Source organism: Malania oleifera, chromosome 7, assembly GCF_029873635.1.
Source record: "Malania oleifera isolate guangnan ecotype guangnan chromosome 7, ASM2987363v1, whole genome shotgun sequence".
NCBI lineage: Eukaryota > Viridiplantae > Streptophyta > Magnoliopsida > Santalales > Ximeniaceae > Malania > Malania oleifera.
The window spans coordinates 72,328,478-72,905,193 of record NC_080423.1 but is presented as its reverse complement, the minus strand read 5'-3'; the positions used below and the strand labels follow the sequence as shown (position 1 = coordinate 72,905,193).

At 35.0% G+C, this 576,716-nt stretch overlaps 2 protein-coding genes, 1 long non-coding RNA gene and 1 other non-coding gene across 5 annotated transcripts; 3 read left to right on the top strand and 1 right to left on the bottom strand.

The window, feature by feature from the left end:
- The first annotated feature begins 18,282 nt into the window (after positions 1-18,282).
- On the top strand, positions 18,283-20,657 carry LOC131160886 (ABC transporter G family member 20-like). The gene has a single exon (XM_058116761.1). The coding sequence runs from the start codon at positions 18,283-18,285 to the stop codon at positions 20,464-20,466; it is 2,184 nt and encodes a 727-aa protein (XP_057972744.1). The 3' UTR covers positions 20,467-20,657.
- A 33,422-nt stretch (positions 20,658-54,079) lies between these two features.
- LOC131159989 (uncharacterized) lies at positions 54,080-56,759 on the top strand. Of its 2 annotated transcripts, XR_009137905.1 has the most exons (4): positions 54,080-54,720; positions 54,857-55,016; positions 55,192-55,941; positions 56,283-56,759. It is a non-coding gene; the product is annotated as an uncharacterized LOC131159989 (long non-coding RNA). The 2 variants fall into 2 exon arrangements; XR_009137904.1 differs by having other exon boundaries at positions 54,857-55,941.
- A 128,265-nt stretch (positions 56,760-185,024) lies between these two features.
- Positions 185,025-185,513, bottom strand: LOC131160885 (uncharacterized). The gene has a single exon (XM_058116760.1). The coding sequence runs from the start codon at positions 185,511-185,513 to the stop codon at positions 185,025-185,027; it is 489 nt and encodes a 162-aa protein (XP_057972743.1).
- Positions 185,514-535,477: 349,964 nt separating this feature from the next.
- On the top strand, positions 535,478-535,583 carry LOC131161067 (small nucleolar RNA R71). The gene has a single exon (XR_009138228.1). It is a non-coding gene; the product is annotated as a small nucleolar RNA R71 (small nucleolar RNA).
- The last annotated feature ends 41,133 nt before the right edge of the window (positions 535,584-576,716 follow it).

Below are 576,716 nucleotides of genomic sequence, written 5' to 3'. Positions count from 1 at the left end.
AAGAACATAATACCTGCAAAAATTCAGCCTACATTTTTTGGCACCCTTCAAAAGATTTCTCTTATGAAGCTCTATGATTCCATGCTGACATATATGCCCACAAAACAGTATTATTTAACTCAGATGCTGCAACTACAACTCCACCTATAACTATGGTACCCAGCAATGCATAGATATTTCCCACTAATTTCTATCCCTTCATCACAATTAAGATGCCTTTACACACCTTCATTACCCCATTTTCAGGCTTGTAACTAAATTCATTACAATGTAAAGTACCCAATGAAATTAAATTCTTCCGTAGATCCGATATATGCCTAACATCATATAATGTTTTCACAACACCATCAAACATTTTAATTATGATACTCCATATTCCAACAATTTTGCATGAAACATCATTTCCCATCATAGCAAGACCAGAATTTACTAACTTGTAAGTGCTGAACCAATCCTTATTTGGTGTCATGTGATAAGAGCACACCGAATCTAGGATCCAAGAATCTGTAAGGCGATCTGAACCCGATGAAATAGAAAGCATATCACCATCACCACTCTCTAAGTCTCCTTCTTCCACTACATTCGTTGATTTTGACGAACTCTTTTGATTTTTCTGCATTCCCTTTCTTCCTTTCTTGACACTCTAGTTTTATATGTCCCTTTTCCTCACACTAGAAACACCATGTGCCCTTTTTCTTCCTGTACTAGGACCAAGATTTAATATTACTCTATCTTCTCTAGAACTTGCTTCTCCCAGGTTCTTGGTTACCCTTCACCACAAGCCCTCCACCTTGTGAAATCTCATCGCTGGCTTTCTTGCTCTGATGAAAACCTAGCACAACGCTTGCAACCTCAGGGTTTCTTTTCCATATGTCAAAGTTGTAACTAGATTTTCAAACATATGATACATAGGTAAGAAATTCAATAGCATCAATGCCTTATCTTCTTCCTCAAACTTCACATCAACTCGCTTCAAATAACTGATAATTTGATTGAATACATTGATGTGTTGGTTCAAATATGAACCCTTTTCCATTGATGTGTTCCAAAAATGTACTATTTTAGGCCCCCATTTACCTTTATTTATCCTCATTTATGTTGTAGGTATCCATTTGTCATCATCGTTCGAGGTTATGCAATGTTTATTTGTGTTTTCAAGAAAAACAGGTTAAAACCACGGAGTTAAGGGATACGAGAAGTTAAGGGAGAATTTGGGACAATTCAAACTAAGACCAAATGTTCAACCAACTCTGAAAACCTTAGAGCATCAAAAGAGAATAAAACTCTGTTCAGCCATGTGGTGCGACTGGCAATACAAGGGGCAACTAAGTCATCTATTGCAGACTCCAAGGTTCGAACTGAGATTGAATTGCTGCAAGGGTCGACCAAGTGTTTGACCATTTGTCCCTCAAAGGTGACTAGGGTAGTGAGCTGCTAAAGCTTACTGAGCCAAGAAATACGGAAAGCATCGACCAAGTGGTCAACCAAAAGATCTTAAGAGGCAACTATGTTGAGTTCCTAAGATTTCCTAAAGATCAAGAGCCTGTAAGCCTCGACTATCAACTCGACTATAAAGACCAAATTTTACAACTAAGTTAAAGAATATTTAAGTTCAAATTCCTGCTTTCCTGGGATCTTCAACCAAGGAGCGATCAAGGGAAGCATGGGTGCAACTTGGTCAACAACGACGATCTGCCGCGTGATATTTCCTGCAAAACTTTCCTATTTTGAGTTTTAAACTTTGTAAACCCTACGGGGCATAAATAGTAGCCTCGAAGATGTTCTTTGGGTTCCTTTTTGGCCGATTTTAGGTTAGTGATAGACCTAGAACACCAAGAGAGCCAAACAACTTGAATATGAAGGGCTTGATGTTTATATGCTTTACTAGATTAGGTGACCATCCATTGTAGGGGCAGGCGTTAGTGATAGACAACTTGAATACAAAGGATCAATTTTTATATGCCTTTAATTTACTACTTTATCTTTACTGCTTTCATTTACCACTTGATTGTGATTGTGTCCTGAGAGATAGGATAACACTTCTATAGCTTCAGTTAGACACACATATTAGACTATAGTCTCCCATAGAGGTTCTCATGATCGTTGTGATAGAGTATACTCTGATTCCCGACCCTGCTCCGAGACGGTTGGTGCACCCTTGCTACCCTATGAAAGATGCAAAGTTGATGGAGATTGTAGAGAAGATACAGGATAAGCAGAACATAGGCTTTAATGTTGTTGAGGATGGAGTTCTTAGATTTCACACTCGATTGTGTGTGCCAGATGACGCAAAGATAAAAAGGACGATTTTGAGGGAAGCTCACCGCTCTCTCTATATACTGTTCACCTAGGTAGCACGAAGATGTATAGAGACTTGCGTGAAACATTCTGGTGGAGTAACTTGAAGAGGAAAATCGCTAAATTTGTGGGTCAGTGATTGACATGTCAGCAGGTGAAGGTAGAACACCAGAGGCCAGCGGGACCACTTCAACCACTAGACATCCCTACGTGGAAGTGGGAGCATATCTCGATGGACTTTGTATTGGGATTGCCTTTCGCATTGCATGGGTAGAAAGCCATATGGGTAGTAGTTGAAAGATTGACGAAGACTACCCATTTCATTCCTGTTAGAACCAGTTATTCTATGGATAAGCTGGAAGAACTCTATGTTCAGGAGATAGTCAGAATACATTGTGTGCCTGTGTCCATCGTTTAAGATTAGGATCCGCGGTTCACTTCCCATTTTCGAAAGAGTTTGCAGGGAGCGTTGGGTTCTCAACTCACTTTCAGTACTGCATTTCACCCTCAGATGGATGGACTGTATAAACAAACCATTCAGATTCTCGAGGATATGCTATGGGCATGTGTGTTCGATTTTGGGTGCACTTGGATTCGATATTTACCATTGGTTGAGTTTGCATACAATAACAATCACCATGCTAGCATTGGAATGACACCATATGAGGCTTTGTATGGTCGCCGGTGCCGATCTCCATTGTACTGGGATGAAGCAGGCGAGCAACAGATTTTGGGACCAGAACTTGTCCAGCAGGCCTCTACAAAGGTTGAACTTATTAGGGAAAGGATCAAGGCAACCCAGAGTTGGCAGAAGAGTTATGCGGATACTTGCCGACCAGAGCTAGAATTCGAGGTAGGTGATATGATATTCTTGAGGATTGCTCCGATGAAGGGGGTGATGAGGTATGGAAAGAAGGGCAAGATGAGCCCTAGATATATTGGTTCGTTTGAGATTCTAAAAAGGATTGGTTCGGCAGCGTACAAGATAGCACTACCCCAGCACTATCTAGGATACACGACATGTTCCACATATCCATGTTGAGAAGGTATGGTCCAGACCCCTCACATGTGATTAGTTATGAGTCATTGGAGATCGAGGATACTTTAGCATATGAGGAGGTACTAGTTCAGATTTTGGATCGGAAAATATAGGAACTGCATACTAAGGATATATCGTTAGTGAAGGTGTTGTGGTGAAATCATGCAGTTAAGGAGGTTTCTTGGGAGTTAGAAACGGAAATATGGCAGAAGTATCCGCAACTGTTCAGCAAGGGCTAGTGTCATGAGGTAAGGGTATGGTTGTATATAGATGGATTAGAGTAGGTTGTGTAGTTAGTTGTGTATAGGTTTAATTATAGATAGTCTTTGGGAAACTTTGTTATGATTATTGTAATTTCCCAAAGGTAGTATGGTAACCATGGTATTCCTTCATCATAAGTGAGAGTAGTTAATAAACTTGGGACAAGGCCGCTATGTGGTTGGCTACCGACTCTTCTGTAGACAGGGATCGTGAATTAAGGAAATAATTGATAATAGTTAACAAATTTCAAGGACAAAATTTTTGTAAGGAGGGGAGAATGTAGTAATCATAAAAAATTTTTTAAAAAATTAAAATTAAATTAAAATAAATTAAAATTAAAATTTAAAAATAAATAATTAATTAATTATTAGTATTAATTAAATAGCATAATATAATATTATAATGGTATATAATATATATATATATAAGGTAAAGCTTCCTGAAGTTAATCTTCAAGAAGCAACTGAATCAAAGGAAAAAAAAAGTTGCAAAGGAAGCAATCTAGCACCCATGTCCCTCTTTGTCTCTTTTCTCCCACTCTCCTCCATCTCATCTCCAATATTCGACCGATTGAAAATTCAAAAATACTGTTGGACTTTGCTCGCCCCCACCGACACTTCTGCTGGAGTGGATCTGTCGTGGGAGCGACGTAGGCATATCTCTTAGGGTAAGGCCAATTTTCAAACTTACCTCAATCTCTCTTAAACTATAAGCCCCATTAATGAACAGAAATTGTCAGAAGACTCGTGGGGAGATTCTTTACAATCTAACCAGAGCGGGTTTTCGAACTGGAGCTCTGTGGTACCAATCTTAAATTGGGGGTATGTTTAATAATTTTGGCTTTATTAGGCTATCTAGGGTATTCGGAGCCTAGGGAAATTTTAGGGAAAGTTACTCTAGGGATTGAGACGAATAATATAGTGAAATTTGAATTTCAGGGCTCAGGGGTTTTGAACGTCGTGGGGCGTAGACCGAGGTTTTATCAGGGTTGTCAGGAATCAGGTAAGGGGATTAAGTTAAGTTAGAAATTTTATGAAAACTTGAATCAATTTAATTGTTATGCTTATATAAATATATTTATTTATTTATTTATTTGGGAATTTAAATGTTATTTTGAAAACCAACAGTTCGAAATGGATTTTACAAACCTAGGATGTATGGTATGGTATTTTTGAATAAAATGAACGGTGGAAAGTTTGTTTGTTTATATGGTATATTAAAATGTGAAAAATTGTGTGGCAGATGATTTTATTTGTATGGATTATTGTATATCTTGATTTGGAATTTTGAAATATTAAATTGTCTGTGAAATACTAAATTGTTTGAGAAATACTAGAAATGCTTGTGAAAATACTGGAACTGTTTATGAAATGCAGGATTTTGAACTAACGGCCAATGGCCGGGTGTTATTTGATTGGCTAAGGGCAGGATTATTATTTGATGGTCGAGGACCGAGTTTTAATTGGTGACCATATGGCGGATTGTATTTTGTAGGTGGGGGCCAGGTGTTTGGAATAACAAGAAATATATGTGAATTAATGTTTTAAGTGGTGATTTCTATTATCTAAATTGCATGATATGCTTTAGGAACCCTGGGGACCAGTGTATTGTGAGCACAATACCAATGCTAGTTAGACCATATGCACCCACACTGTCTGGATAGAAATGTAGGGGGTCCAGCCAACTGCCTACGTGAGGTTGAAGTAAGGGCGTCGGACCTGCAGCGTTGCTATGGATGCCTACAGATGTGTTTGCAGAGGATGTTGTTTTTAACTTTGTTTGGGCTGATCACCCAGGCTTAGTCCAGCCTTCGGGCCACACAACCCGTGCCATGGGGATGTAAATGGCGCGTTTGTCGCATTGAGTGTCTTATATGCATATCTGTTAATTTATGTGAATACGATTAATTAATAAGATAACTTCAAGGGCTTACTGAGAAAGGTGAGTGCCCTTATAGCAGTAATTGTACTAGAGTAGAGGGAAACTACTTGTATGGGTCGGTAATCTTCCCTATCCTCAGCTAATTGTGTGTGTGAGTTTTAAATAAGAATGTTTTCATAAATATGTTTATCTGCTTAGTGAACTGGTTATTTTTTTGTACACTAAATGCATGCTAGCCACACACTGACATTAACCTAATCTTTCCCTTACTGAGCTCTGCCTCACCCTTACTTTACAAACTTTTTTTTAGGAAATCCTACAGATCAAGTCTAGCAGGCTAGAGGAGCCGGGCTAGTGGTGTAAATTTTATATAGGTAGTGTGTAGATAGAGATTTTATTTTTGTTTAGTTTTATAGGATGTAATTATGTGAAAATGGATATATTTGTGTATAGAGATAGTTAGAACTCTGGTAATGTAATTTGAGTATTTTATATTTTATTTCCGTTACGTATGTATGTTTTATATTTGATAAATAAGGTAGTAAGTACACTGAAATCACTAAAGTAGCACTCCGGGCCCACGTGGCGGGTCAGGGTCGTTACAGGGCGCCTGGGTTGTGACCGTTTTCTGAAATTTTGAATTTTTGAATGTTGTGTGGTTAGGAAAACGGGGGGAAACCTCCAAGGAAACTCTATATATGTCATATGGGCATATTTTGAGAGTGAGAGTGATTATTATTGAAGTGTATTGTGTACATTGTGATTTATAAAGTGAAATTTGCATGCCTTTTGCTTCCGTAGATGTAAACTTTGTCGAACCATGTAAATCTTTGTGTTGTTGTTCTTTTTGGTTGTGTTATTTATTTATTGTTCTTTATTCCGCTATGCATTTTCATTATACGATTCATATCACAACAAATTGGTATCAGAGCGATTGTTGTTATGGCATCGAGATCGTCTTTTGCAAGATTTGACATAGTCAAATTTGATGAAACCAGAAACTTCAGTTTATGGCAGAAGAGAGTGAAGGACATTATTATGTAACAAAGAATGACTAAGGCTTTGCTTGATACTCAACCAGAATGAATGGAAGCGGCAACATGGTTAGATTTGAAAGCAAAGGCAATGTCGACAATACCCTTGTGTTTGGCCGATGAAGTTCTCTATCGGGTGATGGAGGAGGATTCTCTAGCAGTTATCTAGTGAAAGTTAGAAAGCCGATACATGTCTAAATCCCTCAATAACAAACTTTTTCTAAGTAGTGTTTATATTGACTTAAGATGGTAGAAGGATCTAGTCTAGATCAACACATCAATGCGTTTAATCAAATCATAAGTGATCTTATGAGATTTGATGTGAAGTTTGATGAGGATGATAAGGGTTTGATGCTATTAAATTATTTGCCCTCAACTCATACCTAGGAAAATCTTGTGACCACTTTTACGTGGGGAAAAGAAACACTTGATTTGGAAGAGGTAACAAGTGCTTTGTTAAATTTTCATCAAAGGTTGAAAATATGTGATGAAGGAGAAGGACTTGTGGTAAAAGGTAGTAATGAGCGATGCAAAGGAAAGTTTAAGATGGTGGGTCTAATCAGAAATCCCGAAATCAATCCAAGAAGAAGAAGGAAATTTGGTGTTATAAATGCAATAAAAAAGGGCATGTGAAACCAAAGTGTTCGGATTGGAAGAAGGGAAATGCTAATAAGCATAAGGGGATTTCTAAGTCTATGAATGTTGTTCAAGAAGAAAATTCAACGGATGGTGGTGTTCTATCAATTTCAGTGGACTCGGATAATCTAATGGATCCTGGATACTTGACTCGGCATGTTCTTATCACGTGACTCCAAATAATTAGTGGTTCAGCACTTATAGGTTAGTAAATTCTAGATCAGTTCTTATGGGTAATGATGCTTCTTGTAAGATCGTTGGCATAGGAAATGTAAAGATAAAAATGTTTAATGATGTTGTAAGAACATTGTGTAATGTAAGACATGTACCTGTGTTGAGAAAGAGTTTAATATATCTTAGCACTTTAGATTGTAATGGTTAATTACAAGTCCAAAGGTGGAGTCTTGATGGTATGGAAAGGTAATCTGACTATAATGAAAGGGTAGAAACTGGATGGAAAATATTTATACATTGCAGGGAACTACCATTGTAGGTGGATTTGCAATCGTGGATTCTGAATTAGATGAGACCGTCTTGTGGCATATACGTCTTGGCCGTATGGGAGAACATGACATGAAAGAACTACACAAGAGAAAATTGTTGAAAGGTTTGAAAACATGTTAGTTGGAATTTTGTAGGTTTTGTGTTCTTGGAAAATAGAACAGGGCAAAATTCAAATCAACTAGTCCCAAGATGAAAGGAATTCTTGACTATGTACATTCAGATGTTTGGGGCCCAGTTAGAGTTGCATCAAAGGGTGGACATGTGTATTATGTGAGTTTCATTGATGATTACTTAGGAAAGGAGGTTTACTTCATGCATCACAAATCTAGTTTGTTTGCCAAGTTTAAGATTTGGAAGACTGAAGTGGAAAACCTGACAAGGAGGCGAATCAAATACTTAAGGTCGGATAATGGGACCAAGTACACTAATTCTTGGTTTATAGAGTTTTGTGCGGAGCAGGGCATCAATAGAAATGTTGCAGTTCGTCGGAAACCTCAATAGAATGGTGTGGCAGAACGGATGAACTGGACTCTTGCTGATAGGGCTTTGTGTCTCAAATTGAATAAGGGGCTACTGAAGAACTTCTGGGCCAAGGCAGTTAGTATGGCTTGTTTTTTGGTTAACCAATCACCAAGGGCATCACTAGAGGGTAAAGTGGCAGAAGAAGTTTGGATGGAAAACGCAGTAGACTACTTCAAATTGAAGGTGTTCAGGTGTCCATCCTATGTCCACGTGTCTACTGAGGAGAGGTCTAAGCTTGACCCAAAGTCTCATCATTGCATCTTCTTGGGATATCCAGAGGGCGTGAAGGGGTATAAGCTATGGGACCTAATGGCAAACAAGGTGGTGATCCATAGAGATTTATTCTTTGATGAGAAGGTTATGGTGAAGCGTACTCAAGAGTTTGATGAATAGAAACAGGAGCCAGAAAGCTGGGGGCAGTGATGGACATATCGTGCAGGTGGAGTTGGAAGCTCAGGGCAACAGAAATAACCATGGTCCCATGGTTGTAGGGAGCTATAACTTGGAAATCTAGCAAGTCAACAATATTCCGTTAAGAAGATCCAGACGCACTATTCGGTCTCCGCCAAGGTATGGGTTTAAGGAGTTAGTGTCTTATGCTTGTCTTACTAATTGCAACGATCCAACTACATTTCAAAAGGTGGTGCACGACTAAGAGAAAGATAGATAGATGGGAGCAATGATTGAGGAAATGGAGTCACTACATAAAAATCAAACTTGGGAGTTGGTGGAGCTTTGATATGGGAAGAGACCGGTTGGGCGCAAATGGGTGTACAAGAAGAAGGAGGCTGTTAGCCCTAACAACTGTACTATCTTGGTTTATATGTTTTGATGATATAAACCTATTTGTCGTTCCTAGTATTTTTTATCCTTGCAGATCTTATCTAGTACAGATACAAAGTGTCAGATACACGGAGGTACGAAATCAGAAGCAAAGATCAAACCGAGTAGACATCAAATAGGAAAGATTGGAAGGACGATGACTCGGAAGCACCAAAGCACATCCTAAAGTTTTTATTGCGTATAAATTAATTATAATAAGAGTTGTGTGAGTGAGTGCATATTGTAACTATTGCGGTGTGTGTCTTGTATGATTTCTAAGTAAGAGTTAAGTCATTGCATATGCATACTAGGACACATGAGCATATAGGATCTGCACAAAAGTAACAAACTCATAATTCATAGTTTTCTAAATTAAAACAAGAGTTTGTCAAATGAATCCTAAAACTCAAATATGTTTTCAAAGGGACAAGTTTTTAACATCCTAGTTTTGAAAACATTTTTATACTTAGTCCTGATTGTGTTAAAACAAGTTTTATGTCCTAAAGGTTCAAAGAAAGTCAAGTATATTTATAGGAGGACATACTAAGCATATAAGATATCAAAATGGGTTTTAAAATGTGTTTTATTAATTAATATATCTTATATTCAAAAGGAAACTCATTTGGACAAGTTTTAATCTTTATTAGACTTAATATATTTCATATACTTTTGTCCAAGAATGTTTTGAATCATTAAAACGCTTTTTGATAAGGAAAAACAAAGCAATCGTCACTACCGTAGTACAGCCTTGAGTCCTGAACACCTTTTGGCATGTTAGGCATAACGTTTTCTCAAAATGTCCAAATGGGACAATATTGATGTCCCTGGAAAGCTAAGACAAAATTCCACAACTTTCATGTTGATGAATTTTTCTCTTTCGGGGACCTAGTCGACGAACACAGGGGATTCATCGGCAGGTTGCAGTATATAATTAGTCGATGAGTGTAGGCGCCTAGTCGACGAGGCCAACGGGTATACTGATGCTAACGCGCGAAAAATGGCTAGTTTACCAAATAAAATATATTTTCTTTCCCCGAACGGCTAAGTAATGGCTCATTTGGTTCTTGGGCTATAAATACAAGCTATTAGACTTGTATAACATTGTTTTGAAGGTTTTTGATCATTCTAAGTGAAAAATATCTTTTTACACCAAAACCTAAGCACCTAACACTTTGCATTGTTGTTCTTCATTCAAAAGTGCTCATTTTCTCTTGCTCTTTGATTGTGTTTGATTCATTACTTGATCAAATAGTGTGAGGTTTGCTTTGTATTTAATATTTTCTCATTTGAGGAGTATCATATTATATTTCCATCATCTTCTTGAAGGTTCTTTCTGACCATTTGATGAAAGATCTTTGTGAACCATAGAGGCTCTTGGTGAGTGAGTAGGGATTTGTTCCCAAGTTGTAAGGCTTCTCCGCCGGTGATGGAGATCGTATAGTAGAATCCTTGAGTTAGTCTCAAGGCATGGATGTAGGCTTGGTGCCAAACCACGTAAAAATACCAATGTTGATTTTCTCACCCTATGCTCTTTATTATTTGTCTTGTGTATGATTTAAATTTCATATATCATGATTTAATTATTTGTATCTTGCCAAGAAAGTTTGTAATTCTACAAAAGAGTATTCTAGAACGTCTAACAAGTGGTATAAGAGCAAGGCGCTTGTATTTTCGGAGTAAAATCTAGAGTGTAAAGATCAAATGGATTATTTGTCGAGCACCTCCTCCCAAGGACAATCCATGGCAAGACCGCCATTGTTCAACGGTTCAAACTGCCCGGCTTGGAAAAACCGAATGACCATCTTCATCCAAGAACACAATCTCAAAATGTGGCATGTCATCTCAGAGGGAAATTACGAATTCAAAAATACCAAGGGTGAACCAAAAAATCTTGAGGAGATGTCAGACACTGAAATAAGGTTAGTTGAGTTTAACTTTCAAACCAAAAATTTTATTTATTATGCTCTAACTGATAATGAATACAATCGTATTTGTGGTTGTGATACCGGTAAAGAAATATGGGAAAAACTTGAAGTCACATATGAAGGTACTTCAAAAATTAAGAAGTCCAAAATTTACATGTTAGTCAATGAATATGAAATGTTTAAAATGGATGAGGGAGAATCCATCACGTCCATGTTCACTCGGTTCACACACATTATAAATAAATTAAAAGCACTCGGTAGAACTTATTATATGGAGGATAATGTTCAAAAAGTTTTACGATTTACCGGAGTCATGGCATGCTAAATCTACTGTCATTGAGGAGGCAAAGGATTTAATCAAAGTCACACTTGATGAGCTTATTGGATCACTTAAGACTTATGAACTTAAGAAAAATACGATTTTGGATCCTCAAAAGCCTAGGAAGGATAAATGTGTTGCTCTTAAATCATCTATTCCAAAATTCAAAGAAATGCTAGAAAATGATGAAGATAGTAAGGATGACATGGAATCACTCATAAAAGACTTTAGAAAATTCCTTGAAGAAAAACAAAACTTTAGGAAAGAAGAAATAAGAAAAAATAAAAAAATGCACATCCATGCTTAATGGCTAACAAGCAAGAAGATGAAGTAAGTTCGGATAAGGACGATTATGCGCCTTCTTATGATGAAGTAATAGAAAATTGTGCTAAATTATACGATGAATTAGTTTTAGGAAAAAGAAGAAACAAAAATATGGAGAAAGAACTTGCTTTGTCAAAACATAGGGAATCCTCATTGACAGAAGAAAATAATTCTTTTAAAAATAAGAATGAGGAGCTTGTTTTAAATTCTCAAAAGGAGCAAGTAAAGATAGAAAATTTGGAGGAAAAATTGTCAAAATACAAAGGAAAAGAACCTTGTCTTTTCCTCCTTGAAAGATGAAAATGCTTCCTTTAGAAAAGAAAATGAAGAGCTTAATGAAAAAGCTCAAAAAGACCATAAAATTTTTCAATAACAAGTTAAAAATTTGAAAAATCAAATTGGAAATATTATGAAAGAAAATAATCTCTTGAAAAAGAAAAAGGAAGATCATAGCAAAACCATTAAAGGAAAAGAAAACTCCAAAGTATTTTCGGGAGTTAAGAAAAATAATTTTTACAAACATAATTTTAAACCACATGGTCATGCCTCAGCAAGCAAAAATAATACAAATAAGTCAGGACCCTCACATGAAAATAAAATTTATTTATATTGTGAAAGAAAAGGTCACATAAGATATTTTTGCCCTTATAGAGGAAATAGAGGCAAACAAAAGAAGTTAGAATGGGTAGTGAAGAAAAACCCATTGGCACCCAAAGAAGAATGGGTACCCAAAGGAAACACGTGATCTTTGAATTCTTATTTTCTTAGAACCTAGGATTAGGAATTAGTTTTAGGTAGACTTTACTTTACCTAGGTAAAAAGAATATGATGACTAAGATGTGCTTAAAGGATAAAATCCCAATTTATGCATTCTAAATTGTTAAATTACTTTATTGGGAATTCTTGATGGTCAAGCCAATGTTGATGAATGAAAATACTAAAACCAATATGATTTATTGAATTGTATTCATCTTGAAAATTGGTTTATTTCCTTTTATTGGCCATTATTTATGGGATGAAATAGCATGCAAAGCTTGTTAGTTAGAAATAAATTTTATGGTTGATAAATGGGAAAACCTTGTTTTTCTCATGTGAATTGTTTTGATGATATATGCATTAGTTTGGTTACCTAAAACATAACATTCTTAAAAATTGAATTTTAGTAAAAATAATCATAACAACAAGTGGTATTATAAAATGAAGCACTTATTTGTAATATCTTATGTTTGAAGAATACTTTCCCATTAGTGGCAAATTAGGAGAACATGTCTCCTATTTTTTAAAGAGCATTATCAAATAAAATCAAGTTTACATCTACATGCTCTTTGCCAAGTTGTTAGGACATATTTACCGTGCTTAAATTACAAGCATAACTATTTTGTACTTATTTTGAAAATGTCCATCTTTGAATGATCATTGAATGATTGATTCAACATCAAGTGAAAATAAACCTTAGAAATGATCATTCATGAGTAAGTAAGGAAGCCAATTTGAGCATTTCACATGTTATAGTTTAGCACCAGCAATTTGCTTATGTGTTTAGCACATACTCACCTCACCACCATAGAATCTTATATTAAGGGGGAGAAATCATTTTTAACTAAAATGAATTGCATCTCTCTTTTTGATGATGATCAAAGGGGGAGAAGATTTCTGGTGTCCTATATGTTAGGAATAAGATGTTTGATGTTATGTGTGGGGGTGAAGTGAAATGCATGATGGGGTAAAATGCATATAGTGATATGATAAGTTCATTTTGCTTATAGTTTTATCTTAAATGAACTATTTTATGGTATGCATGTTTAAAGCTCTAATAAATATGAAAAATATAGATAAATATTTTTACCTTATATGCATATAGCGAGGGGGAGCAAATGTTAGTCTTATCTAAGAATATGCATAAATCGAGGGGAAGCTTTAAAATATACCCAATAGGAGAACCCCAATGGTTTGTCATCATTAAAAAAAGGGAGAATGTTTGTTTTAGAGGTTACGTAAGCTTAATTGTCTTGTTTTGATGATAACAACCCATTAGTGGCTCTAAGTAAGTTTATCTTTGCACAATAAGACTTAGTAAGAACAAACACAAATGCAAAGATTAAGTAGATTCTCAGTAGGTTAGACATCATCAAAAAGGGGGAGAATGTTAGCCCTAAAAACTACATTATCTTGGTTTATATGTTTTGATGATATTAACCTATTTTTTGTTCATAGTATTTTTCATCCTTGCAGATGTTATCTAGTACAGGTACAAAGTGTCAGATACACAGAGGTACGAAATTAGAAGCAAATATCGGACCAAGTAGACATCATATAGGAAAGATCGGAGGGATGCTGACTCGGAAGCACCAGAGCATATTAATTGTAATAAGGGTTGTTTGAGTGAGTGCGTATTGTAACTCTTACAGTGTGTGTCTTGCATGATTTCTGAGTAAGAGTTGAGCCATTGCATAAGCATACTAGGACACATGAGCATATTGGATCTGCACAAAAAGTAACAAACTCACAATTCATAGTTTTCTAAGTTTAAACAAGAGTTTGTCAAATGAATCCTAAAACTCAAATATGTTTTCAAAGGGACAAGTTTTTAACATCCTAATTTTAAAAACATTTTTATACTTAGTCTCGATTGTGTTAAAACAAGTTTTATGTCCTAGAAATTCAAAGAAAGTCAAGTATATTTATAAAAGGACATATTAAGTATATAAGATATCAAAATGGGTTTTCAAACGTGTTTTATTAATTAAGATATCTTATATTCAAAAGAAAACTCATTTGGACAAGTTTTAATCTTTATTAGACTTAATATATTTCATATATTTTTGTCCAAGAATGTTTTGAGTCATTAAAACGTTTTTTGATAAGAAAAAACAAAACAATCATTACTACCGTAGTACAACCTTGAGTCCTAAACACCTTTCGGCATGTTGGGCATAACTTTTTCTAGAAAAGTCCACATGGGACGATCTTGGTGTCCGTGGAAAGTTAAGACAAAATACCACAACTTTCATGTTGATGACATTTTCTAATTCAGGGATCTCATCAACGAACACAAGAGATTCATCGACAGGTTTCAGTATATGATTAGTCGATGAGTACAGGAGCCTAGTTGACGAGTCCAACAGGCAGAATGAAGCTAATAAGCGGAAAACGGCTATTTTACCAAATAAAATATATTTTCTTCCCTAAACAGCTAGTTAATGGCTCATTTGGCTCTTGGGCTATAAATACAAGCTATTAGACTTGTATTGACATGGTTTTGAAAGCTTTTGATCATTTTAAGTAAAAAATATCTTTTTACACCAAAACCTAAGCACTAAGCACCAAGCACTTTGCATTGTTATTCTTCATTTACAAGCGCTCATTCTCTCTTGCTCTTTAATTGTGTTTGATTTATCACTTGAGAAATAGTGTGAGGTTTTCTTTGTATTTAATATTTTCTCATTTGGGGAGCACCATGTTATATTTCTATCATCTTCTTGTAAGGTTCTTTGTGGACCATTTGGTAAAGGTTCTTTGTGAACCGAAGAGGCTCTTGGTGAGCGGGTAGGGATTTTTTCGCAAGTTGTAAGGCTTCTCTGCCAGTGAAGGAAATCGTATAGTGGAATCCTTGAGTTGGTCTCAAAGTGTGGATGTAAGCTTGGTGCCGAATTACGTAAAAATATTAGTGTTGATTTTCTCTCCTTATACTCTTTATTATTTGTCTTGTGTATGATTTAAATTTCATATATTGTGATATAATTGCTTGCATTTTGCCAAGTGTTTTATTTTGTAGAGAAATTTTGTAATTCCGCAAAAGAGTCCATTCACCCCCCCTCTGGACTATATACTCTCAGGCTGGGACGTCTAACAGAGGCAATATCAAAAAAGGAAGGTGATAAGTTCAAGGCACGGTTTGTGGCAAAAGGATACTTACAAAAGAAGGGGATAGATTATGATGAGATCTTTTCTCTAGTGGTCTGACATACTTCTATTAGAATTATATTGGGATTGGTAGTTCATTTCGATATTTATTTGAAACAAATGGACGTGAAGATAACATTTCTTCATGGTAACTTGGAGGAACAAATTTACATGGTACAACCGAAGGGATTCATTGAACCAAGAAAAGAAAATTTAGTTTGCAAGTTGAAGAAATCTCTTTATGGGATGAAACAGTCTCTAAGGCAATGATATAAATGGTTTGATTCCTATATGATAAAAATTGGCTATAAACGATGTGAGTATGACTACTGTGTATATGTGAATAAAATTGATGATGACTCACTTATTTTCTTGTTATTGTATATTGATGATATGTTGACAGCTGCAAGAGATTTAACTGAGGTGAATCAGTTAAAGGACCTGTTGTATAAGGAATTTGACATGAAAGATCCTGGTTCAGCTAAGAAAATACTTTGGATGAAGATTCACCGAGACAGGATTGCAGGGAGATTATGGCTATCTCAGGGCGGTTATGTGCAGAAGGTGTTTGAGAGGTTTAGCATGACTGATGCGAGACCGATGTGTACACCTCTAGCGAATCATTTCAAATTGTCTACTGCAGATTGCCTAAGTTTAGATGAGGAAATCTGGGATATGTCAAAGGTCCACTACGCTAGTGCTGTGGGGAGTTTATTGTATGTCATGGTGTGTACGATACCAAATTTAGTTCATGTAGTGAGCGTGGTAAGCAAGTTCCTCTCTAATCCAGGAAGACAACATTGGGAAGCTATAAAATGGATATTTAGATACTTGCAGGGTACATCGAGATATGACATCATGTTCTGCAAGCAACAGGGTTGTCCTTCAGTTATGGGGTTTGTTGATTCAGATTATGTTGGAGATTTGGATGACAGAAAGTCTACAACAGGATATATGTTTACCCTTGTAAGAGGACCCGTATGTTGGAGATCCATGGTACATTCTCTGGTAGCATTGTGAACGACTGAGGCAAAATATATATATATGGTAGTTGCCAAAGTTGCAAATGAGGCCTTATGGCTTGCTAGTTTAGTCAGAGAGTCGGGGTTACAGTAAGATGGCGTGGTGCTGCATTGTGATAGTTAGAGTATCATTTACTTGGCAAAGAATTAGATATACCATGCTAGGACCAAGCACATTGATGTGAGGTTCCATAGGATTCGGGAATTGATTACTTTAGGTGAACTTGTATTGGAGAAAGTTCACACATCTGATAATGCAGTATATATTCTGACCAAATCAGTTATTTCAGAGAAGTTCAAGCATTACTTGGACTTACTTCATGTCTCCAAATGATAGAAGGGAGACATACCCAACCAAACATTTTTAAGTACAAAGTGAAGCAGTTCATGTTTTTGAGATTCTCCTAAAGGGCGTATAATCGGCAATGTAGATATTTTTATTTTTGGCTCTTATACTTTTGTTTTGATAAGCAAAGAAGGAAGGAGGAAAGACATGAAGGGGGTAACACAACAAGACTCGTTGACGAATGGCCTATATTCGTCGATGAGGGTACAACAGAGGTTCGTCAACGAAGGCTCTGAAATTCGTCGACGAATAATTATCGAGAGCAGGAAATTTCAGACTTGTGGCATCGTCGATGAGAGCCCTACATTTGTCGATAAAGGTTCTTCTTGGTCTCGTCGACGAGGCCCTTGTGCTCGTCGATGAGGGGCTCTTGGGCTGCAGCAGTTTTCTGAAATGTTAAATTTTTGAACGTTGCGTGGTTGGGCAAATTGGAGGAAACTTCCGAGAAAACTCTATATATGTTATCTGTGCATATTTTGAGAGTGAGAGTGATTATTATTGAAGTGTATTGTGTGCATTGTAATTTTCATAGTGAAATTTATGTGTCTTTTGCTTCCATGGATGTAAGTTTTGTCGAACCACATAAATCTTGGTGTTGTTGTTCTTTTTGTTTGTGTTTCTTATTTCTTATTATTTATTTCGCTATACATTTTCATTATACGATCCATATCACAACATTTACTATTACAAGTCTTAGTTAAATACTCCACAATAATTTATATTCAATTTTAATTTGAATTTCTATGATTAAAATCGGATGTTGGTTAACATTATTTTAAAAATACACATTATACATATGAAAGAAACTTAAATACGGCGAGTAATATTGTATCACTTCACTAAAATTGTAGGATTATATAAGGTTGTGTAGGGTTTGAGAATGATGAATTTAGGATATTAATAATATTTTTTACTAGCATCCTTTTATTCCTGTGCAACTTGGACGAATAACCCAATGCTTAGAACTGACAAGCCGTAGTCGAACAAAAGATAAAAAATTAAAAATGAAAAAGAAAGAAAGAAAGAAAGAAAAGGCCTGCAAGCAGTTGTTACCGGAGGATACAACTTCTCATACTCCACCGAAGACTCAGTAGAAGCGTACAACCAGAAAGTGGCGCAACCCCTCACCTACTTAGCAGCAAACTCATCACCACACTCTGACTTCTTCCTTTTCTAATTCTCTTGCTCAGATCAATGTATATAAACCTTCATAAAAATCACATTAACACAGCCAGCTAGCTTCACAGTAGTCCGTTGAAAATATTCTCTATCTAGCTACTACCAAGCGTCATTCAGAAAACGATCACTCCAACCCATCGTCCTTGTACTATAAATTCCTTTCTGGATATGGATGATAAGAAATTAATCCCCACCAGAACAATCTCTCGCGCGGGTGGTCCGACCATATCGCAGGCGACACCGTGTCCCTACCGCCGACCGAAAATAATGGAGCCCCAAGTGTGTCCAAAAATGGCCAAGACCACCGCGTCCGCCACCCTCGGGGAGCTCTTGAGGCGCATCGGAGAATCACAAACCGACTCCACTGGTGCCGGTTCCACGCCGCCTCATCGCGTGGTCGAGCTAACCCACAATTGTCCTCCTGACCCGAAATCTAACTTCCCCTTCGTTCTATCCTTCAATAACCTTTCGTACAGCGTGAAAGTCCGCCGGAAACTGAAGTTCCCGACGTTGTTTCCGAGAAAGAACGATGTGCTCGGCTCGCAGCCGGTGGAGAGTAATAGCACTAAGGACATGAAGATCTTATTGAATGATATATCCGGCGAAGCAAGGGAAGGAGAGATCATGGCCGTTCTCGGCGCAAGCGGGTCCGGCAAGTCGACGCTGATCGACGCTCTCGCCGATAGGATCGCGAAGGAAAGCTTGAAGGGATCCATAAAACTAAACGGAGAAACCTTGGTGTCCAAACTCTTAAAGGTGATTTCCGCGTACGTAATGCAAGACGATCTCTTATTCCCGATGCTGACTGTGGAAGAAACCCTCATGTTCTCAGCCGAGCTCCGCCTCCCCCGGTCCCTCTCCAGATCCAAGAAGATGGCGCGCGTCCAGGCCCTGATCGACCAGCTCGGGCTCCGTAGCGCCGCCACGACCGTCATCGGAGATGAAGGCCACCGCGGAGTCTCGGGCGGCGAACGGCGGCGCGTTTCCATTGGGATGGACATAATCCACGACCCCATCATCCTTTTCCTGGACGAGCCCACCTCCGGGCTGGACTCCACCTCCGCCTTCATGGTGGTGAAGGTGCTCAAGCGCATCGCGCAGAGCGGAAGCATCGTCGTCATGTCGGTGCACCAACCCAGTTACCGCATCCTCAGCCTCCTTGACCGCTTGATCTTCCTATCCCGCGGCCACGTGGTCTACAGCGGCTCCCCTGCCGGCCTCCACGCCTTCTTTTCCGACTTCGGCCACCCCATTCCCTCCAACGAGGACCGAACGGAGTTCGCCCTAGACTTGATCCGCGAACTAGAAACTTCTCCCGGAGGAACCAAAGCCCTAGTCGAGTTCAACAAATCCAGAAACAGAACATCACTGAGAACACGCGATTATGATCGCATGATTATTCAAGGCACTCAGTACTCGCTTAAGGACGCTATAAGCGCGAGTATATCCCGGGGGAAGTTGGTCTCCGGAGCGACAAACGAGTCGAATCCGACGTTGTCAGTTCCGACGTTTGCAAACCCGGTGTGGGCCGAAACGTTGGTTATCTCAAAAAGATCATTGTTAAATTCGAGGAGAATGCCAGAGCTGTTCGGGATCCGTCTAGGGGCGGTGCTGGTCACCGGCGTCATCCTGGCGACCATGTTCTGGCACCTCGACGACTCCCCAAAAGGAGTCCAGGAGCGATTAGGGTTCTTCGCCTTCGCCATGTCCACAACCTTCTACACCTGCGCGGAGGCCATCCCCGTTTTTCTCCAAGAACGGTACATCTTCATGAGGGAGACGGCGTACAACGCCTACCGCCGGTCCTCCTACGTCCTCGCGCACTCCGTCATCGCCGTCCCTTCTCTCGTCTTTCTGTCCTTAGTCTTCGCCGCCACCACCTTCTGGGCGGTGGGCCTCACCGGGGGTTTCTCCGGCTTCCTCTTCTTCTTCTTCACCATCTTCGCCTCCTTCTGGGCGGGGAGCTCCTTCGTGACTTTTCTGTCTGGCATTGTTTCGCACGTGATGTTGGGGTACACGGTGGTGGTGGCGATCCTGGCGTACTTTCTGCTGTTCAGCGGGTTCTTCATCAGCCGGGACAGGATCCCTCCGTACTGGATATGGTTCCATTACATTTCTCTGGTGAAGTATCCGTACGAGGCGGTTCTGCAGAACGAGTTCGCCGACGGCGTGAGGTGCTTCGTGAAGGGGGTTCAGATGTTCGACAATACGCCGCTGGGAGCGGTGCCGGAGGAGGTGAAGCTGAGGTTGTTGAAGAGCATGAGCGGTGCGTTGGGTGTGAACATTACCAGCTCCACTTGCGTGACGACGGGGTCGGATATTCTGAAGCAGCAGGGGATTACTGATCTAAGCAAGTGGAGTTGCTTGTGGGTGACTATTGCATTGGGTTTTTTCTTTAGGATTTTGTTCTACTTTGCTTTGCTGTTTGGAAGCAAAAACAAGAGAACGTAAAAGTATATACATATTTGGTGTATTATCTTCTTCGTGTGATTGTTGGCAATGCGTGAACTGCTGAAGCTCAAGCAGTTAATTGTTGGAAATAGGCATGCAAACACCCTTTGTTTTTTCCCACTCTCAATCCTTTTCTACTATTGTACTGCAGAATTTTCCTCATATCAATGTAATATTTAATAATTTATATTTGATGCAAGCCATCAACTTTTTATCAAATGATAAATTACTTAAAAATATTAACTTACATATTACATGGGAAAATTTGCGGCAAAGTTATTCATCGCCCAATTATATATACAATTAAACATATTAGAAAATTAAAAAATAACCCATCCTTCCATGGAAGGAATACCAACATTAGTGATGGAAAACATATGTTTGTGGGACCATTGATCTATAGATTCTTGAGTTATTGAGTATTTTCCGAGTCCATATGTGAGAAATTATTCAAAGAACCTTTCTCTTTACATGTCTATGTGCCTGTATATTAGATATTAAACATGTGACAAGTTGATTTCACATTCGTGAATATCATACATGTAATAGGGAGATCCATTTTCAATATGCGTATAATTTAGAAAATAGACATGATAACACGTGGATACCTTTTCTTTGTTTGAGAAGTTAACAGTTTCAGTCATAACTATGTCACTAATTTGATGTCATTGTAACATTACTAATTGAAAACGTATTTCATTCAACGGGGCTCGATGTCATACCATGTTGCTTATTAAAATATGTGTTCCTTCAATTAAAGTTTGAATAAAGTACATATCAGGATTAGAATAAAATTAAGTACATATTAGTAACTCATTGAACCAGATGAATTTTTCATTTCTTTGTTTAATTTATTCAATCTATTTTAAAGGTTGAAATCCTAAGGGTCTATTTGAGTCAAAAAAATTTCTTGAGAAAACAAAGGAAATGAAAATGTGGAGAAAACTTGTTTTCTATTGTATCTTGCTTCTATATTGAATACTATTAAAAATAAAATTTTATTTGAATATGATTAAAAAAAATTTTTTTTAAATTAAATATTGAGAAATTAAGATTTTATACATGGATTTGATATATATTTTTGTCACAACGTTCCTTGACGTGAATTGGACGAGGCGTGGTAAAAGGTGGTTTTAAAAATATTTTCATAGAAAAATATGGTGTAATGGAGTCGGTACTAACCTTTTGAAGTGTGGTTAGAGCACTTGATTACTACCCACTTAAGGGTAGAATCGGTCTGCGTTACCAGAGTCGGAGTCGAGGGTTCAGTTACAAGAAGGGAATGTATTAGCACTTCCTACACACATGTTCTTATGAATAATATCTAACTAATTGAAAATTATCCCACAAATTAAATTTAATAAGCTTTCAAAATTACTCCCTTTCAAAAAGTGTAAAGAAATGTATAAAATAAATACTATATCAGTATTCCCTCATAACTGGGGTATGCTGTATTTCGAAGTGCTTATGCCTCCCTTTTTAAATCATCAGGATAGAAAATCGAAAAGATAAGTTTGCAAAATACACTCCTAGATTTTTAGAAATTTTTATAGAGTTTTCTAAGTATGAAAAATAGTATTCCGGGAGGTTTGGGACTTTATTCAGGATGAAAACCCTTTTCGGGATCTCAAAAATATTTTTTGCAATTTTTTTAGGTTTTTCTTGAATTTTTGTGATTTTCTGGAGTACAAGAACACTTTTAATCTCAAAAGAACATTTTTGTGATTTTTTGTAATTTTCCATTAAAATAACAAAAAGATAATTAAGTAAATTTTAAAAAAAAATTGAGTCGAAAATATTTTTAGAATTTTCTCCTGAATTTTCTAAATTTTTGTGATTTTTTTGAAAATTTTATGACTTTTCTGGAGTTTTAAATGAATTATTTAAGCATATAAAATAAATAAAATAAGGAGAATCGATGGAAACCGATTCGGGGGGGGGGGGGGGGGGGAAGATTGGTCAAACTTGACTAGTCTAAGGGAAACCAATTTATGGTCATGGACCACATGCCACGCGTCGCTCCATGAACGGGTGAGAGCAAATGGAGGGATCGGCGAGGTGGCATGATCCTAAGCGTTTGAGAATTTCCATAAATCTGCGGTTCCAAAGAGATCTCCTACGATGGAAAGAGGTGACGGTTGGGTACACCAAAAAATACGGACTTAATTAAAATTCAACGAGACTTAATTAAAATATTGGGACTCAATTAAAAATATTAGGACTTAATTTAAAATATTGGGACTCAATTTAAGACACCGGGACTCAAATAAAAATACCGAGACTCAAATAAAAATATCAGGACTCGATTAAAAATACCAGGTCTCAATTTAAAATACTGAGACTTGATTTAAAACATTGAGACTCAATTTGACACACTGGGACTTAATTTAAAACACTGTGACTCAGTTTAAAACACCGGGATTAGGTTAAAAACATCGGGACTCAATTAAAAATACTGGGTTTTTCAAACAGGGTCCTCCAATTTTTGGGATTTGAAGTCAACTTTTATTACACTGGGTCTTCCCAAAACGGCCTAATTAAAATTGGGGTGTCGACAACTACCCCTCTTTGTAGGATTTGTTGCTTCAATGTAACAGTAGGAACTCTCCTATTTTATTTGTAGCAACAAGCCTACAAAGACAAAAGACACCTATTTTGACCAGGTCAATTGATTGCTCAACACTTTTTTTTTTTTTTTTAAAGTTAGTGGTTGCTGGGAAGTATGTGATCAGAGGGTGTGGTAATGAATTGCAATAGATGTGATTAATCTGGACTGCAAAGGATTTCCTAACTTGAGCCAAAATTTCTCCAAGATGGCTTGCTATGAATGTGAAAATTAAAGCCACAGCGGGTTCGATGACCCGAGTCAAAACTTTCCTCAAATGGCTTGCTACGGATGTGATAATTCGAGCAACAGTGGGTTCGATGACCCGATCCAATAATCTGAGCCACAACGAGTTTGATGATCCGAGCCAAAACTTTCCTCAAATGGCTTGCTATGGATGTGATAATTTGAGCCACAGCAGGTTCGATGACCTGAGCCAAAACTTTCCTCAAATGGCTTGCTACGGATGTGATACTCCGAGCCATAGTGGGTTTGATGACCCGAGACAAAATTTTCCTCAAATGGCTTGGTACGGATATGATAATCCAAGCCACAATGGGTTCGATGACTCGGGCCAAAAATTTTCTCAAATGGCTTGCTACAGATGTGATAATCCGAGCCACAGTGGGTTCGATGACTTGAGCCAAAACTTTCCTCAAATGGCTTGCTAAGGATGTGATGACTTGAGCCACAGCGGGTTCGATGACCTAAGCTAAAACTTTCTTCAAATGGTTTGCTACAGATGTGATAATCCGAGCCACGATGGGTTCGATGACCTAAGCCAAAACTTTCCTCAAATGGTTTGCTATGGATGTGATAATCCAAGCCACAGTGGGTTTGATGACCCAAGCCAAAACTTTCCTCAAATGGCTTGTTATGGATGTGATAATCTGAGCCACAACTGGTTCAATGACTCGAGCCAAAACTTTCCTTAAATGGTTTGCTACAGATGTGATAATCTGAGCCACAGTGGGTTCAATGACCCGCGCCAAAACTTTCATCAAATGGTTTGCTACGGATGTGATAATCCGAGCCACAATGGGTTCGATGACCTGAGCCAAAACTTTCCTCAAATGGCCTATTGCGAATGTGATAATCCGAGCCACAGTGGGTTCGATGACCCGAGCCAAAACTTTCAGTTATTTAGATATGAAATCTTGTGTCTGAAAATTGGTTACTTCACTAAGGAAATCTAATCAGGTGCATGACCCCAAGATCTTTTGGAAAGTGTCCTTAGCTGTGGGATTCAAAGTTTTTTAAAACAAGTTACTCCATTGGGATGATCAATCGGGTGCAAGATCCCGAGATTTTTGAAAATGAGTACTTGGGTTTAAACAAGGGTTATTAGGTGCAGGATCATGAGACCTTTTGGAAAACGTCCTCTGGTATGGGGCTTTAAGTCCTTGAAACGTTACTACATTGGGGATGAACAATCGGGTGCAAGATCCCAAGATCCTTTCCTGAGACAATTTTTGTGAGAACCCGAATAAAAATGGAATTTGAATAATTAAGAGGGAGAGAAATAGAAACAGAAATAGAAGGAGACTGTAGACTTCGTCGACGAACGCTAAGTGTTTGTCGACGACATTGCATTTGGGGGATAAAAATAATTTTAAGAGATTGCCTAAATTCGTCGACGAGTGCAGAAGAAAATTCATCGACGAATACAGGGATTTATCGACGAGAAAATACTGAGCGGGGTTTTTGGCTGCTCTGAATTTTGTTGACGAATATAGGGTCTCGTTGACAAATTTAATGAAGGACTCGTCGACAAGGTGACGTGTCTCGTCGACGAATCTAGCCCTATAAATAGCTAAAAATCTGATTTTTATTTACTTTTAACGCTCCTCTCTCTCTCCTCTCTCTCTTCTACGTCTCTCTCTCACTTCTCTCTTCGATTTTGGCCCCGCTAGTCGCCGGATCGAAGATTTGAGGCTACCACGACGGTCCTGGTGAAGTTCTTAACGAGTTTGCCGGGGCGAATCGTTTGGGAAATGAAGTTGGAAATCATCCCTAATTTGAGGTAAGGCTTTTTAAGCTAAACTTGGTTTTGCGATAGTTATAGGAAATGATGTGTGCATGAAAATACTGAAGTTTAATACAAGAGTCTGGCTAGGATATTTTAGGGGCTTTCTCGGCAGCTAGGTAAGGGAATAACCTAAAGCAGTTATTTTCCATGCAAATTATTATTAATTATGAGTAAAGCTATTTTCAGAAAACATATGTTATACTTGTTATTGCGAATGAAATGTACGAATGGGAAAATACTGCTATGATGATAAAATGAATATGTATGTATGACTTTTAAACAGCATATGTGTGGCATGAACATTATTTTATGTGAAATGTATTATGATAAGAAAGATTTTACGAGCAAAGCATGTTTTCAGGTATTATGAAAAATGAGTAATGTTTTAATGATTTTGACGAATAGATGATAAATGATTTGTTTTCAAAATGTATATGCTTGAAACAATTCTGGCGTGAGGTCGTATTTATGTTATCGGCACGAGGCCATAATTATGTTATCAGTGCAAGGCCGTATTTATTTATGATTTTGGCATGAGACCGTACTTATGAAATTATGAAAGGTACTATATTACCATGTACTATACGTTATCAGAATCCGAATGTTAGTTTTGTTTAGTTCAAGAGCTCGGTACCGTAGTTATATGTAGATCAGATATCTACGTTCAGATTAGTGCTAACAATTCCACGAGGTGATGGGAGATGGATAGTTGATGTGGCTTTCAGTAGAGTGTGGACATCCACCTGGAAGTCCAGACCAGGGTGTGGCAGGCCCATCATACTCAAGACATTTTTGACTCGGCAGTGGTCGGCCAGCCATTGTCAAGTCCTGCCTTCGAGCTGCACAACCCGTCATGGGGGGTAATACATAACACCAGCTAGCCATTCATCCTGAGTATATTTTTAGTATTATAGTTATAACAGATGTCTTATGTACATTATGAGTTATTAGCAAATATGAAATGTATAATTATTCAGTATGATATGAAGAATGTTTTCGGATTTATGTAATGTACTATATATGTATAATTGCAGTAAATGTTCATATTGCCACACAACTGTATTTAGTTTATTTTATCTTACTGAGAAGTGTCTCACCCCTCATTATTAAATGATTTTTAGGAAACCCAGAGGGACCGGCGAATCAAGGCCGCCACTGAGTGGGTTTAGCTTTCCTACTAGAAGGGTAAGTGTTGAACTAGGATCAGGAGATTTTTGTTGTATAATCCTAGTGTTATTTTGACTCTTTGGAAGAGTGTAAATAAATACAGTATTCTGGGAATGTAAATAACTCTGGTATTATGCTTTTTGGATAGATGATTGATATTTTATTTTACTGCTGCTTAGGTTTCCGCTGTGAATGACAAGTGTCCCCGTTACCCACGGGTACGAGTTGACTTTTCCATTCATTATATTATATAAAATGTTAAAGGAAATTAAGGTCGCTACATTTGGTATTAGAGCCCAGGATTCTAGGTTCTACAGACTTTAGAGTGCAGCAATAATAATACCAGAGTATAGGATAAAGGGATTTGAGGTCTAGTTTTGTAGTCTAGATGCAAGACTTCCGTGGTGGTTTGTGTGATTTTCCTAGGGTGACGATTTCAGGAAATTCATTATAAACTACCGTCGGATTGGGTATCTAGGTTGCAAGATTGAACCTTCAATTAAGATCAGGTGACAAGTATAGTGAAGGGGTTTTGAGTTAAGTTACATGCTTTTTAGGAGGGACCTTGGTGGCAATATTACCCATGCCAGTGGGAGTGAGGGTGTTGGACCCTCAGGCACTGCGGGTAGTGATTCAGATGCTGTCTTACGCAGCGTGGCACAGCAAGTCATGGCTGAGATTTCCAGAAGTTGGAAGGAACAGGGTGGTTCGTCTATAGGCCACGGTAGCATGATTGAGAAATTCATAAAGATGGGTCGTCCAGCTTTCTCAGGGGGGACAGATCCTACAGTCGCTGAAAACTGGGTGCACGAGACAGAGAAAATATTTGCAGTGTTGTAGTGTTCAGAGGAGCAAAGAGTGTTGTTTGCCACCTATAAATTGACTGGAGAGGCCGAGAGATGGTGGTTGGTGGTGAGATTGTTAGAGCAGCAGAAGACTGTTCCTGAGGAGATGACGTGGGAGCGGTTTAAAGAAATATTTTTCAACAAGTATTTTACAACCTCGTCTAGGGAGGCTAAGATTGAGGAGTTCGTGAATCTGAAGCAGGGACAGCTGTCAGTACAACAGTACATGGCGAGGTTCATCAAGCTATCTCGCTTTGCCCCGTACATTATTCTAGATGAGGTGAAAAAGGTACGACAGTTTAAGAGAGGCCTTAGGAGGGAAATTTATAAGCAGGTATCGATTCTGAAGTTGCAGGATTTTGCTGAGCTAGTGGATAGAGCCATTATAGCAGAGATTGGAGAGCGGTTGGAGGCAGAGGAGCAGAGACAGAAGAAGAGATCCACACCTTTTGGTTCCCAGCAAGGAGTCGGCCATGCCACATGGAAGAGAGGTGGCTATTATAGAGACCGGAGATAGGACATCGGGCATTGCGCTTTTTAGGGTGTGCAGCCATCTCCAGCTTGCCCATCTTGTGGGAAAAGGCACCTAGGAGAGTGTCATGGCGAGTGAGGTGTCTGCTACAGGTACGGGGAGCCAGCACATATGATGAGGGAGTGTCAGACACAGACTGGTAATGCTCCTACTCCTAGACCTACACGAGGAGGTTACCAGGCACCACGAGGAGGCCAGCGAAGGAATACAGCCCCATCCAGAGTTTTTGCCTTGACATCGGGCAACGCTGAGGCGACCGGCGACATGGTGACAGGTACTGTTAGTATGTTTTCATTTAAAGTTATTGCACTTTTTGATTCTGGTGCCACACATTCGTTTGTGTCCTTGGAGTGTGTTAAATTATGTGGGGCAGAAACGCAATCATTAGACGTCGAGCTATTAGTGGCTACACCAACCCGGTTAGCGGTGAGATGTAGTAGGGTACTCTGTGGTTATCCAGTTGATGTTCAAAGGAAGATTTTATTTGCTGATTTGGTGGTATTAGATATGCACAGGTTTGACATTATTTTCGGCATGGATTGGTTAGCGGCTAATTCTGCTATTATAGACTGTTGTTCTAGAGAAGTGATATTCAGACCTCCAAGGAAACCAAAATTCAAATTTATAGGGTCATGAGTGCAATCCTTACCTCAAATGGTCTTAGCTGTTCAGGCGAGGAGACTGCTCCTAAATGGCTGTCTGGGATTCGAGGCTTTTGTGAAGGAAATGTCAGAAAATGAATTGAAACTTATTAATACGCCTGTGGTGAAAGAATTTACAGATGTGTTTTCAGATGAATTAGCAGGTTTGCCGCCTGATCATGAAGTAGATTTTCCCATTGATCTACTACTAGGTACAGCACCGATTTCTAAAGCACCGTATAGAATGGTGCCGACAGAGTTGGCAGAACTTAAAGACCAATTACAGGATTTGCTTGATAAGGGCTTCATACGACCTAGTGTATCATCGTAGGGAGCTCCAGTTTTATTTGTGAAGAAGAAAGACAGGACTATGAGAATGTGTATAGACAATAGGGAGATTAATAAAGTGACTATCAAGAACAGGTATCCTCTACCCCGTATTGATGATTTGTTTGATCAGCTCCAGGGTGCACGGGTGTATTCGAAGATCAATCTTAGATCAGGTTACCATCAGGTAAAGGTGAGAGCGGAAGATGTATCGAAGATGGCTTTTAGGACCAGGTATGGGCATTATGAGTTTCTTGTTATGTCATTTGGTCTGACGAATGCTCTTGCGATATTTATGAATTTGATGAATAGGATTTTTCATCCATATTTAAATCAGTTTGTGGTTGTTTTCATTGATGATGTACTAGTCTATTTAAGGAGCTATGAGAAGCACGAGATACATTTGAGGCAGGTTTTACAAATGCTTAGGGAGAAGAAGTTGTATGTCAAATTCAGTAAATGTGAGTTCTGGCTAGAGAAAGTAGTGTTTCTGGGGCATGTTATCTCAGGAGATGAAATTTCTGTAGATCCCAGTAAGATTGAGCTAGTGGTGAAATGGGCTAGACCGAGGAACGTCTAGGAGATCAGGAGTTTCTTGGGGTTAACCGGCTATTATCGTCATTTTGTCGAGGGGTTCTCAGCTTTTTCAGGGCCTATGACACGACTGACTAGAAAGAATTCTAGATTTGAATGGGATGATAGCTGTGAGCAGAGTTTTCAGGAGCTGAAGCAGAGGTTAGTCACAGCGCCAATATTAGTCATTCCGTTAGGGGGTGAGGGCTATACTATCTATAGTGATGCGTCCTTGAAAAGACTTGGCTGTGTATTGATGCAGCATGGCAGGGTGGTGGCATATGCATCTAGATAGTTGAAAGAATATGAAAAGAACTATCCTACCCACGATCTTGAGTTGGCTGCAGTGGTACACGCATTGAAAATTTGGAGGCATTATCTGTACGGCGAGCAATGTGAGATTTTCTCCGACCACAAAAGCTTAAAGTATTTCTTCACCCAGAAGGAATTGAATATGAGACAGAGGAAGGTAGTTAGAGTTGATTAAGGATTTTGACTATTCGATTAGTTACCACCCAGGGAAAGTAAATGTAGTAGCTGATGCACTGAGCAGGAATTCTGGAGTATCAGTGTTAGCAACTATAGAGATCCAGTGTCCGATAATGATGGATCTAGAGAGACTCGACATTGAATTGATAGAGAGTAATACTCCAGTGTGTATTGCCAGCCTAGTGGTACAGCCTACTCTACAGGAAAGAATTAAAGTCACTCAGAAAGAAGATCCAGAATTAGTAGAGGTGATAAACAAAGTGCAGAGTGGTCATGGAGAGGAATTTTGCATTTCAAATGATGGAGCTTTGTGGTTCTGTTCCAGACTGTGTGTTCCTGCTGATACTGACATTAGGAGGACTATTTTAGATGAGGCTCACAAATCCTTGTATACAGTTTATCCCAACAGCATAAAAAATGTACAGGGATCTGCAAGAGTTTTACTAGTGGAGTGGTATGAAGGGGGAGATTGCTGAGTATGTAGCCCAGTGTTTGACGTGCTAGCAGGTAAAAGATGAGTACCAGAGGCCAGTGGGTCAGTTGCAGCCACTATTTATCCCAGAGTGGAAGTGGGATCATGTAACATCCCAACCGCGAAGGGCCTGGGATATTAACTTTTTACTACTAATTTACAACGGAAGCAAAATAAACTCAATTATTATTAAACCAGAGCACTAATTATCCATATTACAATCATTTATTTCAAAAGAAGAAAAATTCACAAGCATAAATATCTGACATCATACTAATATTTCTAAGAAAATCTTTATTTTTCTATCCCCACCCGCATGCTTGTTAAGCCTGATTTCCAACACGCTCTTCAGAGTTATCTGAAATAAAAATATGATTGAAGTGAGACGACGCTCAATAAGTAAATAACGTTATTATTAGTGTGTGGCTAAAATGAGTTTTTTTAAAAAAAAATTCGTAAAACAATATTTAATACTATAACTTCAAAATTTCTTTTAGAATAAATATAAATTTAAAATTTTCAACATAAAACTTTTGTCATCAATTGCAACAGTAAAATTTTATAATTATATATACTATAACTATTAAATTAAACTTTTAACTTTAAAACTGTATAAACATTTAATGATAAACGTACATATACTTTTCCTTATACGTTTTCCTTAGATCGTCATTTAAGCACCAAAATGATCCTTTTCATGTAAACTTACACTTTTCCTTCAAATCATCAGTAACTTTGTACACGTAATTAAATATGTATAAACATATATATAAAAACTACCCTTAGGCCTGTTTGCCGTAAGTCATGTTTACCCCCATGACTGGGTTGTGCAGTTCGAAGACTGGACTTAGCTGGCTGGCCGACCAAACTAAATCAACGTACGTAAACTTTAAGTGAGATTTTCCTTATTAAGTCTTGGTCCGGAACTAGGTGTGCACTCAGGAGAAATCCACTAACATAAATAACCACTCTGTAAACAGTGTGAGTGCACTCTGATCCGTATAAACTTTAAGTTGCGGTACCGAACATCTGTAACTTTGAACTTTCATTGCCATAAGGGGTTTTAAAATCATCTTATTATAATTTATACAATTTAAAATAATATCAAATAAATCTCATCTTTACTCATATTTTCATAAAAAATGCAACGTAAAAATAAACTCATGCCATACAATTTTTGTGTTAAAAATATATAATTTTATTTTTGAATAGAAAAAAATGCTGAAAATTTACCTGAGGGGATTAGAACATTTTTTAACCCAAAAATAGATGCAAGTATATTAAAGATAGAACTGGTATAATTAAATATGCGTAAAAATAAACTCATGGAAATTTTGTGGAACTAATTAACATAATTGAAATTTACTTATAAAATAAACTCGGGTATAAATTTTAAATAAAAAAAAAAAAACTAACGTAATCAAAATTTACTTATCTTCTTCCTTACGAACACTGTAACTATCTCTAAGAAATGAGATCGAAAAGAGTGGGTGATTGAGAATTTATTCAAAAATTCTCTCTCCACCACAAATTCTTTCACTCACTAATCCTTCTCTTCCTTGAAAAATTGTTGTGAAAAATGAAGATTGAGAGCTCCCTATTTATAGGAAAATTTTGGGGAAGAAATGAAATTTATAAAAGTGCGGGGAGATGGGTGAAATTATAATTTTTTTTAAAATTAAAGAATGGACAAGGTATGGGTTGAGTATGGGATGGGGATGGAGGCCATGTGGGAGTGCTTGCCACCATTCCCATTAAATAAATTTTTAATTAATCACTTACTTAATTAATTAGTCAATTAGTTAATTAATTATTTTATTATTTTATTATTTTTCTTAATCATTATTATCATTGTTTTTACTTTTAAACTATTTTTAGTATTTATTTATTTTATTATTTATTTTTGAACAAAAATTAAATTTTGAATTTTGAAAACTCATGTGGGCCCACATGGTCTTGTAGGCCCCACACAACTTCGAGACTCGAATGGATCCTACGTAACTCGAATAACTCTTATACGATTTTATGCATCCTACATAACTTTGAGACTCGTGTAAACCTCCATACGGCTTCAGGACTCATATGGGCCCCACACAGTCTTGTAGGCCCCACATAGAATACCTATATTATTATTATTTTATCATATATTTCTACAAATTATATCAGTCGAAACATTATTTTATGTACTTATTTACATATATAAACAGTGTCTTGTGGCTCTAGGACTCATGTGGACCCCACATATGATACCTATATTATTATCATCTTATTATGTATTTTTACAAATTATGTCTGTCAAAATATTATTTTATGTATATATACTTATTTACGTATACAAACAGTGTCTATCCTGTTTATCTTATGAAATTCCATTTTGATCAGGCCGACCTCCAAGGAGCGACTGAGCCGCAATGGTCTCTGAGCACTCGCTAAGACAAGGTATTTCTTAGGCATCAAACATGGAATCAAGGATCCTACAGAAAAACACTTCTGTATTGATATTAACTTAATGACAATTTTTATTATTTTATTATTATTGTACTTTAATTATATATATATTTTTGGGTCATCACAAATCATATATCCATGGATTTCGTTTCAGGGCTGCCATCGACATCGCATGGCCAGAATGCGATTTGGGTGATAGGAGATTGATTGACCAAGTCCGCCTATTTTCTTCCTATCAAGATCAACTATTCCCTCAGCCATTTAGCGGAGATTTATGTTCAGGAGATAGTTCATTCTCATGGGGTGCCTATATCTATTGTGTCAGATCGAGACCCACGATTCACGACACGATTTTGGAGGAACTTGCATTAGGCTCTGGGGTCTCAGTTATTATTTAGTATGACATTCCATCCTCAGTCAGACGGGCAGACTGACAGGACGATATAGATAGTAAAAGATATGCTTCGAGCATGTGTTTTAGATTTTGGGGGTAGCTGGACTCAATTTATGCCACCGGTAGAGTTCGCATATAATAACAGCTACCAGTCCAGTATTGGCATGACACCGTTTGAGGCACTATACGGTAGGAGATGTCAATCTCCTTTGTATTAGAATGAGGTAGGTGAGCAGAGAGTTGTGGGTCCAGAGATGGTATAGCAGGTGTACGATAAGGTTCGGCTTATTAGAGAGAAAATCAATGCAGCTCAAAGCCGATAGAAGAGTTATGCCGACAATCGCCGCAAGAATTTAGAGTTTGACGTGGGCGATCACATATTTTTAAAGATAACTCCGTTAAAAGGAGTTATGAGATTTGTTAGGAAAGGTAAACTTAGCCCTAGCTTCATCGGTCCGTTTGAGATTTTAGAGAAAGTGGGACCGGTGGCCTACAGGCTAGCTTTGCCACCTTCATTATCCAGAATTCACGACGTATTCTACGTATCTATGTTGAGGAAATACGTCCCAAATCCTTCTCATATTATCAGCTATAGTGAGTTAGAGCTTGGTGACTCGCTAGTCTATGAGGAGGTACCAGTACAGATTTTGGACAAAAGGAACGGGAACTATGTAGTAAGAAGATTCTTCTGCTAAAAGTTATATGGAGGAATCATGTGATAGAAGAGGCTTCTTGGGAACTCAAGGAGCAGATTAGACAGAAATATCCGCAATTATTCCAAGAAGTTTAAAGGTAATTAGAAATGTGAGTAAATATGTAGTTTTCTTTTGCAGGTACATGTAATGTTTTAGTAGTAAGAGGTATTTTAGTTTGGGGGAAATTTTCTTTTGGTATATGTAATCTCCCAAGACTTGAGACGTAACCACGGTATTCCTCCGCCATAAGTGAGGATAAGTAATAAAACGAGTAAACCATTTTTCCTAATAAGGGATGATGAATTATGTGAATAGCAAATTTCGAGGACAAAATTTTATAAGGAGGGGAGAATGTGACAACCCAAATAAAAATGGAATTTGAATAATTAAGAGGGAGAGAAATAGAAACAGAAACAGAAGGAGACCATAGGCTTTGTTGACAAACGCTAAGCGCTCGTTGACAGCATTGCATTTGGGGGATAAAAATAATTTTAAGAGATTGTCTGGATTCGTCGACGAATACAGGGGTTCGTCGACGAGTGCAGAAGAAAATTCATCGACGAATACAAGGATTCGTCGATGAGAAAATACCAAGTGAGATTTTTGGTTGCTCTGAATTTCGTCGACGAATACAAGGTCTCGTCGACGAATTTAATGAAGGACTTGTCGACGAGCTGACGTGTCTCGTCAATGAATCTAGCCCTATAAATAGCTAAAAATCTGATTTTTATTCACTTTTAACGCTCCTCTCTCTCTCTCTCTCTCTCTCTCTCTCTCTCTCTCTCTCTCTCTCTCTCGCTCTCTCTCTCTCTCCTACGTCTCTCTCTCACTTCTCTCTTCGATTTTGGCACCGCTAGTCGCCAGATCGAAGATTTGAGGCTACCACGACGCTCTTGGTGAAGTTCTCTACGAGTTTGCCAGAGCGGATCGTTTGGGAAATGAAGTTGGAAATCATCCCTGATTTGAGGTAAGGCTTTTTAAGCCAAATTTGGTCTTGCGATAGTTATAGGAAATTATGTGTGCATGAAAATACTGAAGTTTAATACTAAGAATTTTAAGTTTTAGGGTATTGGTCAGGAAATCCTACGGGGGTCAGGTTAGGATATTTTAGGGGCTTTTTCAGTAGTTAGGTAAGGGAATAAACTAAAGCAGCTATTTTCCTTGCAAATTATTATTAATTATGAGTAAAGCTATTTTCAGAAAAACATATGTTATACTTGTTATTGCGAATGAAATGTACGAATGGGAAAATACTGCTATGATGATAAAATGAATATGTATGTATGAGATGCTAGAAAATCTCGATTTTAGAATATAAAGTATGACTTTTAAACAGCACATGTGTGGCATAAACATTATTTTAAGTGAAATGTTTTATGATAAGAAAGATTTTACGAACAAAACATGTTTTCAGGTATTATGAAAAGATGAGTTACGTTGTGATGATTTTGACGAATAGATGATAAATGATTTATTTTCAGAATGTATATACCTGAAACGATTTTGGCGTGAGGCTGTACTTATGTTATCGGCATGAGGCTGTATTTATGTTGTCAGCACGAGACCGTATTTATGTTATTGGCACGAGGCCGTATTTATATTTTCGGCATGAGGCCATATTTATGTTATCGGTACGAGGCCGTATTTATTTATGATTTTGGCACGAGACCGTACTTATGAAATTATGAAAGATACTATATTACCATGTACTATACGTTATCGAACCCGGATATTAGTTTAGTTCAGTTCAGGAGCTCGGTACCGTAGCTATATGTAGATCAGATATCTATGTTCAGATTAGTGCTAACCATCCCACGAGGGGATGGGAGATGGATAGTCGATGTGGCTTTCAGTAAAGTGTGGATGTCCACTTGGTAGTCCGAACCAGGGTGTGGTAGGCCCATTATACTTATAGACATTTTTGACTAGGCAGTGGTCAGCCAGCCATTGTCGGGTCCCGCCTTCGGGTTGCACAACCCGTCATGGGGGGTAATACATGACACCAGTTAGCTATTCATCCTGGGTATATTTTCAGCATTACAGTTATAGCAGATGTCTTATGTACGTTATATGTTATTAGCAAATATGAAATGTATAATTATTTAGTATGATATGACGAATGTTTTCTGATTTATGTAATGTACTGTATATGTATAATTGCAGTAAATGTTCATGTTACGACACAGCTGTATTTAGTTTATTTTCCCTTACTGAGAAGTGTCTCACCCCCGATTATCAAATGATTTTCAGGAAATCCAGAGGGACCGGCGGGTCAAGGCCGCCGCTGAGTGGGTTTAGCTTCCCTACTAGAAGGGTAAGCGTTGAACTAGGATCAGGAGATTTTTGTTGTATGATCCTAGTATTATTTTTACTTTTTGAAAGAGTGTAAATAAATACAGTATTTCAGGAATGTAAATAACTCTGGTATTATGCTTTTTGGATAGATGATTGAGATTTTATATTACTGCTGCTTAGGTTTCCGCTGTGAATGATAGGTGTCCCCGTTACCCACGGGTACGGGTTGACTTTTCCATTCATTGTATTACATAAAATGATAAAGGAAATTAGGGTCGCTACAATTTTGCCCCTGTTATGGATATTTAACCAAAAGTTGGTTATCAACAACAGATGCATTAAATATTTCAAATATAACCAATGATGCTACGTGATGCATGCTGCTACCTATGGTGCCAAAATGCAGGGATATGTTGCTATATGTATACATGTTGCTTACTTATGATGTTTGAATGCGAGGATACGTTTCTATATATATGATCTATATGCCTACCGCATGACAAAAGGATATGTATGATGCTTGTGAATGATGTATGAATCTTCCTTTCCAGCGCGCCTGTGATCACCAACCCCATATTTGATCTTGACCCTATTTTCACATTCAAATCTGATAAGAAAGGACCTAAATGGGTTCCACTAAAATGCAACGTGGAATCTGCCCCAGTTGCATTCATCTACCACTGACCTTGGCCATGTTTTCAACTTCCACTCTAATATGAAAGCATCTGAATGGGTTCAACTGAAACTTATGAAATCTACCCCAGTTGCATTTATCTGCCGCTAACTTTGGCCATGTTTTCAACTCCCACTCTGATATGAAGGTACCTAACCTAACTCCAATAAGATTCAACACGAAAACTGCCCCAATTACATGCATTTGTAACTGATCCTGGCCATATTTTCAAATTCCACTCAAGTAAAAAAATTTCTGAATTGGCTTTCCTGAAACTTGACATGAAATCTGCCCCAGTTGATGCATTTTGTGAAGGGTCATGTTCATCTTGCATTTTCAAAACAAGGGCTTTCTTTGGATTTCATCCTTAATGTTTTAAAATCGATTTGAAGTTTAAATGAATAGACATGCAATTAGATAACTCAATCTCATTAAGGATATGAATGGAATGCTTAAGCTTGCTTGATTTCTTGTGCTTGTTTAATATGAAACAACCTTACCAATACTTTGTAGCTTTGCTACTGGCTTAAGGAATCACATCAATAAGCAACCCCCCCCCCCCTTTTCTTTTTATATCAGCCTCCTAAGCATAACTCCTCCACTGCATCATCAGCCAGAGATTCTTTCTTGCTTATCTCAAACTTTTAATCTTGAATTAGAACTAGTGTCCCATTAACAAATCTGATCAATATTCCAATATCAGGGTGGACTTTAAGACACAGGATGAAATGTGAGCTAGGGATTTACGTTTCAACAAGAGAAAGGAAACTAAGGCTCAATAACCCATTCCCTTAAATGGCACTTTTTGCCCCAATTTATGGTCAAACATTTGCAAAGTATTGGCTGAACTTGTTGTTTGAACAGGCAGCCTGCGTACCTTTTCAGGATTAGGTCATTACGTAGTTCAAACTTAACATTGATTCTAACAAATCATTTGAAACAACAGTGTGCACCAATCAGGTTAGGACTTTCATTTGGGCTGTAATGTAGGTTGGGGGTATTTGTTAAAGAAGAAAAAAGATTTAGATAAGGCTCAAAGTTGTCGATCTTATCATGGGTAATTATTGGTCAAGGATCACATATAATGTATGTCGCTTATTTCTTTCTTTCTTTTTTCTTCTTTTTCTCTTTTTCTGCATCTTTTTCTTTTACTACACCTTTTCCCCCCCCTTTCATGAAGGGATCTTAGCTTCTTTTTCATCTAGATTCCATTTGGGACTAATCCTTTTAAAACTTTCCCAGTGTAGGGTGTGATCCTTTGACGACTTAATCAAGAAATGAATTTTTTTTTTTTGGGCTCAAAAGGGTTAGCAAGGGGTTTTTCTTTGAATTTCTTTTTGGTTAGCAGAAAGACATAGTGCCATCCTTTTGGTAGTGACCATCGCCTCAAATGACTTGTCAAACCCCAACAGACCCAAACCCAGGTTAAATTTTTGGCAAACTAACTTTTAAGAAAAAATCTAGTTTAACATTTAATGTCACGCTTCGAACCCGCAAATGGACCCCAGGTGTGATTTTAGTAACCTAACTTGTCTTTGCATCATTTAAAAACATACATGATATTACACTGAATAGGAGTCCGACCCCGTGGGGTCTATGCACACCCTATACACCTTCGCATACATATACTTACGCATCAAATACGCATCAAATATGCAGCGAAAATATTCTTACTAATACATACAAAGCACCATACCAAAGTCTATACATGACTAGAGTTTACACTCCAAAATACAATACATACCCTGAGTGTCTACAAAACCCAACCACGAAAACCCGGTTACAAAATTAGAACTTACTCAAGTACTATACGTAGCTAACCAACACCCCTGCTCCCAAATGCTAGGATGCTAGTTACGGCTACTCAAAGGACCTAAAAAATATTTGTATATTCGGGGTGAGACACCTTTTAGTAAGGAAGAAAACATGTTATATTAGTGTGTGGAATACGAAAGTTATTTTAGCGTAAAACATAACACAATACAATACAATACAATACAATATAGTACAATACAGTTCCAATATTTTTCTCAATCCAGTTCCAGTACATACGATACCCAAACATACAGTCAGTATCATCACACTAAGCACCCAATTACCCTGCAATAATCGGAACCTCACAACGATAGCGTCGCCAATACGAGCACCTGATAACCTGACATTAGCCGAAACCCCATAAAGATATCGTTGCCACTACGGTGTCAACTCACACCCATTGGTGACCAGCCGAAAAGGGCTTACAATTTTGGAACTTATGTTCCTATACCCATCAGCGTACGGTAATTAGCTTCCCCTGGCTTTTTTACAAAACCTAGAACATTTTACATACAACAATTCATTCCACACTTATTTGGTACAGTAAATCATATCGTTTTTAGTTCAAAAATACAATTTAATACAAATATGGGTATGATCATCTCAATACTACAATTTTAATATAACATACGATTTCTTTTAAAAAATAGAGATGATAACTAAAACCCCCAAATTTTCTTAAAAATTGTAACCTAAAAATCCCACATTTTCACTTGATAGATTTTCCCAAATAAGTAGCCAAAACATACGTACAATCGTAAACTACATGTTTACCAATTCCGATTAAAAAAAAAACTGATATAAACAGAATCTCTTTACCTTTTCCCGAAAAGCTAAAACACGAACTTTATGGCTCGAAAACTACGAACCGAGTTCCCAAAACCTATACAACGAAGAACAATACTTCCTTACAATCTTATTCCCTACATATCTACCGAAACAAAAACGAATTCGAAGTCTTACCTCAGTTTTGGTCCAAAACCCGAAAATCCTTGAAAAGAATTTCCAATCCACTATAAATGTAGAGATTCTCCTCCTGATCCATGTGGTAACGTCAAATCATTGACTTCAACAACTGACGACTTGAAATCCTAGAGAGAGAGAAAAAAAAAATTTGCGTTCTAGAAAGAGAGAGAGATAGAGAGAGGTTTTTGGTTTCTTAACCATTAAGTAAGTGAGAAAGATATTTATAAGCCTTTGACCTGGCCAGCCTCGCCGACGAGATGGCATCCTTGTTGATGAGCCGCAGAAGGAAGTTCGTCCACCCCAAGGTGGCCTCGTCAACGAGCCTGAGATTTCAGGATATCCCAAAATCCATCGGCATCTCCTCGTCAACAAGCTACTAAAACTCGTTGCTGAGCTACACAAGGGACTTCGTCAATGAGCAAGGAAGCTTCGTCGATGAGCCCTGCAGATTTTTACCTTTTAAATTTTCCTTCTCTTTTCCTCATTTATTTAATACACTTTTCTTGGGACGAGTTCTTACATTTAGGCTCAACATGGTTAACAAATGATAAATCATTGTTTGGTTCTTTATGGAAAAATGGGTCTACCAAAGATGGCCACCCCTCATTTGATCAGAATATAATCATTATACTCCTAAGACGCCGATCATGATTTTGAAAATTAAGACAGGAGACCTTGTTCTTTGATTTGGTCAAGCAAATGTAAAGCTTGATAGGTCGTTTATGTTTTCTCAATCAACAAAACTCCTTGTATCTATTTTTCAAAGGGGTCCTTGACAAATTTTAGCTTGGAGGCTTTTCCTTCATTTTTTCTTTTTTGTTCTTTTCCCTCTTTTTTTTTTATTTTTTTTATTTTTTGTCTTTCTTTTGTTCTTTATTTTTGTCTTGTTCTTTTGTTTTTTTCTTATTGAATAGATTCAAAAAATCAACTAAGTACTAGCTCCAAGCACCTTGTTCTGGTAAAATCATTTCCTGTGTCAAAGAAAAAATGCAAACAAAAGGGGAAAAAATTTAAAACAAGGTGATGGGGATGAGACTGAAATGCATTTTGAAAGTCAAGGTGTAGTCCAAAGAGGGGGGTGAATTGGGTTATTAAAGTTTTATTTTAATTCTTTTTAAGAATTCTTTAACCTTTCGCAACACTCAACAAAAAACTTAGTTTGTTTACTTAATCCACAATCACACTTAATCTCAACATAAGTAAACAACAACCAAAAAATCCAATTAAACACAATATACTCAATCAAGATATAAGATGTAGCACTTTTTTGCTTTAGCAAAAAAACTCAAGGTAGAGTTCATTTGTAGCCCCGTGAATATGTGTTTGTTTCAAAGCCTATAATGAATGAAATTTTCTTGTCCTCTATCAACTAAGATTTTCGCGAACAATTAAACAACGTACTCCCTTTTAGGTTTCTGTAAAAGTTTAATCAAACGTACTTAATAAAGTTAAGAGTCTTCTTAATCTCGATTTTTGATTTTTAGCAACCTACACTTTGCATACACACCACACAATATATATATATATATATATATATATATATATATATATGTTGAAAATTAAAGAGAAGGGTAAGAGTGAGACTGAGATTTTTACGATGTTCGGCTTATCCCCAGCCTACATCCTTGCCCTTAGGCCAATACCACCTAAGGTTTCCACTATAGCACTCCTTTCCAGGATGAGCAAACCTTTACAAATCCCTCCTTAAGGGTAGAGCCCCCTCTCTAAGCGATACCCCATGCTTGGTCCAACGATCCAAACAATTCCTGAATCGTCAACAACTACAAGAAAGATAATAGACAAATCTAGTGTACAATGACACCCTCAAAAGAGCATATTAGTGCAATTGAAAGCACTATATACTTCAATATAAAATATCAAAGGAAATAGAATTGAAGCTCAAGAGTGAATTCACCAAATTTCTTCTCTAGATGAGAATGAGTGATTCAGAAGTTTAGAACTAAAAGAAGGATGATTCAGTACTTCAAAATTTTTCAGCAATTCAGATTTGCAAGAGTGAATAAGAGAGATCTTTGAGAGAGCAAGAGAGCTTTAAGCTTTTGAGTAGATTTTTAATTACTTTGTATAGTTTGATTTTCTAAAACATGTATTTATAAGCTCATAAAAGTATTTTTGTGTTGCCCAAGATTACTTGGAGTATTTCCCAAGTTTTTATGAAATTTGGGGGTACAAGAAACTTAAGTTTGACTTTTAAAAAATTCAAAAATTATAGCCGTTAACATTGTTTGGTCTACTGAAGTTCTTTAAAACACTAAAAAACTAACTAGAAACAGGGTCAGTCGACTGGGGTGACATAGTTCAGTCGTCTGAGGCTATACTGCCTCTTCAAGAATTCATCAGGAAATTTTTTAGTAGACTAAACTTAATCTTCAGTCGTCTGAGGAATTTCTTCAGTCTTCTGAGATTAGACTTCAGTCATCTGGGTAGTTAGAAATATGGTTTTTCAATTTAGTTTTCAAAAACTCTTTACTCTCTTGCTTTGATTACTCATGAGTTTATAAAATAAAGTCTCTAAATCCACAATAACCCCTAGAGAGCTTCAAAATATTTCCATGTGATATTTCAATATGAAGTACTTACATCATTTGTCTTAAAATCTTAAATACTCTAAGCTTGAAGTTTTTCATGGTATTTTTGCTTTGAGTCCCCTTAGACTTGAGCTTGAGTCAACTTTAGATTTTCACATACTTTAATCATTTTGGTGTTGCTTGAGCTTCCTATGGATCACTTTGAATATGAATGTGGCTTTTTAGTCTTTAGTGATCTTTGAACTTTCATTGTTATTCGTTCTTTTGAACTTGTCTTTAAGCATTCCTGAAACATCATCAGTTAAAAACTTATGTTAAATCAACCTTAGATTGTTATCATCAAAATGAGATTTGAAAGTCATGTTAGGCCAACAATCTCCCCATTTTTGATGATGATAAATAAAAAGCAAATATGAGAGATCCTTTGAAAAGGCTCCCCCATACAATAAGTGTTGACTTGTTTAGTCCGATCCCTATTTTGATTATGACAAACAACAACATCTCACTTGTATACTTTGTGAATACACAAGTTTATAATTATAGAAGCACAAGTGAAGGATGGAAAATGGAATCCGTAAATGCACTTCAAGCTCGCACTAATTGGCGTATTCCATGGGAATCACGAGAGCAAGCTTCAAGACTTTATTTATTTTTGGGTTGCAATAATTAATTAGGTTTAATTGTGCATGCATCTTATGATTTAATTTGAAGCTTATACTTGACTTTAGACTGACCTTAGGCACTCTATATTTCATGGAAAATCATTTTACAAATGTGCAAAAATTATTTCAAGTGCTATTTTTTTTTTTAAATGAAAAACTCCAAGGCAAGCTTTTCAAAGACCCCTTCATGTTTTTTTTTTGTCACATTGATGAGCTCTTTTCTCTATCAATAACTCTTTATCCTAACACGTGTTCAACATTAAAGTTGTGGAATTTTCTCTTAGCTTTCTATTGATACCAAACATGTTCAATTTGGAGTTGTATAGAAAAAGTTCTGTTCAAAATATTGAAGGGTGTCTGCAGTAGAAAAATTCCCTTGATGTTTTTTTTGTCTCATTGATGAGCAATTTTCTTTATCGAAACTCGTTATCCTAAAAAGTGTTCAACATGAAAGTTGTGGTATTTTCTCTTAAATATCTGTTGATATTAAGAACATCTAATTTGTAGTTGTATAGAAAAAGTTATGTCTGAAAATCCGAAGGGTGTGTGCATAGAAAGCACCCTAATAGCCAAAAAACGACTACTTTTCAAATTAAATTATATTTTAATACCCCCAACAGCCATAAAACCGCTAGTAATGGGCTTTCCTATAAATACAACCCTAAAATACTTGAAAAAAATTATAAAAACCATTTGAGAGCATTCTTGCATATTCTCTCTTTCCCAAACATATTTTATACTCCATTTTTGAAGATCAAAACTTATTTCTCCTACTCTTCTTCTTGAAAATCCTTTCGGGGGAATTATTTTTGGGGTTTACAAGAAAGGTTTGAGCTTGAGCATATATTTATACCAATATATATTACTTGAAATCCTTCTTGCAATTTGATGATTTTCATAGTTCAATCTTAAAAAAATTCACTCTCTTACTCTTTCTTTGAAATATCATTTATGGAGAAAATTCTTCTTGAGTATGAAAAAAAGCATTGAGCAAATTTTAACTCATATATTAATTGCTTGAGAGGCTTCTTGATTTATCAACGGTTATTTGAAAACAAAATCATTTACCATTCTCTCACTCTATTAATTGCAAAAAAATTTTTAAGATGTTTTATCATACTCTACCGAGCTTCTTTTTGAAAATCATTTAAGAGTGCATTAAGAATTTTATTTGTACAAATCAGCTTATTTAAGAAGCATTTTACTTGTATGCAAAATTTCATATCATTTGTATTTACGGTTCTGGTTGTGAACCGGGAAGAGGTAGCTATGCCACGTGTAAGCAGCAGATTGTAAAGAGGCAGTTATGCCTTGTGTAAGTAGCGGATTGTAAGGGAAAACTTCACCTTGGTAAGAAGCGGATTGTAATGGGAAGTTCCGTCCCAATTTTAAGGAGCGGATAGTGGAATCCTTGGGTAGTTTGCCCAAGGCGAGGACGTAGGCGAGAGTTGTAGAACCTCATTAAAACTTGTGTTTGTGCTCCCTCTTCCTTACTCTATTTATTTTCCACACTTTACTTTCTGCACTTGTATGCTTATGCTCAATTTGTGTTGAATGTTATAATTATTTTAGATATTTGCAAACATTATTATTTTTGGGATTCATGCTTGGTTAGAAAGACCATAGATTGTGTTATACTGATTGTGGAATATAAATAACGATAAATTGACCTAGGAAGAATTTTTTTAAATACCTAATTCACCCCCCTCTTGGGAATACACCATAACTCTCAATTGGTATCAGGGTCTCATTCCAAAAAGCTTAAATGCATTTGTTAAAGATCGTGATGACTCATCTTGTTGGTGTATCCAAATTTTGTAAGTTACAATCCTTTACAGATCCTCCACGATTTTTGGTATAGATTTTACTGTTTGGAAATTAAGAATGAGTATTTTTGTAAAATCAATAGATTGGAGGATGTGGAAAGTGATTGCTAAAGGGAATTTTATGCCTATCAAAACTATTGATAATATTGAAATTCCCAAACTAGAAAATGAACTAACTGAGCATGATATTCGTATAATCCAAGCAAATTCAAATGGCATGGATATTTTATATCGTGTTTTAAGTTATAATATTTTTCTTGAAATCATGGCATGTAAATGTGCAAGAGAGATTTGGGAGGAGCTAGATAGGAGATATGGAGAAGCCAAAGAAAAGGAAGCCACCTCTTTAGATGCTTCAAGGTCAATTAATGAAAAAGTGGCAAATTGTGGTTCAATAGCACTAGTTGAGAAGGAGGTACACATTTCTAAATCTACCTCATTTAGTGAAGTGTGCAATGCTTCATGTGATGATTCTTGTGTTGAACCTTGTGATAAATCTATTGTTGAATCATCTCTTGAATTTCGTGATAATACTGTTAATAATTCATGCAATGAACTAGAAATGACTCTATTTAATATGCATAAGTGTCTAGTTAGGATGTCTCAGCAGCAAACCCTTTTGAAAAATGAGAATAAAAGGATAGCTAAGCAATTAAAAGAATTAAAGGAATATCATGCTATTCTTGAAAAGAAAAAGATTAAGAAAGTCTTGAAAATCATTTGCTTGGAGAGAAAAATTGAAGATTATTCTGAAATGATTTTCAAGCCCACCAGTGAAAAAGATAACCCAAATAAAACCTTTGGAATTAAAAGAAATGGATCTTTCAAGAAGGATTTGGTTTCATATTTTAAATCCCATTGTCATAAAAAATTTTATGCCTCATCTAGTAAAAATATGATCAATAAGAAAAGTCTTTCACATGCACATAAAGAGTACCTATATTGTGAAAGAAAATGGCACGTATGGTTTACTAGTCTATTTAGAACTGTTAGAGGCATGGACAAGAAAATGATATGGGTAATTAGGGAAGCAAAACCCCAAGAACCAAAGGTAGAATGGGTTCCAATAGGAATTACATAATTATTTAGGACAATTCTTCTTTAGATACTAGGATTAGTATTTAAGTAAAAGGGGTAGTGATGACCAAGGGCTTGGGAAGTGGCTTGTGCCTAAAATGTCAAATCTTAGTATATGCATTCACTATACACTTTTAATATACTAAGAACCATAGAGAAGCAAGCCAATATGAAATTTCTAGTAATATATCCAATTTGAATTTAATGCATTTACATTGTAATGATTGGTTAAAATATGAAAGTATTGGCTATAGCATGTTTGAGTTAAATCCACTTCCAAATGGACACAAGCATCTTTGCTTGGTACATAATCTTTAATGCTTAACTCACGCTTAAATGAATATCTTAAGTTAAGCATATTTTTGTCCATCACACATATTTGAGCTTTAGGAATTAATCTTAAACTTTGTATCATATAAACCTAAACTCAAAATGAAAATTAAATGTTTAAACATTTTCAAATGCATTTGAAGCTCGTCCGCTGTTAGAAATTATAGGTTAAATCTAAGCTTAAAATGCCAATTGATTGCTCATTGAAAATTAGAAATTTTTTGGCTAAAAATTTTAAAAATTTTAGTGCTTGGGCTGCATAATTGAGGGGGAGCAGCAAAGTTAAAATTCATCCAATAAACGCTAAATTGTATTGTGCTTAATTTAGAAATATTTTATAGCTTCATTTATATTGGATGTTTTGCAAGAACTAAATGCCACTATCCATTACTTGGTAAATGTTATACTATTTGATGGATAGTTTATATTTATTTTGAACTATATTGATCTACATGCTTGAGTCGAGTGCCATCTACATGGCTAATGTAGATCCTTGTGAATTGCATGCTACTAGTTAATTAGGATCTTGCATGTTGTTTTGAATGATCATATACAGTCATACATACTAGCTAGTTGACTGAAATCATGACTCCATAAGACTATTTTTGAATTCCAAATTCTTTTACAAGTCTTATTTAGTTTCAAAGTAAGTGACCTTGTTCAAACTTAGTGATTTAATATTAAGTGGTCACTTAGATTATTGCATACTGGTTAGGAATACCTTTGTAGAAAATGCATGCAAGATAATTTAAAAAGCTTAGTACATGATTGAATCCAAAATGCTATATAAATTGAAAGATATGTACACATTCTATAATCCTAGGAAGGACTAGTTTATAGACACAATTGGATCCAAATCCTTGGGTTATGTACTTTCACTTTGGACCTAAATGGTAAAACATTATCCTTGCATTTAAACGACACATGTTTGATGATGGTCTATAAACTAGATCAAATGCATGACATAGGGGGAGTTTTCATTTGTAACACACTCATTGTGTATTTTGAGTTGTGTCATATTCATATTGAACGCCTATTGCATAATTTTTTAGTATGGCCTTGACTAGCTATCAAGCGCTAATTGAAATGTAATATGTCATGCTTATATGCTAAAAGTGTAATATTTGCTACATGCTAAAAATCTCTTGAAGGATGAATATATGATGAGTGCGTGTAAATGGACATCATCCTTGAACTAATTGCAAGTATGCGTGCATGCAAATATACGAGGGAGTTTAAGCCCCATCCTTAAGAAAAAGGATTAAATTTAGCTGCCCCATGGACTCATATGCACTGTTATTCTATTGGTTTTACTTTTGAGTCCTAATGGTATTTTGGAATACCTCTCGGGCCAAATGCCTATAATCTCTTGCATGCCAAGTCTTATCATGAAGGATAAACATATAAGGAGTGTTCTTAAATGAAACTCATCCTTGACCATAAATGCACTTATGTGTGCTTGAGAATATGCTAGGGAGCTGAGCCCTATCATTAGAGAAAATAAGAGCTTTAATGTAACATTCATGTGGATGTCATATGTATGAGATATTTTTGAGTCCTAGGCTCGTGTGAAAACCATGAACATCATATCCTGTTTTTACGGATTTATAAGATGATATGGATTGTTCTTGGTGTTTATGATCATAAAATGGTTTAATATTGTTTTCTAATGCATATGTGCTCTATAGGAATGATTCTCCTGGTTGTATAAAATTATTTTAGTCAATATCCAATAGAAACATTTTAAAAGCATAAGCAATTTACTACATCTAAACTAGCACTCAAATTGAAAGGGGGAGCCTTTGAAATTAAGTTTCCATATCTTGTTGTGCTCACCCACATTTTTTTTGACTTAGATCTATATTGAGCTTTATGTGGCATATACTTAAAGCAAGATGATTTTATTGAAAATCTTAAATGATAACTTGTTGCTTGCCACAATCTTTTTAAAATATGGCATATGATCTTGTATTTAAATTTCATATATTTTTAAGACCTATACGGTTAAGTTTTCTAGTTAATTTATGAAATGTTTATGCTTAAACGACTACCAGAAAAATTCTGTTTGCTTGATTAAAATTATTATATTGCAAGTGTTGTTCCCAACACTTATTGTTAATATTAAGGGAGATTTTTTTTTTAATTTTTTTTTATGGCAAGAACCGATTTTAAAAAAGATATATCTTATCTCTTGCCTTGAGCTTAAAAGCATTCATGACATATGTTTTGTAATTTCCTTCGATTCGTTTTGTCATGATATTTCTAAAATTCAAGGGCAGAGGGGTGAAAGTTTACATGTTCTATTTTTCAAAGAAAATTTCTTTTTACCCTTTGTTGATAACAAAAGGGGGAGAAGATCAATGAGCAAAATTAAAATTCATTTATTCTCCTACTTTTGTTTTACAAAAATGAAAAATGATAAATGTGTTTAATTGAATATTTTTTTACGTAAGCTTCAAACATATACCACACATTGAACCACTAAGCTTAGATGTATAACTTGAAAATTTCTAAAGTCTTCATGTGTGAAAATGAACTTTATTGAATATCTTTTAAATTATGCATATTGTGAGGGGGAGCCTTGTCAGGAATACCCAATTTTACTCATGTGTTTGTCATCATTAAAAAAGGGGAGATTGTTGACTTTTTGAGTCCGGTCCCTATTTTGATTATGACAAACAACAACATCTCACTTGTGTACTTAGTGAATACACAGGTTTATAATTCTGGAAGCACAAGTGAAGGATGCAAAATGGAAGCCGTAAATGCACTTCAAGCTTACACCAATTAGTGTATTCCATGGGAATCAGGAAAGCAAGCTTGAAGACAATTTTTTTTTTTTTAGGTTGCAATAATTAATTATGTTTAATTGTGCATGCATCTAATGACTTAATTTGAAGCTCAAACTTGCCCTTAGACTGAGCTTATGCACTCTATATTTCATGGAAAATCATTTTACAAACGTGCAAAAATTATTTCAAGTACAAAAATCTTTTTTGAAATGAAAAACTCCAAAGCAAGCTTTTCAAAGACCCCTTCATGTTTTTTCTATCACATTGATGAGCACTTTTATCTATCAATAACTCCTTATCTTAAAACATGTTCCTACAATAAGGTTGTGGGATTTTATCTTAGCTTTTTGTTGATACCAAGCACTATCAATTTGGAGTTGTATAGAAAAAGTTATATTCAAAATATTGAAGGGTGTCCGCAATAGAAAAATTTCCTTCATGTTTCTTTTGTCTCATTGATGAACAATTTTCTCTATTGAAAACTCCTATCCTAAAATGTGTTCAACATGAAAGTTGTGCTATTTTCTCTTAATTTTCTTTTGATATCAAGAACTTCTAATTTGGAGTTGTATAGAAAACATTTTGTCAGAAAAACCGAAGGGTATTAGTAGAGAAAGAGCCCCAACAGCCAAAAAACGGCTAGTTTTCAAATTAAATTATATTTTAATACCCCAACGGCCATAAAACAGCTAGTAATGGGTTTTCTCTAAAAATACAAACTTAAACTAGTTGAAAAATGTTAGAAAAACCATTTGGGAACATTCTTGCATATTCTCTCTTTCCCAAATATATTTTATACTCCATTTTTGAAGATCAAAGCTTATTTATCCTACTCTTCTTCTTGAAAATATTTTTGGGGGAATTATTTTCTGGGTTTACAAGCAAGGTTTGAGCTTGAGCATATATTTATACCACCATATATTACTTGAAAGCCTTCTTGTAATTTGATGCTTTTCAAAGGTCAATCTTGAAGAAATTCACTCTCGTACTCTTTCTTTGAAATATCATTTTTGGAGAAAATTCTTCTTGAGTATTACAAAAAGCCTTGAGCATATTTTAACTCATATATTAATTGTTTGGGAGGTTTCTTGATTTATCAAAGGACATTTTAAAAGAAAATCATTTTCCATTCTTCTTTCACTCAATTAAGTGCAAAATATTTTTGAGAGGTTTTATCATACTCTACCGAGCTTCTTTTGAAAATCATTTGAGAGTGCATTAAGAATTTTATTTGTACAAATCAGCTTATTTGAGAAGCATTTTACTTGTACACAAAATTTCATATCATTTGTATATACGGTTTGGGTTGTGAACCGGGAAGAGGTAGCTACACCTCTTGTAAGAAGCGGATTGTAAAGAGGTAGCTACGCCTCATGTAAGTAGCAGATTGTAAGGGAAACATCGTCCTGGTAAGAAGCGGATTGTAACGGGAAGCTCCGTCTTAGTTTTAAGGAGCGGATAGTGGAATCCTTGGGCGGTTTTCCCAAGGCAAGGACGTAGGCGGGAGTTATCGAACCTCATTAAAAACTTTGTATTTGTGCTCGCTCTTCCCTACTATATTTAATTTCCACACTTTACTTTTTGCCCTTGTATGCTTATGCTCAATTTGTGCTGAATGTTATAATTATTTTAAATATTTGCATACATTATTATTTGTGGGATTCATGCTTGTTTAGAAAGACCCGAAGTTGTGTTATACTGATTGTGGAATTAAAATAGGAATAAATTAACCTAGCAAGAAATGTTTTAAATACCCAATTCACCCCCTCTTGGGAATACGCCATAACTCTCAATAAGCATGCCTTTTAACAATTTTGAAAAATGATGATATCAAATATGAGTAAGTTAAAAAAAAAAAAAAATTAAGCACACAATCAAGTATATTTCATGATAGTATATGTCATCATGGCTTTTACATTTCATTATAGCATATGTCCACTATCCATATTTGCTCTAGCATTCATATTTGCTTAAAATTCATATTTGCTCAAAATTTATATTTGATGACAATTTCCTCTCCCCTTTTGACATCATTCAAAAATAATTGAGAGGCATAAGGCAAAAAGTCATATAAGAGCATAGTCATGGTTTACAAGCATAGGAAAGACAAGCAAAGAAATTCAAGGCAACATAAAAATTAAGCGTTTACATAAAGAGTGCATAATACATCATAAAAAGTCTAAAATTCATCTATTAGCATCATCATCATCATCTTCCTTGTCAGCTTCTTCTTCACTTTCCTCTTCTTCACCTTCCTCTTCTTTACCTTCCTCTTCTTCACCCTTGTCACTTCCTTCCTCAGTATCTTCATCATCACTTCGAGGGGCCGAACTAGTGTCCATAGGATCATCACCTTAGGATGAGCTAGCTTGATATTTCTCAAGGCGTGTAAGGCGCTAACCAAGAGATGAACATGTAGTTTGAAAGGAAGATACATTCTCCTGAAGAGAATGAATTCCGAATCTTATATCTCTGTTGTAGGTAGAAAATTCATGATGAAAGGACATGAACCAAGAAGGAGTGTCTACAGGAGGGCCTTGGTCATGAGCTAGAGGATGAGGAGGAACTACTGCTAGTGCTCGTTAAGATCTTTTGCCTTTTAGGAACCAACCGTAATCACTCTTGTCATAGCCCATTTGCTTAAGGTTTGTGGAGTTGAAGAGGTCATAACAAGTACGTTTTATGAACAGCTCAAAAGGTGAGCGAAAATGAGGTTCAAAGCACCTCCATATGGAAGAGCCACTCTAGATGTTTCTAACTTTGCCCACATCCACTTCAAAATAAGACTAGATAGATCGAGTTTCTTTCCTTTAAGTAAACATCATAAAATAAATCACTCAACATAGGAAAGATGATCGAAGGAGCCAGTTTTGGGTAAGATGTTATATGAAATGATTTTGTGAAGGATTTAGACCTGGAGATTCAATTGTTTGCACAACAGTGGATGTCCAAAATAGACAAGTTCACTTTCCATAATCAGAGGTGTTGGCCTAAATAAGGCTTACGACTCTTAATTTTGATTATAACAAAGTAAGACTATTTAATTTGTTTCAAAGCTGTGATGTTTTAAGAAAAATAGATATTGGAGCTTAGCAACTTCATAAGATTACAAGGAACAACTTTTGAAAGCTCATATCAATTCAAGTGATCAATATTGAAAGTTCAAAGCAACAAAGACTTGAAGCTCAGAACCAAAGAGAACTCAAAGCAATAAATTCAAGATTTCAAGGAGTTCAAGAAGTGAAGAGTCAATAGGACATTTTTGTAAGTACTTCAAAGAATATTCAAGCATGAAATTTTTTGAAGCTCATTAGGAATGAGAGACTTAAAGACCTAAAACTTAAATCATGGAACATATTTTTTCAAGAATACAAATTGAAATTCCAAGAATTGAGAAGCAAAGGGAGTTCTTATAAATATTGTTTTAAAATTAGTATTTTGTCTTGATAGGAGCCAAACTCATTAAAAAGAAAAACTGATTTTGTGATGGAACTATTAGTGGTGAATTCAATTTCGTCACTAAAAGTCGGTATTAGTGACGGTTTTGGCAACCATCACTAATACGACACTATTAGTGATGATTTCAAATTCATTACTAATAGTTTTGTCACTAAAACCCGAAAAATATCGTGCGAAAATATTTTTCGCGTAGAAATTATCTCAGGAAAATATTAGCGATGGTTTTCTGCTATATTAGTGACGAATTAAATCCATCACTAAAAGACACTTACTAGTGACGATTAAATAACCGTCACTACTATTATTTTTAAAAAATTAAAAAAATTATTTTAGAGTATTAGTGACGGATTCTTTTATTTAAAAAATATATATATAAAAAATTATTTTAGAGTATTAGTGACGAATTTGAAGATTCGTCACTGTTAGCCCTTTATTAGTGATAGATTTGGGAACCGTCACTAATAATTCTTTTATTTAAAAAAAAATTATTTTAGAGTATTTAGCGACGAATTTGAAGATTCGTCACTATTGGCCCATTATTAGTGAGAGATTTGGGAACCGTCACTAATACTTCTTTTATTTAAAAAAAAAATAAAAAAAAATTATTTCAGAGTATTAGCGATGAATTTGATAATTCGTCACTATTAGCTCCTTATTAGTGACGGATTTGGGATTCGTTACTAAAACTTCTTTTATTTTAAAAAAAATAAAAAAAAATATTTCAGAGTATTAGTAACGAATTTGAATATTCATCACTATTAGCCTCTTATTAGTGATGGATTTGGGAACATCACTAATACTTCTTTTATTTAAAAAAAAAATTAAAAAATTATTTCAGAGTATTAGTGATGAATTTGAAGATTTGTCACTATTAGCCCCTTAATAATGATGGATTTGGAAACTCACTAATACTTCTTTTATTTAAAAAAAAATTAAAAAAAAATTATTTTGGAGTATTAGTGACAAATTTGAATATTCGTCACTATTAGCTCCTTATTAGTGACAGATTTGGAAACCGTTACTTATATTTCTTTTATTTAAAAAAATTTTAAAAATTTATTTCAGAATAGTAGTAACGGTTTTGGATTTTCGACACTATTAGTATCTTATTAGTGACGGTTTAGAGAATTATCACTAATAATATTTTTATTAAAAAAATATAAAAATAATTTAATTAAGGATATTAGTGACGGTTTGACAAATTCGTCCCTAGTAATGAGCTATTCGTCACTATTGGCCTATTATTAGTGATAGATTTGAGAACGTTACTAATACTTCTTTTATTTTAAAAAAATAAAAAAAAATTATTTCAGAGTATTAGCGATGAATTTGATGATTCGTCACTATTAGCCCCTTATTAGTGACGGATTTGGGATCCGTCACTAAAACTTCTTTTATTTTAAAAAAATAATAGAAAAATATTTCAGAGTATTAGTAACGAATTTGAATATTCATCACTATTAGCCTCTTATTAGTGATGGATTTGGGAACATCACTAATACTTCTTTTATTTAAAAAAAAATTTTAAAAATTATTTCAGAGTATTAGTGATGAATTTGAAGATTTGTGACTATTAGCCCCTTAATAGTAATGGATTTGGAAACTCAATAATACTTCTTTTATTTAAAAAAAATTTTAAAAAAATTATTTTGGAATATTAGTGACGAATTTGAATATTCGTCACTATTAGCTCCTTATTAGTGACAGATTTGGGAACCGTCACTTATATTTTTTTTATTTAAAAAAATTAAAAAAAATTATTTCAGAATAGTAATGACGGTTTTGGATTTTCGACACTATTAATATCTTATTAGTGACGGTTTAGAGAATCATCACTAATAATATTTTTATTAAAAAAATATAAAATAATTTAATTAAGGATATTAGTGACGGTTTGAAAAATTCGTCCCTAGTAATGAGCTATTAGTAACAGTTCCTGGCTCGTCACTAATAGTCTAACTTAAAAGCTCGCGATTTCCTGAAATCCTTTCCCTCAAATCCTCCCTGCTTTCCCTCCTTCGGATTCCTCCTTTCTTTCCCTTTTGCCTCCTTCACTCCACAAACATCAAAATAGCCCCAAAGTCAAAGAGCCTTCAACTCTCTCTGAATCTTGCTCCGATTGAACTAGAAATCAATCATTTCAGATTGAGAATGAGTTCCACCTACATATCGAGCTACGTCAACGATGCCCGAGTCCACTTTAGAGCCACCTACGTGAACCTCTAAAAGTGGCAGGAATCCGATACCAAGCTCGTGAGATCAGTGGGCTCCGCAGCGCGCGACGGCACCGTCGGCCGGCCTAGGGTGGTGGACAGCATCTCCTGTCGGCAAATGTACCTGAGGAGCTACACATTCTCCAGGAAGGAGACCGTGTTGGAGAAGACCAGGAAGTGCTTGGGCAGAGTGAAGGAGAGGGTGACAGGGTGACCCATAGCGGCTGGCAGCGTCGAATTGCAGATGAGGGCAGAGGTGGCGGGCGTCGGAGGAGGTGCCGAGAGATGAGCAGGGTGAAGGAGGTGTCGTGCGCAGCCGACCTTGTATGCCATATTCCACCGGCTGCTGTCATGCATCACCACCGTAGATGTCATCAATGGTAAAGACTGAAAAAGGATCAGTAATAATTTTTGGAGTTTTTGAATATTTTTAACTTTCATTTTTCTAATTCTTTCTATCAATCCATTCTTTTTGTTTTTTCTTTTGGGAAAAAATCTCCTTGAGGAAATTTCTAGGCTTTGTCTATTCTGCTGAATCTGTTCGAATTCCTAGTAGATCCATTATCAAATTTATCCGGTATCATTCTCTTACTCGCTTGTGATTTCTCCCCTTGACTCTCTCGACTTGTAACTTCTCAAACCAAGAGGAAGGAACAAGGGGAACACCAAATCAAAGGTAGCCATGAATCGTATCATATGTTTTCTTCTCTTTGATAGTTTATGTTCAAATGTTTGACTTTTGATTCACCGATAATGAACTGCTGTTGGGAACAATTTGGATTTTTAGTATTATATTTTCTTCTCTCCATTTCATGGGCAGTTTTAATGGAGGATATTTTCTGTTTCTCTAGCTAGGAAGTGGAAGATCCCTTAATTTTAATCCATGAGAAAAAAATATCCACCCTAAATGTTGTGGTGAAAGTATTGGAGCTAGCGTTAAAGGTAAGTTGTTATTTTCATGGCCTATTAAAAGTTCACATGTTATCTGATGTCATTGTTTATGCAATTTAATTGATATTCCTCAAAGTAAAAGGTATTTACTGATTGTTGCTGAAGACGTGAAAAGTGATGCTCTGGAAACTCTTATTCTGAACAAGATTCATGTTGGAATAAAGGTTTTGTCTTATGTTATATATAATTTTTTTTATTTGTTTAATGAAGTTACTATTGGTTGTAGGATGCATTTTTTTTTTTTTAATTTAATGGTTGTGTGATTATGGATTTATTGAAGGTTTGTGCCGTTAACGTTTCTTAAGAGTATTTCCTATTATGAAAGTGCTGGTTTGTGGTTTATTGAATTCTTATTTGAATGATACTGATAAAATTGGGCTGTATTTTAGAAATAGTAATTTAGGCCTCTGCAGAAGTACTGCCATGTTCACTGGGCAGTGGTGTGAATAGCTACAGTTATTTAACTGTAACATCTTAGTCAGGAAGTTTGCTTCTCTGAAGTAATTTAAAATGATTTTTTTAGACCATATGCTAACTGTGGAATACAGTTTTGTTTGCTTGTTTTCTTTTGATGTTTCCAGATACAAGAATCTTTCTCTGATGTCATACATTTTTATTTTGTAGTGAAGGAGAATTTTCATCAACTGCATGTAAGATTTTTCTCTTTGTTTTTTTTTTTTTTTTGGATTACGCACCTGGTATCCACGTGTCCGTTTTATGGTCCACGTGACTAATTCTGCGTCCCTTAAAGTTGACCCCACAACTCCAAAAGGGGGGTAAATTCAGGAGTTCAGGGGCGGAAATGAGTCCAGGAGGATTTGAACACTTGACCTCATGAGAGGCACTCCCGCAGCCCACACTACCACCTGAACCACACCCTGGGGATAGATTTTTCTCTTTGTTGCTTCTATAGCTAGTAGTTTATGCTTCTGTTTCAGCAAAAGGTACCGACTGGGTATAAGTATCCTGATGCAGTTTTGCTTTAATGCAGATCATGATCTACTTGGACAACATGTTGTGTTTGCTGAACATACAGTCGTGTCATCTACTGCGCATCGATGCCCATATATTGTTTTCTAGTGGTGTTGCTGTTTTGAACGTCAGTATCACTAAAGGCAATAAATTAATTCAATTCTCCTGTGGATAGGACTAGAAGAAAATAATTAACTCACATCCACATGCAGGGTTTGGAGATACTATTAGGCCTTTCCATTATTGTTACTTTAATGTGATAGACCACTAGTAAAAGAGCAAAAATAGTGATAGAAATTTTCCTTCGCAGATTGGAGGAGATTGGTGTTCAGATTATCCAAAATGCTCTTAAGGTTTCAATCTTCTATATTTTCTTTTTGATTGCTAAATATTTTATTTAGATTTAATTTCTTTTTTTCAAAACGTTGAATTGGAATCTATTTGACTGAAGGCTGAATGAAACTTAAGTAAAAAAATTCTATGGTATTGATAACAAGGCTGGGCTTCTTCCACATTTTATCGAGAAATAGGGTTTTAATGCTTCCAAATCCCTAGTTGTGTAAACACAATAGAGACAAAGATCTGGAAATGTAAATTTTGTCAATAGCACTCTTGTTGCTGATTTGATGGTTATGCTCCTTTTAGTGATGTTTTTCTTCTTAGACAATTATTCCTCTGGCTGCTGCTTCTACTTCTTCTAGGTCTCTTTGTCAGCTTCTTATTCTTCAAACGACAATCTCTCCTACACATCAACAAGACTTTAGATTACCAGCTGGTATATAAAAACTTGAAAAATCTTTCGACATTTATCCAAAGCTTGGCATTTTGGACAGAGTTGTAAGTTTGATGTTTCAATTCCTGAACTTAGGAAAGAAATTAAAATTATGGAGTTGAGTTTAATGGAGTTGAAATAAGGGTTATGGGAAGTTAATCATAGATAATGGAATAAGGGTACAAATAAGTTGAGACAATTGGAGCTTTACCATGTCTAAACTTGTTAAATTTTTAATTGGACTAGAGTTTGAGTCTAACTTGAATTTGCTTGTTCAAACAAATGCAATTGAGTAATTATAATTTAAACACGAATACATATAAGCATGAACATGGAGCAATGTGGTGAATGGTGATGCTGTTGTGCTAGCATCCTTCTATTATTTTGATTATAGCAACTTTTTCACGTGAATGAGTCTCTCCCACTTTTACATCATATAGAGATATTTTTTGAAATAAAAATTCAAAAATGACTAGAGAATAAACGGTAAAAAGACTAAAAACGGATGAAGTTAAGAAAACTATAAACCTCTAAAGTTCAGTGAAATGCAAATTAATTTCTATATCTTTATTCTTGTATGAGCCTTTCAAAATGAGCCCACTACAATATAAGGAAATCCTACTTATTGCGAGCTTCTTATGCAAACACACTTCCATGTTGCCAACACACAACACACAATTTCTATTGTTTGTGCACTTAAAATTTTTTCCCATGCACAACATACACAATTTCCTATATAGCATGCAAAACTCTATATAAGTTCAGAGGGAATTCTAAAAAAATTATAAATTATAGAATACTTGAACTATGACATTTGACAATGTATTGCAACATCTTGTATTATTGTTTAAAACTTGAGATATTTTCTGTAGATATTATAGTCTTCTTGATTTGGATATTGGATTATATAGATGACTTAATTCTGCTGATTCAAATGCCTATTGGGAAAAATATCTTGGCATTGGCCAATATATAGGCATGTATGTTTATTGGCCAACTTAGCTGACATTACTTACTCTATTACTTAGATTTTTGTATATGGTACGCTCACTGAGGTTGAGTGTTAGCTTTATCGTGATCCCAAGATGAAGGGGGGGGGGGGTGAATTGGTATTTTAAAATCTATTCCCTAGGTATTCCTCCTAATAGCAGTATGTTCACAATCCTATGGTCAATCTAGTGCAAGTACTATTAGAAATTAAATAAAATAGTTTAATCAATTACACAAGCACCAGAAAGCAGTAAAGAGAAATGTGACACATAGATATGTTATCGAGGTTCGGCCAACTGCTTACATCCCTGTCTTGGCTAACCAGCACAAGCATTATCACAATAACTTGCTCACTTAAACGGGTGGAGCAGCACCTATGCAAACCAGGTCAAATTAACATAAGGCTGATCTTAACCTTTACACCAATCCTTACCGGGCTGGATTATCGCCCCCTCAGGCCATGCCTGGAATCTCTCAGATATACAATCAAAAGGTACAATATAAGGGTGCTTTCACGTAAAGCAGATTTGTACCATAAATGCGCACAATCACAAACATCACAGATGATTTAAAATGTAAGCTCAGTGTGGTCTAAATAGTTCAACTCTCAAAGATATTTTCTATCAGTGTAGTGAGTACGTGAGAGTATCAATAACAATTTGTGTATTTCAAGATGTTTCAATCAAATGTGTTCACACAAAATACCAAGCAAGCCTCAAGAATATTAATTAGTAGAATATTTCAATCACACGAATATGTATAAGCTTGGATCGCAAAATAGTTAATCTTTGTATTCAGTAAATGATATATGCTTGAATAAATATTGCCACAAAGATAATGTAACAAACACAAATATCTTTTCACAAATAGTTCAATAAAGATTTCACAAGATATTTAAGTTTGAAAATGTTTTTGCAAACCAAAAACAAATACAAACTTCCTAAGATGTTGCAATGAGAGTGCAACACTCGGAAGTTCAACACAAGTCTTCTTAGGATAGGCTTATCAGAAAAGCCTCCTAAGAATACTTAGGTTATGTTCTCCTGAAAAATCGATTCACACACTCACGAAATGAGAGAGCAAACCTCTAACCAATAACACTCAAATACACTTACAAATGATACTGAGATGAAGTAGGTAAGTTTGAGTGGATTTGGCAATAGTATGAGCAATAGGAAGTATTTAGCTTGAGAGAGAAATTTGATTTTTGTTTTTTGCTAATTAATTCTTAATTCTCCCAAATGAAAGAGTACATATAGACATATCGGAATTTTTGACCGTTGGGGATCTATTAGGGATTGTTAGAAAAGTTTAATGACGTTTAACACATTTTAACCATGTTTAAAATTTTAACTGTGGTAAAAAATTAGGAACAACCCGAGAGGTCCGGTCGACCAAAATAGTTGCGGTCGACCAGGTCTCATATGGTTCGGTCGACCAGGGAAATTTTGAACTAAAGGCTCGGTCGACCAGGAGAGGGTGATTTCTCAATTTTCCAAGGTTCGGTCGACCAGGCCATTTTGAACAGGCTTGTTCGGTTGACCAGACCGCTGGGATTTCTCCCGAGGACCCTCGGTCGACCAGGTAGTTGGTATACAAACCTAGCTCGGTTGACCAAATGGTCAAAATGTTGACCAGATAGGGTTTCGGTTGATCGGCCCTTTTTGAACTACCTAATTCGGTCGACCAGGGCAGAATGAACTGCCCGGTTCGGTCGGTCGAAAGTGCACCATATGTGCATTTTAGTCTAGTTTTGAAACATACAAACCCTATTCAAGTCCCTAACAAACATATGTGCAAATGTGTGTGTCCTAGGGTCCATTGGGGTCTAATTTGAAGACACCAAAAAAATCCTATGTCGGATAAACCCTAAGGTCTTTCTACGGTCACTTTTGGTTTGTATTTGGTTTGAGCTTACAAAATAAATTATGCATGTGTTGTGGGTGCTTATTACAACCAAATATCCTAATTACTGTTACAGACCAAATAGATATGAAATGCATTACAAAAAGAGATTTGGTCTTCAACTCTTCATTTTCTCCATGTGCATATGCATTATGATTTTGACAGTTTTGGTTCCTGCACATAATCTCAAACATCTATTAGATATATAATGAATATTTGTCATTATCAAAACCGGGCATGACCTATAAGGTCAACATTCTCCCCCTTTTTGATGATGACAAATACGATTGACAAAAATATAGGGTTAAGCCCAAGAAGGCTCCCCCTCACAATATGCATCAATGTATTTTTAAACAAATTCATTCTACATTATTTTTGCCCCTTCCTATCTCCCGCTTTTGGCAACAGCAAGAAGGACCATTTGAGTTATATTACATTTATACAAGAATAATTTTGGAAAGAATTTTTGAAAATTTCAGCAGAGTGCCGTTTGTAAATCGGACTTTCCAAAAGAAACCTGTATAAGTGTAACTTGTTTGAGTTTAAATTTCCTAACAATTTATCCACAACTACTCAAATAGTTTAGCATGGTCCAATACAGCAAATAAAATATCAATATAAACATGAATTAGACAAATTGTGCACCACATATGAGAAGCAATATACGTATGCAATATAAATATGAACTGTGCACATAGTCAGTGATCAACTTTCACAAAGTCTCAAGCAAGAAGATTTGTCAACAATAGAATTATGTGCTAAGACTTGAAAGGTTCCCATGAGAGAGCTCCCCCTAAAATTATGCAAGATATGAGACATTTAAGTTTAGGAAGCTTCTCTACTATGCATTAAGCCTAACTCACGTCTAATTTGTATGAACCTATCCTCAGGTAGTGGTTTAGTGAATATGTTGGCCCACTGTTCATTAGTGCATACAAACTCAAGAGCCACATCTCCTTTTTGCACATGATCACAAAGAAAATGATGTCTAATCTCAATGTGTTTAGTTTGTGAATGTGAGATAGGATTTTTAAAGATGTTGATTGCACTAGTATTATCACATTTAATCGGTATTGTTTCATAATGCAATCCAAAATCCACAAGTTGTTGTTTCATGTAAATAGTTTGGGCACAACAACTTCCAGTCACAATATATTCTGCTTCGGCTGTGGATAAGGCAACTGAGTTTTGTTTCTTGGAGAACCAAGAAATAAGAGATTGTCCTAAGTAATGACAAGTGCCGCTAGTGCTTTTTCTATCAACCTTACTATCGGCAAAGTTAGCATCAGTGTAACTAACAATCTCAAAGGTAGTATGCTTAAGGTACCACAACCCTAACTCTATAATCCCAACTAGATACCTAAGGATTCGTTTAACAGCTTTTAGATGAGATTCCTTAGGAGCAGCCTGAAACCTAGCACACATACATACACTAAACATAATGTCGGGCTACTGGCAGTGAGATATAGGAGACTTCCAATCTTGCCACGATATAATTTTACATCAACAGGGATTCCTTGCTTATCTTTATCAAGCTTAATGGAAGAGTTCATAGGTGTGCCAAGAATTTTACAATCTTTCATATTAAATTTTTTTAGTAAGTCCCTAATGTATTTAGATTGGCATACGAAAGTTCCATGATTAGCTTGCTTGATTTGTAGACCTAAGAAGAAACTTAGTTCACCCATCATGCTCATTTAAAACTCACTTTACATGCATTTGGCAAAGTCATTACACAACTCATCATTGGTTGCTCCAAAAATGATATCATCCACATAGATTTGAACAAGGAGCATATCATCATTTTTGGACTTGATGAAGAGTGTAGTGTCAATTTTGCCACGGGTAAACCCATTTTCTAGTAGAAAACCACTAAGCCTCTCATACCAAGCTCTAGGAGCTTGTTTCAATCCATACAAGACTTTAGACAACCGGTAAATATGATTGGGATATTTATGATTCTCAAAACCGGGTGGTTGTTTTACGTATACCTCTTCATTAATGTAGCCATTTAGAAAAGCGCTTTTAACATCCATTTGAAACAATTTAAAATTTTTAAAAGCGGCAAAGGCAAGTAGCATACGAATGGCTTCTAATCTAGCATTAGGAGCATATGTTTCATCAAAGTCTATCCCTTCCTGTTGGTTATACCCTTGGGCAACTAGTCTAGCTTTATTCCTAGTTACTACCCCATTCTTATCTTTCTTATTTCTATATACCCATTTAGTTCCAATGATGGTGTGCTCATTAGGCCTAGGAACTAAGGTCTACACTTTACTTCTTTCAAATTGATTAAGTTCTTCTTGCATGGACATCACCCAAGATTCATCTTGTATAGTTTCTTTAATATTTTTAGGTTCTTCTTGGGATAAGAAAGCGGAATGATTCACTATATTTCTTAAGGAGGATCTTGTGGATAAACCATGGGATGGTTTGCCAATGATTTGATCTATAGGATGACTTCTAATGTATTTCCAATCTCTAGGCAACCCCTGATTTCCATTTTCATTAACTTCAAGTGATTTTTCATTTGCTTCTTGATTTTCACTTGCATTGTTTTCAATAGACATTTTCTCTAAGCATTTTATAATATCAATATTATCTTCATTATCTTTATTAGAAAATGGATTAGACCCATCAAACACAACATGAATAGATTCAATCACAGTTAAAGTTCATTTATTGAAAACCCTATATGCTTTACTATTAAGTGCATAGCCTAGGAAGATGCCTTCATCAGATTTTGAGTCAAATTTTCCTAGATGCTCATTATCTCTAAGCACAACGCATTTACAACCAAATACATGAAAATAGAAAATATTAGGCTTATGGTTGTTCCACAATTCACAAGGGGTTTTATTAATTGATGGTTTAATCAACACCCTATTCATAACATAACATGCAGTATTAATAGCCTCAGCCCAAAAATATTTAGGTAAGTTATGTTCATTCAACATAGTTCTACCCATTTCTTGCAGTGACCTATTCTTTCTTTCTACTACACCATTTTGTTGAGGTGTTCTAGGTGTAGAGAAGTTATGTGATATGCCCTCTAAGTCACAGTATTTTTCCATGCTTTCATTTTTGAATTTTGTGCCTCTATCACTTCTTATGTGAGTGATTTTGTATCCTTTTTCATTTTGAATTCTCCTACAAAGTTTGGTAAATTGTTCACATGATTCATTTTTATGTGCAAGAAACAATACCCATGTGAATCTAGAAAAGTCATCCACAATTACAAAAGCATAAGATTTACCACCAAGACTTTGCACAGAATTAGGTCCAAATAAATCTAGGTGAAGCAACTCCAAGGGTCTAGTAGTAGATATGAATTTCTTTTTCTTAAAACAAGATTTTGTTTACTTACCCATTTGACATGCATCACAGATTTTATCCTTTACAAAAGACATTTTAGGCAAACCTTTAACCAATTCTTTTCTAACAAGTTTAGACAATAAATCCATGCTAGCATGTCCTAAACGCCTATGCCACAACCAACTAGTTTCATTTATGGCAGAAAAACATGTTACTTATTGTGAAGCTAAATTATCAAGTGAGGTAGTATAGACATTTTCATGTTTATCAGTAGTAAAAAGCACTTTGTGGTCCGTTTTATTTTCTACTATGCATTTGTCATTTTCAAACGATACTTTATATCTTATGTCACAAAATTGACTTATGCTACGTAGATTATGTTTCAGCCCATCAACCAACAAAACGTTATCTATAGTAGGAGAGGAATCCTTACCAACCTTACCTACCTTGATGATGCGTCCTTTGGCATTGTCGCCAAATTTCACATAGCCTCCATCCTTGGGAACGATTGAAGTGAATTTGCCCTTGTCGCCGGTCATGTGTCGTGAGCATCCACTATCTAAGTACCACCGGTCCTTAGAGGAGAATGATCTTAGGCATACCTGCAAAATAAGTTAAGTGACTGATGCTGGTCCATAAATTTTATTGGGTCCACGGGGGTTAGTAGCAGGATCTCCCTTAACTGCCCATACCTTCCTAATTCTAGCATGCTTATTCCTAAGTGGACAAACAAATTGAATGTGACCAATCTGCTTACATTTGAAACATTTCAATCTACACTTAGGTTCTTTAGGAGGAATATGAGATTTTGACTCATGTGTAAAATGTCATAGTTAAGGATTAGGTCGTCTAACATTTTCAATACCATTAAAACCAAGACCCTCTTTACTTAAGGAGTTTCTTTGGGCACCAAGTAATTTTTCAAAATTTTCTTTACCCTTGGTGAATTTTAAAATAATTTTGGAGCTATCCTCCAATTTCCTCTCAAGCTCAACAATAGTAGTATCCTTTTCTTTTACAATTGAGGCATGAGAGGTTTTTGCCATATTAAAAAATTTTGACCAATTTTCACATTTCTTTTTCAAATTATTATTCTCTTTGGTCTTTTTGCCTAGCAATTTTGAAACACGAATATATTCAAATAGTAATTCTCTAAATGTAGGCATACTGTCAGAATCACAATTATCAGATGAATAATAAGAGGATAATGAACAAGAAGACAATACCTCATCCTCGTGTGCCATCAAGCACAGATTAGCGACCTCCGTGTCACTATGATCTGAATCTGAGTCGCTACTGTTGAATTGGTCCCATGAAGTCCCAGCCTTCATGACTTTCTTCTTTTTCTTAGCTTCCTTTTTCAGCAGTGGACAGTTAGGTTTTATGTGCCCCACTTTGTTGCAGTTATAGCACGTAGGAGCATTTGATTTTTCCTTTCTTTTACTGGACTCTCCCTTCTCATTAGTGGAGTCTCTGTATTTTCTAAATGGCTTTTTGTTCTTCCTGAAAAATCTGCTAAACTTTTTGGTTAGCATGACCATTTCATCATCAGTGTCAAATTCACTATACTCACTAGATGTGTTTTTAGATGCTTTTAATGTAGTCACTTTCTTAGCCCTGTTATGCTCATTGAGTCTTTCATTTATGGACATTTCATAAGTGATCAAGGAACCTATCAGTTCATCTAAGCTCATGGCCTTAAGGTCTCTACCCTCAGCAATGGTCGTAGCCTTGGCTTCCCAAATAGGAGGTAAGCCTCTAAGGATCTTCCTGATCATCTCATATATGGGATAGGTCTTTCCTAATGCATGCAGTGAGTTTATGATGTGTGTGAATCTAGTTTGCATGCTCTAAATGGACTCACCTACATTCATCCTAAAGGCCTCATACTCACAGGTCAACATATCTATCCTATTGTCTTTCACATCTCTAGTACCCTCATATGTGACCTTTAACTTATCCCAGATTTCTTTTGTAGTAGAACATGCCATAATCCTATTAAATTCACTTACATCAAGACTACAATATAAAATATTCATGGAAGTGGCATTAAGACTAACAACTTTCATATCATCATCATCATATTCATCCTCAATCTTAGGAACCCTAACTGCACCCTCAATTTTCATAGGGACATAGTTTCCTTTAGAGACAATCCTCCACACCTTCCAATCAGTATTCTGAAGGTAGATGCGCATCCTCTATTACTAGAAGGTGTAATTAACACCACTAAAAACAGGAGGTCGTGTGGAAGATGGTCCCTCAGGGAAAGGGGTCACGGAGCTATAAGCCATATGTGATCTTTTTGCAAAATAACTAGTCTACGCTACATAGCTCTGACACCAATTGTTAGCTTTATTGTGATCCCAAGAGGGGGGGTGAATTGGTATTTTAAAATCTATTCCCTAGGTATTCCTCCAAATAGCAGTATGTTCACAATCCTATGGTCAATCTAGTGCAAGTAATATCCGAAATTAAATAAAACAGTTTAATCAATTACACAAGTACCAGAAAGTAATAAAGAGAAATATGACACACAGATATGTTATCGAGATTTGACCAACTGCCTACGTCCCCGCCTTACCTAACCAGCACAAGGATTATCACAATAACTTGCTCACCTAAACGGGTGGAGCGACACCTATACAAACTAGGTCAAATTAACACAGAGCTGACCTTAACCTTTACACAAATCCTTATCAGGCTGAATTACCGCTCCCTCAGGCCACGCCTGGAATCTATCAGATATACAATCAAAAGATATAATATAAGGGTGCTTTCACGTAAATCAGATTTGTACCACAAATGCGCACAATCACAAACACCACAAATGATTTAAAATGTAAGTTCAGTGTGGTCTAAATAGTTAAACTCTTAAAGATATTTTCTATCAGTGTAGTGAGTACGTGAGAGTATCAATAACAATCTGTGTATTTCAAGATGTTTCAATCAAATGTGTTCACATAGAATACCAAGCAAGTCTCAAGAATATCAATCAGTAGAATATTTCAATCGCACGAATATGTATAAGCTTGGATCGCAAAATTGTTAATCTTTGTATTCAGCAAATAATATATACTTGAATAAATATTGCCACAAAGATTAATGTAATAAACACAAATATCTTTTCACAAATAGTTCAATAAAGATTCCACAAGATATTTGAGTAGGTTTGAAAATATTTTTGCAAACCAAAAACAAATACAAACTTCCTAAGATGTTGCAATGAGAGTGCATCACTCGGAAGTTCAACACAAGTTTTCTTAGGATAGGCTTATCAGAAAAGCCTCCTAAGAATACTTAGGTTATGCTCTCTTGAAAAATCAATATACACACTCACGAAATGAGAGAGCAAACCTCTAACCAATAACACTCAAATACATTTACAAATGATACTGAGATGAAGTAGGTAAGTTTGAGTGGATTTGGCAATAGTATGAGCAATAGGAAGTATTTAGCTTGAGAGAGAAATTTGTTTTTTGTTTTTTACTAATTAATTCTTAATTCTCCCAAATGAAAGAGTATATATAGACATATCGGAATTTTTGACCGATGGGGACCTATTAGGGATTGTTAGAAAAGTTTAATGACGTTTAAAACATTTTAACCCTATTTAAAATTTTAACTGTGGTAAAAAATTAGGAGCAACCCGAGAGGTCCGATCGACCAGAACAGTTTCGGTCGACCAGGTCTCACATGGTTCAGTCAATCAGGGGAATTTTGAACTAAGGGCTCGGTTGACTCGGAGAGGGCGATTTCTCAATTTTATGAGGTTCAATCGACCAAACCATTTTGAACTGGCAGGTTTGGTCGACCAGACCGCTAGGATTTCTCTCGAGGACCCTCAGTCGACTAGGTAGTTGGTGTACAAACCTGGATCGGTCGACCAGATGGTCAAAATGTTGACGAAAGAGGGTTTCGGTCGACTGGCCCTTTTTAAACTACTTGGTTCAGTTGACCAGGGCCTTGGTCAACTATTGACCCAGGCCTGGTTCGGTTGACCAGGGCAGAATGAATTGCCTGGTTCGGTCGACCGAAAGTGCATCATATGTGCATTTCAGTCCAGTTTTGAAACATATAAACTGTATTCAAGTCCTTAACAAACATATGTGTAAATGTGTGTGTCCCTAGGGTTACTTGGGGTCCAATTTGAAGACACCGAAAAAATCTGGTGTCAGATAAACCCTAAGGTCTTTCTACAGTCAGTTTTGGTTTGTATCGGGTTTGAGCTTACAAAATAAATCATGCATGTGTTGTGGGTGCTTATTACAAACCAAATATCCTAATTACTATTATAGACCAAATAGATATTGTAACACCCCGACCCCGAGGGGCCTGGGATATTAACTTTTTACTATTGATTTACAGCGGAAGCAAATAAACTCAATTTTTATTAAACCAGAGCGTTAATTATTCATATTACAATTATTTATTTCAAAAGAAGAAAAATTACACAAACATAAATATCTAAAACCATACCAATATTTCTAATCAATCTTTATTTTTCTAAGCCTCACCCGCATGCTTGCTAAGCCTGATTTCCGACATGTCCTTCAGAGTTATCTGAAATAAAATATGATTGGGGTGAGACGACACTCAGTAAGTAAATAAGATGATTATTAGTGTGTGGCCAAAATGAGCTTTTAAAGAATTTCGTAAAACCATATTTAATACTATAACTTCAAGACTGCTTTTAGAATAAATATAAATTTAAAAATTTCTACATAAAACTTTTGTCATCAATTTCAACAGTAAAATTTTATAATTATATACTATAACTGTTAAATTAAACTTTTAACTTTAAAACTATAAAAATATTTAATGATAAACATACATATACTTTTCCTTATACGTTTTCCTTATATCGTCATTTAAGCACCAAAATGATCCTTTTCACGTAAACTTACACTTTTCCTTCAAATCATCAGTAACCTTGTACACGTAATTAAATATGTATAAACATATATTATAAAAACCACCCTTAGGCCTATTTTCCGTAAGTCATGTTTACCCCTATGACTGGGTTGTGTGGTTCGAAGACTGGACTTAGCTGGCTGGCCGACAAAACTAAATCAACGACGCAAACTTTAAGTGAGATTTTCCTTATTAAGTCCTAGTCCGGAACCAGGTGTGCACTCAGGAGAAATCTACTAACATAAATAACCACTCTGTAAACAGTGTGGGTGCACTCTGATCCGTATAAACTTTAAGCTGCGGTACCGAGCATCTGTAACTTTGAACTTTCGTTGCCATAAGGGGTTTTAAAATCATCTTATTATAATTTATGCAATTTAAAAATAATATCGTGAAAATCTCATCTTTACTCATATTTTTATAAAAATGCAACGTAGAAATAAACTCATGCCACACAATTTTTGTGTTAAAAATATATATAATTTTATTTTTGAATAGAAAGAAATGCTAAAAATTTACCCGAGAGGATTGGAACATTTCTTAACTCAAAAATAGATGCAAGTATATTAAAGATAGAACTGATATAATTAAATATGCGTAAAAATAAACTCATGGAAATTTTGTGGAACTAAGTAACATAATTAAAATTTACGTACAAAATAAACTCGGGTATGAATTTAAAATAAAAAGAAACTAACATAATCAAAATTTACTTACCTTCTTTCTTACGAACACTGTAACTATCTTTAAGAAATGAGATCGGAAAGAGTGGGTGATTGAGAACTTATTCAAAAATTCTCTCTCCACTACAATTTCTTTCACTCACTAATCCTTTTCTTCCTTAGGAAATTGTTGTGAAAAATGAAGGTTAAGACCTCCCTATTTATAGGAAAATTTTGGGGAAGAAATAGAATTTATAAAAGTGTGGGGAGATGGGTGAAATTATAATTTTTTTTAAATTAAAGAATGGGCAAGGGATGGGCAAGGTATGGGTTGAGTATGGGATGGGATGGAGGCCATGTGGGAGTGCTTGCCACCATTCCCATTAAATAAATTCTTAATTAACTATTTACCTAATTAATTAATCAATTAGTTAATTAATTATTTTATTATTTTCTTATTTTTCTTAATTATTATTATCATTGTTATTACTTTTAAACTATTTTTAGTATTTATTTATTTTATTATTTATTTTTGAACAAGAATTAAATTTGAATTTTGAAAACTCATGTGGGCCCCACACGGTCTTGTGGGCCCCACACAACTTCAAGACTTGAATGGATCCTACGTAACTCAAATAATTCTTATACGATTTTATGCATCCTGAATAGTTTTGAGACTCGTGTAAACCTCCATACGGCTTCGGGACTCATGTGGGCCCCACACAGTCTTGTGGGCCCCGCATATGATACCTATATTATTATTATTATTATTATTATTATTATTATTATTTTATCATATATTTCTACAAATTATATCAGTCAAAACATTATTTTATGTACTTATTTACGTATATAAACAGTGTCTTGTGGCTCCGGGACTCATGTGGACCCCACATAGTCTTGTGGGCCCCACATATGATACCTATATTATTATCATCTTATTATGTATTTTTACAAATTATGTCTATCAAAACACTATTTTATGTATATATATTTATTTACGTGTACGAACAATATCTATCCTGTTTATCCTATGAAATTCCATTTTGACCAGGCCGACCTCCAGGGAGCGACTGAGCCGCAATGGTCTCTGAGCACTCGCTAAGACAAGGTCTTTCTTAGGCATCAAATGTGGAATCAAGGATCCTACAGAAAAACACTTCTGTATTGATATTAACTTAATGACTATTTTTATTATTTTATTATTATTGTACTTTAATCATATATATATATATATATATATATATATTTTTGGGTCATCACAGATATGAAATGCATTACAAAAAGAGATTTGGTCTTCAACTCTTCATTTTCTCCATGTGCATGTGCATTATGATTTTGACAATTTTGGTTTTTGCACATAATCTCAAACACCCATTAGATATATAATGAGTATTTGTCATTATCAAAATCGGGCGTAACCTATAAGGTCAAAATTGAGTGTGTTTTTAAATATTTGATTCATGCTAAAGGGATTACCCTTACTAATATGCGTCCTCATTGTGCTAATTGCCTAATGCACACTATTACAGTAGAAGCGCACTATTACAGTAGCAGAGACTATTTATTTCGGTAAACAAAATTTAGGCTAAGGGACTTTGTACACTAACTAGAATATGGTAACTTGGTTAACTTGGATAATTGTTGATGGCCCCAGAAAGGTGAATTTTTGACGGTATAGAAGTAACAAGAAGTGAACATATTAGAAGGCTTGGGGCAAGGTTTCCATATCTAGGATGCGGTGTCCAAGCCTAAAGTCAATGAAGCTTAGGTTTCCGTTGTGTTTGGATGAAAGTGCTTTTGGTGTTGGTGTACCTAGATAAACTTGCAATGGTGGCATTGCTTGCACGAAAATGACATGCGGTCTTATTGGTGTTTATCTTATATTATATGATACTATTATATGATATGTCCCTTTTCATCTCTCTTTTACTATGCAATTAGCCTAGCAAAAAAAAAAAGGTGTTTGTTGTATTAGATAGTTCTTCATTTAGGTTTCTAGTGATTAAGCTTCGTACTCAAAATCTTTACTTGGAATTTTAAGTGTTCATTCTATAAATTCAATTTATGACTTCCTTAAAGCGAACATGTTAAAATTGATGAAAACAAACTCCTAACTCTTGTTTTATTCTTTGTTTTAGCTTTTTAAACATGAAATATAAAGTCAAATTAAGCTGTCTTTTATGACTTTATGCTTTATATGTTGCATTAATATCTGATCAAGTTACTAATTATTGTCCTTAATTCTTTCGTATCTTTATAAAAAAATAATCATATGGAGTGTTCACAATCGAATAATGGTAATATATTCTTTTTTAGAAGTTAACAATTGTACATGTTAGAATAGCTTCAAATTAAATACTTACGATAATATAATTGTGATAATATTTGAAGTTAATTTATGAATATAGATATCATTGGTATTTGACTTGGGAAAAGGGTACTTCTAATAATGCACAGTGGCTTCATCTCCTATTAAACAAATTAAATGCTCTCTTAATCTCTTTTAATGCCCATATGTGTTCATAAGAACAGCACTGTAGCATACTATCCATATATTGCTAATTGATTAAATTCATATGATGGATAGTTTGCTTTCAATCACTGCACTAAACTCTTACTATCCTATTTTTTCTTAACGCTTACATTATCTGATGGATATTCATTTCTGTTTAAATGCTTTTGAGCTATTGGATTGCATGCTATTTGTATGGATCGCCAACTGCATGGCTGATGCAATATTGTGTATTGCATGCTAGTAGTGGATCTAGGGGTGTATGCTATTTTATCTAAATGCCACTTGCATGGTTGATACAGTGTCTTGTGAATTGCATACTGTAGAAACTCCTAGGATATTTGGTGCATGTTTTTGTGATATGCAGGATGGGAAAATGTTCTATTTACAGGTGGCATGTTGCTAAAATTTCGTTATATTTTTCCCAAAATTATCAATGTCCATGAAACATGCACTAAAATGATTATGATATAATGCATGCTAAATTTTTTTTGAAAGGATGAGTGAATGATAAAAGAAGATTGATCTTCATCCTAGATTGATATATTTAGTGAACTGCATGCTGGTAGTAGACATTAGGAATACATGCTTGATTTGAATGCCACCTGCATAGCTGATGCAATGATGTGTATTGCCTGCTGGTAGATATACTTTTAAGTTGTTGCTAGTCTTAATCTAAATGACATATGTATGATGCAGAAATCTTGTGAATTGCATGCTTTTGTGACTTGTAGGTTTGGAAAATGTTCTATTTACAGAAGACATGCTGCTGAAAATTTGTTGAATTTTTCCCAAAATAATCAAAGCCATATATCATATTTATGAGAATGATTATAGTGTGTTGAATGTTAAAACATTTTTGAAAGGATGAGTGAAGTTCAAATGAATTTTGAACTTCATCTCTAAATTTACTTTTGCATATGCCAAGTGAAAATTCTATCAATCATTGACTCATTTGCATTATTTGATTATTATAGTTGTTTTTGAGTCCTAAAGAAGTCATGTAAACCGTGAACATCACATTATATTTTTTTATAAAACTATATTCTCATATAGATTGTTTATGGGATGCACGAACACATTACATTATTTAATTCTTATTATATAAAGCTCTTGTGCACTCATAAAATTCAACACTAGTTGGATTATTGTAAACTGTTTATTGTAAACACCTAGGTTTGGAGCATATATTTATGGATAATGTCCTATTTATAGATGAAATATTGCCAAATTTTTTCTAAACTGATAAAACATACCTATTTAAAATTGTATCATTTTTTTAACTATGTTAGAATGTCTGATTATTTTGGTATTAAATCATTGATACTTATAGTACGTATACATATATGTTCAAAAATTTTATACTATTTTATATATATATAATTCTTAATTTGTAGGGTTTGTAACTGTCATAACATTAGCACGATGCCATGCACTACAGTCGAATGCAACTACTGATTATTTTTTTCTAATTTTTTTTTTGTTATCTGAAAAAGTGGAATTTCTGTATTTTAATTTGAATTTGTATAATGTATTTGTATTTGAATTTGATTTTTTTTTTGTATTTTTTTTTGTTATTTGAACAAATGAAATTTATGTATTTTAATTGAATTTGTATATTGTATATGTATTTGAATTAGAAATTTGAATAATTTATGGATTTTTTAGTAATTATGGTTTAATATTATGTATGAGAAAATGTAATTAGATTTTTACATAAATTAATGATTAAAAAATTATTAATTTTATAATTATTAGTGACGGTTTTAAAATCGTCACTAATAATTGTTTATATTTTAAGTATTAGTGAAGGATTCAAAACCGTCACTAATAGTAGGGCATTAGTGACAAAATTCAAAATCGTCACTACTAGTATAGTACTAGTGAAAAATTCAAAATCATCACTAATATTAGAGTATTAGTGACGGTTTCGAAATTCGTCACTAATGCCCTACTATTAGTGATGATTTTGAATCCTTTACTAATACTCCAGTATTAGTGACGAATTTCAAATTCGCCACTAATACCCTACTATTAGTGACAGTTTTGAATCTTTCACTAATACTGTACTATTAGTGACGATTTTAAAGTTCGTCACTAATACCCCTACTATTAGTAATGATTTTGAGCCGAGCCGATGTAGAATATATAGTGACGGTATTAGGGTTTTAGTGATGGTTATAATTCATCAGTAATACTATATTATTAGTGTCGATTTCAAAATTTGTCACTAATAATTATTAGTAACGGCAGATATAACAACTAATTTAAAATCGTCACTAATACTAATAAAGTCGTCACTAATACTATTAGTGACGGTTTTGTGATTATTAGTGACGATTTTGATCTTTCACTAATAACCTTATTTTTTGTAGTGACTGGAATCGTCAGTAGGCTACCAAATTAAACGGTTTTAACATGCACAGATAGAAGGTCGTTAGGCTACTTCTTGACCTAGACAGGTGCCTAACAAGGAAATCTGAGAAGCCTGTCTAGGTTGCCCAAGCTACTGCCACCCTACTAAATTTGTTTTAAACTGAGAAATTCAGTGATAGGCGACTGCCACCTTATTGATTTTTTTTTTTTGAATTGAGTTTTAACATGACTAGAGCCTGACCAAAAGCACCAAGTTACTGCCATGCGGCAGATTTCAAATTTATAATGGAAAGCTTTTTAAAAATTTTTGATTGCTTGGGGCTCAAGCTTATTTAAAACTTGGGCACAACTCCAAGTAAACTTGGGGATCAAGTTAAATGCTTTTCTAAATCTATAAATAAGCCTCAAGATCATTGAATTAAACCACCAAGCATCAAATTCAGCATTCATATTCTCAATTGCTCTCAAGTATTCAAATGCTCTCTTGCTCACTCATTGTGCACAAATCTTTTGCCTGATCTTTTGCTGACTCTTAACACTGATCTTTTGCCTCAATTCTAAATCTTTCAATCATTGAAATACTTAATCAGTGATACACTCCCTTGAGCTTCAAATTAAATTTAATATTGAATTACTTTGGAGTATATAGTTTGAAATTGTACTAATCAGCTCTTTTGAGAGCATCTCTTGTACAAATTCTCTTGAATCTTTTCTTGTAGATTGATTGATGGTTCAGGTTCTAGAATCATTAGTTGGACCAAGCGAGAGTTATCATTTGGAGAGGCAAACTCTAGCCTAATTGAAAGAGGGATTGTAACGGTGTTGTTCTGCCCATAAAGGAACTGATTTAGTGGAATCCTTTGGTGGTTTGCCAAAGGCGATGACGTAGCCCAGGGATAAGCCGAACCTCGTAAAAAAGCTTGGTGTTCTTCTCAACCCTAATCTTTTAATTTCTACACTATATATATTCTTGTGTATGCTAAGTGCAGGTTGCAGGACTTAAACACTGAGTTCAAAGAACACTCCTAATCCATAAAAAAGTACTTTTCAATTAACTGTTTGCGGAAAACCACAAGGGAGTATGTTGGTTAATTTACGAAAATCTTAATTAAGAGAAACACAATAAAAATCTATTGACCTTATAGGTCGCACCCGATTTTGATAATGACAAATACTGGTATTTGATGATTGTCAAGTATTTGTGCATATTTAAATGAATATCCCAAGGAAGGACACTTGAAGCAACTAGAAGACCCTGAAGACATTTTAAATTTGTAATTGTAAATTGAATATGTGTAATATGGGTCTGTAATAGTAACCTAGGTTGTGGTTTGTATTTATCTAACCTGCACATCATGCATATAGGATATATGGTAAGCTCAATAAGTCCATAGCAAGACTCTAGGTCCCAACACTCACACACATAGCATATAACATATAGGAGTGTTGAAATTGTGCTTGAATTGAACATTTCTAAGCAACTTGAGAGAGCTCGGGCGACCGAACCCCTAGAGTTCAAAACTCCTCGGGCACCCGACTGTTGACAAGTCAACAAGTTTACTAGGCTCTCAGGAAACCGATCCATAAATACACACACCATCCATGGTCGCCCAAACCCCTTGAAAGGGACAGACCACCAACTCAGGTGATCGACTGTTTTAGTTCATAAAGGACCCCGGGCGACCGAACACATGGTTTTGGGCAACCGAATAGAGGACCAAGCACTTGAAGTCACAAAGCAATGCCACTAACTTTGATTCGGGTCTCCGAATGTGAAACCAGGTGACTGAACTAAGTTTAATAAAATTTATTATTGAGTCTTATCGGGTGACTGAACCTCAGTTCAGCCACCTAAACTCTAGCCGGTTAAAATTAATTTAACTGTAGTAAAACAGGGTTAATTTGGGCTGATTGCATTTTAACCATTTGGAATTTTTTAATTATTCCCAACATGTCCCAACCGGTTATATTTTTACCCATGGCTATAAATATGAGTTCATTTGCAAGATTAGGAGTAGGTAGATTAGCAAAGTGATTAGCCAAAAAATTCTCTCTTTTGAAAATTCATTCTTTGGCCAAATACTCTCAAATCTCCATTCATTTGATATCTTTTGAGATTGTGTGAACGTTTCTAGAGTGCTTAAGATTGCTATAATTTGCTAGAAACTCCCATTTGAATGATTGATAGCTATATTTCTTTTGGGGAGTTTTAGCTTAGGTTTATCCCCCAAATTTGCTCATTATAAATCTGGTGTGGGGATAAACCAAGTAAGCTTAGGATATTTGCATCTTTGTTGCAAGTGTCCAATAGCTTGATTTTTATTGTGCAAAGATTTCTCAAACAAACAAGTATTTTCAAACTAGTGTTGTGCATCTTTCATTGAGGAAAACTCTTTTGAACTCGTGGATTATTTGATTCGTATACTTGGAATATTGATGTGCTATTGAAATACTTTGTTTTGATTCCAAGATATTGCTTGTGTTGAATACTCTTGAGCATCATACTCATTATATTGTATTGGGTGTTGATTATACAAAACTTGCGTCATTGAGCTTACATTACTATATCCATGTTATTGATGTGTATGTGAATGTGCGTATTTGGGTACATATCTGCTTTACGTGAAAGCACTATTTCTGTACCATCTGTTTGAGAGAATATTGTTGTATTTCTAGGCGTGGTCTGAAGGGGCGATAATCCAGCCCGGTAAGGATTAGCTGTAAATGTTAAGGTTAGTCTTGTGGTAATTGACCTGGTTTGTATAGGTGTCGCTCTATCCGCTTAAGTGAACAATTATAGTGGTAATTTTTGTACTTGTTAGGTAAGGCGGGGATGTAGGCAATTGGCCGAACCTTGATAACATTTTTGTGTGTCACTCTTACTTTAATGCTTTCTAGTACTTGTGTTGTTAATTAGATTGCTTTATTTAATTACTGGTCCATATTAGAAATGATTTACATTACTTGCACTAGATTGACCATAAGGTTGTGAAAATACTACTGTTAGGAGTTTGACCTAGGGCTTAAATTTTAAAAGTACCAATTCACCCCTTCATGGGATCATGGTAAAGTTATCAATTGGTATCAGGGCCACGTAGCATAGACTAGTTGTTATTTTGCAAAAGATCACATATGACTTATAGTTTCGTGACTCCTTTCCCTAAGGGACCATCTTCCACATGACGTCCTGTTTTCAGTGGTGTTAATTACACATATGGCTTATAGTTTCGTGACTCCTTTCCCTGAGGGACCATCTTCCACATGACCTCCTGTTTTCAGTGGTGTAAATTACACCTACTGGAAATAGAGGATGTGCATCTACCTTCCGAATACTGATTGGAATGTGTGGAGGATTGTCTCTAAGGAAAATTATGTCCCTATGAAAACTGAGGGTGCAACTAGAGTTCCTAAGACTGAGGATGAATATGATGATGATGATATGAAAGTTGTTATTCTAAATGCCACTACTATGAATATTTTGTACTGTAGTCTTGATGTAAATGAATTTAACAGAATTATGGCATTATGGCATGTTCTACTACAAAAGAAATATGAGATAAGTTAGAAGTCACATATGAGGGCACTAGAGATGTGAAAGATAGTAGGATAGATATGTTGACTAGTGAGTACGAGGCCTTTAGGATGAATGTAGGTGAGTCCATTCAGAGCATGTACACTAGATTCACACACATCATAAACTCACTGCATGCATTAGGAAAGACCTATCCCACATATGAGATGATTAGTTAGATCTTTAGAGGCTTACCTCTTGTTTGGGAAGCCAAGGCTACGACCATTGCTGAAGGTAGAGACCTTAAGGCCATGACTGTAGATGAATTGATAGGTTCCCTGATTAGTTACAAATTAGCCATAAATGAGAAGCTTAATGAACATAATAGGACTAAGAAAGTGACTGCATTAAAAGCTTCCACCAACATATCTAGTAAATGCAGTGAACCTGATACTGATGATGATATGGCAATGCTAACTATAAAGTTTAGCGGGTTCTTCAGGAAGAATAAAAAGCCATATAGAAAATATAGGGAGTCTACATCTGAAAAGAGAGATTCTATCAAAATAAAAGAAAAGTCAAATGCTCCCACGTGTTATAACTGAAACAAGGTCGGGCACATCAAACTAGATTGCCCACTACTGAAAAAGGAGGCTAAGAAAAAGAGGAAAGCCATGAAGATTGGGACATCATGGGACAATCTTAACAGTATCAACTCAGAATCAAATCACAGCGACTCAGAGGTCACTAATCAGTGCTTGATGGCACACGAGGATGAGATATCGTCTTCTAGTTCCTTATCTTCATATTATTCATCTGATGATTGTGATTTTGATTGCATGCCTACATTTAGAGAATTATAATTTGAATATATTTGTGTATCTAAACTGTTAGGTAAAATGACCAAAGAAAATGATGATTTGAAAAAGAAATGCGAAAATTGGTCAAAATTATTTAATATTGCAAAAACCTCTTATGCCTCTATTTTAAAAGAAAAGAATGGTGCTATTGTTGATCTTGAGAGGATATTGGAGGATAGCTCCAAAATTATTTTTAAATTCACCAAGGCCAAATGCAATTTTAAAAAATTACTTGGTGCCCAAAGAAACTCCTTAAGTAAAGAGGGTCTTGGTTTTAATGGTGTTGAAAATGTTAGACGACCTGATCTTTATTTAGGACAATTTACATATGAGTCAAAGTCTTATATCCCTCCTAAAGATCCTAAGTGTAGATTACGATGTTTTAAATGTAAACAAATTGGTCATATTCAATTTGATTGTCCACTTAGGAATAAGCGTGCTAGAATTAGGAAAGTTTGAGTAGTTAAGGGAGATCCGACCACAAATCCCTGTGGACCCAACAAAATTTGGGAACCAACATCAATTACTTAGTGTATTTTGTAGGTAAGCCTAAGGTCATCCTCCTCTAAGGACCGGTGGTACTTGGATAGTGGGTGCTCATGGCACATGACCGGCAACAAGGAAAAATTCACTTCAATCGTTCCCAAGGATGGAGGCTATGTGACATTTGGCGACAATGCAAAAGGACGCATCATCGGAGTAGGTAAGGTTGGTAAGAATTCCTCTCTTACTATTGATAATGTTTTATTGGTTGATGGGCTGGAACATAATTTACTTAGCATAAGTTAGTTGTGTGACATAGGATATAAAATATCTTTTGAAAATGACAAATGCATAGTAGAGAATAAATCAGATCACAAAGTACTATTTACTACCGATCGGCATGAAAATGTGTATACTACTTCTCTTGATAACTTAGCTTCACAACAAGTCACCTATTTTTCTGTTGTAAATGAAGCTAGTTGGTTATGGCATAGGCGCTTACGACATGCTAGCATGGACTTGTTGTCTAAACTTGTTAGAAAAGAACTAGTAAAAGGCTTGCCTAAAATGTCATTTGTAAAAGATAAAATTTGTGATGCATATCAAATGGGTAAGCAAACAAAATCTAGTTTTAGGAAAAAGAAATTCATATCTACTACTAGACAACTTGAGATGCTTCATTTAGATTTGTTTGGTCCTAACTCTGTGCAAAGTCTTGGTGGTAAATCATATGCTTTTGTAATTGTGGATGACTTTTCTAGATTCACATGGGTGTTATTTCTTGCACATAAAAATGAATCATGTGAATAGTTCACCAAACTTTGTAGGAGAATTCAGAATGAAAAAGGATATAAGATAACTCATATAAGAAGTGATAGAGGCAGGGAGTTCAAAAATGAGAGCTTAGAAATATATTGTGACTTTGAGGGCATATCAAATAACTTTTCTGCACCCATGATACCTTAACAAAATGGTGTGGTAGAAAGAAAGAATAGGTCACTATAAGAAATGGGTAGAACTATGCTGAATGAACATAACTTACCTAAATATTTTTGGGCCAAGGCCATTAATACTGCATGTTATGTTATGAATAGGGTGTTGATCAAACTGTCAATTAATAAAACTCCTTATGAATTGTGGAACAAAAATAAGCCTAATATTTCCTATTTTCATGTGTTTGGTTGTAAATTCTTTGTGCTTAGGGATAATGAATACTTAGGAAAATTTGACTGTAAATCTAATGAAGGTATTTTCCTAGGTTATGCATTTAATAGTAAAGCATATAGGGTTTTCAACAAAAGAACATTAGCTGTCATTGAATCTATTCATGTTATATTTGATGAATCTATTCCATTTTCTAAGAAAGATGATGAAGATGATATTCATATTAGAAAATGCTTAGATAAACTATCTATTGAAAACAATGCAAGTGAAAACCCTGAAGTAAATGAAAAATCATCTAAAGAAAATGAAAATCAGAAGTTGCCTAGAGATTGGAAATACATTAGAAGTCATCCTATAGATCAAATCATAGGTAAACCATCCCGTGGTGCAGCCACTAGATCCTCTTTGAGAAATCTAGTAAATCACTATGCTTTCTTATCCCAAGAAGAACCTAAAAATATTAAAGAAGCCATCGAGGATGAGTCTTGGGTGATGTCTATGCAAGAAGGCTTAATCAATTTGAAAGAAACAAAGTGTGGACTCTAGTTCCTAAGCCTAATGATCACACAATTATTGGAACTAAATGGGTGTATAGAAATAAGAAAGATGAGAATGGAGCAGTAACTAGGAATAAGGTTAGACTAGTTGCCCAAGGGTATAACCAGCAGGAAGGGATTGACTTTGATGAAACATATGCTCCTATTGTTAGGTTAGAAGCCATTCATATACTACTTGTCTTTGCCATTTTTTAAAATTTTAAATTGTTTCAAATGGATGTTAAAAGAACTTTTCTAAATGGCTATATTAATAAAGAAGTTTATGTAGAAAACCATTCGGTCTTGAAAATAATAAATATCCATATCATGTTTATCGGTTGTCTAAGGCCTTGTATGGATTGAAACAAGCTCCTAGAGCTTGGTATGAGAGGCTTAGTGGTTTTCTACTAGAAAATGGGTTTACTCGTGGAAAAATTGATACTACACTTTTCATCAAATCCAAAAATGATGATATGCTTCTTGTTCAAATTTATGTGGACGATATCATTTTTGGAGTAACTAATTATGAGTTGTGTAATGAGTTTGCCAAATGCATTCAAAGTGAATTTGAAATGAGCATGATGGGTGAACTTAGTTTCTTCTTAGGGCTACAAATTAAAAAGTTAATCATGGAACTTTCATTTGCCAATCTAAATATATCAGGGACTTGCTAAAGAAATTTAATATGGAAGATTGTAAAATTCTTGGTACACTTATGAATTCTTCCATTAAGTATGATAAAAATGAGTAAGGAATTCATGTTGGCGTAAAATTGTATCGTGAAATGATTGGGAGTCTCGTATATCTCATTGCTAGTAGGCTTAACATTATGTTTGGTGTGTGTATGCGTGCTAGGTTTCAGGCTAGCCCTAAGGAATCCCATCTAAAATCTATTAAACGAATCCTTAGGTATCTAGTTAGAACTATAGAGTTAGGCTTGTGGTACCCCAAGCATACTACTTTGAGATTGTTAGTTACACCGATGCTGACTTTTCCGGTGGTAAGATTAATAGAAAATGTACCAGTGGCACTTGTCACTATTTAGGACAATCTCTTGTTTCTTAGTTCTCCAAGAAATAAAACTCAGTTGCCTTATCCATAGCCGAAGTAGAATATATTGTGGCTAGAAGATGTTGTGCTCAAACTTTTTATATGAATTTTGGGTTGCACTATGATACAATACAGATTAAATGTGATAATATTAGTGCAATCAACATCTCTAAAAATTCTATCTCACATTCACGAACTAAACACATTGACATTAGACATCATTTTCTTCGTGATCATGTACAAAAAGGAGATGTGGCTTTTGAGTTTGTATGCACTAATGAACAATGAGTGAACATTTTCACTAAACTACCTCCCGAAGATAGGTTCATACAGATAAGACGTGACTCAGGTTTAATGCATAGTAGAGAGGCTTCTTAAATATATCATAGTTTGCATAAATTTAGGTGGAGCTCTTTAATAAAATTTACAAGTCTTAATAACTAATATTATTCTTGACATGCCTTATTGCCTTAGACTTTGTAAATATTGCTTATTGCTTTTGTGTATGATTCTTATATCTACAACATGGTAATATTGAGCTTTATTTTTTATTGGTTGATCATACTGGAACTGTTTGAGTAGTTGTAGATAAACTGTTAGAATTTATAAACTCAAGTAGGATAGTATTTATATAGGATATGTTTTTGGAAAGTCCCATTTTCAAACAGCACTCTGCCTAAATTTTTCTAATTCTTTCAAAAACGTATAATGTATAAGTATTATACTTACCCATTGTCTAGAATTCTTAACTCTAGTGGCCCTTTTTGCTATTAGCAAGAGGGAGAGATGTAGGGGCAAAAATTGTGTTAAATTGTGGATTGAATTGAATTGAAAATATTATTTATAACTTTACACGATGCACATGCACATTGTTAGGAGGAGCCTCTTAAGGCTATACCCATTTTTGCATGATGTATTTGTCATCATAAAAAAGGGGGAGAATGTTGACCTTATAGGTCGCATCCGATTTTGATAATGACAAATACTAGTATTTGATGATTGTCAAGTGTTTGTGCAAGTTTAAATGAATGTCCCAAGGAAGGACACTTGAAGCAACTAGAAGACCCTGAATACATTTTAAATTTGTAATTGTAAATTCAATGTGTAATATAGGTCTGTAATAGTAACCTAGGCTGTGGTTTGTATTTATCTTACTTGCACATCATGCATATAGGATATATGGTAAGATCAATAAGACCATAGCAAGACTCTAGGTGCCAATACTGACACATATAGCATATAATATATAGGAGTGTTGAAATTGTGCTTGATTGAACATTTCTAAGCAACTTGAGAGAGCTCTAGTGACCGAACCTCTGGAGTTCAAAACTCCTCGAGCGCCCGACTATTGACAAGTCAACAAGTTGGCTAGGCTCTTGGGCGACCGATCCATAAATACACACTATTGACTTTGATTCGGGACTCTAAAGGGCGATTGAACTAAGTTTAATAAAATTTATTACTAAGTCTTGTTGGGTGACTGAACCTCAGTTCAGCCACCCGAACCCTAGCTGGTTAAAATTAATTTAACTGCGGTAAAATAGGATTAATTTGAGCTGATTGCATTTTAACCATTTGGGACTTTTTTAGTTATTCCCAACATGTCCCAACCGGTTATATTTTTACCCATGGCTATAAATATGAGTTCATTTGCAAGATTAGGAGTAGATTAGTAAAGTGATTAGCCAAAAAATCCTCTCTCTTGAAAATTCATTCTTTGGCCAAATACTCTCAAATCTCCATTCATTTGATATCTTCTGAGATTGTGTGGAAGTTTCTAGAGTGCTTAAGATTGCTATAGTTTGTTAGAAACTCCCATTTGAGTGATTGATTGCTATATTTCTTTTGGGGAGTTTTAGCTTAGGTTTATCCCACAGATTTGCTCATTATAAATCTTGTGTGGGGATAAAACAAGTAAGCTTAGGACATTTGCATCTTTGTTGCAAGTGTCCAATAGCTTGATTTTTGTTGTGCAAAGATTTCTCAAACAAGCAAGTATTTTCAAACTAGTGTTGTGCATCTTTCATTGAGGAAAACTCTTTTGAACTAGTTTGATTATCTGATTCGTATACTTGGAATATTGATGTGCTATTGAAATACTTTGTTTTGATTCCAAGATATTGCGTGTGTTGAATACTTTTGAGCATCATACTCATTATATTGTATTGGGTGTTGATTGTAGAAAACTTGCATCACTGAGCTTACACTATATGCATATTATTGATGTGTATGTGAATGCGCGTATTTGGGTACATTTATGCTTTACATGAAAGTACTATTCCTATACCATCTGTTTGAGAGAATACTATTGTATTTCTAGGCGTGGCCTGAAGAGGCGGTAATCCAGCTCAGTAAGGATTGGTTGTAAAGGTTGAGGTCAGCCCTATGGTAATTGACCTGGTTTGTATAGGTGCCGCTCCACCTGCTTAAGTGAGCAATTATAGTTGTAATCCTTATGTTTGTTAGCCAAGGTGGGGATGTAGGCAATTGGCCAAACCTCGATAACATTTCTGCGTGTCACTCTTACTTTAATACTTTCTGGTACTTGTGTTGTTAATTAGATTGTTTTATTCAATTACTGGTACGTATTACAACTGATTTACATTACTTGCACTAGATTGACCATAAGGTTGTGAAAATACCGCTGTTAGGAGTTTGACCTAGGGCTTAAATTTTAAAAGTACCAATTCACCCCCCCTCTTAGGATCACGGTAAAGCTATCAAAATCAATCCAAAGCAAGGGCTTGCATTCAAATTATAGTGCTAATTACAAAAGCTAAAAGCAATTCAAAGAGTTGCAACTTCTTGGATATTTTGGTTGTTGGTATTGTGTGGTTGATTGGATTGTTTAAGTTTTCCGCAAATTGTTGTGTGCTTTGGTTTTGATTGATAATTGATTGGTTTACTTAAGTTTTGTTGTGAGTACTAAACAAGTGAGTAAAAGAATTAAAAAAAACTTGAAAATTTTAAATCACCTTGTCGTGACGTCCCGGCGCGCGTGTGCCCTAGGCGGCGAAATAAAAATCAATTTTAATTTTCATGGAAAAATAGGAAATGTCGGAGTCGCCACTAACCTTTAGTGTGGTTAGACCACATGATTACTACCTCGTTAGGGGTAGAATGGGCCTATGTTACCAAACCTAGGGTCGGGAGTTCGGTTATGTGAGGGGAGAGTACGAGCATCCTCTACCCGCCCATTCTTACGAATGGTACCTAATTAATTTAAAATTATCCCTAAGTTAATTTAAAAAGTCTTTAAGTTACTTCTTTTATGAGTTTATAAATACACATGAAAAATAAATAAATAAATAAATGTAATATATATACATATATATTCTCTCAGAGCTTAAGGTACGTGAAGCCCGAAAGCTCATACCCTAACATTAAAATCATAGGGATAAAAGTCGAAAATAAATAATAACATAAAATAAATATTGATATCGTAACACATAATACAAAATATAACTATACCCGAAAAATGAAAAAATATTAAGAATATTTAATATTAGTAATAAAAAATAACCATAATAGTAACAATTATAAAAACAAATCTCTATAATAGTAACCCTATACTAATAATATCGTGTCAATAACACAACGCTATGTAAAAATATCACAATGATACTACTTAAATAATTACAGTATATTGATTATACACTAGTAATAATAATACATGATCATAATAATACTCCCTCAGTTTATATATATATATATATATATATATATATATATATATGGACATATGTATGTATGATTATAATAAATAACCGGTACTCTAATATATGTATGATAATAATAATATACATATGTATAAGTATATAATAATTATAGCAATCATTATATTAGTAATAAGAGGCCTACCTAAACACCGCAATACCTGCCTTAATCTTAACATGCAATTGATAATAACATACACAATATGAAAATAATTAATGTAGGAAACAAACCTAATTTAGAATTAAAATATGGAAAATAATAACAGAATAAGTAAATAATAAAAATAGGAATAAGTTTCTTCTACAATGTGTATGGTCACCAAAGTTAATATACATCCCTAAATATACAAATATTACATATAAAATGAGTGCAATAATAACCAAAACCCTAAATAGTGTAAAGAAACCTAGACATGCATAAAAACCTAAATAATATCTACACATGATATTATGACAATAAAAACCTTAATTTGATATTACATAATAGACACAATTTAAATTTGAATATCTAATTATAAAACAAATACTATAACAATAAAAGAAAAAAGAAAAACCTAAATACGAATATACTATTTATTAAATAAATATATGACAACGAAAACTTTAACAATAATATTCAATTAACTATAATACTACTTATTTAACATATATACAATTCAAAATTTAAAAATTGAAACCAGTCCCAACAAATAAAAAGGAAACCTACAAAAATAAGAGAAAACCAATTAGTATTTATAGTAATTATTACAAAAAATCTAAACAAATATCGCAGCAATAAAATGAAACCTAAAACACAATATTTAAAATTTTAACGTATATACAATAAAAAGTCTAGTTGTGAATATTAACTACATACTACGTCAAATAATATATTAATATAAGTACCTATACAATGAAGTCTTAAGTTTTAAATATTAAAAAAAATCAAAATAAGAAGGGAAACAGAAAAATAAATAAGTAAACAAATAGCTAAATAAATAAACAAAAGGAAAATAAAATAAAATAAAATACACGTGCGCGTGTGTGCTGTGTATGTATGTGTGTGTGGGTGTGTAGATATACAGCAGAGGGACTTACAGAGGGGGGGGGGGGTTGGTTGTGCTCTGCTGCAGGGTGGCTGGGTTGTGCTTCGGAATGAAGCTGGTGGTGTGGGAGGTTGCTCAGTGGGCTGGAGCTGCTGGGGAGTTGCCGCAGATGGCGAGGACGCTGTGAAGAGAAAAGGTTGGAGACAGATGGCCGGAGGGTGCTGGCGGGGCTGGTCTATGCATGAGCAGTGGGTTGCCGAAGGGGATGGTCGTACGGTGGAGGCTCCAGCGGCGAAGAACAGCTGGGTCGTGGGTGAACAGGTGGCCGTGAGGGGGATGGAACTCAGCGGATGTTCTTGGCAGCAGCAGATGCTGGACTTTGGCAGTAGCAGCCACAGCAGTGGCTGGTCTCGGGTTCCAGCAGAAGAAAAAAAAAAGTTTTTATTTTTTTTTTCCTATTTTGGCTCTCTCCAACCTGCGTGTGCTGTGTGGGCTTGGTTGGAGAGAGGGATGGTGACGGCGGCGATCTTTCGCAGAGGGGCGTCCGGGGCTGTGATGGTGGCGGACGGGAGTTGCAGAGAGGCTTGCCGGAGAGAGGGAGAGAGCCAGTGAGGGTGACGGAGAGATGAGAGAATGATGGAGAGCTGCGTGGAGAGATGGAGATGAGAGAGGGTGGCAGCGGCTGTGGACGAGGGAAGAAGAAGAAGACGAAGAAGAAGAAGCAGCGGAAGTTTTTTTTTTTTTTTTCTTCTTTGCTTCGCGCCCCGGCTCTATCTCCTTGGGTGTGAATAACGCCCTTTTATAAAAAATTTGGTAACCCCAGCTCCTCTCCTTTTCCTTTTTTAGTTTTTATTTTTTATTTTTAAATTTTTTTTTTCTTTATACCTTTATGGTAACAAAATATATGTGAATAATGATAATACTAATATGGTAATAATAATAATATATTGAAAATAATGATAATACTAATAAAGATGGAAAGAGCAAAAATAATTATAGTGATGAAATAATAAGAATGATAAAAATAATGAAAATAGTAATAATAAAGTAACAATAATAAAATAATAATAATAACAATAACGATAATGAAAACACTAAAAATAATACTGATAATAATAATAATAATAATGGTGGTAATAATGAAAATAATAATAGTAAAATAGTAATAATAATAATTATACTTACAGCTAATAATAATAATAATAATAATAATAATAATAAATACTAAAAATAATAGTGATAATAAAATAAGAATAAAATAAAGTAATAATAATGAAAATAAGAATAGACCTCTTGTTCTATCTGGTTAAGGCAAAAATAGGGTGTCTACACACGTAATTCACCCCCCTCTTGGGATCACTATTCTACTTTCAATTGGTATCAGAGCTAAGTTATAGTAAATCTTAACTAGAAGCTATATAAAGATCGGAATGGCACACCTAGGAATAGATCCCTCGGAGAGGGTCAATCCTCAACCTGACCACCAATCTTTGTGAACTGAATTATACGTTTTGGAAGTAACGTATGAGAATTTACCTTCAAACTATGGATTGGAAGGCTTGGAAGGTTGTCACAGATAGTGACTTAATTCCTACCAAGTTAGTAGATGGAAAAGAAATCCCTAAGTAATAAAAAGACATGATTGAAATCGATCTCAAAATGCTACAAGTGTATTCAAGGGCAATTAATGCTTTATATTGTGCTCTAGACATTAATGAATTTAATAGAGTCATGGCTTGTAAAACCGCTAAAGAAATTTGGGACAAGTTGAGAGTAACCTATGAAGGAACCGAAGATGTTAGAGATAATAGGATCGACATGCTAACCAAAGAATATGAAGCTTTTAAAATGAATCTGGATGAATCAATCACTAGTATGTATACTAGGTTCACCCACATAATAAATTCTCTCAATGCTTTAGGGAAAACATACTCTACCTATGAGTTGATCCGTAAGATTCTTAGAGGTCTTCCATCCATATGAGAACCATAGGCTACAGCCATAACTGAGGGAAGAAATCTTAAAAGCATATCTCTAGATGAACTTATAGGATCACTACTCACTTACGAAATGACTTTAAAAGAAAGAAATTCTGAAAATAAGAATAAGAAATCTATAGCTCTAAAAGCATCAAAAGAAAGATCAAATAATGAATATAGTGAATCAAGTGATTTAGATCAAGATGAACTAGCCTTTATTACTAAAAGACTCGTAAAATTATACAAAAGAAACAAAAAATTCTTTAGAAAATTCAGATGAGCAAAAGCTGAAAAAGGTGAAACAAGTAAAAAGGAGAACAAAAGTAGAAATGATCCACCGACATGTTACCACTGCAAAAAGGTAGGACACATCAAACCGGATTGTACTGAGCTCAAGAAGGAGACGAAGAAGAAGAAAATAGCAATGAAAGCAACATGGGATGACACAAGCTCGAGTGAATTTAAAAACAAAGCCAGCGAACAAGGGATGGCCAACCTGTTGTTTATGGCACACAACGAAGAGGTAAATTCCTATTACTCCTCCTCAGTAGAATCAAGTAATGAATCATGCAACGACTTTTGTGATAGTATGCCAACTTACAAAAAAACTTCAAGTTGAGTTATTTGCTCTTCACAATAGATTTATAAAAGTTTCTAAAAGGAGTATAGTCTTGAAGGAACAAAATGAAAATCTTAAAAGCCAACTAGAATCATCTAAATCTATTGAAAAATAAAAAGAAACCCATATTGATAATCTAATGGAGAAAATAAGTGATATGCCACAAGAATTAGTTAAGCTACAAGTAAATGATCAAAACAAGAAAGATTTAGAAATAATTGATCTTAAAAAGACAATTGAAGATAAAGAGAAGATTACTTACAACTTCACTAAAGGAAAAGAAAATTTTGAAAAGATGGTTGGACAACAAAGAATGAATGGTAATAAAGAAGGAATCAATTTTAATGGAATCACAAATAAAAGAAAGAAGAAATTATTCATGGAGTATTTTGTAAAAGAGGCAAAACACTATGCTAGCACATCCTCAACTAATATACATGAACATACCACATGCTGCTTGTGTAAAAACAAAGGAAACATCATGTTTAATTTCCTCTTAAAAAGAAGTATGTTAAAGTTAAAAATGAATGGAAAGTAAACAATGGAACTAGATATGATTTAAAGAAAATTAAGAAAGTTTGTATTCCAAAAAGTAACACCGCGAATCCTTCATTGTTGGTATGCTCTAAGACAACACCATCAAAGGAAAAGTTGTACTTGGACAGCGGGTGTTCAAGAAATATGACCGGAGATAGATCCAAGTTCACTACATTAGTACTAAAATATGAGGGATATGTCACCTTCGGTGACAATGCTAAAGGTAAAATTATTGGAATCGGTAAAATAGGCAAAGAACCCTCACTCACTATTGATGATGTGTTGTTAGTAGATAGCCTAAAACATAATCTTTTAAGTATAAGTCAACTTAGTGATAAAGGATTTGACATAATCTTTAAGCAAGATAAATGCTTAGTTCAAAATCCTAATAAACAAGAAATCCTATTCACGGCTTATAGGGTAAATAATGTGTATTGCATAAACCTTGATAATCTAGTTGATCAAAGTGTAACATGCTTGGCTGCCATAAATGAAGCTAGTTGGCTTTAGCATAGAAGGCTAGGACATGCAAGCATGGACTTACTATCAAAATTATCTAAAAATAATTTGGTCAATGGACTACCTAATTCAAAATTTATAAAAGATAAAATTTGTGATGCATGTCAACTAGGTAAACAAATTAAAACAAGCTTTAAAAAGAGGAAACATATATCTTCTAGTAGACCTTTAGAACTCATTCATCTAGACTTGTTTGGTCCTACTAGAACTTAAAGCTTGAGAGGTAAGCAATATACCTTTGTAATAGTAGATGACTATTCTAGGTACACTTGGGTATTATTTTTAGCCTCTAAAGATGAAGCTTGTAACTTACTAATAAATCTATGTAAGAAACTCCGAAATGAAAAAGGATATAATGTATCAAACATAAGGAGTGACCAAGGTAGTGAATTCAACAATAAGGATGTTGAAATTTTTTTTGATAAACATCGTATTAGCCATAATTTTTCAGCATTGAAAACTCCACAACAAAATGGAGTTGTAGAAAGAAAGAACCAAACACTACAAGAAATGGCTAGAACTATGTTAAACAAACATAATCTACCTAAATATTTTTGGGCTGAAGTGGTAAATACCGCATGCTATGTAATTAATAGAGTATCTATAAGATCAAAGCTAAATAAAGCACCATATGAATCGTGGAAAGGCAGAAGGCCAAATATTTCATATTTTCATGTGTTCGGATGTAAATGCTTTGTATTGAACGATAAAGATGACTTAGGAAAATTTGATGCAAAAACTAATGAAGGAATATTTTTAGGATATTCATTAAAAAGTAAAGCCTTTAGGATATATAGTAAAAAGGACACTTACTATTGTTGAATTAATACATGTAACCTTCAATGAAGAAAACCTTTTCAACAAAACACCAAAAGCTGAAGATGGACAACCCACCCAAAAATCAGAAGACTTAGAAATAGTTGAAGCAAAAGAAGAACTAAAAGAAAAGGAAGAAATCATTGAAGAGACTCCAAATGATAAACCCACAGAACATTCTAAATTACCAAAAGAATGGAGATACGTTAGAAATCACCCAAAAAAACAAATAATCGGAGAACCATCAAAAGGTATAACTACTAGGTCATCCATAAAAAATCTATGCAATCACTATGCATTTCTATCTCAAGATGATCCTAAAAATGTAGAAGAAGCATTAAATGATGATTCATGGATTATAGCTATGCAAGAAGAACTAAATCAGTTTGGAAGAAGTCAAGTATGGAAATTAGTGCCCAAACCTAAAGATCATTCAATCATAGGAACTTAATAGGTTTTTAGAAATAAGAAGGATGAAAATGGGATAATTGCTAGAAACAAAGCTAGGCTAGTAGCTCAAGGATATAATCAAGAAGAAGGTATTGATTATGATGAAACCTTTGTCCCCGTAGCAAGAATGGAAGCAATTAGAATGCTTTTAGCCTATGCAGCCCATAAGGAATTCAAGTTCTATCAAATGGATGTGAAAAGTGCTTTCTTAAATGGTGTGGACCTTATAGGTCATGCCCGGTTTTGATAATGAAAAATACTCCGGTATTTAATAAATATCTAGTTCATGTGCAGGTTCATATTAGAAGATCATTAATGGCATATGAAAAGCTTAAAGCTTGAAGATCAGTTCGTATTTTCAGTTGTAATATATTTAGTGGTCTATTTGGTCTGTAATAGTAATTAGGACTTTTGGTTTGTAATAAGCACACACAACACATGCATGATTTAATTTGTAAGCTCAAACCAAATAGTGACCCAGGGCTTTCCCTTCGATTGACCGACACCGGACTTTTTCGGTGTCTTAATTTTGGACCAAATGACCCTAGGGCACTCACTCATGCATACATATGTTTGAATATTTGACTTGGATAATTGGATGCTTGAAAAAGGACAGAAATGTACAAGTCTTGTACTTTCGGTCGACCGACCCACACAGGTCATTTTCTCTTGGTCGATCGAAATCGGTCCAGGTCAACATGTTGACCACAGTTCGGTCGACCGAGCCCTTACAGTTCATTCGACCCCGGTCGACCGAACCACCTGGGAGTCAACATTTTGACCTCTCGATCGACCGACCACTTTTGTACTCCAACTACCTGGTCGACCGGAGGGTCCTCGGGAGAATTCCCAGTGGTCTAGTTGACCGAACCAGGCAGTTTAAAAAGGTCTGATCGATCGAACCTCAAAAATTTGCGAAATCGCCCACTTCCATTCGACCGAGACCTCAGTTCAAAACCCCCCTAGTCGACCGAACCATATGAGTCCTGATTGACCGAAACATTTCTTGTCGATCGGACCTCTCGGGTTGCCCTGATTTTTTTATCGCAGTTAATATTTTTTAAATAGGGTTAAAATGTTTTAAATGTCATTAAACTTTCCTAAGAATACCCAATAGGTCACATTTTCTCCTATGCCTATATATATGAGATCGTTTGAGAAAATTAAGATGGATTAGCCACTTTGATTAAGGGAAAATTCTCTGAAAATCCAAAACCCTATACTATTCATTTTCTTACCCCAAACACTCATACTTACCTTCTTTGATTGCTCAAACTCTCTGTAAGTGGATTGAGTGTGTGTTCGGAAGGGTTTGCTCTCCTTGTTTTATTTACTTGACACGACTTTATTTGAGAGCAAAACTCAAGGATTCTTAGGGAACTTTGTTGATAAGTCTATCCTAAGAAGACTTTGTTAAATCTTCTGAGCTTGCACCTTCATTGCAAGATCTTGAGAAGATTCTATTTGCTTTTGGTTGCAAAAACTTTTCAAACACTTCCAAATATCTATTGTGCTTTTATCTTGAAAAACATTTGAAGAGATATTTGTTTGTGTGATAAAATATTTGTTGCAATATTCATCAACTCACATATCCTTTGCTGAATAGAAAGATTGAATATCTTTTGCAAACTGAATATATATATTACGGGAGCATCATATGATTTAGGAAACCTGCTCATTGAAATATACATATTGTCTACCTAGTATCTTTGTGTGAACTATTATATTGAACATATCTTGTGATACAAAGATTGTTTGTTTGAAACTCTCATGTATGCATTACAATGATAGAAAATACCTTGAGAGTTGAACCATCTAGACCACATTGAGCTTACATATTGAATCATATTTGTGGTGTATGTCATTGTGTGCATTTGGGTACATATCTGCTTTACACGAAAGCATAATCACTGTATCATTTGATAGTAATACACATCTGTTTTATATCCAGGCATGGGCCTGAAGAGGGAGACTAGCCCTGGAATAGTCCCGGATTGGTTTAGACCCGGTTAGGAAAGCTAGGTGCGTCGTCTTGTTAAGGCGTGTAGGTTGAGGTCAGCCTCGCTAATTGACCTGGTTAAGGTTGAGGTCAACCCTATGTTAATTTGACCTGGTTGTAAACGGTGCCACTCCACCCTTAAGTGAGCCTTTAGTGAAATCCTCTAGCTTGCAAGTTAGAGGCGGGGACGTAGGCACAGTTGGCTGAACCCCGATAACATATCGTGTGTCTATTTACATTTTAGCACTTTATATTTACCGCACGTATATGTTATTGTATGAATGATGTGCATGATTTAAATTCCACTTATTTTATTTATCAGCAAATTTGGAACTGTGTAGAAAGACCCTAGGTTACCAAAACATATTGACTTCTAACTTAACCTAGGAGAAAAGTTAAAATTTCTAATTCACCCCCCCCCTCTTGGGAATACACCTTTTCTAACAAATGGGTATATAAATGAAGAAGTATATGTAAAATAACCTCCGGATTTTGAAGACATAAAATATCCCGATCATGTATTTAAATTAACTAAAGATTTGTATGGTTTAAAACAAGCTCCTAGAGCTTGGTATGAAAGATTAAGTAAATTCTTACTTAACAATGATTTTGCAAGAGGAAAAGTAGATAGCACTTTATTCATTAAGACTAAAAACAAAGACATGCTAATAGTTCAAATACATGTGGATGATATCATATTTGGTGCTACAAATGAAGATCTATGTAAAGAATTTGCAAAATGCATGCAAAAAGAATTTGAAATGAGTATAATGGAAGAGCTAAATTACTTCATAGGATTACAAATCAAGCAAGCTAAAAATGGAACATTCATAAATCAAACTAATTACATTAGAGATATGCTGAAACAGTTTGATATGGAAGGAAGTAAACCTATAGGAACTCCTATGAGCACCTCCATAAGCCTTGATAAGGATGAAAAGGGAAAACCAGTTGACACAAAACATTATCGAGGAATGATAGGAAGCTTATGTATTTAACAGCTAGTAGACCCGATATTATGTTTAGTGTGTCCATGTAAGCTAGATTTCAATCAGCACCTAAGGAATCTCATCAAGTCGCTATCAAAAAAATTCTATGATACTTATTAAACACAATTGAACTAGGTCTATGGTATCCAAAAGACATTGACTTTGAAATGATTAGCTATTCAGATGCATATTATGATGGATGCAAAATTGATAGGAAGAGCACATGTGGCACATGTCACTTCTTAGGAAGATCACTAGTATCTTGGCTTTCAAAGAAACAAAATTTCGTGGCCTTGTCAACTGTCGAGGCTTAATATGTAACTGTCGGGAGTTGTTGTGCACAAACACTATATAAGAAACAACAGTTAAAATTCTTCAATCTTGAATATCAAACAATTTCAATTAAGTGTGACAATACAAATGCCATAAATATTTCAAAAATTCCAGTATCTCACTCAAGAACAAAGTACATTGACATTAGACATCACTTCTTAAGAGATCACATTCAAAAAGAAGAAATAATTCGAGAGTTTGTAAATACCTATGATCAATTGCATATATATATATATATATATATATATATATATATATATATTTACAAAACCACTTTTAGAAGATCAATTTGTATTTATTAGACGAGAATTAGGGATGCTACACATTCCTGAAGTAAATTAGAAGAGGAATAAGAAGAATTTGCATGCAGCCTGCATGACAGGCGACTGCCAATTGAGAGGCAGGCGCCTGACAAGCTACTACCTGGTGAAATTTAAGTCATTAGGTGCCTAACCCTTTGAGTGATAGGTGTTTGACAAGCGGCTATTCATCTTCTAAACATGGAAAAAAAAAAAAAAAAACACACACACCTCATTTTAAAAAATAGCCGCCTGTCTCTTTTTCTATACCTCTCCAAAACTCTTTCTTTCTTCCCTACCTTTCTTTCTTTCTCCTCATATCCTTCCCTCAATCAATCTCCACTTCACCCCATCAAACCCTAAACCTTCTCAACCTAGGTTTTTAAACAACTTTTCAATATACCGCGAACGAAAACAACCAGAAACAAGGACAAGGCTTCCTCCTCTTGCCAAACAAGCAATGATGAAATTAAGAAATGGCTAACCTCCTCGCACGCAAGATCATTGTATTGAAACCACATTTCAACCATCAATCCAAAATTTGGTAAAGTCCTAGATATCCCCTTCTTTGAATCTAATTTTCCTAAAATCTTAGCTTTATTTAAAGATATCGGTTGGGATAAGTTCATTTAAAACCAAGCCAAGGGATATTATCCTGATTTGACCAAAATTTTCTACTCTAGTTTGGTAAAAAAGGAAGTAGGTATTTCAACCAACCTCCTAGGACAATCAATCACTCACACCTCAATCGTTAGGAAAATTACTTAGCATCAAAAGAGCTAAATTTGAGTGCAATCCCATAGAAAAACAATGGATTATGGAGCAAGGTTTCACCCCACAAGAATTCTTGCCTTTTGTAACGATTGATCCACCCGTATACTTTGGAAATCCTCCACTTTACAAAGAACTCAATTTACAAGCCTTAATCCTCTACAAGCTCATTGCTTTCAATATCCTACCAAGATCTAGATCATATGACCATGTTTCATTCTTAGACTATTTTGTCATATGGTGCTTGCTTATAGGGAAAAAATTGTATTTGGCTGACTTAATGCTTAAGTGGATGGTTATGAAAATGGAAGCAACCTGAGTTGTTCTTCCTTACGGTGGAATCCTATCCTTACTCTTTGCTCACTACCAGGTCATCACATCATCTTTAAAATTCGTGAAAAGGACCCATTATGGTCTATTTTCCTCCACCACTCTCAAATTAATGGGTTATAAGAAATTCACACAAGGAAGGCTATATAGAGGAAACTGGCCAGCTTAACCAGAGCCAGAAGATCCTAATCCTACTCCATAGGATGCAGATATGCTTGCGTGGTTCCTCCCTTTATATCAACACTATGCTTGTTTTAGCACTGATATGAGGGTAGGATTCACTTCCCTTCAGAAAAAAGTCACCAATATGGAAACCCAATACTCCTCACTTGATTAGCACCTTGAAAAGCTAGAACAACATCTCACTAGTTCTTCCTGAGGTGCAGCCGCCATGGATATCAGTTCAGCACCTCCTAGTGATGCTGAATCAGATTGAGAATAAGAAGAAAAAGAGAAGAGTGATGACGCTTCCGAGGAAAAACAGAAGAGGATTTTGAAGACACTAAGAAAATAAGATGAAGCTTCTAAGAAAGGCTCCAAAGAAGAAGAAGATGCTGAAGATAATACTACTGAATCTGATGACTAATTCTGATATTTTATGATTTTTTGTAAACTTTAAGAATATGACTATCTGCTCACTTTTGATGGATGTATGGAATAAATTTGTTTTGTATGTCTATTATGTGATTGTATTTCTCCTTTTGAATGATGTTAAAAGGGGGAGTATGTTTATAAGCAAAAGATGGTTACTTACTTGATGAACAGTTACTTACTTGATGAACGTATGATGAGTGTAATGTTTATGTCTTTTTTTATAAGCATAATATGTATGATATCTTATGATGATGAGTATGATATTTTTATGATATGTTTATGACATGATGATATCTTATGATTATAAAATGATGATGAGCATGATAAATGAAATTATGGAGTACATGAAATTTTGCAATAATGAAACTTTGAAGTTTAGTTTTATCCTTATTGTAAGGGGGGCCTTTTAAGGTTCACTCTACTTTTTGCTCCTTATTTGTCATCATCAAAAAGGGGGAGATTGTTGGCCTAAACAAGGCTTATGACTCTTAATTTTGATGATAACAAAGTAGGGTTATTTAATTTGTTTCAAAGCTATGATGTTTCATAAAAAATAGATATTGGAGCTTAGCACACTTCATAAGATTAGAAGGAACAACTTTTGAAAGCTCATATCAATTCAAGTGATCAATATTGAAAGCTCAAAGCAACAAAGACTTGAAGCTCGGAACCAAAGAGAACTAAAAGCAATAAATTCAAAATTTCAAGGAGTTTAAGAAGTGAAGAGTCAAAAGAGTCAATAGGACCTGCTTTGTAAGTACTTCAAAGAATATTCAAGCATGAAATTTTTTGAAGTTCATTAGGAACAAGAGACATAAAGACCTAAAATTTAAATCTTGAAACATATTTTTTCAAGAAAACAAATTGAAATTCCAAGAATTGAGAAGCAAAGAGAGTTCTTACAAAAATCATTTTAAAATCAACATTTTGGCTTGACAGGAGCTTGAATGGAATCGTCAGTAGGTTAAAAAATTAAATGGTTTTAAAATGCACAAAATGAAGGTCGTCAGGCTACTGCCTAGACCTTGACAGGCACCTAACGAGGAAATCTAAGAAGCCCGTCTGGGTTCTGCCAAGCTACTGCCATTCTACTGAATTTGTTTTAAATTGAGAAATTCTGTGATAGGCGCCTGGCCAAAAGGTGACAGGCGACTGCAACCCTACTAACTTTGTTTTTAAGTTGAGTTTTAACATTACAAATGCCTGACCAAAAGCACCAGGCTACTGTCACGCGACAGATTTCAAATTTTTAACCGAAGGTTTTTAAAATTTTTTTAATTGCTTGAGGCTCAAGCTTATTTAAAACTTGGGCACTACTCCAAGTAAACTTGGGAGTCAAGTTAAATGCTTTTCTAAATCTATAAATAAGCCTCAATATCATTGAATTAAACGACCAAGCATCAAATTCAGCATTCATACTCTCAATTGCTTTATGTATTCAAAGGCTCTCTTGCTTACTCATTGTGCATGAATTCTACTAAAGCTTTGTTGACTCTCAACACGGATCTTGTGCCTCAATTCTGAATCTTTCAATCATTGAAAGACTAAATTGGTGATACACTCCGCTGAGCTACAATTTAAAATTCATATTGAATTACTTTGGAGTATATAGTTTGAAATTGTACTAATAAGCTCTTTTAAGAGCATCTCTTTTACAAATTCTTTTAAATCTTTTCTTGTAGATTGATTGATGGTTCAAGTTTTAGAATCGTTGGTTGGGCCAAGCGAGAGTTATCGTTTGGAGAGGAAAACTCTAGCCTAATTGAAGGAGGGATTGTAACGGTGTTGTTCCGCCCGGAAAGGAACTGATTTAGTGGAATCCTTTGGTGGTTTGCCAAAGGCGAGGACGTAGGCTAGGAATAAGCTGAACCTCATAAAAAACTTGGTGTTCTTCTCAACCCTACTCTTTTAATTTATGCATTTTATATAATCTTGTGCATACTAAGTTGAGGTTGAAGGGCTTAAACAGTGAATTCAAAGAAGACTCTTAATCCATAGAAAGTACGTTTCAATTAACCATTTGTGAAAACCCATAAGGGAGTACGTTGGTTAATTTGCGGAAATCTTAATTAAGAGAAATGCAATAAAAATCAATCCAAAGCAACGCTTGAATACAAATTACAGGGCTAATTACAAAAGATGAGAGCAATTCAAAGAGTTGCAACGTCTTGGTTATTTTGGTTGTTGGTATTATGTGGTTGATTGGATTGTTTAAGTTTTCATCAAATTGTTGTGTGTTTTGGTTTTGATTGATAATTGATTGATTTACATAAGTTTTGTTGTGAGTACTAAACAATTAAAATAATTAGATAAAAACTTAAAATTTTTAAATAACCCAATTCACCTCCCCTTCTTGGGATCACCATTCTACTTCCAAGAGGCAAAAATGCTTTTGGTGTGAAGTCTTGCTTTAAGATCCAAGATTAAGCAAAAGTAGGACATTCGAATTCTCGTGGTGTGATATGTAGAATGGGAGCTAAAATTTGAGGAGTTAAAACAATTTTATTGCCTCTAATCTCTGTAGTTAAAACACCGTCTCCATGAATCATATTGACATAAAAAAATTTGGTAAGATTTGGGAACATGCCTTTGGCTTGGTAAACCACAAAGTTCTTCAAACTTATACTCCTAAACATGGGCAGTATTTCAAGAAATTTTGTATCAAAGAAGGTGGTGTCAATCACCTTACCAAGAATAGGATCCGTAGAATGGAGAGTAGAACGATAACGAAGCTTGGATGGAGGTGTGACTAGCCATCCCTCAATGTTGGTATTGTCTCTTCCAGTAGAAGTTCCTTGGTTGGCTTTCGTCTTAGTGCAAGGCATATTGAAGATCAGGGAGCAAATGAACACCCACTATGAAGTTGTAGAATGCATAGGAAAGGATGTATAATTGTGTTGGGAGGCTTAGATTCAAGAGATTTTTGGTGAGGATCGAAGGAAACAGAGAGTGGGTACTTCGGATGAGAGATGGTGTAGTGTTTAGAAGTCTGAAGTTAGGGTTTTTGCATGTTAAATATATAGATCCTGCAACTTCAGTAGACTAAAGATTAAGCTCAGTCGTTTGAAGACTTTTAGAATAGGAATATGAATAGGTAGTAGCACTTCAGTCGACTGAGGTGTGATGGCTCAATTGGCTAAACCTTTAGGCTACATTGTTCAGTCACTTGAGCTTTCAGGCTCTGTCGCCTAAAGTCCTTAACCTTCTAAATATTTTATTTTCTCTTAACATGAACTCTTCCTTAGTTTGATTTATCATATTACCAGGCTGCAATTTGTCTTTTCAAATTGAATTTTGAGGCATATGACTTCCTTGATCTTGGAAGATAAGCTTCGAACACTCCAAATATTCATGATGTTTAGCCAACAATGACTTTTTGTATTTATTTGATATATCTTATAAGCTCTTCTTTTAGATTTCTACATTTCAACTAGTTCAATGTTCTTTAAATTGGATTAAGTAGTTTCCTTATTAAAACATTTTAATATCTTTGGAGTCCATTTTATCTAGGTACCCATACTTTCTTTGTTCCAGATGGTTTAGCAAGCAATGTTTCTTTTATTCTCCAAACTTGTCTAGTTTTCACACCCTTTCTCTTTAATGGACATTCAAACTTAATGTGCCATTTCTTCTTACATAGAAAGCATTTGGGGTGAGTGTAAGCATTTAAGGAGGTGCTAGCATAATCTTTAGAGGCTTTTGTAAAATATCTCATGTAAAGATTGTTTTTCCTTGAATTTTCAACTCCATTGAATCCTATGCCATCTTTGTTCAAGGATATTCTATTGACTCTACGAGTCCAATCCGATTTTGATAATGACAAATCACTTGGTATTTGATCTGTGCATTGAGTTCATGAACATGACCTATATTAAGCATGTACAGAAGGATAACGAGTCATGGAAGTCGCAAAGTAAAGCTAACAAATCTTGGCAAGATCCATGGAACTCAAAGAGTACGAGAATCAAGATACAAGCGGCAAAATTCAAGAACATCTTGGGAATGGGTATTTAGAACTCATGTACTTACATTTTCATTTGATTTAATTTGAGGCTCAACATAACTTATAATGATTTTAGGATTCATGCATTTCATGTATATCATTAGGGGACTTTCATGGACATAGAAATATTCTTAAAACCTTGGAAGGTACCTTTATAAAAGAGCCAAGAAAGAAAGTAAAATAGATTTTTAAATTAAAAAAAAAAGGAAAATTGAGGAAAAAGGGACTTCAGTAGCCTGAACTCACCCCTAGTAGCCTAGAGAATTTCTTCAGGAGCCTGAAGATTAAGTTCGGTAGCCTGAAAAATTAATAGGAAAACACAACAAGAAGGTCAAGGTACTTCGCTTGCCTGACCCTAGACCTTCAGTCTTCTGAAGTCACTTTAGGAGCCTGAACTCCAACATTAGTAGCCTGAAGTTGCGGGAAAGTTTAAAAATCAGATTTTTATTTAACAAACTCGCGAGCTATTTCTTTGATCCAATGGTTGAGATCAATCCTAGGGGTAAGACACTATAAATACTTAATATCTAAACCCTAGAACCAAGCAAAGACACTCAAGAAAAAGAAGAACACATCTTGTTGAAAGAATATTGTGAAACTTGCTCTCATTGCTATACGATAGCCTACACTTCAACTTCTAATCATCGAGCTTGAAACTCAAAATATCGAAGGGAACTTGTTTACTCATATAGTTTTTCATTCTAGTATTGAGGTTTGATCATTCAAGTTATTATTTTCAGAACTTCTCATCTCATTACTTGTTATTGAATATCATTAGAGAAATTGATCTTGAGTGTGTATATACATATGAATATTTTTTTTACACGATCATTACTTGAGAAAGGTTTTAACTATTGGTTGAATATTGTTTGATTCAAGAGTAAATCTATTTTTCAAATAATTTCTCATTCCAAATCTATTGTTGAAATAAGACGGGTGATTTAATAGTGAGTATATTTTTACATAGATTATTTGGATAATCTCACTACTTGATTAAGTTTTTTTTTATTGGTTAAAAAGATTTGATTCTAGTGTGTGGTTGTTAAGAGATCTATATTTTAGATATATTAACGCTTGATTAAATATCTTTGGTTTTTATAAATATACATTTTATTAAGGGATATTTTTTTGAACAACAATATATTCAGTTTATGAATGTTGAACATCATTATCTATATATATATATAGATACATACTTGCATATAACAAAGATTGTGTTGAGATTGAATATTTGAAAGGAGCCTTTTTTATTGTCATTGATATAATCTTCAAAGCTATTTGATAAGTTCACAAAAAGACGTATTTGTGCATTTTTATCAAGTGAACTAGAACCCTAAAATTCTCCAAAGTGCTTAAATATATCTTTATTTGGGAGATTTCATAAAAAGAGTATTGTGTGTTGAAGCATAATCATTCATAAAATGATTGTATCATTTCCATACATTCTGAGCTTCAAGTCTCATTATATAATTATGTAGTAGTACTTTGAATTGTACTCCCTAACTTTGTTAGAAGCAATATTGAGTGTTTTTCAGATTAAATTGTATTCAAGGTTCGGTTTGTGAACTGGGTTTGAGGAAAGAGTTGTATCTCTTGTAAGCAATGGATTAGGAGGGAGCTGTACCTCTTGTAAGTAGAGGATTAGGAGGGAGTTGTACCTTTTGTAAGTAGCGGATTGTAAGGGAAGCTCTGTCCCAATTTATGGAGCAAGGATTATAGTGGAATCCGTGAGTGGGATGCTCAAGGCGAGGATGTAGGGCGGGTTGGCTGAACCTCATAAAATCGTGGTTGCATTCTCTCTTCCCCTATCCTTTTTATTTTCCACATCATATTTCAATTTCCAACTTGCTTGTGTATGTTGAATAACTTTAGACACACTTAATTGGGTAAAAAGGAATTCATAGATTTAGTAATTCAAATCAGCGTCAAATTCCAACCATTAATTAGTTAAACATAGAAATCGGGATTGATTGATAAATAAGTTTTAAAGATTTTCTAAAATACCCAATTCACCCCCCACCCCTCTTAGGATTACACCTAAATCAACAATTTGTGTCAAAGTGGTTGTACCTAGACGTAATTGTTAATTTGAAAAAAGTTCGCATGGATTATTTTGGTGTATCCCCAATTAGTGTGGAACAAATCTCTGCAAGACCTCCAATGTTTTATGGTGAAAATTTCACCGAATGGAAAATGAGAATAACTATTTTTATCAAATCCATGGATTGGAGAACTTGGAGAATACTTGATCAAGGAAATGGAGAATACTTGATCAAGGAAACCTAGTTCCTATGAAAAGTATTGATAATGGTGAAATTGCAAAATCTGAATATGAGATGAATGAGGATGTCATGGAATTAGTGCAAATAAATTTTGGTGCTATAAACATTCCATTGCTTAGTTTAGATACTAATGTTTTTCATGAAATCAAGTCATGTCAAAGTGCTAAAGAGACATGGGAAGAACTCAATAGGAGATTTGGAGAGACCAAAGAAAAGAAGTCCTCTACTTGGGAAGGTCCATACTCAAATGATAAGGTAGTAGAAAACTATGGCCTTGTGGCATTAGTTGATGAAGAGGTACACTCTACTTATTCTACTTCTTCTTCAAATTCTCAAAATGATTCATACAATGACTATGATACATCTTGTGATCCTTCTGATAGTGAATATTATGATGAATCTGATAATGATGACATGCCATCTTATGAGGAATTACAAAAGGGACTTGCTAAGGCTCTTAAAATGTTAACAAATATGTCCAAAAAGAAAATTATGTTGGAAAGTGAAAATAATGACTTGGGAAAAAGAAAAAGACTGAAAAGGATTTAGAAATTAAAAGATTAGTAACCAAGAATGAGGCAACACTGAAAGATTTAGAATCAAACATTAGTGTTGAAAAAGAAAAGGATTTGAAAATCTTGAAATTAGAAAACAAGAATGATATGAGGGCAAAAGAGCTGAAAAAGTTAAGATCCAATATTTCGAGTGATAATGTAAAAGATCTTAAAATCTCTGAACTTGAATGCAAAGCAAACAAAGTGACCGATGAATTTGTAAAGTTACAAGTTGTTTGCAAAGGCTTAAAGAATTTAAAAATCCAAGACCTAGAAAGAAAGATAGAGGATCATGCTAAGATTATCCACACACTTACTAAGGGAAACAAAAATTTTGACAAGCTCTTAGGTTCCCAAAATATGACCTTAGACAAAGAAGGTATAGGTTACAATGGAATTGAAAATAGGAGAAGAAAGAACCTATACATAGGGTATTTTGTTAAAGAGTCAAAATTCTATGCTAGTACCTCCTCCAGTTCGTATGCACACACCACCTGTGTATTATGTAAAAATAAAGGGCACATTAAATTTGATTGTCCATTTAAAAGGAAAGGTGTGAAGCTCAAACAGGTTTGGCAAGTCAAAGAAAAATGAGGACCAAACAAACCCCTAAAATTCCTCTTTTAGATTTTAGGATTGAGAATTCAGTGAAATCAGTCACATAACCAAAAGAGGGTAGTGATAACTAATAAGCTTGGGAATAGTATATGCTTAAAATGTAAAATCTTAGTATATGCATTTACTACACTATTATTATACTAAGAATCCTCAACGAAAGTTAAGTTAATATGATTCTCGTGAGCAATATACCCAATCTAACTACCTAATGCTTATATATCATAATGATTGGGTAAAATGTTAAAACATTGAATAGCATGCAAATCTTGATGTATTCAAAGTGAAGGTTGAGAGATTAATTGTTAGAATATTAGGAACCTTATATCTTTGCAGTGAGTAACATACATCATATCATTGAAGAATTAATCCACTTCTAAATGAATGAAAGTATTGCTAGTTAACGAACAATTCTTATTGCTTAACACATGCTTAAATATTAAAATCCTAAGTTAAGTAGATCATGTCCAATGCATAAGACTGAGCCTTAGGAATAAATCATATATTAAAAATCGTCTAATCCTAAACTCACTCTTGGAGCCTCAAAGGATTAAAATCAGTCATCACTCTAGCCATAAGCACTAATAATCATAAACTCTATATCTTTTAAGTGCTTATTAAAAGATATCCTGTTATAATCAAATTAGTGGAGTTCTCTAAGGGAATCAAATTGTTTACAAAGACATTCTTAATGAATATTCCCATTGTGCTTAAAACATAAAAATCCCTAAGTTTGATATGTGATTAAGCAACATCCTCCACAAGAAATCTTTACCATACCATGATCATATCCGGTAAAGATTCATCCATTGTAGGGTAGTACCCTTGCTTAAAATTGAAGACATACTTATAAGGTAAATTTCAATAATTGGATAATCAAAAATACCTAAAGAGCAGTATTCCAAAATTAATATTATTTAAAATTGCTCTTTGGCCTATGTAGTTGGATATATTCTCTTCCACAAAAATATTTTGAATATTGTACATACACAATGAATATTGTTCCGAACTTAATGATAATTAAAATGTTAAGAGTATTTGCAAAATATCACTTCACAAGCTCTCAAACTTCAAGTCAAATCTATTAGAAGAGTTTGAATGTGTCAAATGGCTAAGCTATATGCTATAGGTTTCAATCTATATGATACTGCAAATGACTAGGAAACCTGTGCATTGAGGACCATAAGAAAAGAAGCAGCATAGGCTTATGACTCTGAAGTAAAATGGTTTATGAATTTTTGGTTTTCTAAGCTAAAGTTGGTAAAGTTATGTATAAGCCATTCAAAATCTGAGAACACTCGACTAAACTAGTGAAGAATGATTACATGGAAAAGACATAAAAGTATGATGAGTGTATAACTAAAGGGGAGCAAATTAACTTGAAAATTCTATGGCTTTGAAATATAAGAATAAGCACATTTAGTATCATATTTTGTGTTTGGATCTGGTATCAAATCTTGATTGGTATGTTGCTTGTGTGTATATTTGATACAACATGTTAACCAGATGAGTGTTGTGTTAAAACTATACTGAACTAAACTTGTTGCATGCTTGAAAATATTTAGGGGAGTTGAGCTCCATTCCTAGAGAAAGAGAATAAAGAACTCATGTGCATCATAGTATCACTATAGTTGGTCAAAATAGTTTACAATGATTGCTTATATGGCTTTGAACTAGTAGTGAAATTAATCCTTGATAAGTATAAGCATTTCATCTCATCTATGCGAGTATTAAAATTCATAAGGGGAACATCTCGAAATGATTTCCTATCTCATTATGCTTAGATGTGTAGTGAACTTTCTATAGCATGCACTCAATCATGATGATTCTATTGAATATGCAAAATGAAAAATATATTGCATCGTCAAAAATTGCTTGAGTTAACCACATGACCTTGTTTTGAAATGCATTGATATAATGAGGATCTGTATGGTTAGTCTCTCTAGTTATAATTCTTTTCGGAATGTACTTAAAGCAAATATCTATAGCAAAACTTGTTTTGACGATCCGAAAAGGTGAGATATATATACCAGAGTAAATTTCTAATGAGAACTAAAGCGGGAGAGATTTTTTTAAATTGCATAATCCATAATGTGTTTGAGCTTAAGGAAGTAAAATATGGGAGAAATTTTCAGAGGTAAAATAAGCGTGGTTGCCTAAAATTATATTAGATGACATAATTTAGGAGGAGCAACGTCACATAAGATGTAATGATTTGGTATCAAATCAATCGACTTTTGGTATCGCATTAATCAACATTTGGTATCAACATTTTGTTCACATTTGATATCCTATCAATCAATAATTGGTATCCTCACATAATTGTTGAAACTTATGCAAGGGGGATGGTTGAGTAAAAAGGGGAGAAGTAAAAGTTTTCCAAATCTGATGGTTGAATAAGATTAAAACTTTAAAATATCAAAGGGGAGAAGAACATAAGGGTATGTCAATTCATGTCTTATTATTATGCACCTTTTTGTTGATGTCAAAAGGGGGAGAAAAATAGGGAGCAAAAATAATAACACACAAAAATCAGAAGAAAAGAAGAATGAGCAAAAACTGTTATTGATGTTATGCAAAGGGTGAGATATACAGAGGGGGAGAAACTGTTATTGATGTCATAGTTGAAACATCATGAGCATATTCATTATAAGTACATTTCATATTTCATTTGGATTCAGGCTAAACACTTTGTGTATGAACATAAGCATATTGTCATTCATTGAATATTTGATGCATTAATTGAGGGGGAGCCTTGTTAGGCGTAACCCATTATATATTTTTGCTCATGCATTTGTCATCATCAAAAAAGGGGAGATTGATGACTCTACGAGTTCATTCCGGTTTTGATAATGACAAATCACTTGGTATTTGATCTGTGCATTGAGTTTATGAACATGACCTATATTAAGTATGTACAAAAGGATAATGAGTCATGAAAGTCACAAAGTAAAGTTAACAAATCTTGGCAAAATCCATGGAACTCAAAGAGTACGAGAATCAAGATGCAAGTAGCAAAGTTCAAGAACATCTTGGGAATGGGTATTTAGAACTCATGTACTTACATTTTCATATGATTTAATTTGAGGCTCAACATAACTTAGAATGATTTTAGGATTCATGCATTTCATGTATATCATTACGAGTCTTTCATGGACTTAGAAATATTCTTAAAACCTTGGAAATTACCTTTATAAAAGAGCCAAGAAAGAAAGTAAAATATATTTTTAAATTAAAAAAAATTTTGAGAAAAATAGGACTTTAGTAGCCTGAACTCACCCTCAGTAGCCTGAGGAATTTTTTTCAGGAGCCTGAAGAGTAAATTCGGTAGCTTGAAGAATTAATAGGAAAACACAGCAAGAAGGCCGAGGTACTTCGCTTGCCTGACCCTAGAACTTCAGTCTCCTGAAGTCACTATAGGAGCTTGAACTTCAACATTAGTAGCCTGAAGTCGCGGGAAAGTTTAAAAATCATATTTTTATTTAACGAACTCGTGAGCTATTTCTTTGATCCAACGGTTGAGATCAATCCTAAGGGTAAGACACTATAAACACTAAATATCTAAACCCTAGAACCAAGAAAAGAAACTCAAGAAAGAGAAGAACACATCTTGTTGAAAGAATATTGAGAAACTTGCTCTCATTGCTATATGATTGCCTACACTTCAACTTCTAATCATCGAGCTTGGAACTCAAAATCTCGAAGGGAACTTGTTTACTTATCTAGTTTTTCATTCTAGTATTGAGGTTTGATCATTCAAGTTATTATTTTCAAGAACTTCTCATCTTATTACTTGTTATTGAATATCATTAGAGAAATTGATCTTGAGTGTGTATATACATATAAATATTTTTTTTACAAGATCATTACTTGAGAAAGGTTTTAGCTATTGGTTGAATAGTGTTTGATTCAAGAGTAAATCTATTTTTCAAATAACTTCTCATTCCAAATCTATTGTTGAAATAAGCCGGGTGATTAATAGTGAGTATATTTTTACATAGATTATTTGGATAATCTCATTACTTGATTAAGGTTTTTTTTTATTGGTTAAAAATATTTGATTCTAGTGTGTGGTTGTTAAAAGATCTATATTTTAGATATATTAACGCTTGATTAAATATCCTTGATTTTTATAAATATACATTTTATTGAGGGATATTTTTCTCAACAACAATATATTCAGTTTGTGAATGTTGAACATCATTATCTATATATATATAGATACATACTTGCATATAACAAAGATTGTGTTGAGATTGAATATTTGAAAGGAACCTTTTTTATTGTAATTGATGTAATCTTCAAAACTATTTGATAAATTCACAAAAAGACGTATTTGTGCATTTTTACCAAGTGAACTAGAACCCTAAAATTCTCCTAAGTGCTTAAATATATCTTTATTTGGGAGATTTCATAAAAAGAGTATTGTGTGTTGAAGCATAATCACTCATAAAATGATTGTATCGTTTCCATACATTCTGAGCTTCAAGTTTCATCATATGATTATGTACTAGAACAATGAATTGTACTCACTAGCTTTGTTAGAAGCAATATTGAGTGTTTTGCAGATTAAATTGTATTCAAGGTTCGGTTTGTGAACTGTGGTTGAGGAGAGAACTGTATCTCTTGTAAGCAGCGGATTAGGAGGGAGTTGTACTTCTTGTAAGCAGCGGATTAGGAGGGAGCTATACCTCTTGTAAGTAGCAGATTGTAAGGGAAGATTTGTCCCAATTTAAGGAGCAGAGATTATAGTAGAATCCGTGAGTGGGTTGCTCAAAGTGAGGATGTAGGCCGGGTTGGCTGAACCTCATAAAATCATGGTTGCATTATCTCTTCCCTTATCCTTTTTATTTTCTGCATCGTATTTCAATTTCCAACTTGCTTGTGTATGTTGAATAACTTTACACACACTTAATTGGGTAAAAAGGAATTCATAGATTTAGTACTTCAAATTAGCATCAAATTCCAGCCATTAATTAGTTAAACATAGAAATAGGGATTGATTGATAAATAAGTTTCAAAGATTTTCTAAAATACCCAATTCACCCCCCTCTTGGGATTGCACCTAAATCAACATATTCTTTGTGCGCCAATCATTTTATCAAAGTTCTCCTTTCCTCTAGTAAAATTGTGGATTATTTTAGTTTGATCTTCAATTTTTCTTTTAAGATCACCAATTTCCGAGTCTAGTATATTTTTACCCTTTTCTTGTAGTTTTACTTGATCTTGAGACATCTTACTGATTTTATTTTCTAGTTCAAAAATATATTGATCTTTCTCATTATTAATGGAAGTTTGGGATCTTATATCTTCTAATTCCTTCATCATCTTTTCATTCTTGCTTTGTTATCTCTTGATTTTCAAATCTTTTTCTTTTTTAGCAAGTTTTTGAGATTCTGATTCTTTCATTACAGTTTCATTTTTATTTTTCAATGATGTGTATCTTTTAGTCATTTTAACTAGAATTTTATGAACTTGAATAGTTCACTTTATAGTTCTTCATAAGATGGCATACTCTCATAATTGGATTCATTAGATGAATCACTACTATAATCATTAAATGATTTGGATGAGGAGCTTTGTTCTTCATCATCGTCCCTTGCCACAAAGCAAGCAACTTCTTGGTTACTTGATTCACTATATGAACTACTTGTACTAATATTATCCTATGTGGTGGCTTTCATTGCCCTTTTCTTCTTCTTTTTGGAATCTTTCTCTAAGTTGTGGACAATCCGATTTTATGTGTCCAACTTTCTTGCAATTATAGCATGTAGTTGGTTCTTTCTTTGTTTCTTTCTTATTAGTTTCTTCCTCATCTGATTTTGAGTTCCAGATTTTTCTTTTAAATTTATTCTTCCTTCTAAGTATTTTTGCAAGTTTCTTGGACATGAAGGCTATTTTATTTGTATCCATCTCTTCTCCATCTTCATTGCTAGAGCTTTCGTTTGAGGCTTTAAATTCAATAGATTCCTGAGCTTTAGATTTTCCACTTCTATCGTTTATCACCATCTCATATGTGAGAAGGGATCCTATTAGTTCATCTAGGGAGGTGTTTTTAAGATTTCTACCTTTTGTTATGGCTGTGACTTTTGGTTTCCAAACGGGTGCAAGTCCTCTAAGGATTTTACGTATCATCTCATAAGTGGAATAAGTTTTCCCTAGAGCATTTAATGAGTTTATGATATGTGTAAACCTAGTGTACATGTTTGAGATGGATTCATCAGGATTCATCCTAAAGACTTTATATTCACTAGTTAAACATATCGATTCTATTGTCTCTAACATCTACAGTACCTTCGTAGGTTACTTCAAGTTTATTCCAAATTTCCTTTGTTGTTTTACAAGTCATAACTCTATTGAATTCATCAATGTCAAGTGCACAATATAGGGCATTTATAGCACTAGAGTTTGACTTGCAGCATTTTATGATCCATCTCAGTCATCTCTTTTTCTTCCTTAGGAACCTCTTTTTCATCTACTAGTTTGGTAGGAATTAAGTCACCATTTGTGACAAACTTCCAAGCTTTCCAATCCATAGTTTGAAGATAGATCCTTATTCGTTGTTTCCAAGAGGTGTAATTAAGTCCACAAAAGATAGGTGGTCTAGTTGAGGATTGACCCTCTTCAAAGGGAGCCACTCCTCCATGTGCCATGTAGATCTTTATATAACTACTTTTTAAGATTTTTTATAACCTGGCTCTGATACTAATTGAAATTCAAGGTGTAGTCCCAAGAGGAGGGGTGAATTGGGTTACTAAAATTTTCTTTTAATTTTTTTTAAGAATTCTTTAACCTTTAGTAACACCTAACAAAAACATAGTTTACTTAATTAATCCACAATCAAACTTAATCTCAACACAAGTAAACAAGAACCTAACAAATCAATCAAACACAATATAATCAATCAAGATATAAGATGTAGTACTTTTTAGCTTTAGCAAAAAACTCAAGGTAAAATTCGTTTATAACCCTGTGAACATGTGTTAGTTTAAAGCCCCATAATGAATGAAATTTTCCTGTCCTCTCTCAAATAAGATTTCCACACATGATTAAAAAACGTACTCCCTTTTGGTTTTCCGCAAAAATTTAATCAAATGTACTTTCTTAAGTTAAGAGTCTTCTTAATCTTGGTTTCTGATTTTCAGCAACCTGCATTTTGCATACAAACCACACAATATATATGTTGAAAGTAAAGAGAAGGGTAAGCCTGAGACCGAGATTTTAACAAGGTTCGACTTATCCCCAGCCTACGTCCTTGCCTTAGGCTAATACCACCTAAGGTTTCCACTATAGAACTCCTTTTTGGGTGAAGCAAACATTTACAAATCCCTCTTTAAGGGTAGAGCCCCCTCTCCAAGCGATACCCCATGCTTGGTCCAACGATCCAAACAATTCTTAAATCATCAACAAGTACAAGAAAGATAATAGACAATCTCGTGTACAATGACACTCTCAAAAGAGTAGATTAGTACAATTAAAAGCACTATATACTTCAATATAAAATAACAAAGGAAATAGAATTGAAGCTCAGGAGTGATTTCACCAAGTTTCTTCTCTGGATGAGAATTAGTGATTCAGAAGTTTAGAACTCAGAGAAGGATGATTCAGTACTTCATAATTCTTCAGCAATTCAGATTTGCAAGAGTGAGCAAGAGAGATCTTTGAGAGAGCAAGAGAGCTTTCAGCTTTTTAGCAGATTTTTACTTACTTTCCATAGTTTGATTTTCTAAAATGTGTATTTATAGGTTCATAAAAGTATTTTTGTGTTGCCCAAGATTATCTGGAGTATTTCCCAAGTTTTTATGAAATTTGGGGCATAAGAAACTTAAGTTTGAATTTTAAAACATTAAAAAATTATAATAGTTAACATTGTTCAGTTGACTGAGCCATCGGGTTCAGTCTTCTGAATTTCTTTAAAACACTAAAAAACTAACCGAAAACATGATCAGTCGACTGGGGTGACATAGTTGAGTCGTTTGAGGCTATACTACCTCTTCAAGAATTCATCAGGAAATTCTTCACTAAACTGAACTTAATCTTCAGTCGTTGGAGGAAATTCTTCAGTCTTCTAAGACTAAAGTCCAGTCGTCTGGGCAGTTAAAAATCTAGTTTTTCAGTTTAGTTTTCAAAAACTCTTTGCTCACTTGCTTTGATTACTCATAAAATTTTTCTTAGAGTTTTTAAAATAAAGTCTCCAAGTCCACAATAAGCCCTAAAGAGCTTCAAAATATTACCATGTGATATTTCAATATGAAGTACTTACATAATTTGTCTTAAAGCCTTACATACTCTAAGCTTGAAGTCTTCCATGGTATTTTTGCTTTGAGTCCCCTTACACTTGAGCTTGAGTTAGCTTTAGATTTCCACATACTTTAATAATTTTGGTGTTGCTTGAGCTTCTTATGGATCACTTTGAATATGAATGTGGTTTTCTAGTATTTAGTGATCTTTGAACTTTCATTGCTATTCTTTCTTTTGAACTTTGTCTTTAAGCATTCCTAAAAAATCATCACTTTAATAACACGTGTTAAATCAACCTTAATTTTTTATCATCAAAACGAGATTTGAAAGCCATGTAAGGCCAACACATTTCATTTAATTCAAATTTTAAAATGATTAAAACAAAATGGACCCATAGAAACACCCTTGTTAGCATATGATTCATTTTCCGACATCATTTCCAAATAGTCCTTCAATCTGATGGCCTTAATCGTGCCCTCCTCCATGGGTTGGTTGTGGACTACCATGTATACCAGGTTCTTCATCATCAAATTCCAACCACCCTGCATCTCTCAGTGATTGTACCTTGTGCAACGGTCAATGGCGTGATCAGGGGTGTTGGAGTGAAATGCACACCGGCCATCCGGATTGTACCACTACGGGAGGGGGTGCCGTTGAGGTATGCCGAGGATGACTAAGACCAGATTTTTTTTTTCAATCACTTGAAGGAACAATTGTGAATAGGAGTTAGGAATAGGCTAGATCCTATTAGGACCCTTTCCGTGTTTCTGAACGTCTGGGTGGATGGGTGTAGGCCTGGAGGAAATAATTAGAGGCCTTGTGCCTACTCATGCTATCTGGTTAGTGCTGGTTAGTGCTAGGTCCGAAATCGTTTCTAAGCCCACAGTGCTAGCTCCTCTGACAATGTCTCCCTTGGATTATCTGGGCTTCTTCATCTTTCTTTTTATCGACCCCTTTGGATAGGCTTTGCTCAGACTCTGTATAGTTCACTTTTCTAGTATTGATTGCCCCTTTGACCCACTTTCCAGTGATTCTCAAATTAGCAAAGTTCTGTGGAGTGCTTCCAAGGATGTAGTCAACGCATGGATCATTGAAGAAGTCGTCAAATGGAAAAACTTCTTTTCCATTCCTAACCAGAGGATATGTGTCGTCATATCTTTCCCTTGATATGAGCATTCACTCGCCTTTTCCTCTATATTTTGTAAAGCTAGCCTATCCAGAGTTATATCATTGTTGTACTGAGCAATAAAAAGATGAGCTAAATCCCTCCATGTATGAACCTTTACTCGGCTATGCTATCTTAGAGCCTCTCCAGTTAAGCTATCTTAGAAACAATGGAAGAGCAGATCATCATTGTCAACATACGTAGCCATCTTTTAGAGATAAATTCCTAAATGAGCAAATGGGCGCTTGGTCCCACTAAATTTCTCGAAACCTGAGATTCGGATCTTTAGAGGAAAAATCAAATCCAACACTAAAATAGGGTTATCAGAGTCTATTGAATCAAACATATTTGTTCCCTGCAAAGCTTGCCACTACTCTTTCTTCACTTTCCTTTCATGATTCACTTCTAGAATGGGGGTTTGTTCTTTACTTGCTTCTTGAGCCACTTTCCTTTCTGGTAATGCATGACATCCTTCTTTGGTTGGAAACCCAAGTCTTGAGTCTCTAGGACAAATGTGTGCAAGCTTGGGCCCAGGCTAGCTAGCAACTTTGTTGGTGATGATGGATGCTTGCTAACAGGTGGAAACAGAGGCTCGCTCTCAACTGCCTGTTCTGGAGATTGCGTGGTATGCTTAAAGAGACAACTATCTCCATTAACTTATCCGTTTGATTCTTAACCTCTTGAATTTCTTGGTAGATCCTGTCCTGACTCTGCTCAAGGTCCCTTACATGGCTTTCCAACCGACTCCACATAATCCCTTCTTTCTTCAGGTATCATACAGGTGGATGGAAGTTTCAATTGTTGTGACCGGGCTCGTTTCCTGCTTTTGCATAGACAACCCATGCTTTAGGACAATGTATGTGTGAATATGTAATATCATGAATGTTCCATACATGGATGTAATGAGGATGAACTGTGTAATGTATGAGACAAAATGATTGAGTTGCCAAAATTATTAAAATAGCCTTCCTTAATTCACGAAATGGGTACATAGATAAGTTTCCTATCCCTTTTTCCATTGAAACAATATCCTTTTTAGCCATGCCTAGGACCCTATTTTTGCAAGGTTGAGTTATAAGCCTCATTTCGATGTTCCCTTCTTAATGCCATTATTTTTTCTTCGGCTTGTATGCACGAAGTCTTTTTTCACTTCACATCTTCTTGGCACCAAAGGTTTATCTAGCGTTCCCCATCCCTTGCTCTTTTGGCGACAACTTTGGCTTCATGAGTCCTTCTTCTAGCCAAGGTTGACTTGGTGATGCTCTTAGCAGGGTCCCTGTGACTTGAGGATTGACTCAGTTGGTACCCAACTATTGTAATTTCACCATTTTTCCATCAAACGCTCGCCTAAACTGATGATGTAGATAGTTCTCCATGCAGCTGCGAATTTTCCAATCGACTTATGGGCTTCTTCCTACTTGCAATCAAACTCTGATTCACTTAACCTATAAGTCATTGGTGTGAACTGGCTAGAACCCACTTGCCTCATGAACATGAGGGGAGCGTAGGCGGTCCCTCCCCATAGGCGTAGAAATGGGACCCATGGGAAGTTACCACTCCGGTAGACCATATCAGAACTCCCCATCCATGGCGCCATCCACGAATATACTTAAGTTTTCCAATTGCGCATTCTTTCGACCCATTCTCCTTTGCTCGAATGCTGCTCCCACAAAACCTTTTAAAATTCTATTAGCATAATCCGGAGTCTCAAGTATAGAGGATGAAAATGGTTCTCCTTGCATGGCACATGACTCATGAACCATACATAGAGAAGTGGAACACAACACTTCAATCAGCCCTTTCCCTTAGAACGGAAATAATCCAGAGACTGGATTGTTTTTGCTAAGATGTATGGCACCGGATTAACCCCTTTTTGAGCCCTATTTCTTTCAGGATGATCACCAACCTGTAGATGGTGAGGGCTAGAATGCTTATATGACTTTCTTCTGATTCTTTTGGTTTCATTAGAGCTTTTAATACTTCCCAAGAGATGGCTTCACATCCTTGCTGACTTTCTCATTCACTCATTGGGCCTTAACACCAATTACCCTACTTAGCTCCTTTCTTAATAAGGTAGCAGGATTAGCCACATAAGCTTTGTGGGTCCTTGGTAGGTTCAACAGAGATACATATTCTTCTATACTAGAAGCCATGTCTACCCCTTCCATGGTGAAGCAATGGTAAGAAGGGTTCCAAAACTCTGTTACAATGTTCCCTACATTGCGATTGACAATTATATGTAGCAGGAAGCCTATGTGACCATACAACTATTAAAAATGCAGTCGTCTTTCGACTGTCCATTCAATCCAAATTTTCCTTATTTGCTTAAGGTTATTGGTTCTAACATCCAGTTTGACCTGGACTGATAACTCCTTTTCTAAGCTATGTTTCAGACTATCCCCATGGCGGTTCTGCTGAGCTTCACAATAAGTTTGGACCATGACCTCCTCTTATTTGCATATTGCCATTAAACCTGTCATGAATTAAATTTGGGCTATCTTAGAATTTTGGCAACATAATGACGAGCATATCATACATGGTTATTTGTGAAATTATGCATGAGGTGCATGAATGCAATGCAACCTAAATAGCCACTTTGCCAGAATTCTGAAAAAAGGAAAAAAAAAAACTTTTTCAACTAGTGGCAGACTTCAAAATTGAGCTAACCCTTGATAGACATTTATTTCCCTCTGAGGATCCCCAAAAGAATGACCTTATCTGCCAAGTATTAAAATCTCTCCTCAATCATTCACTTCCCAAGTGATGGCCTGTGTATCTAGGTTTATTTAAAAGAAATTGGGCCTGGTTTTTTTGTCTAAAAATAATTGGTTATTATAATAATAAATAAATAAATATATAAGAAAAATAGAGATGAATTCTTTGAAACATATAGTGAAGAAGAAAGAGATAAAATAGTAATAATGATAATAATAATAATAATAATAATAATAATAATAATAATAATAATAAAAAATAAAAAAAATAGAGATGAATTCTTTGAAACATATAGTGAAGAAGAAAGAGATAAAATAAAGGAAGGACGGTTAAAAGAAATGCAAAAAACTAAGAGAAATATTTTGTTATTTACTTATGTTAAAAAGAGACAACAAGAAGTCAATGTTATTCATGATAACAAGTGGAATATGTTAAATAACAATTATGTGTCTTCGACACATCCACCAAAAGATTCGTTCAAAATTCAATACAAAGGATCAAAAGCTATTGCATCACCTTACAAAGAAACTAAAAATACAAATAGTGAGTTCAATCAGATAATCAGTCAAAATAATTATACCAATCAAATGTTACAATCTTTGGCAAGTCAAAATACAAGAATGGAAAATAAAACCAAAAGTATTTACGAAAAAGGAGAATCAATTAAAATTATTAAGCAACCCTCATTAATCAAACCTTTTTCAATACCAGACTTAGACTTCAAATTTGACAATAAAGGAGAGAAAATTATGGGAAAGATTGAAGAGATGTTTAAAAAATGTAATCTGAATGTCCTTAGTAAAGAAGAAGTTATTCATAATTTAGAAGAGAATTTTAAAGAAAAAAAATTATGAAGTAAATAATATAGGAAGTCATTGGAAGAATAGAAGTCAAAGAACTTATTATAAGAAGCCAACTTTTCCAAGCTTATTATTTGAAGATGAACCTATTAAAGAAGAAAGAAGTTTTAGTGGAGGATCTCTTTATGAATGGAACTTAGATGGTTTTGCAAAATACCAAGTTATTAAAATTTTCCAACAAATGACATTGGCAGCAAGAGCTTACAAATACAGTGATAAGAAAACTTCAGAAACTACAATTGTAAATTTATTAGTTCAAGGATTTAATGGATCTCTAAGATCATGGTGGGATAATTATCTTACTCATTATGAAAAGGCAGACATTTATGGAGCAATTAAAATTAAGGAAGAAAATGGTCAACAAACTCCAGTTAGTGACCTTATTTCAACATTACTATGGACAATACTAAAGGCTTTTGTATGAGAACCAAATGAAGTAATTGAAAAGAATAGTGTTAATCTTGTTAATCTTACTTGTCCAAAATTATCAGACTTATCTTGGTATAAAGATATCTTTTTAGCAAAAGTTCTAGGTAGACCGGATGGAAGAAGTGGATTACCAAAATTATTCACTCAAAGAGTTCGAGATAGAATGAAAGATACTTTAGGCACAAATTATGAAAGAATCACTTATGGATAAATTATAAGTTGAAATTAGGAATAGCTTCCCAAGAGGGGGGTGTGAATTGGATTCTAAAAAATTTCTTTTGATTCCTTTTAAAATATCTTAAACTTCTTTTATTTCTTTTAACCAATTCTTGACTTGTTTTGTTTTTTAATTATTTAATAAATCAAGAACTTAGTTCTTTTATCCAATCAATAACACAATTAAACAGCCAATCAATTAAACACAATCTTCATACCAAACAATCAATTTATTTGCCAAGTACAAGTTAAACAATAAACAACCAAACTAAGATGTAATATGGTGTAACCAACGTACTTCCTTTCGGTTTCCGCAACCAAAATCAAAATTAAACCTTAAGTTTGTTTGATTTCCAAATATTACGTAGTATATATGATTATCAAATAAACCATCCACATATTTTAAATATGCTGAAAATAAAGAGTAAGGGAAAGAGAGAATGAGACGGAGATTTTTACGAGGTTCGGCTTATACCCAGCCCTACGTCCTCACCTTTGGCAAACCACCAAAGGATTCACTAAACTTGTTCCGTTGACTGGTGGAACAAAACCTGATTACAAGCGATACCCCATGCTCAAACGCTCCTTCACAATGCTAGAGCCCGCCTCTCCAAACGATGTCCCCTCGTTCGGTCGCTAATTTAGGCTGGAGCCCGCCTCTCTAAGCAATATCCCCTTACTTAGCCAATGATCCAAACAATCCATGGAACGTCAAAGAACTACAAGAAAACAAGATATAATCTGCATACAAGTATACTCTCTCAAAGAGTAAGTTAGTACAATTTCAGCTCTATATGTTTGAATGTAAAATATCAATATGAAATACAATAAAGCTCAAGAGTAGAATTTACCAATATTCTTCTTAGATGAGGATTAGCAGTAGGAATTCAGTGTAGGAAGGATTAGCACTTCAAAATATCTTAGCAAAAGAGTTTTGCAATGAGTGAACAAGAGAGCTTTGGAAGAACAAGAGTACTTTCAACTTTACAAACAGATTTTTCAATTATTGGATGTATTTTTATTTTGAAAACCATGTATTTAGAGGCTTTCAAACTTGTTTCCATGTTGCAAAGTTTCCTTTGAGAGTTTCCCAAATTTTTAGAAAGTTTGGAGTTCAAACGGCTATATTTTAAAATATTATAATTTTAAAAATTTCCCACCGAACAGTGTTCAGATGTCTGAAGATTCGAATTCAGTCATCTGAAGTTCCTAAAACCCCTTAAAAAATGAACTAGACAAAGGGTCAGATGTCTGCAGTAGGGTTCAGATGTCTGAGGTGTCAAGTTCAGATGTCTGAAGTGCCAGGTTAAGAAGTTTGAATAGCTACCGCGTCTTTAAATTTGTTCCAGAAAATCTTCAGACATCTGAAGTGTAGAGTTCAGACATCTGAGATCGTTCTGTGTGCTACTCAGTCATCTAAAGTCGCTCCCATGAACAGTGTTCAGATGTCTGACAGCAGTGACCCTGCTTCAGTGTTTTGGCCATAATTTTTCTGTATAACTCCAAATTAGGTGTTCTTGGTGTCAAAAGAAATCTAAAAGAAAAGCCTACAACTTTCATGTTGACCACGTTTTAAACGAATGTGTTTTTGATAGCGAAAAATTCACCTCAATGCAAATGTATAAAAACTAACAGCATTTGGAAAAACTCTTTTTGGTGCTTTTTATTCCAAAAATGATTCTAACCTTGTTAAAATAATTTTTGACTTTATAAAAATATTTTCTAGATATTTTAAAAGGTATTTAGGTCCAAGAAGTTAACCTAAGAGCTTCAAAATATTTCAAACGATATTTTAAACATTAAAGTACTTACATGAAAACTTCTAGGACTTTTCTCATTTTAGGTTCTTGAGTCTTCATGCTTTGTCCTTGGATTGAGTTCATCTTTTCTTCAAGCTTTCATATTATTTAAGCTTTCTCACTTTGCCTTTCTTTGGCTCTTTTGACTTTAATATTCTTTGGCTTTCAACAACTCATTCATGTCCTGATATTCTTCAAGGTTTAATAAATCATCTTCAAATCTATGTTTTGACTCTTTTAAGCTTCATTTGATCCTTGTGAGCACTTTGACCTTACTTTTATCATATTTGATCCTTGTGAGCACTTTGACCTTGCTTTCACATATATAAACCCTGAAATATCATTACTCACACAAATATATTAAATTTCACTTGTTTGTTAGCATCAAAACAAGATAAAAGGATTTCAAGCCTTGTAAGGCCAACAATCTCCTCCTTTTTTATGATGACAAATAAGGAACAAAAATTTGAGTAAGCCTTAAAAAGGCTCCGCCTTTCAATAAGCTTCATCTTATCAATCATGCTCATCACTTTCTTTTGGTTTTACAAGCTTTTTCAATCAATATTAAATACTTTAATACTTCTTTTGAATAGATATAATGTTCATGCTCAATTAAGCTCAATTTTTGCTTCACAACTTCTCCCCCTTTTGACATCAATCAAAAAGAAAAGAAATGATTTAAATTCAAATACAAATCATTTTAAGCATATCAATAACCATGTATTCCAAACATATGTACACACTCAAGTTATTGTTTTTTAATATAGCATGTGTAGTGTGTAGCTCACAGCATTTATTCAAGATACCAGCTAATATTAATTTGATAGTTTTTATGAAACCAATTTAAAATTTAAAATTTAATTCATGATATCAATTGATTAATGATTCATGACACTCTCTCTGAATTCAGTACATTCAGTTTTGTTATTAATTTTTCTTTTATTATCCCCTGTAGAATATTGAATCATATCATGTATCAAATATCAATATCATGCTAAGATCATCAATGTCACCTCATGATCATAGACATAATCATGCTCATAAATAATGTAACTTTGTGATACCAAGTGAGCTTTTAGATTTGATATCTATTAAAATATTTAACATGTGAAACCAAAAATACTTTATAGATACCAAAGCTTAATATCACATAATGTATAGTTCATGGATACTAATATAACTACTATATCTTTCATAACTCATAGCTAAAAAGTAGTATGTTTATCCATATGATTCATTTAAAATCATGCATGCTCAAGAATTATCCTTATATCAAAAGTTTATGCTTAAGCTCAATAATCTCATTCTTAATTTTCAACATAGTGAACCATACTTTTCAATATAAATCAAGTCAAGTTAATTAATACACATGTAGCATATAGCATATCAATACATCACATGTAGGCAAGTAAGCATGTAGCATGTAACATCAAGGCGCTTATATAATAAGCTTAGATTTAATATTTTCTTAAGTTAAGCCTTGCAAAAAGTCATCCTATGATTTTAGCCAACAATGCCATTTTCTATTTTATATATGTGTGAAGTCATTATTTCATTTTTGGTACCCATATTTTCTTGGGTCCGGAGGATTTTTCAAGAGAGGTTTCTTTTATTTTCCATACTTGTTTGGTTTTAACACCTTTCCTCTTAAACGGACATTCAAACTTTATATGCCCCTTTTTCTTGCATTGATAGCATATGGTGTTTGCGTAGGCATTAGAAGAGGTGCAAGTATAGTCTTTGGATTCTTTCAAGAAATATCCCATGTAAGAATTCTTTTTCTTTTTATTTTCAATTCCATTGAAACCAATGCCTTCTTTATTTAAAAACATTCTTTGTAAGTCAATCATCTTATCAAGGTTTTCCTTTCCATTTGTGAAGTTGTAAATAATTTTATCCTTATCTTTGATTTGATTCTTGAGATCATTTAACTTTATGTCTTTCTTGTTATCAACCTTCTTTAATGATTTCTCTAATTCTAAAGATAATTTTCTGATTCTATCCTCTAATTCTGAAATATATATATATCTTTCTCATATACGGTAGAGGATAAGGATCGAAGGTCTTCTATCATTTGGTCATTCTTGCTCTCTAGTTTCTCAATTTTCAAGTTGTTTTCTTTTTTAGCAAGATTTTTGGATTCTATTTCTTTTATTGCTGATTCATACTTATGTTCTAATTGCTTGAGTTTTGAGTCTTTATCTCTTTCAGCATTCTTTAGGAATTCTAAATCTTTCATTAAATTTTCATTCTTATTCTTCAATGAGGTGTTTTGTTTATTTGCTTTCATCAGCATCTTATGTACTCTAAATAGATCATTTTGAAGTTCATCATAAGATGGCATACCCTCATCACTTGATTTATTACTACAAGAATTATTTGAAGATTTAGTTGAGGAGCTTTCTTCGTTATCCCATGCCATAAAGCACGTGTAAGCAACGTCTTGGTCACTTATTTCATTCTCCGAACAACTTGTACTATCCCAAGTAGTGGCTTTCATGGCCTTCTTGTTTTTCTTTTTAGACTCTTTCTTTAATAGTGGACATTCCAGTTTTAAATGTCCAGGTTTATTGCAATTATAGCATTTAGATGTTTTATTCCTTGATTTATTTTTGCTAACTTCTTCTTCTTCTGATTCGGAGTCTTGATTTCTCCTTTTAAATTTGATTCTCCTTCTTACTATCCTTGCTAACTTTTTAGATATGAAGGCTGCTTCATCTTTATCCATCTCACTACTTGAGTTTTCTTTTAAAGCTTTAAAGGCTTTCTTAGGCTTTGGTTTTCTTGCTCTTTTCATTCATTGTCATTTCGTATGTGAGGAGAGAACCTATAAGCTCATCTAAAGATGTGTTTTTCAAATTTCTACCTTCCATGATAGCAGTAGCCTTTGGTTCCCATATGAAGGGAAGGCCTCTTAGAATTTTTTTTATCATCTCATAAGTAGTGTAAGTTTTTCCTAAGACATTTAGGGAATTGATTATGTGAGTGAACCTAGTAAACATATTTGTAATTGATTCATCCGGGTTCATCTTAAAGGCTTCATACTCGCTTGTGAGCATATCAACCCTATTATCCCTAACATCCATTATTCCTTCATAAGTAACTTCTAACTTATCCCATATTTCGTTAGCTGATTTACTAGTCATTACTCGATTAAATTCACTGGCATCTAAAGCACAATATAGAGCATTCATAGCACTAGAGTTTATTTGCAACATTTTATAATCTCTTTCTGTCATGTCTTTCTTTTCCTTTGGTATTTGTTTTCCATTTACTAATGTGGTGGGAATTAGATTACCATCCATGATGACCTCCCAAGCTTTCCAATCCATGGTTTGAAGGTATATTTGCATTCTCTTTTTCCAAAATGTATAGTTTTGTCCACAAAAGATTGGTGGCGTAATTGAAGATTGTTCCTCTCCAAAGGGAGCTATGCCCATGTGAGCCATTTAGATCTTTTTATAACTACTTATTAGGATTTGTTACAACCCCTCTCTGATAACAATTGAAATTAGGAATAGCTTCCCAAGAGGGGGGGCGGGGGTGAATTGGATTCTAAAAAAATTCTTTTGATTCCTTTTAAAATACCTTAAACTTCTTTTATTTCTTTTAACCGATTCTTGACTTGTTTTTTTTTTTTAATTCCTTAATCAATCAAAAACTTAGTTTTTTTATCCAATCATTAACACAATTAAACAACCAATCAATTAAACACAATTTTTAAACCAAACAATCAATTTATTTGCCAAGTACAAGTTAAACAACCAACAACCAAATCAAAATATAAAGTATTCAACACTTTGGTAATATAACAACTCAAGATGGTTGTTTGTTTATATTTGCCAAAATTGAACCAAGCCCTGTAGTGAATGAGAATTTATGTTTGTTGATGTAAAGCCTTGTATAGAGGAGTCAAATCACTCTTTCCAAATATTTAGAACTCAAATAAACTCTTGGTAAATTTATCTTTGGGATGTTAAACAAGTAACGTACTCCCGTAAGGTTTCCACAAGATATGGTGTAACCAACGTACTCCCTTTCGGTTTCCGCAACCCAAATCAAAATTAAACCTTAAGTTTGTTTGATTTCCAAATATTACGTAGTATATATGATTATCAAATAAACCATCCACGCAATTTAAATATGCTGTAAATAAAGAGTAAGGGAAAGAGAGAATGAGACGGAGATTTTTACGAGGTTTGGCTTATAACTAGCCTATGTCCTCGCCTTTGGCAAACCACCAAAGGATTCACTAAACCTGTTCCATTGATGGGTGGAACAAAACTTGATTACAAGTGATACCCCACGCTCAAACACTGCTTCACTAGGCTAGAGCCCGCCTCTCCAAACAATATCTCCTCATTCAGTCGCTCCTTTAGGCTAGAGCCCGCCTCTCTAAGAAATATCCCCTTGCTTATCCAATGATCTAAACAATTCTTGGAACATCAAAGAACTACAAGAAAACAAGATATAATCTGCGTACAAGTATACTCTCTCAAAGAGCAAGTTAGTACAATTTCAGCTTTATATACTTGAATGTAAAATATCAATATGAAATACAATGAAGCTCAAGTGTAGAATTCAACAATATCCTTCTTAGATGAGGATTTGCAGTAGGAATTCAGTGGAGGAAGGATTAGCACTTCAGAATATCTTAGCAAAAGAGTTTTGCAATGAGTGAACAAGAGAGCTTTGGAAGAACAAGAGTGCTTTCAGCTTTACAAACAGATTTTTCAATTCTTGGATGTATTTTAATTTGCAAAACCATGTATTTATAAGCTTTCAAACCTCTTTCCATGTTGCAAAAGTTTCCTTTGAGCGTTTCCCAAATTTTTAGAAAGTTTGGAACTCAAACGATTATATTTTAAAATATTAGAATTTAAAAAATTTTCCCGTTGAACAGTCTTCAAATTTTTAAAGATTCAAATTCAGTCATATGAAGTTCCTAAAACCCCTAAAAAAATGAACTAGACATAGGGTCAGATGTCTGAAGTAGGGTTCAGACGTCTGAGGTATCAAGTTCAGATGTCTGAGGTGCCGGGTTCAGAAGTCTAAATAGCTACTACCTCTTTAAGTCTATTCTAGAAAATCTTTAGACGCTTGAAGTGTCGAGTTCAGATGTCTGAGGTCATTTTGTGTCCTGTTCAGTCATTTGAAGTCCCTCCCGTGAACAGTGTTTAGACGTTTGACAGCAGTGATCCCGCTTCAGTGTTTTGTCCATAACGTTTTCTATATAACTCCAAAATTAGGTGTTATTTATGTCAAAAGAAAGTTAAGAGAAAATAATACAACTTTCATGTTGACCACTTTTTAAAATAAGGAGGTTTGTATAGAGAAAAATTCACCTCAATACGGATGTATAAAAACTAACAGCATTTGGAAAAACTCTTTTTGGTGCTTTTTATTCCAAAAATGATTCTAACCTTGTTAAAATAATATTTGACTTTAAAAAAATATTTTATAGATATTTTAAAAGGTATTTACGTCCAAGAAGTTAACCTAAGAGTTTCAAAATATTTTAAACGATATTTTAAACATTTACTTACATGAAATGAAGAAGAAGACGTTTGTAATGAAGAAGTTTGATTTTGTTATTGTGATAAATGTACAAATAAGCTAAATGTTATTTCAAAAGAAAGTGAAGATATGCTTGAAATGATCGAGCATATAGAAGATCCAAAAATAAGAAGTAAATATTTAGAAAGGCTAAAAGAAAGATTAACAAAGTCAAAATTACCAAAAATTGAAGAAGGATATAATCTTACAAAAATAATCAAAAAGTATAGTGAAAAAGAAGTAAAAGAAAATAAAAATAATCAACCCACAATACAAGACTTACAAAGAGAAGTAAATATTACCAAAGGTGAAATTAACAAAATTCAAATAGAAATGCAGTCATTATAGTTTAAGGTTAGATCCTCAGAAAAAGGAAAAGCAAAAATTGAAGTAGTAGAATCTGAATTAGAGAAGCTAGACATCACGAGTTTGACTGTTCCTTGTTAGGAATGTTAGAGTCAAACATAGCTGAAGGTCCGATTTACTTTAAATGTTATCCAAGTATTAGGGAAAATCTTCATGATGAATCCATATACAAATTATTAACATTAGATGTCCAGACAATGAATTATAACATGGATTCGAGATCTTCAAACTTAGAAATGGTTTATAGAGTTTATTACAAAGTAACAACTTCAACAGTTTTTCCAAATGCAATCAAATAGAGTCCAAAAGGTGAAACACTTTTATTACAAGCTAATAATGAAAGAACCTCGTTCGTATCTCAACCAAAGAAACTTCTTTGGCATGAGATTCAAACTAGGGTAGAATGGGGATTTAACAATCTTAATGAAAACATTGATGAAAAACTTCAAAGTATTAAAAAGACGATTGCTACATGCATTAGTCAAGATCAATCTAGAAATGTTAAAATTAATTTTCAATCACCTCTATTAACAAGAAGTAGATGCATAGGACAATCCTCAAAATCAAACATGTCAGAAGACTTAGGAACAAAAAGTATTTCAAGTTTTTATACAAGACCAAATAATGATTACAGATTAAAAGGACTTGATTTTGAACCAGAGGTTCTTCAAGGATATTATTCTAAAGAATTAAATTCACCAACTTGTCTCAAGTTTTAGATAAAGAACAAAGAGAAGACTTAAGTGAAGAAGGTCAAAGGAAAAATTTATTAACAATAACTGAAAAGTTTGAACCACAAATGGATATTTTACGAGCAGATTACAAGCATAAGTTAAATAAGAAAAATAGAGATGAATTCTTTGAAACATATAGTGAAGAAGAAAGAGATAAAATAAATGAAGGATGGTTAGAAGAAATGCAAAAACTAAGAGAAATATCTTGTTCTTTACTTTGTTAAAAAGAGACAACAAGAAGTCAATTTTATTCATGATAACAAGTGAAAATTGTTAAATAACAATTATGTGTCTTCGACACATCCACCAAAAGATTCGTTCAAAATTCAATACAAAGGATCAGAAGTTATAGCATCACCTTACAAAGAATCTAAAAATACAAAAAGTGAGTTCGATAAGATAATCAGTCAAAATAATTATACCAATCAAATGTTACAATCTTTGGCAAGTCAAAATACATGAATTGAAAATCTTATAGAAGAAAAATTAGAAAATAAAACCAAAAGTATTTACGAAAAAGGGGAATCAAGTAAAATTATTAAGCAACCCTCGTTAATCAAACCTTTCTCAATACCAGACTTAGACTTCAAATTTGACAATAAAGAAGAGAAAATATGGGAAAGATTTAAGAGATGTTTAAAAAAATGTAATCTGAATGTCCTTAGTAAAGAAGAAGCTATTCATAATTTAGAAGAGAATTTTAAAGAAAAAAAATTATGAAGTAAATAAAAAAGGAAGTCATTGGAAGAATAGAAGTCAAAGAACTTATTATAAGAAGCCAACTTTTCCAAGCTTAATATTTGAAGATGAACCTATTAAAGAAGAAAGAAGTTTTAGTGGAGGATCTCTTTATGAATGGAACTTAGATGGTTTTACAAAATACCAAGTTATTAGAATTGTCCAAAAAATGACATTGGTAGTAGCGGCTTACAAATACAGTGATAAGAAAACTTCAAAAACTACAATTGTAACTTTATTAGTTCAAGGATTTAATGGATCTTTAAGATCATGGTGGGATAATTATCTTACTCATTATGAAAAGGCAGACATTTATGGTGTAGTCAAAATTAAGGAAGAAAATGGTCAACAAACTTTAGTTAGTGATGTTGTTTCAGCATTACTATGGTCAATACTAAAGGCTTTTGTAGGAGAACCAAATGAAGTAATTGAAAAGAATAGTGTTATTCTTGTTAATCTTACTTGTCCAAAAATTATCAGAGTTCTCCTAGTACAAAGATATCTTTTTAGAGAAAGTTCTAGGTAGACTGGATGGAAGATGTGTGAAATTAGGAATAGCTTCCCAAGAGGGGGGGTGAATTGGCTTTTAAAAATTTCTTTTAATTCCTTTTTAGAAATCTTAAACTTATTTTATTTCTTTTAACCAATTCGTGACTGATTTGTTTAATTTGTTAAGCACTCAAGAACTTTGTTTCTTTACTTAATTTTTAACCATATAAACATCCAATCATTCAACCAAACCAATCAACTAAAATTAGAAGGTAAACAAACAAGCCAATACACAACACTTATATAATATAACAACTCAAGATGGTTGTTTGTTTATATTTTCCAAATTTGAATCAAACCCTGTAGTGAATGAGAATTTATGCTTGCTAATGTAAAGCCCTGTATAGATGAATCAAATCACTCTTTCCAAATATTTAGAACTCAAATAAACTCTTAGTAAATTTATCTTTGGGATGTTAACCAAGTAACGTACTCCCTTAAGATTTTCGCAATATATGGTGTAACCAACGTACTCCTTGTCGGTTTCCGCAACCCAATTCAAAATTAAACCTTAAGTTTGTTTGATTTCCAAATATTACGTAGTATATATGATTATCAAATAAACCATCCATGCAATTTAAATATGCTGAAAATAAAGAGTAAGGGAAAGAGAGAATGAGACGAAGATTTTTACGAGGTTCAGCTTATACCCAGCTTACGTCCTCGCCTTTAGAAAACCACCAAAGGATTCACTAGTACAGTTCCATTGACAGGTGGAACAATTATGATTACAACACTCCTTGGTTAAGGCTAGAGCCCGCCTTCTCCAAAGGATATCCCCTTGTTCGGTCACTCCTTACATAGGCTAGAGCTTGCCTCTCTAAGTTATATTTCCTTGCTTACCCAACGATCCAAACAATCCTTGGAATCGTCAAAGAACTACGAGAAACAAGATATAACCTGCGTACAAGTATACTCTCTCAAAGAGCAAGTTAGTACAACTTCAGCACTATATACTTTGAATGTAAAATATTAATACGAAATACAATGAAACTCAAGCGTAGAATTCACCAATATCCTTCTTAGAAGAAGATTAGCAATAGGAATTCAAAGGAGGAAGTGTTGATTAAGGTGTAATCCCAAGAGGGGGGGTGAATTGGATATTAAAAAAAATAATCCACTTAATTTCCTTTTACACACTTCTTATAAATTTACCAACTACTTCTTGTTGCTCAATTATGTATGTGTGTGGTAATCCTATCTATGCATTCAATATACTCAATTTAAATATAACGTAGAAAATAAAGAGTAAAAGGAAGAGAGAAGACAAACGTGATTTTACAAGGTTCATCCGACTTGGCCTACGTCCTCGCTTTGAGCAACCACTCAAAGATTCACTAAAAACCCTGCTCCTTAAAGTGGGACGGAGCTTCCCTTACAAACCGCTGCTTACAAGAGGTACAACTCCCTACTAATCCACTACTCACAAAGGTACAGCTTCCTCCTCACACCCGGTTCACAAACTGAACCGTGTTTATAAAGAAATTTGAAAATAACACTCAAAACAATGCTTCTAACAAAAGCTTGTGACTACAATTCAATTTCCTAGCACATTAACATATGATATAACTTGAAGCTCGTGAATGTATGAAAACGATACAATCGTTTTATGTATGATATGCTTCAACACACAAAACCCTTTTTATTAAAAAAATTCCCAAGTAAAGAAATATTTGAAATGCTTTGGAGTATATTAGGGTTCTTGATTCACTTTGTAAAGATGCACAAGTATATTTGAAGTGAACTAGAAACCAAAATCTTTGTCTTGAATACAAAACCCAATCAAAATCACAAAGCTTCTTTCAAGTTCCAATATTTTAATCAAAGTAGGTTTTTCAATAAGAAGCCCTATGAACAATATATATATATATATATATATATGTGTGTGTGTGTGTGTGTGTGTGTGTGTGTGTGTGTGTGTGTGTGTGTTTATATACTTCTTGAATCATAAATCAATCAACCAAGCTAACGAGTTTTTCTCAAAACATGATCTTTTCAAAAGTCAGCTTTTATATGTGAATACACACTCAAGATCAAAACCTCTTTCTAATGATAAACACGTAAAGAAATGAGAGGTTCTGTAAAATTAATAACTTGAAAGATCAAACCTTAATACTGGATTAAAGTTTAGTTGGATGAATGAATGCCCTTTTGATTTCAGTAGAGATTTGCCCAACGAAGATGGAAGAAGATTGAAGTGCAGAAAAGCAGCTTTAGGGTTCAGGTTTGGCAATAAGATGTATATTTTTCTTGTTGTGTGTCTTAGCTCTTTTTTCTAGGGTTTAGATATTCATAATATATAGTATATTACCCTTAGAATTAATCTCAGTCGTTGGATCAATAAGATACTTCGTGTGTCTTTTTAATAAAAAACTGATTTTTAGGCTTTCCCGCGAGTTCAGGCAACCGAACTTGACTTCAAGCTCCTGAAGTGTCAACTTCAAGCACCTAAGGTTCCAAGGTCGAGCAACCGAAGAGCCTCGGCCAGGTTCTGTCTTCTCCATTTAATTCTTTAGGCAACTGAACTTAATCTTCAGGCAATTAAAGAAATTCTTCAGGCTACTGAGGTTTGAGTTCAGGCGACCGAAGTCCCCATTTTCTCAAATTTTCATTTCTAACTAAAAATCTGCTTGCCTCCTTTTCTTGGGTCTTTCATAAAACATATTTTTCATGATTTTGAAAACATTTCAAGGTCCATGAGAGTTTCCTAATGATGTACATGAAATGCATGAATTCTAAAACCATTCTAAGTTATAATGATCCTCAAATTAAATCATATGAAAATGTAAATACATGAGTTCTAAATACCCTTTCCCAAGATATTCTTGAACTTTGCCGCTTGCATCTTGATTCCCGTACTCTTTGAGTTCCATGGATCTTGCCAAGATTTGTTGACTTTCCGTGCATGCTTAGTGTAAGTCCTGTTCACAAACTCAATGCACAGATCAAATATCAAGTGATTTGTCTTTATCAAAACAAGATTGGACTCGTAGTGCCAACAATGTCCCCCTTTTTGATGATGACAAAAGGACGAGCAAAAATATATGTAATGGGTTATGCCTAACAAGGCTCCCCCTCAATTAATGCATCAAATATTCAATGAATGACAATATGCTCATGTTCATACACAAAGTGTTTTTCCTGAATCCAAATGAAATATGAAATATGCTCATAATGAATGTAATATGCTAGATTTCTCTCTCTGAATATCTCACCCTTTGCAAATTAGTTTCACCCTTTGCAACTTAGTTTTACCAAGACTCTTTGCTTCCATTTTGTAATATGCTAGATTTCTCCCTTTGAATATCTCACCCTTTGCAAACTAGTTTCACCCCTTTGCAACTTAGTTTTACCAAGACTCTTTGCTTCCATTTTGTTATTTTTGCTTTTCCAGATTTTCTCCCCCTTTTGACATCAACAAAAGGGTGTATAATTTGAATTCAAAGAGCAAGGAAATATATGCATTTGGAGAACCAAGGAATAAATCGTTAACACTTCCCCTCATAATTAGCATACTTAAAAAGTTTCTTATAAAGTTCAGAAGTTTCAAAGTTTTGCAAAATATGACATTAGCAATAGAACTTGCAATACATCAACTAGATAACAAAACCTTCAAAATTTCAAAGCAAGAACCAAATACCTAGAAAGACTCATAGTCTCTACTCACACATACTTTTCCTTTTACACAAAAAAAAAATTGATAGTCAGAATTTTAAGCATGTGTAGCATACTAAGTAGCACAAAGAAATCATCTAACATCTATGCATCCTAGTCAGTGTCACTATCTTCAGCAATTCTTTTTCCTTTGGATTGGTGAGAGCCTTCTCCTTCTTCATCTTCTTCTTCTTCTTCATCCTCTTCCTCTTCTTCATCGTCCTCTTCCTCGTCATTACCAGCTTTCTCTTTTTCTTCTTCTTCTTCTTCTTCTTATTCTTCTTCTTCTTCTTCAGATGCCTAGCTGAATCATCACTGCGGGGTATGGAGCTAGTGTCCATGGGATCACCATGTGAAGAACTAGCGCGTTCCTGCTCAATACGCATAAGACGCTGTTCTATGGATTTAAGGCCATCACGCATATCCTGGCTACAAGATGTGAATTCATTATAGAATGGCATGAACCACGAAGGAGGTTCAGTTACAGATTCTTGTGGCTGAGTCCGAGGTGAAATAGGAGGTGCAGCAGCTGCTTTTCGTTGTCTTCCCCTTTTCAAGAACCACTCCTGATTCCATTTTTCATATTCCATCTGTTTGAGAGTAGTTGAGGTGAAGAGTTCATATCTAGTCCTCTTGATGAACAGGTCTGTCGGTGAGGCAACACTTAATTTTGAAAAATAAAATTGAGAGCTCCACTGTAAGGAAGGGTAATTCGGGATGCATCAAGCTTTGCCCACATCCATTTTATGATAAGGCTGGCTAAATCAAGTTTCTTTCCTTTTAACAGGCACCACATAACAAAGCAATCGACATACGAAAGATGGTCGTAGGATCCAGCTTGTAGTAGAATGTTGTTGGTGATAATTTTTTGGAGAATTTGTGCTTTAAGGTCTAGTTGCTTATACAATGGTGGATGCCCAAAGTAGGTTGGTTCATTTTCCATGACCAAAGGCAAAAACTCCTCAAGTGTAAAATTTTGTTGAAGCATCCATGATTGACCTAATGTTGGACATTCAAAATTGCCAGGAGTGACATTCAGAATGGATTCTAAAGATTCAGGAGAAAGCACTATCTTCTTACCCTTCACCTCCATTGATAAAGAATTTTCTTCAAGAGTCATGTTTGCATAGAAAATTTTTATTAAGTTAGGAAAGGTCCCCTTTGCTTGATACTCAATGAAGTTTTTCTAGCCAATGTTTTGAAATAAGGGTAAAATCTCAAGAAATTCAGATTTGAAGAACTGGAGGTCAAGAATCTTACCAAAGATTGGTTCAACGATAAGGAATATAGTCCTATACCGATGTTTAGAATAAGGAGATACTAACCATTGTTCAATATTTGGGTCATCTTTACTAGAGGATGAACCACGACTTGACGTTTGCTTAGTTCGAGGCATTGTGAGATTTCCTTGAGCAACAGATTGTTCCTTTTAAACCCTAGAACACGAGTAATCAAACTTGGAGGATTGAAATCTAAGATTTTATCACTGGAAATTGAAAGGGGGTAAGACGTTTGGCACTTCGGGTGAGTGGAGGGTTTAGTTCAGGAGCCTAGAGTATAACTGAAATAGGGTTTCGCGTATTTTAAATAAAAGAAATCCACGACTCCAAGCGCCTAAGAATAAGTGTAGGCGCTTGAAGAATCTCCTGGGTGAAATTTCAACAGGCAGTAGATGTTCGGTGGCTTGAGGTTTGAGGCTTAGGCGCCTGGGGTACATGTAGGTGCCTGAGGATGTCAGCTCAGTTAACCGAAGTGCTTCAACTTCTGAATTTTCCTTATTTCTTTGATTTGAACCTCTCGAACTTATTTCCCTTAATATATAATGCTTCAAGAATTTTCCTTATATCAACAATTTATGCTTAAGTTCAATATTCTCATTCCCAATTCTTTAACATTGTGAACCAAGATTTTCAACATCAAGTCAGGCTAATTAATACATGTGTAACATATATCATATCACCACATCACACGTGGTCAAGTAGGCATGTAGTACATAATATCAAGGCACTTATATGATAAGCTCAAATTTTATATTTTCTATATGTCTCATTAAGTTAAGCCTTGTAAAACGAACATCCTACGATTTTGGCCAACGATTCCATCTTCTATTTTATTTATGTGTGAAGTCACTATTTTCTTTTATTTTCCACACTTGTTTGATTTTAACACCTTTCCTTTTAAATGGACAATCAAATTAAATGTGTCCCTTATTTTTACATAATATGCAGGTAGTGTGAGCATACGGACCGGTGGAGGTGCTAGCATAGAATTTTGATGCTTTAACAAAATACCCCATGCATAGGTTCTTTCTTCTCCTATTTTCAATTCCATTGTAACCTATACCTTCTTTGGCTAAGGTCATCTTTTGAGAACCTAAGAGTTTGTCAAAATTTTCTTTTCCCTTAGTAAATGTGTTGATGATCTTAGTTTGATCCTCTATCTTTCTTTCTAGGTCTTCAAATTTTGGATTCTTTAAGCCTTTGCAAACAACTTGTAATTTTACCAATTCATCGGTCACTTTGTTTGCTTTGCATTCAAGTTCAAGAATTTTAAGATCTTTTGCATTATCAGACGAAATCTTAGATCTTAACTCTTTCAGCTCTTTTTCCATCATATCATTCCTGTTTTTTAATTTCATAATTTCTAAATCCTTTTTAGTCTTTTCTTTTTTCCAAGAAGTTTGAGACTCACACAGATCATCTAACTGTTTTTCTAAGTCTTTATTTTCTCTTTCCAATATAATTTTCTTGTTGGTCATCCTTGTTAGTATTTTAAGAACTTTAGCAAGTCCTTGTTGTACTTCCTCATAAGATGGCATATTATCATTATCAGATTCATCAATATATTCACTACCAGAGGTATCACATGATGTATCACAGTCATTGTATGAATCATTTTGGAAATTTGAATGAGTAGTAGAGTGTACCTCTTCATCAACCAATGCAACTAGGCCATAGTTTTCCACTACCTTATCATTTGAGTATGGATCTTCCCAAGTAGAGGACTTCTTTCATTTGGGCTCTCCAAATCTCCTATCGAGTTCTTCCCACTTAGCACTTTGACATGACTTGATTTCATGGAAAACATTAGTATCTAAACCAAGCAATAGAATGCTCATTGCAAGGAAATTTATTTGCATTAATTTCATATCATTCTCATTAAACTCATATTCAGATTTAGGGATTTCAACATTATCAATAGTTTTCATAGGAACTAGGTTTCCTTAATCAATTACTCTCCAAGTTCTCCAATCCATGGATTTTACAAAAATAGTCATTCTCATTTTCCACTCGGTGAAATTTTCACCATAGAACATTAGAGGTCTTGCAGAGATTTGTTCCACACCAATTGGGGATACACCAAAATAATCCATCGAGAACTTTTTACAAATTAACAATTACGTCTATGTAAACCCGCTCTGATACCAAATGTTAATTAAGGTGTAATCCCAAGAGGGGGGGTGAATTGGATATTAAAAAAAATAATCCACTTAATTTCCTTTTACACACTTCTTATAAATTTACCAACTACTTCTTGTTGCTCAATTATGTATGTGTGTCGCAATCCTATCTATGCATTCAATATACTCAATTTAAATATAACGTAGAAAATAAAGAGTAAAAGGAAGAGAGAAGACAAATGCAATTTTACGAGGTTTAGCCGACTTGGCCCTACGTCCTCACCTTGAGCAACCACTTAAGGATTCACTAAAAACCATGCTCCTTAAAGTGGGACGAAGCTTCCCTTACAAACCGCTGCTTAAAAGAGGTACAACTCCCTCCTTATCCGCTACTCACAAGAGGTACAACTTCCTCCTCACACCCGGTTCATAAATCGAACCGTGTTTACAAAGAAATCTAAAAATAACACTCAAAACAATGCTTCTAACAAAAGCTTGTGAGTACAATTCAATTTCCTAACACATTAACATAGGATATAACTTGAAGCTCGTGAATGAATGAAAACGATACAATCATTTTATGTATGATATGCTTCAACACACAAAACCATTTTTATTAAAAAAATTCCCAAGTAAAGAAATATTTGAAATGCTTTGGAGTATATTAGGGTTCTTGATTCACTTTGTAAAGATGCACAAGTATATTTGAAGTGAACTAGAAACCAAAATCTTTGTCTTGAATACAAAACCCAATCAAAATCACAAAACTTCTTTCAAGTTCCAATATTTTAATCAAAGTAGGTTTTTCAATAAGAAGCCCTATGAACAATATATATATATATATATATATATATATGTGTGTGTGTGTGTGTGTGTGTGTGTGTGTGTGTGTGTGTGTTTATATACTTCTTGAATCATAAATCAATCAACCAAGCTAACGAGTTTTTCTCAAAACATGATCTTTTCAAAAGTCAGCTCTTATATGTGAATACACACTCAAGATCAAAACCTCTTTCTAATGATAAACACATAAAGAAATGAGAGGTTCTTGAAAATTAATAACTTGAAAGATCAAACCTTAATTCTGGATTAAAGTTTAGTTGGATGAATGAATGCCCTTTTGATTTCAGTAGAGATTTGCCCAGAGAAGATGGAAGAAGATTGAAGTGCAGAAAATCAGCTCTAGGGTTCAGGTCTGGCAATTAGATGTATATTTTTCTTGTTGTGTGTCTTAGCTCTTTTTTATAGGGTTTAGATATTCATAATATATAGTATATTACCCTTAGAATTAATCTCAGTCGTTGGATCAATAAGATACTTCGCATGTCTTTTTAATAAAAAATTGATTTTTAGGCTTTCCCGCGAGTTCAGGCAACCGAACTTGACTTCAAGCTCCTGAAGTGTCAACTTCAGGCGCCTAAGGTTCCAAGGTTGGGCAACTGAAGAGCCTCGGCCAGGTTCTGTCTTCTCCATTTAATTCTTTAGGTGACTGAACTTAATCTTCAGGCAATCGAAGAAATTCTTCAGGCTACTGAGGTTTGAGTTCAGGCGACCGAAGTCCCCATTTTCTCAAATTTTCATTTCTAACTAAAAATCTGCTTGCCTCCTTTTCTTGGGTCTTTCATAAAACATATTTTTCATGATTTTGAAAACATTTCAAGGTCCATGAGAGTTTCCTAATGATATACATGAAATGCATGAATCCTAAAACCATTCTAAGTTATAATGATCCTCAAATTAAATCATATGAAAATGTAAATACATGAGTTCTAAATACCCTTTCCCAAGATATTCTTGAACTTTGCCGCTTGCATCTTGATTCCCATACTCTTTGAGTTCCATGGATCTTGCCAAGATTTGTTGACTTTCCGTGCATGCTTAGTGTAAGTCCTGTTCACAAACTCAATGTACAGATCAAATATCAAGTGATTTGTCATTATCAAAACAAGATTGGACTCGTAGAGTCAACAGGATTAGCACTTCAAAATATCTCAGCAAAATAGATTTGCAATGAGTGAGCAAGAGAGCTTTGAAAGAACAAGAGTACTTTCAACTTTACAAGCAGATTTTTCAATTCTTGGATGTATTTTGATTTGCAAAACCATGTATTTATAGGCTTTCAAACTTGTTTCCATGTTGAAAAAGTTTCCTTTAAGTGTTTCCCAAAATTTTAGAAAGTTTAGAGTTAAAACGACTATATTTTAAAATATTAGAATTTAAAAAATTTTCCCGTTGAATAGTGTTCAAATGACTGAAGGTTTGAATTCAGTCATCTGTAGTTCCTGAAACCCCTTTAAAATAGAACTAGATGCAGGGTCAGATGTCTGAAGTTAGGGTTCAGACGTCTGAGGTCGCAGGTTCAGATGTCTGAAGTCGCAAGTTCAAACATCTGAACTTGCTACTGCCACTTTTTGTCTTGTTCTCTGACAGTAGTGATCCCGTTTCAGTGTTTTGGCCATAACTTTTTATGTATAACTACAAATTAGGTGTTCTTGGTTTCAAATAAAAGCTAAGAAAAAAATACTACAACTTTTTTGTTGACCACTTTTTAAATAATGAGTTTTTGATAGAGAAAAATTCACCTTAATTCGTCTATATAAAAACTGACAGCAAATGGAAAAACTCTTTTTGATGCTTTTCATTCCAAAAATGACTTTAACCTTTTTAAAATAATTTTTGACCTTATAAAAATGTTTTCCAGGTATTTTAAAAAATATCTAGGTCTAAGTAAACCTAAGAGTTTCAAAATATTTCAAACGATATTTTAAACATTAAAGTACTTACATGAAAACTTCTAAAATTTTTCTCATTCTAGGTTCTTGAGTCTTAATGTTTTGTCCTTGGATTGAGTCCATCTTTCTTCAAGCTTCCATATTTTTTGAGCTTTCTCACTTTGCCTTTCTTTGGCTCTTTTGACTTTAATATGCCTTGGCTTTTAACAACTCATTCATGTCCTCATATTCTTCAAGGTTTCATATAACATCTTTAAATCCATGCTTTGACTCTTTTAAGCTTCATTTGATCATTGTGAGCACTTTGACCTTACTTTCTCATATATGAGCCCTAAAATATCATTACTTACACAAATACATTAAATTTCACTTGTTTGTTAGCATCAAAACAAGATAACAAGATTTTAAGCCTTGTAAAACCAAAAATCTCCCCCTTTTTGATGATGACAAACAAGGAGCAAAACTGTGAGTAAGCCTTAAAAAGGATCCCCCTTTTAATAAGCTTCATCTTAATAAAATCAATATTAATTTCATCGATCATGCTCATCACTTTATTTTGGTTTTTACAAGCTTTTTCAATCAATCTTTTGGTTTTTACAAGCTTTTTCAATCAACATTAAATACTTAAATACTTCTTTTGAATAAATATTATGTTCATGCTCAATTATGTTCAATTTTTGCTTCACAACTTCTCCCCCTTTTGACATCAATCAAAAAGAAAAGAAATGATTTAAATTCAAATACAAATCATTTTAAGCATATCAATAACCATGTATTCCAAACATATGTACACACTCAAGTTATTGTTTTTCAATATAGCATGTGTAGTGTGTAGCTCACAACATTTATTCAAGATACCTGCTGATATCAATTTGATGGTTTTTATGATACCAATTTAAAATTCAAAATTTAACTCATGATATCAATTGATTAATGATTCATGACACTCCCCCTGAATTCAATGCATTCAGATTTGACACCAATTATGCTTTTAAGTTTATTATCCATGCTTCATATATTGATTCATATCCTGTATATTCTCATGAACACATTCATCAAATACCAATATCATGCTAAGATCATCAATTTCACATCATGCTCATAAATAATTTGATTTTGTGATACCAAATGAGCTTTTAGATTTGATATTTATTGAAATTTTTAACATGTGAAACCAAAAATACTTTATAAATACCAAAGCTTAATTTCACATAATGTATAGTTCATGGATATCAATATAACTACTATATCTTTCATAGCTCATAGATAAAAAACAGTATGTTTATCCATGTAATTCATTTAAAATCATGCATGTTCAAGAATTATCCTTATATAAAAAAAAATTATGCTTAAGCTCAATAATCTCATTCTCAATTTTCAACATAGTGAGCCATACTTTTCAATATAAATCAAGTCAAGTTAATTAATACACATGTAGCATATAGCATATCAATACATCACATGTATGCAAGTAAGCATGTAGCATGTAACATCAAATAAGCTCAGATTTGTTATTTTCTATATATATTTTCTTAAGTTAAGCCTTGTAAAAAGTCATCCTATGATTTTAGCCAACAATGCCATTTTTTATTTTATATATGTGTGAAGTCATTATTTCATTTTTTGTACCCATATTTTCTAGGGTCTGGAGGATTTTTCAAGGAAGTTTTCTTTTATTTTCCATACTTGCTTGGCTTTTACACCTTTCCTCTTAAACGAACATTCAAACTTTATATGCACCTTTTTCTTGCATTGATAGCATATAGTGTTTGCGTAGGCATTAGAAGATGTGCAAGCATAGTCTTTGGATTCTTTCGAGAAATATCCCATGTAAGAATTCTTTTATTTTTTATTTTCAATTCCATTGAAACCAATGCCTTCTTTACTTAGAGACATTCTTTGTAAGCCAATCATCTTATCAAAGTTTTCCTTTCCTTTTGTGAAGTTATGAATGATCTATCTTTATCTTCAATTTGACTCTTAAGATTTTCTATCTCTTTCTTGTTATCAACCTTCTTTTGTAATTTCTCCAACTCTAGAGATAATTTTCTTATTCTATCCTCTAATCCAGAAACATACATATCTTTCTTATATACTGTAGAGGATAGGGATCGAAGGTCTTCTATCATTTATTCATTCTTACTTTCTAGTTTCTCAATTTTCAAATTGTTTTTTTTTTCAGTAAGATTTTTGGATTCTATTTCTTTCATTAAACTTTCATTCTTATTCTTCAATGAGGTGTTTTGTTTATTTGCTTTCATCAACATCTTATGTAATTTGAATAGATCATTTTGAAGTTCATCATAAGATGGCATACCCTCATTGCTTGATTCATCACTACAAGAATTATTTGAAGATTTAGCTGAGGAGCTTTCTTTGTTATCCCATGCCATAAAGCACGTGTAAGCAACCTCTTGGTCACTTATTTCATTCTCTAAACAACTTGTACTATCCCAAGTAGTGGCTTTCATGACCTTTTTTTTTTTTTTCTTTTTAGACTCTTTCTTTAATAGTGGACATTTCAGTTTAAATGTCCAGCTTTATTGCAATTATAGCATTTAGATGTTTTATTCCTTGATTTCTTTTTGCTAACTTCTTCTTCTTCTGATTCGGAGTCTTGATTTTTTCTTTTAAATTTGTTTCTCCTTCTTAGTATCCTTGCTAGGTTTTTAGATATGAAAGCTTCTTCATCTTCATCCATTTCATTACTTGAGTTTTCCTCTAAGGCTTTAAAGGCTATTTTTTCTTGGGCTTTGGTTTTCCCACTCTTTTCATTCATTGTCATTTCATATGTGAGGAGAGAACCTATAAGCTCATCTAAGGATGTATTTTTCAGATTTCTACCTTCTATGATAGCAGTAGCCTTTGGTTCCCATATGGAGGGAAGGCCTCTTAGAATTTTTCTTATCAACTCATAAGTAGTGTAAGTTTTTCCTAAGGTAATTAGGGAATTGATTATGTGAGTGAACCTAGTAAACATATTTGTAATTGATTCATCTGGTTTCATCTTAAAGGCTTCATACTCGCTTGTGAGCATATTAACCCTATTATCCCTAACATCCGTTGTTCCTTCATAAGTAACCTCTAGCTTATCCCATATTTCCTTAGTTGATTTACAAGCCATTACTTGATTAAATTCATTAGCATCTAATTACAATATAACGCATTCATAGCACTAGCATTAACTTGTAGTATCTTGTAGTCTAGGTCGATCATATCATTTTTCTCTTTGGGAACTTGTTTTCCATCAACTATCTTAGTGGTAATTCGAGTTTGAAGATATATTTGCATTCTCTTTTTCCAGAATGTATAGTTCAAACCACAAAAGATAGGTGGCCTAATTGAAGATTGTCCATCTCCAAAGGGAGCTGCGCCTGAGTTAGTCATTACGATTTTTTATAGCTTCTAGTTAAGAGTTGCTATAACCCCGCTCTGATAACAATTGAAATTAGGAATATCTTCCTACAGGGGGGGGGGGGGTGAATTGGCTTTTAAAAATTTCTTTTAATTCCTTTATGAAATTCTTAAACTTATTTTATTTTTTTTAACCAATTCGTGACTGATTTGTTTAATTTGTTAAGCACTCAAGAACTTAGTTTCTTTACTTAATTTTTAACCATACAAACGTCCAATCATTCAACCAAACCAATCAACTAAAATTAGAAAGTAAACAAACAAGCCAATACATAGCACTTATATAATATAACAACTCAAGATGGTTATTTGTTTATATTTGCCATATTTGAACCAAACCCTGTAGTGAATGAGAATTTATGCTTGCTGATGTAAAACCTTATATATATGAATCAAATCATTCTTTCCAAATATTTAGAACTCAAATAAACTTTTGGTAAATTTATCTTTGGGATGTTAACCAAGTAACGTACTCCCGTAAGGTTTCCGCAAGATATGGTGTAACCAACATACTCCCTTTCGGTTTCTGCAACCCAAATCAAAATTAAACCTTAAGTTTGTTTGATTTCCAAATATTACGTAGTATATATGATTATCAAATAAACCATCCACGTAATTTATATATGCTGAAAATAAAGAGTATGGGAAATAGAGAATAAGACGATGTTTTTTAAGAAGTTCGGCTTATACCCAGTCTACGTCCTCGCCTTTGGCAAAAAACCAAAGGATTCACTAGTTCAGTTCTATTGATGGGTGGAACAATACCGATTACAACACTCCTTGTTAAGGCTAGAGCCCGCCTTCTCCAAAGGATATCCCCTCGTTCAGTCACTCCTTACATAGGCTAAAGCCTGCCTCTCTAAGCAATATTTTTTTGCTTAGCCAATGATCCAAACAACCCTTGGAATCGTCAAAGAACTACAAGAAACAAGATATAATCTGCATACAAGTATACTCTCTCAAAGAGCAAGTTAATACAATTTCAGCACTATATACTTTGAATGTAAAATATCAATATGAAATACAATGAAGCTCAAGTGTAGAATTCACCAAAATCCTTCTTAGAAGAGGATTAGCAATAGGAATTCAAAGGAGGAAGGATTAGCACTTTAGAATATCTTAGTAAAATAGATTTGCAATGAGTGACCAAGAGAGCTTTGAAAGAACAAGAGTGCTTTCGGCTTTACAAGCAGATTTTTCAATTCTTGGATGTATTTTGATTTGCAAAACCATGTATTTATAGGCTTTCAAACTTGTTTCCATGTTGAAAAATTTTCCTTTAAGTGTTTTCCAAAATTTTAGAAAGTTTAGAGCTAAAATGGCTATATTTTAAAATATTAAAATTTAAAAAAAATTTCTCATTGAACAGTATTCAGATTACTGAAGGTTTGAGTTCAGTCATCTGAAGTTTCTGAAACCCCTTTAAAATAGAACTAGATATAGGGTCAGTGTCTAAAGTCTGGGTTCAAACGTCTGAGGTCACAGGTTCAGATGTCTGAAGTCGAAAGTTCAGACGTCTGAACTTGCTACTGCCACTTTCTGTCTTATTCTCTGACAATAGTGACCCCATTTCAGTGTTTTAGCCATAACATTTTATGTATAACTCCAAATTAGATTTTTTTGGGGTCAAATGAAAGCTAAGAGAAAATACTACAACTTTTTTGTTGACCACTATTTAAAATAATGAGTTTTTGATAGATAAAAATTCACCTTAATGCGGATATATAAAACTGACAGCAAATGGAAAAACTCTTTTTGATGCTTTTCATTCCAAAAATGACTCTAACCTTTTTAAAATAATTTTTGACCTTATAAAAATATTTTCTAGGAATTTTAAAAAGTATCTAGGTCTAAGTTAACCTAAGTGCTTCAAAATATTTCAAACGATATTTTAAACATTAAAGTACTTACATGAAAACTTCTAAAACTTTTCTCATTCTAGGTTCTTAAGTCTTCATGTTTTGTCCTTGGATTGAGTCCATCTTTTCGTCAAGCTTCCATATTATTTGAGCTTTCTCACTTTGCCTTTCTTTGGCTCTTTTGACTTTAATATGCCTTGACTTTCAACAACTCATTCATGTCCTTATATTCTTCAAGGTTTCATATATCATCTTTAAATCCATGCTTTGACTCTTTTAAGCTTCATTTGATCCTTGTGAGCACTTTGACCCCTCTTTCTCATATATGAGCCCTGAAATATCATTACTTACACAAATACATTAAATTTCACTTGTTTGTTAGTATCAAAATAAGATAACAAGATTTTAAGCCTTGTAAAGCCGGCAAAGTGGTTTTTGGAAAGAAAAGTTTATAGGAGGATTACAAAAATTATTCACCCAAAGAATTCGAGATAGAATGAAAGATACTTTGGCACAGATTATGAAAGAATCACATATGGGCAAATTATAAGGGTTATAAATCATGAAGGTCTAAAGCTTTGTAATGTATTAAAAATACAATCCCAAATGAAGAATGTATTTAAAAGAAATAAAAGAGAATTGGGAGATTTTTGTACTCAATATGGGTATGAAAAAATCCAAGCCCCTTCAAGAGGACATAAGCATCATAAAAAATATTGTAGAAAATTAGCTAAAAGAAACCATAAGAATTATGAAAATGAATATTATAAAAAGAGAAAAAAGAAATATTCAAACCCCTCTAAACATTATAAAGGAAAGCAAAGACTTAAGGAGAAAAAAGAGGTAACTTGTTTCAAATGTGGAAAGAAAGGTCATTATTCAAAAGATTCAAGAGTTAAACAAGAAATAAAAGAGTTATGTTATGGAGAGGATCTTAAAAAGAAAATGATTTCTTTAATCAAAAGTAGTTCATTAGAATCTGAATCATTTGAATCTTCATCTGATTCAGAAGAAGTTATTTATAATATTCAAGAAACTTCATCAAACTATTCACAATCTTCGTCAGAAGAAGAAGTTTGTAATAAAGAAGTTGGATTTTATTATTGTGATAAATTTACAAATAAGATAAATGTTATTTCGAAAGAAAGTGAAGATATGCTTGAAATGATCGAGCATATCGAAGATCCAAAAATAAGAAGTAAATATTTAACAAGACTAAAAGAAAGATTAACAAAATCTAAATTACCAAAAATTGAAGAAGGATATAATCTTGCAAAAATAATCAAAAGGTATAGTGAAAAAGAAGTAAAGGAAAATAAAAATAATCAACCCACAATACAAGACTTACAAAAAGAAGTAAACATTACCAAAGATGAAATTAACAAAATTCAAATAGATGCAGTCATTACAGTTTAAGGTTAGATCCTTAGAAAAAGGAAAAGCAGAAATTGAAGTAGTAGAATGAAAAGATGAAGAAGAATATATGCAAGTAGATAAGAAAAGAGAAATCTACTTGGGATACTTATCAAAAGTCAATATACACAAATGGTATACAGAAGTAAAAATTGTTATTAATAAAACATTTGTATTAGTAGCTTATGCCCTTTTAGACACGGGAGCTGATACGAATTGTAATCAAGAAGGATTGATACCAACAACTTACTATGAAAAAACAAATACTCAACTGTATGGTGCCAACAATTCAAAATTATGGATAGATTACAAAATTACGAATGTTCATATATGAAATAAAGAAATATGTCTCAAGATGACTTTTATACTTGTCAAAAATATTGAACAAGAAATTATTTTAGGAACACCATTCTTTACGTTGATATACCCATTTCAAGTAGATGAAAATGGAATTCATACAAAAATAGGAGGTCAAGATATTACGTTTGAATTTTCAGAAAAAATGCAAGAAAAAGAGGTTAATACTCTAAAGGATTTAGCAATCTAGAGAGTCAATCTAATTAAACGAAAAAGAAAACATATTAATCAATTATGAAAAGAAATATATCATAAAAAAATTGAAGAAAGAATTCAAACTCCTGAAGTCAAAAGTAAAATTGAACAATTTAAAGAAAAATTAGAAAAAGATGTTTGTTCAAATTTACCGAATGCCTTTTGGTCAAGAAAGAAACATATGGTACAACTACCGTATGTCAAAGATTTTACTGAAGATAAAATACCTACAAAAGTAGGACTGATACAAATGAATCATGAGTTATTAGAATACTGCAAGAAAGAAATCAAAGATTTATCAAATAAAAAATTAATTAGAAAGAGTAAATCTCCTTGGAGTTGCTATGCTTTTTACGTACAAAATCAAGCTGAAGTTGAACAAGGAGCCCCTCGTCTTGTCATAAACTACATGCCACTTAACAAAGCATTACAATGGATTAGGTATCCTATACCTAATAAAAAAGACTTACTCAATAGACTTTGTACAGCAGTAATTTACTCAAAATTTGATATGAAGTCACGATTTTGGCAAATACAAATGGCTGAAGAAGACAAATATAAGACGGCCTTTACAGTTCCATTTGGACATTACGAATGGAATGTAATGCCTTTTGGTTTGAAAAATGCTCCATCCGAATTTCAAAATATTATGAATGAAATTTTCAATCCTTATACAAAATTCACAATAGTATACGTTGATGATGTCCTTGTATACTCAAAATCCTTAGAACAACATTTCAAACATTTGAACATATTTTGTGAAATTATTAAGAAAAATGGATTGGTTGTATCACAACCAAAGATCATACTATTCCAAGTTAACATAAGATTTCTTGGTCATAATGTTTATCAAAATACCATCACTCCAATACAAAGATCATTAGAATTTGCTAATAAATTCCCAAATGAGATTAAAGATAAAAATCAATTACAAAGATTTCTAGGATGTTTAAATTATGTAGCAAATTTTATTCCTAATATAAGGATTTTATTAAAATCTTTATTTAAGAGATTAAAAACGAATCCACTCGCGTGGAATTAAGAACATACCCAAATAGTTATCAAGGTAAAAAATCTAGTCAAAAGTCTACCTTGCCTTAGTCTGCCTGATCCAAAAACCTTTATGATTGTAGAAACTGACACCTCTGATGTTGGATTTGGGGGTATCCTTAAGTAAAGAATTGAGTCAAAGGAAACCCTGTTTAGGTTTCACTCAGGCGCCTAGTCAGGTCCACACACCAATTATTCAACAGTAAAAAAAGAAATTTTATCTATTGATTTATGCATACAAAAATTTCAAGATGATTTGTTTAACTAAGAATTTTTATTTAGAGTTGATGCAAGAGTGCAAAAGATATTTTAGAAAAATATTTTAAGAATTTAGTTTCAAAACAAATCTTTGCCGGTGGCAAGCTATTCTCTCTATTTTTGATTTTGAAATAGAATTTATCAAAGGATCATCAAATTCAATACCAGTTTTTTTAACAAGAGATTTTCTTTGGGGAAAAAATGGCTACACGACAGAAAGCTAGCGACTATTACTCGAAAGAAGCCACCTCCTCAAAAGCCACCAAACCCTCAGAAGTTATTCCAACTTACAATAGGTATTCACCACTCATAAGGCCACTAGTTTCTCAAGCTCCATCTTATAGAGAAGTCATGGAACGACAAGTTCCTTCACCACAACGGTCACCCCCTAAAAATTTTTCAAAAGGTTACTTTATTAAGAATTCCTTCAAAGATCTGTTTCCTATTGAACCAGAATGGGAAGCACCTTCTCCCTTCGAAGTAGTTAAAAAGAGATTCATTCAAGGTTGTCATTTTGATACTCCTCACACCTTGAAGGATAGAATTTTTTAAGAATTAATTTTAGTAGAAACAAATTTTGTTATCATAGATCACACCTATGATATTTAGGATGCTTCAAAAATAAATTTTTCAAAAATCAAAATTTTAAAAATTATTTCTCCTTTTGAGTGGGGTGAGCACCCACGAGTTCCAAAAAATTTTAAAGGAGTTTTAGTGCCCCAAAAGTATGATTATCAAGATTACATAAGAGCATGGTTCTTCGCCATGTACGTTAGGAACTTTACTCATTCCTGGTTTGTTCACTTTGATCAGAAAATTATCAAAAGATTTCCCAGATGGTTCTTCACCTAGTTCAGTTTCTTTGGACCAGATCCAAAAATCTTCCCAGAAGCCATTCAAAAGGATTTTGAATTATTTCAAAAGAATTTCAAGTTCCCGCCAAGTTATTCAAAAGATTCTTTAAGCCTTTTATTTTTTTGTTCAATTTTCATGATTACATTGATTTCTTGTTGGGACTATATTATAGTACCTCCAGAAGAAAGTTCATTCATTTACTCCAAAACTTTATGAAGAATTTTCAAAGTTAGATGGTGGGACAAGTTCACCATGCTTGAAGGGAAAGTAAGGGTCTGGTTGGCTCAGTCTCTTACTCTAGAAACTCCAGCATCAAAAGATAAGAAGAAGGTTTCTGAAGAAGATGATACTATGTCCACAATTTCATCAAGGAAGTCAAAATCCTCTGCAAAAGAAAAGTTACTCAAGATGATTGCACAACTTCAATCAGATGACTCTGATTCATCAAAAGATCAAGATTCACCTAAGGCCGTTGATTTCAATTACCTTGGGTCAGACATTGATGCCTGGTATAAATTTATTGAAAAAGATCAAGAAGAAACTTCCTCGAAGAAGCCTATTTCAAGAAAGTGACTCCTTGCCAAGCTTATCAAAAGAAGAAAAACCTCTTTACTCATTTGTCAAAAGTTGCGGCCACATTATCAAAAGCTTGTTCGAGCTGTCCTCTTTATTCAAAAGTAATTGAAGACTTTTACGCCCACCCACCAATTGGGGTCAGGATTGTATATTTTATTATTTTCTATTGTGTTTCTTTCCTTCGTGTCTAAGTTAAAGGTAGTGAGACCCCACGCAAATGCAACCATGTGCTGTCACCTTTGTAGGTGGTGGGTCCTTGCACAAATGCAATCTTCCACGTGTTGTCACCTTTACTTAAAGTCTTTTGTTTTTTTAGTGTTGGCTCACTTTTCCTGTAAAAATCCTATGATGACTTTAGTGGTTGATGGGGCCCAAGGAGCACCCGCACTAACTCACCCCGGATTCCAAATTGTTTGATGTCCGAGCCATTAATTCTATAAATAAGGAGTTCCATTTCAGTTGTAGAGTGCACCAAGTTGGGGGTTTAATTTCCTTAGGAAAGCCTGAGCTCCGAGCTCCACCCAACTCTCTCTTCTCCCTATTCTCTCTCTAATCCTTCGTCCTTAGGTTTCTGTCATGTAAAGAAACTATTCAAGATTAATCCAAAGTAAGCTTTTAAGCTTTTTTTTTATCAAGTTGTATGTTTATAAGTATGCTCTACAGTTGCGTCCTTGAGATGATCTTCTACACAAGAAATTTGTCTTGATGTTTTAATGTTTAATTATTTAAAATCACTTCACTAAATGTTCTAGTTATATTTTGCTTGAAAGATTATCAATTGTTATATTCTATCTTTTGAATTAAACGATCAGGGGAAATTGGTATCAGAGCCAGTATTATTCATAATATTTTAAAAAAATTTCTAAAAAATTGCATGTTTTATTTTCACTAAGCGATTGTCAGCCAGTGAAAATCCGATGGTCAGCCTGACAAGCCAGGAGAGCGTTTAGGGTGGTCCTAGTGGTGGTCCCGATTAGGAAAACATAACCTACAACAATAAGAAAAATTTAAGAAATATAATGGATAAGCTAGTTCAAAATATCAGAAGAATCGGAAAGTTTTTGAAAGGAGGAAAAATAGAAGAAATTGAATCTTCAAGCAAAAAATCAGACAAGAAAGAAATTCAAGTTTCATTAGAAAAAATTGAAAAGAGATTAGCAAACTAGAACGGAAAAGATTTACCAAAACAAGATCCAAAAGAAATTTGAAAAATTTCTAGAAAAAAAGCTCAAGTGATTAAGAAAAAGGATGCCTTAGAAGTTAATGAAGAATACTTAGTCAAAATTGTTAACAAATCAGTTTCATTAGGTACGAATGAAGCTAGACAGTTGAAAAGACTATTAAGCATAAAAGATTTAGAAACCTTTAGGTCAAAGTATGATAGGATCCACATTGGAATGGTCCAAATAGGACTATTTCCTTTAACAAGAGCAGGTCTTAACAAGCTAGTTTGTGTCTTACTTAGAGACGCTAGACATCACGAGTTTGACTATTCCTTGTTAGGAATGTTAGACTCAAACATAGCTGAAGGTTCGATTTACTTTGAATGTTATCCAAATATTAGGTCAAATCTTCATGATGAATCCATATACATATTATTAACATTTGGTGTCCAAAAAAAGAATTATAACATGGATTCGAGATCTTCAAACTTAGAAATGGTTTATAGAGTTTATTATAAAGTAACAACTTCAACAGTTTTTCCAAATGCAATCAAACAGAGTCCAAAAGGTGAAACACTTTTATTACAAGCTAATAATGAAAGAACCTCGTTCGTATCTCAACCAAAGAAACTTCTTTGGCATGAGATTCAAACTGGGGGAGAATGGGAATTTAACAATCTTAATGAAAACACTGATGAAAAAATTATGAAGTAAATAAAATAGGAAGTCATTGGAAGAATAAAAGTCAAAGAACTTATTTTGAGAAGCCAACTTTTCCAAGCTTATTATTTGAAGATGAACCTATTAAAGAAGAAAGAAGTTTTAGTGAAGTATCTCTTTATGAATGGAACTTAGATGGTCTTAAAGAATACCAAGTTATTAAAATTGTCCAACAAATGACATTGGCAACAGCAGCTTATAAATACAGTGATAAGAAAACTTCAAAAACTACAATTGTAGATTTATTAGTTCAAGGATTTAATGGATCTTTAAGATCATGGTGGGATAATTATCTTTCTCACTATGAAAAGGCAGATATTTATGGAGCAATCAAAATTAAGGAAGAAAATGGTCAACAAACTCCAGTTAGTGATGTTGTTTCAACATTACTATGGACAATACTAAAGGCTTTTGTAGGAGAACCAAATGAAGTAATTGAAAAGAATAGTGTTATTCTTGTTAATCTTACTTGTCCAAAATTATCTGACTTCTCTTGGTATAAAGGTATCTTTTTAGCAAAAGTTCTAGGTAGACCGGATGGAAGAAGTGGTTTTTGTAAAGAAAAATTTATAGGAGGATTACAAAAATTATTTGCTCAAAGAGTTCGAGATAGAACAAAAGATACTTTAGGCACAGATTATGAAAGAATCACTTATGGACAAATTATAAGTGTTATAAATCATGAAGGTCTAAAGCTTTGTAATGAATTAAAAATACAATCCCAAATGAAGAATGAATTTAAAAGAAATAAAGGAGAATTAAGAGATTTTCGTACTCAATATGAGTATGAAAAAATCCAAGCCCCTTCAAGAGGACATAAGCATCATAAAGAATATTATAGAAAATCAGCTAAAAGAAACCATAAGAATTACGAAAAGGAATATTATAAAAAGAGAAAAAAGAAATATTCAAACCCCTCTAAACATTATAAAGGAAAGCAAAGACCTAGGGAGAAAAAAGAGGTAATTTGTTTCAAATGTGGAAAGAAAGGTCATCATTCAAAAGATTGTAGAGTTAAACAAGAAATAAAAGAATTAAATTGTGGAGAAGATCTTAAAAAGAAAATGATTTCTTTAATCAAAAGTAGTTCATCAGAATCTGAATTATTTGAATCTTCATCTGATTCAGATTAAGTTATTTATATTATTCAAGAAACTTCATCAGACTATTCACAATCTTCGTCAGAAGAAGACGTTTGTAATGAAGAAGTTTGATTTTGTTATTGTGATAAATGTACAAATAAGCTAAATGTTATTTCAAAAGAAAGTGGAGATATGCTTGAAATGATCGAGCATATAGAAGATCCAAAAATAAGAAGTAAATATTTAGCTAAACTAAAAGAAAGATTAACAAAATCTAAATTACCAAAAATTGAAGAAGGATATAATCTTGCAAAAATAATCAAAAGGTATAGTCAAAAAGAAGTAAAAGAAAATAAAAATAATCAACTCACAATACAAGACTTACAAAGAGAAGTAAATATTACCAAAGATGAAATTAACAAAATTCAAACAGAAATGTAGTCATTACAGTTTAAGGTTAGATCCTTGGAAAAAGGAAAAGCAAAAATTGAAGTAGTAGAATCTAAAGATGAAGAAGAATATACGCAAGTAGATAAGAATGGAGAAACTACTTGGGATACTTATCAAAAGTCAATATATACAAATGGTATATAGAAGTAAAAATTGTTATTAATAAAACATTTGTATTAGTAGGTCGTGCCGTTTTAGACATGGGAGCTGATATGAATTGTATTCAAGAAGGATTGATACCAACAATTTACTATGAGAAAAAAATACTCAACTCTATGGTGCCAACAATTCAAAATTACGGATAGATTACAAAATTACGAATGTTCATATACGTAATAAAGAAATGTATCTCAAGACGACTTTTATACTTGTCAAAAATATTAAACAAGAAATTATTTTAGGAACACCATTCTTTACGTTGATATACCCATTTCAAGAAGATGAAAAGGGAATTCATACAAAAATAGGAGGTCAAGATATTACATTTGAATTTTCAGAAAAAATGCAAGAAAAGGAGGTTAATACTCTAAAGGATTTAGCAACCCAGAGCGTCAATTTAATTAAACAAAAAAGAAAACATATTAAGCAATTATCAAAAGAAATATATCATAAAAAAATTGAAGAAAGAATTCAAACTCCTGAAGTCAAAAGTAAAATTGAATAGTTTAAAGAAAAATTAGAAAAAGAAGTTTGTTCAAATTTACTGAAGGCCTTTTGGTCAAGAAAGAAACATATGGTACGAGTACCGTATGTAAAAGATTTTACTGAAGACAAAATACCTACAAAAGCAAGACCGATACAAATGAATCATGAGTTATTAGAATACTGCAAGAAAGAAATCAAAGATTTATTAGATAAAAAATTAATTAGAAAGAGTAAATCTCCTTGGAGTTGCTCTACTTTTTACGTACAAAATCACTGAAATTAAACGAGGAGCCCCTCGTCTTGTCATAAACTACAAGCCACTTAACAAAGCGTTACAATGGATTAGGTATCCTATACCTAATAAAAAAGACTTACTCAATAGACTTTGTATAGTAGTAATTTACTCAAAATTTGATATGAACTCAGGATTTTGACAAATACAAATAGCTGAAGAAAACAAATATAAGATGGACTTTACAGTTCCATTTGGACGTTACGAATGGAATGTAATGCCTTTTGGTTTGAAAAATGCTTCGTCTGAATTTCAAAATATTATAAATGAAATTTTCAATCCTTATACAAAATTCACAATAGTATACATTGACGATGTCCTTGTATACTCAGAATCCTTAGAACAACATTTCAAACATTTGAATATATTTTATGAAATTATTAAGAAAAATGGATTGGTTGTATCACAACCAAAGATCAGACTATTCCAAGTTAACATAAGATTTCTTGGTCATAATATTTATCAAAATACCATCACTCCAATACAAAGATCAATAGAATTTGCTAATAAATTCCCAAATGAGATTGAAGATAAAATCAATTACAAAGATTTCTAAGATGTTTAAATTACGTAGCATATTTTATTCCCAATATAAGGATTTTATTGAAACCTTTATTTAAGAGATTAAAAAACAATCCACCCACATGGACTGAAGAACATACCCAAATAGTTGTCAACGTCAAAAATCTAGTCAAAAGTCTACCTTGCCTTAGCTTGCCTGATCCAAAAGCCTTTATGATTGTGGAAATCAACGCCTCTGATGTTGGATTTGGGGGTATCCTTAAGCAAAGAATTGAGTCAAAGGAAAGCCTGGTTAGGTTTCACTCAGGCGCCTGGTCAGGTCCACAAACCAATTATTCAACAGTTAAAAAAGAAATTTTATCCATTATTTTATGCATGCAAAAAATTTCAAGATGATTTGTTTAACTAAGAATTTTTATTGAGAATTGACTACAAAAGTGCAAAAGATATTTTAGAAAAAGGTGTTAAGAATTTAGTTTCAAAACAAATCTTTGCCCAGTGGCAAGCTATTCTCTTTGCTTTTTAGTTTGAAATAGAATTTATCAAAGGATCATCCAATACCAGATTTTTTAACAAGAGATTTTCTTCAGGGAAAAAATTGCTAGACAACAGAAAGGTAGCGACTATTACTCAAAAGAAGCCACCTCCTCCTAGGTCACCAAACCCTCAGAAGTTATTCCAACTTACAATAGGTATTCACCAATCATAAGGCCACCAGTTTCTTAAGCTCCATCTTACAGAGAAATCATGGAAGGAAAAATTCCTTCACCACGGTGGTCACCCTCTCAAAATTTTTCAAAAGGTTACTTTATCAAGAATTCCTTTGAAGATCTGTTTCCTATTGAACCTGAATGGGAAGCACCTTCTCCCTTCGAAGTAGTTAAAAAGAGATTCGTTCAAGGTTGCCATTTTGATACTCCTCACACCTTGAAGGATAGAATTTTTTAAGAATTAATTTTAGTAGAAACAATTTCTGTTATCATAGATCACACCTATGATATTTAGGATGCTTCAAAAATAAATTTTTCAAAAATCAAAATTTTAAAAATTATTTCTCCTTCTGAGTGGGGTGAGCACCCACGAGTTCCAAAAAATTTTAAAGGAGTTTTAGTGCCCCAAAAGTATGATTATCAAGATTACATGAGAGCATGGTTCTTCACCATGTACGTTAGGAACTTTACTCATTCCTGGTTTGTTCACTTTGATAAGAAAATTATCAAAAGATTTCCCAGATGGTTCTTCACCTAGTTTAGTTTCTTTGGACCAGATCTAGAAATCTTCCCAGAAGCCATTCAAAAGGATTTTGAATTATTTCAAAAGAATTTCAAGTTTCCGCCTGGTTATTCAAAAGATTCTTCAAGCCTTCATTTTTCTGTTCAATTTTCATGATTACATTGATTTCTTGTTAGGGCTATATTGTAGTACCTCCAGAAGAAAGTTCATTCATTTACTCCAAAACTTGATGAAAAATTTTCAAAGTTAGATGGTGGGACAAGGTCACCATGCCTGAAGGGAAAGTAAGGGCTTGGTTGGCTTAGTCTCTTACTCCAAAAACTCCAGCATCAAAAGATAAGAAGAAGGTTTACGAAGAAGATGACACTATGTCCATAGTTTCATCAAGGAAGTCAAAATCCTCTACAAAAGAAAAGTTACTCAAGATAATTGCACAACTTGAATCAAATGACTTTGATTCATCAAAAGATCAAGATTCACCTAAGGCCGTTGATTTCAATTACCTTGGGTCAGACATTGATGTCTGGTATAAATTTATTGAAAAAGATCAAGAGGAAACTTCCTCGAAGAAGCCTATTTCTTCAATTTTTTTATGATATATTTCTTTTGATAATTGCTTAATATGTTTTCTTTTTTTTTTTAATTAGACTAATTCTCTGGGTTGCTAAATCCTTTAAAGTACTAACCTCTTTTTCTTGCATTTTTTATGAAAATTCAATCGTAATATCTTGACCTCCTATTTTTGTATGAATTCCCTTTTCATCTACTTGAAATGGGTATATCAACGTAAAGAATGGTGTTCCTAAAATAATTTCTTGTTCAATATATTTGACAAGTACAAAAGTTGTCTTGAGACATATTTCTTTATTACATATATGAACATTCGTAATTTTGTAATCTATCCGTAATTTTGAATTGTTGGCAACATACAGTTGAGTATTTGTTTTTTCATAGTAAGTTGTTGGTATCAATCCTTCTTGAATACAATTCATATAAGCTCCCGTGTCTGAAAGGGCACGAGATATTAATACAAATGCTTTATTAATAACAATTTTTACTTCTGTATACCATTTGTGTATATTGACTTTTGATAAGTATCCCAAGTAGATTTCTCTATTCTTATCTACTTGCGAATATTCTTCTTCATCTTTAGATTCTAGTACTTCAATTTTTGCTTTTCCTTTTTCTAAGGATCTAACCTTAAACTGTAATAACTGCATTTCTGTTTGAATTTTGTTAATTTCATCTTTGGTAATATTTACTTCTCTTTGTAAGTCTTGTATTGTGGGTTGATTATTTTTATTTTCTTTTAATTCTTTTTCACTATACCTTTTGATTATTTTTGCAAGATTATATCCTTCTTCAATTTTTGGTAATTTAGATTTTGTTAATCTTTCTTTTAGTCTTTCTAAATATTTACCTCTTATTTTTGGATCTTCTATATGCTCGATCATTTCAAGCATATCTTCACTTTTTTTTGAAATAACATTGATCTTACTTGTACATTTATCACAATAACAAAATCCAACTTCTTCATTACAAACTTCTTCTTCTGATGAGGATTGTGAATAGTCTGACGAAGTTTCTTGAATAATATAAATAACTTCTTCTGAATCAAATGAAGATTCAAATGATTCAGATTCTGATGAACTACTTTTGATTAAAGAAATCATTTTCTTTTTAAGATCTTCTCCACAATTTAATTCTTTTGTTTCTTGTTTAACTCTACAATCTTTTGAATAATGACCTTTCTTTCCACATTTGAAACAAGTTACCTCTTTTTTCTCCCTAGGTCTTTGCTTTCCTTTTTAATGTTTAGAGGGGTTTGAATATTTCTTATTTCTCTTTTTATAATATTCGTTTTCATAATTTTTATGGTTTCTTTTAGCTGATTTTCTATAATATTTTTTATGATGCTTATGTCCTTTTGAAGGGGATTGGATTTTTTCATACACATATTGAGTACAAAAATATCCTAATTCTCCTTTATTCCTTTTAAATTCATTCTTCATTTGGGATTGTATTTTTAATTCATTACAAAGCTTTAGACCTTCATGATTTATAACACTTATAATTTGTCCATAAGTGATTCTTTCATAACCTGTGCCTAAAGTATCTTTCATTCTATCTTGAACTTTTTAAGCGAATAATTTTGGTAATCCTCCTATAAATTTTTCTTTCCAAAAACCACTTCTTCTATCCAGTCTACCTAGAACTTTTGCTAAAAAGATACCTTTATACCAAGAGAAGTCTGATAATTTTGGACAAGTAAGATTAACAAGAATAACATTATTCTTTTCAATTACTTCATTTGGTTCTCCTACAAAAGCCTTTAGTATTGTCCATAGTAATGCTGAAATAGCATCACTAACTGGAGTTTGCTGACCATTTTCTATCTTAATTTTGATTGCTCCATAAATGTCTCCCTTTTCATAATGAGTAAGATAATTATCCCACCATGATCTTAAAGATCCATTAAATCCTTAAACTAATAAATCTACAATTGTAGTTTCTGAAGTTTTCTTATCACTGTATTTATAAGCTGCTGTTGCCAATGTCATTTGTTGGACAATTTTAATAACTTGGTATTCTTTAAGACCATCTAAGTTCCATTCATAAAGAGATACTTCACTAAAACTTCTTTCTTCTTTAATAGGTTCATCTTCAAATAATAAGCTTGGAAAAGTTGGCTTCTCAAAATAAGTTCTTTGACTTTTATTCTTCCAATGACTTCCTATTTTATTTACTTCATAATTTTTTTCTTTAAAATTCTCTTCCAAATTATGAACAGCTTCTTCTTTACTAAGGACATTCAGATTACATTTTTTAAACATCTCTTCAATCTTTCCCATAATTTTCTCTTCTTTATTGTCAAATTTGAAGTCTAAGTCTGGTTTTGAAAAAGGTTTGATTAATGAGGGTTGCTTAATAATTTTACTTGATTCTACTTTTTTGTAAATAATTTTGGTTTTATTTTCTAATCTTTCTTCTATAAGATTTTCCATTCTTGTATTTTGACTTGCCAAAGATTGTAACATTTGGTTGGTATAATTATTTTGACTGATTATCTGATCGAACTCACTATTTGTATTTTTTAGTTTCTTTGTAAGGTGATGCAATAACTTCTGATCCTTGGCATTGAATTTTGAACAAATCATTTGGTGGATGTGTTGAAGACACATAATTTTTATTTAACAATTTCCACTTGTTATCATGAATAACATTGGCTTCTTGTTGCCTCTTTTTAACATAAGTAAAGAACAAAATATTTCTCTTAGTTTTTTTGCATTTCTTCTAACCATCCTTCCTTTATTTTATCTCTTTCTTCTTCACTATATGTTTCAAAGAATTCATCTCTATTTTTCTTATTTAACTTATGTTTGTAATCTGCTCGTAAAATATCCATTTGTGGTTCAAGCTTTTCAGTTATTGTTAATAAATTTTTGCTTTGACCTTCTTCACTTAAGGCTTCTCTTTGTTCTTCATCTAAAACCTGAGACATAGTTGGTGAATTTAATTCTTTAGAATAATATCCTTGAGGAACTTCTAGTTCAAAATCAACTCCTTTTAATCTAGAATAATTATTTGGTCTTGTATAAACACTTGAAATACTTTTTCTTCCTAAGTCTTCAGACATGTTTGATTTTGAGGATTGTCCTATGCTTCTACTTCTTGTTAATAGAGGTGATTGAAAATTAATTTTAACATTTCCAGATTGATCTTGACTAATGCATGTGGCAATCATCTTTTTAATACATTGAAGAAGACAGACCTCTTTACTCATTTGTCAAAAGATGCGGCTACATTATCAAAAGCTTGTTCCAGCTGTCCTCTTTATTCAAAAGTGTTTGAAGACTTTTATGCCTGCCCGCCAATTGGTGTCAGGATTGTATATTTTATTATTTTTTGTTGTGTGTCTTTCCTTCACGTCTAAGTTAAAGGTGGTGAGAGCCCACACAAATGCAGCCATTTGCTGTCACCTTTGCAGGTGGTGGGTCCTTGCACAAATGCAACCGTCCATGTGCTGTCACCTTTACTTAAAATCTTTGCTTAAGGTTACCCGCAAATCCAACATGAGAGGCGTCAGTTTCTACAATCATAAAAGCTTTTGGATCAGGCAAGGTAGACTTTTGACTAGATTTTTGACCTTGATAACAATTTGGGTATGTTCTTAAGCAAAGAATTGATTTTGAGGATTGTCCTATGCTTCTACTTCTTGTTAATAGAGGTGATTGAAAATTAATTTTAACTTTTCCAGATTGATCTTGACTAATGCATGTAGCAATCGTCTCTAATGAAACTTGAATTTCTTTCTTGTCTGATTTTTTGCTTGAAGATTCAATTTGTTCTATTTTTCCTTCTTTCAAAAACTTTCCGGTTCTTCTGATATTTTGAACTAGCTTATCCATTATCTTTCTTAAATTTTTCTTATTGTTGCAGGTTATGTTTTCCTAATCGGGACCGCCCCAAATGCTCTTCTAGCTTGTCGGGCTGACCATCGGATTTTCATTGGCTCACCAACGCTTAGTGAAAATAAAACATGCAATTTTTCAGAAAAAAATTTGAAAGATTATTATTATTATTATTATTATTATTATTGTTATTGTTATTGTAATTATTGTTATTATTATTATTATTATTATTATTATTATTATTATTATTATTATTATTATTATTATTATAAGTTGGGCTAGGGTTATTTGAAAAGGATTGGACCGACTCATTTTTTTTTAAATGCTTAAATCAGGTATTTTATTTTTGGAAAGAATGGGTCGTGGTCTCTCTGTCGGACTTTTTCAGAATATCGGCAAAGTGGTATGGTTGCCTTCATGAGTGCCAAATGTATGCCACGACACCAAGCATAACACGTATATACAATAGACATGGGTTGCAAAATGTGGAGAAAGATGTGGCTTCTGTCCTAACCCGGGGTAGGTCTGTACATGTGTGGGGTTCTTTGAGGCTCTATCCTAGGCAAGGGATTATGGACAATCACATGTGATTAAGCTCAATGAAAGTTAAGGAGTTGTCCCAAGGGGGGGGGGGGAATTGGATTATTAAAATTTCTTTTAATTCCTTTTGTGAATTCTTAATCTCTTGTTAGTCTAGAAATCACACAACAAACTTTATTTGGACAATCAATCCACAAACCAATACTTCAATAGAACACAAAAAAAATTTGGTTTATAATCACAAGTTCAGCGGAAAATTAATTAAGTCGTAAACTTTTATAAATAAGTGTAAGTATGGTAACTTGAATACTTTGTATATTTTTAGATATTCTTTCAACAATTCAATTCAACCAAAATGATCAAAACAAGATACACAAGTTAGATTGATTCTAGCAATGCTTTCAAGATTCAACACTTTAATAACTCAAGTAATCAATCACAAATACAATGTGCAACACTTTGGTGATTTTCAGCTTTGTTTGTAGCCCTTTGTATATGAATGATTTAAGACCTGTATTTATGGATTTAATTTCCCATTTTGATGCTCAATATGTAATCCAAAACTCTTTCCAAAAATTTAGACCTTAAATAAACTTTCGGTTAATAAGTCTTGGGTGTTGAACCAATCAACATACTCTCTTACAGTTTCCGCAATTTGTATTGATCAACTAAAGTACTTCCTTTCGCTTTCTGCAAATTCCCAAAAACAAATTAAGCTTTAGTTTATTTAATATCTAATCCACGTAGTGTGTATGATCAAAAATTTAAACACAACCACGCAGTTAATATTTGTAGGAAATTAAAGAGAATAGGGAAAGATAGTGACACCACGTTTTATATGAGGTTCTACTTGTCCCCAGCCTACGTCCTCGCCTTTGGCCAATACCACCAAAGGTTTCCACTATACCATTTCTTTCCAGGCGGAACAAACCTTTTACAAGTGATATCCCACGCTCAAACGCTCCTTAAGTAGGCTAGAGCAACGCCTCTCCAAGCATTACCCCACGCTCGGTCACTCCTTCAATAGGCTAGAGCAACGCCTCTCCAAGTGATACCCCACACTCAGTCAACAATCCAACAACCTGGAATCATCAAGAAACAAGAAAGAAGTAGAAGAGAACTTGTGTACAAGAGACACTCTCAGATATAGTACGTTAGTACAATAATCAGCACAATATACTTCAATGTAAATTCAATGTAAAGAAATTGAAGCTCAATGAAATTCTATCACTGGATTAATCTTCCTTTGATTGAAAGATTCAGACTTTAAAGCAGAAATTCGAATGAGATGATCTGCAAGAACTTAGTTGAGATACCAGCAAGATGTGAACAAGAAAGTTTTTGAGAATTGAGAGCACCTGAGAGTATTAGATTGCTGAAAATATTTCTTGGTGATTAAAATCCTTGTCTTAGGGGCTATTTATAAAGTTTTAAAAGTTAATTCCTTGTTCTCGAAGTTTACTTGGAGTGTTGGTCAAGTTTACAAAAAGATTGGAACCCAAGAAACCAATTGTAAAAATTTTCCCATTAGTATTTTAAAAATCTCTCGAGTGGCAGTCACTTGGCACGACTTGTCAGGTGCCTGTCTCAGTTAAATTCAAAAATCAGAACACTGGCTGACTCCTGTCAAAACACTAGTAGTCGCCTTAGTTGACAAGACAGGTGCCTGTCAAGCTACCATCAAGGGCCTGAAACCTTTTTGTTTTCCAGTTCTTAAAAAACACAAATATAGTCACTCGCCTGAGAGTTTCGGACAGGCGCTTGAGCTTTTAACCACATTTTTTTTTAAAGATTTGACTTTGAAAACTCTTTTCATTTGAAACCTTCATTATTTATAACTTTTTGGAAATTATATTTCAAGGTCTCTAAAAATGGTTTTTTAAGATTTTAATTTGTCCTTAAATTATATAAAAATACTTTTTATATTGAGTTTTACTTGAAGTACTTACATAAGACTTCCTTGAGACTCTAAATCATTCAACTCTTGGAGTCTTCATGTATGTCCTTCCTTTGAGCTCTCTTGCTTTGTCTTTCTTTGGCTCCATCTTGTCTTTAAGATTCAATATGCTTTAAGCTTTTAGCAAGTCTTCTTTCATGTTCATGCTCTCATGATCCTCAAGCTTTGAATTCATGCTTTAACATTCTTTAAGCTTCATTTGATGATCTTTCTTTGTAGTATAAGCTTTCCAATGATCCTTATGAGAATTTGACCTTGTATCCTCTTTCTTAGGTCCTATCACATCGTCACTTAACCAAATATATTAAGTTCCTCTGATTTGTCATCATCAAAACAAGATTTTAAGCCTTATAAGGCCAACAATCTCCCCCTTTTTGATGATGACAAACAAGTAAAAATTGAGTAAGTCTTAAAAAGACTCCCCCTTACAATGAGAATTAAATTAATAATATTTGTAATATCAAGATCAAGTTCAATATTAATTTCAATATCATGCTCATATATCACAACATTCAAGATCAAGATACCAATATATCAATATATCCACTTAAGTATGCAGTATTATGCTTAATTTTTGCCCAAAATTTCTCTCCCTTTTGACATCAATCAAAAAGGATAAGATATCAAGAAAAACGTATAAATACTAAGGCATTGAGCAACCATAAAAAAAGTTTATTTATCATGCATAAAAGGATAGACAACAAGTTCCAAAGTAGTATGAGAAAATACAAAAGATTTATCATAATTTTCAATGATTTCCATAAATCATGTTATCATTATTTATTTTGTCTAACTCCCCTTGAATGAAATATATTTCATATTCAATAAGTTTATACTTTCATTTTAAGTATTATGAAGACACCAATTATACTTTTGAATTTTATCATGCCATGCTTCAAATATTAATTATTTCAAGTAAGTGTTCATGGATACCAATATCAAGAATAATACCAATGTTATATCAATATCATAAATATCATAACATGCTTATGAATACAAATATGCTATCATGCTTCAAGTATCAATAAACATACACATGGATATACCAATATATTTCATAAATACCTATAGTAATATCATATCATGAGCTGCTTATGGATATCAATTTATGTTCATAAATACCAATTTTTTAATTCAACTCTCTTTCTCCCCTTTTTTTGACATTAATAAAGAGGGTTATCAATAAGAATATGCATTCTAATGAAAGGTACAACACAAGACAAATAAGCCTTGGATAATTCTTCCATTGATTGTGGCCAACAATATTATTTTCATTTTTTTCAATATGATAAATATCAATAGGCTTAGAAACTCATCCTTATCCCCTATTTCAACATGTCTAATATCCTTGTATTATGAAATGATTTTCCATAGATTTGATCAAGTTGAATTTTTCTTCTTGAGTCAGCCATATGCTATGAGCATAAAATAAGTTCATTGCTCCTACAATACTTTAATCAGTTGTATTTCATATTTTTCACTAATGAGCTTTGTTAGTGATTGATTTTCTAATGCTCAAGTATGTGCAAATAATATTATATGTTGTGCTTTTAAAAATTTTAACCTTGAGTACTTATTACAATTCATCTAAGGTTATGCTTTTTTATCCCTTTAGCTATAGCTGAAATATTCACCATGATATGCATAGTTAATATAGACTTTTAGATTATGCATCAAATCTTTAAGGTAGACATATCTATTTATATTTAATGAGTTAAGCATGTATATTATCATAGCACAGTTAAAATTATCACTTTCTTTCTTTTAGGATTGGCTAACTTAAATTCTATAGGCTGTTAAGTCATTACTAATCCATTTCATTTCAGCATAATTTTAACTTTCGTAACTCCTAATAAGAGAATACTTATACCTACAATCTATGGTTTATGAAACCTAAAATCTATGGTTTATGGACTAGTCTTTCATCTTAGTACCCATACTTTCTTGGGTCTGGATGGTTTTACAAGAGATGTTTCTTTTACTTTCCAAACTTATCTAATTTTCACATCTTTCCTCTTTAATGGACATTCAAACTTTATATGTCCCTTCTTCTTACATAAGAAGCATATAGTGTGAGTATAGGGATTAGAAGAGGTGCTAGCATAATTTTTGGAGGCTTTTGCAGAGTACCCCATATAGAGGTTCTTTTTCTTTGTATTTTCAACTCCATTGAACCCTATGCCCTCTTTATTTAAAGACATTCTTTGTGCTCCAATCATTTTATCAACATTTTATTTTCCTTTAGTGAAGTTGTAGATAATTTTAGCTTGGTCCTCATTTTTTCTCTTAAGATCATGGATTTCTGAATTTTGTATATTTTTACCCTTTTCTTGTAGCTTTTCTTAGTTTTGAGCCATTTTGCTGATTCTATTTTCTAGTTCAAAAATATATGAGCCCTTTTCTTTAACCATAGAAGTTTTGGACTTTAGATCCTCTAGTTCTTTTACTACCTTCTCATTCTTGCTTTCTAGTTTATTGATTTTTAAATCTTTTTCTCTTTCAGCAAGTTTTAAAGATTTTAGCTTTTTCATAACACCTTCATTCTTGCTTTTCAATGATGTGTATCATTTAGTTACATTAACCAAGATCTTATGCACCTTGAATAGTTCATTTTAAAGTTCTTCATAAGAAGGCATACTTTCTTCATCGGAATCTTCCGCTGAGTCATCACAAGAATTATTAAAAGATTTGGATAAGGAGCTTTCCTCATCATCCCATGCCATATAGAAAGCGACCTTTTGGTCACTAGATTCATTCTCTCTAACATCTATGGTACCTTCGTAGGTTACCTCAATTTTATCACAAATTTCTTTGGCTGACTTACATACCATGACCTTATTAAACTCATTATCATCTAAGGCACAATATAGTGCATTCATGTCACTAGAGTTTACTTGCATCTTTTTGTAATCAATGTCGGTCAAGTATATTTATTCTTTTGGGACTTCTTTGCCATCTACGGTTTTAGTATTAATATAATCACCAAGTGTGACAACCTTCTATGCTTTCCAATCCATGGTTGTTATATAAATTGTCATTCTTTGTTTCCAAAATGTGTAGTTAAGTCCACAAAAGATGGGTGGCCTAGTTGAAGATTGACCCTCTCCAAAAGGAGCTACTCCTAGGTGTGCCATATAGATCATTATGTAGCTACTAGTTAGGATTTGTTCCAACCCCGCTTTGATACCAATTGAAAGTTAAGGAGTTGTCCCAAGAGGGGAGTGAACTAGATTATTAAAATTTATTTTAATTCCTTTTGTGAATTCTTAACCTCTTGTTAATCTAGCAATCACACAACCAAACCTTATTTGGACAATCAATCCACAAACCAATACTTCAACACAACACAAACAAAATTGGTTTATAATCACAAGTTTAGCAGAAAACTAAATAAGATATAAACTTTTATAAATAAGTGTAAGTATGGTAACTTGAATACTTTGTAGATTTTCAGATATTCTTCCAACAATTCAATTCAACCAAAATGATCAAAACAAGATACACAAGTTAGATTGATTCCAACAATGCTTTCAACATTCAACACTCTAATAACTCAAAGTAATCAATCACAAAATACAATATGCAACACTTTAGCAATTTTACACTTTGTTTGTAGCCCTATGTATATGAATGATTTAAGCCCTGTATTGATGGATTTAAATTCTCAATGATGCAATATGTAATCTAAAACTCTTTCCAAAAACTTAGACCTTAAATAAACTTTCAATTAATAAGTCTTGGGTGTTGAACCAATCTACGTACTCCCTTACGGTTTCTGCAATTTGTATTGATCAACTAATGTACTTCCTTTCGCATTCTGTGAATTCCCAAAAACAAATTAAGCTTTAGTTTATTTAATATCTAATCCACGTAGTGTATATGATCAGAAATTAAAACACAACCACGTAGTTAATATTTGCAGGAAATTAAAGAGAACAGGGAAAGAGAGTGAAACCACATTTTTTACGAGGTTTGGCTTATTACCAACCTACATCCTCACGTTTAGCCAATACCACCAAAGGATTCCACTATACCGTTCCTTTTCAGGTGGAACAAACCTTTTACAAGCAATACCCCATGCTCAAGCACTCCTTACGTAGGCTCGAGCAACGCCTCTCCAAGTGATACCCCACGCTCGATCACTCCTTCAGTAGGCTAGAGCAACGCCTCTCCTAGTGATACCCAACACTCGGTTAACGATCCAACAACTTGGAATCGTCAAGAAACAAGAAAGAAGTAGAAGATAACTTGTGTACAAGAGAAACTCTCAAATAGAGTAGGTTAGTACAATAATAAGCACAATATACTTCAATGTAAACTCAATATAAAGAAATTGAAGCTCAATGAAATTCTATCACAAGATTAATCTTCCTTTGATCGAAAGATTCAGACTTTAAAGCATAGTTTCATATGAGATGATAAGCAAGAACTCAGTTGAGATACTAGCAAGATGTGAACAAGAAAGATTTTGAGAATTGAGAGCACTTGAGAGTATTGGATTGCTGAAAATATTTCTTGGGGATTAAAATCCTTGTCTTTGGGGTTATTTATAAAGTTTAAAAAATTAATTCTTTGTTCCCGAAGTTTACTTAGAGTGTTGGTCAAGTTTACAAAAATATTGGAACCAAAGAAACCAAATGTAAAAATTTTCCCCTTAATATTTTAAAAATCTCTCGTGTGGCAGTTGCCTGGCACGACTAGTCAGGCGCCTGTCTTAGTTAAATTCAAAAATCAGAACACTGGCAATCGCTTGTCAAAACATGGGCAGTCGCCTCAATTGACAAGGCAGGCACCTGGCACCTTTCTGTCTGCCAATTCTTAAAAAACACAAATATAGTCAGTCGCCTAGGAGTTTTGGGCAGGCGCTTGAGCTTTCAACCACATTTGTATTTTAAGATTTGACTTTGAAAACTCTTCTCATTTAAGACCTTCATTATTTATAACTTTGGAAATTATATTTCAGGGTCTTTAAAAATGGTTTCTTAAGATTTTAATTTGTCCTTAAAGAGCTTCAATACTTTTTATATTGAGTTTTACTTGAAGTACTTACATAAGACTTCCTTAAGACTCTAAATCCTTCAACTCTTGGAGTCTTCATGTATGTCCTTGCTTTGAGCTCTCTTGCTTTGTCATTCTTGGATTCCATCTTATCTTTAAGCTTTAATATGCTTTAAGCTTTTAGCAAGTCCTCTTTCATGTTCATGCTATGATGATCTTCAAGCTTTGAATCCATGCCTTAATATTCTTTAAGCTTCATTTTATCATCTTTCTTTGTAGTACAAGCTTTCCAATGATCCTTGTGAGCATTTGACCTTGTATCCTTTTTCTTAAGTCCTGTCACATCATCACTTAACCAAATATGTTAAGTTCCTCTGATTTGTTATCATCAAAACAAGATTTTAAACCTTATAAGGCCAACACTCTAATCCCTATAGATACCAGGTTCCTAAATTGAAACTCTATCCTTCCTCACAGAGCTTTGGAAAAAGTTCAAACTGAGCAAAGTGGTTCACGCACCCCTAAAGACCATGTCCCATGAGGGCTAACAGTACTGTGTTCCATTCTATTCCTTAAGGGTGAAGCTCGTGTAGAAGGCTGGTGGAAGTGTGTGAATTCACAAGCTCAGCCTAATCCCACTATCCCCACATTTATTCACATGCTATTTCAAACAAATATTCACATTTAAGCTAAAATACTCATATGCTTATTCAAACAACTATGAAAACAAATATTCACGAAGATATTCACATGATTATTCAGAAGTATAAAAACCAATATTCACAAATCGTATGCTTATTCCAAACATGGAAACAGATGTTCACAATTAGCATGCTTATTAAAAAAAAAAAAAAAAAAGGTGGAAACAAAATATTCACAATTCATGCTTTTTTCCAAAAATGTGGAAACAAGATACTCACAATTCATATGCTTATTCAAACAATTATGGAAACAAAGTATTTATGATTAACAACATGCTAGCAAAGGAAACCAAGTATTCATGTTTATTCAAATAACAAGTGGAATCAAATAATCACATGCCTAACATGGAAACAAAATACTCAAAGTTTATCACGTGGAGACATAGTATTCACAATTAATCATGTATCAAACAACTATGGAAACAACAATCAATCAAAGATAAAGAACATATGTACATCATAACAAACAAATATAAATACTATGTGCAAAATATGGTGGAGTAATCAAAAGGCTTATTAGATTAAAGTTTTGGGATAACTCTCAATTAATTACTGACTCGACTCTCAAGCTTCCCCAACGGAGTCACCAAGCTGTCGCGACGTACCAGACCCACCAAACACACTCAGGTGCAGCTGCGAACTAGGAAAAGTGGGTGAATTTTGAAAAGAATACTTTCATGGAAAACATGTGATGGAGTCGCCACTAACCTTTTGAAGTGTGGTTAGAGCCCTTGATTGCTACCCATTTAAGGGTAGAATCGGTCTGCGTTGCCAAAGTCGGGATCGAGAGTACAGTTACGTCAAGGGAAGGTATTAGCACCCCCTACACACCCGTTCTTACAAACAGTACTAGATTAATAAAAAATTATCTCACAAATTAAATGTAATAAGCCTTTAATATTACTCCTTTCCAAAAATCGAAAATGGAGGTACTATATAGGTATTCTCTCACAACAAGGGCATATCGTACTCCGAAGAGCTCATGCCTCCCTTTGAAATCATCAACATTGGAAAATCGATAAAATAAGATACATAATGCGCTCTCGAGTTTTTTTTGAAATTTGTAGGATTTTTCTAAGTATGGAAATGATATTTTGGGAGGTTTTTAGACTCCTTTAGGAGGACACAAACCTCAAAAATATTTTAATGGTTTTCTTAAGATTTTTTCTAAAATTTCTTTGTGATTTTCTTAAGTACAAAGATATTTTGGGAATTTTTGATTTTTTTGTGATTTTCCCACATTTTTCCCAAAGTAATTAAATAACAAAAAGGGAATTAAGGCAAAATTCATGAAAATTGAAAAAAATATGGAAAATAAAATGGAAGGCTAAACCGGTTTCATACCGGTTCAGAGGACCCAAACCAGCTCGAGAATGAACCAGTTAAAGGGGGTCAACCAGTTTTAGGCCTGGTCAAGGCCATGAATCGGACACATGCGACTTTTTGGGTGAGGCCACACGTCCTTGTAGCCATACACATCTATGTGCGTGTATATATATATACATATATCAACAATTGACCACCAAGCCTGATGTAATTAAAAGATGTGGTCATCGCTATGAATTACGTAAAAAGGGATGACATGCAGAATGCAAACCCAGTGCAGAGCCAGACATCCCTCATTTTCAATTGTGAAATCAAACAGCAGATCAAACTATTAAGCATGCACGGAATTGGGAAACCAAGGGGCTATTTGGGGAAGGAAAAAGGTGTACATTAAAGTGTGTGAAAAAGAAAAAAGGTGTGTAAATGTGGGTGGTAACGTGTGTGCATGGGTGTGCGAGTTAATGGGTGTGTTAGTGTCTGAGTGAGAGCAAATTAGTACGTGTTGTGACGTTGGTGCTCATGTGGGTTAGTGTGTGTTTTAGGTGTGTGTGAATGAGTGTGAATCAGTTCATGTGTCAGTGTGTGTTTTAGTGTGTGCGTGAGTGGATGAGTTTTCTGTGTGTGTGGTTAGTGTGTGTAACAGTGTGTTTTAGTTTGAGTTTTTGGTGTGTGTGTGGTTTAGTGAGTGTGGCGGTGTGTGTTATGGGTGCTTGTGTGGTGCGTACAAGTGAGGGTCACTGGAGCTGTAACCGAAGCATGAGGAGGCCGACCATGATCCCCTACCATGATGTTCAAGGGTTAGGCATGTAACAACCTGCTTCTTTTACTACATGATCAATTGCATTAAATACACCCTGATACCATTAATTAATGATATAGCAAAGTCGACTTGAACCCAAGGGTAATAGGAACACACCTATCATACACAACGGACACCTAAGCAGCGGTAAATATAAAATTCATTCATAATAACTATATCAGAGCTATTCATAATCCACAATATTTCTGTAAAGACATATATACAAACCCCAAAAATCCAAAAAATAAAACTAGGTTCATACATCAAAAACCAACTGAACCTAGTTCAAAACTTACCCTCCTAGCAGGGTAGTATAAACTGCCCCTAATGGCACGGAGCTTGGTCCGCCTATTTGTCTTGGTTTCCTGAAATATGTTAAGTTGGGGTGAGACACCTCTCAATAAGGGAAATAAACTAAATACAGTTGTGTGGTAACATGAATATTTTTGTTTTATAATAAATAAACAGTACGTGATACATGCTTGGTAAAAATTGGTAATATAATAACTGAGTAATAGATATATGATCATAAGCATATTGAATCATACTGATTATCTGTTATTATAAAATCATATGCTATAACTGATAATACTAAATTATACCTAAGATGGATAGCTAGCTGATACCATGTATTATCCCCCATTATGGGTTATGCAGCCCGAAGGTGGGACTTGAAAATGGTTGGCCGACCACTTCTAAGTCAAATGTGTCTGTAAGTATGATGGGCCCGCCCCACCCTGATCCTGATTGCCAGGGGATGTCTATAACACTACACTAAAGCAACATCGACTATCCATCTCCCACCCCCTCTACTGGCAGGGGTGATAGCACAAGTCTAAACTGAACTAAACCGAACTGAACTGAATAGCTACGGTACCGAGCCCTAAATACTTATCTAAACTACCATCTGGGTTCTAATAACATATAGTACATATACATATGTTGGTTTAACATGAAACTAGTTTCATAGCATTTCTTTAAGTTTTGACATATCATAATATCACGACCTTGCGTCTGATAACATGCGTAATTATGGCCTTGCGCCGGCTATCAATCACAGTCTTGCGCCGAGCATTGCATACATACTGAACTAAATACATGTACAATTGATCATAAGTGCTGAAACTGTAATTTCCTGTAAAATCTATGATTTTTTTTTCCCTGAAAATAGCTGTAAGAATGCCTTTACTGTAAATCTGACTTAACATAATACTATATACATGAAATAATATTCATGCCACACAAACTGAATAAAATCATGAAATTTGTTCTAAAATTGAATTTTCTGACATTATACATTAAAAACATATTCCTGTTCAACAGCGGTATTTTCCCAAATATACCCATACATAGTACAGGCTTTTCTAAAAATTTATTTGCTATTAAATAATAATAATTTTCATGAAAAATTACTGCTTTAGTTTATTCCCCACTAGAAGGTCCCAAAAATAACTAGCCCTACACTCGCAGGGTTCTCAGCTCAACGTCCTAAAAATAACATTTTCCCTAATAGCACTTTAGTATTTCTCCAAGTATTACTTTTCTACAACTCTAGAAATACCAAATATTTATTTAAAAGCCTAAGATAATCAACTAACCCTGAATTTGGGATAGTGTCCAAGTTGACCCTACCAAAGATCTACTCCAGCAGAATTAAAGAGAAACTTCCCAGGAGTAGCGTGGCAGCTTCGAATCGTTAAACCGGTGAAGAATCGACCTAGATTTCTAGAGAGAAGGGGAGGGGAGCCGTATAGGAGAGAGAGAGAGAGAGAGAGAGAGAGAGAGAGAGAGAGAGAGAGAGAGAGAGAGAGAGAGAGCTGAGAGAAAAGAATTCTCTCAAAGAAAGGGTGTTCTTGGCCTTATACAGAATGCTTAGCCACATGTCTTCATCGACACGGCCATGAAGGAATTTTGTCGACAAACACTTACTCTTTGTTAACAAATTTCAGGTCTGAAAACAGCATTCTTGGTAACTTCTCATCGACGAGACACGTGTCCCCATCGACAAGCCCAAGAAGCCCATTCGTTGACGAAACCCTGTTGAATCTCTTATTTCAATTTCTTTTCCTCTCCTCCTCCTATTATTTAATTAATATAATTCACTCGGTCTCTACATTCTCCCCTCCATATAAAAATTTCGTCCCCGAAATTTATTATCTGTACGATTCACCATCCCTTAAAGAAAAGTGGGCTACTTATTTTATTACATACCCTTACTTGTGGTGGAGGAATACTGTGGTTACATTCAATGTTCTGGGAGATTACATGTACAAAGTAAAATTCTTCCAAAACTAAAAATACTACCTACTAATTGAAAATTATTATCTGGTTAATTATCTTACAAAAGAAACTTTACATATCTACTTACACTTTTCCTAATTAAAACTGAACCCCACTAAAAAAATGCAGGCATGTTAGCCTAATAAGGCTTTCACCTCTTGTTTTGATGATAACAAATGAAGAAGATGTTAAATGACATTATGTGTTCAAGTAATGATGTTTTCATGATTCTGAAAAAACCAAACTCAACAAAGCTTCAAAAGATCACTATCAAGCTTAAAGGTGTATGGTGTGTCAAGAAGTGATCAAACCGGGAAGCACGAAGACATCTGAAGATGAAATGAACCTAAAGCTTCAAGATGATCATGAAGTTTCAAAGAACAAGAAATGTTCATATTGTTAGGAAATCTTCATGTAAGTACTTCAAAGTTAAAAATGTCATTATGAATGAATTGAAACTCATTAGGGGATAAATATGGACTTAGAGACTTTATTTTAATACCCCAGAAAATTTTTTTCAAAAGTAAGAAAGCAAAGAAACCAAATGTCTTTCAAAAACAAAGAAGGAAAGTGGTTGTGTACTGCCTAGGCGACTGAGGTTAAATCCTTTGGCAAACAAAGATTTTTGCTAAAGAAAATCAAATAGGAAGTGTACCTTCAGGCGCCTAACCTTGTGTCTTCAGACTCCTGAACGTACCTCAAGCTACTGAGGTTGCGCTTCAAGCAATCGAAGTACGGCAACAAGCAAATTTTTTAAACTTCTCATTTTCAAATTTGATTAACTTGCGCCCTAATATTTTTGGAAACTTTAAGGGCACTCCAAGTAAACTTGGGGAGCATGAATGAACGTTGAAGCCTATATATACATGGTTTATGAGAATCAAAATATACAAAGCATTGAAAATTCCTTCAAGATCTCTTTCACTCAAAGCTCCTTGCTATTTGTTTTTTAAAGCTCTAAATTGCTGCGAAATTTTTGAGAAATCTTTGAACTTTTACAACTTCTCTAAAGCATCTAATTTTTGTTCTTGATCCTTATCAAAGAGAAGTAATCCGATGATATTTAGATAGAGCTTCTTACTTCATTCTTTTGATATTTTGAATTTGAAGTGTATTAGTTTGTAAATTGTACTAATCAGCTCTTTGTGTGAGCATTATTTGTATGCATCTATTCGAATTATTTCTTGTAGATTGACGATTCCAAGGGTTGTTTGGATCATTGGCTAAGCAAGGGGATATTTCTTAGAGAGGCGGGCTCTAGCCTAGTTAAGGAGTGATCGGATGAGGGGATATCATTTGGAGAAGGTAGGATGTAGCCTTATTGAAGGAGTGTTGTAAAGGTATTGTTCCACCCGTTAAAGGAACAGATTTAGTAATCCTTTGGTGGTTTGCCAAAGGTGAGGACGTATGCTGGGTATAAGCGGAACCTCGTAAAAATATCCGTCTCACTCTCTCTTTCCTTATTCTTCATTTTCAGTACTTATTTAAATTGCGTGGATGATTTAAATTTGAAAATCATATAAACTATGTATATTTGGAAATCAAGTAAACCTTAAAGTTTGATTTTGATTTGGGTTGCGGAAACCGAAAAGGAGTACATTGGTTGAACCATTCTTTGCGGAAACCATACAGGAGTACGTTACTTGGCTAAACACCTCAAAGATAAATTAACTTAAGAGTTTATTTGAATTCTGAAGTTTGGAAAGAGTAATTGGATTTTATATTAAAGAAGAAATTTCATGTATACAGGGCTTTGATCAAACTCATATTTACTATAGGGCTGAACACAACATAAAAACTGAAAGTTACATATACTAATCTTGAATGCTTCCATCAATCTTATAGTGCTGAAGTAATATTATATTTGGCAATCAAATTGGTTGTATTGGTTTGGAAATTGTGATTAATTGTTTGATTGTTTTACTTTCAAAGTACGGTTGAAGATTGAATGTTTAACCGTGTTTAATTGTGTTGTTGATTGATTGTTCTTGTTTGATTGACAAAATAAATAAACAAGTCAAAGAATTGGTTTATTCACAAAAGAAGTTAAGGATTTTCAAATAACTAAAGAGAAAGTTTTAAAAAGCCAATTCACCCCCCCCCCCCCTCCTAGGAAATTATTCCTAATTTCAATTGGTATTAGAGCGGGGTTATAGCAACTCTTAACTAGAAGTTATAAAAAGATCGTAATGGCTAACTTAGGTGTAGCTCCCTTTGGAGAGGGACAATCTTCAATTACGCCACCAATCTTTTGTGGACAAAACTATACATTTTGGAAAAAGAGAATGCAAATATACCTTCAAACCATGGCTTGGAAAGCTTGGGAGGTTGTCACGGATGGTAATCTAATTCCTACCACATTAGTAGGTGGAAAACAAATACCAAAGGAAAAGAAAGACATGACTAAAAGAGATTATAAAATGTTGCAAATAAACTCTTGTGCTATGAATGCTCTATATTGTGCTTTAGATGCCAATGAATTTAATTGAGTAATGGCTTGCAAATCAACTAAGGAGATATGGGATAAGCTAGAAGTAACATATGAAGAAAATATAGATGTTAGGGATAATAGGGTTGATATGTTTACAAGTGAATATAAAGCATTAAGAATGAACCCGGATGAATCCATATCTAGCATGTATACCACGTTTACCCGCATAATCAACTCCCTAAATGCGTTAGGAAAAACTTACACTACTCATGAGATGATAAGAAAAATTCTTAGAGGGCTGCCACCAAAATGGGAACCAAAAGCCACTGCCATAACTGAAGGAAGAAATATGAAAACCACTTCCTTAGATGAGCTTATAGGTTCTCTACTTACAAATGAAATGCCAATGAATGAAAATAATGGAAAAGCCAAAACCCAAGATTCAATAGCCTTCAAAGTCTTAAAAGACAACTCAAGCAGTGAAGAAGAAATGGATGAAGATGAAGTAGCCTTCATATCTAAAAAGTTAGCAAGAATACTAAGAAGAAGAAAAAAAATTCAAAAGAAGAAATCAAAAATTTGAATAAGATGAATCAGAAGAAGAAGTTAGCAAGAAATAAAAGAATAAGACTCCTACGTTCTACAATTGCAATAAAGTTGGACATATAAAACAGAGTGTCCACTACTGAAGAATGAGGCTAAAAAGAAAAAAAAAAAAAAAAAAGGCCATGAAAGCCACTACTTGGGACATGATGAGTACAAGTTGTTCAGAAAATGAATCAAGTGACCAAGAGGTTGCTTATACATGCTTTATGGCTTGGGACAATAAGGAAAGTTCCTCATCTAAATCTTCAAATAATTCTTGTAGTAATGAATCCGATGATGAGAGCATGCCATCATACAAAGAACTTCAAAATGATTTATTCAAATTTCATAAGATGCTGGTCAAAGCAAATAAACAAAACACCTCATTAAAGAATAAGAATGAAAGTTTAATGAAAAAGTTAGAATTCTTAAAGAATGCTGAAAGAGATAAAGACTCAAAACTTAAGCAATTAGAACACAAGTATGAATCAGCAATAAAAGAAATAGAATCCAAAAATCTTGTTGAAAAAGAAAACAACTTGAAAATTGAGAAACTAGAAAGCAAGAATGACCAAATGATAGAAGACCTTCGATCCTTATCCTCCACCGTATATGAGAAAGATATGTATATTTCTAAATTAGAGGAGAGAATCAAAAAATTATCTCTGGAATTAGAGAAATCATTAAAGAAGGTTGATAACAAGAAAGACATAGAGTTAAAAGATCTCAAGAATCAAATCAAAGATAAGGATAAAATTATTTACAAAAGGGAAAGAAAACCTTGATAAGATGATTGGCTCACAAAGAATGTCATTGAACAAAGAAGGCATTGGGTTTAATGGAGTTAAAAATAAAAGAAAAAAGAATCTGTATATGGGATATTTCTCAAAAGAATCCAAAGACTATGTTACCACATCTAGCAAAGCCTACACAAATTCAATTTGCTATAAATGTAAGAAAAAAAGGCATATCAAGTTTGAATGTCCATTTAAAAGAAAGGGTGTGAAGACTAAACAGGTGTGGAAAATAAAAGAAACAACCCTTGACAAATCAAAAGGAACCAAGAAGATATGGGTACCAAAAATAAAATAGAGAGAAAGAAGGATCCATAAAGGTTGGATGATTAAATGAAACAAAAAGGAAACTCTAAAAGCTTAAAACCTAAGTGCTGCTAAAAGATAGGAATATATCAATAAAAAGAGAAACTTGAACCATTATACAATAAGGGAAATAAGTTAGAAAGGTTCAAAACAAAGAAATAAGGAAAATTTAGAAGTTGAAGCACTTCGGTTGACTGAACAGATAACCTCAAGCTCCTACATGTACCTTAGGCGCCTGAGCTCTAGACCTCAGGCGACCGAACAGCTACTGCCTGTTGAATTTTTGCCCAGAAAAATTTTCAGGCACCTGTACTTATTCTTCAAGCGCTTGAAGTCACGGAGTCCTTATATTTTAAATGCATAAAACCCTATCTCTTCTAAACTCTAGGCTCTTGAACTAAGACCTATCACTCACCTGAAGTTCCAAACATCAAACCCCCTTTAATCACCAGCGCTAAAACTTTAGATTCCAGACTTCAAAATTCAATCATATGTATTCTAGGGTTTGAAAGAAGGTATCTGCTACTCCAAAGAAAACCTCACAATGCCTCGAACTAAGCAAACGGAAAATTGTGGCTCATCTTCTGGTAGAGATGATCCTAATATTGATTGATGGCTGGTTTCCTCTCATATAAAGCATGTTTATCGAATTCGTCTTCAATCCATAGATCCCATATTCGGTAAGATCCTTGATGTTCAATTTTTCAACTCAGAATTTCTGGATATTCTCCCGTTGTTTCAAACCATAGGATGGAAGAACTTCATTATTTATCAAGCTAAAGGACTTTTTCAAAATCTTGTCAAAATATTTTATGCAAATTTAGTTCAAGAAGAGAATAGCTTAACAAATGAAGTCTAGGGTAGGAAAATAATCCTCACTCCTTAATCATTGGCTCCTATTCTTCAAATTACTCTGGGAGAATTTGAATGTCCTACATTTGCACAATCTTGGATTTTTCAACAAGAGTTTACACCAGAAGAGTTTTTGCCACTAATTATGGGGAATGAACCTGTCTACTTTGGACATCCGTCACTTTATAAGCAGCTAAATTTGAAAGCCCAAATCCTTCAGAAGATCATCACAAATAATATTTTGCCACAAGCTGGATCTTATGATCGTCTCTCGCATATCAATTGTTTTGTGTTGTGGTGTCTATTAAAAGGGAAGAAGCTTGATTTGGCTAGTCTCATTATGAAGTGGATGTGGGCAAAGATGGATGCAAAACGAGTAACTCTTCCATACGGGGGAGTGCTTAATATGATTTTTGCATATCAGAATATCACATCTTCATCAGACTTTTTCATAAAATGGACCAGATATGAACTCTTCACCTCAACCATTCTCAAACAAATGGGATATGAGAAACTAAATAATGAGTGGTTCTTAAAAGGAGGGAGACAACGGAGGGCGGCTACTGCACCTCCTCCTTCACCTTAAGATCAGCTAAAAGGTTCAGTCTCTGAAGCTCTCTCATGGTTTACACCGTTCTATAATGAATTCACCTCCTTTAGCCAAGATATGCGCCAGGGTCTTAAAACTCTTCAGGATAACTATTCATCCTTAGATCAACGTCATATGCGTATTGAGATGGTTTGGGGTAGTTCCTCATATGGTGATCCTATGGACACTAACTCCATACCCCACAATGATGATTCATCAACTAAAGAAACTGAAGAAGAGGAAGCTGAGGAAGAGGAAGATGATGAAGAAGAAGAAATAGAAGAAGAAGAAGAAGAAGAAGAAGAAGAAGAGGAAGAAGAAGAAGAAGAAGAAGGCTAACAACAATCCAAAGGAAAAGGAATTGTTGAAGATAGTGACACTGACTCTGATACATAGATTTTTGATGGTGTCTTTGCTACTTAGTATGCTACACATGCTTAAATACTGAATGTACTTTTCTTTTTGTGGATGTAAAAGGGGAAGTATGTGTAAGCAAAGACTATCAGTCTCTATATGTATTTGTTTCTAGCTCTGAAACCCTGAACCTTAGAAATGCTTTATTATTAGTCTGATGTATTACAAGTTCTACAGTTAATGATATAAATTTGCAAACTTTGAAACTTCTGAACTTATGACTTCAAAGAAATTCTTGAAGTATGCTAATTGTCAGGGGGAGTGTTATGATTTATCACTTGGTTCTCTATATGCATATCTATATAGTTCTTTGCCCTTTGTATTAAAATTGTGTACCCTTTTTGTATGATGTCAAAGGGGGAGAGATAGTTTAGAGAGAGCAAAAATATTTGAGCCAAATTGAATACTTGAGATGAATGAAATATTGAATATGAATTGAATATTTGAGTTGAATGAAATATTGAGTTGAATGCTGAAAAATGTAATATGAAAATTGACTCTATAAATAAACTATGCAAATACAAGTTGGGATATATTACTTGAATCTATGCTTATTGTAAGGGGAAGTGTTTTAAGTTTTTATAAATTTTTGCTCCTTATCTGTCGTCATCAAAAAGGGGGAGATTGTTAGCCTAATAAGGCTTTCACCCCTTGTTTTGATGATAACAAATGAAGAAAATGTTAATGACATTATGTGTTCAAGTAATGATGTTTTCAAGAATCTGAAAAAGCCAAACTCAACAAAGCTTCAAAAGCTCACTATCAAGCTTAAAGGTGTATGGTGTGTCAAGAAGTGATCAAACCGAGAAGCACAAAGACATTTGAAGATGAAATGAACGTAAAGCTTCAAGATGATCATGAAGTTTCAAAGAACAAGAAATGTTCATATTGTTAGGAAATCTTCATGTAAGTACTTCAAAGTTAAAAATGTCATTATGAATGAAATGAAGCTCATTAGGGGATAAATATGGACTTAGAAACTTTATTTTAATACCCCAGAAATTTTTTTTCAAAAGTAAGAAAGCAAAGAAACCAAATGTCTTTGAAAAAGAAAGAAGGAAAGTGGTTGTGTACCGCCCAGGCGACTGAGGTTAAATCCTCTGGCAAAAGAAGATTTTTGCTCAGAAAATCAAATAGGAAGTGTACCTTCAAGCGCCTGACCTTGTGTCTTAAGGCTCCTGAACGTACCTCAGGCTACTGAGGTTGCACTTCAGGCAACCGAAGTACGGTAATGAGCAGATTTTTTAAACTTCTCTTTTTCAAATTTGATTAACTTGCGCCCTAATATTTTTGGAAACTTTGAGGGCACTCCAAGTAAACTTGGGGAGCATGAATGAAATTGCTTTTGAAGCCTATATATACATGGTTTATGAGAATCAAAATATACAAAGCATTGAAAATTCCTTCAAGATCTCTTTCACTCAAAGCTCCTTGCTATTTGTTTTTTTAAAGATCTGAATTGCTGCGAAATTTCTGAGAAATCTCTGAGCTTTTACAACTTCTCTGAAGCATCCGATTTTTGTTCTTGATCCTTATCAAAGAGAAGTAATCTGGTGATATTTACATAGACCTTCTTACTTCATTCTTTTGATATTTTGAATTTGAAGTATATTAGTTTGTAAATTGTACTAATCATCTCTTTGTGTGAGCATTATTTGTACGCATCTATTTGAATTATTTCTTGTAGATTGACGATTCCAAGGGTTATTTGGATCGTTGGCTAAGCAAGGGGATATTGCTTAGAGAGGCAGGCTCTATCCTAGTTAAGGAGTGACCGAACGAGGGGATATCGTTTGGAGAAGGCGGACTCTAGCCTTAATGAATTAGTGTTGTAAAGGTATTGTTCCACCCGTTAAAGGAACAGATTTAGTAATCCTTTGGTGGTTTGCCAAAGGCGAGGACGTAGGCTGGGTATAAGCCGAACCTCGTAAAAATATCCATCTCACTCTCTCTTTCCTTATTCTTTATTTTCAGTACTTATTTAAATTGCATGGATGATTTGAATTTGAAAATCATATAAACTATGTATAATCAGAAATCAAGTAAACCTTAAAGTTTGACTTTGATTTGGGTTGCGGAAACTGAAAGAGAGTACATTGGTTGAACAATTCTTTGCAGAAACCATATGGGAGTACGTTACTTAGCTAAACACCCCAAAGATAAATTAACTTAAGAGTTTATTTGAATTCTGAAGTTTGGAAAGAGTAATTGGATTTTATATTGAAGAAGAAATTTCATGTAAACAGGGCTTTGTTCAAACTCATATTTACTACAGGGCTAAACACAACATAAAAGCTTAAAGTTACATATACTAATCTTGAATGCTTCCATCAATCTTATAGTGCTGAAGTAAATTTATATTTGGCAATCAAATTGGTTGTGTTGGTTTGGAAATTGTGATTAATTGTTTGATTATTTTTACTTTCAAAGTATGATTGAAGATTGAATGTTTAATTGTGTTTAATTGTGTTGTTGATTGATTGTTCTTGTTTGATTGAAAAAATAAATAAACAAGTCAAAGAATTGGTTTATTCATAAAAGAAGTAAAGGATTTTAAAAGAACTAAAGAGAAAGTTTAAAAAAGCCAATTCACTCCCCCCCCCCCCCCTCTCAGAAACCTATTCCTAATTTCAAGGCATTTCTGCCTTATCTGTTCCTCGAGCTCCCAAGAAGCTTCTTCTACCACATGGTTTCTCCACAAAACTTTTATCAAAGGAATCTTCTTGTTGGGCAATTCCTGTTCTTTCCTGTCCAGAACCTGCACTGGTACCTCCTCATAAGTTAGTGAATCACTGAACACTATTTCTCTACAACTGATTACGTGAGAGGCGTCTGGAATGTATTTCCTCAACATGGAGACATAGAATACATGGTGTATCCTGGACAAAACAGGTGGTAAGGCTAGCTTGTAGGCAACTGATCCCACTCTCTCAAGGATTTCAAACAGACCAATAAACCTAGTGCTAAGTTTACCCTTTATTCTAAATCTCATAACTCCCTTTAGCGGAGCTATCTTCAAATACACATGATCTCTAATATCAAACTTCAATTCCCTACAGTGAGTGTTAGCATAAGTCTTTTGTTGGCTCTGAGTTGTACTAATCCTCTCTTTGATGAGCCAAACCTTATCATACGCATGCTGCACCCACTCTGGCACCATAACCCACCGCTCACCCATCTCATCCTAGTATAAAGGAGAACGATATCTTCTTCCATAGAGCGCCTCAAATGGTGTCATGCCAATACTAACCTGATAGCTATTATTATACACAAACTCCACCAGCGGTATTGAGTCCAACTACCCCCAAAATCCAGCACGCACACTCGAAGCATATCTTCTAATATCTAAATCATCCTCTCAGTCTATCCATCTGTCTGAGGATAAAATGCCGTGCTGAAAGACAACTGAGACCCCAGAGTCTCCTGAATGCTCTTCCAAAACCCTGACATAAAACACAGGTCTCAATCTTACACTATAGACACTGGCACACTGTGAGAATGGACTATCTCCTAAATATAAATCTCTACTAGCCTGTCCATGGAGTAGTTGATCTAATGGGAAGGAAATGGGCGGTATTCGTTAAATGACCTACGATTACCCATATTGCGATCTAACCACGTAATGCCGATGGTAGGCTCAAAACAAAATCCATAGATATGTGATCCCACTTCCACTCTGGGATGAAAAGTAGTTGCAACGGCCCCGCCAGCTTTTGGTGCTCAACTTTAATCTACTGGCACGTCAAACACTGAGCTACATATCAGCAATCTCCTTCTTCATGCCACTCTACCAATAAGACTCTTGCAGATCTCTATACATTTTCGTGCTACCGGGATGAACTATGTATAAAGATCTGTGAGCCTCCTCTAGGATGATCCTCCTAATATCAGCATTAGTAGGAACGCATAATTTAGAATAGAACGACAAAGCTCCATCATCTAAAATACTAAACTTCTCTCCTTGTCCATCCCGTACTCTGGCTATTACTTCTACCAATTTTGGGTCTTCTTCCTAAGCAACTTTTATCCTTTCTTGTAATGTAAGCTACACCACTAGGTTGACGATAAATGCATGAGGATCACTCTCTATCAATTCTAAACCAAGCCTCTACAGATCCATTAGGATTGGGTGCTAAACCTCCATATTTGCCAGTGCTGGTCCCATAGATTTTCTCTTCAGTGCATAAGCCACCACGTTTGCTTTCCCTTGGTGGTAGCTGATGGTACAATCAAAATATTTAATGAACTCCAACCACCTTCTCTACCTTATATTCAGTTTCTTCTGAGTGAAAAAGTATTTTAAACTTTTTTTGTCAGAGAATATCTCGCACCGCTCACCATACAGGTAGTGCCTTCAAATCTTTAATGCATGTACTACTACAACCAATTCCAGATCGTGGGTAGGGTAATTCTTTTCATATTCTTTCAACTTATTAGAAGCATAAGCTACAGCCTTACCATGTTACATCAATATATAGCTGAGCCCTTTCAAGGATGTGTCACTGTAAATAACATAACCCTCATCCCCTGATGGGATAATCAACACTGGTGTCGTGACAAGCCTTCTCTTCAGCTCCTGGAAGCTCTACTCACAACTGTCGTCCCATTCAAATCTAACATTCTTCCTTGTCAATCGTGTCAAAAGCCCTGATAACGTTGAGAATCCCACAACAAAATGACGGCAATAACCAGCTAGCCCTAAGAAACTCATGATTTCCTCAATGTTCCTCGGTCTAGCCCAATTCACCACTACTTCAATCTTGATGGGATCCACATAAATTCCATCTCTTGAGATAACGTGCCCCAAAAATACAACCTTATTGAGCCAGAATTCGCACTTGTTAAACTTGGAGTACATTTTCTTTTCCTTGAGCGTCTGAAGAACCTATCTTAAATGTGCCTCATGCTCCTCGTAACTTCTTGAATAAACAAGTGTATCATCAATGAAAACAACAACAGACTGGTCTAAATATTGGTGAAAAATTCTATTCATCAAATCCATGAATATTGTAGGAGTTTCGTTAGACCAAAAGGCATAACAAGAAACTCATAATGCCCATACCTGATTCGAAAGACTGTCTTCAAGACGTCTTCTGCCATTACCTTTACTTGATGATAAACTGATATGAGATCAATTTTTGAGTAAACCCGTGTACCCTGGAGCTGGTCAAATAAATCATCTATACGAGGTAGAGAATACTTGTTCTTGATTGTTACCTTATTAATTTCATTATAATCTATACATATCCTCATGGTCCCATCTTTCTTCTTTACAAATAATACTAGAGCTCCCCACGGAGATACACTAAGTCGTATAAATCCCTTATCCAGAAAATCCTGCAACTAATCTTTAAGCTCTCCCAATTCTTTTGGTGCCATTCTATAAGGAGCCTTAGAGATCGGCGCTGACCTTGGAAGTGATCGATGGGGAAATCCACCTCGCGATTAGGAGGTAAACCGGGTAGCTCATCTAGAAAGACATCTAAAAACTCCTTCACCATAGGCGTATTAGCAAGCATCAATTCATTCCCTGAAATTTCCTTAATAAAGGTCACAAATCCCTGACAACCGCTCAGAAGCAGTCTGCTCGCCTAGATGGCTAATACTAACTGAGGCAGGGATTGCACTTGCGACCCTATGAACCTAAATTCTGGTCTTCCAGGGGGTTTGAAAATCACTTCTTTCAACCAGTAATCTATACTGGCAAATTTAGCTGCCAGCCAGTCCATGCCAAATATTACATCAAACCCATGCATGTCCAGTACTATCAAATCAGCCCTCGGAGCACCTTACTACACTTCACTACTAACCTGGTCGGTGCAATTACTAAAAATTCAGTGTCTAATAAGTGTGTGTATGCCCCCCACATAATTTAATATACTCCATAGACACGAACGAGTGTGTGGCCTCTGAATCAAACAATACAACAACTTTAAATGAAAACATGCTAACCATACATGTCACCACGTCGCCGGCTATCTCAGCATCACCCGACGTCAAGGTGTAAACTCTCGTTGGAGCCGTATTCCTTTGCTAACCTCCACAAGGCACTTGATAACCTCTCCGAGTAGGTCTAGGAGCAGGAGCAACTCCAATCTGGGCCTGACAATCTCACATCATGTGCCCTGGCTCCCCACACCGATAGTAAATACCTCGCCCAACACAACACTCCTCCAGGTGCCTCTTCCCACAAATCTGGCAAGTTGGGAATGATTACATACCCTGAAACCCAAGATTCCCTAACTCCTGCCTCCGATCCCTATAATCTCCACCTCTCTTTCATGAACCCCGGCTAGACACCTGCTGGGAACCAGAAGGCGTGAATCTCTTTCTCTGTTCTGCTCCTCAACCTTTAACTGGTCTCCAGCTTCTGCCATAGCTACTCTATCTACCAACTTGGCAAAATCTTGCAATTTCAATATTGATACCTGCTTATGTAATTCTTACCTCATGCCTCTTTCAAACTATTTGTTAGCTTTGGTGCAATCCCAAGAGGGGGGGGGGGTGAATTGGTATTTTAAAATTTATTGCCTTAGGTCAAACCATTAACAATAGTATTACACAAGCTTAAGGTCAATCTAGTGTATGTAAAATAAATCAATGTAAATATACAATGGAATTTAAACTGCAATAAACGTTTTACCAGGCATGCACAATAAAGCAATAAAAGAGACGACACCCAGAAATGTTATCGAGGTTCGGCCAAATTGCCTACGTCCCCGCCTTGGCCAACAAGCACAAGGATTACCACTATAGGCTCACTTAACGGGTGGAGCGGCACCTAAACAACCAGGTCAATTAGCACAGGGCTAACCTCAACATTTACAACCAGGTCAATTAGCGAGCCTAACCTTAACCTACACGCCTAACAGGACAATGCACCTAGCTTTCCTAATCGGGTCTAAGCCAATCCGGGACTATTCTAGGGCTAGTCTCCCTCTTCAGACCCGTGCCTGGATATACAATAGATTTGAAATACAAAAAATGGTACAGTGATTGTGCTTTCGTGTAAAGCAGATATGTACCCAGTTACGCATAGTATAATCAATACACTACCAAAAGATAGGATTTGATAAGCTCGATGTAGTCTAAGTGTTTACTCTCAAATATTTATGCAAATATAGCAATCAGTGCATGAGAGTGTAAATGATAGGATCTTTGTGTCAAAATAATATTTTAATCACAATGCACCAACAAAGATCACAAGCACACTTCAAATATCTCAGCAAATAATATTTCTCAATATAAACCACGAGATATTTAAAAATGATTTGAAAAAATTTATTTGATCTTTGTATCAAGATAAAAAGATATAACAACAAAGATCTTCAATATGCTAAAAATTATCTCAAAATATTTTTCTTAAGATAAATCACAAGAGATATTTGAAATTTGTTTGTAAAATATTTCATCTTTGTGTCAACATAATATTATCAATCAAAAGGTGCAATAACAAAGATCTTCACAAGAAAAATATCCCAAAAGTATTTTTCTCAAAAATAAGCACACAGGATATTTGAGAATGGTTCGTAAAAATTTATTTCACAAACAAGAAGCAATACGAACTCTTGAGTATTGCAATGATTATGCAAAACTCACAAGTTCTACGAAGTTTTCCTACGGAAGACTTATTAATAAAGTCTCCTAGAAAAACTTCAAGCTTATTCTCGGATAAAAATATATATCAAAGATTCTAAAACTAGCGAGAGTGTAAGCTTTACTAGATACTCACAATAGCACTCTTACTTAGCAAGATTTGCAATGAGGATGAGTAAGAATGAAGAAATAAGGCTTGGATGTGAGAAATAGAGCTTTTGAGAATCAGAGGATTTTTTGCTAATTGTTTTTCTAATCTTCTTGCCAATTTTTGCAAATGAAGCCCTATATATAGAGAAAGGAAAAATTATAGTTGTTAGGACATGTAGGGTATTATTAATATAGTTTTAAACCAATTTAACCCTAATTAACTCTATTTTAAAAAGTTAACTGTGGTAAAAATACGGGGCAACCCGAGAGGTTCCGTCGACCAGAACAAGTTCGGTCGACCAGGTCTCATATGGTTCGGTCGACCAGGGGACTTTTGAACTGAGGTCTTGGTCGACTAGGAGAAGAAGATTTCTCAATTTTTCGAGGTTCGGTCGACCAAGCCATTTTGAACTGGCTGGTTCGGTCGACCAGACCGCTGGGAGTTCTCCCAAGGACCCTCCGGTCGACCAAGTAGTTGGAGTACAAAAAGGGTCGGTCGACCAGATGGTCAAACTTTTGACCCTAGGGGGTTTCGGTCGACCAGGGCCTTTTGAACTACTTGGTTCGATCGACCAGGTGGTCAAATGTTGACCAAGAAGGGTTTCGGTCGACCAAGGATCTATGAACAAACTGGTTCGGTCGACCAAATGGTCAAACTTTGACCTATGGAGGTTTCGGTTGATCGGGGATTTTGAACCATGACGGTTCGGTCGACCGTACTGTGGTCAAACGGTTGACCAGGTCCGGGTTCGGTCGACTGAGAGTATTTGTACTGTGAAGTACAGTCAACCGAAAGTACCCATTTAGAGCATTTTGGTCCCATTTAATCATGCAAACACCCTATTTAAATGATCATTCAAATATATGCATGAGTGAGTGTCCTAGGGTCATTTCTAGGCCTTTTTCAAGACACCGAAAAAATCCGGTGTCGGTCGACCGAGTGTTCCCTAAGTCCATCTATGGTCTTGAACTTATCGATCCTTCCATGTAGGTAAGGCATTAATTATTACAGACCATGTTCTCCTAATTACTATTACAGACCCAAATGAATGATTCAATTACAATACAACATAAATAGGGTCTTCAAGTCTTCACTTCATGTGTCGTGTGCGTGCACCATATTATACGTTTATCGGTCCTACACACAAACTCATCAAACCATTAAATATCGTATTTTTCATAATCAAAACAGGGTATGACCCATAGGGTCAACACTATTTTACTTTCTTCGTTTCGTTCGGAATAATGTGCGGGGCAAAGCAAGATAATTCAATATACCTCACCGCGTACTATTGCACTGTCTACTGTCCCTACTTCAAGTTCAGGAACTCCTCTACCTTAGCTTCTCTAGACGAGTCTAGAAAGTATCTTTTGAAAAATAATTCCTTAAATCGATCCCATGTCATCTTTATAGGCACTGTCCTCCGCTGCTCAAGGAGTTTCACTGTCGTCCACCATCTCTCAACCTCTCTTGTCAGTTTATACATAAAAAATAGCACCCTCTTCTCCTCCGTACACTGGAGTACTACCAGTTCCTTTTTAATTTCCTTTACCCAGTTCTCAGTGACTGTAGGATCAGTTCCTCCTGAAAAAGCTAGAGGATTTATCTTGATAAATTTCTCAAATGAACTACTATGGCCTCCAGACAGACCTCCCTGCTCCCTGAAGTTCCTGGAAATTTCATCCATTACTTGTTGAGCCATGCTATGTAGTACTGCGTCTGAGTTGCCACCAGCTGCACTTGAGGGCCCAACACCCTCATTACCACTAGCATGGGCGCTACCACTTATAGGGTCCATCCTGAAAAGACAATGAACATAGCTTAGGACCTTATTACGTAACATACCCCTCTCAAAGCATCTAACTAGTATGTTATATCCTTACCTAATTCATCATCCCTGATCTTAATTCAAGGTTCGATCCTGCAACCTAGATACCAAACCTGATAATAGTTTACCATGGCTTTCCTAAAATCGTCACCCCATGAAAGACACACAAATCATCACAGAAGTCCTGCATCTAGACTACAAAACGAAACCTCAAATTCCTTTATCCTATACTCTGGTATTGTTTCCGCTACACTCTAGAGTCTACAGAACGTGACAACCTAAGCTCTAATACCAAATTGTAATGACCTGATTCTTTTACTACATGATCAATTACATTAAATACCCTAATACTATTAATTAATGATATAGTGAAGTCGACTAGAACACGAGGGTAATGGGAACACACCTATCACACACAGCGGACACCTAAGCAACGGTAAATATAAAATTCATCCATAATAACAGTACCAAAGCTATTCATAATCCACAATATTTCTGTAAAGACATATATTCAAACCCCAAAAATCCAAAAAAAGTAAAACTAGGTTCATATATCAAAAACCAACTAAACCTAGTTCAAAACTCACCCTCCTAGCAGGGTAGTATAAACTGCCCCTAATGGCGCAGAGCTCAGTCCGCCTATCTATCTAGGTTTCCTAAAATATTTTAAGCTGAGGTGAGACACCTCTTAATAAGGGGAAAAAACTAAATACAGTTGTGTGGCAACATGAATAGTTTTGTATTATAATGAATAAACAGTATGTGATACATGCCTAGTAAAAATTAGTAATATAATAACTGAGTAATAGATATATAATCATAAGCATATTGAATCATATTGATTATCTGTTATTATTAAATCATCTTCTATAACTGATAATACTGAATTATACCCAAAATGGATAGCTAGCTGATGTCATGTATTACCCCTCTGACGGGTAGTGCAGCCCGAAAGGGGGACCTGAAAATGGCTGGCCGATCACTACCAAGTCAAATGTGTGTGTAAGTATGATGGGCCCACCCCACCCTAGTCCAGACTACCAAGGGGACGTCTACAATACTACATTAAAGCCACATCAACTATCCATCTCCCACCCCGTCTATTGGAAGGGGTTATAGCACAAGTCTGAACTAAACTAAACTGAACTGAATAGCTATGGTACCAAGCCCTGAATAATGATCTAATCTACCATCCAGGTTCTAATAACATATAGTACATATACATATACTGGTGTAACATGAAACTAGATTGATAACATTTCTTTAAGTTCTGATATGTCATAATAATCACGGCCTTACACCGAATAACCTGCTTAATTACGACATTGCGCTGGCTATCAATCACAACCGTACGTTGAGCATTACATACATACTGAACTGAATACATGTATTGTTGATCATAAGTGCTGAAGCCATAATTTCTAGTAATATCTATGATTTTTTTGAAAATAACTGTAAACATGCTTTTACTATAAATCTGACTTAACATAATACTATATACGTGAAATAATATTCATGCCACAAAATTGAATAAAATCATGAAATCTGTTCTAAAATTACATTTTTTTGACATTATACATTAAAAACATATTCCTGTTCAATAGCGGTATTTTCCCAAATATACCCATACATAGTACATGCTTTCTAAAAATTTTATCTGCTATTAAATAATAATAATTTTCATGGAAAATTAATGTTTTAGTTTATTCCCTTACCCGACTATTGGAAAGTCTCAAAAATAACTAACCCTGTAAGAACCTGAACCATGATATATGGAATAATAAATGAAGAGAAGGGTAAAATGATAATTGAGCAAGCTTCATCAACGAAGACAGAGTTCGTCAATGAAGGGCTTCTGTTACTCGGCGAAGAAATGCAGAGCCTCATCGATGAGGAGAAGCCAAGAGGTTTCGAGAAACTGAGAATCTCAGGCTCGTCGATGAGGTTGCCATCTCATCGTCGAATTATCTTCAGTGACTCATCAAAGAAGATGCCATCTCGTCGATGAGGGCGGCCGAGTCAAAGGGCTATAAATATCCATTTTCATTACTTCTCAACTAAGAAATCTAAAAACCTCTCTCTAGCTCTCTAGAAACTCAAAATACTCTCTCTTTCCCTCTCTCTCTATATTTCTTCATCGTACGTTGCTAGTATCATAGATCCAACGTAACCACGAGGATCAGTGAAGGATTCTCTACAATATTTATGGATCGGATCGTCGTTCGTTCCAGGCATTTTTGGGTTTTGGCTCGAAATCCAGGTAAGGCTCGGTTTTCAATTTTGAACCAATAGTTATGTAGATAATAGAATTGTGAGTATATTCTATACTATGATTTGTAGGTTTTGGGAACTCAGTGTGCTGTTTAGGGGCCATAGAGTTTGAGATTGATCATTTGGGGAAAAGTATGGGGATTCTGTTTATGTCGGTTTTTTTCAGAATCTAAGTCGGTAAAACTGTGTGTGTTTTGGTTACTTATTTGAGGAAATCTATCGAGTAAAACTATGGGCTTTTCATGTTACAATTTTGGGAAAAAGGCGGCATTGGGTGACATCTCTGGTTTTTAGGAAAACCGTAAATATATTGTGATATATATATTGTGTTATAGGGATGGTTGTGCCATGACTTGTTTAAACTGTATATGTTTGAAAAATCATGATTTTAGATTACCAAATGGGTGTGGTTTGTTTGGTTATTTGAGTATGCATGGTTGTGTTTTAATGAAATGCAATATGAAATGGGTTCTGAATTTTTTGAGGTACTGAAAGAGTGTCCGACTCTATATCTAAGGGCGTGAAATATTGCTTGCCATGTTTGGTAAGAGTGTTTGGCTTTATATCTGAGGGCGTGAGCCTTACTAGTTGATCACCGAAGGGTTTGGATCCACCAGTTGTACCGGTACGATGCCATGGGAGCCTGAGGCTACGCCATGTGCCACGGATGCTGTGTAATGCGAGCCAGCTTTGGGCCGAAGGGTGTGACGATACCGGCTAACTTGATCATGTGTGTGTGCATGTATGCACTGTACTGGAACTTTTTTTTTGAAAATACTGGAATTGCATTTAGCTGTGCATGTTTTGTGTCATAATAACTCTCAAATGCCACACACCGATATAACTTGGATCTACCTTCTTGAGAGGTATCTCACCCCTGCTGTACGTACATATTTTTCAAGTCCTTAGAGTAATGGGAACTAGTGTCTTGGTGTTGGGAGCGTAGTGGTCGGTGTACTGTGGGACGTACTTGGGTAAGTACTAGGACTGTATTGGGTTGTCTTTTGTGGTTTTGGCTGACACCTGGGTTTATATTTTGTATTATGGGGCCTTGATTCCTTTTGTATAGATTCTGGTATGGTACAGATTATGTATAGAAAGACATTTTTCCGCTGTGTATCTGTAATGTTGATGAATAGGGTGTCTGAGAACCCCATGGGATCAGACCCTCATTCACAGTGCTATGTCATTGATGATTGCTTAACAAGGACAGGTTAGGTTACTAGTTCACCTCTGGGTCACATTTCCAAGTTCAGGGCGTGATAGCTTGGTATGAGAGCTAACCAGGTTATTAGGTCTTGTAGACTTGGTTAGGTATAGTTGTGTGTACATACTAGAGTATAGGATGTTGGATATGGGTAGAGTAGGTTGAGGGGTTTTTTGTTACTAGAGCAGGACTCGTCGGCGGTGTTCTGTGTTTTTTCTGGAATGACAATTTTAGTAAAATCATGGCAAACCATTGACGATTTTTGTATTGGTGTGATAGGACAGACCTGGACCTGTCAGATGGCAGTTAACATGATTAGTGATAGATAATTATGTTAGTTGTATGTGTTATAGGGGTATTAATAGATTCCTATTGTGTTTTCAGAATGGAGCCCAAGAATAACAACTTGGAAAGTGGCTCCGAGGAGACGACAAGTGATGAGTCTCCTTCTGTGCCTCGAGGGTTGACGAGGCAAATCCTACGCAAGATCAGGCGGAGTGTGAGGAGACGCGAATGCTCTCCTACTGCTACGGGGTGCACCATTGAGAGGTTCACATGCATGCACCCTCCGATGTTCTCAGGAGGACATGATCCGATGATAGCGGAGGACTGGTTTGAGAAGACTGAGAGGATTCTGGAGGTCTTACACTACACAGACAAGCAGAGAACCCTTTATGCTACCCTCCAGATGTCTGGGGAGGCAGGGCAATGGTGGACTGTAGTGAGTCTACTGGAGAAGTAGAGTGTCGGTCCTATGGAGATGATGTGGGGCCTTTTCAAGGAGGTGTTCTTTGAAAGATACTTCCCAACTTCAACACATGAAGTTAAGCCAGATGAGTTTTATGCTCTAACTCAGGGAAATATAACGGTGTGAGGGTATGCAGCTTGGTAAATAGAGTTGTCCCGGTTCGCGCTGTGTTTGATCTCAAACAAGTACAAGAAGACTCAAAGGTTCGAGAAAGGCCTAAAGAAGGACATCTGCAAGTTAGTGGGTATGTTGCAGATCCGTGAGTTTTCGGTCGTGGTAGATGAGGCCATGGTGATCGAGATCGGCATCCGAGAGGATGAGGTGGATCAGGAGCCGAAGAAGAGGTTAGCACCTTCTGGTTCTCAGTCTGGATCTCACCAGTGATCATGGAAGAAAAGGAACAGGAGCTCAGGTTATCGCCAGAATACCAAGCATCAGGATTCTCAGATGAGCCAGTTAGGTGATCGTTATATCAGGTGCCACAGATGGCATAGTAGTGAATGCCAGCCGTTTGGGGGTAACTGCTACAACTATGGCCAGTCAGGTCACATGTCACGAAATTGTCACACATCAAAGAGGGGTACGCCTTCTTCGAGTCAGAATCAAGGAAGTAATCAAGTATCTTGGGGAAATTATCAAGCAAACATAGCTCCGGTAAGGGTGTACTCGCTTAATTCAGCGAATGCTAAGCATGCAAGGAATGTGGTGACAGGTACTATGATGTTGCTTTTAAATAGAGTTGTGGTCTTATTTGATTCGGGTGCTACCCATTCCTTTATATCTATTAATTTTATGAAACTGTGTGGGGTGGAGACCTAAGACGTGAATGAAGGGTTGTCTGTAGCTACACCATCTGGGAGTGTATCATTTTGTAGAAGGATGCTAGAAGACTGCCTAGTGGTTGTTCAGGGAAGACTGCTACCGGCGAATCTTGTGGTATACAACATGTCGAGATTTGATGTCATATTGGCGATGGATTGGTTATTCTCCAGTTACACTGTGATTGACTGTCGTAGAAAGGAGGTAGTGTTTAGACCTTTTGGGGAGCAGAAGTATGAATTTATGGGATCGTGTGTGCGTTCGATGCCACAGGTTCTATCGGCACTACAGGTGAGAAGGTTACTCTTAGACAGATGTCAAGGGTACTTGATTTGTGTGAGGGAACCACCGCGGGATGAGTTGAGGCTCGATGATATTCGGGTGGTCAGCGAATTCCTGGATGTGTTTCTAGAAGATTTACCTAGTTTACCTCCGAATTGTGTGGTGGAGTTCGCAATAGAGTTGCTGCTTGGAAAGGTACTGATCTCTAAAGCTCTGTACCAGATGGCTCCAACAGAACATCAGGAGTTGAAGGAGCAATTGCAGGAATTACTGGACATGGGCTTCATTCGACCGAGTGTTTCACCATGGGGAGCTCCACTTTTGTTTGTGAAGAAGAAGGATGGGTTGATGCATATGTTCATTGATTTCCATGAGATTTACAAGGTGACTGTGAAGAATTATTACCCTTTGCCTCGTATCGATGATCTCTTTGACCAGCTATAGGGGATGCAGGTCTTTTTGAAGATCAACCTACGGTTAGGGTATCATCAGGTGAGGGTTCGATCTGAAGATGTTGCGAAGACTGCTTTCCAAACCAGATATGGCCACTACAAGTTCTTAGTCATGCCTTTTGGGTTGACGAATGTTACGGCAGTGTTCATGGATCTTATGAACAGGGTTTTCCATAAGTACCTGGACCAGTTTGTAGTGGTGTTTATTGATGATATTCTGGTATACTCGAGAAGGTCGGAAGAGCATGAAAGCCATCTAAGGGTAGTATTACAAATTATGTGGGAGAAGAAGTTGTATGCTAAATTGAAGAAGTGTGAATTCCGGTTGAATCTGGTTGCATTCTTAGGCCATGTGGTGTCTAAGGATGGAATCTCAGTTGATCCTAGCAAGATTGAAGCTATGGTTGGCTGGGTGAGGCCAAAGAGTGTTCCGAAGGTTCGGAGTTTTCTGAGACTGGCGGGTTATTATTGTTAGTTCGTGGAAGGGTTTTCTTAGTTGTCTGGGCCTCTGACTCAATTGACCAAGAAGGGGGTGAAGTTTAAGTGGACCAATGATTGTGAACAGTGCTTTCAAGAGTTGAAGCACCGGCTGGTTACTGCTCCGGTTTTGACCATTCCTTCTAGGGAGGGCAGTTTTTTGATTTATAGTGACACGTCTCTGAAAGGTTTGGGATGTGTGCTCATGCAGCAGGGTAAAGTAGGAGCGTATGCTTCTCACCAACTGAAGGAATACGAGAAGAATTACCCTATGCATGATTTGGAGTTAGCTGCTGTTGTATACGCACTGAAGATCTAGCGACACTACTTGTATGGTGTGCAATGCGAGATTTTCACTAATCATAAAAGCCTCATATACTTTTTCACATAGAAGGAGTTGAATGTGAGGCAGATACAGTGGCTTAAGCTAATCAAGGACTACGATTGTACCACCAATTATCATCCGGGGAAAACTAATGTGGTAGCTGATGCGTTGAATCAGAAGTCAGATCATGCGGTAGTATCTATAGTTGTAGCTCAGCATCATATCAGATGGGATCTGGAGAGCCTGGGTGTAGAGTTGGTGTTGGGTGATCATCAGGCTTTCATTGCTAGCTTGGTGATTCAGCCAACTTTGTTTGAGCATATTAAAGCTGCGCAGGCTAGTGATGCAGAGTTGACTGAGATTATGGAGAAAGTACAGTAGGGTTTAGCTATGGAATTTAACATCTCTGAGGGAGGTGTGTTGAGGTTTGGGACCAGGTTATGTGTTCCTAACGACAACGACATCAGAAGGACAATTCTAAAGGAAGAGCATCGTTCATTGTATACGATACATCCTGGTCGTACGAAGATGTATCGGGATTTGCACGAAACCTTCTAATGGAGTGGTATAAAAAGGAAGATTGCTCAGTTTGTGGAGCAGTGTCTGACGTGTCAACAAATGAAAGCTAAACATCAAACGTCAGCAGGGTCATTACAGCCCTTAGCTATTTCGAAATGGAAATGAGAGCATATCTCCATGGATTTTGTGATTAGATTGCCGCCAGCACTCCACAGGTAGAATTCTATTTGGATGATTATGGATAGGTTGACAAAATATGCTCATGTTTTACCGATGAAGGTTAGCTACCCTTTGAGTGGGCTAGTAAATATGTACATGCATAATATAGTTAGGATGCATGGGATACCAGTGTTAATTGTGTCAGATCGAGTCTCGAGGTTTACTTCTCGATTCTAGACAAGCTTGCAGGAAGCACTGAGGATGAAGCTTACTTTCAATACAACGTTCCACCCCCAGAATGATGGACAGTCAGAGAGGACAATACAGATCTTGGAGGATATGTTACGGGCTTGTGTATTAGACTTCGGTGGTAACTGAAAACAGTTTATGCGACTAATAGAGTTCGCCTATAACAATAGCTTCCAAAAGAGTATCGGGATGGCACCGTTCGAGGCTCTGTATGGTCGGAGGTGTTGATCTCCTCTGTATTGGGATGAGATTGGTGAACGTCAGGTATTAGGACCTGAACTTATGCAGCAGGCATCTGAGAAGGTGGGTTTGATCTAGGATAGGATTAAATCAGCTCAGAGTTGGCAGAAGAGTTACGCGGATGTTCGCCACTGTGAGTTAGAGTTCGTGGTGGGGGGTAAAGTATTTCTGAGGATTGCTCCAATGAAAGGGGTGATGAGATTCGGGAAGAAGAGCAACTTGAGCTCGAGGTATATCGAACCATTCGAAATTTTTGAGTGAGTGGGTTCGGTAGCCTATAGGATCCACTACCCCCGGCACTCTCAAGAATCCACGATGTGTTTCACGTATCCATGTTGAAGAGGTACGTGTTAGATCCTTCACATATTATTAGTTATGAGGACTTGGAGATTTGGGATACTTTAGCGTATGAAGAAATATCTGTTCAGATTCTTGACTGTAAAGCTCAGTAACTATGTACCAAGGATATACTGTTTGTGAAGGTATTGTGGCAGAATCATAAGGTTGAGGAAACTTCTTGGGAATTGGAAGTGGAGATACGCTGAAAATATCCATAGTTGTTCTGAGTGTGTGTACATTACCCTACTTTGTATTGTAATAGGTGGTTAGTCATTGGGAGTGTGTCTTATTATGAACTTCTGAGATGGTTATTATATGTAACCACGATATTCCTCTGCCATAAGTGAGGGCATGTATATATTGTGACGGGGCTGCGTTATAGTAGTCGCCGGTTCTTTCTAGAGTTGAGTGTGTGTTTGGTTATGTGAATGAGTTCATGAATGAGAGATTGCAAATTTTGAGGATGAAATTTTTGTAAGGAGGGGAGGTTGTAAGAACCCGAACTGTGATACATGGAATAATAAATGAAGAGAAGGGTAAAATGATAATTGAGCAAGCTTTGTCGACGAAGCCAGAGTTTGTCAACGAAGGCCTTCTATTACTTAGCGAAGAAATGCAGAGGCTCGTCAACGAGGAGAAGCCAAGAGGTTTTGAGAAACAAGGAACCTCAAGCTCGTCGACGAGGCTGTCGTCTCGTCGATGAATTATCTTCAGCGCCTCATTGACGAAGACACCATCTCATCGACGAGGGCGGCCGAGTCAAAGGGCTATAAATATCCATTTTCATTACTTCTCAACTAAGAAATCTAAAAACCTCTCTCTATCTCTAGATCTCTTCGTCGTACATTGTTGTAATCGTAGATTCGACGTTACCACAAGGATCAGTGAAGGATTCTCTACAAGATTTACAGATCGAATCTTCGGTCCATGCATTTTTGGGTTTTGGCTCGAAATCAAGGTAAGGCTCGATTTTCAATTATGATCTGATAGTTATGTAAAGAATAGAATTGTGAGTATGTTCTGTTTTGTGGTTTGTAGGTTTTGGGAACTCAGTGTGCTGTTTAAGGGCCGTAGAGTTCTTGATTGGTCATTTGGGGAAAAGCTAAGGGGATTCTATTTATGTTGGTTATTTTCAAAATCAGACTCAGTAGAACTGTGGTTCATGGTCCTGTGTGTGTTTTGGTTACTCATTTGGGGAAATCTAATGGGTAAAACTATGGGTTTTTCATGTTACAGTTTTGGGAACAGCATTAGGTGACATTCCTGGTTTTATTGGAAAAATCGTAAATATATTGTGATATATATTGTGTTATAGGGATGGTCGTGCCTTGACTTGTTTAAACTGTATATGTTTGGAAAACCATGATTTTAGATTACCAAATGAGTGTGGTTTGTTTGGTTATATGAGCATGTATGGTTATGTTTTGATGAAATGCAATAGGAACAGGGTTTCGAATTGTTCTAGGTACTGAAAGAGTTTCCGACTCTATATCCGAGGGCGTGAAATATCGCCTTCCATGTTTGGTAAGAGTGTCCAGCTCTATATACCAAAAGGTGTGGATCCACCAGTTGTACCGGTACGATGCCATGGGAGCCTAAGGCTACGCCATGTGCCGAGGACACCATGTAATGTGGGCTAGTTTCGAGCCGAAAGATATGACGACATCGGGTTACTTGATCATATGTGTGTGCGTGTATACACTGTACTGGAACTATTTTGTGAAAATACTAGAATTGCATTTAACTGTGTATGTTTTGCATCATGATAACACTTAAATGTCACACACCGATATAACCTGGATCGGCCTTACTGAGAGGTGTCTCACCTCTGCTGTATGTACATAGTTTTCAGGTCTTTTGAGTAACCGGAACTAGCGTCCTAGTGTTGGGAGCGTAGTGGTCGGTGTACTGCGAGAAGTACTTGGGTAAGTACTAGGACTGTATCGGGTTGTCTTTTGTGATTTTGGCTGACACCTGGGTTTATATTTTGTACTATGGAACCTCGATTCGTTTTGTATAGACTCTGGTATAGAAAGACCTTTTTCCACTGTGTATTTGTAATGTTTATGAATGTGTATAGGGTGCCTAGGAACCCCACGGTGTCGGACCCTCATTCATTGTGATGTGCTATTGATGATTACTTAATACAGGGGCAGGTTAGGTTACTTGTTCACCCCTTGGTCCCATTTCTAGGTTCAGGGCGTGACAAGCCCTGCACCCGAGGGGTTCTTAGTTCAACATCCTAAAAATAACATTTCCCCTAATAGAACTTCAATATTTCTACAAGTATTACTTTTCTATAACTTCAGAAATACCAAATATTTATTAAAAAGCCTAAGATAACCAACTTACCCTAAATCTGGGATGGTGTCCAAGTTGGCCCTACCAACAATCTACTCCAGCAGAATTGAAGAGAAACTTCCCAGGAGTAGCGTGGTAGCTTCAGATCGTCAAACCGGAGAAGAATCGGCCCGAATTTCTAGAGAGAATGGGAGGGGAGCCGTACAACAGAGAGAGAGAGAGCTAAGAGACTCTTGCAGAAAGGGTGTTCTTGGCCTTATAATGCTTAGCCACGTGTCTTTTTCGTAGAGACACGTCACTTCATCGACAAGGCCATGAAGAAATTTTGTCGACGAACACTTACTCTTCGTCGATGTATTTTAGGTCCTAAAACAACCTTCTCGGTATCTTCTCGTTGACGAGACACGTGTCCCCATCGAAGAGCCCAAGAAGCCCATTTGTCGATGAGACCCTGCTGAATCTCCCATTTCAATTTCTTTTCCTCTTCTCCTCCTATGGTAGTGGGTGAATGGTGTATTTGAAAGTGTGTAAATATGTGTGTTTGAGTGCGTGAAATTGTGTGTGTGTGTGTGTGTGTGTGTTTGAGTTTGTGAAACTATGTGTGTGTATTTGAGTGCGTGAAACTGTGTGTGTGTGTGTGTGTATTTGAGTGCGTGAAACTGTGTGTGTGTGTGTGTATGTGTGTCAGGGTGTTTGAGTGCATGAAACTATATGTGTGTGTATGCATGTGTTTAGGTGCATGTGGTAGTGTGTGTGTGTGTGTGCGTGTGTGTTTGTGTGTATTTGAGTGCATGAAATTGTGTGTGTGTATTTATGTGCATAAAACAGTGTGTGTGAGAGGTGCTAGGTAGCCGGAAACAAAGAGATGAGGGAATGACGAGAGACAGAGAGAGAGAGAGGTCATGCAAGTGAGCGTGTGAGGAATCGACACCGTCATTTATCCTGTTGGGTTTTGTCCGAGAAAGGGGCTGTGTGTTATAACATAACTACTCGCCTCTCACAGTACTCCGACGATGGAAAAGGAGAGAATCTGAGAGAGAGTTAGACATATGGGAGAATGAGAGTGAGGGTGAGAATGGGAGATCCAAGAGTGACTGGTGGAGCAGGGCTGGGAAGGAGAGACCATGAAGGAAGCTGGTTTGCGAGGGAGAGACAGTGAACAGTGAAAATGGAGATTCCTTTCCTAACACCCATCAATCAATACAAACTATATCACCCCTCCACATCAAAAAACCATCCAAAAACTATCACAAGGCACAAACCAAAGCCAACTCCAGAATAGTTTAACGAATGCATCTACCACGATCTAGATTTCCTAGTGGCTACAATGATCCACACACAAAATAAACACAAAACCATGAAAATCGCATGAATGGCAAGAGAAAATCGAATTCCCACCAAAGAAACAGGAAAACACACAGAAGATCAAGGTCTACATAAAAAAATAAAAATAAAAATAAAAATAAAAATAAAAAAACCAAAAGCACAAATGAAAACAAATCTAAATACCAAACGAGAGAAGAAGAGAGGGGAACATGAAGCAGAACCTAAGCATCAGCTTCCACAAATTTCCTTCGCCTACCTGCGTAGTTGAAGATCGTAACCAGTGATGCATGCAAGAGGCCTTAATGGCAATGCTGAGCTCCAAATCCAAGAACGTGAGAAACCCAATCTTCACGACATCAACACAGCAAGGAAGAGTGACAAGACCATGGATTGACGACGTCAGAGAGAGAGTGAGACCTAAGAGTTTCAGGGTGAGCTAGAGATGGTGGTCAGAGAATGAAGGTAGGGAAGGTTGTATGGGGTGGTTGAGAGAGAAGTAAAGAGACCCCAGTTTGAGATGGAGATTGGCTAAGATGGAGATTGGCGGTGATGGTGGCTTTGGAGGTGCGGTGATGGTGGTCACTACAAAAAAACAGGTTTTCAGTGAGGAAAGTATTAGTAACGGTTTTAAAATCGTCACTAATAGTGTTGTATTAGTCATGGATTTTAAGAACCGTCACTGATACTTTTGTCACTAAAAACTACGCGGTAAATAATTTTCGCGTGAAAATTTTTTCTAAAAAATATTAGCGACGATTCTCGAGTATTAGTGATGGATTAAATTCATCACTAAAAGTCACTTATTAGTGACGATTAACAAACCGTCACTACTAATATTTATGAATATATTAAAAAAATTTATTTAAAGGTATTAGTGACGGATCTCCCAATCCATCACTAATAATGGTGTATTAGTTATGGTTTTGAAATCCATCACTATTAGTTTTTTTTTTATTTAAAAAATATATTAAAAAAATTTAGTTAAGGGTATTAGTGATGGATTGGGAGATCTGTCACTAATAAGAGGATATTAGTGACGGTTTTGAAACCGTCACTACTAGTGTTTTTTATTTAAAAAAATATAAAAAAAAATAGTTAAGGTTATTAGTGACAGATTGGAAGATCTGTCACTAATAAGAGGATATTAGTGACGGTTTTGAAACCGTCACTACTAGTGTTTTTTATTTAAAAAATATAAAATAAATTTAGTTAAGGGTATTAGTGACGGTTTGGGAGAACCGTCACTAATAATAGGGTATTAGTGACGGTTAATAGTGCTTGTAGACACCCCATTTTTTCTCAGACCCAATATAACAAAATTTTTATTATTATTGATATTACCATTATTTTTATTATTTTATTATTATTACTATTATCACTATTTATTACTCTTTTATTTTAATTATTATTATTATTATTATTGTTATTATTATTATCTTTAACTGTAAATATAATTATTATTATTACTATTTTACTATGATTATTTTCATTATTATTCTTATGATTACCACCATTATTATCATTATTATTTTATTATTATTGTCAGTATTATTTTTAGCATTTTTATTATCGTTATTGTTATTATTATTATTTTATTATTGTTATTATTACTACTTTCTTTATTTTTATTATTCTTATTATTACCTTACTATGATTTTTTTTGCTATTTCCATCTTTATTAGATTATTATTATTACATTATTATTATTATTATTATTATTATTATTATTATTATTATTATTATTATTACCATATTAGTATTATTATTATTCCCATATATTTTGTTACCATAAAGGTATAAAAGGAGGCAAAAAAATAGAAAAATAAAAATTAATAATTAATAAAAAAAAAAAAAGGGATAAGAGAGGGGGCGGAAACCCTAGGGTTTCTCTGCCCCCTTGTTTTTTTCCTATAAAGCACACACGCACACACCCAAGGAGAAAGAGCCGGGGGCGCACAGAAAATAAAAAGAATCATCTTGCTTCAGCTCGGTCCCCCTACTCTCATTGTCTCCCTCTATCTTTCAGCTCCCCTACTGCTCCGCACAGCTTCTCCAGCCGCAACCATCTCTCCCATATCTCCCATAATCTTCCACTCTATCTGTAATAACCCAAGAAAAAAAAAATGAATAATAATAATAATAATAGTTAGTATTAAAAAAGAAAGTGTTTCTCTATTAGGATTCTTGATTCCATGTTTGATGCCTAAGAAAGACCTTGTCTAAGCGAGTGCTCAGAGACCATTGCGGCTCAGTCGCTTCCTGGAGGTCGGCCTGGTCAAAATGGAATTTCATAGGATAAAACAGGGTAGACACTGTTTATATACGTAAATAAGTACATAAAATAATGTTTTAACTGATATAATTTATAAAAATATATGATAAAATAATAATAATATAGGTATCCTATGCGGGGCCCACAAGACTGTGTGGGGCCCACATGAGTCCTGAAGCCGTATGGAGGTTTACACGAGTCTCAAAGCTATTTAGGATGCATAAAATCGTATAAGAATTATTCGAGTTACGTAGGATCCATTCGGGTCTCGAAGTTGTGTGGGGCCCACAAGACTGTGTGGGGCCCACAGAGTTTTCAAAATTCAAATTTAATTCTTATTCAAAAATAAATAATAAAATAAATAAATACTAAAAATGGTTCAAAGTTAATAACAATGATAATAATAATGATAATAATGATTAAGAAAAATAATAAAATAATAAAATAATTAATTAACTAATTGATTAATTAATTAGATAAGTGATTAATTAAAAATTTATTTAATGGGAATGGTGGCAAGCACTCCCACATGGCCTCCATTCATATTCCATACTCAACCCATACCTTGCCCATCCCTCACCCATTCTTTAATTTTTAAAAAAATTATAATTTCACCCATCTCCTCACACTTTTATAAATTTCATTTCTTCCCCAAAATTTTCCTATAAATAGGGAGCTCTCAACCTTCATTTTTCACAACAATTTTCTAAGGAAGAGAAGAATTAGTGAGTGAAAGAATTTGTGGTGGAGAGAGAATTTTGAGTAAGTTCTCACTCACCCACTCTTTCCGATCTCATTGCTTAAAGATAGTTTTTGTGTTCGTAGCACACGGTAAAAGAAGAAGGTAAGTAAATTTTGATTATGTTAGTTTTTTTTTTATTTAAAATTCATACCCGAGTTTATTTTATAAGTAAATTTAGTTCCATAAAATTTCCATGAGTTTATTTTTACGCGTATTTGATTATACTAGTTCTATCTTTAATATACTTGCATCTATTTTTGGGTTAAAAAATGTTCTAATCCCCTCGGGTAAATTTTCAGCATTTATTTCTATTCAAAAATAAAATTATATATATTTTTAACACAAAAATTGTGTGGCATGAGTTTATTTTTACATTGCATTTTTTTAATGAAAATATGAGTAAAGTTGAGATTTTTACGATATCATTTTAAATTGCATAAATTATAATAAGATGATTTTAAAACCCCTTATGACAACGAAAGTTCAAAGTTACAGATGCTCGGTACCGCAGTTTAAAGTTTATACGGATCAGAGTACACCCACAGTGTTTATAGAGTGGTTATTTATGATAGTGGATTTCTCTTGAGTGCACACCTAGTTTCGAACCTGGACTTAATAAGGAAAATCTCACTTAAAGTTTACGTACGTTGATTTAGTTTGGTCGGCCAGCCAGCTAAGTCCAGTCTTCGGACCACACAACCCAGTCATGGGGGTAAACATTTACGGCAAAAAGGCCTAAGGGTGATTTTTTTTTTATAATATATGTTTATACATATTTAATTACGTGTACAAAGTTACTGATGATTTGAAGGAAAAGTGTAAGTTTACGTGAAAATGATCATTTTGGTGCTTAAATGACGATCTAAGGAAAACGTATAAGGAAAAGTATATGTATGTTTATCATAAAATATTTTTACAGTTTTAAAGTTAAAAGTTTAATTTAGCAGTTATAATATATGATTATAAAAAAATTTACTGTTGAAATTGATGACAAAAGTTTTATGCAGAAATTTTTAAATTTATATTTATTCTAAAAGCGGTATTGAAGTTATAGTATTAAATATTGTTTTACAAAATTCTTTAAAAGCTCATTTTGGCCACACACTAATAATAATCTTATTTACTTACTGAGCGTCTTCTCACCCCAATCGTATTTTATTTCAGATAACTCTGAAGGACATGTCGGAAATCAAGCTTTGCAAGCATGCGGATGGGGATTAGAAAAATAAAGATTGATTAGAAATATTAGTATGGTCTTAGATATTTATGTTTGTGTAATTTTTCTTCTTTTGAAATAAATGATTGTAATATGGATGATTAGCGCTCTGGTTTAATAAAAATTGAATTTATTTGCTTCTGCTATAAATTAGTAGTAAAAAGTTAATATCTCAGGCCCCTCGGGGTTGGGGTGTTACACTATCCTCCACGCCTCTCTGCCATTCTCTCTCGGCCATCCCGCACGAACATCCTATGCTCTGCCTCTCCTAGTTCTTCTCCTCTCTCTGATCTCCCTGTCTGTGTCCCAGCCCCCTTTCTCTTCCTCTCTGGTTCCCCATCTTCCAGCCATTCCGGCAACACCTGCTCTGCTCCGCCTCCAGCCACCGTGAGCACCAACAGCACCGCCTTGAACCATAGCCAGCATCAGCAGATCCCTTGCTCCGGCCAAGACGCTAGCTCTGGCAACCACGATAACTCCCCATCAATTCAGCGCCGTCACAGGACCTCCTCTGTTCCAGCCACGCACCAGCAAGCCTGCAACCATAGCAGCCAGAGCTCCAGTCTTTGCAAACATAGCCGTGAACCACCGCTTCGTCAGCGGCCGAGAACTATCAGAGCACCCGAGCTCTGCTCTACCTCCAGCCACCGCGAGCACCAACAGTGGCCACCCAACTTCAGTGGTACCCCCTCTCTGTAAGTCTCTCTGTTGTATATACATGCACGCACACACAAATATATATATATATATATATATATTGGTTTAGCTTGTGTTTTATTACATAAAGTTTAAGTTTTTTTTTTTTTTATGTTACTTATGCATCTGTGTGTATATCTTGCAGAACCCACACATACGCACACACCCCTGCACACACACACACCCACTTGCCTGTACTCATCCGTGTTTTATTTCTTTTGTGTTTATTGTGTTGTATATTGTTTTTATAGTTGGTTTTGTTTGCTTCCATTTTAACATTTAAAGTTCAATTCTTTATTAGGTATGTGTAAAAATTAAATGATTAACTAATTTTTATTAGTTGTGTTTTTTTAATATGCAGGATTAAGCTCTTGATTGCATATATTAAATAGTCAATTTATGATATTTATTCATGCTTGTTTGTTCATTTATCTATCTCTAGATATTAAATATGATTGTAGAAACTTCATCGTAGAAATTCATTTTAATAGTTAAAGTTTGAATTCTCGTTGTATTAATAATATTGATATAGGAGTTTTAAAAGTTATGGTGTATGTTTTAGTGTTTAAACGCAGTAATATCAGATGTAGTTATTTGAGTATATAATATTCAAGTCGTATACCTAATATTAGGGTTGTGATTGTATTTATTAAAATATTAATATTCATTTTATAAGGTGTAGGTTGTACACAATATTTAGTACGTATTTCTAGGGTTTGATTATTTCTATACTAGATTATATTATTAAAGTTAGATTGATTATTAACACTTATGATCTTACATTAAGCTTTCGACTATTATGATATATAATTTCTACGTGTTATAATTTATAGTATTAGTAGTATATTTTTCCTTTTTTTATTTAGTTATTTGAAATTTCGGTAAAATACGACAATTATAAAAAGTAGAAAATTAGGAGAAATATCTAAAAATATTTTCGATTTGTTGTTATTTCAAAATTTAGCAAAATTATAAAAAAAAAATCAAAAAAGTAGAAAAAGTCAAGAAAAATATTTTGAAACTTAAAAATCATTTTTTTGTTTTAGTACCAAAAACCTCCCAACTAGTATTTTAATACTTAGAAATATCCTAGGAGATTTCCTAAATTTGGGAGTGTATTTTGTAAATTATTTTCAATTTTTTTTTTATCCCTATGATTTTAATGCTGGGGTACGAGCCTTCGGGCTTCACGTACCTTTAGTTCTAAGGGAATATGTAAATATTTAGATTTTACATATATTTTTGTATTATTTATTTACTTATTTATTTATTTATTTATTCACTTTGCACATGTATTAATAAATTTACTAGAGGAGTAATTTTAAAGACTTTTTAGATTAACTTGGGGATAATTCTAAATTAATTAGGTACCGTTCATAAGAACGGGCGCGTAGGGGGTGCTCGTACCTTCCCCTCGTGTAGCCGAACTCCCGACCCCAACTCTGGTAACATAGACCCATTCTACCCCTAACGGGGTAGTAATCATGTGTTCTAACCACACTAAAAGGTTAATGGCGACTCCGACAATTCCATGTTTTTCTTGAAAATTTAAAACACATTTTAATTTCGTTACCCCGGGGCACACGCGCGTCGGGACGTCGCGACAGCTTGGCGACTCTGCTGGGAACATTATAGAGTCGAGCCAGTAATTAATTTGAAATTATCCCAAGTTCAAATTTAATAAATCTTTTAATTACTCCTTATTTTGTGAATATTGTAATTTGTAAATAACCTTAATTAAATGTAAATATTTTATTTCCATAATTTACAAACAACCTTAATTAATTAAAAATATTTTGTTTCCTAATTTTTTGAATATTAATTGTACATATTTTGTTTCCAAATATTCTGAATAAAGCATATTAATTGTAGATATTTTGAATAAGCATATTAATTATAGATATTATCTATACTAATCATAAATATTTTGTTTCCATATTTTTTTAAGCATATTAACTAAAAATATTTTGTTTCCAAATTTTTTGAATAAACATATTAATTGCAGATATTATGTTTCCATACCTTTTGAATAAATATATTGATTGTAGATATCTTGTTTTCATATTTTTAATAGCATGTGAATAAATGTGGGGCTACTGGGATTAGGTTAAAAATTGAATTCACACACTTTCACGCTCTATACCCGAGCTTTACCTGCTAAGATTAGATAGGGGTGTAATAGCATTTGTCCCTTCGTAGCTTAAACTTGATGGGACCCGCGAACCACCCCGCTCAGTGCGAGTTTTGTCCGGACCCCTATGGGGGAGGATGAAATTTCAAACTAGGGACCTTTTTGTCAATAGGGATTAGAGCCTACCCACACATACTTGTCCATAATTTTCCCTTAACTAGGATAGAGCCATGAAGAAACCCTATAAAATAGGTGTACCTACCTTGGGTCGGGACATGAGCCACATTTTTCTCCATGTATAGTATGTTGTATATATGTTGTGAGATACTTTGTATTATATCATACATTTTGCATCCATTTTAGACTTACATACTACTTAGCCAGTATTCTAAAAAGCCCAATAATGAGATGATGACCCATCCTTTTAAAAAAAAATGAAGCACTTGGCCCGAGCATTTTAAAATATGGGTCGGCCCAACCCTTTTCAAATAACTCGGGCCCAATTCTTTAAAAACAAACCCAGACCCGACCTTTTCCTAAGTAAAAACTCGGCCCAGGCTTGATTTTCAAAAAGGGTCAAACCCAGATTTCCAAAAATGGGCTTCAGCCCTATTACCCAAAAATCCAAGCCAATATCCAAGCCCAAGTCCTTTTGAAACTAGGGCCTGATCCCATCATAAAATAGTTTGAAACCCATATTTTAAAATACTTGAGGTCCAAGTGCACATTAAAATCCACAAGCCTGCATTGAAGAAATCCAATGGATTGACTAGCCTGGGTTAACCCCAAGCTCAAATCATAACTTGACCCTTCATAGGATCTAAGGTACATGGACCATCATTAGAGAACTGAATGATTGAGGGAAGAATTGAATTGAAATTGTAGCCCATCAATGGTAGTCTTAATCTTGAAATCTTTCATTAGTGGGATTTTTCCAGAATTCTGGCAAAGTAGTTATTTAGGCATCCATACATAATTTCATGCATAACCACGCACAATAGGTTGCATATATGTTCATATCCTATATGCACTAAGTACACCCATACATAAATACACATTGCATCCCATGGTCATGCATTAAATACTTATGCATTCACACATTACATAATCATGCATCCCATGCTCAATTTCATAACCATGCATGCATAGTCATCTCCAATAAGTCGGTAGTCACATCCTAAGTTTCAGCTTTGAATTATATGATAATGTTGCTAACATATTGCATCCATATAGGCATCCCATTCACTTTCCTAAGGTTTCTGGAAGATATCGGATTCATTTATGGAGGACACTGTTGTTTATCAGGAGACCGAGTCCGTAGTATAGTTGTATTCTGAAAGACAGCAAAAGCAATGGCGAGATAGCTTGAATGAGGAATCAGTAGTGGAGTTACCTGCCAAAGTGTTCTTATATACCCGATCAAACCACCGGGAGGAACTAAAAACTATCTGGAAGGATTGGACACCGCAACGCCGTTTGGAATTCTCACAGCTATATGGCCATATCGGTTTCTTGTTACATATAACAGTGAATCTTCAGATGATGAAGGCATTGGTGGACTTCTAGAATCCTCCGTACACATGCTTTACAATAGATGGAATCGACATGGTTCCTACAATTGAAGAGTACACCTAGTTGCTGCATCTGATGACACAGCGATCACCCTACCGTACTTATGTACCTAATTCTAGGATTTCCTTAGCACGTGAGTTGTATAACCTTGCTGGGGTCAAGATTCAATGAATGGCAGGGGAAAGCAAAAGGATCATTTGGAAATGCTTGAAGGAGTTGTTGGAAGAAGAGAAAGGTGAAGAGGTTCAGATACATTTGTTCACACTGGCCGTATATGGCCTAATTATATTTCCCAAAGAACTAGGGACCATTGATAGATCCACTATTTCTTTTGTGGCACAAGTGAAGAATGGGGCTAATCCGGTTCCCAGGATTTTGGCAGAAACCTTTCGATCTCTCAACAAATGCAGGAGCAAGGGCCAGGAACGATGGAAATGTTGTGTACCATTACTCTATGTTTGGTTTTCTAGTCACCTGCCAAATAACCAAGGAGGGTACCGTAACACCTTTTCAGCTCTTTGAATTCGCTTAGCTGAGTTCGATGAGGCTCAGCAGAGTGTTCAATGGAGCAAGGCTAACTGGAATGAAAAATTACACAAACTGGGGCAGTTGGGATTAGTTTGGCAAGCGCCATGGATGAACCATTCCAACATGATGTATCGATGTGGAAACTTCCCGTGGGTCCCGTTATTAGGTCCATGGGGAGGAATAGCATACACTCCTTTGATGGTAAGGAGGCAAATGGGAGCATCTCAGTTTGTGCCTATGACTCATGGATTAGCCGACTCAGACTTCGCATATGAAATAGGAGACACTCAAAATCAGATTAGAAAGTTCATGGTGGCTTGGAAACATGTGCACCTAATAGGTCCAGGTGATAGAGTTGCCACAGTCCAAGGAAACTATGAAGCATGGCACGAAAATCGGGTAAACCTCCAACTCAAAAGAATCCCAAAAGTTGTTATTGATCATACTAAATCACCGAGAGGGGGCATGCAATTGAAGCTACAAGGGGATCCATGCCCGGCAGAAAAGGGAGATGCGAGAGTAGAAATGGAAGATCAGCATGCAAGGCAAAAAGAGGCACTAGTCTCTGTCTATCGTAGGGAAATCAAGCGACAGAAAAATTGTTATGTGCAATCAGAAGAAGAGGTCGTGGCTCTAAGGAAGGAAAGATGAAGGCTTCAAGCAGAACTTGAACGGAAATCTCAAATGTTAGAAGATGCCCATACTGAAAATAAAAAGAAATCGCTCTACATACAAGAGCTGGAGAGGCAGTGGGATGAGCAAAGAAGCAAGTATAATCAAGTACTGGAAAAAGATGGAGTCGTGCATAACGAAAGCTGGCTACTAGGAGGCAAAGTTTCGGGCTTTGCATAAGAAGACAACACAGCAAAATGCAGTGGTTGTGAAATCATGAGCATATCTTGATTCAATATTCGATTGGATTATTCCTGAAAGTGTTGTAGGCAATAAAAATAAGGAACGAGGATGAATGACATATTGTATGAAAGGATCCTTTTAATGAAAAGTAGATTTTTTCTAGAATGATGATGATCTTTTCCATGAACCTTGGTTAAAGTACATTAGGTTGAATACATATGTTTCATACTTGTGAATTTTACACATCTTAAAAAGACCATCGCATCTCATGCATTCATACCTCCATAATTATGCATTCATGGTTCTAAAAAGGAAAAGTTTTGGTTTGTAGTTCTTGGCCACAGAAGTTGTTTGAGTAAGCAACATTGAGACTATCACGCATCAATACAATACCAGGAGAAGGGCAAAAGAAATGAGTGAACAGTTGGAAAGTAGAGTCCTGGGCATAGAGCAAGGACAAGAAGAATTGACTGAAAAAATGAGCAAGATCCTGGAATTATTGATGAACAAAGGAAAAGCAGTACAGAATGATCTGAAGACAGATATGGACCCCACTCATCCTCCAGGGTTTACCCCAGTTCATGGACAAACGTCAGCTCCACTACCTAGCGTCATTGAGGGTTCGATGCCAAGTATACCTCCGTTCATCCCTAATGTACCAGCATAGGGGTTCCCAGTGGTGGGGACTCCCCCATTAGTAGCTTCTGATCTGGGGATGAACAGATCTGAAACTGAACGTCGTTACAACGTACTAGAGGAACGCGTGAAAGCTATTGAGGGATCTAATACAACTCTGTAGATCCTAATGACCTGTGCCTCGTGCCAAAGGTCACCCTGCCACCGAAATTCAAAGTACCGGATTTTGAAAAATTTGATGGAACTCATTGTCCTCGAACTCACCTGCGTCTGTATTGCCAAAAAATGGCTGCACATACCAATAATGAGAGACTAATGATGCATTGCTTTCAAGATAGCTTGACAAGGGCAGCTATGAGGTGGCATATTCAACAAGATCGGGCTTGGATCCGTATATGGAAAGATCTGGCTAATTCTTTCATAACTCAATACCGCCATGTTATAGAAATGGCACCTGATCGTGTGACCTTGCAAAGTATGCAAATGAAACCTACCAAAATGTTCAAAGAATATGCCTGTAGGTGAAGAGACATGTCCATTCAAGTAAATCCTCTGGTGGAAGATAGGGAGGCTATTTCCCTATTCGTGAATACGTTGAAAGATCCCTACTTCGGGCATCTCCTAGGGGCAACCCCCCATGATTTCTTGGACATTGTTTCTATCGGAGAGAGGATTGAGATAGCTATCAAAGTTGGAAGAACTAATAGTGGTAGTATAGAGACCGGTCCAGGCAAAAAGTGGACGAACAAGAAGAAGGAAGAAGAGGTCCAGATGGTTCGAGGACAACAATATCAAAAAGGGCGTGGCCAAAAGCCTAGGAGGAATTTCATTTTCGAACCCTATGTCAATCAGACAGTCCATACAGGCATGAGACCCCAAGTTGTTCCTTCCGAGACCATGCCTGCCCAACCGAATGTGCGAACACATGATAGAGGCATACAGAGAAATGTGAGAAGGATAGATCCTATTCCAATGACATACTCAGAATTATTCCCACAATTGATGGAAAGGAACTTAGTTTCAGTTATTCCTGGGACGGTCGTTACGACACCTTTTCCACAATGGTATGACCTCGAAGCCAAGTGTGCGTATCACGCTAACACTCTTGGGCACACTATTGAGCGTTGTTGGGCATTCAAAAATAAGGATCAAACACTAAGAGAAGCCAGATGGCTAGCATTTGATGATAAGCAACCAGGAATTCAAGGGAACCCTTTGCCCAGTCATGGGGGTAACAATGTTGGAATGATAGAAGAAGAGACGGATGAAGTAGATTTTGAACAAATCTCTCTAGATTGGGTGTTCAATGAACTTACTGCAGCAGGTCAAATAGGGCGAGAGGCCGTTTGCCCTACCAACGTACCTTGTTTATGTTAGAGTAAGGAAGGAAGATCTATAAGACAATGTGGAACTTTTAGAATGTTTTTGCAAAAGATGGTGGATAACAAGTCTATGGAGATTGGTTGTACCAGCAAGGGCGGAGAGATTGCAGTCATTGGGGAAAATAGGCCAGTCTATCATCAGTGCACTAATCAACCGTTCATACCTACCACAAACAAGGTCCTTCTTATGCAGGAAGCGCCAGCTCGCTTAGTGATCTCTCTACTCCCAGGCCATTTCCATACAAAAGTAACCAAGAAGTACCTTGGAAAAATGAATGCGAAGCATATGTCGAAGGAAGCACCAATATCATAGCGGGGGTAAAAAGGATATCCCAAAGTGGTAGGGTGTATATGCCAGAGTCTTCTAAATCAAAGCAACAAAAAGTAGGACCAGACAGGGTAATGAAAAGTCCGGTACCCAATGGAGAGGTCGAAGAATTCCTGAAAATAATAAAGCATAGCGAGTACAACATTGTGGACCAGCTAAAGAAAATGCCGGCGCACATATCTGTTTTGTCACTTCTACTAAATTCATAGACCCATCGAGAGGTGTTACTTAAAGTCCTAAATCAAGCCTACATTCCCCAAGATATCAGCATTGATAAATTCAATCATGTGATCGGAAGCCTAGCAGCCTCCAGCTACATCACTTTTACCGATGAAGAGATCCCGCCAGAAGGCCAAGGGCATAACAAGGTGCTGCACATATCCACCAAATGTAAGGATCACATGATGTCTCAAGTATTAATAGATAATAGGTCATCTTTGAATGTTATGTCAATGAATACACTGCAAAGGTTACCCATTGATCCTTCTTATGTGACACCGAACAATTTGGTGGTGCGTGCCTTTGATGGAACACGAAGAGAATCAATAGGGTCGCTTGAAATCCCTATTCAGATTGGACTAGTAACCTTCAATATTACTTTTCAAGTCATGGATATTACACCTTCATGCAGTTGTCTCTTGGGAAGGCTTTGGATACATAATACAGGGGCAGTTCCATCATCTTTGCATCAGCGAGTGAAGTTTGTAGTAGAGGATAAATTGGTGTGTGTTTATGGAGAGACTGATATAATGGTTACTAAACCTTCTTGCACTCCCTATGTGGAAGCAGCTAAAGAAGCCCATGAAGATTCATTCCAAGCACTTGAGATCATCAACGCCACTACTATAATGGAGGGATCTTTGATCCCTCAACCTCGGATCTCTTCCTCCACACGTATGGTGGCTTCTGAAATGATTAAATTAGGGTTTTTCCTAGGAAATGGGTTGGGGAAGTATCTTTAGGACATTGCAATTCCATTGCTACTAGAAAGCATGAATGAGAGATATGGCATCAGATACACTCCTACTTTAGCTAACCATAAGAAGAAGGCAGAAGAGAAAAGAATACTCAGAATTAAGAGGCGCACAGGAAGAGTAAGCACCAAATGGGGGGTAGAAGTCCTGCCAATGAATCAGACCTTTCGAAAGGGCAATCAAGTCACTCTTAAGGAAGAAATGAGACAGATGAGCATATTGACCTTGGAATCGGGGGACCCCATGAGAGACTCAAGTAAATGGATCTACCCATTGACTAAAGGAGAAGAAATCCAAAACTGGACATCTTTTTCTTACCCAATTCACTTCATGTAATGGCTTTTTCTTATTTTGCTTTCTTTTTGTAATCCGTGGACATTATCACCTTGGACCATTTGTCTTTTTCATCAATAAAACAAATATGCATTTATTTTGCATTTATTGCATCATGGGATCAGTTGTCAAGGAATTGTTTACTTTTGTTTTATGCAGGGATAGGGAAAATAATCATACCGGTATTCAAGAGCCAGAAACCGATGTTAACTTTGAAAACTTAATCCCAGAAGCTGAAATAGAAGAGGAAACCAACTTATCCACCTGAAATGCAAAGAATGTTGAAATCAGATGAAAAACCAACTTTAACCAGTAGTGACCACACAGTCACAATAAATTTGGGGACTAATGAGGAACCAAAAGAAGTAAAAATCGGGGCACTGTTGGGAGGAAGAGAAAGATGCAAAATGATAAACCTTCTGAAGGAATACTAAGATTTTTTCGCATGGTCATATCAGGACATGCCGGGTTGGATACAGACTTAGTAACACATAAAATACCCATTTACCCAGATAGCAAACTGATAAAACAGAAATTGAGGAGAATGCGCCCAGATATGTTGATCAAAATAAAAGAAGAGGTCCAGAAGTAGTTTGAGGCTGATTTTTAGAAGTAGCCAAATATCCAGAATGGATGGCCAATGTAGTTCCAATAATGAAGAAAAATGCAAAAGTGAGAGTTTGTGTCGACTATCAAGACTTGAATAAAGCTAGCCCTAAAGATAATTTCCCACTTCCACATATAGATGTGCTGGTAGACAATACGGCGGGACATGCCCTGTTTTCATTCATGGATGGATTTTCTGGATATAATCAAATAAAGATGGCCACGGAAGATAAAGAAAAGACCACGTTTATCACCTTATGGGGGACCTTTTGCTACAAGGTTATGCCTTTCAGTTTAAAGAATGCAGGGGCAACCTATCAGAGAGCCATGGTAATGTTATTCCATGACCTGACGCATAAGGAGATAGAAGTATATGTGGACGACATGATCGTGAAGTCTCGGGATGAGTATAGCAATGTGATGAACTTAGAGAAGCTATTTAAAAGGCTACGAAAATGTCAACTGAAATTAAATCCAGAAAAATGCACATTCGGAGCTTCTTCAGGAAAATTGTTGGGATTTATCATAAGTGAGAAAGGGATCGAGGTAGACCCAGATAAAATAAAAGCTATTCGAGAAATGCCTAGTCCCAAAACCGAAAAAGAAGTCAAGAGTTTCCTAGGCAAATTAAACTACATAGCTCGATTTATATCTCAGTTGACTGCTACTTGTGAGCCCATATTTAAGCTGTTAAAGAAGGATAACCCCGAAAAATGGAATGAAGATTATCAAAAAGCTTTTGAGAAAATAAAAGAATATCTATTGAAGCCTCTAGTTTTGGTTCCCCCTGTACCTGGAAGGCCTCTTATATTGTACTTGGCAGTATCAAAGAATTCCATGGGGTGCGTGTTAGGACAACAGGATGAGTCCGGAAGAAAGGAGCGCACCATCTATTATCTAAGCAAAAAGTTCACGGAATACGAATCTAGGTACTCTAACCTGGAGAAGACATGTTGCGCTTTGGTGTGGGTGGTTAGCAGATTAAGGCAACACACGCTGTATTACACAACGTGGCTGATTTCTAAAATGGATCTGATTAAGTATGTTTTCGAGAAACCTACAGTAACGGGACGGCTGGCTCGTTGGCAAATGCTGTTGACTGAATATGATATTACATATGTAACAAGAAAAGCCATCAAAGGGAGCGCTATAGCAGAATATTTGGCTGATAAAGCCGTTAAGGATTACCAACCCATGGAATTTGACTTCCCATATCAAGATATTGATTGAATTGATCAAGAAGAGGAAGATAATGTTGGGTGGATGATGCTATTTGACGAGGCGACCAATATATGGGGGCATGGAATGGGGGCTGTACTCATATCACCAGAGGGTAAATACTACCCAGTCATAGCCAAACTCACCTTTCTGTGTACCAATAATATAGCTGAGTATGAAGCATGTGTATTGGGCTTACAAGTAGCTATTGACTGAGGCAATAAAAAATTGACTGTAAAAGGAGATTCTGCTTTGGTAATTCATCAGTTGACTAGAAAGTGGGAAACCCGGGATTCCAAGTTAATACCGTATCAGGAGTACATTCAGGAAATGATGCAGGAATTTGATACTATCAGTTTTTCGCATTTACCAAGAGAGAGTAATTTAATCCCTGATGCGCTAGCAACATTGGCGGCTTTATTTAAGGTTGAGCCCGGAATAGAGATTGAACCCATTCAAATAAGGATGCATAGGGAGCCAGCATATTGTATAATGACGGAAGAAGCTGATGGAAAGCCATGGTTTCATGATATCAAAACATACATTCAAGGGAAGGAGTACCCCATAGGAACCTCTAATAACGACCGAAAGACAATTAGGAGGCTAACTATGGGATTCTTCTTAGATGGGGAGATATTGTATAAAAAGAACCATGATATGACCCTCCTACGATGCGTGGAATTGCAAGAGGCAAGACAAATCATACAGGAAGTACATGACGGTGTTTGTGGGACCCATGCAGGAGATCACTCGTTGGCCCGAAAAATCCTAAGGAGTGGATACTATTGGATAACCATGGAATAGGATTGTATAGAATATGTTCGAAAATGCCATAAGTTTCAAATCTATGGAGATCGTATACAAGTCCCACCCACTCAACACCAGGTTTTATCTACACCTTAGCCTTCCTCAGCATAGGGCATGGATATGATCGAACAAATAACCCCAAAGGCCAGTAATGGGCATCGATTCATTTTCATGGCCATTGACTACTTCACAAAATGGGTAGAAGCGGCATCATACTCTAATGTCACTCAAAATGTAATCAACCGAAGTAATTTGCAGGTATGGGATCCCGGAAATAATAATATCAGACAATGCCAAAAACTTGAACAACGGGGTCATGACAAAATTGTGCAGTCAGTTCAAGGTCAAACATCATAATTCAGCCCCTTATCGACCTAAAATGAATGGAGCAGTGGAAGCGGCCAACAAAAATATCAAGAGCATTTTGGAAAAAATGACAGAGACCTACAGAGACTGGCATGAGAAGTTACCTTTCGCTTTATTGGCCTACAGGACCACTGTCCGAACATCCACAGGGGCTACCCCTTTCTCTTTGGTGTATGGAATGGAGGCCGTAATTCCAATAGAAGTTGAGATTCCATCGTTACAAGTCTTAAAAGAAGCAGAGTTAACTGAAGCAGAATGGGTGCAATCTAGATATGACCAGTTGAATCTAATTGAAGAAAAAAGATTGACATCTATAGTTCATGGACAGTTATATCAAAGGAGAATGATGAGAGCCTTTAACAAGAAAGTGCATCCTCGACAGTTTCAAGAAGGAGATCTAGTCTTGAAAAAGATTTTACCAATTCATAATGACCCTCGAGGTAAATGGACCCCAAATTATGAAGGGCCATATGTGGTAAAGAAAACGTTTTCAGGAGGTACCCTATTATTAATATACATGGATGGAACCAATCTTCTACACCCCACAAACTCAGATGCGGTAAAGAAATATTTTTCTTAGAAACCCTATAAAATCTCAAGGAGATTCAATAAGATGATGGTTGGCTTCAAAAATCTAATGTTTGTTCATTACTCATGTTTTGATCAAATGATAGATGGCCATTTTTGGCCAACCTATTTTCCCGTAAAAGAACCAAACAATGATTTACCATTTAGTAACCAAGTTGAGCCTAAATGATAAACCAGTATTCTTTCAAAAGTCAGTTCACAAAACTTAACCTGGGTATAGGTCCTTTAGGGTCTCTCAAGTCATACAAGACAACAATTAGCTACCCAAAATGATGGTAGGCCATCTTTCTGCTACCCAAAAGAAAAGAAAATAAATCCCTTGCAAGCCCTTTTTGAGCCTAGAAAATTCAATTTTTGATTAACCCGTCAAAGGATCACACTCCACACTAGGGAAATTTTAAAGGATTAGTCCCAAATGAAGTCCAAACAAAAATTTCAAAATCCCTTCATGAAAGAAAAAAACAAAAGGGAGCAGTAAAAGCAAATGGAAAGGGAAAGAAGTAAAGAGAAAGAAAATAAGGGACATACTACGCATACGATCCTTGACCAAATTACCCTTGATGAAAATGATGATTTTGAGCCTTATCAAACTCTTTCTTTCTTTAACCCTAGCCCCTAGCCTATATTACAATCCAAATGAAAGTCCTGACTAGATTGGTATACATTGTTGTCTCAAATGATTTGTTAGACTCAATGTTGAGTCTGAACTACGTAATGACTTGATCTTGAAAAGGTACGTAGGCAGCTTGTTCAAAAGACAAGTTCGGTCAAAGCCAAACAAAGTGCCTCAACTCAAACTGGGGCAGAAAATGTCATTATGGGTTGGGTTTTTCGAGCCACAGTTTCCCTCTTCTTCAAAAAACCTATATTCCCAAGCCTATGTTTCGTCCCGAGTCTTAAAGACCATCTTGAGATCAAAACATGGATTGAATCTGAGGCAATAGTTAAACTTGAGAATTACAGGGGTTCACAATAGAATAAAGCAAAAGGAGGGAGAAATGTTTCCTTCAAATTGGGGTCATCAACGAAAAGGGAAAGATCAGTTAAATAATGATCAAGCTTGACAACCTAACATTCATGTGCTTTGACTTTTAAATACTGGTATAAAGTTTTCCCTTTGAACTGACATTTAAGCTTGGTAAACTAGTCATCTTGCACATATGATCCTTTGATGTAGCAAAGGGATGTCACAATTGCATGGTTGGGTATTTTTCCTGAAAAAAAAAAAAGAAACCTTTTTTCATACTCTCGAGAATAGGGTAATCAAAAGGGTTCGCTTCCTGTTTCAGGCATGATCAGCAAATATGACTAAGGTAGATCCCATGTTCAGGAGCTTTCATGGAAATCGAAAATGTGGTTTACAATCGATAAATGAGGCAGAATCCATGTCAAGTTCCAGGGAGGTTGTGGCCTTCATATAAAATTAAGAGCTTTTACCGATGCATTTTCAATGAGGCAATTGTTATGTCAAGTCTTGTCAAATGTCTCCCTATCCAGTTGCAATGAAAAAACGGGGTCAATATCGGTTGTAGATCCATTCAACTAGGGCAGATTTTAAGATTGAGTTTCATTTTAGCAAAGTCAATCGCCTCCACGATTGGATGAATTAAGAAAATTGAGCCAAGATCAGTTACAGATCCATTCAAATGTGGCAAGTTTCATATGGAAATTCAAAAACATGGCCAAGATGAAAGATGAGGTTACTGATCACAGACGCACCGTGGGAAAAGATTCAGGCATTTCCTTCATTCATCGCCATACATTTCATGCATTGCATAGAAACATATAGCAACATATCCCCATGTTCTGGTACCACAGCAGATAGCATACATGCACTACTGCATTCTAGTCATACTTCTCTTGTCATACATCTCTTTTGATCATTATCCAAACAACCTTTGTCCCACTAATGTTGAATTATTGATACATGCTTCGGCACTCGGGTTACTACACCCGGTGCGAGTCCCCCTTCATGAACTATAGCTCAGGTTCCTACACCCGGTGCGAGTCACCCTTCGTGAACTATAGCTCGGGTTCCTACACCCGGTGTGAGTCACCCTTCATGAACTATAGTTCAGGTTCCTACACCCGATGCGAGTCACCCTCCGTGCACTATAGCTTGGGTTCCTACACCCGGTGCGAGTCACCCTCCGTGCACTATAGCTCGGGTTCCTACGCTCGGTGCAAGTTACTTTCCATGAACTATAGCTCGGGTTCCTACACCTGGTGCGAGTCACCCTTCGTGAACTATAGCTCGTGTTCCTACACCCGGTGCATGTCACCCTCCGTGCACTATAGCAGGGGTTCCTACACCCAGTGCAAGTCACTTTCCATGAACTATAGCTCGGGTTCCTACACCCGATACGAGTCACCCTCCGTGCTCTATAGCTCGGGTTCCTCCCGATGCGAGTCACCCTCTGTGCACTATAGCTTCAGGTTCCTACGCCCGGTGCAAGTTACTTTCCATGAACAATAGCTCGAGTTCATACTCCCGGTGCGAGTCACCTTCTGTGAACAATAGCTCAGGTTCCTACACCCGGTGCGAGTCACCCTCCGTGAACAATAGCTCGGGTTCCTACACCCGGTGCGAGTCACCCTCCGTGAACTATAGCTCGGGTTCCTACACCTCGTGTGAGTCACCCTCTATGAACTATAGCTCGAGTTCCTACACCCAGTGCAAGTCCCCATCTGTGAACTATAGCTCGGGTTCCTACACTCGACGCAAGTCATCCTCATGTGCTCTCAAGCATACATGCAAATTGGTTTTCACAAATCATTTTGGTCTCTTTTGTTACATTCGGCCCGGTCCAAAATCGGCGTCTTTTATCTTTGCAGGTTTGTTGCTGCAAATAACATAGGAGAGTTCCTACTTTTACTTTAAAGCAACGAAGCCTACAAAGAGGGGCAGCTGTAGACACCCCATTTTTTCCCAGGCCCAATGTAACAAATTTTTTATTATTATTGATATTACCATTATTTGTATTATTTTATTATTATTACTATTATCACTATTTATTACTCTTTTGTTATTATTATTATTATTATTGTTATTATTATTATTATCTTTAACTGTAAATATAATTATTATTATTACTATTTTACTATGATTATTTTCATTATTATTCTTATTATTACCACCATTATTGTCATTATTATTTTATTATTATTGTCAGTATTATTTTTAGTATCGCCTTGAACCATAGCCAGCATCAGCAGATCCCCTGCTCCGGCCAAGACACCAGCTCTGGCAACCACGATAATTCCCCATCAATTCAGCGATGTCGCAGGACCTCCTCTGTTCCAGCCATGCACTAGCAGGCCCGCAACCATAGCAGCTAGAGCTCCAGTCTTTGCAAACATAGTCGTTAACCACCGCTCCATCAGCGGCTGAGAACTATCAGAGCACCCAAACTCTACTCTGCCTCCAGCCACCGCGAGCACCAACAGTGGCCACCCAACTCCGGTGGTACCCCCCTCTCTGTAAGTCTCTCTGCTGTATATACATGCACGCGCACACAAATATATATATATATATATATATATTGGTTTAGCTTGTGTTTTATTACATAAAGTTTAAGTTTTTTTTTTTTTTTTTTTTATGTTACTTATGCATATGTGTGTATATCTTGCAGAACCCACACATACGCACACACCCCTGCACACACACACACCCACCTGCTGGTACTCATCCGTGTTTTATTTCTTTTGTGTTTACTATGTTGTATATTGTTTTTATAGTTGGTTTTGTTTGCTTCCGCTTTAACATTTAAAGTTCAATTCTTTATTAGGTATGTGTATAAATTAAATGATTAACTAATTTTTATTAGTTGTGTTTTTTTAATATGCAGGATTAAGCTCTTGATTGTATATATTAAATAGTCAGTTTATGATATTTATTCATGCTTATTTGTTTATTTATCCATCTCTAGATATTAAATATGATTGTAGAAACTTCATTTTAGATATTCATTTTAATAGTTAAAGTTTGAATTCTTATTGTATTAATAATATTGATATAGGAGTTTTAAAAGTTATGGTGTATGTTTTAGTGTTTAAATGCAGTAATATCAGATGTAGTTATTTGAGTATATAATATTCAAGTCGTATACCTAATATTAGGGTTGTGATTGTATTTATTAAAATATTAATATTCATTTTATAAGTTGTAGGTTGTACATAATATTTAGTACGTATTTCTAGGGTTTGATTATTTCTATAATAGATTATATTATTAAAGTTAGATTGATTATTAACACTTATGATCTTACATTAAGCTTTCGACTATTATGATATATAATTTCTACGTTTTATAATTTATAGTATCAGTAGTATATTTTTCCTTTTTATTTAGTTATTTGAAATTTCGGTAAAATACGTCAATTATAAAAAGTAGAAAATTAGGAGAAATATCTAAAAATATTTTCGACTTGTTGTTATTTCAAAATTCATAAAAAATATAAAAAAAATCAAAAAAGTAGAAAAAGTCAAGAAAAATATTTTGAAACTTAAAAAATCATTTTTTTGTTTTTGTTCCAAAAACCTCCCAACTAGTATTTTAATACTTAGAAAAACCCTAGGAGATCACTTAAATTTGGGAGTGTATTTTGTAAATTATTTTCACTTTTTTTTTTATCCCTATGATTTTAATGCTGAGGTACGAGCCATCGAGCTTCATGTACCTTTAGTTCTGAGGGAATATGTAAATATTTAGATTTTACATATATTTTTGTATTATTTATTTACTTATTTATTTATTTATTTATTCACTTTGCACGTGTATTAATAAATTTACTAGAAGAGTAATTTTAAAAACTTTTTAGATTAACGTAGGGATATTTCTAAATTAATTAGGTACCATTCGTAAGAACGGGTGCGTAGGGGGTGCTCATACCTTCCCCTCGCGTAACCGAACTCTCGACCCTAGCTCTAGTAACGTAGACCCATTCTACCCCTAACGGGGTAGTAACCATATGTTCTAACCACACTAAAAGTTTAGGGGCGACTCCGACAATTCCATGTTTTTTCTCGAAAATTTAAAACAGATTTTAATTTTGCTACCCCGGGGCACACGAACGCCGGGATGTTGCGACAGCTTGGCACGCGCGTGCTGGGACGCGACAGTGCTTTTATTTAAAAAATAAAAAATAAGTTTAGTTAAGGATATTAGTGACGGATTTGACAACCGTGACTAATAAAAAAATTTAAGTTCAGAGTATTAGTGACGAATTTGTAAATTCGTCACTATTGGCCCGTTATTAGTGACGAATTCGAGAACCGTCACTAATACTTCCTGTTTTAAAAAAATTAAAAATTTTATGTTCATAGTATTAGTGGCGAATTTATGAATTCGTCACTATTGGTCCTTTATTAGTGATGGATTTGAGAACCGTCACTAATACTTCCTTTTTTTTAAAACAAATAAAAAAAATTTCAGTTCAAAGTATTAGTGATGATGTTTTAAATTCGTCACTAATAATCGTCACTAATAAGGAACCAATAGTGATGAATTTTTAGATTCGTCACCAATACTTCTTTTTAAAAAAAATAAAATAAAAAAATTTAAGTTCAGAATATTAGTGACGAATTTATAAATTTGTCATCATTGGTCCTTTATTAGTGACAAATTTCTAAATTCATCATTACTAAGTCATTATTAGTGACGAATTTTGGACCGTCACTAATACTATGTTATTAAAAAAAAAGTAGATGGAGAATACTAGTGATGGTTTTGAAACCGTCACTAATGCCCAAAAACTCTTATCCTTATCCACGGGAAATCCCCATGCTTTCCCTCCAGCTCCAGCTTCTCCTCTTCCCCTCCAGCTCCCGCGATCCTCTCTTCCAGTCTCCCGCTACTCTTAGCCTGGTATGCCTATTCGCCGAACATCGTAGGCTTTGTCATAGCCCTAGCGGACTAACGGCCTGGTATGCCCTCTCCCAGTCTAGCTCCCACTGTTCCCAGCTAACTAACGACCTTCTCGTTGGATATCTTAGGTTTGATCCCTTGTATTTCTTCTTTCATTTTAAATATATTGAATGCCATATAAATTTATTGATTGATGTATTGAATACTAAATGGATTTATTTTATTTTGTGGGTTGTTTGGAATTTTGCTGCCATCAATGGTGTTGGAATGGAATTTAATTTTGTCATTCTGATCTCACTAGCTGAGTTTTTTTTTATTTTCATTTATTTTATTTTATTTTCTGTTTTTGTTGTAGTTCCTTAAAGGACTCTCATTAATGGGTTTTTCTTTTCTACTATTGCTTTCATGGATTGTGTCTAGATTTTGTTGTCTTCTTGTTGGAATCAATTGAAGCACTTTTCCTTTCATGTGTTGTTGCTTTTAGCAGCATGGCTTTTCTTGCTTGGGGGATCATTAAAGTATAAATTCTGCTGCACATTAGGATGTCTTCGTGCTGTCATCTCTTAATGTTTATTGGGATCTCAATGTCTGCTTTCTTAATGTGTCTAGCTGCTTATACATTGCAAGTCCACCGTATCACATATATGTCATTCTCGCATTCAAAGTAACTTGAATTTTTTTTATCTACCCCATATCTTAATAGAATTTCTAACCCCCTTCTTGGGAGCAACGAAGCATAATTTTCAAGTATTGTATTTGGAACTCTTTGGATCTAAAAAAAAAAACTTAATACATGAGTGTATTGAGTTTTTCTTGAACTTGAATTCTATGTTCCCAATCCTACTAAGTTATTATTCCTTATTATAAGGGGAGGGAAGACAACAAGTTTCACATGTCAATGTTGATGATGAGGCTTACATTAAGTCTATTGAATTAAGTAGTATAGATGACTCTAATTATAATAATAAGGATAAGAAGAACAGATGACCAAAGTTAAATTTGTAAAGAATGATAGGAAAAAGACCATAACAAGTTTGAAGGTCTCTATTTGTTGGTCTCAATTATTTGTTTATTGCTTGCAAGTAGGAGTATAAGGTCATGTATGAGCTTGTTATAGGGATTGATAATTATCATTAAAAAGGGTCTTATAGTGGTAAGTTGTTGCCTACAAGTAGGGTCTAATGCAATTAACAATATGTTCCTTTTGCGTATGCACTTGTTAAGGGTGAAACCACGCAAACTTGGACTTGGTTCTTGATATTATTTAGGTGATGCTTCAAGTAAGAAGAAAAATTAAAAATTGGATGCATTTTGTTTTCTCCTCTAATGTTATGCTTACTCCACCACTGATTGTTATTTTCATTGTTTAATATGGATACCATTTTTTTTTGGTATTAATGTGTTATATTGCTTGAAGCATTCATATATGCATATTATTGTTTAGTGTTTTGTGCAATTTTGATATGTTTGGTGCTATTTTAACTTAGAATGCAAATTACTATCTCGATTGACTATTATTTCTTTACATTTTTTTTTTTGCTATGCTTTAGTGCTATTTCCATTTGGAATTAGGAAAAGCATATTTTATTTCATGTTTCACATTTTATTTAATTGTAGTATTTTGCTTCAAGGTGATGGAATAATGCAATTTTATTGTGTTTAGTTCTATTGCTTGTGAAATTTTGCTATTCCTCTATTTATATTTATATTTCTTGTGCAATTCTACTAGTTTTTAGTATTTTGGCATTTCACTTTGGTGCGATATTCCCTTTTTGGATTTAGTAAAAATGAAATCTATTCTCCATTCTAAATATTTTATATCGATAATCCTTAAAAAAGGAAACGAGTTTACACCACTTTGAAAAAAAATGTCATTTTAAGTCATCTGTTGCATTAAATAAAATTGATTGTCCTTACACATATTATTAAAAAACAAATGCGTACATGCAATGCATACATAAGTCTTATATTCCTCAAAACCAAAGCCTGAAATCGTAGCCCCTTGCATGTTTTTTTTCTTTTCTTTTTCAACTTCATGTATTCATTGAAGCGTAGACTCGTCCAAGAACGGTTACTATACATGCATTCCTAATCGTACATGTGAGACAAATTAATTGTTATATTTCAATTGATTATTAGTCATACTATGTTGACTAATAATCACTTGAACATGTTAATTATTTGTTTCACTTACGATTAGTAATGTTTGTATTTCAACCATTCTTGGATTGTCCAATGTGGACAGTTCAGGAAGTTGTATTTACATTGTTGTCATCGTTCACGCTTTGTCAATTGTCATTATATATTTCAAGTGCGTCTCAACTTGCGTTCTCTAGGTGCATAGTGGGGTGTCATGACAAATTGTTAATGATAGAAAACTAGAAAAATTTTTACCTCCCCCATCTCGTGTATTTGGAGAGCCATGGGGAGATGCTGCCGAAATTTATAATGACTACGACCAAGGAATTTGAGCGATTGATCGCAATGCAAATGCAACATTCCTGAATGGGTTAGGATCCGTACCTTTTAGAGTATAATGGTTGATTATAGGATTCACGATGCATGCATGATAAACATTATGAGAATATAATGAACACCATTTACTTGAACATATTATAGGGTAATTAATGAACATGGATAAGAGTTGGATGAATGCTCGGGGTAGGTTTTTGCTAGAATACATGAAAGGGGTACATGATTTCATAGAGTTCGCGTGTCCTCGTGCAGACAAAGCTAGTAGAATAACATATCCTTGCAAGAAATGCCAAAACATAACATTCAAACACATTGATCTGGTCCATTCACATTTGTTAGACTTTTGAATGGAGAAAAGGTACACAAGATGGGTGTTCCACGGTGAAGATTACACAGTTCAGAGCGATAATGATGACGATGAAGATGAGGGGCAAATATAGTAGGTGGTGATACACGTTCAGAAGGGTTAATCGAAATGTTAGGTGACTTGCAAAGGGGGATTGCAGTGGACATGGGTGATGTCAATGTGTCGCGTACTGGTGATGAAACTACTTCAGTGGGTACCATACCTTGCGATCCTAGTATGTTGAATTGACTCAGTAAACCATTTGCTAATCTCATGAGGGATGCACGAGTGCCCCTATATCAAAACTATAAAAAGTTCTCAAAATTAGAGTTTCTGATAAAGTTGCTTCATGTAAGGACAATTCATGGGTTATCTCAGAGCGCATTCAACATGCATTTAAGCCTCATTAAGGCAGCACTGCCTGATGGTGAAACACTTCCCAAGTCTTTTTATAAGGAGAAGACATACATGCGTGAATTGGGTCTTGGTTACACTCTAATACATGCTTGTAGGTATGATTGTACACTCTTTTATGATGAACATGAAAATGCAAACGAGTGCCCAGAATGTGGTGAACCGAGGTATGTAACTAATCAGAAGAAGGGTAAAAAGATCCCTAAAAATGTTTTGCGATATTGTCCATTAATCCCACGGCTGCAACGATTGTATATGTGCAAAAATACTGCTACAGATATGAGATGGCATCAAGAGAAACGTCTTCAAGATGGAAACACCCTTAGCCATCCTGCGGACTCCGAAGCTTGGGCCGAATTTGATAAAATGCATCTGTGGTTTGCTAGTGATCCTCGCAACATCCTACTTGGCCTGACTTTAGTTGGGTTAAATCCTTTCGGTAACATGACCAACCCATATAGCATGTGGCCAGTTATGATGATGCCATACAATATGTCGTCATGGTGATGTATGAAAGAACCTTTCATTTTTATGTCTCTGCTGATTTCCAGACTGAGAGCCCCCGATAATGATATTGATGTTTACCTACGTCCGTTAATTAACGAGTTGAAAGAATTATGGGAAAAATGAGTGGAGAAATTCGATGTGGAAATCGGGACAACATTTCAGATGCATGCTGCAGTCTTGTGGATAATTAATGATTTCCCCGCATACGACAACCTGTCAGGTTGGAGCACAAAAGGTTACTTAGCATGCCTAGTATGTAATAAGGATGTTAGGTCCTTATCCTTGAAGCATGGCCGCAAGTTATGCTTTATGTGTCATCGTCGTTTTCTATGAACTAGACATCCTTGAAGGACTCGTGGCGTCATAAGCTTCAATGGAAAATTTGAACGTAGGTCGCCGCCAAAGCGGCTAAGTGGGAAGAGATATTAAACCAGCTAAGGTTGATCGGAGATGTGAAATTTGGAAAAACCACCGACCAGAAGAAAAAGAAAACGTGCTGAGTGGGAGATGAATTGGACAAAGAGAAGCATCTTCTTCGAGTTGCCATACTGGAAAGATCTTCTACTATGCCACAACTTGGATGTCATGCACATCGAAAAGAACATTTGTTAGAATGTCATTGGTACATTGCTTGATATAAACGGGAAGACAAAGGACACCGAAAATGCTTACTGAGATATGGAAGATAGGAATACAGCCTAGGCTACACCTATTTTATGATGGCGACAAAATTCTCATGCCATCAGCTTGTTACACGTTTTTGAAGGATGAGAAGAATAAATTCTTCGAATGGTTGAAATCAGTGAAGTTCCCCGACGAACATAGCTCGATGCATAAACACGAAAGAAGTGAAGATGCTAGGAATGAAAAGTCATGACTGTCACATCCTTCTACAATGGGTTCTACCCATTTTCCTTCGTGGACACTTGACTGAAGATATTCGCTCGGTGCTGATTGAGCTGGGATTCTTTTTTTGGCAGTTGTGTTAAAAAAAATTGAGCGTCAACATAGTTGAATGGTTAGAGGATGACATTGTGATCATACTATGCAAGCTCAAGGAAATTTTTCCTCCAGCATTCTTCGATGTGATGGTCCACCTAACTGTCCATTTACCAAGGGAGGCCATAATTGGAGTACCGGTTCAATATCGTTGAATGTATCCTATTGAGAGGTGAAGTATAAAGTCCTTGTATAATAGTCATGTGATTTCCTTGTTTTTATTTTTTTTTTCTTTATTGTGTCTACAAGTCTATAATGCTACATAAAATGCACAAATTCTTATCCACTTTTAAAGGGTACGTGCGCAATAAGGCATGACCAGAAGGTTCAATCATTGAGGCATACATTAACATTGAATGTCTTGCATTTTGCTCAATGTATCTACATGATATTGACACAATGTTCACTCGTGATGAGCGAAATGCAGACGTTCATGCTATTAATGTCGAAGATGAAGAACCTAGGAGCTCTATATTTTGAGAAAATGTTCGACCTCTCGGTGCACGAGTTTACGATTTCATTGATATGGATAACCTAGAAAAGGCTCATTTTTACGTCCTCAACAATTGTGATGAAACTGTTCCATATATCATGTGCATGGTTCGAAACTCCTTACTTTGCATTGTATTTACATATACATAATTATATACTTACTTGACAATAACATGTACTATTGTTGCATATAGCGAACATAAAGCTGAACTCCTAGCCCAAAATGAACGGAATGTTGATGAAAGACATAAGAAGGAATTTATCAATTGGTTTGGGAGTCATGTAAGTAACAAAAACTGTTTGAGTGAGAAGCAATGTATGTTTTCACTATTGACGATTTATTCTTCTAAACTCCTATTTATTTAATAGATGAAAGTCATGTATTATAATAAGGAACCAACGGCAAGTAAAGATTTGTACGTGTTGGCATGTGGCCCAGATCAACGAGTTAACCGCTATAGCGGTTACATTGTCAACAGGTTATGATTTCATACAAAGTCCCTCAAACTGCATAAAAGAACCCAAAATTATGGGGTTGCAGTGCTAGGCACAAAAGGAGATGAAGAAATAGACTACTTTGGTGTGTTGGATGACATTATAGAGCTTAGCTATGGAGCAAACAGAGTCCTCCACCTATTCAAGTGTACCTGGTGGGACATCGGCAATAAAAAGATTGGGATAAACACTGATGCCAACTTCACCAGTGTCAATTTTAGTAAGACTTGGTATCAAAATGACCCTTTCGTGATTGCGATGCAGGAAAAACAAGTGTTTTACCCTAAAGACACCAAATTGAAGGGTGAATGGCATGTTGCCCAAAAGATTCCTCCCCGAAGTTTATACGCTATTACAGAAGTTACAAATAGTAAGATGAGGGCCAGTGAGATTGCATTCCAAGAAGATGATCCATCTGTCCGTGCAACAGCGCAATCTGCTGCAGATGTTGTCGAAGAAGGTGCCGATCCTATACCATTGCATAGGGATGGAAGCACGGTAGAACATGTAGGGACTGCTGATATTACAATTGAACCTTCTGTAAATGTTCACTTCATTGATGATGAGGAAACTGATGGGGAAGATGAAATAGGGCTCGAGTACTGTAGTGAAGAGGGAAACGCTTTAGAAAGTGAGGATGATACCGATATTGAGGACGTATAGTGGGGTAAGCATGTTATTTTTGTCATTATGTATCTGACATGTGTAAATAACTTAAAAATAGATGTATGCTGCATCCATCTAATATTCGTATTTCTTATATTTACTTGTCTATTAATTTCCAGATATGGCACCAGGAGGCCGACATTGGTAAAATCCTTTCAAGCACACGAGTACATCGCATGAGGATGATATGACATCCTCCAGACCGGTAGACCCCGTCAGTCTTGATGCGGTGGCACCATTGTCTGAGCCATCGGCACCTCAGCCAAACATGGATACCACTTATGCGACTAACACGCAGGGTGAGTTTTCGACCTTGATGAGTAGTGTTGGTTTGGATACGATTACTTTATTTACATGTCAACTGTTGATGATAGATTTTCACATGTATGATATAATGTTGTTCTTAAATTAACTTTACTTTCAGCATCTACGTCCATGATCAGGTCAGGCCGTGGTGCAGCGAAGAACATGTTGCTGAAGAAGCACCTGGATAGGACAAAATAGCAGATTCGGATTAACATTCCTCTAGGATACACTGCCCCTCTGAACAAATTGTGCACTGCGTGGATGAGGGAGCTCAGCATTATATGCCGACAGTATGCTCCAGTCACCGCATTCAGTTGGCCGCAGGACTCGGGAGCAGCGCATGGTTCTTTACATGAGCATTTTGGTAAGTTCGCAAACCCTATAAAGTTGTTTTTAATTTAAATGTTTTTTTACTTTTGATATACTAGCCAGTTAACAATTGTCTAACATTGTAATAGTATTACCTATATATGCAGGAGGAGTTTGATATAGACATCCTTACGGATGACTATGTGAGGAGGGTAGTCGATGTCCAATTTTGTAATAAATTTAAGAGCTATCGCTCAAATATGCGCTCTCATTTTCGAGCAATGGGACATGAAGCACAAGCGCGACCATACGATAAGATATCCTAAGAGGATTGGGAGGTGGTGTGTTGCCATTTTCGTGACCCACGCTATCAGGTGATGTGTTTGTATTATAATCACTAATTTTTCACAATGATGTCGCTAATAAGTCGTCATTACATCTTCCTTGTAGGCCATATGTGAAACAAATGCTGCGAACTGCAGCAAACTCCCTACGACGCATTGCGATGGATCGAGGCTATTTGTAAATCATCGCCAGGTAATTACTATATATAAAATTATTTTACCATTACATGACATAATACTAATGATGTCTTATATGATAATGTAGCGTGATCCCGAGACTAATGCAGAGGAGCCGCTGCCAGATCTGTTCAGAGAACACACCAACGGCGATTGGGGGAGTGGTGCGAGGGTGCACAGGACAGACATGTAAGTGAAGCAAAAGATTTAGTTTATTACTTTATTCAAAACATCAAAGTTGTAGTCTTACTTATTCCCTTTTATCATAGTCATGATTGAAATTAGGCACAGATGGTCGAGCTGAGGGATGCACCTGTTTCAGAGGGGAGTCAGAACATGATAGATTTCGATATCACTTCCTAGGTGCTTGGGCAACGAGCGGGGGGCTGGGTGAAAGGTCTTGGAAGTGGATACATCGCCCCAACGGCATCATCATCCATGGATGCGGTGGCTCATGCAAAGATGGAATGATAGCATCGAGAGGCCGAGTATGATAAGCAGGAGATGGCTCGACGGATGCAGATAATGGAAATGGAGAACGCGTAATTGAGAATAGAGGTGAAATTAGGAACAGCTTCCCAAGAGGGGGGGTGAATTGGGTTTTAAAACTTTCTTTCAACTTCTTTTAAGAATCCTTAACTTCTTTAAACACTTAACCAATTCTTTAAGTTATTTGTTTAATTTCACCAATCACACAACAACTTCACTAAACAACTAATCAATTAAATATAATCTTCAAACCAAACAATCAATTTACATTCTAAGTACAAGTCAAACAACAAACAACCAAACCAAGATATAAAGTATTCAACACTTTGGTAATATAACAACTCAATATGGTTGTTTGTTTATATTTGCCAAATTTGAACCAAGCCCTGTAATGAATGAAAATTTATGTTTGCTGATGTAAAGCCCTGTATAGATGAATCAAATCACTCTTTCCAAATATTTAGAACTCAAATAAACTCTTGGTAAATTTATCTTTGGGATGTTAACCAAGTAACGTACTCCCGTAAGGTTTTCTCAAGATATGGTGTAACCAACGTACTCCCTTTCGGTTTCCGCAACCCAAATCAAAATTAAACCTTAAGTTTGTTTGATTTCCAAATATATGTAGTTTATATGATTTTCAAATTTAAACCATCCACATAATTTAAATATACTGAAAATAAAGAGTAAGGGAAAGAGAGAATGAGACAGAGATTTTTACGAGGTTCGGCTTATATCCAGCCTACGTCCTTGCCTTTGGCAAACCACCAAAGGATTCACTAGTTCAGTTTCGTTGACAGGTGAAACAATGCCGATTACAACACTCCTTGGTTAAGGCTAGAGCCCGCATTCTCCAAACGATATTCCCTCGTTCGGTCACTCCTTACATAGGCTAGAGTCCGCCTCTCTAAGCAATGTCCCCTTGCGTAGCCAATGATCCAAAGGACCCTTGGAACGTCAAAGAACTATAAGAAACACAAGATAAGATTTGCATACAAGTATACTCTCTTAAAGAGCAAGTTAGTACAATTTCAGCACTATATACTTTGAATGTAAAATACCAATATGAAATACAATGAAGCTCAAGTGTAGAATTCACCAATATCCTTCTTAGAAGAGGACTAGAAGTAGGAATTCAAAGGAGGAATAATTAGTGTCGCGACGTCCCAGAGCGCGTGTGCCCCGGGCGGCGAAATTAAAATCATTTTAATATTTTCATGGAAAAATCATGGAAAAGGTCGGAGTCGCCACTAACCTTTTAGTGTGGTTAGAACACATGATTACTACCTCGTTAGGGGTAGAATGGGTCTATGTTGCCAGAGTTAGGCTCGGGAGTTCGGTTACACGAGGGGAAGGTACAAGCACCCCCTACGCGCCCGCTCTTACGAATGGTACCTAATTAATTTGAAATTATCCCTAAGTTAATCTAATAAGTCTTTAAATTACTCCTTTTTATGAATTTATAAAATATAAATAAATAAATATAATATAATATAATATATATACATATATTCCCTCAGAACTTAAAGTACGTGATGCCCGAAGGCTCATACCCCCGCAATAAAATCATAGGGATAATAAAAATCAATAAAATATCTAAGAAATTACGCTCCCAAATTTTGAAATTGTATATAAAATTTTTATAAGAAAATACTAGCATGGGAGGTTTTACTATATATTAATAAGATAATAAGTTAAAATATTAAATTATCACAATGCATATAAAAATAGTAATGATAATAAGCATATCTATTAAAATATTATAACTTTCAATACAGGCAATAAAATACCATATGTACATATATATATATATATATTAAAATACTCAAGATACTATACAAGGTAATACCATCTATAAAAAAAAAAAACCTTAATAAGTGAAGCTAAATAATAATTATACCATAATATTATATACAATATCATACTAAGCAAAATATATACCAAAACACTAAACTTACCATAATGATTGATACCTTTATATGTAAACATGATAAAATATCAGAATACGAATACTAAATATCAGAAAATATTAATATGAGTATAGATAACACATAAAGAAAACCCTAAGTAATTAAAATTGAACATGCATCAACAATGAAAACCCTAAATAGCCCTAAACATATGGATTAAGTAAATAATTACAATAACTATTCTAGCTACGTATTAAACATGCAACAATAATATTAACAATCCAACGAATAAAATGAAATTAAACTTTAAATATCTAGACAAGTTCCAACTATAAAAATTCCGCACTCAAGAAAATTAACTTATATGAATAATACAATCAAAACTTACCCTGCGTATCAAAAATTAAAATGACTATAAAAATTATAAAAACCTATGTACCTGCATACGCAAAGAAAAAAAAAACCAAAATCAAGACATTAGATATTAGGACAAACCAAAACTAGCAAAAATAATAATAATAATAATAATAATAATAATAATAATAATAATAATAATAATAATAATATTAACTAAATACTACAACAAATATTATATCAACATACACACATACATAGCCTAGATATAAACATTAACTAAATATTACAGCAAATAATGTATTAATATACATATATACACATAGCCTATATGCAAATATTTAACTAAAAGCTACAACAAGTATTATATTAATATACACACACTAAATACCACAATAGATATTATTTTAATACATACCCACATGCAAATAAGAGAAAAGAGAAAAAAAAAATAAAAATAAAAACTTGAGCTTTAAGACTTAAAATAGAACTAATATACGTATATATATAAACCCAATTTAAAAAGAAATTAAACTTTACATGTACATGTATATATATATATATAGACATATATATGTGCCTGCAAAAGTAAGCAACAATGTTAGTGTCTCAAACATTCCAAAACAAATAAAGATGTAAAATAAATAAATAAACAAGTAAATAAAAATAAAACAAAATTCATGTGTGTGACAGTGTGTGTGCTCTGTCCGTGTACAATGTGTGTATGCAGTGTGTGTGTGTTGTGTGTGTGCGTTTCTGTGTGTGCTGTGTGTGTGTGCTGTGTGTGTGCGTTTCTGTGTGTGCTGTGTGTGTGTGTGCTGTGTGTGTGCAGTTTGTGTGTGCTGTGTGTGTGTACAACAGTTGGCAACAGAAACAGGAGGCAGGGGGGCTCACTGGGTATTCTCGTGTTCCATGGATGCTGTTTGCTGTTCCTGCCTGTCGTTGCCGCTAGCCGTGGAGGCTGGAGTGGTTGCGGGAGTCTGGAGAATCCTGATGCTCGGGGAAAACAGCAATAGCAGCAGAGTGGCTCTTGTGAGGTGTTGATGAAGTCCGGCGGTGATGGTTCGCGGAGTGGCGGCAGAGCAAGGTGGCTGGTTTGCTGTTTCGGGAAGAAGAAGAAGAAAAAGTAGAAGCAGGAGAATTTTCTGTTTTTTTTTTTTTGCTCGGCTGCGCTCCCCCCCTATGTGTGCTTAGCCTCTCCTCTTATAAAAGAATTTTTTTGAAAACCCTAGAAAGAATTTCCTTTTTTGATTTTATTTTTCTTTTTCTCTTTTTTTATGCTTTTATTCTTATGGTAATAATGAAAAAGGAAATAATAATAATAATAATAATAATAATAATAATAATAATAATAATCATAATAATATAAGTATCCGTAAGATAATAATAATAATAATACTACTACTAATAGTAAATAATAATAAATAATTATAGTAAAAATAAAAATTAAGATACTATTGGTAAAATAATAATAATAATAATAATAACAATAATAATATTATTATTATTAATAAAGTAATAATACTAATATTAAAAGTAATAAATAATAATAATGATAACATTACTAAAAATAATAAGAATAATAATAGCCAAAATAAGATACTCATGCTAATAATAATAATAATAATAATAATAATAATAATAATAATAATAATAATAATAATAATATATCAAAAACAATAAAATAAATGAAAAATAAAAATAATTATAGTAAAGTAAAAATAAAATAAAGATAATAAAAGTACTAGTAATAATAATAAAAATGAAAAATAATAATAATAATGATAATAAAAATACTAGCAAAATAATAGTAAAGTACTAATAATATAGGAAAATAATAATAACAATAATAATGATAAAAATAAGAAAATAATAAGAGGGAACCACTTGTTCTATTTGGCTAGGGCAAAAATAGGGTGTCTACAGCTGCCCCTCTTTGTTGGCTTGGTTGCTTCAATGTAACGATAGGAACTCTCCTACGTTTTTTGTAGCGACAAGCCTGCAAAGATAAAAGATACCTATTTTGGCCAAGCCATCCAACTCTCTATGGCTTTTCAGGTTAATCAAGAGTTGTTTATTTCTGCCAACCAGAGATGATTTGCACTGAAAGTAAGAATCTAGGTTGAGGTACACAGGGATGGCTTGCTGCGAATGTAAGAATCCGAGCCATAGGAATATGATGATCCAGCCAGGGGACACGATGATGGCTTGCTTCAAATGTAAGAATCTGAGCCGTAGGGATACGATGATCCAGCCATGGGACACAATGATGGCTTGCTTCGAATGTAAGAATCCGAGCCGTAGGGACACGATGATCCAGCCATGGGACACAATGATGGCTTGCTTCGAATGTAAGAATCCGAGCCGTAGGGACACGATGATCTAGCCATGGGACACAATGATGGCTTGCTTCGAATGTAAGAATCCGAGCCGTAGGGACACGATGATCCAGCCATGGGACACAATGATGGCTTGCTTCGAATGTAAGAATCCGAGCCGTAGGGACACGATGATCCAGCCATGGGACACAATGATGGCTTGCTTCGAATGTAAGAATCTGAGTCGTAGGTACACGATGATCCAGCCATGGGACACAATGATGGCTTGCTTCGAATGTAAGAATCCGAGCCGTAGGGACACGATGATCCAGCCATGGGACACAATGATGGCTTGCTTCGAATGTAAGAATCTGAGCCGTAGGGACACGATGATCCAGCCATGGGACACAATGATGGCTTGCTTCGAATGTAAGAATTCGAGCCGTAGGGACACGATGATCCAGCCATGGGACACAATCATGGCTTGCTTCGAATGTAAGAATCCGAGCCGTAGGGACACGATGATCCAGCCATGGGACATAATGATGGCTTGCTTCGAATGTAAGAATCCGAGCCGTAGGGACACGATGATCCAGTCATGGGACACAATGATGGCTTGCTTCGAATGTAAGAATCCGAGCCGTAGGGACACGATGATCCAGCCATGGGACATAATGATGGCTTGCTTCGAATGTAAGAATCCGAGCCGTAGAGGATACGATGATCCGAGCCACCTCAACCAGTAACAAGGTGTGAAAGCAAAGCTTGGAAAGTTGTTACTCTATTTGGAAAATGCACTTGGGGTAAAGGCCGAATGTCGATGAATGAATCCCCTTGTCTTTGGGATCTATTGCCCTAGTTCAAAATAAATCAATGTATGTCTGGGGTCAACTTGCCCCAGTTTTCCAAGTAAATCAATGTGCACTTGGGGTCAGTTACCCCAGCTCATAATTAAACTCAACAGGAATCTCTCCATCAAGGATGTCAAATAATCATTCAAAAGCTCAAGAAAAGCGTGAAGGGTGCTCTATTGCTGCTTGTGATGCTAGAATGCAATGATATGTTGCTATATGTATGCATGTTGCTAACTTATAATGCAGTGATATGTGGCTATTAATATGCATGTTACCAACTTGTGATCATATGTATGCATTTTTTATTTTTTATGTTTTTATTTTTTTGGGTAATGTACGAAATGCACAATGGTGATGCATGAGATGTATTGGTAATACATAGAATGTAGGTAATCCATGCAATGCATGGCGATACATAAAATGTATGGTAATGCGTGAAATGCAGGACAATGCATAAGATGCATGGTAATACATGAAATGCATGACAATGCATGAGATGTGTGGTAATGTGTGAAATATAGGGTAATGCATGAAATGCATGGCGATGCATAAGATGTATGGTAATGCATAAGATGTATGACAATGCGTGAAATGCAAGGCAATGCATAAAATGTATGGTAATACGTGAAATGCATGTCAATGCAAAAGATGTATGGTAATACATGAAATGTAGGTAATGCATGCAATGGATGATAATGCATGAAATGTAGATAATGCATGAAATGCATGACAATGCATGAGATGAATGGTAATGCATGGAATGCATAAAATATATGAAATCTAGGTAATGCATGAAATGTATGACAATGCATAAAATTTGGGGTAATGCATGACAATGCATGAATCTTTTCCCCCAATGCACTCGTGATCAATGTCCTCATCTTTGGTCTCCACATGAAACTCGCCATATTTGAATGGATCTGTAACTGATCTTGGCTTAATCTTCTTTATTCATCCAGTCATGAAAGTGATTGACTCAGCTCAAAAATCACAAAATCTGCCCCAATTGAATGGACCTGCAGATGATCTTGACTCTGATTTCATATTCCAATCTGATAAGAAGGCGCTTGAATGGGACCTACTGAGACTTAACTCGAAATTTGCCCCAGTTAAATTCATCTGCCACTGATCTTGACTCTATTGTTGGATTCTCTTTGAAACTTGACATAACATTTGCCTCAGTTAGGCTGCTCTTTTCTCCACAGGTATCTTGTTGTAGAAACTACTAGGGATTTTGAAACCTTTTGACTATCTATCCTCTTTTAATGCTCTAAAGAGTAAGAAGGGTTTTTTTTTTTTTTCAAGGAACGAGGACTAATTATGCAACTATGACATCAACTTGCTAAATCAAAAGGCCATCCGCACAAAATAAATGTTTTACCATGTTTCAATGCTATCATAGGAGAAAATTCATACCAATATTCAATAGCCGTATAACGTTGATTTCTTAGCCTGGACGACTGTCATTCTCTTCAACTGCCCCAGTTCCATCAACCCATGCTTTGATCTCAAGATGGTCTTTAAGACTTGGGACGAAACGTAGGCTTAAGGATGTAGGCTTTCAGAATAAAAGGGAAACTAAGGCTCAAATATACCACCCCAAATGATGTTTTATGCCCCTAGTTCGAGTTGAGGTGTTTTGCAAGATGTTGACCGAACTTGTTATTTAAACAAGCTGCCTACGTACCTTTTCAAGATCAGGTCATTACGTAGTTCAGACCCAACATTGAGTCTGACAAATCATTTAAGACAACAATGTATACCAATCTAGTCAGGACTTTCATTTGGACCGTAATGTAGACTAAGGATATGGGTTAAAGAAGAAAGGAGTTACATAAGGCTCAAAATCATCAATTTCAGTAAGGGTAATTTGGTCAAAGATCACATATGTAGTAAGTCTTTTATTCTCTTTCTTCTTCCTCCTGCTTTTTTTTTTTTTTTTTCTTTCCCTTTTAATCTTCTTTTCCTTCTTTTCCTGTAACTTTCACTTTTTCTTTTATAAAGGAATCTTGACTTCATTTTCATTTGAACTTCAATTGGGACCAACCTTTTAAAAACTGCCCCAGTGTGGGGTGTGATCCTTTGACGGGTTAATCAAGAAATGAATCTTTCAGGCTCAAAAATGGTTTGCAAGGGATTTTCTTCTTTGACTTTCTTTTGGGTAGTAGAACAATGGCCTGCCATCCTTTTGGTAATGACTATTGTCTCAAATGATTTGCCAAACGCTAAGGGACCCAAACCCAGGTTGGATTTTGATGATCTGACTTTTAAGAAAAAGCTGGTTTAACATTTAGGCTCAATTTGGTTAATAAATGGTAAATCATTGTTTGGGTTCTTTTTAGGGATAACTAGTCGGCCAAAGAGGGCCATCCATCATTTGATCAAAACATGAGTGGTTAATTGATAGGAAATTATCATAACAATGCAGCCACTTCGTTGAATTCCTTGGAAAGTTAAAAAACTTCTTCATAACGTCTGAATTCAATGGTTGTTTCATCCTTTAACATCTCTTTCTAGCTCATGAACACTGGCAATATTACTTTCCCTATTCCGACATGAAACATAAGCAAACAAAATTTGGCAACTAGACTTATGATGCAAGTGATATAACGAAATGCATAATTCATTTTATTGAATATTGAAAATATTCCGAGGCACTGGCGTCCACGGATTACAAAAAGCAAATAACAATGGAAAACAAAAGAACATTAACTGAAAAGGATTAGATAGTCAAAAGTTCGGTACTCCATCATTTTATCCTCAGTGGATAACAACTAAAACCATTGATTTGAGAACCTCCTGGATATGTTAACCACTTCCTTCCTCGTGTTTGGGCAAAGGATTCCCCTGGACTCCCGGTTGCTTGTCGTTGAATGCTAACCATCCAGCATCTCTTAATGATTGCACCTTATGCTTGAAGGCCCAACATCTGTCAATAGTATGGCCGGGAGAGTTAGCATGGTACTCACAACGAACCCCAGGATCATACCACTGTGGAGGAGGGTTCGCAACAGGCGTCCCAGGGATTGCAGATACCATCCCCCTTTCCCGCAGCTGAGGAAATAATTCGGTATATGTCATGGGAATGGGGTCCACCCTTTGGAAGTTTCTAGTCACATTCCTATCTTGTGCTTGCTGATTCGGTGGACCAGAGTGAACAATCTGGGGCCTTGTGCCTGTATGCGCCATTTGATTTACCATGGGCTCAAAACCAAAGTTTCTCTTAGGCCATTGGTTCCCACCTCTGGTGTACTAATTCTTCCAATTAAACTGCCCCTGTATCATTTGTGCCTCTTCCTCCTTCTTCCTATTAGTCCACCTTTTGCCTAAACCAGTTTCCGAGCCATTATCCTTGACTAGGCCTGCCTTGATATCGCCTTCAATTCTTCCTCCCGCAGCCACAATATCCATAAAATCGTGGGGAGTTGCTCCCCGAAGGTGCGTGCGGTAGGGGTCTTTTAATGTACTTACGAACAAGGAGATAGCCTCTCGGTCACTCACAGGGGGGTCCACTTGGATTGACATATCTCTCCACCTGTAAGCATATTCTCTGAATGTTTCGGTGGATTTCTTCTCCATTTCTTGTAGCATCATCCGATCAGGCGCCATTTCTGTCATATGGCGGTAGTGAGTAACAAAGGCATTGGCCAAGTCCTTCCAAGTGCGGACCCGAGCCTTATCTTGCTGAATGTACCAACGGATAGTGGACCCAGTCAAACAGCTTTGAAAGCAATGCATCATTCGTTTTTCATCATCTGAGTACGCGGCCATTGCTTGGCAGTACATCACTAAATGTGTTCGAGGGCACCGGGTCCCGTCAAACTTTTCAAAGTCTGGAATTTTGAACTTTGGAGGCAGGGTGACTTTAGGTACCAAGCAAAGGTCATTTAGATTCACTGAATCAAAAGTATTAGAACCTTCCATTGCTTTTAAGCGCTCTTCTAATACATCACAGCGATGCTCAGCCTCAGATTTGCTGATCCCCATATCAGAAGGTACTAGTGGAGGAGTTCCTACTACTGGGAACCCCTGTGCTGGCATAGCAGGGATGAAAGGAGGCATATTTGGCGGTGGACCCCCCATGACACCAGGCGGTGGAATTGATGTTTTTCCATGATTTGGGGTGAACCCTGGGGGATGAGCGGGGTCCACATCTACTTCAGGATCAACATGCACTGCCTTTCCCTTGTTCATCAGTAACTCCAGAACCTTACTTATCTTGTCATTTATTTCTTCTTATCCTTGTTCTAGACCCGGGACTCTATTTTCCAATTGTTCACTCATTTCTCTCGCTCTTCGCCTGGTATTGTACTGATGCGTGGTAGTCTCAATTATTGCTTTATGTTACTCAAGCCACCTCTTTGATTAGGAACTGAAAACCAAAAAAATTTCTTCTTAGAATCATGAATGCACAATTATGCATGAGTGAATGTGTTTTGATGCATGATTAGGGTATGCAATAGGTGTTTATGCATGGATGCAACTATTGCACTTTATATATACAAACAAAGATATGGGTGTTCATGCAGCCCATCATGCATGACTATGTATGAAATGAAATGTATGTAACCTAAATGACTACTTTGCCAATATTCTAGAAAAATTCCACTAACGAGAGATTTCAAGATAACATGACCACTGATGGGCCACGATTTCAATTCAAATCTTTCCTTAACCATTCCTTTCCTAATTAACGGTCCATGAACCTCATGTTCTATGAAGGGTCAGATTATGTTCTGAGGTTGGGGTTGACCCAGGCTAGTCAACCTGTTGGATTCATTCAATGTGGACTTGTGGACTTTAGTGTGCACTTGGGCCTCAAGTATTTTAAAATATGGGCTTCAACCTATTTCATGATGGGCTAAGGCCCTAGTTGAAAAGGAATTAGGCTTGGGTTACTTGAAAAAAATGTTGGCCCGAATTTTTAGGTGATAAGGCTGAAGCCCATTTTTGGAAATCTGGGTTTGACCCTTTTTGAAAATCATGTCTGGGCCGAATTTTTACTTAGGAAAATATCGGGCCTAGGTTTGTTTTATGGCTTTGATTACTTGAAAAAATGTTGGCCCGAATTTTTAGGTGATAGGGTTGAAGCCTATTTTTGGAAATCTGGGTTTGACCCTTTTTGAAAATCATGTCTGGGCCGAGTTTTTATTTAGGAAAATGTCGGGTCTAGGTTTGTTTTTAGAGAATTGGGCCCAAGTTATTTGAAAAGAGTTGGGCCGACCCATATTTTAAAATACTTGACCCAAGTGCTTTATTTTTATTTTTTTGAAAGGATGGGTCATGATCTCATTATTGAGCTTTTTCAGAATACTAACTAAGTAGTATGTATGTCTAAATGTATGTCAAATGCATGATATAATACAAAGTATTTCACAACATATATACAATAAACGGTATGGGGATAAGGATGTCCCAACCCAGGGTAGGTATGTATATACAGGGTTCGTCATGGCACTATCCTAGTTAAGGAAAACTATATACAAGTATGTGTGAGTAGGCTCTAACCCTATTGACAAAAGGTCCCCAGTTTGGAATTCCATCCTCCCCCATTGGGGTCCGAATAAAATCCGTACTAAGTGGAGTGGTTCGCGGGTCCCATCAAGCTCTGCCACGAAGGGACTGACGCTATTACACTCCTATCTAATCCTAGTAAGGAAAGCTCGGGTATAGAGCGTGAAAGTGTGTGAATTTAAATTTAACCTAATCCCGCTATCCCCACATTTATTCACATACTATAAATAATATGGAAACAAGATATCTACCATTAATATATATATATATATATATATATATATATATATTCAAAAGATAAGGAAACACAATATATGCAATTAATATGTTTATTCACAAAAAATTTGGAAACAAAAGAATAAGGAAACAAAATATTTACGATTAGTATACAAAATATTTATAATTAATATGCTTATTCAAAATATCTACGACTAATATGCTTATTCAGAATATTTGGAAATAGAATATCTACTATTAATATTCAAAAAATTAGGAAACAAAATATTTTTTAATTAATTAAGGTTATTCACAAATTATGGAAGTAAAATATCTACAATTAATCAAAGTTATTTACAAATTACAATATTCAAAAAATAAGGAGTAATTAAAAGATTTATTAAATTTGAACTTGGGATAATTTCTAATTAATTAATGGCTCGACTCTCTAATGTCCCCAGCGGAGTCGCCAGGCTGTCGCGACGTCCCAGAGCGCGTGTGACCCAGGCGGCAAAATTAAAATCATTTTAATATTTTCATGGAAAAATCATGAAAAAGGTCGGAGTCGCCACTAAAATTTTAGTGTGGTTAGAACACATGATTACTACCTCGTTAGGGGTAGAATGGGTCTATGTTACCAGAGTTAGGCTCGGGAGTTCGATTACACGAGGGGAAGGTACAAGCACCCCCTACGCGCCCGCTCTTACGAACGGTACCTAATTAATTTGAAATTATCCCTAAGTTAATCTAATAAGTCTTTAAATTACTCCTTTTTATGAATTTATAAAATATAAATAAATAAATATAGTATAATATAATATATATACATATATTCCCTCAGAACTTAAAGTACGTGATGCCCGAAGGCTCATACCCCCGCAATAAAATCATAGGGATAATAAAAATCAATAAAATATCTAAGAAAATATGCTCCCAAATTTTGAAATTGTATATAAAATTTTTATAGGAAAATACTAGTATGGGAGGTTTTACTATATATTAATAAGATAATAAGTTAAAATATTAAATTATCACAATGCATATAAAAATAGTAATGATAATAAGCATATCTATTAAAATATTATAACTTTCAAAACAGGCAATAAAATACCATATGTACATATATATATATATATATATATACATATATATATATTAAAACACTCAAGATACTATACAAGGTAATACCATCTATAAAAAAAAAAACCTTAATAAGTGAAGCTAAATAATAATTATACCATAATATTATATACAATATCATACTAAGCAAAATATATACCAAAACACTAAAGTTACCATAATGATTGATACCTTTATATGTAAACATGATAAAATATCAGAATACGAATACTAAATATCAGAAAATATTAATATGAGTATAGATAACACATAAAGAAAACCCTAAGTAATTAAAATTGAACATACATCAACAATGAAAACCCTAAATAGCCCTAAACATATGGATTAAGTAAATAATTACAATAACTATTCTAGCTACGTATTAAACATGCAACAATAATATTAACAATCCAACGAATAAAATGAAATTAAACTTTAAATATCTAAACAAGTTCCAACTATAAAAATTCCGCACTCAAGAAAATTAACTTATATGAATAATACAATCAAAACTTACCCTGCGTATCAAAAATTAAAATGACTATAAAAATTATAAAAACCTATGTACCTGCATACGCAAAAAAAAAAAAAAAAAAAAAAAAAATCAAGACATTAGATATTAGGACAAACCAAAACTAATAATAATAATAATAATAATAATATTAACTAAATACTACAACAAATATTATATCAACATACACACATACATAGCCTAGATATAAACATTAACTAAATATTACAGCAAATAATGTATTAATATACATATATACACATAGCCTATATGCAAATATTTAACTAAAAGCTACAACAAGTATTATATTAATATACACACACTAAATACCACAATAGATATTATTTTACTACATACCCACATGCAAATAAGAGAAAAGAGAAAAAATAAATAAAAATAAAAACTTGAGCTTTAAGACTTAAAATAGAACTAATATACGTATATATATAAACCCAATTTAAAAAGAAATTAAACTTTACATGTACATGTATATATATATATAGACATATATATGTGCCTGCAAAAGTAAGCAACAATGTTAGTGTCTCAAACATTCCAAAACAAATAAAGATGTAAAATAAATAAATAAACAAGTAAATAAAAATAAAACAAAATTCATGTGTGTGACAGTGTGTGTGCTCTGTCCGTGTACAATGTGTGTATGCAGTATGTGTGTCCTGTGTGTGTGCGTTTCTGTGTGTGCTGTGTGTGTGTGCTGTGTGTGTGCGTTTCTCTGTGTGTGTGCTGCGTGTGTGCGTTTCTATGTGTGTGTGTGTGCTGTGTGTGTGCAGTTTGTGTGTGCTGTGTGTGTGCGTTTCTGTGTGTGCTGTGTGTGTGTACAACAGTTGGCAACAGAAACAGGAGGCAGGGGGGCTCACTGGGTATTCTCGTGTTGCATGGATGCTGTTTGCTGTTCCTGCCTGTCGTTGCCGCTAGCCGTGGAGGCTGGAGTGGTTGCGGGAGTCTGGAGAATCCTGATGCTCGGGGAAAACAGCAACAGCAGCAGAGTGGCTCTTGTGAGGTGTTGATGAAGTCCGGCGGTGATGGTTCACGGAGTGGCGGTAGAGCAAGGTGGCTGGTTTGCTGTTTCGGGAAGAAGAAGAAGAAAAAGTAGAAGCAGGAGAATTTTCTGTTTTTTTTTTTTTGCTCGGCTGCGCTCCCCCCCTGTGTGCTTGGCCTCTCCTCTTATAAAAGAATTTTTTTGAAAACCCTAGAAAGAATTTCCTTTTTTGATTTTATTTTTCTTTTTCTCTTTTTTTATGCTTTTATTCTTATGGTAATAATGAAAAAGGAAATAATAATAATAATAATAATAATAATAATAATAATCATAATAATATAAGTATCCATAAGATAATAATAATAATAATACTACTACTAATAGTAAATAATAATAAACAATTATAGTAAAAATAAAAATTAAGATACTATTGGTAAAATAATAATAATAATAATATTATTAATAAAGTAATAATACTAATATTAAAAGTAATAAATAATAATAATGATAACATTACTAAAAATAATAAGAATAATAATAGCTAAAATAAGATACTCATGCTAATAATAATAATAATAATAATAATAATAATAATAATAATAATAATAGTAATAAATAGTAATAATAATAATAATAATAATAATATATCAAAAACAATAAAATAAATGAAAAATAAAAATAATTATAGTAAAGTAAAAATAAAATAAAGATAATAAAAGTACTAGTAATAATAATAAAAATGAAAAATAATAATAATAATGATAATAAAAATACTAGCAAAATAATAGTAAAGTACTAATAATATAGGAAAATAATAATAATAATAATAATAATAATGATAAAAATAAGAAAATAATAAGAGGGAACCACTTGTTCTATTTGGCTAGGGCAAAAATAGGGTGTCTACAATTAGCACTTCAGAATTTTTCAGCAAAATAGATTTGCAATTGGTGAGCAAGAGAGCTTTTGGAAGAACAAGAGTGTTTTCAGCTTTACAAATAGATTTTTCAATTCTTGAATGAGTTTTGATTTGCAAAACCATGTATTTATAGGCTTTCAAACTTGTTTCCATGTTGCAAAAGTTTCCTTAGAGAGTTTCCCAAAATTTTAGAAAGTTTAGAGCTCAAACGGCTATATTTTAAAACATGAGAAAAAAAATTTTTGCCCGTTGAACAATGTTCAGTTGACTGAAGTTACAAGTTCAGTCATCTGAACTGCTACTACCTGCTGTATATTCTTTCTAGAAAATCTTCAATCAACTGAACTTAATCTTCAGTCATCTGAAGTCATCTGTTCAGTCATCTGAAATCCCTCCGTGAATAGTGTTCAACTGACTGACAGCAGTGACCCTGCTTCAGTGTTTTAGTCATAACTTTTTATGTATAACTCCAAATTAGGTTTCCTTGGTGTCAAAAGATAGTTAAGAGAAAATCCTAAAACTTTTATGTTCATCACTATTTAAAATAATGAAGTTTTGATAGTGAAAATACACCTGAATACGGCTGTATAAAAACTAACAGCAAACAGAAAAACCCTTTTTGGTGCTTTTTATTCCAAAAATGATTCTAACCCTTCTAAAATAATTTTTGACTTTATAAAATTATTTTACAGATATTTTAAAAGGTATTTAGGTCCAAGACGTTAACCTAAGAGTTTCAAAATATTGCAAACGATATTTTAAACATTTAAAGTACTTACATGAAAACTTCTAAAACTTTTCTCATTTTAGGTTCTTGAGTCTTCATGTTTTGTTTCTTCAAGCTTCAAGCTTTCATATTCTTTGAGCTTTATCACTTTGCGTTTCTTTGGATCTTTGGACTTTAATATGCCTTGGCTTTCAACAACTCATTCATGTCTTCATATTCTTCAAGGTTTAATATATCATCTTTAAATCCATACTTGAACTCTTTTAAGCTTCATTTGATCCTCTTAAGCACTTTGACCTTTGCTTTCTCATATATGAGCCCTGAAACATCATTACTCACACAAATACATTAAATTTCACTTGTTTGTTAGCATCAAAATAAGATAACAAGGTTTTAAACCTTGTAAGGCCAACAATCTCCCCCTTTTTTATGATGACAAATAAGGAGCAAAAATGTGAGTAAGCCTTAAAAAGGCTCCCCCTTTCAATAAGCTTTATCTTATCAATCAATCATGCTTATGCTCAATTAAGCTCAACTTTTGCTTCACAACTTCTCCCCCTTTTGACATCAATCAAAAAGAAAAGAAATGATCAAATACAAATCATTTTAAGCATATCAATAACCATGTATTCCAAACATATGTACACACTCAAGTTATTGTTTTTCAATATAGCATGTGCAGTGTGTAGCTCACAGCATTTATTAATTTGATGATACCAGCTGATACTAATTGAAATTTAAAATTTAATTCATTATATCAATTGATTAATGATTCATGACACTCCCCCTGAATTCAATACATTCAGATTTGATACCAATTATGCTTTTAAGTTTATTATTCATGCTTCATATATTGATTCATATCCTGTATGTTCTCATGAACACACTCATCAAATACCAATATCATGCTCATAAATAATTTGACTTTGTGATACCAAGTGAGTTTTTAGATGAAACTTTTAACATGTGATACCAAAAAATACTTTTTTATAGATACCAAAGCTTAATATCACATAATGTATAGTTCATGGATATAAAAAATATCATTCATAGCTTATGGATACCAACATAAAGAGCAACACAAGACAAATTTATCCACTTGATTCATAATAGCATGCATAGTCAAAAATTTACTTTATATCAAGATTCATGCTCATGCTCAAGTTTGCAATATAATGAGCCATAAATTATCAATATAAGTCAAGTCAAGTCAAGTCATACTTATGTAGCATATAGCATATCGGCACATAACATAAGCAAGTAAGCATGTAACATATAACATCAAGGTGCTTATATAATAAGCTCAGAATTGATATTTTCTATATATTTCCTTAAGTTATGCCTTGAAAAAAAATCATCCTAAGATTTTGGCCAACAATGTCATTTACTATTTTATATATGTGTGAAGTCACTATTTCATTTTTGGCACCCATATTTTCTTGGGTCCGGAGGATTTTTGAAGGAAGGTTTCTTTTATTTTCCATACTTGCTTGGTTTTAACACCTTTCCTCTTAAATGGATATTCAAACTTTATATGCCCCTTTTTCTTGCATTGATAGCATATGGTGTTTGTGCAGGCATTAGAAGAAGTGCAAGTATAGTCTTTGGATTCTTTCGAGAAATATCCCATGTAAGAATTCTTTTTCTTTTTATTTTCAATTCCATTGAAACCAATGCCTTCTTTATTTAGAGACATTCTTTGTAAGCCAATCATCTGATCAAAATTTTCCTTTCCTTTTGTGAAGTTATGAATGATCTTATCTTTATCTTCAATTTGACTCTTAAAATTTTCTATCTCTTTCTTGTTATCAACCTTCTTTTGTAATTTCTCTAACTTTAGAGATAATCTTCTTATTCTATCCTCTAATCCAGAAATATATATATCTTTCTCATATACGGTAGAGGATAAGGATCGAAGGTCTTCTATCATCTTTTCATTCCTGCTTTCTAATTCTTTGATTTTCAAGTCTTTCTCTTTTTCAGCAAGATTTTTAGCTTCTAACTCCTTTTTCAAAGTTTCATTCTTACTTTCCATTTTCTTGATTCTAGACTCTTTTTCTCTTTCTGCACTCTTAAGGGATTCTAGCTCTTTCATTATTCTTTCATTCATATTTTTCAATGACGTATTTCGTTTATTTTCTTTGATAAGCATCTTATGTACTTTGAATAAATCATTTTGAAGTTCATCATAAGATGGCATACCCTCATCACTTGATTCATCATTACAAGAATTATTTGAAGATTTAGTTGGGGAGCTTTCTTTGTTATCCCATGCCATAAAACACGTGTAAGCAACCTCTTGGTCACTTATTTCATTCTACGAACTACTTGTACTATCCCAAGTAGTGGCTTTCATGACTTTCTTCTTTTTCTTCTTAGATTCTTTCTTTAGTAGTGGACACTCCGGTTTGATATGTCTAGCTTTGTTGCAATTGTAACACATAGGAGTTTTATTCTTTGATTTCTTACTAACTTCTTCTTCTTCTTCTTCTTCATCCGATTCAGATTTTTGAATTCTTCTCTTGAATTTGTTTCTCCTTCTTAGTATCCTTGCTAGCTTTTTAGATATAAAGGCTGCTTCATCTTCATCCATCTCTTCACTACTAGAGTTTTCTTGTGAGGTTTTAAAGGCTATTTTTTCTTGGGCCTTGGTTTTCCCACTCTTTTCATTCATTGCCATTTCGTATGTGAGGAGAGAACCTATAAGCTCATCTAAGGATGTATTTTTTAGATTTCTACCTTCCGTGATAGCAGTAGCCTTTAGTTGGAGGGAAGACCTTTTAGAATTTTTCTTATCATCTCATAAGTAGTGTAAGTTTTTCCTAAGGCATTTAGGGAATTGATTATGTGAGTGAACCTAGTAAACATATTTGTAATTGATTCATCCGGGTTCATCTTAAAGGCTTCATACTCGCTTGTGAGCATGTCAACCCTATTATCCCTAACATCCGTTGTTCCTTCATAAGTAACTTCTAGCTTATCCCATATTTCCTTAGCTGATTTACAAGTCATTACTCGATTAAATTCATTAGCATTCAAGGCACAATATAACGCATTTATGGCACTAGCATTAACTTGTAGCATCTTATAGTCTAGGTTGATCATATAATTTTTCTCTTTGGGAACTTGTTTTCCATCAACTATCTTAGTGGGAATTTGATCACCTTCCATGACAACTTCCCATGCTTTCCAATTCATAGTTTGAAGATATATATGCATTCTCATTTTCCAGAAGGTATAGTTCAAACCACAAAAGATAGGTGGCCTAATTGAAGATTGTCCCTCTCCAAAGGGAGCTACGCCTAAGTTAGCCATTACGATCTTTTATAGCTTCTAGTTAAGAGTTGCTATAAACCCTACTCTAATACCAATTAAAATTAGGAATAGCTTCCCAAGAGGGGGGGTGAATTGGGTTTTAAAACTTTCTTTTAACTTCTTTTAAGAATCTTTAACTTCTTTAAACACTTAACCAATTCTTTAAGTTATTTGTTTAATTTCACCAATCACACAACAACTTAATTAAACAATCAATCAATTAAACACAATCTTCAAACCAAACAATCAATTTACTTTCTAAGTACAAGTCAAACAACAAACAACCAAACCAAGATATAAAGTATTCAACACTTTGGTAATATAACAACTCAAGATGGTTGTTTGTTTATATTTGCCAAATTTGAACCAAGCCCTGTAATGAATGAAAATTTATGTTTGCTGATGTAAAGCCCTGTATAGATGAATCAAATCACTCTTTCCAAATATTTAGAACTCAAATAAACTCTTGGTAAATTTATCTTTGGGATGTTAACCAAGTAATGTACTCCCGTAAGGTTTCCACAAGATATGGTGTAACCAACGTACTCCCTTTCGGTTTCCACAACCCAAATCAAAATTAAACCTTAAGTTTGTTTGATTTCCAAATATATGTAGTTTATATGATTTTCAAATTTAAACCATCCACACAATTTAAATATACTGAAAATAAAGAGTAAGGGAAAGAGAGAATGAGACAGAGATTTTTACGAGGTTCGGCTTATACCCAGCCTACGTCCTCGCCTTTGGCAAACCACCAAAGGATCACTAGTTCAGTTTCGTTGACAGGTGAAACAACGCCGATTACAACACTCCTTGGTTAAGGCTAAAGCCCGCCTTCTCCAAACGATATTCCCTCGTTCGGTCACTCCTTACATAGGCTAGAGTCTGCCTCTCTAAGCAATGTCCCCTTGCTTAGCCAACGATCCAAAGGACCCTTGGAACGTCAAAGAACTATAAGAAACACAAAATAAGATTTGCATACAAGTATACTCTCTTAAAGAGCAAGTTAGTACAATTTCAGCACTATATACTTTGAATGTAAAATACCAATATGAAATACAATGAAGCTCAAGTGTAGAATTCACCAATATCCTTCTTAGAAGAGGATTAGAAGTAGGAATTCAAAGGAGGAATAATTAGCACTTCAGAATTTCTCAGCAAAATAGATTTGCAATGAGTGAGCAAGAGAGCTTTTGGAAGAATAAGAGTGTTTTCAGCTTTACAAGCATATTTTTCAATTCTTGAATGAGTTTTGATTTGCAAAACCATGTATTTATAGGCTTTCAAACTTGTTTCCATGTTGCAAAAGTTTCCTTAGAGAGTTTCCCAAAATTTTAGAAAGTTTAGAGCTTAAACGGCTATATTTTAAAACATGAGAAAAAAAATTTTTGCCCGTTGAACAGTGTTCAGTTGACTGAAGTTACAAGTTCAGTCATCTGAACTGCTACTGCCTACTGTATATTCTTTCCAAAAAATCTGTTCAGTCGACTGAAGTCCCTCTGTGAACAGTGTTCAGCTGACTGATAGCAGTGACCCTATTTCAGTGTTTTGGCCATAAAGTTTTATGTGTAACTCGAAATTAGGTGTTCTTGGTGTCAAAGGAAAGCTAAGAGAAAATCCTAAAACTTTCATGTTCATCACTGTTTACAATAATGAAGTTTTTATAGTGAAAAATATACCTGAATACGGCTATATAAAAACTGACAGCAAACAGAAAAACCATTTTTGGTGCTTTTTATTCCAAAAATGATTCTAACCCTTCTAAAATAATTTTTGACTTTATAAAATTATTTTACAGATATTTTAAAAGGTATTTAGGTCCAAGAAGTTAACCTAAGAGCTTCAAAATATTGCAAACGATATTTTAAACATTTAAAGTACTTACATGAAAATTTCTAAAACTTTTCTCATTTTAGGTTCTTGAGTCTTCATGTTTTGTTTCTTCAAGCTTCAAGCTTTCATATTCTTTGAGCTTTATCACTTTGCTTTTCTTTGGATCTTTGGACTTTAATATGCCTTGGCTTTCAACAACTCATTCATGTCTTCATATTCTTCAAGGTTTAATATATCATCTTTAAATCCATGCTTGAACTCTTTTAAGCTTCATTTGATCCTCTTGAGCACTTTGACCTTTGCTTTCTCATATATGAGCCCTAAAACATCATTACTCACACAAATACATTAAATTTCACTTGTTTGTTAGTATCAAAATAAGATAACAAGGTTTTAAGGCTTGTAAGGCCAACAAGAGATCTCCAACTTTCGAGCCTAGATACAAGCCATGATGGATATGCAAACGTGGTTAGAGGAAAGGATGCGCCAATCTGGATAAGATGATGCTGGTGGATCCTCTGATTAATTATAAAGTATTAAGATCACAAATTGAGTTTCATGTTAAATTATGTTTTTATACTTATATGGGTATAGATCTTACATGATACGAGAGGAGTGAATCAGATGATTCGAAGGCATGTTATTTTGTATATAGTACGATAGTGGCAAAGCAGATTCATGTCTTATGTGGGTGAGATTGACATGAGATGTGTTCGTGTCATGCTCTATTTGAGTCTCACATTGATTTTTCAGGATATGTTAAGGTCATTTAAAAGCTTTTTAATGAGCATATTATCGGACGACTCGAGACAACCATTTTTTTTTATATTCTGAATTTAATATATGGTTACATGTATTACTGTCGTGAATATGCTACATGATTGCATGCTAGTCTAGAATGCCTCCAGCATTGGCGGATTCAGTTGATGTGTATTGCATGCTGGTAGTGGATATAGGTTCTTGTGTGCCTTCAACTTCTTATAAATGATCTATTTGAACCTATTAGGTGTAGGTTTTATGGAAAAACGTCCAATTTATAGACGACATGCTACCGAAATTGCGTTAAAATTTTCTCGAACAAAAAGAAAAGATAGGCTTAGTTTAATGTTAAAATATTTTTGAAAGGATGAGTAAAACTTAGGAATCATAATAAATGAGGCAATGTAGACTTAGTTCATTTAGAACGGACATTCATTTATATGTTTTTGGTTCGGTAAGCTTAAAGCATTCATTGCCGTGCCGAAATCATTAAAAATATTATATACACGTGGCTAAAGATTTGAAAATTTGAAAAAGGCATAAGTTGAATATATACATAACTTATAGGGAGCATCATTTTCATAATTATTTAAATTAAATGCTCTTACATCTCATAACGTTCATGTCCAAATGTTTGGATGAATAACAATATTACATTGAGCCCAATACTATCCACTGTTCTCTACTATTTATATTCTGAATTTAATATATGGTTACATGTATTTCTCTACTATTTATATTTTGAATTTAATATATGGTTACATGTATTACTTTCGTGAATATGCTACATGATTGCATGCTAGTCTAAAATGCCTCCTCCATGGCGGATGCAGTTGATGTGTATTGCATGATGGTAGTAGATATAGGTTCTCATGTGCCTCAAACTTCTTATAAATGATCTATTTGAACCTATCAGGTGCAAGTTTTATGGGAAAATGTCCAATTTACAGACGGCATGCTACTGACACTACGTTAAAATTTTCCCAAACAAAAAGAAAAGATAGGCTTAATTTAATGTTAAAATATTTTTGAAAGGATGAGTGAAACTTAGGAATCATAATAAATGAGGCAATGTAGACTTAGTTCATTTAGAACGGACATTCATTTATATGTTTTTGGTCTGGTAAGCTTAAATCATTCATTGTTATGCCGAAATCATGGAAAATATTATATACACTTGGCTAAGGATTTGAAAATTTGAAAAAGACATAAGTTGAATATATACATAACTCATAGGGAGCATCATTTTCATAATTATTTGAAAAAGGCATAATTAGGGATTCATCTAGACATATGGGTTGCAATGTCACTGTAGAAAAGAACAAAAAAATGTGGAAAAAAATGGTCCATGCACTAGATCACCGATGAAAGTGCCTAGGACATATTTTATTTTCCATGATTTTCTCAACTACCAAACAAATGACCAATTTTATGTCCATTTGACTGACATATTTTACTTAGTTCTAATATTTTCTCATTAAGACTTGGAAAGATACACACTTCCTCATGCTTTATGACCTTTTTCTCCATGAATCTTTCCATTTCCCTCCTCTACAAACCCCACAATCACTATTTAGAGTTTTATATCAAGTAGAGCAATAATGTTTGTCTACAAAATAGTAAAGCATGCTAATTGGACACGTGTCCCCGGCTGGATTTATTCGCTACATCTCCTTCCCCATGAAATGCTAGTACCTCATTGAGTCATTGTGTAAATCCCCCATAAACTAATCTCATGTTGCGCTCCAAAGCATGCATTTTACATCTTAAGTTTAGATTTAAATAGACTTTAATAAATTTCAATATAATTTTATGCTCCTCGTGTTTCGAGACACTTTGAACTTGAATTTACATTGAATTAAAATAAAATATACATTCAAGATGTTCGAAATCTATGCTCTCGAACGCAACGTTATATTTTTCATTATTGATATTACTACCGTACAAATTATGTAATATGCATGATTATGAAATCTTTGCCAATTTGTTATATCATATAATTATTTTTTCTGATTATACTTGGCGTCAGCTCTCCTTGATTTGGTATACTAAATTTTTTTTAATGACTCTTAATTTGTAAGATTCGCGGTTGTCATAACATCAACATGATGTCATGCATGCATGCACTATGCAACTTTTGACTATTTCTATATAATTTTTATTTTTATTTGAACAAATGGAGTTTTTGTATTTTAATTTGAATTTGTACTAGTATTTGTATTTTAGTTTTGAATAAATCATTTTTGTTATCTGAACATATGTTATTTCTTCATTTTAATTGAATTTGTATTTAAATTCAAAATTTTGAATGATTTATAAATTTTGTAGTAATTATGGTTTCAGTTTATATATTCGAAAATGTAATTATAGATTTTTATATAAGAATTCATGATTAAATAAAATTAGTAGAAAATGTTGTTTAATTTTTCTAATTATTAGTGAAGGATGCAAATTCGTCACTAATACCCTACTATTAGTGATGAATTTCTAATTTGTCACTAATACCGCTCCTATTAGTGGAGAATTTCTGATTCGCCAATAATACCATACCAGTAGTGACGAATTTCGAATTCGTCACTAATACCCTACTAGTAGTGACGAATTTCAATTCGTCAATAATACCCTACTAGTAGTGACGAATTTATAATTCGTTCCTAATACCCCTACTATTAGTGACGAATTTCTATTTCGTCACTAATACCCCTACAATTAGTGACAAATTTGAATTGAGCCGTTCTATACTATATAGTGACGGTGTTAGGGTCTTAGTGACGGATTTTATCCGTCACTAATACTCCATTATTAGTGACAAAAGTTGAATTCGTCACTAAAAGTCAGTAGTAACGGCACATATAGAAACTATTTTAAAACCATCACTAATACTCTTATTTTTTGTAGTGGGTTATGGGGGCTCTAGGTGAGAGTGAGAGAACGAGGATGGCGGCTGGTGCGTAAGGGATCTGCTACTCGTGCTAGTGTAAGGTGGTGGTGTGGTAGAGAGAGAGAGGCAATGGGAGAATGGAGAGTGGTGGCTGGGAGAGTTTGCGAGAGGTGAGAGAGGGTGAAGGTGATGAAAAGAAAAAGATGCAGAGCTCTTGACAAGTGCACAGTGAAAAATCGCCAAACCGCTGCGATGCGTGAGACTCTCTTTATAGAGAGTCTAGCCATGTCTTCGAGCCAAAAGGTTGTTACAAAAGAATAATTCCCCCACGTGGTTCTGTTATTGGGATTTGGGAGGGAATATTTCAACGATTGTGCACATGCTTTGCCCTTTTATTTTTATTTTTTTGCATTTCTTGTACATTTTTTTTTTTTTCCAATTTTGTTAAGAAGCCCCTATAGGCATGGTGCATGTGACACCAGATTAGATTTTGTATTTTTTGTTTTCCTCCTTGCACCTTTGGTTGTCCAATTTTATACTCAAAAAGAGACTCAATTTAATAAGACTTGATTCTAGGAAATTAAAAGGACCCAAACTTGACTGCTTTAAAAAAAATATATATGGGACTCAATTAAAATTCAACTGGACTTAATTTAAATATTGGGACTCAATTAAAAATACTAGGACTTGATTTAAAATACTAGGACTCAATTTAAGACATCGGGACTCAAATAAAATTAGCAGAACTCAAATAAAAATATCAGGACTCAATTAAAAATACCGGGTCTCAATTTAAAATATCAGGACTCGATTTAAAACATCTAGACTCAATTTGACACACTGGGACTCAATTTAGAACACCGGGGCTCAATTTAAAGCACAGGAACTCGGTTAAAAACATCGGGACTTAATTAAAAATACCAGATTGTTCAAACAAAGTCCTCCAATTTTTGGGATTTGAAGTCAACTTTTATTACACCAGGTCTTCCCAAAACGGCCTGGTTAAAATTGGGCTGTCGACAACGGTTATTAAAACTGTCACTTACACTTTGGTTTTAGTAACAATTTTGAGCAGATAATATGTACGATCTATAGTAACGGTCTTATGATATTAGTGACGGTTGTATTTCGTCACTAATACTCGACTATTAGTGACAGTTTGAATTGTTTATCACTAATAATTATTAGTATCGTAGATATAGTGACAAAGTTTGAACTGTCACTAATACTGTTCGAACCGTGACTAATAGTGACGATTTAAAACCATCACTAATAACCTTATTCTTGTAGTGCTAAGTCATCATTAGTAAGTATTAGTGACAATTTCAAACCGTCACTAATAACCTTGTTTTTTGTAGTGTAAAGAGGACATTTTTTGTAATGATTAAATTAATAACAAACATTTCCTTCTCTAGGTGAATCAATTAACAAGAACCCATCTTCATCTCTATTGACACACACTATCTATGAACAATTCTTCATTCCTATTTTTATTATCTACATAAAAAATATTAAAAAAAAAAAAAATTTACTGGTTATCTAGTAAAGGCTAGGTCCATATTCATTGGAATATTAGTACTTTTAAACCCATTTTTTGTTAACCTTTGGAAAACATATGATATTTTTAAAAACAATTATTTTATATATGTCCAGTTTTCTTGCAAAAATTGCATCTAATAGGAGATGGTAATTTTCTTGAAAAATATATACTTTTCAGGGACTTTGTAACTTTATGTTTAGAGGATGAGTCAATCTCTTGGATTTTCAAAGGTCTTTATGTACATGGTTCAACAGACAAACTTTCAAGATTATATTGCAAATCTATAATATAATTGTATCTCTTATCACTTCCATCACTTAAAATATCAAAATTTCTTTTTCATGGTATCATTTTCATTTTCAAACTCCTTTACTTAAGATTACTCCTTTAAAAAAAAAAACAATTCAACCTTTTTCAAAAAGTGACTTCTCTTCAAACTATTGCTCATCAATTTGATTTTCACAGTTATGCGATCTATTTTTCAACTTATGTTATTCAACTTGAAGTTGACATTTTTCAATTTCAAAGCTTTCAAATTCCTCTTGATTATTTTCTTTCAATTCAAGATGTTTAGCTATTAATTCGAAAATTTTTGTTCCAATTTACTATACACTTTGGACACAAGTCTTCTAATCCATCCAAAGCGTAGTCAATGGAGAATTATCAATCATCTTTTGATTTTCTCTAATGTTTGCCATAAAGCGTAGGTTTGAAATTTCTTTTGCAGTTTTTTCATTATTGGTGTCTAAAGCTTTTGATTTACTCCAAGTAACCACAAAAGCAATTTTTTTTCTTATCTTTGCTTCATCGTTTCCTGGGCAATGAAAACTCAAATGTGAAATGTCATGGTTTCTTTTATTCGTAGCATATACTTTCCTCCCTCTTCTTACTGTCATAATTTCCTCTCTTTTCTTATTTTATTTATTATTCCATGAATTAATTCATTTATTAAAAATGTTATAGAATTTATTAATTAATAGTACAAATTATCAAAAAGAGTAACTCAACCAAGTCAATAAAACTTTAAAAGCAATGGTCAAGCCATATTACTTTCATAGCCCCTTAATGCAAGTGATAAATAGATTATTTTTTTCATTAAAGAAAAATAAAGAAAAAATTAAGATAGCTTTGACATAAAATTTGCATATATACAGACAAGAAAAAATCCAAAACAACACATTTAATATATCTATAATTAATATATAAATTATTGAATATATATATATATATATATATTCATCTTACTAGGGCAACTCAAATAGCCTATTAATAATATTTTATATTTTATACCGTGGTTCATGGGACTTATCATAACTCATGAGGAATAATTAATGAAAAATATCTCCAAACAAATTAACTATATTATTTTTTCCAAAACTAATATCTATTATACCAAAAATCTTTTTTAAAAAAATGAAAATTTTTAAAGAAAATGAATACACTAGGTTCAACCCTGAGTTAGTACATCTTGTACAAAATCTCATGATCAAATTTTAAAATAGCATAATATTTTGGGTGGGAGATTAACATTTGAAAAATAAAAAAAAAAACAAAGAAGAAGAAGTCACCGCTCATCATTCTATCAATTTACTATTTTAAATTTAAAACTAACCTTTTGTTTGAAACACTACTTTGAGGGTACTCATTCATGTCTTGCAAGGGCTCAATTTGGTTTCCCTTAATTGCGTTCGGTTGGCTTTATATATGTAGATCACGGTGAATCAGCAAACTATAGTCTCTGTACTTCATAGGGTTGTATTTTTTTGTAGGTCGAATGATACTTACAGATCAAAGAAGTTTTATTTTTTTTATTTAAGTTTCTTTTTAAAAAAAAAAAAAAAAGTAAAATGAAAGCAGGCATGTTAATGAAAAGAATATATATAATTGTAACTATGTCCTACATTTAAGGCACATTGGATAAAAAATTAATTTTGTTTTCCCTAACTTAGGAGTTAGGGCTGAGCTAGCTAGTCAAATGTGTTAGATTTTCATTCTTCAAAGTTTTTTTGCCACCCGACTTCCGTAATCGGAGGAAAATTATATCTTTATCATTCCAAAAATAAATAGCTAGTTACTTTCTGGTCGAATTCATCCATTCAAAAAAAGTAAATTGGCCTCTGTTCATTTAAAAATAATATATATATACGTGTACATGATCAAGGCATAAAATAAAAAGAAGTAACTACAAAGATGAATAATTAGCGGAGGAAATCATGATACTCACCTCTTCCATCCATCACAAAGATGAATTTCAACAGAGAATTGGTCCCTTTATTTTTTTCTAATTAATAATTTAACATAGCCATGAACCCAGCTGTAAATATAGCTTCAAGGAACTTACCAAAGTCTCCATATTATCATTGAATCCAAGTGGTGACAAATGGGTGCTCATTTTTCATTAAAGAAAAAGAATGAAAATATTAAGAAAGTTTTTATATAAAATTTGCATATATATATATATATATATATATTTAGAGAGAGAGAGAGAGAGAGAGAGAAAGACACACGCACACACGTGAACTGACAAGAAGAATTCAAAACAACACTTTTATATATCTATCTGTAAATCTTAACTTTCAAACAACCTATTAATATATTTTATATCTTATAGTGTGGTTCATGAGGAACAACTGATGAAAAAGTTTCAAAATAAATTAGTTTTATAGTTCTATATCTTCCAAAACTAACATATATTTCACCAAAATTTTTTTAGGAAAAACAAAATTCCTAAATAAAATGAGTACATTGGGTTCAACTCCAAGTTAATACATCTTATATAAAATCTTATGATCAAACTTCGCAGTACCGTAATATTTTGGGTGGGAGATTTATGTTTAAAAAATAAAACAAAACATAGAAGAAGAAGTCACCACTCATCATTCTATCAATTTTCATTGCAGTTCATGGGTCTGAAAAAAGTAAAACATCTTCGATTAAGAAATAGAAGAGTGGTTATAGATTTTGAAAGTCATGAGAGGGCGAAATTTCTATAGATGATTTTGTAATGATAAAAATATATATCCCAATTGATGAAGAACTACTAGAAGACAATCAAGGAGGAAGACTAGGGACTATTAAAGGATTTCATGACAATATAGAAAAGCAAGACAACCCTCTATTTATATACTTAAAAAAATTAAGAGGGAAATTAGGCATAAATGGAGAAGATTTATAATGTCGGATTTACATAAAATATAAATATGAATAAATCTTGTTTAGTCAATAGGATTGAAGATATATTCGTTTTAAAATAAAATTTAAATGAAAATTTGTGAAAGATTAATTAAATTGTTGAATGAGTCATTAATAAGAGTTCAATAGTTTATAAAACAATCAATCAAAAACAAAGGTAATGAAATAAGATGTTATTCTACCATTTGTATTTGAACATCTGTTGAATTCTAGGTGATTGCTAGCATCGATCATGCACAATTACTCGGTTGATTGCTTGTTGATACGATTTTTTGTTATTCCCTATGGATATTCTATTGTAACAATTATATTCTCTCCTGTTTTGTTTTTGTGTATGTAAAAAGAAGAGAGTTGAAGAAGCATTTTGAAGCATTTGATTAGTTTTGAAGAAGAAGAAGAAGAAGAAGAAGAAGAAGAGAGTTGGAGAATCATTTTGAAGCACTTGATTAGTTTTGGAGAAGCGTTTGGAAGCTTTTACTTTTTTATTTTTATTTTTATTTTTATTTTATTTTATTTTATTTTATTTTTTGGCACAAGACAATGAATGGTTGTTTTATCCAGCTACTTGGAACTCATTCATTTAATTTTTTGGAAATCAGTTCTTAGTCTTAAACTAGATATGTTTAAATTTTGAAGAACATGTTGTCATACAAATTTTTTCTTTTTTTAAATACATGACTTCTCCACAATCATATTTGTACATCTTTGATTATACGGATGTTGAGACTACATTACCATATTTACAGGTTCACAACAAAAGTCAATTTTCACGTTAAATGATCTACGCCAACAATTTTAATATTTCATGCTAGCGGTTTATTGATCTATATATCATTAGTTTTGATGGCATATACTAGTCGTTTCAATAACAGCTGGAGGTGCATATACCAATAGTTTTTTAGTACTTATTAGTGCTTAAAATCACTGTAAAAGTCGAATTTCTTGTAGTGTAAGAAATATAAAAGTATGTTAATTAAATTATTAATGAGTCGTTAATAGGAGTGTTGGAGTTTAGAAAACCAATCAATAAAAAAATAATTAAAAATTAAAATTGTATAAAAAAATGATTCTAATATTGGAGGCACATGAAGTTTAGATAGTGTGCTGTATATAATAATAATATATGATATGTCCAAAATATATCAGCCATTAAGAGAGGGTCAATGCCTAGCCCTCACCCCCCAAGTCAAACCTTTTGGCGAGAGCAATCAACTTTGAACCAATAAAGAGGAGGAGAGATCCATGCTGGCGACTTCAAATAGTCGGAGTGATGCACGCAGAGAATTTATGACCCAAGAGCGTTTCACGCCCCCGCACCACAAAAACGAATCAACCCAAGGGTTAACTGCAGTTGCTATAAGAAGGGACGTGGGGAAGAGGCCAAGATAAGTCATTCGACACCCATTCTTATTGTTGCATTTTTGCCTCTTTAGAGCATTTCCCTTACTTATGCATCGAAGTGATCCCCCAGAGTACACCTTGGGTCCTCTAAGCCTCTTTTTTTTCCCTTTTCAGGTCAACGGAAGTCGAAAGAGCATCTTCATTGTTTTTATCCTGCAATAGTTGGCGCCATCTGTGGGAAGTTACTTTTGAGAGGTGATCATCTTACTCTCGACCTCCAACATTCAAGTAATGCCAACCTCACGTAGTTCTAGTTCCAGTCCTACCGCCGGAAAAGAGTCGCCCCGATCCATTCACTCCACGCCCGCACAACCATTGGGGGTCAGTAGGGAAGAATTCCTTACTTTTCAAAAGAAAATGGAGGATATGTTCAACCTGCTCTTACAACAGAAGAGTCAGGAAGGGCATGTCCCCCATTAACAATAGGAGAGCCCTAATGCAACCAAGAAAGCTAACAAGCCAAAGGAGAGTGAGGACAAAGTCTACCTCAACAAGAAGGTAGAAGATGCGAATAGCGTAGATGTCAACCAACAAAGATCCACAGAACTAGAAGAAAGGATCAAGAAAATAGACCAAATAGAGAAGATGATGAAAGAAGGCAGGACCAACCCCTTCTATGAGGAAGCATCTCTAAGATCCTCAGAGTCGTCATTCAACAAAGAAGTGATGGAGGTTCCACTGCCGAAAAAATTTAAGATGAACACTTTTGAAAGGTACGAGGGTCTGTGCAATCCTATTGATCATCTACACACCTTCAAGGTGTTGATGCAATTGCAAGGCACTCCTGATGTCATCCTGTGTCAAGCTTTTGCAACAACCCTTAAGGGTAGTGTCAAGGATCGGTATTGTACTTTGCGACCTAGATCGATTGGTTCCTTCTTGGAGATGGAATAGTTGTTCACCGACCACTTCCCTAGTAGTCAGAGAATTTTTAAAACAATGGCCCATCTCATGAGTATGGTTCATCGAGAGAGGGAGACGCTAAAGAATTTCATGCATTGCTTCAACACGGCGACCCTGGAGATCGCAACCTAGACATGGGAGTGGCTTTGGTGGCTCTAACCATGGACCTTCAACCCAGAAGCTTCCTATATTCTTTAGGGAAGAAGCCACTGGTGGATATAGGAGAATTGATGGCTCGTGCACAGAAGTAGATCATCTTGGAAGAAATGATGGACACCAGGGGAAATTGCATCGAGCTAAAAAGGAAAGGTAATGGTCAGGATACGGGAGAATCCTCTAGATCCACCAAGAGACAAGAGACCAGTGCGCTGCTCGACAGCCCTAAGATAAGACGGTTGTCCAGTAAGTTCTCCACCTATACACCCCTAAATGCACCGCGTTCTGAAGTGCTGATGTAGATAAGAAAGAGGGCTACGTCTCGTGGCAAGAACCTATGTGAACCCCTTCACATAAATGAAACATGTCCAAGTTTTGTCAATTCCATAGGGATCATAGGCACGACACAGATGAATGTATTCAGCTGAAGAATGAGATTGACGCCTTGATCAAAAGGGGATACCTGTCAAGATTCATAAAAAAGGAAGATCAACAAAGGGAACCTCGCGGGCAGAGGAGACCTAATGGGAACGAGAAGGAAGAACAAGTCATAGGGGAAATCGCGGTGATCTTTGGAGGATCTGCTAGTGGAGGAGATAGCAGAGGTGCTCGTAAAAGATATGCCAAATAGGTACTTTCAATGGAGAGAGGGGAACCAAGTAGAAAAAGGAACAAATAAGACGATGATATCATCTTTGATAGCGGAGAAGAAGAAGGAATACAACAACCACACGACGATGCACTAGTACTCTCCCTACTAGTGGCGAATTACAAAGTTAGGTGTATATTGATAGATAACAGGAGCTCAGCAAACGTTATGTTCTAGTCAGTACTCAAAGGAATGAAGATCGGTAAAGAATGACTCAAACCAATCTTAACCCCCTAGTTGGGTTTGGTGGAGAAGTGGTTCATCCTATGGGAACAATCACACTACCGGTCACAATAGGAATGACTTTGCAACAAGTTACTTTGCTGAGAGAGTTTCTGGTGGTTGACCGGCCTTCAATACACAATATCATATTGGGCCACCCCTTGCTTAATGCAGTTCGGGCTGTAACATCGATGTACCACCTCAAGATGAAATTCCCTACTCCGCACAGGACAGGGGTGGTCAAGGGAGACCAAGCAGCAGCTTGGAACTGTTACGTGATGACCTTAAAAGGGAAGATGGAATCAAAAGAGACCTTAACTATGGAAGACCTATAAGTAAGGGAGGAATACCCTCAAATTAGCATGGTGGATGAAGACATCACGCGTGTACCTCTAAATGGCCACGAGAAGAGATGCGTGCAGATCAGAAGTCGCCTACCCGACACCTTAAGAGCAAAGCTAAGAGAACTGCTATACAAATTTGTGGACGTTTTCGCTTGGTTGGTTGAAGACATGCCGGGCATTGTCCCTACCATCATAGAACACAGGTTGTAGGTTGACCCTAACCACCGACCTGTGAAACAAAAGAAAAGGAGTTTCGCAATGGAGCGAATCAAGGTAATTGATGAAAAGGTGACAAAGTTGGTGCAAGCCAACTTCGTTAGGGAGGTGAACTACCCGGAGTGGCTAAGCAACATGGTTCTAGTAAGGAAATCAAATGGAAAATGGGGCACCTGCATAGACTTCATAGACCTAAATAAAGCATGTATGAAGGATAGCTTCCCTCTCCCCTGAATCGATCAGCTGGCGGATTCGACCTCCGCGTACGAACTTCTCAGCTTTATAGATGCCTACTCTGGATACAATCAAATCCCAATGCATCGGGCTGATAAAGAGAAAACATCCTTTATCACCCAGATGGGGCTATATTGTTACCAAGTGATGCCCTTCGGATTAAAAAATGCAGGGGTCACATATCAGAGATTGGTGAACAGGATATTTAAAGATCAGCTCATAAAAATGATGGAGGCATACATAGACGACATGCTAGAAAAATATTTAAAAGAGGGGAGGCACTACAAAGATCTGAGGGAGACATTTGAACTCTTGCACAGGTACCAAATGAAACTAAACCCATCGAAGTGCGTGTTTGGCTTTCAGCAAGAAAGTTTCTTGGGTTTATGGAGACGCACAGAGGTATAGAAGCCAACTCGGACAAAATAAAGGCACTACTAAAAATGGAGGCCCTGTGGACGAAGAAGGAGATCTAAGTATTGACAAGAAGGATAGCCTCCATCAGTAGGTTTGTCTCCTGCTTTGGGGACAAAGGTCTACCTTCTTCAAAGTGCTAAGGAAGAAAGGAGGATTTGACTAGGGGTAGGAGCAAAAAAAAGCCTTCGAACAACTCAAGCAGTATATCGGCTCCCCACCTCTGTTAACGAAGGCAAAGACGGGAGAATACCTCTACTTATGTATAGCTTCAACGGCAAATAAGGTTAGCTCGGTCCTAATTTGGGAAGAAGGCAGGTAGCATCAACGCATATACTACACTAGCAAGGTGCTGAGTGGAGCTGAAAAAAATTACGGTACAACTAAAAAGGCAGCTTTCTCCATCATATGTGCCACATGAAAATTAAGGCCTTACTTTCAGGCCCACAAAGTAATTGTGCTGACCAACCTACCAATGAGGTAGATTCCTCAGCGGCTAGAGAGTTCAGGAAGGATGACGAAGTGGTCCATTGAATTAGGTGAGTTTGACATACAGTACCTGCCGAGGCCTGCTATCAAGGCCCAGGTGCTCGCCGACTTTGCAACCAAAAGAACCCCGAAGTAACAGGAATGTTGGACGTATGGGTGCCACACGTTGAAAGGTCATCTAACGCAGCCGGAGGAGGAGCAGGATTTATCCTCACGACACTAGATGATATCGAGAGTCTTTCTACACTAAAGTTGGAGTTCTCGGCAACGAGCAATGAGGTTGAAAATGGAGCTTTGTTAGTAGGTCTACGCTTGGCAAAAACACTAGGGGTAGCACAGATCAAGGTATCAAGTGATTCCTAGTTGGTGGTAGAGAAAGTGAAAGGAGAATATGAGGCTAGGGATCAGAAAATGAAGAAGTATCTGGCCAAGGCCTAAGAATATGCAAAGGCATTCATTCATTTCGATATAGAATGTGTGCCAAGAGCCGAGAATACCAAGGCTGATGCGCTCGCGAAATTGGCCTCACCCACCAGCTCAGAATATAAATATATGTGCCCAATATCAACACAATTTGTAGAGAATGAAATTCATTTTCAAATAAAGAGAGAGTGAACTTCAATTTTTTTTATGTGAGGAATAAATTCACAGGACTCAATATTACTTGTTATGATTAGAAGAGTTCTTGCATGATTTTAGTATATATGGTTAAGAATGAGTTAATTTGATCTAAAAATTTAAGTAATAAAATCTTGAATCTAACATGTATATAAACATCTATTTAAAAAAAATGATGTCCGACAAATTGTATGTTAAAATGTTAAACAATCACTTATAAACTTAGATCCACAGCTCTTGCTGATAGTGGATTCCATTCCATGCGTCTAGATTAACTGAATAGTTAGACATAAATATATATTTACATGGGACTCCAGCCACCGAAAAGCCTTTCGGACCCCCCGGTGTGGCACGAACCCATGGGCAGACGAATCCCCCTGGCCTTTCTACCCCTAAATCAGGCTGCGGTCATGGTTTCCATCAGCTGATTAGACTTTCGGCCAATTCTCCTCCTAGGACATATGTTGGGTTACCAACCACAGTCAACTACTGTCTTACTAGGTTGACCAAGTTATCATCCACAATTAAACTACTCGCTAACCGAGTGCATCTACCTGGAATTGAACCCCTGATGCTCCTACTTGATTGCCCACTTATTTTCACCATGCCATGCTCATGGGGGCAATATATATATAGATATTGTGAAAATAATGCCTCTTCCAACAAGGTGCAACGGAATGACGAGATTTGCTATTGTTGAAAATTAAACTTGACTGGAGTCGTCGGCAGCCGCACCAACCAGCCGCTTCTGTTGACACTGGAGATCTGCAGCCACCAACCCTTCACCAACTTCAGCCCACCATTGTTGATTATAATCTTCACCTATCGTCCATCCTTTGCTATAAATAGATATGTGTGTGTGTGTGTGTGTGTGTGTAATGTAATATCTGGTGTAGAGAGAGACATTAACTAATGCGAAGAAGTGTTTGTACATTTTGAATTCCTCTATAATTTTTTAGATTGAAATCAATTGAGTGTTTAGTATGCAAATTAAGTGTAATCCTCACTGAGTTTCAATCACAACCAGTGATTAAGTGAGTCTCCTCCACCCATCAGTGGTATTAGAGCTTCAGGTTTTCCGGAATTCACCAAACAGAAGTGAATAGAGGCGAAATTCAAATTTTTTCCTAGATTCGAAGTTGCTCAAAATCAAAAATGGAGTATAACATTGTGCAATTCACATCGAGATGAGTCCAGAGGTGGAAACCACGTCTCAAATGGAGTCCCAAAGCCTCTACATGTGCTCACAAATGAAATAACATCCTTCACACGCGACACATGCACCAACGAGGATACTGACCACCGACGTCACGCGCCTCATGCACTCGCACAGTCTTCTTTGCCCGACTAATGAGATCTGACCTGAACACCCAATCCGCGTCTTGGACCAGAAACCAACAACCTGGAATTGGCCCCATGAGAAGGACCCGACCCATGTCTAGTCGCCGACACGCAGCACGTGCAAAATCTGCTACATGTCCTAACGGTAATATCTCACGCCGTTATCTCCATTGACGTCTGTTAAGTTAAACTAGTCCAATCAAACCAGTTTAGAATTTTTTTTTTTGGTCGGTTCAGTTTTTTTTAAACCGGTTCTTTGCAACCCAAAACCAGTTCCTAAAGTTTTTTGACCTTCTAAACACATTTATGGCATTAGAGTTTCCAAAAACAATCTTTAGCACTATATTTTTTGATATATTAAACCCAATTGCGAATAGTGCTACCCAAGCGGTCATTCCAAAGTTGACATGGGAGAATTATGACAATTAGCCTATTCAAATTAGAGCCCTTCTAGGTGCTCAGGATGTCATGGACACCATTGAAGATGGGTATAGAGAAATCCCATCAAAAGAAGCCCAAGCAACTATTTGTGACGCTCAAAGAATGATCTTGCGAGCCAATTGAAAGAAGGATTGCAAGGCGAAGCCCATAATCTACCAAGGCCTTGATGAGGTCACATTCAAAATCATCACCTCTGCCATGATATCCAAAGAAGTTTGGGACTCTCTCCATCGAACACACAAAGGTGCAGACAAAGTGAAGAAGATTCATTTTCAAACATTATAAGGTGATTTTGAATCTGTAAGAATGAAATCTACTGAATCTATTGTTGACTACTATACACAAGTTATGGTAGTGTCAAATCAATTGAGAAGAAATGGAGAGACTCTCAATGAAGAGAGAATTTGCGAGAAAATTTTACAATCTTTAGATCCAAAATATGATTATATAGATGTGACCATGGAAGAAACAAAAGATTTAGAAACCATGTACGTAGAAGAACTTGTGGGCTCACTCCAAGCCTATAAGCAAAAATTCAAAAGAATGAGTGATGATAAAGCACTGGAGCAAGCCCTCCAGATGAAGTTGTCCCTCACTACAGATAGATACGAAAAAGGGGGGACATCACAATGAGGAAGAGGATGAGGCCAAGGATCTCGTGGAAGAAATTTTGAAAAAAAATTTGAATCTAAAGAAGGCGGTAGAGGTGGAAAAGGTCCCACTAGAGAAGGATGCAATCAATAGAACTATATCCCATGAAGCAGAATACAAGGAAGAAGAGGGGGATATAATAACCGCTCGAACGTAGACAAGAGAAACGTTCAGTACTATAATTGCCACAAGTAAGGAAACTATAGCAATGAGTACAGATGTAATCCCCAAAATCACGAAGTAAATGAAAATGCTAATTTTCTAGAAAAGAAGAAATCGAAAGGAGAATCGTTGATGTTGATGGCACACTATTCAACCCACCAGGACCAAAATGTTTGGTACCTTGACTCTAGAGCCAGCAATCAAATGATTGGAAGAAAGAACCTGTTTAATGAACTTGATGAGAAATTTCAGGGAGAGATCTTTTGGTGATCTCTCTAAAGTCCTAGTTCAAGGAAGGGGAAATGTCCTAATCAAGAGGAAGGATGGAGACCATGATTTTATCTCCAACATGTACTATGTGCCAACCATGAAGACTAATATACTTAGTCTCGGATAACTTGTAGATAAAGGCTACTGAATTAGAAAAGGCTACTGAATTAGCCTAAAGATAAGTAGATGGTGATAACAGATGCTCGAAGTAAGATCATTACTTGAGTACAAATGGCAAAGAATTGAATGTTTCCGCTCTCCATTCAACATGATACACCAAGGTGTTTGAGCGATATCATCAAAGAATGGCTATGGCATCTTAGGTACAGACATCTGAATTTTGAAACTTTGAAACAGTTGGCAAGCAAGAAGATGGTGAAAGGCTTACCCAATATCCACCACCCAAATGTGATATGTGAAAGCTATATTCTGAGTAAGCAACACAGAAATAGCTTTGGAAAGAGAGTCGACTAGAGATCTACTATGCCACTCCATCTAGTACACACAGACGTGTGTCGTCCATTGAGGTCATTTTCAAATGGATAGAACCGATACTTCCTTACCTTCATTGACGATTACAGCAGGAATACTTGGATCGACTTCCTAAAAAGGAAGTTGGAGGTGTTCGACATGTTCAAAGAGTTCAAAGCTCTTGTGGAAAAATAGAGTGGCTATCACATCAAGTCACTCTGATCAGACCAAGGAGGAGACTACAAGGATGAAACTTCCCTAGAATTCCTTAGGCAACGGGGGATTTAAAAATAGTTCACACTGACCTACACTCCCTAATTGAATGGTGTAGCTGAGAGGAAGAACCACACAATCCTTAACATAGGTAGGAGCATGTTAAAGGATAAATATATGCCAAAAAGTTTTTTGGGCAGAAGCAGTGTCATGTGCAGTCTATCTACTCAACATGTGTCCTATGAAGAGTCTTGGTAAAAAGACACCGCATAAAGCCTGGAGTACTCACAAGCCTAGTGTGAGTCATCTTAGAGTGTTTGGCTCCATAGCTTACGCCAAGATCCCAGAGGCAAGAAGGACGAAGTTGGAATATAAAGGAGAGAAATATATCCTTCTTGGATACGGTGACAGCACCAATTGAGTGTGAAATCTCAAACATGAGGCCTAAAGGAGCTCGTAATCTAGCTGATCTGTATGAAACTACAGAACTAATAAAAGAGTATGTTACACTATATTTTCTATTGTTGACCAGCTACCCGGTTAGTTTTAAGGAGGCTAACGAAGAAAACAAATGGAGAAAAGCGAATGATGAGGAGATTCAATCCATCGAGAAGAACAAGACTTGGGAATTGACAACTCTCCTATAAGGCTGCAAAACTATTGGTGTGAAATGGGTCTACGAGACAAAGAAGAACACTTAAGGAGAAGTCTAGAGATACAAAGCAAGACTTGTCGCCAAGGGCTATAGGTAGAAAGAAGAGATTGATTATGGAGAAATCGTTGCCCCGGTTTCCAAGCTTGAAACCATTAGATTACTAGTTTCACTATCAGCACAAAATGGATGGAAGATCTACCAGCTAGATTTGAAATCAACATTTTTGAATGATTTTCTAGAAGAAAAGATCTATATTGATCAGCCACCTGGATATGTAAAGAAGGGAAAAGAAGATAGAGTGTACAAGATGAAGACAACATTCTATGGCTTGAAGTCGGCACCTCGTGCGTGGAACATGAGGATTAATGACTATTTCCAGAAGAATGGATTTTAGAAGTATCCCTACGAGCATGCGCTATACATGAAAATGGAGATAGACAAAAGCATGCTGATAGTGTGCCTATATGTTGATAATCTAATTTTCACCGGGAACAATCTACAGATGTTTTTCGCTTTCAAGAGAAGCATGGCTAAAGAATTCAAAATGACAGATATTGTCCAGATGGCTCATTTTCTTGGCATAGAAGTCATGTAAAGCAAGAAAGGAATCTTCATTTCTTAGATCCACTATGCAAAAGAAGTACTGAAGAAGTTTGGGATAGACAAATGCAATCTTGTTGCAAATCCAGTTGAAACAGGATTGGAGTTGAGAAAAAATGAGCAAGGAGATGTTGACCCCACATATTTCAAGAGTCTAGTTGGAAGCTTGAGGTATTTGATGTGCGCTAGACCATACATACTCTATGGAGTTAGACTTGTCAGAAGGTATATGGAGACTCAGCAAAGAGGATACTCTGGTATGTTAAGGGTACCATCACTGATGGTATATTTTATTCATCAAGAGGTGATTGCAAACTTATTGGCTATTTAGATATAGATTGGGGAAGAGATCTTAATGAAAGAAAAATCACAATTGGATTCACATTCTTCATCAGAGATACAATGTTTACATGGTCATCAAAGAAGCAATCCATTATAACATTTTCATCATGTGAAGCTAAGTATGTTGCTTCGAGCTTAGCTATTGGTCATGGTATATGGATCAGGAATGTACTGAAGTATGTGGGATTTTTTAAAAATGACCCCATAGAAGTCTACATCAACAATCAATCAGTAATTGCACTTGCAAAGAATCCAGTATTATATGAAAGAAGTAAGCATTTTGATACTCGGTATCATTTTATTAGGGAGCATGTCAAGAAGAAAGAAGTGGAGTTGATATCTTGCAAAACGTATGATCAGATTGCTGACATTTTCATGAAGCCACTCAGGCATGATATTTTTGCAAGACTAAAGACAATGCTCGGAATGACAAAACTAAGAGAGTCAAGTTTAAGGGAGGATGTTGAAAATAAAACTTGACTGCAGTCGTCAGCAGCCGCACCAACAAGCTGCTTCTGTTAACATTGGAGATTAGCGGCCACCAACCCTTCACCAACTTCAGCCCACCATTGTTGATGATAATCTTCACCTATCGTCCATCCTTTGCTATAAATAGATGTGCGTGTGTGTGTAATGTAATATGTGGTGTAGAGAGAGACATTAACCAGTGAGAAGAAGTGTTTGTGTATCTTGAATTCCTCTGTAATTTTTCAAATTGAAATCAATTGAGTGTTTATTGTGCAAATCGAGTGTAATCCTCAATGAGTTTCAATCACAACTAGTGATTGAGTGAGTCCCCTCCATCCATTAGTTATAAAGGATCAAACATACACTTGCAGACAATGTAAATACAGAATATATCCACAACCATAGCAATATAAAGGAAGCAATAATAAAGGCAACGACACCAGGAATTATGTGGTTCGGCAAAGCATACATCCACGGGAGAAATCGACAAGAGATTTCACTTTGAAGATCAAAGATTACACACTACAATGATATTCTCTCCTTTTCTCACCCTCTCTCACTCTCTTACATATCAAAATATGGCCAGAAGAACATATATAATAAGCCCTCGAAGGTTTCCCTTTGAATCCCCAATCGTCACACCATTTACATTCAAAATTCAAATATTTTCTTGAAACCCATAAGCACTCATCAATAAGAACAGGGCACTCATCAACGAGAGAGAACTCGTCGACGAGTCATGAAATTCAGAGATTTTTGGCTCTCAGTATCTCTTTGTCGATGTGCATAGGGTGCTTGTCGATGAGTCTTTGTTGCTACCCTGTACCAAGAACACATCCATATGTTTTTCTCCCTTTTTTTTATAAACCCCCAAAGTATAAAAGTCACACCATAAACAAAAATCTCCACATTGGCAATTATACACCTTATAGGAGAACCCAAAAAACATATCTAACTGCTCCACTTTGAACTCGGAACGTTCGGTTAGGACCGGCTCCCTTCTAGCACTTGGATACTTGCACCAAGTCTAAATAACACCGCTTGAACTTGCTGACGGCAGTTTCAGCTTCTACCATCAACCCCGATACAGTTGTTGATGCAATACCCGAAAAATTCACCTTAGGCTTCCAATAAGACCATCCCACAATAGTAAACACAAAAGCTACTGCAAGTCTTATATCACCAAAGTCCCCTGTATAGTCCTTAACAAACTAACAACTGATGGCTCACTCTATTGCCTACTGAAACACCCCATTGCAATCATGGGAACCTTTGACATATCCCGGACATTACAGCCTATCCTTGGGTACCGCACGGTAGATATTCCATATTAATTCTCCATAGAACCCCCTTGACACAGCAAACAAAGTCTCCCTACAGTTCCATCCATAACGTAAGCCTGATATAACACTAATCTCCATGTAGCCCTGTCCATAAAACCACACTAAGATAATACCAATCTCTTTGTCATTTTTTCCATGCGAATCAGCAAATCAAGACCCATCTTGGTCGTACCCAACACATTCATGTCAAAACTTTCAACAAAGTTTCCATGTGATTAGCCTCAGTCAATGCCTTTCCAGCCAATAACATGTTATTCACACACAACATATGCATCACTCCACAACATCCAATCACCCTCTTCTAGACTGAAAGCCTCACCAATGCACCTGAGTAGTGATCTGATAGTACATATGAGCCCACTATGATCCTGCTGGTCTCTCGAGCTGAAAAACTCCCTGCAATATGAATTATGTCATCTCTGCCCTGAGTCTATTGCTCCACCTACGTCACATACCCATTCATATCGTGATACTATTGACCTGAGATAGAACTACCAGCATTTTTGCCTTGAGTCCCTAACTCCACCTGAATAACATAATTGATGCTACTGCAGTTTTTTTGCATTTGTTTCTCTTTCTTTAGCTGAGCACGCTGCCCTATGACTTTAGTTCCAAAAACCATGTCCTCAATCACCCCTTTGTTTGCCATAGGGTCTTCTTGCTTGTACCCACCTTTCTTATAAGCCAGAAAAGTGTACAGTCCAAACGTAACACCAAGCCTAGATCCTCCATCACTAGAATAGTGCACTAGTGGATTATCTCAGGACGAATATGTGAAGAAGGTGTTGGAAAGGTTTAGCACGGCTGATGCAAAACCAGTATGTACACTTCTAGCATGTCATTTTAAGTTGTCTACTGTAGATTGCCCAAGTATAGATGAGGAAATTTGTGACATGTCAAAGGTACCCTATGCTAGCACTGTGGGGAGTTTAATGTATACCATGGTGTGTACGAGGCCGGACATGGCATATGTTGTGAGTGTGGTAAGTAAGTTTCTCTTTAATATAGGAAGACAACATTGGGAAACTGTCAAATGGATATTCAGATCCTTACGGGGTACATCATATTATGGCATCATATTCAGCAAGCAATAGGGTTGTCCTTTAGTTATGAGGTTCATTGATTTGGATTATACAGGGGATATGGATGACAAAAGGTCTACAATGTATTATGTTTTTACCCTTGTAGGAGGACCTATATGTTAGAGATCCATGGTTTAATTTCTGGTTGCATTGTCCACAACTGAAGTTGAGTATATGGTAGTTGCCAAAGCAGCAAAGGATGCTTTATGGATTGCCAGTTTGGTCAAAGAGTTGGGCTTACAGTGAAACGGGGTTGTGTTGTGTTGTGACAGTCATAGTGCTATTTACTTAATGAAGAATCAAGTGTACCATGTTAGAACCAAGCATATTGATGTGAGGTTCCACAGGGTTTGGGAGTTGATTACTTTGGGGTGAACTTGTATGGGAGACGGTTTACACTTCTGAAAACGGAGTGGATATTCTGACAAAACTGGTTACTAGTGAAAAATTCAAGCAGTACTTGAAATTACTCCATGTCTCCATGTGATAGAAGGGAAAGAAACCCAACCGAGCATTCAGAGTTCAAGGTGGAGTAGTTAGATATTTTTTGGGGTTCTCCTAAGGGGCGTATAATCACCAAGGTGGAGATTGTTGTATTTGTATGTGTGGCTCTTATACTTAGGGCTCATAAACAAAGAAAGAAGAAAAACACATGGATTGAATGGTGTTGCACAATAGGGACTCATCAACGAGTGGCCTGCACTCGTCGACGAGTAGATACCGAGAGGCTAAAAAATTTTAAGGTTCTGAGATACCGACAACAGGGAAATCAGAGATGTAAAGACTCATTGACAAGTGACCATACTAGTCGATGAGTGGTCTTCTATGTCTCATCGACGAGTGTCCTATTCTCATCAACGAGTGTATCTAGGCTGCGAGAAGAAATTTGAATTTTGAATTGGAACGTTGGGGTGGTTGGGAATTTGGAGGGAAACCTCCAAGGGATTGTTATATATGCTCTTTTGGGCATACTTTGGCATAAAAGAGAGATCACTATGAAGTGCATTATGTACTTGCTAATTTCTTAGTGAAATTCTTGGGCCGATTGCTTCAGTGGATGTAGGCTTTGCCGAACCACGTAAATTGTCGTGTTGATTCTTGTTGTTTCTTATTTTTTTGGTTGTGTTTCATTTACTTGTTGTGTTTTACTTATTCCGTCGTGCATCCTATATTCGATAATCACAACATAAATAAATCTTGATCAGTGAATAAGACTAAAGATAATTGTGTTTTAAAATAAAATTTGAATGAAAATTTGTGCAAGATTAATTAAATTTTTGAATGAGCCATTAATAAGAGTTTAATAGCTTTTCTTTTCTATTTTCTTTTCCTTTTCCATTTCACCCTCTGCTCTAGCTTTTAAATGCTCTCATCCGCCATGCATGCATTGGGATGGCACTTTCCATTGCTTCCGCGTTTTAGAATATTAATTATGTCACAATTGGTTAAATAATATATATATATATATATATATATATATATATATATATATATATATTGGGATGGCACTTTCCATTGCTTCTGATTACTTGTTTTAGAATATTAATTATGTCACGATTGGTTAAATAATTTTATATATATATATATATATATTTGTGTGTGTGTGTGTGTACATATTTATATATATATGTGTGATGATTATATTTCTAGTATTTTTAGTTAGATATTCACTAAAATAATAATAAATGAAGGCTACAAACTACAAAGAAAATTGGAAATTAAAATTCAAGATCATAGTAATTCTAATTTTTATCACACCATGACTGTCCTCAAACAGAAGGGATAGGGAAATTGACTCTATTTTTCAACAACAAAAAAAAGTAAGCTTTAATTCCTATTAGATGGGATCAATTATATGAATCTTTTTTCGTGAATTTATGAGATTAAGGATACAAGCAGGGGTATTTATATAATATTAAATGATATAAGTAATAATAAATAAGATATCATAAATCTCATAATTTGAGATAAGATTTATTGTGTTGTCATATATCCTTTTTTTTTTTAATCAATATGCTTTGATTTGTTAGCATATATGATCCTCAAACAATTGATTTTGCATATGGATTGAATGGTGCTACACAGTAGGGACTCGTCGATGAGTGGCCTGCGCTCGTCGACAAGTAGATACCGAGAGACCCAAAAGTTAAGAGGTTCTCAGAAATCGAGAGCAGGGAAATCAGAGATGTAAAGACTTGTTGACGAGTGACCATACTAGTCGACGAGTTGTCTTCTGTGTCTCGATGACGAGTGTCCTATTCTCAACGACGAGTGTATCTAGGCTGTGTGAAGAAATTTGAAATTTGACTTGGAACATTGGGATGGTTGCGAATTTGGAGGGAAACCTCGGAAGGATTGTTATTTATGCTCTTTTGGGCGTACTTTGACATAAGAGAGAGATCATTGTGAAGTATATTGTGTACTTACTAATTTCTTAGTGAAATTCTTGTGTTGATTGCTTCCATGGATGTAGGCTTTGCCAAACCACGTAAATTGTCCTGTCGATTCTTATTGTTTTTTTTTTTTTTTGGTTGTGTTTCATTTACTTATTGTTTTTACTTATTCTGTCGTGCATCCTATATTCAATAATCACAACATAAATAAATCTTGATTAATGAATAGAATTAAAGATATTTGTGTTTTAAAATAAAATTTAAATGAAAATTTGTGCAAGATTAATTAGATTTTTGAATGAGCCATTAATAAGAGTTTAATAGCTTTTCTCTTCTATTTTCTTTTCCTTTTCCATTTCACCTTCTGCTCCACCTTTTAAATGCTCTCATCCCAATGGACTAGCATGCATTGGGATGGCACCTTCCATTACTTCCGATGACGTGTTTTAGAATATTAATTATGTTACGAATGGTTAAATAATTATATATATATATATATATATATATATATATGTGTGTGTGTGTGTGTGTACATATTTATATATATATATATATGTATGATGATTATATTTGTAGTATTTTCAGTTAGATTTTCACTAAAATAATAATAAATGATGGCTACAAACTACAAAGAAAATTGGAAATTAAAATTGAAGATCATAGCAATTCTAATTTTTATCACACCATGACTGTCCTCAAACAGAAAGGATAGGGAAATTGACTTTATTTTTCAATGACAAAAAAAATTAAGCTTTAAGTCCTATTAGAAGGGATCAATTATATGAATATTTTTTTGGGAATTCGTGAGATTAAGGATACGAGCAGGGGTATTTATATAATATTAAATTATATAAGTAATAATAAATAAGATATCATAAATCTCATGATTTGAGATAAGATATGATGTGTTGTTATATATCGTCTTTTTTTTAATCAATATGCTATGATTTGTTAGCATATATGATCCTCAAACAATTGATTTTGCATATGGATTGAATGGTGCTGCACAGCAAAGACTCATCGATAAGTGGTCGAGAGATGCAAAAGTTCAGAGGTTTTGAGATACCGAGAGCCGGGAAATCAGAGATGTAAAGACTCATTGACGAGTGACTATACTAGTCGACGAGTGGTCTTTTGTGTCTTGTCGATGAGTGTCCTATTCTCATTGACGAGTGTATTTGGGCTGTGAGAAGAAATTTAAATTTTTAATTGGAACGTTGGGGTGGTTGGGAATTTGGAGGGAAACCTCTAAGCGATTGTTATTTATGCTCTTTTGGGCATACTTTGACATAAAAGAGAGATCATTATGAAGTGTATTGTGTACTTACTAATTTCTTAGTGAAATTCTTGTGTCAATTGCTTCCAGGGATGTAGGCTTTGCTAAATTGTCGTGTTGATTCTTGTTGTTTCTTATTTTTTTGGTTGTGTTTCATTTACTTGTTGTGTTTTACTCATTCCGTCGTGCATCCTATATTCGATAATCACAACATAAATAAATCTTGATTAGTGAATAGGAATAAAGATATTTGTGTTTTAAAATAAAATTTAAATGAAAATTTGTGCAAGATTAATTAAATTTTTGAATGAGCCATTAATAAGAGTATAATAGCTTTTCTCTTCCATTTTCTTTCCTTTTCCATTTCACTTTCTGCTCCAGCTTTTAAATGCTCTCATCCCAATGGCAGTGCATGCATTGGGATGAGACTTTCCATTGCTTCCGATGACGCATTTTAGAATATTAATTATGTCACAATTGGTTAAATAATTATATATATATATATATATATATGTGTGTGTGTGTGTGTGTGTGTGTGTGTGTGTGTGCGCGCGTGTGCGCATGCATATTTATATATATACGTATGATGATTATATTTGTTGTATTTTCAGTTAGATATTCACTGAAATAATAATAAATGAAGCGTACAAACTACAAAGATAATTGGAAATTAAAATTAAAGATCATAGCAATTCTAATTTTTATCACACCATGACTGTCCACAAACATAAAAGATAGCGAAATTGACTCTATTTTTCAACAACAAAAAAAAGTAAGCTTTAAGTCCTATTAGATATGATCAATTATATGAATCTTTTTTCGTGAATTTATGAGATTAAGGATACAAGAAGGGGTATTTATATAATATTAAATGATATATGTAATAATAAAAAAGATATCATAAATTTCATGATTTGAGATAAGATCTATTGTGTGGTCATATATCCTTTTTTTTTTTTTTAAATCAATGTGCTTTGATTTGTTAGCATATATGATCCTCAAATAATTGATTTTGCATATGGATTGAATGGTGCTGCACAATAGGGACTTGTCGATGAGTGGTCTGCACTCGTCGACGAGTAGATGCCGAGAGACCCAAAAGTTCAAAGGTTCCAAGATATCGAGAGCAGGAAAATTAGAGATGTAAAGACTTGCTGAAGAGTGACCATACTAGTTGATGAGTGGTCTTCTATGTCTCGTCGACGAGTGTCCTATTCTCATCAACGAGTGTATTTGGGCTATGAGAAGAAATTTGAATTTTTAATTGGAACGTTGGGGTGTTTGGGAATTTGGAGGGAAACCTCTAAGGGATTGTTATTTATGCTCTTTTGGGCATACTTTGACATAAGAGAGAGATCATTGTGAAGTGTATTGTGCACTTACTAATTTCTTAGTGAAATTCTTGTGTCGATTGCTTCCGTAGATGTAGCTTTTGCTGAACCACGTAAATTGTCGTGTTGATTCTTGTTGTTTCTTATTTTTTTGGTTGTGTTTCATTTACTTGTTGTGTTTTACTTATTTCGTCATGCATCCTATATTCGATAATCACAACATAAATAAATCTTGATTAGCGAATGGGATTAAAGATATTTGTGTTTTAAAATAAAATTTAAATGAACATTTGTGCAAGATTAATTAAATTTTTGAATGAGCCATTAATAAGAGTTTAATAGCTTTTCTCTTCTATTTTTTTTTCCTTTTCCATTTCACCTTTTGCTCCACCTTTTAAATGCTCTCATCCTAATGGCAGTGCATGCATTGGGATGGCACTTTCCATTGCTTCCGATGACACGTTTTAGAATATTAATTATATGTATGACGATTATATTTGTAGTATTTTCAATTAGATATTCACTAAAATAATAATAAATGAAGGCTACAAACTACAAAGAAAATTGGAAATTAAAATTCAAGATCATAACAATTCTAATTTTTATCACACCATGACTGTCCTCAAATAGAAAGGATAGGAAAAAGTTACTCTATTTTTCAAAAAAAAAAAAAAGCTTTGAGGATACAAGTAGGGGTATTTATATAATATTAAATGATATAATTAATAATAAATAAGATGTCATAAATCTCATGATTTGAGATAATATCTGTTGTGTTGTCATATACAATTTTTTTGAATCAATGTGCTCTGATTTGTTAGCATATATGATCCTCAGACAATTGATTTTGTATATGGATTGAATGGTGTTGCACAGCAAGGACTCGTCGATAAGTGGCATGCGCTCATCGACGAGTAGATATAGAGACCCAAAAGTTCAGAGGTTTTGAGATACCGAGAGCAGGGAAATTGGAGATGTAAAGACTCGTTGACGAATGACCATACTAGTCGACGAGTGGTCTTCTGTGTCTCGTCGATGAGTGTCCTATTCTCATCGACGAGTGTATTTGGGCTATGAGAAGAAATTTGAATTTTGAATTGGAATGTTGGGGTGGTTTGGAATTTGGAGGGAAACCTCGGAGGGATTTTTATTTATGCTCTTTTTGGCATACTTTGACATAAGAGAGAGATCATTGTGAAGTATATTGTGTACTTACTAATTTCTTAGTGAAATTGTGTTGACCTTATAGGCCATGCCCGGTTTTGATAATGAAAAATACTCATTGCAACTAATGGGTGTTTGAGGTTTTATGCAGGAACTGAGATTGTTAAGATTAAGATGGGCACAAAGCAGTAAAGCTTAAAGACCAATTTCTATTCAGTATTATAATATGTTTCATTTAATTTGTCTGTAATAATAACTAGGGCTCTGGTTTGTAAAAAGCTCACACACACCACATGTATGATAATACGTAAGCTCAAACAAACCGTAAATAAGAAATGACCTTAGAAAGACCTTAGGGGTTTCCCTTCGGTCGACTGACACCGGACTTTTTTGGTGCCTTCAAAATTGGACCCCAAGTGACCTTAGGACACTCACTTTTGCACTTGCATGTATTAGGCACTTGAATAGGGTTTGTATATTTCGAAATAGGACCGAAATGCACATTTGGTGCACTTTCAATCGACCAGCAAACACAGTTCATTTTAGCCTGGTCGACTGAACCGGACCTGGGTCAACAGTTGACCAAGGCCCTGTTCGATAGATCTAGGTAGTTCAAAAAGCCCCGGTCGACCAAAATCTCCTTAAGTCAACAATTTGACCATGTGATCGACCGAGCCATTTTTGTACTCCAACTACCTCATCGACTGAGGTTCCTAGGGAGAAATCCCAATGGTCTAGTTAACCAAACCAGCTAGTTCAAAATGGCATGGTCGACCGAACCTTGGAGATTTGAAAAATCGCCTTCTCCTGGTCGACCGAGCCTTTAGTTCAAAAATCTCCTGATCGACCGAACCATATGAGACCTGGTCGACCAAAACATTTTGGTCGACCGAACCTCTCAGGTTGCCCTGATTTTTACCGCAGTTAAACATTTTTTAAACAGGGTTAAAATATTTGAAATATCATTAAACTTTCTTAATAATACCCAATAGGTCCCCAACGGTCATATTTCCTTCCATGTCTATATATATGAAATCATTTGTGAAAATTAAGAGAGGATGAACTACCTTGATTAGGAAGAATTCTCTGATAATCCAAAAACATATACTACTCATTTTTTAGCCTTATTCACTCATGCTTACCTTCTATTAGTGCCTACATCATTTGCAAGTGGATTGATTGTTTGTTCCCATAGGTTTGCTCTCCTTGCTCTAGTTGTTTGGTATAATTTTCTTGAGAGCTAAACCTAAGTATTCTTAGGGGTCTTTGTTAATAAGTCTCTCCTAAGAAGACTTATATATAACTTCTGAGTATTGCATAGTCATTGCAATATCTTGAGAAGTTTGTATTTGTTTTTGGATTGCAAAAACTTTTCAAACACTTCCAAATATCTATTATGCTTTTATCTTAAAAAATATCTGAAGAGATATTTGTTTGTGTGATAGTGATCTTTGTTGCAATATTCACTCACTCAAATATTTTTTTTTTTTGAATATAAAGATTACATATCTTTTGCAAACCAAGCATATACATCATTTGATACTTAAATGCTTGAGACATCCTACTAATTGAAATACTTAAGACTTGACATCTTTGTGTGAACTTATTGGCTGAATATCTTGTGATACAAAGATTTCTTGTTTGACACTCTCATGTACACATTACACTAATAGAAAATACCTTTGAGAGTTTAACTATCTAGAGCACACTGAGCTTACATATTAAATCATATTGTGGTGTATGTAATTGCGTGTATTAGGGTACATATCTGCTTTACACGAAAGCACAATCACTGTACCATTTGATTGTAATACACTTTTGTTGTATTTCTAGGCACGGGCCTGAAGAGGGAGACTAGCCCTGGAATAGTCCCGGATTGGTTTAGACCCGGTTAGGAAAGTTAGGTGCATTGTCCTGTTAAGGCGTGTAGGTTGAGATCGGCCCCGCTAATTGACCTAGTTAAGATTGAGGTCAGCCTTGTGCTAATTAACCTGGTTGTAATTGGTGTCGCTCCACCCTTAAGTGAGCTATTAGTGGAATCCTCAGGCTTGCGAGCTAGAGGTGGGGATGTAGGCATAGTTGGCCGAACCCCGATAACATATCGTGTGTTTGTGTATATTGTCGCACTTTATATTTACCGCACATGTATGTTATTATGTGAATGATGTACTTGATTTAAATTTCCGCATATTATATTTATCGGCGTATTTGGAACTGCATAGAAAGATCCTAGGTTGTAATACTCAGCTGACATCTAGTTCAACCTAGAAGAAAAGTTTAAAATTCTAATTCAGCCCCCTCCCCCCCTTGGGAATACACCAATTCTAACAAATTCTTTTTGTCAATAGCTTCCATGGATGTAGGCCTTGCCGAACCACGTAAATTGTCGTGTTGATTCTTGTTGTTTCTTATTTTTTTGGTTATGTTTCATTTACTTGTTATGTTTTACTTATTCCATCGTGCATCCTATATTCGATAATCACAACATAAATAAATCTTGATTAGTTAATGGGATTAAAGATATTTGTGTTTTAAAATAATTTTTAAATGAAAACTTGTCCTAGATTAATTAAATTTTTAAATTTTTGAATGAGCCATTAGTAAGAATTTAATAGCTTTTCTCTTCTATTTTCTTTTCCATTTCACCTTCTACTCCAGCTTTGAAATGCTCTCATCCCAATGGATAATAGTGCATGCATTGGGATGGCACTTTCCATTACTTCTGATGACGCGTTTTAGAATATTAATTAGGTCACGATTTGCTTCTGATGACGTGTTTTAGAATATTAATTAGGTCATGATTGGTTAAAATTGGAAATTAAAATTCAAGATCATAGCAATTCTAATTTTTGTCACACCATGACTGTTCTCAAATAGAAAGGATTGGGAGATTTACTTTATTTTTCAACAACAAAAAGATTAAGCTTTAAGTCCCATTAGATGACATCAACTATATGAATCTTTTTTCGTGAATTTATGAAATTAAGGATACAAGCAGGGGTATTTGTATAATAATAAATTATATAGGTAATAATAAATAAGATATCATAAATCTCATGATTTAAGATAACATCTACTCTATTGCCATATATCCTTTTTCTGAATCAATATACTCGGATTGTTTAGCATATATGATCCTTAGACAATTGACTTTGGATTTTCGATGCTTCTTAATTTTTATTATGATAATTTGTTTCGGATCTTCATCATTTAAATCTATAGTGGAAAAATGTGACCATTGATAGTTTAATGAAACCATCAACGATTTGGTGTAACCGTCAACCGTTTTGCTTCGGAATTGCTTTCTATTTGAAATGGTTGATGTAACTGTTGATAGTATTACTCTCATTGAGTGTGCCGAGCTGTGACGCATTGTTAATACCTCAAATTCCTGACATGGATACCTGAGTGCTTAACTCAATTAAGTTTGTTAGGTTAGCTTCTAAGCACATAATTTTCAATCAAAGAGAAGTTTTTGGGTACCGTTAGTTTCGGTACGTTGAACTCAATGCCACGGATGTATCGGGACTAACCCCACTATTGACCCTATGGGTCGTACCCTATTTTGATTATGACAAATACTTTGGTATTTAATGTCTGCAGATTTGATGTGCAAGTTTATCTTAGCAATATCATATGATGGCACTCGGAGACTCAGAGGAAAATGAAGACCTTAATTGATATTTATTTGTTGGAATTTCTATTTGGGACTATAATAGTAAATAGGAAAAAATATCTATAATATTTAATGCATATCATGCATGTAGGAACTACAAGTTCAAAGATCTTAGAATGACTCTAGGTCCCTATACAAAATCATGACCTTAGAAAGACCTCAGGGATCACCTTTCGATCAACCGACGCTAGATTTTTTTGGTGTCCTAAAGAAGACCTAGACTAACCTTAGGACTCCCTATAATTTATAAAAATATGCCCTATAGTCTTAAACACTAATCATTATATGAATAGGGTTATAATACATAGGGAATAGGACTGAAATGCATTAAAAATGCATGTTCGGTCGATCGTACTTTCACAATGAAAATTTGTCGGTCGACTGAACCAGTCACTGGGTCAACAGTTTTACCACTGCACAGTCAACAAACCCTGCCCATTTCAAGTTACTCGATCGACCGAACTCTTTCCCAGTAAACAGTTTGACTATACGGTCGACCGCACCTAAAGCTTAAGCCAACTACCTGGTCGACCGAGTTCCCACGTGTGTTTGGCCAACCGCCCGGTCAACCGAACTTCTTAGTTCAAAGTGTCCCAATCGACCGAACTACGCAGAAATAAAAAATCTCCTTTGGGACCCTTGTCTGGTCGGCCGAACTTGGTCACCTCGTCAACTGAACCTCGCGTCTGGTCGACCTGTGCTCTCGGGTTGGGAAATTTTTTTACAGTAGTTAAATATTTTAAACGGGGTTAATTAGGTTAAAATGATTTAAAACAATCCTAATAATACCTTTCATGTCCCTAACGGTCATAATTCTTCCCATATTTATATATATGAGATCATTTGCTAAATTTAAAAAAAATTAGGGAGTTAGATTAAGAAAATTCTCTTTGAATTTTTGAGTGCCCTTTTCTCATACACAATCCATATACTCATCCATATGATCATTCTTTTCCCAAATCCTTGCGAGTAAGAGTATCTTGAGAAATCCTACACTAGCTTATACACTCACACTTGTGATTGCTTTGTTGATTTTCTTGAGAGTTAAGCCCAAAGGATTTCCCTAGTGATTTAGTCCATAAATTCATTTTTGGGGAAACCTTAGGCTTGTGAGTCTTTGCATTCTATTTGCAAGAATCAAAAGCTTTTCTTGTGCTATGAACAAATATATTTTTGACAAAGCTTGTTTTTAAAAAATATCTCTTGTGCTTGACCTTTTTAAAATTTTGTTTGAGATATTTTATTTTCATATTGAGGGTTAAGCAAGGATTTCTCCAATGATTTAATTTGATAAATCTTGTGTGGGAAAAATCCCATAACTAAGTGGGTCTTTGCGTTGTTATTGCAAGACTCATTTGGGCTTGTATTTTGTGTGTGCAAAAATATTTTTACTAGATTATTTTTAAATATCTCCTTGTGCTTGAATATTGAGAATGTATTGTTTAGAGATATTTAGAATACGTTTGGTAGTAATCTTTGAAACCCTAAGCTTGTGATTAAGATATAGCGATACATAGTTTCAAAGATAGTTCTAGAATACACTCTTGTACTTGATTAGATAAAGTCATTATTCTGAGTGTTGATTGCACATATAGAGCACCGAGATTATAGTTCATACATCATTGAGGTGCATTGATTAAATTGAGCTTATTGGTACATATCAGCTTGGTGTAAGAAGCATTTCCTTGTACGCAAAATTCAATACACATTTGTTGTATTGTAGACATGGGCCTAAAGAGGGAGACTACCCTTGTTAAATAGTCCCAGAATGGCTTAAACCCGATTAGGAAAGCTAGGTATGCCATCTTGGTAATGCATGTTGGTTAAGGTTAGCCCCTTGAATTGGCCTAATTGTAACCAGTGCCGCTCCACCCGTTAAGTGAGTCATTAGTGGACTCCTCAGGCTTACGAGCTAGAGGCGGAGACGTAGGCATAGTTGGCCGAACCCTGATAACAGATCGTGTGTGCATTTAATTTTTTTGTAATTTATTTATCACACGTATATGTTATATTGTGAATTTCGCACATGATTTAATTTTCCCACGTTATATTTATATGCGCATTTGGAACTGCATAGACAGACCCTAAGTTGCAAATACACTACTGTTAGATTAGCTAAATTTAGGAATAAATTTTAAAATTCCAATTCACCCCTTCTTAGGAATTCACCAAAGCTAACAATTGGTATCAGAGCCTCGTTGCATTAGGCCTTAACGTTTTTGCAAAAAGATCGCAATGACTTAATTTGGTGCCTCATTCGGAGAGAGACGGTCACCTTCTAGGCCTTCTATATTTTGTGGTGTCAATTACACCACCTGAAAAATTAAAATGAGTGTATTTATAAAATCAATGGATTTGATGGCTTGGCAGGTGATTGTGAATGGAATTCATATGCACTTGGATGAAAATGATATTGGGTAATGCATGCGAATTCATATGCCATGGACATGTTATATCTTGCATTAGATTCTAATATTTTTGTTGAGTTTATGGCATGTCATAGTGCACACGAAATTTAGGATGAACTCGAAAAGAAATATGGAGAATCCTAGGAAAAGGAGACCATCACTCTAGTGGTGTCATGTTCAAATGATCAGGGAGTGGTAAGTGATAGGGAAATGACATTAACAAAAGAAGAGGTATATGATTCTAACTCAAACTCAATTGATAATTCTTGTGCCAAATCCTGTAATATATCAAATGTTGAATCATCTATTGAATATCATAATAATTATGTTAATGATGCATGTGATGATTATTATAATGAATCTTGCAATATATTATGGAATGAATCATCTGCTATATTTTGTGATAAATTTGTTGATGATGCACGCAATGATTTATGTGAAAATGATTGTATTAAATCTTATGTTGAGTTATGTACATCAAATTTTGGAAGCATGACATCTGATAAGAAACCGAAAAGGAAAATCCTTAATGGTCATAAGATTACAGTTAGGATGTCTAAGTAGAAAATCTTTCTGAAAAAAAAAAAGTAAAAAGTTGGCAGCACAACTAGAAAATCTAAAAGACTATCATGCCAAATTAGAAAAGAGTAAGATTGTGAAAGTATTGAAAATTATCTACTTAGAAGAAGACATAGATGATTATTTTAAACTTACACCCAAAGTTAAAAATGAAAAGAATAATCATGTAAAACCTTTTGAAGTAAAAAGAATTATTTCTTTCAAAAATGGTTTATCTTTTAAAACCCATATTTGTCAGCATGCCTCATCTAGTGTAAATAAGCAAAATTGCTCACATGCACATAAGGTATGCTTACACGGTGAAAGAAAAGGGCACATCATATACACTTATCCATCTAGAAGTGCCAGAGGCTTAAGCAAAGAAACAATATGGGTGATCATGAAAGCAAACCCCGTAGGACCTAAGGAAAAATGGTTTTAAATTAATACTATTTAATTATTTAATGTGTCTTTAGATCCTAGGTTTAGGTTTAGGGGGCTGTAGGTTTAGGAAGTGCTTAGGGCTTAAAATGAAAATTCTTAGTATATGTATTCACTATACACTTTTGCCATACCAAAAATCATAAGATTAGAAAGACAATTTAAAAAAAAAAAATGAATAAAATCCACTTCCAAATGGACTAAAGCATCCTTGCTTGGTATAAAATTCTTAATGCTTAATCCATGCCTAAATGTGGATATCCTAAGTTAAGCGTATTTTTGTCCATTGCACAAGTTTGGTCTTAGGGAATTCATTCTTCCCTAATGACATTCCATGAACATAAAGGCCTCAATCAAAAAGCAGTCATCACTCTAAGCTTAAAGCACTATTGATCATAAGTGATTAATATATATTAAGTGTGCTTTTCATAAGACATCTTTCTATGATCAAGATTAGAGACAACCACTAAGGGATTCCAATTTTATTGATTAAATCAAAATATTCCCTTTGAACTTAAAATATAAAAATCCTCTAATTTGTGTTTATCTCATCCATAGGAAATCTTTACCATACCATGATCATATTAGGTAGAGATTTTGTCTATTCTTTGCTTTGTATCCTTGATCATAATTATAATCATATCTAAAGGATACATACCACTGTCCAAAGAGTTGTATTCCAAATATTCATATTCTCCTAGACGCTCTTTACTCATATCTGGACATAATTACTAAGCACGAATACATTTTGAACAATGTCCTACTTCTACTAAATACTCTTCTAAACTTAATAGAAATTTAACTGTTAAGAGTATCTAATCTTTACTTCGCCTCATAAGCTCTGAAACGTTAAGTCATATCCTTTGAAGCTTGATATCCTTAGAAATAAGTTAAATGGCTAATATGATGGCTATAGGTTTCAACATATATAAAAATGCAATAACTAAGAAACCTATGCATGAATCTTAAGAAAGAAAAGTCATTTGAACTTGGACCTCTATCATATATTGAAATTCATAAGTAAAGAGGCATATGTTTGACCCTAAAGAAGTATTGCATGTGAATCTTTGGTCCTTTAAAGCCTATGCATCTACCGCCAAGATATAATCACTGAAAATCTTAAAACACTTGGCTAACGAATTTGAAAAATAGAAAAGGCGTGATTCGGTTGTGTGCATAACTCAGGGGAAGCTTTACTCCTTCATGACTATAAAAATTAAATGCTCTCATTATCTTATAATACACATGCCCATATGCCTTTATGAATTACAACATTGCACTGAACTCATGTCTATCCTCTACTCTCTACCATTTATATTCTTTGAAGGATAGATTATATTTTATGAATTGTTGCTTGCTACCTGATTGCATGCTTAGTATAGAATGTCTCCTACATGGCAGATGCAGTTGATGAGAATTGCATGCTGGTAGTGGATTATAGGTTTCTCGCATGCTCAATTGAATTATTTTGAATTGATTACTTGAATCTATTAGGTTTTGGTGTATGAAAATTTGGGAAATATCCATTTTATAGATGACTTGCTGCCAAAATTTTGATAGGAATTTTCCCAAACCAAAACCTTTTGTTAAAGATGATTATGATAAAATTAACTTTAAAATTTTTTTTGAAGGGATGAGTGAAAACTCAAATAGATAATTAAACTTCATCCTAACATAATCATCAATCATTTAGAAAGGCTTAGATCCATCCCTATAGGAAGCGCATAAATGATTTATATGCATCACCTTCATATACTGAATTATTGAGGCTCTTATAAAATCCCTAAACATTATATCCAGTGTTTAAAGGTTTATGACTTGATATGAAATGTTCTTGGGTCATGAACTCTATTGTATGCCTTAATACATATTCTCAGATGCATCTGTAACCTATAAGGTGATTATACTAGACACATAGTAAAATGGATAAATCTTCATCCAGTATTTTTTTTTTTTAAAGGCTTAAACATGAAAGTTTATTCTGCATAGCATATTAGATGGAATTAGTCTTTAACTGGTATAAGCAAGTTATCTCATCTAAACAATAATTCAAACTGATAGAGGGAGCATCTAGAAGTAAATTACTACCCTTTTTGCTTGCCCACATGTTTAGCTTTGACCTTGAATGAATTCATTGTGGCATGTGCTAAAATGTAAAGCTCTTACTGAAAATCATAATTTAAAATATGTTGTTTCTGCCACAATCATTTGTTTTGCCGAATGATTTTTTTTTCTAATTTTCAAATATATCTTTAAATTTCATATGGTTGTTTTTTTCTAGTCATGAGTTGTTTTATGCTTAAATATTCACCAGAAAAATTCTACTTGCATGAGTCTTAAATTAAAGCTTCTTTTTTAGTAAGCAACCCCCAACACAATTTTGCAAAACTAAACTTTTTATCACTTGCCTTATTATTATTATTATTATTATTATTATTATTATTATTATTATTATTATTATTATTATTATTATTATTATTATTATTATTATTATTATATACTATATGTTTTAACTAGCATAACTAGTTTGGTAACTTCATATAAAAATGCATGCAAACTAATTAGGTTATTTTATGCTCAAGCCTTCTTTTTGGTATCATATGTTAGTGTGCCTTTAATTCAAATCTCCCACGGGTCTTATGATATGTTTCAATGGCAATGGTTTGTGTATTTTTTCAGTCTAACCTAATTTTCATATCATTTAAATCATTTTAATAAACTGTTACATAGTTTGTCTGCTAAATGGCTAAATCTGTCATTGTTTTATGTACTACATGAATTTGTTTGTGCCATAAAATGCATGACTATCATATCTCTTGCATGATTAAAAACTATATTTATATTTTTGAGAATGTTGACCCTACGGGTCATACCCTGTTTTGATGATAACAAATACTCAGGTGGTGTTTAATGGTTGCCAAGTTTGAGTGTAGGTTCTCATAATGGCATGCGGCAACTTGAAGAGAAATGAAGACCCTGGAGACTTTAATTTGTATTGTCAAATCAATGATTGCAATATGGGTCTGTAATAGTAACTAGGAATACGGTCTGTAACAATCTTTGCATGTCATGCATGTAGGTATTTGTAAGCTCAAAATGCCATAAACTGACCATAGAGACTGAATGACCTCAGGTCAACCGACGCCGAATTTTTGGGACTATCACAAAACGGCCCTTGAAAAGACCCTAATGAGACTCTAGGTCTCAACACTCACACACATAACATATAAAATATAGGAGTGTTAAAAATGTGCTTAAATTGAATATTTATAAGGAATTTGAGATAGCTTGGGTGACCGAACCCTAGGTGAACAAATCACCTCGGGCGCCCGAACTGTTGAGAAGTCAACAATTTGACCAGACTTCAGGCAATCGAACCTATTTTGTGCACATGGCCCTCGGGCGCTCGAACCCATAGAAAATGACATTTCACCAAATCGGGTACCTGAACCTTTTAGTTCAAATATATCCCTGGGCAACCGAACACCTGTGTTTGGGCCACCGAACATTTGATCGGGGACCCAAAGTCACGAAGCTTGGCTACTGACTTTGATTCGGTGCCGAACCTTTATCCGGGCGACTGAACTTAATAAACTTTTTAAACTGTGTCTGTTCAGGCAATCGAACCATGGTTTAGCCACCCGAACCTCAGCGGGTTAAAAATATTTTAACCATAGTAAATTTGGGTTATGTTGGGTTAATTGTATTTAAACTATTTGAAACTTTTCGAAGAATACCAAATGAGTCCCAAACAGTTATATTTTTAACCTTGTCTATAAATATGGGTTCATTTGTGATGATTAAAAAGATATTAGCATAAAATCATTAACAAAATCCTCTCTACTTCAAAATCCTATTCTTACCCAAATACTCTCAAATTTCTATTCCCTTGATACATTTTAATGTTGTGAGAGTATATTGGTTGTGCTAGTATTGCTAATACTCCCAGTGTGCTTGTGTGATTGAGATATTGTTTCTGGGGAGTTTAGCTTAGGTTTATCCCACAGATTTTCATACTATAAATCTTGTGTTGGGATAAACTAGCAAGCTTAGGATATTTGCATTGTTATTGCAAGTTTCCCATAGCTTTGATTTTGTTGTGCAAAAATATTTTTTACAAGCTATAATATTCTTCAAACTACTTTTGAGCTCATTACATTGAAGGAAAATATTTTGAGTTAGTTTAATTGTTTGATTAGCATCTTTGAAACCTTGATTAGCTATTGAAATTTGATATAAATTGTTTCAAAGATTTAGCTTGTCTTAGAACACTCTTGAGCATACTTGTTATCATATCTTGTTGAGTGTTGCCTGCACAAAGATACACATCATTGAACTTACATCTACCTACATTGTTGATGTGTATGTCATTGATTAAGCATACTGTGCGTATCTGGGTACACATATGCTTTACATGAAAGCAAAATCACTGTACCATTTCGTTGTATTTCAAATGATGTTGTATTTCCAAGCACGGGCTTGAAAAGGGAGACTAGCCCTTTGAAATAGTCCCTGATTGGCTTTGACCCGGTTAGGAAAGTTAGGTGTGTCATCCTGTTAAAGTGTGTTGGTTGAGGTCAGCCCCTTAATTGACCTGGTTAAGGTTGAGGTCAGCCCTGTGGTAATTGACCTAGTTGTATTAGATGCCGCTCCACCTGTTAAGTGAGCCATTAGTGGAATTTTTGGGCTTGCAAGCTAGAGGCGGGGATGTAGGCACAATTGGCTAAACCCCGATAACATATTGTGTGCCTTGTTTATATTTCTACTTTTTATATTTAATGCACATGTATGTTGTAATTGGTGAATGTTACGCATGATTTTAATTTCCGTACATTATATTTATCTGCGCATTTGGAACTGCATAGACAAACCCTAGGTTGTGAATATACTGTTGTTAAATTAGCTAAACCTAGGGGAGAAATTTTTAAAATCCAATTCACCCCCCCCCCTCTTGCAAATAGACCAAAGCTAAAAATTGGTATCAGAACCTCATTGCGCTAGACTTAAACGTTTTTACAAAAAATCACAATGGCTCAATTTGGTGTATCCCCATTGGGTGAGGGACAGTCTCCTTCGAGTCCTCCTTTATTTTGTGGTGTTGATTACACCATTTGGAAAATTAGAATGAGTGTTTTCATAAAATCAATGAATTGGATGGCCTGGCGGGTGATTGTTAATGGAATTTGTATGCCAGTAGGAAATGATATTAATTTTATGCATGCAAATTCATATGCCATGGATCTACTGTGTTGTGCTTTAAATACTAATATTCTTCATGAGATTATGGCTTGTGGTAGTGCACAAGAGATCTGGGTTGAGCTGGAAAACAAATATGGAGAATCGCAGGAGACGAAGATTGTAACTCCTCTGAATGCTCCAAACTCAAATGATAAGGAGGAGGTAAATCAGCTAGAAATTAACGAGAAGGTATATGATTCTCACTCTAGATCGTTTGATGATTCTTGTGATGAATATTGTGATGTGTCATATACAGAATCATCTGTTGATAATACTAGTAATGATGCATGTGATGATTCTCGTGGAAAATATTGCAATATATTGTATGTTGAATCATCTATCAAACCATGTGATAATACTACAAATGATTCATGCGATGTTTGTTGTGAAAAATCTTGTGATGAATCATATGTTGAAGTTTATGATAAAAGCATGCCCTTGAACAAAGAACTAGAATGTACTTCATTTAAAATGCATAAAATTCTAGTTGAGATATCAAAGAAAAAAACATTTTTGAAAAATGAAAATGAAAAGGTGGCAAAGCACTTAAATAATTTGAAAGAATATCAAGCCACTCTAGAAAGAAGAAAAATTGAGAAGGTTTTGAAAATTATCTACTTAGAAAGAAAAACTGAAGACTATCCTGAAATGATTTTCAAACCCTCTTGTGAAAAGAATAACAATGATAAACCCTTGGAAGTTAAAAAGAAAAATATTTTCATAAAGGGTTCATGTTCTGTTTATCAAACCCACAGTAATGCCTCAATAAGTAAAACTAGAATTAATAAGCATAATCTTTCACGCATATATAAAGTTTGCTTATCTTGTATAAGAAAAGGGCACATTTGGTTTAATTGTCTACTTAGATGTGCCAGAAGTTTAGACAAAGAAATGATGTGGGTTATCATGAAGGCAAACCCCGTAGGACTTGAGGGAGAGTGGGATAAAATAAGAATTAGATATTCATTTTAATGCTTCCTTAGATCCTAGGTTTAGGTTTAGGAGGTTGTGATGACTGTAGGTTTGGGAAGTGGTTGTTGCTTAGAATGAAAATCTTAATATACACACTCACTAAACTATCTTGTTATACTAAGACACTTTATCCACTTCCAATTGGACATGGTATTTAACTCAAAATGCTTGACCCATGCTAACATGAAAATCACAAGTTTAAGCGAACTTTTGTCCATTGCACAGAATTAAGCTTTAGGGATTCGTCTTGCCTTGTATCACTTTTCCCTAATCTCATTAGTCAAAAACTAGTCATCCCTCTAGGTATAAGCACTGATAATAAGTCCTTATTCTACTAGTGCTTATTTAAAAACATACTTTATGATCAAGATTAGAAGCAACCACTAAGGGATTCAAATTTTATTGATTAAATCAAAATATTCCCTTTGAACCAAAAATATAAAAAGCTTCTAATTTTGGTTTATCTTACCCATAGGAAATCCTTACCAAACCACGATCATATTCGGTGAGGTTTCACCCATTCCTTGGTTTGTATCCTTGCTCCTTTATGTGATAATATTTATAAGATACTTTCCATTCTCCAAAGAGCAGTGTTTAAAAATTCATATACTTCTAGTTGCTCTTTATCTAAATTGTTTGGACATTTCCTCTTCCATGCAAATATCTTGAATCGTGTCCATTCATATTGAATACTCTTAGAACTTAACAGAAATTATATTCCTTAAAAGTATTTAATATACTTCACACGCATAGCTCTCAAAACATTAAGTCATATCCTTTAGAGCTTTATGTACTTAGAGATGAGTTGAATGGCTAATATGATGGCCATAGGTTTCAACATATATGAAAATTCAATAACAATGAAACCTATGTATGAATGTTAAGAAAGAAAAGCCATTTGAACTCGGGCCTCAATCATATATTGAAATTCATAAGAAAAGAGGCATACATTGTCTTACGACCCTAAAGAAGTATTGCTTGTGATTGTTTGGTCCTCTAAGCTTATTCATCCAAAGTCAAGCATATATCATCAAAAATCTTAAAACACTTAGCTAAAGAATTAGAAAATGAAAAAGGCATTTAGATGAGTTAAGTGCATAACTCAGAGCGAGCTTTTATTCTTCATAATATATATATATATATATATATATATATATATTGAAATGCTCTCTTGATATCATACCTTTTATGCTCATATGCCTTTATGAAATTAGCATTGTTGTCCACTATCCATATTGTACTAAATGATTGAATTTCCTTAATGGATAGATTACATTTTATGAATTGTTGACTACTATTGGATTGCATGCTTGTATTAAAAGCCTACTGCATGGCAGATGCAGTGATGTGTGTTAGCTTTACCGTGATCCCAAGAGGGAGGGTGAATTGATATTTTTAAATTTTATCTCCTAGGTATTCCTCCTAGCAGCAGTATGTTCACAAGCCTAGGGTCAATCTAGTGCAAATAATGTAAATATACCAGAAATTAAATAAAGCAGTTTAAACAACCATACAAGCACCAGAAAGCAGTAAAGAGAGGATGACACGCAGATATGTTATTGAAGTTCGGCCAACTGCCTACGTCCCCGCCTTGGCTAACCAGCACAAGGATTATCACAATACCTTGCTTACTTAAACGGGTGGAGCAGCACCTATACAAACCAGGTCAAATTACCACAGGGCTGACCTCAACCTTTACACCAATCCTTACCGGGCTGGATTACCGCCCCCTCAGGCCACGCCTGGAATCTCTCAGATATACAATCATAAGGTACAATATAAGAGTGCTTTCACGTAAAGCAGATTTGTACCAAAAATGCGCACAAACACAAACACCACAGATGATTTAATAATATAAGCTCTGTGTGGTCTAAATATGTCTACTCTCAACAATGTTTTCTATCAGTATAGCAAGTACGTGAGAGTGTCAATAATAATAATCTGTGTACTTCAAAATATTAAGTCAAGCGTGTTCACACAGAGTATCAAACAAGCCTCAACATTATCAATCAATAGAATGTGTCAATCATACGAATGTGTAACTGCTTGGATTGCAAAATAGATAATCTTTGTTTTCGGCAAATGATATATATACTTGTACAAATAATACCACAAAGATTAGTGTAACAAGCACTAATATCTTTTCACAAATTGTTCAACAAATTCCACAAGATATTTGAGTAAGCTTGAAATATGTTTTTGCAAATCAAAACAAATACAAACTTCCAAAGATATTGCAATGATAATGCAACACTCAGAAGTTTACCACAAGTCTTCTTAGAGTAGGCTTATTAGCAAAGACTCTTAAGAAAACTTAGATTATGCTCTCGAGAGAAAAATCGATTCAAAAACTCTAAACAATGAGAGCAAACCTCTAAGCAGTAATACTCAATACACTTACAAATGATTTTGATAGATGAAGAAGGTAAGCTTGAGTAGGTTTCAAAAGGAGTATGAGTAATGAGAAGCAAAAATAAGTATTTTGGCTTGAGAGAGATTTTCTTAAATTTTTTTGCTAATCAGTGCTTAATCCACCAAATGAAGGAGTATATATAGACATACTGAAAATTTTGACCGTTGGGGACCTATTAGGGATTGTTAGAAAAGATTAATGACATTTAAAATAATTTAACCCTGTTTAAAAAAATTATTAACCGCGGTAAAAATAGGAGCAACCCGAGAGGTCCGGTCGACCAAAAATGGTTCGGTCGACCAGGACTGAAATGGCTCGGTCAACCAGGGGTATTTTGAGCTGAGTGGTCGGTCGACCAAGGAAGAGCGATTTTCCAAAATTCCGAGGTTCAGTCGATTGAGCCCTTTTGAACTGTGTGGTTCGGTCGACCAGACCGCTGGGAATTCTCCCGAGACCCTTCGGTCGACCAAGTAGTTGGAGTACAAAAGTGCTCGGTCGACCGGGAGGTCAAAAAGTTGACTTTCAGGTGGTTCGGTCAACCGAGGTCAAATGAACTACATGGTCTCGGTCGACCGGGACCTAGGTCAATGGTTGACCCAGGTAGGGTTCGATCGACCAAGCCAAAAATGAACTGTTTTGGCCGGTCGACCGAAAGTGCACCAAGTGTGCATTTCAGTCCCGTATTGACCCAAACAAGTCCTATTCAAATGCCTAATAAACATATGTGAAATATGTGTGTGTCCTAAGGTCACTTAGGGTCCAATTTGAAATCACCGAAAAAATCCGGTGTCGGTCGACCAAAAGTGCACCCTTAGGTTCTATCTCATTCATGGTTCGGTTTGAGCTTACAAAATAAATCATGCATGTGATGTGTGTGCTTATTACAAATCGAAAAACCCTAATTACTATTACAGACAAATTTCACTAAAAATTATTACAATTAAGAGTATGAAATTGTCTTCAAGCTTTGAGCCTTCATGTGCCACTGAAGATATGCTAATATGAACCTGCACATGAACTAGATATTTATTAAATGTAAGAGTATTTGTCATTATCAAAACCAGGGCGTGACCTATAAGGTCAACAATGTGTATTGCATGCTAGTAGTAAAAATAAGTTTTTGCATGCTCAAACTGAACTATATTGAATTGATTGCTTGAATCTATCAGGTTTTGGTACATGAAAATTTTGGAAATATCCGATTTAAAGACGACATTCTGTAAAAATTTCGATGAGATTTTTCTCAAACCAAAACCTTGTGTTAAAGATGATTATGGTAAAATTAATATTAAAATTTTTTTGAAAGGATGAGTGAAATCAAGTAGATAATTAAACTTCATCCTGACATAATCATCAACCTTTTAGGAAGGCTCAGATCCATCCCTATAAGAAGCGCATAAATGATTCATATGCATCACTTTCACCTATTGAAATATTGAGGCTCTTCAAAAAAAATCCCTGAACATTATATCCAATGCTTAAAGGCTTATGTTTTGATATGGAATGTTTGTGGGTCATGAAATCTATTGCATGCCTTAATATACACTTTTATGATGCATCTATGGTTTATAGGGACAACTATACTGATAGGGGTAAATAGATTAATTAAAATTTAGTATAGTGGTCTATAGGGACAACTATACTGATAGGGGTAAATAGATTGATTAAAATTTAGTATAGTGGATTTTAAAGTGTCAAAATGAATAGCTTATACTACTTAGCATGATGAAATTAATCCTTGATTAGTATAAGTGATTAAAGAAACTAAGCACATACTCAAATTGATAGGGGGAGCATCTAAAATTAAAATGTCTATCATGTTATGCTCAACAACATTTGTTTTTGGCTTAGATGTGCTTTAAGTTGTATTGTGGCATATGCTTAAATGCAATGATATTATTGAAAAATCTTAATTTAAGGCATGACGTTTATTTTTGCCACAATCATCTGTTTTGCCATATGATCTTACATGTGATTGTTAAATCATTAGGATCATCATGGTTGTAGGTTTCTAGTTATATTCTATTTTTTGCTCAAATTTCTACCAGAAAAAATTTTGCTTGCTTGCATGATCTTCAAAGTTAGCTTTGCAAGCATCACCCCCAGTACTTTTTGCAAATATCAAAGGGGGACATATATTTATATTTATATACATATGTATTTATTTTAATACTTCATGGCAAGAACTAATTTCAAAAACTAAAATTTTTTCTCTTGCCTCATTATTATATCCATATATATGTTTTTAAAATTGCATAACTGATTCAACAACCTCACATAAAATGCATGCAAACTAGTTAGACTGTTTTATGCTCAAACCTTCTATTTGGTATCATATGTCGTGTGCTTTCAAACTCAACTCTTTCACGGGTCTTATGATATGATTTAAATTTCTATGGTTTGTGTATATTTCTAGTCTAATCATGTTTGCTATGTCATTTGAACCTTTCAATGACCAGTTATAGAGTTTGTGTGCTTAATTGCTAAACCCTGTCAATGTTGTATACTCTATGAAGTTATTTGTGCTATACAATGCATGACTATCATATATCTTGCATGATTGATAGTTATACTTATGTGTTAAGATTACTGGACTATTTGAGTTGAATGTTGTGGATAATTGAAAATTTGAACTCAATTAGGTCATTTATATACAGGTATTTTTTGGGAAAATGTTATATTTTCAAACCGCATGCTGCCGAATTTTCTTAAAATTTTCTCAAACCACATCTTGTATATGAATGATATTTTCCTCTTATTTGCATATATATATATATATATATATGCTTAACTGTTTATCTTAGTCCTTTTTGTTGTTGCCAAAAGGGGGAGAAGTCTGCAAGTATTTGTCATCATCAAAAAGGGGGAGATTGTTGACCCTATGGGTCATACCCTATTTTGATGATAACAAATACTCAGGTGGTGTTTGATGGTTGCCAAGTTTGTGTGCAGGTTCTCATAATGGCATGCGGCAACTTAAAGAGAAATGAAGACCCTGGAGACTTTAATTTGTATTGTCAAATCAATGATTGCAATATGGGTCTGTAATAGTAACTAGGAATACGGTCTTTAATAATCTTTGCATGTCATGCATGTAGGTATTGGTAAGCTCAAAATGCCATAAATTGACCATAGAGACTGAATGACGTTAGGTCGACCGACGCCAGATTTTTAGGACTATCTCAAAATGGCCCTTGAAAAGACCCTAGTGAGACTCTAGGTCTCAACACTCACACACATAGCATATAAAATATAGGAGAAAATGTGCTTAAATTGAATATTTATAAGGAATTTGAGAGAGCTTGGGCGACTAAACCCTAGGTGAACAAATCACCTCAGGCGCCCGAACTGTTGAGAAGTCAACAGTTTGACCAGACTTTGGGCGACCAAACCTATTTTGTACACATGGCCCTCGGGTGCCCGAACCCATTGAAAATGACATTTCACCAGCTCAGGCACCTGAACCTTTTAGCTCAAATATACCCCCGGGCGACCAAACACCTGTGTTTGGGCCACCGAACATTTCATCGGGCACCCGAAGTCACGAAGCTTGGTTACTGACTTTGATTTGGGGTGCCAAACCTTTATCCGGACAACTGAACTTAATTGAAAATTTTTTAAACTGTGTATGTTCGAGCGACCGAACCATCGTTTAACCACCTGAACCTCAGCGGGTTAAAAATATTTTAATCGTAGTAAATTTGGGTTATGTTGGGTTAATTGTGTTTAAACTATTTGAAACTTTTCTAAGAATACCAAATGAGTCCCAAACGGTTATATTTTTAACCTTATCTATAAATATGGGTTCATTTATGAGGATTAAAAAGAGATTAGCATAAAATCATTAACAAAATCCTCTCTACTTCAAAATCCTATTCTTGCCCAAACACTCTCAAATTTCTATTCCCTTGATACATTTTAATGTTGTGAGAGTATATTGGTTGTGCTAGTATTGCTAATACTCCCAGTGTGCTTGTGTGATTGAGATATTATTTTTGGGGAGTTTAGTTTAGGTTTATCCCACAGATTTTCATACTATAAATCTTGTCTTGGGATAAACTAACAAGCTTAGGATATTTGGATTGTTATTGCAAGTTTCCCATAGCTTTGATTTTGTTGTGGAAAACTATTTTCTACAAGCTATAATATTCTTAAAACTACTCTTGAGCTCATTACATTGAAGGAAAATATTTTGGGTTAGTTTGATTTTTTGATTAGCATCTTTGAAACCCTGATTAGCTATTGAGATTTGATATAAATTGTTTCAAAGATTTAGCTTGTCTTATAACACTCTTTTTGGCATACTTGTTATCATATCTTGTTGAGTGTTGTCTGCACGAAGATACACATCATTAAGCTTACATCTACCTACATTGTTGATGTGTATGTGATTGATTAAGTATTCTGTGCGTATCTGGGTACACATATGCTTTACATGAAAGCATAATCACTGTACCATTTCGTTGTATTTCAAATACTGTTGTATTTCCAGGCATGGGCCTAAAGAGGGAGACTAGCACTTTGAAATAGTCCCGGATTAGCTTTGACCCGGTTAGGAAAGCTAGGTACACCATCATGGTAAGGCGTGTTGGTTGAGGTCAGTCCCTTAATTGACCTAATTAAGGTTGAGGTCAACCCTATGGTAATTGACCTGGTTGTATTAGGTGCCGCTCCACTCTTTAAGTGAGCCATTAGTGGAATCCTTGGGCTTGCGAGTTAGAGGCGGGGACGTAGGCACAGTTGGCCAAACCTCGATAACATATCATGTGCCTTGTTTATATTTGTGCTGTTTATATTTACTACACATGTATGTTATAATTGGTGAATGTTGCGCATGATTTTAATTTCCGTACATTATATTTATCTGCTCATTTGGAACTGCATAGACAAACCCTAAGTTGTGAATATACGGCTGTTAAATTAGCTAAACCTAGGGGAGAAATTTTTAAAATCCAATTCACCCCTCCCCCCCTCTTAGGAATACACCAAAGCTAACAGAGAATACTAAACTGGTTGAGTAAGTAGTTGTGGATATTTTGTAAATATATTACTCAATCAGTTCATTTGTATACAAGTATTTTTGGGAAAAATGTTCTGTTTTCAAACAGCATGCTGCCGAATTTTCTAAAAACCTTTTCCCAAACATATATTGTATTCAAATGATTATTTGCCTATATGCCCAAATGTTTATTTAGGCCCTTTTTACTGTTGTCAAAAGGGGGAGAAGTAGGAAAGTATTTGTCATCCTCAAAAAGGGGAAGATTGTTGATCCTATAGGTCATATCCTGTTTTGATTATGACAAATACTCTGGTATTTAATGTCTACCGATTTGATGTGTAGGTTTATCTTAGCAATATCAAATGATGACACTCGGAGACTCAGAGAAAAATGAAGACCCTAGTTGATATTTATTTATTGGAATTTCTATTTGGGACTATAATAGTAAATAGGAAAAAATGTCTATAATATTTAATGCATATCATGCATATAGGAACTACAAGTTCAAAGATCTTAGAACGACTCTAGGTCCCCACACAAAATCATGACCTTAGAGAGACCTTAGGGATCACCTTTCGGTCGATTGATGCTGGATTTTTTCGGTGTCCTAAAGAAGACCTTGATTGACCTTATGACTCCCTAAAATTTATAAAAATATGTCATATAGTCTTAAACATTAATTATTATATGAATAGGGTTAATATACATAGGGAATAGGACCAAAATGCATTAAAAGTGCATGTTCGGTCGACCGTACTTTCACAATGAAAATTTGTCGATCGACCGAACCGGTCACCTGGTCAACAGTTTGACCACTGCACAATCGACCGAAACCTACCCATTTCAAGTTACCCGATTAACCGAACTATTTTTTGGTCAACAGTTTGACTATACGGTCGATCACACCTAAATCTTAAGCTAACTACCTGGTCGATCGAGTTCCTACATGTGTTTAGCTAACTGCCTAGTCGACTAAACTTCTTAGTTCAAAGTGTCTCGGTCGACCGAACCGCATGAAAATCAAAAATCACCTTTGGGACCCTTGTCTAGTCGATCAAACTCTCAGTTCAAATTTCTCCCGGTCGACCAAACTTAGTCAACTGGTCAACCGAACCTCGTGTCCGGTCGATTGGTGCTCTCGGGTTGGGGAAATTTTTTACCGCAATTAAATATTTTAAACGGGGTTAATTGGGTTAAAATGGTTTTAAACAATCCTAATAATACCCTTTATGTCCCTACCGATCATAATTCTTCCCATGTCTATATATGAGATCATTTTCCAAAATTTAAAAAAAAAAAATGATTAAGGAGTTAGATTAAGAAAATTCTCTCTGAATTTTTGAGTGCCCTTTCTCCATACACAATCCATATACTTATCCATATGATCCTTATTTTTCCAAATCCTCATGAGTAAAAGTATCTTGAGAGATCCTACACTAGCTTATACTCTTACACTTGTGATTGCTTTGTTGATTTTCTTGAGAGTTAAGCCCAAAGGATTTTCCTAGTGACTTAGTTCATAAATTCATTTTTGGGGAAACCTTCTTAGGCTTATGAGTCTTTGCATTCTCATTGCAAGACTTAAAAGCTTGTCTTGTGTTGTGAAGAAAATACTTTTGATAAAGCTTGTTTTTCAAAAATATCTCTTGTACTTGAGTTTTTGAAAATCTTGTTTGAGATATTTGATTTTTCATATTGAAGGTTAAGTAAGGATTTCTCCAATGATTTAATTTGATGAATCTTGTGTGGGAAAAATCCTATAGCTAAGTGGGTATTTGCATTATTATTGCAAGACTCATTTGGACTTGTATTTTGTGTGTGCAAAAATCTTTTTTACTAGATTATTTTTAAATATCTCCTTTGTGCTTGAATATTGAGAATGTATTGTTTAGAGATATTTAGAATACGTTTGGTAGTAATCTTTGAAACCCTAAGCTTGTGATTAAGATATAACGATACATAGTTTCAAAGATAGTTATAGAATATACTCTTGTACTTGACTAGATAAAGTCATTATTCTGAGTGTTAATTGCACACATAGAGTACCGAACTTATAGTTCATACATCATTGAGGTGCATTAATTAAATTGAGCTTATTGGTACATATCAGCTTAGTGTAAGAAGCATTTCCTTATACACAAAATTCACTACACATTTGTTCCATTCCAAGGATGGGCCTAAAGAGGGAGAGTAGCCCTGTTGAATAATCCCAAACTGGCTTAGACCCGGTTAGGAAAGATAGGTGCGCCATCCTGATAAGGCGTGTTGGTTGAATTCAGCCCCTTGAATTGACCTAATTGTAACCGGTGTCGTTCCACCCGTTAAGTGAGTCATTAGTGAAATCCTCAAGCTTGCGAGTTAGAGGCAGGGACATAGGTACAGTTGATCAAACCCCGATAACATATCGTGTGTGCATTTAATTTTTTTTGTAATTTATTTATCATATGTGTATGTTATATTGTGAATGCTGCGCATAATTTAATTTTCTCACGTTATATTTATATGCACATTTGAAACTGCATAGACAAACCTTAGGTTGCAAATACACTACTGTTAGATTAGCTAAACTTAGGAATAAATTTTAAAATTTCAATTCACCCTCTCTTGAAAATACATCAAAACTAACACCCACGTAAGGAGGAAGACTAAGGACTATTAAAGGATTTGACGACAATATAGAAAAACAAGACAAACCTTCATTTACATACTTAAAAAAAAGAAAGAAAAAAAAAGAAAAAGAAAGAGCTAAAGTAGGCATTAATGGAGAAGATTTATAATGTTGGATTTACATAAAATCTAAATTTAAATATAAATAAATCTTGTTTAGTCAATATGATTAAAGATATTTGTGTTTTAAAATAAAATTTGAATAAAAATTTATGAAAGATTAATTAAATTTTTGAATGAACCATTAATAAGAGTTCCGTAGTTCTTCTCTTCTATTTTCTTTTCCTCTTCCATTTCCATTTCATCGTCTGCTTCAGCTTTTAAATGCTCTCGAATCCCAATGGATAACAGTGCATGCATTGGGATGGCACTTTTTATGACGTTTTAGAATATTAATTAGGTCTGGTTAAATAAATATATATATCTGTGTGTGTGTGTGTGTGTGATATTCATTAAAATAATAGAAAATGAAGGCTACAAACTACAAAGGAAATTAGAAATTAGAATTCAAGATCATAGCAGTTCTAATTTTTATCACACCATGACTCTCTTTAAATATAAATGATAAGGAAATTTACTCAACAAAAATTAAGCCTTAAGTCCCATTAGATGTGATCAATTATATGAATATTTTTTTTGTCTATTTATGTGATTAAGTTTGATAAATTCAAAACTATTAAATCTTTACTCAATATCTCATTCCAAGTTATTTTAGTTCTACCTTTACTGAGGGTCGGCTTTTCACAATATGGGGTCCCAGGCGAATGATTTAATCAAGGACCCTTAATACTTTATTTAATTTTTATTTTTATTTAAAATTAATTTTTCTAACTTTTTGATATGCAAAATAACTAACCAATGTTATCTTTATCACTATTATTATTATTATTATTATTATTATTATTATTATTCCATCTCTAAAATTGATTGCTCGTTTCTTGAAAGATTTTCATTTTACTCATTTATATTTTGTTTTGAACTAAAAATAAATTTATCAAGAGCTCCCTTTTGAGATGACACTAATTATTCTATTTTTTTTTTCTTTCTTCGTTTTTCATATTCAGATTCATATTTTTTCATTGACATAATTAAATTTCAAAATTAACACTAACTATAAATTGACAAATTATGTAAACAAATAAAAAAAATTTAATAAATCTATAAAAATAATAGATTAAAATAATATAACCTAATTATTATTATTATTGCAAATTGATTGGCGAGCGAGGCTTTAGAGATATCGGATTCTTACCAGATACAACGCTCTAACCTCAAAGCTTCCAAAATCTCAGAAAAAATAGAAAAATAAAACAAAGTGAAAATAATAGAAAAATAATGCACAAATATTGAAATCAAAATTATGGTTGATGAAAATTACAGAGAATTAGAGGCTTAAAAATGATGAACACAAGAGTCGGAGTAAAAATCATAGAGAGACCGAGAGATGAGAGTGAGAGAGTATGAGAGATGGAAAAATTTTTTTAGAGAGACTAAGAGAAAGAGATGAGAGTAATAGATAGTTAGAAATATAATAAAGTTGTTAGTTGGGAAGTTAATAAGACTTAAAAAAAAAAAAGAATTAAATTATATTTATTTTACATTTTAAAATACAATATCATTTATTTGTTAGTTGGGAAGTCAATATATGAGAAGAGAACATAATAAATAATGTAAACATTATTTAATTAAAAAAAATTTGGGGCCGGCCCTGCCCCTACCCCTTTTGTTGTCCCCCACAGTAACTAATTCAGTCTTCCATGATCTATGATCCTTTTTTTTGTAGACTATTTATTATTATTACTCTCTCTCTCTCTCTCTCTCTCTCTCTCTCTCTCTCTCTCTCTCTCTCTCTCTGTATTTATTTTATGTAAATCGCGTTTTACTATTTTAAATTTAACACTAATCTTACGTTCGAAAGCATAAACTTTGAGTTTATAATTTAAATTTATGTAAATTACAATGAAATGTAATATAAAAACAGTATTACATTTCTTCCATATTTTCATAAATTTAAATCTAAAATTTAAAATCTATGCTCCCGAGGGAGCACATTCTGTCTAGCAATGACTTAATTTGATTTTCCCTAATTAGCTTTCGATTGAGTTTACATGAGTAACTCATGGTTAGTCATTTATCGCTAGCTTAGTTCGACGAAATAACTATTTATTAGAATAAAATAGAATATAGCTTAAAATTTAGAGATTAAGAAAATAATTATTCTTTATACATTCCTACTCATTTCTTTGCCTGATCTTTATTACAGACTCTTAAAAATTAATTTATTCTTGAAAATAAACCTTGGTTGAATGAAGAGAAAAGAGTAACAAAATTTATAACTATACCCTACATTTAAGGCACTATAAACGGACGATGAAAAATTTTCCCTAGCTCAGGGTTGAGGTGCGGTAGAGTTTCATTTTTGAAAAGCGCTTGCTGACGCCGTGTCGGGAGGGAAACTGTGTATCTATCATTCCGATATACTTTATGGCTAGCTACGGCTGACGTCATCCACGTGTGCATATACATACATACATACATACGTGTCCCAATATATATGCATGATCGAGGCATAGAATGAAAAGAAATTACAATAAAAGTGAATAATTAGCGGAGAAAATCAAGATGCTCGTCTCTTCCATCCATGCACACAGATGAATTTCATTTCAACAAAGAATTTGATCCCTTTAACCCCACCCACCATCTCAGTTATAAATACAGGTTCAGGGAACTGAGCGGAGCACCAAGTGTCATTGAATGCGAGTTTAGGGTTGGGTAACCATGATGAGGTCAAGCATTTTTGTGGGCTGTTGCTTGCTTCTTAATTTTTCTGTGGTGTGGTTGGGCGTGAGGGCTCAAGAACCATGCTATTCATACTATCCTACCTGTCCGCAGCTTCCCTTCATCATATGCAATGGGGTTAGAGATGCGGCCGCAGATGATCCACGGATGCCTGCTTCTCTGCTCCGACTTCACTTCCATGATTGTTTTGTCAATGTGAGTTTAACACTAGTATTCGTGTATATATATATATTAAGGGAAATATTTTTTATTTTCTATTTTTATTTTTATTTTTTTTCTAAAAAAATTAGTTCATTTTTCGTTTTTACAATATTTGTATGAAATAAAGCAGCATGAATAAATAGTTTTGACACTATTTACTTGTAGAAATTGCTATATTTTCCATTTTTAATTTTTTAAATGTTTATAGAAGCGTCACATAATTTTTTATTTAGAAAAAAATTATATAGAAAAGTTAGAAAATGTCTTTTCATTATTTTTTTAAATTTGTGACTGTTACTTTACATGTAGGAGTATAGATTTTAATTTTCGACTTTAATTTGTATGAATTATGTAAAGAATTTTTTTTTTTTCCCTTTGTTAAATCCCTGCGAATCCAAATTCAAGCCGCAAAATTTATGATTCCAAATATTACCTTTTATAAATTTTGGAAAGTGGGAAATATTTTTTTTCGTTTTCTTGTTTTTTTTTTTTTTTTATGATTCCAAATTCCAAATTCCAAATTCCAAATTTTCAAAATTTATGATTCCAAATTCAAGCCGCAAAAATTTATTTTCTATCTTTTAATACGAATCTTGAAAATTTTAAAAGCTAAACTAGTATATTTATAATTCTTTGGAAAATTAAAAACTGAAAAACAATAACGTTTTCCACAACTAAACAAACTTTAAAATTTATAAAAATGACATGTACATGGTAGTCCAACAAAAATGACAAACTTTTATTTCTACAAAATATGTTGATGATGGTCAAGTTGGGCTTTCATATTGGAGGTTGAGAAGAAGATACAAAGGCATATGGAACTAGAGATTGACCAAAGTTGGCCCAAGCCTAGTGGGCCTAAGGCTAGCGGGACTCTTTGATTATAGAGGTTAATACAATAAGTGCCTCGGAGGTAACCCATCATGTTATAGCAGGACTCTTCTAGTAAAAAAATATAAAATGAATAAATAGCATTCTAAGCCAACTTCTATAAATACACTTATTCCCCTTTTGCATGTGTGTTTCCCTTAACATTCGCTTGTTAATTAGCATATTTCTCATTGTGGTCTTACTTTTGATAGGGTTGTGATGCATCAATTTTATTGGTGGGGCCCGACTCAGAGCAGCAAGGCGCTCCAAATTTAAACTCGATAAGAGGATTGGATGTCATTGATAATATTAAGGAAGAATTGGTAGAAAAGTGCCCTCATACTCCTGTGTCTTGTGCTGATATAATAGCCGTCGCTGCACACTGTGCTGTAGTACTGGTAAATCTATATTTTCAAAAAAGCTATATGCAGAGTAATAAGCAAATGAGCATATGATTAATTTAACTTGTTTGTCAAAGTGACTTTAATAAGCTGTGTCTCCCAAGGATATCCCTTTCAAGTTGAAAATCTCATATTTGAACCTTGAAAGTGGTAAAACATATTTAGAATGAGAGATATGGTACCCCCATTATATAGCCCCATCCTAACAAGCCTCTGAGAGATAAAATCCACATCCTTTCTCAAACGAGGAAGTTGACTTCTTGGAAGACTATCCTCTTTATCTTGTTTAAGCCATGGTGTAGTTCCTCATCTTTTAATATTTTTTTGTATGCTCTTACTCCATTCTTTATTTGATTTATTTTGCTTTTCTTTTATCTTGTGTGCAACAAATATGCATTCTTGACTTTTGTATTATTGCTCAAATAAATCGTAGAATGCTTTCTAAGGGTTTGTTTCAAAAGTTAAAACTTTAAAAGATAAATGTACAATGTATGCATATACAAACTTATTTTACATGAACTTTGCTTGAATTGAGCATTATTAATTTTTCTTACTTTGAAATTTTAGTGATATAGTATTAAATCTTTGAACTTCAACAAAATATATTTTTCATCATTTCCTTGTTGGGGTGGATCTAGGAGTAACAATCACACACAAGAAAAAATAAATAACAGAAATGGAACACCGGATTTTACGTGGTTCGGTCCAACCTAACCTATGTCCACGGAGCACACACAACTTCACTATAATCGGGAGCATAATACAAGGAGAAGGAGCGACAATGCTCAACTCAACTCTCTCTCTCTCTCTATCTCTCTCTCTCTCTCTCTCTCTCTCTCATCACAACTCTCTGTTCCCCACTCTTTGCACACTCTGCGCACAACACACCACACAACACTCTCTACACACAAGAACTCTCTATGCTTGCCACACACAATTCTACATCTTGGCCTACTCACAGCATAATTCTTGCAGACACTTTATTTTGAGCACACACACAGCTCTGCACATAGCTCTCTACCGCACACTGACAAAGCTATGCCCAATTCTACATCTTGCCCCACTCTACAATTACACACACACACACAGCTCCTTTATATAACCTTTAAAGTGGGGTTTAATTCAAACAAGGTGGGCAGGATTGGTGGCTGCATTTCAACCACGGTAGGCAAGGTTGGTGGAGAGCTGCTGGTCTCCTTTGCAAAATCAACATAAGCTACCAGGGTTGGTGGCTTCCGTCTCCACCTATGGCACACAACTCAACATTCCTTTCATTACTCATCAACGAAAATGTCAATTTATAAACAAATTCATACTACATATACAAATTTGAACAATAGATACTTTTTTTTTTGTGAATAAAAATAACAATAAGAAAAATTTAAATCATGAAAAAATAATTAAGTCTAATCAATCAAAACAAAAAAAAAAAAAAAACAAGAAAAACTATATTTACAATATTTATTTAAAATTTGTCAATATTTGAACATGAAAGTACATGGCTTTGTTCATGCCTTTGATTTGCTTCCTCCACCAACTAAAAATGACTCCATTTCTAGCATTAATTGAATTTTCCTTGATAAAATTTCAATTATTCATTGTGTTTCTTATGTTTTTTTTTGAAAGTTAAAGATGTACAATTATTCATTGTTAATGCTTAATCTTCAACAAGAACATGTTTTTGTTGTTATTTCTTATCACTATCAAGAAAATGTTACTTCTAGGCACACACATTTATTTGATTAAAGAAATATGAAATATATATATATATATATATATATATATATATATTTATCTTTCAAAATGTAATAAGTAAAACTCACGTCTTTTGAAATTCTTGCAGAGTATCTAATATCATAAATCTAAATTCACCTTCTAGAAAATAAATATAATTGTTCAAGCTTGGGAAGACATGAAAACAAAAATAAAAACCTTGCAAGTGCTTAATCAACTAGGAAAGAGCTTAAGCTCAAGTATTACCTTCGCATTGAAGGTGTTTACCTATTATTATTTAAGTTCTCGATCTTTATTTGGATAACGTGAAGCATTTTTTGGCTACGTCAATAGCCAATGCCTTCTAGTTTAGCCATCCAATTTGAGTCTCGAATTTGTTTGGAAATTAATAAATAAAAAAAACTACTAATTGCCCATAAAATGAATAAATAAATAAATTAATATGATTAAAAGGAAAAAAAATTGCCAATGAATTAAAATTTAAAAAAATTGTTAAACTACTAATATTTGGTATTGTGTTTCGAAACTAATAAATTCTACAAATAAGTCGGCCTGTACCAACACAAAAAAATTTAATAATTGTAACTAGTTCTAGAAAGTAATGTGAAACTTAAAAAAAATTTTAAAAAAAATAACTAACTTAAAATGTATATCAATTCCTAATTTGGCTCAAATATATAGAGATTTTTTTTTTCAAGTTAAAAATTATCTTAATGAGTTCTGTTGCAGTTAATGCCAAAAAGGACGAAAAAGAAGGCATATATAAATTAAACAGTGTTAGCCTTCCCGAGGTTTTAGAAGGGAAGCATCGTAGCAAAATATAAGTTGGACGACTAAGATGTCTACTGTGCACCCCAAAAAACAAGCCAACGTGATATGTATTAAGTAGCATTAATGTTGTGGAGGGCATATCATGCCAACAAGACATGGGTCGTGTGGCCCTCATGCTGAGTGTGAGCTATATGTATGGGCCTGCGTCTAGCTGAGATGCCTTCTGAAATAGAATCCAGAGACTGATATTATAATCATATTCCTACTTATAAGTAGACAACTAATGTGGCTAATTAAGAAATGGGGTTACGCAGAGCACAGACCCAAGACTATGGCGTTATCTGTGGCGGCCACAATGCGGAAGACTGGATGGATATGAGTCGTCCAAGGCTGCAGCGGAGGCGGCCCTGCCCAGTCCATTTGAGACCTTGTCTCAAATCAAGGAAAAGTTCACTGCTGTTGGCCTCGAGGCAGACACAGATATGGTGGCACTGTCAGGTACACTATATATATATATATATATGCATGTTATGGTTTTGTTTAATTTTGTTATCAAATACTTCAATGCTAGAATCCGATGCAGTTACTTTTTAGTAAAAAAAAAAATTGTGCATTTAACAGTAGGGCTTTATTAGGTTTCTCAAAATTTTATATTTCGTAGTGTCTGAGCATATACTGGAGTATAATTTAAATAAACTTCCAAAAATATTGTTTATTTGTTTATATATGTGTGTCATATCATATTCTTTTTAAAATTATAAAAAAAAAACAAATAAATCTATGTGCTATTAAATTGAACATGTTTTAACTAGTGTCCGAAAGCCTTCACAAGTTGTGAAGTGTTGAGCGCATGACGACCAAGTAATCTTGAAGTGTTTCCATGAGTAATCAAACGTAGAGTCTCTTGCAATATTTTGTTTGCCTTACCACTATACTGCACATTGATGGGTTTAAAGATGTATATACTTGTTAAACTCTGTTGGTGTACTTGCAGGTGGACATTCAATAGGCTTGGCAAGGTGTCCACTCTTCACGCCAAGATTTTTAAAGAACTTCACAAGTAAAGGCGCAGACACTACAATAGACCCTAAGTTCAAGAAAACACTAACGGATTTCTGCTCAAAAGACCCGAACTCATCCTTTCCTCTTGATAACACTAGTACAATATTTGACCATGCCTACTACAAAGGCTTGATTGTCAAACATGGCGTTCTTTTGTCGGACCAATTGTTAATATCTAGCACAGAGAAATCAAGTATTGCAAAGACTGCCAAGGCTTTGGTTCAAAACTATGCTACGAATATTATTGCTTTTCTTACTGACTTCTCCGCTTCCATGGTTAAAATGGGGAATATAAGTTTGCATACTGCGGAAAACGGAGAAATTCGTGATGATTGCAGTAAGGTTAATTAGAGTTCAAGATCTATGTGCTTACTTTGTAAGCTAGCCTATATAAAGATGTTAGCTACTTGTGTGTTTTATGATTTTAAAAATAAATTGGTCACAAGATGAACTTGCAAATAGGAGGGAGAGGACATAAACCATCCCTTTGATTTGGTTGGTCTTAGCGGTCCAAAAGTTGTTGGTCTTGAGGGTTTCCGACTGGTGAGTTTCAAGGGTTGTTTGTTTGTGGTTGTGTTAATGTCCTTTATAAGCTTGTGTGGGGCTTGGTTATTCGGCCTTGTTTAACAAGGTGTCATGCTTTTGTTCCTTGTTGTCTTCTTATTGGAAATAATAAAAATCTAGTGAAACTTCATGCTTTGTCCTTACTTCATTTAATTAACAAAATTCTTGCAAAAAGAAACTTCATACTTTGTCCTTAGATTGATTTACATAGTTCTAGCAAACCGTTTTTCTTGTTAGTAGACTGGTGAGGCTTTGGTTTGATGATCTTATAAAGAAAATTAATTAAAGTGCATTTGCCAATGAAGGTTTTAATCTTTTTGCTATATATTAGTGCATAATACATCCGAGTACTATGCATCTTAAGACTTCCTCACGTAATAAACAATAACATCTCATTTAACCTACATCAATATCTTGTTGTTACATGGAAAAATATTAACATAAAGAGCACCATTGCTATGTATTAATAGTGCATAGTAGAGGAGTTGAAGGCACTAAATGGTGTTTATTTCATAATATTTCACAAATGTAGAATAAAATAATTTGTTCCTTGCTCTAAAAGAAAGCAAATGGTATCATATGAAAAGTAGACTTTGAGAAGCCCTCGACCGCATCGTCCGATAATATTATTACAGTACAATGGAAGGCATGGATTTAGTTTAAAGTCAACACAATGAATTTTAGCATGCATTTCCTCGCCTTTTTTTTAATATTTTTTTTCTCCATCTTGACTAATAGAGAACTATCAAGTTTCTTCAATCTCCAAGTCTAGGGGGATACAACAAGGGCACCCCTCTCTCATTTCTTGATCACTATTGTTATAAAAGCCTTAAACTTAATGTTTAATAAGGTGGTACATCAGACTTATGCTTTGCCAATATATCTCATTAATGAGTATACAATAATTGTTTTTTTTTTTTTTTTTTTGGTAAAAATTCAATGCATGAACTTAGATGGTTAAGAGGAATCTTAATTTTTCTTAAGATGATCTCTAGCTAGTCAGCAAAAAGCAAAATCTTTCCAATTGGAGTTGTAAATATAAGTTAAGTAGCTAACTACCAATATCAACTTCCAATTGGAGAAGCTTCCCACCACTTACTTTTGGACTACCCTACAGAGAAAAAGACAAGTTAGGCCTACACTATCTTGGAATCTATCGTATAGAAATTCAATTGAAGTATCAACTATTAGGAGGAAGACTAACTTTGATTAATAAGGTGCAATGACAAATGTGGCTACATTTCCAACATTCTTCATCCAACGTATGTGACTAAACTTTTGAGGGCCCAAAAAAATTCTTGTAGAAATCCAATAAAACACATTTGGAGGTTCAATCATGAAAAGGACAAGATGTGGATAACCTTGATTTGCATCAAACATAGCTATGACTAAAAAATGGTCCTAAAAATACTGAAAGGAAAATTTGTAAGGGTCTCCAAAAGGGCATCCTCATTATGCTTAACAAAATTTGGACTTCATCGGTCTCTAAAGTGGCACCCTTAGCATGCTTAACATGTGGGGAGGTGGCTCAAGTTAAAATTGGTCCAAGATCAAAGTTCTCCTTTTAAGAAGATAGATAAGCTACACAAAACTCACTCAAGCTGCTCAACCTATAGTAGCTTCATATTGCAACAAATAAGAATGTAGTAGTCGCCGATTCTTTTTGTGATAACAATTATTGGCCTAGAAATAAATCATGATTGTGATGTTTGTTTAGATACCCCATTTTTTTTTTTTTTTTGGGCATCATATAGTAAAGTAAACCATTTTTTCAAAAAATGTATATTGATTTTTAAGTTCTCAAAAATCACAAAATCTATCAAAAAAGGGGTTTAAAGTCAATTGTTTAAAAAAAATCTTGAAGTTTGAGTTTGTTATAGGGCTAGTAAAATGTTTATTTTTTTTTTTTTTTTTTTCTTTCTTAAAGTAGAAAATGAAGTTTTTTTGCCAATCTAAGGTCTTCTTCATCTCTAAGAGGCCTAAGAAGGATCCTCTTATCAACTTTTGAGTGTTGTCATCCCTTTTCCTCCCATCTCACCAATCCTGCAGGCACCTTTTAAGACCTTTTTCTCTTAGAAGTGGCATTTCACTCTTGAGTTTTAGTCCCTCTCTTTGCTTATCCTCTCACCTCACCATGAATCACGAATAAAAGGGCAAGGGGTTTCCTTTTTCAGTACATGGGTACGTTACATCTTCACCTTCACACTACAAACTTCACAACTCCAAATAAAAACCCCACAATCATATAACATCACAAAAAATGAACCAATACAAACTTCAGGCAAAAATAAAAAGACAATTCTCGAACTTCATTTTTGGGTTATCCTTCCTTCAAGACGCCTCCACCTGCACAACACATGCACAAACACATCAAATTTAAATCACCAAACCTCATACATACACACGATCTCCTTGAAATTGGATTTGCCACTTTAAAGGCTCGAGTGTATTCATGAATTAGGTGGTGTGGATCTTCAAGATGACAAATTTAACTAGGTTAGAAGATGAACTTGTATCCAACATTCGTGGGTGCAAGCTTGACCACAAATGATGGATCTTCTAACAAAGAATAAATTGCACAAGTACAATAAAAAATTTGTTGATCTTTCTCAACTATAAAAAAATTTTAAAGAGTAAAGACTAGGGCGATGTATGTCTTCTCTACCATATCTTCTTTGTTAGTTTATTTTGGGCCTCCTTAAGAAAGATCACAAAGTATTTATAGGTTGAAATTAAAGCTGGTTGAGCTTGCTAAAATTATTAGCCATTGATTTATTTAATTTTGACAAATTAAATTAATTATAGACATTTATGTATTTTTTAATATCAACAAATGATTAAAACAACTTATCGTAATTAAATTTATTTTATTTTGGATAATTAAATAAAATATTGAGATTGATATTTTTTTAATGCTTAAACATTCCCCTACTCCAAGAATAGGTTGTGTATGAACTTGACATATAATAAAAATAGGTCTTTGAGTCTTTTATTTTCCATTTAATGAAGTGAATGTATTTTCTCGTTAGAGCCCCACATAAAGGTTAGATTACGTATATAATAACATATCTTCCATTCCTTTAATTTACAAGGAGTATAAGTTATCACCCTTAGGATTTCTATGTTACAAACATTTTATGTTACAAACCCTTACAGTGTACCTTTTAGCTGCCCCCCATCTTGTGCTTTGAAGATTAAAATAAAACCCCTTGGGGTTCTTTTGTTGAATAAGTTGCGGCTGCTCATCTGGTAAAGCTTTCCTATGTATGGTCATCATGTCTTGTTTAAGAATCACCATAATATTTCTTGATCTTTGGATGTCATGATACATTGTTGTGAATATGGCTCAGATTCTAAGGGAAAAACATGAAGAAAATTTATGGAGCAGTAGTAATTAGTCGACTAATTGGTCAAATTAGTTGACTAATTAATTCAAAGCTCAGAACAGTTACACTCTGTTTGAGGCCCAATAGGTCGATTGATTGGCTCGAAACAACATGCACGGATTTTTGAATTTTGAATAATTGGACTTTAATATGGTTGGATTTCGGGGAGAAACCTCTGAGGGGGCTTATATATACATAGAATATTTTGTACATAGTATGCCAAAGAAGTCAAGTGTGGTTAAAGAGAGATTTGAGAGGATTTTTTTAATTACTCTTGTAATTTCCACAAGAAGATATTGAATCCTTATTGTTTGCTTTCGTGGATGTAGGCATTGCCAAACCACATAATTCTTGGTGTCATTGAGAATATTCTTACATTCATTTACTTGCTGTGGTTGTGGATTAATTCTGTATATTCATCATTTGCTGCATTGTGTGTTTGATCTTTTACATAATTATATATTCCGTTGTGACTTGTTTGAGGGCATTTTTCACAATAAATTCGTATCATAGCACCGTTATAATGGCCTCTGCATCTTCATCTGCGAAATTTGTTGTTCTCAAGTTTGATGGAATCGAAAATTTTAGTTTGTGATGGAGAAGAGTGAAGGATCTCTTGGTTATTGACTTTTTGAGTAAACCCATTTTGATTATAACAAACCACTCGTATCTTATGCGTGTATTTAGAAAGTCAACATGTTTATATTTCAACACACACATAAGGTAAAGGAGAAATGGAAATTAGCAGGAACTAAAAAATCATACAGTCCGACGTATTCCATGGAAGACAGAAAAGCAAAGAAGAAAGAAGATATATTATTTCATTTGTAGTTGCATTTAGTATTTTGATTTGTAATAATGCATTGATGCGTGATGGGATTAACAGCTCAAACAAAGACCATAGACTGACCTTAGGTGTCACGCCCAGAACCCGGCTATTGACCCTATGGGTCATACCCTGTTTTGATTATGACAAATACTCAGGTATTTAATGATTGCCAAGTTGATGTGTAGGTTTATCTTGGCAGTATCCTATGATAGCACTCAGAGACCCTTGGAGGAAAATGAAGACCTTGAAGACCCTAGTTATAATTTAATTGTTGTGTTTCTTTGATGTAAAGGGTCTGTAATAATAATTAGGGGTCTGGTTTGTAATAAGCTCACACACACATCACCTGCTTGATTTATTACGTAAGCTCAAACAAACCATAAACTGAATGTGACCTTAGAAAGACCTTAGGGTGTACCGAAGGTCAACCGACACCGGATTTTTTCGGTGTCTCTATTTTGGACCCGAGTGACCCTAGGACACACACATATTCACATATATTTGCTAGGCACTTAAATAGGGCTTTATTGTGTTAAGACGAGCCCGAAATGCACACTTGGTGCACTTTCGATCGACCGGTCAAAACAGTTCATTCTTGGTCTGGTCGACCGAACCATCCCTAGGTCAACCATTGACCTAGGTCCCGATCGACCGAGACCCTGTAGTTCATTTGACCCCGGTTGACCAAATCACCTAGAAGTCAACATTTTGACCTCCTGGTCGATCAAGAGATTGTATACTCCAACTACCTAGTCGACCGAGGGTCCTCGGGAGAAATCCCAGCCGTTTGGTCCACCGAACCAGCCAGTTCAAATTGGCCCAGTCGACCGAACCTCGGACATATGAAAAATCGCCTCATCCAGTCGACCGACAAGTTAGTTCATTTCAGTCCTGGTCGACTGAACCATGAAAAAGGCTTCAGAATTAATGATACGGTCGACCGACCATTTAGTTCAAAACTCCCCTGGTCGACCGAACCTCGAAAAATTGAGGAATCGCCCACTCCTGGTCGACCGAGCCATCAGTTCAATATTCCCCTGGTCGACCGAAGCATATGAGACTTGGTCAACCGAGCTTGTTCTGGTCGACTGGACCTCTCATGTTGCCCTGATTTTTTGCCGCAGTTAATATTTTTTAAATAGGGTTAAAATATCTAAAAGGTCATTAAACTTTCCTAATTATTCCCAATAGGTCCCCAATGGTTATATTTCAAGGGTTGTCTATAAATACCCCCTCATTTGGGATAATTAGTATGGGATTAAAAATATTGATTAAGAGAAATTCTCTAAAAATCCCAAATCCTATAATCCTCATATCTAATCCTCATTCACTCATGCTTACCTTCTTCGATCTCTTAAATCCTCTGTAAGTCAATTGAGTGTTTATAGTTAATAGGTTTGCTCTCCCATTCATATTTGATTGATTTATTTTTATTGAGAGCTAAACCTAAGTATTCTTAGGAGACTTTGTTAATAAGTCTATCCTAAGAAGACTTTGATAGATCTTCTAAGATTTGCACCTTCATTGCAACATCTTAAGAAGATTGTAATTGTTTTTGGTTGCAAAACATTTTCAAAATACTTTCAAATATCTAGTGTGCTTTGTCTTGATAAATCTTTAAAGAGATATTTGTTTATGTGAGAAAAATCTTTGTTGCAATATTCATTGATTTATATCTATAGTTGAATACAAAGATTGAATATCTTTTTGCAAACCAAACTTATACATTGCTACAGCTTCATATACATATATATATTGAGAAAACTTGTTGATTGAAATATATGAAGTTTGGATAATATCTTTGTTTGAGCACTTAGATTGAATATCCTGTGATACAAAGATCATTTACGTTTGCACTCTCACGCACTCATTACAACGATAGTAAATCTACTTGAGAGTTGACATCTTAGACCACCTTGAGCTTACATATTGAATCATATTGTGGTGTATGTTATTGCGCGCATCTGGGTACATATCTGCTTTACACAAAAGCACAATCATTGTACCATTTGATTGTAATACACTTTGGTTGTATTTCCAGGCACAGGCCTGAAGAGGGAGACTAGCCCTGGAATAGTCCCGGATTGGCTTAGACCCGGTTAGGAAAGTTAGGTGCGTCGTCCTGTTAAGGCGTGTAGGTTAAGGTCAGCCCTGTGTTAATTTGACCTGGTTGTAAACGGTGCCGCTCCACCCTTAAGTGAGCTATTAGTGAAATCCTCCTGCTTGCGAGCTAGAGGCGGGGACGTAGGCACAGTTGGCCGAACCCCGATAACATATCGTGTGTTCATATACATTTCTGCACTTTATATTTACCGCACATGTATGTTACGGGTGAATGATACGTATGACTTAAATTCCACATTATATTTATCTACGCATTCTGAAATTGAATAGACTGACCCTAAGTTGTGTATATACTGTTGTGGGATAGATTGACCTAGGAGAAAAAGTTTTAAATTCCAATTCACCCCCCCTTTTGGGAATACACCAATTCTAACACCGGCAATGGGACCCACGGTGTGATATAGTACCCTAACCTGTCCCTGTATCATACAAAACACCAATAATACTCCATAATGAATAAGGGTCCGACCCCGTGGGGTTCTCGTACACCCTATACACATTCACATACATGACATATATACAGCGGAAAATGTTCTTTCTATACATACTTTGTACCATACTAGAGTCTATACAAAAAGAGTCTAAGCTCCATAATATAAAACATAAACCCGGGTGTCAGCCAAGACCCAAAATGACAACCCGATAAAGTCCTAGTACTTACACAAGTACTTCCCGTAGTACACTGACTACTACGCTCCCAACACAAGTACGCTAGTTCCGGTTACTCGAAGGACCTGAAAACATGTACGTACAATAGGAGTGAGACACTTCTCAGTAAAGCATATCCATGTTATATCAGTGTGTGGCATATGAGTGTTATCATGACATAAAACATACACAGTTCAATACACTTCCAGTATTTTCACAAAACAGCTCCAATATAGTGCTCATCATACACACACACACGTGATCAAGTAACCCGGTGTCGTCACACCCTTTGACCCGAAGCCGACCCACATTATACAGCGTCCCCAGCACATGGCATAGCCCCAGGCTTCCATGGCATCGTACTGTTACAACTGGTGGATCTCCACCCTTCGGTGATCAGCCGATAAGGCTCATGCCCTCAGATATAGAGTCGGACACTCTTGCCAGTCATTGGCAGGTGATATTTCACACCATCAGATATAAAGTCAGATACTCTTTCACAACCTGGAACAATTTGGAACCCCGTTCCTATATCTCATTTCAGAAAATCACAACTTATGCATGTTCATATAACAAAACAATCCACACCCATTTTGTTGGAATTGGTGTATTCCCAATAAGGGGTGAATTGGAATTTTAAAATTTATTTCCTAGGTTAAGTGAAATAGACGTATAATACAACCTAGGGTCTTTCTATACAATTTCAAATGTGCCAATAAATATAATGTGTGGAAATTTAAATCAAACGCATCATTCACACCATACCTAACTCACTCGAAAAATAAGCAGCTCGGAAGGTATCCCAAGTATAGGAGTTACGTTGTGTAATATTCAGCCCAAGGGCTAGATCATCTCTTTAGGGAATGCGTTTAATCTCAAATTTTATGTTCTCCCAATCGAAATTAAAAGGGGTACTGAACTCAGTTTAGATTCGGGATTTTCAAGATTGTTCAATTTCACTTTTGACGAATTAAATGACATGAAATTTAAAGTCATAAAACTAACATGCATTGAACTAAAGAACACTAATGGAAACCCTAATCTACTCAAGGAAGCTTCGGAACACGCGCTAATTAAATATAGCAACTTTCAACCCAAAATTAAAAATACGTAATGGAAACTCAACCAAACACACACACACACAATAAAAACCAAATCTTTAACATGGACCAAAAATTACGAACTTAAACCAAACGTAGCACAAAACTAAATACTAAAAACTAAATAACATGTAACTAAATACTAAGAACTAAATACTAAATACATAATTAAATAAACTTCAAGATCTTCCATAAAGCATAAATAAAAAAATAACATTTAACTAATATAAAAGAAGAAGAAAGAGATAAGAAGAGAGAGTGAGAGAGAGAGAGAGAGAGAGAGAAACATTAAAGGTCAATTTTTTCTTCAACATTAATAAATCGATATCTCAATCTTAGAAAGCAAATAAAAGAAATAGAAAGAAGGGGAGAGAGAGAGAGAGAGAGAGAGAGAGAGAGAAAGAGAGAGAGAGAGAGAGAGAGAGAGCCATGGCTTCGGGTAGCACAGCAGAAGGTCTCAGCTAGTTTGGTAAGGTGGCTGGTTGCTCCGGTGGTGTTCTGTTGTGGTGCTGGCTCGGCTAGTCTGGTGGTTGCAACAGTGGCCGAGCACTGGTTCTATGCTCTGCTTCTCAGGTGGTGGCTGCTGTGGTTGATCTGCAAAAGGTCTCGATGGTGGTTGCTCTAGTGTTTGAACAAAGGAGAACAAGGGAGAGCCGGAGAGAAAATTTGAGGGGGAGAGGAAGAGAGTTCAAGGGAGAGAAATAGAGGGACGGAGAGAGAATTTGAGAGAGAAGTCAAGGAAGAGAGCAGGGGAGATTGAGAAATAGAGAGATGAAGAAAAGACACTGCCAAGAAGAAAAGAGAAAAAAAAAAAAAAAAGAGAAGGAGTTTAGGGAAAGGAGAAAGAGAAAGGGTAAAGGAAAAAGAAAAAAAAAAAAGAAAAGAAAGGAGAAGGGAAAGGAAGAGAATTGAGGAGGGGAGCAGAGAAGAGACAGGGAAGGAAGAGAGGACAGGGAAGGGGCTGGTGCGTAGGGGCACCCTTTGTACAGGAGAGAAAAGGGGAACTTAAATAGAAAAGGGAGACTGCTGCCCTACGAGAGACCCACGACCCAAATAGGTGACCCGACTGAAACCAACCCGACCTGGTCATGCATGGTCGAGTCACATCAAAGCACAATTGAATATACATGTTTTCTTTTTCTTTTTCTCATTTTTGTTCTTTGCGAACATGGTCCATTTTGACCCTCCTAGAGCTTGTTTCTTGCAAAACTCAAAACATAGAAGTTGTAGATAATCTTTTCCACTTTGTCCATAAATTTGAATCATCTCGATTAGAGTTTGGACAGAAAAGTTATGCATGAATTACAAACAGGTACCAGTTTTTGTTCTCAAGAATTTTCCTGCGATAAAAAATTACCCAAAATTCATAAATTGCACAATAAAACTCCAGAATGATAAATTCGGAACTTTATCAAAATATTGGATATAATTGGACATTTAATTAAAAATATAAGCCGTAAAGACCAGATTAAAATGTCCAATTACGTAGTTTTGGCGCGTAATCAATACCATACATGCGCGATAAATGTAAAGTGCTGAAATATAAACAATGCACATGATATGTTATTGGGGTTCGGCCAACTGTGCCTACGTCCCCGCCTCTAGCACGTAAACCTGAGGATTCCACTAATGGCTCACTTAATGGGTGGAGCGGCCCCTAATACAACCAATTCAATTCGTACAGGGCTGACCTCAACCTTTACAAATTCTCCTTGTGGGGCAGAGAAGGCCATAGGTCAAATTCATAGGGCTAACTCCAACCTTTACACAATCCTTGTCGGGCTGGATTACCGCTCCGTAAGGCCATGCCTAGAAATACAACAATATTTTCACTCAAATGGTACAGTGATTATGTTTTCATGCAAAGCAGATATGTACCCAATACGCGCAATCACATGCACATCAACAATGTAGGTCATATAAGCTCAATGATGCAAATAGTTGTGCTAACAACACTCAATATGGTGTAATCAGTGATATGCTCAAGAGTGTTCAAAACAAGCAGTATCTTGGAATCTAAGCAAAGCACAGTTCAGTAGCAAATCAATATTCCAAAGATATGAATATGATAATCAAACTAGTTAACAAAGATTTTCCTCAATGAAATAAGCACAATAATAGTTTGAAAATATTTTTCTTGATTGAAAAATCTCCACACAACAAAAAAACCAAGCTATTGGACACTTGCAATAATAATGCAAATGTCCTAAGTTTGCTAGTTTATCCCAATACAAGATTTATAATATTGAAATCTGTGGGATAAAATTTAGTCAAACTCCCCAAAAACAATATCAATAATCGCACAAACAAATGAGAGTTTTAGCATTCACTAGCAATCACAAGTGTTAGAATTGTGTATTCCCAAAAGAGGGGTGAATTGGAATTTTAAACTTTTCTCCTAGGTTGAACTAGATGTTGGCAAGATATTAAAACCTAGGGTCTTTCTACGTAGTTCCAAATACGCTGATAAATATGATATACAAAAATTTAAATCAAGCGCATCATCCACATAATAACATACACGTGCGGTAAATATAAAGTGCAAAAATATAAACAAACACACGATATGTTATCGGGGTTCGGCCAATTGTGCCTACGTCCCCGCCTCTAACTCGCAAGCCCAAGGATTCCACTAATAGCTTACTTAAGGGTGGAGCAACAACGATTACAACCAGGTCAAATTAACACAGGGCTGACCTCAACCTTAACCAGGTCAATTAGCGGGGCTGACCTCAACCTACACGCCTTAACAGGATGACGCACCTAACTTTCCTAACCGAGTCTAAGCCAATCCGGGACTATTCCAGGGCTAGTCTCCCTCTTCAGGCCAATTCCTGGAAATACAACAGATTTGTATAATAAATGAAACAGTACAGTGATTATGATTTCAAATAAAGCAGATGTGTACCCAGTTACGTTCAATCACATACACCACAATATAATTTAATATGTAAGCTCGGTGTGGTCTAGATAGTTCAACTCTCAAAGGTATTTTCTATTAGTGTAATGCGTACGTGAAAGTGTCAAACAAGCAATCTTTGTATCACAAAATATTCAGCCAATAAGTTCACACAAAGATGTCAAGTCTCAAGTATTTCAATCAGCAGGATGTCTCAAGCATGTAAATATCAAATGATGTATACGCTTGTTTTGCAAAAGATATGTAATATTTGTATTCAGAAAATAATATATGAGTGAGTGAATATTGCAACAAAGATCACTATCACACAAACAATTATCTCTTCAAATATTTTTCAAGATAAAAGCACAATAGATATTTGAAAGTGTTTGAAAAGTTTGTGCAATCCAAAATACTATACGATCTTCTCAAGATATTGTAACGAATATACAATCTCAGAAGATCAAATAAAAGTCTTCTTAGGAGATGCTTATTAACAAAGTCCCCAAAGAACACTTAGGTAAGCTCTCATAAAAATCAAATCAATCTAATCAGAATGGGAGAGCAAACCTTCCTAAACAAGCACTCAATTGACTTACAGAGATTTTGAGCAATAAGAGAAGGTAAGTATGAGTGGTTGGGGCTTAGATATGAGTATTATAAGATTTGGAAATTTTAGAGTGTTTCTCCTAATCAAAGTAGCTAATCCCACACTAATTTACACAAATGATCTTATATATATAGACATGGGAAGAGATATGACCGTTAGGGACCTATTGGGGATTGTTAGAAAAGTTTAATGACGTTTAAAATATTTTAACCCTGTTTGAAAAATATTTAACCATGGTAAAAATAAGGACAGCCCAAGAGGTCCGGTTGACCAGAAATGTTTCGGTCAACTAGATCTTATATGGTTTGGTCAACCAGGAGGATTTTGAACTAAATGGTTGGTCGACAAAAGTGCCTTTCCAAAGGCGATTTTCCTATTTTATTGAGGTTCGGTCGACGAGGCCAATTTGAACTGGTTGGTTCAGTCGACCAGACCGCTTGGATTTTTCCCAAGGACCCTCAGTCAACCAGGTAGTTGGTGTACAAAAATGGCTCAGTCGACCGGATGGTTAAAATGTTGACCCAGGGAGGTTTCGGTTGATCGAGGCATTTTGAATTGAGTTGGTTTGGTCGACCAAGACCTTAGTCAATAGTTGACCCAGGTCAGGTTCGGTCCACCAGGCCAAAATGAACTGAGTTGGCTGGTCAACCAAAAGTGCACCAAGTGTGCATTTCGGTCCCGTCTTGAAACATACAGATCCTATTCAAGTGCCTAATATATACAAGTGCAAATATGAGTGTCCTAAGGTCACTTGGGATCCAATTTTGAAGACACCGAAAAAGTCCGGTGTCAGTCGACTGAGGGGAAAACCCTAAGGTCATTTTTCATTTACGGTTTATTTAAGCTTATGTATTATTATGCATGTGATGTGTGTGAGCTTATTACAAACCAAATAACTATTTACTATTACAGACCAATTAAATGATATATATTACAATACTGAATATAAATTGGTCTTCAGTCTTTGCTTGCTTTGTGCCCATCTTTATCTTAACAATCTTAGTTCCTGCACAAAACCTCAAACAACCATTAGATACAATGAGTATTTGTCATAATCAAAACTGGGCATAACCTATAAGGTCAACAACAAGCGCACTCACTAAGCTCTTACAATACCAAGATTTATCAAAGGAATGAGTATTTGAGGGTGTTTGAGCAAAGTGGGATTTTGAAAAAGGGAGGATTTTTGCAAATTATTTTTGACTAATCTCTCACTAATCCTCATAAATGAACCCATATTTATAGGTAGGGATAAAATTATAACCATTTGGGACTTGTTGGGAATTATTAGAAAAGATTCAAAATGTTTAAACACTCTTAACCCAACTTAACCCAATTTTACCACAATTAAAATAGTTTTAACCCGCCAAGGTTTGGGTGGTTAAACCATGCTTCGGTCACCCGAACAGACATAACTTTAAAAGTTATTTAAATAAGTTCGGTCACTCGTGTCATGCTTCGGTAGCCCGAATCAAAGTTAGTAGTCACTACAAAAAAACTGGTTTTTAGTGACGAAACTATTAGTGACGGATAAAATTTCATCACTAAAAGTAGGTATTAGTGACGGTTTCGGCAACAGTCACTAATACGACACTATTAGTGACGGATTTGAAATCGTCACTACAACCCGAAAAATATAGTGGGAAACCGTTTTTCCCGCAAAAATTATCCCGAAAAAATATTAGCGACAATTTCTGCAGTATTAGTGACGAAATAAATTCGTCACTAAAAGAAATTTATTAGTGACAGTTAAATAACCGTCACTACTATTATTTAAAAAAAAATTTGAAAAAAAATTAGTTCATAGTATTAGTGACGAATGTAAAGATTTGTTATTATTAGCCCCTTATTAGTGATGGATTTGAGAACCATCACTAATACTTCATTTATTAAAAAAAAAATTTAGTTCAGAGTATTAGTGACGAATCTGAAGATTCGTCACTATTAACCCCTTATTAGTGACGGATTTAGGAACCGTTACTAATACTTCATTTATTTAAAAAAAATAAAAAAAAAATTAGTTCAGAATATTAGTGACGAATGTGAAGATTCGTCACTAGTACCCCTTTATTGGTGACAGATTTGGGAACCGTTACTAATATTTTTTTTTTTTAAAAAATAAAAATTTTTGTTTCAGAGTATTAGTGACGAATATACATATTCGTCACTATTGACCCATTATTAGCAACAAGTTTGAGAACCGTCACTAATACTTCCCTTATTTAAAAGAAATTAAAAAAAAAATTTCAGACTATTAGTGACGAATTTATATATTCGTCACTATTGACCCATTATTAGTGATAGATTTTATAATCATTACTAATACTTCCCTTATTCAAAATAAAAAATAAAAATAAAAATTTGTTTCAGACTATTAGTGACAAATATACAAATTCGTCCCTATTGGCCCCTTATTAGTGACGGATTTGATAATCGTCACTAATACATCCCTTATTTAAAAAAAAATAAAATTTTATTAAACACTATTAGTGACAAATTTTAAGATTCGTCACTAATAGTTTTACACTAAAAGGCCACACGAAGGTTCCCCAATCTAGCTTTCCCTCCCAGCCTCCTCATTTCCCTCCACTCTTTATCTCTCAATCTCTTTTCGTCTCTTCGATCTCTCTCTCTGTCTCTCCATCTCTCTTCGTCTCTCCGGTCTCTCTCAATCTCTCCATCTCTCTTCATCTCTCCAGTGTATTTCTCTCAGTCTATCCATCTCTCTTCCTCGCCACCGGCATGACACTCCGACCGGTCACCGTCACCTTCGCCGAGGAGATCAACCGTCGGAGCCCTTCAAGGTATATTCTCATTCTCTCCACTCTCTCTCTCTCTCTCTCTCTCTCTCTCTCTCTCTCTCTCTCTCTCACACACACACACACACACACACACTTTTAGTCTCTCCATATATCTCAACCTCTCTGGTCTCTCTCTCTTAGTCTCACCATCTCTTCGTTGCCGCCGCTAAGGCTCCGGGTCTATCCCTATTGCCTTTGCCGAGGAGATCAACCGCTAGAAGCCTTCTAGCCTTCAAGCAAGTACGTTTGATTTAAAGAATTTGATGTCATTTTTGTATATGGAAAAATTTCAGTTGGGGGCTAAAGCACATTGGAAAAATTTTCAAGTTTTGCAAGTAAAGGTTATTTTGCTTCAATGCCTGCAAAGATGTAATTGCATGTTTTTTGCTTCCGTTTTTCCATTTCTTCATTTATTTTGACTTTTTAGAGGTTCTTTCTATGTTTGAATTTCAGGAGTTACAACTCTTTGCTAAGTTCCACTGCTAAGTTTATCGAATTTTTGGCTTGATTGTTGAAATGAAATTTAAAAATTGTGTTGGACCAAAAAGAAGTTGAAATTGCAAAACTAATCTAGAAATAAATTCTTTTTATAATGCAGGTTTTTGCTTAAAGATGTAAATAGTGTTTATTTTCCCTAAATTTGTTTTGTTCTTTTCTAGGTTTAATTTAATGATGTCTGAGCAGTAATATAATCATATCCAGATAAACAATAATTAATGTTGCTGCGATATTATATCGAGATTAGCAATAACATATGATGCTATGATTTTGCATCATGATTCATGACGAAGTAATAGCACATTAAAGCTCTTCCATGGAACCATCTTGGGCTCGTTGTGCTACTTTTATGTTTTCCCCAACATTTATTTTCTTTTAGTCTTTGAGATTGCAGTGCCCTTTTATTTGTTATTGGATTGTGTTTAACATGTTATGCCACTTTACTCCTTTTTCCTTGGCTTTTTTTTTTTTTTTTTCCTTTTTCCTTTTATCTTGTGAGATTCCTTGACATTCTTTTACTTGTTATTGATTTGACTTTTGAAGTGATGAATTTCATAGCCATCCTTTTATTCATAAGACTAAGAACCAAAAATATAATACACTGTTTTAAAATGAATAAACATTTGCAGATAATTCATTTGCTACAAAATGCATAAGCTTAAATTGACCTTTTTAAAAAGAGATGATAAGAATAAGTTTATTAAAATCGTTTTAAAAATGTTTAGTCTCCTTATGAAAAAGGAGCTATTAGAAAGAAAAAGTTAGATTTGAGTATTTGATGAAAACAATTGTAAGGTGTTTAAAAGTATATAATAACTAAAAAAAATATGGTCTTTTAGGAAGTATAATTGATACATTGACCATGTTATAGCGTTAGAAAAAATTAAGGACAACAATAGAAAAAATAAATTATTCGTGAAAAAATTAGTTTTTAACTTTTCAATTTTTAATTTTGAAACTTCTAAAAAACTAAAAGTTAATTTTTAGAAACTAAACAAACTATACCAAAATTAGACCTACGTTTATCTTTTAAAAAGGACAAGACAAAAGAGGGACATCAAACTCACCATAAATAGCTTAAATATTTACCTTATTATTTATGAATTAATATTATATATATATATATATATATATATATTAAAATGAAGCACTCACATGAACAAGTAACTAATAATTTTACTTGGTTTAGTAAATGAGTTTTAAAATTAAATTTATGTTGAACTTTTTTAATAAGTAGGTGTGAATATTTTCTCCTAATTTTATTGTTAAGTATGCCCCTCTGAAATTTTTTTTCTTTTGAACTTTAATCCTAGGATTTCTTCTTTATTGGCTAATGCCTCCATGAAGGGAGCCTCGGGCAGCCTCAAAGTGGCAGAGGGTTCAGGACCTACCAAGGGGAGAGTCTTCTTCCAAGGGTCAAGCTGTACTAAGTGAGCACGAAAGAATTTCGGATGAGACGAGAGCACCAAGGGTGACTCTTGAGGATGTGCAATTGCCCTCGGCACGTTCTACTGCGCCACCTAGTAGAGAGTAATCCTCGAATGTTACCTCAGGGCTTACAGAGGACATGCCCGCTCATCCGATGTTGTTTCATACGATTAGGCTAACCATGCCATATGATTACGATAATCCACCTCCGACGGACATTCTTGACCATTTGCTACCTCAGGCCCTCAGGCCACGCCCATACAGGAAATTACCACCCTCCCCTTTTACCCCTAAAATGCATCGTCTTCTTGAGGAAATGGCACGGGACCGAGATGCCGCTAGAGCAGTAGCCTCATCTTGTTGCTCGTGCAGTTCTGATTTTGATTCGGACTTTGATTAGGATTGTAGACACCCTATTTTTGCCCTAACCAAATAGAACACGGGGTCTCCTCTTATTATTTTCATTATTATTATTATTATTATTATTATTATCCTATATTATTAGTACTTTACTATTATTTTGCTAGTATTTTTATTATCATTATTATTATTATTTTTCATTTTTGTTATTATTACTAGTACTTTTATTATCTTTATTTTATTTTTACTTTACTATAATTATTTTTCATTTATTTTATTGTTTTTGATATATATTATTATTATTATTATTATTATTATTATTAGAATTAGTATCTTATTTTGGCTATTATTATTTTTATTATTTTTGGTAATGTTATCATTATTATTATTATTATTATTTATTACTTTTAATATTAGTATTATTACTTTATTTTTTAATATTATTATTATTATTATTTTACCAATAAGTATCTTAATTTTTATTTTTGCTATAATTATTTATTATTATTTACTATTAGTAGTAGTATTATTATTATTATTACCTTGTTGATACTTATATGATAATTATTATTATTATTATTTCCATTTTCATTATTACCATAAGGATAAAAGCATAAAAAAAAAGAGAAAAATAAAACTAAAATTAAAAAAGGAAGTTTGTTTTTAGGGTTTTCAAAAAATTCTTTTATAAAAGAGAGGCCAAGGGCCAAGCAAGAGGGGGGGAGCGCAGGCGCAGCGCAGGAGGCCAAAAAAGAAAAAGATAAAATTATTTTCTGCAGCCTTTGTCTTCTTCATCGTTTTCTCCCACTCTCTCGCAGCCACTCTCCTTCTCACCGAACCACCACGGCAAGCCACACCCATCTCTCTCCATCATCATCCTCCCATCTCCAACTCCGGCAGCCCCTCACCGCCGCTCCGTAGCACAACTCTTCCATACGACTGCAGTTCCATAACCACCGCCAGCCACGCACCAGTAGACCCGAGCACCAACTCTTACAACAGCAGCATCTCCGACGAAGCTTCACGGCTACCACGGCGCTGACTTTAACTCCACTCTCCCTGTAACACCCGAACGCCATCAACCCCACGATCCCATTTTCACCTTCATAGACCCCACTACAGCATCTCCATCTTCCAGCAGCAACCACTAGCCGCCAAACACTCCGTCGCCGCCCTCCAGGAACTCCGGTCACCCTCTGCAACCTCTGCTACCCAGCCCCAGCAACTAAGCATCTCCCTCCTCTATCCTTCCTTGTTTCCTCGGCAACACCAGTCAACGGCACCACCTGAGCAGCCCCAGCCGAGAGACCTCCAACCTGAGCCACAATAGTGCATCCGGCCCTCTCTGTAAGTCCCTGTACACACTCACACACCCAGTAAATACACACGCGCACATATATATGTAAAGTTTTTTTTTATATACATTTAATTGATGTTATATATATATATACTAACTTCAATTTATTTTTTCGCAGGATTTTTTTGTTTTTTCATCTTTTGTAAAAATATTTATTCAGATTATATATATATATATATATATATATATATATTTGATGTTCATTTGTTTATTATTTAATTAATGAATTTTTTTTTAATTTTTCTGTTTCTTTTCTTATTTTGACTTGTTTTAATATTTAAAACTTAAAGACTTCATTGTATAGGTGTTTATATTAATATGTTGTTTATCGTAGTATGTAGTTAATATTCGCATCTAGGCTTTTTATTGTATGTACATTAAAATTTTAACATTGTGTTTACGGTTTAATTTTATTGTTATGATATTTGTTTAGATTTTATGTGGTAATTATTTTAATTACTAATCGGTTCATTCTCATTATTGTAGGATTTTTTTCTTTTATTGCCAAGGTAAGATTTCATTTGTAATATTTAAATGTAATAATTTCTGTCGTCATATATATATATATATATATATATATATATATATATTAGTTTTTTTTAGTACGCAATATTCAAGTTGTATGTGGAATATGTATTCTTAGGTTTCGGGATTTTATCTTGTTGTGGTTCTTATGTGTAAGATATATTTTTTTTATTATTTTATTCATGCTTATATTGTAGGTTAACTTTATATTATATTATTAGTATTTTAGAATTTTGGTCGTGTTATATATCATGTTAGGAGTTTTAGTAGATTAGTTGTAGTATATGTGGTATTTTAAAACTATAGTTGTATGTGCATTCTAGAATGTTAGCCATATTAGGTATTTAATAACTTAGGATTTATAAGTAACATCATACATATAATTTAGTATTTTAGGTAACTATTAATATAGCATCTTAAGTAATACTATATATTTATTATTATTATGATACTTTTAGTATGTTAATTATTATGGTAAGTTTAATATTTTAGGTAATATAATATTTTTGGTGTTTTGGTATCATGCTATTATATGGTATGTTTAGTATATATAGTATTATAGTAATTTATTACGTATTATATTATTTGTGGATATTTATTATTATTATCGTGATTATGTGTATTATGGTATGTTTGAGTATTTTTGTTTATAACGTACATGTAGTATTTTAATATTATGATATGCTCATTATCTTAGTCTATATTATATGTTTATATTCTACTATTATTGGTATGTTGGATATTTTAGCTCCTATTATATATGTTGATTAGTACGTATTGTGGTATCCTAATATTATAGTTTATTACTATTTTTTTTATTTATTTATTATGTTTAAATTATTATATCTATTATCCAAAACCTCCCAAACTAGTATTTTCATACTTAGGAAAACCCATAAAATTTCTAAAATTTAGGAGCGTATTTTATAAAGTATTTTTGATTTTTAATCCCTATGATTTTATTACGAGGGTATGAGCCTTCGGGCATCATGTACCTTAAGCTCTGAGGGAATATGTATATATATATTATATTTATTTAGTTATTTATTTATGTTTCATATGTATTTATAAAAAGGAGTAATTTAAAGACTTACTAGATTAACTTAGGGATAATTTCAAAATTAATTAGGTACCATTTGTAAGAACGGGCGCGTAGGGGGTGCTTGTACCTTCCCCTCGCGTAACCGAACTCCCGAACCTAACTCTGGTAATGTAGACCTATTCTACCCCTAACGGAGTAGTAATCACGTGTTCTAACCACACTAAAGGTTAGTGGCGACTCCGACATTCCACATTTTCCTTGAAAATTTAAAAATTCATTTTTAATTTCGCCACCCGGGGCACACGCGCTCATCGGGACGTCGCGACAAGGATAGACTAGATGCTTGGGATATTTTTATGCGCTTTCTCTTTTGCTTATGTACTGCACTCATGCACCCTTGTGCTTTTATTTTATTTCTTTTTCTGTTATTTGTTTTTTATTGCATTCTATTTTACCATGCTTTTGAATGGTTGTACGCATGCTTCGATGTGTCTATCTACATTGTATTGCGTCTAAAATTAATGAAAATACAAGGAGCATATGATTTCTACCTGTATTTTAGGAGAAACTGGAACTGCATTGCTTCTACTGTTAGGATTTGATTAATCTTTTCTGCAATTTCTTAAATGCATAGACATTGAGGTTAGTTGTAGTGACCTGAAGAATAATAGCTTTTTAATAATAAAAGGGAGAGAAAATAGATACAAAAATAGAAGGAGGCCCTAGACTTCGTCGACGAACGCGGACATTGCATTTTGGAGAATAAAATAATTTTAAGGAAAATTTCTAGGCTTCATCGACGAACACAGGGTTTTGTGGACAAAGGTATCAAGGATTTCGTCAACGAACACATGGCTTCGTCGACGAGAAAATACCAAGAGAGGGTCTGGGGCGGTCTGAATTTCGTCGATAAATACAAGGCTTCGTCGACGAATTTTGTGAAGGACTCGTCGACGAGGTGACCTGTCTCATCGATGAATCCGACAGTATAAAAATTGGGAAAACCAGGATTTCGTCATTTCTCTCACCGCTCTCTCTCTCCTACGACTCTCTCTCCCTTCTCTCTTCATTTTCGGCCCCACCAGTCACTGAATCGATGATTCGAAGCTACCACGACGCTCCTGGCGGAGTTCTCTACGCATCTACGGGAGCAGATCGTCGAGGAAACAGAGTTAGAAATCATCCCAAATTCAAGGTAAGGTCTTTTAACCTATTTTTGGCCTTACGACAGTTATAGAAAATAATGTAGGCGGAGAAATACTGATGTTTAGTTCTGGAAAATGTTAGTTTCAGGGTGTTTTATAGGAGGCCTTGCAGGTATCAGACTAGAGTACAGTAGGGGTTTTTTTTTTCAGAATTAAGGTAAGGGAAATATGTTATGCTAGGAAATTTCTAAATATTATACAGTTTATTTATTTACGAAAATTATGTATTTTAGTATGATGTGGCTTGTGATTATGTATATGGTATAGGGATACGTTTTATGAATTCAGTTCCATAATTTTATGAATTTCAGTATTATGGTTATACGAACGTCAGTACCATCATCTTATAAATTTCAGTACCATGATTATACGAATTCCAGTATTACGAATATGTAGTTCCATGTTATGATTATTCAGATTTCAGTACGTAATGTAGTATCATGGTTATTTCAGTACTTCAGAATCATGGTAAATCAGATAGATAGATATATATAGAAATATATTATATGATATCAGACCCTGTTGGACTTGCAGCTATAGAGCACAGTACCGTTGCTACTATGTTACTTTATGAGTGCAACCACCTATTCAGATAATATGTGGTACGATCGACCACCTAGGCCCTTGAAGAGGTTAGGCTCCCCATCTAGATATGGGTTGAGGTGGGCAGGTCGACTAATGGAGTTCAGTGATTTATTCCTAGTTGGCCAGTTAGGGTAAATCCAGCCTACGGGCCGCACAACCTCGTCATGAGGGGCATGTCATGACACAGATAGCCACAGGGAACAGTTTCAGTTACTATTACTTACGTATTGATTTACAGAAATAAGGATCCTACTATATACACTAGAAGTATTTTGAATTATAACCATAATACTGATATGTTAAGCAATAGGGAAAAAGGGGTGGTGTGCTTTATTATTTGTACTGTACTTTTGTACTCAGTTATTCACGTTTATATGAAACAGATTTCATGATATATAGTAGCTCATTTGCCACACACTAGTAATAGCATATTTTCTCTTACTGAGCGTTGGCTCATTCCAGTGCTGAAATATTTTTCAAGTGATCTGAGTAGGCGAGTAGATCAGGCTCGCAAATAGAGGGCATTTGTAGTGCCCCATCAGAGGGTGAGTATCATTTTTGGGAATGATTTTGTGTAGCCCTAGCTAGTTGAGGGCATTTTTGGGGATACAATTATCTTTGTATATTTGGAAAACATTTCAGCACTCTGGTATTGGTTCTGGTATTGTGTATATTGGTTTATGGGTATGTTTGTATGATTCCTGCTTCTTGCTGCTTAGGTTAATGCTATGGTATCAGAGTATGTTTTTTAAAAAAAAAAATCAGATAATTAGGCAAGTCGTTACATTAGCTGCTCAAATCCTAGTTTGAAAAATTAACTTCTTTATAGAACCATGTGCTTTGAAAACATAGGCAATCATCTCTTTTGACAAAAAAAATCACATTTTTCTTCATCTTCACTTGTCACCCCTTAAATTAGATAGATAATTATTGACAGTTAGCTATTGATTATTATCTTATAAGTCTTAGCATCTTAAATTGCTCATTTTTTCTTAAACTGGAGTTACTTTTAGTTATTTCTAGAATTTGGCTATTTTTATTTCTACCTTTTATTGCATCTCCCTTCACCACTTGGTCATCCCATATCCACAAGTTGCATGCATGAAATTTGTCTATGTGCATGTACACATGTTTACATACAATGAAACTTCAGGCATCCATTTGCCCCATTTACTGATCTGGATTTTATGGGTTTGTCTACTAAAGATGGTTAGATAAATTCTATTAGACTTCTATGGACGCTTCTGAATTTCCTAATCTCTGATTTATACCATTAGAGATGTTATTTGGACTTTAGAGGTTTCTTTTTTGTAAGTGTGAACATTCTTGGATTTGTTTAAATTAGGAATGTGTACATTTCGCCATTGCATATCTATTTAGGCTTATAATTGAAAATAAAAAAAACTTGGCTAAGAACAACAATCTTAAGTGTACAGTGAAAGGTCAGGAACTAAATGTCACATGAAGTAAAATGCCAAATTAATTACTGTCATTTCATGTATTCATTGAAGCTTAGACCCGTCCAAGAAAGGTTACTATACATTCATACCTAATCATACATGTGAGACAAATCAATTGTTATATTTCAATTGATTATTAGTCATACTGTGTTGACTAATAATCACTTGAACATGTTAATTATTTTTTTCACTTACGATTAGTAATGTTTGTATTTCAACCATTCTTGGATTGTCCAATGTGGATAGTTCAGGAAGTTGTATTTACATTGTTGTGATTGTTCATGCTTTGTCAATTGTCATTATATATTTTGAGCGCGTCTCTACTTGTGTTCTCTGGGTGCAGAGTGGGGTGTTGTGACAATTTTTTAGTAATGGAAAACTAGCAACATGTTCACTTCCCCCATCTCGTGTACTTGGAGAGACATGGGGAGATGCTGCCAAAATTTATAAGGACTACGATGAAGGAATTTGAGTGATTGATCACAATGTAAATGCAACATTCCTGAATGGGATAGGATCTATACCCTTTAGAATATGATGGTTAATTATAGGATTCACAATGCATGCGTTATAAACATTATGAGAATGTAATGAACACCATTTACTTGAACATGTTATAGGGTAATTAATGAACATGGATAAAAGTTGGATGAATGCTCGGGATAGGTTTTTTCCAGAATACATTAAAAGGGTACATGGTTTCATAGAGTTCGAGCATCATCGTGCTGAAAAAGCCAATAGAATAAGGTGTCCTTGCAAGAAATTCCAGAACATAAGATTTAAACACATTGATTTGGTCCATTCACATTTATTAGACTTTGGAATGGAGAAAAGGTATACAACATGGGTGTTCCACGATGAAGATTTAGAGCGATGATGATAATGGTGAAGATGAGGGGGCAAATATAGTAGGCCGTGATACTTATTTAGAAAGGGTAATTGAAATGTTAGGTGACTTGCAAAGGGGGATTGCAATGGAAATGGGTGATGTGACTATGTTGCGTACCGGTGATGAATTTACTTCAGCAGGTATTCTACCTTGCGATGCTAGTACGTTGAATCGATTCGGTAAACCATTTGCTAATCTTATAAGAGATGCATGAGTGCCCCTATATCCAAACGGTAAAAAGTTCTCAAAATTAGAGTTTCTGATAAAGTTACTTCATGTAAGGACAATGCATAGGTTATGTAATGCCCTGAACCCTTAATCCTGGGTCCGGTGCGTTATACTTAATAAAATCCTTGATAATCCATAAATCAATATATACGCAGTGGAAAACATAAACATAATCTCCATATAACATAATACCAGAGTTTACTAATTCTAACTATAATCCATAATAAATCATCCATCACCTGTATTTCCATAATCTACATAACTCCTAAAACATTTCAGTATTTTTACAATCATTCCTTACTCAACAACCTTAAAACATAAAGACTTAAAACATAAATATTTACATTCCCCATAATTAATATAGAAATATACCCTTTTCTTTATCTATTTCCCAATAATGCTATAAAAACCTCGAGCTCTCAAATCTCGATATCGAGGAAATCTTGAAAAAAAAAATTCATATTTGGGTGAGACACATCTTAGTAGAGGAAGAAACAATATATTAAGCACAGCGTGTGAGTAACATGAGGTATATAGATATTATTTTAAATACATTTGCAAATCATTATCATAACATTAAAACCATTTTTTCAACCTAAACAATCACATGCAGAGATTTACCTACGAGATTACCTAAGGATAGGGGTGATTAGCCGCCCATACAAGTAGCACCCATCTGATTTGATACTTAGGTAACCCTAAGGTCACAATTAAAACATATTGTTGCGACGTCCCGGGAGCGCGTGTGCCCCCGGCGACAAAATTAAAATCAATTTTAATATTTTCATAGAAAAATATGGTGTAGGAGTCGCCACTAACCTTTAGTGCGGTTAGAACACATGATTACTACCCCGTTAGGGGTAGAATCGGTCTACATTACCAGAGTTAGGCTCGGGAGTTCGGTTACGCGAGGGGAAGGTACGAGCACCCCCTACGCGCCCGTTCTTACGAACGGTACCTAATTGATTTAAAATTATCCCTAAGTTAATCTAATAATTCTTTAAATTACTCATTTTTTATGAATTTATAAGTACATGTAAAAAATAAATAAATAAATAAATAAATAAAATAATAAATAAATAAAGATAATATATATATATATATATATATATATATATATATATTCCCTCAGAGCTTAGGGTACGTGATGCCCGAAGGCTCATACCCTCGCAATAAAATCATAGGGATTTAAAAATCAAGAAAATATTTTATCAAAATATATACCATAGTACGTATAAGATTGAATAAAGAAAATACTAAAAATAGTGATAATATTATTAATAATGATAAGAATGATAACGTTAATAAATAATACTAATACTAATAACAATACTAATATTAATAGTAGTAATAGATATGATAATAATAATAATAATAATAATAATAATAATAATAATAATAATAATAATAATAATAATAATAAATGACAATAATGGTGACAATAATAATATTAACAGTAACAATACTAAATATCATTAACTAACAATATACATATTTAAATAATATGATATTTATCTTAATATTAACACGCTGTCAAAGATATGCACAAGACATACATATGCTAACAATTAATTAAGGAAAACAAATCGAATTTAAAATATGTAAACTACTAAAACGGGCAAGAAAATAATTGAATTTATGGAAACAAGTTAATTCTAAAATTAATAATTACCTATTTAATATGGCAACCAAAATTAACACGCAACCTTAACTATACAAATATTAAATACAAAGAGAGTACGATAATGACCAAAAACCCTAAGTACATAATTTATATGGAAGCAATTTCAACCCTAAAAGTACGTCAAGATACAATAAATCAAAATACGAGAATACAATATTAAGAATATATAGTAGTAAGGCAGCAATTTTAAATGTACCCTAATATACAATAATAACATAATCTCAAAATACTAAGGTTACCAAGATAAATGATATTGTGTACATTAAAATACTACAAATATGATAGTAATAAATATATAATATGCAATATCCATTATAATATTGAACATACCTTAAAACTAACATGCTAAATACACTAAAATACTAAACACAATATTACTAGATATATCAACATGCCAACCGTAACCAAAATATAAAATATGCAAATCAACTATATAAACCTAAACAAAATAATGAAACAATCTACATAATAAACCCAATAATAGCATATAACAATAATAAAACAATCCACATAATAATAATACCAACCATATGCAAACAATAGAATATTAATACTAATAAAATCAATATAATAATTAATATAATAATAACATCCAAACTATGCCGTAATTTTACTAATAGTAATATACAAACCAGTAACATAAGAATAACGCGATCATGTAATTAATAATAATATACAAACTTACGTAATACTAATACTAATATAATTAATATAATAACAATGCTAATATTAATAAACCAACTAAGTAATAATATTACTAATAATGATATATAAATCATACAATACTAATAATAACAATACACCTATGATGTGATAACAATATTAGAAATATTATACAAATCATAAAATAATATTATTAATGGTAATATACGAACAGTCTAACAACATTATTAATAATAACATACAAAACAACATAATAACATAATATATAAATAATAATGATTTTACTATCAATAATATACAAATAATAATACTAATATGGTCAATATAGTATATACATATAGATGCAAATATATAAACATTTAAACTTTAAGTATTAAAACTCCCAACAAAACCAATATATACCTATATATATATATATATATATATATATATTAACACTAATAAATATATAAATATATATATGCATTGTGTGTGTGAGAAACAGCATGCATGAGTTCCATGTGCGTGTGTGTGTGGTGTGTGTGTACAGGATAGCTTACAGTGGGGGGCGCCGCAGAGCTGAGAGGGTGCCGGAGATAGCGATGGTCGCCGGAGGCTCGTGGGAAAGCAGCAGCGACTATGAGTGGCCGGAGTTTGCTGGAGCAGAGGAGTGCTGTCTACGGGTTGCTGTGTGTGGCGGAGGGCGACGGCATTGTGAAGTCCCGTCGCTGGTGCGGTGCCGATTTGGTGTGAGGTCGGGGCTTCCGGCTACGGGCTGCAGCTGTATTGTGGAGCAGAGGTCGGATCTGCTGGTTCGGAGGTGGCTCGGGTTGTGCTCGATGGAGTGGAGGGGATGGCCGTGATGGTTGTGGTGATGGAGAGGGCTGCCGGAGTTGTGGCTGTAGATAAATTCTGCAGAGGCTTGGCTAGGTTGGATGGTGAGTGACGAGAGAGACAGAGAGATGACGGAGGAAGAAGAAGATGGTTCGGGTTTTTTTTTTTCCTTTTTTTTTTTGGTCTTTGCCTCTGCCCAGCGCTGTGTGTAGTCGGCCCCCTTCTTATAAAAATAATTTTGAAAAAACCCTAAAAACATTTCCTTTTTGGTTTATGGTATTTTTCTTTTTTTGGAAATAATATATACTACTATTATGGTAATAAGGAAATAATAATAATAATAATAATAAGGTAAAAATAATAATAATAATAATAAAATAATAATAATAATAGTAATAACAAAGATAAATAAATAAATAAAATAATAATAATAATAGTAATAATAAAGGTAAAAATACTAATAATAATAATAATTAAAAATAATGTCAATAATAATGAAAATAAATAATAATAATAATAATAATAATAAACAATATAAATAGAAATAAAAATAAAAGTAATAATAATAATACTAATGAAAAATAATAATAATAATAATAATAAATAAAATAATAGTAATAATAGTAATAAAAATACTAATAATAATGATAATAAAAATTAAAAATAATAATGAAAATAATAAATAATAATAATAATAAAATAGAAGTAAAAAATAAAAAAAATAAAAATAAAAGTAATATTAATAATACTAATGAAAAATAATAATAATAATAATAATAACAGAAATAAATAAAATAATAAAAATACTAATAATATTAAAAATACTAATCATGATAATAAATATATTGGGCCTGGGTAAAAATGGGGTGTCTACACATATCAGAGCACTCACCTTACTCAGTAAGCCCTTAAGTGTAAGATTAATCTTGTACTCACATAGTTCAACAATAATTTATCGGCAAAGGCCTTAAGGATAGGAAAATCTACTCACCCATATAAGTAGGTTCCCTATTCCCTAGTGTGTTATGCGGCTACTGCCACATCTGTAGCTATTAGTGCACTCGCCTTACTCAGCAAGCCCTCAGGCGAAAGGTACGCCTCGCCCAATCGTAACATGTTCTACGTACATACATACTTCTAATATCATAATACATCATTCTTTCTATCATTATTCAATCATACACACTTGTTCATATTCATAACTTAAACACTACACTACATTTCATTTTAAGTGACTCTTTCCCATTTTCATCGTTCACATTTCTCATTTCATTCCTTTGCCACTTCATTATCATTTCATTGCATAACGTTTTTATTTCATTTTTTTCATACTACAGTTGGTCTTTAACCATCATCAATTAGACTACAGCTCCTTTTAGCTGTCATCAGTTAGTCTATGTAAAAACGTACTAGATCTGTTAACATGGTTGTCTTTCAGCTGTTTTACGTTTACATGATTGCATTTAATATACACAAGCAACATAGTCCATTTCATATTTTATTCTCAATGTTTTACTTAGCCTGCATCTCATACATTTAAAATATATTTGCATAAAATCTCATGCCACACAATTTAACAATAAAATTCATACAAATTTCTGTAAAATAGGTCAGCCCACATTTAACATTTATATGCTAAAAATACATTTCATTTTTTACATAATTTTTCTGAAAATATTTTCCACTTTCATCAGTTCATTTTCGCATATACGTATCTAATAAACGATCCTAAACTTGAAAAAACATAATATAAATGGTTGGCATTTTAAACTCATACCGAGACATATACATGTATATATAACACAATTTATTTTTCATTAAATTCATAAAAATTTTGGTTTAATATATATTTTTCCCCTTACTTGGTTTCTTGAACTACGCCAACAGGGATCCCAAAAAGATGCCTGCGGCGCTCACCCGGACTCTAAAATTAAAAATTCTAGTTCCATGTAATTAATCCTAAATAAAATATTATTTTAATATTTCTTAAATCCATAAATTATAAATAAATAAATATACCCTTAAATATAGCCAAATTACCAAATTTTCCAAATCCCACTCTCACTTTGGAGTGGGGCCTAGAAAACTTCAATTGGAACTTTACTTATGTCAAAATGACGACAATCGTGACTAGGACCACATGGTGGTACCTGGTCGTCGATTTAATGACAGATTTAAAGAAAAATTTAGAAATTTAGAAATTAAGAAAAATTGTCTTACCACAGGAATGATGTCTATGCCACTCCCACGCCAAATCTGCTCCAATAGAAATGTCAGCAGCAGAACTAGGAATCCAACGACAGCTTCCGTTTCCTGTTTCTCCACAAACTCATCGAGAGAGAGAGAGAGAGAGAGAGAGAGAGAGAGAGAGAGGAGAGAGATGGAGGATGAGGAGGATGAGAGGAGGAGGGATGGAGCAGGAGAGGAGAGAGAAAGAAAGAGAGGAGGAGAGGGAGAGAGAAGCGAGGCGCAGGAGGAGAGAGGGGAGCGCAGTGGGGAGGGGGGACCGGGGAGAGGAGAGGAGAGAGGAGACGGAGAGGCAAGGGCAGGGGGGGCGCTTCTGAAAGAAAACAAATTCCTGAGCTGGCTTCAAAAAGGTAACTTTTACATATATATATATATATATATATATATATTATATAACAACTTACCTATATATATATTTATATCTTATTTCAATTATTTTTTTTTTAATTCTTTCATACTGTTTATTTATTTATTTATTTAATACATCAATTTAACAATATTTAACTAATTAATTGATTAATAATTTTAATTAATTAATTAACTTTATTTATTATTATTTTTCTAATTATTTTAATCATTTTAATTTTTCGGGTCTTTATAGGTTATCTCGGAGCGCATTCAACATGCATTTAAGTCTCATTAAGGTAGCACTACCTGATGGTGAAACACTTCCCAAGTTTTTTTATGAGACGAAGACATACATGCATGAATTGGGTGTCAGTTACACTCTAATACATGCATGTAGGTATGATTGTGCACTCTTTTATGGTGAACATGAAAATGCGAACGAGTGTCCAGAATGTGGTGAACCGAGGTACACAACTAATCACAAGAAGGGTAAAAAGATCCTTAAAAATGTTTTGTGATATTGTCTATTAATCCCGTGGTTGTAACGATTGTATATGTGCAAAAATATTGCTACAAATATGAGATGGCTTCAAGAGAAGCATCTTCAAGATGGAAACACCCTTAGCCATCCAGCAGACTCTGAAGCTTGGGCTGTGATAAAATGCATTCGTGGTTTGCTAGTGATCCTCGCAACATCAGACTTGGCGTTGTTTTAGATGGGTTCAATCCTTTCGGTAACATGAACAAACCATATAGCATGTGGTCAGTTATGATGATGCCATACAATATGCCGCAATGACGATGTATGAGAGAACCTTTCATTTCTATAGCTCTGCTCATTCCCGGACCGAGGGCACCTGGTAATGATATTGATGTTTACTTGTGTCCATTAATTGACGAGTTGAAAGAATTATGGAAAAAAGGAGTGGAGTGGAGACATTCGATGTGGAAACCAGGACAACATTTTGGATGCATGCTGCAGTATTGTGGACAATTAATGATTTCCCCGCTTATGGCAACTTGACACGTAGGGACTGCTGACATTACAATTGAACTTTCTGTAGACATTCACTTCATCGACGATGAGGAAACTGATGGGGAAGATAAAACAGGGGTCGAATACTGTAGTGAAGAGGAAGACACTTTAGAAAGTGAGGATGATACCGATATTGAGGATGTATAGGGGGTAAGCATGTTATGTTTGTCACTATATATCAAACATGTGTAAATAACTTGAAATATATGTATTATGCATCCATCTAATATTCATACTTCTTATATTTACTTGTCTAATAATTTTCATATATGACACCAGGAGGTCGACATTGGAGACTTCCTTTCAGGCACACAAGTACATCGCATAAGGATGATCCAACATCCTCGAGACTGACAGAGCCTGTCAGTCTTGATGTGGTGGCACCATTGTCTGAGCCATCGGCACCTCAGCTAGACATGGATACAACTTATACGACTGATATGCAAGGTGAGTTGCTGACCGTGATAAGCAGTGTTGGTATGGATACGATTAATTTATTTACGTTTCAACTATTGATTATAGTTATTCATGTGTATGATTATAATGTTGGTCTTAATTTAACTCTGCTTTCTGCATCTACGTCCATGGTCAGGTCAGGCCATGGTGCAGTGAAGAACATGTTGCTGAAGAAGCACTTGGATAGGACAAAATAGTAGATTCGGATCGACATTCCTCTAGGATACACCGCCCCGCTGAACGATTGGTGCACCGCGTGGACAAAGGAGCTTAACATTATATGCCGACAGTATGCTCCAGTCACCGCCTTCAGCTGGCCGCAGGTGACTCAAGAGCAGTGCATGGTTCTTTACTTGCATATTTTGATAAGTAATCCCAAACCCTATAAAGTTGTTTTTAAATTAAATATTTTTTTACTTTTAATATATTAGCCAATTAACAATTGTCTCACATTGTAATTGTATTACCTATATATATAGGAGGAGTTTGATATGGACATCCTCGAGGATGACCATGTGAGAAGGGCGGTCGATGTCCAATTGTGCAATAAATTTAAGAGCTATCACTAAAAAATGCACTCCCATTTTCTAGCGATGGGAGATGAAGTAGAAGCGCGGCCATATGATAAGATATACCAAAAGGATTGGGAGGGGGTGTGTCGCCATTTTTGTGACCCATGCTATCAGGTGATGTGTTTGTATTACAATCACTAATTTTTCACAACGATGTCGCTAATAAACCGTCATTACATCTTCCTTGTAGGCCATATGTGAAATAAATGCTGCGAACTGCAGCAAACTCCCTACGACGTATTGCGTTGGATCGAGGTTATTCGTAAATCATCGACAGGTAATTATTATATATAAAACTATCTAACCATTACATGACATAATATTAATGATGTCTTATATGATAATGTAGCGTGATCCCGATACTAGCGCAGAGGAGCCGCTACCGGATCTTTATCAGAGAACACACCAACGGCGATTGGGGGAGTGGTGCAAAGGGTGCATAGGACAGACATGTAAGTGAAACAAAAAATTTAGTTTATTACTTGATTCAAAACATCAAAGTTGTAGTCTTAATTATTCATTTTTATCATTTCCATGACTAAAATTAGGCATGGATGGTCGAGCTAAGGGATGCACTTGTTTCAGAGGGGAATTAGCACATGACAAATTTTGAGATCACTTCCTAGGTGCTTGGGCAACGAGTGGGGGGTGGGTGAAAGGTCTTGGAAGTGGATACATCGCCACAACAACATCATCATCCATGGGTATGGCGGCTCGTGCATACATGGAACGAGGGCGTTGAGAGGCCGAGTATCGTGAACAGGAGATGGCTCGATGCATGCAGATGGTGGAAATGGAGAACGCGCAATTGAGAGACAAGATCTCCAGCTTTCAAGCCCAGATGCAAGCCATGATAGATAGGCAAACGCATTTCAAGGAAATGATGCGCCAATCTCGACCAGATGATGGGGGTGGCTTCTCTAATTAGAAGGTATGTAGCTGTCGCGATGTCCTGGGAGCGCGTGTGCCCCAGGCGGCGAAATTAAAAATCAATTTTAATATTTTCAGGAAAAATCATGGAATGTCGGAGTCGCCACTAACCTTTTAGTATGGTTAAAACACATGATTACTACCCCGTTAGGGGTAGAGTGGGTCTTCGTTACCAGAGCTAGGGTTGGGAGTTCGGTTACGCGAGGGGAAGGTACGAGCACCCCCTACGCGCCCATTCTAATGAACGGTACCTAATTAATTTAGAATTATCCCTAAGTTAATTTAAAAAGTCTTTAAATTACTCATTTTATGAATTTATAAATACACATGGAAAATAAATAAATAACTAAATAAATATAATATATACATATATATTCCCTCAGAGCTTAAAGGTACGTGAAGCCCGAAGGCTAATACCCTAGCATTAAAATCATAGGGATTAAAAAAAAAAGAAAAAAAAATCAAGAAAATATTTAAGAAAAATAATCTCCCAAAATTTGAAATTGTATAAAAAATTTTTATAGAAGGATACTAATATTGGAGGTTTTAATATATGGTAATAGAGTAATAAGCAACACACACTTACTAAAATATCATGAATGTCAAAATAAATAATTAGATACCATATTACTATATATATTAATATACTAAGAATACTATAATAAATCTCATCACATGTAAACATAATAGAAATACTATAATACTATCAAAATACTAAAAACACCATATATGCTTAGATCCTAAAAATTCTAAAAATACCATAAACAATATGAATTAATCAAAACCCTAAGATATATACACAATTAACATAGCGATAGGGAAAAACCCAAGGTATATGATAGTAATGCAACAATACTAATAATCCAAAATATACCATATTAACAAAATCATAATAATAGTCCAAAACATACAATATTAACATGAAGTAACCAAAGCCCTAATATATTATAATAATAATAATACACTACTTGCAACAATAATACTACTATAATAATAATACAACCAATATGTATATATGTATATATATCATAGCACATAATTACCAATGATAAATGCTACTAGAATAATAACACGTATACATCATAGTATTAATAACAATACAAGCCCTATACAACTTTAATCCGATCATAAACAATAATATACAATAATAAGGAGGTAATCAAACCCTAAAAATAAAAACAATAAAAAAAATAAAAAATAATAAAAAAATCAATGTGTAACAATATAGAAACAATAAATATGGATATGCAATAATATAGAAATAATCAAACTATGGAAATCAATACGTGATAAAACGGAAACCCTAAAAATCAAAATGAGGAAACCCTAAAAATTGAAATGAAATTTAATACATACACTAAATACAACAAATATATAAAATTAAACATTAAAATAAATTTTAACTGTAATGCTCCTACAATAATAATAATGACCATTAAATAATGTGTACAGCCAAAATACAAATATGAATATCAACTAACAAACATTAGGTATCCTGCAACAATAAAAGTTTAAACTTAACAAGAGAATTTTACAATAACAATTATAACCATTTAATAACAAATACTAAGAAATATAAACGTGATTATCCATTATGAAGCAGGGATGTTAAATAAACATGACAATAATAAAAATCACTCATTTAATATACACACACATGCCAATATAAAAAAAAAAAACTTTAGCTTTAATTATTAAAACCTAAACAAAACCAATATAAATATGTATATATATATAATAGATACAACCTGGATATTTTGCTTTCCTATACAATGAAAACCCAACATTAGATCAAAACAGGAAAATAATCAAAATAGAAAACAAAGGGACAGGAAAAAAATAATTAAATAAATAAAAACTCTACGTGCACGTGTGTGTGTTTGTGTGTTCAGGGACTTACAAGGGGTCAGAGGATAGCCGCGAGGTTGCTATGGTGGTGCTCAGGTGGTTGCAGTAGAGTTGCTGGAAGACTGTGGTTCCTGGGCTGTGCGGAGGCTGCTGCAGGTAGCCTGGTGAGGAGGCTTGCCGGAGGTTCAGGTTCAGTTTGGTGTTGATGGAGAACACCAGTGATGATGGAAGCTGCTGCTGCTATCGCCGGAGGCTGGAATGGTGCGGTGGTTCTCAGGCGTTGCTGCTCTACTCTGACTGGTCGAAGATTTCCCGACTAATTGCTTGCTGTGATGGCCGAGGATGGTGGAGGATTGACAGCCGGGGGCGGTGGTTGTTTGGAGGGTCCTCCCGGTGGCCGCTGGCAACGGTGGTGGCGTGGGTCAAGGGGCGACGACGACGAGGTTGCTGTTGCCGCTGCGAAGGTTGACTACGGGTGCTCTGGTGTGGCGTGGATAGAGCTGGTTTGCTGTGAAGAGTGGTATGGAGGAGGGATGGGAAGGCGAAGGCGGCGATCTGTCGCAGAGGGGCGTCCAGGGCTGTGATGGTGGCGGACGGGAGTTGCAGAGAGGTTTGCTGGAGAGAGGGAGAGATTTGGCAGGGAGAAGAAGAAGAAGAAGAAGAAGAAGAAGAAGAAGAAGAGCTGCGAGTGATGGTATTTCAAAGAGATGATGGAGATAGAGAGGCTGCGACTGTGTCTGGAAAAGAGAGAACCAGCGGGAGCTTAGGTTTTTTTTTTCTTAAGCTTTATTTTGTCTCCCGGCTCCCCTTGGCCTCTGCCTTCTGCACGCAGCGCCCCCTGCCCTTATATAAAAAAAAAAAATTTGAAAACCCTAAAAAAAACTTCCTTTTTCGATTTTATTTTTCTTTTTCTTTTTTTTTTTGCTTTTATTCTTATGGTAATAATGAAAATATAAATAATAATAATAATAATTATTATTATTATTATAGTAATAATATAAGGATAATAATAATAATAATAACATCAATAAGGTAATAATAATAATAAATAATAATAATACTACTACTAATAGTAAATAATAATAATTATAGTAAAAATAAAAATAATAAAGATGCTATCAGTAAAATAATAATAATAATTATACTAATAAAAATAAAGTAATAATACTAATATTAAAAGTAAAAATTAATAATAATAATAATAATAATAATAATAATAATAATAATAATAATAATAATGATAACATTACTAATAAAAATGAAGATAATAAAAATAATAATAACCAAATAAGATACTAATGCTAATAATAATAATAATAATAATAATAATAATAATAATAATAATAAGGTAAAAAATAAAAATAAAAATAAAAATAATAATAATAGTAATAATAATCCAGAATAATTATAGTATATTAATAATAATAATAATAATAATAATTATAAGAAAGTAATAATAAAATAACGATAATAAAAATACTAATAATAATAAAATAATAAAAAGGAACCCCTTGTTTTATTTGGCTAGAGCAAAAATAGGGTGTCTACAGTATGTATGGTACATATAGCTTGACATAGTACTTGTGTAAAAGTATTTTATGATTTTGTTTGTGTTATAATATAGCGTAATTTTCAATAATTAACGAATACTCATACTAGCTACTCTAAAGAGCTTTATACGTTATTCTAACTTGGACACCAAAAACCATTAAGCTGGGTGTTAGGAGGTGACAATAATGGGATAAATTTTTTTTTGGGGGGGAGGGGTGGGGCGAGGGGAGATAGCATTACATGTATTCTCTAGGAAAAGTACAAATTCAGGGAAGAACTAAAGTCTCATATTTGGGGCAATTTTTATATTATGTAGTTATAGATAGTTTGCATGAATACTTCAAAAAATTAATATTACAAACAGATATGACTTGAGAATAATATTATTTTTTTATCTTTCTTGTTTCACAAAGTTCCATCAGTGTTACACTTTTTGGATGCATCATCCTTGTGAAAGCATCCTCCTTGTGGATGTGCCTATGCATCCTCTCTACGGATGTGCCTATGCATTCAACCTCCTCTTAGATGCATCCTCCTTGTGGATGCATCTTCGTTTTCGATGTGGCTTCCTTTTGAATGGACCATCGTCTTGGATATGTGCTCCTTTTAAATGCATCCTCCTTATGGATCCATCTTGCTTTTGGATGTTGTCAATTCTAATTACTTGATATGGTTGCATAATGCGTACATGTTTTTTTTTTTTTTTTTATTGTTATCATAGTTGTATAACTTGTTCAGTTGGGAAATTTTCATATGATAGATATTCATCTTTTATGGATGATAGCTTTACTTGTTGGATGTTCTAACTTTAATGGATACATGTACTACTGTCGTGAATTATTAATTGCTACATGATTGCATGCTAGTCTAGAATGCCTTCTGCATGGCAGATGTAGTTGATGTGTACTGCATGCTGGTAGTAGATATAAGTTCTCATGTGCCTTGAACTTCTTACAAATGACTTATTTGAACCTATCAGGTGTAGATTTTATGGGAAAATGTCCAATTTACAAACGACATGCTGTCGAAATTTCATTAAAATTTTTTCAAAAAAAAAAAAAACCATGTACAACGATAATTATGATAAAATGAATGTTAAAATATTTTTGAAGGGATGAGTGAAAGTTAGGAATCATAAGAAATAAGGCAATGTAGGCTTAGTTCATTTAAAGAAGCATTCATTTATATGTTTTTGGTCAGGTAAGCCTAAAGCATTCATTGTCGAGCCTAAATCATTGAAAATATTAGAAACACTTGGTTAAGGATTTGAAAATTTGAAAAAGGCATAAGTTGAATATATACATAACTCCGAGGGAGCATCATCTTCATAATTATTTAAATTAAATACTCTCATCATCTCATAACGTTCATGTCCAAATGCCTAGATGAATAATAATACTGCACTGAACTCAATACTATCCACTATTCTATGCTATTTATATTATGAATTTAATGGATACATGTACTACTGTCGTGAATTGTTGATTGCTACATGATTGCATGCTAGTCTAGAATCCCTCTTGCAAGGCAGATGTAGTTGATGTGTATTACATGCTGGTAGTAGATATAGGTTCTTGTGTGTCTTGAACTTCTTATAAATGACTTATTGGAACCTATCAGGTGTAGGTTTTATGGGAAAATGTTAAATTTACAGACGGCGTGTTGTCAAATTTTCGTTAAAATTTTCCCAAAAAAAAAAAAATCATGTACAACAATAATTATGATAAAATGAATGTTAAAGTAATAACAATTGTATTGACATCTCCGTCAGTCCTAATTAAAATATTGCGCAGATAAGGTCAAATTCTAAGTTGGATTCGTCTAACAAGTGAATAGGTAAATGTAATATGCATGTATTTCAATGATTTTATTTGTATTTATTTAGTTTTACTTTTTAATTGAGAGGAAAAAGTCTAGTGTCATAGCAAGAGTGTGGTTGAAGCAGATGGCGTGCACTCTACTTCCTATATATATACTCTTCTCCTACCATATGTGCCAATGATGGTTACAACCTGTGCATTATAACCTAACTCTTGTTTTATATGTATATTACAAAAGATTCGAATCATTCTAAGCATTTTCTTTACAATGAAATTACTAGCAAACTTTATATGTATGTTATTTTGTATGTATATATATAAATATACGTGCGTGGATTATCATTTTCTCCTAAATTATGAGTAACTTATTCTTTCATTTCCTTTCATTTTTCTCAATTTCCTTCAAAACTTTTCAAAATGCATCTATCTAAAAGGAGGAGCATGTAATGAAACATGACTCCTATTTTAAGTCCTCTCCTATTTTAAGTCATATGCACATTTTCCCTTCTATTCAAATTATTTGATTTCTCAAATAACCGTTTTATTTTTTAGGATGACAAACTGATTAAGAAGAATACAAATTAAATAATTAATTAAGGGTACCATCACTGATGGTATATTTTATTCATCAAAAGGTGATTGCAAACTTATTGGCTATTCAGATAGCGATTGGGGAAGAGATCTTGATGAAAGAAAAAGTATGACTGGATTCACATTCTTTATGGGAGATACAATGTTTACATGGTCATCAAAGAAGCAACCCATTGTAACGTTGTCATCATGTGAAGCTGAGTATGTTGTTGCCTGCTTAGCTATTTGTCATGGTATATGGATCAGGAATGTACTTAAGTATGTGAGATTTCTTAAAAATGACCTCATAGAAGTCTACATCGATAATCAATTAGTGATTGCACTTGCGAAAAATCCAGTATTCCATGAAAGAAGCAAGCATATTGATACTTGGTATCATTTTATCAGGGAGCATGTCAAGAAGAAAGAAGTGGAGTTGATATCTTGCAGAACATATGATCAGATTGCTGACATTTTCACGAAGCCACTTAAGCATGATATTTTTGCAAGACTAAAGACAATGCTCGGAATGACAAAACTAGGAGAGTCAAGTTTAAGGAGGGATGTTGAAAATTAAACTTGACTGGAGTCATCAGCAGCCGCACCAACCAGCCGCTTCTGTTGACATTGGAGATCAGCGGCCACCAACCCTTCACCAAATTCAGTCCACCATTGTTGATTATAATCTTCACCTATCGTCCATCCTTTGCTATAAATAGATGTGTGTGTATGTAATGTAATATGTGGTGTAGCGAGAGACATTAACCAATGAGAAGAAGTGTTTTTGTATTTTGAATTCCTCTGTAATTTTTCAAATTGGAATCAATTGAGTGTTTATTATGCAAATTGAGTGTAATCCTCACTGAGTTTCAATCACAACCAATGATTGGGTGAGTCCCCTCCACCTATTAGTTATAAAGGATCAAACATACACTTGCATACAATGTAAATTCAGAATATATCCACAACCATAGCAATATAAAAAGAGCAATAATAAAGACAACAACACTAGGAATTACGTGGTTCGGCAAAGCCTACATCCACGGGAGCAATCGACAAGAGATTTCATTATAAATGTAAAGACCCGGAAAATTAAAATGATTGAAATAATAATGAAAAAAAAGATAAAATAACAAATAAATAAATAAAAGGAATGGCGTGGGAGAAATAAAAAAAGAAAAAAATTAAATTAAATTAAGATAAATTAAATAATTGAATAATTAGTTATTAAATTAAACATTATTACATTCGATTTAAAAAAACTAATTAAAATAAGATATATATATATATATATATATATTTATAGGTAAGTATATAATTGTGTTGTTGGAATTATGGCGTGGGATATGGTAAATTGTAGAATTATGGAAATGAAAGATTGGGTAACAAATTTCGAGGATGAAATTTCTTAAGCAGGGGAGAATGTAAAGACCCGAAAAATGAAAATGATTGAAATAATAAAAAAAATAGATAAAATAACAAACAAATAAATAAAAGGAATGGCTTGGGAAAAAGAAAAAAAGAAAAAAAATTAAAAAATTAAATTAAATTAAGATAAATTAAATAATTAAATAATTAGTTATTAAAGTAAACATTATAACATTGGATTTAAAAAAAAAACTAATTAAAATAAGATATATATAAAGTAAACTTCTTGAAGCATTTTGCTTTAGGAAGATGTTTGTTTCAGAAGCAAAAGAAAAGGCACGCCAACCCCTCCCCCCTGAGTTTTTTTTTTCTTGCGCCGCGGCCATTTTTGTCTCCATCTCTCTCTCCCTCTCAATTTCTCGACAAATTGGAAAACGAAAGGTGTCGTTGGATTCCTAGTTCTGCCACCGACATTTCTACTGGAGCAGATTTGTCGTGGGAATGGCTTAGGCATTACTACTGAGAAAAGGTAACTTTTTTCCATTTTTGCAATTTCTCTTTATATATGCTGTTAAATCGACGATCGAGTACCACCACGTGGTCTTAACCGCGATTGTCGTCATTTTGACATGGTTAAATATTTAATTGGGGTTTTCTAGGCCCCATTCCAAAGCGAGAGTGAGATTTAGAAAATTTGACAAAATGGTTATATTTTCGAGCATAACTATTTATTTGGAAATTATGGCCCTAGAAAATATTTAAATAGTATTTTATTTAGGAACAATTGAATGGAACTAGGGTTTTTGAATTAGGGTCCTGGTGAGCACCGCGGGCATCTATGTGGGATTCTTGTTGGTGTAGTTCAAGAATTCAAGTAAAGAAAAAATGAATTGTGTCATAAATACGTGTAAATTTTTTGGTATGGGTTTAAAATGTCAACCATTTAAATTATGTTTTTTTTTCCAAATTTAAGACTTTTTATTAGATACGTGTAGACACCCCATTTTTACCCAGGCCCAATATATGTATTACTATTATTATTATTATTATTATTATTTTATTTATTCTTATTATTATGATTATTATTAATTTCCACTAATCTTATTATTATTATTATTATTATTATTATAATTATTATTTTCTTTATTATTATTATTATTATTATTTTTCATTAGTATTATTAATATTACTTTTATTTTTATTTTTTTCTCTATTTATATTGTTTATTATGATTATTATTATTATTTATTATTTTCATTATTATTGACATTATTTTTAATTATTATTATTATTATTAGTATTTTTACCTTTATTATTACTATTATTATTATTATTTTATTTATTTATTTATCTTTGTTATTACTATTATTATTATTATTATTATTTTATTATTATTATTATTACCTCATTATTATTATTATTATTATTATTATTATTATTATTTCCTTATTACCATAATAGTAGTATATATTATTTCCAAAAAAAGAAAAATACCATAAACCAAAAAGGAAATATTTTTAGGGTTTTTTTTTTTCAAAATTATTTTTATAAGAAGGGGGGCGCTGCGAACACAGCCGCCCGGGGGGGGGGGGGTGCGCACAGCCAGGCCAGAAAACAAAAAAGAAAAAACTTCTCCGGCTTCTTCTTCATCTTCTACCTCTTCTTCTCCTTCGGCTTCTTCTTCCCTTGCCTCCAAGCTCTCCCGATTTTTTTTTTTCTTTTTCTTTTTTTTCTTCATCTTTCCCTGCCTCCATCTTCTCCGGCCGCTAGGCACCGCTGCAACCTCACGACCACGAACAGCACCTCCAGCCCACGCCGCGAACATCCACAGCCACCGGTGGCCTCCCCTTGCCGCCTCCACTAGTAGCCACCGCAAGCCACCACCGGCAGCAACTCCGTCAACCTCGGCCGAGACTAGTCTCGGTCCTCTGTCGTCACTCCCCGTAGACCAGCATAGCCCCACTCTGGCCGCTCCATCAACTCTTGCTACTCATGCATCGCCGTCATCACCTCTCACACTGCTCATCTTCGTCTCCATTGCCGCGCCCAGCTCCGGTCTTTAACTCCGGCCACGACCCAGTTCCTGCAAACCCAGACACATACCAGCTCCCGCAAATCCAGCTTTAACCACCTCACGGCCAGCCTCCAACCCCTGCTGTGAGTTCCCTCCACATATTGACACACACACACTAACCCACACAGTGCACACACACAACATACACAATACACACGTGCACGTGTATTTTATTTTATTTTATTTTTTTTATTTATTTACTTATTTATTTCTCTGTTTCTTTATTTATTTATTTTATTTTGATTTGTTTTAATATTTAAAAGTGAAGACTTCATGGGTATGTATATTAATATATTATTTGTTGTAGTTGGCATCTAGGCTTTTTATTATATATACGTAAAATTTTAATAGTGTTTATGGTTTCATTTTATTGTGGTGATATTTGTTTAGATTTTTTGTGATAATTATTTTAAATACTAATCGGTTCATGCTCATTATTGTAGGATTTTGTAGTGGGGAGGTAAGAGTTCTATTGTTTGATATTTAAATATAATAAGTTTTGATTGTCAAATATTATCGAATGTGTCATACTTATGTTATACATTTAATATTTAAATTTTTTTTTAGGTCATATTTAAGCATGTGATTAACATTTAGGGTCATGGTAACGTTTATCTAAATAGGTCGTGTTCATTGTTGTGTGTATTTAGGGTTTTTGGTTGTTATTACATTCATTTTATGTTTAATAATTGTATATTCAAGATTGTGTATTAACTTTGGTCGCCACATTGAATGGGTACGCATTTATTTTAGAAATAACTTGTTTCCATAAATTCAATTATTTTCTTGCCATTTTCATTAGCTTACATATTTTAATTCTAAATTTGATTTGTTTCCTTAGTTAATTGTTCATACATGCGTGTGTTTGTTTTAAGGAAAGTGTTATAAAATATGTGCATTATATGTAACACTACTATTTATAATATGGTCATTATATTATCATTACTATTGATATTATTTATTATTATTACCACTATTGTATTTATCATTATTACTGTTAATATATTTAGTATTACTCCTATTATCATCATTCATTCATTCATTCATTATTATTATTATTATTATTATTATTATTATTATTATTATTATTATTGTCCTTACCATTTATTAGCATTATTATTATTATCACATACTTTTTTTTTACTATTTTCTATGTTTATATTTTATTACAGTATTTAGTATTCATAGTATTTTTGTTAAGTATTTTCATGTGTTTATCCCTATGATTTTATTGCGGGGGTATGAGCCTTCGGGCATCACGTACCCTAAGCTCTGAGGGAATATATATATGTATATATTATCTTTATTTATTTATTATTCTATTTATTTATTTATTTTTTACATATGTTTATAAGTTCATAAAAAGGAGTAATTTAAAGAATTATTAGATTAACTTTGGGATAATTTTAAATTAATTAGGTACCGTTCATAAGAACGGGCGCGTAGGGGGTGCTCGTACCTTCCCCTCGCGTAACCGAACTCTCGACCCCAACTCTGGTAATGTAGACCGATTCTACCCCTAACGGGGTAGTAATCATGTGTTCTAACCGCACTAAAGGTTAGTGGCGACTCCGATATCTATGTTTTTTCATGAAAATATTAAAATAATTTTGATTTCGCCGCCCGGGGCCACACGCGCTCGCCAGGACCCCACGACAGCTTGGCGACTCCGCTGGGGATTTAGTGAGTCGAGCCATTAATTAATTGGAGGTTATCCCAAGTTTAAATTTAATAAATTTTTTAATTACTCCTTATTTTGTAAATATTGTAATTTGTAAACAATTTTGATTAATTGTAAATATTTTACTTCCATAATTAGTAAATAACCTCAATTAACTAAAAATATTTTGTTTCCTAATTTGTTGAGCATTAATTGTAGATATTTTGTTTCCAAATATTCTGAATAAGCATATTAATTGTAGATATTTTGAATAAGCATATTAATTACCGATATTTTGTTTCCTTATTTTTTTTGTTTCCAAATTTTTTGTGAATAAATATATTAATTGCATATATTGTGTTTCCTTATCTTTTGAATATATATATTAATTGTAGATATCTTGTTTTCATATTGTTTATAGCATGTGAATAAATGTGGGGGTAGCGGGATTAGGTTAAAAATTAAATTCACACACTCGCGCTTTATACCCGAGTTTTCCTTACTAGGACTAGATAGGAGTGTAATAGCGTCAGTCCCTTCGTGGCAGAGTTTGATGGGACCCGCGAACCACTCCACTCAGTGTGGGTTTTATTCGAACCCCTATGGGGGAGGATGAAATTCCAAACTGGGAACCTTTTTTTCAATAGGGTTAGAGCCTACCCACACATACTTGTCTATAGTCTTCCCTAATTAGAATAGAGCCATGAAGAACCCTATATATACGTGCCTACCCTAGGTTGGGACAGGAGCCACATCCTTCTCCATGAATAGTGTGTTGTATATATGTTGTGGAATACTTTGTATTATATCATGCATTTGACATACATTTAGACATACATACCACTTAGCCAGTATTCTGAAAAGGCCCAATAATGAGACCATGGCCCATCCTTTTCAAAAATGAAGCACTTGGCCCAAGCATTTTAAAATATGGATCGGCCCAACCCTCTTTCAAATAACTCGGGCCCAATTCTTTAAAAACAAACCTAGGCCCGACCTTTTCCTAAGTAAAAACTTAGCCCAGGCCTGATTTTCAAAAAAAGGGTCAAACCCAGATTTTCAAAAATGGGCTTCCGCCCTATTACCCAAAAATCCGAGCCAATATTTTCTAAACAATCCAAGCCCAAGTCCTTTAAAAACTAGGGCCTGGCCCCATCATGAAATATATTGAAACCCATATTTTAATATACTTGAGGCCCAAATGCACCATAAAGTCCACAAGCCCGTATTGAACAAATCCAGTGGGTTGACTAACCTGGGTCAACCCCAACCTCAGATCATAATTTGACCCTTCATAGAATCTGAGGCACATGGACCGTCATCAAGGAAAAGAATGATTGAGGGAAGAATTGAATTGAAATTGTGGCCCATCAATGATTGTTTTAAAATCTCTCATTAGTGGGACTTTTCCTAGAATGCTGACAAAGTAGTTAGTTAGGTTACATTGCATCCATGCATTTATGCATAATTTTACACATAATCATGCATGATAGGTCATATGCATGGTCATATCCCTATTTGTATATGTAATTGCACTAGGTACATCCATGCACAAACATTCATTGCATCCATGCATTCATGCATAATTTCACACATAATCATGCACGATAGGTCACATGCATGGTTATATCTCTATTTGTATGTGTAATTGCACTAGGTACATTCATGCACAAACCTTCATTGCATCCATGCATTCATGCGTAATTTCACACATAATCATGCACGATAGGTCACATGCATGTTCATATCTCTATTTGTATGTGTAATTGCACTAGTTACATCCATGCACAAACATTTACTACATCTCATGGTCATGCATTAGATACTCACACATTCATGCCTTACATAATCATGCATTCAGTTCTAAAAAGGGAAAGTTTTGGTTTGCAGTGCCTAGCCACAGAATTCATCTGAGCAAGCAACATTGAGACTGTCACGCATCAATACAATACCAGGAGGAGGGCAAAAGAAATGAGTGAACAATTGGAAGGTAGAGTCCTGGGCATAGAACAAGGACAGGAAGAATTGATTGAAAAAGTGAGCAAAATTATGGAATTGTTGATGAACAAAGGAAAAGGGGTACAAAATGATGCTGAAACAGATATAGACCCTACTCATCCTCCAGGGTTCACCCTAAATCATGGACAAACATCAGCTCCACTGCCGGGCGTCATGGGGGATCCAATGCCAAATATGCCTCCATTTATCCCAACTGTGCCAGCACAGGGGTTTCCAGTGGCAGGGACTTCCCCTTTAGCAACTCCTGATATGGGGATAAATAGATCTGAGTATGAGCATCGTTGTGACGTATTGGAAGAGCGCTTGAAAGCAATTGAAGGGTATAATACATTTGACTCCGTTGACCCTAATGACCTTTGCCTAGTTCTAAAGGTCACTATGCCGCCAAAATTCAAGTTGCCGGATTTTGAAAAATTCGATGGGACCCACTGTCCTCGAACCCACCTGCGCCTGTATTGCCAAAAAATGGCTGCACATACTGATGATGAGAGATTAATGATGCATTGCTTCCAAGATAGTTTGACTGGAGCAGCTATAAGATGGTACATTCAGAAAGATCGAGCTCGAATCCGTACTTGGAAAGATCTGGCAAATTCATTTATAGCTCAGTACCGCCATGTGATAGAGATGGCACCTGATCGTATGACCCTGCAAAGCATGCAAATGAAACCTAATGAAACATTCAGAGAATATGCATATAGATGGAGGGATATGTCCATCCAAATGAGCCCTCCTGTGGAAGATAAGGAGGCTATCTCCCTATTCGTGAATACATTGAAAGATCCTTACTTTGGGCATCTCTTAGGGGCAACCCCCCATGACTTCATGGATATTGTTTTTACCGGAGAGAGAATCGAAACAGCCATCAAAGTTGGGAAGGCCAAAAGTAGTGGCAAAGAAACCAGTTCAGACAAGAAATGGACAAATAGGAAGAAGGATGATGAAACTCATATGATTCAAGGGCAACAATACCAAAGAGGTCATAACCAAGGGTTTAGAAGAAATATTGTTAACCAGATAGCGCATACAGGCACAGGGTCTCAGTTTGTTCCCTATGGGCCTACGCTCACACAGAAAAATGTTCAGACACAGAGATATGGTCCTAATAGGGTGGAACCAATTCCTATGTCCTATTCGGAATTGCTCCCACAATTGCTCGAAAGAAGACTCATTTCAACAATCCCTGGAGTAGCCGTACGACACCCCCTACCACAATGGTATGACCCAGATGCTAAGTGCGTGTATCACTCCAATTCGCCGGGTCACACCGTTGACCGCTGTTGGACATTTAAACATAAGGTATAGTCGTTGAGGGATGCCGGTTGGTTGGTCTTCGATGATAAGCAGCCAGGAGTCCATAGTGATCCTCTACCCAATCACGGGGAAGGAAATGGTTAATATGTTGTACGAAAGACTGTGAGCCGAGGTCAGGCAAAAGAATATGTCAAGTTATGGATCTCGGAGTTCTCGTAAGGAGCCCAAAGGGAGAAAAAGTACACAAGGGGCAAGTTTTTGATTATCCAGTTTGTTTCATGTGATGATGTCATTTTAATTTCCGGCAGTCTGTTGACACTATTATCTCAGCCAATTTCCCTTTCATCAATAAATTGAGTTATGCATTTTCTCATATCACTTGTGTCCTGAGTTCAAGTTGACCAAAAATTTGTTTGTTGATGTTTCGTGTAAAGATAAGGAAAATAATAATACCAATATTCATAAGCCAGAAAGTGATGTTAATTTTGAAAACCAAACACGGGAGGTGGAATCAGAAGAAGATAAAACAATTTTCCTCACCTATGAAGACAGATGTTGTGAAGAAATAAAGAATCTCGAAGGAATTCAGCAAAATATATGTGTTGTGCCAAGAATTTCAAGTCAATTCACTATTCATGTTTTGATCAAATGATAGATGGCCATCTTTGGCTGGCCAGTTATCCCTAAAAAGAACCAAATATCGATTTACCAATTGTTAACCAAATTGAGCCTGAATGTTAAACTAGTCTTTTCTTAAAAGTCAGTTCACCAAAAAGTTAACCTGAGTTGGGTCTCCTAGCGTTTGGCAAGTCATATGAGACAACAATGGGCTATCGAAATGATGGCAGGCCATTTTTCTGCTATCCAAAAAAAATTCAAAGAAGAAATCTCTTGCAAGCCCTTTTGAGCCTGAAAAAATTCATTTATTGATTAACCCGTCAAAGGATCACACCCCACACTGGGGCAATGTTAAAGGATTAGTCCCAAATGAAGTCCAAACAAAAATGAGAAAATCCCTTTATGAAAGAGAAAAGCAAAAGGGAGCAGTAAAAGCAAATGGAAAGAGAAAGAAGAAAAGAGAAAGAAAATAAGGGACATATTACGCATGTGATCCTTGACCTAATTACCCTTGATGAAAATGATAATTTTGAGCCATATTTAACTCTTTCTTTCTTTAACCTATAACCCCCCAACCTACATTACTGTCCAAATGAAAGTCCTGACCAGATTGGTATACATTATTGTCTCAAATGATTTGTCAGACTCAATGACGAGTCTGAACTACGTAATGACCTGATCCTGAAAAGGTACGTAGGCAGCTTGTTTAAAAAATAAGTTCGGTCAACATCTTGAAAAACGTCCCAACTTGAACTGGGGGCGTAAAACATTATTTGGGGTGGTATTTTTGAGCTTTAGTTTCCATTTCATTCTAAAAACCTGTATCCCTCAGCCTACGTTTCATCCCGAGTCTTAAAGACCATCTTGAGATCAAAACATGAGTTGAACTTGATTAAACTAAAGGCTACATTTAAATACGTGAAATTTCTAAAGGTTTCACAGTAGGATGAAACAAAAGAAGAGAGATGGCCATCGATAAAGCTGGGACAGTCGAAGAAAAGACCAGCCATTCAGTTTAGTAAATTAACATCAAAATCATATGGCTTCTGAATACTGGTATGAATTTTTCTTGTAGTAGCATTGGGACATGGTAAAACATCTTTTTGGGTGGTTGACCTCGATTTCACAAGTTGATGTCATAATTGCATAATCATTCATCAATGTCAAAGAGTTTCGGAACCACTAGTGTTCTTATAGAGAAGGTCCCCGTTCAGGAAATATGATGCACATAGAATTAGTCAATTTAACTGGGGCCAATGTCACGCCAGGCTTTAGAGATCTACTTATTCAAGAAGAGTCTAACAACCAGGCCAAGATCAGTGGCAGATAAGCTCATTTGGGGCAAGTTTCGATTTGAGTTTCAGTGGGACTTATTTAAGCACCTTCTTATCAGACTGGATGAATAGGAAAATAGGGCCAAGAACAGTTATAAATCCATTCAACTAGGTAGATTCTGTGATGGAGTTTCATTTGAGCCAAGTTGACCACCTCTATTAAGAAAATTGGCCTAAGATTAGTTATGAACCCATTCATCAGGGGCAAGTTTCGAGGGAACCAGGTCAGAGGCAACATAGTCAAGATTGAAGATTGATCGGTTGATTATAGGCACATTGGAAAAAGAAAGTTCATGCATCGTCATGCATTTCATGCAATACGCATAAAAGCGCATACATATTATATCATGCAACATGCTTGCATATCCCCATGTTCCAGTGTCATATCAAATACCTTGCATGCATGTATCCCCATATAGCATCATTCATTCACACCTGTCTTGTCATCCTTGTCTAAGCAATCCATGTTTCATCTAAAAAAATACAAAAAAAAAAAAAAGGGAAGACGAAGAAAAAAGGTGTTGGGGCAACTGGCCCAGGTACCAATCGATCCATCTACCCTAAGACTGGGGCAACTAGCCCAGGTCTTATTCAAGTCTTTTGCTTCCAAACTGGGGCAATCGACCCTAGTCCAAATTTTAACGTTCATTTTGAAGCTGGGGCATCTGCCTTTAGGACCAAATTAGGTCGCATGACTCTTGGGATCCTATACCTGAGCATTTATCATCAATTCAAAATTTCGTCTTGCTCTTGGGATCCTATACCTAAGTATTCATCATCGATTCAAAATTTCATCTGGCTCTCGGTATCCTATACCTGAGCGTTCATCATCAAATTGGCAATTCATCTAGCTCTCGGGATCCTATACCCGAGCATTCATCATCAATTCAAAATTTCATCTGGCTCTTGGTATCCTATATTCAAGTATTCATTATCAATTCAAAAATTCACATTGCGAACTGGGATTCTACACCCGAGTCATCATTAACCATCGGTCCAAAATTCCCATCGAATAGTCATCAGACTCTTAGAATCCTACATCTAAGAAGTCCTCGAGATCCTACACTCGAGCAATCAACAAACTCTCAGAATCCTACATCTGAGAAGTCCTCGAGATCCTACACTCGAGCAATCATCAGACTCTTAGAATCCTACACCTGAGAAGTCCTCGAGATCCTACACTCGAGCAATTAGCAACCTATTAGAATCCTACATCTAAGAAGGCCTCGAGATCCTACACTTGAGCAATCATTGTACTCTCAGAATCCTACATCTGATAAGTCCTCGAGATCCTATACTCGAGCAATCAACAGACTCTTAGAATCCTACATCTGAGAAGTCCTCAAGATCCTACACTCGAGCAATCAAAAGACTCTTAGAATTCTACATCTAAGAAAGCCTTGAGATCCTACACTTGAGCAATCATTAAATTCTCAGAATCCTACATCTGAGAAGTCCTCAAGATCCTACACTCGAGCAATCAGAAAACTCTCAAAATCCTACATCTGAGAAGTCCTCGAGATCCTACACTCAAGGAATCAGCAAACTCTCAAAATCCTACATCTGAGAAAGTCCTTGAGATCCTACACTCGAGCAATCAGCAAACTCTCAGAATCCTACATCTGAGAAGTCCTCGAGATCCTACACTCGAGGAATCAGCAAACTCTCAGAATCCTACATCTGAGAAAGTCCTTGAGATCCTACACTCGAGCAATCAGAAAACTCTCAGAATTCTACATCTGAGAAGTCCTCAAGGTTCTACACTCGAGCAATCAACAAACTCTCAGAATCCTACATCTGAAAAGTCCTTGAGATCCTACACTCAAGCAATCAGAAAACTCTCGGAATCCTACATCTAAGAAGTCCTCGAGATCCTACACTCAAGCAATCAGCAAACTCTTAGAATCCTACATCTAAGAAGTCCTCGAGATCCTACACTCGAGCAATTAATAGACTCTTAGAGTCCTACATCTAAGAGGGCCTCAAGATCCTACACTTAAGCAATCATTATACTCTCAGAATCCTACATCTGAGAAGTTCTCAAGATCCTACGCTTGATGCACATCATCCTCATACTATAGCACGGGTTCCTACACCCGGTGCAAGTCATCTTCCGTGCACTATAGCTCGGGTTCCTACACCTAGTGCAAGTCACCCTTTCGTGAACTATAGCTCGGGTTCCTACACCCGGTGCAAGTCACCCTTCCGTGAACTATAGCTCGGGTTCCTACATTCGACGCAAGTCATTCTCATGTGCTCTCAAGCATACATGCAAATCGGTTTTCACAAATCATTTTGGTCTCTTCCGTTACAATGGGCCTGGTCCAAAATCAGCGTCTTTTATCTTTGCAGGCTTGTTGCCACAAATAACGTAGGAGAGATCTTACTTCTACTTTGAAGCAATGAATCCTACAAAGAGGGGCAGCTGTAGACACCCCATTTTTACCCAGGCCCAATATATGTATTACTATTATTATTATTATTGTTATTTTATTATTATTATTATTATTATTATTATTATTATTATTATTATTTTATTTATTCTTATTATTATTATTATTATTAATTTCCACTAATCTTATTATTATTATTATTTTTATTATTATTATTATTTTCTTTATTATTATTATTATTATTTTTCATTAGTATTATTAATATTACTTTTATTTTTATTTTTTCTTTCTATTTATATTGCTTATTATGATTATTATTATTATTTATTATTTTCATTATTATTGACATTATTTTTAATTATTATTATTATTATTATTAGTATTTTTACCTTTATTATTACTATTATTATTATTATTTTATTTATTTATTTATCTTTGTTATTACTATTATTATTATTATTTTATTATTATTATTATTTTTACCTTATTATTATTATTATTATTATTTCCTTATTACCATAATAGTAGTATATATTATTTCCAAAAAAAGAAAAATACCATAAACCAAAAAGGAAATATTTTTAGGGTTTTTTTTTTTCAAAATTATTTTTATAAGAAGGCGGGCGCTGCGAACACAGCCGCGGGGGGGGGGGGGGGGGGCGCACCGCCAGGCCAGAAAACAAAAAATAAAAAACTTCTCCGGCTTCTTCTTCATCTTCTACCTCTTCTTCTCCTTCGGCTTCTTCTTCCCTTGCCTCCAAGCTCTCCCGATTTTTTTTCTTTTTCTTTTTCTTTTTTTTCTTCATCTTTCCCTGCCTCCATCTTCTCCGGCCGCTAGGCACCGCTGCAACCTCACCACCACGAACAGCCCCTCCAGCCCACGCCGCGAACATCCACAGCCACCGGTGGCCTCCCCTTGCCGCCTCCGCCAGTAGCCACCGCAAACCACCACCGGCAGCAACTCCGTCAACCTCGGCCGAGACCAGTCTCGGTCCTCTGTCGTCACTCCCCGTAGACCAGCATAGCCCCACTCTGGCCGCTCCATCAACTCTTGCTACTCATGCATCGCCGTCATCACCTCTCACACTGCTCATCTTCGTCTCCATTGCCGCGCCCAGCTCCGGTCTTTAACTCCGGCCACGACCTAGTTCCTGCAAACCCAGACACATACCAGCTCCCGCAAATCCAGCTTTAACCACCTCACGGCCAGCCTCCAACCCCTGCTGTGAGTTCCCTCCACATATTGACACACACACACTAACCCACACAGTGCACACACACAACATACACAATACACACGTGCACGTGTATTTTATTTTATTTTATTTTTTTATTTATTTACTTATTTATTTCTCTGTTTCTTTATTTATTTATTTTATTTTGATTTGTTTTAATATTTAAAAGTGAAGACTTCATGGGTATGTATATTAATGTATTATTTGTTGTGGTTGGCATCTAGGCTTTTTATTATATATACGTAAAATTTTAATAGTGTTTATGGTTTCATTTTATTGTGGTGATATTTGTTTAGATTTTTTGTGATAATTATTTTAAATACTAATCGGTTCATGCTCATTATTGTAGGATTTTGTTTTACTGGGGAGGTAAGAGTTCTATTGTTTGATATTTAAATATAATAAGTTTTGATTGTCAAATATTATCGAATGTGTCATACTTATGTTATACATTTAATATTTAAATTTTTTTTAGGTCATATTTAAGCATGTGATTAACATTTAGGGTCATGGTAACGTTTATCTAAATAGGTCGTGTTCATTGTTGTGTGTATTTAGGGTTTTTGGTTGTTATTACATTCATTTTATGTTTAATAATTGCATATTCAAGATTGTGTATTAACTTTGGTCGCCACATTGAATGGGTACGCATTTATTTTAGAAATAACTTGTTTCCATAAATTCAATTATTTTCTTGCCATTTTCATTAGCTTACATATTTTAATTCTAAATTTGATTTGTTTCCTTAGTTAATTGTTCATACATGCGTGTGTTTGTTTTAAGGAAAGTGTTATAAAATATGTGCATTATATGTAACACTACTATTTATAATATGGTCATTATATTATCATTACTATTGATATTATTTATTATTATTACCACTATTGTATTTATCATTATTACTGTTAATATATTTAGTATTACTCCTATTATCATCATTCATTCATTCATTCATTCATTATTATTATTATTATTATTATTATTATTATTATTATTATTATTATTATTATTATTATTATTATTTTTATTATTGTCCTTACCATTTATTAGCATTATTATTATTATCACATACTTTTTTTTTACTATTTTCTATGTTTATATTTTATTACAGTATTTAGTATTCATAGTATTTTTGTTAAGTATTTTCATGTGTTTATCCCTATGATTTTATTGCGGGGGTATGAGCCTTCGGGCATCACGTACCCTAAGCTCTGAGGGAATATATATATGTATATATTATCTTTATTTATTTATTATTCTATTTATTTATTTATTTTTTACATATGTTTATAAGTTCATAAAAAGGAGTAATTTAAAGAATTATTAGATTAACTTTGGGATAATTTTAAATTAATTAGGTACCGTTCATAAGAACGGGCGCGTAGGGGGTGCTCGTACCTTCCCCTCGCGTAACCGAACTCCAGGCCCCAATTCTGGTAATGTAGACCGATTCTACCCCTAACGGGGTAGTAATCATGTGTTCTAACCGCACTAAAGGTTAGTGGCGACTCCGATATCTATGTTTTTTCATGAAAATATTAAAATAATTTTGATTTCGCCGCCCGGGGCCACACGTGCTCGCCAGGACGCCGCGACGATACGTTTATGTGAAATTGAACTAATGAAAGTGAAATATTTTTTTCAGAATAATTATGCAATAAATTAAAAGTATTTTTCTAGTATATGAATGTTAAATGTGGGTTAACTTATTTTCGAGCAATGCATGAATTTTACTGCTAAATTGTGTGGCTTGAGTAAATAGAAATGCTGTGTAGAAATATGTTATATGTATGAGATGCATGATATACAGGGAATGAACTGAGTATGAAAATGTTAAATGAAATATGTTGCTTGTGTGTGTTAATGCAACCATGTAAATAGTTGAAATATGCCGGGTAAACAGCTAAAATATGCTGGGTAAAACAACTGAAATATGCTGGGTAAAACAGCTGAAAGATGTTGGATAAATATATGATAGGTGAAAAATGTTGGGTAAAATAGCTGAAATATGCTGGGTAAAACAGTTGAAAGATACTAGGTAAATGTATGACAGCTGAAAAATGTTATGTAAAATAGCTGATAGATGTCGGGTATGAAATGAAATGAAATGAAAAAAGAAATGAATGAAATGGAAATGAAATGTGAAATGTGAACAATGTAAAATGGAAAAGAGTCACGTAAAGTGAAATGAAATGAAAAGTAAAAGATGAGAACATGAACAGTTGAGAGATGCTGAATAAGGGCAAACAAAATAATGTATTATGGTATTAGTAGTATTTATGCTAGTAGAACATGTTACATTTGGGCAAGGCCAACTCTTCGCCCGAGGGCTTGCTGAGAAAGGCGAGTACCCTGGTTATATCAGGTGTAGCAGTAGGCTTAATAACATGCTAGGGCAAAGGGAAACTACTTGTATGGGCAGGTAGATTTCCCTATTCTTGGGAGCTTTTCTCGGTAAACTTTTGTATGAATTGTGTGAGTACGAGATCAATTTATCACTTGAGAGCTTACTGAGTAAGGTGAGTGCCCTGATATGCTTTAGTTGTGGCCTTTGGGTTGCCAAATGTATCATAGCAGAGGGGTGCTACTTGTATGGGCGGGTAATCACCCCTATCATTGGGTAATCTCGTGGGTAAAATATCTTGCATGTGTTTGAATAGGATCAGAAAATGGTTTTAGGAAATTATGTTAATGATTTGCAAATCATGAATAATATGTTATATATAAACTCATGTTGGCCACACTCTATTTTTATATATATTATTTCTTCCCTTACTGAGATGTGTCTCACCCGAATATGAACTAATCTTTTTTAGGACCTCCACGAGATCGAGCTTAGAGAGCTCGAGCTGTTATAGCACCTTTGAGGAAAATGGTATAATTTTGATGTTTTTGGGAATGTAAATATTTTATGTATTATGTTTAAGTCTTCTGAGTGATGGATGGTTGTGAAACATACTGATATTTGGGGATTATGTTTTGGAGATATGTATTTATGTGAATACATGTGGATGTATGATGTATGTTAGAATGTAGATGGATGTAGAAAACTCTGGTGTTGTATTTGTTGGAAGATTTTAGTTATGTTTTCCACTGCATAAATAATATTAGAATAGGAATTATTAGGTAAATAAATTTATTAGCAGCACTCTGAACCCACTTAGGGGGTCGGGGCATTACAATAAAGATCAAATATTACACACTACAATGCTATTCTCTCCTTTTCTCACCCTCTCTCACTCTCTTACATATCAAAATATGCCCAGAAGAACATATATAACAAGCCCTCGGAGGCTTCCCTCTAAATCCCCAATCGTCACACCATTTACATTCAAAATTCAAATATTTTCTTGAAACCCATAAGCACTCATCAATGAGAACAGGGAACTCATCGACGAGATAGAACTCGTCGACTAATCTATCCACTCGTCGACGAGTCATGAAATTCTGAGATTTCTGGTTCTCGGTGTCTCCTCGTTGATGAGCATAGGGTGCTTGTCGACGAGTCTTTGTTGTTGCCCTGCACCAATAATACATCCATATGTTTTTCTCCCTTTTTTTATAAACCCCCGAAGTATAAAAGTCACACCATAAACAACAATCTCCACATTGGCGATTATACGCCCCATAGGAGAACCCAAAAAACATATCTGACTGCCCCACTTTGAACTCGGAACGTTCGGTTAGGATTGTCTCCCTTCTAGCACTTGGAGACTTGCACCAAGTCTAAATAAGACTGCTTGAACTGGCCAATGGCAGTTTCAGCTTCTACCATCAACCTCCATACAGTTGTAGATGCAATACCTGAAAACTTCACCTTAGTCTTCCAATAAGACTATCCCACAACAATAAACACAAAGGCTACTGCAAGTCTTATATCACCAAAGCCCCCTGTATAGTCCTCAACAAAACTAACAACTGACGGTTCACTCTGTTGCCTCCTGAAACACCCCATTGCAATCATGGGAACCTTTGACATATCTTGGACATCACAGCCCGTCATTGGGTACTGTACAGTGGACATTCCATATTAATTCTCCATAGAACCCCCTTGAGACAGCAAACAAAGTCTCCATACGGTTAAATCCAAAAAGTCACCCTAATATAACACTAATCTCCCTATAGCCCTATCCAAAAAACTACCCTGAGATAATACCAATCTCCCTGTAGTTTTGTCCATGTGAATTAGCAAATCAGGACCCATCTTGGTCGTACCCAACACATTCATGTCAAAACTTTCAACAGAGTTTCCAACTGATTAGCCTCAGTCAAAGCTTTTCCAGCCAATAACATATTATTCACACACAACATATGCATCACTCCACGGCATCCAATCACCCTTTTCCAAACTGGAAGCCTCACCAACTCACCTGAGTAGTGATCTGATAGTACATATGAGCCCATTCTGATCATGCTGGTCTCTCGAGCTGAAAAAATCCCTGCAATATGAACTATGTCATCTCTGCCCTGAGTTTTTTGCTCCACCTGCATCACATACCCCATATCATAATACTGTTGACCTGAGATAGAACTACCCGCATTTCTGCCTTGAGTCCCTAACTCCACCTGAATAACATGATTATTGCTACTGCAGTTTTCTTGCATTTGTTTCTCTTCCTTTACCTGAGCACACTGCCCCATGACTTTAGTACCAAAAACCATGTCCTTAATCACCCCTTTGTTTTCCATAGGGTCTTCTAGCTTGTACCCACCTTTCTTATAACCCAGAAAAGTGTACAATCCGAACGTTACACCAAGTCTAGATCCTCCATCACTAGAATAGTGCACCAGTAGATTATCTCAAGGCGGTTATGTGAAGAAGGTGTTGGAAAGGTTTGGCATGGCTGATGCAAAACTAGTGTGTACACCTCTAGCGTGTCATTTTAATTTGTTTACTGTAGATAGCCCAAGTATAAATGAGGAAATTCGTGACATGTCAAAGGTACCCTATGCTAGCATTGTGGGGAGTTTAATGTATACCATGGTGTGTACGAGGCAAGACTTGGCATATGTTGTGAGTGTAGTAAGTAAGTTTCTCTTTAATATAGGAAGACAGTAATGGGAAGCTGTCAAATGGATATTTAGATATATGCGGGGTACATCATATTATGACGTCATATTTAGCAAGCAACATGATTGTCCTTTAGTTGTGGGGTTCATTGATTTGGATTATGTAGGGGATATGGATGACAGAAGGTCTACAATGCATGATGTTTTTACCCTTGTAGGAGGATAGGGAAATTGTCCTCAAATAGAAAGGATAGGGAAATTGACTCTATTTTTCAACAACAAAAAAAATTAAGCTTTAAGTCCTATTAGATGGGATCAATTATATGAATCTTTTTTCGTGAATTTATGAGATTAAGGATACAAGCAGGGTATTTATATAATATTAAATGATATAAGTAATAATAAATAAGATATCATAAATCTAATGATTTGAGATAAGATCTGCTGCGTTGTCATATATCCTTTTTTTAGAATCAATGTGCTCTGATTTGTTAGCATATATGATCCTCAAACAATTGATTTTGCATATGGATTGAATGGTGCTGTACAGCATGGACTCGTCGATAAGTGGCTTGCACTCGTCGACGAGTAGATACCGAGAGACCCAAAAGTTCAGAGGTTTTGAGATACCAAGAGCATGGAAAACAGAGATGTAAAGACTCGTTGACGAGTGACCATACTAGTCGATGAGTGGTCTTCTTTGTCTCGTCGAGGAGTGTCCTATTCTCATCGATGAGTGTATTTGGGTTGTGAGAAGAAATTTGAATTTTGAATTGGAACGTTGGGGTGGTTGGTAATTTGGAGGGAAATCACTAAGGGATTGTTATTTATGCTCTTGTGGGCATACTTTGATATAAGAGAGAGATCATTGGGAAGTGTGTTGTGCACTTACTAATTTCTTAGTGAAATTCTTGTGTCGATTGCTTCCGTGGATGTAGATTTTGCCGAACCATGTAAATTGTCGTGTTGATTCTTGTTGTTTCTTATTCTTTTGGTGGTGTTTCATTTACTTGTTTTGTTTTACTTATTCCGTCGTGTATCATATATTCGATAATTGCAACATAAATAAATCTTGATTAGTGAATTAAAGATATTTTTGTTTTAAAATAAAATTTAAATGATAGTTTGTGCAAGATTAATTAAATTTTTGAATGAGCCATTAATAAGAGTTTAATAGCTTTTCTCTTCTATTTTTTTTTTCCTTTTCCATTTCACCTTCAACTCCAACTTTTAAATGCTCTCATCCCAATGCCAGTGCATGCATTGGCACTTTCCATTGCTTCCGATGACATGTTTTAGAATATTAATTATATGTATGATGATTATATTTGTAGTATTTTCAATTAGATATTCACTAAAATAATAATAAATGAAGGCTACAAACTACAAAGAAAATTGGAAATTAAAATTCAAGATCATAGCAATTCTAATTTTTATCACACCATGATTGTCCTCAAATAGAAAGGATAGGGAAATTTACTCTATTTTTTCAACAAAAAAAAAAAAAAAAGAAGCTTTAAGTCCCATTAGATGGGATCAATTATATTAATCTTTTTTCGTGAATTTATGAGATTAAGGATACAAGCTGGGGTATTTATATAATATTAAATGATATAATTAATAATAAATAAGATATCATTAATCTCATGATTTGAGATAAGATCTGTTGTGTTGTCATATATCCTTTTTTTGAATCAATGTGCTATGATTTGTTAGCATGTATGATCCTCTGACAATTGATTTTGCATATGGATTGAATGGTGTTGCACAACAAGGACTCATCGATGAGTGGCTTGCGCTTGTCGATGAGTAGATATCGAGAGACCCAAAAGTTCAGAGGTTCTGAGATACTGAGAGCAAGGAAATCAGAGATGTTAGACTCGTTGATGAGTGACCATACTAGTCGACGAGTGCTCTTCCGTGTCTCGTCGATGAGTGTCCTATTCTCATCGACGAGTGTATTCTGGGCTGTGGGAAGAAATTTGAATTTTGAATTGGAATGTTGGGGTGGTTGGGAATTTGGAGGGAAACCTCCGAGGGTTTATTATTTATGCTCTTTTTGGCATACTTTGACATAAGAGAGAGATCATTGTGAAGTGTATTGTGTACTTACTAATTCCTTAATGAAATTCTTGTGTCGATTGCTTCGGTGGATGTAGGCCTTGCCAAACCACGTAAAGTGTCGTGTTGATTCTTGTTGTTTCTTATTTTTTTGGTTGTGTTTCATTTACTTGTTATGTTTTAATTATTCTGTATGTCGTGCATCCTATATTCGATAATCACAACATAAATAAATCTTGATTAGTCAATGGAATTAAAGATATTTGTGTTTTAAAATAAAATTTAAATGAAAATTTGTCCAAGATTAATTAATTTTTTGAATGAGCCATTAATAAGAATTTAATAGCTTTTCTCTTTTATTTTCTTTTCCTTTTCCATTTCACCTTTTGCTCCAGCTTTGAAATGCTCTCATCCCAATGGATAACAGTGCATGCATTGGGATGGCACTTTCCATTACTTCTGAGGACGCATTTTAGAATATTAATTAGGTCACAATTTGCTTCTGATGACGTGTTTTAGAATATTAATTAGGCCACGATTGGTTAAAATTGGAAATTAAAACTCAAGATCATAGCAATTCTAATTTTTATCACATTGGGAAATTTACTCTATTTTTCAACAACAAAAAGATTAAGCTTTGAGTCCCCATTAGATGGGATCAATTATATGAATCTTTATTCGTGAATTTATGAAATTAAGGATACAAGTAGGGGTATTTGTATAATATTAAATGATATAGGTAATAATAAATAATATATCATAAATCTCATGATTTGAGATAACATTTGCTCTGTTTCCATATATCCTTTTTCTGAATCAATATACTCAGATTTGTTAGTGTATATGATCCTCAAACAATTGACTTTCGATTTTTGACGCTTCTTAATTTTTATTATGATAATATGTTTCGGATCTTCATCATTTAAATCTATGGCGTAAAAATGTGACCGTTGATAGTTTGATGAAATTGTCGACAATTTGGTGTAACCGTCAACCGTTTTGCTTCGGATTTGCTTTCTATTTGAAATGTTTGATGTAATTGTTGACGGTATTATTCTCATTGAGCGTGCCGAGCTGTGATGCATTGTTAATACCTCACATTCCCGACTTGGATACCTGAATTCTTAAATCAATTAAGTTTGTGAGGTTAACTTCTAAGCGCATAATTTTCAACCGGAGAGAAGTCTTTGGGTACCGTTAGTTTCAACACGTCGAGCTCAATGCCACAGACGTATTGGAACTAACCCCACTATTGATCCTGTGGGTCATACCCTATTTAGATTATGAAAAATACTCTGGTATTTAATGTCTGTCGAGTTGAAGTGCAGGTTTATCTTGACAATATCATATGATGGCACTCGGAGACTCGGACGAAAATGAAGACCCTAGTTGATATTTATTCGTTGGAATTTCTATTTGGGTCTGTAATAGTAAATAGGAAAAAGGTCTATAATATTTAATGCATATCATGCATGTAGAAACTACAAGTTCAAAGATCTTTGAACGACTCTAGGTCCCTACACAAAATCATGACCTTAGAAAGACCTTAGGGATCACCTTTCGGTCAACCGATGCCAGATTTTTTCGGTGTCCTAAAGAAGACCTAGACTGACCTTAGGACTCCCTATAATTTATAAAAATATGTCCTATAGTCTTAAAAATTAATCATTATATGAATAGGGTTATAATACAAAGGGAATAGGATCGAACATGCATTAAAAATGTATGTTCGGTTGACCGTACTTTCACAATGAAAATTTGTCGGTCGAATGAGCCAGTCACCGAGTCAATAGGTTGACCACTGCACAGTCGACTGAACCCTCCTCAGTTCAAGTTACCCAGTCGACCAAACTTTTTCCCAGTCAACAGTTTGACTATATGGTCGACCACACCTAAAGCTTAAGCCAACCACCCGTTCGACCAAGTTCCCACGTGTGTTTGGCCAATCGCCTGGTCGACTAAACTTCTTAGTTCAAATTGTCCGATCGATTGAATTGCGCAAAAATCAAAAATTACCTTTGGGACCCTTGTCTGGTCGACCAAACTTGGTTACCTGGTCAACTGAACCTCGCGTCCTGTAGACCTGTGCTCTCGGGTTGAGAAATTTTTTTACCGTAGTTAAATATTTTAAACAGGGTTAATTAGGTTAAAATGGTTTAAAACAATCCTAATAATACTCATCATGTCCCTAACGGTCATAATTCTTCCCATGTCTATATATATAAGATCATTTGCTAAAATTGAAAAAAAAAAAAAAAAAAAAAAAGATTAGGGAGTTAGATTAAGAAAATTCTCTCTGAATTTTTGAGTGTCCTTTCTTCATACACAATCCATATACTCATCCATATGATCATTCTTTTCCCAAATCCTTGTGAGTAAGAGTATCTTGAGAGATCCTACACAAGCTTATACTCTCACACTTGTGATTGCTTTGTTGATTTTCTTGAGAGTTAAGCCCAAATGATTTCCCCAGTGATTTAGTTCATAAATTCATTTTTGGGAAAACCTTCTTAGGCTTGTCTATCTTTGCATTCTAATTGCAAGACTCAAAAGCTTGTCTTGTCTTGTGAAGAAAAATATTTTTGATAAAACTTGTTTTTCAAAAATATCTCTTGTGCATGACCTTTTGAAAAATTTGTTTGAGATATTTGATTTTCATATTGGAGGTTAAGCAAGGATTTCTCCAACGATTTAAGTTGATAAATCTTGTGTGGAAAAAAATCCTATAACTAAGTAGGTCTTTGCATTGTTATTGCAAGAATCATTTGGGCTTGTATTTTGTGTGTGCAAAAATCTTTTTACTAGATTATTTTTAAATATCTCTTTGTGCTTGAATATTGAGAATGTATTGTTTAGAGTTATTTAGAATACCTTTGGTAGTAATCTTTGAAACCCTAAGCTTGTGATTAAGATATAGCGATACATAGTTTCAAAGATAATTCTAGAATACACTCTTATGCTTGATTAGATAAAGTCATTATTCTGAGTGTTGATTGCACACATAGAGCACCGAACTTATAGTTCATACATCATTGAGTTGCATTGATTAAATTGAGTTTATTGGTACATATCAGCTTGGAGTAAGAAGCATTTCCTTGTACGCAAAATTCAATACACATTTGTTGTATTGCAGGCATGGGCCTAAAAAAGGAGACTAGCCCTGTTGAATAGTTCCGGATCAGTTTAGACCTGGTTAGGAAAGTTAGGTGCACCATCCTGGCAAGGCGTGTGAGTTAAGGTCAACCCTTTGAATTGACCTAATTGTAACCAGTGCTGCTCCACCTGTAAAGTGAGTCATTAGTGGAATTCTCGAGCTTACAAGATAGAGACAGGGACGTAGGCATAGTTGGCCGAATCACGATAACATATCCTGTGTGCATTTCATTTTTTCATAATTTATTTATCACACGTGTATGTTATATTGTGAATGTCGCACATGATTTAATTTTACCACGTTATATTTATATGCGCATTTGGAACTGCATAGACAGACCCTAGGTTGCAAATACACTACTATTAGATTAGCTAAACCTAGGAATAAATTTTAAAATTCCAATTCACCTCCCCTCTTAAGAATTCACCAAAGCTAACAATTGGTATCAGAGCCTTCTTGCGCTAGACCTTAACATTTTTGCAAAAATATCTCATTGACTCAATTTGGTGTATCCTCATTTGGAGAGGGACGGTCACATTCTAGGCCTCCTGTATTTTGTGGTGTCGATTACACCACCTTGAAAATTAAAATGAGTGTATTTATAAAATTAATGGATTGGATGGCTTGGCGGGTGATTGTGAATGGAATTCGTAAGCCCTTAAATGAAAATGATATTAGGTTAATGCATGCGGATTCATATGTCATGGACATGTTATATCTTGCATTAGATTCTAATATTTTTGTTAGGTTTGTGGCATGTTATAGTGCATAGGAAATCTGGGATGAACTCGAAAAGAAATATGGAGAATCCCAGGAAAAGGAGAACATCACTCCAGTGGTGTCATGGTCAGATGATTAGGGAGTGGTAAGTGATAGGGAAATGACATTAACAGAAGAAGAGGTGTATGATTCTAACTCAAACTCAATTGATGATTATTGTGCCAAATCCTGTGATATATCAAATGCTGAATAATCTGTGGAATATCATAATAATTATATTAATGATGCATGTGATGATTCTTATATTGAATTTTGCAATATATTATGGAATGAATCATCTGTTGTATTTTGTGACAAATCTGTTGATGATGCATGCAATGATTTATGTGAAAATGATTGTATTAAATCTTATGTTGAGTCATGTGCATCAAATTTTGGAAGCATGACATCTTATAAGAAACCGAAAAGGAAAATCCTTAATGCTCATAAGATTACAGTTAGGATGTCTAAGCAGAAAATCTTTCTGAAAAACAAAAGTAAAAAGTTGGCAGTACAACTAGAAAATCTAAAAGACTATCATGCCACATTAGAAAAGAGAAAGATTAAGAAAGTATTGAAAATTGTCTGCTTAGAAGAAGACATAGATGATTATTCTAAACTTACACCCAAAGTTAAAAATGAAAAGAATAATCATGTAAAATCTTTTGGAGTAAAAAAAAAAAAATTATTTATTTAAAAAATGGTTCATCTTTTAAAACCCAAATTTGTCAACATGCCTCATCTAGTGTAAATAAGCAAAATTGTTCACATGCACATAAGGTATGCTTACATGGTGAAAGAAAAGGGCACATCATATACACTTATCCATCTAGAAGTGCCAGAGGCTTGAGCAAAGAAACGATATGGGTGATCATGAAAGCAAACCCCGTAGTACCTAAGGAAAAATGGTTTTAAATTAATACTATTTAATTATTTAATGCGTCCTTAGATCTTAAGTTTAGGTTTAGGGGGTTGTGATGACTTTAGGTTTAGGAAGTGGTTGGGGCTTAAAATGAAAATTCTTATATGTATTCGCTATACACTTTTGCCATACAAAGAATCATAAGATTATCAAGCCAATTTCAAAAAAAAAAAAAAAAAAAAAAAGAATAAAATCCACTACCAAATGGACTAAAGCATCCATGCTTAGTATAAAATTCTTAATACTTAATCCATGCCTAAATGTAGATATCCTAAGTTAAGCGTATTTTTGTCCATTGCACAAGTTTGGTCTTAGGGAATTCATTCTTCCCTAATGACATTCCATGAACATAAAGGCCTCAATCAAAAAGCAGTCATCACTCTAAGCTTAAAGCACTATTCATCATAAATGATTAATATATATAAAGTATGCTTTTCATAAGACATCTTTCTATGATCAAGATTAGAGGCAACCACCAAGGAATTCAAATTTTATTGATTAAATCAAAATATTCCCTTTGAACTTAAAATATAAAAAATTCTCTAATTTTGGTTTATCTCATCCATAAGAAATCTTTACCATACCACAATCATATCAAGTAGAGATTTTGTCTATTCCTTGCTTCGTATCCTTGATAATAATTATAATCATATCTAAAGGATACATACCATTGTCCAAAGAGCTGTATTCCAAAAATTCATATTCTCCTAGACACTCTTTGCTCATATTTGCACATAATTACTAAGCACGAATACATTTTGAACAATGTCCTACCTCTACTAAATACTCTACTGAACTTAATAGAAATTTAACTGTTAAGAGTATCTAGTCTTTACTTTACCTCATAAGCTCTCAAAACGTTAAGTCATATCCTTTAGAGCTTGATATCCTTAGAAATAAGTTAAATGGTGAATATGATGGCCATAGGTTTCAACATATATAAAAATGCAATAACTAAGAAACCTATGCATGAATGTTAAGAAAGAAAAGCCATTTGAACTTGGGCCTCTATCATATATTGAAATTCATAAGTAAAGAGGCATACATTTGACCCTGAAGAAGTATTGCATGTGAATCTTTGGTCCTTTAAAGCCTATGCATCTACCGCCAAGATATAATCACTGAAAATCTTAAAACACTTGGCTAAAGAATTTGAAAAATAGAAAATGCATGATTTGGTTGTATGCATAACTCAAGGGAGCATTACTTTTTCATGACTATAAAAATTAAATGCTCTCATTATCTTATAATACACATGCCCATATGCTTTTATGAATTCCAACATGGCACTGAACTCATATCTATCCTCTACTCTACCCTTTATATTCTTTGATGGACAGATTATATTTTATAAATTGTTGCTTACTACCTGATTGTATGCTTAGTATAGAATGTCTCCTACATAACGGATGCAGTTGATGAGAATTGCATGTTGGTAGTGGATTATAGGTTCTCGTATGCTCAAATTGAATTATTTTGAATTGATTGCTTGAATCTATCAGGTTTTGGTGCATGAAAATTTGGGAAATGTCCAATTTACAGACGACATGCTGCCAAAATTTTGATTGGAATTTTTACAAACCAAAACCTTGTGTTAAAGATGATTATGATAAAAATAACTTTAAAATATTTTTTGAAATGAAGAGTGAAAACTCAAATAGATAATTAAACTTCATCCTAGCATAATCATTAATCATTTAGAAAGGCTCAGATTCATCCCTATAGGAAGCACATAAATGATCTATATGCATCACCTTCATCTACTGAATTATTGAGGCTCTTATGAAATACCTAAATATTGTATCCAGTGCTTAAAGGCTTATGATTTGATATGAAATGTTTTTGGGTCCTGAACTCTATTGCATGCCTTAATACATATTCTCAGATGCATCTGTAACCTATGAGGTGATTATACTGGACGCAGAGTAAAATGGATAAATCTTCATCCAATATTTTCTTTTTTAAAAAAAAGCTTGAATATGAAAGCTTATACTACATAGCATGTTAGATGAAATTAGTTTTTAATTGGTATAAGCAGGTTATCTCATCTATGCAATAATTCAAATTGATAGGGGGAGCATCTAGAATTAAATTACTACTTTGTTTTGTTTACCCATATGTTTAGCTTAGATCTTGAATGAATTCATTGTGGCATAAGCTAAAATGTAAAGCTCTTATTGAAAATCATAATTTGAAATATGTTGTTTCTGGCACAATCATTTGTTTTGCCTTATGACTTTGTTTTTTATCTTCAAATATATCTTTAAATTTCATATGATTGTATTTTTCTAATCATGAGATGTTTTATGCTTAAATATTCACCAGAAAAATTCTGCTTGCATGAATCTTCAATGAAAGCTTCTTTTTCAGTAAACAACGCCCAACACCATTTTGCAAACATTATAAGGGGGATATATATTATTATATATATATATATATATATTTGTTTACATGTACTTTTGGCAAGATCAAATTTCAAAACTACACTTTTTATCACTTGCCTTATTATTATTATTATATACTATATGTTTTAACTAGCATAACTAGTTTGGTAACTTCACATAAAAATGCATGCGAACTAATTAGGCTGTTTTATGCTCAAACCTTCTTTTTGGTATCATATGTCGTGTGCGTTTAATTCAAATCTCCCATGGGTCTTATGATATATTTCAATGGCAATGGTTTGTGTATGCTTTTGGTCTAACCTGATTTTCATATCATTTAAATCATTTTAATAACCACTTATATAATTTGTGTACTAAATTTCTAAATCTGTCATTGTTTTATGTACTATATGAATTTGTTTTTGCTATAAAATGCATGACTATCATATATTTTGCATGATTGATAATTATATTTAAATTTTTGAGAATATTGAACTGGTTGAGTAAGTAGTTGTGGTTATCTTGTAAATATATTACTCAATCAGGTCATTTGTATACAAGTATTTTTGGGAAAAATGTTCTGTTTTCAAACGGCATGCTACCAAATTTTCTAAAAACCTTTTCCCAAACATATCTTGTATTCAGATGATTATTTGCTTATATGCTCAAATGTTTATTGAGGCCCTTTTTATTGTTGCCAAAAGGGGGAGAAGTAGGCAAGTATTTGTCATCATCAAAAAGGGGGAGATTGCTGACTCTATGGGTCATATCCTGTTTTGATTATGACAAATACTATGGTATTTAATGTTTGCCAAGTTGATGTGCATGTTTATCTTGGCAATATCATATGATGACATTTGGAGACCTGGAGGAAAATGATGACCCTAGTTGATATTTACTTGTAGTAATTTCTATTTGGGTCTGTAATAGTAAATAGGAAAAAGGTCTGTTATATTTAATGCATTTCATGCATGTAGGAACTACAGGTTTAAAGATCTTAGAATGACTCTAGGTCTCTACACAAAATCATGACCTTAGAAAGACCTTAGGGATCACCTTTCGATCGAACAACGCCGGATTTTTTCGGTGTCGTAAAGAAGACCTAGACTAACCTTAGGACTCCCTATGATTAATAAAAATGTGTCGTATAGTCTTAAACATTAATCATTATATGAATAGGGTTGATATACATAGGGAATAGGACCGAAATGCATTAAAAGTGCATGTTCGATCGACCGTACTTTCACAATGAAAATTTGTTGGTCGACTGAACTGGTCATTGAGTCAACAGTTTGACCACTGCACGACCGACCGAACCTTGCCCAGTTCAAATTACCAGGTCGACCGAACTCTTTCCCGATCAACAATTTGACTATACAGTCGACCGCACCTAAAGCTTAAGCTAACCACTTGGTCGACCGAGTTCCCATGTGTGTTTGGCCAACGGCCCAGTCGACCAAACTTCTTAGTTCAAAATGCCCCGGTCAACTAAATCGCACTGAAATGAAAAATCGCCTTTGGGACCCTTTTCTGGTCGACCGAACTCTCAGTTCAAATTTCTCCTGGTCGACCGAACTTGGTCACCTAGTCAACCGAACCTTGCATTTGGTCGAATGGTGCTCTCAGGTTGGGAAAATTTTTTATCGCAGTTAAATATTTTAAACGGGGTTAATTGGGTTAAAATAGTTTAAAACAACCCTAATAATACGCTTCATGTCCCTACCAGTCATAATTCTTCTCATGTCTATATATATGAGATCATTTGTTAAAATAAAATAAAATAAAAATTAGGGAGTTAGATTAAGAAAATTCTCTCTGAATTTTTGAGTGCCCTTTCTTCATACACATTCCATATACTTATCCATATGATCATTTTTTTCCCAAATCCTTGTGAGTAAGAGTATCTTGAGAAATCCTACACTAGCTTATACTCTCACACTTGTGATTGCTTTGTTGATTTTCTTGAGAGTTAAGCTCAAAGGATTTCCCCAGTGATTTAGTTCATAAATTCATTTTTGGGGAAACCTTCTTAGGCTTGTGAGTCTTTGCATTCTCATTGCAAGACTCAAAAGCTTGTCTTGTGTTGTGAAGAAAAATATTTTTGATAAAACTTGTTTTTCAAAAATATCTCTTCTACTTGAGTTTTTGAAAATCTTGTTTGTGATATTTGATTTTTCATATTAAAGGTTAAGTGAGGATTTCTCCAATGATTTAATTTGATAAATCTTGTTTGGGAAAAATCCTATAGCTAAGTGGGTCTTTGCATTGTTATTGCAAGACTCATTTGGGCTTGTATTTTGTGTGTGCAAAAACCTTTTTATTAAATTATTTTTAAATATCTCCTTGTGCTTGAATATTGAGAATGTATTGTTTAGGGATATTTAGAATACCTTTGGTAGTAATCTTTGAAACCCTATGCTTGTGATTAAGATAGAGTGATACATAGTTTCAAAGATAGTTGTAAAATACACTCTTGTGCTTGATTAGATAAAGTCATTATTCTGAGTGTTGATTGCACACATAGAGCACTGAGCTTATAGTTCATACATCATTGAAGTGCATTGATTAAATTGAGCTTATTGGCACATATTAGCTTAGTGCAAGAAACATTTCCTTGTACGCAAAATTCTATGCACATTTGTTGTATTCCAAGCATGGACTTAAAGAGGGAGACTAGCCCTATTGAATAGTCCCAAATTGGCTTAAACCCGGTTAGGAAAGTTAGGTGCACCATCCTGGTAAGGCGTGTTGGTTAAGGTCAACCCCTTGAATTGACCTAATTGTAACCGGTCCCGCTCCACCCGTTAAGTGAGTCATTAATGGAATCCTCGGGCTTGTGAGTTAGAGGGAGGGATGTAGGCACAGTTGGCTGAACCTTGATAACATATCGTGTGTGCATTTAATTTTTTCGTAATTTATTTATCGCACGTGTATGTTATATTGTGAATGCCGCGCATGATTTACTTTTCCCAATTTATATTTATATGCGCATTTGGAACTGCGTAGAGAGACCCTAGGTTGCAAATACACTACTGTCAGATTAGCAAAATTTAGGAATAAATTTTAAAATTTCAATTCACCCCCCTCTCGGGAATATACCAAAACTAACACCCACATAAGGAGGAAGACTAAGGACTATTAAAGGATTTGACGACAATATAGAAAAGCAAGACAAGCCTTCATTTATATACTTAAAAAAAAAAAAAAAAGGGTAAAGTAAGCATTAATGTAGAAGATTTATAATGTTGGATTTACATAAAATATAAATATAAATAATTCTTGATTAGTCAATAGGATTAAAGATATTTGTGTTTTAAATTAAAATTTGTGAAAGATTAATTAAATTTTTGAATGAGCCATTAATAAGAGCTCAGCAGTTCTTCTCCTCTATTTTCTTTTCATGGCACTTTTTATGACGTTTTAGAAAACTAATTAGGGCACCACTGGTTATATATATATATATGTGTGTGTGTGTGTGTGTGTGTGTGTGTGTGTGATATTCATTAAAATAATAGTAGATGAAGGCTACAAACTACAAAGGAAATTAGAAATTAAAATTCAAGATCATAGCAGTTCTAATTTTTATCACACCATGACTGTCCTTAAATATAAATGATAGGGAAATTTACTCTGTTTTTCAATAACAACAAAAATTAAGCCTTAAGTCCCATTAGATGAGATCAATTATATGAATTTTTTTTTTTTTTATCAATTTATGTGATTAAGGATCATTTCTTTTGATAAATTCAAAACTATTAAATCTCTACTCAATCTCATTACAAGTTATTTTAGGGCTACCCCTATCAAGGGTCGACTCTTTACAATATGGGGCATTAGGCGAATGATTTAATCAAGGACCCTCAATATTTTGTTTAATTTTTATTTTTATTTTTATTTATAATTAATATTTCTAATTTTTTGAGATGCAAAATCACTAATCAATGTTATTATTATTATTATTATTATTATTATTATTATTATTATTATTATTATTATTAGATTCTAATTCCATCTCTGAAATTGATTGCTTGTTTCTTGGAGGATTTTCATCTTGCTCATTTATATTTTGTTTAGAATTAAAAATAAATTTATCTAGAGCTCCCTTTTGAGGTGACACTAATTCTTTTATTTTCTTTTTCTTTCTTCATTTTTCATATTCGGATTCATATTTTCTCTTTGACATAATTAAATTTTAAAATTAACACAACTATAAATTGACAAATTATGTAAACATATAAAAATAAATTTAATAAATCTATAAAAATAATAGATTGAAATAATATAACCTGATTATTATTATTATTGCAAATTGATTGGCAAGCAAGGCTTTAGAGATATGAGTTTCTTGTCGGATACAACGTTTTAGCCTCAAAGCTTCCAAAATCTAAGAAAAAATAGAAAAAGAAATTCATAGTAAAAATAATAGAAAAATAATGCACAAACATTGAAATCAAAATTAGAGTTGATGAAAATTACAGAGAATCGGAGGCCCGAAGATAATGAACACAAGAGCGGAGGGTTGAGATGCAGTAGAGTTTCATTTTTGAAAAGCCAAAAAAAAAAAAAAAAATTCTATTAGAATAAAATAGAATATAGTTTAAATTTTAGAGATTAAGAAAATAATTTTTTTTTATACATTCTTATTCATTTCTTTGCCTATTTTTTATTACAGACTCTTAAAATATTTCACCTTATTATTTATTTTACAGTAAAAATATAATTTCATGTATAACTAATGATAGCTAATCTATAGAACATGTTAATGAAGAGGAAAGAGTTATAAAATTATAACTGTGCCCTACATTTAAGGCACTTTAAATGGACGATGACAAATTTTCCGTAGCTCAGGGTTGAGATGCAGAGTTTCATTTTTGAAAAGCGCTCGCTGACTCCATGTCGGGAGGGAAACTGTGTATCTATCATTCCGATATACTTTATGGCTGAAGTCATCCACGTGTGCGTACATACGTGTCCCAATATATATGCATGATCGAGGCATAGAATGAAAAGAAATTATAATAAAAGCGAATAATTAGCGGAGAAAATCATGATGCTCGTCTCTTCCATCCATGCACACAGACGAATTTCATTTCAACAAAGAATTGATCCCTTTAACCCACCCACCATCTCAGCTATAAATAAATACAGGTTCAAGGAACTGAGCAGAGCACAAAGCGTCATTGAATGCGAGTTTAGGGTTGGGTAACCATGATGAGGTCAAGCATTTTTGTGGGCTGTTGCTTGCTTCTTAATTTTTCTGTGGCGTGGTTACGTGTGAGGGCTCAAGAACTAAGCCTATGCTATTCATACTATTCTACCTGTCCGCAGCTTCCCCCTTTTTTTTTTTTTTTAGGAAATCGCTCCGGGTGTCCACGTCCGTTTAACGGTCCGCAATTAATCCCGCGCCCCGTGCCAGCTTGCCCTACAGCCCACGGAAAGGGTAAATTTCAGGAGCCCACTGCAGGAATCGAACCCGGGAGGGGAGAAAGCCCTGACCTCGTGAAAGGCACTCCCAAGGTCCGCCCTGCCAACTGAGCCACGCCTTGGGGATTGTCCGCAGCTTCCCTTCGTCATATGCAAGGGGGTGCAAGATGCGGTCGTAGATGATCCACGGATGCCTACTTCTCTGCTCCGACTTCACTTTCATGATTGTTTTGTCTATGTGAGTTTTATATATATTAAGGGAAATAATTTTTATTTTCTATTTTAATTTTTTTTTTCTAAAAAAATTAGTTCATTTTTTGTTTTTACAATATTCGTATGAAATAAAGCAGCAGAAATAAATAGTTTTAGCACTATTTACTTGTAGAAATAGTTATAATTTTCATTTCTAATTTTTTAAATGATTATAGAAATGTCACCTAATTTTTAATTTTTTTTTTTAAAAAATTATATAGAAAAGTTAGAAAATGTCTTTTCATTATTTTTCTAAATTTGTGACTGTTACTTTGCATGTAGGAGTATAGATTTTAATTTTTCGACTCTAATTTGTATGGATTATGTAAAGAATTTTTTTTTCTTTTTTAAATCCATGCAAATCCAAATTCAAACAGCAAAATTTATGATTCCAAATATTACCTTATATAAATTTTGGGAAGTGGGAAAAAGTTTTTCGTTTTCTTGTTTTTTTTTTTTCTTTGAAATCTAAAAATAAAAAATAAACATTGTTTTGCACATTTAAACAAACTTTAAAATTTATAAAAATGACATGTGCATGGTAGTCCAACAACAATGACACTTTTATTTCAACAAAATATGTTGATGATGGTCAAGTTGGGCTTTCATATTGGAGGTTGAGGCGAAGATATAGAGACATATGGAGCTAGAGATTGACCAAAGTTGGCCCAAGCCTAGTGGTCCTAAGGCTAGCGGGACTCTTTGATTATAGAGGTTAATACAATAAGTGCCTCGGAGGTAACCCATCATGTTATAGCAGGACTCTTCTAGTATAAAAAAATAAAATGAATAAATAGCATTCTAAGCCAACTTCTATAAATACACTTATTCTCCTTTTGCATGTGCGTGTTTCCCTTAACATTCGTTTGTTAATTAGCATATTTCTCATTGTGGTCTTACTTTTGATAGGGTTGTGAAGCACCAGTTTTATTGGTGGGGGCTGACTCCGAGCAGCAAGCCCGTCCAAATTTAAACTTGTTAAGAGGATTCGAAGTCATTGATAATATTAAGAAAGATTTGGCTGAAGAGTGCCCTAATACTCTTGTGTCTTGTGCTGATATAATAGCCGTCGCTGCACGCTGTGTTGTAGTACACTGGTAAATCTATATTTTCAAATATGGTATATTCAGAGTAATAAGCAAATGAGCATATGATTAATTTAGCTTGTTTGTCAAAGTGACTTTAATAAGCTGTGTCTCCCAAGGATATCCTTTTCAAGTTGAAAATCTCATATTTGAACCTTGAAAGTGGTAAAACATATTTAGAATGAGAGAAATGGTACCCCCATTATGTAGCCCCGACCTAACAAGCCTCAGAGAGATAAAATCCATATCCTTTCTCAAACGAGGAAGTTGACTTCTTGGAAGACTATCCTCTTGATCTTGTTTAAGCCATGGTGTAGTTCCTCATCTTTTAATATTTTTTTGTATGCTCTTACTCCATTCTTTATTTGATTTCTTTTGCTTTTCTTTATCTTTTGTGTGCAACAAATATGCATTCTTGACTTTTGTATTATTGCTCAAATAAATCATAGAATGCTTTCTAAGTGTTTGTTTCAAAAGGTAAAACTTTAAAAGATAAATGTACAATATATGCATATACAAACTTATTTTACATAAACTTTGCTTGAATTGAACCATTATTAATTTTTCTTAGTTTGAAATTTTAGTGATATAGTATTAAATCTTTGAACTTCAACAAAATATATTTTTCATCATTTCCTTGTTGGGGTGGATCTAGGAGTAACAATCACACATAAGAAAAAATAAATAACAGAAATGGAACACCGGATTTTACGTGCTTCGTGTTAGGAACGGAGGAACCCATGGGTGGGCTTGATACACATGAGTGAATACCAATTTGACCCAATAGTTCAAGTTAATTGGGTCTTGGGTCCATCCATGTATATAAGCACCCATTATCCACTTTAATTTTCCAATGTGGGACAAGTTCACAAGTGGAATTCTCAACAATCTCTCCCTCACTTGTGAGTTGCTCCCACTTCAACGGAAACCGTCTCCTTTTTGGGACAATTCTCCAACAGTTGCTCAAGTGGGCCTTACCACTGGCATCTTACGTGCCTCAGATTGCATTTCACATGCCTCCAAACCAATCCTACCTCCCACGTCTTGACCCTATTCGGATCCATCTGCAGCCTAGATGATCCTTATCGGCCTCAGCCACACACTTGGTCCTCCAACTATTAGCACATAAGGAGAATAAGCTTCCCGTCTCGACTTTTACGATGTCGCTCACCCAGAGTTACGAACCGTCGGCTCTGATACCACTTATTAGGAACGGAGGAGCCCATGGGTGGGTTTGATACACATGGGTGAATACCAATTTGACCCAAAAGCTCAAGCTAATTGGGTATTGGGTCCATCCATGTATATAAGCACCCATTATCCATTTTAACTTTCCAATGTGAACAAGCTCACAAGTGGAATTCTCAATAGTTCAGTCCAACCTGACCTACGTCCACGGAGCACACACAATTTCACTATAATTGGGAGCATAATACAAGGAGGAGGAGCCACACTACACAACTCAACTCTCTCTCTCTCTCTCACCACAACTCTCTATTCCCCACTCTCTGCACACTCTGCGCACAACACACCACACAGCACTCTCTGCACACAAGAACACTCTATTCTTTCCACACACAATTCTACATCTTGCCTTACTCATAGCATAATTCTTGCAGACACTCTATTCTGCGCACACACATAGCTCTGCACACAGCTCTCTACTGCACACACACACAGCCACACCCAATTCTTCATCTTGCCCCACTCTACACACACACACACACACACACACACCTCCTTTATATAGCCTTTAAAGTGGGGTTTAATTCAAACAAGGTGGGCAGGATTGGTGGCTGCATTTCAACCACGGTAGGCAAGGTTGGTGAAGGACTGCTGGTCTCCTTTGCAAAATCAACATAAGCTGCTGGGGTTGATGGCTTCTGTCTCCACCCATGGCGCACAACTCAACATTCCTTTCATTGCTCATCAACGAAAAATGTCAACTTAAAAACAAATTCATACTACATATACAAATTTGAACAATAGATAATTTTTCTTTTTTGTGAATAAAAATAATAAAAAGAAAAATTTAAATCATGAAAAAATAATTTAGTCTAATCAATTAAAACAAAAAAACGAAAAAAAAAACTATATTTACAATATTTATTTAAAATTTGTCGATATTTGAACATGAAAGTACATGGCTTTGTTCATGCCTTTGATTTGCTTCCTCCACCAACTAAAAAGGACTCCATTTCTAGCATTAATTGAATTTTCCTCGATAAAATTTCAATTATTCATTGTTTTTCTTATGTTACGCAGAGCATAGACACAAGACTATGGCGTTAAGTGTGGCTGCCACGATGCGGAAGACTGGATGGATTTGAGTCGTCGAAGGCTGCTGCGGAGAAGTTCCTGCCCAGTCCATTTGAGTCCTTGTCTCAAATCAAGGCAAAGTTCTCTGCTGTTGGCCTCGAGGACGACAAAGATGTGGTGGTACTGTCAGGTACACTATATATATATATATATATATATATATATATATATATGGTTTTGTTTAATTTTGTTATCAAATACTTCAATGCTAGAATCCGATGCAGTTAACTTTTTAGTAAAAAAAAAAATTGTGCATTTAACAGTGTAGGGCTTTATTAGGTTTCTCAAAATTTTATATTTCATAGTGTCTGAGCATATACTGGAGTCTAATTTAAATAAACCTTCAAAAATATTGTTTATTTGTTTATATATGTGTGTCATATCATATTCTTTTCTAAATCCTAAAAAATAAAATAAAATCTATGTGCTATTAAATTGAAAATGTTTTAACTAGTGTCCGAAAGCCTTCACAAGTTGTGAAGTGTTGAGTGCATGACGACCAAGTAATCTTGAAGTGTTTCCATGGGTAATCAAACGTAGAGCCTCTTGCAATATTTTGTTTGCCTTACCACTATACTGCACATTGATGGGTTTAAAGATGTATATACTTGTTAAACTCTGTTGGCGTACTTGCAAGTGCACATTCAATAGGCCTTGCAAGGTGTGCACTCTTCATGCCAAGATTTTTAAAGAACTTCACACGTAAAGGCGTAGACACTACAATAGACCCTAAGTTCAAGAATGAACTAACGGAATACTACTCACAAGACCCGAACTCATTCTTTCCTCTTGATAACACTAGTACAATATTTGACAATGTCTACTACAAAGCGTTGATCGCCAAAAAAGGCATTCTTTTCTCTGACCAATTGTTAGCGTCTAGCACTGAGAAATCAAGTATTGCAAAGACTGCCAAGTATTTGGTTCAAAACTATGCCAATAGTCTTATTCCTTTTGTTTCTGACTTCTCCGCTTCCATGGTTCAAATGGGGAATATAGGTGTGCTTACTGGGGAAAACGGAGAAATTTGTGACGATTGCAGTAAGGTTAATTAGAGTTCAAGATCTATGTGCTTACTTTGTAAGCTAACCTACATAAAGATGTTAGCTACTTGTGTGTTTTGTGATTTTAAAAATAATTTGGTCACAAGATGGACTTGCAAATAGGAGGGAGAGGACATAAACCATCCCTTTGATTTGGTTGGTCTTAACGGTCCAAAAGTTGTTGGTCTTGAGGGTTTCCTACTGTGATTTTCAAGGGTTGTTTGTTTGTGGTGTGTTAATGTCCTTTATAAGCTTGTGTGGGGCTTGGTTATTGGGCCTTGTTTAACAAGGTGTCATGCTTTTGTTCCTTGCTGTCTTCTTATTGGAAATAATAAAAATCTAGTGAAACTTCATGCTTTGTCCTTACTTCATTTAATTAACAAAATTCTTGCAAAAAGAAACTTCATACTTTGTCCTTAGATTGATTTACATAGTTCTAGCAAACCTTTTTGCTTGTGAGTAGATTGGTGAGGCTTAGGTTTGATGATCTTATAAAGCAAATTAATTAAAGTGCATTTGCCAATGAAGGTTTTAATCTTTTCGTTATATATTAGTGCATAATACATACGAGTACTATGCATCTTAGGACTTCCTCACGTAATAGACAATAACATCTCATTTAACCTACATCAATATCTTGTTGTTACATGGAAAAATATAAACATAAATAGCACCATTGCTATGTATTAATAGTGCATAGTAGAGGACTTGAAGCCACTAAATGGTGTTTATTTCTTAATATTTCACAAATGTAGAATAAAATAATTTGTTCCTTGATCTAAAAGAAAGCAAATGGTATTATATGAAAAGTAGACTTTGAGAAGCCCTCGACTGCATCTTCTGATAATTTCATTACAGTACAATGGAAGGCATGGATTTAGCCTAAAGTCAACACAATGAATTTTAGCATGCATTTCCTCGCCTTTTTTTTTTTTAATATTTTTTTCTCCATATTGACTAATAGAGAACTATCAAGTTTCTTCAATCTCCAAGTCCAGGGGGATACAACAAGGGCCCCCTCTCTCATTTCTTGATCACTATTGTTATAAAAGCCTTAAGCTTAGTGTTTAATAAGGTGGTACATCCTAACTTATGCTTTGCCAATATATCCCATTAATGAGTATACAATAATAATTATTATTTTTTTGGTAAAAATTCAATGCATGAACGTAGATGGTTAAGAGGAATCTTAATTTTTCTTAAGAAGATCTTTAGCTAGTCAGGAAAAAGCAAAATCTTTCCAATTGGAGTTGTAAATATAAGTTGAGTAGCTAACTACCAATACCAACTTCCAATTGGAGCAGCTTCCCACCACATACTTTTGGATTACCCTACAGAGAAAAAGACAAGTTAGGCCTACACTATCTAGGAATCTATTGTATAGAAATTCAATTGAAGTATCAATTTTTAGGAGGAAGACTAACTTTGATTAATAAGGTGCAATGACAAATGTGGCTACATTTCCAACATTCTTCATCCAATGTATGTGACTAAACTTTTGAGGGGCCAAAAAAATTCTTGTAGAAATCCAATAAAACACATTTGGAGGTTCAATCATGAAAAGGACAAGATGTGGATAACCTTGATTTGCATCAAACATAGCTATTGACTAAAAAATGGTCCTAAAAGGAAAATTTTTAAGGGTCTCTAGAAGGGCATCCTCATTATGCTTAACAAAATTTGGACTTCATCAGTCTCTAAAGTGGCACCCTTAGCATGCTTAACATGTAGGGAGGTGGCTCGAGTTAAAATTGGTCCAAGATCAAAGTTCTCCTATTAAGAAGATAGATAAGCTATGCAGAACTCACTCAAGCTGCTCAACCTATAGTAGTTTCATATTGCAACAAAGAAGAATGTAGTAGTCGACGATTCTTTTAGTGATAAAAATTATTAGCCTAGAAATAAATCATGATTATGATGTTTGTTTAGACACCCCATTTTTTTTTGGGCATCATATAGTAAAGTTAACCATTTTTTCAAAAAATGTGTATTGATTTTTAAGTTCTCAAAAATCACAAAATCTATCTAAAAGGGGGTTTAAAGTCAATTGTTTTAAAAAATCTTCAAGCTTGAGTTTGTTATAGGGCCAGTGAAATGTTTCGTTTTTTTTTTTTTCTTTCTTGAAGCAGAAAATAAAGTCTTTTTGCCAATCTAAGGTCTTCTTCATCTCTAGGAGGCCTCAGAAGGATCCTCTTATAAACTTTTGAGTGTTGTCATCCCTTTTCCTCCCATCTCACCGATCCTGCAGGCACCTTTTAAGACCTTTTTCTCTTAGAAGTGGCATTTCACTCTTGAGTTTCAGTCCCTCTCTTTGCTTATCCTCTCACCTCAGCATGAATCACAAATAAAAGGGCAAGGGGTTTCCTTTTTCAGTACGTGGGTATGTTACATATTCACCTTCACACTACAAACTTCACAACTCCAATTTAAAACCCCACATTCATATAACATCACAAAAATTGAACCAATACAAACGACAGGCAAAAATAAAAAAACAATTCTCGAACTTCATTTTTGGGCTATCCTTCCTTCAAGACGCCTCCACCTGCACAACACATGCACAACCACGTCAAATTTAAATCACCAAACCTCATACATACACATGATCTCCTTGAAATTGGATTTGCCACTATAAAGGCTCAAGTGTATTAATGAATTAGGCGGTGTGGATCTTCAATATGACAAGTTTAACTAGGTTAGAAGATGGACTTGTATCCAATATTCGTGGGTGCAAGCTTGACCACGAATGATGGATCTTCTAACAAAGAACAAATTGCACAAGTACAATAAAAAATTTGTTGATGTTTCTCAACTATAAAAAAATTTCAAAGAGTAAAGACTAGGGCGATGTATGTCTTCTCTTCCATATCTTCTTTGTTCTTTTTATTTTGGGCCTCCTTAAGAAAGATCACAAAGTATTTATAGGTTGAAATTAAAGCTGGTTGAGCTCACTAAAATTATTAGCCATAGATTTATTTAATTTTGACAAATTAAATTAATTATAGACATTTATGTATTTTTTAATATCAACAAATGATTAAAATAACTTATCGTAATTAAATTTATTTTATTTTGGCTAATTAAATAAAATATTGGCATTGATATATTTTTAAATGCCTAAACATTCCCCTACTCCAAGAATAGGTTGTGTATGAACTTGACATATAATAAAAATAGGTCTTTGAGTCTTTTATTTTCCATTTAATGAAGTGAATATATTTTCTCGTTAGAGCCCCACATAAAGGTTAGATTACGTATTTAATAACATATCTTCCATTCCTTTAATTTACAAGGAGTATAAGTCATCACCCTTAGGATTTCTATGTTACAAACATTTTATGTTACAAACCCTTACAATGTACCTTTTAGCTGCCCCCCATCTTGTGCTTCGAAGATTAAAATAAAACCCCCTAGGGTTCTTTTGTTGAATAAGTTGCGGCTGCTCCATCTAGTGAAGCTTTCCTATGTATGGTCATCATGTCTTGTTTAAGAATCACCATAATATTTCTTGATTTTTGAATGTCATGATACATTGTTGTGAATATGGCTCAGATTCTAAGGGAAAAACATGAAGAAAATTTGTGGAGCAGTAGTAATCAGTCGACTAATTGGTCGAATTAGTTGACTAATTAATTCAAAGTTCAGAACAATTACACTCTGTTTGAGGCCCAATAGGTCGATTGATTGGCTCGAAACAACATGCACGAATTTTTGAATTTTGAATAATTGGACGTTAATGTGGTTGGATTTCGGGGAGAAACCTCTGAGGGGGCTTATATATACATAGAATATTTTGTATATAGTATGCCAAAGAAGTCAAGTGTGGTTAAAGAGAGAATTGAGAGGATTTTTTTTTTTATTACTCTTGTAATTTCCACAAGAAGATATTGAATCCTTATCATTTGCTTTCGTGGATGTAGGCATTGCGAACCACGTAATTCTTGGTGTCCTTGAGAATATTCTTACATTCATTTACTTGCTGTGGTTGTGGATTAATTCTGTATATTCATCATTTGCTGCATTGTGTGTTTGATCTTTTACATAATTATATATTCCGTTGTGTATTGTTTGAGGGCATTTTTCACAATAAATTCGTATCATAGCACCGTTATAATGGCCTTTGCATCTTCATCTGCGAAATTTGATGTTCTCAAGTTTGATGGAACCAAAATTTTAGTTTGTGGTGGAGAAGAGTGATGGATCTCTTGGTTATTGACTTTTTGAGTCCAATCTCGTTTTGATTATAACAAACCACTCGTATCTTATGTGTGTATTTAGAATGTCAACATGTTTATATTTCAACACACACATAAGGTAAAGGAGAAATGGAAGTCAGCAGGATCTAAAGGTCATATAGTCCGACGTATTCCATGGAAGACAGAAGAGCAAAGAAGAAAGAAGATACATTATTTCATTTGTAATTTCATTTAGTATTTTGATTTGTAATAATGCATTCATGCGTGATGGGATTAACAGCTCAAACAAAGACCATAGATTGACCTTAGGTGTCACGCCCCGAACCCGGCAATGGGACCCAGGGTGTGAGATAGTACCCTGACCTGTCCTTGTATCATACAAAACACCAATAATACTCCATAATGAATAAGGGTCCGACCCCGTGGGGTTCTTGTACACCCTTTACACATTCACATACATGACATATACATAGCGAAAAATGTTCTTTCTATACGTACTTTGTACCATACTAGAGTTTATACAAAAAGAGTCTAAGCTCCATAATATAAAACATAAACCCGGGTGTCAACCAAGACCCAAAATGACAACTCGATAAAGTCCTAGTAATTACATAAGTACTTCTTGTAGTACACCGACTACTACGCTCCCAACACAAGGACATTAGTTTCGGTTACTCGAAGGACCTGAAAACATGTACGTACAATAGGGGTAAGACACTTCTCAGTAAGGCATATCCAGGTTATATCAGTGTGTGGCATATGAGTGTTATCATGACATAAAACATATCAGTTCAATACACTTCTAGTATTTTCATAAAATAGTTCCAATGTAGTGCTCATCATACACACACACACATGATCAAGTAACCTGGTGTTGTCACACCCTTCGGCCCGAAGCCGACCCACATTACACGACGTCCCGAGCACATGGCGCAGCCCTAGGCTTCCATGGCATCGTACCGTTACAACTGGTGGATCTACACCCTTTGGTGATCAGCTGGTAAGGCTCATGCCTTGGGATATAGAGTCGGACACTTTTTCCAGTCATTGGCATGTGATATTTCACACCATCGGATATAGAGCCGAACACACTTTCACAACCTAGAACAATTCGGAACCCCGTTCCTATATCCCATTTCAGAAAATCACAACTTATGCATATTCATATAAAAAAACAATCCACACCCATTTTTTTGGAATTGGTGTATTCTCGAGAGGGGGGTGAATTGGAATTTTAAAATTTATTTCCTAGGTTAAATGAAATAGTCATATAATACAACCTAGGGTATTTCTATGCAATTCCAAATGTGCTAATAAATATAATGTGTGGAAATTTAAATCAAACGCATCATTCACACCACACCATATATGTGCGATAAATGTGAAGTGCTGAAGTATAAACAATGCGCATGATAAGTTATCAGGGTTCTGCTAACTGTGCCTATATCACCGGCTCTAACTCACAAGCTCGAGGATTCCACTAATAGCACACTTAAAGGGTGGAACAACACCTAATACAATCAAGTCAATTAGTATAGGGCTAACCTCAAACTTTACAAATTCTCCTTGCGGGGCGGAGAAGGCCTTAGGTCAAATTCACAGGGCTGACCCCAACCTTTACACAATCCTTATCGGGCTGGATTACTGCCCCCTCAGACCACGCCTGGAAATACAAAAATATGTTCACTAAAATGATACAATGATTATGTTTTCATGTAAAACAGACACGTACCCAATATGCGCAATCACATACACATCAACAATGTAGGTCATGTAAGCTCAGTGATGCAAATAGTTGTGCTAACAACACTCAATATGGTGTAATCATTGATATGCTCAAGAGTGTTCAAAACAAGCAGTATCTTGGAATCTAAGCAAAGCACAGTTCAGTAGCAAATCAATATTCCAAAGATACGAATATGATAATCAAATTAGTTCAAGAAGATTTTCCTCAATGAAATAAGCACAATACTAGTTTGAAAATATTTTTCTTGATTGAAAAATTTCTACACAACAAAAAAATCAAACTATTGGACACTTGCAATAATAATGCAAATATCCTAAGCTTACTAGTTTGTCCCAACACAAGATTTATAATATTGAAATTTGTGGGATAAAACTTAGTCAAACTCCCCAAAAACATTATCAATAATCATACAAACAAATGAGAGTTTTAGCACTCACTAGCAGTCACAAGCACACTCACTAAGCTCTTACAATACTAAGATTTATCAAAGGAATGGGTATTTGAGGGTATTTGAGCAAAGTGGGATTTTGAAGAAGGGAGGATTTTTGCAAATTGTTTTTGGCTAATCTCTCACTAATCCTCACAAATGAACTCATATTTATAGGCAAGGGTAAAATTATAACCGTTTGGGACTTGTTGGGAATTATTAGAAAAGATTCAAAATGTTTAAACACACTTAACCCAACTTAACCCAATTTTACCACAGTTAAAATAGTTTTAACCCACCAAGGTTCGGGTGGCTGAACCATGCTTCGGTTGCCTAAACAGACATAGCTTTAAAAATTATTTAAATAAGTTCAGTCACCCGTGTCATGCTTCGACAGCTCGAATCAAAGTCAGTAGCCACTACAAAAAAAGTTGGTTTTTAGTGACGAAACTATTAGTGAAGGATAAAATTTCATCACTAAAAGTAGGTATTAGTGACAGTTTCGGCAACCGTCACTAATACGACACTATTAGTGACGGATTTGAAACCGTCACTAATAGTTTCGTCACTAAAACTTCGAAAATATAGCGGGAAACCATTTTTCCCGCAAAAATTATCCCGGGAAAATATTAGCGATGATTTCTGCAGTATTAGTGACGAATTAAATCCGTCACTAAAAGACATTTATTAGTGATGGTTAAATAACCGTCACTACTATTATTTAAAACAAAAATAAAAAAAAAATTAGTTCATAGTATTAGTGACGAATGTAAAGATTCGTTGCTATTAGCCCCTTATTAGTGACGGATTTGGGAACCATTACTAATACTTCATTTATTTTAAAAAAAATAAAAAAAAATTAGTTCAAAGTATTAGTGACGAATCTTCAGATTTGTCACTATTAACCCCTTATTAGTGATGGATTTGGGAACCGTCACTAATACTTCATTTATTTAAAAAAAATAGAAAAAAAATTTAGTTTTGAGTATTAGTGATGAATGTGAAGATTCGTCACTATTAGCCCCTTCTTAGTGACAGATTTGGGAACCGTCACTAATATTTCACTTTTTTTTAAAAAGTAAAAGTTTTTGTTTTAAAGCATTAGTGACGAATATACATATTCATCACTATTGACCCATTATTAGTGACGAGTTTGAGAACCGTGACTAATACTTCCCTTATTTAAAAGAAATTAAAAAAAAAATTCCAGACTATTAGTGACGAATTTATATATTCGTCACTATTGGCCCTTTATTAGTGACAGATTTTATAATCGTCACTAATACTTCCCTTATTTAAAAAAAATAAAAAATTTTTGTTTCAAACTATTAGTGACGAATATACAAATTCGTCACTATATGCCCCTTATTAGTGACGGATTTGAGAATCGTCACTAATACGTCCCTTATTTAAAAAAAAAAAATTTTATTAAACACTATTAGTGACGAATTTTAAGATTCGTTGCTAATAGTTTTACATTGAAAAGCCGCACGCGGGTTCCTCAATCTAGCTTTCCCTCCAAGCCTCCTCATTTCCCTCCACTCTCAATCTCTCAATCTCTCCATCTCTCTTGGTCTCTCCAGTCTCTTTCAATCTCTCCATCTCTCTTTTACTCTCCAGTGTCTCTTTCTCAGTCTGTCCATCTCTCTTCATCGCCACCGGCGTGACCCTCTGATATGTCACCGTCACCTTTTCTGAGGAGATCAACCACTGAAGCCCTTCAAGGTATATTCTCATTCTCTCCAATCTCTCTCTCTCTCTCTCTCTCTCTCTCTCACACACACACACACACACACACACTTTTAGTCTCTCCATATCTCTCAACCTCTCTGGTCTCTCTTTCTCAGTCTCGCCATCTCTTCCTCGCCACCGCTGAGGCTTCGAGTCTGTCGCCATCGCCTTCGCCGATGAGATCAACTGCCGGAAGCCTTCCAACCTTCAAGCAGGTGTGTTTGATTTGAAGAATTTGATGTCATTTTTGTATATGGAAAATTTCCAGTTGGGGGCTGAAGCATATTGGAAAAATTGTCAAGTTTTGCATGTAAATGTTATTTTGCTTCAATGCCTGCAAAGATGTTAATTGCATTTTTTTATTTTTTTTTTGCTTCCGTTTTTCCATTTCTTCATTTATTTTGACTTTTTAGAGGTTCTTTCTATGTTTGAATTTTAGGAGTTACAACTCTTTGCTAAGTTCCAGTGCTAAGTTTATTGAATTTTTGGCTTGATTGTTGAAATGAGATTTAAAAATTGTGTTGGACGAAAAATAAGTTGAAATTGCAAAACTAATCTAGAAATAAATTCTTTTTATAAAGCAGGTTTTTGCTTAAAGATGTAAATAGTGTTTATTTTTCCTGAATTTGTTTTGTTCTTTTCTAGGTTTAATTTAATGATGTCTGAGCACTAATATAATCGTATCGAGATTAACAATAATTAATGTTGCTGCGATATTATATCGAGATTAGCAATAATATATGATGCTATGATTTTGCATCATGACTCATGACCAAGTAATAACACATTAAAGCTCTTCCATGGAACCATCTTGGGCTGGTTGCGCTACTTTTATGTTTTCCCTAGCATTCATTTTCTTTTAGTCTTTGAGATTGTCGTGCCCTTTTTTGTGTTATTTGATTGTGTTTAACATGTTATGCCACTTTACTCCTTTTTCCTTGGCCTATTTTTTTTTTTTTTCCTTTTTCCTTTTTCCTTTTATATTGTGAGATTCCCTCACATTCTTTTACTTGTTATTGATTTGAATTTGAAGTGGTGAATTTCATAGCCATCCTTTTATTCATAAGACTAAGAACCAAAAATATGACACACTGTTTTAAAATGAATAAACATTTGCAGGTAATTCATTTGCTACAAAATGCATAAGTTTATATTGACCTTTTTAAAAAGAGAGGATAAGAATAAGTTTATTGAAATCATTTTAAAAATGTTTAGTCTCCTTATGAAAAAGGAGCTGCTAGAAAGAAAAAGTTAGATTTGAGTATTTGATGAAAACAATTGTAAGGTATTTAAAAGTATATAATAACTAGAAAGAATATGGTCTTTTAGGAAATATAATTGATACATTGACCGTGTTATAGCGTTAGAAAAAATTAAGGACAAGAATAGAAAAAATAAATTGTTCATGAAAAAATTAGCTTTTAGCTTTTCAATTTTTAATTTTGTAACTTCTAAAAATCTAAAAGTTGATTTTTAAAAACTAAACAAACTATACCAAAATTAGACCTACCTTTATCTTTTAAAAAGGACAAGACAAAAAAGGGACATGAAACTCACCCTAAATAGCTTAAATGTTTACCTTATTATTTATGAATTAATATATTATAATTATATATATATATATATATATTAAAATGAAGCGCTCACATGAACAAGTAACTAATAATTTTACTTGGTTTAGTAAATGAGTTTTAAAATTAAATTTATGTCGAACATTTTTAATAAGTAGGTGTGAATATTTTCTCCTAATTTTATTATTAAGTATGCCCCTCTGAAAAAAATTTTGTTTTGAACTCAAATCGTAGGATTTCCTCTTTACTAGCTAATGCCTTCGTGAAGGGAGCCTCGAGCAGCCTCAAAGCGGCAGAGGGTTTAGGACCTGCCAAGGGGAGAGTCTTCTTCCAAGGGTCGAGCTGTATTGAGTGAGCACAAAAGGATTTCGGATGAGACGAGAGCACCAAGGGTGACTCTTGAGGATGTGCAGTTGCCCTCGGCACGTTATGCTGCGCCACCTAGTAGAGAGCAATTCTCGAATGTTACCTCAGGGCTTACAGAGGACATGCCCACTCATCCGGTACTGTTTTGTACGATTAGGCCGATTATGCCGTATGATAACGATAATCCACCTCCGGTGGACATTCCTGACCATTTGCTGCCTTAGGCCCTCAGGCCACGCCCATACAGGGAACCACCACCTTCCCCTCTTACCTCTAAAATGCGTTTTCTTCTAGAGGAAATGGCATGGGACTGAGATGCCGCTAGAGTAGTAGCCTCATCTTGTTGCTCGTGTAGTTCTGATTCTAATTCGGACTTTGATTAGGATAGACTAGATGCTTGAGATATTTTTATGGGCTTTCTCTTTTGCTTATGTACTGCGCTCATGCACCCTTGTGCTTTTATTTTATTTCTTTTTTTGTTAGTTATTTTTTATTGCATTCTATTTTACAATGCTTTTGAATGGCTGTACGCATGCTTCGATGTGTCTATCTACATTGTATTGCCTCTAAAATTAATGAAAATACATGGAGCAAATGATTATACCTGTATTTTGGGAGATACTGGAACTGCATTGCTTCTACTGTTAGGACTTGATTTATCTTTTCTGTAATTTCATAAATGCATAGACATTGAGGTTAGCTGCTCAAATCCTGGTTTGAAAAATTAGCATCTTTATAGAACCATGTGCTTTGAAAACATAGGCAATCATCTCTTCTAACCAAAAAAATCACATTTTTCTTCATCTTCACTTGTCACCCCTTAAATTAGATTGACAATTATTGATAGTTTGTTATTGATTATTATCTTACAAGTCTTAGCATCTTAAATTGCTCATTTTTTCTTAAACTGGAGTAACTTTTAGTTATTTCTAGAATCTGGCTATTTTTATTTCTACCTTTTATTGCATCTCCATTCACGACTTGGTCATCCCATATCCGCAAGTTGCATACATGAAATTTGTCTATGTGCATGTACACATGTTTACATACAATGAAACTTCAGGCATCCATATGCCCCATTTAGTGATCTGGATTTTATGGGTTTGTCTACTAAGGATGGTTAGATAAATTCTATTGGACTTCTATGGACGTGCTTCTGAATTTCCTAACCTCTGATTTATACCATTAGAGATGCTATTTGGACATTAGAGGTTTGTTTTTTGTAAGTGTGAACATTCTTGGATTTTTTTAAATTAGGAATGTGTACATTTCGCCATTGCATATATGTTTAGGCTTATAATTGAAAATCAAAAAGACTTGGCTAAGAACAACAATCTTAAGTGTATAGTGAAAGGTCAAGAACTAAATGTCATATGAAGTAAAATGCCAAATTAATTACTGTCATTTGATGTATTCATTGAAGCTTAGAGCCGTCCAAGAAAGGTTATTATACATTCATACCTAATCGTACATGTGAGACAAATCAATTGTTATATTTCAATTGATTATTAGTCATACTGTGTTGACTAATAATCACTTGAACATGTTAATTATTTGTTTCACTTACGATTAGTAATGTTTGTATTTCAACCATTCTTGGATTATCCAATGTGGACAGTTTAGGAAGTTGTATTTACATTGTTGTGATTGTTCATGCTTTGTCAATTTTCATTATATATTTCGAGCACGTCTGTACTTGTGTTCTCTGGGTGCAGAGTGGGGTGGCGTGAAAATTTTTTAGTGATGGAAAACTAGCAACATGTTCACTTCCCCCATCTCGTGTACTTGGAGAGACATGGGGAGATGCTGCCGAAATTTATAACGACTACGATGAAGGAATTTGAGCGATTGATCGCAATGTAAATGCAACATTCCTGAATGGGATAGGATCCGTACCCTTTAGAGTATGATGGTTGATTATAGAATTCAAAATGCATGCGTTATAAACATTATGAGAATGTAATGAATACCATTTACTTGAACATGTTATAGGGTAATTAATGAACATGGATAAGAGTTGGATGAACGCTCGGGGTAGGTTTTTTCCAGAATACGTTAAAGGGGTACATGATTTCATAGAGTTCGCACATCGTCGTGCAGAGAAAGCCAGTAGAATAAGGCGTCCTTGCAAGAAATGCCAGAACATAACATTCAAACACATTGATTTGGTCCATTCTCATTTATTAGACTTTGGAATGGAGAAAAGGTATACAACATGGGTGTTCCATAGTGAACATTACGTAGTTCAAAGCGATGATGATAATGGTGAAGATGAGGGGGCATATATAGTAGGTCGTGATACCTGTTTGGAAGGGATAATTGAAATGTTAGGTGACTTGCAAAGGGGGATTGCAATGGAAACGAGCGATATGACTGTGTCACGTACTGGTGATGATTCTACTTCCACAGGTACCATACCTTGCGATGCTAGTACATTGAATCAACTCAGTAAACCATTTGCTAATCTCATGAGAGATGCATGGGTGCCCCTATATCCAAACTGTAAAAAATTCTCAAAATTAGAGTTTCTAATAAAGTTACTTCATGCAAGGACAATGCATGGGTTATCTCAGAGCGCATTCAACATGCATTTAAGCCTCATTAAGGCAGCACTACCTGATGGTGAAACACTTCCCAAGTTTTTTTATGAGGCAAAGATATACATGCGTGAATTGGGTCTCGGTTACACTCTAATACATGCTTGTAGGTATGATTGTGCACTCTTTTATGGTGAACATGAAAATGCAAACGAGTGCCCAGAATGTAGTGAATCGAGGTATACAACTAATCATAAGAAGGGTAAAAAGATCCTCAAAAAAGTTTTGCGATATTGTCCATTAATCCCGTGGTTGCAATGATTGTATATGTGCTAAAATACTACTACAAATATGAGATAGCATCAAGAGAAAGGTCGTCAAGATGGAAACACCCTTAGCCATCCAACGGACTCTGAAGCTTGGGCCGATTTTGATAAAATGCATCCGTGGTTTGTTAGTGAACCTCGCAACATCAGACTTGGCCTTGTTTCAGATGGGTTCAATCCTTTTGGTAACATGAAAAAACCGTATAGCATGTGGCCAGTTATGATGATGCTATACAATATGCCACAATGATGATGTATGAAAGAACCTTTCATTTATATGTCTCTGCTCATTCCCAGACCGAGGACACCTGGTAATGTTATTGATGTTTACTTGCATCTGTTAATTGATGAGTTAAAAGAATTATGGAAAAAAGGAGTGGAGACATTCGATGTGGAAACCGAGAAAATATTTCGGATGCATACTGCAGTCTTGTGGACAATTAATGATTTCCCCGCTTACGGCGACCTGACACGCAGGGATTGCTGACATTACAATTGAACCTTCTGTAGACGGTCACTTCATCGACAATGAGGAAACTGATGGGGAAGATGAAATAGGGGTTGAGTACTGTACTGAAGAGGAAAAAACTTTAGAAAGTGAGGATGATACCGATATTGAGGACGTATAAGGGGTAAGCATGTTATGTTTGTCACTATATATCAAACATGTGTAAATAACTTAAAATATATGATTTATGCATTCATCTAATATTCATTTACTTGTCTAATAATTTTCATATATGACACCAGGCGGTTGACACTGGAGACTTCCTTTCAGGCACATGAGTACATCGCATGAGGATGATCCAACATCCTTGAAACCGGCGGAGCCTGTCGGTCCTGATGCGGTGGCAACATTGTCTGAGCCATCAACACCTCGGCCAGACATGGATACAACTTATACGACTGATATGCAGGGTGAGTTGCCGATCGTGATAAATAGTGTTGGTATGGATACGATTAATTTATTTACATTTCAACTATTGATGATAGTTATTCATGTGTATGATTATAATGTTGTTCTTAATTTAACTCTGCTTTCTGCATCTACGTCCATGGTCAGGTCAGGCCATGGAGCAGCGAAGAACATGTCACTGAAGAAGTGCTTGGATAGGACAAAACAACGGATTCATATAAACATTCCTCCAGGATACACCGCCCCACTGAACGATTGGTGCACAGTGTGGACGAGGGAGCTCGACATTATATGCCGACAGTATGCTCCAGTCACCACCTTCAGCTGGCCGCAGGTGACTCAGGAGCAACGCATGGTTCTTTACTTGCACATTTTGGTAAGTAATCACAAACCCTATAAAGCTATTTTTAAATTAAATGTTTTTGTTACTTTTAATATACTAGCCAATTAACAACTGTCTAACATTGTAATTGTATTACCTATATATACAAGAGGAGTTTGATATGAACATCCTCGAGGATGACCATGTGAGAAGGGCGGTCGATGTCCAATTGTGCAATAAATTTAAGAGCTATCGCTAAAAAATGCACTCCCATTTTCAAGCAATGGGAGATGAAGCAAAAGCGCGGCCATATGATAGGATATCCCAAGAGGATTGGGAGGTGGTGTGTTGCCATTTCCGCGACCCATGCTATCAGGTGATCTGTTTGTATTATAATCACTAATTTTTCACAACGATGCCACTAATAAACCGTCATTACATCTTCCTTGTAGGCCATATGTGAAACAAATGCTGCGAACCGTAGCAAACTCCCTACGACGCATTGCGGTGGATCGAGGTTATTTGTAAATCATTGACATCTAATTACTATATATAAAACTATCTAACCATTATGTTGACTCTATGAGTCCAATCCAATTTTGATAATGACCAATCACTTGGTATTTAATCTGTGCTTTGAGTTTGTGAACAAGACCTATATTACGCATGCACGAAAGGATAACGAGTCATGGAAGTCACAAAGTAAAGCTAACAAATCTTGGGAAGATCCATGGAACTCAAAGAGTACGAGAATCAAGATGCAAGCTGCAAAGTTCAAGATCATCTTGGGAATGGGTATTTAGAACTGACGTACTTACATTTTCATATGATTTAATTTGAGGCTCAACATAACTTAGAATGATTTTAGGATTCATGCATTTCATGTATATCATTAGGGGACTTTCATGGACTTAGAAATATTCTTAAAACCTTGGAAAGTACCTTTAGAAAAGAGCCAAGAAAGAAAGTAAAATAGATTTTTAAATTAAAAAAAAGTGAAAATTGAGAAAAAGGGGATTTCGGTAGCCTGAACTCACCCTCAGTAGCCTGAAGAATTTCTTCAGGAGCCTGAAGATTAAGTTCAGTAGCTTGAAGAATTAATGGGAAAACACAGCAAGAAGGTCGAGGTACTTCGGTTGCCTGAAGTGGAACTTCAGTCGCCTGAAGTCACTTTAGGAGCCCGAACTTCAACATTAGTAGCCTGAAGTCGCGGGAAAGTTTAAAAATCATATTTTTATTAAACGAACTCGCGAGCTATTTCTTTGATCCAATGGTTGAGATTAATCGTAAGGGTAAGACACTATAAATACTAAATATCTAAACCCTAGAACCAAGTGAAGACACACAAGAAAGAGAAGAACACATCTTATTGAAAGAATATTGAGAAACTTGCTCTTATTGCTATACGATTGCGTACACTTCAACTTCTAGTCATCAAGCTTGGGAAAATCAATTTAGAATCTCAAAGGGATCTCTCTTATACATCTTGATTGTCAACTTGGTATTGAGGTTTGATCATTCATGTTATTATTTTCAAGAACTTCTCATCTCATTACTTGTTCTTGAACATCATTAGAAAAGTTTGATCTTGAGTGTGCACATACATATAAATTTTTTTTTTGAAAAGATCATTATCGGAGAAAGTTGTTTAGCTTTTAGTTGATTGGTTTTTGATTCAAGAGTATATAAATATACATATATATATTGTTCATAGAGCTTATTATTGAAAAATCTATTTTGATTAAAAGGTTGATCTTGAAAGTGCCTATACATATACATAGTTATTTTAAACAAGATCATTACTTAATTAAGGTTGTGTGATTGATTGAAAGGTTAGACTCAAGTGTGTTTTTAGTTAACGGATTCATAATTTAGATATTTTAAAACACTTGAATATATATATGTCCTTGGTGTTCATAAATATTTATCTTATTGAGGGATACTTTGTTTGGAAAACCTTATACTCAGTATTTTGATCTTTGAATTACATATCATATATCTATTTACATATTACAAAGATCGGGTTGTGATTAAATATTTTGAAAGAAAGCTTTTTGATATATATTGATGAAATATTCAAGATAAGGCTTTTAACAAGTTCACAATAGACATAATTGTGCATCTTTACAAAGTGAAGTAGAACCCTAATATACTCCAAAGCATTTTAAATATATCATTACTTGGGAGTTTTGGTTAAAGAGGGTTTGTGTGTTGAAGCATATGATACATAAAATGATTGTATCGTTTTCATACATTCATGAGCTTCAAGTTTTATCATATGTTAATGTGTTAGGAATTTGAATTGTACTCACCAACTTTTGTTAGAAGCAACATTGAGTGTTTGCAGATTTAAGCCTAAATTGTAAACACGGTTCGGGTTGTGAACTGGGTGTGAGGAGGAAGCTGTACCTCTTGTAAGCAGCGGATTAGGAGGAAGTTGTACCTCTTGTAAGCAGTGGATTAGGAGGGAGTTGTACCTCTTGTAAGTAGCAGATTGTAAGGGAAGCTCCGTCCCAATATAAGGAGTATGGATTTTAGTCGAATCCTTGTGTGGGTTGCTCAAGGCAAGGATGTAGGCCGAGTTGGCTGAACCTCGTAAAATCGCGGTTGCATTCTTTCTTCCCTTATCCTTTTTATTTTCTGCATCATATTTTAATTTCCTGCTTGCTTGTGTATGTTGAATAACTTTACACGCACTTAATTGGGTAAAAAGGAATTCATTGATAAAATAAATTTAATTTAGACATAAGTCCCTACCATTAATTAGTTAAACATAGAAATAGGGATTGATTGGTAAATAGGTTTCAAAGAATTTTTAAAATACCCAATGCGCCCCCCCTCTTGGGCTTACACTTTAATCAACAATTGGTATCAGAGCGGGTTTACATAGACTTAATAGTTCATTTGTAAAAAGATCACATGACACACATCGGTGTATCCCCTTTCGGTGAGGGACGATCTTATCTTAGTCCTCCAATATTTTACGGTGAAAATTTTTTGGCTTGGAAATTGAAAATGAGTGTTTTTATAAAATCAATGGACTGGAAGGCTTGACAAGTAATAGTTAAAGGAATTTGTGTGTCTTCAAATGAAAATGATGTTAGTTTAATACATGCAAATTCAAATGCCATGGATATATCGTGCTTTAGACTCTAACATTTTTCATGAAGTTACGACAAGTACATGTGCAAGAGATATGTGGGAAAAACTTGATAGGAAGTATGGAGAAACCTTGGAGAAAGAAACCACCACTCTAGAAATGTCAAGTTCAAATGATCAAGAGGTGGCAAATTGCACACAAAATGAGTTAGCCAAGGAGGAGGTATATGTATCTCAACCTAGCTCATATAATGATTCAATTATTGATTTATGTGATGATTATTGTGATAAATCTTGTAATAAATCTTATAAAAAATCATGTGATGAATCCTGTGTTTTACTATGCAATCAAACATGTGTTAAATCATATGTAGATAATTCTAATAATGATTCTTGTAGTGTCCCTTGTGACAATATTGCTATTGATGCATGAAATAATTCAAATGATGGATATTATGACAATTCTTGTAATGAATCAGGTGTGAAATCATCTGTGGATAATTTCTTAAATAATGCATGCAATGATTCATATGATGTTTATTGTGATAAATTTTGGGTGGAATCACATGTTGAATCATGTAATGAAAGCATGTCTTCATATGGAGATCTAGAAAAAGCTTTAGTCAAAATGCATAAGCTTCTAGCTAGGATATCTGAGGAGAAAATGTGGTTGAAAAATGAAAATGGAAGGATAGCTAAACAATTAGAGGAATTAAAAGATTATCATGCTATTCTAGAAAAGAAGAAAATCATGAAGATCCTGAAGATCACATGTTTAGATAGAAAAATAGATGAACATGCTGAAGAGAATTTAAATAAACCCTTAGAAGTTAAAAGAAAGTATATTTCCAAAATGGGTTCAGATGCAACTAAAAAAACCCATAGCTATGCCACATTAAGTAAGAAAAGAAGAAATAAGCATACTTTCCCGCGAATATACAAAACTTGCTTGTTTTGTAAAATGAAAAGACATACCTGATATAAGTGTCCACATAGAGGTGTTCGAGACAAAGACAAGAAAATGACTTGGGTAATCAAGAAAGGTTCAAATTGGAATCACATGACCTTTAATTCTTTCCTTGCTCTTAGGACTAGTTATAGGGACGTGATAACTAATAGGCTTGGGAATAGTATATGCTTAATATGTAAATCTTAGTATGTGTATCTACTGCACTATTATTATACTAAGAATCCTACGAGAAAGTTAATTCAATATGATTCTCTAAGCAAGATCCAATTTAACTACCTAATGTTTTCATATCGTAATGATTGGATAAAATGTTAAGATATTGAATAGCATGCTAATCTTGATGTATTCAAAGTGAAGGTTAAGAGATTAATTGTTAAAATATCAAGAACCTAATATCCTTGCAATAAGCTAGTAACAAAAATCATATCATTGAAGAATTAATCCTCTTCCAAATGAGGTAGAGCATTGTCGTTTAACGAAAAATTCTTAGTGCTTAACACATGCTTAAATATTAAAATCCTAAGTTAAGCAGATCATGTCCAATGCATAAGACTGAGCCTTAGGAATAAATCATATATTAAAAATCATCTAATCCTAAACTCACTCTTGGAGCCTCAAAGGATTTAAATCAATCGTCATTCTAGCCACATGCACTAATAATCAAAAATTCTACATCTTTCAAGTGCTTATTAAAAGACATCCCGTTATAATCAAATTAGGACATTCTCTAAGGGAATCAAATTGTTACCTATACATTTTTAATGAATATTCCCATTGTGCTTAAAATGTAAAAATCCCTAAGTTTGATATGTGATTAAGCAACCTCCTCTAGAAGAAATCTTTACCATACCCTGATCATATCCGGTAAAGACACATCCACTATAGGGTAGTACCCTTACTTGAAAATTGAAGACATACTTATAAGGTACCGTCCAATAATTGGTAAATCAAGAAATACCTAAAGAGCAGTATTCAAAAATGAATTTTCTCCAAAATTGCTCTTTGTCTATGTAGTTGGATATATTCACTTCCACGAAAATATTTTGAATATTGTCCACACACAATGAATATTCTTCCGAACTTAATGATAATTGAACTGTTAAGAGTACTTGCAAAATCTCACTTCACAAGCTCTCAAACTTCAAGTCAAATCTATTAGAAGAGTTTGAATGTGTCAAATGGCTAAGCTATATGCGATAGGTTTCAATCTATATGGTAATGCAAATGACTAGAAAACCTATGCATTGAGATTTATAAGAAAAGAAGCAGTATAGGCTTATGACTTTGAAGTGAAATGGTGTATGACTTTTTGGTTCTCTAAGCTAAAGCAGGTAAAGTTAAGTATAAATCATTGAAAATATTAGAACACTTGGCTAAACTGGTGAAGAATGATTATAAGGAAAAGACATAAGAATATGATAAGGGTATAATTGAAGGGGAGCAAATTAGCTTGAAATACTATGGCCCTGAAACATAAGCATAATCATATTTAGTATCATATTTTGTGTCTACATCTGATATCAAATCATGAATGGTATGTGTAAATTCTTGTGTGCATATTTGATACAACATGTTAACCAAATGATTTTTTTTATTGAACTAAATTGGTTGCATGCTTGAAAATATATAGGGGAGCTGAGCTCCATTCCTAGAGAAAGAGAATAAAGAACTCATGTGCATCATCTCATCTATGCAAGTATTAAAATTCATAGGGGGAGCATCTCGAAATGATTTCTTATCTCATTATGCTTAGATGTGCAGTGAATTTTTTGAAGCATGCACTCAATTATGATGATTTTATTGAATATGCAAAATGAGAAATATATTGCTTTGCTGAAAATGGCTTAAGTTAACCACATGACCTGGTTTTGAAATGCATTGATATAATGAGGATCTGTATGGTTCGTCTTTCTGGTTACAATTCTTTTCGGAATGTACTTAAAGCAAATATCTATAGCAAAACTTTTTTTTTTTTTTAAATTGCATAATTTGTAATGTGTATAAGCTTAAATAAGTAAAAGAGAGGAAAGCTTTTATGAGGTAAAATAAGTGTGGTTGCCTAGAATTATATTAGATGACATAATTCAGGGGGAGCAACGTCACTTAAGATGTGATAACTTGGTATCAAATCAATCAACTTTTGGTATCGCATTAATCAACATTTGGTATCAACATTAGTTCACATTTGATATCCCATCAATCAATAACTGGTATCCTCACATAATCGCTGAAACTTATGCAAGGGGGATGGTTGATGTAAAAAAAGGGGAGAAGTAAAAGTTTTCCAAATCTGATGGTTGAACAATATTAAAACTTTAAAATTTCCAAAGGGGAGAAGAATATAAGGGTATATCCATTCATGTCTTATTATTACGCACCTTTTTGTTGATGTCAAAAGGGGGAGAAAAATTGGGAGCAAAAATAATAAAAACAAATCAGAAGCAAAGAAGAATGAGCAAAAACTGTTATTGATGTTATGCAAAGGATGAGATATACAAAGGGGGAGAAACTGTTGTTGATGTCATGGTTGAGACATCATGAGCATATTTATTATGAGCATATTTCATATTTCATTTGGATTCAGGCTAAACAATTGTGTATGAACAAAATCATATTATCATTCATTGAATATTTGATGCATTAATTGAGGGGGGGCCTTGTTAGGCGTAACGCATTATATATTTTTTGCTCGTGTATTTGTCATAATAAAAAAAGGGGAGATTGTTGACTCTATGAGTCCAATCCGGTTTTGATAATGACCAATCACTTGGTATTTAATTTTTGCTTTGAGTTTGTGAACAAGACCTATATTACGCATGCACGGAAGGATAACGAGTCATGGAAGTCACCAAGTAAAGCTAACAAATCTTAGGAAGATCCATGGAACTCAAAGAGTACGAGAATCAAGATGCAAGCGGCAAAGTTCAAGATCATCTTGGGAATGGGTATTTAGAACTCATGTACTTATATTTTCATATGATTTAATTTGAGGCTCAACATAACTTAGAATGATTTTAGGGTTCATGCATTTCATGTATATCATTAGGGGACTTTCATGGACTTAGAAATATTATTAAAACCTTGGAAAGTACCTTTAAAAAAGAGGTAAGAAAGAAAGTGAAATAGATTTTTAAATTAAAAATAAAAAAGAAAGGAAATTAAGAAAAAAGGGACTTCAGTAGCCTGAACTCACCCTCAGTTGCCTGAAGAATTAATGGGAAAATACAACAAGAAGGCCGAGGTACTTCAGTTGCCTGAAGTCACTTTAGGAGCCTGAACTTCAACATTAGTAGTCTGAAGTCGCGGGAAAGTTTAAAAACCAGATTTTTATTAAACGAACTCGCGAGCTATTTCTTTGATCCAACGGTTGAGATTAATCGTAAGGGTAAGACACTATAAATACTAAATATCTAAACCCTAGAACCAAGGGAAGACACACAAGAAAGAGAAGAACACATCTTATTGAAAGAATATTGAGAAACTTGCTCTTATTGCTATACGATTGCCTACACTTCAACTTCTACTCATCGAGCTTAGGAAAATCAATTTAGAATCTCAAAGGGATCTCTCTTATACATCTTGATTGTCAACTTGGTATTGAGGTTTGATCATTCAAGTTATTATTTTCAAGAACTTCTCATCTCATTACTTGTTCTTGAACATCATTAGAAAAGTTTGATCTTGAGTGTGCACATACATATAAATTTTTTTTTTCAAAAGATCATTGTCGGAGAAAGTTGTTTAGCTTTTGGTTGATTGGTTTTTGATTCAAGAGTATATAAATATACATATATATTGTTCATAGAGCTTATTATTGAAAAATCTATTTTGATTAAAACGTTGATCTTGAAAGTGCCTATACATATACATAATTATTTTAAACAAGATCATTACTTGATTAAGGTTATGTGATGGATTGAAAGGTTAGATTCAAGTGAGTTTTCAGTTAACAAATTCATAATTTAGATATTTTAAAACACTTGAATATATATATCCTTGGTGTTTATAAATATTTATCTTATTAAGGGATACTTTGTTTGGAAAACATTATACTCAGTATTTTGATCTTTGAATTACATATCATATATCTATTTACATATTACAAAGACCGGGTTGTGATTAAATATTTTGAGAGAAAGCTTTTTGATATATATTGATAAAATATTCAAGATAAGGCTTTTAACAAGTTCACAATAGACATAATTGTGCATCTTTACAAAGTGAAGTAGAACCCTAATATACTCCAAAGCATTTTAAATATATCATTACGTGGGAGTTTTGGTTAAAGAGGGTTGTGTGTTGAAGCATATCATACATAAAACAATTGTATCGTTTTCATACATTCATGAGCTTCAAGTTTTATCATATGTTAATGTGTTAGGAATTTGAATTGTACTCACCAACTTTTGTTAGAAGCGACATTGAGTGTTTGCAGATTTTAGCCTAAATTGTAAACACGGTTCAGGTTGTGAACAAGGTGTGAGGAGGAGGCTGTACCTCTTGTAAACAGCGGATTAAGAGGAAATTGTACCTATTGTAAGCAGCGGATTAGGAGGGAGCTGTACCTCTTGTATGCAGCAAATTGTAAGGAAAGCTCCATCCCAATTTAAGGAGTTGGAATTTTAGTGGAATCCTTGAGTGGGTTGTTCAAGCCGAAGACGTAGGCCGAGTTGGCTGAACCTCGTAAAATCACGGTTGCATTCTCTCTTCTCTTATCCTTGTTATTTTTCCCATCATATTTTAGTTTCCTACTTGCTTGTGTATGTTGAATAACTTTACACGCACTTAATTGGGTAAAAAGTAATTCATTGATAAAATAACTTTAATTCAGACATAAGTTTCTACCATTAATTAGTTAAACATAGAAATAGGGATTGATTGGTAAATAGGTTTCAAAGAATTTTCAAAATACCCAATTCACCCCCCCTCTTGTGATTACACCTTAATCAACACATTACATGACATAATACTAATGATGTCTTATATGATAATGTAGCGTGATCCCGATACTGGCGTGGAGGAGCCGCTGTCAGATCTTTATCGGAGAACACACCAATGGCGATCGGGGGAGTGGTGCAAGGGTGCACAGGGTAGACATGTAAGTGAAACAAAAGATTTAGTTTATTACTTGATTCAAAACATCAAAGTTGTAGTCCTACTTATTCATTTTTATCATTTTCATGACTGAAATTAGGCATGGATGGTCGAGCTAAGGGATGCACTTGTTTCAAAGGGGAATCAGCACATGAAAAATTTCGAGATCACTTCCTAGGTGCTTGGGCAATGAGCAGGGGGCTGGGTGAAAGGTATTGGAAGTGGATACATCGCCCCAACAACATCATCATCCATGGGTGCGGCGGCTCGTGCATACATTGAACAAGGGCATCGAGAGGCCGAGTATCGTGAGCAGGAGATGGCTCGATTGATGCAAATGGTGGAAATGGAGAACACCCAATTAAGAGGAATGGTCTCCAGCTTTCAAGCCCAAATGCAAGCCATGATGGATAGGCAAGCGCATTTCGAGGAAATGAAGCGCCAATATCGACCAAATGATGCAGGTGGCTCCTCTAATTAGAAGGTATGCATGGTACTTATAGCTTAACATAGTACTTGTGAAAAAGTATTTTATGATTTTGTTTGTGTTATAATATAGCGAAATTTTCAATAATTAACGAATACTCATACTAGCTCCTCTAAAGAGCTTTTTACGTCATTCTAACTTGGACACTAAAAACCATTAAGTTTAGTGTTAGGGGGTGACAGTAATGGGATTAATTTTTTTTAGGGGGGGGGGGGGCGGAGAGAGATAGCATTACATGTATTCTCTAGGAAAAGCACAAATTTAGGGAAGAACTAAAGTCTCATATTTGGGGCAATTTTTATATTATGTAGTTATAGATAGTTTGCATGAATACTTCAAAAAATTAATATTACAAACAGATATGACTTGAGAATAATATTATTTTTTTATCTTTCTTGTTTCAAAAAGTTCTATCAGTATTACACTTTTTGGATGCATCATCCTTGTGAAAGCATCCTCCTTGTGGATGTGCCTATGCATCCTTTCTGCGAATTCAACCTCCTTTTGAATGCATCCTCCTTGTGGATGCATCTTCGTTTTCGATGCGGCTTCTTTTTGAATGGCCCGTAGTTTTGGATATGTGCTCCTTTTAAATGCATCCTCCTTATGGATCCATCCTACTTTTGGATGTTGTCATTTCTAATTACTTGATATGGTTGCATAATGCGTACATTTTTTTTTTTTTTTTATTGTTATCATAGTTGTATAACTTGTTTAGTTTAGAAATTTTCATATGATAGATATTCATCTTGTATGGATGATAGCTTTACTTGTTGGATATCCTGAAATTAATGGATACATGCACTACTGTCGTGAATTGTTGATTGCTATATGATTGCATGCTAGTCTAGAATGTCTTCTACATGGCGGATGTAGTTGATTTGTATTGCATGCTGATAGTGGATATAGGTTCTCATGTGTCTTAAACTTCTTACAAATGACTTATTTGAACCTATCAGGTGCAGGTTTTATGAGAAAATGTCCAATTTACAGATGACATGCTGTCGAAATTTTGTTAAAATTTTTCCAAAAAAAAAAAAAAAACCATGTACAACGATAATTATGATAAAATGAATGTTAAAATATTTTTGAAAGGATGAGTGAAAGTTAGGAATCATAAGAAATGAGGTAATGTAGGCTTAGTTCATTTAAAGAAGCATTCATTTATATGTTTTGGGTTCGGTAAGCCTAAAGCATTCATTGCGTAGCCTAAATCATTGAAAATATTAGAAACACTTGGCTAAGGATTTGAAAATTTGAAAATGGCATAAGTTGAATATATACATAACTCAGAGGGAGCATCATCTTCATAACTATTTAAATTAAATGCTCTCATCATCTCATAACGTTCATGTCCAAATTCTTAGATGAATAACAATATTGCATTGTACTCAATACTATCCACTGTTCTTTGCTATTTATATTCTGAATTTAATGGATACATGTACTACTGTCATGAATTGTTGATTGCTACATGATTGCATGCTAGTCTAGAATGCCTCTTGCATGGCAGATGCAGTTGTTGTGTATTGCATGCTGGTAGTGGATATAGGTTCTTGTCTGCTTTGAACTTCTTATAAATGACTTATTTGAACCTATCAGGTGTAGGTTTTATGGGAAAATGTCTAATTTATAGACGGCATGCTGCCAAAATTTTGTTAAAATTTTCCAAAAAAAAAAAACCATGTACAACGATAATTATGATAAAATGAATGTTAAAGTAATAATGATTGTATTGACATCTCCATCAGTCCTAATTAAAATATTGTGCAGATAAGGTCAAATTCTAAGTTGGATTCGTCTAACAAGTGGATAGGTAAATGTAATATACATATATTTCAATGATTTTATTTGTATTTATTTAGTTTTACTTTTAATTGAGAGGAAAAAGTCTAGTGTCACGACAAGAGAGTGGTTGAAGCAGGTGGCATGCACTCTACTTCCTATATATATACTCTTCTCTTACCATGTGTGCCAATGATGGTTACAACCTGTGCATTTTAACGTTACTCTTGTTTTATATGTATGTTACAAAAGATTCGAGTCATTCTAAGCATTTTCTTTTCAATGAAATTACTAGCAAACTTTATATGTATGTTATTTTGTATGTATATATATAAATATGCGCACATGGATTTTCATTTTCTCCTAAATTATGAGTAACTTATTCTTTCATTTCCTTTCATTTTTCTCAATTTCCTTCAAAACTTTTCAAAATGCATCTATCTAAAAGGAGGAGCATGTAATGAAACATGACTCCTGTTTTAAGTCCTCTCCTATTTTAAGTCATATGCACATTTTCCCTTCTATTCAACTTATCTGATTTCTCTAAAAATCGATTTATTTTTTAGGATGACAAACTGATTAAGAAGAATACAAATTAAATAATTAATTAATGAAATTTTTAAAGATGTAATTAAAACCTGCTCGTAAGCAACTAAGCTTATCAAAAGGGCAATAGAGGACTCAAATATTAGATATAAATTTATTTCATTGGAGATTAGAGTAGAAGGACAGACTAACCTCATGTCCTAAAAAAGTAATCAACTATTTAAAAGGTCTTAAACACCATCATAGAAAAAAATTATAAAATAATTTTCAACACTAAACCTGATTAGCAAAGACTTTACCTGATTAGAAAAAACTTTAAACACTATCACAAAAAAAAGAAGAAGATAAAACAACCTCCATAACTAAAGGTGTCTCGATCTTAAGATAATAATTACACGTATAGTTAATGAACATTATCAAATTCTCGGTTGCTGATTCAGCTGCTTTGGCATTTTTTATTATTAGTGTCTCTCTTCAGTTTTTCTGTTGATTTGTTAGCTGTTCACTATTTTTATTGCCTTGTTGGTTTCTTGTTTTGGGTCTTCCTGTACTTTTGTATCCTCAGGCCTCTAACTTGAGCTTTGTTTATTAATGAATTCACTCTATTTTACCTATTAAAAAATTAAAAGGTAATTACACATAATATATATAAGTAGTTGCAAGTATAGTTGTGTGTGTATCTTCTCATGGTTATTCAAAGACCCTTTCATCCCTTTGACATTAGAGGCTGCCTTTCAAGTGTGCAACTCAATGGAAATATGTGAACTTAGTGTTTAGCTTTAAATATTGACATTATTTTTTTCATTATTGATATTACTACCGTACAAATTGTGTAATATGCATGATTATGAAATCTTTGCGAATTTGTTATATCATATAATTATTTTTCTTGATTATATTGAGCACCAACTGTCCTCCATTTGTATACTAATTTTTTTTAATAACTCTTAATTTATAAGATTCGCGGCTGTCATAACATCAGCACGATGCCATGCATGCATGCACTACATTCGTCAGATGCAACTTTTGACTATTTCTTTGTAATTTTTATTGTCATTTGAACAAATGGAGTTTAGTATTCTAATTTGAATTTGTACTAGTATTTGTATTTGAATTTTGAATATTTTGAAATAATTTTTGTTATCTGAATATATGTTATTTCTTTATTTTAATTAAATTTGTATTTAAATTCAAAATTTTGAATGATTTACGAATTTGGTAGTAATTATGGTTTTAGTTTATGTATTCAAAAATGTAATTACAGATTTTTATATAAGAATTGATGATTAAAAAAATTAGTATTAAAGGTTTTTTTAATTTTTCTAATTACTACTGAAGGAATCAAATTCGTCACTAATAGCATACTATTAGTGACGAATTTCTAATTCATCACTATTACCCTACTATTAGTGATGAATTTGAATCCTTCACTAATGCCAGAGTATAAGATTTTTGGATTTCCTGAAACCTCTCGGCTTCTCCTTGTCGACGAGCACCTGCATTTCGTCACCGATTAGCAGAAGGGGCTTCATCGACAAACTTTGGCTTCGTCGACGAAGCTTGCTCAATTTACTATTTTACCCTTGTCTTTATTTATTTATTTCATATATCAAGAATCGGGTTCTTACATGAGGTCCTCAAATCTTTTATGGAAAATCCTCTAACAAAAATGCCATACTCATACACATAGGGGTGAAATTTTTTTTATGGTCAAAATCACGGCAAATCTTAGTTTTTCAAAGACCTCGGTCGACCGATCGTCGAGTGTTATAAACACCTTAGTCGACCGACCCTTCATATCTAGCCTTTTTACAAAGCCTTAGCTGACCGACCCAAAATGAACATAACTCCCTCAGTCGACTGGCCATTATACTTGGTGGTTTTGTTTTTCATGCTCAGCCGACCGGTCAAAATGAACTGATTCAAGCCTAAGTCGACCGAACCTACGAAGGTTTGGAAATTTCATTTGGCTCAGCCGACCGGCCACTTCCTCAGTCCATAAAAACTCTAAGATAATTTGAAAATTTATATATGTCAGCCGATCAGTGGCTTGCACAGTTGACCGACCCTCTTGAGTAGGCTATAATTTTTCGTATGGTCAACCAACCAAAGCCTTCACCAGTCGACTGACCCTTTCGGGTTGCCCGATATTTTTAGTGCTAAACACAATTATTTTCAAAATTAAAATTAATTCCCACCGTGTTCCTAATTAACGGTCATAAGTTTTGGGAATTCTATATATAGTTCGTCATAAAGCTTGATTAGCACGTTTGATTAGCTTGAAATTCTCCCTAAATTTTTGTGCTAATTTTTCATATACTCTCATATACTCAAGCATATATTCAATCTCTTTCTCGTGTCTATTTGTTTTTATCATTATAGAAAGAGAGCATTTTCAATTCATCTTCTTCATTTGCAAAGTCATTGCTACTTGAAGTTAGGTTGAATACTCTTTATTGTGAGCATATACTTTTATTGTAAAGCTTATACTCTCACATTCATTCATATTTGAAAATCATTTTTAAAGAGTGAGCTTGAGTTTTTCTCATACTATTTCATTGATAAATATTGTTTGGAATACTCTTTACAGCTTGGGGATCTTTGCACACTCATTGCAAGATTCAAAGCTAGTTATTTTGTGCTTATTGGAAAATACTTTTGGAAAGCTAAGCATTATTATCTCCTACACTTTATTGGTGAAAAATACTTTTTGGAGATATTACTTGAGTTTTTGAGATCTTTTATATACACTTGCTAAATATTATATATTTGAAACAAAGATCATATTCACCATCATCTCTCATGATACTTCATATATATGTATATATATATTGAGAGGCTTCATATAATCTTTATTGAACTTACATTCCCATCATACTAGAGTGCATTGGATTTATCATTGTACACATCTGCTTGTTGAAGAAGCATTTCATTTGTACAAGCATCTATTATTATCTTTGTATTCCAAGCGTGACCTAAAGAGGGAGAGTCGCCCTGTAAGAAGTTCTGGTTTGGTTTAAACCCGGTTAGGTGAGTTAGGAGAGCACCATCCTGTAAAGTGTGCACATGTTGGCTCAGCTTGGTGATTGAGCTGAGGTGTCTCCACCTCATAAGGAGAATTGATTGTGGCTTAGCACCGTAATTGAATTGGGGAGTCTCCACCCCATAAGGAAATTTTAAACAGCATCACTCCACTTGGTTAAGTGAGCGTTTAGTGGAATCCTTGAGCTGCTAGCTTAAGGCGGGGATGTTGGTAGGATTGGCCGAATCACGATAACAAATATTGTCTCTCCTCATTATTTTTCACATTTTAATTTCTATACATGTCTTAATTGTCTTAAATACATGCGTTGTTTGACTATGGAATTGGTAATTGCTTAGAAAAGCCCTAGGTTGAGAAATACTGATTGTGATTTGAATTTAACCTAGGAAGATTTTTAAATACCCAATTCACCGCTCCCCCACCCTCTTAGGTTTACACCATTCACTTCAATTGGTATTAGAGCCTCTTTGCAAAAGGCTTAACTGTTTATGTTAAAGATTGCAATGGCTGAAACTGGTGTATCCCTATTTGGTGAGGGACAATCCCTTTCTAGGTCTCCAATATTTTTCAGTGAAAATTTTACTACTTGGAAAATAAAAATGAGCATATTTATAAAATCAACGGATTGGAGGGCCCCTAGAAAGTGATTGATAAAGAAATTTGCATGCATGATACTAGTTTAGTGCATGCATATTCTAATGCCATGGATTTATTATATTGTGCTTTGAGTTATTATATTTTTTGTGAAATAATGGCATGTAAATGTGCGAATGATATCTGGGAAGATTTAGAGAGGAGATATGGAGGATCTAAGAAAGAAGAGACCACCACTCTTGTGGCTCTAATTTCAAACGATCCATAAGTGGTGAATCATGGGCTAAATGCTTTAGTCAAGAAGGAGGTATATGTATCTCAATCTCCTTTATTAAATGATTTATGTGATGCTTATTATGATGATTCTTGTGCTGATTACTACTATACATCATATGTTGAATCTTCTGTTGATTTTAGTAACAATTTTGTTAAGACTGCATGCATCGATTCATATGAATGTTACAGTAATAAATATTATGATGAATCATGCATTGAATTCAATAGTGAAAACATGGCCTCTAATGAAAAACTAGAAAAAAGCCTCATTTAAAATACATAATCTTCTAGTTAGGATGTCTAATAAGAAAACCTTCTTGAAAACGGAAAGTAAAAGGTTGGAAAATCATTTAAGAGAATTAAAAGAATATCATGCCATCCTAAAGAGGAAAAAGATTGAGAAGGTTCTGAAAATCACTTGCTTAGAGGGAAAAATGGAAAGTCATTTTGGATCAATATCTAAGGTTTCAAGTGAGAAAAATAGTTCAAATAAACCCTTAGGAGTTAATAGAGTTATATATTTCGAAAATGGTTCATTTTTAAAACCTGAAGTCATTTTCATGTCTAATGTAGTGAAAGAAGAGGGCACACTCGATATAATTGTCCACTTAAAGGTCCCAAAGGCATAGACAAGGAGACGATGTGCGTAATCATGAAAGCAGACCCCTTAGGACCAAAGGAAGATGAAATTTCAATTAAAATTACATAATTATTTAATTTTTCCTTAATTTTTAGGCTTAGGGGTAGTGATGACTAAAAAACTTGGGAAGTGGTTTTGTTCTCAAAATATAATATCTTGGTATATGCATTCACTATACACCTTTGGTGTTGACCCTATGTGTCATACCTTGTTTTGATTTTGACAAATACTTTGGTATTTGATGTCTGTCAAGTTTGTTACTCTGGTATTTGATGTATGTCAAGTTTGTGTGCAGGTTCATAATAACAAGATCATTTGATGGCATGTGAAAACTTGAAGACCAAAGACCCTGAAGAACTTTTTCTTGTTGTAATTTATATTATTTGGGTCTGTAGTAGTAATTTAGGGAACATGGTCTGTAATAATTAATGCCTTACTTGCATAGTTGGATGGATAAGCTCAAGATCATAGATGGACCTTAGCGAACACCCTTCGATCGACAGACATCAAATTTTTTCGGTGTTCTCAAACTTAAAAGGACCTAGAAATGACCCTAGGACACTCACTCATGCATATATATGAATGGTCATTTGAATAGGGTATTTGCATGCTTAAACAGGACTGAAATGCTTTAAATAGGTACTTTTGGTCGACCATACTTCCATGTACAAATACGCCCGGTCGACCGAACCCAGACCAGGTCAACAGTTAGACCACTGTCCCGTCGACCGAACTGATATAGTTCATTTATCCCCGGTCAACCAAACTCCCTTTGAGTCAACTTGTTGACCACTTGGTCGACCGAGCCCAAAATAAACTCCAACCGTTTGGTCGACCGAGGGTCCTCGGGAGATGTCCCAACGGTTTGGTCGACCGAACCATCTAGTTCAAATCTTCTTGGTCGATTGAACCACGCTATTTGGAAAAATCACCCTTTACGGTTGACCAAGACCATAGTTCATTTTTCTCCTGGTCAACCGAACCATGAAAAATTTCCATTGACATATATATCCGGTCGACCATGTCCCTAGTTCATTTTCGGCCTAATCGACCGAACCAAATGAACTTGGGTCGACCGAAAATGTTTATGGTCGCCTGAACCTCTCGGGTTGACTTGAATTTTTTTACCGTGGTTAAATATTTTAAACAGGATTATTTATTTTAAAATGATTTAAAACTTTCCTAATTATTCCCAATAGGTCCCTAATGGTTATATTTTAGGGGTTGTCTATAAATACCCCTTCATTTGGAATAATTAGTAACAAGATTAGAAAAATAATTAGCAAAAATCCTCTGATTCTCAAAAGCTCTATTTCTCACATCCAAACCTTATTTCTTCATTCTTACTCATCCTCATTGCAAATCTTATTAAGTAAGAGTGCTATTGTGAGTATCTAGTTAAGCTTACACTCTCGTTTCTTCTAGTTGATTGATATATATTTTTATCTGAGAGTAAGCATGAAGTTTTTCTAGGAGACTTCATTAATAAGTATTCTGTAGGAAAACTTCATAGAGCTTGTGAGTTTTGCATCATCATTGCAATACTCAAGAGTTCGTATTGCTTTTTGTTTGTGAAATAAACCATTTCAAATATCTCATGTGATTTACTTTGAGAAATATTTTTTTGAGATATTTTTGCATACGCAAAAAGATCTTTGTTGAAATAGCCTTTGACTGATTTTATCTTCTTGAACACAAAGATCAAATTACTTTATAAATTAAATATGAATATCTCTTATAGTTTATATTGAGAAATATTATTTGTTGAGATATTTGAAGTGTGCTTATGATCTTTGGTTGTGTATTGTGATTGAAATATTATTTTGACACAAAGATCCTATCATTTACACTCTCACGCACTGATTGCTATATTTGTATAAATATTTGAGAGTAGACACTTAGACTACACCGAGCTTATCATATCCTCTCTTTTGGTAGTGCACTAGTTATATTGTGGATATTGGGTACATATCTGCTTTACACGAAAGCACAATCACTGTACCATTTGATTGTATTTCAAATCTATTGTATTTCCAGGCACTGGCATAAAGAGGGAGACTAGCCCTTTGAAATAGTCTCGGACTGGCTTAGACCTGGTTAGGAAAGCTAGGCGCTCCATCCTGGTAAGGTGTGTTGGTTGAGGTCAACCCCTTAATTGACCTAGTTGTAAAGGTTGAGGTCAGCCCTGTGCTAATTGACTTGATTGATTAGGTGCTACTCCACCCGTTAAATGAGCCTATAGTTGTAATCCTTGTGCTTGTTGGCCAAGGTGGGGACGTAGGCAATTTAGTCGAACCTCGATAATATTTTTGGGTGTCGTCTTCTTTACTGCTTTATTTTGCATGCTTGGTTAAATGTTTATTACAGTTTAAATTCCATTGTATATTTACATTGATTTATTTTACATGCACTAGATTGACCTTAGGCTTGTGTAGTACTGTTGTTAGTGGATTGACCTAAGGCAACAAATTTTAAATACCAATTCACCCCCCCTCTTGGGATTGCACCAAACCTAACATTTGGTATACTAAGAATATTAGATAAATTGAGTCAATACAAGAATTCAAGAAAATTATTCAATCTGAACTTAATGCATATACTTTAGAATAACAACGCCAAGATCTGTTTTGAAGAAACAATTGAAGAGATAACACAAAGTTTTATTACAACAATCAGATTACAATAATTTGTCCAACCATGCACTCACTAAATGAGCTTGAATGGCGAAAGGACAACGAATAGAAAAACAAAAGAGACACAATCTTGTAGTCAAGATGTGTGTGGTGCTCCGGTGGGGGGGGGGGTCTTATTTATAGTCTCTGGTCCATGGAAGAAGCACATGGGTGGCTCACCTACCATGGTAGGTGATGGTAGCTCACCTACCATGGCCAACTTTGACATTAGTGGCTGTCTTTGACATTAGTGGCCGACTTTGACATTAATGATTATCTTTAACATTAGTGGCCGTCTTTGACATACCATGCCCACCATTCACACTGGACAGACCATACCGTCTTGAGGGGCACTGCTTCCCATAGCCCCCACTGGGGGTGTTGCCTCGGACCCTCATGTCACGGAGGGCAATGTCTTCTATCTGCGTAGTACCATTGCGGTCTACCGCTTTGACCTCATCTAAACCACCCATAGCCCCCACTGGGGGTGTTGCCTCGGACCCTCATGTCACGGAGGGCAATGTCTTCTATCTGCGTAGTACCATTGCAGTCTACCGCTTTGACCTCATCTGAACCATACATCAAGTAAGTGTGCCAATTAACTTGTGGGAGGTGGGCATTGCACACATATACACCAACACCCTCCATCGATGTCCACCTACGCTCTTAAACTAATACCAAGAGCATCCCGATGCTTATGGAAGCCGGAACTACCCAATGCTTTGGTGAAGATATCTGCATGATTATCTTATGTTGGGCAATACTCCATCTCAACAACCTTATCCTCAATGAGTTCTCGTATATAGTGATACTAAATCTCAATGTACTTGGTTCATGCATGGAACATTGGGTTCTTACAGATAGCTATGCAACATTGATTGTCACAGTGAATCTATGTTACAGCATTTATCGTTATCCCAATATAAGTAAGAAGTCTTCTTATCCAGACAACATCACATGAGGTGAGATAAGCTGACTTGTACTCGGCTTAGGTGGATGATAGTGACACTGTTGGCTACTTCTTGCTTGTCCACGAGATAATTCCATTCCCAAAGAGAAAACAATATCTAGAAACTGACTTTCTAGAATCAATATCTCCTACCCAATCAGTGTCACAATGTCTAATTAGGAAGTTCCCTAATGTATAAGAGATGCCAAAATGATGAGTCCTTTTTATATACTTGAGGAACCTCATTCTAGCATTCCAATGAATTTCTCATGGCTTATTTTCAAATCTACTCAGAATACCAACTAAAAAACTGATATCTGGCACTGTGTTGCATAGGTACACCAAACTCCCAATTAGGCTTCTCTACCTCTTTGTATCAACAAGTGGAGAGGGATCTTCAATGGAGAGCTTAATGTTTACTTCCATTGGAATAACCACTAGAGTGCGTTCTACCATCCCAAATGCCTTCAATAACTTTTGAGCATATCATTGCTGAGAAATAAAGATTTCTCCTGGATGCTGCCACAATTCAATGCCTAAGAAGAAGTCGAGTAGCCCCAAGTCTCTCATCTCGAATTTTGAGCATAGGCCTTCACAGATGTTGTTGATCTTCTCCTCGTGGTCACTTGAAAGCACAAGATCATATACATATAGTACAATTATTACATACATCCCATTATTCTTCAGTACATACAAATTTGCATAAGTACTTCTACAAAATCCATAATTGGTGAAAAAAGAATCAATCCTCTAGTATCAAGCTCTTGGGGCTTGTTTCAACCCATACAAGGCTTTCTTCAACCTGCACACTTTGTTGTTTGAATTTGGCAATTCAAATTCAGGTGGTTGCATCACATAAACCTCCTCTTTAAGATGACCATTGAGGAATGCAGACTTCACGTTTATTTGAAATAGCACCCAACTTCTATGTGTAGTAGTAGCCAAAACCAGACAAATTGTTTCCATGCAAGTTGTTGGTGCAAAGGTTTCCGTAATATCAAAACCTTCAACTTGAGAAAATCCTTGTGTAACAAGGCATGCTTTGTACTTCTCTAAAGTACCATTAGCTTTATAGTTTACCTTCCATATCCACTTTGTGCCGATTACCTTCCTATAAGGGGGATGATCCATAATCTCCCAAGTATCTTTTTTTATTTAGCTTCCATAGCTGTTCTCTACTTCGAATCAGCCAGTGCTTCATCTAGGCTACTTGGTTCCTTAACTGTACTAATTATATTAGCCATTAAGGTCATATTGACCAAGTGTTTTGTTGATTGTTGTTGTTCCTCTATTATCTTTGACCTTCGAGGTCCATCAGATTGTGAATTTTGATTCACAGGTTCTGGATTGCCTTTGTCAAAGAGCTGTTGTACCCACATGGGGTGTGGCTTCTGAACAGGTGCTACTAGTACAAGAGGCTGGTTTTGAATTTCTTCATCATTCACCTTAATCTGCTGCTCTAAGTGAGGTACATGGTGGGTTACTTTATCGATTGATGATAAAGTGGGCTGATCTCTATCTCCCACTAAGTGTGGTCCTACATCAAATACCACATCTCAACTTGTGACGATCATCTTTGCCTCTATATCATATAGATGACATGCCTTTGATCTTGTATTGTATCCCAAGAAGATGCACTTGTGACTCTTGTCATCTAACTTCCTTTGACTGTCATTTGGAATATGCACAAAACATCTGCAACCAAATGTTCAAAGATGAGAAATGGTGGGTTTCTTACCATAGTAAGCCTCGTGAGGTGTTTTGTTCCCCAAATCATTAGTGAAGCATCGGTTGAAAATATAAATAGCTGTATTAATAGCTTCTGCCAAAAACGATTTTGGAAGGTCTTGTGCCTTCATCATTGCTCTAGCCATATCCATCACCATACGATTTCACCATTCCATAACGCCATTCTGTTGTGGAGTTTTTGGTGCCAACAATTGGCACTTGATGCCAAATGCACTACAATAATTGTTGAACTCCCCTAATGTGAACTCGCCTTCTTGATCTCTTCGAAGTTTCTTTAACTGCAAACCTATCTCATTTTCAACAAGTTTATGCCACACTTTAAATTTTACAAAAGCCTCATCCTTATCACAAAGAAAGTACACCCACATCTTTCTGTTATAATCGTCGACTAATAGCATAAAATAGAAAGATCCTCCTAGTGCAGGAGTAATCATTTTACCATAGAGATCTACATGTACCAGCTCTAGAGGAAGTTTTGATTTGTTGTTGCTCTCTTATGGAAATGATATATGATGTTGCTTGCCTAGCATATGCAAGCTTCACAAGGCTTTGTAGTATCAACTACTACATGCAGATTAACCACCATTTCCTTTCTCTGCATCTCCTTCAAAACTACAAAGGAGATGTATCCAAACCTTTCATGCCAAAGTCTGCTTATTGTATCTCTAGTTGTTGCGGCAAGTGCCATAAACTCACATAGGTTATTCTTTCGAATTACGTCACCCACAATGCTACCATTGTTATCAATGATCTCGGCTTTTGTTTTCATAAATCAAACTTCATAGTCATGGTCAATGATAGCAGCTACAAATAAAAGATTCCTCTTAATTTGAGGAGCATAAAGGACATCTAAAAGTGTTTTACCTTGGCCATTCATGGTTTTTAAGGAAATGGATCCAGTGCCCTCTACTAGACACTTTGCATTATTTCTGACAATCACATTCATGTAGAGGCCTAAGGGAACCATACCAGTCCTTTTCGCTGGTCATGTGTTGGAAAGATCCACTGTCAAGTACCTATGAGCAATCTCTTGGTACTGTTTGAGCAATTGAGCTCATTTCTTCTGTCAAGTACCCATGAGCAATCTCTTGGTACCCATGTAACTTTTTGTGGTTTGTGCTAAAATGTATTGGCTTGATTGAAGATTTTAGGTTGAAATGTATTGTTTTGCCACAGACAGCTGTGTAGCCATATGATCCTTGTTTTGAATGGCCTGATATCTTTAGGATCTTTTTGGTTGATTTTTCTGGTTATATTCTTGTATGTGCTTAATTGACAAACCATAAAAATGTTGCTTGTTTGTTTCAAAATCAAAGTTTATTTCTTAGCAAGCACCCCCAATACTTTAAGCAAACATAAAAAAGGGGGATATATATATATATATATATATATATATATATATATATATTTACATATTTGTATTATTTGGTAAGAAATTATTTCAAATAAAAAATCCTTTATGTCTTGTCTTATTATTAGTCATATATATGCTTTTTTTTAATTGCATAACTAGTTCAGCACCTACACATGAAAATGCATGTGAACTAGTTAGATTGTTTTTATGCTTAAACCTTCTTTTTGGTATCATATGTCGTGTGCCTTTAACTCAAATCTTCCACAAGTCTTATGATATGTTTCAATTGCAATGGTTTATGTATGCTTATGGTCTAACCTTGTTTTCATGTCTTTTAAATCATTTAAATGGCCAGTTATATAGTTTGTCTGCCTCATTGTTATATTTTATGCTTTTTTAATTTGTTTATGGTTTGAAATGCATGACTATCATATCTCTTGCATGTTGATAGTTATACTCCTCTCTATTGTTTTTTATCGTACTGGATTTTTTGAGTTGATTGTTGTGGATAATTGAAAATTTGAACTCAATCAGGTTATTTCTATATATATATTTTTGGGAAATGTTCTATTTTCAAACGGCATGCTGCCAAAATTTTTAAAGATTTCCCACAACCATATTTGTATTTGAATGATAATTGTATTTTATTTGCCTATATACCTAACTGATTTATCTAGGCCCTTTTTGCTGTTTCCAAAAGGAGAAGTAGGCAAGTATTTGTCATCATCAAAAAGGGGGAGATTGTTGACCTTATTAGTCATATCCCAGTTTTGATAATGAAAAATACTCTCTGTATTTAATTTCTATCAAGTTTGTGTGCAGGTTCATATTAGTTCGATCAATTGATGGCATGAGAAGACTTAAATACTGAAGACTCGGAAGATCTATCTTGTGTTGTAATTCGCATTATGTTTATCTTGGGTCTGTAATAGTAATATAGGCAATGGTTTGTAATAATTGATGTGCATCATTCATGTAGGAACTTATAAGCTCAAGACCATAGTTTAAAGACCTTAGGGATTTGTTCGACCTAGCACTTGCACGTAAGAAAGTCTCCATAATCACTTATATTATCAGGGAAACAATTGAAGTGAATAGAACATAAAAGCCAAATTTTTTGAATTGTCGGGCGACCGAACCTGGCAGTTCAAATTGCCTCTGTCGACCGAACTATGGACCAGTCAACAAGTTGACCTGTGTTCGAAAAACTAAACCAAATTGCACACATCTTCCACGGTCGACCAAACCTGTGTCAGGTCACTTTTTCACCAACCCAGGCACCTGAACATTACGTTCGTTTTACCCTCGGGTGACCAAACTCTTAAGTTCGGTTAATCGAACTTCAGACTGGGCACCCGAAACACAGTCATTTGGAAAATTGCCTCAATTCAGCAAACCGAACTTATTTTTAAGCACCCGAACCATTAAAATGACTTTTTTCACCGTGTCTATTCGGGCACCCGAACCTTGGGTCGAGCACCTGAAAACTCTCAAGTTGCTTATTTTTTTTACTAAGGTTAAAAAGGTTAATCTTGCTACACATTTTTAAAAAAATTTAAGAATACCCTATGTGTCCCCAAATAGTTATAATTTACCCTTTCTTTATATATAGGGGTCCATTTGTCAAGATTAGTGGTGATTAGCAAATAGGATTAGCCAAAAACTCTCTCGAATTTCCTAAACTCTATTTTTTCATTCAAAACCCATCCACTCATAATACTTCATTCCTTTCAGTGTCTCCGACAATGGGGTATTGAGATTTCGTTGCAGGGTTTGTGTACCAAATGATGCTGTGATTAAAAGGGTCATTCTGGATGACGCACCTAATTCACTCTACACTGTACATCCTAGTAGTATGAAAATGGAGTGGGATTTGAGGGAATCTTTCTGGTGGTCCAACATGAAAAGAGAGATTGCCCATTTTGTAGAGCAGTGCTTGACATATAAGTGGATTAAAGCGGAATATCAGAGTCCAACAAGACAACTTCAGCCACTCAAGATCCCCGAGTGGAAGTGGGAACATGTCTCGATGGATTTTGTGATGGGTCTACCTGCGATGGTGCATGGGAAGAATGCACATTTCATTCCAATCAGAGTTAGCTACTCTCTGAATAGGTTATAGTGGATCGGATGATGAAGACTGCACATTTCATTCCAATCAGAGTTAGCTACTCTCTGAATAGGCTGGCAGAACTTTATATGCAGGAGGTGGTACGACTCCATGGTGTCCCTATTTCTATTGTTTTAGATCGAGATCCGCATTTTACATCTCGTTTCTAGAAGAGTTTACAGGATGCCTTGAGATCACGACTGATGTTCAGTATGTCTTTTCACTCACAGACGAATGGACATTTAGAGAGGACTATCCAGACTTTAGAGGATATGTTATGGGCTTGTGTACTGGGTTTTGGTGATAGTTGGATATGATATCTACCGCTTATTGAATTTGCATATAACAACAATTACCAAGCGAGCATAGAGATGGCACCTTATGAGGCTTTGTATGGTCGTGGGTGTCGATCTCCATTGTACTAGGATCAAGTAGGTGAGCGGCAGATATTAGGTCTAGAACTAGTTCAGCAAACCTCTGCAAAGGTCGAATTAATTAGGGAAAGAATCAAGACAGCTCAGAGTCGACAGAAGAGTTATGCTGATACTCGTCGACAAGAGTTGGAATTTGAGGTAGGAGATATGGTATTCTTAAGAATCACTCTGATGAAAGGGGTGATGAGGTTTAGGAAGAAGGGGAAGTTAAGTCCTTGGTATATCGGGCCTTTTGAGATCCTTGATAGGATAGGTTTGGTTCCTTATCGAGTGGCTTTACCTCCAGCATTAGTCGAGTCCATGATGTATTTCATGTGTTTGTACTGAGGAAGTACATACCCGTTCCATCACACGTACTAAGTTACGAACCTCTAGAGATCACTGATGCCTTATCATATGAGGAAGTACCAGTGCAGATATTAGATCGGAAGGTGCAGCAGTTACGGACTAAGAAAATACCTCTCGTGAAGGTATTATGTCATAACCATGTAGTGGAAGAAGCTTCATGGGAAATAGAGTCTAAAATAAGCCAGAAGTACCCACAATTATTTGATAATACATAGGTATATAGTAGTGTAGGTGGTATAGATTAAATGGTATGATCTTCGGGAGAGTTTTGTTTATGTATGTAATCTTTCGAAGTATCTTTTGTGTAACCACAGTATTCCTCTGCCATATGTGAGGATATGTAATGAATTTGGGCCAAATTCGCTTTGTAAGTGATTGTTGACTCTTTTTTAAATCGAGATTATAAGAAAAGATATGTTTAGCAATTGTTAGTAAATTTCGAGGACGAAATTTTTATAAGGAGGGGAGATTGTAGAGACCCAAAACCGTATAAGCTGGGTTCGTCGACGAAGGGCTCACGTTCGTCGACAAAGTCCTTCAAAGCCTTGTCGATGAAATTCAGAATCTCATCGATGAGCAAATACCAAGCAGGTCAGAGGGCGACGAAGGAAGGGCTTCATCGACGAGCTGTGTGGCGGATTCGTCGACGAAGACGCCGCCTCATCTATCAGTTTGACTCGGTCAAAGGCTCTATAAATATCCATTTTGGTTGCTTAGAAGTTAAGTTTCTCTCCAAAGCTCTCTCTCTCTCTTTAAGATTCTTCGCCGTTCAACGTCCATTTTTAAAAACAGAAGTTCCTTCCAGAATCAAAGGAGGAAGTTCTACAACTTTAGTGGATCGGATTGTTGTTTTGAAGATTTTTGGGTTTTCCCAAAAATCTAGGTAAAGATCTGATTTCGATTTTGATTGAATATTTGGTTAGTGGTCGAAAATATAGTAAGGTTATGTTCTGTGGTTTTTAGGTTTCAAGGATCTCAGGTTGTCGATTTGGATCATGTTCGTACGTAGTTTCGTTTCGGGTTTAAGGTAAGGAGAATTTGATTACAACAGCATTTTTGGAAAACATAAATCGCTAAAAGTTAGATTATGCTTATATGTATGATTTAACTATTTATTTTCTAAATTCTACCGAGTAGAAATGCCGGTTTTACGATTTTACGGTTTTTGGTGAAAGCGAGGATTTTGGCGTATGATCTCCAAATTTTACGAAAATCACTTATTTGCATTTATACTGTAGTAGGAGATGCTTGAATCCTTTACTTTTTCATTTAAATGATGTTTAGTTGATTTTTATCATTTAGCGGATATTTTTGGACTAAACTAGTGTGATATATGTTGAAATGGAAATGTACGAAATTTCTATACTATGTATATGGATTATGGGAATAGAGTTCCAACTTGTTATACTCAAAATGTGGAAAAGAGAGGCCGGTTATACACTGAGCTGTATCAGTGAAAAGGGTAAACCGAGTGGATACGTGCCGGTTTATACCCGATGTGATTATTTGAATTTGTGAAAATACTAGAATTGCATAGGTTACTATATTTTGCTATAAAGTTTATATATGATACTGGAACCACACCTTGCTACTAAAAGAAGTTGAAAAAAACTTCAGCGATGGGATTGAAAAATACTCTAAACTATTATAAGCATGGTTTCGATGCTAGCAGTACAGTGCAGCTAAACATGAGGGATCAGTATGGGTACTTTAGATAGTCGATCTGCGAGGAGTTAGTAAGCTGCTGGTAAAAGTAAACCGGGGGGTGGTCGGACTATTAAAGATGCTCGGCTTAGTCTGCATGAACAGGACACTGTCAGAGGTATTAGTGCACAACCCGTGCCACGGGGGTAAATAGGAAAATAGTCATACCAAGATGGAAGTGTTCTAATAATCATATGCATGATTTGAATACTTGAATGTGCAGATAAATTTCATATGTTACAGTATTATAATAAGAAATGTTCCATATGTATGAGTTTTTATGAAAATATGCTTTTATACAGTCACACACTGTTGTAACACTTTCTTCCTTACTGAGAGGTGTCTCACCCCATTATACAACTTTTGTTTTCAAGTCCATCAGTACGTCGATCCTAGTAGCTAGAGGGACTGGGACATTGTGTTTGGTTTAGCTTACGTAAGCGTTCAAATCATGTACTAAAGTTCCTTTATGGAGGGTTGTAATAACAGGTCATATTCTATGTTGAATTTATGTACTTGAGGATGTAATAGTAAACTCTGGTATAAGTCTAGTAGAAATCCCAATGAATGTTTATATTTTTTCGCAACATTTACATTGTAATTATGTATGGTTTTCACCCACATATCCCTTTTTAGGGCAAGTTGTCCATGTATCTTGAACAGGTACAGGTATTTTGTATTTGGGTTAACGATGCTAGTCCGTATAAAGGGCTGGGTCGTTACACTTATGGTCTAACCTCATTTTCATGTCATTTGAATCATTTAAATGACCAGTTATATAGTTTGTGTGCCTCATTGCTATATTTCATGCTTTGTTAATTTGTTTATGGTTTGAAATGCATGACTATCATATCTTTTGCATGTTGATAGTTATACTTCTGCCTATTGTTTTTTATCATATTGGATTTTTTGAATTGATTGTCGTGGATAATTGAAAATTTGAACTCAATCAAGTCCTTTCTATACAGATATTTTTGGAAAATGTTCTATTTTCAAACGGCATGCTGCCAAAATTTTTAAGGATTTCCCAAAACCATATTTATATTTGAATGATAATTGTCTTTTATTTTCTTATATATCTGAATGATTTATCTAGGCCCTTTTTGCTGTTGCCAAAAGGGGGAGAAGTAGGCAGGTATTTGTCATCATCAAAAAGGGGGAGATTGTTGACTTTATTGGTTATATCCCAATTTTGATAATGACAAATACTCTTTGTATTTAATGTCTATCAAGTTCGTGTGCAAGTTCATATTAGCTTGATCATTTGATGGCATGAGAAGACTTAAAGGCTAAAGACCCATAAGATCAATCTTGTGTTGTAATTCATATTATGTTTATCTTGGGTCTGTAATAGTGATATAGGAAATGGTCTGTAATAATTGAGGTGCATCATGCATGTAGGAACTTATAAGCTCAAGACCATAGTTGAAAGACCTTAGCAATTTGGTCGACCGACCCTAGATTTTTTCGGTAAGAAAAATTACCTTAGAAAGACCCTAGGCCTTAGCTCTTGAATGTAAGAAAGTCCCCATAATCACTTATATTATCATGGGAAACAATTGAAGTGAATGAAACATAAAATCCAAATTTTGTGAGTGGTTAGATGACCGAACCTGGTAGTTCGAATTGCGTTGATCGATCGAACCGTGGACTGGTCAACAAGTTGACCTGTGTTCAACAAACCAAACCAAATTGCACACATCTTCCATGGTCAATCGAACTTGTGTCAGGTCATTTTTTCACCAACTCGAGCGCCCGAATGTTACGTTCATTTAACCCTCGGGCGACCAAACTCATAAGTTCAGTTAACCGAACTTCAGTCCAGGCCCCCGAAATGCAGTCTTTTTGAAAATCACCTTGGTTCAGCAAAATGGACTTATTTTCAAGCACCCAAACCATTAAAATGACTTTTTTCACTGTGTCTATTCGGGCACCTGAACCTTGTGTCGGGCACCCAAAAACTCTCGAGTTGCTTATTTTTTTACTGAAGTTAAAATTTTTAAATAGGGTTAATTTTGCTAAACATTTTAAAACAAATTTAAGAGTACCCTATGTGTCCCCCAACGGTCATAATTTACCCTTTCTCTATATATAGGGGTTCATTTGTCAAGGTTTGTGGTGATTAGCAAATAAGATTAGCTAAAAACTCTTTCAAATTTCCTAAAACCTATTTGCTCATTCAAACCCCATACACTCATAATACTTCATTCCTTTGAGAAATCTATCTTTGTGAGTGTTTTATTCATCATTCTAATTTGCTAAGAACCCTCACTTGCTTTCTTGCTTGTGATTTTTATTGGAGGGTTGAGCAAAGGATTTTTCCTCAGATTTTATTTAGTAAATCTTTGGTTGGGAAAAATCTTCAAGCTAAGAGGGTCTTTGTATAGTTATTGCAAGACTCATTAGGGCTTATATATATATAGATATATATATATATATATATATATATATTTTGGTGTGCAAAAATAGTTTACAAGCTCAGATTTGAATATCTCATTGTGCATTGTTATTGAGAAAATTATTCTAGAGATATTCTAGATTTCTATTAGTTCGAATCTTTGAAATCCTAAACAAAGATTGAGATTTTATCATTGCTTAGTTTCAAAATAAGCTTGTATAAACACTTGTATGCTTGACTTGAGATAATCACTATACTTAGTGTTGATTGCACACATTTACACCACTGAGCTTATAGTTCATACATATTGATGTGCATTGATTATATTGTGTTGAATCGGTGCATATCAGCTTGTGTAAGAAGCATTTATTTGTATGCAAATTTTTATATACATTCATTGTATTCCAGGCGTGTGCATAAAGAGGGAGACTAGCCCTATGGAATAGTCCTGGATTGGCTTAGATTCGGTTAGGAAAGTTAGGTGCACCATCCTGGTAAGATGTGTATAAATTGAGGTCAGTCCCGTTAATTAACCTAGTTGTAACCAGTGCCGCTCCACCCATTAAGTAAGCATTAGTGGAATCATCGGGCTTGCGAGCTAGAGCGGGGACGTAGGCAGTATTGGTCGAACCTCGATAACATATCGTGTGTGCATTTTATTTTTTCGTAATTTATTTACCACACATGTATGTATATTGTGAATGTCACACATGATTTAATTTCCACACATTTTATTTATCTGCGCGTTTGGAACTGTATAGACAGACCCTAGGATTGTGTAATACTAGGTTTTGGATTAATTGAACCTAGGACAATTTTAAAATTCCAATTCATCTCCCCTCTTGGGAATACACCAAAGCTAACAATTGGTATCAGAGACTATTTGCACTAGGCTTAACAGCTTTTGTAAAAGATTGCAAATAAACCTCATTGGTGTATTCCCATTCAGAGAGGGGCAGTCACCTTCTAGCCCTCCATTGTTATGCGGTGTAAATTACACCCATTGGAAAATTAGAATGAGCATATTTATAAAATCTATAGACTGGAGGGTCTGGCTTGTGACTGCTAAGGGAAGATGTGCACAAATAAATGAAAATGATTGTGATATGATTAATTCTCATGACATGGATTTATTGTACTATGCTCTAGATACTGATATTCTTCATGAGATTATGGCATGTAGTAGTGCATAAGAGATATGGGTTGAGCTAGAAAAGAGATATGGAGAGACCCAGGAAAAGGAGATTAACACTCTAGAAGCTCCGAGATCAGATGATCTGGTAGTGGCAAATCATAAGCTAGTAATCAACGAGGAGGTATATGATTCACCTCCTATTTCAGTTTGATATGCAGTTGATGATTCTTATGTTAATTGTTGCAAAATATCATGTGGAGAATCATCTGTGGATCTTTGTGAAAATATTGTTGTTGTTGCATGCAATGATTCATGTGAAAATTATTGTATTAATTCATTTGATGAATAATTTGATATTCCTTATGATAATCCTGTTGACAAAGCATGCAATGATTCATGCAATAATTATGATATATCTTATGATGAATCATGTAATGAATTTGCTGTTGAAAGCATGCCTTCCTCCATAGAACTAGAAAAGACCTTATTGAAAATGAATAAATTTCTAATTAAGTTATCTAAGAAGAAATCATTTTTGAAAAGTGAGAATAAACGGATAGCAAATCAATTATACGAATTAAAAGATTATTAGGCTATTCTTGGAAAGAAAAAGATTGAGAAGATTTTGAAAATCATCTGCTTAGAGAAAGAGATAAATGATTATTCTAGAGGTATAATCAAAGCTGAAAATGAAAAGAATAATCATAGCAAACCCTTAAGAGTTAAGAAGAAAATTGTTTTCAAAAAGGGCTCACTTTACAAATCCCATCGTCATAAATTTTTTCATGCCTTATCTAGTAAAAATAGAGTATGCAAGCACAATCTTTCTCGGTTATTCAAAACTCACTTGCACTATAAAATAAAATGGCATATTCTATCTACTTGCTTATCCATAAGTGTTGGAGGCTTGGAAAAGGAAATGAAATTGATAATCATGAAAGAAAACCCCATAGGACCTTTGGAAAAATGGATCTAAAGTAATATTACCTAATCGTTTAATCCATCCTTAGTTCTAGGTTTAGGGGTAGTGATGACCAAAAGGCTAGGAAGTGGTTTTTGCTTAAAATATCAAATCTTGGCATATGCATTCACTATATCATATTGTTTTACAAAGAACCTTTAGAGAATCACATCAGTGTGGAAATACATGTAATATATCCAATCTGAATTTAATGCATATATATCATAATGATTGGTGAAAATATAAAAACTTTGGCAGTTTGCTGAAATGAAATCCATTTCCAAATGGACATGGTATCTTTGCTAGGTAATTAATTTCAAATGCTTAATCCATACTTGAATGTACAATTTTTAAGTTAAGCATATATTGTCCATTGCATAAGCTTGTGGTTTAGGGAATCTATCTCACACTATATAGCATATAATCCTAAACCCATCCTTGAACTTAAAAGTCTTGAACAAGTTGGAGTCATAACTCTTGGTATAAGCATTGTTTATCAAAATTCCATATCTATAGTGTGCTTATTAAAAATCATCATTCTTAATCAAATTAGAGCTAGCTTGGGAGAAATTCAAACTGTTCATCGAATTATAATAATAAAATCCCTTTGAGCTTTAAATGTAAAAATTCTCTAATTTTGATTTATATAGAAGCTTTCACCTTCATAGGAATTCTTTGCCCTATCACGATCATATTCGAAAAACGCTCTTCCTATCCCCTAGTTCGTATCCCTGCTCACAATTATAATCATGTTTAAAGAATTCTTTCCATCGTTCAAAGGGCATTGTTCATGAAATTTGTATACTCCTAAATGCTCTTTGGCAAGATGAGTTGGACATATTTACTAGCATGAAAACATTTTTAAATTATGTTCCGCTTCTTCAAAATACTTTTATGAACATATTAATAATTTAATCTTTTAGAGTATTTATCCCTGCTAGCTTCATAAGCTCGCAAATTTTAACATAAAATTATTTAGAGCTTCATCTCATTTGATCAAGATGAATGACTAAGTTGGTTGCACTAGGTCTTAATCTAGACAAATGCATAAACTTCAAGGAGACCTATGCAAATGCATTTAAAATTCATAGCCATTCGAACTCGAGCCTCTTGCTCGTTAGGATTCATGAAGAAAAAAGGCAAGATAGGCTTAGCACATAGAAAAGATATTCATTGTGACTTTTTTGGTCCGTTAAGCCTATAATCAAAAGACCAAACTAAAATCATTGAAAATATTATAACTCTTGGTTTTTTGAACTTGAAAATGAAAAAGGCATTAAATGAGTTGAGTGCATAACTCTGGGGGAGCTTTTATTCTTCATATATATATAAATTTGAATGCTCTCATATTCTTATATCGTTTATGCCTTTATGCTTATATGTGTACAACATTGGCGCACTATCCATGACTTAATGAATGATTATAATCTCTTTAATGGATAGTTTATGTATTTTTCCAGCACGAACTACTATTGAGCTATATTGAATATCTTGAGTTGATTATACTACTGGATTGCATGCTTGTATTGAAAGCCTCCTGCATGGCGGATGCAGTGATGTGTATTGCATGATGGTAGTGGATATAGGTTCTCGTGCTTGATTGAACCTATCAGGTACAGGTTTTATAGAAAATGTCCAATTTATAGATGGCATGTTGCCGAAATTTCGATAGGAATTTTCCTAACATAAATCCTTGTCCAAAGATGATTGTAATAAAATTAATGTTGAAATATTTTTGAAAGGATAAGTGAAAATAATTGAATATTAAATTTCATCCTAGAATAATCATCGAATATTTAGAGAAGTTTAGATCCCTTGAGAAAGAGAATGAATATCTTTTATGCCTCAATTCACTTTTTGAATATCGAGGCTCATAAAAAAACCCTAAACATCATATTCAGTAGTTAATGGTCCATGAATAGATATGTATTGTTCAAGGTTATGAGCATCATTTCATGCCTTAAATTATCTTTTCTGATGCATGTGTAATCCATAGGGATAGCTATATTGGTTGCATAAAAAAGTAAATTAATCTTTATCAGTATATTTATTTTAAAAGTTTCAAAATGATGGGTTATACTACTAGGCATAATGAAATAATTCTCTATCAGGTATAAGCAGTTTGTTGCATCTAAGCTATAATTCAAATTGAAAGGGGGCGCATCAATATATAAATTCCTATTTTGTGTTCCTTACAAATATTATTGGCTTAGATCTTTGCTGTAATTCTTTGTGATTTGTGCTAAAATGTATTGGCTTGATTGAAAATTTTAAGTTGATATATGTTGTTTTGCCACAGTCAGCTATGTAGCCATATGATCCTTGTTTTGAATTGCTTGATATCTTTAGGATCTTTATGGTTGATTTTTCTAGTTATATTCTTGTATGTGCTTAATTGACAAACCAGAAAAATGTTGCCTGCTTGTTTCAAAATTAAAGTTTCTTTTTTAGCAAGCAACCCTAGTACTTTAAGCAAACATCAAAAAGGGAGATATATAGTTATATATATCAATTTACATATTTGTATTATTTGGCAAGAAATTCTTTCAAATAAAAAATCCTTTATGTCTTGCCTTATTATTAGTCATATATATATATATATATATATATATATATATGACTATATATCCCCTTTTATATAGATATATATATATATGTATGTATATATATAACTATATTATTAGTCATATAGTATTTTTCTTTGTATATCTAGAGAAGAAAATTCATTGATAGACTTCTGTGTTTTTCTGGATTAGTCGAAAGGTTCATAAAATCATGGTAATCCATCGACGATTTCATTTCCTAGTAGATGGGCGGAAGTCAAGTTAGAATGATAATCATAAATTAATGGAGTATGCCAATAGCGGGAATATGAATTTGAGGGATTGAGTCTATAACATGATAGTACCAGTCGATTCTTAGGCTATTACCTTTCTAATGAATTCTTGTAATTTTTTTTTTTTCAGGATGGAATCCTGAGATAGTACTGCCAACGTGGGAGGTAGTAGTAGTGAGGGTGCTTGTGACGCCCCGATTTTTCATACAAATTTTTTTTCATAAAATCAATAAATAAATAAATAATCACTCGTCATCCACAAATCGGCCACGTCAACAATCCTACTATCATTTGTATGACCTGACCCGCATTGGGTATCGGATAAAAAGTCATTTTATTTATTCAACCTAACAGCGGAAGACAATATATTTATAACATCTAGAATACAATATCCAGAGTATTAACATACATATTTACACAATACTATCTCATACCCAAAAATAATACAACCCTAGGGCATCACACCTCCCTAGTCCAAACTCACCCTGTATATCAGGATTCCAGCTCCCTACTATCATAGAGCTCTATCGCCCGATCGGTCTCTGTTCCCTGAAAAATTTAGATAAATTGGGTAAGACACATCTTAGTAAGAAGGAATAAATTATTTATAGTGTGTGGCCATATGAGTTCAATTATAATTCACTTTACTTTTCAAATCATCGTTTCATCTGAGAAAATACACTGATATACACATTCTCATAATCATATAGATATACAACATAAGCTTTTATAAGCTTTAAAACCATTTCTCAAATTCAATGATTTCCAACACATAATTATCCGCAAAGTTCCTGAGAATAGGGAAGATTACCCGCCCATACAGGTAGCTTCTCTCTTCCCTAACACGTTATGTAGCCACGTATGACCACATCTGATACCTATCAAGACACTTACCTTACTCAGTAAGCCCTTAGGCGGAGAGACTCACTTCGCCTAAAATATTTATATTATTAATTCACACGGTTCCATTTCTCAATTTTATCATTCTTTATTTCTCAATTTCCATTCTTCCTTTCATTTCTCATTTTAGCCAATTTTATCATTCTTTCATTTTTTTTTTCATTTCAATTTTACTTTTCGGCTCATGAGTATCCTTGGTATCAAATACCAACATTGCGTCTGTAACTCATGGCCACCCTAAGGATCTTTCTATCCACGCCATGCTTCCCCCCATGGTCAAGGTTGTGCGACCCAAAGGTTGGATCAAACCGCGGTTAGCCAACCCAGTTAGAACAAATATCATATCACATATCGTGTCTGTAGTACGACTAGCCAGCCTATAACCCTGATCCGGACTCAGGGTGCCCAACAACCCTACAAAATGGTACAGTCGATTGTCACGCCACATGCTCCAAGAGTCTGTGTGGTTGCACTAACACCACTAGCAATGGTACCGTGCTCAATATCATAACCATCCATCAGGGTTCACTACCACATACCCGCAATCATTATGCGGTATTAGCATTTTATCAATCATGTTTCAGTTTATCACCATTCAGTTCAATATAAATATTCTCATCATTTTCTGTATACATTTCATCATCTCGTAATATCATATATCATATTTCACGTATTTTTTCACATTTTCCCAAAATACTCATATCAACAATTTATACAAACTCATTTCTCATGTAAATAATTTCCACTTGCAAATAAATACCACATTTCATTATTTTCTAATATCAGAAATTCAAAAAATCTCATCTTTCAGGAAAAACATTTCTACTCACACATAAATATCATATTTCATTATTTTTCACTAATCACATCAATAATTCTCATTTCAATATTTTCTCAGAAATTACTTATCGTTATATTTCACACTCCAAAATATCACAATTTAAAATTACTCAAATGTCACACAATTTATCTGATATTTATATCATAATAATTTTCAAACAAAATACCATAAACACATTTTCACATATTAATTTAAACAGTAATTCTAAAAATATTGCTATAATTTATTCCCCTTTCTTGACTTACTGAGAGTCTCGTTAACACCCAGATCCTACGCCCTTAGTGCCCGAAATTTAACTCTTGTAATTTGCATTTTCCCAAATTCATTAATCTATTTCTCCAAAATAATACCCATCTAACATTTCCTAGGCTCCATATACCTCAAATTAATATTTAAACTAACATTTAACTGTCTCACTTAATGTTTTGAATTTTACCTGCGGGTCCCAAAATTGCACTTGCGACGCTCACTTGGGCCCTAAATTTCAGAAATCCTACTTTAATATCAGATGTTCAATATTTTAGAATTCCTAAATTAATACTAATTAATTAAAAATAAGTCCGTTAATAACCCCCATACCCCAAATTTGGGGTTTTGCCCACGACGACCCCACGAGAATTCCGTCCCGCTAGACTTGTAGATGATCATCCCTAAATTCTCGTGGTGGTGTCCGTTCGTCGATTGGGCTTATGTTTTGCAAGAAATTAAAGAAAAAGGGAAAATTGGCTTACCCTAGGAGATATGCCTGCGTCGCTTTTACAGCCGATCCGCTCCAGTAGAAATGACGGCAGCGGAGAATGAAGTCCAACAGTATTTTTTGATTTTTGATCAGGCAAGTATTTGTCGGAAAAAAATGAGAAAAGAGGGAGGGAGAGAAACAGAGAGCAATAGAGAAATCCAGGGGCACCTGCGCGGCTCTTTCTGCCTAAATTTAGAATAAGCTGGTTTACTATTATATATGTATTTTATATTATAACTTATATTATATTAATATATTACTATATTATTTAAATAATAATAATTTATTTATTTAGTTATTTATTTTAATTAATTATTTAATTTATTTTTTAATACATTTTTTAATAATTAATTTTCTTAGTTAATTTTTTAATTTTTTAATTTAAAAATTTTTGGAAATTACCCCACTAATCTTGTATAATCATTTTTGGGGTTATTACATTTTCCTCTCTTTATAAAAATTTTGTCCTCGAAATTTGCTATTCATCTACTTCCTATCCTTAGAGAGAAACATCCCAATTTTATTAATTACCCTCACTTATGGCAGAGGAATACCATGATTACGAAGAGGGTTTTGGGAGATTACAACTTTCCAAAATTCTCCCAAAGCCATTCTATTTCAAAATTAAAAACCCTATCTATCCTACGTTACATTATACAGATAAAAATACACAATATTACTCCTTCCATTCTGACTGGCTCAACTCTAAATTCCACTGAATAAGTGTGGATACCTCTGGCGCATCTGATCCTCTAGTTCCTAGGAAGCCTCCTTGATGGCATGATTGCGCCACAAAACTTTCACCAGTGGAATCTTCTTCGTGCGTAGCTCCTATTCCTTCTAGTCAAGAATCTACATTGACACTTCCTCATAAGCTAAAGTATCACCCAACTCCAGTGCTTCATATCTAATGACATGGGAGGGGTCTAGGATGTATTTCCTCAGCATAGAAACATGGAATACTTCATGGATCCTAGATAGGACCGGTGGTAATGCTAAACGAGAGGCAACTGGACCCACTCTTTCAAGAATCTCGAATGGTCTAATATACCTAGGGCTCAGCTTACCCTTCCTCTCGAGATAACACCTTTCAGTGGTGCCACCTTCAGGAATACGTGATCACTTGTGTCAAATTCCAATTCTCGCTGACGAGTATCAACATAACTCTTCTGTCAGCTCTGTGCTGTCCTGATCCTGTCTCTGATGAGTCTGACTTTATCCTGAGTCTGCTGTATCAGCTCTGGCCCCAATACCTGTCTCTCTCCAACCTCATCCCAGTACAAAGGGGATCGACACCTCCTACCATAAAGCACCTCATATGGTGCCATCCCAATGTTGGCTTGGTAGCCGTTGTTGTACGCAAACTCAACTAGTGGCAGATACTACATCCAATGACCTCCAAAGTACAACACATATGCTCGCAACATATCCTCCAGAATCTATATCGTCTTCTCTGTCTGCCCATTTTTCTGAGGATGAAAAGTTGTGCTGAATGACAACTGAGAACCCATGGCCCCTTGCAGACTCTTCCAAAAATGAGATGTGAAGCGTGGGTCTCTATCTGAAATTATAGACACTAGGACGCCATGGAGCCTAACTATCTGCTGGATGTATAACTTCGCCAATCTGTCCATGGAGTAGCTAACTCTGATCGAAAAAAAGGGGGTAGTCTTCGTCAGTTAATCCACCACTACCCAAATAGCGTCCTGTCCACGTAACGGCGGCGATAATCCTGTGATGAAATCCATCGCTATATGCTTCCACTTCTACTCAGGAATGTGGAGTGGCTGCAATGATCCCGCTGGTCTCTGGTGCTCAGCCTTCACTTGCTGGCACGTCAAACACTAATCCACATACTAAGCTATCTCCCTCTTCTTGTTGCTCCACCAGAAGGACTCTCGAAGATCCATGTATATTTTAGTGCTACCTGGATGTGCAGTATACAGAGACCGATGTGTTTCCTCCAGAATGACTTTCTTGATCTCAGGGTTAGTAGGAACACATAACCTGGTATGGAACCTCAAGGCTCCATCATCTGAAATGCTGAACTATATTTCTTGACCATCCTATACCTTCTCCATAAGCTCTACTAGTTCTGCATCATTTCTTTGAGCTGCTTTAATCATCTCTTGTAAAGTCGGCTGCAAAACCAAGTTAGCAATGAACGCCTGGTGATCGCCCTCTACCAGATTCACACCGAGCCTCTCTAGATCCATCTGGATCGGATGCTGTATCTCTACTATAGACACAGATGAATCCACTGATTTTCAGCTCAAAGCATCAGCAACCACATTAGCCTTTCCCGGGTGGTAGCTGGTAGTGCAGTCGTAATCCTTTATTAGTTCCAGCCATCTCCTCTGCCTCATGTTTAATTCCTTCTGTGTGAAGAAATACGTTAGACTCTTATGGTCAGTAAGTATCTCACACCTACCCCTATATAGATAGTGCCTCCAAATCTTCAGTGAGTAAACAACTGCCACCAACTCCAAATCATGGGTAGGGTACTTCTTCTCATATTCTTTCAACTGTCGTGAGGCATAGGCTATCACTCTCCCTCGCTGCATCAACATGCATCCGAGCCCTTTATGAGACGCAACACTGTAAATTACAAACTCCTTTTCTCCTGAAGGAATCGTCAACACAGGTGCGGTCATGAGTCGCTGCTTCAATTCCGGAAAGCTCTGTTCACATTCTGACTCACTCGAAAAATGAGCAGCTCGAAAGTTATCCCAAGTATAGGAGTTCTGTCGTGTAATATTAAGCCCAAGGGCTAGATCGTCTCCTCAGGGAATGCGTTTAATCTCATATTTAACTTTCTTCCATTCGAAATTAAAAAGGTACTGAACTCAGTTCAGATTCGGGTTTTCAAGATTGTGGAGACTTAAATGAAAACACAAATTAAAGTCCTAAAACTATCACGCACGAAATTAAATAACAATAATGAAAACCCTAGTCTACTTAAGGAAACACTAGATCATACTAACTAAAAATGGAAACTTTAAACATGGAATTAAAATAACAATAATGAAAACCCTAGTCTACTTAAGGAAACATTAGGACACGCGTTAATTAAAAATGGCAACCTAGAACATGGAATTAAAAACACACAATGGAAACTAAACTAGACACATACTAAAAAAAAAAGCGAACCTACTAAAAATTGAACCTTTAGCACAATTAAGAGATCAAATCAAGACTCACAATTTAAATGCAAACATGAATTCAACGGAAATTTAAAAAACGTAAATAATAACGGAACACAATAAAAACACAACCTTTACTAATCATAGACCCTAACTAAATTGAATTTCGACAAAAAAAATATCTGAATTTAATTAAGAATGCTAAATTAAAATAACTATCAATTAGATAAACAAAGAGATTAATTTAACAATAATGAAATACCCAACATTACTCAACTTAAACAAAAAGAAAGAAAACTCCAATAACATTAAAAAAAACTAAAATTTCTTCAATATTCCAAGATTCAAAGAAAAGTAAATAAAAGAAAGAAATAAAGGAAAAGAGAGAGAGAGAAACAAATCCACGGAGCCGTGAAGTTGCTGCTGTGCTGGAGAAGTTGCTGCTGCGCTTTGGTGGTCCTGCTATGGAGTCGGCTAGTGTTCTGCTGTGCTTGGGGACTGCTGAAGATGGTGGAGGAGGCTGGAGGTACTGCAAGAGGGCAGAGGAGGCCAAGAGAAACAAAGGAAAGGGGGAGAGTGAGGGAGGAAAGACAAAGGGAAGGAAGAGAGACAAGGGGAGAGAAGCAGAATTGAAAAGAACAAAAAAAACAAACTAAAGAAGAAGAAGAAGAAGAAGAAGAAGAAGAAGAAGAAAAAGGAGAAGAGGAGAATGGGGAGCCATGGGGGCTGCCTCTGCAGGAAGAGAAAGAGAAGGGTTAAATAGGATAGGGGGGGAAAGCCCTAGACCCGAATAGGAAACCCAAATTGCTATATTTTTTCATTTTTTTCATTCTCTGTTCATTACAAATTCTACTCTTTTGGAGGCCGTATCTCACAAAACACAAAACACAAAAGTTGTAGATAATCCTTTCCTCTTTTTGCAGAAATTTGAATTGTCTCAATCAGAGCTCGAATGGAAAAGTTATGTATAAAATACGAACAGGTGTTGGTTTTGATTCCCAGGAATTTTCCTGCGACAAAAAATTACCAAATTCTCATAAATAGTGCAATAAAATTCAAGAATAATGATTTTGACACTTTATTAAAATATTGAATAAATTTGGACATGTAATTAAAAATAAAAACGGTAAAGCCCGGGTTAAGATGCCCAATTACACAGTTTCGGCGCGTAATCACATTCATTAGACCACTCAAACTTCACCCCTTTCCTGGTCAATCCGGTCAATGGGCCTAACAGTCTAGAGAAGCCCTCAACAAACCTGTGGTAGTACCTAGCCAATCCCAGGAAACTCCTGATCTCGTGCACGTTCTTTGGTTGTGCCCAGTCTACTACCACCTCAATCTTACTCGGATCAACAGAAATACCACCCCTGGATATAACGTGTCTAAGGAAGGTAACCTGTTCCAGCCAGAACTCACATTTCTTGAGCTTCGTGTATAGTTTCTTCTCTCGCAACACCTGCAACACTATATTCAAATGCTCCTCATGCTCCTATGGTCTCTTTGAATATACCAGTATATCATCAATAAATACCACCATAAACTGATCCAAATACTGGTGAAAAACTCTGTTCATCAAATCCATAAACACTGCAGGAGCATTCGTCAACCCAAACAGCATAACTAGAAATTCATAGTGACCATACCGTGTTCTGAATGCTGTCTTCAGAACATCTTTCGCTCTGACTTTCACCTGATGGTACCCGAAGTGTAAGTCTATCTTTGAAAAGATCTGTGTCCCCTGTAACTGGTCAAACAAACCATCGATATGCAAGAGCGGGTATTTATTCTTGATAGTCACTTTGTTTATTTCTCGATAGTCAATGCACAACCTCATTGAGCCATCCTTCTTCCTCACAAACAAAACCGGTGCTCCCTAAGGCGACACACTAGGCCGAATGAACCCCTTATCTAACAGTTCTTGCAACTGCTCTTTCAATTCTTTCAGCTTTGTCGGTGCCATTCTATACGGTGCCTTCGAAATCATTGCTGTCCCTAGAACCAGATCAATAACAAACTCTACCACACGATCAGGAGGTAGTCCCTGCAAATCCTCGGGGAATACATCAGGAAAATCCCTCACCACTAGGATATCCTCCACTCTCAGCTCCCCTTCTGATACTACCTTCACATAGGCTAAATATCCCTAACAACCTTCTGATAGCAACCTATGTGCCTGAATAGCAGATAATAACTGAGGTGGAGTGCGTACACGTGATCCCACGAATCTGTACTCCTGTCCTCCTGGAGGTCTAAATACTACCACTCTCTGATGGCAATCAATGCTAACATAGTAGATAGCTAGCCAATCCATACTTAAGATTACCTCAAACCCATGCATGTCTAGAACCACCAAATTAGCCAACAAAAACCTCCCCTAAATATCCACTGGACAGTCCCTGAGTACCTTTCTACATACCCCTACAGCCCCAGTCGGCGTAGCAATAGACAAACTAATATTTAACTACTGAGGCTTAAACCCACACAATTTAACATAATCTCGGGCGATAAACGAATGCATCGCCCCAGAATCAAACAAAAGAGTAGCTTTAATGGACAGTATTGAAACCGTACCACTCACCACATCTCCCTCCGCCTCAGCATGTCCCGGCGTTAATGCATAACCTCACACCAAAGCAATATTCCTTTGTTGTCCACCTCAAGGTGCCTGGTAGCCTCCTTTATATGGTTGAGGAGTAGTTGCTACCACTAGCAGTGCCTAGAAGTTCCTCGCAATATGCCCAGGCTGAAGGCACTGATAGCAAACAACCTCCCTCGCTCGGCACTCTCTTGGGTGCCTCCCCAAACATCTGGGACAAGTAGGGGGCATATGTTTGCCCTGTACTGCTCGATTTCCTCCTCCCTGTTGTCGTCCTCCTCTAGTATCATATCTCCTCCACAACCCTCGACTGGGCCCTGCCTGAAAATCAGAAGGTGCGGGCCTCTTCCTCTTGCTCTAGGCTGCTGCGCCTCTTTGTATTCTACTCTCAATCACTGCAACCTTGTCTACTATCTCTGAGAAAGTCTGAGCTCGGAAACCTACCACCTGCTCAAACAGATTCTTCCTTAGGCCCTCCTCAAACTTCCTCGCCTTCCTCTCCTCATCTGGCACCATATACGGGGCAAACCGGGACAACTCAATAAATCTTGCTGCGTACTGCTGCACTATCATAGACCACTGTGTCAGATATAGAAACTCTGATGCCGTTGCACTCCTGACCATAGCGGGAAAGTACCGCTCGAAGAAAATCTCTCTAAAGCGACTCCATGTCATCGCTATCGGATCCGGTCTTTGCTCCTCCAGTACTCTCACTAACCTCCACCAGCACTTTGCCTCCCCGGTCAATTTAAATGTGGCAAATAGCACCCTCTGCTCATATGTACATAAGAGGACTGCCAGTATGTCCTCTATGTCTTGAACCCAGTTCTCTGCTACCAATGGGTCCGCTCCTCCAGCAAAAGATAGGGGTCGCATACGCGGGAACTGCTTGATCGTGCAACTCCGCTCCCCCGAGCTCTTGTCCATCTCAGCCATCACCTGCTGAGTGATGCTACGCAACACTGTGTCAGGGTCTGCACCACCCATACTCGAAGGTCCTACTCCATCACCTCCCACATTCGTGTTACTGTTACACGAATCCATCCTGCAAAAGAAATAGTTAATCTCAGCATACAATCACTAACACACAACCCATACACTACAATAACTTATAAATTATTCTTCTATCCACACCTTAATCCCCATTTAAGATTCAGTCCTACCACTCAGAAACAAGACCCAGCGGTAGTATCCATGGTTTTCCTGAAATCGTCACCCCAGGAAAAACACAGAAACAACCCTGGTACTCCTATCTCTAGGCACAAGATAGAATCCTAAATCCTCACATTATCCTCTAACAACCACTAACTCACATTTCAATCTACCCATCTCCTATTTCCCTCAAAATCCACTCCTATACTCAGGTATTGTATTCCGCTGTCTGCTAAAGTCTACAAAACCTAGAAACCTAGGCTCTGATACCAAACTGTGACCCCCCAATTTTTCATACAATTTTTTTTCTTAAAATCAATAAATAAATAAATAATCACTCGTCATCCACAACATCCACAAATCGGCAACGTCAACAATCGTAATAACATTTGTACGACCCGACCCGCATTGGGTACCGAGTAAAAAGTCATTTTATTTATTCAACCTAACAGCGCAAGACAATATATTTATAACATCCAGAATACAATATCCAGAGTATTAACATACATATTTACACAATACTATCTCATACCCAAAAATAATACAACCCTAGGGAATCACACCTCCCTAGTCCAAACTCACCCTATATATCAGGGTTCCAGCTCCCTACTATCACGGAGCTCTATCGTCCGGTCGGTCTTCGTTCCCTGAAAAATTTAGATAAATTGGGTGACACACATCTCAGTAAGAAGGAATAAATTATTTACAGTGTGTGGCCATATAAGTTCAATTATAATACACATTACTTTTCAAATCATCGTTTCATTTGAGAAAATACACTGATATACACATTCTTATTATCATATAGATATACAACACATGCTTTTTTAAGCTTTAAAACCATTTCTCAAATTCAATGATTTCCAACACATAATTATCGGCGAAGTTCCTGAGAATAGGGAAGATTACCCGCCTATACAGGTGGCTTCCCTCTGCCCTAACACGTTATGTAGCCAGGTATGACCATATCTAATACCTATCAAGGCACTCACCTTACTCAGTAAGCCCTTAGGCGGAGAGATTCACTTTGCCTCAAATATTTATATTATTAACTGACACTGTTCCATTTCTCAATTTTATTATTCTTTATTTCTCAATTTCCATTCTTCCTTTCATTTCTCATTTTAGGCAATTTTATCATTCTTTCATTTTTTTTTTTGTTACCATTTTACTTTCCGGCTCATAAGTATCCTCGGTATCAAATACCAACATCGCGTTTGTAACTCATGGCCACCCTAAGAATCTTTCTATCCATGCCTTGCTTCCCCCCATGGTCAAGGTTGTGCGGCCCGAAGGCTGGATCAAACCGTGGTTGGCCGACCCGGTTAGATCAAATATCATATCACATATCGCGTCTTTAGTACAACTGGCCGGCCTATAACCCTGATCCAGACTCAAGGGGCCCAACAACCCTACAAAATGGCACAATCGACTGTCACGCCACATGCTCCAAGAGTCCGTGTGGTTGCACTAACACCACTAGTAACAGTACTGTGCTCAATATCATAACCATCCATCAGGGTTCACTACCACATACCGATAATCATTATGCGGTATTGGCATTTCATCAATCATGTTTCAGTATTGTTAGAATTGGTGTATTCCCAAGAGGGGGGGGGGTGAATTGGAAATTTTAAACTTTTCACCTAGGTTAAGTCAGAAGTCAATATGATTTGGTAACCTAGGGTCTTTCTACACAATTCCAAATGTGCTGATAAATAAAATACGTGAAATTTAAATCATGCACATCATTCATACCATAATATATACGTGCGGTAAATATAAAGTGCTGAAATGTAAACAGACACACGATATGCTATCGGGGTTCGGCCAACTGTGCCTACATCCTTGCTTCTAGCTCGCAAGCTCGATGATTCCACTAATAGCTCACTTAAGGTTGGAGCGGCACCGATTACAACCAGCTCAAATTAACACAGGGCTGACCTTAACCTTAACCAGGTCAATTAGCGGGGTTGACCTCAACCTACACGCCTTAATAGGACGACGCACCTAGCTTTCCTAATCGGGTCTATGCCAATCCGGGACTATTCCAGGGTTAGTCTCCCTTTCAGGCCGGTGCCTAGAACTACAGCAGTATTTAAAAATACAACCAAATGGTACAATGAATATGCTTTCAAGTAAAGCAGATTTGTACCCAAATGCGCGCAATCACAAACACCACAATATGATTTAATATGTATGCTCAGTGTAGTCTAATATATCAACTCTCAAAAAATTTTCTATCAGTGTAATGAGTACGTAAGAGTGTCAACCAATATGATCTTTGTATCATAATATGTGTTCAATTTAATAGCTCACACAAAGATGCTAACTAGACACTGTATATTTTAATCAGCAGATTTTTCTCAGTTATATGATGCTCAAGTAAGTACTATATATGTATTGTTTGCAAAAAGAGTTCAATCTTTATATTCAACGAATGACGCAAATCAATGAATATTGCAACAAAGATTTTATCACATAATCAAATATCTCTTCAAATATTTTTCAAGATAAAGACACAATAGATATCTGAAAATGTTTATGAAAAGATTTTGCAACCAAAATACTATACGATCTTCTTAAGATATTGCAATGAATATACAACCTCCGAAGATCAACTCAAAGTCTTCTGAGGATAGACTTATCAACAAAGTCCCCTAATAATCCTTAGGTTTGGCTCTTAAGAAAATCGTGTCAATCAAATAGAACAAGGAGAGCAAACCTTTCTAAACAAACACTCAATCGACTTACAGAGGGTTTAGATAATAGTAGCAGGTAAGTATGAATGAATGAGGCTTAGATCAGAGTATTATGGATATTTGAACTTGAGAGATAATTTCTTAATCAAGTAGGCTAATCAAGTTCTTAATCTTCCCAAATGAAGGGGTATAAATAGAGAACCCCTAAAATATGACCGTTAGGGATATAGTCGGAATATTAGAAAAGATTAATGATGTTTTAAATATTTTAACCCTGATAAAAATAAGTTAACCATGGTAAAAAATGCAGGGCAACCCGAGAGGTCCGGTCAACTAGAATAATTTCGGTCGACCAGATCTCATATGGTTCGGTCGCCCAGGAGGATTTTGAACTAAGGGATCGGTCGATCGAAAGTACCTTTCAAAGGCGATTTTTCATTTTACCGAGGTTCGGTCGACTGGGTCATTTTGAACTGGCTGGTTCGGTCTACCAGACCATTGAGATTTTTCCCAAGGACCCTCGGTCGACCAAGTAGTTGGAGTACAACTTTTGCCCGGTCGACCACTTGGTCAATTTGTTGACCAGAGAGGGTTTCAGTCGACCGAGGAGATTTGAACTACATAGGGTCGGTCGACCAGGGCCTTGGTCAACTGTTGACCTAAGCCAGTTTTGGTCGACCAGGGCAAAATGAACTGCCTTGGCCGATCGACTGAAAGCGCACAATGTGTGCATTTTGGTCCTGTTATGCATCACATAAACCCTAATCAAGTGTCTAATACATGCAAGTGTAGAGGTGAGTGTCCTAAGGTCACTTGGGGTCCAATTTTGAATACACCGAAAAAGTTCGGTGTCGATTGACCGAAAGGTGTTCCCTACGGTCTTTCTACATGTTTTTTAGTTATTCTTGGTTTGAGCTTACGTATTAGATCATGCAGGTGATGCATGCAATTATTACAAACTAGAGAACCTATTTACTATTACAGACCCTTTGAATAAATATGAAATACAATACAACAAAAATTGAGTCTTTAATCTTTGATCTTCTCTTTGTGCATTATGATCTGTCACTTAAAATTCCTGCACATAAACTAGATAGTCATTCAATACATGACTATTTGTCATAATCAAAATAGGGATATGACCTATAAGGTCAACAATCTCTCATTTTTTGATGATGACAAATACCTGCCTACTTCTTCCCCTTTTGGCAACAGCAGAAAGGGCCTAAATAAACTGTTAAGTATATGTAGGCAAATAAAAGGAAAATATCATTTATATACAAGATATGGTTTGGGAAAATTTGAAGAAAATTCGGTAGCATGCCGTTTGAAAAATAGAAAATTCCCAAAAATATCGTATAGAAATGACGTGATTGAGTTCAAATTTTCAATTGTCCACAACAATTAACTCAAGCAGTCCATTTTGGTCCATCAATCAAGTATAAATTTCAATATCATCATGAAATGGACAAAGGTAGTGGCCATCACAAATCATAATCGATACTCATTAAGTCCAATATGATTATGCTATAGATATAAGAAATATGCACACAAGCAATAATCAACACTCACAAAGTCTAAGGCAAGAAAACATGACAACAATGATATTAGTTGCTAAGACTTGTAAATTTCACTTAAGAGCTCCCCCTAAATTAAAGCAAACTACGAAATGTCTAGGAAGCATCTACTTATACTTACATTAATTATGAGAGTTTATAAAGTTTCTAACATAGTATAAGTTATGGAACAAATCAGACTCACAAAGTAAAACCAGTTAATAGTATGAGCCCAATGAGCTTGGTGAGTTACCCGATATAGTCTTAGGCATACATAAGTGCGTTTATGCTCAAGAATGAATTTCATTTAAGCACATCCATCATATGTTCATTCTTCTTAGTATTACTTAGCATGCAAGAGATTTTAGGCATTAAGTTCTTACTGATTTATTCTAAGATTGGGACTTAAATTCCCATGTATATTTGCATGCACGCTTACTTGAATTAAGCTCAAGGATGATGTTCTCTTAAGTGCATTTCTTATATACTCATCCTATCAAATAAATTCAGCATGCAACAAATATTAATCATTTAGCGCATATGCATGACATATTGCATTTCATTTTAAAAGCATGATAGTCAATTAAGACTATACTCAAGGTTATGCAATTTTGAAATACATGTATGTATATAATAATAATGATGCAAAAGGAAAAAGAGTTTGTTTTGAAATTTGATCTTGCCAAAAGTTAATGTAGATAAATATATATAAGTAAATAAATATATATCCCCCTAGGTGATGTTTGCTTAAAATATAGGGGGTGCTTGCTGAAAAAGAGAATTTTAATTTTAAAACAAGCAAGCAACATTTTTCTGGTTTGTCAATTATACACAAACTAAATTATAACCAGAAAAACCACAACCATAATGATCCTAAAATTTTAACATTCATGTGCAAGATCATATGGCCAACACAAACAATTGTGGCGATATAAACATGCTTCAGATTATGATTTTCAATAAAAACATTTCATTCAATCACATGCCACAATGAGTTCACAATAGATCTAAGCTAAACATAAGGGAAAGCAGAACAGGATAGGAGTTTATGTCTAGATGCTCCCTCTTTCAATTTGAGTACATGCTTAGATTCTTTAACTACTTATACTAGCTAAAGATTAATTTCATTATTCTTAGTAGTATAAGTCATCAATCCAAATCTTTAAAATAAACTATACTGAGTATTTTTCAATTACATGTTATCATTTGATTAGTATAGTTGTCCCTATAGACCATGAATGCATCAGAAGATATATATTAAGACATGCAATAATGTTCATGACCCAAGAACATTTCACATCAAAACATAAGCCTTTAAGCACTAGATATAATGTTTTGGGTATTCTCAAGAGCCTCGATATTCAGTAAATGAAAGTGATGCATATGGATCATTTATGCGCTTCCTATAAGGATGGATCTAAGCCTTTCTATACAATTGATGATTATGCTAGGATGAAGATTAATTATCTATTTGAGTTTTCACTTAACATTTCAAAAATATTTTAAAGTTAATTTCATCATAATCATCTTTAACACAAGGTTTTGGTTTGGGAAAAATCCTATCAAAATTTCGGTAGCATGCCGTCTGTAAATCAGACATTTCCCAAATTTTCATGCACCAAAACCTGATAGATTCAAGCAATCAATTCAAAATAGTATTTTGAGCATGCGAGAACCTATAATCCACTATCAGCATGCAATTCTCATCAACTGCATCCGTCATGCAGGAGGATTTCAACACAGGCATGCAATCTAGTAGTATAACCAACAGATGATACAAAAGATAAACTATCCATTATAAGATATACTCATTTAAAGCATAATGAATAGTAGGAATTCAATGCTTTTCATATGAAGGCATATAGGCGTGAAAGACAAAAATTCATAAGAGCATTTAATGTATATATGTTCATGAAGAGAAATGCTCCGCCTGAGTTATGCACTTATTCAATTTATGCCTTTTTCATTTTCTAGTTCTTTAGCCAAGTGCTTTAAGATTTTTGATGATATATGCTTGGCTTTGGATGAAATAGCTTAGAGGACCAAACAGTCACAATAGATATTTCTTTAAGTGTACTAAGCCTATGTCTGCCTCTTTTCTCATCATTTTCTGTGCACATTTCATCTCTCGTAATATCATATATAATATTTCACATAATTTTTCACATTTTCCTAAAATACTCATATCAACAATTTGTACAAACTCATTTCTCATGCAAATAATTTCCACTTGCAAATAAATACCACATTTCATTATTTTCCAATATCAGAAATTGACAAAATCTCATCTTTCAGGAAAAACATTTCTACTCATTTATAAATACCATATTTCATTATTTTTCACTAATCATATTAATAATTCTCATTTCAATATTTTCTCAGAAATTACTCATCTTTATTTTTCACACTCCAAAATATCACAATTTAAAATTACTCAAATGTCACACAATTTATCTGATATTTATATCATAACAATTTCCAGACAAAATACCATAAACACATTTTCACATATTAATTTAAACAGTAATTCTAAAAATACTACTATAATTTATTCCCCTTACCTGACTTACTGAGAGTCTCGTTAACACCCAGATCCTACGCCCTTGGCGCCCAAAATTTAACTTCTGCAATTTGCATTTTTCCCAGATTCATTAATCTATTTCTCCAAAATAATACCCATCTAACCTTCCCTAGGTTACATATACCTCAAATTAATATTTAAACTAACATTTAACAACCCCACTTAATTTTTTGAATTTTACCCGCGGGTCCCAAAATTACACCCGCGACACTCACTCGGGCCCTAAATTTCCTAAATCCTACTTTAATATCAGATGTTAAATATTTTAGCATTTATAAATTAATATTAATTAATTAAAAATAAGCCCGTTAATAACCCCCATACCCCAAATTTGGGGTTTTGCCCACGACGACCCCACGAGAATTCCGTCTCGCTAGACTTGTAGAGAATCATCGCTAGATTCTTGTGGTGGTGTGCGTTCGTCGATTGGGGTTATATTTTTCAAGAAATTAAAGAAAAAGGGTAAATTGGCTTACCCCAGGAGATACGCCTGCGTCGCTTTTACCACCAATCCGCTCCGGTAGAAATGATGGCAACGGAGAATGGAGTCCAATGATATTTTCTGATTTTCGATTAGGCGAGTATTCATCGGAAAAAAAATGAGAAGAGAGGGAGAGAGAGAGAGACGGAGAGCAACAGAGAAATCCAGGGGCACCTGTGCGGCTCTTTTTGCCTGAATTTAGAATAGGATGCTTCTTGAAGCAAAAGCTTCAGGAAGCTTTACTATTATATATGTATTTTATATTATAACTTATATTATATTATATTAATATATTTTACTATATTATTTAAATAATAATAATTTATTTATATATTTATTTTAATTAATTAGTTAATTTATTTTTTTAATAATTAATTTTTAAAATTTTTTAATTTTTAATTTTTTAATTTTTGAAAATCACCCCACTAATCTTGTATAATCATTTTTGGGGTTATTATAGTGTCGGCCCTGAGGTTAGTAATGACTCTACTAGTGTGTTGCGAGAGTTTGCACAACAACTTATGGCTGAGGTAGGGCGAATGAATAGGGGGCAGGATCGTCCTATGACTGAGTTGGGTTGCTCCATTAAGCAGTTCACTAGGTTGAAGCCCTCGGTTTTTGTGGGCAGTGCAGATCCAGTTCGAGCTAAGAATTGGATCCAAGAGATCAAGAAAATCCTAGACATTTTGAACTGCACTAAAAGGTAGAAAGTCACCTTCGTCACGTTCAAGTTGGCAGGAGAGCCTGAGAGATGGTGGGTGTCTGTAAATAAAATGGAGGAGCACTGACCGATACCAATGGCGTTGATGTGGGCCCGATTCAAGGAGCTTTTCTTTGAACGTTATTTTTCGGCCACGGTTAGAAATGCGAAGATGGAGGAATTCATGAATCTGATGCACGAGTCGCTGACAGTGCAGCAGTATGCTGCCAAATTCTAGGAGTTATCTTGATTCGCTCCATTTGTGATTCCCAATGAAGCGATGAAGGCCTGGAAGTTTCAGAGGGGTTTGAGGAGCGAGATCCATAAGCAGACAATGATTTTGTAGTTGCAGGACTTTGCTATGTTGGTTGATAAAGCCACGGTGGCAGAGGAGTATTTGCTAGAGGATGCAGAGGTTCAGATCTTGAAGAAGAGGCCAGCGGCTCCTAATTCTTCATCTGGGGTAGGACAGGGTAAGTGGAAGAAGAAGAGTGGTGGTACGTCTCAGAATATCGCACGTGTTCAAAGTTGCTTTTTGTGTGGTAAGAAACACCATAGGCAGTGTTGGTTGTCTACGGGGGCTATATGCGGTGTGGTAGGCAAGGAAATCATATGAGAGATTGTCAAATACAAAGGAATAGTGGAACCTTGCAGCAGCCATACAGGGGTAATACTCAGGCACAATGTAATGGTCAACAAGGGGGTACGACTCAGGTTAGGGTGTATTCTCTAACTCTAGCTGATGCTGAGAACGTGAGCGATGTTGTCACAGGTATCATTTATATGCAACACATTCTTTTATTTTTTGTGGATTTGTGAAACTGTGTGGATTAGAGGTGCAACAGTTCGATTATGAACTGGTAATGGCTACGCCGTCTGGGTCTACAAGAGGGTGTAGCAGTGTAGTCTGTGACTTCCCGGTTGAAATATAGGGGAGGATGCTATCAGTCGACCTTGTGGTGTATGACGTGTTTGGCTTTGATATCATCTTTGGGATGGACTGGTTGTCATCCAGTTATGCCAGTATTGACTACCACAGGAGGGAGGTGTTGTTCAAATGGCCTGGAGAGCAGGAATTTTAGTTTTTAGGGTCGTGTGTGCATTCTACACCACAAATCCTTTCTGATATGCAAACTAGGAGGCTACTCCTTAGGGGGTTCTAAGGGTATCTGTCATTTGTGAAAGACACACCGACAGAAGAAAGTAAATGGAGATAATTACTGTAGTGTGCGAGTTCCTTGACGTGTTTCTAGAGGACTTGCCAGGTTTACTTGCAGATCGTGAAGTGGAATTCGCCATAGAATTAGCTACAGGTACGGCGCCGATATCGAAAGCTCAGTATCATATGGCTCTAGCTTAATTGAGAGAGTTGAAAGAACAACTTGAGGAACTACTAGATAAGGGGTACATTCGACCCGGTGTTTCTCCTTGGGGAGCACCGGTGTTATTTGTGAAGAAGAAGGATGGGTCAATAAGAATGTGCATTGATTATAGAGAATTGAATAAGGTGAAGGTAAAGAACAAGTATTCTCTTCCAAGGATTGATGATTTGTTTGATCAACTCCAGGGCACGCAGGTCTTCTCCAAGATTGACCTTCGGTCTGGGTATCACCACTTGAAGGTGAAAGCGGAGGACGTCTTGAAAACTGCATTTTGAACCCGATATGGCCATTTTGAATTTCTGGTTATGCCTTTTGGTTTGACTAATGCACCTGTAGCATTTATGGATTTGATGAACAGGGTCTTCCACGAATATCTAGGCTAGTTCGTCGTGGTATTTATCGATGATATCCTTGTGTATTCTAGGAGTGCTGTAGAGCATGAAGTTCATTTGAGATTGGTATTGCAATTGCTTAGGGATAAGAAGTTGTATGCTAAACTAAAGAAGTGCGAGTTCTGGCTGGAACATATTGCATTTCTGGGGCACCTAGTGTCTAAATAAGGTGTATCCATGGACCCGAGTAAGATTAAAGCAATAGTGGACTGGGCGAGACCGAAGAATGTTTAGGAGGTCATAAGTTTTCTAGGTCTTGTAGGTTACTACCATTGGTTTGTGGAAGGATTCTCCAGTTTAGCAGGTCCTTTGGTGAGACTCACACGGAAGAATGTGAGGTATGATTGGACGGATGAGTGCAAGCTGAGTTTCCAAGAGCTGAAATGGCGACTAGTCACTGCTCCAGTTTTGACTCTTCCATCTAGTGATGGTGGTCTTGTTATTTGTAGTGATGCTTAGAAAAAGAGTCTTGGCTGTGTTTTAATGTAGCAGGGTAAGGTAGTTTCTTACGCTTCTCGTCAACTCAAAGAATACGAAAAAGAACTACCCCACGCATGACATGGAATTAGCAGCAGTAGTGTTTGCACTGAAAATTTAGAGGCACTACTTATACGGTGAAAGGTGTGAGATTTTTACCAACCATAAAAATCTTAAATACTTTTTCACCCAGAAGGAGCTCAACATGAGACAACGTAGATGGCTTGAGTTGATTAAAGACTACGATTGTATTATTAGCTATCATCCAAGAAATGCTAATGTGGTAGTTGATGCTCTGAGTTGGAAATCTGTTGATGCATCAGTCTCAGAAGTGGATGTTCAACAATAGATCTGTATGGACCTTGAAAGGTTGAGTTTGGAATTAGTAGAAGGAAACCATCAGGCGTTTCTTGCTAGCTTGGTGGTATAGCCAACCTTGCAGAAGAGGATCCGTGTGGCGCAGAAGGAGGACCTCGAGTTGGTTGAGGTTATGGAAGGAATTCAAAAGGGGTTGAAGCCGAATTTCAGTGTCTCCAACAATGGGGTATTGAGATTTCGTGGCAGGGTTTGTGTACCAAATGATGCTGTGATTAAAAGGGTCATTCTGGATGAGGCGCCTAATTCACTCTACACTGTACATCCTGGTAGTATGAAAATGGAGTGGGATTTGAGGGAATCTTTCTGGTGGTCCAACATGAAAAGAGAGATCGCCCGTTTTGTAGAGCAGTGCTTGACATATAAGTGGAATAAAGCGGAATATCAGAGTCCCATAGGACAACTTCAGCCACTCAAGATCCCCGAGTGGAAGTGGGAACACATCTCGATGGATTTTGTGATGGGTCTACCTGCGATGGTGCATGGGAAGAATGCACATTTCATTCCAATCAGAGTTAGCTACTCTCTGAATAGGTTATAGTGGATCGGATGATGAAGACTACACATTTCATTCTAATCAGAGTTAGCTACTCTCTGAATAGGCTGGCAGAACTTTATATGCAGGAGGTGGTACGACTCCATGGTGTCCCTATTTCTATTGTTTTAGATAGAGATCCGCATTTTACATCTCGTTTCTAGAAGAGTTTACAGGATGCCTTGAGATCACGACTGATGTTCAGTATGTCTTTTCACTCACAAACGAATGGACATTTAGAGAGGACTATCCAGACGTTAGAGGATATGTTATGGGCTTGTGTACTGGGTTTTGGTGATAGTTGGATATGATATCTACCGCTTATTGAATTTGCATATAACAACAATTACCAAGCGAGCATAGAGATTGCACCTTATGAGGCTTTGTATGATCGTGGGTGTCGATCTCCATTGTACTAGGATCAAGTAGGTGAGCGGCAGATATTAGGTCCAGAACTAGTTCAGCAGACCTCTGCAAAGGTCGAATTAATTAGGGAAAGAATCAAGACAGCTCAGAGTCGACAGAAGAGTTATGCTGATACTCGTCGACGAGAGTTGGAATTTGAGGTAGGAGATATGGTATTCTTGAGAATCACTCTGATGAAAGGGGAGATGAGGTTTAGGAAGAAGGGGAAGTTAAGTCCTTGGTATATCGGGCCTTTTGAGATCCTTGATAGGATAGGTTTGGTTCCTTATCGAGTGGCTTTACCTCCAGCATTAGTCGAGTCCATGATGTATTTCATGTGTTTGTACTGAGGAAGTACATACCCGTTCCATCACACATACTAAGTTATGAACCTCTAGAGATCAGTGATGCCTTATCATATGAGGAAGTACCAGTGCAGATATTAGATCGGAAGGTGCAGCAGTTACGGACTAAGAAAATACCTCTCGTGAAGGTATTATGGCATAACCATGTAGTGGAAGAAGCTTCATGGGATATAGAGTCTAAAATACGCCAGAAGTACCCACAATTATTTGATAATACATAGGTATATAGTAGTGTAGGTGGTATAGATTAAATGGTATGATCTTCGGGAGAGTTTTGTTTATGTATGTAATCTTTCGAAGTATCTTTTGTGAAACCACAGTATTCCTCCTCCATATGTGAGGATATGTAATGAATTTGGGCCAAAGTCGCTTTGTAAGTGATTGTTGACTCTTTTTTAAATCGAGATTATAAGAAAAGATATGTTTAGCAATTGTTAGTAAATTTCGATGACGAAATTTTTATAAGGAGGGGAGATTGTAGAGAACCAAAACTGTATAAGCTGGGTTCGTCGACGAAGGGCTCACGTTCATCGACAAAGTCCTTCAAAGCCTTGTCGATGAAATTCAGAATCTCATCGATGAGCAAATACCGAGCAGGTCAGAGAAATATCTAGAATTGGGCTCGGCAACGAAGGAAGGGCTTCATCGACGAGCTGTGTGGCGGATTCGTCGACGAAGACGCCGCCTCATCTATAAGTTTGACTCGGTCAAAGGCTCTATAAATATCCATTTTGGTTGCTTAGAAGTTAAGTTTCTCTCCAAAGCTCTCTCTCTCTCTTTAAGATTCTTCGCCGTTCAACGTCCATTTTTAAAAACAGAAGTTCCTTCCAGAATCAAAGGAGGAAGTTCTACAACTTTAGTGGATCGGATTGTTGTTTTGAAGATTTTTGGGTTTTCCCAAAAATCTAGGTAAAGATCTGATTTCGATTTTGATTGAATATTTGGTTAGTAGTCGAAAATATAGTAAGGTTATGTTATGTGGTTTTTAGGTTTCAAGGATCTCAGGTTGTCGATTTGGACCATGTTCGTACGTAGTTTCGTTTCGGGTTTAAGGTAAGGAGAATTTGATTACAACAGCATTTTTGGAAAACATAAATCGCTAAAAGTTAGATTATGCTTATATGTATGATTTAACTATTTATTTTCTAAATTCTACCGAGTAGAAATGCCGGTTTTAAGATTTTACGGTTTTTGGTGAAAGCGAGGATTTTGGCGTATGATCTCCAAATTTTACGAAATTCACTTATTTGCATTTATACTGTAGTAGGAGATGCTTGAATCCTTTACTTTTTCATTTAAATGATGTTTAGTTGATTTTTATCATTTAGCGGATATTTTTGGACTAAACTAGTGTGATATATGTTGAAATGGAAATGTACGAAATTTCTATACTATGTATATGGATTATGGGAATAGAGTTCCAACTTGTTATACTCAAAATGTGGAAAAGAGAGGCCGGTTATACACTGAGCTGTATCAGTGAAAAGGGTAAACTGAGTGGATACATGCCGGTTTATACCCGATGTGATTATTTGAATTTGTGAAAATACTGGAATTGCATAGGTTACTATATTTTGCTATAAAGTTTATATATGATACTGGAACCACACCTTGCTACTAAAAGAAGTTGAAAAAAACTTCAGCGATGGGATTGAAAAATACTCTAAACTATTATAAGCATGGTTTCGATGCTAGCAGTACAGTGCAGCTAAACATGAGGGATCAGTATGGGTACTTTAGATAGTCGATCTGCGAGGAGTTAGTAAGCTGCTGGTAAAAGTAAACCGGGGGGTGGTCGGACTATTAAAGATGCTCGGCTTAGTCTGCATGAACAGGACACTGTCAGAGGTATTAGTGCACAACCCGTGCCACGGGGGTAAATAGGAAAATAGTCATACCAAGATGGAAGTGTTCTAATAATCATATGCATGATTTAAATACTTGAATGTGCAGATAAATTTCATATGTTACAGTATTATAATAAGAAATGTTCCATATGTATGAGTTTTTATGAAAATATGCTTTTATACAGTCACACACTGTTGTAACACTTTCTTCCTTACTGAGAGGTGTCTCACCCCATTATACAACTTTTGTTTTCAGGTCCATCAGTACGTCGATCCTAGTAGCTAGAGGGACTGGGACATTGTGTTTGGTTTAGCTTACGTAAGCGTTCAAATCATGTACTAAAGTTCCTTTTTGGAGGGTTGTAATAACAGGTCATATTCTATGTTGAATTTATGTACTTGAGGATGTAATAGTAAACTCTGGTATAAGTCTAGTAGAAATCCCAATGAATGTTTATGTTTTTTCGCAACATTTACATTGTAATTATGTATGGTTTCCACCCATATATCCCTTTTTAGGGCAAGTTGTCCATGTATCTTGAACAGGTATAGGCATTTTGTATTTGGGTTAACGATGCTAGTCCGTATAAAGGGCTGGGTCGTTACACTTATGGTCTAACCTCATTTTCATGTCATTTGAATCATTTAAATGACCAGTTATATAGTTTTTGTGCCTCATTGCAATATTTCATGCTTTGTTAATTTGTTTATGGTTTGAAATGCATGACTATCATATCTTTTGCATGTTGATAGTTATACTTCTGCCTATTGTTTTTTATCATACTGGATTTTTTGAATTGATTGTCGTGGATAATTGAAAATTTCAACTCAATCAAGTCCTTTCTATACAGATAATTTTGGAAAATGTTCTATTTTCAAACGGCATGCTGCCGAAATTTTTAAGGATTTCCCAAAACCATATTTATATTTGAATGATAATTGTCTTTTATTTTCTTATATATCTAAATGATTTATCTAGGCCCTTTTTGCTGTTGCCAAAAGGGGGAGAAGTAGGCAGGTATTTGTCATCATCAAAAAGGGGGAGATTGTTGACTTTATTGGTCATATCCCAATTTTGATAATGACAAATACTCTTTGTATTTAATGTCTATCAAGTTCGTGTGCAAGTTCATATTAGCTTGATCATTTGATGGCATGAGAAGACTTAAAGGCTAAAGACCCATAAGATCAATCTTGTGTTGTAATTCATATTATGTTTATCTTGGGTCTGTAATAGTGATATAGGAAATGGTCTGTAATAATTGAGGTGCATCATGCATGTAGGAACTTATAAGCTCAGGACCATAGTTGAAAGACCTTAGCGATTTAGTCGACCGACCCTAGATTTTTTCGGTAATAAAAATTACCTTAGAAAGACCCTAGGCCTTAGCTCTTGAATGTAAGAAAGTCCCCATAATCACTTATATTATCATGGGAAACAATTGAAGTGAATGAAACATAAAATCCAAATTTTGTGAGTGGTTAGATGACCGAACCTGGTAGTTCGAATTGCCTTGATCGATCGAACCGTGGACTGGTCAACAAGTTGACCTGTGTTCAACAAACCAAACCAAATTGCACACATCTTCCATGGTCAATCGAACTTGTGTCAGGTCATTTTTTCACCAACTCGAGCGCCCGAATGTTACGTTCATTTTACCCTCGAGCGACCAAACTCATAAGTTCGGTTAACCGAACTTCAGTCCAGGCCCCCGAAATGCAGTCTTTTTGAAAATCACCTTGGTTCAGCAAAATGGACTTATTTTCAAGCACCCAAACCATTAAAATGACTTTTTTCACTGTGTCTATTCGGGCACCTGAACCTTGTGTCGGGCACCCGAAAACTCTCGAGTTGCTTATTTTTTTACTGAAGTTAAAATTTTTAAATAGGGTTAATTTTGCTAAACATTTTAAAACAAATTTAAGAGTACCCTATGTGTCCCCCAACGGTCATAATTTACCCTTTCTCTATATATAGGGGTTCATTTGTCAAGGTTAGTGGTGATTAGCAAATAAGATTAGCTAAAAACTCTTTCAAATTTCCTAAAACCTATTTGCTCATTCAAACCCCATACACTCATAATACTTCATTCCTTTAAGAAATCTATCTTTGTGAGTGTTTTATTCATCATTCTAAATTTCTAAGAACCCTCACTTGCTTTCTTGCTTGTGATTTTTATTAGAGGGTTGAGCAACGGATTTTTCCTTAGATTTTATTTAGTGAATCTTTGGTTTGGTAAATTTTCAAGTTAAGTGGGTCTTTGTATAATTATTGCAAGACTCATTAGGGCTTATATTTTTTTTTTGGTGTGCAAAAATATTTTACAAACTCAGATTTGAATATCTCATTGTGCATCGCTATTGAGAAAATTATTTTGAATATTTTCTAGATTTCAATTAGTTTGAATCTCTGAGATCCTAAACTAAGATTGAGATTTTATCATTGCTTAGTTTCAAAGATTAGCTTGTATAAACACTTGTATGCTTGACTTGAGATAATCACAAAACTATGTGTTGATTGCACACATTTAGACCACTGAGCTTATAGTTCATACATATTGATGTGCATTGATTATATTGTGTTGAATTAGTACATATTAGCTTGTGTAAGAATCACTTATTTGTATGTAAATTTTTATATACATTCGTTGTATTCCAGGTGTGGGCCTGAAGAGGGAGACCAGCCTTGTGGAATAGTCCCGGATTGGCTTAGACCTGGTTAGGAAAGCTAGGTGCACCATCTTGGTAAGGTGTGTATAGGTTGAAGTTTGCCCCGTTAATTGACTTGGTTGTAACCAGTGCCCCTCCCCTCGTTAAGTGAACATTAGTGGAATCCTGGGGCTTGCGAGCTAGAGGCAGGGACGTAGGCAATATTGGCCGAACCTCGATAACATATCGTGTGTACGTTTTATTTTTCCGTAATTTATTTACCCTATGTGTATGTTATATTGTGCATGTCACACATAATTTAATTTTCACACGTTTTATTTATCTGTGCATTTGGAACTATATAGACAGACCCTAGTTTGTGTAATACTGGTTGTTGGATTAGTTGAACCTAGGATAAAATTTTAAAATTCCAATTCACCCCTACTCGGGAATACACCAAAGCTAACAAAATGAATCCAAAATGGCACTCATCTTGAACTTCCACGAAGTGTAGTTCGTGATGTCTAGCTTTCCTTTTTTGAATGTTGGTGGACGTATCCGAAGTGCTAGTGGAGATGTAGTAATGGAAGATGAAGTTCTTGCCATTACAATGTCTCAACAATTATAGTTGTTTCTTCTTAGTAGTCTTCAGCTTTGATACCATGTACAATAACAACACCAAGATTTGTTTTGAAGAAATGATTGAAGAGATGACAAAAAGTTTTATTACAATAATCTGTCTAACCATGCACTCACTAAATAAGCTTCAATGGCGAATGGATAACAAATAGAAAACCAAAAGAGGATATAATCTTGCAGTCAAGATGTGTATGGTGCTCCAGTGGGGGGGGTCTTATTTATAGCCTCTAGTCCATGGAAGAAGCACATGGATGGCTCACTTACCATGGTAGGTGATGGTAGCTCACCTACCATGGTCGACTTTGACATTAGTGGTTGATTTTGACATTAGTGGCCGACATTGACATTAGTGGCCGACTTTGACATTAATGGTTGTCTTTGACACTAGTGGTCGTATTTAACATTAGTGGTCATCTTTGACATACCGTGCTCATCATTCAGGGTGCTGCCCCTGGATCCCGTGTCTTGGAGGGGAACATCTTCCGTCTTCGTAGTACCATTGTGGTCTACTGCTTCGACCTCATATGAACCATACATCTGGTAAGTGAGCCAATTAACTCATGGGAGGTGGGCATTGCACACATATACATCATAATAATTGGTTAAAATATGAAATTATTGGCCATAGCATGCAAACTTTGAACTCAAGAGGAATGAGCTATTCATATCATTCGTCTAAATTGTTCAAAGTAAAGATTGAGAAAACAACTGGTTAAAATATATGGAACCTTGTTTTTTCAGAGATGAATAACATAAATCATCATATCATGAATTATATCTCAGAAGCATGCGCTAGGAAATCCACTTCCAAATGGACAAGACAACTATGCCTGGTAAATAATTCTTAATACTTAATCCATGCTAGAATATAGATATCTTAAGTTAAGCATTTTTGTCCGTAGCAAAAAGTTGAGCTCTAGGGATCCATCTCACACTATATATCATTTTACCCTAAACTCACTTTTGAACTTAAAAGCCTAATCTAAAGAATAGTGTTGGCCTAACATGACTTACTAATCTTATTTTGATGATAACAAATTAAAGGTAAATTAACATGTTTTGACGAAAGTAATGATGTTTCAGGAATTTGATTTTTAAACTCAACTTCAAGTAATCACGAAGCTCATTGCAAGACTACATGAAAACGAAATAAAAGCTTAAGGGACATGAAACCATGAATTCAAAAGATGACTTGATAAAAGCTTAGAGAATTGAAGCTCAAAGGCAAGATGGACTCAACAAATGACAAGCATTAAGACTCCAAGCTTAGAATATGTTAATCCTTTAAGAGGGTCTCTATGCAAGTACTTCATTCAAATGATGATATGGTTGAATTTGAAGCTTATTAGGAAACTCGTTGACCTATAGAACAAATTTTGAAAAACCCCGAAAAATATTTTTCAAAAGTCTTAATTACTTTGGGGAAAGCAAAAGAGCAAATAGAATTTGGAAACAAACTTAAAATTCAAAAATTTTGTCTGTCCAGGCACCTGACTATGTTGGCCTAGGCGATTGACAAAAAGACAAAATGAATTTGGGCAAACCCGAGAGGACCTAGGCAATTGACTTGTAAGAACCCAGTCGACCGACACCTTACGAACTTTGAATTTTTAGTGTTTTTATTGATCCAGGTGACTGAACCTTCATGATTCAGTCGACTGACTCTTCAAAAATTCAAATTTTCAATATAACAGGAAGTTTTCAAAATTGAGTTTTTGAATTCTAAATGTTATGAAAACTTGGGAAACACTCCAAGTCACTTGGGGAACATGAAATACTCTTTTCTAAACATCTATAAATACCCCTAAGACAAAGGATTCGACATACCAAGCAATACACAACAATCAAAGTTTCCTTGCTTACAATACTCTCAAAAGCTCTCTTGCTCACATACTTTCTGAAATTCTTTACTGAGTTTTGCTGTGAAACTCTCACAAATCTCTGAGCATATATTGAATTCTTTCCATCAAGAAAGAAAGCTCACAGTGATATACTTCTAAAGCTTAAAATTCTCTCTATTGTTATTTTGAATTGAAGTATATAGTTAGGTTTTATTGTTGTACTAATAAGCTCTTGTGGAGTGTGTTTTGTACACCGAATTTGTTCTTGTTTTTGTCGATAGTTTAGGTTTTGAATCATTGAAGGAACAAGCATGGGGTATCGCTTGGAGAGGTAAACTCTAGCCTATTAAAGGAGGGATCGTAAAAGGTTGCTCCTACCCGCAAAGGAGTGGTATAGTGGAATCCTTGAGTGTGTTGCCTAAGGCGAGGACGTAGGCAGGGATAGCTGAACCTCATAAAAGTCGTGGTGTCACTTTCTTCCCTACTCTCATTTAATTTTCTACTCATATAAACTGCGTGGTTGGATATTTAATTTTCTACTCTTATAAACTACATGGATTGGATATTAAATAAACTGAAAATTAATTTTACTTTGGGATTGCGGAAACAAAAATGGAGTACATTGGTTGATCAATACTTATTGCGGAAACCATAAGGGAGTACGTTGATTGATTAACACCCAATACTCATTAATTAAAAGTATGTTTAAATTCTAAGTTTGGGAAGATTGATTGGAAATTTCTATTGTGCTTCATATTGAGAAATCAAGAATGTTAATAGGAGGGCATTTATCAGCTACATACTTAATCTAAACATTGCTGAATCTTGGAAGCTTTTCTAAAATTATTATATATTGAGAATCATGTCTTGGTTATCTTGGTTGGTTGAATTAAATTGCTGAAAAAAGTATTCAAATTGGAATTCTGATTTATGAAGGTTTATAACTAAATTAATTTTCTGCTAAACTTGTGATTGTAAATCAACTTTGCATGTGTGATTACTGAAACCAAAAAGAGTTGATAAAGCACTAATTAAAAGAGGGTATAAAGAAATTTTTAAAACCCAATTCACCCTCTTTTTGGGAATACACCTTCCTTTTCAATTGGTATCAGAGCGAGGTTGTGGCAAATCTTAGTCTAGAAGCTACATAAAGATTTAAATGGTACACCTAGGTGTATCCCCTTTTACTGAGGGTCAATCCTTAACTAGACCTTCTATTTTATGTAGTGTGAACTACACCTTTTGGAAACAATGAATGAGAATCTACCTTTAAACCATGGATTGGAAAGCATGGAAAGTTGTCAAACATGGTGGCCACATCACCACTAAATTAGTTGATGGCAAAGAAGTGCCCAAAGAGGAAAGAGACATGACCGAAAATGATTATTAGATGTTGTAAGTTAATTCAAGTGGCACGAAGACACTATATTGTGCCTTGGATATAAATGAGTTTAATAGAGTCACGACATGTAAGTTAGCCAAAGAAATTTGGGATAAGTTAAAGGTAACATATGAATGAACGATTGATGTTAGAGATAGTAGAATCGGCATGCTCACAAGCGAGTATGAGGCCTTTAAGATGAACTCGAATGAAACTATCACCAGTATGTATACTAGGTTTACTCACATAATAAACTCCTTAAATGTTTTAGGGAAAAATTACTTAACATATGAAATGATTCGAAAAATCCTTAGAGTACTTTCTCCAATATGGGAACTTAAGGCCACAACAATCACAAAAGGAAGAAACCTGAAAAATACTTCTCTTGATGAGTTAACTGGATCCCTTCTCACATATGAGATGGCGATAAATGAAATAAATTCCAAGAATAATAATAAAAATAAGAAATCAATAGCCCTTTGGGCTGCCAAAGAAAGCTCTAGTGATGAAGATGAAGAAAATGAATTAGACAATGAAGAACTAGCCTTCATTAGTAGATGACTTGGAAAATGTTTAAGAAAGAATAAGAAATTCCCTCACAAGTTTAAAGGATAAAAAATTGGCAAAGGAGAAACAAACAAAAAGGAAACTAAGAGTGAACCTCCTACGCGCATGTTATAACTGTAAAAAGGTTGGACATATTAAACCTGATTGTCCACGGTTAAATAAAGACAAGAAGAATAAAAAGAAGGTAATGAAAGCTACATGGGATGATACAAGATCAAGCGATTCATAGAACAAATCAAGTGAACAAGAAGTTGCCAACATATGCTTCATAGCTCACGGTAATGAGGTAAACTCCTACTATATCAGAAGAGTCTAGTGAAGAGTTATGTAATGATTCGTGTGATATTATGCCTTCATACAAAGAAATCCAGGCTGAATTATTTGCCTTGCACAATAGGTTTATAAAAGAATCTAAAAGGAATACATCTTTAAAAGAAAAAAAAAAAAAATCTGAAAAATCAGCTAGAAACTTCTAAATCATCTAAAAAAGAAAAAGGACTCTCATATTGATGATCTCATGAAGAAAATAAACAACATGTCTGAAGACTTGGTAAAACTACAAGTAAATGGTGAAAGAAAGAAAAACTTAGAAATAAATAACCTTAAAAATAAAATTGAAGATAAAGACAAGATCATCTACAATTTTACTAGAGAAAAGAGAATTTTGAAAAGATGGTTAGACAATAAAGGATGATTAGTGATAAAGAAGGAATTGGATATAATAGAATTGATAGCAAAAAGAAGAAGAACTTATTTATGGGATATTTCGTAAAAGAAGCAAAATACTATGCTAGTACATATTCTACAAATAATACCTGCTTCTTGTGTAGGAATAAGGGCATATAAAGTATTGTCCACTCATAAAGAAATACGTCAAAATAAAAAATGAATGGAAAGTACACATTAAAAATAGATATGACTTAAAAAGAATTAAGAAGGTTTGGGTTCCAAAAGTAACACCTTGAACCCTTCCTTGTAGGTATGCTTTAGGACCATTCCATCAAAAGAAAAATGGTACTTGGACAGTGGGTGTTCAAGTCATATGATTGGAGATAAAACAAAGTTCACCATCCTAGTTCAAAAAGATGGAGAATATGTCACCTTTAACGACAACACTAAAGGTAAAGTCAGGTAATGAATCTTCATTAACAATAGATAATGTTTTACTAGTAGATGAGTTAAAGCATAATCTTTTAAGCATAAGTCAACTTAGTGATAAGGGATTTGGCATAGTCTTTAAGAAAGATAAGTGCATAGTGCAAAATCCAAGAAAACATGAAGTTCTATTTACAGCTTATAAAACCAAAAATATATATTGTATAAACCTTGAAAATATAATCTCTCGAGAAGTAACATGCTTGGCTGCCATGAATGAAGCTAGTTGGCTTTGGTATAGAAGACTAGTGTAACAACCAAAAATTTCTATCCATTTTTATTTATTTATTTATTATCTGTCATGCTATTAAACATATCTTTGATACCTTGTAAATAAACATCTATCATCTTCACGGCCCAGAGTAGGCGCCGTGGTAACCTGTGCAATCCCTATGTTCTACATATGTAGCGGAAAAACATAACATCCAATACATAACCCAAAATACATAACCTGTGCAATCATTTACAAAAATCCCAAAATAATGTGGGCTCTATTATCCAGCCCACTCACCCCAAAACTATGCCGACTCAGCAGCCTCCTTTATCTCGGAGCCAGACCTGCCCGCCTCTCTAGGTTACTTGAAATATTTATAATGCTAGGGTGAGACACTTCTCACTAAGGAGAAAACATGTTATTACCAGTGTGTGGCATATGAGTTTGTACATAAATTTTAACCTTTAATTAAAACTGTAAATAGGATATCATGTAAAATGTATTAGTATAACAATTCACATCTATATCACTTAAAATTCATTGTTTTCTGAGTTATCTATTCAATCATAGTTCTATCTATATAAGTAATCTCTGTTTTTTGTGAATGCTATAATGCATACATAACTCTGAAAACCTCCCATGGATGACTGTATGTCATAACTCCTCATGACTGGGTTAAGTGACCCGTAGGCGGGGCAAGACATTGGTTGGCCCTCCAATGTATGCCTAACTGTATACATCTATATATGCCTCTAGCACAAAAGGCCCCACTCCACCTGGTTCGGACGCCAAGGAGTCCTCTACTCTACCTGTGGCACAATCGGTTGTACCATACTCTATCCAAGATGTATGGTTGCACTGTCTATACTGTATAGCTATAGTACTGTGCTCTGTAAACTGCTCTATTCCATTAGGGTTTGATATTATATAATACTATTTTTATATAAGATCTAACTATTTTACCATCATTCTATATCATCTGTATTAACCATGATGCTATAAATCTCTATAATTCTGTATAATTTGTATTTCTGTACAATTTTTCTGTATGTCTTGGTTCTATGCTCTACATATCATGGTTCTATAAAGCATTCCTGTATAATCATGGTACTATAAAACTCTATATAAACATGTTTCTATAAAATACTGTATTACATGGTTCTGTATAATGCTGTATAAACGTGGTTCTGTAAAATACTGTGTATTGCAATTTTGTATAACCATGTAAACTATAATTCTATAAAACTTTGTATAGTCGTAGTTTTGTAAATAAATCTGTATTTCATAACTCTGTAAAACTATAAAATCATAAGTCTGTAAATCTGTATAAAATTCTATAAATATTCCAGTATTTTCCTCATGTCACACAATTAAATAAAAGTCTATATATATCTATTGTAATAATGTATAGTTTCCATGTTTTATTTAGTTTAAAACCATACTCTATAACTAATATTCAAATATTGTGCTATACTGATAAAATCTCCAAATTATCTGGCATAACATATTTTCCCTTACCTCTACAACTGAACTCGTTCACTAATTTTCTAACTCATGCCTCTGAGGCATTCATAATTCCAAACCTTAAATTTACACACATATGAATATATTCCTATCAATCAACTGAATATCTAGAAAAACTATCGTATTCATGTTTTCCCAAATATGCATATTCACAATTTTCTTGAGAAAATACCCGCTAAAAAATCCTTAGCCTGCCTACGGTATTCTCGCCAGACCCTGCATTTCAAAAATTCCCAATTCCTTAGTTCAACTCCAAAACTATATTTATATTCACATTTCTAAGTCTATTCATCCCATAGTTAAGATAAACAACCGATAAATATTTACATAACACCCTTACCTCAGTTTTGGGGTGGTGCCCTAAAACCTCAAATCGAAATTCTGCTCCACCTACGTTGTAGAGAATCTTCCCACAAACCTTGTGGTGGTTCCTAATCATTGAAATGAGGCTTAACGGAGCCATAATCGAAGGTGGAAGATAAGAGGGCCATGGGTTTCTTGAGAGAGAGAAGATATATTTTAATTCCCTAAATAAAATGAGGCTTGCGGGACTTTATCAATTTAGCTCTACAACTAAAAACCATCGACGATTTTCTCGGCTTCCCAGAAAAACGTCGCCAGTTTTCTATTAACGGACCCAAAATTCACCGTTTTACCTTTACCCGACCGTAGTTAAAACCCAAAACTGTCATTGATTTTATGGATCCTTCAGAAAACCATCTCTTGTTTCCTCCTGCTTCACCAAAAATCCACTTTTCTGTATTTCTTTTATTATATATATTTTTTGGGTCTCTACATTCTCCCCTTATAAATTTCGTCCTTGAAATTTGTTGTCTGTATTATTCACCATCCTCTAAGTAAGAATTTGCCACTTATTTTATTAATTACCCTCACTTGTGGAAAAGAAAAACCATGGTTACATTAATGGTTCTGGGAGATTACAATATCCAACCAAAAATTCTCCCAAAACCCACTATATCCTATAACCAAAATACAACTATATATACATTATCCTGCTCTGCACAAAATAAAATTATACTATATTTACTTTACCTGATTCATTATCGTTTCTTTCTGTTTAATGCTGGTCCCTACTGAACAAATGTGGGTATTTCTGTTGTATTTCTTCCTCAAGCTCCCATGATGTCTCTTCTATTGCATGATTCCTCCATAGAAATTTAACTAGCGAAATTGTCTTGGTGCGCAACACTTGTTCTTTTCTATCTAGAATTTGCACTAGTGTCTCCTCATATGCTAATGTATCTTTGAGCTCTATTTCCTTATAGTTGATTATGTGGGAGGGATTTGGGATGTATCTCCTCAACATGGAAATATGGAATATGTCATGTATTCGAGATAGAGCTAGTGGTAAAGCTACCCTGTAGGTGACTGGACCCACTCTCTCAAGTATCTTGAATGGGCTAATAAACCGAGGGGTCAACTTCCCCTTCTTTCCAAACCTCATAACTCCTCTCAGTGGTGCTACTTTCAAAAATATTTGATCTCCCACATCAAACTCCAACTTCCGGCTGTGAGTATCTGTGTAGCTTTTATGCTGACTCTGAGCTGCACTGATTCTGTCTCTAATTAGTTGGACTTTATCATACGCCTGCTACACTAACTTTGGTCACCAAACTTGCCTCTCACCCATTTCATTCCAGTATAGTGGAGAATGAAACCTCCTACCATATAATGCCTCATAAGGTGCAATGTCGATGCTGGCTTAATAGCTGTTATTATATGCGAACTCAACTAGCGGCATATATTGGGTCCAACTACTCCAGAAATTCAGCACACACACCATTAGCATATCCTCAAGTATCTGAATCATCTTCTCTGTCTGCCCATCAATCTGAGGATGAAAAGTTGTGTTGTATGATAATTGAGACCCCAAAGCCTCTTGTAAGCTTCTCCAAAATCATGATGTGAAACATGGGTCTCGGTTTGAAATTATAGATACTGGCACTCCATGGGGCCGTACTATCTCCTGGATGTATATCTCTGTCAGTCTGTTCATAGAGTAGCTAACTTTAATAGGTAGGAAGTGGGCGGTCTTTGTCAACCGGTCTATAATCACCCAAATAGCATTCTGACATGTAGCTCTGGCGGTAATCCTGTGACGAAATTCAAAGATTTATGGTCCCACTTCCACTCAGGGATGCGAAGTGGTTACAACTGTCCTACCAGTCTCTAGTGCCCAGCCTTTACTTATTGGCATGTCAAACCCTGCTTCACAAACTCAACTATCTCTCTTTTCATATTGCTCCACCAGAATGATTCTCGAAGGTCCCAATACATCTTAGTGCTACCAAGATAAACTGTGTAAAGGGATCTGTGAGCCTCCTCTAAGATAACCCTCCTAATCTCAGCATCTACAGGGATGCGCACTTTGGTAAGGAACCTCAGGGCTCCATCATCTGAAATAGTAAACTCCTCTCTTTGTCTGTCCTGTACTTTATCCATAAACTTTATCAATTCTGGGTCATTTTTCTAAGTAGCTTCAATCTTTCCTTAAAAAGTAGGTTGTAGTACTAAACTGGCAATAAATGTCTGGTGATCATCCTCTAATAACTCTACACCAAGGCTCTCTAAGTCCATCAGAATCAAATGCTAAATTTCCTCTGCTAACAGTGCTGCACCCACTGATTTTTGACTCAAAACATTAGCCACCACATTTGCTTTTCCTAGGTGGTAACTGATAGTGCAATCATAATCCTTAATAAGCTCTAGCTACCTTCTTTGTCTTATATTTAATTCTTTCTGGGTGAAAAAATATTTCAAACTTTTATGATTAGTGCCTCCATATCTTTAGAGTATACGCTACTACAGCAAGCTCTAAATCATGTACTGGATAATTCTTTTCATACTCTTTAAGCTACCTGGAAGCATAAGCAATAACTCTTCTGTGCTACATCAACACGCATCCAAATCCCCTCAATGATGCGTGACTATATATAACAAATCCATCCTCTCCTAATGAAATAGACAATGCCGGTGCAGTGACCAACCGCTGCTTCAACTCCTGGAAGCTCTGCTCACACTCAGTGCATTCAAACTTTACATTTTTTTCTCGTAAGTCATGTTAGTGGACCTGACAGTCTGGAAAAACAATCTACAAAGTGTTGGTAATACCCCACTAGACCTAGAAAACTTCTAACCTCCTAAACATTTCCCGGTCTCAACCAATTCACCACTACTTCTATTTTACCTGGATCAACTGATATACCGTCCCTAGAGATCACATGCCCGAGGAAAGCTACTTGTCTTAGCCAGAATTCATATTTTTTAAATTTAGCATATAATTTCTTCTCCCTTAACACCTGCAATACGAGCCTCAGATGAACCTCGTGCTCCTCAAAACTCTTCGAGTAGACCAGTATATCATTAATAAATACCATAACTAACTGGTCTAAGTGCTGATGGAACACTCGATTCATTAAATATATAAACACTGCACATTATTTAATTCAAACGGCATTACCAAGAATTCATAGTGCCCATATCTAATTTGGAAAGCTGTCTTCAAAATATTCTCTGCTCTAACTTTCACCTGGTGGTACACCGACTGAATATCAATTTTGGAGTAGACTTGGGTCCTCTAGAGTTTATCAAATAAATCATCAATTCTGGGAAGAGGATATTTATTCTTGATTTTCAATTTGTTTATTTCCCTATAATCAATACACATCCTCATGGTTCCATCTTTATTTTTCACGAACATGACTGGTGCTTCCCAAGGCGACACACTAGGCTTGATAAACCCTTTATCGAACAACTCTTGCAACTGGTCTTTCAATTCTTTCAGTTCAACTGAGGCCATTCTGTAGGGCTCTTTAGATATTGGTGCTAACCCTAGTAGTAAATCATCTACAAATTCTATCTCTCGATCTGGTAGTAAACTAGGTAATTCTTCTAGAAACATATCTAGAAACTCTCTCACTACTGGAACAGAAGTAAGCTTTAATTCTCCCTCTAGCACCTCCTTTATATAAGCTATATACCCCTCAAAACCACCCTGAAGTAGCTTCCTCACTTGAATAGCCGACACTAACTGTGGTGGGGTGCACACATGTGATCCCCCGAATCTAAATTCCTGCTCACTTGCGGGGTCTGAAAATCACTTCTTTATGATAACAATCAATGATGGGATAATTAGCCACCAGTTAGTCCATACCCAATATCACATCAAACCCCTGCATATCTAATATCACAAGGTCAGCTGGTAAAACTTTCTCCTGAATGCCCACTGAAAAGTTTTTAAGTTGCCTCATACACCTCACTGTTAACCCAGTCGACAAGGCTACTAATAATTCAACATCTAACAGTTATGCCTCAACCACAAGTAACTTAGCATATCCTGATGATACAAAAGAATGAGTGGCACATATATCAAACAAAACAATGACTTTATATGGTAAAGCCGTAAGTGTATCTGTAACCACATCTCTAGCAGCCTCGGCGTCTGTCGGCGTCAAAGCATACACCCTCTTCAGAGCTATGTTCCTCTGCTGGCCGCTACCTCTGGGTGCCTGATTATATCTCCAAATCTTTTTAGGGGCTAGTGCTCTATTCGGTGGCCAATGGCACTCCTATGCTATATGTCTAGGTCTACCACACCTGTAACAAATACTATTTCCCAACCAGCATGCTCTCGTATGTCTCCTACCACATATAGGGCAAGCCGTGTATGCTTGCTTGCCCTGGTACCCATGATCTCCCCTCTCTTGTCTCTGAGCTCTAACATGTATATCTCTCCTTCAAGGGCCTCAACTAGACCTTGCCTGGAAACCCAGAGGTGTAGGCCTCTTTCTTTGACTCGGTGCTCCAACATCTTTCTGCTCGCTCTCCTCTGCTACTGTGGCCCTATCAACAAGTTCAGAGAAGTATTGTAGCTTCAAAACTGCCACATGTTTATATATATCTTGCCTTAAACCCCTCTCAAACATCCTCGCCTTTTTCACCTCATCTGGGATAATGTAGGGGCCAAAATATGACAGCTCAACGAACTTCGCCGCATACTGCTGAACCATGAAATTTCCCAGAGTCAAATTTAGAAATTCTACTACCTTAGTCTCTCTGACAGTGGCAGGATAATATCTGTCAAAGAATACCTCCCTGAACCGGCTCCACATCATAGTTACTGGTATGGGCCTCTACTTCTCCAATAATCTCATAGCCGTCCACCATCTCTCGGCCTTACCTGTAAATTTATAGGTAGCATAGACGACCCTCTACTTATCCGTACAGTGGAGAACCATCAGTATTTTCTCGATTTCCTACATCTACTTTTTGGCCACTGCAGGATCAGCTCCTCCTAAGAACGCTAGAGGATTCATTTCAGTAAACTTCTCAATGGTACAACCCTAGTCTGCCGATGGGCCTCCCTTCTCTCTAGAACTTCGCGCAATCTTAGCCATGACCTTCTGAGCCACACTACACAAGATTGCGTTTGAATCCCCATTACTTGCACCAGAGGGACCTGCCCTATCAGCCTTATTGGCATAAGCGCTACTACCTCTAGGGTCCATCCTAAAAAGGAAAGTAAACATAATCTGAGGAGCCTATCTGTATAACATAACTAACATATTTATCTAATTGAAATCTCATACTATTAATTAATCTATCATCCTTGTTCTCAATTTAAGATTCAGTCTAGAAATAAAGAAACAATTCGACAATAGTTTTCTATGCCTTTCTTGAAATCATCACCCCACAAAAAATACAGGAATTACTACGAAAATCCTGCTTCCTGATCATGGAACAAAACCCTGAATACTCATCTTAGTTCCCCAACTTTGACTCACCAAATTCCTAATCCATTCCTATACTCTGGTATTGTTTTCCACTGCACACTATAGTCGACAGAATCTAGCAACCTAGGCTCTGATACCAAAATGTAACGACCCAAAATTTCCTATTTTTATTTATTTATTTATTATCTGTCATGCTATAAAACATAATCTTTGATACCCTATAAATAAACATCTATCATCTTCACGACCCAGAGTAGGCGCCGTGGTAACCTGTGCAATCCTTGTGTTCTACCTATGCATCGAAAAAACATAACATCCAATACATAACCCAAAATACACAATAATATAGTTCTACGGACCCACCTGTATATACATACACACATATACATCATTTACAAAAATCCCAAAATAATGTGGGCTTTACTATCCCGCCCAAGACTCACCGTAAAACTATGCCGACTCAATCGCCTCCTCTACCTCTGAGCCGGTCCCACCCGCCTCTTTGGGTTACCTAAAATATTTATAATACTAGGGTGAGACACCTCTCAAAAAGGAGAAACATGTTATTACCAATGTGTGGCATATGAGTCTATACAAAAATTATTACCTTTAATTAAAACTGTAAATAAGATATCATGTAAAAATTATCAGTATAACAATCCACATCTATGTCATTTAAAATTCATTATTTTCTAAATTATCTATTTAATCGTAGTTTTATCTATAATAAGTAATCTCTGTTTTTTGTGAATACTATAATATATACATAACTCTAAAAACTTCCCCTGAATGGCTATATGTCATGATTTAACCTCTCATGACTGGGTTGTGTAGCCCGTAGGTGGGGCTAGACACTGGTTGGCCCTCCAATGTCAGCCTAACTATATGCATCTGTAGTTGCACTGTCTATATTGTATAGCTATGGTATCGTGCTCTTTGTAAATTGCTTAGTTTCATTAGTGTATAATACTATATAATACTATTTCTATATAAGATCTAACTGTTTTACCATGATTCTATATCATCTGTATTAACCATGACGCTGTAAATCTTTGTAATTCTATATAATCTATATTTCTGTACAATCCGTATTTCTGTATGTCGTGGTTTTATGCTCTGTATATCATGGTTCTATAAAAAATTTTGTATAATCATGGTATTGTAAAACTCTATATAAACATGTTTCTATAAAATACTTACATGGTTCTGTATAATGTTGTATAAACATGGTTCTGTAAAATACAGTATATTATAATTCTGTATAACCATGTAAACTGTAATTCTATAAAACTTTGTATAGCCATAGTTCTGTAAATAAATCCGTATTTCATAACTTTGTAAAAATTATATACTCATAAGTCTATAAATTTGTATAAAATTTTGTAAATATTCCAGTATTTTCCTCAAGTCACATAATCAAATGAAACTCTATAAATATCTACTGTAATACTGTATAGTTTCCATGCTTTATTTAGTTTAAAACCATACTTTGTAACTCATGTTCAAATACTGTGCTATACTGATAAAATCTCTAAATTATCTGGCATAACATATTTCCCTTTACCTGTCATCTAAACTCATTCACTAATTTTCTAACTCATGCCACTGCGGCAATCATAATCCAAACCCTAAAATTACACACATATGAATATATTCATGTCAATCAACTGAATATCCAGAACAACTATCGTATTCACATTTTCCCAAAAACACATATTCACAATTTTCTAAATCATAAATTATTTATTATACTACTTGGGTTCCTGAGAAAATACCTACTAAAAATCCTTAGCCTGCTTGCGGTATTCTCACCAAACCCGGCATTTAACAAATTCCCAATTCCTCAGTTCAACTCCCAAACTATATTTATATTTACATTTCTAAGTCTATTCATCCCATAATTAAGATAAACAACCCATAAATATTTAGATAACACCTTTACCTCAGTTTTGGGATGGTGCCCCAAAACTCCAAATGTAAATTTCACTTCACCTGCATTGTAGAGAATCTTCCCGGGAACACTACGGTGGCACTTGATCATTGAAATGAGGCTTAACGGAGACAGAATCGAAGGTTGAATATAAGGGGTCCGTGGGTTTCTTGAGAGTGACAAGAGAGATTTTAATTTCCTAAATAAAATGAGGCTCGCGGGACTTTATAAGTTCAACTCTGCAACTAAAAACCGCCAACGGTTTTCTTGGCTTCTCAGAAAACTGTCGTTGGTTTTCTATTAACCAGCCCAAAATTCACCATTTTACCTTTACTCATTCGCAGTTCAAACCCAAAACCATCGCCGATTTTCTGGCTCCTTCAGAAAGCCGTCGCCAGTTTCCTCTTGCTCTAGCCAAAAATCCACTTTTCCATGTTTCTTTTATTATATATATTTTTTGGGTCTCTACAACAAATCCATGTCAAACTTATCTAAAAAGAAGTTAGTCAACAGTTTACCAAGCACAAAATTCATAAAAGACATACTTTGTGATTCTTTCCAACTTGAGAAGAAAATTGAGACAAGCTTTAAAAAGAAAAAACATATTTCTACTAGTAGCAATATTCATTTTTTATAGTTGATGACTACTCTAGATTTACTTGTACTCTTTTTAGCCTCTAGGGATAAAGCTTTTAATATGTTAATAAATTTGTGCAAAAGACTTCAAAATGAAAAAGGATATGGTGTCTCAAATATTAGGGGTGATTAAGGAAGATAATTCAACAACAAAGAAGTTGAAAAATTTTGTAATGAACTTGGAATCAGTCATAATTTTTCAGCACCTAGAACTCCTCCAAAAAATGGTGTTATTAAAAGAAAAAATAGAACTTTTCAAGAAATGGCAAAAACAATGCTCAATGAACATAAGCTACCAGAGTATTTTTGGGCTGAAGCGGTAAATACTGCCTGTTATGTAATAAATAGAGTATCCATAAGATCAAGCCTAAACAAAACTCCCTATGAACTATGGAAAGGTAGAAGGCCTAACGTATCTTACTTTCATGTATTTTGATGCAAATGTTTTGTATTAAATGATAAAGATGATTTAGGTAAATTTGATGCAAAAGTTGATGAAAGAATATTCTTAGGATATGCATTATAGAGTAAAGCATTTAGAATCTATAATAAAAGAACTCTTACAATTGTGGAATCAATTCATGTAACATTTGATGAGGAAATTCCATTTAATAAAACAATAAATGTTGAAGAAGTTCACACCAATCAAAAATCCAGAAGACGTAGAAACTATAGAAGTGAAAGGAAAGAAAAATGAATTAACTTCAAATGATGATGCGATTGAGAATTCTGAGTTACCCAAAGAATTGAAATTGGTAAGAAATCATCTTAGAGATCAAATCATAGGAGAACCATCACGAGGTGTTTCTACTAGATCTTCATTGAAAAATCTATGTAATCATTATGCATTCTTATCTTAAGATGAACCTAAGAACGTTGAAGAAGCTCTAAGTAATTCATGGATAATAGCTATGCAAGAAGAATTAAATCAATTTAAAAGAAATAAAGTATGGAAATTAGTTCCAAGATCAGATGACCATTCAATTATTAGAACAAAGGTATTTAGGAATAAAAAGGATGAAAATGGAATTGTGGTAAGAAATAAAGTTAGACTTGTGGCTCAAGGATATAACCAAGAAGAAAGAATAGACTATGGTGAGACCTTTACTCCCGTAGCTAGAATGGAAGTCATAAGAATGCTATTAGCCTATGCATCTCACAAAGAATTCAAACTTTATCAAATGGATGTGAAGAGTGCATTCCTAAATGGTTTTGTAAATGAAGAAGTATATGTAACACAACCTCCAAACTTTGACGATATTAAAAATCTTGATTATGTGTTTAAATTAACAAAGGCCTTATATGGATTGAAACAAGTCCCTAAGGCTTGGTAAAAAGGTTAAGTGAATTCTTACTAGAAAATGGATTTTCTAGAGGAAAGGTAGATAGTACATTATTTATCAAAACTAAGAAGGAAGACATGCTCATTTTCCAAATATATGTGGATGATATCGTATTTGGTGTAAGAAATAATGATTTATGTAAGGAATTTGCTAAATGTATGCAAGTAGAATTTGAAATGAGCATGATGCGAGAATTGAACTACTTCCTAGGACTACAAATTAAGCAAGCCAAGAATGAAACTTTTATAAATCAATCCAAATATATAAAATACATGCTTAAAAAATTTGACATGGAAAATAGCAAGCCTATAGGAACTCTAATGACTACTTCCATAAGTCTTGATAACGATGAAAAAGGAAAACCAGTAGATACTAAATACTATCAAGATATGATAGGAAGTTTGTTATACTTGACAGCTAGTAGACTGGATATAATGTTTAGCATATGCATATGCGCACGATTTCAATCAGCTCCTAAAGAATCTCATCAAATAGCTGTGAAAAGGATTTCAAGATATGATAGGTACTATTGACTTAGGACTTTGGTATCCTAAGGAAACTGGATTTGAAATGATTAGTTATTCAGATGCCAATAACGCTTGATGTAAAATTGATAGAAAAAGTACAAGTGGTATGTGTCATTTTCTAGGACGATCTCTTGTATCTTGGTTCTCTACGAAACAAAACTCTGTAGCCTTATCTACTACTAAGAGATCATGTGCAAAAAGACAATATCATATTATATTTCATAAATAAAAATGATTAATGGGCAAATATTTTTACCAAACCTCTTCCAAAAGAAAGGTTTATATCAATAAGAAGAGAACTTGGCCTATTACATAATAGGGAAGTGGTTTAGAAAGAATACAAGAAGAGAAAAGAATAAAATATTAAAATTTTTGGGAAATCAGGCTAGTTCCTCACGATATCCTAGTGATGATGTATTTGATGAGGAATTTGAGGAAGAGAAAAATGAAGGAGATGATGAAGGATCTAAAGATGATGATGCAGCTGCTGCTGATGCTTGATGTTTTTGTTGCTATGATGTGTATTTAAGTGTTATATAAGTTTTTCTTTGTTGTGCATCTCATTGCTATATTTATATATGTAATCAGTTTGTTATGTTTTGGATTGTATTTTAGTTTTTGTTTTGGTATGTATTTTAAGATTGCTTATGACACTATGTACACCTACGGTTTTATATGAATATCTTTTTGTGTATGAATTTGTGTCTACTTTGGACTTTGCCTTGTTATTTCCTTTCTATTTTTGATTGATGTCAAAAGGGGGAGAAGGACTGAGCAAAATTGAGAAAGTTATTGAGAATAATATATGGAAATCTACTGATAATGAAATGAATCTGATATATTATTGACAAATGAGATCTTGCAATATGAACTTTCATGCAATCTGAAACGGAAGTTGATACTATTTAAAAAATTATCATATAGATGATTATTGTACTTTCAAAACACTGTTAAATATATGTTTATTGTAAAGGGGAGCCTTATCAAGGTTCAATCACTTTTACTCCTTATTTGTCATCATAAAAAAGGGGGAGATTGTCGGCCTAACATGGCTTACTAATCTTATTTTGATGATAAAAGACAAAGGTAAATTAACATGTTTTAGTGCAAGTGATGATACTTTAGGAATCAGGTTTTTAAACTCAAGTTCAAGTAATCATAAAGCTCATTGCAAGATTACATGAAAAGGAAATAAAAGCTTAAAGGACATAAAAGCATGAATTCAAAAGATGACTTGATGAAAGCTTAGAGAATTGAAGCTCAAAGGCAAGATGGACTCAAAAAATGTCAAGCATGAAGACTCCAAGCTTGAATATGTTTAAATTTTTAATAGAATCTCTATGTAAGTACTTCATTCAAATGATGATATGGTTGGATTGAAGCTTATTAGGAAACTCATTGACCTAAAGACCATATTTTGAAAAACCCCGGAATATATTTTTGAAAAGTTTTAAATTACTTTGGGGAAAGCAAAAGAGCAAAAATAATTTGGAAATGAACTTAAAATTCATAAATTTTGTCTATCCAAGCGCTAGACTGTGTTGGCCCAGGCGACTGACAAGTACATAGAAGGAATTAGGGTAAAGCCAAGAGGACCCAGGCAACTGACTTGTAAGAACCCAGTCGACTGACACCTTACGACCTTTGAATTTTCAGTGTTTTTAATGATCTAGGCGACTGGCCCTTCATGATCCAGTCGACTGACTCTTCGAAAATTCAAATTTTAAATATAACGAGAAGTTTCCAAAATTGAGTTTTTGAATTCTAAACGTTATAAAAACTTAGGAAACACTCCAAGTCACTTGGGGAACACGAAATACTCTTTTCTAAACATCTATAAATACCCCCAAGACAAAGGATTCAACACACCAAGCAATACACAACAATCAAAGCTTCCTTGCTTACAATACTCTCAAAAGCTCTCTTGCCCACATACATTATGAAATTCTCTACTATGTTTTGCTATTAAACTCTCACAACTTTTTGAGCATATAATGAATTCCTTCCATCAATAAAGAAAGCTTACGGTGATATACTTCTAAAGCTTCAAATTCTGTCTTTTGTTATTTTGAATTGAAGTATATAGTTGTGCTTTATTGTTGTACTAATCGGCTCTTGTAGAGAGTGTCTTTGTACACCAAATTTGTTCTTATTTTTGTAGACGGTTTTGTTTTTGAATCGTTGTTATACCAAGCATGGGGTATCTCTTGGAGAGGTGAACTCTAGCCTATTGAGGGAGGGATTGTAAAAGGTTGCTCCTACCTGCAAAGGAGTTGTATAGTGGAATCTGTTGACCTTATAGGTCGCACTCGGTTTTGATAATGACAAATACTCAAGTATTTGATGAATGTCAAGTGTTTGTGCAGGCTTAAATGAATATCCCAAGAAATGTCACTTGAAGCAACTAGAAGACCCAAAAGACTTTACTTTGTAAATTATAAATTCAATAATTGCTATAAGGTTCTGTAATAGTAACCTAGGATATGGTTTGTGTTTATCTTACCTGCACATCATGCATATAGGATATATGGTAAGCTCAATAAGACCATAGCATGACTCTAAGTACCAACACTCACACACATATCATATAGTACATAGGAGTATTAAATTTGTGCTTAAAATTAACAAATATAAGGAATTTGAGAGAGCTCGGGTGACCGAACCCCTGGAGTTCAAAAGTCCTCGGGTGTCCGAACTATTGATAAGTCAACAGTTGACTTGGGCTCTCAGGCGGCGGAACCCTTTTTGTGCGTACTGTCCATGAGTGCCCAAACCCCTTGAAAAGGGTAGTCCACCAACTTAGGCGACCGATAGTTTTAGCTCAAAAAGAACCCCGGGCAACCAATCACACAGATTGGGGCCATCGAATATAGGACCAGGCACCCGAATTAACGAAGAAATGTTTCGAACTTTGTTTTAGGCCACCGAACTTAAATTTAGGCTTCCGAACCCATTTAAGGACCTTTATTTATTGTGTCTATTCGGGCGACCGAACCTCGGTTCAGCCACCCGAACCTCGGTGGGTTAAAATAATTTTAATCATGGTAAAACTAGGTTAAATTTGGCTAATTGGATTTTAACTATTTGAGACTTTTTTAAATATTCCCAACATATCCCAAACGGTTATAATTTTACCTCTGCCTATAAATATAGGCTCATTTGCAAATATTAGCAAATTAGATTAGCCAAAATTCTCTCTTTTCAAAATACTCTCTTTGGCCAAATACTCTCAAAATCTTCACTTCTTTGATATATTCTGAGATTGTGAAAACATTTCTAGAGTGCTTGTGATTGTTAGGATTTCTAGAAACTCCCATTTGATTGATTGATTGTAATATTTTTATTGGGGGGTTATAGCTTAAGTTTATCCCACATATTTTCATATTATAAATCTGGTGTGGGGATAAACTAAGTAAGCTTAGGATATTTGCATCTTTGTTGCAAGTGTCTAATAGCTTGGTTTTTGTTGTGCAAATATTTTTTCAAACAAGCAAAAATTTTCAAACTAGTATTGTGCATATTTCATTGAGGAAAACCTTTTTGAACTAGTTTGATTATCTAATTCATCTCTTTGGAATATTGTTCTGCTATTGAAGTACTTTGCTTTGATTCCAAGATATTGCTTGTATTGAACACTCTTGAGCATCTTATTGTTAATACCATATTGAGTGCTGATAGCACAATAATTTGCATCACTGAGCTTACACTATATCCATATCCTTGATGTGTATGTGACTATGCGTATTGGGTACATATCTACTTTATGTGAAAGCATAATCACTGTACCAATTTCATTGTTGTGAAATTGCTGAGTGTTTCCAGGCGTGGCATGAGGGGGCGGTAATCTAACCCAGTAAGGATTGGTTGTAAAGGTTGAGGTCAGCACTGTGCTAATTGACCTAGTTTGTTTAGGTGCTGCTCCACCTGTTTAAGTGAGTAATTATAGTGATAATCCTTGTGTTTGTTAGCCAAGGCGGGAACATAGGCAATTAGTTGAAAACCTCGATAACATTTCTTCATGTCACTTTCCTTTACTGCTTTCTGGTGCATGTGTTGTTAATTAGATTGCTCTATTTAATTTCTAGTACATACTATAACTAATTTACATTACTTGCACTAGATTGATCATAGGGTTGTGAATATACTGTTGTTAGGATACTTACCTAGGGCTTAAATTTTAAAAGTATCAATTCACCCCCCTCTTAGGATCATGGTAAAGCTATCAATTGGTATCAGAGTCACGTAACATAGACTAGCAGTTATTTTGCAAAAGATCTCATATGGATCATAGCTCCGTGACCCCCTTCCTTAAGGGACCATCTTCCACACGACCTCCTATTTTCAGTGGTCTTAATTACACCTTCTGGAAATAGAGGATGCACATCTACCTTCATAATACTGATTGGAAGGTGTGGAGGATCATCTTTAAGGGAAATTATGTCCCTATGAAAATTGAGGACACAACTAGAATTCCTAAGACTGAAGAAGAATATGATGATGATGATATGAAAGCTGCTAGTTTAAATGCCACTGCTATAAATATTTTGTACTGTAGTCTTGATATAAATGAATTTAAATGAATTATGGCATGTTCTAGTGCAAAAGAAATCAGGGATAAGCTAAGGGTCACATATAAAGGTACTAGGGATGTGAAAGATAGTAGGATAGATATGTTGACTAGTGAGACGAGGCCTTTAGGATGAATGTAGGTGAGTCCATTCAGAGCATGTACACTCGATTCAAACACATCATAAACTCACTGCATGCATTAGGGAAGACATATCCTACTTATGAGATGATTAGGAAGATCCTTAGAGACTTGCCTCCAGTTCGGGAAGCCAAGGGTACGACCATTGTTGAGGGTCGAGACCTTAAGGCCATGACTCTAGATGTATTAATAGGTTCCCTGATCACCTATGAGTTAGACATAAATGAAAGACTCAATGAACACAATAGGGCGAAGAAAGTAACTGCATTGAAAACTTCCACTAACACATCTAGTGAATGCAGTGAACTTGACACTGATGATGATATGGCCATGCTAACTAGAAAATTTAGCAGATTCTTCAAGAAGAACATAAAGCCGTATAAAAGATATAGGGAGTCTACATCTGACAATGGAGAGTATATAAAAATAAAATCAAAATCAAAATTTCCCACATGTAATAATTGGAACAAAGTTGGGCACATCAAGCCGGACTACCCACTACTGAAAAATAAGGCTAAGAAAAAGAAGAAAGCCATGAAGGCTAGGACATCATGGGATAAATTAAGCAGCAGTGACTCAAAATTAGACCACAGTGACTCAGAGGTCGCTAATCTGTGCTTGTTGGCACACGGTGATAAGGTATCATCTTCTAGTTCATTATCTTCATATTATTCATATAGTGATTGTGATTCTGATTGCATGCCTAGGTTTAGGGAATTACAATTTGAATATATTCATGTATCTAAACTGTTGAGTAAGATGACCAAAGAAAATGATGATTTGAAAAAGAAATGTGAAAATTGGTCAAAACTATTTGGTATTGCAAAAACCTCTCATGCTTCCATTCTGAAAGAAAAAAGATGTTACTATTGTTGAGCTTGAGAGGAAATTGGAGGATAGCTCCAAAGTTAATTTTAAATTCACTAAGGGCAAACGCAATTTTTAAAAACTACTTGGTGCCCAAAGGAATTCCTTAAGTAAAGAGGGTCTTGGTTTTAATGGTGTTGAAAATGTTAGAAGACCTAATCTTTACTTAGGACATTTCACTCGTGAATCAAAAACTCATGTCCCTCATAAAGATCCTAAGTGTAGAATAAAATGTTTTAAATGTAAAAAAATTGGTCATATTCAATTTGATTGTCCACTTAGGAATAACCATGCGAGAATTAGGAAAGTGTGGGTAGTTAAAGGCGATCCAGCTACTAACCCCCGTGGACCCAACAAAATTTGCGGACTAGCATCAATTACTTAGTTTATCTTGTAGGTATGCCTAAGATCATCCTCCTTCAAGGATAGGTGGTACTTGGATAGCGGGTGCTCATGACACATGGCCGGCGACAAGGGAAAATTCACTTCAATCATTCCCAAGGATGGAGGTTATGTGACATTTGCCGACAATGCAAAAGGACACATCATCGGGGTAGGTAAGGTTGGTAAGGATTCTTCTCTTACTATTGATAATGTTTTATTGGTTGAAGAGCTGAAGCATAATTTACTAATCATAAGTCAATTGTGTGATATATGATATAAAGTATCTTTTGCAAATGATAAATGCATAGTAGAAAATAAATTAGATCACAAAGTGCTTTTTACTGCTGATTGCCATGAAAATGTTTATACTACTTCCCTTGATAACTTTTCTTCACAACAAGTGACTTGCTTTTCTGCTATAAATGAAGTTAGTTGGTTATGGCATATGCACTTAGGACATGCTAGCATGGAATTTTTGTCAAAACTTGTTAGAAAAGAATAAGTAAAAGGCTTGCCTAAAATGTCATTTGTAAAAGATAAAATCTGTGATGCATGTCAAATGGGTAAGCAAACAAAATCTAATTTTAAGAAAAAGAAATTCATATCTACTACTAGACCACTTGAGATGCTTCATTTAGATTTGTTTGGTCCTAATTCTGTGCAAAGCCTTGGTGGTAAATCATATGCTTTTGTAATTATAGATGACTTTTTTAGGTTCACATGAGTGTTGTTTCTTGCATTTAAAATGAATCATGTGAACAGTTTACCAAACTTTGTAGGAGAATTCAGAATGAAAAGGAATATAAGATAACTCATATAAGAAGTGATAGAGGCATGGAATTTAAAAATTAGGGCATATAAAATTATTGTGACATAGAGGACATATCACATAACTTCTTTGTACCTAGGACACCTCAACAAAACGGTATGGTAGAAAAAAAGAATAGGTTACTACAAGAAATGTGTAGAACTATGCTGAATGAACATAACTTACCTAAATACTTTTTGGCCGAAGCCATAAATACTGCATGTTATGTCATGAATAGGGTGTTGATTAGATCATCAATTAATAAAACTCCTTATGAATTGGGGAACAACCACAAATCTAATATTTCCTATTTTCATATGTTTGGTTGTAAATGCTTTGTGCTTAGGGATAATAAACACCTAGGGAAATTGGACTCTAAATTGGATGAAGGTATTTTCCTAGGTTATGCACTTAATTGCAAAGCATGTAGGGTTTTCAATAAAAGAACATTGACTGTCATTGAATCTATTCATGTTGTGTTCGATGAATCTAATCCATTTTCTAAGAAAGATGATGAAGATGATATTGATATTAGAAAATGCTTAGATAAATTATCTATTGAAAACAATGCGAGTGAAAATTCAGAAGTAAATGAAAAATCATTTGCAGATAATGAAAATGAAATTCAGGAGTTGCCTAGAGATTGGAAATTTATTAGAAACCATAGGTGAACCATCCCGTGGTGTAGCCACAAGATCCTCCTTGAAAAACCTAGTTAGTCATTCTGCTTTCTTATCCCAAGAAGAACCTAAAAATATTAAAGAAGCCATAAAGGACGAGTCTTGGGTGATGTCCATGCAAGAAGAACTTAATCAATTTGAAAGAAGCAAAGTGTGGACCCTAGTTCCTAAGTCTAATGATCATACCATTATTGGAACTGAATGGGTTTCTAGAAATAAAAAAGATGAGAATGGGATAGTAACTAGGAATAAGGCTAGACTAGTTGCCCAAGGTTATAATCAGGAGGAGGGCATTGACTTTGATGAAACATATGCTCTTGTTTCTAAACTAGAAGTCATTCGTATGCTATTTGCTTATGCCACTTTTAAAGATTTTAAATTTTTTTAAATGGATGTTAAAAGCGCGTTTCTAAATGGCTATATTAATGAGGAAGTATATGTAGAACAACCACTTGGTTTTGAAAATCATAAATATCCAGATCATGTTTACCAATTGTCTAAGGCCTTGTATGGACTGAAACAAACTCCTAGAGGTTGGTATGAGAGACTTGGTGGTTTTCTACTAGAAAATGGGTTTACCCGTGGCAAAATTGACTCTTCATCAAAACCAAAAATCATGATATGCTCCTAGTTCAAATTTATGTGGACGATATTATTTTTTGGAGCAACTAATGATGAGTTGTGTAATGAGTTTGTAAAATGCATGCAAAGTGAATTTGAAATGAGTATGATGGGTGAACTCAGTTTCTTTTTAGTACTACAAATTAAGCAAGCTAAATGTGGAACTTTCATATGCCAGTCTGAATTTATCAGAGACTTTCTAAAGAATTTTAATGTGGAAGATTGTAAAATTCTTCGTACACCTATGTACTCTTCCATTAAGCTTGATAAAGATGAGTAAGGAATCCCTGTTGATGTGAAATTGTATCGTTGCATGATTGGGAGTCTCCTATATCTCACTGCTAGTAGGCTTGATATTATGTTTAGTGTGTGTATGTGTGCTAGATTTCACGCAACTCCTAAGGAATCTCATCTAAAAGCAGCTAAACAAATCCTTAGGTATCTAGTTGGAACTATAGAGTTAGGCTTATGGTACCCTAAGCATACTACCTTTGAGATTGTGAGTTATATTGATGCTGACTTTGCCAATAGTAAAGTTGATAGAAAAAATACCAGTGGCACTTGTCACTATTTAGGACAATCTCTTGTTTATTGGTTTTCCAAGAAACATAACTCAATTGCCTTATCCATAGCCGAAGTAGAATATATTGCAGCTGGAAGTTGTTGTGCCCAAACTCTTTATATGAAACAACAACTTATGGATTTTGGATTGCACTATGATACAATACCGATTAAATGTGATAATACTAGTGCAATCAACATCTCTAAAAATCCTATCTCACATTCACGAGCTAAGCACATTGAGATTAGACATCACTTCATTCGTAATCATGTGCAAAAAGGAGATGTTGCACTTGAGTTTGTATGCACCAATGAGCAGTGGGTGGACATATTCACTAAACCACTTCCCAAAGTTAGGTTCATACATATTAGACGTGAGTTAGGTCTAATGCACAGTAGAGAGGCTTCTTAGATGTTTCATAGTTTGCATAAATTTATGGGAGATTTCATGTAAAATTTACAAGTCTTAGAAACTAATATTATTGTTTATGTATCTTATTGCCTTGGACATTGTGAATATTGACTATTGCTTGTGCGCATAATTCTTATATCTATAGCATGATAATGATGAACTTTATGTTTCATCGCTTGGACCATACTGGAATGGTTTGAGTAGTTGTGGATAAATTTCTAGGATTTATAGACTTAAACAGGTCATTGTTTATATAGGATTTGTGTTGGAAAGTGCCATTTTCAAACGACCCTCTACCAAAATTTTTCCAAAACTATCCAAACTTATTGTGTATAACAATGCTCATTACCCATTCCTGTTGTCTTGAACTGTCATTCTTATAGCCCTTTTTGCTGTTGCCAAAAGGGTGAGATATAGGGGCAAAAATTAGGTTAACTTATTAAAATGAATTGAATTAAGGATTGCATTGAATTGAACTTAATGTTTAGACTTTTACATGATGCACATTGTTAGGGGGAGCCTTCTAAGGTCATACCCATTTTTTGCATGATGTATTTATCATCATAAAAAAGGAGGAAAATGTTGACCTTATAGGTCACACCAGGTTTTGATAATGAAAAATACTCAGGTATTTGATAATTGTCAAGAATTTGTGCAGGTTTAAATGAATATCTGAAGGAATGTCACTTGAAGCAACTAGAAGACCCTGAAGACTTTACTTTGTAAATTATAAATTCAATAATTGTAATATGGGTCTGTAATAGTAATCTAGGATATGGTTTGTATTTATCTTACCTGCACATTATGCATATAGGATATATGGTAAGCTCAATAAGACCATAGCATGACTCTAGGTACCAACACTCACACACATATCATATAGTACATAGGAGTGTTAAATCTGTGCTTAAATTGAACAAATATCAGGAATTTGAGAGAGCTCAGGTGACCAAACCTCTAAAGTTCAAAACTCCTCGAGCAGCCGAACTATTGATAAGTCAACAGTTGACTTGGGCTATTGAGCAGGCAAACCCTTTTTGTGCGTACTATCCATGGGTGCCCGAAATCGTCGAAAGGGACAACCCACCAACTCGGGCAACTGATAGTTTTAGTTCAAAAAGAACCCCGGGCGACCAAACACACAGATTCGGGCCACCGAATATAGGACTGGGCACACAAATTAATGAAGAAATGTTTTTGACTTTGTTTCAGGCCACTGAACTTAAACTCGGGCTACCAAACTCATTTAAGGACCATTAATTATTGTTTCTATTTGGGCAACCTAACCTCGGTTCACCTACCCGAACCTCGGTGGTTTAAAATTATTTTAACCATGATAAAGCTAGGTTAAATTGGGCTAATTGGATTTTAACTATTTGAGACTGTTTTAATTATTCCCAATATATCCAAAATGTTTCATTGCGAGTGTCAAATAGCTTGGTTTTTTTTGTGCAAAGATTTTTTCAAACAAGCAAATATTTTCAAACTAGTATTGTGCATATTTCATTGAGGAAAACCTTTTTGAACTAGTTTGATTATCTAATTCATATCTTTGGAATATTGATTTGCTATTGAAGTAATTTGCTTTGATTCCAAGATATTGTTTGTATTGAAGACTATTGAGCGTCTTATTGTTAATACCATATTGAGTGGCTATAGCACAATAATTTGCATCACGGAGCTTACACTATATCCATATCATTGATGTGTATGTGACTGCGCGTATTGGGTACATATCTGCTTTATGTAAAAGCATAATCACTGTACCAATTTCACTGTTATGAAATTATTGAGTGTTTCCAGGAGTGGCCTGAAGGGGAGGTAATCCAGCCAAGTAAGGATTGGTTGTAAAGGTTGAGGTCGGCCCTATGCTAATTGACCTTGTTTGTTTAGGTGCCGCTCCACCCGTTTAAGTGAGCAATTATAGTGGTAATTCTTGTGCTTGTTAGGCAAGGCGGGGACGTAGGCAATTGGCCGAACCTCGATAACATTTCTGCGTGTCACTTTCCTTTACTGCTTTCTAGTGCATGTGTTATTGATTAGATTGCTCTTTTTAATTTCTGGTACATACTATAACTGATTTCATTACTTGCAATACATTGACCATAGGGTTGTGAATATACTGTTGTTAGGATACTTACCTAGGCCTAAAATTTTAAAAGTACCAATTCACCCCCCCCTCCTCTTGGGATCATGGCAAAGCTATCAGAATCCTTGGGCGTTTTGCCTAAGGTAAGGGCGTAGGTGGGGATAGTCGAACCTCGCAAAACTCGCTGTGTTATTCTCTTCCCTGCTTTCATTTAATTTTATACTCATAAAAACTTCATGGTTGGATATTTAATTTTCTACTCATATAAACTGCGTGGATTGGATATTAAATAAACTGAAAATTAATTTGAATTTAGGATTGCGGAAACCGAAAGGGAGTACGTTGGTTGATCAATACTTATCGCGGAAACCATAAAGGAGTACATTGATTGATTAACACCCAAGACTCATTAATTGAAAGTTTGTTTAAATTCGGAGTTTTAGAAGAGTGATTGGAAATTTCTATTGTGCTTCATATTGAGAAATCTAGTCTGTTAATACAGGGCATTTATCAGCTACATACTTAATCTCAACATTAATTTACTAAATTTCTGAATCTTGGAAGCTTTACTGAAATTATTCTATATTGAGAATCTTGTTTTGGTTATCTTGGTTGGTTGAATTAAATTACTGAAAGAAGTATTCAAATTGGAATTCTCATTTATAAAGGTTTATAACAAAATTAATTTTCTGCTAAACTTGTGATTGTAAATCAACTTTGCATGTGTGATTGTTGAAACAAAAAAAGTTTTGAGAAAGCACTAATTAAAAGAGGATATAAAGAAAATTTTAAAACCCAATTCACTTCCCTCTTGGGAATACACATTCCTTTTCAAATAGTCATTTATCTGGTCACGAGCACTGATATTCGTAAATTCCTAAATGTTATTTGCCCAAAATTGGTTAGGACACATTCATTAGCATAAACATCTTAAATATTCTCCTCTCACAACCCTTCTAAATGCTCTTCTAAAATTATTATCGATTAAGAGTATTTATCCTTTCCTCCCTTCATAAGCTCTCAAATTTAAGTCAAATCATTTAAAGCTTCATATCTTTCGATTGGTATCAAACGGTTAGGACGATTGCACTAGGTTTCAATCTATATGAAAGTGCAGATATCTAAGAAATATGTGCTCGAGCAATTAAAGTTAAACACCATTTGAACTTGAGCATCTCACGAATTGAGATTCACAATAAAAGAGGCAAAATAGGCGTTGTTCATCTAAATAAATATTCGTTGTAACTTTTCAGTCCTTTAAGCCTAAGCATTCAAAGCCGATTTTGAGTCATTGAAAATCTAAGGCACTTGGCTAAAAATTTGTAAAGAATGAAAAAGGCATAAAATGAGTAGAACATATAACTTAGGGGGAGCATTATCTTCATAGTTATATAAATTAAAATGCTCTCATAATCATACTCCATGTTTAAATGCCTTTACGAATAGCATTATTGATTATTATCCATAATGTACTAAATGAGTAAATGTCTTTGATGGATGGTCTATTTCTTTTATATGAACTATTGATTGTACTATTTGATAGTTATAGTGCAACCCCAAGAAGGGGGGGGGTGAATTCGGTATTTAAAAATTGGTTACCTAGGTCTACAGATTTTAACAATAATGTACTTTAGCTTATGATCAGTTTATGCAATCATCAAACAAACATACACGTGCAATAAATGTAAATTGCAGAAATGTAAAGAACAAGCACGATATGTTATCGGGGTTTGACCAACTGTGCCTACGTCTCCGCCTTGGCCACACCAGCACAAGGATTACCACTAAAATGCTCTCTTAACCGGGTGGAGCGGCACCTATACAACCAGGTCAATTCAAGGGGCTGACCTCAACTGACACGCCTTAACAGGATGGCGCACCAAGTTTTCCTAACCGGGTCTAAGCCAATCCGAGACTATTCCACAAGGCTAGTCTCCCTCTTAAGGCCGGTGCCTGGAATACAACCAATGTGTATAAATTGTTTGTACACGTAAATGTGCTTCAACACAAGCAGATGTGTGCACCAATATAGCTCAGTCAATAATGCAAGCACGAATGATATGTAAAAATGCTCAGTGCTCTAATGTGTGCTAAACACTCAGTCACGTATATATTTTCAGTCCAGATCTAGAGTATATATCTAAGCAAGATTTGAAACACACTATTTGAATATCAAAAAATCAGATCAGGGTTTCAAATATGCTAAACAAGATAAATCAAACAAACTCAATAGGATATTTCAATGTATAAAGCACAATGGAGTTGTTTGAAAGACTAGCTTTTGTAAAGGATTTTTGCACACAAAATCTAGGTTTAGGTAACTTGCAACAATAATGCAAGAACCAAAACCCTTAAAAGTTTTTCCACACTAGATTTATCAAATGAAATCCGTGGAAGAACTTTAATGCCAAAACTCTCAAAGAAAATCAATCAAACAAATAATCCAAGTGAGAGTTCTAGCTAAGTAGGTTAAACAAAATAGCCTTGAAATACTCACAATGCTTAGAGAAATCACGAATGAGAATTATGTGAGTGCTTGAAAGAATATTTGGCTAATATAGGAATATAGGGTTTTTAGGGTTTTGAGAGTTGAGAGAATCTTTGCCCTAATCAAGTTTGCTAATCCTTACTAATCAAGATAAATGAACTGGTATATATAGGCAAGGAGGATTTTTTGACCGTTAGGGATACAATGGGTATAATTAGAATTGTCTAAAAGACCATTAAGAAAATTAACCTAGTTTACTCCATTAAAAAAATCAGTAAAAATTATTTTAACTCGCAAGGTTCGGGTGCCCGAATAGACACAGTTAAAAATTCAACTCTAAGAGGTTCGGGTGCCCGAGTTGAGGTTTGGTTGGCTGAATCAAAGTTAGTAGCCAAATGTCTGAGGTTTGGGTGCCCGAAGCTGAGTTCAGTTAACTGAACCAAGCAGTTCGGTTGCCCAAGCCTCCATTTGAAAGTAAACAGACGGTCGCCTGAGTAGTTGAAAAGTGCTCTGAGGAGCATTCGGGTGCCCGAGGAAGATACGTTCAAAAGGGGTTCGGGTGCCCGAACACAGAGTCGACAAGTTGACTAGTTCGGTCGCCTGAGCCGTTTTACACTGCCTGGGTTCGGTCGCCCGAACCCTCTCAATCCTTTTCAATTTAAGTACATATTTAGCTACTTTTAATTCCCCTGATACTATATGTGATATGGGAACTTTTGTGCATTTTTTTAGAGACCTAAGCTCTTTCTATTCTATCGGAGAAATCCCTAAGGTCTGTGTAGGTACCTAAAGTCCAACTATTTTTGTTTCGAGCATACCTACCTACCATGCATGATGCAAATTATTACAAGCCATACACGCGCACAGATCATAATAAATTACATCTCAGAATTAAGAAATAATCAAATAAATACAAAATACAACCCATATATCTTCATTCTTCAGCACAAACACCTCACGCCATCATGATATGACTTTCAGTCCTAAAGCGCACAAGGTGAACCTGCATGCAATTCTCGGTACAATCATTAGTACCAAGAGTATTTGTCATAATCAAAACTAGGTGTGACCAATTTGGTCAACAATCTTTCCCTTTTTGATGATGACAAATACCTTATACAAAAGTTGGTTCAGCCAAGAAAGGCTCCCCCTGACTTTATGCATAAGGGTAATTAAAGCAATGAGTAATAAGAGATGAAGTATAATTAAGCACAGTATTACCCACTTTTGCCTCTTCTCCCCCTTTTCGCAATAGCAACAAGAGTTAAACAATAAAGCGCGAAGGCAAAGCATATCAATTAGATATAAGAAGTATATTGGGAAGATTAAAAATTTTGGCAGCATGCCGTTTGAAAGTAGACTATTCCCAATCATAATTAGGTACCTAAGTGACCTGTTTGGAGTTATAACGAATAGTATATAGCATATTTCAATCAAGTAACCCAAACAGAATATGCATCAAGGAAGTATAAGTAGCATGCAGCACGTTAACAATTTTAATGTTCTATACTCTCCCCAAAGGATGCAAGGATGAAGATTAATCTTTTCTTTGGTTTTCACTCATCCTTTCAAAAATGTTTTAAAGTTAATTTTATCATAATCATCTCTAGTTTCCAAAACAAACAAGCATGCCCCTACGTGTGAGTCTGATACCAATTGTTATAACTACGTGGTAGAGAAGATACCAATTGTTAAAACAATACCACTAGTTATAAGGACATATTGTTAGTTTTGAAATGACCATGATATCAAATATAAATTTACTAAGATGTGCACATTGATACCAATTGATATTATATTTTCCAAAAGATATAGCAGTGAATGCAGTATATATATATATATATATATATATATATATATATATATATATATATATTAATTTTCTCAGAGCCTAATGATTTTGAAATAAAGGACTCCCCTTAAGAATATGCATTTTCTTTATAAATCAACTTGAGAAAAAATCACAAATTTTCTTAGAAACACACTGAAGTTTTAAGGAGTTTAGCATTAAGAAAATGATATTAAGTTAAGTGCAAAGGTTTCAAAAATTTGGCAGCATTTTGTCTAAAGATGTAAACAATCCAAAAGAATCTGGCAGTATTCACAACCAGCCCCAAGGAGTTTAATCAAATAATGCAAATGAGACAAGCGTAATAATTTAGATTTTATGTGTAGATCATATTTGCAAAGCACATCATCTCAATTATTTTGGGCAAATGTCTACAGAAAATTCGGTAGAATGCCGACAGTAAACAGGACATTTCCCAGAATTAACCTGCACAAAAATAGTTCTCAAACAGGCAGTATTTCAAGAGTAAGGCATGCGAGAACCTATAGTTTACTAGCAGGCAATTCCTAACCACTGCATCCGCCATGCAGGAGGCTTTCTATACTAAGTATGTACTTTAACAGAGTAATCATTTAAACACAAACACATGCAAACCAAAGTACTGCATATATATATCATAATCAAATAGCATAGTCACCATATCATAATATATGTGTGTGTGTGGTGAATGTGAAAGTCAAATAGAAATAAACATATAAGCTGTTTTAAGTATAGGTACAGACCCAATAAAAGAAATGTATCTAAATAAGATAGATGATGAAATACAAAGTTGTAGAATGACGGACTGGATCCTCATGAAGCACTCCTAGGTCTCTCTGTCGTCATGATCATCATCTCCCTCTACCCCACTCAGCTCCATCTAGTCATCCTCACCAGTATCCTCATCATTCATCTCACGCAGTTGCTCACCAAGGATGTGAAAGTAAGCCCGCACCTCAGACCAGAAATCAGTGAACTCATTGTAAAAGGAGTCAAGTCTAGCTTGAGAAGAAGATGCTTGCTCAGTCATGGAGACTCGGAACTCCTAAAACGAGGCAGAGAGATCGGTGATGGCTGCCATGATCTCAGCAGTAGATGGTACATGGGGTAGCTCCTGTAGGACCTCCTGAGCTCCCAGCTCTCTCTCATGTGCAGTAGGCAACCACATGTTGCCAGTCAGCTTGTATCCAATCAACTTTAAGGTGGTGGAGTTGAAAACGTCGAATGGTCGTACTTTCTTGATGGTGGCAAGTGGTCACCTATTCAGTCTCTCCCTAACAAATATCCTAGATAAAATCCCACCATAGGGTAAAATGATCCTCTTTCCCATGATTTTGACAAACATCCACCGTAGGATCAATCTAGGAAGGTCTAGCTTCTTCCTAGTGAAGAGGATCCAGATGAAAAAGCAATCCAAGTAGGACACATGGTCTCTCGATCCTGACTTGGGCAAAATGTTATAGGAGATCAGGTGGTGTACCACCTTTGCCTCTAATGAACGTATAGATGATCCTCGATTGGTTTTCTATTTTCGTCTCTAGATCTTGAATTTTTGAGTTTTCCAAATTTTTGCAAACATTTTGAAGCTTCAAAAGTTCTTTAGACATATTGTTTTCTTTACTTTCAAGATCTGCAATCAAATAATCTTTACTATCATCATTAGAAATTTTAGATTTCAAAATAGTTAACTTATTTTCTAATGATTCATTCTTGCTTTCTAGGCTATTAATTTTCAAAATATTTTCTCTTTCAATAAGAACTTTAGAGTCACATTCTTTCATGCATGCTTCATACTTGTTTTCCAAAACAGAGTATTTCTTATTACATTTAACAAGTAACTTATGAGTCCTAAGATATTCAATTTGCAATTCCTCATAAAGTAGGCATGCTTTCACTATCAGTGCTATCATATGATTCAGTATTAGATGCAATATTCAAATCACCACAAGAATCATGCTCATATTTACCTACTAAGATAGAAGGAACTAGAATAACCTCATTAATGGTTAAAGCTACATAACACTGGTTACCTTCCTTAAGATCAGTGGAGCCTGAGTCGCATGGAGAGATGACTCCCTTTTTCATGGACGCACCATATCTCCACTCAAGTTCGTCCCAAATCTACTTAGCACTACTACAAGCCATAACCTTACATAAAATGTTAGAATCTAAAGCATGCAGTAAGGTATTCATGGCATCAAAGTTTACCTGTACTAAGTCCCTATCATGATCATTCATTTCAAACTCAGATTTAGGAACATCAGTACACCCAATAGACTTCATAGGCACACAATGACCCTGATCAATGACTTTCCAAAACTTCCAATTTAAAGCTTTTAAATACACAGTCATTCTAAATTTCCATATAGCATAATCAATACCACAAAATACAAGTGGGTGTGTGACTAATCTTCCCTCACAGGAAGGGGATGCACTAACACAAGCGATCATGATCTTTTACTAAATAATATTTAAGTCTAAGTAACGATGCTTTGATACCAATTGATAGTTATGGTGCAATCCCAAGAGGGGGGGGGGGGATGAATTGGGTATTTAAAAAGTTGTTACCTAGGTCAACAGATTTTAACAACAATGTAATTTAGCCTAGGGTTAGTCTACGTAATCATCAAACAAACATACACGTGCAATAAATGTAAATTGCGAAAATGTAAAGAACACGCACGATATGTTATCGGGGTTTGGCCAACTGTGCCTACGTCCCCGCCTTGGCCACACCAGCACAAGGTTTACCACTAAAATGCTCTCTTAGCCGGGTGGAGCGGCACCTATACAACCAAGTCAATTTAAGGGGTTGTCCTCAACTGGCACGCCTTAACAGGATGGCGCACCTAGCTTTCCTAACTGAGTCTAAGCCAATCCGGGACTATTCCACAGGGCTAATCTCCCTCTTAAAGTCGGTGCCTAGAATACAACCAATGTGTATAAATTGTTTGTACACGTAAATATGCTTCAACACAAGTAGATGTGTGCACCAATATAGCTTAGTCAATAATGCAAGCACGAATGATATGTAAATATGCTCAGTGCTCTAATGTGTGCTAAACACTTAGTCACGTATATATTTTCAGTCCATATCTAGAGTGTATATCTAAGCAAGATTTGAAACACACTATTTGAATATCACAAAATCATATCATGGTTTCAAATATGCTAAGCAAGATAAATCAAACAAACTTAATAGGATATTTCAATGTATAAAGCACAATGGAGTTGTTTGAAAGACTAACTTTTGTAAATGATTTTTTCACACAAAATCTAGGTTTAGGTAACTTGCAACAATAATGCAAGAACCAAAACCCTTAAAGTTTTTCCACACTAGATTTATCAAATGAAATTTGTGGAAGGACTTTAATGCTAAACTCTCAAAGAAAATCAATCAAACAAATAATCCAAGTGAGAGTTCTAGCTAAGTAGGTTAAACAAAATAGCCTTGAAATACTCACAATGCTTAGAGAAATCACGAATGAGAATCATGTGAGTGCTTGAAAGAATATTTGGCTAATATAGGGTTTTTAGGGTTTTGAGAGTTGAGAGAATTCTTGCCCTAATCAAGTTTGCTAATCTTTGCTAATTAAGATAAATGAATTGGTATATATAGGCAAGGAGGATTTTTTGACCGTTGGGGACACAATGGGTATAATTAGAATTATCTAAAAGACCATTAAGAAAATTAACCAAGTTTACCCCATTAAAATAATCAGTAAAAATTATTTTAACCCGCAAGGTTCGGGTGCCCGGCCTGAGGTTCGGGTGCCTGAATAGACACTGTCATAAATTCAACTCTAAGAGGTGCGGGTGCCCGAGTTGAGGTTCGGTTGGCTGAATCCAAGTCAGTAGCCAAATGTCCAAGGTTCGGGTGCCTGAAGCTGAGTTCGGTTAACCGACCCAAGCAGTTCGGTCGCTCCTGCATTTGAACGTAAATAGACGGTCGCCCAAGTAGTTGAAAAGTACTCTGAGCATTTGGGTGCCCGAGGAAGATATGTTCAAATGTGGTTCGGGTGCCCGAACACAGAGTCAACAAGTTGACTAGTTCGGTTGCCCGAGCCATTTTACACGGCCTGGGTTCGGTCGCCCGAACACTCTCAACCCTTTTCAATTTAAGAACATATTTAGCTACTTTTAATTCCCCTGACAATATATGTGATATGGGGACTTTTGTGCATTTTTTAGAGACCTAAGGTCTTTTTATTCTACCGGAGAAAAATCCCTAAGGTCTATGCAGGTACCTAAAGTCCAACTATAATCATTTCGAGCATACCTACCTACCATGCATGATGCAAATTATTACAAGCCATACACGCGCATAGTTCATATTAAATTACATCACAGAATGAAGAAATAATCAAATGAATACAAAATACAAAACATATATCTTCATTCTTTGGCACGAACACCTCACGCCATCATGATATGACTTTCAGTCCTAAAGCGCGCACAAGGTGAACCTGCAAGCAACTCTCAATAGAATCATTAGTACCAAGAGTATTTGTCATAATCAAAACTAGGTGTGACCAATGTGGTTAACACTATTAGATTGCATGCTTAACTAGAACACCAACTCCATGGCTGATGCAGTATTGTGAATTACATGCTGGTAGTGGATTTACATTGTTGCATGCGTAAAATGAATTATTTGCTGAAAACAACCAAGATTTAGCGCATGTCCATTTGAGAAATGTCTTATTTACAGATGGCATGCTGCCAAAATTTCGTCAAATTTTCCCAAATATATAAACATTGTGCTAAAGATGATTATGATTTGATGCCTACTTGCATATATTGCATGTCTATTGCATGATTATTTGGGTATAGTCCTATTGGGTATCGAGTGCTGAACAAAATGCAATTGGCAGGTATCCTTGAGCTAAATGTTTATAACATACCGCATGCTGAGATTCATAATGAAGGATGATTGAATGATAATTGTTTTAACAAGTAATCTTCATCCTTAGATTGAAAATGCATGCTTAAGAATATTCAGGGAAGCTTAGCTCCATTCTTAAAGAAAGAGCATAAAAAACACGCTAACATCATGTTTTCGTTTCTTAATTATTAAGGCTCTTCTGAAAAACCTTGACCACCATTTCCAACTTTTAAAGCCTTATTATTAGATATGAAGTGTTCTTGGGTTTATAAGCATTATAGTATGTCTTAATATATATTTTGTAAGGCCTTAATTTTTGTACCATTATTTTTTACCTAAAATATTACTACTCTGATACCCTTAAATCATAACCTGAGTTAACCCGAACCCATAGGTACCAGAGATATTCCTGTTTATATATATTACATGTCAACAATGCAGCGGAAACATAATATGTCTAATCATATATGTATACAATACAATACTAGAGTCTACTGCATCCCCAAATAGACCATAAACTTCCTAGAAACATATCCCCAAAAATCCACCCAAAAACTTCTTCCTACTACTTACCCACTAATCAGGAAAGCACCAACAATCTTCTCTATCTCTGAGCCTGCTTTGCTCATCTAACAGGATCACCTGAAATGTTAGAATTTTGGGGTGAGATGCATCTCAGTAAGACAAAATATGTTAATACCAGTGTGTGGCATAAGAGTTTTCATGAATATTATAACTATCTATCAAACTATATTTGAGATAACATAATAGTATAAATCATATCATAACTCACACCTATGTCACTTAAAATACGAGCATTTCTGAATTTTCTGTCTAATTATACTTTTAGCTATTATATATATATATATATATATATAATTTATTTTTTTTGTAAATTTACATATACATATATACATATTTGTGAAAATTTTCCCTAGATGGATAACTGTATCCATGAATTAACCCCATATGCTTGGGTTGTGCGGCCCATGGGCGGGATTTAACTTTGGCTGGCCTACAAGGTTAAGTCAAACTGAAAACCTCTATTGTCTCATTGGCCCCCTAACCCCAGACTACCAGGGAGTCTTCATCTCTCTACTGGGCACAATCAACTGATCAATTTCCACACTCTATTCTAGATGTGTGGTTGCACTCTGTATTCTGTATCAGCTACAGTACCATGCTCTATAATATGATATGGTCTATCAGGGATCAGATACTATATAATATTGTATATATATCTTACTGTTTTACCATAATTCTGCATAACTGAAATAACCATGATTCTGTAATAACTGAAATAACTGTGTTGGCTGTAATACCATAATTTTGTATTATCTGTATATCATGGTTCTGTATTTTCTATATATCATAGTATTGTAAGAACTGTAAAATCATGGTTCTGTAAAACTATAAATTATATCTCTTTGATAACTAAAATCATATTTTTGTAATATCTGTAATTCATGTTTCTGTATTAACTATAAATCATAGTACTTTAAAAGTTGTGTAAAACTCTGTACTAAACTATCATTTCTTATTCCACACAATTAAATAAATAAAACTCTTATACTATACTCTGTATTTTTCTGCTATGTAAAAATAACTTATACTTTGTAGAATTTTTCGAAAATTCAGCTTCCTAAATTTTCTGAAAATAAAGATTCTGAATTTTCTAAAAATACATAATTTCTTACCCACAATTTCATATTTTGAGTTTTCCCTGAAATCATATTCTGAAGGCACATAATTATTTATATATTATAAAATTACCGGTAAAAATTTCTAAGCATCTAGCATAACATATTTCCTTTACTTGGCTTACTGAGATGGTTGCCAACGATCGCCCCACGGCGTGCGAACCTCAAAACCCTGAAATTCATATTTTCCCAAATTTAATAAACTCAATCCCCAGTATATTTATCATTCAGTATTTCCTAAGCTCTATATACTCCAAATTAACAATAAAACTCTAAATTACCTCACTTACCCTGGTTTTGGAGTGATGCCCTAGAACCCCAAATTGAAAATCTGCTCTAGTGAAGTTGTAGAGAATCTTCCCACGATCCTCGTCGTACTTCTTGATTGTCAAAATGGGGCTTGACAGAGCAAGAATCGAAGGAAAATGGAGGTACAGCCATAGGGTTTGGTGAGGGAGAGAGAGAGAGAGGGCAATTTTTTTTTAATTTTACAAATGAAGCTCACGGTTTCCCTTTAAAATCAACTCTGTCGAGAAAACCGTCGATGGTTTTCTGCTCCTTTCAAAAAACCGTCGACGGCTTGGGTTTTACCCATCCCTTTTTAACTTTTTACCTTGTTACGTGGCTGCGATAAATAGAAAACCGTCGATGGTTTCCTTACCTCCCCATGAAATCATCAACGGTTTGGGCTACTCCCAAACCTTCTTCCTCTTTTCCTTATTTATTTTAATTATATATTTTTTGGGTCTCTAAATTCTCCCCTCTTCAAAATTTCATCCTCTAAATTCGTTGACTATACATGTACCAAACTCTAAAGGAAACTTCGTTGTACTTTTATTAGTTACCTTCACTTATGGTGGAGGAATATCGTTGTTACACATACAGTTATGAGAGATTATAATAACTAACCAAAATTCTCCCCAAACCCACTATGTCCTATAAACCAAAACGCAATTTATACACATATTACTCTACACTGCATAAAATAAAATCGAAGCAATACTTACATGACCTGAACTATTACTTTTCCTTTTTCTGATTAATATTGATCCCCACTAAACAAATGTGGGTACTTTTCTCGTATATCCTCGTCTAGCTCCCATAAAGCTTCTTCCACTACATGATTCCTCCACAATACTTTCACTAGTGAAATTTTCTTGGTGCGCAACTCTCGTTCCTTCCTAACTAGAATCTGCACTAGTATTTCTTCATATGTTAAAGTATGTCTAAACTCCAACTCCTCATAGTTGATCACATAGGTCTGAGACATATTTCCTTAGCATAGATACATAGAATACATCCTGAATCCTGGATACTGTTGGTGGTAAAGTTAATCTATAGGCAACTGGACACACTCTGTCAAGTATTTCAAATGGGCCAATATACCTCGGGTTCAACTTAACCTTCCTCCTAAACCTCATAACTCTTTTCATCGGTGCTATTTTCAAGAACATATGATCTCCTACATCAAACTCTAATTTTATGCGACAAGTATCTACATAGATTTTCTGCCAATTCTAGGCTACACTAATTCTGCCTCTAATAAGTCGGACTTTATCATATGCTTGCTACACCAACTCTAGCCCTAAACATCTCCTTTAACCCACTTCATCCTAGTATAGTGGAGAACGACATCTCCTACCATACAATGCCTCGTAAGGTTCCATCCCAATGCTGGCCGGATAATTGTTATTATATACAAACTCAACTAGAGGCATAAACTGGGTCCAATTACCCCTAAAGTCCAGGACACATGCTTATAGCATATCTTCCAGTATCTGGATCATCCTCTTCATCTGCCCATCAGTTTAAGGATAAAATGTCATACTGAATGATAGCTGAGACCCCAATGCTTCTTGCAAACTCCTCCAAAACCATGACATGAATCATGGGTTTTGGTCTGAGACTATAGATACCAACACACCATGGAGTAGTTGACTTTAATAGGGAGAAAATGATCAGTCTTCATTAGCTGGGCTACAATCACCCATATGGCGTTCTGCCCATGCAACGCCGGTGGTAATCCTGCAACAAAATCCATAGAGATATGATCTTACTTCCATTCTGATACGTGGAGTGGCTACAATTGTCTTGTCGGTCTCTAGTGCTCATCCTTTACCTGCTGGCACATTAAACACTGCTCCACAAACTCGGTTCTCTCCCTTTTCATGTCGCTCCACCAAAATGACTCCCATAGGTCCCGATACATTTTAGTGCTTCCAAGATGCACTGTGTAAAGGGATCTGTGCACCTCCTCTGGGATAGTCCTCTTAATGTCAACATCTGTAGGTATGCATAGTTTGGTATGGAACCTCAAGGCTCCATCATCTGAGATACTGAAATCTACCTCCTGACCATCCTGTACTTTCTCTATAAGCTCTACCAACATTGCATCACTCCTCTAAGCCGCTTTAAATCTTTCTTATAGGGTCGGCTGCAATACCAAATTGGCACTAAATGCCTGATGATCACCCTCTACATGTTCTACACCAAGCCTTTCCAAATCCATCAGGATTGGATGCTGTATCACCACTGTAGACATTGATGCTCCCACAAATTTTTGGCTCAAAGCATTAGCTACCACATTAGCCTTTCCTGGGTGGTAACTGATGGTGCAATCGTAATCTTTAATAAGCTTTAACCATCTCCTCACACTTACCCCCATAGTGATAATGTCTCCAAATTTTCAGCATGTAGACTACTGCTGCTAACTCCAGATCGTGGGTAGGGTAATTCTTTTCATAATCCTTAAGTAGCCAATAAGCATATGCAATAACCCTCTTGTGCTGCATCAACACACACCCGAGTCAATTCTGGGACGCGTCACTGTATATAACAAATTCATCTCCCGATGGAGTAGATAACATCAATCCAATGACAATCCACTATTTCAACCCTTGGAAGCTCTGCTCACACTCATTGGTCCATTCATACTTCACATTTTTCCTTGTAATCCATGTTAGTGGACCCGATATTCTGGAAAAAGCATCCACAAAATGTTGGTAGTACCCCGCCATACCTAGGAAACTCATGATCTCCTGAACATTTCCCGGTCTCACCCAATTCACTAGCACTTCTATTTTGCTTGGGTCTACTGATATGCATCCCTGAAGATCACATGTCTGAGGAAAGTGACCTGCCTCAACCAAAACTCACATTTCTTAAACTTAGCGTATAACTTCTTTTCTCTCAGTACCTGCAATACTAGTCTCAAATGATCTCCGTGCTCTTCAAAACTCTTCGAATAGAACAGTATATCATTAATAAATACAACAAAAAATTGATCCAAGTACTGATGGAATACCCGATTAATCAAATCCATAAACGTTGCGAGTGCATTAGTCAGACCAAATGACATAACTAGAAACTCGTAGTGGCTATATCTGGTCCTAAATGTTGTCTTCGAAATATCCCCATCTATGATTTTTACCTGATTGTATCCCGATCAAAAAATTAATCTTAGAGTAGACCTGGGTTCCCTATAACTAATCAAATCAATCATCAATTCTAGGAAGAGGATACTTGAAACCTAAGGTGTAGTCCCAAGAGGGGGGTGAATTAGGTTATTTAAAATTCCTTAGAGTCTTTTTACGAATTCTTGACTTTTTACAATCTTTTAAAGACTTCTTATATTCTTGTCCACTAGGCAATCCACACAAACACTTACTTCTTCTATTCAATCCACAACCACAACATACACACAACCAACTGATTAACTGTTCAAACCAAACAAGCACAATGTAAAGTAAGGTGTAGTCCCAAGAGGGGGTGAATTGGATTATAAAAATTTCTTTTAATTCTTTTTAAGAATCCTTAAACTTTTTTTGTTTCTTTTAACCAATTCTTGACTTGTTTGTTTGATTTACTAATCACACAAGAACTTAGTTCTTTTAATCAATCAACAACACTATTGCTTAGCCAAACAAGTAATCAATCATTCAAGTAACCAAGCCAATCATCCACAATTTGAAAACAAACAACCAAATGATTTGCCAAGCACAAGTTACTTGTAGCACAATTTAGATTGATGGAAATTTGCAAGATTCGACACTCTTTGAAATATAAACACAAACCACTTAATATCAAATTTTAAACCATTCAATCACAATATAGCTTTTGTTGTCAGCCTAGGATATAAATTTGAATTAAGCCCTGTAGTGAATGATAATTTGTGTTTGTTGATGTGAAGCCTTGTATTAATTGATTTGATTAATATGATGTGCAATATAAAATCCAACAAAATATTCACACTCTTCCCAATATTTAAAATCCAAATAAACTCTCAATTAATTTATCTTTGGAATGTTTAACCAAGTAACGTACTCTCCGCAAGATATAGTTTGACCAACGTACTCCATTTCGATTTCCGCAACCCAAATCAAATTTCAACTTTAAGTTTACTTGATTTCCAAATATACGTAGTATATATGATTTCAAATTTAAACCATCCACACAATTTAAATATGTTGAAAATAAAGAGTGAGGGAAAGAAAGAGTGAGATGGAGATTTTTACGAGGTTTGGCTTGCACCCAGCCTACGTCCTCGCCTTTGGCAAACCACCAAAGGATTCACTAAACTTATTCCTTTAACGGGCGGAAGAATACCTTTACAACACTCCTTGGATAAGGCTAGAGCCCCCCTTCTCCAAACGATGCCCCCTTGTTCAGTCACTCCTTAATTAGGCTAGAGCCTGCCTCTCTAAGAAATATCCTCTTGCTTAGCCAACGATCCAAACAATCCTTGGAATCATCAATCCACAAGAAATAAATCGAATAGATGTGTACAAGAACTTGCTCACACAAAGAGCTGATTAGTACAACAATTTAGAAACTAATATACTTCAAAGTAAATAACAATATGGAATTTAACTTCAAGCTCAATGAAGTATGTCATGGATTATTTATTTCAATGATTGAAAGATTGAGAATTTGTAGCACAAGATTCGTGATTAAATTAGCGAGACCTCAACAAATTTCGTGGACAAGATGAGAGTGAAAGAGCCTTAGAGTGTTGAGGGAAATTGAGAGAATTTGATAGCTGAATTTGATTCTTGGCTCTTGGTTAATTCATTCAATGATCTTAGAGGCTTATTTATAGACTTTAAAAGGTATGTAACTTGATCCCCAAGTGACTTGGAGTATTCCCCAAGTTTTCACAAAGTTTGAGCCCCAAGCAAACCATTTAAAAAATGTTTTCGTTGAGTTTTTAAAAATTTTGTTTGAGTGGCAGTCACCTGCCATGTTATTTTTAAAGGGATAGTAGGGGAAATAGGGTGGTAGTCACCTGCTAGGACATAAGAAGTCACCTGGCTTAACCACCCAAGCGCCTGTCATGGTTCAGGCAATCTACTTGTGGAACACAACACTGTTGTCAGTTTCGAGTACCCTTTAATCTATTGGTCCTAACGTGTTTTTTATAACTCCAAATTTGACGATCTTGGTGTCAAATGAAAGCAAAGAGAAAATGCAACAACTTTCATCTTGAAAACTTTTTAAAATAAGGAGGTTTTGATAGATAAAAATACACCTCAATGCTGATGTAGAAAAATTAACAGCATTTGGAAAATCCTCTTTTTGGTGCTTTTCATTCCAAAAATGATTCTAACCTTTTTGAAATAATTTTTGACCTTATAAAAATATTTTCCAAGTATGTTTAATGGTATCTAGGTCCAATAAATTTACCTAAGAGTTTCATGCATCCATATTGAAATTCTCTGAAGTACTTACATAAAATTTCCTATAAACTCTTTCAAATTTTCAACTCTTGAATTCCTTGAGGTCTTTATGCTTGCTTCATCATTCTTCATGCTTTCATCAGGTTCTCTTTTATCAAGTTCTCTTTAATTATCATGCTCTCATGATCTTTAAGCTTTATCTTTAAATCCATTTTTGAATCCATGCTTTAAGCTTAATATAATCATCCTTCTTTGAAGTACAAGCTTTCATGAATAATTTATCCTTGCATTCATCACTGAGTCCTGAAAATACATCACTTAAACAAAGCATGTTAAGTTCTACTTGTTTGTTAGCATAAAAACAAGTTGTTAAGCCTTGTAAGGCCAACAACTCCCCCTTTTTGATGATGACAAACAAGAGGCAAAAATTGGAGTGAGCCTTAAAATTACTCCCCCTTTCAATAAGTATAATTTTAACAATATTTGCAAGATCAATATCAATTTCAAAAGCCTGTTTTACAGTCATGCCCATCACTATCAAATACTTCTCCTTTTGATATATATTATGTTTATGCTGCTCAGTTTTTGCAATTTGCAATACTATGCTCAATTTTTGCTTTAATACTTCTCCCCCTTTTGACATCCATCAAAAAGGAAAAAAAAATGATTAAGTTCAAGTAAAATCACATGTCGAGCATATCATCAAACATGCGAATCAAACATATGAACACACTCAATTTATTATTTTTCAATATAGCATGTGTAGTGTGTTATAACATTCAAGTATATGAATTGTAACTTCATTACTAACAACTTTTTTCTTTAGACAATATTCAAGATTTCAATTGTTGATTTTATGATACCAATTTAAAATTCAACTCATGATATCTATTTAAAATTCACGATACCAATTGAGAATTGTTACCAATTGAAAATTCTCTGAACTGTTTAATAGGAAAACAATCATAATATAAGTAATATGACATAACACTCCCCCTAAATTCATAACATTCAGTTTTGTTATCAATTTTGCTTTCATCATCCTATATTTCAAAACATTGATTCACATTATGTATCAAATATAAATATTATGCTCATATCATCAATGTCATACCATGCTCATAGATATAATTATTCTTGTCATGCTTAAAAAACCAATTGACCTTTTAGCTTGTGATACCAACTGAGCTTTTTTTTTTTTTAAAAAAAAATTGTGATAGCAATTAAAATTTTTAAAATGTGATACAAAAAATATTCATGGATACCAAAGACTTTACAAATACCAAAGTCATTATCACATTATACACAACATATGGATACCAATATGACCATTATATCTTTCATAGCTCATGGATATCAATATAAAAAGCAATAAGTCTATCCATGTAATTCATCAATAGCATGCATGATCAATAATTAATCTCATATAATCATTCATTCTCAAACTTATCTTCAATTCTTATTTAAGTTTTTCTATTTTAACTAGTTTGTTTGTTGATCATGAATTAAGTTACTTTCTTATTTTTTAAAGGGAATGATTTAATGCATGGAGTTTTTCATTTATGAACTAGTCTATCATCTCGCTACCCATACTTTCTTGGGTCCAGTTGGTTTCATAAAGGATGTTTCTTTAACTCTCCATATTTGTTTAGTTTTCACACCTTTTCTCTTAAATGGACATTCAAACTTTATATGCCCCTTTTTCTTACATTGATAGCATATAGTGTTGGTGTAGGCATTAGAGGATGTGCTTGCATTATCCTTGGAGGCTTTTGAGAAATAACCCATGAACAAACAAGTAGAAGTTAACATGCTTTGTTTAAGTGATGTATTTTCATGACTCAATGATGAATGCAAGCTTAAAGAATTCATGAAATCTTGTACTTCAAATAAGGATGATTATATCAAGTTTGAAGCACGGATTCAAAAATGGATTTAAAGATAAAGCTTGTTGATCATGAGAGCATGAGAATTAAAGAGAACTTGAAGAAAGCTTAAAGAAAGATGAAGCAGGCATAAAAACCTCCAGGAATCCAAGAATTGAAAATTTGAAAGAGTATATAGGAAATTTCATGTAAGTACTTCAAATAATTTTAATATGGATAGATGAAGCTCTTAGGTTAATTTATTGGACCTAGTTACTTGGTTAACAGCCCAAGGATAAATTAACGGAGAGTTTAGTTGAGTTATGAATATTTAGAAGAGTGTAGATATTGTGTTGATTGGATGTTATATTGCACATCATATTAAAGAAGCAAAACCATCAATACAGGGCTTTATATCAACAAGAACAAATTTCATATATACAGAGCTTATATAAACAAACAAACTATTTTAAGTGCTTACAATGCCAAAGTGGTGTATGTGTTAATTTTGGTTTGGTTGTTTACTTTTAATTTGTGATTAATTGATTGGCTTGGCTATTTGGTAACTTGAATTATTGATTACTTGTTTGGCTTAGCAATAGTATTGTTGACTAGATAAAAGAATTTAAGTTCTTTTGTCATTGAAGAGTTAAACAAAAAAGTCAAGAATTGTTTAAAAGAAATAAAAGAAGTTTAAAAATTCTCAAAAGGAATTAAAAGAAAGTTTTAAAATCCAATTCACCCCCCCCCCCCTCTTGGGACTGCACCTTGCTTTTCATAAAGATTCCTTTTCTTTTTATTTTCAATTCCATTAAATCCAATGCCTTCTTTGTTTAGAGACATTCTTTGGGAGCCTACCATTTTGTCAAAGTTTGTTTTTCCTTTTGTAAAGTTATAAATGATCTTTTCTTTATCTTTAATATGATTTTTGAGATCATTTAACTCTGTCTCTTTCTTGTTGTCAACCTTCTTTAGTGATTTTTCTAATTCTAGAGATAGTTTTCTTATCTTATCCTCTAATTTAGAAACATATATATTTCTTATATTCTATAGAGAATAGGGATCAAAGGTCTTCTATCATCTTTTCATTCTTGTTTTCTAATTCTTTAATTTTTAAATCTTTTTCATTTGCAGCAAGATTTTTAGCTTCTAACTCCTTTGTCATAGCTTCATTTTTACTTCCTATTTTCTTGATTCTAAAATCCTTTTCTCTTTCTGCAGCTTTAAGGAATTCTAGCTCTTTCATTATTCTTTCATTCATATTTTTCAATGAAGTATTTTGTTTAGCTACTTTGATTAGCATCTTATGAACTTTGAATAAATCATTTTGAAGTTCTTCATAAGATGGCATGCTCTCATCATCGGATTCGTCACTACAAGAATAATTTAAAGATTTAGATGAGGAGCTTTCCTCATTATCCTAAGCCATAAAGCACGTATAAGCAACCTCTTGGTCACTTGATTCATTCTCTAAACTACTTGCACTCATCATGTCCTAAGTAATGGCTTTCATGGCCTTTTTCTTTTTCTTCTTAGATTCTTTCTTTAGTAGTGGACATTCTGGTTTAATATGTCCAGCTTTGTTGCAATTGTAACACGTAGGAGTTTTATTCTTTGATTTCTTGCTAACTTCTTCTTCTTCTTCATCTGATTCAGATTTGGATTTTCTTTTGAATTTATTTTTCCTTCTTAGAATTTTTGCTAGCTTTTTAGATATGAAGGCTAATTCATTTTCATCCATTTCTTCTTCACTACTTGAGTTCTCTTTTGAGGCTTTGAAGACTAATGTCTCTTGGGCTTTGGGTTTACCACTCTTTTCATTTATAGCCATTTGGTATGTGAGTAAAGAAGTGGTTTTCAAATTTCTTCCTTCCATTATGGTATTGGCTATTGGTTCCCATTTAGGTGGCAGCCCTCTAAGAATTTTCCTTATCATCTCATAAGTAGTGTAGGTTTTCCTTAGTGCATTTAATGAATTGATTAAGCGAGTGAACCTAGTAAACATATTAGTTATTGATTCATCCGGGTTCATTTTAAATGCTTCATATTCACTTGTAAGCATATTGATCCTATTATTCCTAACATCTATAGTGTCTACATATGTTACTTCTAATTTGTCTCATATCTCCTTAGCTGATTTGCAAGCCATTATTCTATTAAATTCATTGGCATCTAAAGCACAATATAGAGCATTCATGGCATTAGAATTTACTTGTAGCATCTTATAGTCTAAATTTTCATATCAATTTTCTCCTTAGGGACTTGTTTTCCATCAACTATCTTAGTGGGAATTTGGTCAGCTTCCATAACAACCTCCCATGCTTTCCAATTCATAGTTTGGAGATTTATTTGCATTCTCTTTTTCGAGAAGGTATAGTTCAAACCACAAAAGATGGGTGGCCAGGTTGAAGATTGCCCCTTTCCAAAGGGAGCTTGGCCTAAGTTAGCCATTACGATCTTTCTATAGCTACTCATTAGGATTTTCTATTACCCCTCTTTGATACCAATTGTAAAGTAAGGTGTAGTCCCAAGCGGGGGGGGGGGTGAATTGGATTATAAAAATTTCTTTTAATTCTTTTTAAGAATCCTTGAACTTCTTTTATTTCTTTTAACCAATTCCTGACTTGTTTTTTTGATTTACTAATCAACCAAGAACTTAGTTCTTTTAATCAATCAACAACACTATTGCTTAGCCAAACAAGTAATCAATCATTCAAGTAACCAAGCCAATCATCCACAATTTGAAAACAAACAACCAAAAGATTTGCCAAGAACAAGTTACTAGTAGCACAATTTAGATTGATGGAAATTTGAAAGATTCGACACTCTTTGAAATATAAACACAAACCACTCAATATCAAATTTTAAACCATTCAATCACATTATAGCTTTTGTTGTCAACCCTGGATATAAATTTGAATTAAGCCATGTAGTGAATGATAATTTGTGTTTGTTGATGTGAAGCCTTGTATTAATTGATTTGCTTAATATGATGTGTAATATAAAATCCAACACAATATTCACACTCTTCCCAATATTCAAAATCTAAATAAACTCTCAGTTAATTTATCTTTGGAATGTTTAACCAAGTAACGTACTCCCGTATGGTTTTCGTAAGATATGATTTAACCAACGTACTCCCTTTTGGTTTCCACAACCCAAATCAAATTTAAACTTTGAGTTTACTTGATTCCCAAATATACGTAGTATATATGATTTCAAATATAAACCATCCACGCAATTTAAATATGCTGAAAATAAAGAGTGAGGGAAAGAAAGAGTGAGACATAGATTTTTACGAGGTTCGGCTTGTACCCAGCCTACGTACTCGCCATTGGTAAACCACTAAAGGATTCACTAAACCTGTTCCTTTAACGGGCGGAACAATACCTTTAGAACACTTCTAGGTTAAGGCTAGAGCCCACCTTCTCCAAACGATGTCCCCTTGTTTGGTCACTCCTCAACTAGGTTAGAGCCCGCCTCTCTAAGCAATATCCCCTTGCTTAGCTAACCATCCAAACAATCCTTGGAATCGTCAATCTTCAAGAAATAAATCAAATAGATGCGTACAAGAACTTGCTCACACAAAGAGCTGATTAGTACAACAATTTAGAAACTAATATACTTCAAAGTAAATAACAATATGGAATAAAACTTGAAGCTCAATGAAGTATATGACCAATTAATTCTTTCAACAATTGAAACATTAGGAATTTGTAGAACAAGATTGGTGATTGAATCAGCAAGACCTCAGAAAATTTCTTAGACAAGATTAGAGTGAAAGAGTCTTTGAGTGTTGAGAGCAACTGAGAGAATTTGATAGCTGAATTTGATTCTTGGCTCTTGGTTCATTCATTCAATGATATTTAAGGCTTATTTATAGACTTTGAAAGGTATGTAACTTGATCCCCAAGTGACTTGGAGTATTCCCCAAGTTTTCACAAAGTTGAGCCCTAAGAAAACCATTTAAAAAAATGTTTCCATTGAGTTTTTTTAAATTTTGTTCGAGTGGCAGTCGCCTGCCACGATCTGGCAGTCTTCTGCCATGTTATTTTTAAAGGGGCACTAGGGTGGAACTCACCTACCAGGACACAGGTAGTCACCTGGCTTGACCACCCAGGTGCCTGTGATGGTTCATGCAGTCTACTAGTGGAACACAAAACTGCTGTTAGCTTCGAGTACCCTTCAGTCTTTTGGTCATACCTTTTCTGTACAACTCCAAATTTGACGAGCGTGGTGTCAAATGAAATCTAAGAGAAAATCCTACAATGTTCATGTTGAATACTTTTTAAAATAAGGAACTTTTGATAGATAAAAATACATCTCAATGTGGATGCATAAAAATTAATAGCATTTGGAAAATCCTCTTTTTGGTGCTTTTCATTCCAAAAATGATTCTAACCTTTTTGAAATAAATTTTGACCTTATAAAAATATTTTCCAAGTATGTTCAAAGGTATCTAGGTCTAATAAATTTACCTAAGAACTTCACGCATCCATATTGAAATTCTTTGAAGTACTTACATGAAATTTCCTATAAACTCTTTCAAATTTTCAACTCTTGAATTCCTTGAGGTCTTTATGCTTGCTTCATCTTTCTTTAAGTTTTCATAAATTCTCTTTTATCAAGTTCTCTTTAATTATCATGCTCTCATGATCTTCAAGCTTTATCTTTAAATTCATTTTTGAATCCATGCTTTAAGCTTCATGTAATCATCCTTCTTTGAAGTACAAGCTTTCATGAATAATTTATCCTTGCATTTATCATTGACTCCTGACAAATAAATCACTTAAACAAAGCATGTTAAGTTCTACTTGTTTGTTAGCATCAAAATAAGATGTTAAGTCGTGTAAGGCCAACAATCTCCTCCTTTTAATTCATCAATAGCATGCATAATCAATAATTAATCTCATATCAGAATTCATGCTTATACTCAATAATCTCATGCCTAAATTTTCAACATAGTGAGCCATAAATTTTCGATATAAGTCAAGCATATCATATGGCATATCACAAGGGCATGTAAGCATATAGCATGCCATATAGTCATTCATTCTCAAACTTATCTTAAACTCTTCTTTAAGTTTTTCTATTTTAACTAGTTTGTTTGTTGATCATGAATTGAGTTGCTTTCTCAATTTTTAAAGGGAATATCTTAATCCATGGAGTTTTTTATTTATGAACTAGTCTATCATCTCGGTACCCATACTTTCTTGGGTCCGGTTGGTTTCATAAAGGATGTTTCTTTAACTCTCCATATTTGTTTAGTTTTCAAACCTTTTCTCTTAAATGAACATTCAAACTTTATAAGCCCCTTTTTCTTACATTGATAGCATATAGTGTTGGTGTAGGCATTAGAGGATGTGCTTGCATTATCTTTGGAGGCTTTTGAGAAATAACCCGTGTAAAGATTCCTTTTCTTTTTATTTTCAATTCCATTAAATCCAATGCCTTCTTTGTTTAGAGACATTCTTTGGGAGCCTACCATTTTGTCAAAGTTTGTTTTTCCTTTTGTAAAGTTATAAATGATCTTTTCTTTATCCTTAATCTAATTTTTGAGATCATTTAACTCTATCTCTTTCTTATTATCAACCTTCTTTAGTGATTTTTCTAATTCTAGAGATAGTTTTCTTATCTTATCCTCTAATTCAAAAATATATATTTCTTTCTTACATTCTATAGAGGATAGGAATCAGTGGTCTTCTATCATCTTTTCATTCTTGCTTTCTAATTCTTTAATTTTTAAATCTTTTTCATTTTCAGCAAGATTTTTAACTTCTAACTCCTTTGTCATAGCTCATTCTTACTTCCTATTTTCTTAATTCTAGAATCCTTTTTTCTTTCTACAACCTTAAGGAATTCTAACTCTTTCATTATTCCTTCATTCATATTTTTCAATGAAGTATTTTGTTTAGTTACTTTGATTAGCATCTTATGAACTTTGAATAAATCATTTTGAAGTTCTTTATAAGATGGTATGCTCTCATCATCGGATTCATCACTAAAAGAATTACTTAAAGATTTAGATGATGAACTTTCCTCATTGTCCCAAGCCATAAAGCATGTATAACAACCTTTTGGTCACTTAATTCATTCTCTGAACAACTTGTACTCATCATGTCCAAAGTAGTGGCTTTCATGGCCTTTTTCTTTTTCTTCTTAGATTCTTTCTTTAGTAGTGGACATTCTGGTTTAATATGTCCAGATTGATTGCAATTGTAACATGTAGGAGTTTTATTCTTTGATTACTTGCTAACTTCTTCTTCTGATTCAGATTTGGATTTTCTTTTGAATTTATTTTTCTTTCTTAGAATTTTTGCTAGCTTTTTAGATATAAAAGCTACTTCATCTTCATTCATTTCTTCTTCACCACTTGAGTTCTCTTTTGAGGCTTTGAAGACTAGTGTGTCTTGGGCTTTGGTTTTACCACTCTTTTCATTCATAGCCATTTCGTATGTGAGTAAAGAACCTATAAGCTCATCTACGGAAGTGGTTTTCGGATTTCTTTCTTCCGTAATGGCAGTGGCTTTTGGTTCCCATTTAGGTGGCAGCCCTCTAAGAATTTTCCTTATCATCTCATAAGTAGTGTAAGTTTTTCCTAGTGCATTTAATGAATTGATTATGGGAGTGAACCTAGTAAACATATTAGTTATTGATTCATTCGAGTTCATTTTAAATGCTTCATATTCACTTGTAAGCATATCGATCCTATTATCCCTAACATCTATTGTGCCTTCATATGTTACTTCTAATTTGTCCCATATCTCCTTAGCTGATTTGCAAGCCATTATTCTATTAAATTCATTGGCATCTAAAGCACAATATAGAGCATTCATGGCACTAGAATTTACTTGCAGCATCTTATAGTCTAAGTTTGTCATATCAATTTTCTCCTTAGGGACTTGTTTTCCATCAACTATCTTAGTAGGAATTTGGTCAGCTTCCATAACAACCTCCCATGCTTTCCAATTCATAGTTTGGAGATATATTTGCATTCTCTTTTTGAAGAAGGTATAGTTCAAACAACGAAATATGGGTGGCCAGGTTGAAGATTGTCCCTCTCCAAAGGGAGTTATGCCTAAGTTAGCCATTACAATCTTTCTATAGCTACTAATTTAGATTTTCTATAACCCATCTCTAATACATATTTTAAAGTAAGGCGTAGTCCCAAGAGGGGGGGTGAATTGGATTATTAAAATTTCTTTTAATTCTTTTTAAGAATCCTTAAACATCTTTTATTTCTTTTAACCAATTCTTGACTTGTTTGTTTGATTTACTAATCACACAAGAACTTAGTTCTTTTAATTAATCAAAAACACTATTGCTTAGCCAAACAAGTAATGAATCATTCAAGTAACCAAGCCAATCATCCACAATTTGAAAACAATCAACCAAATGATTTGCCAAGCACAAGTTACCTGCAACACAATCTAGATTGATGGAAATTTGTAAGATTCGACACTCTTTGAAATATAAACACAAACCACTCAATATCAAATTTTAAACCATTGAATCACAACATAGCTTTTGTTGTCAACCCTGGATATAAATTTGAATTAAGCCATGTAGTGAATGACAATTTGTGTTTGTTGATGTAAAGCCTTGTATTAATTGATTTTCTTAATATGATGTGTAATATGAAATCCAACACAATATTCACACTCTGCCCAATATTCAAAATCCAAATAAACTCTCAGTTAATTTATCTTTGGAATGTTTAACCAAGTAACGTACTCCCGTATGGTTTCCGCAAGATAAGGTTTAACCAACGTACTTCCTTTTGGTTTCCGCAACCTAAATCAAATTTAAACTTTGAGTTTACTAGATTCCCAAATATACGTAGTATATATGATTTCGAATATAAACCATCCACGCAATTTAAATATGCTGAAAATAAAGAGTGAGGGAAAGAAAGAGTGAGACAGAGATTTTTACGAGGTACAACTTATGCCCAGCCTACGTCCTCGCCATTGACAAACCACCAAAGGATTCACTAAACCTGTTCCTTTAGCGGGAGGAAGAATACCTTTACAACACTCCATGGTTAAGGCTAGAGCCCGCCCTCTCCAAACGATGTACCCTTGTTTGGTCACTTCTTAACTAGGCTAGAGCCCGCCTCTATAAGCAATACCCCCTTGCTTAGCCAACGATCCAAACAATCCTTGGAATCGTCAATCTGCAAGAAATAAATCAAATAAATGTGTACAAGAACTTGCTCACCCAAAGAGCCGATTAGTACAACAATTTAAAAACTAATATACTTCAAAGTAAATAACAATATGGAATTTAACTTGAAACTCAATGAAGTATATCACCGATTAATTCTTTCAATGATTGAAAGATTGAGAATTTGTAGCACAAGATTGGTGGTTGAATCAGCAAGACCTCAGCAAATTTCATAGAGAAGATGAGAGTGAAAGAGCGTTTGAGTGTTCAGAGCAATTGAGAGAATTTGATTGCTGAATTTGATTCTTGGCTCTTGGTTAATTCATTCAATGATCTTTGAGGTTTATTTATAGACTTTAAAAGGTATGTAACTTGATCCCCAAGTGACTTGGAGTATTCCCCAAGTTTTTACAAAATTTGAGCCCCAAGCAAACCATTTAAAAAAATGTTTCCGTTGAGTTTTTTTAAATTCTATTCGAGTGGCAATCGCTTGCCATGATCTGGTAGTCGTCTACCATGTTATTTTTAAAGGGGTAATTGAGGAAATAGGGCGGCAGTTTCCTGCTAGGACATAGGTAGTGGCCTAGCTTGACCACCCAGGCGCCTGTCATGGTTTAGGCAATCAACTGGTGGAAGACAACACTACTGTCAACTTCAAATATCCTTCAGTATTTTGGTCATACCATTTTCTGTATAACTCCAAATTTGACGAACATAGTGAAAAACGAAAGCTAGGAGAATCTCCTACAATGTTCATGTTGAACACCTTTTAAAATAAGGAGTTTTTTATAGAGAAAAAGACACCTCAATGCTGATGTAGAAAAATTAATAGCATTTAGAAAATCCTCTTTTTGGTGCTTTTCATTCCAAAAATGATTCTAATCTTTTTGAAACATTTTTTGACCTTACAAAAATATTTTTCAAGTATGTTCAAAGGTATCTAGGTCCAATAAATTTACCTAAGAGTTTCATGCATCCATATTGAAATTCTTTGAAGTACTTACATGAAATTTCCTATAAACTCTTTCAAATTTCAACTCTTGAATTCCTTGAGGTCTTTATGCTTGCTTCATCTTTATTTAAGCTTTCATCAAGTTCTCTTTAATCCTCATGCTCTCATGATCAACAAGTTTTATCTTTAAATCCATTTTTGAATTCATGCTTCAAGCTTGATATAATCGTCCTTATTTGAAGCAAGCTCTTAGGTTAATTTATTGGACCTAGATACCTTTTAACATACTTGGAAAATATTTTTATAACATCAAAATTTATTTCAAAAAGGTTAGAATCATTTTTGGAATGAAAAACACAAAAAAGAGGATTTTCCAAATGCTGTTAATTTTTCTACATTCGCATTGAGGTGCATGTTTCTCTATAAAAAACTCCTTATTTTAAATAGTGTTCAACATGAAAGTTGTAAGAATTTCTCTTAACTTTCATTTTACACCAAGATCATTAAATTTGGAGTTACACAAAAAAATTTATGATCAAAAGACGGAAGGGTGCTCGAAGGTGACAGCAGCCTTTTGTTCTATCAGTAGACTGCCTGAACCATAACAAGTGCCTAGGCAGTCAAGCCAGGTGACTGGCTGTGTCTTGGCAGGCGATTGCCACCCTACTACCCCTTTAAAAATAACATGGCAGGCGACTGCCACGAACAAAATTTTTAAAAAAATCTCAACGGAAACATTTTTTAAATGGTTTGCTTGGGGCTCAAACTTTGTAAAAACTTGGGGAATACTCCAAGTCACTTGGGGATCAAATTACATACCTTTTCAAGTCTATAAATAAGCCTTAAAGATCATTGAATCAAGGCACCAAGAATTCAAATTCAGCAAAATTTCAAAATCTCTCTCAATTGCTCTCAAATTCTCAAGGCTCTTTCTTGCTCTCAACTTGCATGAATTCAACTGAGCTTTTGTTGATCTCCTTCCACCGAAATTGTGCTACAAATTCTAAATATTTCAATCATTGAAAGAATCAATCAGTGATATACTTCATTGATCTTCAAGTTAAATTCCATATTGTTATTTACTTTGAAGTATATTATAGCTTTGAATTGTTGTACTAATCAGCTGTTTTAGGAACAAATTCTTTGTACACAAATATTTGATTTGTATCTTGTATATTGATGATTCCAAGGGTTGTTTGGATCATTGGTTAAGCAAGGGGATATTGCTTAGAGAGGCGGGCTCTAACCTAATTGAAGGAGTGACTGAACGAGGGAATATCGTTTGGAGAGGCGGGCTCTAGCCTACTGAAGGAGTGTGTAAATGTATTGTTCCATCCGATAAAGGAACAAATTTAGTTAATCCTTTGGTGGTTTGCCAAAGGCGATGACATAGGCTGGATATAAGCCGAACCTCGTAAAAATCTCCGTCTCACTCTCTCTTTCCCTTACTCTTTATTTTCAGTATATTTAAATTGCTTGGATGGTTTAATTGATAATCATATATACTACGTAATATAGAAATCAAGTAAAATTGATGCCTAATTTTGATTTTGGTTGCGGAAACCGAAAGGGAGTACGTTGGTTATACCATACCTTGCGGAAACCATATGGGAGTACGTTACTTGGTTAACAGCCCAAGGATAAATTAACTGAGAGTTTAATTGAGTTCTGAATATTTAGAAGAGTGTAGATATTGTGTTGATTGGATGTTATATTGCACATCATATTGACGAAGAAAAACTATCAATACAGGGCTTTATATCAGCAAGAACAAATTTCATATATACAAGCCTTATATAAACAAACAAACTATTTTAAGTGCTTACATTGCCAAAGTGGTGTATGTGTTAATTTTGGTTTGGTTGTTTACTTTTAATTTGTGACTGATTGATTGGCTTGGCTATTTGGTTACGTGAATGATTGATTACTTTTTTGGCTAAGCAATAGTATATTTGATTGGATTAAAGAATCTAAGTTCTTTTGTGATTAAAGAGTTAAACAAGCAAGTCAAGAATTGTCTAAAAGAAATAAAAGAAGTTTAAGAATTCTCAAAATGAATTAAAAGAAAGTTTTAAAATCCAATTCACCCCCCCCCCCCTTTCTTGAGACTACACCTTACTTTTCATAAAGATTCTTTTTCTTTTATTTTCAATTCCATTAAATCCAATGCCTTCTTTGTTTAGAGACATTCTTTGGGAGCCTACCATTTTGTCAAAGTTTGTTTTTCCTTTTGCAAAGTTATAAATGATCTTTCTTTTTTATCTTTAGTCTGATTTTTGAGATCATTTAACTCTATCTCTTTCTTGTTGTCAACCTTCTTTAGTGATTTTTCTAATTCTAGAGATAGTTTTCTTATCTTATCCCGAGAGGGGGGGTGAATTAGATTATAAAAATTTCTTTTAATTCTTTTTAAGAATCCTTAAACTTCTTTTGTTTGTTTTCACCAATTCTTGACTTGTTTGTTTGATTTACTAATCACACAAAACTTAGTTCTTTTAATCAATCAACAACACTATTGCTTAGCCAAACAAGTAATCAATCATTCAAGTAACCAAGCCAATCATCCACAATTTGAAAACAAACAACCAAATGATTTGTCAAGCATAAGTTACCTGCACCACAATTTAGATAGATGAAAATTTGCAAGATTCGACACTCTTTGAATTATAAAGACAAACCACTCAATAACAAATTTTAAACCATTCAATCACAATATAGCTTTTGTTGTCAACCCTAGATATAAATTTGTATTAAGCCCTGTACTGAATGATAATTTGTGTTTGTTGATGTGAAGCCTTGTATTAATTGATTTGCTTAATATGATGTGTAATATAAAATCCAACACAATATTCACACTCTTCCCAATATTCAAAATCCAAATAAACACTCAGTTAATTTATCTTTGGGATGTTTAACCAAGTAACATACTCCCATATGGTTTCTGCATGATATCATTTAACCAACGTACTCCCTTTTGGTTTTCGGAACCCAAATTAAATTTAAACTTTAATTTTACTTGATTCCCAAACATACGTAGTATATATGATTTCAAATTTAAACCATCCACGCAATTTAAATATGCTGAAAATAAAGAGTGGGGGAAAGAAAGAGTGAGACGGAGATTTTTACAAGATTCGGCTTATACCAAGCCTACGTCCTCACCTTTGGCAAACCACCAAAGGATTCACTAAAACTGTTCCTTTGACGGGCAGAACAATACCTTTACAACACTCCTTGGTTAAGGTTAGAGTCAGCCTTCTCCAAATGATGTCCCCTCGTTTGGTCACTCCTCAACTAGGCTAGAGCCTGCCTCTCTTAGTAAGATCCCTTTGCTTAGCCAATGATCCAAACAATCCTTGGAATCGTCAATCTACAAGAAACAAATCAAATAGATGTGTACAAGAACTTGCTCACACAAAGAGCTGATTAGTAAAACAATTTAGAAACTAATATACTTCAAAGCAAATAACAATATGGAATTTAACTTGAAGCTCAATGAAGTATATCACCGATTAATTCTTTCAACAATTGAAAGATTGAGAATTTGTAGCACAAGATTGGTGATTGAATCAACAAAACATCAGCAAATTTTGTAAACCAGATGAGAGTGAAAGAGCCTTTGAGTGTTGAGAGCAATTAAGAGAATTTGATAGCTGAATTTGATTCTTGACTCTTGGTTAATTCATTCAATGATCTTTGAGGCTTATTTATAGACTTTAAAAGGTATGTAACTTGATCCCTATGTGAATTGGAGTACCCAAGTTTTCACAAAGTTTGAGCACCAAGCAAACCATTTAAAAAATGTTTCCGTTAAGTTTTTTCAAATTCTATTCGAGTGGCAGTCGCTTGCCATGATCTGGAAGTCGCCTACCATGTTATTTTTAAAGGGGCAGTAGGGCTAGTAGGGTGGCACTCACCTTCTAGGACACAGGTAGTTGCCTGGCTAGACTACCCAAGCGTCTGTCATGGTTCAGGCAGTCTACTGGTGGAACACAACACTGTTGTCAACTTCAAGTACCCTTCAGTCTTTTGGTCATAACGTTTTATGTATAACTCCAAATTTGACGAGCTTGGTATCGAACGAAAGCTAAGATAAAATTATACAATGGTCATGATGAACACTTTTTCAAAATAAGGAGATTTTGATAGAGAAAAATACACCTTAATGCGGATGTAGAAAAATTAACAGCATTTGGAAAATCCGCTTTGGTGCTTTTCATTCCAAAAATGATTCTAACCCTTTTGAAAAAAAATTTGACTTTATAAAAATATTTTCCAAGTATGTTCAAAGGTATCTAGGTCCAATCAATTTACCTAAGAGCTTCATGCAATCATATTTAAATTTTTTGAGGTACTTACATGAAATTTCCTATAAACTCTTTCAAATTTTCAACTCTTGAATTCCTTGAGGTATTTATGCTTGATTCATCTTTCTTTAAGCTTTCATCAAGTTCTCTTTTATCAAATTCTCTTTAATTCTCATGCTCTCATGATCTTCAAGCTTTATCTTTAAATCCATTTTTTAATCCATGCTTTAAGCTTTATATAATCATCCTCCTTTGAAGTTCAAGCTTTCATGAATAATTTATCCTTGCATTCATCATTGAGTCCTAAAAATACATCACTTAAACAAAGCATGTTAAGTTTTACTTGTTTGTTAGCATCAACATAAAATGTTGAGCCTTGTAAGGCCAACACACTATACAAGTAATCAATATTTGCTTTGCAATATTCAGCAACCCTGGTATATGAATGTGCAAGTCCTGTAGTTGGCCTTTGAATTGAAGATTAAAATAACATCCAATCACTTTTTCAAAAATCATAATTCAAGTAAACCTTCAACTAATAGGTTTTGGGTTGTTAACCAATCAATGTAATCCCTTCGGTTTCCGCAAAATATTGATTAACCAACGTACTCCTTTTCGATTTCCGCAAGCCCAAGAACAAATTAGCCTTAGGTTTATTTAATTTCCAATATACGTTTTTTTTATGATTGAAAGAATTACAACATCTAGAATTTTAAGAGAGTGAGGGAAGGAGAGTGACACCACTGCTATTACGAGGTTTGGCTTACCCTAGCTTACATCCTTGCCTTAGGTCAACCACCTAAGGATTTTACTATACCTTGTTCCTTCCGGGTGGAACAAAAACCTTTACAACAACCAACCTCTTTTTTCAGGAAGAGACACCTCTCCAAGCAACAACCTATGCTTGGTGCAATGATCCAACAATACCATGAACCATCAAAGATCTAGTAGAAACGAATGGATATATGCGTACAAAAACACTCTCAAATATAGAGCAAGTTGTACAAGTTAAATCACTAATCGTACTTCAAAACCAAAACTAAATAGAAAAATAGAAACTCAAGGTTTAGAAGTCACCAACGGTTCTTTCTTATTGATATAAATATTTTAGATGCAAATCAGAACCAAAGCTTTTTTTGATCCAGCAATTTCGTAGAGTTTTCCCCCAATAAGAATGTGATCAAGTATGAACTTTAGGAGAACTTTAGCGTAGGAAACGTGTATTGCTTGAGCGTATATTTTTTCATTGAGCAAGGGAGGTATTTATAGACTTTTTAAAGAAAAGTTTCCTCATTTAACATGGAGTATTTAGGTAAATTTTCAAAATATATTAAATCATAAAATCAATTTTGAAAATATTCTCGTAAGTTTGAAACTTAAAAATCTTCACAGAGTCAGTCGGCTGACTCACTCGATTGGGTCACCTTTTGTACTAGTCAGTCGACTAGACAGACGGCTTACACCATTCTTTCTTTTCAAAAAATAATTGTCAGTCGGCTAACTGAACCATGTTCAAAATGGTTAGTTGGCTAGGTACTGTCAGTCGGTTAGGTACTGTCAGTCGGCTGGGTGTTTTCAGTTCATCGAGTCAGTCGGCTGGACAATTAACTTTGTTGTAGGTTTTCTATTAGTTGGCTGAATGAACCACGTTCAAAATGGTTAGTCGGCTGGCCACTGTCAGTTGGTTGGGTGTTTTTAGTTCATCTAGTCAGTTGGCTGGGCAGTCCTATCTTTTCAAAAAAAATTTATTTCTGATTTTTTTAGAATCTAGTTTACTTGAAAAACTCAAATACAACTTTTCAAAAACATTTTCAAGGGCCTTTCAAGTGTTGGTTTCTAAGTCTTTGTATCTTAAGAAGCTTCACATATCTAAATAGTAATGGCTTGAAGTACTTAAAAATATCCTTCTATGCATGATCTCCTTAATCACTAAGTCTTGCAGCCTCTTGAGGTTCTGTCTTTACTTCAAGATCTGCTTGGCCTTTAAGCTCTTCATTTTCCGTTCATTGCTTCAATATACTGAGAAGCTTTCACTTGATTGACTTTAAGTTTCCTTTTAAGCTTAATTCCATAATTAACCATGAGTGTCCTTTTACTTAGACTTGAAATAAATCCACTCAACAACACAAGTTAAAACATCCTTCTTTTGTTATCATCAAAACAGGATTGGAAAAGCCAATTAGGCCAACAATCTTCCCTTTTTTGATGATGACAAACAAGGAGCAAAGATGAGGGTTCCTATGAAATGGCCCCCCCTTACTATAAGCATTCTTTAACATGCAACATAAAAAATGTTACTATAAGCATTCTTTAAAAAATGTTCAATATGCTCAAAAGATAACAATATGCTCAAAGTCAAGTAAGACTTAACATTGTTTAGCATGGTCATCGTAAATATTTCATATTCCATACACATTATCAATTCCATCATCATACACATGATCATATAAATACTCCATACTCCATTCACATTATTAATACTTTATTCCATCATCATATTTCATCCTTGCTTCTCACAACCTCTCCCCCTGTGGTCATCATTCAAAAAACAAGGGGCAAGAAAGCAACCAAGCTAAGTGTTTTTTCATACAACATATCAAAGTACACGCCAAAACAAATTTAGAGCACATGAAGAGACAAACCCTAGGTCAGTTTACTGACCACTCAAATGGCTTGTGTTTTATAAACGAGCCTAAGGTTGTTCTGTTAGTCAGTCAGCTGACCTCAGGGTCAGTTGGCTGACAGCTCTCTGGACCAAGAAGAATACTTCAGTCAGTCGGCTGACTTCGGAGTCAGTTGGCTGATTAGCCTCTGTTCCAGGAAAAACTACTTTAGTCAGTCGGCTGACTTCAAAGTTAGTTGGCTGACTGTAGATTTTTCTTTAAGATTTGTCCTTTCAGTTAGCTTCTCTACTATGTAGTAGACCAAGCTTTCTTCTAATGGTTATGAATCTATCTTCTGAGATAGGTTTAGTGAGAATATCAGCCCATTGTTCATTTGTATTGATGAATTCTAGAATGATGTCTTCTTTTTGAACATGATCTCTTAGGAAGTGATGTCTTATGTCAATGTGCTTGGTTCTTGAGTGTGAAATAGGATTTTTAGATATGTTATCATACTCGTATTATCACACTTAAGTGGTATAGTTGTGTATTTCAAATTGAAATCTCTTAATTGCTGCTTTATGTACAGTGTTTGTGCACAACAACCCCCACATGCTACATATTCAGCCTCAACAGTTGACAAAGTCATAGAGTTTTGTTTCTTAGAGAACCAAGAAACTAAAGATCTTCCTAAGAAGTGGCATATGCCACTTATACTTTTTCTATCTATTTTACACCTTGTATAGTCCGGATCTGAATAACTAGTCATTTCAAAATCGGTATCTTTAGGGTACCATAGTCCTAAGTCCATAGTGCCTATTAAGTATCTTAGGATTCTCTAAACAGCTATTAGGTGTGATTCCTTAGGTTCTGATTGAAAGCGTGCACACATACACACACTAAACATTATGTTGGGTCTACTGGCTGTTAGATATAGTAGACTTCCAATTATACCTCTATAATACTTGGTGTCTATAGGATTTCTCTTTTCATCTTTGTCTAGCCTGATGGAGGTACTCATAGGTGTTTCTATGGGTTTACTATTTTCCATACCAAATTTTTGTATCATTTCTCTTATGCATTTTGATTGACTTAAGAAAGTCTCATGCTTGTCTTGTTTAATTTGCAGTCCAAAAAATTGTTTAACTCTCCTATCATGCTCATTTCAAATTTTTCTTGCATACATTTTGCAAATTCTTTACATAGATGTTCATTAGTGGCACCAAATATTATATCATCTACCTAGATTTAAATTAAAGGTATGTCATCTCTCTTAATTTTAATGGACAAGGTACTATCAATTTTTCCTCTTGAAAACCTTTCTCAATTAGAAATCCACTAAGTCTTTCATACCAAGCCCTAGGGGCCTGTTTTAATTTATACAAAGCCTTAGTCTAAATACATGATAAGGATTTTCTATATCTTCAAAACCAGGCGGTTGTTCAATATATACCTCTTCATTAATATACCCATTTAAGAATGCACTTTTGTGATCCATTTGGTGTAACTTAAATTCTTTGTAGGCAGTATAAGCTAACAACATTCTTATAACTTCCATTCTAGCTACAGGGGCAAAGGTTTCATCATAGTCTATCCCTTCTTCTTGGTTATACCCTTTAGCTACAAGTCTAGCTTTGTTTCTAATGACTATACCATTCTCGTCCTTTTTATTTCTAAATACCCATTTAGTTCCTAAGATCGAATGATTTTCAGGTTTGGGTACTAATGGCCATACTTTGCTTCGTTCAAATTGGTTTAATTCTTCTTGCATAGCAATTATCCAATAGTCATCTTTGAGAGCCTCTTCAACATCTTTAGGTTCATCTTGAGATAGGAATGCATAGTGAGTACATAGATTCTTTAGAGAAGATCTATTAGTTACACCTCTAGATGGTTCACCTATAATTTGATCTTGAAGGTGATCTTTTTTGTATTTCCATTCTCATGGTAATTTCGGATTCGCTATAGGTTCATCTTTTGAGTTTTCTTCATTTACTTCCTTTTCTTCCTTGATTTCTATCACATCCTCCTTTTTGAAAATATCAACCTTTTCTTTATTTTTGACTTCTCTTGAAAAAGGATTTGATTCATCAAAGTCTACATGAATTGATTCAATTATGGTGAGTGTTCTTTTATTATAGATCCTGTAGGCCTTACTATTTGTAGAGTATCATAGGAAGATTCCTTCATCCGATTTAGCATCAAATTTTCCTAAGTTATCTTTGTTATTGAGTACAAAACACTTACACCCAAAGACATGAAAGTAAGTTATGTTAGGCCTTCTTCCTTTCCTTAATTCATAAGGTGTCTTGTTTAGGCTTGATCTAATAGAAACCCTATTAATTACATAGCAAGCTGTATTTACAACTTCGGCCCAAAAATACTGGGGTAAGTTATTTTCATTAAGCATAGTTCTTGCCATTTCTTGACGGGTTCTATTTTTTCTTTCCACAACTCTATTTTGTTGTGGGGTTCTAGGTGCTGAAAAGTTGTGGCTTATACCATGATCATTGTAAAATTTTTCAACATCTTAATTCTTAAATTCTCTTCCTTGGTCACTTCTGAGATTTGAGACATTGTACCCTTTCTCATTTTGAAGCTTCTTGCATAGAGTAATTAACAAATTACAAGTTTCCTCTTTGTTAGCTAAAAACAATACCAATGTATATCTAGAGTAATCATCAATAATTATGAAGGCGTATTGTTTTCCTCCTAAGCTTTGAGTTCTAGTAGGACCAAACAAGTCTAAGTGTATGAGTTCTAGGGGTCTACTAGTTGATATATGTTTCTTATTTTTGAAGCTTGTCTTGATTTGTTTTCCAAGTTGACAGGCATCACACACTTTATCTTTGATAAACTTGGTGTTAGGCGTGCCTTTAACTAAATTCTTTTTGGAGAGTTTAGATATAAGATCCATGGTGACATGTCCTTATCTTCTATACCAAAGCCAACTATTTTCACTCATGGCAGCTAAGCAAGTTATATCTTGAGAGATCAAGCTATCAAGGTTTATGCAATACAAATTATTCATTTTATGTGTAGTGAATAGTGTCTTATGATCCTTAGAGTTCTGATTTATGTATTTGTCTTTCTTAAACATTATTTCAAATCCTTTGTCGCTAAGTTGACTAATGCTTAATAGATTATGCTTTAGACCATCAACTAACAAGACATCATCTATAGTGAGTGAAGAGTCTTTACCTATTTTACCAATTCCGATGATCTTGCCTTTTGCATTGTCACCGAAGGTTACATATCCTTCGTCCTTTTGAGTGAATGAAGTGAACTTAGATTTATCTCCCGTCATATGTCTTGAGTATCCGCTGTCCAATTACCATTTCTCTTTATACGAAGTGGACCTAAAACAAACCTACAAGAAAGGATTTATGTTGTTACTTTTGGAACCCAAACTTTCTTAACTTTCTTTAAGTCTTGTCTAGTTTTAGTGTTCATCTTCCAATAATTTTTCACTTTGATGTACTTTTTATTGAGTGGACAATTAAACATTATATGTCCTTTATTTTTACATATGTAGCAAGTAGTATGCTCATAAATGTTTGTCGATGAAGTCAGTCGGCTAGTGTTTAGATTGATTTACAAAATATCTCATAAACAAGTTTTTATTTCTTTTGTTTGGTGTTCAATTGTAACCAATTTTTTCTTTATTGTTAGCCATCCTTTGTTGTCCTACCATTTTTTTGAAGTTATATTTACCTTTGGTAAAGTTGTAATTAACCTTCTCCTTACCTTGAATTTAGTTTTTAAGATCAATTATTTCTAGCACTCTCTTGCTATCTTCATTCACTTGAGACTTAGCTAATTTCTGAGACATGTTATCTACTTTCTTCTCAAGTTCTTCAATCTTTATGTCCTTTTCTTTTTCAACAAATTTTGAAGATTCAAGCTGATTTCTAAGTGTTTCATTTTGTTGTTTCAAGCTTATGTTCCTTTTTGAGACGTTAATGAACTTATTATGAAAAGAGAATAATTCAGCTTGAAGTTCTTTATAAGAAGGCATGCTTTCACATGAATTACCACATGATTCATCACACGAATCTTCTAAAAAAGAGTAGTAAGAGTTTACCTCTTTGTTGTGTGCCATGAAGCATATGTTTGCTACTTCTTGACCGCTTGATTTGCTCTTCGATTCACTCGAGCTTGTGTCATCCTAAGTTGCCTTCATTGCATGCTTCTTTTTCCTCTTTTCTTTCTTGAGTTGCGGGCAGCTCGGTTTGATGTGTCCTACCGTTTTACAGTGATAGCAAGTGGGAGGTTCATTTTTGCTTTTGTATTCCTTTTTATTACTTTCACCTTTTTCAATTTTTGATCCATTGAATTTTATAGTGAATTTCTTGTTTCTTTTGAAGAATTTTCCAAGTCTTTCTAGTTTTGAATGCTAAATCTTCATATTCTAATTCACTAGATTCATTATCTTCTTCACTTGTATGTTCTTTCGAGGCTTTTAGAGCTATTTCAAAACCATTTCATAGGTTAGAAGTGATCCTATGAGTTCATCTAATGAAGTTGTTTTGAGGTTTCTACCTTCCGTTATGGCTGTGGCTTTTGGTTCCTGAATAGGTGGAAGTGCTCTTAGAATTTTTTGAATCATCTCATGGGTGGAATATGTTTTTCCTAAGGCACTTAGAGAGTTTATGATATGTGTGAACCTAGTGTACATGCTTGTTATAGTTTCATCGGAATTCATCCTAAAAAGTTTGTATTCACTAGTTAACATATCAATTCTACTATCTCTAACGTCTACTATGTCTTCACAGGTTACTTCTAATTTATCCCAAATTTCTTTAGCTGTTTTACACACCATTACTCTATTGAATTCATTTGCATCAAGTGAACAATATAGGGCGTTTATTGCACTTGAGTAAATTTGCAGCATTTTGTAATATGATTCAATTAGTTCTTTTTCTTCTTTAGGAACTTCTTTTCCATCTACTAGTTTAGTAGGGATTAGATTTCCATTTGTGACAACATTCCATGCCTTCCAGTCCATTGTTTGAAGGTAGACTCTCATTCGTTGCTTCCAAGAGGTGTAATTTAGTCTACAAAAAATGGGTGGTCTAGTTGAGGACTGACCCTCACCAAAGGGAGCTACTCCTATTTGTGCCATCTAGATCTTTGTATAGCTACTTGTTAGGATTTTCTATAATCGTGATTTGATACCAATTGAAACCTAAGGTGTAGTCCCAAAAGGAGGAGTGAATTGGTTATTCAAAATTCCTTAGAGTCTTTTTATGAGTTCTTGACTTTTTACAATCTTTTAAAGACTTCTTATATTTAGAGTTCTCTACCTACAGAACGGTCATCTTGACTCAACCTCACTGGTTTATTCCCTCAAATTTTACTCGAGAAAATGGGTTCTCTCGCATATGTGAGGAAGAGTGTCATGATCAAATGTCCCACATATTTGAAGAACTAACGTTAGAAATGTGGAGTGGACTAGTCTTATAGGGAAGGGATCTAGCCTTTGAGGTGTCGGGTCCTTCACCCTACCATCTTCTCACTTACTTGCCACATTTAATCAAGACCACCCTAGATGAACTTATTCTCAGACTAGCATGAATTCAGCAAATGCATTGGTCAACAGAAGATTCTTCATGCGTGTGGAATTATGGTGTCGTATCCTTAGCTTGACGTCTTTGTATTTGTCTAGAGCAGGTATATGTTTTTGTTTTCATTCTTCTCTGCTCAATTTTTTCTTACTTTTTCATTCTCTTTATTTTCATGGTCAACTAAGACAATCATTACACTCCTATAGTGTCTTCATATTTCCAATGGGAATGTGGCTCGAACAAGAGTCCATAGAAAAAAGTTTGTCTCTAGGGGTGGTTTGACCTTCATGTCTTGAGTAAGCTACAAGACCTAGATTTTTATATCTCTCCACTCGATGTCACCTCTAGGTTAGCAAGTGCAAGAAAAAAGACTAGTTGATAAAGGAATTCCAACAATAGAAGGAAAGTTGAGTTATATAAACTCAAAGTTTGACGTCTGAACTCGAGAAATGAACGATTGGCTTAACAATACCTCGCAAGGTGTCATAGTCACCACGGTTGTTCTCTCAGCGCTCTCAAAGAACCCTAAGTGCTGCAAATCACGTGTATATGTGTTTTTAGCCTTATGGAGTACCATTTAAATACAAGAGTTTACACAGCAATATTAACCCAAACAAACCACTAGTCAACTACCTAGAGTAATATCAAGTTGTCAGCCATGTTAGTGAGCATGATGACATCATGTAGCTAAGAAGCCTAAGCATGTAACACTATGTTATATAGTTGTATATAGAGGATATAAGATATATGTTAGCATGGTTCACTGGAATTTATTTTCAAAAATTTTTAGTGCCATTTTTGTGCATGAATGTGCCATGCAGTATGTCACCCCTACCCCCAACTTAGAACTTCAGTGTCCTCACTGAAGTGTAGAAAGAATAGAACTTGGACATGGGCGAGGACAGTGCTCGGTGCCAGTAAGAACAAACAGTGTACCTACAAAATATAATATCCAGAATAACATGCATGCAAAAATATACTTTAGCACAAAAGACACATCGGAGCCAAAACCACCATGAAAGTATTCATTAATATGCAAAATAGCATTACAAAGTAGATAGGCACATTATAAGCATTACAAATGCTACAAAATCATGGTGGAACACTAGAAAACAAAACAAAACAAAACAAAGCAAAGGTGTCCCCCTAGTTTGTGCCAGCTTCCTGGTCGCGGGGTCGAGTCCCATCGAGGTATTTGTTGTAGACGTCTATAAGGTGCCCGGACCAAGTACACGGCCTCCTCCTATGCTCCTGAACTCTTCCGGCCCCTCAATGAAGAAACCCATCGTGACAAGGCTCGAAGCCATCGCCGCTTAGAGGCAGGTTGGGATGAAGCATGGGAGGATGCCAGAGATGAGTCAAGAGGGGAAGATATTTCAAAGGGCAACTATGATCAACCAAGCTGTAATGAGAAGGCAGGATATGAAGTGTCGAGGAAAAGCAGGTTTTAAAAAACTTTTCGGTGCTTAAGATGAGGGCGCATCCAACTTAGTGCTAGTTGTGGACATGGTCGACCCTCCCATTATTTTCCAATCTCAGAATAGCACAAGGCCTAGACCATGTCACCCAAACACATAATGGTCGCTTCCTTCGCACCCCTAACTTATCCTCAGACCTACTCCAAAGACTCTAACTTCTAACTAATCTAATCTAACTAATCTAAGGAACTAAAAAAGAAAAGAAAAACTATCGGGTTGCCTCCCAGAAGTGTTAAGTTTACCGTCTTCAGCCATACACGTTGGAGCTCAACCTGAACTTATCTTAGTTCCCAGTTAACATTGGTTTCCCCCTTCTCTTCCTCACACATGAAGTTGCACACCCCCAGCTTATTTTCAGAATTGGGGACCCAATCATGCTTTGTTATAAATTGCTCAAAAGGGTCCTCTACTATAGCATTGAATGGATTTTCGTGCTAAAGTGTACTATCCAAAGGGTATCTCCATAGCATTGAAGAAGCTACTTCCCTAACAATTTTTTCAATCACTTCTTCATCCACAGTTTGGACAGAATTAAGAGGATGTTAGGAAGCATTAAATACATTCAACCTACGTTGCTTATGGCCCCATGAGATGTCCATGATCCCCATCCAACATTGAATGCAAGCATTGGTTCTGGCTAGGAATGGTCGTCCCAAAAGGACAGGGATCGGATTTATGGAAGTCTCCATATCTCAAATGATGAAATCAACAAGGTAATGGAAATCTCCCACCTTGACTATCACGTCCTCTACCACACCCCGGGGTTGCTTCAGAGATCGATCAGCAAGACACAAGGTAACCAAGGTGGGCTGCAACTCTCCTGGGTTATGTTTCTGATAGGCCGAGTATGAAAGGATGTTCACGCTTTCTCTTAAATCTAAAAGAGTCCTATCAATGGTGTGATTGCCGACTACACATGAAATAGTGGGTGAGCCGGGGTCTTTTAGTTTGGGAACGAGGTGCTTTAGTATTATGGAGCTCATGTGCTTGACTTGTTAAACCAAATCATCCATGTGTACCCTTGACCCCATCTCCTAAGTTGACAAGTCCCTAAGGAATTTTGCGAACGTGGGTTATTGCTTAATGTCATCGAGGAGAGGCTTATCCATTCTCACTTGTTTAAACATGTCCCATATGGACTCAGTGGAGGCCTCTTTCCCAAATATAGAGGGTGCAAATAGGGCTGCAGGATGTGTCACTGAGGAGCCGTGAAAAGCCCTATGGGGGCGAAGTGAGGTGTAGTCCTCCTGGTGGTGGGTGTGAGATTCAGGGGTTTGTGTACTGTTGACTTTTTGGTCACATTCCTATTTTGATTATGACAAACCACAGTATCTCATCTGTGTGCTTTGAGTATTTGAGTAGGTTTATGTTTAAGTTAGCATAGCAGATGATGCAATTTGGAAGCCATAAAGAGCACCTAAACGAGCATACCCTGGTATATTCCATGGAACTGCAAAAGAGCAGCGCATGAAGAATGATTTCTACTTTAAGTTGTATTTTTATATTTATAATTCTAGTCTGTAATTATAACCCTTGGTCTATAATAATTAATGCATGGCATGCATAATAGGACTATAAGCTCAGTAAGGACCATAGGAAAAATCAATGACCATAGTTTGACCATAGGGAACCATAAGACCTTAGGGATCGGTCGACCATCACCGGATTCTTAGGAAAAATTAAACTGACCATAGGTCCCAAAATATCGCATGAAAAAGTCCCCCATATCTTAGAAATAGTAATCATGTGAATAGTGGTGACTTCAGAAGGGAATTAAGACCAAAATGCACAATCTTCGATCAACAGAACCATAACACACATAGATCTTCGGTCGGCCGAATATCCCCAGGGTCAATCGTTGACCATTTGGTCAACCAATCTTGAAATGAACTACAACTTTCTGGTCGACTGAACTGGCACGTGGGGAATTCCCAATGCCCTGGTCGAACGAACTCCTAATTGTAAAATAGCTTGGTCAACCGAACGTGCAAATTTGGTCAACCGAACTCAGTCAGGTCGATTGAACCTCAGAGGTTCAAAAATCGCCTCATGTCTGGTCGACCAACACCTCAGTTCAAAAACACCCTAGTTGACCAAACTAAGCAATCTGGTCTACCGAACCTTAAAAATGGTTGATCGAACCTCTCAGGTTGCTCAAATTTTACCAAAGTTAAAATGGGGTTATTTTTTATTAAACATACTTAATCTTTTCTAAAAATCAATCTATGTCCTCCAAACGGTTATTTTTTGAGTGTGTCTATATATATGGGCTCATTTGCAAAAATTAAAGAGTGATTAGGGATTTTGATTAGGAAAATTTTCTCTGAAAATTTTGAGAGCACCCTCTTCATATACAAAGCCAAATACTCTTTCTTTTATCATCCCTTTGCAAAAATTTATTTGAGTCAGAGTATTCTGAATCATCCTACATTGGTTACCAAAGTTATAACTCTCATTGCTTTCATTGTTTGACTATTTTTTAATTGAGAGTTTAGCCAAAGTTTCCCTCCCCCCCCCCCCAATTTAATTAATAAATTCATTGTGTGGGGAAAACATTCTTTGCATTATTATTGCAAGACTCATTAAGCTTGTCTTGTGATTTATGAAGCAAATTTTTTTTTGAAAGCTAGTATTACTAATATCTCTTGTGATTAAATTTTGAGAAAATCATTTTGAGATATTTGATTACATTCATGGAAAATCTTTGAAACCTTACTTGTGATTGATATATAGTTGTTAATTGTTTCAAAGATAGATTGATAATACACTCGCATGCTTGATTGCTTATTGACTTTACCTTAAGTGTTATTGTACATATCTTCATTGAGCTTATAGATCTATCATTTGAAAGTGCATTAGTTATTGCTTGTGCATATCAGTACAAATCTGCTTGTATTAGAAGCAACTTTATTTGTACGCAAAAATTGATTTGATTGATTGTATTCCAGGCGTAGGCCTAGAGAGGGAGACTTGCCCTATGAAAAGTCGCAGATTGGTTTTGACCCGATTAGGAAAAATATGTGCGCCATCCTGGTAAGGTGTTGTAAATGGTGCCGCTCCACCCATTAAGTGAGCCGTAGTGTTAACCTTCTTACTTGTGAGCTCGAGGCGGGGACGTAGGTAGTATTTGCCAAACCTCGATAACATATCGTGTGTGTACTTTATATGTTTCACACTTTACTTACTACACATGTATATTATTTTCAATAGGCTGTAAATGCTACACATGATTCAATTTCTACATATTATATCTATCTGCGCATTTGGGATTGTATAGACCAATTCCAACATGTACCCAACTAAAGGAAGAGAGCATGCATGAATCAACGTTGGGTGCTTCCAGTTTTATATCTTTATTTTTGCCCTCGTTTGATTGCTCCTTACCTTGTTCATCTATCATCCTGCCACTTTGGAAGGTGGTCACCACCTGGGCTTGCTTAGGGTATGATGAGGGACCAGCTTCCAATTCACATTCCACCCTATATTGTCCCTTAGGATTTTCTATAGGCTAACTCAGCAACTTGCCTTCATCTCGTCGACTCAAAGTAGCATCTAGTTGCCCGAAGGTGGCCTCTAGCTTTGCAATGGATTGGGAATGGTAGTGAAGGAGTTACAGATCCGTATGGAGATCAGCCTCAATATTCTCAAGGGTTCTCAGCATCGTCTCCTAAAATGTGTCATATTTAGGCAGAGGTGAAGGCGGTTGCTGAACGGTTGAAGATCTGGGGGTAGAGTCCGAATGATTTTGGAGATTTTCATGCAAGTGTGGAGGCACAACATTAAGGTTTTGTTGAGGTCTTTAGCTTTGAAAACTTGGATCTTGCGGCCTACAGGAGAAGTTAGGATGTTGTTTCCACTCGGGGTTGTAGGTATTCGAATAAGGGTTGTTAGACGACTTATTGTACCAATTGTGGGTGGCCTTTACTTCCTCCAACACAAGCTCTGGCTGGGAGTGTGCATGCAAGAAATTATAACATGTGCGTGAAGGGTCGGAGCAAATTGTTCAAACCTTTGCACACACTATTGGCTGTGGTCCTAAGGACAAGCATTGATCTAACTTTTTAGATATAGTACGTAGAGTAGGGGCTAGGTCCTAGTTTGTCGTCAACCTGTAGACTCCCTTAGGTTTAGAAGTTGATGGATTGGGTAGTCTACGAATGACAGTCGTGTGCTGCTGAGAATTTTTAGCTAAGTTTTCAAAGAGAATTCAGGCCTCATTCTCGTCCTTTGTGAGAAAAGTACCTCCGCACAATGCATCTACCATAGACCTTTCTCTCTCATCCAACCCTCCGTAAAACGTTTGAACCGACTGCCACTTAGGAACCTGATGATGTGGGCATTTACAGAGCAAGTCCCTAAAGCGCTCCCAGGTCTCAAAGAAAAGTTCCCAATCCGTTTGTGTGAAACTTGTGATTGCCCTCCGCAGCTGGTTAGTCTTCTCTATTGGGAAATACTTTTTCAGAAATTCATGCTACATGGTGGCCCCGCTGGTCACTGAGTTTAGCTCTAAAGATGTCAACCAATATTTGGCCTTATCCTTAAGAGAGAATGGAAAGAGCCTAAGATGAAGGGAATCATCACTAAAATTAGGTATTCAGATGGTGGAGCAAATCTCCAAGAATTCATCTAGATGCTGATAAGGATTTTCGGTGGAGTTCCCACGAAAGTTGGGCAGCATCATGATGATTGAAATCTTAATCTCAAATTGTGCCACCTGAACATGTGGGAACCAGATGCGGGACGGTGATGTGTATGCACTAGGTACAAAGTAGTCCCTAAGAGGCCGAAAGGGTTGCTCTCCTACCATAGGTAGGCAGGGAGATTGGGGTTCCAGGATTTATTTAGCGGGAACCGGTGGGTTGTTTCCGGCCATGGCTTTCAGTTCAGACATTTTAGCCTTCTCTAGATTAGAGATAAGTTTCCTAAAGGACCTACGGGATTTTTCAATCTTAGGATCTATGGGAATTATCTCGGGTTCCGAAGAACGCAGACCAAACATACACACTTTTAAGCACAAAGATTCAAACTTCAAAAATAGTAAAAAAATAAAGAAAATAAAAATAACAAAGAAAGTAAAAATAAAAGGCGAGCAAATCAAAAGAACAAGGCAACAATACTCTAAGGTGGAAGTTTGCTTATAACCGTAGCCAAGTCCCCGGTAAAGGAGCCAAATTTGGTAGGCTCACCAAGGCTTGCGTCCTTAACTACCGAAAATAATATTTATAAAACCTAACTATCCCAAGTTCAATAGAAAGTGGGTAAGTCAGATATCGATATGCGGGGACTTAAAGCGCAATTATCGAACTACTTCTAATATAGTTTATTATAGCCTTGTTATGAAAAAGAAGTAAAAGATGATATTTTTGAGAGGTTTTTCTATCCAACTTTTGAAAAGCATTTAAATGAAGATGTAAACTAACAACTTCTGTAAAACAAGTAAAATTCTAAGTTACCTTACTCCTACAAAGCAATGTTGATGGCTGAATCAAGCTCTGGATGCCATGCCTCTAACTATGCTCCTTCAGACTTTGATAAAAGTACTATCCCGAGAATCTCAGGCTAAAGCGGGAGAGGCATGTGCAAGGGCACAGGGTAGCAAGGGTGCACCAACCGTCCAGAGCACGGTCAAGAACCAAAGTATACCTTATCTCAACGATAACATACACCTCCAGAGTATCTGTAGCCAACTATTTCCCCCTGACAGAAACTTAGTAGTGCTTATCCTTATTTGCAACCTTTCATCACACACATAGCAGTAAATCGAAAGCAAGTAAAGAATGTTGTAAATGGAAAGTTGTAAAGGAGAAAGCATGTAAAAATGTGAATACACATCACATAGAGAGCACATGAATGCCGCCACTTGTCACATATCGTCAGACACTTCATACACACATTGAAACAAGAATTGGAAAACTATGCTAACTAATCTACAATGGCTCTCAATGACATCTTAAGTTTGTCACTAACGTAATAGAGGCCAAAGAGGAACCCACATCTTGTGTTCGTAGAGAATACTTATAGGCTCTAGGGTTTACAAGGGTTGTTTTACACGTTAGGAAAGTTTGCATCAAATTTCGCACAGATTATTGTCGCTATCAACCAAATCGCCCTTCTATTATTCTTGTGTGCGCCTTAGTCGAGACTCAAGGGAAGTTAGGGATTCGAATCTTCAATTTCCTCGACTTCATCGTGCCTCAGGTTCTTGCTAGTCAAACTGATGGTCGAGACTTGCAGGATCTCGATCTTCAAGAAATCTCAAGAACTCGACATGGTCACCCCTGGAGGTCTCTTGGTCGATCACTTTGTCAGGACTCTCGGTATTTCTGCTCTCAGTTTTGTCTCAGTATCTCGATGTGGTCGCCCTAGAGAGTCACTTGGTTGAACACTTGGTTGAACCTTGTAGCATTCTGATATCAGTCTGAACCTTGGAGCCTACAATGGAAGACTAAGTCGCCCCGATGTGTTGCTGGTCGCGCCACATGGTCGAGCATCATCTTCGTGCCCTCTGATGATCTGAAGCTTCTAAAGTTTGGTTGAGCATCTATTGACCTAACTGGGATTTTCAATCAGTTTTGGTGATAACAAACAAAAGATAATCTAACTTGGAATGGTTGAGTAATAATGTTTTAGGATTGACAATAAGGATCATCATGGACCATCAAGCTATATTCACCAACAAGTGATCCAAGAGAAGCCCAAAGCAACACTACATTGATCAATGCATAAGAAATCTAAAACCAGCTCAAGCTAAACTCCAAGGGATTTCAAAGTGACCATGTCATGAAAGATTTTGAGCTTAGAGTATAAGGTTTTAGGATGAGCAATGTAAGTACTTCAAAGTTGAATATCTATTGAAATATCATTTGAAGATCTTTAGGGGAAATACGTGGACTTAGAGACCTATTTTAAAACCCCGGAAAAAGTTTTATAAAAGAGTAAAGTGACTCGTTCTGAGTTATGCTTCCAAGTGCAGAAGTGTCAAGTTGTATCAAGGATAAGTCCAAGATCGTATTCCATAGAGACCACTGTGTATCAAAGTGTTTTTGAAAGTTTAGTAAAATCATGTTGCTATAAAATGTGGTTTGAAAATCTTTTTGGTCTTTTATGATTCTGAAAATAGTAAACAAAATGGGAGGTATTTGAGAAAAATGCTAAAATGTGACTGAACTTTTATCGAATTTCCAAAAAAATATAAACCTACTAATGCAACCAAACTAAACAGATTAACTGAAACAATTTACTAAACACTCAGGTTACGGGTTCAATGTCTGTTTGCTTCCACTGTTGAATAATTCCCTAGGCCTTACTCCTCTTCTTGTTAATCCAATCAAGGCATTAATAAGATGAAAATTATTACTAAAGCTCGAGTAAATTTGCCATATCCAAATGGAAGAAAATAAAATCTCTCATTAAGCATCAACCGAATTTCATGTAAAAATTAGTTAATGAAAATTCCAGATTAAATCAAGGTTTTGATGTGCCTAACATCAACAAAAAAATAAGAAAGAAGAGCCAACAATTTATCAATCGTGCCTTCAACTTTTGGTTTTAAGCAAATAAAAGTTTATCAATAATATCATAGGAGAATTAACAACCCATGGAAAGCAAACGACATTGACCCACAACCCGAGTTACCGAACTTAGCCCCTCATGCTTGCAATTCGAAGTTTCCTGATCAATTTACTTCTACAATAAATTATTGCAACAATAAAATAAATAAATAAACAAATTAAAAGAACAATATTCTAGATGTATACTAAAACTAAAGAACTAATTAATCTATCCTAAAATCATTCCAAACATTAGACTAAATGCATACTAAATTAAAACAACTAATTAATTCAACCTTGAAAGCATTCAAAATAAAAAAAAAATAAAAAAATAAAAACAAGACATTGATTAATCAAATAAACCTCTCAAATAATAAAGAAAAGGAAAACATTCAATCCAACATTAAAACTAGTCAAACAATTTATTAAAACAACCATTAAAAATAATAAACAAGATAAGAGAGAGAGAGAGAGAGAGAGAGAGAGAGAGAGAGAGAGAAAGAAAGAGAGAGAGAAATAAAAAAAAAAAAATAAAACAGAGAGAGGAAGAGAGAGGCCGAGTTGCCGCTGTTGAGGTTATGTGGCGGCATGGTGGTTGGCACAGCTGGTCGTAGGGGAGCTGCTAAGGTTGCTGTGCTGGCCGTGGTGCTCTGGCTGCTGGTCTTCAGTGGTGTTTTTGCGTTGCTGCAAGGAATGGTGGCAGAGGGACTCAGCTGGCCTAGTGTTTCTCTACTGCTATGGTGGCTGGCCGGAGCAGCTGCAGTGGAGGAACTCAGCTGCTGGGGCTATCATGGAGAGTTGTAGAGATGGTTGCAGCAGAGGATGTTGCAGAGATTGGAAGGAGTTGGTGTGGTAGGTATAGGTGGCCGAGAAACAGGGGAGAGTGAGGGAGAGAGGTTGCACCCAATAGGGGCTGTTTGAGGGTGCGCGAGGGCACACCTGTGTGCATGGGAGAATGGGAGGATTAAATAAAGAAGAGGGAAGGCTTTGCCCTAGACTAGCTGGAGGATACACGACCCGAATGAAGAGTTCAACCCAACCCAGCCATGCATGGTCGGGTCACATCAAGCATGATATTTTTTTTTTTCTTTTTTCTTTTTTCATTTTTCACTTTGTGATCATGTCCCATTTTGACTCTCTTGGAGCCCGTTTCTCTTGAAACTCAAAACATATAAGTTGTAGCTAATCCTCTTGTATTTCTCTAGAAATTTGAATTGTCTCGATTGGAGCTCGAATGGGAAAGTTATACACAAATTACAAAATGGTGCCGATTTTGGCTCCTAAAAATTTTCCTACGATAAAAAAATTGCCAAAAATGCATAATTTGTTCAATAAAACTCATAAATCATAAATAAGGCATTTTGTTAAAATATCAAGAGTAATTAGGCATTTAAATAAAAATATAAGCCCTAATGACCGTATTAAGATACCTAATTATGCAGTTTAAGCGCGTATTCACACCCCCAACTAACGTTTTGCTAGTCTCTAGCAAATAATGTGAATGCATTCAAACCAAGGGAGTGGCAACTAAGATCACAATACTTATGAAAATTACATGCCATGAAAATGTGCTTATTGATTTTAGGAACACAGGACACAGATTAACCTAAGTTAAGTATCAAATGAAAAATTTATACACCATCTAGTAACTCAACCAAGGTAATGGAGTGTAACGCAGCTCACGTGTACAAGCAATGATCAGAATTCCAAGATTGACTACCAATAGACATTAACGACTTTAATCACAACAATTAGTCTAAGACAACCGCACGGTCTTACTCTAATTCAAAACCATTGTATTGGCGGCTTTCACACTATTACACTTTAAAAGGCACCCACTTTCTTGATTAGTTAGGACCCCGGTAGTAGGTAGTCGTTTCCAATGCATAAATGTACAAAGGTGGCTTTCACGCTACTACACTTTAAAAGGTACCCGCTTTTTGTTTAGTTAGGACCCTTGTAATAGGTAGCCCTTTCCAATACACAATTGCTTCCCTTTATATATATATATATATATATATATATATTTGCAATCAATCCCTAGCTTGTTTCTTATTTTCATTTGCTTCAAACCTTTTTTTTAAGCCATTAGGATATGGTTCATTAGATTCCCAAACAATTAAAGTGTATATCGACCAAAAATGGTCTAAGGTAGTCTTCTAAGTTTTCTAACCTGCGTAGTGTGTGTAGCGAGACTTTCAAACTCCTTCCCTAAGATGAAGCTAAGTGAAATGGATAAAAATCTCTTTTGATTTAAACTTTTGTTTGCACTACATCCTACATGTTCCATATCCTCAAGAGAAAAAATATTTGGCATGTAACGTTCACAAATGAGGAATTTAACATGCTTCGAGCTCCATAACAGTTGCAAATATCACATTAAAACTCTTTCACATGACAGCTTAACATATCACATGCAAATGCTCTCCCCCCAACTAAAATGCAACATTGTCCTCAATGTGAAAGCATAAAGGAGATGGAAAAGATGATAATGAGGGAAGTAGAAGCGTACTTGGGTGGAGAAGTAAGGGAAAGAAAAACTGAAACTAAAGGAAAATGTACTTATCAATAAACTAAAAGTAAGACAGAATGAAACAAAATGAGAACAAAGGAAAGAAAAATATCACATTGTGTCTGAAGGAGGCTCGGGAGGAATTTCTTCTGGTGGGTGCAGATTTATAAATTGAACTGGCGAGTCTCCAAATTTGAGTCGCCACAATGAGTCAGTTTTGTTATCTTCACAGAAGAGATCTCTGAATAAATCAATGCTCTCCACAATATCAGATAACACATTTTCAAATCATCTTTTTTTGTTTTAACAAGAAAGGATCCTTATTTAGTATAGTTTCCAGGAAATATACTTCTTTAAGAACCGATCTTTGAGGAAAAGTTTTCGAAATAGTTATCTTTGGTTCTTCAGAAGCATCAACATTAAAATTTGTACCTGATTCCTTGAAGGTTAAACTCTCACCATTCTACTCAACTTCTTCATCTGGTGCACCAGTCACCTTACCACTGCTGAGATTCACTTCAGCATTGCAATCATTGAAATTTGCTTCAATAGAGGATGATGGATCCACGATTGCAATCTGCACTTGAGTATCTGGCTGGGCTTGAAATTGGGATTCATCTATCTCCAAAGCACTCAATAATGTGTTCGGCCTAGTCAAATCGGTGCCTATCTCGTTGATGGCTTAAGAAGTTTAAGAGTTGGTCACATTTTTGCTTGCCATGAACTATTACAAGCTAACAATTAGCTGCTATATGGGATATTCCATTTCCCTTCTCTGCATTGGGGGAGGCTGATTTGCAAAGTAAAAGGGTCCTAAGCCTTGGCCAGCTGCTACATAAGGAATGTATTGACTTTGTCCCTGTGGAGATGGCCCTACTTGGTCATTTTTCTTGCTGAAATTTGAATGACTTCTCCAACCTACATTGTAAGAATCAGAATAAGGTTTAGAAGAAATCTCAAAAACCATATACACCGAGTTAGATTGATCAAACAAAACTTCCTTAAAAGCAGGAATTGTTGGGCATGCATCAGTCACATGCTCTGGATCCTCACATATGATGCATTTTTCAGAAAATGAAGGGAAAACATGCATTTCATTTACTTTCTCAAGCTCAATGGAATCTAACCTTTTGGACATCAATGCAAGCCTAGCATTCAAATCATCAACTTCTTTCAATTGATACTTACCAGCCCCACTAATACATTTTTGCTTTTCAGATCTATCATACACATCAAAGACATCCCAAGATTGGGCATTTTTAGCCAAATAATCAAAATAGTCAAAAGCTTCTTCAAGCCCTTTGTCGAAAGCTTCTTGCATTTAATTTTTCTAAGGTCAAATTTTATTTGAGAAAAATCATTTCCACTCTCTCCCTTTTACATGCAAAATATTTTTGAGAGAAATCCCTATACTCTATTGAGCTTCATTTATAAATCATTTGAGAGTGCATATAGTTTTTCAATTGTACAAATTAGCTTTTGAGAAGCATTTCATTGTACAAAAATTATTTTTAAATCATTTCCTTTGCAGTCCAGGTTGTGAACCGTGGCCAAGTTAGGGGATATCACTTGGAGAGGTAGCTCCGCCTAGAAGGAGTGGACCAAGCATAGGGTATTGCTTGGAGAGGAGGGCTCCATCCTATTTAAAGGAGTGTGTAAACAGTTTGCTTCGCTTGGTTAAGGGAGCGGTTTAGTGGAAATCCTTGAGTGGTTTGCTCAAGGTAAGGACATAGGTGGGGATAACTGAATCTCGTTAAAATTGTTGTGTTTGATCTCTCTGTCCTTTATCTCTATTTATATTTTTGCACTCTACATTTCCACACGTGTATGATTTATTTATTTTTTTGATTGTTTTACATACATGCATTTATTTTGATTGGGATAATATTGTATGAATTGGTTAAATTATCCACCAAAGTTTTTAAAACCCAATTCACTCCCCTCTTGGGAATACTCCATTCCTCACAGAGTGTGTATAAGGTGGCTCCGCCTTGTTTAAGGAGTGGAATAGTGACATCCTCAAGCTGGCTTTCTTGAGGAGAGGATGCATGCAAGGATAGCCAAACCTCATAAAAATCTTTGTGTGTGCTTTCTCTTTCCCTACACTATTTATTTTTCCGCACTTGCATGTTTACATTTATTTTGTTGTGATTATTGTATATGTTTTAAATATTTGCACACTTAAATATTTGCGGCATTTGAGATCAATTGAAAAACCCTAAGCTTGAGATATTCTGGTTGGGTTTTAAAAATAGGATATAACTTGACCTAGAATTTTAAAATTTCCAATTCACCCCCCCCCCCCCAAGTCATGTGATAACACCAAATTCACAATTAGTATCACATGGCTCATGTAGGTGTATCCTTGTTTTGTGAGGGACAAATCTCTATAATGTTGACTTTTAGAGTCTGATCCCTATTTTGATGTTGATAAAGTACAAATATCTTATGTATGTATTTAGCATGTGAACAAGTTCATATTTCATATCACACATAAGTGAAATGAAAAATGGAAGCCTAAAGGTCTTAAAGAACACATTACCCAGCGTATTCCATAAAAGAAGTGAAGAGCAAAGGAAAAGAAGACATTTTTTTTTTGATGCATTTAGTTTTTAGAAATATTTGTAATAATGCATGGCTTACATGATGTGAATGAATGCTCAACAAAGACTATAGACTGACCTTAGGAACCACAACTTTTGAAGCAAAATCCTTTAACTAAAATGCCATACTCGTACACATAGGGTTGAAATATTTCAGGTCAACTTTAAGGCAAAATCTTTGATTTTAAAGAGCCCAGGTCGATCGACCATTGTGCGTTCAAAACACCTCAGTTGATCGGCTTGAATTTTTAGGCATTTTTATATAGCTTGGCCAACCATCCATTTTTATAGCTGATAAGCCTAGCCGATCAGCCTTTATATTTGGCCTAAGTTTCAAAGCCTAGTCGGCTGGCCTTAATAAACAATATTGGCTCACCCGACTGGCCCTTAAGCCTAGCAGACCGGCCTTAAGCTTAAGCTGACTGAACCTACAAAGGTTTGGAAAATCGCCTAAGTCAGCCGACCGGTGCCTTCCACAGTCGACCGACCCACTTAAGATTTTTCAAATTTTAATTGAGGACAGCCGATTGACGCCTTCGCCTATCGAGCGAACCTCTCGAGTTGACCAATTTTTTAGGGCTTAAACGCAATTAATTTTTTATTAAACAATTTAAGAATACCAAGCGTGTCCCTAACGGCCATACTTTTTCAAGACTCTATAAATACCCCTTCATAACTCATTTCTTAACTAATGCTTATAATATAAATCCTCCCAAAATATTCTTGTGCTTTATTGATTTATTCTCTCTTATACTTATTTCTTTGAAATTTTTTTTGTAAGAGAGCATTTTATTTCTCTTTGTTTGGCCATTTAGCTTATCAAAAGCACTTACTGTCACTTAAGCATTCATTTTGAAAATCATATTGAGAGTAAGCTTAGAGTTTCTCCCAACTATTTTCTTGATAAATATTTTTGGGAGAACTTGTTTTATAGCTTGTGAATCTTTGCACAACTGACTCTCTCGAAAAATGAGCAGCTCGGAAGCTATCCTAAGAATACAAGTTATGTCGTGTAATATTTAGCCCAAAAACCATATCATCTCCTCAAGGAATGCATTTTAATTCCAAACTCATGTAATTCTAAAAGAAATTAAGAAAATAAAAATTTATTGAACATAGTTCAGATTCAATTTCCTAGGATTTTTGAGATTTTGCAATAAAATTTAAATTCTAACTAAAAATTAAATATGCATAAAATAACTTAAATAAATACCATATTCAATTCCAGAATAATGGAAGAATTAAATCCTGCAATCATTCAACTAAACAAAAATATTAACTTTAAACGTAAACCCAAACAACAATACACTCTAAATAAAAACACAAACTTTAATAATAAAAACACCCAAAGAAAATAATTAAATCCCTATAAAAACTTTAAATAAGAAGACAAATTGAAATTAACCATAATAATGCTCAAGCAAGAATTTAAATGCAAGAGAGAGAGAGAGAGAGAGAGAGAGAGAGAGAGAGATGTAAAATGAAACTTATCTAGTAAAAAGAAAGTTCTTAAATTAAACAAACTATTTTTATACAAAAATTAATCCAAACTTTGAATAAATTAAAAACTTAACAACAAAATTAATTTTAACAAAATTGAGTTCAAAGAAATAGAGAGATAAGAGATTAAGGGAGAAGAGAGAAGAGAGAGAGAGAGAGAGAGAGAGAGAGAGAGAGAGAGATAGCCTAAAATCTGAGAGAGGCCAAGAGTCTTCTGCTGTCCTCCGCACCGCCGCCTCCTGCTGCTCCCTTTTCCCCCACAAACCCTCCTCCTCCATAAAATATCCTATTTCCCCTCTAATATTTTGCCCTAACTGTGTCTCCTCTTGAGATAGGCGCATTGGCCATTTTTTTGGTGGCCCAAGACTCCTGTTTTTCCTTGAGCACTGCACATGGCCCAGCATAGCAATTTCACTTTCAAGCACAATTTTCACCTAGTCACACGTTCGAATTAGCAAAAGTCTATTTCAAAATGAATTGTAGATATCTTAGTAAGCTTTCCAATACTACTTGAATCACACCAATCTGATGTCATATGAAAGAATTATGATTAAAATACCGAAATACATTCAGGTTGTCTCCTAGAGAATTTCAGACTTGGATTATTGCCCACTTTTCATTGCATGACACTGATTCATGTGCATGAAGCCCACATAGTCTTCTCACACAGCACCCAGTTCTCTTTTACATCTCCTTTAATTTCAAAAATTATCACATTGCATAGCATGAATTCTTCAATTTTTACACACGCACATGGCTTCAAACAACTTCGTGCATGGCTCATCATTTGCAGGCATGCAACTCACAGTCCGATCTTTGATATTTAGCTTCATGCACATGACCTTGATTTGAACTCTAACTCACGTACACGCGTATACATTTTTAATCTTGGCTTTAATGTCCAAAAATTATCCTGCAATAAAAAGTTACCAAAAATTCGTAAATTATCGAGTAATTATCCAAATATTGTAATTCAAGCTTAATGTTAAATTATTGAACATAATTAAGCATTTATTTTAAAAAATAATCTTTAATGCATGATTTTAAACTGTTAGTTTTGGTGTATTCCCAAGAGGGGGGGTGAATTGGGTATTAAAAAGCTCTCCCCTAGGTTCAACTAGTTCAGCGACAGTATATTCACAACCTAGGGTCTGTCTACCCAAATGTGCAGATAAATATAATATGCGGAATTTAAATCATGCGCATCATTAACACTATAACATACACGTGCGATAAATATAAAGTACGGAAATATAAACAGACACACGATATGTTATCGGGGTTCGGCCAACTGTGCCTACGTCCCCGCCTCTAACTCGCAAGCTCAAGGGTTCTACTAATGGCTCACTTAACGGATGGAGCGGCACCTAATACAACCAGGTCAATTAGCACAGGGCTGACCTCAACCTTTACAAACTCTCCTTGCAGGGCGGAGAATGCCCTAGGTCAAATTCACAAGGCTGACCCCAACCTTTACACAATCCTTACCAAGATCGATTACCGCCCCTTCAGGCCACGCCTAGAAATACAACAATATGTTCACAATCAAATGAAATTGGTACAGTGATTATGCTTTCTTGTAAAGCAAATGTGTACCCAATTACGTGCAATCACATACACCACTGAATGATATAATAAAGTAAGCTCAATGTGGTCTTAGATGTCTACTCTCAAATATATTTCCAATCGATATAATCAGTGCGTGAGAGTGTAAAAAATATGATCTTTGTATCACAAAATATGTTCAATCTAAATGCTCAAACAAAGATTTCAGCAATGCTTCAGATATCTCAACATATAAAGCTCAAGAAATATATATATTTGGTTTGCAAAAAGAGTTTAATCCTTGTATTCAACAAATGATATAACTCAATGAATATTGCAACAAAGATTTTAACCACATAAACAAATATCTCTTTAAAAATTTCTCAAGATAAAAAGCACTAAATATTTGACAATGATTTGAAAAGATTTTTACAACCAAAATCAAATAAGAACTTCACAAGATATTGTAATAACGATGCAATACTCAGAAGCTCCAACGAAGTCTTCTTAGGAAAGACTTATTAATAAAGCCCCCTAACAACACTTGAGGATATACTCTCAAATAAAATAATGTCCCACAAACACAATCTTGAGAGAGTAATCCTGATGGAACAAAAAAACTTAAATCACAGTTACAAAAGATATTTGAGTAGTAAGATCTGGTAAGAATAAGTGTTGGAGGCTCAAAAATGAGTATTATAGATTTTGAAGTTTCAAAGAATTTCTCCTAATTAAGATTACTAATCCTCTTGCTAATTATTCTAGAATGAAGGGGTATTTATAGACATCCTCACAAATATGACCATTAAGGATACAAATGGAATAATTATAAAAGTTTTAATATTATTTAAATAAATTAACCCCGTTTAAAAAATATTAACTATGGTAAAAACATGGGGCAACCCAAGAGCACCAGTCGACCGAGCCAAGTTCGGTTGACCAAAGTGCTTGAAGTTCGATCGATCGGGAATAGAATGAACTACAAGTTCAATCAACCGGGATTGGAATTTCAGGGTGATTTTTCTTTTTCAGCACAGTTCGGTTGACCGAGGACAAAATGAACTGACTCAGTCGGTCGACCAGATCGTTGAGTTCTCACACGTGGGAACTCAGTCGACCAAGACGTTGGTGTGTATTTTTTGCACAGTCGACCAAATGGTCAACTATGTTGACTCCAAGGGAGTTCGGTCAACTGGGATCAAATGACCTAAGTGAGTTTGTTCGACCGGACTGTGGTCAAACTATTGACTTGGTCCGGGTTCGGTCGATCGAGAGCATTCTGTACATGAAAGTACAGTCAACCAAACGTGCACATTTTGTGCATTTCGGCCCTATTTAAGCATTCAATCACTCATTTTAAATGGTCATTCATATACGTGCATGAGTGTGTCCTAGGGTCATTTCTAGGTCCTTTTGAAGGCATCGAAAAAATTCGGTGTCGGTCGACCGTAATCCCTAAGGTCTTTCTAAGGTCATTTTCATTTTGAACTTACCTATCGTATCATGCAGGTGATGCATGCAATTATTACTAGCCAGGGAACCTATTTACTATTATAGACCTTTTAAATAATAATAACATAAAATACAACATAAATTGGGTTTTGAGCTTCAATTCCTCTTTGTGCTGTCATTATGATTAGCTAATTTAAATACCTGCACATAACCTCAAACATGCATCAAATATAACAGGTATTTGTCATTATCAAAACCTAACATGACCTATAAGATCAACATAAACACCTAATTATGCAATTTAGATGCATAATCACCCCCCCCCCCCCCCCAAATTAATGTTTTTCTAGTCTCTAGCAAATAACGTGAATGAAATCCAGGGCGGTATCCAGAAATACTAATTCTAACAAACATGAAACGACTACACATACGACATAACCATACCGTTTCACATACAGGAGTATAACCAAATTTCACACAAGCTCATCATATATAATGCACACAACTCAGAAGTAATTCATTCATGCAAGTCTCATCGTTATATGGCCATTAAGAACAGTATACTCACATGAAGTTAACCAGCAATACAATTCAAAGTTAATGTAGTCATATAAATCCAAGTATAAACAGGCGAAATCTCAAGGTATGTGTAATGTGTACAACTCGTTACACCCAGGATACCAGTGGACACCTATAGAATGGCCGTTTTGACTCAGCCTAACTGGTATACCCTCAAAAATATTCTAAAAAAATGGGTTCACTCGTCATATGTGGGGAGGAGTGTCATAATCAAATATCCCACATATTTCAAAGAAAAAATGCTAAATGTATGGAATGGACTAGTTTGAAAAAAATTTAGCCTATTTGTGAGGTGTCGAGTCCTTCACCCTAGCATCTTCTCACCTACTCGCCATATCCAACCAAAACCACCCTAGATCAACTTATTCACAACCAAACGTGAATACATCTGAGGCATTAAAGGGTTGAAGAGTCTTCATATGTGGAGAATATGTGTCGTGTCCCTGACTCTTTGTGGTATTTATGTGGAGTAGGTATTAACCTTCCACTTCATTCATGTGCAATTCAATTTTTCTTATTCTCTTTTTTGCTCATTCTTCAATTTCTGTCTTTTCATTGTCAATTAGAACAATCATTACACTTATTTTATTGTCTTCATACCACCAATGGGAATTAAGGTCATACAGTAGTCCATGAACTAAGTCTATTTCTAGAGGTGGCTTAGCCTTCACATCTTGAGTAGGCTACAAGACCTAGGTTTCTATCTCCCCACTAGATGACACCTCTAGGCTAGCAAGTCAAAAACTGAGACTAGTGTACAAAGAGTATCCAAAAAAAAAAAAAAGGTGAGTTTCATGAACTCTTAGCTGACGTCAAAAACTCAAAATAATGATAAATGGCTCAATAATACCTCACAAGGTGTCATAGTCATCACGGGCGCTCTCTCAATGCTCACAAGGAACCCTAAGTGCTATAAGTTACATAAACGTGTATTTTTAGTCTCATGAGATACCATGTAAATACAAGAGTTTATATAGCCAGATTAACATGAATGAACTACTAGTCAACCTACATAGAGTTACAATTCATAGATTAGCCATATAAAGAGAAACTACACATAAGTAACCCACTATACAACTTAAGTGTGTAACTCCTAAGTTATATGCAAGTATGTAAAGGGTATCAATCAGTGTTAATCAAGGCCAAATCATCCATATTCAAAAAAAAAATTCAATGTAATTTATCATCCCCCCCCCCCCAAACTAAAGTGGAACATTGTCCTTAATGTGAAAGCATAAGGGAAGTAAAAAAAGATGTGCACGGAGGAAGTGGAGCATACCTGGGTGGAGAAGTAAGGGGCAAGAAAAACTAAAAATAAGGAAAAAAACGTACGTAAAAATTAGCTAAAAATAAAACAAGGTAAAAAAAATGAAAATAAAGGAAAGAAAAACATCAATATCTATCTGGCGAAGGCCCTGGAGGAATTTCATCTAGTGGGTATAGGTCTATAGATTGAACCGGCGAGTCTCCAACTTTGAGTCACCACGATAAATCAGTCTTGTTACCTGCACAAAAGTTAGCCTAAAATAAATCAATACGCTCTAAGGTACCAGACAAAACATGTGCAGATTGTCTTCCTTGATTTAACAAGAAAGGATCTTTATTTAGTAAATTTTCCAAGAAAGTCACTTCTTTAAGAATCAGTCTTGGAGGCAAAGTTGTTAGAGTAGTTAGCTTTGTTTCTTCAGAAGCATCAACATTAAAAATTTTACCTAGTTCTTTGAAAATTAAACTCTCACCAGTCTGCTCACCCTCTTTATCGAGTGTACTCATCACCTTACCACTGCGGGGATTTGCTTCAGCATTGTGCTCCTTGACAATTTAGTCAAGTAGGGAATGATGGTTCCACAGTTGTCAATCTCTGAGGGTAAGGTACCATAAGTTGGTACTCCTTACTGGTCTCGATCTCTACGTTAACGGACTTCTTCAATTCTGGGCTTGGTTTCTCTGATTTTTCTTTGACCTCATCCATCTCAATTGTAACTTTAGGTGTCAGGACAACTGTTGGTCTATCAATGAGAATCTCAGGTTGGGGAACTTCTTTTCCACTTCTCAAATTAATAACATCCTTCGCTGTCTCAAGAGAAACATTATGTATTTGTTGCTGTTGGTTCTGGTATTCTTGAGGATTAGGTTAAGGTTCTACTGAAAATTTTCCTTTTTTCTAAGATATTCAACTGCGTGCTCATCTCATTAATGGTGTCCTGCAATTCATTTATGGCCTGAGTGTACTGATTGTTAGTTGTGACTTGAATTTGCATGAACTGCTTAAAGGCATCCTTAAGAGACTTCTACGGTGGAGCAAATGCTGCATTAGATTGAAATCCTAAAGGTGCATAGCTCTAAGAGATCTGTTGTGACTGATACTGATGCTAAAAGGCAACCTGATGATATGACGACTAATAAAGGGGTGCATAGGACTGGGAAGGTTGATTCCAAAGTTGCTCTGTACTATTCTCCTTTTCCATCTACATAGCCTCTACTCTTCTAGTGAGTTAAGTCATACGTGCCTCAACGTAAAAATCATCTTTCAATTCATACCACTCTCCACCATGTATTGCTCTCAATGGTTGAGCTGTAATTGGTCTTCTGTCAATCCTAGTGTTCCACTGCTGAGTATAGTTAGCTGAATAATCTAGAAAATCTCACGTCTCATCAGGTTCCTTGTCGACAAAATATCCTAAACACATAGTATGAATGAATTGTTTCGATTCAAGAGTTAACGCAGTGTAGAAATAGTTGACCAGACGTCATGATTCAAATATATGGTGGGGACACATGTTAACTAGATCTCTAAATCTCTCCTAGATTTCATGAAACGTCTCATCAACTCCTTGCATGAATTGACTGATCTGTTCCAGCAAAAATTGAGTTCTTTGTAACGGAAAAAATTTATGCTGAAATTCGTTTTGCATATCAGCCCAACTAGAGATAGAATTAGGCTTAAGAGAATTAAACCACGTCTTAACCTTGTATTTCAATCAAAAAGGAAATATACACAATCTAATTGTCTGATTAGTAGCAGTCTCATCTATGAATGTAACACATGCAAGCTTAAAATTAGTTAAATGCTGATACAAATTTTCACACTCCATCCCATAAAATTGAGGAATCACAGATATCATTCTAGACTTAATGTTAAGTTTTATGCATTCTCAGGCAATATGATGCAAGATGGTTGTATGGTTTGTGTGGGCTGCAAAAAAATTAATAAGCGTACGTGATGCAGGTGCAACCATATTTTTTATTTTTGTCAAAACTCAAATTTTTTTTCTTTTTCTTTTTCATGAGAAAAATTAAAATAATGGGAAAAACACTAATTTGAAACTAAACTTGACATTCCTCGGCAACGGCACCAAAAACTTGACTCACTCAAAAAATGAGCATCTCGAAAGCTATCCCAAGTATAGGAGTTCTATCGTGTAATATTTAACCCAAAGGCCAAATCATCTCCTTAGGGAATGCATTTTAATTCCAAACTCGTGTAATTCCAAAAGAAATTACGAAAATAAAAATTTACTGAACATAATTCAGATTCAATTTCCTGAGATTTTTGAGATTTTGCTATGAAATTTAAATTCTAACTAAAAATTAAATATGTGTGAAATAACTTAAATAAATACCAAATTCAATGCCAGAATAATGAAAGAACTAAACCCTGCAATCATTAAACTAAATAAAAATATTAATTTTAAACGTAAACCCAAGCAAGAATACACTCTAAATAAAAACACCAACTTTAATAATAAAAACACCCAAAGATAATAATTAAATCCCTATAAAAATTTTAAATAAGAAGACATTGAAATTAACAATAATAATTGTAACGACCCAAAAAATAAATAAATAAATAAATAAATTATTAATTAAAAAAAATTTATTATTATTATTAATTAATTATTATTAAGAAAATTAATTAAATTAATAAATTTAAGGATTTTGGATATATATATATATATATATATATATATAAGTATATATGTAAGTATATATATATAAAAGTATATATGTAAGTATATATAAGTATATATATATATATATATATATATTAAAGAATGGATAAAGGAGAAAGAAAGGATAAAGGAAAGAAGAAAAAAAAAAAAAAAAAAAAGAAAAGAAAAACGAAAACTTAGTGTGTAAGTTTTCTCGCTGGAACAAAACAGAAGGAAAGAGGAGAAAAAAAAATTTCACGCGCACAGAGCAGAGAAGAAAGGAAAGAAAGAAAGAGAAAGAAAAAAAATTAAATATATTCTCTCACTCTCCACTCCTCTTTCTTCTACGATTTTACGGCTGATTCTCGCCCAATTGGAAATCCGAAGATATCACCGAACTCCATTCTTCGCCACTGACATATCTACCGAAGTGGATTTGTCGTAGGAGTAACGTGGGAATATCTCATGGGGTAAGCCAAATTCTCATTCTTATCTCAATTTTTCTTAAATTTTAAGCCAAATGGGCGATCGGACACCACCACGAGAATCTGGGGATGATTCTCTACAAGTCTAGCGGAGTGAAATTCTCGTGGGGTTATTGTAGAAATAGTCCAAAATTAGGATAAATGTGTTATTTAGAAATTAATTATTATTTAATTATTATAAATTAGGAAATGTTAAAATAATATTTTATTGGGGTTGATTTGATTGAATCAGGGTTCGGGTGAGCGTCGCGGGTATAAGTTTGGGAGCCCTGCAAGCGTAATTCAGGGAATCAGGTAATGGGGAATAAAATTATATCAGTATTTTATTAAAGTGAACCAATTATTTACAAGCATACGAAATTTATTATTTATTTATATGATTTTCAGAATAGTTTGATTACTGGAAAAAAAATGATTATTTGGTTTACGGTTATATTTGGATAATTGTTTATGATATTAAATTCGTGTGACATGGGAGTAATTTTCCTAATAAATTGGATATGAATTACTGTGGTATTTGGGTTTGCATGTGGGGGTGTTTGAAATGATTATGGTAAGATGAATGAGTTGTTATGTTTGATTCCTGTGTGGAAATGATTTAATGCGTTTATGTGAACTAACTGTGTGGTTATTCGTATGCATATCAATATAACGTTGGCATGAGGAGGTTGTTATATTGCCTTTATATAAATGATGATGTGACGTTGGCAGGTCGAGGAGCTCGTCATATCGTTATTTATATGGGGTAGGACATTGGCAGGTCGAGGAGCTTGTTCTACTGATGTATGACGGGTAGGTCATGGGGATTGGATACTGGTGAATAATGGCGCCTATGTGGGCCATGTTATATATCCTGTGTGGGTAGTGGTGCCTGTGTGGGCCACGTTATATCCTGTGTGGATAATGGCGCCTGTGTGGGCCATGTTATGTACCCTGTGCGGTTAGTGGTACCTGTGTGGGCCACGTGTAGATAAGAAGTACGTAGGTGCCTGTGTGGGCCACGTACTGACATGTACGCAGTTGCTCTGTGTGGGCCACGTACTGAGGACATTGGAAGATGAAGTATGAGATGCATGATTCCTGTGTGGATATGTTGTGTGCATGTGAATTTAATTATAGCATAAAAATAATGGTATAGCATATTGTGAATGCATGTGTGTGCATGCGGCGAGGTAAACATACCACCGGGGGCTTGCTGAGAAAGGCGAGTGCTCTGTTAGGTAGTTTCTTGGTATCAGTGCAAAGGGATGCTACTTGTATGGGAGGGTAGACATCCTGATCCTCGGAAACCTTCGCCTTTAAAATAATAATTATCTGTGGACTAGCGGCAAGATAATACTTCACCTAAGGGCTTACTGAGTAAGGTGAGTGCTCTGGTAAGTAGTTTTTAGTACTAGAGCAGAGGGAAGCTACTTGTATGGGCGGGTAATCTTCCCTATCCTTGGGGACTTTCGCTTGCATAAAAATTATATACTTGTGCATATTGAATGTGTGTGTGATATTGGATGTCGGGAATGTTATTAATGGTACATTTTCTCAGTTGTTATTGATGTTATATAAGAAGCAGTTTATTTTGAGTTATAAATATTAAAACTCATTTGTCACACACTGTTATAATTTATTCCACCCATACTGAGAAGTGTCTCACCCTAGTGGATTAACAATTTTTCAGGTTCTTCTGGAGATCGGGTTTGAAGGCCTAGGCTGGGACTGTTTGTGATAGTTTCTTTTTGGGGTATTGTGAGATACTAATATATGTATAGATATATTTGTACGGAATTACGTTTTAAATGCTGGTTGTGGATACAGTTATTTGGATGTTATAGTGTTGATTTTTGGTTGTTATATAGAACTCTGGTATTTATTTGAGGTTATTTAGTCATGTGCCGCTGCGTGTATGTTAATTATGGTATCAGATACAGGTGATTGAAACACCTGGCACTCGGGCCCCACTTGGCGGGTCAGGGCGTCACAATAATGCTCAAACAAGAATTTAAATGAGAGAGAGAGAGAGAGAGAGAGAGAGAGAGAGAGAGAGAGAGAGAGAGAGAGAGAGAGAGAGATTGATTTAAACATAAATTTATCTAGTAAAAAGAAAGTTCTTAAATTAAACAAACTATTTTTAAACAAAAATTAATCCAAACTTTGAATAAAGTAAAAACTTAACAATAAAATTAATTTTTGTACAAAATTGAGTTCAAATAAAAAGAGATATGAGAAAGTAAGGGAGAAGAGAGAAGAGAGAAGAGAGAGAGAGATAGCCGAAAATTTGAGAGAGGCCGAGAGTCTTCTGCTGTCCTCTGCACTGCCACCTTCCGCTGCTTCCTTTTCCCCCATAAACCCTCATCCTCCATAAAATATCCTATTACCCCTCAAATATTTTGCCCTAACCGTGTCTTTTCTTGACATAGGCGCATGAGCCATTTTTTTGGTGGCCCAAGACTCCTTTTTCATTAAGCACTGCACACGGCCCAACACGGTAATTTCACTTTCAAGCCCAATTTTGACCTAGTCAACATTCGAATTAGAAAATGTCTATTTCAAACTTAATTGTAGATATATTAGTAAGCTTTTCAATTCCACTTGAATCACACCAATATTATATTATATGAAAGAGTTATGATTAAAATACCAAAATACATTCAGGCTGTCTCCTAGTGAATTTCAGATTGGATTGTTGCCCACTTTTCATTACATGGAACAAATTCATGTGCGTGAAGCCCATGTAGTCTTCTCACATGGCACCCAGTTCTCTTTTATGTCTCTTTTAATTTTGAAAATTATCACATTGCATAGCACAGATTCTTCAATTTTTACACACGCACACAGCTTCAAACAACTGCGTGCATGGCTCGTCATTTGCAAGCATGTGGTTCACAGTCCAGTTCTCGATATTTGGCTTCATACACATGACCTTGATTTGAACTCTAGCTCACATACACACATTTACATTTTTAATCAAGGCTGGAATGTCCAAAAGTTATCCTACAATAATAAGTTACCAAAAATTCTTAAATTATCGAGTAATGATCCAAATAATGTAATTCGAGCTCAATGTTAAATTATTGAACATAATTAAGCATTTAATTAAAAATATAATCTTTAATACATGATTTTAAACACCTAATTACGTAATTTAGATGCGTAATCAACATCTATTGCGAGATTCAAAAGCTCATATAGTATTTATTGCAAAAATATTTTTGAGCATAAATCCTAACTTCTCCAAACACTTTTCATTTCTAAATCTTTATTGGAGAAAATATTAGTGACATTTAGATCTTTGAAGTTCTTATTACATATTTCACTTCACATCAAAGATCATTTTTTTTTTTTTTCAGGCAACCACTTGAAAGCAAAACCCTAGGTTCTCCTTCGTTTTTATCGAAGAATATTTTTGAAGAAATATTTTTTTAGGTTTAAATATTTTAAGAGCTTATTATTACATTTATTTTATTCAAATATTGTAAAATCATTTTGAGGAAAATACTCATACTCTACTAAGCATACTTCATATCATACGAGAGTGCATTTAGTGCTTCATATTGTACATCTCTGCTTATTTTGAGTAGCATTATATTGTATGAAAAATATTATCTATTGTACTAGTTTGGCTCAGCCTAGTAATTAAGCTGAGATGACTCTGCCTCGTAAAGAGAACTGGTTGTGGCTCAACCCTGTAATTAAGATAGGGAAACTTTGCCCAGTAAGGAGAACTGGTTGTGGCTCAACCCCATAGTTGAGTTGAGGAGAATTCGCCTCATAAGGAGAACTAGTTGTGACTCAACCCTGTAATTGAGCTGAGGAGACTCCGCCTCGTAAGGAGTATTGTAAATGGCATCATTCCGCCCGGTTAAGTGAGTACTTAGTGGAATTCTTAGGTTGTTGACCTAAGGCGGGGACGTAGGAAGGATTTGTCGAACCTCAATAAAAATAACTATGTCATTCTCTTTCCCTGTACTCTTTACTTTTTACACTTGTATGCTGACTCACTCGAAAAATGAGCAGCTCGAAAGCTATCCCAAGTATAGGAGTTACGTCGTGTAATATTAAGCCCAAGGGCTAGATCGTCTCCTCAGGGAATGCGTTTTAATCTCTAAGTTTACGTTGGCCCAGTCGAAAACAAAAATGCACTGAACTTGGTCCAGATTCGGGGTTTTTCAAGATGGTTCAATTTCACTTTTGATGAATTAAATGACACGTAATTTAAAACCCTAAACTAACATGCACTAAATAAAAGAAAACAAGAATAGAAACCCTAGTTTACTTAAAGAAACATTGGGACACGCACTAATTAAAACTGGAAACTACAAATAAGGAATTAAAACACCCTAGAATGGAAACTCTAATCTACCTAAGGAAACATCGACACACGCACTAATTAAAGATGGTAACCTAGAACATGGAATTAAAAACACCCAATAGAAGCCGAACAAAATTACGGAATTAAATCAAGAATCACAATTTAAACACAAACACGGACTCAACGAGAATTTAACATTCAAACAATAAAGGAGCACGATAAAAATATAAACTTAAATAAAATGGACCCTAACTAAACCGAACTTTGATAAAAAAAAAGATACTTTTAAAAAAAATACTTTTAAACATTATTCTAGGACAAAACTAGACATCACCATATTAAACTACTAAATGAAAACATTAAACAAATCTAACACAAACTTAATTGAAAGAAAAGAAAGAAATAAATAAATAACTGAATACTACAATAAATAAATAAAACTAAATAAATATTTCAAACAAAAATCCCTAAACAATAATCAAAGTAAAAAAAAATCAAAACTTTTTTAAATTTCAATACAAATTAACATCTAGACTCAATGACAATAATAATAACAATAAAAAGTTAAGAAGATAACTGGAAGAGAAAGAGAAGAAGAGAGAGATAGAGAGAGAGAATAGAACATGGCTGCTACAGGCGCTCGGGTCTGCTGTGGGTGTTGCTTGCTATGCTAGAACAGGGGCTGTGAAGGTCTTGCAGCAGCAAGGAGGCTCTCGGGTCTGCTGTTCTTGCTCGGGTGGCTGTGGGTGTTGTTGCTGCCGAGGAGCTATCCTGCTGGAGACTGCTGCTCGAGTGGAGTTTGGAGCTGCTGGGCAGAGGTTGCTTCGGCTGGAGCTGCTGTTGGTGTGGATGCTGATATGTGCAGAGGTTGAGGCAGAGAGAGGCCGCGAGTGCTGGTGGTTCGCAGCAGGAGAGTGCTGAGCTGTGTGCTGTGGCCGTGAGCAGTGGAGGGTACTCGGCTGTGTGGGTTGAGAAACAAAGGGAGAAGGAGAGATTGGAAAAGGTTAAGGAAAACAGGGGAAAAAGAGAATCCGGGAATGAGAAAAACATAGGGAAAGAAAATAAAGAGAAAAGAGATAACAACAGGGAAGGAGAGAACAAAAGAAAAAGAACATAACAAAGTAAGGGAGAAAGAGTAGGGAAGAGGGAGAGTTTGAGGGAGAGAGAAGGGTGCCGGAGGCACACCATGCACAGGGGATAAAAGGAGATTAAATAGGGATGGGGGAAAGAAGCTGCCCTAGGACCCGCTGGAGCTAACCCGACCCGGATGGGAGATTTGACCCATTCATATATATTTTTTTTTCTCATTTTATTTGTTCTCTGTTTGTCGCAAATTCTGCTCTTCTGGAGCCCGTATCTCATAAAACTCAAAACATTAAAGTTGTAGATGATCCTTTCCTATTTCTATAAAAATTTGAATCGTCTCAATCGGAGCTCGGACGGAAAAGTTATACATGAAATACAAACAGGTGTCAGTTTTGATTCCCGGGAATTTTCCTGCGACAAAAAATTACCAAATTCTCATAAATAGTGCAATAAAGTTCAAGAATGATGATTTTGGCATTTTATTAAAATATTGGACAATTTTGGACATTTATTTAAAAATATAAACCGTAAAGCCCGGGTTAAGCGTCCAATTACGCAGTTTTGACGCGTAATCATATGCTTATGCTTAAATTGTTGTGAATGACTGATTTCTTTTAAATATCTGCATACATTAATATTTGTGGGAATTGAGATTACTTAGAAAGACCCTAGGTTGTGTAATACTAGCTGTGGTTTAAAATAGAACACACTTAACCTAGGAAGAAATTTTTAAAATATCCAATTCACCCCCCTCTTGGGAATACACCATTCACATCAATTGGTATCAGAACCAGGTTGCAAAAAGCTTAACCGCTTGTATTAAAAATCAAATGGCTCATATTGGTGTATCCCCATTCAGTGAGGGACAATCTTTTACCGGGCCTTCATTATTTTGTGGTGTCAATTACACTGCCTGGAAGTTAAGGATGAGCATAATTATAAAATATATGGACTGGAGGGCCTAGCAAATTATTGCTAATGGAATTCGTATGCCTTTGAATGAAAATGATATTAGTTTAGTGCATTCAAATTCTAATGTCATGGATATGTTATATTGTGGTTTAGATTCTAATATTTTTCATAATATCATGGCATGTAAATGTGCGAGGGATATTTGGGATGAGCTAGATAGAAAATATGGTGAAATCAAAGAGAAGGAGGCCACTCTGGAGGTTTCAAGCTCAAATGTAGTGGCAAATCATGGGCAAGTAGCATTAGCATATGAAGAGGTAGATGACCCTCTCTCTATATCTATTGATGATTCCGGTGTTGATTCTTGTGTTATATCATGTGATGAATCATCAAATGCCTCTTGTGAAATTTCTGCTAAATCTTTTGATAAAATTGTTAATGATACATACAATGATTCTACTGATAAATATTGGAATAAATCTGATAGTGAATCATGTTGTGTATTTGATACTAAAAGTATGTCATCTTACAAGAATCCTTGAAATAAATTTATTAATGCTCATAAGATTATAGGTAGGATGTGTAAGCAAAAAATATTTTTCGAAAATGAGAGTAAAAGGTTGGTAGCACGACTAGAAAATCTAAAAGAATATCATGCCACCTTAGGAAAGAAAAAGATTGTGAAAGTTTTGGAAATCATTTGCTTACAAAGAAAAATTGAAGATTATCCTAAAATGATTTTCAAATCCACAAATGAAAAGAATAACTCTGATAAACCCTTAAGAGTTAAAAGAAATAATTTTTTCAAAAAGGGTTCAAAATCTTTTTATAAATCCCATATTCATGCCTCATCGAGCAATAACAAGTTTAATAAAAAAATCCTTTGCATAAAATCAAAACCTACCTATTTGGTGAAAAGAAAATGCACACTAGATATAATTGTCCATTTAAAGTTACCCGAGGCATAGACAAGGAAATGATGTGGGTAATCATGAAGGCTAACCCCATAGGACAAGAGGAAGGATGGGTTCCCATAGGAATTAAATAATTATTAAATTCTTCCTTAGGGCATAGGATTAGTTTAAGAGGTGGTGATGACTAAGAGGCTTGAGAAGTGGTATGTGCTTTAAAATGAAAAATCTTAGTATATGTTTTCACTATACACCTCTTGTATACTAAGAATCTTAGAAAATCAAGTCAATACAAGATTTCAAGTAGCTTATCCAATCTAAACTTAATACATATATATCATAATGATTGGTTTAAATGTTAAACTATTGGCTAAATTATGCAAGCTTTGAACTGATACGGAATGTGGTAATCTCTGCTTGAGTGAGACGTCAGTCTCCACACAATCCACAGTATTCCTCTGATTGGTTCAAAGTAAAGATTGAGAGCATAGCTAGCTAAATATATCTGGAACCTTTCATTTTTGAGATATAAACCATAAATCATTATCTTAAATAACATTTCAGAAGCATGCTCATGTAAAATTCACTTCCAAATGGATGAAGGTATCTTTACTTGATAAACATCTCATAATGCTTAATTCATTCCTAAATGTGAAAATCTTAAGTTAAGCATCTCTTGTCCATAGCACAAAGTTGAGCTTTAGGGTCTATCTCATACTATACATTATTTTACCCTAAACTCATTTATGAATATAAAAGCCTAAATCAAAATTTAGTCATCACTCAAGTCATAAGCACCAATCATAATGAACTCCTAATATTATGAGTGCTTATCATATGACATCCTTCCGTAATCAAAATTAGAGATATCCACCAAGGGATTCAAGATTTTTCATCTAGTCGTGCTAAAATATTCCCTTTGTGTTTAAAATGCAACTCTCTTATTTTGGCTCACCTCTCCTCCATAAAAAACCTTACCACTCCACAATCATATTCGGTAAAGTTTCATCCTACTCCTTAATTCATATCCTTGCTCAAAATTTTAATCATATTTAAATGATACCCTCCATTTGTGGCAAATCAGAAATGACCAAAGAGCATTGTTCAAGAAAGATTATATATTCCTAATTGCTCTTTGCACCATCTGTTTGGATATATTGGCTAGCACGAAAATATTATGAATATTGTCCACCAATGCTCACTTCTGAATACTTTTATGAACTTAATAGAAATTTAATCCTTAAGAGTATTTATCCTATACTTCTCTCACAAGCTCTCAAATTTTTAATCAAATCATTCAGAGCTTCGCTTCCCTATAATGAAGTTGAATAGCTAAAATGATTGTACTAGATCTCAATCTAGAAGAAGACATAAAGTTTAAAGAAACTTATGCATGAGAAGTTAAATGGAAAGCCATTCTAACTTGAGCCACTCACACGTATTAAGATTCATATGAAAAGAGGCAATGTAGGCGTAGTACATCTAATGAAAAATTCATTGTGACTTTTTGGTCCTCTAAGCCTAGGCATTCAAAGCCAAGTTTAAATCATTGGGAATCTTGGGGCACTTGGCTAAGAACCTAAAATTTGAAAAGAATGAAAAAGGCATAAAATGAGTAGAATGCATAACTCAGTGGAGCATTTTTTTTTATTGCTATATAATATAAATGCTCTCGTAATCTTTTCTTGCTTATGCTTCTATGCTTGTATAAGAACGGCGCTGCAACATACTATCCATATATTGCTGATCGATTAAATTCATTTGATGGATAGTTAGTTTTTTATCATTGCAATGAACTTGTACTATCCATTCTTGCTTAATGCTTGTACTGTCTTATGGATACTCAATTTTGTTTAAATGCTTTTAACTACTGGATTGCATGTTTAAACTAGAATGTCAATTGCATGACTAATGCAGTATTGTGTGTTGCATGCTGGTAGTGGATTTAGGTTGTTGCATGCTTGAAATGGATTATTTTTTGTTAACAATCAGTTTTTTAGAGCCTATCTATTTTGGAAATTTCTTATTTACAAACGGCATGCTACCAAAATTTTGTTAGACTTTTCCCAAAATAATCAAAGTCCATAAATCATGTGCAAAAATGATTATAATGTGTGTGTTGACTTTTTGAGTTCGATCCCTATTTTGATTATGACAAACCACAGTACCTCATCTAAGTGCAAAGTGTATGAATAGGTTCATTTTTCTAAGCATAGATAACAGATGAGAAATGGAAGCCGAGAAGCACTTAAATGTGCACACCATTAGATAGAATCCATGAAATTGCAAAGGAGCAGAGCATGAAGATTTTTGTTTATTCTTTCAACTTGTATTGTAATGCATTTAATATTTGGGTCAGTAATAATTATGTTCTGTATTATTTGCATCTCATGCATGATTAGGATCTTATGCTCAAAAGGCCATAAACTAACCATTAGGACCCAAAACCCTTATAGCAAAATTCTATAACTTATTCACACATGGTTGAATAAGATCAAGGAAAATAACACAATGACCGATGTTGCACTTTTGGGTCAAATTAAGGGCAAAGTTGAAAATTGAAATGTCCTCGGTCGACCGACCACCCTTGAGTTATAATCCAATGGTCGACCGAACCATTTTTTGCTCAGAGTCAAAATGTTGACAATAGCTCGGTTGACCGACCCCACTTTGAACTGAGCGTCCATGGTCGACCAACCTCTGCTCTACCTTCCTCAACCAACCAAACATGTAGTTCAAAATTACTACGGTCGACCGAACCTAGTTGATGGCAGACCATCCTTTTATCGTGGTCGACCAAACACATGAACGGTTCCAGTTCTCCTCTCTTTAGGTCGACCGACCCAATTTTTGGTCAACCAAGCACAGCCGAAAACTCTTATCTTTTATTTGAATGGTCGACCAACCTGAGCTTAGGTCGATCGAACCTCTCGAGTTGGCTATTTTTAACCATGCTACATAGGGGTTAATGTTAACTAATCTTTTCCAAAATCCCCTACGTGTCCTCCACGTTCTAAATTTTCAAGGATTCTATATATACCCCTTCATTTTTCCTGATTAGTCAAAGATTAGCATTTTGATTAAGAAATTCTATCTGAAAATTTTGATTGCTCTAAAACTCTCATACTCCCACATTTTCATAAGCATATTGTTAAATCTCTTTCTCACATATTATTGATTACATATTTCTTACAATGAGAGCAATGTGACCTTCATCTTCATTTGCAAAATCATTGCAACTTGAGGGTTGATAGAACACTTAATCTTGTGGGAATTTTCTTTTCATCTTTTTCCTTAAGCTTAAACTCTCTCTTATGCTTTTATTGTTGATATTGATTTTTGAGAGTTAGCTAAAGTTTTTCCCATTTTATTTCACTTATAAATATTATTTGTGAAAAAATTATCAGTGCTTTTGAATCTTTGCATCCTTATTGCAAGATTCAAAAGCTTGCATATTGTTTTCGTTGACAAATAATTTTTGGCAAGCTTGAAAACCCTAATATCTATTGTGTTTAATGTTGTGGAAAATATTTGTTGAGATACTTGCTTAGGGTTTCTAAAGATCCTTTGAGTATTCTTTTATTGAATATAATATATTGAATAAAAGGTATCACTCTCACGTATATATCTCTATACACATTTATTGAAAGCTGACATATTGCTTAACCAAATCTCATTTGAGCATATATCTTTTTCATGTGCGAGTCTATTCGAGCTTCATCGGTGTACTTATCTGCTTAGTGTAAGAAGTAAATTTTCTTGTACACAAAATATTTGATATTGTTGTATTCCCGGTGTGTGCCCATCGGAAGAGGATTGCACTAGCCTATAACGTATACAAAATTTCTTAGACTCGATTAAGAAAGCACTAGATGGTTTAGACCCTGTTAGGAAAACTAGGAACACCTTTCTAAGGTGTGGTTATAAAGGTTGGGATCAGCCCTATGAATCTGATTTGGGGTAATCCTCTGTCCAGTAAGGAAAGGGTATTGTAATCAATGTTGCTCCACCCATAAGTAAGCAATTAGTGGAATGCTCTTGCTTGTTAACTTGAAGCAGTGATGTAGGCAGTATTGGTCGAACCTCAATAACATACCTTGTGTCACTCGCTTCCCTATGCTCTTTAATTTTCGCACTTGAATGTTTATATCTTTATTAATGTGAATGGTTGGGAAGTACTAAGTTTGATTTATCTATTTTATTTATCTGCTCAATTTTATTGTGTTGGGTGATTAGTATTTGCTTAGACTGACCCTAAATTGTGCTATACTAATTGTGGATTTAAATTTAACCTAAGTTGAAAATTTTAAATACCCAATTTACCCCCCTTTTGGGAATACACAAATTCCAACAGTGTTGCATGCTAAACTGTATTTTTAAGGATGAGTGTATTGAATGGATTCTTCATCCTTGATTGATAAATGCATGCGGGAGTCGAGCTCCATCCCTAGAGCATAAAGGACTCATATGCATCATGTTTAGCTTTTTGAATATTGGGGCTCTTTTGAAAACTCTAAATATCATATCCAGCTCTTAAAGCTCTATAAATAGATATGGATTGTTCTCGATTATGAGCTCTATTTCATGTCTTAATATATATTCTCTTATGCATTTGTGTTCCATAGGGAGACTATACTGACCAACTGATAAAATATGGTTTATAAATACCCAACATAGTTATTTTAAATGTTTATAGTGTTTTCTTATACTGCTTGGGATTCTCAATGAAATCAATCTTATTGAGTATAAGCAGTTATTTCATCTAAGCTTGAAGTCAAATATAAAGGGGGAGATTTTATAAAATTCTAATTCTTATGCTAACCTTACTTTCAACTTGGATTTATAGCTTACTGTGGCTCGTATGTTTAGTATAATGAACTTCTTTCTACCCATAGTAATTCTTAAATTCATATCATCTAAGCTCGTATTCAAATTCATAGGGGGAGCCTTTGAACGAAATTTTCTATCTGGTTGCGCTCACCCATTCTAAGGCTTAATTTTGTGTTTTAATTCATTGTAGCATGTGCTTAAATATAAGGATTTTAATGAATATTTTAAATGAAAATATGTTGATTAGCCACAATCATTTGTGTTGCCATATGATCTTGATTTAAATTGTCATATCCATAGGATCTATATGTTTGTATTTTTTTTTTTTTTTTCATATTTTGTTCTGTGTTTAAATAACTATCAAAAAAATTGTGCTTGCATGAGCTTTAAAGCTTCTTTTTTAGCAAGCATCACCCCCAATATTATTTTTAAAGGGGAAATTATTTTCAAATGAAAACAAGAGGCAGAAAAATCTTTATTTGGGACATTTTGTTCGTGAATCAAAATTGCACATCCCTTCTAAAAACTCATTGTGTCATGTAACATGTTTCAAATGTAAAAGAAAAGGCCACATTCAGTTTGACTGTCCATTTAAAAATAGAGATGTGAAAATTAAGAAAGTGTGGAGAGTCAAAGATGAATCAAGTACTAACCCCTATGGACCCAAGAGAACTTGGGTACTAAAATTAGTTACCTAAATATTTATTGCAAGTGTGCCTGAGATCATCTTCCTCTAAGGACAAGTGGTACATGGATAGTGGGTGCACACGACACATGACTGGTGACAAGGCTAAGTTTGCCTCTATTTCACCCAAAAAAGGAGGATTTGTAACCTTTGGAGACAATGCCAAGGGCAAAATCATCTGAGTAGGTAAGGTTGGTAAGGAACCTTTCCTAATTATTGATAATGTGTTATTAGTAGATGGTCTAAAACATAACTTGTTGAGCATAAGTCAATTGTATGATAAAGGTTATAGGGTGTCTTGTCAACATGACAAATGCATTGTTGAGAATAAATCTGAAACAAAATTTTGTTTACTGCTAATCGTCATGAAAATGTTTACACCACTAGCCTTGATAACTTAGCGTCTCAGCATGTAACATGTTTTTCTGCTATTAATGAGGCCAGCTGGCTTTGGCATAGAAGACTAGGGAATGCTAGCATGGATTTACTATCAAAACTTGTGAAAATATGACTTAGTTAAAGGCTTACCAAAAACACCATTTGTGAAAGATAAAATTTGTGATGCATATCAAATGGGTAAGAAAACAAGATCTAGTTTAAAGAAAAAGAAAATCATCTCTACTACTAGGCCACTCCATGTTGCATTTGTAATTTTGGATGATTATTCTAGGTTCACATGGGTACTATTTCTTACACATAAAGATGAAACTTGTGAACAATTTACCAGACTCTAAAGGAAAATCCAAAATAAAAAGGGGTACAAAATAACACATATTAGAAGTGATAAGGGAATAGAATTTAAAAATGAAAGTATAGAAAACTACTGTGACATAGAGGGTATATCTCATAATTTCTCAGCACCTAAGACTCCTCAACAAAACGGTGTCATTGAAAGAAAGAATAAATCCTCACAAGAAATGGGTAGAACCATGCTTAACGAATATAAATTACCCAAATATTTATGAGTCGAAGTAATGAGCACTGCTTGCTACGTAATGAATATAGTTTTGATCAGGCCCTCTCTTAATAAAAGTCTCTATGACTTATGGAATGGCCATAGACCAAACATCTCCAATTTTTATGTCTTTGGCTACAAATGTTTTGTGCTTAGGGATAATGAACACCTGGGAAAGTTTGACTCAAAATCTGATGAAGGAATTTTTATAGGTTATTCGTTTGACAGCAAAGCCTACAGGGTATTTAATAAAAGAACATTGACCATTATTGAGTCTATCCATGTAGTCTTTGATGAGTCTAATCCTTTTTCTAGAAGAGCTTGTTAGAATTGGTGTATTCTCAAGAGGGGGGTGAATTGGAATTTTACACTTTATCTCCTAGGTTAAACGAAATACCCGTATAATACAACCTAGGGTCTTTCTATGCAATTCCAAATGCGCCAATAAGTATAAAGTGTAGAAATTTAAATCAGACGCATCATTCACACCATAACATATATGTGCGTTAAATGTAAAGTGCAGAAATATAAACAAAGCACACGATATGTTATCAGGGTTCGGCCAACTGTGCCTATGTCCCCGCCTCTAACTCACAAGCCCAAGGCTTCCACTAAAGGCTCACTTAATAGGTGGAGTGGCACTGATTACAATCAGTTCAATTAGCACAAGACTGACCTCAACCTTTACAACTAGGTCAATTAGCGTGGCTGACCTCAACCTACACCTTAACAGAATGGTGCACCTAGCTTTCCTAACCGGGTCTAAGCCAATCTGGGACTATTTCACAAGGCTAGTCTCCTTCTTCAGGCCCGTGCCTGGAAATATAACAGTATGTTCACAATCAATAAGATTGGTACAGTGATTATGCTTTCTTGTAAAGCAGATATGTATCCAATTACGTACAATCACATACACCAAAAAAAGATATAATAAGTAAGGTCAATGTGATTTAATATGTACTCTCAAATAAATATTTGCTACCGATGTAATCAGTGCGTGAGAGTGCAATCAGTATAATATTTGTATCACAAGATGTATTCAATCAAAGTGCTCAAACAAAGATATCAACCAATCCTTATATATATTTCAACTAGCAAATCTTCTTAATAGTATAAAGCTTAAGCAACGTGTAAATTGGATTTGCAAAAAGAATTTTAATCTTTGTATTTAGTGAAAGATATAACTCAATGAATATTGCCACAAAAATTTTTAACTCATAAACAAATATCTCTTCAAATATTTTTCAAGATAAAACACAATAGATATTTGAAAATGATTTTGAAAATATTTTGCAACCAAAGTAATATACGTGCTTCTCAAGATGTTGCAACGAATATGCAATCTCAGAAGATCAAATGAAAATCTTTTTAGGAGAGACTTATTAACAAAGTCCTCTAAGAATACTTAAGTTTGGCTCTCTATAAAAATTATTATCAAACAATCACAAACCGAACGAGAGCAAACCCTTTTCAAAGCAAATAATCACTCAAAACAAACTTACGAAGTATTTAAGCAATTGTAGAAGGTAAGTATGAGTGAATGGAACTTAGAGATGTGTATTATGGATTTTTAGAATTTCATAGAATTTCTCCTAATCAAAATTTCTAATCACATGCTAATTATTCCAAATAAGGGGGTATATATAGGCTTCCCCTGAATTATAACCATTAGGGACATGGTTGGAATAATTAGAAAATATTTAATGGTTTTTAATTATATTAACCTAGTTTTACCGAGTTAAACATGGTAAAAAAAATAAGTCCAATCCAAGAGCATCGGTTGACCAGAACAAGTTCGGTCGATCCAAGTTCTTGGGGTTCAGTCGACCGAACCAAAAATGAATTACCCGTTCGGTCGACTGGACATATATGTCCGAGGACGATTTTTCAATATTTGCGAGGTTTGATCGACCAAGGTCAATTTGAACTAGACTGGTCGATCGACTAGACCGTTGGGTTCCTAGATGTGCGAACTCGGTCGACCAGATTGGTGGTATACAAAGAGTTCTTAGTCGACCAGGAGGTCAAAATGTTGACTTCCTAGGAGGTTTGGTCGACTGGGGCCAATTGAATTATAGGAGTTTGGTCAACCAGGTTGTGGTCAGCCAGTTGACCTAGACTAGGTTCGGTCGACCGGGGCCAAAATGAACGTAAGGTGCCGGTCGACCAAGTGTGCACATTTTTTGCATTTTGGTCATGTTTCATCCAACAAACACCCTATTCAAAAGTATAACACATACAAGTGAGTGTGTGAGTGTCCTAGGGTGTTTTCTAAGTCCTGTTTTAGTTATGTTTTGGTTTAAGCTTACCTATTAGACCATGCATGTGATGTGTGTGAGATTATTACAAACCAAAAGTCCTAATTACTATTACAGGCCCTTTACATAAATGAAATATATTACAACACATAAAAATTGGGTTGTCAATAGAAATTTGGTCTTCAATCTTTACTCTCTTTATGTGCATTAAGATCTGTCAATTTTAGTTCCTGCACATAACCTCAAACACCCATTAGATATAATAAGTATTTTTTGAGAACAATGTAGATAAGAATTCAGAGATTAAAGATAAATCAATTGAGGATAATAAAGTTGAAAGTGAGGTTCAGGAACTGCCTAGATACTGGAAATTTTTTAGGAACCATCCTTTAGAACAAATCATAGGTGAACCCTCACATGGAGCTGCCACACATTCTTCTTTGAGAAATTTGGCTAGTCATTTTGCATTCTTATCTCAGGAAGAACCTAAAAAATATAAATGAGGTCATAAAGGATGAATCATGGGTATTATCTATGTAAGAATAATTAAATCAATTTAAGAGAAGCAAAGTCTGGACCATAGTTCCTAGACCTGACGATCACACAATTATTGGAACCAAATGGGTCTATAGAAACAAAAAGGATGAAAATGGAGTAGTGATTAGAAATAAAGCTAGGTTAGTAGCCCAGGGGTATAACCAAGAGGAAAGCATAGACTTTGAGTAAACTTATGCTCCTGTAGCCATAATGGAAGTCATTCGTTTGTTTCTTGCATATGCCACTTTTAAGGACTTTAAATTATATCAAATGAATGTTAAAAGTGTCTTTTTGAATGGTTGCATCAATGAGGAGGTTTATGTAGAACAATCACCAAGATTTGAAAACCATAAATATCCTAATCATGTATATCGATTATCTAAAGTCTTGTATGGATTGAAACAAGCTCCTAGAGTTTGGTATGACAAGCTTAGTGGTTTTCTCTTAGAAAATGGATTTACTAGAGGAAATATTGACACTAACTTTTCATTAAATCTAAAAATGATAATATGCTCCTTGTGCAAATATATGTTGATGATATTATCTTTGGAGCTACAAATGCTGAATTGTGTAATGATTTTTCCAATTGCATGCAAAACGAATTTGAAATGAGCATGATGGGTGAACTAAAATTCTTTCTAGGCCTTCGGATCAAACAAGCTAAATATGGGATGTATGTGTTAAAAACTTGTTTAAGAAATTTAATATGGAAGATGGTAAAATTTTAGGAACACCTATGAGCTCATCAACAAAACTAGACAAAGATGAGCAAGGTATACCGATAGATGTCAAGCTCTACCGTGGCATGACTAGTAGCTTGTTGTACTTAATTGCTGGTAAGTATAATATTATGTTTAGTGTGTGCACGTATGCGAGATTTTAGCTGACAACCAAAGAATCACATTTATTAGTTGTTAAGAGCATACTTAGGTACCTTGTTGGAACTGATGAATTAGAATTATGGTACCCAAATTGTTGAATTTTTTAGTCTGATCCCTATTTTGATTATGACAAACCACCATATCTCACTTGTATACTAAATGTTCGAATAGGTGTATATCTCTATAAGCACAAGTAACGAATACCATATGGAAGTCCTAATAGGATGTAAACGATTATATCTCGGCATATTTCATGGGATTGCAAAGGAGCAAAGCATTAAGACTTTGTTTTAGTTTTTGGTTGTAATAGTAACTTAGGGTTGTATGTGCATGCATGTTCATGTGATTTAAATTGTAACTCAAATGACCTTAGATTGACCATAGGACCTCCAAGTAACATGACAAACCTTTTTCATAAAATTTCTAACTTATACAAAGGTTTTAAAATGGTTTTGAAGTAAAAAAAGACAAAAAAAAAATTAATTTTTACAAAGGGGATAGTCAACCGACCAGTCGACCGAAGCAATTTTCTCAACCAAATCGTTCTTATCTTGAGAAGTGTTCAACATAAAAGTTGTGGGATTCTCTCTTATCTTTATGTTGATACCAAGAACGTTCAAATTTGAGTAATATAGAAAAGGTTATGGCTAAAAAACTAAAAGGTGACCATAATAGAAAAACTCCCTTTATGTTTCTTCTATCTCATTGATGGGCGTTTTTCTCAATACATAACCTCTTATATTAACAAGTATTCAACATGAAAGTTATGATAATTTCTCGTAGCTTTCTATTGGTATCAAGAACGTTCAATTTAAAATTTTATAGAAAATGGTATGGTTAAAACACTAAAGGGTGTCTGCATAGAAAACCCAACGACAGCTGACCGAACCTCACGTGTTTGAAGCTTCAGCTGACCAAGGCTTGCCCACAGCCGACCGAACCTTGCTTTTTTGAACCCTTAGTCAACCAAGGCTTGAGCTCAGTTGACCGACCTTCTCGAGAAAGCGTCCCAACAGCCAGAAAACAGCTAGAATTCAAAATAAAATATTATTTTCTCACCTCCAACGGTCATATAACAGCTAGAAATGATTCTTAGCCTATAAATACATGCCCAAACACTTGAAAAATGTTAGAGAAACACTTGGGAAGCATATTTACACATTCTTTGTTTCTCCCTCCATTTTTATATCCCAGTATGTTTCAATTTCTCTATTTCTCCTACTCTTCTTGAAAATCTTTTTGGAGAAAAATATTTTTGGGGTTTTATTTGAAAAGACTCAAGCATGTATATTATTTCATATGTATGTTGATTGGATGCCTTGTTGGTCAAATGGTTTTCAAAGATCAAATTTCTCCCACTTTTTATTTGAAAATTATTTTTGGAGAAATTTCTTTTTGGTTATTCAAGAAAGGCTTTAGCTTGAGCATATATTTACATACATATATATATATATTGCTTGAAAGTCTTCTAGCTATTTATTTTAAAGGTCAATTGTTTTAAAAGGAAAGCCCTAGATTCTCCCATTCTTTTATTTCAAAATATTTTTGGAGAATATTTTTGGGGTTAGTTCAATAATGCTTTGAGCATATATATATTCATTGATACATATATATATATATATATATATATATATATTGTGCTTGTGAAAGCTTCTTGACAATGGCTTGAACTAATATTCACTTTCATATATTTTGCTCGAAAGCCTTATTTAATATAAATTTTCAAAAGGTCATTTTGTTCAAAAGAAAATCATTTTCCATACTCTCATCGATTTACTTGAAATATATATATTGAGAGGATTTTTTATTTACTCTACTGAGCTTCATTTCATAAATCATATGAGAGTGCATTAGATCTTAAATGTGTACATTTCTGCTTATTTAAGAAGCACTTCTTTGTACAAAAATTTATTTTTCATTTTATTGTATTCTCGGTGTGTGATCGTCGGAAGAGGAGGCATCATTCTGTAAGGTGTGGGTTTTTGCACCGCCCCATAAGGTGTGGCACCGAATTGGTTCTGACCTGATTAGGAGAATTAGGAACACCATCCTATAAGGTGTAGTTGTAAAGGTTGGGCTCAACCCTGTAGTGTGAACTGGGGTATTCCTCGCCCAGTAAGGAGAGGAGGTTGTAATTGGTGACGCTCCACAAGTTAAGCGAGCACTTAGTTGAATCCTCTTGCTTGTTAGCTTGAGGCGGGGACGTAGGCAGGATTGGCCGAACCCCGATAACAAATATTGTGTCTGCTCTGTCTCTCTCTCCTTATCTCATTTACTTTCTGCACTTAAATTTTCATATGTGTACGCTGGCTTATTTACTGTTATAACTATTTGCATGCACACATTTATTGTAAATGAGATCTGTTACACGTGTATGTCTGTTTTCATTACTTAATTTATTCTATATACACACATGTACTTTGAATGGGATATGATTTGTGGTGAATCGATGAAATGTTTAAATTAGCCAAAAAATTTTAAAAACCAATTCACCCCCTCCCCCTCTTGGGATCACACCAATTTCAACAATTGGTATCATAGCAAAAATGGTTAAACTAAGTAGAAAAGTATTTTGATCATTTAATAACAACTTAGCTTAAGAGAACTTCCCCTTTTCAAAATAATTTGATTTTACCTAAAAGACACTCCCCCTTTTTGGTAAAAAAACATTTGGGCGTAGATTTTATACATAAAAAAAATATATAGCTGGCCATATGAAATTAAAATGACATGTAAACGTGATCAAACCAGAAATATCCTCATACCATCACAATTTTAACTACTTCATAAGACCTGTGAAAGATTTGAGTTTAAAACACACGTCATATAAAAGTAATGATAGGTTTAAGCATAGAAGTGGTCTAACTAGTTCGCATGTATTTTCATGTAAGATCCATGAACTAGTTATACAACACCCTTAAAAATTTTATAAATCATGACATACAATTTTTAACACAAAATAGCACGTGTCATGAAGGCATTTAAGCACATGAGCAATAGAAAGGATATGTCTCATTTTAAATTCATTTCTTGCCATTAATATATAAATATATATGTGTGTGTGTGTGTGTGTGTGTGTGTGTGTGTGTGTGTGTGTGTGTGTGTGTATCCCCCTTACGATTTTTAATAAATGTTGAGGGTTGAACATCATCCTTGAACTAAATTACAAGTATGTGTGCATGCAAGTATGCAAGGGAGCTTAAGCCCCTTCCTTGAGAAAAGGATTAAAAGCACCTGTCACATGGACTCACTTTATTATTGTTTCTACTTTTTGAGTCCTAAGACTTTTTGGTGTACCATGAACATCATATCCTACGCCTATTGAATCAATATTTGATATGGATTGTTTTAGGGGCATATGAACACCTTGCATGTCTTAAATGTTAAAGTTCTTATGCATATGTGTTCTAAATTATTTTACTGGTTGAATGCAAATATCTTAACATATATCCAGTAAAAATAAGTTAAATAATTTAAATTTGTTGCTTATTCTACTTGATGAATTTTTCACAATTAGTTTCACTATAAGTAGTTAAAAGCATCTAAGCACGTATTCAAATTCATAGAGGGAGCATTTGAAATTAAAGTTCTATCTTGCTATGCTCACCAACATTTTGGGCTTAGATCTGTATTAAATTTTCTCTGGCATGTACTCAAGCATAATGATTTTATTCAAAAACTTAAGATGAAATATATTAGCCACAATTTCTTTGATTTGCCATATGATCTAGGACTAAAATGTTTGATATTTTAGATCTATATGATTGCATTTTTCTGGTTGATATATAAATTGTTTTTGTGCTTAAATGTATACTAGAAAAAACACAGCTTGCTTGAATTTCTTTGTTAAAGTTTCTTTTTCAGCAAGCATAATCCCCAATAATTATTAGTAATATCAAATGGGGAAATTTTCTTTAAAATGATTTCTTTTTGGCAAGAAGTGAACTTATGTATGAAATATCGTATCTCTTGCCTATGTGTGTAAAGACTCATGACATATGTTTTGAAATTTCCTTAAATTCTTTTTGTCATGATATTTCTAAAATTCAAGGGCAAAGAGGGAGAAAGTTTAAATGCTTTTTTTTTCAAAGAAGATTTTTTTACCCTTTTGATGATGACAAAAGGGGGAAAAGATGTATGACCAAAATTTTATAACTATATTTTCCTGCTCTTGTGTTTTAAACATAAATAGAAAATGATGATTGTGCTTAACTGAATGTATTTTTCAAAGTATAGCTTCAAACATAAGCTGCCTAGTCTCAAACATAAACTGCACATTTAACCCAACTGGACTTAAATGTATAACTTGAAAAATTTAGAGTCTTCATGTTTGATTATGAATTGTATAGAATATCTTTTAAATTATGCATATTGTCAGCGGGAGCCATGTCAGGTGAACCCAATTTTACTCCTGTGTTTGTCATCATCAAAAATGGGGAGATTATTGACTTTTTGAGTCTAATCCCTGTTTTGATTATGACAAACCACAGTATCTCACTTGTGTACTAAGTGTTTGAATAGGTGTATATCTCTATAAGTGCAAGTGACAGATACCATATGGAAGTCATAAAAGGACTTAAACGATCATATCTCGGTGTATTTCATGAGATTGCAAAGGAGCAAAGCATGGAAACTTTATTTTACTTTTTGGTTGTTATAGTAACTTAGGGTTGTATGTGCATGCATGCTCATGTGATTTAAATTGAAGCTCAAATGACCTTAGATTGACCATAAGACCTCCAAGTAACATGAAAAACCTTTTTCATAAAATGCCAAACTTATAAAAACGTCTTAAAATGGTTTTGAAGTTTAAAGAAGGCAAATAATAATAATAATAATAATAATAATAATAATAATAATAATAATAATAATAATAATAATAATAATAATAATTTTTACAAAGGGGTTAGTCAACCGACCAGTCGACCGAAGTGATTTTCTCAACCAAATGGTTCTTATCTTGAAAAGTGTTCAACATGAAAGTTGTGGGATTCTCTCTTAGATTTAGGTTGATTCCATGAACATTCAAATTGGAGTTATATAGAAAATGTTATGGCCAAAATACTGAAAGATGTCCGTAATAGAAAAACTCCCTTCATGTTTCTTCTATCTCATTGATAGGCATTTTTCTCAGTCCATAACTTCTTATCCTAAAAGGTGTTCAACATTAAAGTTATGAGAGTTTCTCTTTGCTTTCTGTTGGTAGCTAGAACGTGCAATTTGGAATTTTATAGTAAACTTTATGGTTAAAACATTGAAAGGTGTCCGCACAGAAAACCCGATGATAGTCGACCGAACCTCGGGTGTTTGAAGCTTCAGCCGACCGAGGCTTGCTCACAGCCGACTAAACCTTGCTTTCTTGAACCCTCAGTCGACCGAGGCTTAAGCTCAATTGACCAACCTTCTCAGGAAAGCGTCCCTACGGCTGAAAAATGGCTAGAATTCAAAATAAAATATTATTTTCTCACCCTAACGGCCATATTACTGCTAGAAATAATTTTTTGCCTATAAATACATGTCAAAACACTTGAAAAATGTTAAAGAAACACTTGGGAAGCATATTTACACATTCTTTGTTTCTCACTCCATTTTTATACCCTGGTATATTTCAATTTCTCTATTTCTCCTACTCTTCTTGAAAATCTCTTTGGAGAAAAATATTTTTGGGGTTTTATTTGAAAAGGCTCAAGCATGTATACTGTTTCATATGTATATTGCTTAGATGACTTGTTGGTCAAATGGTTTTCAAAGATCAAATATCTCCCACTTTTTATTTGAAAAATATTTTTGGAGAAATTTCTTTTTGGTTATTTAAGAAAGGCTTAAGCTTGAGCATATATTTACATACATATATATTATTTGAAAGCCTTCCAGTTGTTTATTGTAAAGGTCAATCGTTTTAAAAGGAAAGCCCTAGATTCTCTCATTCTTTTACTTGAAAATATTTTTGGAGAATATTTTTGGGGTTAGTTCAAGAATGCTTTGAGCATATATATATATATTGTGCTTGTGAAAGCTTCTTGACAATGGCTTGAGCTAATATTC

Coding starts and splice junctions, on each gene's coding strand:
- LOC131160886 (XM_058116761.1), top strand. CDS start 18,283: ATGGAGCCCCAAGTGTGTCCAAAAATGGCCAAGACCACCGCGTCCGCC.
- LOC131160885 (XM_058116760.1), bottom strand. CDS start 185,513: ATGGACCCTATAAGTGGTAGCGCCCATGCTAGTGGTAATGAGGGTGTT.